The 576,716-nt window shown below is 37.4% G+C and overlaps 1 protein-coding gene across 9 annotated transcripts; it reads right to left on the bottom strand.

Moving 5' to 3' along the window:
* Positions 1–127,374: 127,374 nt before the first annotated feature.
* On the bottom strand, positions 127,375–566,682 carry diaph2 (diaphanous-related formin 2). 9 transcript variants are annotated; one of them, XM_044127183.1, is made up of 31 exons: positions 566,618–566,647; positions 565,684–566,173; positions 548,071–548,103; positions 546,037–546,213; positions 532,742–532,846; positions 526,550–526,570; positions 451,489–451,628; positions 440,341–440,415; positions 440,161–440,230; positions 439,082–439,218; positions 433,507–433,615; positions 428,783–428,893; positions 426,998–427,110; positions 423,218–423,334; positions 417,387–417,505; positions 414,303–414,367; positions 412,730–412,834; positions 407,547–407,609; positions 404,254–404,610; positions 395,390–395,504; positions 327,349–327,450; positions 324,277–324,371; positions 296,688–296,789; positions 293,898–294,137; positions 287,235–287,364; positions 259,177–259,301; positions 220,215–220,379; positions 211,897–212,032; positions 191,391–191,483; positions 189,914–189,979; positions 127,375–132,464 (listed from the first exon to the last, which is right to left on the bottom strand). In XM_044127183.1, the coding sequence occupies exons 2-31, from the start codon at positions 565,765–565,767 to the stop codon at positions 132,400–132,402; spliced, it is 3,435 nt and encodes a 1,144-aa protein (XP_043983118.1). In that variant the 5' UTR covers positions 565,768–566,173; positions 566,618–566,647; the 3' UTR covers positions 127,375–132,399. The 9 variants fall into 9 exon arrangements, with proteins under 9 accessions (XP_043983118.1, XP_043983121.1, XP_043983116.1 ...); XM_044127181.1 differs by lacking the exon at positions 127,375–132,464 and adding an exon at positions 174,922–175,008 and having other exon boundaries at positions 566,618–566,648; XM_044127178.1 differs by lacking the exon at positions 127,375–132,464 and adding an exon at positions 185,898–186,008 and having other exon boundaries at positions 565,684–566,051; positions 566,618–566,682.
* Between the last annotated feature and the right edge of the window lie 10,034 nt (positions 566,683–576,716).

Here is a 576,716-nt window from a genome sequence, read left to right as displayed (position 1 = left end):
AATCATGGGACTAATTATTAATGACTGCACTGGCAATATGAAGTTTAGTGCACAGTGGAATACATAAAGTAAGAACAGTTACACATTGGTATTTTTTTGGAGGCTTATAGAACTTAAAGTACTTCACGTCTCACATGCGTTTCCATTTTTGATCTTTCTGACTCTGTAATTTATTGTACTTTAGTTTCATTTTATTTGTTTTTTAAGTCATGCATAAAAGCATTCTTCTTTACAGGTGAATCATTTTCCACCTTTTAGATTTCAAAGTACTGCTTCTGGTGGTTTGGCCATGTATGCAAAGCGGTGCTCCAGTTTTTGGTCAATATCTTGGCTAGCTGAAATGCTTTCCAATACATGGAGTGAATAACCAATATTTTAGTGAGGTTTTAATGAATTTCAAGGAACAGTTAGCTGCTGAAGAACTCTAGGTTCTATGTTCACAGCACCATAATAGATTATGATGTAATTAACCAAACCAAGAATTATTCTCCTGAAAATAAATGACCATATTGTAGTAAAAATAATCTAACAATATTTTAGTTATTATAAATGGAATTTAGCAAAAGTGTTAAACAAAAGGCCATTAAATGGTGAAAATGTCGTGTTCAATCACCGGGTGTCAGAGGGAAACTGTTAAAAAATAGAAGCTGCGATTTTCCCCCGCTTCCTTTTACTCCCGCCTGTTTAACCAGGTACATTTAATGACTGATTTAATGTCACTCCAATATTTGTGGAAAGGTCTCATTGTAATAACTTTTAAACACATTTGTGAATGAACAGAAAAGGTAACGTCAGAAGAGAAAAGTAGCGCGCTCCAGTCAGGATTAAAACAACTTGTGCTCTAAAATAGGCTTAAACATTATTTTTAAGTCAGAGCTGGTTTGGAGTGCTGGGATTGCTTTTGTTTCTGTGCAAAACAAAATCTCCAAGAAACATTATATAACTTTGTTTAGATCAAGGTTAGGGGATTTTTATTTGTGGATTTGAATGTAAACTAAAACGATGACAATAAATGGCTGGGTTTAAATGCTGAAGAAAAATTACTCCTGTCTCCTGACTGACTTATCTTAACCTATCAGAAAGTTTAAAACTGGGATATTACTATAACATATTGTTACAAATAAATTCAACCAGTTGGAAATATTAATCCCCATTAAGTCATAACGTAGGCTCCGTCCAGAAAGTACTTACTCCTTCCCAGGTCCATTTTTCAAGTTGAATTTTTATCCAACCAGTGTGATTTGGTCCTGGTTCGTAAAATGTAAATGATGGAAGGTTTTAAAAGAATAATCTCAGAAAACTATTTGTTCTTGAAAAGGTTTACTGCTGTTGAAACGAACCTAAAGTCACACTGTTGGCTGAATATTCCATTTTGTTTATGTTGCATTAATCGACAGAGACAGATTGCATTTATATTTATGAGAAGATTTCAGCCATTTAAATTGTCAAGTCTACAAGTTTTTACAAAATAACTCTGGACAATATGTCCACTTCTGGATTTTGGGCATGTTGCTTGGCCTGTCTCGATCCTTACCCAGCAAATACACATTTTACTGCATGCATCTTAAAAGTAAATGAATACGCTTATATTGGCCTTTAACTGCTGACACTGGTGCTGTTGGTGTGTTTGACAGTCTGAGTGTGCAGTGTACCTTTTTATTGACAACATTTCTGCTTGCTACAGTGCTTCCATAAAAGTTTTTTTTTTTTTTTTTTTTAAATTACATAAGAGCCTAAAGCTGACTCGAGCAGCTCTTCCAACATTTCTCTGCTATTCACTTTTTAAGCCCTTCTATTGGCTTTCATGAACATGAATGTTTCTTAGACTAGTATAATTATTTAGGTCGTTTTATTGAAAAACTTAACGTGCAAAGATTTCTTTGACCCTTTAGGTGACGGAGCCAAAAAAATTAGGGTTGCTTTGGTAACGTGGCCTTACAAATCTAACATGCTCCCATTTTTGAGATGATACAGATCTTCTGCAAAGGCTATTTAAAATATAATATTTGGTGCTTCATGAAGGTTTGAATTAAACAGAAATACACAAAATCCATTGCGTACATAGAATATCCATTAATGTTTGGTTACGTTTGCCTTAGCAAGGTTAATCTCGATCAGTTTTTGCAGCCATTAAAAAGTTGTCAATCATTGTATGATGCACATATTTCTCAAAATTTATTTAATGTTTGGTTTCTGGGCAAAGATTTGGATTTTTGTACTTCCAAATGTTTCAGTAGGTTAGAGTTTGACACTTTCTGAATTGCTTCACTTGTTCTAAAACTGCCACTTGGAAATCTAAAACACATCGCTAAACTCCTGACAGGATATTGACGCCTTCCTAAAATTATTTAGGCTGTTATTTAGGAAGATGATGCAAAATATGGGTATGTACAACAAAATATATGCAAGATACAATTATATTCTTGGTTACTAAGATAACATCCACTTAAGAGAGTTGACCCTCTACGGTTTTTTAAATGTGAATCTACAGCCATTGTTTTCTTGTGGGAAAGATAATTAATTTGTACCTCATGTATTTCCAGTTGTGTAGCTGTCTTTGCCTTCAGTGGACTACTATTATTTCTATGCTTTAAAGCAATGAGATCATTTGTTTGTTTTTTTTCTATCTGCAATAGTGTGAAAAATTGTAGTAATGAAACAAAGCTACCTTAATTAGCCAAACAGAAACCAAAAACAACAATCCAAGCATTAGGGAGCAAGTGTGAAGTGCACAATCGCTCTGCAGCTGACTTTGCAACACAATGTCAAACACCTGTGAGGCTTGTGCTTAAATGTTTCTTTTTTTTTTGGTAAGGGAGGGGTGTTATGCACCACTAGAGAGGGTAACAACAGCATGCCATAAGAAATTGATACAACACAAAAGAAACTGCCTCCAAGAAATGTTCCCTCTGGGTCTTTATGTTGAGGAAATGGCTCTTTTCAGAACACCACTGGGCAAAACGCTTCCAGAATTATTTTACCTCTCTGCTGTTGGAGCCAGCAAATCTGTCAGACATGGCCGATTCCTGCAGGCGGCCACACCTTACGGGATACAGGGGTCATGTATGGAGGTTGGTTTTGATGAAGAGCGATTAGTGTAAATGCACTTGGATGGTTTTAAGTTAATTATATGACACATTTACAACATCTTGACCATATTTATAATTCAAGTGTATTAAATTTATTATATGTAAATAACACAACAGTACAACCACAAGATTTATAATCCAGGATATAGCTTTAACATAAACATAATTTGTTACAAGTACAACCACTAGAATGCATAAAAATGTTTCTGTACCTGGTGCATCATACCTGGTGATGCATATTGAGTAGGCATCACCAGGTATTGGTGGTATGCATTTGCCACATTGGCTATGAAGTTATTGCATATTTTTCCAACCATCACATTTATATGATATACTACTTTGGAGTTAGAGAAAGTTTAGGAATTATTTTCAGCTCATTGTTACAAAAAGATACCAACTATATGATGATTAGGTAGTTTTCTGATTGACTTCTATTGATCCACTATCTATAACCAATTGGGTTAGTCGACATGACAATTAGATTTGTGGAATACAAGCTTCCCCCTACCAGGTAAGGATTAGCTATACTTGAATAAATGCTTTTTGTACAGAGTGTCCCAAAAACTTCTGTGCTTTCAGCAAATCTATGAACTCACCCATTTACTATGGCACCACAAAGTGATTGCTTGGAGTCTGAACAAAAATTGGTGCAAAGCTGAAATCCTGGCTGCCTACAGCGGTGTTCTTAAATTGGGAACTGCAACACTAGATTGAATAACTTCTTTGACATTGTTGGTGACTGTATCTCTTGAAAGCTGACGGTGACATATTTTTAAGGGAATCTGCTAAAAATGTTGGTTTCTGCCTTCATAAAGAGCCTCTTAAAGCAGTTCTCAGCCAGTTGCCTGCCAAAAACACGTCTCCAATATAGCCATTAAAAAGCAGCCTAGCTCTTGATCTAAAGCTTTTAAACTTGCCAATATAACAACTATGGTAAACTCAGAAATAAGTCATGTTTTTAGTGTTATTTAGAAAAATGTGTGCCAGTTTTATTCCATTTTCAGTTGCTGAGTTGTACTTAAAGAAATAACATTTAGGACATGGCTATGTACTTCTGGTAGATGTTTAATGATGGACACTAAAAATATCCACAGCTCAACCAGTGCACTGTTTGAAGTGGAGGCAAATTATCTGTAGGTTCTAAGTTGTCAGTAAGGAGCACCAACATGAAAATATTTCATGGATATAGTCACACGTTATGATGATTTAGAGTGGGTCTTTAATCCAACATGCATGTTTTTGGACTGTAGCAGGAAGGCGGTGTACCTGTAGGACCACACATCTCTATTCCATTCTGATGCAACGTGCGTGTGTGTGCCATTCACCAAAGACTGAGTAAAAGAGGACTATATGTGCTGTACCGCTCCCAGTTTGACAGTTTGGGAGAAGACTTTACAATTTTATATTGCCTGAAAAAATGTTTTGAAGTATTTGAATGGACTGTCAAATGTTTATTGGCTGTCTGCCAAATGTTAACACTGTTCTCAGTTTCTGAGTTCAAATCTCTTCCTTTGTCACTGATGTGTTATGAATATTTTTCAGTCGTAGTTTGGAAGGATAACATTGGTTTGCTCTCAGTTTGACCCCCGTCGGGTTTACTTAGTTCTTTTCCACATTTTCTGGGTTCATCCTACTGGCATCTCAAACAATGCTTAACATCAGTAAATCCATGTGTATTTTTTTGCTTTTACAGTACTGGCAAAAACTGTAGACGCATTAGGTAGTGTAATGAGACCCATTTGTCATATTAAAAGTACCTCTTGGAAATATTTTAGTTGGCATTAACCACACTTTTTATCAAGATATGTTTGAATTAAGACAATTTTTTTTCCACTGTCATTAGTAATCTAAATTGAATGACTTTAATATTTTGGAGTCTTGCAAACAGATCCCTGACTTTAATGATCTAAGATTTCCACTTGATATTTATGCACATATGAACACAAAAGAAATTGATTTTTTTGCAAAACACACTCTCCTTTTCTATTATTTTGTTTTATCAAAGATACTGGTTTTATTGTTTGGAAAACAAACTTCCAAGTTAAAATTGAATCTACATTTGCCAGGGGGATGAATAGTTTTCGAGTTTAATTTAAATGCAAAAATATTTCTCAAGCTGAAACATACTGATGTATGTTGTGGCAAAAGAATCGAGTATGACTTTGAATACAGGATGTCTACTGAATATTTTGTAGCATTTATGTGCTATTAGGAATAAATATTATTTCCAGCCATTGAAGGAAGTAGCAACAGTTAGGTTTTTGCACTCTGCCTCTTTACATTTATTTTCTTCTGCTCCTTCCTAATGCAAAATGATTTAAGTAACAGTTTAAATCAATATGACAATTCCCTTTTCATTTTCTGTTTTTGCTATTCTATTGTAGTAATTTTAGGAGATCTCTACAGTCTGCTGTTCAAACTCTGGAAACTGGGAAAATTGTATTTCGCCATGAATTAGTTGCATACATTAAAACCACATTTAGTGATTTTACAAAAGTAGCACACAGCCACAAACTAAGCTGAAAGTATTATATACTTATTGGTTATTGGTTTTTATGCAGCAAATTGCAATTCAGTTTATAACCTTAATGATTATACCTCTATGAGATCACTAGACAGATAGTACCAGTCAGTTTTCAAGACCCAAATCCCATCAAGGAACCATTAAGTTATATGATGACTGGAGGATCATTAAGTGAATGTCTAATTAACTTATTATAAAGCATTTTTGTACTGGCTATCAAATCCTTCCTCTAGGCACCAATGTATCCATCTGACCTGATTTGATTGCACAGAGTCACATTAATGAGCTCCATGATGTCCCACATACTGCCTCACACCTTGCTTCCTAGCTGATGCTGACAAAAAACAGGTGTTTGGGGTGGGGTGTTCATTGTGTGTGAGAGGGGAAAAAAGCCATAGATCTTCCTATGCATCAAGCACTTGAATCCCCCTACCGGTATTCAAAGGTTAATTTGTTTGTTTCTGTGATTAAATGCTTCTCCAATTACGTTGCGTGTCGGTGTTTAGAGAATGTTTGATAAGCCAGCTAATGTTGATTCCTGTCAAGAATGCACAAGTGTCAACCTGCATGGTGTTTTGTGGCATTAAGTGGTAAGAAGGAAGAAAAACAGAATCTGGGAATCTCCTGAAACACTTGGAAAAAACCCTCCTCTGATGCCTCACAGCAGGATTATTCTGTGGGATCAAAGCCCATTTTCAGTCCCTGGGTGTCATGTGTCTGTACTTGTGGTGTGGAAGGGAGGAAAGGGAGAATTTAGTTTCATGCAAAATGAAATAATTTGCATAACATGCGTGAAATTCATTTGCAAGACTCCCCCCAAACTTTGCATTGAAACATAGAAAACAAGTGCACAAAAATATTGGAATGAATCTTAAATGGATGTGGAACATTGGAATTTTAAACTTTATACAGTGCCTTGCAAAAGTATTCCTTCCTCTTCAGTTCTTCTCCATTTTGTCACAGTATGGCACATTTCAATGTTTTCCATTTAGATTTATGTGATAACTGAGGATAAATTTGCACATAATGTAGTGAAATGAAAATGTTTCTTGGTTTTGAAGATGTTTTGGAACAAAAGTTGACATTTGCATTTACACTGACACCCCCTGAATAAAATCTAGTACCACCAGTGAGAATTCACAGTATACGTTGTCTTTACAAATATTATACAGTCAGGTCAGTCCAATAAGATGGTTTCAAAGTTCATATATTCAAATTTGATCCTAGTATGAATAAAACAATGTTTGTCATTCAAATTGGTTTTTGGTTGCCATGACAGAAAAATCATATTTGCCTCCCTAGTTTAGTGACTTCTTAATATGACTTGTTGCATAGGATATTTCAAGTTCTCAGAGTAAAAAAGGGATGAAAACAAATTCATTTTGCAAAAAAATCAAAATTTTGCTACTTTGTATTGGCATCATTAAAATCACAGTAAAATACATGTGCGTTTGACCCCCGTCAGGGGGTTTGACCCGTCGCGTTTGACCCGTCAGGGGGTCAAACGCACATGGGGTCAAATGAGATGTGAGAAGGTCAAAGGCATCTGGATGCTTTTGCAAACATCTGTGACTCAGCAAGACTTCTTTCTGTTAAACTTTTTGATCTGTTTGTTATCTTGCTTGTTTTACACACATCTTACTATAGTATGGGTGTCCAAAAGTCTAACCAAAGGTCACCTACATAAATAGTCTGTGAAAGATGGTGGAATGGAGTTTTATTAGGATTACTGACTCTGTCTGCTTAAGCTCTGGGTTTAAACTTTTGCTTTATCCATCTATTCTCCAAATGAATTCCTCAGCTGGCTGAAGTCTGAGAGGTTTGCAGCATTGCCCCCTCGTATACGGGAGCAACTATGAATATAAATGGGCGAGTTCCTCAAGGTATTACAACTCATCCATGCTTCGCCGCTGGGTGAGAATGTCAATACCTGCATTATACAGGAAGTGTAATTTCATTCAATTTGTAAAGGTCGTAACAGCTGAAATTTCCAGGTTTGGTTTGAAATACGATCCCACGGTTACCTGCCCTAACAACGGGATGGGACATAGTTAACCAGCGGTCTAATATATTCGGTAATGCTACTTGCAAATCATGTTAAGATGTTTAGTAACGTCCATATTGTTAGGCATTTATCAGATTTTGAAAAATATTCTGTTCATCTATATTCATTGCAATAGTTTCATCATAAGCTGGAAATGCAATAAATTAAGACACAACGTGCTTTTGCCCCGAAGTAAACCACAAATCTATTTTAGTCTTAACATCTGTAGCTTCTTTTGTCTTTCAAGATTGTGGAAACGGCATAAGAAATTATTCTCATTTTAACATCTGGAAAGCGTTTATAAAGCATAAAATGAATAAGCTAGTGACTAAATACAAAGTGCAATGTCAAGCAGCAAACAAAAGGGTGGAAAAAGACAATGTTAAAAATTTAGCAGAATAGACTTATGATTCAGTTTGAATCATAGCAGTCTGCAGAGTAACACACGGGGCCTGATGCTGGGACTATGTGACTCAATCCTCCCTGGAATTCAAAAATGTTGCTCTTTCCTGTGATCAGTCAGCCCGGGGCAAAGCTGGCACCGCTGGACTGTGCCTGAGCGAGGGAGAAACGAGCGAGGGAGAAACGACAGAGAGAGAGAGAGAGAGAGAGAGAAGAGAAGAAGAACGCGTAGAGGAGAAAGGGAGAGATGCCGGTGTGTGTGTGTTGGGCTCCAGGCTATGATACCAAACTTCCTTTGAAGCGAGCAGCTGTGGGCTGCAACACTGATATAATATTTAATGAAATAATTACATATACAGCAGGGAAAAACTGCTCCGGTTAGACGGTGTAACTTTTTATGCTGGGGATCTGGAAAAATGCAGCAGCGATGTGCTGGATTTGGCTTGTTGCCCCTTCTCTCCCCGTATAATGCGTCACGCAGCTTGACTCTGATATTAAAATTTCTGCATAATGTTAGAATTTTAAAGGTTGATAATGTAAGACTGCGTTAATTTTATTTGTTTCTGCAGAGAAGTTTTGTTGTCAGCAGTTCTACAGCAACATTATTAATTCTGTTTGCGTTTCCCATCTGCTCAGTGGAAGATGCAACAAGATAAGCTTTTAAAGACGCCGCTATAAAGCTGAGAGCGATACACTTCGTTTTCAAGGTGGAATGACCTTTGAACTCTAATCTCACTTCTCAAGCTTGTTTTGTCTAACTAGCTAAATTTCATTATTTTTCAGGTGAAATAAAATTTGGCTCAGCCATATTCACTTTCCTTCAAACTGTTGAACCTGCAGATACGTCAAACTCTTATGAGACGACACAAATCATGAAAGTTGAGCCCTATTAATTGTAATAATGCATTATTAAACATTGTAAGATTCTGTGATGAACATTAGTCTAAAGCCGGAGTACGTAATTGCCTTTTTACTGCATTTTACATAAGATACCCGTAATGTGCAACACAGCTCTTAGCAGACAGTCTTTGAGTTGCATAGGAAAATATTTTTGACAAACTCTCACATTTTTCAAGTTCTCTAACATTTCAGAGAAATATTTCCTCAGTTTCTCTTTCTTTCTGGTTGGATAAAACAATGCAGTTCTCATGTCGCCTGGATCTTTGCTCTGATTTGTTGAGCAGTCCAGTTAACGTGGTCCAGGCAGGAGGGAAAATCCTGCTGCTAAAGTTGTCTTCAGTACAGAAATCCCAGAAATCTTTTGTCAATCAATCTGTTCCTGACAGAGTCAACCAGGTTCTGATACCCTGATGGACTTCAGCTAAGAAAATTTTTTAATATTATACAGCGAGTTATCTTGGACTTTTTTCTGTCATTTCTGATGTGTACTTATGTCTTAATGTGTGAGATTTTGATGTTCAAATGTTCGTAATAGAGAGGAAAAACAACAAAGAACTGCATGGATGCATTTGGTTGGGTACAGTATTTCAGGTGCCTTTCAAACTGCTTCCTGTTACTCAGTTAAGGAGGACACAGGCATTTATGTCCGCAGTTCATCCAGATCTTAAAGCTCAGATGCTAAAGTTCAGGGCGAGGGGTCAGGCCTTAAAAACAAAAAGCGAGAAAAGCTTTTTTCTATTAAATGACGATATAATCATGGCAGTATTCAACAATATAACAATTTCATGTTTTTCTTAATTGTGCAGCCCCAACTTTTTTCCAATACTGATTTGATGTTTTGTGTGGCTTATGGTCCAATATGCAAATACAAAATGTCCAGATGAAAACAATAATGGTAAATTTACACAATTCAGCACAACAGTTGAGATTGTGCTGAATAAAATCACATAAGGCAACATTAATGTTTATTTTTAAATAGGTTTTTAAAGGGTACAATAAAACTTTTATTAAACAAAGAGGGTTAAAATTGACACTTCTTTTGTCATTAAAATGTTTAATTGGAATATAAAAGAGGACAATGATCACCCCGGAGAGTTTGCTTCTAAAAGAGATGTACTGAAAAATACATAAAATGCATTTCTAAAATGTATTCAATAGCCTTCTAAACATTGAGTTGGATTTCTTTTGAAATAATGGAGATAAGGCAGCTATTTAATTTGGAATAGATCCTCTGGGTTGTTGCAACTTTCTGTGTGATCTATAACCTGTCAATGCTCTCATCATTTCTGCTTACGCCGCATCCCCTGCCAAGTGGTGCATACATCAAATCCTAACAGAAGCCCATAGCTCATCTTTCCTTGAGCAAACTACAACACACTACACATTCTTACCTGGTGTTTCATATAAGATTAATATCCTAACTCAGGGCTGTCAGAGAACTTAGAAAGTGCTGATAAATGTGTGTTCTCTTAAAATCTGCTGGTTTTCCATAGTTTTATTTTGTTAGGCCTCATTTTCTTTAAAAGAAAATATTTAAGTAAATTTCTGCAAGTACAGATTAAAACTCAGTTCTTTCTCCTCACACAACTGTTTCACCTTATCTGAAGTGCACAGATTACCAGTGATTTATACATATAGGCTAATAGCCAAACCAGCAAGACTTACTCAATAACAGATAGATGGTGTTGCCTAGCAACTGTTGAATCCCATAACAGTGACTTGTACCTGCTCCTGGAGGCAGACTCCATCTTGTAGGTTTCTCTGTCTTCTAATTGGTCATTTGGGTAAACACGGATACCTCACTCCTCCATCCTCCAATTTTCATCCGTGGTCTTAAGTGACAGATAGCATCAGCTTCATGCTAGCCCCTCGAACTGCGAGCAGTCGCAGCTCAAATGCACTGCTACTGGCATCTGTTGAGTTGAAGTGAAAAATGGAAGGTGTTTACTTGCCAGCTGAAAAGCTTGTAAATTTAATGCCTAACAGTATGTAATATTTCAGCGATGCTTCACTGTGGGATATCTCTCACTTCCAGACAATTAGAAATCATCCAGGAGCTAAATTACAAGGAATCAGTCAGTGGCACTTTAACTGCCAATGAGACAACAGGTTGAAGGAATGGGTTGCTAATTATAGACAAAGAAAACAGATTTTATTGATGCGTGCCGTATTCTCGGTTATACAGGTTGTAGTTTTCAAAGATGGACACTATTTATTCTCACAGGTTATGGATTCATCTAATTTACTGTTAAGAATACTTAGAATATCTCTCAAAGCAAAAAAACGTTCTTCAGCAGAAGAGCTGACAACTCATCAAATCGCAGTTGTCATCGAGATACCAATATGTGGAATATTCTAATCACAAATGCCCAGTTGGATGCAATATTTGCTAAGATATTATATCATATTTTTCTCTTGTCTGAGACTTTCTCCTCCCCCGATACCCATACGTGACATAAACTATTTGCAGACATTCTCACAGTGGCCTGGACATTCTGATAAAGAAATAAAGCTGGGTGGACATGGGTCAATTATAATTGTTTACGAGTAATAGTTTGTCATTTATATTTTTCTGTTGTAATGCAGCTCTAGTGAACAGGTAGCAGAAAGTTGCTTTCCAGTTGCCGTCAAGGTTTTGAACTCTTATTTTGAAGAAATTAAGAAAATAGACTTGACTAACATTGGTAGTCTCAGTGACACTAATTAATGAGGCTACTCTTGTGACCATTTAAAAAATATCTCTTGTGTTGTTGGACAGTTGGAGACTGATGTGAAAACTTGTATATTCATCACACTTAACAAGCAGCAAGTGCTTCTATGGTTGCTCCAACAGCAGTTTCCCTAGTTTTTAACAGCAGTTCCTCCACTTTACCAAAAATCAAAAAAGAGATTATTAGTTTATTGTTAAGTCTTCCTGAACTGAAGTAGACATCGGCCTCAGATTCATATCGGTACATATCGTTTTTAGGTTACAGCAGGCAAATGCGCCCAAATCAGATTGTTTTCTTTCTCTCACGTGTGATCATATCCAACTTCTTCTTGGCACTCTAAATGGCCCATTACGATCTTTTTACCCTAAAGAAAATCTGATTTGTGCAACTTCCATATGTGTTGCTACATCGAACATGTATTAGATTGCTTTCAAAGTGTCTACTCTGTATCGCATTTTATCCAACCTTTATGTCATCCAATCCGATTATGCATCCAAACAGACTTCTCTACAGAAATTGCAGTCAATTCTCCACAAAATACCATTGTTGTTAGTAGTGCTTTCATATCTCTGCGTCTTTCGTGTTATGATCTTGTGGTAATACTGTCTGTTCTTGTTACTCTAGAACTTTTTAAAATCAATCTGTAGATGGCAGCATCCATTATTACGTCAGTAAACGGTGCATTGCTGTTATTTCTGCATTTTTTTTCTGCACATGCAGCTTGGTTTGGGGTCATGAACTATCCTCACAGAAGTCTCATTGTAGTTGCATTTAATTAGTATGGATGATGATGCAAAAAGAGTAAGAAAAAAATCTGCTGTAGTCTTGGATTGCCTCCAGCTGCTTGTTTTTTTTTCTTCGGGTGGATTTATTTCACATTTTAATTATTTTTGTCTAAAACATTACATTATACTCATTTATGCTGTTCCCTAGCACTAGCACTTTGTATTACTACAATATTGATTAATGTCCTGCTTGCAATGTTTCCTGGACAGCCAAATCTTTTGGCATTAAGCTCCTCTTAAATAAATTCCTAGCTGGAACATAAAACTGATATGACATAAGATATTTTTAACAAGCTGGTATTGGGACAATAATGTTTCTGGAGAAATGACGAGGTCGGACCTGCGATGAGATGCTCTTTTGATGCGTCTAGCTGCTGGCTTGAAAAGGTGCGTCATGTTTCGTGCTTATCAATACTCACATCAGTGCCTAATTAGCCTCGATTAAGTTTGGACCGAGATACAAACAGGAGGGTCAAAATAGAACACTTAATTATCTTCAAGCTGTTTTCAGCCCTGTAAGGAAAATGCTAATTAGCTGCTCCCTCAAATGGCTTGCATTTTGAAATACCTGGCACCAGAATGAGACGCTGCACTTCCATCTTCCAAACCAGGACTTGTTTTGGTGTGAGGTTTAGTTTCACTATTTACCATCTATGAAGTCTGAGGCCGTGTTCCACCTTCAGATGGAACCTCCACTACTACTTATTAATAATTTAAAGGATTCGCAGAGGAGAACATGAGTCCCACACTGAGATGTTAAGTTACTTATTGGTTAAAATTATCATTCGAAAAGTTTACAGGTTTTGCCAAAATGCATATAGATGAGACTGCATTTATAATTGCAATATAATGAGCACATTCCCCTCATAAACTTCTATCAGGATTGCATATTAATGTGCAGATGGCTCCAGGATTTTAATGTTTATCTTTCTGGTTTTTTTTTTGTAGATGTGTATACATATATGCAGAGGTGTAATATTTCTTGCTTAGTAATTCTAGATGTGTAATCCAGCAAAATGACCCGACTGTATACTTTGCCGTTATTTCCATCCATCCATCCATCCATTTTCTTTACACCCTTCTTCCCTAATGGGGTCAGGAGGGTTGCTGGTGTCTATCTCCAGCTACGTTCCGGGCGAGAGGCGGGGTTCACCCTGGACAGGTCACCAGTCTGTCGCAGGGCAACACAGAGACATACAAGACAAACAACCATGCACACACACACTCACACCTAGGGAGAATTTAGAGAAACCAATTAACCTGACAGTCATGTTTTTGGACTGTGGGAGGAAGCCGGAGAACCTGGAGAGAACCCACCATGCACATGGAGAACATGCAAACTCCATGCAGAAAGATCCCGGGCCGGGAATCGAACCCAGGACCTTCTTGCTGCAAGGCAACAGCTCTACCAACTGCGCCACTGTGCAGCCGGTTGCCGTTATTTAACAACATGTTTGTCCGATGGCAAATACATGACATTTACGGCTAATTAGTATTCCCTCATATCTCTAGCACATGCTGTAATTCAGTCACGTTTCAGGATTTGTCATTGGGCCCCCACGGCATGTATTAGTGCAAGTGAGAAGTACCAAAATAGCAAGACAACAAGAGTGGGGTGTGCATCTCAGGAGAGTCGGAGTGTTTAAATTCATTTGCTGGGATGCAGATAACGCCGGTCATTTGTATATGCAGTCAGGACTGGCTGCCTCCAGGAGAGCAAAAAGAGTGAAATATGGGGAGAAAGGTGGAGAGTAGAAATACAGCAAACCTTCTTAGATGTGAGCCACAAAGAAAAAGCCACAGTTGCTGATAAAAGAGCCATTCAGCTTACAACATCAAGGACCTAATCACCAAAAAGAGCCTTGATACAGAGCCAAATCACACAGGAGTGCAGAATGGAGAGATGGGGTTTCTGCAGCCCCCTCATTAATAATGTCTGTTTACACCCTGCATGAGGTATATCAATAGATTTTTAGATTCAAGTTAAAGTTATATCTAAATTGGAAAAAAAAAACAACAAAAAAACTAAATAGGAGTTTGTGAAAGGCAAGAAAAATGGAAAGTTGAAGGAGGACAGAGGGAGAAGGAAAAACCACTTGAGTTGAATATATTCGGGATTACAAAATGCCCTGAGATATGTTATGAGTTGCACAGTTCCTGCAATTTCTCTGGTGCAACAAAGTGTGTTTACATTTTAAATCAAATCTAGATGGAAATTGAAGTTTTAGCCCTTGGTGCTTTTAACCATTTTGAGCGGCTTTTACTCTTCACATTTGACTGGCTCCTGGGCAGCTATATAGAAAAAGCCTTTTACATGTCTTTTACACCTAGCAGGAAATTGCCATTGTGTTGTAGTTGTAGTTGTCATATATCATTCTCTCGTTTCCATCTCTTTGCACATTTATTTTGTTGGATCCTACCTGCTTGACATCGACACACACAAACCGTTTTTGGCTCAAAAAAGCAAATAAGAGACTGACTTTATTTATTTTTATTTATTTTTACTGGTTATTAATATATATTTTTTTACTGTATTTTTGGTCTTTTATAAGATGGTGAAGCTGCATCTTGTCTTACGGTTTGATTGTGTCTTACTACAGTAAGTCTGTCGCTCATAAGTCTCTGATTTAATGATAGACGTATCGATGATGGCACTGACCCGGCTGGACAACACAGTTGTGGTTCTAGCCTCAACGAATCCTTTTACATTCTTGCAAATTACATGTTGAGTATCTTAATAAATTCAGCAATGTGAGCATCATGGTTACTAAAACCAACACCTTAATGAAAAAAGGCTAACAAGTAATAGCTAATCACTTTAAATGTTTCTAGATTTTTTCATGTGTAATAAAATGGAGCATAAAATCTACATAAAGTCTACATCATGACATTGGATTAATCTAAAAATATTTATGATGTAGCTTGCCACAGATGAAGCATGTCAAAATGTGTTTTTTATGAACAGATATGGTCAAACAGCTTAAGGAAAACATGTTATAGTGCTTGAGGTGAATCATCTTTTTCTACTTGTTTAGAACTCTATAAGCTTTGGAAATGATCTGTCATAGCTTGTCAGATAAACTTTAAATGCATTCCTTTTCATCCTCCTTAATGCTCTGAATGCTTTTTAGCAAACTGTGTGCAGAGAACAAAAATGTTAAAACTTGCTGCATGTTTCACTTGCTGACTTCAGCTCTGGCTGACAAAATCAGAAGTATAAGTACTAGTTTAGTCAGGGGCTTTGATACTAATAACTTAAAACACCTTGATTGGGATGTGGTAAAGGATCAGGAAATACCTAATTTATACACATTGATAGAATGTCGTTTTTGGGCAAGGTATTTTTTAATTACTAATTTCTCAAAAAAAGAAACCTAAACAAAATAAACCCTGAAAATGATTAAAAGTTACACTACCGGTACTCTTATTATATCGACTCCTTATACATTTTTGTGACTTCCTCTGAAGAACGAAAATACAGCAACTCTATGTCAAACATATTTGCACATATGGTATGTACAAATAAAAAAGAAAGCAAAGTTATTATATTGCCAATTATTTTCGACAATATAAATTAAAGTAATGGAACAAATGGATGTGCCTATGCTGTGTCATTTGACTCTGCTTTAAAAATGAGTTTATCACCCAGTAATATTGACACAGCACTTGAAGGAAATCATGGTTAGTACTTGTAGAGTGACGTATTGAGACCATTATTAATAAAAGAAAATTGACCACAGAGTAAATTTATGCCTAAATAATACTAATTGTCTAAGAAAAAATGTGCATATTCTCTCAATTGTAAAGTTGCAAAAAAATAAAAATTGTAAATTTTTTATAAAGGCACAAATGTAATATAGTAATACATTTTTTGACAGCCTTATTTGTAAGAAAAATAAAAAGAGATCACAAAGTCAGACTTATTTGACAAAAAGCAAATGAAATCTAAGGTGTAGAGGTAAATTTAGGAAATGGACATCTGGATGTTTTCCAAAGTGTGAGAGTTGGATCCGTTTTTCTTTCTTTTTCTTTTAAATTTCTTTCCTGGATCAGAATGACATGTCCTTTGTACAGACCCACCTTGAACGGGATCCAGAAATCACGCTGAGACAGTGAGGAAAAATAGTCTGGACCTTAGAGATGTACTAATTAAGAAAAAGGGTTCACATTCAACACTTACTTTTTGGAAAATGTCCAGATGAGCATCACTGACATTTACCAGTGTGAGAGTTGGATCTTCTGGCTTTTTTTGTTGCAAACGTTGGACTTGATATTGTCACTGAATATGCTGGTTTTAATAATGTAAATGTAGGTCTTTAATCATGAACATTTATTTATTTTTCTTCCAACTTAGACATTCCAACATCAGAAAATATAATATAATACAATATAATATAATATAATGTAATATATAATATATCAAATATAATATATAATATCAAAAGATGTGAAATTAATCTCAAAATGTGAGTTTTTTGGGGGGGTAGGTGGGATTCTGGCTGTCCTGTTCATATCCCGCCTCTTGCCCAATGGCCCCTAAATTATGGGTACTGCTGTGGATCAAATATATATAAATTTTTTGTTTATATTTATCATCAGTGGGCCTAATACTTCTGTCATAAAATACTCTGTGCTGTTAAAATCTTGAAATTTATAGAGCAAGTAGTTTATTTACCATTCTGTCTATAACTACAGTAATTTACCACAATGATGAACACACATGATGAGTAGAGAGCATGCATATTATGGGCTTAAAATCCAATAAATGAACCTCACAAAATACCAACAGTGGAGGATATAATGACCGGTGGAGGGCGTGGAAACATGCTGAGACTCCCCAATAATATCAACACCTGTTCTGCCACATGGAGCCGGAGCCAACATCTGCAGCAGCATTAAAATCTAACTATGCACACAGATGCACCAACATGAACCATGCACTAATACAAATCAGCGTCTTGCTGCAGGCATCATTGCTACAGAGGGCAAATAACCCCGTACGATAATACACCTGCAGAATCACATCCACCACTGTGCGCCTTTGGAGGGGGCAGCATAAAATTTGCACCCAGTACAAATAAACAAATGGACCAGCAGAGGATGCAAATGCCTGACTGTACTTTTAAACTTCCTGCTCCCATGGACACTGAAGGCACAAGGAGAACTTTGACCAATTTTCTGAGCTTTTACCTGAAACGGATAAGAGTCAGCTTTAATATACTGGCGCAACATATTTTATCTTGCATATGCGACATGAGTTGATTTTATAAATAATTATTCCTTTTATGATGTAGCGTTTATTAAAAACAAAATGCAGTCTCTGCTGATTGTGGCTTCCTGACATTATCATTGTGCATGTATTCTGACTGGGCGATTCCAACACATGGATATGCCGTCTTCTGACTCCTTTAATTGTAGTATTGATTGGATATTTACGATACGCTTTAAAGATTTCAACAGGGATTCTTCTAGAGGTGGGTAACTCTAGTAAAATCGAAGATTGTGATTGCAATACGACTAAATATGAAAGAATATTTAATTTTATCTTTATTTAACCAGGAAAGTCCTACAAAGATAAACACCTCTTTTTCAAGGACATCTTAGGTTATACAACAATTTAAATTAAAATGAAATAAGTTCAGTTAATTCGTAGTCTTTTTCTGAGTACATGAAGGTCTTTATTTCCCCAATTCTCTGAGGGGAAATGGGACAGTTTAAGAAGTATGAATGATTTTCCAAGCTGCTCCATCAAACTGTGAAAATAACAACTGTCAAAGTCAATCTCTGGGCAAAACTTCTGATCAACATTTTCTCTTTAGACAGTTTGGAGCAGTATGTGTTGTTTTTCTTAGTTGAGGTGTGGATGGCGAAGCGCAGCTCTGGCTTGGTTCCTCTCCTCCGAGCGCTGCGTTGCCGTGAGGGACAGAGGAACATGATGGACCAGGTACAATGCTGACAGATTTGGTAATTTCTGCTGCCAGAATTAAGTTGTAAAGAAAACCAGGCACACATACTAAATGTGTCTCATAATTCAGTGAACCAGCAGAACAACTGATTATTATTCATTAATTCAGATTTGATGCTACTGGGATTTTTTTTTGTTTGTTTTTGAAGGCCCATGATTGGGTGAGGTGGAGCCCTCCTTTGGCAATTTTTCTCTTGCATTAGTAAGGTTGTGAAAGGTGTGTGGGCGTGTGTGTATGTGTGTGTGAGAAAGAGATATGTTTATGAGAGTAACCAATCAGAACTTCTCAAAACAAGCAACCTGACTTTTCTTTATTTTATGTTGGTGTCTTAGAAAATTATCACCAAAACTTTAGTCTTACAAAATAAATTACATTTAGTTTATTAGTTTGTTTTGTGTAAATATTTTAATTATTATTGAATTTGACATTTAAACTTTATATCTTCAAACTGTAGAATTGGATCTAATCTCTTAATTCTGTTTGTCAGAGTTCAAGTAACAGGACATGTGAACTAGTTAAATCGTGTTCTGATTTTGGTGCCAAGGTTATTGGTAATTGGTAATGCTTTTGCTTTAGTTTGCTCTTTAACAGTGTTGGGAGTGAGGGAATCCTGTTAGGCTCTTTACTGTCAGCCACTAACATCATCAGACTCTTCATCAGGTCAAATTTTCTGGATACTTCTCCTCTCTGGCCAGAGATAAAAATGTAACTATTCTCTTCGTTTCATATTGATTTTTCTCTTCCTACTCTCCTTTTTAGCCTTTGCAAAGAAAATAATAAGATACAGTTAAACAATATGAGGGATTCGTCTGGATGTGTTTACCAGAGCAATGTTGATTAGTTTTACTATTGATTTATTCTGAGGTTTATTTAGTAACTGGAAAAATATAATAAGATTTATTTGAGACACGTTATTAGATTTTGTTAAAGGCAGAAAGCTAGTAAAGTGACAGGAAATCATGAGTCATTGTATTGACGTCAGGTTAATGAGACAGTATTTTTAAGAAAATACAGTTGAGCATAAAATTTATCCTTCTGGCAGATTTAATTAAAAATATTTTTATTTAAGTAGGATGTATTTTCTGAAATGACAGCGTACATAACAATGTACGGGATTATCTGTTCTGGGGAAAAAATTGTCACAACATTACTTAAAAATGATGCAGATTTCTCTAATGCCTTTTTCAGCCAAATTAAGTGATACTGGCAACAGCAGGATATTTGGTATAAAAACCGTGGCAGTCCTTCAGATGAGGGAATGGTCTTGTTGCATCGATGTATTACATCACCCTCTATATGAAAAAGTACAGTTTTGTCAACATTTAAAATTGCTGGTAACAAAATTTCAGCATTTAATTTATTATCATGTTACGTTCTAACCACCCAAATGGTCCAACAAACCGTTTTAGTAACACAATACAGTTTCAAAAACAGTTTTCATAATGTTTTACCCAAAGATGTAATGCAACAAATCTTTGTAAATGTCTAATATTTGAGGTAATTTAGGTTCATTTTAATCCTAAACATCGTTTTTGTTTCCGTTTCTCTCATACAGTCATAGTCTAACATGCAGTAGATTGTGCAACCTTCAGCGGACACTTGTATGTTGATTCTTTTGCCTTGATTAAATGAATGCAGTGTCCTTCGGTTTACATGGCGCTGCCCACAGTTTCGCTTGGCCTTCGCTGTGAAATTTGAGTTTTTAGCTCAGTGGAACAGAGGCATGAATTGTCTCAGGTCTCTGTCTCTCTGGGCTGCGAATGATTTATTTGACTCCCAAATGCCTGAACCATGACAACTTGTCAATTAAAGTCAGGATCATGGCTAGTGACACATGACACTTTTCATTTCGTTCACTGCCATGCTTCCCCTCTTCTTTATTTAATCACACTGGCCTATAAGAACCTTGAGTTTTTTATTTCTAGTGCTGTGCTGCTATATAGTGCTGTTTTGTATATCTATTCAATCAGCCTGTTTTTGAGCCCCTGATTGACTGAGTGGTGTGTCCCTCACATTAAACTTTATTTGAATTAGATTGTAGCTGAATTTTCCTGGCCCTTGTACAAAAATGTCCTGTTGACTGGAACCAGATGATCAATCAGCTGCTCATAACTCAATCAGAACGCTTAGGCTGCGGTTTAGACACAACTGCTTAGGCTCATTTTAAGGGTCAATGTGCTTAAAATGATAATACGGGAATGATAATACATCTAGTTTCTGAGATGATTCTGCACAATATCAGAGCTGGTCTGAGATATAAACAAGAGATGCACCGATCCCATATAAATATCTACTAAACATTAAACCATTTTCAATTTTTGTGCAGCCCTAGTGTGCACAAATAGAATAAAGGTTTTATAGACTTATTAAAAACTTAAATTACACTTTAGCAAACCTAAGAAGCTGTGAAGCAAATGTTAATGGTAGCGTCATGTTCTCTGTTTTCTACCATGTGTCTGATATTTACACTGTTTTTAAATGGTAAAGACTTCTTCAGGGCTTTGGCAGCAGTGTGTTAATAGCCTGACTCACTCAACACAGCTGAGAAAGTTCCCAAACTATCTCTGCTGTGTTTTTATACTTCAAAACAAGAGCCTAAAAAGTTACAACCTTGAAGCAATAATCTTTATCTGTGTTTCACAATAGACATATTTAGCCATTTATGCTCTCATAGAAAAATGGATTCTTCATTTTGATGAAATAGTATGGCCTTTTTATATCCCTGGTTGTCCAGGATGCAGTGAGAAGAGAAGTGGAATTAATAGATTAAATGATTTCTTAATTCATTTAGTCAGTTAAAGCTGTCCAACTGTCTCCACAAACCAGTAAAAACTGCTACTGTCCCAGTTGACCCACAGCTTACACTGTGGCAAAGTTAATCATCAAGGTTGACTTCTGACCACTGCACCTACATGTATTTTACTGGAAGATGCCCGGGGATCGTTATTCGACATCTGCAGTGCCACCCGAGTTCTGGCAAAATTATAGCCTGCAGTAGTGTGTGATTGGCATTTAATGAGCAAATGTGAGTGACGGTGAGCTTTAGCCGAGGGGCGACAACAGCATGGAGCTGTGCTAGGTCATGAATCTGGAATAATGAAACGCTAAACGGCCTCGATCAGCCATATTGATTTTTCTTAGCTGTAGTCTATGTTTTATGTCCACAACGGTCTACCTGCATCTTAACCGCTCACACACAAAGAAAGCACTCAAAGTCACTACGGATGTCGCAAGAAAGGAGCAGCACACCCGGACGGTGATCTATTCTTCTCTGATGGACCCTCTTAGCGCATATTTCATATTAGGTTTAACAGACTTTATTAAATTATGGTTATTTTATGTCTCGCCCCGTCTTTATCCGAGCTAACGCTTACAAAGTCCTGATAGAGGTCCTCTGTCATCACTTTTGAACAGAGAGGAAAGGATAGGTTCACAGAAATTATGCCCTGGCAGAGGGGTTGCACTTGACTTCTGCTCTGTTGTCTTATCAAGTCTTTCATTAGCATGCTGGTGCTGAAGTGCCTCATAAATGTAGCTGGTAATTCGCAGGAGGCCTTCTCTGCCTAGTCTGTAGCCATTATGCAATTCCTCATGGTTGTCTGACTCTTCTCCACACCCACCTGCTTGCTGGTCTGCTTCTTTTCCTTTCTGCCACTCACATTTTTATCTCCAACCACCCCCTCACCCCGCTGCCACACAGTTTTTGCTTTTTTGGTTTCATGTCTCCATTTGCTGCTGGCTCTAAGCACTAGGATGAATATCAAATAGAACTGGCAAATTTGCGTTTTATGTTTTCTGTTAATTATATTTCCTTGAGTGCTGGTAACAGAATGACATCATCTCCCAAACACATACATTTTATTGAAAATTTAGAAGTTAATTTTGACGTGTTGGGGTAATCGGCATGAAAGATGTTTTGAGAGAGACGGCAGATGTGGCGGTGCAAATTAAAGAAAGTTGTCAAGTTTTCAACTGCAGTTTTTCCTCACTGCTCTCATGGAGTGTTAAAAGGAGGAGCACCAAATATCCAGACTTGAGTTAATTCTCATTAATCAGAGTCTAAAAGGCAACAAACATTTACTTCTTACATTAATCCAAAATATGTCCCAAAATAATTCCTGAAATGCCTAAACAGTGGTTCTGTTAAGTTCAGTTCGGCATTGCCATTTATTTCGGCCTGAGCATGTTCCTTCTACTTCTAATTTGTCTACCTAACGACCCCTCTGTTATGAGTTCATTAAATATTTTGAGCTTGCTTACAAGGATAAAAATCTTATCTTTTGTCAATCTAAGTGTTTCGGCTTCTGACCTTCTTCAGGTGCCCAAATCAATTGGCATTTCAGATTTTCATTTGGAAAAAAAAAACATACATCCTTTCTAATTCTTCTTAACATTATGTACTCATTTTTGGTTTTTATGAAGCAAAATTACATTTCAGTTGGTTTATTTTAATATGGCAGTTAAATTAAAGGGGGTATGAATAATTAATGTGATTATTTAACCACCTGAAAATCAAAATGGGTTCTATATGCAGCTCTGGAAAATATTAAGAGACCACTTGAGATTATCAGTTTCTCTGATTTTACTTTTTGTCTGTTTGAGTAAAATAAACGTTCTTTTATTCTATGAACTACTGACATGTCTCTGAAATTCCAAGCAAAGGTTTTGTTTTTATTTGCAGAAAATAAAATAGAAAAAGATTCAGTGGTTTCAGATCTAAAATAATGCAAAGAAAACAAGTTCATATTCACTTAGAAACAACAATGCTAATGTTTTAACTCAGATTTCAGAGATCAATATTTGGTGGAATAACCATTAGATTTTCAATGAGCTCCAGTGCTTTCTTAATTTTTTTCCTGAGGTGTATCTGTGGAAAATACATTTTAAAAACATTTGTCATATGTAAATGCTGCTGGAGATTCAAGAAAATGAACGACTGAGAAGACCTTACAGATGATGACAAATTCTGTGAGGTTAGGATTCGGTGTCTATCGCAGGTTTAATTTGTTTATCTTCTTTCTCATTACTGCTCTTCAGGCTGTCATTAACTCTGCTGATTTTAATTTTCAGCCGTTATTAAAAAATTTTATCTGAGCGGATGCAACATTTATTGATAATTCAAGGAGGAACATCTCTAAAACATTACCTTTCACTCCTGTCAACGTGCTTTAATGTCATGACTTTCTTCATCTTAATGAATTTCCTCAACACTTTGAGTGGTTTATTATCCAAGAGCGATTCATATTTGGTGTTGGGCCAGATATGTTGGAGTATTGCAGCGGCGCTTGAATTCCGGAATCAAATCAATTGAGTACAAGCCGTGCAGTCGAATGTTGTTTCTGATAACCTGCTGTGTGCTTCAAAACAAAACATTTCCTGCTCATACAGAAAATGCTTAACACTAATAGGTTAGTACGTGTAGCTCGGATCTGTTATCGGAAGCGATTTGGCTGACCAACCAACTGAAAGGCCTCAGTGCCTTTCCTGGAGTCGCAGTTCGAAATAAAACCAAACTAATTTCTCTCAAAGTTCCTTTATCCGTTTTCCCAGAGCTCATAGAACAGGGTTTCTCTGCATGACTGCAGCAAAATTAATTCAGGATGAATGAGACCAACCGAACATTGAGTTACAACTCCCACTTTTGATTTGATCAGAATATGCCTTTCCCCAGTATGCTTTTCAGCTGGAACTGTGTTTCTCATTCCTCTCTTTGCTATGATTTCCTAGAGTTCGCTGGTGAGTGTAATCACTTGTGCACTCAGTGGAGATAAGCATCCAAGACACCAAATGACTTTCTGTGATTTCACAGTTTTTAATTGGATCCTATGGATAAAACAATTTCTTATCTTAGTTTTGGAGGTATTTGTGACTCTAGGCAAAAACTATGAGATCTGATTTGAAGAACGGGAGCAGTGAGTTGACACATTTACCAGTGGATTGGAAAAGATTGATGTTTCCATACACACTACATCAATTCTCAATGGGAATGAGAATAATAACTGGAGCTAAAACTAATTTATAGACCAAGAAGTCTTAATCTATGAAGCATATGTTTGGAAAATGGTGAGAAAAATATTTTTTCAGTATTGAAGAAAACATCTTGATTTCTGCCTGCAGTGCCCCTTGGATTATTTCACATTGTTTCTCTAATGATCAAAACTTTCCATGTATTTCCCTTTGGAGATTTTAATGTTTGCATGCAGGTCTCTATGGGATCACAAACTGTTCACTCAGAACAGTTTGATTCTGGTCAAATTTAACTTGTAGTATGCATGACAATGCAAAAATAATTAGATTTCAGCAAAAATAATCTAAATTGAGCATCAAGAGTTACTGTATGAACGTCACCTTACTTGTGCACGCCACATAAGAAAACAAATTGGTGTTTTTTTTTTAATGTTGCTTTTATGGGTCACAAAGCAACATTATGGGTTGCTTTGTGACCCATAATGTCACAAAGCAAACTTCGTGAGAAAGGTTTATTTGATACCAAAATTAAATTTGACATCTTTGAACTGGTTTGTTGATGGAAAGCAAAGATCAACATAAATGGAGGGAGCTAAGTACAGGGCAATCTTCTAGGAAAGCCTATTAGAGGCTGTAAAGATTGGAGCGGAGACTCTTTGACAAACGACGAAAAACCCCAAACACGGAGCCACAGCTACAGCAGTGTTAAAAAAAGGAGCTTTAACTGGGTTCAAATGACCTGGTTAAAGTTCAGACTTAAATTTTAAACATTTAGAAATCAATACTGATGTTGAGACTTGATGGGAGAATATCTGTGCAGTTTACCTATTTTGAGAATGGTCAAAAAAATCTTACCTCTTTCTGGTTCACCACAAAAGTTTGCCTTTAACGGTTGTTCTACAGAGTATTGAATACCAGTGCCCCATTTTTCAGATTTTTATCATTGAAACATAAAAAAAAAATCAGTTCCTTCCTCACTTCCCAATTATACAGCTCTTTGTTTTAGTCCATCACATAAAATCCCAATAAAATGCTTTTAGGTTTATGGTCATAATGTAACAAGGTTCAAATAGTATCACTTACACAATCTAAAATATATGTACACAACAGTGTTAATGATTCTTATTGAAAAAGCTTTAAAAGTATTGTATATAAAGTTCAATGTTTTTAAAGTTTATCATGGAGCTAAAGTTCTATTTTCGTCTTTCAGCCATCGTCCTCTCGCCACCCTCACAATAAGCTCATTACAAACTGTTCACCAACGTTAATCGTTGACTTGGGAGTCCTTATGGCAGATGTTCAATGTTTATGGGATAGCTCAGGGGTATGAGTTGTCACTGCTGAAGGTCTTTCTCTTAGTTAATGTGTAAGAAATCTACAGATGGACTTCATCTGAGCTAAAAACAAAACCCTTTGAAATGGCTTATTGATCTTTTACTCCCCCTCTTTTTGTGTTGATGTGGTGTAACCAGATAGTACTCACATTCTTTTGGCTGGGCAGAGGAGAGTCGCTTCTGCTTGTACACACAAACAGAAATGCAAAAACGTGCTCCTGTTCATATATGGGCCCAAGGAATTGGATCTGAATGCAGCGGGCTGTGAGGACGGGTAATGGAGGACAGTATGTGTCCTGGGATCACGCGTATGGATCCTCCATTGCGAGGGCGATGAGACCTGAAGGGCGACAGGGAGATGGAGGCATTGAGGGGGAGAGCTGCCGTTGCCCGACGCTCTGTTAGGTGCCTAATGGAGAGACAGCAGAAAAGCAGTGAGCTCTACAGGGCCCGCTGCTCACAAGGAGCCCTGGAACGCAAACTCATTGGGAGGAAAGAAGAGTCAGGCGGTGGAGGCTGGTGCAAAACTGGTGCAAAACTGGTGCAAGGCTCGGGCCTTCCATGACTTTCTATTGAAGATTCTGTGTTAGTCCAGCAGTCTGGAATTAGGGGTGGATTTAGTTTTATAGTTTCAATTACTATTGCAAATAGTAATTTGTGGTACTATTATGATGATGATAAAAGCGATAAGACCTTTGTTACTTTCTTAGATTAGCTGCATGACTCTGCAATCATTACCCCACTAACACAGATGTATCATCTGTAATATGCTTTTTTAGGACACCAGTCACTTATAGAAGTGTACTTTTTATCACTAAACTGCACACATATTTAGAAATCTATTAATATTTATTGATACATTGAAAAACCAGCGGAGAACATACAATAAGGACAGTTCTGGATTTTATTTAGAAACATCATGAATTGAAATTTATCATGGTGACGTCCATTCACTTCCACCCTAATCGCCCACCAGCAATTAGTGAAAGTTAGACTTCACAAACATAGGCATGTTGCTGTTGAATTCTCATAAAACACATCTATTCATAAATTTGAAACATCTTTTGTAATTTTTGTGACACTACTATGTATATGCAGTTTGGCTTTGTTTTTTTTTTTCAGCCTAAATTAGAGTAAGTAGAATAAAATAAGTTAAAATACGGCATGCAGCAGCTCAGGACTGTGGAGTCTGAACCAGTGGATGGATGGATTTCAACCAGTCAGTGGTCTGTTTTTGCTTTGTTTGCGCAGACAGTTCATTAGTAGCAAGAGATGAATCCAATATGAACCAAAGTGTTAAAAGATCCAAATCTACCATCTAGCTGTTTTTGAGAGCGAGGACAATTTTTGGGCAAGAAATATTGGATTTTATCTGTATTCATGTGACAGCTTTTTACTTTAATGTGCAAAGCACATGGTGCCCTTATCACAATATTTATATTTATAACTGTATTCAGCCATTGTCACTGCATGTGCCAATTTGCTTTGGTCTTGTTGTCTGGGAAATATTCAGGTTTTAATTTTCTCCAATGAGAACAAATAAAATATTTAGATTTACCCCAATGCTAAATTTGATCAGCCTTTTATTGCAATAAGACTTACAATTGATCTACCAGCAGTGAGACCATTGTAATAACCCTTCTTAAGTATTTCCTACCTTATCGACATTTTTGCTGGTTACTCTATACTGGAAAAGCCAAATTTGTTTATCTGTGAAATATAAACATGCACAAGGCGTAGTGGTAAGATACAAGCATATGTTTATCTGCAAGCTTTTTATTATTTAAGGTCACCATTCAACTAAACTCTCATAAGAACCTATACACCTTAGCAAACATTTAAAATCTGTGCCAGAGTCACAAGCATTCATTTTTTAAGACCTTGGCTGTGCTGAACAAGTTACAGGGGAACAATTGACATGAATTATGAAAATAGAAGTACTGCACTCAAACGAGTGGAATATAGCCTACCGGTTATGTAAAGGTCGGTGAGTAGGTTGTTAAAGAGCGAGAAACACAGAAAAGTACCTTTTTCACTACATAGCTACAAAATGTGCACAGATTGGACACTATCTTCACATCAATGATATCTGCACACTTACCGCCCTGTGAGCTGCATATTTAGCATAACTACCTGATGGTTGTTGAAAACTGAAAAGCTCATCAAATCAACAGAATCAAAGCAAGACAGAACAGCTATTTTTGTCTCTGTTTTACAATTTGGTAGTTATGCAAATTGTGAAACTACAATCATATTAACACTCACTGTTTCCCACATGGGGCTACTGCCATTGATCAGAGGTCCAGTGAAAAGAGAAAGTGACTCATTTAGAGCGAACCCATAGAGCAAAATTTTTGACTTCCATTCCATCTCTACTGTGTCTAGAAACATTTAAAAAAAAACTTCCAGCTGTTTTCCTTTGGTAAGTTGATGCCTGGAAAACTAGCAGGTTGAAACGCCTGATATTTTTTTTATTAACTTACAATCAGAGGGCCAAAGTGGAGTTCCAGGACATTTGGTGAGCTGGTTTTTCCGCTTTGTGCTCTGTACAATGGCTGCTGGAAAAGACAGCTGTTTTATTGTTCAGGGTTCAATTTAAAAATACTTCTTTAGTCCGAGAGTGAAATTAAATGTAATTCATACTGTTTTCTTTAAGGATTTGATTTTAGACTGTGAAAGGTAGAAAGGATCTGCAGTAGCTGTCTCTTTTACAGCCACTCTAGAGAAGCTTCTGACTGAAGACATTCTGCTGTATAGCAGTGCTGTAAAGAGCAGGTTTGTCTGAAATACCTCGATTTTATGAAGAATTGTTCCCTTATCCTTATCAGTCAGAGGTGTAGAGAGGGAAAAGGAATAGTGAGAGTACCGTCCCCTGTGGTGCTCCTGTTTTGCTGACAACATGCTGTAAAACAATCCTTCAGCTGCACAAACTCTGGTCTGTCAGGTAGTCATTGATCCAGACGGTTGTCTCAGCCTCCAATTGTGTCTTCTGGAGTTTCTGACAAAGCAAATCAGGCTGAATTGTGTTAAATGCATTGGAGAAATCAAAGAACATGACCCCCACAGTGAAGCCAGATGTTTATCGGTGAAGGAAATCATTTTCAGCACATCTGTTAAAAATTATGCAGCTTTAAACTGTAATATTACTTCACTCACAGATCATGCTGTTAGTTTTTTTCTTCCCACAAATCATACGGCTTATTTTTTTTTTCCATGTATGTTTAAAAATACTTTTCTATTTCTTATTGTGTTCATTGTGTTATTTGTCTTGTTTGTGTACTTTGACTCGGAGTCTGCTAATAAATTCAGCAGACTCAATTGAATTGCAGTCTAAACATATTTCTGGATAGCTGTACAAACCTTGCAAACAAAACTAAGAAACCAACCAGTCTCAGTAGCAGACTGTTTTTATCTTATAAAACAATGGAGGACATAAAGCATTTATATCCACTTGTGATGGGCCATGGGAAAAGTAGAAACAAGTCACCAGAGCACTAACAGAAAAAAAGAAAAAAGACAAATTTCTAAAAAAGTGATTTAAAAAAAAAATTTCTTTCCCTTGCAAAACATACTAGTTGAGGTAATTATTTATCAGTTTCAGAGGTTTTAAAATGGTAAACTTTGTGTTGGAATTCAGCTTGTTTACAGAGTTGCTTGAGCCGACAGCACATTTGACTTTTGGGATGGAGTGACACACAGCTGATTAAAAACATGGCTGCTGTTGAAATTGCAGATGCAGTGTAGCTTTCCCTGCTGTCCTGCTGAAAGATGGTTGTCACCTTTTGTGACACCCTCAACTATAAAATGTACATCTTAATTTCCTTTGTCTTTCATTTATTGTTTTTGACCAGTGGTAATTACTTCCTGAATGGTGCTCATATCCAGCCTCTTCTTCTGGTACTTAAAATAGTCTCCTTGTTCTCATCCTCAAGCAGAGTGTGCCAACTCTCCATTGGCTGCACATGCATAAAAGCAATAGAAAACATATTTAAGGAGCAAGTGATAAAAGTTGGATGTATTTATTTTTTTTATCTGGTACTTGTGGCCTTCTCCTCTCCCTGAATCCACCCTGGGCAACCACCCAAATCACGTGTATCAAAAAATGACGCGTTTTGTTTTTTGTTGTTGTTTCAGTCAGAATACATTTATCTTCTGTTTTATTTAATTATAAACACAGCAAAGTTAGTTGAAGAAACTGGATGCCTAGAAAAAGTTTAATTAGTAGTTAATTTGTGTGAATATTTAGATTCACTAATCGTTTTGTTTTAGTTAATAAAACATCTCATGTAGAGAAATTGGATTTATTTGCATTTTTGTCAGAGGGTCTGAATATCAGACTTAATTAATATCTTCCATCATTGGCATTTCTTCTGTTCCTGCGTAGGGAGCACATGTACTTTCAAGAGGGAGTCGGTTCATTGAGGAGACAGGACAGAGTGATGTTAGTGAGCAGAAACCCCAGATGGACTCCACTACACTCCACTCAATAAGAAAAGCCCTAAACGGATTTCAGTGAGGGAATTGCTCAGGGAGAACAGAACAGATTGATGGATACACGTTCTGCATGCTATTGCCGGTGGAACAGCAACACCAAAAGCATCTCATCGACAATTACAGCAGAGGGAGCGGCGAGAAAGCGAGAGAGAGGGTGAGATACAGCCAGGGGAGGCCATGAATTTCAGGAAGATATTAGGTTTGGGGAAGGAAGAAAAAAAATTATCCACAAGGTTTCATCCAGTTGGTTTCCAGCTCACTATGACAAGAATCCTTGGCAGCACTTCACAAGTCTATGCAATTCAAATCCTATCATTGTATTTCTACAGATTCAGTATGTTTCAAGGTCACTTGTAGTCTCCTGTAATTGATTATTATAAGCACGCAGCACCAGACTGATAAGCTCATTTCCCAATCTTAACGCCGAGCCTATTTGACAAAGACTGTACTTATTACCACTGTTGGTTACAGACAAAGCAGGTGTAGTTTATTAATAGCCGAGACCGAAGGATCATTGCCAGCAGGCTTAAGTTAGATATTAAAAAAAAGCTCAATGATTGTGGAGGCATGTTTGAACTCAGTATGTTAAATACAGAATTGTACATCATGGAATAGGAGTGATTGTTATGCCAGAGAAAAACTGAATGAAGGACATGCCAGATCAGAAGCTCTTCTGCAATTGTATAAAAACCAAGAGGAAGAAAAAGGTTCTATTTTCTTAGCTGTTAATCTGTGTAATCTAACAGTGTAGGACTCAATCTCTGGAGGAGAATAGGTGCGAGACGATCCACCTTCCAATTCAAAAGGACATGAGGCCTCAGCAACACATCACAGGTACTATTCAATGCATGTGGTGCAAAATGGCATCAGCTTCTGGGGGGCTTTGATAAGATATCTCCCTCTTCTTTCTCCTCTTTGCCACTGCTGCCTCACACACAGCGGGGGAAGCGTGTGGCTTGGCACAACTTTTGAAGTCTCACTTGGACTCAGCAAAGAAAAAAGGGTTGCAGGTGTTGATTAGACGTCAGCTTCACTTTAGGAGATAAGTTGCTCCGTGGATAGGCTATTCTTGATTTTTCAAGGACACAAAATGCATTTGAGAGACTTCCAAAGGTTTGTATTCACGCTATTGTTAGCAGTGAAAACAAGTAGAGATTTATAAAGCTACATTACACTTCCTTTCGGTGTTTTTTTCTACTAATGTACAGAGTCTGCCTAAATGAAGTGAAAATCAAGCATTAAATTAGATGTGCTCATCAAATTAAATGCTTATCATCAGACTAATCCATCTTAATCTTTTAGCTCATATTAATCAATAGCGCTTAAGAGCAGGATGACAAATGGGTGTATAAGTAGAGCAAAAATATAAGCATTCGTTAAAAAAAATAGGAAACTGGAGAATGAATTTAAGCACTTGTAAAAGTGTGTGTACCTCTGGACCCATTTCATCTTTTCACAAATCTATAATATAAAATTTTGTGTAACTGACCAACACAAAGCATTGGATAGTTGTGAAGTGGAAGGAAAATGACCACAGTGAAAGGATAGTCAGGAGATATTCTTGCTTACAAATGTCTCACAAAGCACCATCTCCCCACAGCAGCCACTTATAAAACAATTTGTGTGGGACAAATGCGAAGCTACCTAAACATGGTCGCCCTCCTCCTCAGTTTAGGAGGAGGGCGACCAACTGGACCAACAGGTTTTTAGTTACTCTAAAATGTTAAAACTAAGGTATCAAAGTTGCCACACTGTTTAAATGAACTCCCATTCAGCCAAGGAAACCCTATTTCTTATTTAACAAATTAAAAAAAGTTTGAAAATTAGGTGTAAAAGTCTTCAAGAAAAGTTGAAGCCTTGAAGACCTGTGAGGAGCTGCAGGATACTTTGAGACTCGGGTGGAAGGTGTCCTTAGAACCAGGAAAATGATCTGAAACATATGGACAGAGCTTGAATTGAGTGGTTTAAATCATTGTGTAAGAACAGCCTTATATCCATGTAACTGTTGTTCACTTATGTCCTTTATCCGGTTTGAGCTTGAGCTTTTTTTTTTTTTTTAAGAAGAAGAATGAGCAAAGACTCTCAAGAAAGGGTTTCTACAAAGTGCTGACTTGGACAGAATACAAACAAATGTAACATTTTTCAGTTTTTCTCTTTAAAAAAAAAAAAGATTTCTTCCTTATAATTCTTATGTCTCACATAAATTCCAGATCAAACCAGTTTGTGGGTCGAACATGAGAGGGTTGAATACTTTTTAAGATGTATACACACATTCATCTATCTTAGTGATAGCAGAAAAAAAAATTCTTTAGCTGCATTTTGTTTCTTGTTTGCAGATTTGAAGGTTGTTGCACAAGAAAAAGAAAACAACTTCACATTCTGGAGGGTTCTGTGGGACTCAAGCCAAGAAGTCTGTCATTCACCATGTAAAAACAATGCAGGTACTGATGATTCAGTCACTAGGCAACACCATCTACTTTATTTACTGTAAAAATAAGCATGTTTGTGTATATATTAGGGAGTCAATTATGAATAAATATGATAGATTTTTTTCATATTCTTTCTCAAGAGGAGGAAGGCCATGTGATAGCAGTCTTCCTCTAACATAAAGCACAAGATAGCTGATAGAGCTCAAGGCCAAAGGAAAGTTGTGACTAAGCTGATGTATTTATCTGTATAGCTGTTAGTCCCATTTGCTGTGTGGGTGGGTGTCTGTACAATTTAGTTTATCCTCTTTGCAAATAATGTATATAATTAGGTAAAACAATCTTATTTCTGATAAGCCCCTCTTAAATGGTAGTGAAATCTTTCAAAGTGGCATTAATGTTGTTGCAGTTGACCTGAGCAAACTGATAAGAGCCTTTTAATTGTTTTTCTCTCCCATAGCTGCGGTAAATTAGTGCTGACTGAATCCTGCTGCTTTCGTTTCAGAGCGGCAGCATCGCCCATGTTCTGAGTCCAACGCGCTGCATCCACCTCAAGAGCAATGTAGGTCATGATATAAAAACCCACCTCTACCCCCTGCAGCTCAAATTCAACTGACATCTTTGCGGCAGACGAAGTCTCTGGCTGCACACTAATCCTTCCGGTCACACCGAGTTTCAAATTCAATCTTGGGGTTTTCTCATTATTGGTTTCGCAGATGCTGAGACCTCATATCGGCCAATAGGTAGTTCAGCTAATCTGATAAGATACTGTAGTAAGGCCAGTAGAAACTAATGATTTCTGGATCTGTAGGTTAGATATTTTTAATGGCACACGGGAGGCTGTGAGGAGAGAAAAGACGGGGAGCTAACACCAAGCTTGGAGGCTGAAAACTAAGGGTCGTAGTCACCACCTTTATAAGCATACAACCAAGAAAGTGCTGGTATGTAGCTGAACAATACTACCCTTCATCTAGCTGTTACTACAAACGCCTATTCAACTGGCTTAAAAATGGTTTGTACATTTTCCCTCATTTACATAAAAGCGAATTCAGCTGTTTGTCTTTCAGCAAGCGACATATTTCCAGAGTTGTAAGGAAAGTAAAAGTTTAAAAACTACAGATGGTAGAAGTGAAGAGGCTGTAGTCCTTATTATGGTTATCCTGGGTTTGATTCACGGTGTCAACAAAGGCAACAAGTACCACTAATTTATTCATTTATTCTTCTGCTCATCTCTGATCCAGCTGTAAACTCATGTAGAGATTCCCAGTCAGTAACAACAAAAAATGGTTTTAAAGGTGAGCCGGTGAGCCTTCAGTTTATATTCAAATATCAGATGAAGACACTGAAGTCAAGTTTAAAGCTGGGAGACAGTCAGAAATCATCAGTATGGAGTCACCACAAGACTTCCTGTGTGTGCAACACCTGAACCATGCAGGTGGCGTGTGCACACACACAGTACACTTGTAAAAGTACAAGTATTCATGGGAAGCCTTCCTGTACAGCACCCACATGTGCTAAAGAATACAATGTTCTTTCAAACATGAAAACAAGCAGAATGTTAATGCACTGAACTAAAGTACAAAAGTAATTTGTCATGAAAGTTTAAAAATGAGACCAAACAAAACTACATTTCTGCAAAAGATGACTTTTTCTCCCTTAGCTGCAGTGATGATGGAGAAAGAAAGGTGGTTCACATAACAATTAAGTGCTAATCTTACTGACCTGAATGACTTTAAGTCAAAATTATACATCCCTTGTAAAGAGAAAACTGGCTATAGTCCAAATCCAGTTTCTTGTAGCTCTCGGCCTGCCCCAGATTCCATGTGAGCCTTCACAGCAGCAGATGTAACCACCCGTCTATCCGATATCAGAGGTTTCCACAACAGTTCTTCCTTCTATAAAACATTCAAGTACAATTTATCTGCTGTTGGTCTTTATATTAGACTACAGTTTTACCGTTCCAAGTGGTTTTATTGTTGTAAATCCCTGCTGTCAAAATCAATTTATTCTCAGAAAATTGTGACTTTTTGCTTCATGACAAAACATTGTGAAAAATATTTCTACATCTTTATGTCTTCATTGAAATGTCCTATAAATATAAATAAGTGGAATTTTTGTGTACACCCCTAATACACATGCCAGTCACCAGTCTCTCTATGCAGGTAAATTGTTGCCTAACTGCTCTAACTTTTTTAATAAAGTTAGAGCAGTTAAGCTCTAACTGCTCTAAGTAGTGGCAGTAGTTATACATTTTTGTTGCAAATGTTTGAGTCAATATTTTAAATATTCCCCCTCAAGGTTATTAAATCATGAGTCTACTGAGGCCTAGTCGAGGACAGTAACTATAACTGACCTACTTTCAGATTTTTTTTAAAATACAGGCATATTTTCTTTAGTGGTTAAAAATAATAAATGCACATGCTACTTCCTATTCGTAACCTTTCTGCTGTTCTCAGCTCTTTGTCAGTCTGATTATGTCCTGTTCTTTTTTTTTTTTTTGAAATCCTGTTTTCTCTTGGATGATATAAGTGTCACATTTTCCCCCTCTTAAAGGTTAAGGCAAGAGTTGCTGTAATTGTGTGTCTGTGTGACAAGACTCTGATTCCATCTCATAATAAACTAAAATCCCCCTCATTGGGGTGAGCAGAAAGATCAATACTGTTGACATGGCAGGAAATGGGCTGCGATGTCTTTGAGCCAAAGCAGCAGCACATCCAGTTCATACTGCTGTCTTGTGGGAGTCTACAGCTGTGGCAGGAAAATGGGCCAGTAATGGTGTTTGGACAAAACTCCAGTATAAAAGAACAACAAACTCAGTATAAGGTAGAGCACAAACATCTACATACAAAACCTGGGAATGTGCTAAATGCCTGGTTCATTTGCAGTATTTTCATGAGAGTATTTTTCAGTACTGGAGGTTTTTCTGCTAACATTATATTCTTGGATGAACCTTTTCTCATCTGTGACGTGTACACATGTGGGAGTAGTTGAATGCAAACAGAGTGGTGGGAAAGTAGTCTTGGAGAAGTGTTTGGTAGTTTTTGTTGCACAGCAGTGTTGCAGTCGTATATCATGTCGCAATCGCTCGAACTCACTTGTTTCTGGATTTGGAGAAGATTTGCTTTGGTTGGAATAGCATATGTTTTTAATATTCCATGAGACTATTAGATTGTTGCCAGAATAAATGCAACTCTTCTTCTCAGTCTTCAAGCTGTTGCAACTTCATCTCAAGGGTTGTGACCCATTTTAGTGTTTATGTAAGTCAAATTTGAGGGTAGACATGGTGTGGATCAGCAGGATATCAAGCAAAGGTTGACAGGTTGTATTCCACCCAAAACTGAATGATACAGATAAGATGCAGGATTTTTTTAAAGCTCAACTTATCTCCCAAACTGTAAGTAGAGACCTGGGCAGCACAGCTGGCAATGTGGCGCTGCACTAGACCTGAGGACCTGTGTGGGGAGATGTGCTGCTTCGATTTGGCTGAGGGCTCATATTGGTAATCCAGCCTGCAGGGTGGAGATTGAAAATGGAAGCAGATCACAGATCTCCCTCTGAGTAGATTATGGAAATGTTGGAGCCCTACATGCCATGTGATGGCACAGTGAAGTGATCAGATACTGAAAATGAAAATTGATTTGGAGAATACCGTTCCTATTTTCGTCATAGATTTTTGCAGTGATGGATGTTTAAGAACCATTTGATACAGCTTCTGACTAACCGACCATTAAATGTTTCAGTATTTTTACATTAGTTCAGTTTAAGGAACTACTAAACATCATATTTACCATCTACAAACTGCCACAAAATAAAAGTGCAGACATTCTTTTCTGCCATTTTTAGATCATTTACTTATAAGTATGGAAGCACAACATATTGGCCATTTGTTGATGCTACATATCTAAAAGAGATACGCGTCTCCTTTTTTACATGACCTGTTCCGGCTACAAATTATGACAGGCAGCAAAAAAGGAAACGGCCTGTTTTAATTGATGACACATTTACTGGCAAATAATAAGGGCCACATGGCAAAGAAGAAATGCGCCAAGCCTATATGTAATACAATTACCCAACCAAACAGATGTCAGATCAGCTGTCCAATGCGAAGAGCCACAACATGTATTTATTTATAAGCAGAGTAACCCTGTAGATTTGATTTGACTGCACGTTTTACACTGATTTTTTTTTTTCTCTATATGTGATGTCTAAAACTTGAAACATAGGTTAACAGACAGTGGAGTAAATAAATGTTTCATGCACAGTTAAATTTTCCAGGTTTACAAAGAGTGGAGAGTTCTGCAGGTATCGACTCATCTCGACTGTGAGACAGAATCTGAAAAAGAAATCCAGAAAATCACATTGTGGGATTTTGAAATAATTAAGTATTTGATCACCTACAAAACCAGCATGAATTCTGCCTCTGACAGAACTGTTGGTTTTTAGTTTTAGCTTTAGAAGCCCTTCTGTATTAATTGCTCCAGGTTGAACTCATTACCTGTATAAAACACACCTGTTTGCACACTTGATCAGACCAAAGATCTAAGGACATCAAGGATGTAATTGTAGATCAGTATAAAGCTGGGATGAGCTACAGGACAAAAAGCAAGTAGTTTGGTGAGAAGGCAACAACGGTTCATGTAATTATTAGAAAATGTAAGAAACTTGAGATGGCTGTAAATCTCCACAGGAGATTCCATGAAAATACCACTCTATTACCTATTTATACCACCAATAACTGTTTTGCATTTTTCACCTTTTCTTGGTCACAACTAACTTAACCACATCCTTAAAAGCATTTTTCTCACAAATATGTCACCAGTTAAAGGGAAGCAAACAGGATTTTTAATTGTATTAAACTTACTGCCAACAAGCTGCTTCACAAGCAAAAGTAAAACATTAATAAAGCATTAATTTCAGTGAACATTAATTTTGTACTGAGGCCCTTCAGTGTCTCTTAGCTCCACCCACTTTGACATTTTTCAGACTTTTTCTTGTAGTGCTTGGGTTAGTTACACTTTAAAGATTTGCACAGCATTTGTATGACATCCCATTGAAGTTTATTAGCAGCCAACAGGAATGGGATTCTCTTAATAGTTTGTAATATCATACAGGGTATTTTTCGTCTTACGTCGAGCAGCTGATGTCTAAGCTGACTAGGTCCTTTTCTCTTTCCGTATCTGCTGCAGAGTCATAAATAGTGGGTAAGGAAGCTTAAGTTTGGGAAGTCATTGTTCTGTTTATTTCATTGACTTGCATTTGGTCAAGATGATAAAAGCACACAGTGGTAGAGAAGATGCAGGGAAAACGTAGCTCTACATCATTGTTTAAGGCCAGGTTTCTTCTTTTGAAACAGTCATTTTTGATTATTTTACGATTGGATTAACCTAATTTGTCTTAGTTTGTAAATTCAAAGACAGAGTTTTACCTGTTTATTGATGTCATTAATGGCCAAGTCATTATGCAGGAGGCTTATCCTGATTGTGTGGCTCTGAGGGATGTTAATGTTATCAAAGCTGTCTTATCTTCACAAGGATTGATTGCTGATTAAAGGCGGTTTTTAAGACAATCCTATGCTGACATTCACCTTTGCTGAGGGCTAGTCCTGTTTATAAGCTGCCTCACTTGACAGCTGGTCTTCCTTCAGAGGGACGGAGTTTAAAAACCTGGACAAAAACACAAAAAGACAGTATGCATCTGTCCTGTGTTGGACATTGGGAATAACTCTACCAGTTTACCACACTTATTTGCTCAGCAATGGATTAGCAGTTAGACCAGCAGCACACCTTGACTATGTGCTTCATGGTTACAACTTGAGCAAGGCTCCATTATAATTGACCCTCATGGTAAGCCAAGCAAGCTCAAGCTTTTTCTCATAACTTTCTTTGTGAATAAATCTTTAGGTTCTGTACCCAATGCATGGCCAAGTCGCATGGCATTTCGTTTCACAATTACCTGACAGAGGCAGACCTCCTGCTCTCCAGACTTTATTATCACTACATGCACTTTGGGTCTCCCAAATGGCAATTATCTCACCATGCTCGCTGGTGATTCAGCATGACTTCCATTAGTCTCGTGGTGAAATGCTGCTACATTAGTTCACGGCTTCTTGTCTCTTGTTAGTTTCCGAGGCACAGTAATGACAGATTGGAGCACAATTACAGTTGCATAAAAGAAGAAATGTGATTTTTATTGCGTTAAAACAGAATGCAAAGTGTCTTAGCTTTGTAAGATATTGACTTATTGAATTTGAAAATGGGTTAAAAAAAGATCGAATAGAATCTTAATTTTCTCTGTAAACATTATATATATGAACATCATTTATCCATATGGATTTCTGTATAATTTATATGTTTGATTGAATTAGGAGATGAGACTGATACGCTTTATTTGTCTCTTACTAAAACTTCAAACACTTCACATAATTGCAAAAATATCCTCCCTTTGTATTTTAGATACATTTACTGGACACTCTAAAACTACATCATCATCACAAATGTAATTAGTTTACTAAATAAGTTTATTTTATGTCCATTTTGACGATTGTGACTGACAGCTAATTAAAACTCCAAATCCAGTTTCTCAAAAACTTTGGATATTAATTATGAGCAACAGATTACATGTCAACCCAAATCATCACTGACTGTGGAAACGTCACACTGATCACTTACGCAACCGGGCCTCTCCACTCTTCCTCCAGACTCCAATACTGACATTTTCTCCCCCTCTGCTTGACAAAAATAATACAATAATTGTAGCCCAGGTCCTGAAAATGTCTGTGTATTGATGGTTATTGAAACATCAACTCCATCTGGAGCCAAACCTTTGAGCAGCTTTTGCTCCATTCGTCTTTAAAGCAACAAGTATTCCCTGTTGTTTATGCCTTTTTCTTCTAGCCAAACTTCTTCCTTCCACTCAACATTCCTCCTTGAATTCTACAGTACTTTAACAGCCGCCCCTTCTTTATCAATTACTTTACTTGTGGACAGTGTCCATATCTTAAGTCTCTATATAGAACATTTTAGTATTAGAAGTCCGTTTTGTGTGCTTGGCCTTGTGTAGTATTGTGTAATCTTTTTGAGTTAAATCCCTAAAATTGTTTTTTATTTAATGTTTGAGATGCATCTTTATTTATTTGCTGAAATCTGTGTCAGAGGAGCTTGGATCTTCGGGCATCATTGGTGGGAGCTTTCTGTAATGGTTGTTGCTCCTCTTCTCTGTGATTGATGATCGGGCCTTGCTCTCTGTGGTCTCTGACAGGGCCTCAGTGGACTAGTCCAATAGCAACTACTCAAATGTGACAAGTTGGCAGACAGTGGCCAAGGTGAGAGGAGGACAGATGGGAAACCTCCCTCCAGAGTATCTTCCACAAAGCAGAACCAAACAAACGGCTTTAAGATTCACTTTAGATTACCTCCATTTCCATTCTGCAGACTTGGGCTTCTTCTGGCTCGTCCAACAGGCTTTTTTATTACTTTTTTGACACAGGTGTTCTTCACGCTCACTTGCTGCATTGAGCTCCAGGCCTGCAAGGGTAATCAGTTTGGTGCTTGTTTATGCCAGGGTGCATCTGTAATCTTATGGAATTGGCCATATAGCATGGAGAATGTTGAAGGGAGGAGCAGATACACAGCCTTGCTTAATAATAAACTCTGTTAACCTGTAATGGCTTTGAGCAGACAAGGCTCTCCTGTGATTTGCTGTCAAACTTTCCGAAAACGTAGCAGGGAGAGAGTAGAAGTCATGTGAGTCACCTGAGGGCGACAGCAGTGTTCACACCTCCAGAAAAACAGGCCCCGCTCCTCCTCTTCACGCCTGAACGGCATCCTAAACATGGCTGCGCTGACCTTGCGAGCAGCCATTAAACACCTGGAGGAATTTACTCGATTTAATTGCATTTGCCATTGCTAGCCCTTCAGCAAAAACAGGGGCCACTTTCCTGAGGCAGAAAAAAAAAAAATCTAACAGCTAATTAAATAGTATTTGTAATGCCGACTTATTGGCTGCGATACATTGTTGAAATTTCTGCTTTTTGTATTTATTTTAATAACATTTGTTCTCCACTGTACATTTTGTGCCAAAGTGTATTAAATGGGCTGAAATTTAATTCAGTTTTTCATCTAATCCAAGTTTAATAAGAAAAACCTTGGTAAACAAAACAGTCAAATTTCTAATGTGGTGATTAATATTTTATTCTTATTGATACTTATAGCCCAATAAATATTCAGAGATAAAACTAAAAATAACTTCTGACCTCTGATCGAAGGTTATTCCGCTTCATTTGGGTTTTTATTAGTTATAAAGTCTGAGTTTTAAAGTATTATATTTTTTTCCAAAAGCATATGCTTATGCATACATAAATCATATTTTATGGACAACCCTGAGCATCCTCTTCATGAGTCTGTTTTGAAAAAACAGATTATCTTCAGTCAGAGGCGTCTTCAGATTCACTGTGATACAGACTGCTACAGGAGGTCTTTCCTGTCAACAGCCATCTCCGTCTTCAGTAACTCTCTAAAGAATCTGAATTAATCAGCTGCAACAACATTTAACCTCCCTTTGGGATTAATAAAGTGTTTCTGGATTTGGATTATTTCAGGGTTAAAATTGTTTCTCCAACTAGATTTTTTCCAGTTTTTTTGTAGACCAGCCTGGGAAAAGCCAGTCTGAGGCCTACAAGAATGCATGTATTGCTTCACAGACAAAGTAGACCTTTGTAGACCTTCTCAAATACACAAAGGTTCAATATTAGACATACTGACTTAAATTTATACATCTCTTCAGTTAATTGTACCTCAAATGTGTATTTTGTAGCCATCAACCACCTTCTGTTATAATTCTGGCTGAATATTTTAACAATCCTCCAAATGTCTCACATTCCTGATGTAATTGTGTCCAAATAGCCTTGTTATTGTTTCCTCTGACTAAATGACTTTTCAACGCATTTTGTTCTTCCTTGGCAGCTTCTCAGTCCATGTTTATGCTAAACTCGCTCCATTATGGATGCTGGCACTGGTTTTGCATCATCTGTTTGATGGTTTGAGTTTCGGTTGTTCCAGGGTTTCTGCTGTACAACCTGACGGACGTCGGTCAGAGAGTGATGGATCACGTGACATTTAATTTTGGACACAACTGGATGCTCCAAATCAACAGACAATCCTAAATACACCTCAAAGAACCAGAACTATGTTGAATACTTGAAATGAATGTGATTGAAGTGCAACTCTCTAAGGGAAATTCATGCAAATGTTAGTGGAGGTGTATAGTTATATTTGTCTCTATGCTGTAGGTGCCATTTAGAAATCAGCAAATTAAACTTTTTTCCCTCTTTTCTAATCTAAGTTGCATCATTAGTCCAGCTGCAGAAAAGACGGTTTAAATGCAGCCATAGATGAATAAAATGATTGTGACATACATGTTCATGAGTAAATCAAAATATCTGACAACCACTATCATGGAAAGCTATGATGTAGGTGCAGAAAAAGCTCTGCATATGTACTGATGGGCACAATGTGTTTCAGAAAATTCAAGCAATTTTTGCTGACACAGATTATTTTCTGCAGGTGCAGAAACAAAGTTGTCTTACAAGAATGGACTCATCTTTTCCTAAAAGACGGCGTCTCTCTTTTTTTTCATGGCTTTCTTTGCAAACCAAACAAACAAACAAACAAAACAGGTCACGAATTGGACAGTCTGAACCCACATGATTGTGTTCTCAGCACTACGTCTGCAGAACAACATGCAAATAAAATGGCTGTCATAGCAGGTAAGATTGGTTTATCTATCAAAATAAACATTTAAACCAAAGCTCTGCACACCAGCTTCATCTGTGTGCATCTTGTTGAGATGTGCCCTCAGGTTGCTGGGATGACAGGTTTGCTGTTGATTACAAAGCTTCCAAACAGCTTCATCTTGAGTTTTCACAATTTTGCCATCTGCTGATTAAATTGTGTTTTCTTCTCTCCAAGTAGGGCTTTTTTAATTTGCGTGGAGTGCAAATCAGTCTCTCTCTGGCTGATTGTTGCTGAATTATTTTCTTTGCTCAGCTTAACCTACATTTAAGTTCTGTTTGAAAGCGACTCCAGTCCATGCTGCAGTGAAAACAGCGCCTCTTGAGAGCTGCTAGAGCTGCTTTGTATTTCATGTCAATAAGGACACTGTCAGTTTATGACTAATCCATCTCATTTGATTTTAGCTGCTCTTTTTTTCAAATCTGTGTTTGCTTGCATGTATAGAAAGCTGGGCAGAGAGATGTTGGGGTCAGTGTTATGATCCTTTCCCATCATGATCAACAGAGGTGGTTTGACCTCACTCCTCCTTCTCTGTCTGCTGTTTGATGCTGCTCTGCATCCATGAAGCTTCATTTCAGCTTCTCTGGTGTTTGGGGTCATAGTTCAGATATGATTTGAGGTTTAGAAATGTTAATCAGCTTCTCCCAGTTGTAAAATTATACCTTGTTGCCACAGTTGCGAGTCATAACTCTCCAAAAGTAAAAAACATCCAAATAAGAAAATTTTATGTAGTTTAAATGCTCCATAAAAATGACATTAAGCTGATATTAATGGCAGTTTTAGGCACATTTAAAGAAACTAAGATTGACAATTTATCAGGTATGTTAGCAAACCGTTATATTTAAATACCAGAAATGAAAATCAGTACAGAAATGATCTCAGAATAGTTTTGACCACGTGGTTAATTCACATTTGTCTAATCAATCTTGTAAAACTTTTATACCAGTAAAATGTTTGATTTTGAAGGTCAAACAAAAATGTTAGAATAATGGATTTTAATGTTTAAGGTAGAGGAGAGAAAGCACTGAATAATTGGCTCACAAATGTCTGGCCAGTTAGATAAGAAATTTTATTTATAAAATTGATATAAAGCCAGGTATTTGCTTACTGATTCTGGTACTTTAAGGGCGACTTAATGATTGATTTTTATTTTTGACCTATAATTAGATTGACTTTGTTTTTGAGATACCAGAATATTGCCCGTTCAAACAGCAACAAATCTCAGCAGCACAGGACAAAGCTTTTTGTCCTACAGTATAATCTTGAGATGCAGTATATCACACTTCATCAAACAAGAAGGATAGCAGGAGTGTACCTTTTCAGTGTCGTCCTTTGTTGACACGTTCTTTGCACTCATCTTTCATCTGGCTGCAAATAGAGACTGGTGTCATATTTTCAGTGTGAACAATAGGTTTTGCTAGAAAACTTGTTTTCCATCAGGCTGATGTTTTAGATTTTAATCTTGTAGGGTGTCTGCTGTTTGTAGATGTCCAAAACCTTCCTAATATTGATTAACTTTAAACACTGGGGTAGTATGTAAAATTTACTTTTTTGAGCTTTACATCATGTTGTAATGTTATTCCTTCATCAAAAACATATCTGGAGTGTGCTTTGAAGTGCATTTTGAGGAATCCTTTCATCTCCCATAGCAACCATTCGGAGTGCCGAGGCACTTGCTCTCACGACGCAGGTCTTCCTCGGAGATCAGTGTCCAGCCGAGCTTCTGCCTCCCATCCCAGTGACTCTCCCACTGAGTTCCTCCAGACTAGCAGCAGCAGCAGATGACAAACACCTGTTGGAACCGAGTCTGCTGAGCGTATCATACAATCTGCTTTTTAAAGCAGCGCTCCTAAGACAATGTTAAAAGGTTAATGGAGGAACTGTTGTGATGCCTTGCTGATGGTGGACTGTCTGAAAGAGCAGGAGCATCTTAAAGAGACAGAGGCTTAATTTCAAGGTGTTAATTTGCTAAGTCAAACTTCCTTTTTTAAGTCGTGTTGGACATGTCTGCAGCATTTTCACAGCTAACACTAATATAGTTCCTTTATTGTGCTATAAAAAGACACTGTCTGATATATACACAATACTGCCCCTTCTATTTAAAAAAAATATATATATATTTAATTGCCTACATGGATTTTATTGAGAAATATTTTGTTAATGTTTTCAAAATATTTCTCAATAAAATATTGAGTTAAACGTTTTGTGCATAGTATTTGGGGTTCTGTTATTTTCCTTGTCAAAATTCAATACGTTCCATTTTTTAATTAACTAAAATTAATTGGAGTGAAGTTATGTTTAACTTAGATTGTTTTTTTTGTTTGATGTTCCTACAATATTTCTAAATATGTGGCTGGGAGGATGGTTTACAAGTTGCCTGACAGCCTGATTAACTTGTCAGCAAGTTGAACAGAAGAGGAGTGGAGGATGAACAAACGATGAACATACAAAGAAACAACAAAACTGAAACACTTTTAAATGAAAGAATAAAATGAATGGATGGACAAGTCAACACACAAATGGCCAAAATTGATCGGCTAATTCACGGACAGAAAAACAGATGAATCCATTAACAATTCGATGAACAGGCCAACAAATGGACAGAAAAACAAGCTGGTTGACAAATGATGGATGGAGAAACGGTAACTGACTGAACGGACATATATATATATATATATATATATATATATATATATATATATATATATATATATATATATATATATATATATATATATATATATATATATATATATATGAAAGGACAATTACTTTTAAGCGGCTGCTTAAGCAGAGAGATGGAGAAATTATACGCTGACATATTGACAGATGAACACAGTCGGCCTAATGAACAGATGGACAGAAAAATGACAGAGGGACAGACGTACGATGCAAAAACAACTGGATAAATAGACAAATAAGAGTAACTTGACAGTTAAACTGATGATTGAGTGGCCAGACGAGCAAATGAATGGATGGGTAGACAAACGATGCACAAGTGTATGGATGGACATTACATAGCGAGGCAGATGGAGATGCCGATGAACAAACAATGGATATATGGATGGACAGAAAGAAATGGACGGACAGAGAAATAGACAAGATGGATGTTGATTGAGAATAGTCGAAAAATTCAAACATTTTCTACAACTTTACTCTTTTCCATATTGATCGAAGCCTGAAAAAAAAATTATATAACAGATGGGAACTCTGACCTGATTGAAGCCAACAGTCAAAGCTAAATGTCCCTGAGGTCAAATTAGCTAGCTTTGTATGAAGACAGATATAGTCTGGTTACAACTAAAGAATACTTACTCTTACGGATGTAAAACATATCAGAATTGACATCAGTTTTATCTGTAAATATTGGTTACCGGTCAAAACAGTAATATTGGCACCAGTCCAATTGTTCATATCTGTGTATCTGTAAATTCTATCATAATTAAGGGAAAAATGTAAGAAAGTCCCAAAGCTACTGTTTCTAATAAATGAGAACAATACATATTTAGATTTTATAAGATGTTTAACTTTTAACATTTGATTTAATACTGGATTTGAGTTGATAAAAAGCTGTAGGTTGACTATGAGCTAAACCTAGCTGTTCAAAAAGAAAATCCTCCCAGCTTTTACAGATGAGGCAAGTTATTTATATGAACCAAATCAAATGCGATGCTGTTTTGAAAATTGATGCTCATCTAGCCACACTCAATATGTGTCTCTTTGATTACACACCTTAAAAAAGAGGACTTTGTTCATGTGGAACCACGCTGAAAAGACCTGCGGTAGGTCTGACAGTGGTGGAACAATTCCAAATAGGCCTCATGGTTGAGTGAACAAAAGGCATCGGTAATAGCCCTTCATTGCACATAGACAAGATGTTGAGTGGAATGATCGGGTTGGATTTTGAGATCCTTCAAAAGCTCAGCCATGATTTCTCAAAGCAATTACTGTACCGTCATTTTGTTTATATATGTATATTGAGGTTGGCAAAAAGAAAGCAATTTCTCCTTGCCTGATGGGAGTGCAATCACTTCTTGTTGGTAATGCAAATGTTGACCTATTCCTGGAAGATTCTTGCATACTGTTTGCCTAAATGCTCAACAAACCTTTGAGAGTTAAAGTTGGGCTGACAACTCTTTCTTAGAAGACAGAATTTGCAGAACATTTCACACTCTTTAAACAAATTTAGGGTTTTTGAAACCAAAATAAAGTTCATTTTATGAAGAGGTGCACCACAGCTCCAAAGTCTAACTGATCCTGCCAGAACTGGTAATAAATATAGGATTAAATACACAGCTTGATAAAGTATCAAATATTTAATAATACATTTAATATTAAATAAATTGCTTAATTTTCAATATCATTAATTTACCATTGTCACAATTATTTAACTTAGCATTTTATTTCCAATCTTACTGTTTTTGGTTTTCATTACTTTTCACACTTTTAATTTTTTTTAATTTAATAGTTTTTACTGTCACATTTTTTCCCCCCAAGTTTTCTTATTCTGTACTTATTTTTTTATTTTGCAATTTCATGCAATTTCTTTTTAGAACCTGAATTTTTCTGCTGTCCAATAACAGAGAAGCAGATTTTGAATTATTCCAGAAATCTGTCGAATGATTTCTGGCCTGCATGGCATTCACTAATACCAGCTGATCACATTAAATCTTTCTGCCTGCTATCAAGCCTCCTTGTCAACTGTTCGTTGTTTGGCTTAGTGTGACGACATTTCACCGGATACTCATTAAAAACCAACAGGATTTTATCTGGGTGCTCTTTACAAACTTCTCTAGTGGAAATCCATATTTCAAAACACATGAAGTACAGCTAAGTGTGCTTTACTCTGGTTGTGGTCAAAAGTTACACACCAACAAGCTGCACTGCCTCCTAATTAGTCCAACATGCTTATCACAGAATACAGTATGTCCTCTGCCACACCATGCTTTGCTGTTTACTGATAGCTCCTAATTTAAAGCACGTTAACTCAATGTTTTCCTTGAGTCCAAAACTGTTGCAGGTTTAACCCAGACAGTAATGCAATTACAATATTGTAAGGGGAAAAGAAAATGTCAATAACAACAATAAATACAACACATGTGGCCTGTCCGCCGCTTTAGGGGTTACCATTATTTTGGAAACAAAAGAGGTTGCAAGCTGGAGTGAAAACTGGATTTTTAGTTTTAGTTTTTTTTTTTGCTTGTGCTGAAAAACATTTGCTCGCTGAAGCGGTAAAATAGTTTTGTACATTTGTATATTTCTAATTGAGAAAACTTTACTTTGTAATTCATACTATCCCATACTTATGGGAATTTTTTAAAATAAATCTTAATAGTTACTAAAAATTAAATCTGTTTTTAAATTAAATCCGTGCAAAAGGAACATAAAAACGTGGAACATCAAAAACAAGTTTCTCTTTCTAGTCTTTAAATGGGCGAACAGCTGCTCTGTTGTGTTGCAGTTGTTTGTTCTTACTGTCGCTCAGGATGAAGTATTGTGAAAAATCAATTAGGAAATACAGAATATAATTAAGATTAAATTGGACTATTTGAATAGTATTAGACTGAGTTGGGTTGATATAAAATAATTTTGCACCAATGCTTCTATTATTTTATACAGTGGCAAAGTAAACTGTAACTGAATTAATCTCTTTGGTTAAAAAGTGTAAGCCCAGTTCACAAGCATTGTGCAGTTAATGATACATTTTTTTAATCATGTCATATTTTTTTTAAGCTTTCTTCATCCCTCTGTCTGAACAGAGTTTATTAATACCTAAAGAAGACCTGTGCTTTTGCTTGTTTTCCTATTATCTCTATATTGATGCTGTTGTAGCTATAGGCTTAGGCTGCTGGAGGAAAAACTGACCAATCTGTTCGATTTTCTTAGACAGAAAATGTAATCAATTTGAATAATAAACTGAACTTGATGCACTGATAGGATAATGTTTATTTTGTCTATTAATCAAAGGAATTGAATTCTGACCATTCTTCTGTCGCTGCACTATGTTTTGACTCCAGTTGTCACTCAGCATCACGCTAGCTTATGTTGTATGTAAGCTAGGGTCCATCGAATACATCCATCGAAGCAAACAATATATATGAGAACACTGGGCATTGTTTCTAGTAGTTGCCTAGACAGCTCATACCTCTGATTATTGTCAGATTGTGGTTTGTTGTGCTTGGCTCCTGATAGCACTAAGAAGATGATACAAGCTTCTCAAGTTCTGTGGATGTAAACACTTCACCGGTTGACATGAGCCGAGTCCTGTGGGATCAAAGTTCAGCTTACAGAGGCTGCCTTTCTGCCAGCTGCACCACTTTATAGTCTTTCAGCTGGACAAGCACTTTGATCCTTGAGTTGGCTCCAAAGTTACACAACTTGTTCTGTATTCTCAAGAAAACAAGGTTGCTCAGTAATTGCTGTCATGATTGTAATCAGCGCACATCTTGACAGCTCGTTGTTTGAGATAAATGTTTGAAGTTAACTGCGTGAACAGCGAAGGTTAATTGATCTTAAAGAGTGCTAATCTTTCAGTAATTAATGCTGCATAAATGAGTAAACTCTATAATGGATGTTAGTAAAAATTTCTTTTAAAACCTTCAGACTTTTACAGAGATTGTGAGCAGGAGATACCAGAAGAGTTTGTTCATTCACTCAACATCTTGACTTTTAATTGAGAACATTGCAATGTGCTGACGGCAACCATTCCAAATGTGACCTTGTTTTAGTAGATTTTTGCCTTGAAAGCTCAGATTGTTTTGAAAGTCACAGGTTTACCTTATGGGGATAGCCAGAACAGTTATTAGAAATCTAATCACAGCAAGAAATGAATAGTAGTTTTATGAGGTCTGGTTTCTTGAATTCAGCTTCTTTATGAAAGCCAAGGCTGATTGCCCTACCAGGTGCCATAAAGGCTGAATGGACCAGTGGCTTTGTGCAATGACATGGTGGTTATTTCATGGCACTCCCCAATGGTCAATGACTCTGCTGCATCATTGTTCCACGCCATTGTGCAGCTTTTTATGAGTGCAGCTGCCACCTGTCCTCCATGCAGTGTTATCCTGCATGGGAATGGCATATTTATTACACAAGAAAGGGAAGTGACAAGCATTTGACAAGCTGTTTGAAACCCCAGACTCACCCCAGAACAGATGGACTTGAATTGGACTCTGTGTGGTGGCATTAGTAAGGTGTCACATTAGGGGTATGTCTTAAAGAAGTATGACGGTGAGAGATTTCAGATTTCTTAGTGTTAATCCTCTGTTATTGCTGATGGCTGGCTTTTAATTTCTTGCTGGACAAGCAGGAGTCCTCATGAATCTCTCTGTACAGGCAGATTGTTCATGCATATTAAATGCTTAGTCAAAGCAGACATTTACAGAAAAGGGCAAGACATTTGTGTTAATCACTAATTGACATCACATTAGCTTTGTGCAGAATATAGCATCCAGACTGTCAATCACATCCCTGTCAGTAGGATCAGAACTGAATGTTTGTTCCAAATGCAATTCTTGTCCAGTTATTTTTTTTAAATATTTAAATTGATCCATTCATTTACTGGTCTGTGGGATACCAGGTACAGGGAAGAAAACCCAGATATCCATCTGTCAGATCCAAAGGCATTCCCATCTCAAAGATGAATTACAGTATGCAGTCCCTCCAGTAGCTTTAATGCTTATTCTAGGATGTTATTTTAGTGATATAACTGAAGAACCTGAGGCATCCTGATCAAATGTTCAAAACAGATGAATCCACTCAACACTGAAGAGCAGTAGCTCTACTCTGAAATCTGTCCAAATGACTGAGGTCTTGCACTATCTCTAGGATAGAGTCCGCCCAGTGCCCACCCTACAAAGGTAACTAATTTCAGCCACCTGTATCCAGCGTTTTGTTCTTGTGGTCATTATCAGTATCTCATGATCTTACTCAGGACCATTAGGACCATTTAACTTAGAGCTTGACTTTTTGGCTCAGTTCTTTAATCATCCTTTTATCCTATTACTATTGCTTACTTGAACCGCATTTAGCAGCTGAATGGAAATATGTTACTTCCTGTCTTGATCTTTCCAAAGAGAAATTTACAAGCCAATCTTCACCCAATAAAATTAGTTTTGTAGTATTAACTTCTTTTAAAAAGTTTTTTTCTGGTGTTTTTATGGTTTTAATCAGTGTTTTACTTTTATCCTGATGTTGTAGCCCAAATAATATTTTTCTCCTGTAAATGTTGAATTACTAATGGCTCAGAAGGCATGGATGGACCCACCATAGTTTAAATATAGCATAATTAGTGGAAGCTATTGTCCAACTATGTGGAAACCATCATACGATTACCGAAGAAGCTAACATCTATACTGGTATTTGCTTTTTGGGAGTACAGACAATCATCATTTGTTCACTAAAATGTCCTGAAAGTTCAGAATTGCCTGTCTTTGGTGGTAAAATACTTAAAATATTTTGTTGAAATGTTATGAAAACTGTCCAGTTCTTGTCACAACACTGTGTATTCTCTGAATGTCAGAAGAGTGCATGGTCAACAACAAGAGGCAGAAACATGCTCTTAAAAGTGGATACAAGAAGAGTGCAATCTTCAGCTTGAGTCAGGTTGACATTTCACGCTGCAGCAGTGCAGAGCTCAGTAGGACTGTTTGCTTGTTTAGAAGACCGGTCCAGTGAAATGACCCAAATTAAGCCGTTAGAAATATAGCTTTCATGTGCCAAAGTGCCCCCAGTGGGTATGCAAGAACAATGTGCATGCACTGCTTTCAATCTGGGTACGGGAAAGTTTTCCAATAATTCACCTGGTCTGTTAGGCATGCTAGAGGCTCAGAAAGGCCTTCATTTCATTACTGTGTTGCAATGAAGTGTGTGCTGGCATACTGTGAAACAAGAATATTTAAGGAGGCTGTTTACAGAGTAGACTATTTGTTTAGGGCACCTAAATAAATAGGTTTAGTTTTCCCAATAAACCTAAATGGCAATACTAAAGCAAAACTGTCAACAATTCCACATCTGTTCAATAAAAATCTCAGCAAAATTCAAATATTTTTAAATTAGATGTGCTACAACTGCATGTGCATAAAAGTATGAGAAAAGCAAAGTAAAATAGCTTATGGCTTTGATACAGAAATGTGGGGTTGATATTGTCAGAAACAACACATGAATGTATTTTGACAAATATCCTGGTTCTCCTTTGATGACCTGTGGATGAAGTTAATTGTGATTTTAAAAAAAATCATCATTGTTTAAGGTTTAGCAGAAGATTGAAGGTTCATACTGTGATTATCATCTATTTTGGCTAAAATATGATGTTGATGTTGTCTGGTCTCAAAATGGCAACAATTGCAACTTTGAGTTTACTGCTGGACCGACGTCTTGGCACGATGTCACGTTAATACTTGTCCAACGGTCTGTAGAGGGACCAATGAGTCAGAACCTGTATGTCAGAAAAAAATCAGATTGGCGAATGAAGACTTGGATGCAGATGAGAGAGGGACAATGCTGCATCATAAAATGCTCTTAAAGACCAGAGAAAACTCTGGTCATGTTGATACTTTGGGGAATTTCATTAAAATATGTACTTCACATTGTAGAAACTGCAGATTTTAAAAACTTACCTTTGTTAGCAGTAACGCTTATATAATTTGCTCATTTACTCAAACCCTGCATGTATGGATGATAAATTAAACTATATTAGCTTTAATTTGGATTAAGACTCCATAAAATCCAACAGGAGTAAGAAACTGTTTCTTTAGTAACAAAACTGACGGTCCATGAATTGTTTACAGCTGCTGTAATTGCATGTACTGTAAGAATTGTTTTTATTCAGGGTGAAATGGTTGTCAGTCATGTCCGCTATGAAATTATGTTTCTGTAATTTGAAGTAACTTGGTGTTCTGTACATGGTTTGGTAGAGTAATAAGCTTCAAATGCTGACAGTGCATCAGCAGCGGAGCAACCTGGCCCCTCAGAGAGCCATCAAGCAGAAAATGATAATTAATTAATCATGGAGTGTGAGGCAAACTCAGTTCAATTAGACCATTAGTTATTCCTTCCCCTCGGCCTCCACTCTAGCCAAAGAGAGCATGCCTCTCTAATAAGGCTGGTTTTCCTCTGCAGCACTTGGTCACCACGCTGCTGGCTGGTTGGATTCCTATAATTGGGGGTAGGAATCCTTAGTCAGATAACGATTCGATTCGATTACGATGCAGAGGGCTACGATGTAGTCATATCCTCCGGTAAGACATTTTTCTTCAAAAAACAAATTAAATGCCTTAGACCAATTTTTAGAAATTATAGAATACAGACAGTAATAAAAACAGTACTACTAGCTCTGAAATACGACACAAGGCATTAAGCTAAAGATGTCACTTTGTGTTGCTCTGGTCCAAGTGATGTTTGCCGTGATGCAGGGCATGTTTTGTTCTGGCATGAAAAACATATTTTCTCCCACACCTACTGATAATTGGTTATGGGGATATTTACTCTTGTACAATTTTTTTTTTCCTAAAAAAAGTCCAATAAGTCTATCAGTTCTATAAATAGCTGCCTGCTTTGTCACATGGTTTCCACCACCTTTTCTTTTAGTGATATATTGGAGGATTTGCTTCAGGGTGAAAAAATCCTATAAAGTACTTTTTTTTTCTTTAGTCCTTTCTTAAGACTATCTTCTGAACACTGTTTATTTATCATCATCCTCATAATTTGGCACAGTTGCATATAATGTGGAGTGTTAGTTATGTTTTTGTATTAATAATTGGCCATAATATTAAAGTTCAACTAACTTTAAACTTTATATTTGTAAGCCTACTGGTTAGTTAAAAGTTGCTTCTGAGCTTCAATTTCAGTTCCCAGCATTTTTATAACTGGAAGTCACGTGGTTACTTGATTGTGGTGTAAAATGGCTGGAAAATATAATGCCTCCTCTTTAAATAACAAAATTAAGTTTTTAAAGTGGACAATTTAAAGGTTTCACTTAACTAAGGCATAAACAGGTACTTTCTGCCAAAAATCCCTCCTTTTCATCTTTTATAGATTATGACCACTATCTACATGTTGGGCTACTTTCCTTGAATTTTAATAACTTCATGGCTTTAGTTTAAAGGACATTTCCACATTTGAAACTTTTGGAAAAACATGATCACAATTACAGTAAGAAGACAGCACAAATTTATTTTCATTTTTAACTTCTGGCTTGACGTTCCCAGAAGACTGAGCTTTTTCTAATTTGCCGCAGACCGTCTCTCATCCATGAAGGTATGTATATATGGGTATTTTATAGGCTTGCGGTCTGGCAAGGACAGAGGAATTAGCCTTATCCACATTCATTAACCTCATTTTTATTCTCCGGAGCTACAACACTGTAGAACTATCTGTCACCACAGCACAAAATGATGAATTGGTAATCAGTTGAAAAGCTGTCAGGAAAGCCTCAGGAATGCAAACTTGATGCCCTTGAATTAACCGTTAGTAATCAGATCAGCATTTATTGTTGGTTCAGTTAGGCGTGTTTTATGATCCAGTGTTGTCACATATACATGCAAGGAGACGTCAGTGACGGTCCTTATTAGAGACAACTCTAAACCCTTTTACCCCCAAAGCTTATGATGTGTGTTGGTTGTGATTAATTTTTAATCATCCCTTTCAATAATTCATGCTTTCCTTATTGATAATGGAGTGCATACAGCTAATCAATATGTTTAGTCGATGTGCACATTTTTTTTTTAAACTGCAAGATGTGGAAAAATGTTGAAAAGTTTCTCCCTTTTTGTAGGATTTCCGTTACAGTTGAAGTGAAATGTGCAACTTCAACATAAACAAATAAAGTAGCAACTTTTCTTTTTTTTTTTTTTTCTTTTATTTATTTTTTTGCTTCAATGCCCAAGTTGACCCATGTGTGAAACACAAGAATCCTGAGGAAAAATCAATACAATGACAGCTGAGCTCCAGATATTCCAGACTGTACCCTAATTACCGGGTCAGTGTGCACCAAGACTTTCTCTCTCTCACCTAATTGTGCTTTAGAGTTCAGAGACAGTGAGTGGTTGACTAGCAGAGTGCTTGGGAGGCCAGCCGATGGGTAATCTACCAACCTGTTGTTAATAGCTCATGTTTTAAATGTTAATGAGAGCTGGAGTTAAAAGCAGCATTAGCTAAACTCTAGGTGGACTCCAGCTATGTGGATTAACTTTTCATTACCTCCTCATTAGGTGAACCTGGGGATTAGAGAGACCTCTGTATGAAATGTAGCATGAAAATATCCAAATGGGTCTGCATAAAGCCAGTTTGCAGATGAGCAAAGTAACTGATTGAGCTTTTAGCCTCTCGTTCTCATCGCCGAGAATCCCTTCGCAGTTTAGCTGACATCATTTGCTCCCTATTAGCCAATAAGAAGACTTGTGGAGCAGGGAGGCTACCGATTCCTGAGGAGATGACTTTGAAAACTAAAATAGGTCATTAAAAGTAGAGTAGTAAGGCCATTATAATTCTAACACTGAAGTTGCCATTTATTTGCATTACGAAGTCCCTGGTGTAGTAGTTAAATGTCACTTGCCAACTTTAATGAGAGTTAAGTTGTGGGAGTAAGCCCAGAGCTGATTAGTGGGTTTTGCAGCTGTTCCATTCAGTGGTTTAACCAAAGGAATCAGCTCCACACATTGATCGACCTGTGGATGGTAAAAGTGTCCAGCCCTGACCCCCTGGGGTCAAGCCCTGAGCTGAACCTCCAACATTTGTTTCTTTTGAATGCTAAAAATAAAGGCACACCATTATGTAAAGGTATTTAAATTTACTCTGAGTGATCTGCAACGCATCCTGGCAGCTAAAGATGCAATTAAAGTGATGTGGTAGAGCAAGTCAGCCTGGACGACCTTTACCATCCGCCATGTATGAATTAGTCAAATGGTCAGACAGGAAAATAATAAAGAAACATTACAATAGTGGTTTTAAAATGCTGGTACTGCTAATAAAAGTTTTGCTTTGTTTTCTAAAGCTCATTCTAATGAAAGACAGTTTAAAATTACCAGCATGATTTCTTTAAATCAGGGGTTTTCAAAGTATGAAAGGGTGAGCCCCCCTCCAAGGAGCACAATGCCTGCTGCAGAGAGATGGTGTGTGGTAAAACACAAAATGGATGATGATGATGTTTCTGTCATGGATTTCACTCCTTTTGCTAATGCTATCGTACGCCACACTGCTCATGATTATCAGTGGTGTTGCTCACAGCCTCCCTGATAAGGGACTAACAAAACTAAGTCTGTCAAAATAAGCAATAAATCAGTTAATTGCATGATAATTTAAAATGAGCTCTAATATCTATTTGCATGATTGTTTTGTCTCTTTCTCTCTCACTCTGTTTTGTGGATGAATAGAATAGAATAGAATAGAATAGAATAGAATAGAATAGAATAGAATAGAATAGAATAGAATAGAATAGAATAGATGTACTTTATTCATCCCAGCAGGGAAATTACTTTGCAGTTGCAGCATAGAGACAAAACACCGTAACAACTAGTTGTAGATAAAATAAAATATAAATATAAAATGCTATAAATTGTAAAATTGTAAAGTGCTGTAATAAATAAATAAAATGCAACTTAAGGGCAGTCCTTGCAGAGATTTTAAAAAACTCTTCAGTCTGGTCTCAACTGGCCCCTTTTTTGGAGGGCAGTTTTGTTTACTTCAGTATCCATTTCATTTGTTGTTTCAGTTGTTTCTTTATTTTGGACATTTAAAATGTCTTCATGTTCCATTGTTAGATGTTTTTAAGAAATTAAAGTTTATTGATATTTAAGAGGTTGTGCTGGGATTGTTATGTCATCTTCATTATATTAAAGCATTGTGGTGAAAATATGGCAGTTTGAAAAACGTACACCACATTTTGCAGACGTTTATATAACTATTATGTTATGTATCTGCTTAAATATACATAAATATGTTTGTTTATGCTTGTATCAATCAAGCAATCAAATTTTATTTGTACAGCACATTTCAGCATCAAGGCATTTCAAAGTGCTTTACATCATAACAAACACAGAAACACGATGCAACATAGAATCAACAATCAAAACACGACATTAAGTCAAGTTCCGTCAATGAATTTGTAATGGATTACGTTTCAAATACAATCCTAAACAGGTGGGGTTTTAATCGAGTTTGCATCTTTAAAAGGTTTGCTGGTTACTCTCCTACTGTGTTATATGAAACAAAATACCTATTGGTATTTTTATTCCAACTCTTGCTCACAATCATGCAGTTAAAAACGATGTAAACAGCCTTTCAACAGGCTTCCGGCACGAGGCTCCATACACCTCTAACATGGAAAAACAGTTATATAAAAAGGTATTGCATATATTGAAGACTTTTGTTTGTTGGTGAGCCGATTGTTGCAGGACGTCTTTGGTCCAGCTGGTTATGTGCAGTTGAGATTTGACCCATTTGGATCCATGGGGGCTAGAACTCGTTCTGAACCCGGTCTAATTGCATCAGGCCTAGTTTTATTTCAACACGTCACAACTGTGTGTGTCAACATGTTTGTTCCCCCAGTAAATCCCAATGGATGCATACTTAGAACAAACTCACAAAACACAGCAGTGCTCCGCGGATGTGCCGCACACCGAGTCTGTTTCTTATTATGCAAAGGGAAGGATGTTTGATTGTCGGTGAACCAAACGATGGTAGTGTTTAAGACTATATCCGTTTCCACTGGTACATCAATTACTCCAGGATTTTCTTTAATGACCTACCATTTGTTATCGAGCATCATTTAATTTGAATTCATTCACCATATGGCTGCTGCATTTGTTTTCCTGCTGAAGATGTCAAAATTATGAATTGTTGAGAAACTGGAAACGGAGAACTAACATTGTCTGGAAATATTTTTAATTTGATGCAGATGATCCATTACAAATGGTACCAGGGAAATGTAGCAAATCTTGTGTATCCATTTTTTTTAGTCTGAACAGGGCTGCAATTTTTTTAACCGGTAATGATTGTGTTAGAGAAATAACTAAAGTTTTTTTTCCCCCCAGAACTGTTTAACTCTTGGGCAATTTGACATGCTCTCCTGCAGAGAGCTTCTTTGTCCATTTCCTTGACCTATAAGAAGAAAATGGAAGGTGTGAAAACATCTCAGAGAGGTGTGAATATAATCTGAATTAATGAGGGCACATCTTACGAGGGGAACAGTCTGCAGTGACTGTGGGTGAACTCGTATAATTTGGATAATTAAAGCAACTTACTTTGACATTTACCACACGTTTGTGAGATACACGCCGAACGATAAGTGACACCGACGATGGCCTCTCTGATTATGGTTTGGATCAAATGATTGTCCTCGTTTGCATCTGCTCTGATACTCTGTTATTGACTAGAAGAGAGAGACACCAGTGTCATAAGGAGCATTTAAACCACCCATTATACTCAGCTGCTTGTTTCATTATATCCTGGTAGCTTACCCTGTATTAATTAGACATTAGGCATAGTAATGTGTGGTATTATTTCACCTTCTCTGAGTACCACTCATTTAACAACACTCTTAAGTAAAAAAAAAAAAAAAAAAAAAAAAGATTTTTTGCTTTGCCAATGTTGGCCCCTGACAAGTTCCCCTAACCATTCGCTCATTGCGATAGCACACATTCACTGTGACACCATTTTTCTTGATTTCCCTTGCTGGCCAATTAAGGAGCTGAACAAAGTAAGTTAGTTGTTGTCATCCCTGTGTTTTCTTTCCCACAGCAGAGTGAAACGAACACTGCTGAAGTTATGACACAAAATGACCGCATTTTTAAAAGCAGTGCATGTCTGGGACGTTACGAAGCCACAAGCTTCCCAATAAAAAAAATGTTTGCCGGTGCTTAACCAGCATAAAGTGTGGAGCTCCATGCTTTTATATACAATGATGAAAACAGCAGCTTCATAATTGAGTCCATTTTCTTTTGGGGTGGTGTGGATTACATATGCAAAGGCAGGTCTCCTGGTAGTCTATACCAAACTACCAATTATTGATCTTTCTGAATGTGGATGTTTATTACACTTTTAAATCCCCCTGGGTAATTAAATGAAATTGCCATGCTTATGATAGCTATTATCAGTTTCTTTGCCACAACGGTCAATCATTCTATTAAAAGCCTTGCAGGAACTCAGCATGCTACAGAGCCGGTGGCAATAGAGCGCCTCAGGCCAGCAGAACTAATTAGAAAGTTGCCCAGTGGAATTATTTCACCATGTCCAATCCGTCCAGCAGGTTTCCGCTTTTCATCCCAACATTCAACTTAATTTCAACATGCTGTATGTCTCTGTTTCTCTTAATTCCCCTACCTGCCTCTCCAAGCCCATCAATCACAGTTAACTGATGCATACGCTTAAAAATGAAAAACACACTTACCTATAAATTAACCAGAAGCAAGTTAGGACACATTTTTAAACCACTAAGGATTCCTTGTTCCTTGCTTCTGCTAAAAATAACTAAAATGATGTGTGAAGTTTGATACTGCATATTTATTAGCAACACTAGCTGGCATTCTGCATCATATTTTATTAGATACAATAGGATAGAATAAATTAAATATCTTTACTGTTCCACAAAGAGGAGCAAAACTTTTGTGCAACAGCAGCAAAATGACTCGCATAAGGAAAAGCCATTAAAAATATATACAAAAACAGATTAAAACATAAAAATGCTGTACAGTAAGGGTAAATTCTCAGCATAAATACTGTGTAGTTATAGCTGCAGCAGATGGCAACAAATGGGAACTTTAATGTTTTGCCTGAACGTCACTTTTTGTCCTGTTGCTTTCATGGACAGAACTGACTGATAGATGTTGAAGCCAGTAGTCTTCAGCAGGCAGATTTAATCAGAACAGGGATATTAAGAGGAAAAAACATAAATGATTTAAAAACACAAAGGAATGAAAATAAATACTATATTTAGATGGTGTGACATGAGTTGTTTCCATCAGTGTCAAGACATCAGGCATCCTCTGGGGTTTGAGGATGGTTCTATATGCTGCCAAAGATGGATAATTGGCTATTTTGAGTAATTTTTTTGAACAAAGCTCAGCTGCTGCAGCTCAACCTCAAGTAAACAACATACCTTGGGAATAGCCTCTGCTCAGGCAGCTTGCGTTTGTACATTTCTGTCTCGATGCATGTTTTCGTCTGCCAGATGTAAGGAATGGGCCTAACCCTGTTAGTTCAGATGGAGCTATTTTGATTTCATCTGATCTGAGCAACATAAAAATGGATATTAGTGGTACAGAAATTACATGCATTTTAGGAGGCAAGTATTCCTAATTTTTTAAGAACCTTCAAATCCTTAGATTTCTTTGTAGGTATAATTACTAGAAATTTTTTGATTACCATACATAGAGCTTCTAATATTTTAAAAACTGTTGTTAAAGTTTTGAGAATGTTTGTGGTTTAAGTGTGCATTTTCTTTTTGAAAAAATATTCATTGGTTAAGGTTCGTACATTTATTTAACCAGCATACATTTTCAAGGTTTGTAATCTTGTATGTATGACAGACAGTAAGAAAACCAAATTTCTAGAAGTTAAATAATAGCCACATATGGTTCTAATCAGATGAAACCAGTCTGCCTCGAATCATATTTTTTTAGGGTTTCTGAAATTATTTCTGTGTAACTACTTTCCTCAAAAGTAGGTTTACCCTTAAAAATTGTGTCTTGGGTCGAGTGTTTAAATGTTTGACAATATGCTTGGTGTCTTTGCCAATTTGGAAGACCTAAGCTTTAACTTAATGGTGAGTGTCTTAATATTTAATTTCTCTTCATGACGCCATCTTTTTTGTGAATTACACCAGTCCCTCCTGCAGCAGAGCACCCTCAATGGTTCACTCTGGCTTGCAGCTTTCCCCCTTTTTGTTCTTTCCCTCTTTTATTAACTTCTGAATTTGAAATTATATAATATGCCGAAAAATTTTCTGTCATTCTAACATTAAAGAAATACGTATAATTTTAATTGTGGCTAACGCTGAAGAGATAATGTTTCAATTAGTTTAATTTGAGAAGTTAAACAATGAAAGAAATGTAAGATAGTCCTGAAGTTTTTCATTTACATCATGATTTTCTCCTGACCATTCAAAAGTCTTTTTCTTGTCTCTTTGAGCCTTGGAAAGTAAAGTGCTAAATGCAGCACACAGTCATTACAGTCAATGGACTAGGCCTTTGTGATTGTTACATAAGCTAATTATTATTTCAACGAGTAATTAATGAATAATTAAGCTGATTGAATTGATGAAAGTGCAAGAGACAACACTGATTTTGAAGAACAGGCCACGATGATGGAGTAATTATCCTCATATACGAGCAGATTCCCCTCTGTGTTTTTGTTCTGTAACTGCCCTGCATGTGAAACAGAAACCACATGAACATCTGTTATCACAGCTGCTTTAATCATCGAGATCTTTGTATGATATGATCCACACAGGATCGGGGTCTAAAGGGTTGCCTTGTTCTTTGATCTCGCCTTTCCAAAGTTTCCTTCGTGTGAAACCATTATCTCTAGCAATGACAGCCACGATTGTAGTCCTAACAATGATCTCTTTGTTATTTTGTGAAGCTGTGGGAAGTGGCAAATATGTAAATCAAGTAATGATAAAACAGCAGAGCCATCAAAAGGCACTCTCTTAGACATAAACAGTTGGTTTGCTCTGTTTTAATGAGATTTTTTTTCTGTGTGGGTTCGTCCCCATCTTTTAGTGTTTTATTTTAGACATTTAGATCCTTTAATACTTTCTCTTCTCTTTTTGAGTACTTTGACTAAGAAAATTACTTGAGCAAACTGACATTTAATTTAGACATCTGCTGGGTTTGAGTTTTATGCACAACCACCAGCTTACTAAGTTTTATAATTGGTATCATTTTGACATGAGGCATGTGTTATTTCCAAAATCATAAGATCAATCTTCTTTTGAAGCAGCTTATTCCTAAAAACACATGTAGGGACATTATAACTGATTTCTATAATGTCTCTTCTTTAGGATTTAAGAAAACTTTGAAAGTTGACATGAAATCTGAGCCGTAAGATTTCAAACTGTTTAAGTCTATCATCTCTATATGATGATGTGTCACAATATTTGTGACCCTGAACCTTTTTTTTTAGTCTGATTTTGTTTTGAGGGTCCATCTACTCCAGTTATTTATGGCTGGATGCCACAATGTTTGGTTTCATCCTGTTTGGTCAGAGAAAATGGGACTTGGTCTCAGTTTATCCGGTCGGTCTGGATTTTGGTCTGTTTGTTGGGTCTGATTGCGTTGGGTGTTATAATGTTTGGCTGGTTGTTCTACAGTTTGGTTTAAATTTGTTTGGTCTGATCTTGTAAGTTTGCTAAGAACCTAAATTTGAAATGCTTAACAGAATTGCATTTATGTTGTAAAATTAACTTCTTATGAAGGCTTCCTTTTAAAATGCCCTCCTTTGTTGTAACGCTGAAATGATTAATTGAATTAATCATGATTAATCAGTTGTACAAATGATAAACTATGTTATTAATCTATTAACTATTACCTGGAACATACAAACTTCAAATGGCCATTTGAACAACACTGTACAAAATATATATTTTGCTTTGAAGACGAAAAAACTTCTTTGTTTGTAAATATGTTTTACCCAGAACTCCTCAAGTGGCATTTTAGGTTAACTTGGTTGAAATTCTCAAAAAACAAAAAAAAAATAGATAAAATAAAATAAATCTTTTATTAAGCACCCTTTGCTACCCATTTATTGATATAAATAATAATCAACAAATTTATAATTTCTTATCTGCAGATGTATCCTTTGGTATAAATGATCAGGCAGACATTAAATTATTAATTATTAATTATTATTATTATTAACCCCAGAGGGAAATTCACATTTCAGTACAACTAATGTTACTGAATATTATTGAATGTCAAGGAATAACATTTTTAATTCTTTTATTAAAAAAATAATAATTTCATCATTTGGTTATTAGTATATTTTAAAGTATTTCTAATATTATGTAAAAAATAAAAAAGCTTAAATGATTGACTAAAAAACCTGCAAAATGTGCCAGTTTTTTATTCAATTAATTTTTGGAATAATCAATAGAATAATCTGTTACTAAAATAATGTTTGGTTGCAGCCCTTCTTTGTTGCACACACTCTTCTCCACTTCATTTCCTTACTGACCACAAATTCCTCCATATCTTATTTTTTGGGGGAAAAACAGTGTGTCTGTGCCTGGAGCTCCTCCAACAGGAGGCATCCAGGGAAAAACTGCTCCAGGTGCTGGAGTCACTTCTCATTTAGGCTTTTATTGACGTGGGGGAAAAGCTCACTTCGATTTGAATCAAGGGGCATTCTGACTGGTTAGAGATGTCTATTTCCTAAGTTCAGCCAAAAACCTCCTGCAGATGACCATCAAATTCTTTATTTTTATCATTGAAATGTACATTTGGGTAATAAACTCTTGACTTTAGAGGCAGTTCAGGTCAGAGACATAAAAATGTTGCTCCATTCCTCGCAGGCATGAGCCGACCAGATCAGTATGTTGATTCTGAGAGAAAATAGAGAACAACAAATTAATTAAAACCAAACATATGACGCACTGCACCATCACGAGGGAGTGAAGAGTTCCAGGTTTGCGACTGACTTAATGAAATTTGGGAAAATAAAACGAGTGCAATTAAAAACATTGGACATCGGCGTATGAGTCAGATGGCATGTAAAAATTTAATTATGGGATATTTTTCATTGATTACTATTTTTACACAGTACCGCAATTTCCCTAAATATAAATTAAAATTGTTCTTTTCCTTCCTCTGTAAGCCTTTCAAGGTGATGCCATTATGCTAATTACAACTGTTGAAATATAAATGGGAATAAGACAATTAAAAACGGAGACAATCAAGCAGCAAAAGAGACGATTTGTCTGAGCCCTCTGACACGGTTATATAGGTTATTGTCGCAATAAAGCGCTACCCTCTCATTAGGCGTTTGTACTGAATTTTATGTCATAAGAAATTAATCCCAGTGTTATTAGTCTAATATGTACCATCTTATGCCTACATTCCCACATATTCCTTTTAATGCTGTAAGTTCATGCGTAAAATTTTTACGGTTTTCTGTAAAATTGACAATTAAAGACATGAAAGTAATTTAAAATCACTAGTGAAGAGAACATAGCCCAGAGTTTATTTTTTTTTTTATTTTTTTTTTTTTTAATCACAGGATTAATTCATAAAAATAACTTTTAGATGGCAACACCAAAACATTTTCGGCCCCTGATAAGTGCACACATTTCAGAGACTTTCACAAAGATGAAACATTACCTCTCATTTAGTGCTTATTGACAGTGTGTAATTTAAGGTAAACATGTTGTTATATGTACTTGTTTTTGTTTCACTGTCATATACAATTGAGTGAGAAACCATATTATTTTTGAACAACAGACATAAAATCAAAATAATCAATTTATAAACTAATGCTAACTTTAGCACCGTAGGGTCTATCACTTTTTTCCTAATTGATATTTCAGTTTTATTCCTGTTGCAGCGCTCATACAGTTTTAGGATCCCGCCTCCCGCCAGGCCTGCCCACCTGTCTCATACCTGTAGTGATGAGTTAACGATGCTACCCAAATTGCTGCCACCATTCTAGGACATGGAGAAAGCTGCACATAAAGGATGAACATTGATTAATGGTCATCATGTGAGTGACGACAGATCGTTTTATTTAGCTAAATTGTTATTAATAGTTAAATGTTGTTATTGAGCAGTAAAGACAGGCTCTTACTCTGAGGCAAAAAGAGCCTCAGAATAGGAGCTCTTGGGGCATCGAGGATGAAAGGGACTGATGCTCAAGCCCCCTCCACCTCCTCCGCTTTTTTCCTTTTGCCAACTGGAAACCTGGCAAGCATGAATGCTGAGAGGGTAGGTAAGGTTACTTGAGATGAAATGTTTTCAACAGCATTGGGTAAACAATTACCCAAAGGAATTAACATTGTAAATAAAAGCCAATTAAGCTGCCAAAAATATTAGTCATTTTCTTTTTCTTCTAAAATATTTTTGAATGTTGTGACAAAGTTGAGGGAAAACAGGCCGTCAGATCTTTGTGCATCAGTTCACTTTTCTCCAACAGTTTTGTCTCAACCCTCTGACTGAAGGTCATAGAAGCACCTGGACTCTTTTTCTGTTCTTCTGTTGAAGATTTTCAGTGTTTTCAGGAGCGTTTTATTTTTGCAGGACCCAGTTTGGGTCAATGCTGCTTCACTGATGACCCTTCATGTGTTTCTGACATCCAGACTGTCTCAAAACCTTCAAGTTGCCCAGGTCCTGCTGGTGCAAAACGGGTTCATAAGACCTTGTGCTCCTTGCAGTCAGTGAGTCTCACTTTGAACTTCTCTGTTCACCAAAGTATCTTTGAGTCAAATACAAAACTCTCCAAGATTTTTGGTTGATGCAGAGCAAAGCAAAGAAAAATGTCCTCAAATTTAAGAGCAAATCTCAATCTATTCATCTATTTGGTGAAAAAAAATAAAAATCCCTTTTTATGGTGCAAATTTCAACTAAAGTTTTAAGATTTCACTAGAGTTGCCCACAAATCTCAACCTGGAGTGTGTACAGTTTTATAACCAAGACTGAAAGGTGGAGTTTGACTGAAAATTGTAATTCTTGCTGCTGCTATGCTTAGCACGGGCTGCAACTGCAGAAGGTGCTACTGACACGGAGACATGACATGTATGATAGATTGTATGTCCATCGAACTCTCACCTTTTTGCCCTCTCCTCCTCCACTTAGGAAGGATACAGCCAGCACCAGTTGTACAGGAGTCCATAAAGAAAACATGAGTGAAATATCCTAGAAACCAGCCTCACCCATTTTCTTTATTGTCCTGCGTCAAGGGACCCAGCTTTTCTGGAACTCCTTTCGGCCATATTATGACAGCTAATTAAGAGGATGACGAGTGCTACTTTGCTCTGATGTGATTTTAAAAGATTAAAGATGAGAGATGAGATTACGTTTCTATTAATATAATTTTATTTGCACATGTTCCACACCTCTCTCGTTTCATGCCTGAGACTTAATGAAAGAAGGAGGCCAACCTCAAATCTGGGCTAAGGGGTTTGCTGGTTCTCCTTCTGAAAAAACTGAATAACTTAAGATAATTATTTAATCTTTACATGCAAAGAAATTCAACTACAATATTCTCCCTATATAAGATGACTTTTTAAGTCAACAAACATGACTTAAAAATGTATGCCATATAATTTTTTCTAAGTTGCATTTTGTCTTTTTAATTGATCTGTAATAACGTAATATGGCACAGTTTTATACATATCAGCAATTAAACAAAATGAAATGGATTATAGGTAATTTATAGAGGATGTATAAAATCAGTTATAGTGTAGAGGAGGTGTGGGAAATAAGCAGCAATGTGAAAGTAAGAAATAAATAGATCTATTGTGACAAATTTCAAAAGCTGTATCTGCATTCTGTGCAGCTGAAGAGCCCACATTTAACTATGATGTTTAAGTTTGTAACATGTAGTTTTTAACATTATTTCAGTAACTAAATTCCAAAACTGAAACTTGTATATGTACTCAGTGTGGTATGTTTAAAGTGTTTTATTCATTTCTGAAAATAGGAAAATTGAACTTAAGAGGTTGTCTGGTTCAGAGATGTGATGCATGTAAACCTGCATTATGAGGATCCTGAAGTCACATTTCAATAAGGGATCAGTTTAGTTCAACCCTTCTGCATTAAATGACTATACATTTTAACAGTGGATTATCAGTAGAGATGGCTTAAAATAAAATCAAATTGTTTGACACACAAAGCAATAGGTGATGAAATATTTGCAGTTGAGTGTAAATTTAGAAAATTGTGTTTTAAAGGTTATTGAAGAAAAAATTAATAAATTGACTGCCAGGTAAAATAGTCAATGTTGACAAGTTAAAAAATGTATATCATCAAGAAACAGTACAAATTAGATTTAAAAATTAAACTTGATTTAAGATGTATTAAGAACAGATTTTTGTGTTATAGCATTCCATGCAGCTTGTTTGTGGTTGTTTCCATTAAGTGCTGATTGGTTGCTCTGTGTTTTAAAGAGCCTTCTTACTTCTGGTCTTCACAGATCTGTGGCATGAATATGAGCTAAACCTTGAAATATTCGGATTATATTGGCACGCGTCTCCATGGAAGAAAGAACATTAGTGTTTAAGGAGAATCATATGAAAAACAAATCAAGTTAACATGAAACACAGCCTCTGTTTAGCTGCGTGAGGGGATGAAAATATGTTCTTGTATGAGTTTATATGAGCATTATTTGTTTCTACACAGCGTATTGATGTGCGGGAAGTCAAAACTTGTAGATGAAACACTTTGTAATTGTGAGAAATTCTCTTTCATAATTATGTAGCACCTGGAGCGTTGTTCTAAATCTTGTATACTTTTATTATTTTTCTTTTTCTATGAGTTTTTATTTCATAACTCGACTAAAAAAGAAGTTTATACAGGTTTATAAAGTTCATTTCTGAAGCAGATGTTACGGCAGTTGGTGCAGCAGGATAGAGATTTCTATTCCTGTTTGCCTTCATATTGTATTTCTAATTTTAGACTTAATATAAAAGATATTTACCATTTTACTTCACATACTGTGGAAACATGTTAAACCCTCAGGAATGTCTGTGTTCCAACATTTTGCTTAAAAATTTGGCGATGAATAAATTACCTGACAAAATATTAGAAAATATGTTTATATTTGAAGTAACTAGTTATATACCTCCTGGTAATTAATTACTCTAATAATAAATGCATGTGTTTTCAGTTTCAGTTCTGCTATCTTTTCTGTTAGTGTCATAATAACATTTTGTAGCTTTAGATAACATAATAGAGTATAATTTACTGCCTTGTTGCAGGATTGATGGATTGACTGAAAATGTGTCCTGAATATTGAGGCAGATTTCCTTACAATTAAATTTTGACTTTAAAGTTCATGTGTTGGTCAAAAATTAAGATGGCTATTGTAATTTTAGTTTAATAATAAGGCGATTAATTGAACAATTGAGATGTTTATAAAACTGTGATTCATATGATGTACATTACTCAGAAACTGTGAAGTCAAGCTTTCCTGCACTGCTGCTTATACATGACAGTATTTACTATGCACATGCTGCTTTGCAAGATGCTTATGTATAGTAGTGTAAATGTTTATTTTATGGCTCACTATGAATAGTTTAAACTGTAGCTACATAATCCTTCATTTATGCAGGAAATAAATCTCTTGAGATTCCATTGTCTCATTTTTACAAGACTTGTTACATTTAAAAACAAAATCTTGTAAAAACAGTAAAACAATTACGGTCTCAGACCTGTTGGCGTTTTTAAAGTTGTTTCACACTTTAGGGCAAATGAAATATATGTTTTAAATATATAACTCTTAAAAATTTCAAAGTTTTGAACATATTATGAAACTACATTTTATGTGCTCAAAATAAAGTGCATGTTAGTAAAATGTTATATCATTTTCAATTGTTTGCCATTAAAAATCCGAAAACTGTGGCATCTGTTTGTATTCAGACCTCTTAATTGAATATCCCCAATGAAATTCAAGGAAGCCAGCTGCCTCAAAAGGCATACTTATGCATTAAAATGGTCTAGTCAAAGTCCAGATCTAAATTGAGACCTAAAAAGTTGATCACTGATGCTCCCTGTCCAATCAATCTTTGTACATTACGAAAAGAAAAGGAGATTTTTAGTTTTAACATCAGACCATTAATCAGTTTCCTTTAACTTCATAATTATGAAGTCTTTTAGTTGGTTTGCCACAGAAATAATTAAACACATTAAAGTTTGTAGTTGAGCTAAAAGAGCATGAATACATCTGAAAAGTGGCTTTTGTTTTTGTGTCCCTTGTTTGGTCTTTTTACATTACAGGTAGTTTGTCACGGCTTCTTTCTGTCCCTGGTGTCCAACAAACTCTCATATTTGTAAGCTCAGATGTGAACAACACACACAGCCAGAATCCCAATGTTTCTTCCACACAATGGTCTGGGTATGCATTTCTTTTTTAACATCAACAGTTATTTGCTTGGTATGATTTGTTTTTTTTTTTTACAAGGTGCACCGACAAACATAAACAGCAAAATACCAGCCTCAGTTACTGTGTACATCAGGATTTGGGTCTGAGGTAAACTTTGAAAGTCACTTTGAGCGAAGGCTACCTCCAAATGTTATTTGAGGCTTGGCAGCAGACTTCCCTGACAGGTTGTGCCCCCGCTGCCCTAGTTGCTGCTTGGCCCTCTTTGCTCTGTATGTGGAAAGCGCCGCTCAGTACTGGCATGCCTGCCGAGAGGCGGTGTGAGGGGTATCGGATGGTGTTTGTGGTTCTACGTGTTGCAGGTTGGGCTGACTTGGCAAACAACCCAGTAAATGACACTGAAGATTTACAAAGACAGTTTCCTTCATCCTTGATGTCAGAAATTCATTTGAAGAGAAAGGAAGCAACTTTTTTTTTGCATTTCTTTTCTGATTGAGTTGTTACAAACATAGTTTTTGAACCTTTGATGGACGTTTGTTACCATTCAGGCCATTTAACCTTGAAGGACATAGTGTTGTACTATAACAAAGTCTCGTTTTCATGCAATAGGATAAATATAAATGTTGACTCTTCAATTTTTTTTAACCAGACTTAGACATTGAACCCTATTTTTCACTCTTATGCTAATGGATAGAAAATTTGCATGTAAGTTGATCATTGCAGTGTGTAGTTTTTGTGCAAAAGGTTTTACATTATATAACAATTTCATAAACTTTCCAAAAATTAGACAAATTACCCCTACAAAACCATGTTTCCTGTTCTGTGTTTGGGTCTTGTAGGATAAAACCAAGTCCTAAAAAATAACATAACATTGATATAATCATATGTCATTTCCTGTTCCTTTTGAATCCATTCTGCAACTTTCTAGCCAACTGAGCTGCAAGTATAAGCCTGAAACTTTGTTGTTTGCTTGAATTAAAGAGCTGTCATTTCAGGGGGAGGGTGGCAGTGGGGGGTGCAGCTTTATAGTCCTCTTCTGACACATAAAATTCCCATCTATGTGTTTGTCATGAGTGGGCGCTTGTTGACAGGTGAGCATGGAAGGCAGCGGGATGCAGGAGACAATGACGCATGTTTTTCTTATCCTTACATTTGCTCTGCAGCCGAGATATATTTAAAGAAAGAGCTTTTGTATTTGTTTTCAATAGGCTGCACATAACTTTGGAACATTGCACTGTATTTATTGTTTAAACAGCGAGTCTCTGGAGTAAAGAGTAGAAGATATACCTATAGAGTCGGAGAATTAAAGATTAATAAGTCTCAGTTTTGTGTAGTGAGAATGTTGACTTAAAACTAGAAAGACTCAAAGTTTACTTTTCAACATTTATATATATATATATCACACTAGGTTGATAAAGTATTCACACCCCTGAACATTTCCATATTCACAACCTGATGTGCCTTTTATTGGGGTTTTGTGTGGTAAACCAACACAAAGTAGCACAGAGTTGTGAAATAGGAAGAAATCTATGCAAAGTTCCCACAAATAAACATCCAAAAAATATGCCATCTGTTATTTAGCCGACCTGAGTGAGTGCTTTGTTTATGTAAAAATGCTTTCTGTTTTTATTTGCTAAATGGCTGAAGCTCAGTCAGATTGGATGAAGAATATCTGTGAACATTTGCCTTCTAAATTCGCCACATGTTCTCCGTTGGCTGGACTTTGACTGGGCCAAGTTGAAGCTCAGGTTGTGTGTTTGGTTTGTTTATGTTGTCTCCAGTATTTTGCATTTCCTAGCAGGGGCCTCAAGCGACTTTCCTTGAGGGCCCGTGTCCTGCAGACAAAACTGAATCAAATACTTCAGGGATGCTTCATGGGCTCTTATAGGAATTGGAAAATCCATGAACTCACTCCCTCACTATGAAACCATGTGCTAACATTAAAATAACAGTTCACCCCCCTGTTTCAGGTCTGTTGGACCAAAGATGCACCAAAGGGTGCTTTCACACCTGATAGTTCAGTAGATTCTGTTTGATTGGGGACCAAAGTTGCAACATTTGATGCATTTTTACAATCAATATAGAAACTAATTTCAAAGCTAGTGAATTTATTAACTTGGCGACTTCAGAAAGAGGTTTAGTGGTTCTGCATTTTATTTAGTGTTGGTTTTCCTTTCATTTTCCAAATATGTTACTTTCTGGTGTTCATGCACATAGATTCCTAAATAAGTTTGTGATTGGAAATATTTTTGTAGGCTGTATTATCACCTAAACCAGGAGATCTCTATTGGATAAAACCAATTTGAACAAACATCCGTACTACTGACATCTAGTTCTGGCTGATAAATCAGCGCATACTTTAAAAAGACTCTGACTACTTCTCCCTGAAGAATTTAGTCCATGCCGCGTCGCTTGCAGTCTTGGAGTGAGCACCAGCTGGGCCTGTCTCTGGGTCTGGATGTGACCCCCGTCAAGAGTCTGAGGAGATTAATTTTCTCCGCCTGTTTTCTTAGATAAAATTTTCGACAGAATTAGAAAGAGAAGATACCGGGAGCAAATCTTAAAATGATATACAATCCAAAAGGATTAAATAAATCAGCACATTTCTCACTTCCTTTATATGCCCTTTGTTTCAAGCTGATATCTTTTTAAGGAAAATGGACTGTCCGCCTTGTTAGAATGTATGAAGTCATTCGCAAGATTATCCAGTGAACACTTTTGATGGAAAATGAAGCTGGGGACTTTATGCAGTGGTAATCAGGTTCCCCAAAAAAGCCCTCTGAGTAATTTATCCTCCCAAGTAATTTCAGTATTTATGGGATTCACCTTCAAAATGTAATGTGGCATGCAGGTAGAAAAAACATAGGAAATGAGAAACCCGCTGGGGATGACAGTAAGGGAATGGCAGAGAGAGGGAGAAAGAAAGGAGGAGAGGAAAAAAACAGAAGTGGGAGTCATAAAGTAAGTCATTTCTGCAGCCTGCCACCTAGACAGGTCTCCCATGACCTCCAGCACCACTGCCCTTCACATCTGACATAGTCGGGAGGACAAGCTGGAAATATGAGGCTGCCTCGGCGTCTTCCATATTTGAATGCACTTATTATGTCTCTGTCTCTATAAGAGCATCTGTTAAATGACTGAATAGTAAATTGTGTGCTGAGGACAGCGGAGAAGCAGGGCAGATAAAGGAGCTTTGTCTTAGTTACATTTCAGCAGGTAGCAGCATGGCTTAGACTGCCAACAGGTTTTGCTACTGTGCAGGCCTAATGGTGGATGACTGAGGGGAGGAGAGGGAGTCGCTGGGAGAGGAGATGCGATTTTCCACTTGTCCAAGCAGTTTTCTGTGAAATCACATGAGTTGCCTCCCACTTTTTTCCTTATTTTTTTATTTATTTTTTTTTCCAGGAAGTGTGGTGCCTTCAGATTGAAATTAGCATCATCTGTCAAATGTCAGAAAATAATCAGATGAGAGAAATTGCATGTTTTTGACAGTAAAGGATACAGTCATGCAATGCTTATCTGATTATGAATTAAAATTTGTATTAAATTATCAGCTAACATGGACTGGAATGGATGGGTTTGCTGACTTTATAGAAAGCTGAAAACAGAACATGGGTTAAATGTTTAAAATTTCCTTCTGTAGTTGGGGTCAGAGAACAGTTTTCAAGAGTACCTGGAGGAAGTACAAACATGCCAGATGTGAAGGAAGATTTACATAACGGTAAATATCAGTGCTGTTTTTCACTCCGTCCAGGACTGGTACACGTTTTGAATCTTTGTTACCATGCACCTGCAGATCTAGATACAGTCTAGTAGATGAGATACTTGCACGTTTGTAGCGAGGAGGAAAGTTCTTCCTGTTTGTTTTTTTTGGGGGTTTTTGTGCTTGCTGGGACTGTGTATCAGTGCTTGAAAACCATCCAGAGCCGTTTTCTTGCAGCTGATCAGAATTCTTGGCTTGACTTTCTCTTCCTTCAAATCTTCTATTTAAGGATTGCACCCCCTCCAAGCTATTGTACCAGTGCCACTGCGCTAATCAATCACAGGCCACGCTGCGTGCGGCACCGAGCGTGTGTGTGCATGCATCCATGCACATTCTTAAAGGGGTGTTTAGCTAATGCTATTCAAATTATTATGAGTCCTTAAACATCAAGCTTATTGCCAAATTGCCCTTGACACAGAAATATGTTGTTAGCTAAGATAATGTGGTGCCCATTATTTTAGGCTGTAGTGCTCTGCCAGAATGCAGGATTATTTGTGACTTGCAGGGCGGCGGCAGCTGCACACTCAGAGATACACAGAACAAGGAACATAGAGCATCTCCACCATTATGCTTCCAGTTATGGCGACAAGAGGGAAAATTGTAGGTTATACCGTTGACCGAATGAAAATGCCTCTTTGCCTCCTAGTATAGGTGGTGTTTACAAAAGCAACATTTTTACGCTATAAAACAGTATCTCCTGGTAATTTGTATTAAATAAATCTGTGAAATTATTACATTACATTTGAGCTATTATGTAAAGATTAGTTTGTTCTGTGCTTTCGTTCTGCATATATCTGATAGCCTTTCTATGTACATTTACATTTCTGCTCTATCCTGCTGCCCCTCGCTGGATGTGATGTCTTTTCAGATCAATCAATCAAATTTTATTTGTATAGCACATTTCAGCATCAAAGCATTTCAAAGTGCTTTACATCATATCAAACACAGAAACACGATGCAACATAGAAACAACAATCAAAACACGACATTAAGTCAAGTTCCGCCAATAAATTTGCAATTGATTGCGTTTCAAATACAATCCTAAACAGGTGGGTTTTTAGTCGAGTTTGCATCCATAAAAGGTTTACCGGTTAAACCACAACCTGTAAACCTGACAGATTTTGGTGGATGGAAGATTTGGAGTTTCTGAAAGCCGATTCTTAGGTAGAAGGAAGCTGGACTTCTTCTTGTTTCTTGAAGAGGCTTCTTCAGTTTTGAACATGGTTGAAATGCTGTGTGCAAATTCAGGGAAGGACCCGACCTAACCCAAAGACCGGAAGTGAGCAGCTATGAAATTGGACGGTCTAGTCTTTGAATTTATTCCTATCCTTATCTCATCATATTTTCTGTCTCATAGCAACTGTGATGACACTAAACATAAGACGGTAAAAATGGAGCTAGACATCTTGCTGAGCTTTATTATTTATTTAATATTTTTAATTACCGGTAAAAAAATTAAATAGAATGTGGTTCTAATGCCAGAAAAACACTACACCCTCCTTGTTTTACTTTTACAAAATGAATAAAACATTTCAGAAATATAAAATTGCATTTCAGGGCAGATCAGTCGAATATAGTCGAGACTTGTCAATTTGTGAACTGATGCTAACTTTAGCACCATTAGCGGCTTGCAGGGTTTTTATTTTTTCATATGTACTTGGAAAGGTTATCTTTGGTTCTTTTGTTGAAATTTTCCTCTCCGTATTTTTTTCTTTAAAGTGTAACGTTGCTGCTCACAGTAATCTATTTCATTCAAATATTTTTGGCAGAGTCAGTTACCAGAGGCTGTGCTGTGTTCAGATTATTTTAAGGCTAGAATTTAATTAATCACATTTAACCTTTTGTTCCTAAACGGCTTTGAATCGATGCAGGACTTTAGCACAGGATAGCATATAATCATAGACCGATGACAGAAAAGCGGCGCCTGGAAAGCTGCTGGTGGTTGTATCAATTAAACGGGTTTGTGTTTTGTGTAGCGAGTGTCCATCTATTGGTGTCCAATAGATGACAAAAAATAAATGGGAACACAGCAGCTGAGACCGTTTCTGCGTCGGAGGCTTGCCATGGGTGCTAAACCAACTACGAAAAAAAAAAAAGAAATTGTACTTGTTGATGCATTTCACTGAATACAACATTTAATCATTGACCCTTTTGGCTTTAAGAGGGAAAGAGTGGGACGGGGAGAGAGGCCGAGACAGAAATAAATGTCTCAAAATGAATCTATAAGATGTCATATGAAGCTTTAATTTTAGAATCCTCATGAAGCAAAATGACCAAATGCATTATGAGCCCGGGCTAATCCTTTTTAAATAAATCCCTACATTTTCTACTTAGTCTTGCTGAGAGAGGCCGCATGTCGCTGCTGGATCCTTACTCTCTTTATTGTTTCCTAAAAAACATCAAGTGCTTCGCTGGGAGAGAGACACAATCTCATCCATCATGATCTATGTCTCCCAGTGACTATCATATCATTTGAAAGCAGAACCCTATTCACCTTATCTGTGCCTCCCAGTGAAGCAGAAAATAAGGGCAAAACTGAGTCTGAACATTACTGAATATAAAACCGCATTGGAAAGCCAAGTAAAACAATAAACATCAAGTAAATAGACAGTGCGTGTAATGGACTGTGCACTACATCCCTTCAGATAATGTCATTCACTCCTTCAGACAGACGGCTTACTGACTGAAGTGAACTCCTGGTCAAATCTCATTGCGTATGTATCTATAATCCCATTGTACCTCCTCAAACTACCAAAGGTTGACCACATTTGAGTAAGACATGCCTTATGGGAGGAACTGACGAGCAAGACAAAACTGAGATTCCCCCCAAAAAACAAGGAATGGCGGCTAAAAACTCCAATCCTTCATTATGAAATGTTGAATTCAGAGTAAAATTCTTTGGCAGGGAGTTGTGGATAACTGAAGTCTGAAGAGGATTACTTTAGCTGACAGCTGGCTTGTGAGAATACTTAGCTGGTTAAGCTACTTTTAGGAAGAATAATACATGGCTCTGTATGTGGCTGTCATGAACATTCATTACTGCATAGAGGGAACTTGAGCTTGGTTTCTTTTAATGTATTAATTTAGTAAAAAGCTTAACTTCTAGAAATAAGTGAACATTTTCAGCAAGTCAATTATGGAGCACAAATTTATGACAAATCATCTGATTTGTGTTCAGAAGAAAAACCGACCCAGTTCATTCCCAGTTTTACAGGAATCCATTTCAGTTCAGGTTGAATCGTATAAAAGTCATGCTAAGATTCCAGTTACATCCAATCAAATTCAATAATGGTTTTAATACAATGCAGCCCAGGTGATGCATGAATGCTAGTCAGTATAAAACCTTTTCAGTCCCTTGGATATTTTTGAATATTTTACCCTTTTGTTGCTTCTACAAATCCATTATGAACAAAAACTGTTGATATTTTTGATCAAAGTTACAAATGTAGACTTTTAATATCAAAGTATAAGCTGATTTCTCCAAAAATGACATCTATATAAAAATATGGAACAAAATGAATAGTTAAATACAATTAAGCAATTGCATATATTTTTTTGATTAAGCCCACATTTTTGTAATAAAAACTTTTTTTCTCAGACATCATAATCTTATAAAAATATATATTTTTTATTAACTGTAAACAGATAAATAATAAACGTAAAGGTTTAAAAGCATCAGATTGTGATCTGTGTGTAAACAGTGCACATACATTATTTACACAGATCATTTTTAATAGCTTTAATTTGAGATACACCTGTTTTTATGTGACAGTAAAAGGCTCAAATCTCAAAACCATATTTATAAACTCATACTCTGCTTTTATGCAAAATATTCTTTTATGTACAATACTTTGTCAGATAAAGGTTACAGCAATATTTACCAGATCCAACAAATGTTCACTTTCTTAATTAAATATTACAATAAATTTCCATTATCAGAGCATACAAAAAAAGCAAATACTAGTTTTTAGGAGTGGATAAATGCTAAAATTATGAAAGATGTTTTTCTATGATTTCAAAAAGAGGGAATTGGACTATTGACTGGACCACAGGAGAAAGTGAACTGTTCATATGAGGTCTTATAAAACAGTGAATCACACAATAGGGTCAAATCAAGCGATATAGATAATTATTAATGTTGAACTTCTACTACGTAGTTTTCGATTAGTCTGTCATCAAGCAATCATGTTTAATAAGCAGCTTTCGTAATCAGTTTCACATCGAAATATAATTACTTCCAGATGTGTAATATAAATAACTGATTATATGCAACATGCACTGGCAAGTTTATGTTATATTTTTAATATTAATTAGGTTATGTTGACTACTGTTAATTTTCATTGCTGAAGATGTCTTTTTGCAAGAAGATACTTACTGTATATTTAAGATATTACAAAGTAAACACCAGGTAAATCTGGAAAATGTTGATTTAAATTCATTTTGAAACAGTCAACTTCTTCACCTTTTAAAGTATCTGAAACCTTATGATAAATCCAGTATATTGTCAGTTTTATGCATAATCAGTACCATAGTTTCCATTGAGATGTGATCTTTATAAACTTGAGAAGCATTCGGGAAGTTAGAGTCCAATCCAGGGAAAGCTCATGTGGCCCTAAAAGGCCAAAAAGATTGCATCTTTAATCTCACATTTTGGCTCATAATCTCACCATTAGCTGGGTGTGGCGTCTAAATCCTTTCTCCTCTTTTTATATTCATATATTTTTCTGCTCCCCATCGTAGCTGTTAGTCAAATGAGGCCACTGCAATCAGCCCTGACAGATTTGGAGCATGTTACAAGCCCTGTTTGTCACAGGCTGTACCTGCCACTCAAATAGCAACAGAGAGAAGGAGAAGAGAGAGCAGGCAAAGTAAAAAAAAAAAAAGAACGCGTTGTCATTTACCTTTCTGATATCCTTAGGTAACCTGAAAAGAGGTAATTTTTAGCCCCCCCTCTTGGGTTTAGCAGCATGCCTTGATTTTGCTGAAAAGAACTTCAACCCAAAAACACGGCACTAATTCTATATGTTCCACTAATTAATTATAGTTGAAACTTCACGAACAGCAATTTGTGACTGAAATCTCAACGATGCTGGTGCTGACTGAGTGTAGCAGGTAATAATAATAATCAGAGTGTCTGATTATTGTAAGATTTTTTCCCTTCTCTGTGAGGACAGTAGTTGTATCTGTAGGGGGAAAATGTCCGTGGAATGGCTGAATAAAACGGCAGTCTGGCTTGGACAATGAGGAGCTCGTTTTGTCAAGATAAACGCTGGAAATCTATCTAAGTTTAAAGGTTTTTTTATGTACTTTAGAAACTGTATTCACATTTAGTTTTCAGCTCTTTTAACACAAAGTGATCCAGGCTTCCTTAAGCAACTTGTCTCTGTATGAAAAAGTAATTGTCCTTCAAACTTTATTCCAGCTTGTGTTACCCTTGCCAGAAACAGCTGCCATCTAGCCTGTAACTGAGGATAAGTCTTTTTTTCAGTTCTACTACAATTGTTTTTTATAAGGTCTTGCTAATCTATTTTAATAAGATTTAAGTCTTTGGCGAATTCACATTGAACATTAGGTCTTTCCGATTGCCAATATGCGACTCATATTTGACTCTTTAATGGCAATTCTGATCTTTTCACACTTTCAAACCTGATTTCTGTCACTTCCATAAAAAGTATTACCGTATCCAGTTTCTTAACGGTCATGTTTCATTTTATCTGACTTTTATGTTATCCAACTATTCAGCCAGACTTCTCTACAGAAGTTGCAGTCAATATTTCACAAAGGCTTCCTTCATCTTCTTCTGATCTTGTGACGATACTGTCAGCTCCCATTGCTGAATAACTTTAAAATTGATTCTTAGATGACAGGATACATTTTTTGGTTCCATAGGCCATGAATTTCTGTGTGATGCTTTGGGGTCATAAGTCATTCACGCAGAAATCTTGATGTGGTCACATTTAATTAGTAATATGAATGATGTGAAAAATTATGTGAATGATGTGAAAAATGTGAAGTTTTTATTCTTTTTATAGTAATAATCACACCTGGATGCAGATAGGGAAGGTTAACCAAATATTGTTGTTCATCAAGGAGGGACGTTGGGTGAGATCAGGTAGTTTTGGAGCCTTATATTAACACAGTATATTGCTTTTTGACATTCGACTTGTTTGATCTGAAATATAAAATTCAAACAAATTTGATTTTCATTTAACATGATCCAGATAATTTATATTAATTTTTTAAATAATGCTCTTTTTCCAGACACAAGTATGTTGCATTTTTGAGTGGCTGTTTTACATATCGATAAAATAATTTTTTACAGCCAAAAAATAATAATAATAAAAAAATAATGATTGTATTTTCATTTAAAATGTAAATCTGTTTCAGTCATAATTAATCTAAAAACATGGTCCTCTGAGATTTCTTTTTTGGCCAAATCTGCAGCATTTGCAACTTGCAGGGACCCTCTAGTTGCTGTGCTTGCAACTCTTAGCTAGCCTGCTTACTACATGCTAGCTAAGCTCAGTCATTTACAAACCACAGAAATGCATTTTTGAAGCCCACAATCAGCAAATGATGACAGTGCATGAACCAAAAGGCATGACAAACAACTTCTGTCATGTGGAGACGTTGTGTGTAGCTGCATTAACTATTAATCTGGCTCTGTTTGTTTGTTTTTTTTGCATAAATGCAGACCGATTTTTACTAAGTATTAATAAATTCTAACTGAATGCTTGTAGTTTGGCCAAGATTAAGAAGGAAAGGGGGAGTTGTTTTCTAAATGGGTAGGAAGGGAGAAAAATGCTGCAACAAAAGATTAAGGCAAGGCATGATCTTTAGGTTGGAGACTTGGAGTACCTGGTCCAAATACCAGGGAAGGCCAGCTGGGGCTTTTGGCAAACATATTTAGCACCAAGTGGCAGACCCCGAGCCCCCAAGCTAATCCTGTTGCAGGTGATTATGTGGAGCGAATTTCAGAAATAGGCAGAGGAGTGCATCCCCCTGCTCTCCTCTTCCCGACGGCCTGCATGCTAGTGTGGACGCAGCGTTTGAACAAACATGTCTTACTGGCCTCCATTTAAAGTGAAGCTGGCATAACAGAGGGGAATTCGACTAAACTTTATATGATTATGGAAAATAATTAAAACTTTAAACAGACTGTCCATCAAAGAAAACATAACTTGAGTTTTTTGAACACACTTTAATTAGTTTTCAGTTTTACTTGTTGACCTTTAATAAGCAGAGTAAAATTAGGCTCAATCTGTGAATGTTTAGGCAACAGAAAAACATTTTAAAATCATTTTAAAAATGTAACAAAGAGACTCTTGCTACACAAAATCTGGTTAAAAATATGTCAGAGTGGGTTGGTAGATGGTCAACTTGTTCTAATCCTTAGTGAACTACATTTGATACACCTACCAGTAGGTAGTAATAAAAGCAAGCATTGGCTGCAAATTTTGACTTCAGTACATTGTGCAGAATGTATCACTGTGCTTCTGTAATCACTCAGTGGCATTTAAAATGTAAACTCTCAGAATAATGTTCAATATTAGCCAGACAGTAAGAAAGAACATTGTTAAAAATCAAAACGGGTTTAAATTCAGGTCCTCGGGGTTGAAGCATAGCAGTCAGACGGACATATGTTGATCAATGTTAGGTCAAGTGTGAAAGATTAGGATTCATACACCTTGCAGTCCTATAAATCTGTCTTTGCTCTTTGGTGTGAAAAAACGTGAGCGTCCTGCTGCTGCTTATCCCTTCCCCGCATGGCTGCCGCGCTCGTCCGTGGAGGAGGACGCAGGTGGGGACCTGGAACAGTGTCCTCACGAGTGCTCGAACAGAAACGAAGCCGCTTGGCCCAGGCACCAAGAGCTGGATTTAGGCACGGCGGGAAATGCCGGCCAAATGCCTTTTTACACTCCTTGCTTCCATAGTCTTGTCTCATAACAATATCAGTGGCCTTTCGGTGGGCAGAGTGAAGACTAATATTGAACAGGGAGGCCAGACAAATAAGAGCAGTGTGTACAAAGCCACCTGTGAACCAGCTGGAAAGGAGATGGCCATAAGATGGCTTTGGATCCTGAGAGATTCAGTCTGATGAGCAAAATGAATGAAAACAACAGAAGTGCTCAACCTGCTGCCACACAGAAAATTATACAAAGCCTTTATCAGAATTACAAATGACTGCCACGGAACGGCCAGGCATCTGCGGCCTGATGAGATGGTGATGAGGATCTACTGGTCAAAATAAACCTGATCAACTCATCCACCACATGCAGCCCAAATAGTGACATTTACTTCATAATTTGCTAAGGTGGGGCAGCAGGGGAGCTTCTATGTCAGTCAGCGTTCTTATTCAAGCTAATTATATTGCTCCACTTTTTAAGCTTGTGCTGGCAAATCATTGATAAAGAAATCGGTATCAGTGACCAAAAAGTGATAGATAAGATAATGGTTCTTGGGGAGTAACAACCTGCCTTACATTTTAAATTTCAGCCTTCAGGCGTAGTTTGAATAAAAGAAAATAATTGTACACAAAGGACAATTAGAGGCATTTGCTGGGTTAAGTAGTGGTGAAGTGCAAAGACGCCCACAGGAAGGAAAGAACAAATGGGAAGATAAAACAATAAACCTCAACCTAGTTTTGCTATGCATACAAATGGAATGCTATCAATAGCACAAATGTCACTTTATGTGTGTTGATGGCATATTCCACTTCTGCTCTAAAGGTTATTAAATAATCATGAATTAATAATACAAAAACAGTAATTTTGGAAAAAGTGTATTACAACAAGAAGTATCACCAAAAAAGTCACAAGAATATTTAGTCTTTTTATTGCAGTGATTTGGACACTACTTGAATCTGTTTGACATGAGGTTGTTTGAAACACAAGTACATTTGTGCACTTTGACATAAAAATACCAATGAGGTATAAAAAACAGCACAGAAAAATACAGCAACCCGTACATCACACTCACCTGCGTTTGGTGAAACACAGCAGATACATTTGAAGAATAGTACTGCGAATATTACGATTTGAATAAGACCATTTAAGAAAACCTCCCACTCTCATCAGACATTATTTTGCAAGTGCAGAGAAGGATCATAGAACAAGAGAGAGGGGTCTTTCTGAAAGGCTCGAGCGGGCTTTTTGGTCCTTTTTTAGCTCCATGAAGCAGAGTGTGGAGTGTAGTGGTTTCAGAGATTAAGTGCTTGTTCTGTGATCATTAGCTAAGGATGGACAATTCTTTCTTTTCAGTGGGCTGAGCTCCTTATGGCATAGGTGATAATCACCCACTCCATAATGCTCCTAAATCTGAGACGAAGGGGCATAAAATTAACTAGTATCCACACTGTTCAGTTTTACTGATTGTGAGTCTAGGAACGTTCTGGGAGCATGCTGAAGACTTGGAAGGATTGCTGCAGAGCAGCAACATGGTAAAACACCAGAGGTTGGCGTTAATAATTCAGGATTGGTAAAAATTTTGAATCGTTTAGTTTTATTTATTTCTTTATCAAATGATAAATCATTTAAATCAACTAAGATGCTCAAAAAATATCTATTTTTTTTCAGAACATGTGTAGATGTTTTGTCTGTTTAATAATATTCTACAAATGAGTTCATCTCAGATGGTGGATTCACATTAAGTCACCATATTCAATTATCTGATATACAGTGACTCCAGTCTGCCCTGTGCTCAGTATTAGCACTGATCAGTATTAATCTAATCAATTATACAATCATTTGACAAGCCAAAGGCTACACAAATCTGAGACTAACTGAGCTCTTTCTGACACGTCTTGCATAGCAATGAGAGTTCTTGAAAATATCCTTCAGCTGCAGCCGTTCGTGTGACAGCCAGACTAGATTATTTCAAATATTGAGACCCACCAAGGCATTGTTGCTAATTATACGTGTGTGAAAGCACGGTGTTGTGCTCCCCGGTGAGCCGACTTTCCCCAGGTCTGATGCACACACTCTCAAACGCCATATTCCTTGGTAATACTGAGCTGTGATTGCATCCTGCCTGATATTCTGCAGTTCATTAACCTATAGCTAAAAATGTCCCCAGACAGTTGATCTAATAGAGAGGACAGTGCTCTATCCCCTCCGCTCCAATAACTAAAGAGTAAAGATAATTAGGGCCCAGTTAACAAGAGGAGAAGCAGATTCTCCTTTCCATGATATAGTTCAATTATAATTTTCTCCCTGCGGACTTAATGTTCCTGGGATTTGCCAGCATGTACACCCAAGGGTCATCCAAATACATTTCTGTGAGCTTTTATTGCATTGCAATTCCACGGCGACACAGAGGTAAGGTGTAATCCTTTGGTTATTTCACGTCAATAACCACAACTCCTTCATTTAGCTCACACCTAGAGCAGCAGCAGGGAAAGTTGGCCCTTCTAATAAGAGGGTGGAGGGAATAAAAACGAGTATAACAATGCCAATGCATAATGGATTAGCCCAGACTTGCAAACTGAATACCAAGCAGCTCCTCCAGTACAACACAGGCCACCTGAGCTATGTTACAACAGAGCTGTTAAGGTGTGAATAAGCCACGAGGTGAACGCCCACCATGACACTCACTCTGACACACGATTTAGATAAATGAAGCATGCTTATGAGCTTTCCAGGGGCTTTCCAGGAATGAGATGAAATAATCTGCTAGGTCTCGAATTAATTTTTGTCTGAAAGCAGAGTGGGGCAGAAAATGCCTCAACAATAAACAAGCCTCATTATTTCCTTGAGAAATGGGGTCTGGCCGTGTGCACTGCCTTGCAAATCTATTCATAACCTTTCAACTTTTTTTTATGTGTTGTCACATTAGAGCCACAAACATAAATTTTGTTGGGTTTTATATGAGATAGCAACACAAAGTACAGCATACATGTGCAAGGGGTGAAAAAGAATAGGTAATTTTAGTGCTGGACAATAAATTGATAACTAATATCGACATAGAAGTGTGATCAATAGCAATAGAAAATACAATTCAGAACCGCACAGCATTCTGGGGGATGTAGGCAGATGAAAACGCTTCAGTCGCTTAACCTTTCACGGCCAGTTGAGTAAATTTGGCAACATCAACTCACTCTCTCACTCTCTTTGGTTACCTAGCAACTCACTCACTCTTTGGTTACCAAGCAACAACCTGTTAAGTAGCTTGCGCAGCAGCAGTTTTAATGTTTTGCCATCGTGCCTCATAACTGCTTAAAAATAAACAGCATGGAGTAAAAGCTGTGGATACAAGAGGAAAGGTTGTGTCACTTGGTTGGCAGCATTTCAAATGTTTAAAACAATAACAACAAAAAAAAAAAAAAAAAAAAAAACGATTCATTGAATTGTAACCAGCTGCCTCTACTAGGGCTAGGTGATATGGCTGAAAAATATATATAAGCATTTCACATTAGTCAGTATTGCTAGTTATTGATTAGCTTTTCGTTTTAAACATCTGAAACAAAGATTTTCCTGTTTTATCCCAAATTACACATTTTTTTTAATTATAAAGAAAAAAGCTCCAAGTCAAAGGCATAAACCTAAATGAAAATAGATTTAAAAAAGAACCAAAGGTTGAGGCTTTAAGACTCGCCAGCCAATCTGATGGAGTTTAAGCTTTTTTCAAAGAAGACTGAGGAAAGAAAAAGTGCAAATCTGGAGGAGATGTACCGTATCAGCCTTCCCTGGTGTCACAGCGGCAAAACATGGTTCTGCTAAGTATAAAATCTCAGAGGCTTATTACTAATGCACTCCACATTTTCAGATTTTACTTCCACTTCTCAATTGCGCTCAAGTTTGTGAATGTTAATCATATAAAATTCCAATAAAATAGTAATTTGGTGTTAAGGGATATGAAAATTTAATATTGTTGAATTTCTTTTGCGGGTGGAGTTAGTCAAACAAAAGTAGGTCTGTGTGGTCGAAGTGGAAAGACGGAATTAGATGGTGTCACAACATTGGTACTCTCAATGACTGTCGCCAAGATGTTCCCATAAATACACAGATGTTGAATGGGTGGAGGATGTCAGAGTGAAAAGTTGCTGCAGCTGGTGCCAAGATACACAGTGTTTGGAAATAGACACAGGTACGCATACCCGGCGCTGCATCCAGGCACTGGCACATGTTGAAGTGGACTTGGCACTCAGGTTTGCGAACAGATGTTAATCCGGGACAGATGATTACATCAGTGAGCGAGCAGACATTTTTCCACTTAATTTCCGTCTTTTAGAAGTGTGACTACTCCCCAGAGGGGGACTCGCTATAGAGCTGCCTCTGGTAGGGTAGCTGGGAAGACGCCTAAAGCGACCCACTGAGAGGTCTGATCGCTGAGCTTCGGTGTGACCTCGTCCTCAGTGGGAAGCCTGTCGGTGTCTGTGCCATGTTGCACAGATGTGTTGGCGTGTGTGTGCGTGTGTGTGATGAGTTAAATCATCAGCCTATTGCATGTCTTTTGTCATTTATAAATAGCTTCAAAATGCTTGAGCTAATTATGAACTACAAAGCCTTTTACATTGCTGTTGAGCAAAATCTTATTTTTATTGTCAGCTTTATTATTTGGCAGAAACCCATTTACAAATACAAATATTTCAGAAGTGGTCTGAACAAAAGGCAATTAATTTTGACCTTGATTGCTTTTGCCGTCTTTGTTTTATAGCGAATTGAGGGTTCAACTGCAGCTTCCCACCTCTGTTTCCAAGTGTTTCAACATGTTTCATATTCATATCCATTTTAACAGAACCACTGTGAGCCTGTGGTGTGTTTTGCATACACGTTGGGTTTGATGGCGTGATAGCAAATGACTTCAGTGTGCTCCACTTCAGCATCAAATGATTCTTCATTATTGTCTATCTGGAAAGCAGTAAGTAGGTTAGGTGAGCACAGGGCAATTTATCAGCGACTTTAGTTGTAATTTAGCAACCCAGATCCACCGTGGCACAGAGTTGAGCTGCGGGACAATGGCTCTCCTTTGCCCAGGCCTCAATAAACCTCACTTCAAATTAAGTTAGCATGTTCTGCTACATTGCGTAATGAGCCGCTCTAGTAAACAATATTGTGCTGCTCTCACTGATTGATTGGCGACAACAGCTTTACTGCTTTCACAAAGGCCTACAAAAGGACACGAAGGGTTTTGGGGCTGACGCTTTTATCACGTCTTCCTTGAAAACACATGTTGGCGTCGTTTTTGCTCAGCTCCCAATGAAATCTGTGATGTATTCCCTCAAAGGGCAATCTCTGTCATGTTCTGACTCTCTACATAGGGTACAAGTTTGACTTTTTTTGTTTTTACTGTTGCATGTGCAAATGCATATGTTTGTTGGGCGAGTGTGAAGAAAGGGCGCAGAAGTGCATTAGAGAAATTTATAGCCCATAAGACATTAGGTAATTTATGGTGTGAAACCACGCAATAAATAAAAGCACAAGCGAGGGTAAATAGTCTGCAGCAATGAGCGTCATACTTGAAAAAGACCTTCCAAAGACCTTCCTGCCTTTGACAGAGGAAGTGAACGCCAATAAGCCCTCCTGACTCCTTCTTGGCAGAAACACAGAAATAAACCACAAACACGTTCCTCATTCCTCATCTAAAACAGAGATTTTTTTAACAAGGTTCTTTATATTAGGAATTTTATAGCTTTTATATATATATATATATATATATATATATATATATATATATATATATATATATATATATGTGTGTGTATGTATGTATTAGAAATGTTTGACTTAGTAACGCTACATGTTTAAACTTTAACTTAAAGATTTTTAAGACCCCTCTCTGTCATTGCTTTCTTTCATCTCAGGAAATCGACGCATCCACTTTCCTGGTGATGTCTTGTCTTCTTTCTATCGACAGATGCTTTACGTTCCTCTACAGTGTTGCAATTAAACCTGTTCCATGAGGTATAATTAAATGTAGGAGCCTGTTTGGTGTGGGAAATTAATTGGGCAGTATTGAGCAATGTTGATATCCAAAAAGCCCTTTCCCATCGATTCTGAGGAGAACTTAGTTTAATGTCCTTGGATAGTGCGGCAGGTAATCTATTGAGTTATTAAAGTGTGAAGGACCGGGGAGAGCTGAGAGAAATTGTGATTCCTTTGGGAGTTATTTTGCACAAAGCATTTGACACAACCAAACTCCTCTCAATCTATTTTTTTTTTTGGTTGCTAGAATATTAAGCCATTTCTTTCTTGCATTCAAACATTTAAATGTTAGAGAAATGACTTAGCATCCTGAGGGACTTAATTTGCTGCAGCTGTCCATTGACAGCAGCACATGACAGAGGGACAAACCGCACAGCGAAAACATGGTTAGCACATCCAGTAGTCTATGGTGGGAAAGGGAAGTCACCAGGATATATCTTGAGGAGAAACATAATATACGTCTTTGCTTGAGGGCTTATCTTTCTGTCACAAAAACAAGCAACAACCCATGCAGCTCACACAGAATTCAAATTGGACCATATTTGACACATCCTCCCCGATAAAGTTGGGTTCGGTGAACTAGAGTGGTGGTAGCACTCGGCTGGGCAGCTTTGGAGTCTGAAGTATGTGACAAATTCATTTTTATGAGCGATTCAGGTGGACTGAGCAGACGTCCTAAAACTAGCTGACAGGGTCTCAGTGGGAATGCCAATATGCCCCAGAATGTTTTAATCACTGATCAAGGAGCACAGTAAGCCAGATCTGACACATTTCAGTTAGAGACTGAGACTGTCTCTTTCTGTGCCACTCAGAAGAACATAAAGTTTATTATTATTGAACAATAAAAAAAGAACTTGATAGCTCAGAAAATCAAATATGAAGACGTTGTTTATTTCAGCAATTGAATTTAACAAGACTCATTCGTCACACCCACTATATACTTCAGGCAAGTTTTGATGAATATAGCTTATAGCTACTAAAAATACTAAATTTCCTTTGTCTGAAAGGTATAATATCAAGCAAGACAAAATAATTTAATACAAACGTATGTGGTTTTGTTATGGCCTTCACATTTATAGGACAAACGTTTGACTTTATAGTCTCTGAAAAGTCATTGCTAGAGAAACTGGTTGTCTGCTTTGCTCTGTCCAAGCATATCAATAGAAAATTAAATAAAAGGAAAAACAACATAAGGAACCATAAACAAAAACTTATATGGTCATCACTGTATTTTTGTTAAATCAAGTCGTCTTTTCAAATAAACAAACATATTGCATTTTATTGGTGAATTGGAGAAAATGTGGAGAGGAACTAAATCCAGCTTGCTGAAAGTCCAGTGTAAAAAGTGTTTTTTTTTATTTGACGATGTGGGGAGTGATGGTATCTGATGGTGTTCATACCTCAAGTGCAAAAGTAGTACTTTGATCAAAAGTAATATTTACATTTCTTTCTTATAAGAGGCTTTGTGGAGATGCTGATTTTGGCTCCTGCCTACACTGCTGAAAGAACCAATATGGATGTGTTAACTATTGTGTTAATCAAATTAACAATCTTCATCGCCTTCTAATATACTCCAGTTGTGTCCCTATGTACCTCCTATCAGGCAACATGTGTTGTTTCCTGTGGCTACATGTGGCTCTTAAATTGTTTTAAGGGTGCGCTAATATTTAACATAACTCCCAAACCCCCATTTGGGACTTTCTTGTGTACAACAGTATGTGGTTGAGATTACGTAGTACTAATAATATGGCTTAGTTAGAAGAAACCAATGCTCTCATTATTCTGTAGTAAAATGTAAAGAGGAATAAAAAACATGTCATATCTGAGCACTGGCTGGCATCCAGCAATCTGCAGACCTGGAAGACTACATGGATGGCTTGGGGTTAAGCCACTGAGCTCAAGTTTGAGGACAGGAAACTATCCTCAGGATTGTGTTTACAGTCATTTTGAAGGATGACACCAAACATGAGTGCTCTTATGGAAAAAAATGATTGAGGAAACATTTCAGTCGTATTTTTGAGTGGCTGAGGAGGTATAGCTGTAATTCTATAGCCCTTGCTGCTTAGATGTTTGAAAATCTACATAAAAGAAAAACACCCACGGAGGCATCATTCAAACTAAATATACACAGGTGCACTTTTAGTACAATAACCCCAGCAAATCAGTTGCCTGTTTTTATTGTCATAAAACACATGTACATTGCCTGACCATATCTAAACTATTTCTTGCAGATAAATGTCACACAGACCAAACGTGTCCCTTAACAGACAGTTGTACTTCCAGATAAGGACACAATGTAAATTAAACCTGGTACTGCACAGCACCACAACAGGGCCTGTCATATCCAAGAATTAAATGCAAATCATGCATTATCGCCAAACACACTCGCTATCCAGGAGAGTGATGCCTTTTGTGCAGAAGCAGAAGGTGCTCTGCTTTCTAGGGGGAAAAAAAACAGAAGAAAAACAGGCCTTTGACAGAAAACTGCACTCATGACTGAAAGGGACTTGTCAATCGCACAAACAATACCCGTCTCTCACTCTGTAATTATGGGTTTCATTACACAACCATGCACCTCTCTCATGCTGTCACTACACCTTTGTGTACGTATGCACACACAACCAAAGTCTGCCGCACAGAGACAGGCTGCAAACAGGATATATGGCAACATTTAGCTTCCCCCGCCCTTTCTTTCGGTAATCCTCTTAGAGAAATGTACAGATTTAAACAAAATGTAGAATACCCTCACTTGTCTTTTTAGCTGTAGAAGAAAAATCAACATTGTAGGCTAGAGCAATTCAAAGAAACAAGGATTAATCAAAGAGACCATTAAAGCTTGAAACCTGATTGCTATAAGTATAGGTTAAAGCATGGAACTGGGAAATTCTGACATTATGATAAAGGTTTCAGAGTTTTGCAGTACAGTGAGCTAACACTGTTATTTTATTAAATGTTGTTTTTGACATTGGTGGCCTTTATTCATCTTTAGCTCCACAGGATGTATGGTGGTCGAGAAAGAAGGAAAAGACATGCAGTAAATTCCCCAGGAATCGAACTCAGAACAGCTCCGTCGACAACTGTACCCTCACCAGATGGTGAACCCTATTTTAAATAAAGCAGTAAATCAATAATAAGGAGGGCTAAGTATAAAGCCTTCACTATTTTTTGACTATTAGATCAACAAGATAATTGTGAATAAAGTGTTTTCCCACTTTATTTGAAGAGAACTGACTGACGTCGTGTTGTGATGAAAGGGGGTGATGACAGTTTTGCTACTGTTTCCACAACCAGTGAAAAACTGTTTATTACAACAGTAATAAAAACAGATTTTTTGGCAAACCAGGTATGCTAACGTGGTATTGTACTTAGATGAAAAATTTGTCAATCGAATGCCTAATGGAAATTGTGCAGTACTGCGAAAAACGCTTGTTTGGTGTTGCAGATTTAAAAGTGTCAGTAAGGGCAGGTGGATGTGCAACGGAGGTGATTGTGGAGGTTTTAATCAAAATGGTATAATGATCTGAAATCACACAAATGGTCATCTTTTACAACCTCCTTCATTAATCATAATAGATGCTAGTGGCATTAGGGCAGTCTATACAGTCTTTCATTCACTCTTTTGTTCTCATATGTATGCGCCATAATGCTTTGGTGAAGGCTATTCAGGCCTAATGAATGAACATAATTGAGAGGCCAGAGTATTACACAATTGAAGTCTTTCACGGGTTTTATGGATCTGGGGCTAATTAATGAAAAATAGAGGCCGCATTGTCTCCCATCAAATCCAATCCTTAATTCACCAGAGTCCCAATAACCCCTTCACTGGAGCCTAACATTTTAATCATCCTACCTCTAGAGCACAAGGCCAGTCCCCTAGTCGATTATTGCAATTCAATTTAGCATATTAATTATAGCCACTGCCACAGGATATGTACTTTCTCCCATCTGGAGGTGAACCTGGCTCATGTTTTCCCACTTTAAACAAGTTTGCTTATCTCTGGGCTTGTTGAGGGTGTGTATATATCACTACTAGAGTATAGTATGGTAATTTCCTCCCATGCACCCTCACCTATTGGTGTGAGCGAGCAACTCTATGGTGGAACTCCCATTGTTAATCCTTCAGTAAAGGATAATAAAATCAATAACACTACCCATGGGAGGTTATTGAGTTCAGAGTGTACTTGATGGTGCTGCAGATGGCCTTGAACTTTCTGAAAAAAGTCTATTGTACGGGTTAGAGAGAAGAAGTGCGCTGGTGGCAATCTGAGGTCAGTCGTTTTGTCCTACATAGACCAAGAGCCTCAAGTGAAGAGGTTGTGATTGAACAAGAGGATGTTCCAGAATAACGACGGACTGAATTTGTGACCAATTTCATTTGTCTTGTTTTTTGTAGAGCTTTGGCCCACTGGTAGATTTTCAACCATTTTAGATTTGTCTTTAAGAAATATATTTAAATGTTCAATTGGTATTCATCTGGCCTTCTTTTATTTATACTAATTGTAATCAGACATTGTGGGACAGATGGAAATTACAGAAAAAAAATATTCTTTATGATAAACTGATTTTAGCATCTACTAGCAATTAGCACTTTTAGTGCAACTTGAATTACAAAATAAGATGTTTTGTTTATTCTGGAATATGATAAAACAATTTATATTTTCTATAATTGTCTGTCCGATAATAGAGCATGAAAGCTCAAAAGGATAAAACAGTAGTTTTAAAAGTTCTGTTGAGTAAAAGATTTGCTCTCTCTCACCCTCTCACAGTCTGAATGAACCCTACACAGATATCAACATGTCATAGAAAATAGTTACCTTTCAAATTGCCAAATATAGATTGTTGTTTGTCCTAATGTCAAAATAACATTAACATTTTTTATGTTACATTTGAGCAATTTAATAGTACAACATCTTCCTCTAGTTTAGATGAATCTAGTTTAGGTTCAACAAGTAAAAAGGTTTTGAATTTACTAGAAAACTACGAATCAAATGCCAAATTCAGGGTCAGGTACTAGAAAAAAAACAACCAAAAAACAAACAAAAAACATATATATATATATATATATATATATATATATATATATATATATATATATATATATATATATATATATATATATATATATATGTATATATATATATATATATATATATATATATATATATATGTATGCATATATCTCCCTGCAAATTTAGAGCCTGAAATAATTCAATTAGCCTAAAGTTAATGAGTTAAGAAAACACAGTTAAAGCTGTTCTCTGTTAATGGTTGATAGCCTGATTTGTATACACAGCAGCAAGACGAAAATGCCTAAAGGCGAGCCGACACCATCCACATTGTGATGCTGCAGAGTCTGCATGATGTGAGGAGATGATAAAGTAAGTCCCCTCACTGTGGGTCTCTCCTTGCTTGTTGCAGAGGACTGCCTCCCCCCTCCTGACACCCTTGCCTCATCTTTGCCCGGCTCTCCCTAGGCTCCTGGCATTCCATCCCAGACCCCTGTCAAATCCCTGAGAAGAGGCAGATGGGCCTATTTTTTCTATGTACTAATCAAGGAGGAATTTGCTCCCTCGCAGACACGTCACCTCTGACCCATGTGTCTCGTCACATTCATTATTCATTCTCACTGAGGTGAGCTTATGTGCAGGGTGGAGTGCAGAGTGGAGGATGTGCAGGCTGAGTTAAAGTGGATGCAGGGTGGGGTGAGGAGAGCTTGTTGTGCTCTGCCCCTGCCGCCACCTTATCCCCATATTCAAGTGTCCCTTAGCCCTTCATACCAGACAGAGGACCTCGTGGGACTTTTCAATCAAAACATTGGAGTTATTTTAGTACCTTTCCTGTTTGTACTCGCACGCTCGACACCTTCCTCATGTCCTGTTTCCTTGGGTTGTAGCAAGGGACTAACCTGGGAAAGATCAGAAGGATTAGGAAGATTTATTTTGAAAACAAAAAATACTTTTATTGCTTTCTTACATTAAATCTTCTTGGTCCCCTGTTCAGTTTGCAGGGATTTTTATTTCCAACCCTAACTGGGGCTCCAACTAAGTTTTTGGATTGAGTTTAGTTGGTGTAAACTCTTTAAATCTGTTATTAACTTAGTGTTGAGGTTTTATTACTTAAACAAAACCATTTTACACATTTGTATTACTTGATGTTTTGAATGAATTGTTGACCTGCTATTGTTGCTCTACTTTGTGCTGGTGGACAACATTGACGTCCTCACAAAATACTTTGAAGTTTGACGTCGTACCCTGCTAAAATGTTAAAAATGTAAAGGGATATAAACACATTTACAAGGCAATATAACCATATTATTGTAGGCATACAGTTTATAAGCAGGAAATTGTAATAATTGTAATTAAATGCCACCAGAGGATTTTTCCTGTTGTTCACCCTCAGTGGAAATGCTTGTTTTAATAGAAAAATGCAGGAAATGTATGAAACAATAGTGTGACCTGCAGTAAACAGGGTAATTCTCACTGATGGATGGCTGTTAAAGCCAATCGGGATGAATGAATAAAGAAAAAATTGGTATTTAAATAATAAAAAAAGATCATTATAATAAAATTCTTTCATTATGAGACAGGAAATAACCATGGCAGTAATAAAAACATGGAGAAACTACAGGTCAAGACATTTTAATCGAGTTGACACATTTAATCACAAGTACAACGATTCTGCAATCCTTACTCTCATTATTAATGTTTAATGAAATTGAAAAAGTCACTGGTTTAACTCAAACTTTTTTAAAACGACATTATAATAAAGTAAAACATTTTACATAAAAGTACATTGTAGACTAAGGAAAAACCATAACCTAAATAATAATAATAATAATAGTAATAATACAAGATTATTCCTGAGTTTCTGTTCTATAGTTTCCTCTAACATTTTACTTCACAGTGACGTTTGCAGGATATATACATATATACATATATGATACGGTTATTTTGATAGTTTTACTTTGATTTCACCATTAGCGTCGCAGAAACTGCACAAAGCTAACACACTAAGTGTTTTATTTGGATCTATATTTGGTTTTAAACAAGTTATGCCAACTCTAGAACATTATGCGTATTATCATACTTAATATAATGCACTAATTTAATTACTTTCATTCAAAACTACTTATGTTGGTTAATGTGTAAAATTCATCACTGCTTGGTTATAAAGAGCACCTACATGTGTGTACAACAATATTTTTAAAACTTTACACACATCTTAAATTATTTTAGCTGTCAGTTTTACATTTCTAAGATTGAGTTCTTTAAGATAATAACCTTCGCATTTACACCAGCCACAAAGGCACTTTACACCTTCTAATGTTTTGTTTCCACCACTTTCAGATCATGTTAGATTTGAGGTTTAAGCGCCTGTAAGAACATCAATGTGTTTTTTAATCATCGCAGTGAAGGGGAAGATGAAATAGGCGTGGAGTATGCATGCAGTAAAAATCAATAACTGGAATGCAATAAGGCCAGCCAAGTACTAGAGGAAAAAATGTGATCACACTTCTCAAAGGCTAATTCCATATTACATTCATGTTACCACACTAATCAATTTAGATTCACCCATCAAGCTCAGTCAGATCATTAGGAAGCAATTTTCATTTTGCCCAAGACTCCATTAGTTGCTCGAGTAACATTGGACTCTAAATTGGTGCACTCAGAATGCATCTGGACTGATTTCTGAACAATAACAGGCACGCAGAAGTGCATGCAAATGTATCATTAGATCTAAAAACACATTGCCAGTCGCAGCCACTAGTGATGAAGACACATCAAGCAAACATCTTCACATTAGCACCAAGTTTGCTCGTCGTTCCAATTGCTTCCTTTATTGATGTGTTTATGCCGGGTTTGAGCCCCCTTTGCTCCTTCACATCTTAATAGATGGAAATAGCAGCATGTACGCTCCACTGAGCATTACAGGAAGTGACTTTCAGCTACCTTACACAAGGTGGGCAAATCAGTGGGGAGCAAGCCATTATGGCAATGTTGTGGTTCATTTGAGTGCCATGCACTGTGCAAGAAAACATGATCTTTCAAAATGGCCAGGGGATTCTGCACAGCAGGGTCGCTGGGGAGGAGTTGCCCCGCAAATTACAAGTAATTACAGCTTCGATTGAGCTGAAATCCAGCCTGCTCATGTCCACATTTCCACCAAGACACAGGAGCGATTTCATGCTTTTCCACTTGAAACTCAGTTTCCATGGGCAGCAGCGAGACACTCTGCAGCATTCAAATGAGCCTTCCAACATGCTTTTAAATGTGCTGTGTTGCACATGAGTGGGCTTATTTGCAGAAAGAGATGTTAAAATATACTCCTTGAAATTACAGTTGGACTATTACTATTCATCTCAATGTCCTATTTCTTTTAATATGAACTTCAGCCTTAGGTTTTCACTGAAGGAAATTGTATAAGTTAGTGCTTTAAGGGCCAAACTGTTTTGCACTTTGTATTTTACCATCTCAATTAAAAGATACTTGCATAGCTTGTCATTTTTATGTCGTATTATGGACACATTTGAAAGCAAGAACCACCAAAGTGAATAAACAAAATGAAGGAGCGCAGAGTGGCCCAGATGGTAGGACACACCATGTGCAGAGGCTGCAGTCGTCGACACGCTTGTCCTGGGTTCGATATCCAGCCTCGGGCCATTTGCTACATGTCTCCCTCATCTCTCCTCCCTTTGTCATGTACTTTTATTGTTGAATACAGGCCACCAGAGCCGTAAAAACATCAAAATAGAGAAAACCAACAATCAATATAATGAAACGTTAAAAATCTGGTAAAACTCACTAATAACAGTTCACAGTAAGAAGGCACAACATAAATGATTTACTGGGATTCAAACTGAACTCGAATTAAGTCAAATAAAAAAGTTTTAAACGTGAACAAAAACACTTAAAGATTACTTTGGCGTAGCAACTTTCAAATCCGGGCTTCGAGGGCTGCTGTCCTGCAAATATTTGATGTGTCCCGGGTCCAACGTACCTGAATCACATGACTGAATTACCTCCTCAGCATGCAGTCAGATTTTCCTGAGTTCTGCTGATGACCTGATTACTTGACTTATTGGTGCTCTGAAGCAGAAATGAATCTAAAAGTGCAGGACACACTCCGTTACAGTAAACGCTCCTCCAGGGTTTACCATGGCAAAAACCTGATCTCCTCTATGCTTCAGTTCTGGCTGCATTTAGAGCATCAGGCTTCAATGTTTTTTTGGAATTACACTGGTGGAACAATCAGGTTACAAAACTGAGGGCCAATTTATTTAAAACTTTACACGTGTGCAAAATAACCGTAGACGTGGTAGAAAAACAGTTAATGCAAATCTGTAAAATCTAGAGAATTTCTACAGTCATTTCTGTCTTATTTTCATTCATTCTTAGAAAGTTCTGCGTTAACAAGCCCCTCCTTAACATTGTGTAGACAGTAAAGCAAATGCTACACTACAGAAGGGAACATTAAGTATAAAAAGAAAATAAATTTAGACATCATCAACGTAACAATGAAAGGACATCACATATTTCTTGAATATTAGAACCTAAGTCATTAATAACGGAGAAGGAACTGAAATGTAGCCAAGAAATAGGGGGTGATAAAGACCATTCCTCCATGGATCCAGAATATGACCTCTGAGTGAATGTGATTTAAACCATAATAAAACTACAGCATGTTCAAGTCTTGACAAAAGAATTTTATGATCAACTATATTAAACACAGAACTCACCCAGGCAGCGTGAGTTAACGGTTAAAAGATGATCATTAAAAACTTAAGTGCTGTTATCATGCAAGTGCAGAGCATTAAACTTTGACAATTTGATGTTTGAGAAAAATACATTTAATAAATATAAGCTTTTCTTTGGCAACTGTTGTTTCCAAAATTTCAAAAGTGTCTTCTTATATCATGCAGTTTTTCCAATTTATTAAGTGTTTTTACTTTGCAAGAAAACGATGCATGATAAACACGACGCAAGCTGGGACCCACAGGATGTTAGGACTGCATGTTGTGTTCACAAGGATCTTCTAGTAATAAAAAAAGCCCAGAAGCAATAAACACTTGGAGAAATAAAAACAGGTTGAGATGATGGGTTGTAGTTGAAAATGATGCGATAAAACATTTGCAGTATTTCAATTAAGAGGCTAATAAAAGACAATTTGCAATTATCACAAGATATTCTGTGCTATTTTTTAAGTGGAAAGAATGCATTATAACTTCAGATGAAAATGAAGATTATATGTTTGGCTTCTTTTAAAGCCTTTAATCAAAAACTCACCGGAGCCAACAGTGACCATAAATCCGCCCAGCCCACCTCTGCTTTGTTAAGGATGATCTCCAAGGAATCATTCATTTCACTGTTACTATGGGCACAAGAACAAATCTCCTCCCTCCCTTTCTGTCGCATGTTTTGCTCTTGTCTCTTCTCTTTTTTTACTTGCCAAACTACTATTATTAAAAACAACAAAACAAAAGGAACAAAAAAACAAGAAATTGCATACCACCACACTCACTCGACATGACAAAGGAATGATTTTCACTTGCTTCCTCTGCCGCGCCTGTCACTGCTATGAGGATATTGCTCTCACATCACCTGAAAAGTGGTTTGGCGTGCTTGGAGGTGGGAACTTTTGTGCCAGCTGCTGGGTTTTTAAAAGTGATTGAGGTGTTCAGGTTTCTCAGTGAGGGTGGCAGACAGAGTGCACATTAACACCTGCGACATTGGTAAGCCACAGCTTTGGCAAAGCTTCTTTGCACATGGGCTATTTCATCCATTTTATATTGCTCTGGCAGAGGGGTAGTTTCACTCTGTAGACCCTTGTTGATAAAATTCTGTTAATGTCTTATCCCTGTTTGATCTTAATGTTAGCCCGATTTTAGGATTGGGTGTTGAATCGTGAAGAATTTCAATGTTTTGATTGTCAGAATGATGAGATTGTTGTATTGTTTTTTGGGCTTCTTCTATGCTCAGCAGATCTGTGATCTTCCTCAGATTCATCAGTTTAATTTTCTCTTTTTTCCTTCAGCTTGACAAATAAATATAAAACTCTTACTGCTTCTATTGAGTACCCTGGTAAAACTAGAAGCTTATTTATTTTTATTTTTTCAAATATACAATCTCTACACAGAGCAGAGCAGAATTCACTGCAAGTAAAGAAATTTCACCGTCAAAGAGCAACGAATGTGTAACTGTGCAACAACGGATTCTGTGCACGGTTTTGCCCTCAACATCCAAAAGAAAATGACTCAACTTTTTCACTTTCAGCCATCACTGGCTGACTAGCAGCTGATGCTAACTTGAGTCAATTTATTTGTGTAGCACATTTCAGTAACGAGATATATCAGAGTGGGGATGTAGAGCAGACCTGAACCAGAAAACCTGAGGAGCCAGGAAGATTGATTTAACAACATGTCTTTATTATGTTTTGGGGCTAATTTATAGACTAGCAACATTATTTTAAAGTCTTTTCCCCACAGGGAACAGGTGGCAGGATTTAGAGCTGGGCTGATGTGCTCTATTTTCCTAGTTTTGGTTTTTACGTGAGCAGCAGAGTTTTGGATCAACTGAGTTGTGTGATTGACTTCTTAGGCAGACCTGTGAAGACACTGGTGCAGTAATCAATGCAATAAAGATCTCTCTGGCCCCACTCAACACATTCAGATAAAAACCTTTAAAAAAATACGAATTTCAAATCACTAAAGACTTGAAGAATCAAGGTTATAACCTTGGTTCCTTCTATTTTATTGTATTAACTTCTTTCCAACTTTCCCTTCTACTGAATTACGATTGTTCTTTTTGCACCTGAGAATAAATTTTGGTTTACCCAAAGCTTCCTCAAAGCAAATTGTGATTAAAAGTAAGGTTGTTCTGATCTAGACACAATCTATCACTCCAATTCAAATTTATTTCTCAAATAAAAGGTAGCTGGAAAATCGGAAGGAGCTCTTAAGCTGTATCTTAACAACTTCTCTGGGGTCTTCCTCTTTTCCTCCTCAATATCCAGCATCTTCTTTCCAATACATCTAACATTTTCTCTCAGAACATGCCCAAACCATCTCAACTTTGGCTCTCTGAATTTATCTTCACTATTTAATGCTGTCTGTTCTGGGCACTGCTGTCTTTTCGACAGTGGCATTGTCTTCAAACCATACATCATCGCAGGGCCCATTTCTGTTTTATAAACTTCCTCTTTCAATCTTGGAGCTGCTTCTATCACACATCACTCCTGACTCTTGTATCCATCCACTCCACCCTGTTTGCGCACTCTTCCTCATCCTGGTCCACTGAGGTCTGTCATTTTTGAAAAGGTCCACAGCCAGAGGACAGAGGTGAATATTGGATGAAAGAGTACACGAGTAAACAACTGGCAGAGACAGTTTGAAATATTTTGAAGAGATTGTGTCAGCAGAGCAGGATGGATTGGAGCGACTTTAACACCAGCTACAACTTCATGTAGTCTTTGGATAGGGTCAAACCTTGAACTTTCTTTATATTACACTGGTGTTTCAATGAATAAAGGTAGATTGTAATTATTTCTACTCATCTTGGGATAAAGGAATCAGAAAAAAAATCATCTTAATTTTCTGCTCAGTGTTTTGCTGCAACACCAACCAATATATCCTGGAAGGTCCTTCAGCTACTGGCAAATCTAATCTACCCCCAAAGCCCCTGAGGCTTACCATGGCAGCTTTTCACTGCTTCATTGACTGACTGTCATGTTAATATGGAAAACTTTCTCCTCTGGACACATGAACTGATGTGGCACAAAATATGGGAACATGCAGATAGTGAAACTTTTATATTGTCAAACTTTGGAACTTTTCTGGATGACTTTTATCCAACTGGTGTCTGAACAATATATTGACGTGATTACATTTTCATTTATTTTTCACATTTGCCCAGCGGGGAACGGAATACATAAAGTAGGAAACCATTTCTGGAGAGCATTAATGTGTATTACATTAATATTGTGTTTTACCTTTATCTATCTTTTGGTTGACATTAATCACTGGCTTCTTTTCTGTGCTGTGGCAAGCATGTCAGACATGCATGTAATGGTGCTGAAATCTACCTTAGGCTGAATAATTTTAATGGGGTTCTCAAAAAAACATCAATAACAAATGTCTTTAAGCTGTTACATTCCCATCTTTTTCTTTCCTACTCCACCAGCAGCATTTTATTAAAACAATAAGGCAGAGGTTCATTCTGCACAAGCCCCCTTGTTTTTTTTTTTTAGGGTTTTTTTTCTACAAACCTAAAGGGAATCTAGGCAAATATCACCAATTATGTCTAGCTTGTGAGCTGAAAATGATTTTAGAAACTGCAACGCAGGGTAACAAAACAATACAGAAGAAAATGTGAGAGAGAGCAATGAAGTAAAAATGCTTGACGTTGGTTAGTACAATGGACATCCAAGAGAAAAGCAGCAATAGCAAAGTGTGCAGCTCAAGTATGAGTTCAAATAGCTTAAAAAGATCTCAGCTGGGAGACTTAAATCACCATAGTGACAAGAAACATTTATTATAAATACCACATTTTTGGTAGCGTACAAGTAAGCAATGCAATTTCAGGTGTGGCTACAACTAGTCATGTCACTCTGATGTCTGACAGAAAACACAAAAAGAACTTTAAATAATAAAGGAAATGATTTTTCTTCTTCTGGAAACATTATACTCACAAACAACACCAACAGTTAAATCTGCGGTGTGGTTGTTCACTCTTTTTGTGGAAATATCTAAATTTAAAATTCCAGTAAAGCTAATTACTCATCATCCTACTAAGCAACCAGATTTGAAGATGGTGAAGCAAAAGAATCACCATCACTCATTAACTATGGTTATGCCTTCCTGTTTTAGATGGCTGGCTTAAACACCCCACTTTTTTAATCAGGGTTTTCTGTAATAAAATTGTCCGTTTTAGGGGGAAAAGACAATACCTGAATGGTATTTATTTTGCACTTTCAAGGGTTTTCAGTTATCTTTTTGGGGGAATGTTTTGTCTAGCACAGCTTTAGGCATGCACAAAATATTTATTTATTTATTTGTTAGTTTGTTTTGATGTAAATAACGTTGGGCGAAAAAAGATTGTCTGAAAAATTGTATATTGTTTTTGTCAAATCATCAGTTGAATACAAATTACAATAAAATTTGGCATTGAGAAATTTGTTTATTCTGTGTTGTCTGACCTGTAGGTTTAAAATATAGCTGTGATTAATACGTACATATTTTTTTTAACCTTGAAAGTGCATTTTATACTTACTCTTTGTCAATTTAAGTCCTCGGCTTGACATAAAGCTAAGTGTTGTCACCACTGTTCTGACAGCCCCGAATATATGGGGGTGGAGAAACAGTTGTAAGGAAGTGAAGGTAGAAACTGAGAGGACAGATAAAAGATGATGGGGGGAATATGGTGGGCACATCTGTGTTGTAGGATGCTTCAACATGGAGACACACAAATAGTCTGCTGTGATAGGCTCCTAGGGGAGGCGCAGCTTAATCTACATCCCAGTAGCGTGGTTGCAAGTAGGTGTGGAGGCTAAAAAATGATCATTACAATCGTTAAATCATTCTGACAGGTGACAGCAGTCAGGTAGGTGCTGAATTCTGTCCAGTGTCTGTGGGATTAAGGTGCAACGTGGATTCTCTGTCGGTAATTCTTCAAGACAAATAGCAGGGCTCCCCAGACACCGCCCCCTTCAAGGCAGCAGGCAGCCTGCACTAATTAGCAAGGGAGGTGTGAAGGAGAAATCATTACTTTATCTACACACTGTGCCCTACATACTCTCTCTTCCCCCACAGACACTATTCTGGCCACCTCCCATCCATCGTCTCTCCACCATCTGCAGCAAGGTGTAATGCATGTGCTTGTTCAAGTGCTCACATGGATTCAGGAGGACAAAGTTTGCACCCGGCAACAGTGATCGCATGATGTGAATTCAAAATGAAGGGCAAAGTTTGACGCCATTTGATGGACACATGCAAAAAGAAATTACATTTGGTTAAATTGTTAACAAATAGAAATCTGACAGCCTCCTTTACTCTGACACCCTTACATGCAATCTTGTGTAAAGAATCATCTTCAGGGGATCAAATTAGTACGTAGAGTACAAATATTTCTAAATCAATTCCACAAATCTGTTTCTTTTGTTGGAGAAATCCACAAAATCCTGGAGGGACTGATCAGTTTGAAATGACGTTCAGTATTATTTCATTTCAAGAAGTACTTATTGAATGCAGATAATTATTTAATTCTTTAACAGTTTAATTGGGTTTTATCAATATATTCTGGCACAACTGGCTCTTCGAGTACATTCATGATCTTGAATATGGCCCAAAATGGAAATGAGTTCAACAATCTTATTCTAATGGGACAAAATGTGGAAAAGTTTCAAGGAGTACGGACGCTTTTGGAAAAGTGTGGCCAGGCAGAAGTGGAAGAATGAGAAAATAGTTGTACATTTAGAAGGGAACAGAAATGACGTCGGATGGGGGGAAAATTGAGCAATGGAAATAAGTGCCATCTGCTGCAAGGTGTGGACAGCTTAGTGCTATGAATCCATGGGTGTAATTACAGTAGAATGGTCTCTGATTGATTGTTTGAGCCAACAGGACCTTTAATGCACCTCTGCTCCCTGTATGAGGCCTTTGTAGCAATGCTCAGCCGCCCCCCTCCTATGGACCTTCACTGGGCTCCGATTCCCAGCAGCATGATTCATGAGCACTTGAGCACTTGTCTGACCCAGGCATGCTTTCGGTCCAAACCAAAAGGTAGCACACAAAACAGTTGCCCTCTGTACAATTAATTAGCCTGTAAAGCAAGAGGTCAATCATCACTGGCACAACCTGTGCTCTTTCACTCTCCAATTTTAAAGCATAAATTCACAGCTCACAAGAAGCTCAACAAGAAGGAGGGGCACACTCTGTTGGTTGATCCTGCTAAAAGCTGTGGTGTGTGTATATATATTTATATATACATGTACACAAACACAATCCGCCACAGGCTTAACAGGACAAGTGCATTGACGAACCAGCCTGATTTAAGGCTAGTTCCCACAAGTAAAGTGCTACACTTAGTACACCCTGGCCACTATCTCTTCAAGAACATCTTGAATATTTAACAACGACTCGATTTTACATGCAAGCTTTTAAAAGATGTGATATTTATTTCATGGGGACAGAATGCATAAAAGCGGCAAAAAATTTAAACCTGTTACTTCTTCCCCATCCTTTCAGAAATCCACTTTTATCGAGCAGGGGTTACTTTACCATGGGAAGGCGCTCGCTCCAAAAAAACAGGAATGTTTTGGTAAATGGATGGAGGTGGGGACAGCAGATTGTCGACAAAGGCCGTCAATTCAACAAAGGTTCTCTTTATTTTTCAAATACAGGTTTACATGGGCAGAAAGGAGGGAAAGAAATCTGTTCAAGCATTTCTCTAAAATGCAGCCTTTAGAACTAGCATCTCTAAAAAGGAAGGGCAAAGAATAAATAAAACAGTGCTCTAAAGTGGTGCACAGAAATTCAACATTCATGGGTCGCTTGCAAGAGCATCCAAGGCAAATGATAGCATTCCACATAAATCCCCCTGAAGTACCCACCCACTCAGTCCCCACCCATGAAAAGGGGGTGAAAAAAAAAAGTCCTTTCAGCACATATTCATAAAGGTTCTTTAATGGCTTCCAGAGGGACGTGGGGGCCTTCTCCTCAGACGGAGACATTTCACAGGCCCACAGGCAGAGTCGAGAAGAGCCTAGAGAAAAATATCAAGTCTGAGGGAGAGAGAGAGAGAGAGAAACACGGTGAGATAGAGGAAGAGGGGTGGAGGAGAGTCAAAGCAAGAGAAAGGGAGGGGATGTCTTCATCATGAGTGGAATAGGAATGATGCCCCACTGGGGTCTATTAGTGAGTCTTTACATACAATGGCAACCTCAACAATTTACAAGTGAAGCAACAATGGGAAGCCACCAGTTAACCAAGGTAAATGTACAAAAATGAGCCAAAACCAGTCAGAATGTCCTCGCCTTAAAGTGGACAAATCCTTCCTTTTCAAATTTAAATCAATCTTTAAATGCAACCAAGGCCATTCTACTCCACCCTGTTCTGCTATAATTGTATCATTTATTCCCCAACACAAAAACAACTTAAATAATGCTAAGCTGTTTATATTTGCATTAGGCTTATTTCTTCGGGAAGCTAAAAGCTAGCACACAGTGAACATACGCAGAAGGCACCATGCTACTGCTACCAAAACTGTGGTCAGGATGTCATGTCGGTACACAAAAGATTTATGTCTAAAAAAAAAGTTACCGTAATTTCCGGACTTTACGCCGCGACTTTTGTCTCACGCTAATGATGCAGCTAATTTATGCATTTTTTCTATCGTCCTGAGGGACGGAATAAGGATACTTATGGGGTAATCAAAACATTTTGACTTATTCGCTTGTAGCTTCATCATCCTTGAACTTGGACTACAAAGTAACTGCGAAAAATAAAAATGGTCGATTTTCATTATTGGTTAGCCAGAAGTCTATGACATTTAGCAGTTCTGCTGCAAATATTGTGATGATATTGTTGAAAAAATCTTTAAAGGTAAGAGAGAAAACTGAACGGATTGAAAAATATGACCCAAACAGAATACAAATATATCTACACAGCACAGAGAGAGATTAAATTAGACGTTTCTGCACTCTTACAAGCTCCAAGTACACAATAAAATGTCTTTAGGAGTTAGAAAAGTGGATTTTGCCTGATATGTCCCCGTTAACATGACAGCTGCCCCTTTTGGTTTCAGATAGTATAGCCATGCAAGACATTTTGAAGCAATAACATTTAAAATGAGATTACTCCTCAGCGCTGAGTATTTAAAAACAAATACTTCCTCTATTTATTGCTTAAATGGTTGAATTGGATGTCACATTCTGTGATAGGCAGCGCTGATCACTTAGGTACACACTTTGCAGTTCAAAAACAGCTGATTATGCGGAAGACTTGTTAGAAATTGAGTGGTTAACAACCAAAGATGTGTTTCCCATACACTTTTAGGAGGAGGATTGTAGGGCTTTTAGTTCTGTCCTGCTCTTTGAGACAAAACTGATCCAAACAAGTTCACATTAGCTGGTTAATTACCCAGACAATTGGCACAGCTAGCTAGCCCATACTCTGCTGCTTAACACATCTGCTACTCAAGCCTCTTCACATGCCGATTGCATTTTCTTAAAAAGCACCGTCTTCTTAACAGTGATTGACTAAGCTCCTTTAGTTTTTACACCATGACTTTTCAAACTACTGAATTACAAACAAGAGAAACCTGCAGAAAACTGGCAATGTGCAGCAGTAAGAGGAACGTTCTCTTATTAAACAGACTTTAACCCACAGGGATTTTATGACAGAACATCTTAGTGGTTTTAAAACCTAAACTTTTAAAATCATAGCATAACAACCCATGCTTAGTGGATTCTAGTGTGTACACAAAAATTGTAAACATGCAACAACAAGGACAAAGAAATTAAATGTTATTGTGTAACATCTAGGCTGAGCGACATGGTTTCATGGCCCTGTGATGTCACTGCCTTCACTCATGTCTTGGTTTTGTCTGAATGTTGCCATTTGCCCTGATGTGTCCTTTCCTCTTTTTATTTTATTTTGTGAGAAACTGTGGAGTACTCACTTTTAACCCAGAAACAGAATTAAAACAATCTTGGAATCCAGAGACTAAACTAGTAGTTTATTAGCCACTCTTTAGCTTATATTTTAGAAACTGTAGCGCACTCACTATTTAGGTGCAGAGAGACTCCTATTATTGAAACCCAGAAAAGAAATTAGAACAAACTTAGAATCCAGAAAAAAAAAAAAATTTCCAGAACAGGAACATTTAGTTTTTATTACTAGTTAGAAACTGTAGAGTACTATTTACCTTTACAAATATAGAGCATAATTAGAAAGTCCAGAGAATACTTCACTTATCTAGCATCCCAGAAGTCCAGAGGATACTTACTTACTTACACTTATTTAGCAACCCAGAACAGGGATTAGAACTTGGAACCCAGAAAAAGTACCTCAGCAAGAACTTTTTAGACTCCTATTCTCCCAACCCAGAACAGGAATTAGACCAGAGGACACTTCCTTATTCTTATCTATCAACATTGAATAGGAGTATCTAGTTTATTTACTTTGGATCAACATTATTAGCTTTTCCTTCTGTTGCTCTTTCCTTTGGTTTGTTATTTTTTGTTGCTGAAATGTGCTGTATAAATAAAATGACCTTTACCATTAAACAAGATTTGTAATCTAGGAAAAGTTGGTTTGTTTAGTGAAAGGATAGTTTTATGTAGAAAAGGTAACATTGAAAGACTTCTTTTGCAATCTGATGCCTTTTCGCCTTTTGTTTTGCTATATCACTACTTGAGTTTTTATCACCCAATATTTTGATTCGCTGAAAATCCACTGACAAATACAAACTCCATGAAAAAATGAAATGGAGTGGTTTAGCAAATTCTTAGGTCTCTAAGGTTGTTTTCACACCTGAGGTGTTTAGTCCACTTAATGGTAACTCTGGTTCATGCAACTTTAAGGACATCTCCAAATCATTCAATATACATTATATCTTGTTTTCTACTAGACATACTTTCTGTATTTATTTGGTTCTCCTGCCCTGGTCACATCTGTCCAATTGGATTGAACATTCTCACCTGGTTTGTTAAGACAGATTCAGTTTTCTATGTTTTTAAATCAAAGAGAATTCATTATTTCTGTATTTTACTATTTTTAATTTTGTGTTGTAGGGCTAACAATGTGATATGTAAGGGGAAAACTGTAATGTACAGGAATAAATTACCGACTATAAAGGACATTACTTGCTGTTCTCGGAAAGAAGTAAGGTGTGCAACACAAACAACTTGGATGCTGATTCTAAAACTTGCAATTTTATGATCTGCAAGTTTCTCAAAACTTGCAAATCTTTAAGAAACTTGATCTTGTAGCTCTTGATGTTCAGAGCTACATCACGTTGTGTAGCTCTGTAATTCTCCTTACATCTTCATTGAACTCAGCAGAGTTTCCTCTAGTATTGGTCAACCAAATTAGTATCAGTCATAAGTTTACAGGCCTCTGCAGACTGTCTCCCATTATACTGAAAATATTCTTTGTGTCTATTTCATTTATTGATGAATTGCAGAAGGAAATTCTCCTGATAAAAGTGCAGAAGTTGGACACACCATTGCCAAAACGTTTGACTGACATTGAAAGATGATAATTAATCTTGGTTCAAATATGAATCCAATTATGGTGAGCCTTTAGTTCAAGTGCGTTTACCAATTTCCTTCCTCAGTACTGGGAGTCTGAAGCAGCCCATTAACAATTCGTCATGAACAGGGTCCTGTTCTCAACATGGAGCTCATTAAAATTGCATTGGGAAGGTGCCATTTTCACTTATTAGCTTAATTGTCAGGTCATGTAGATTGGAAGGATGACAGTGAAGGTGTCTGTGCCAAAGGACATGCTAGTTTCTTTCAGCCGCTGCTGCTGCAGAGTATAGGTCATTAATTGTTGAATGTGCCACATATATGGGCCACATTAAGCCACAGACAAATTAAACAAGCCTGCTCATAAATTATGAGACGCGGACTGGGGCGCTCTATATATCACAGCCATAATAATCATCTATCATTGCGAGGCTGGAACTCCTTCACTTCAACTCTTCTGGATAAACGTGAGGCTTATTCTCTCAGCCGCTCTTCCATTGTCCCTTCATTGTGTGATGAAAGTGAGACATCACAGTTGATTTGACTACTTACCTTTGCCATAACATCCTCAGACTTGCTTCATTATCCACCTAATTTATGGCAATGTGTTTGAATTAAGTGTTTGGTTCCAATATGCCTGTTAGTAAAGTGAGTAATAAAATATTTTAAAGAGCAAAGCATGCACCACAATGACCTCGAGAGATTCTGCAGAGTAAAAAAAGCACTTGTATATTTTTGGTGGATTTTTCAACAAGTATTATTTCTTTGTGTCTCCATAAACTAATATTCTCATTCATGGGTGTCAACTTGTATCTGAAGCAGAGCAAGGATACAGTTTTCAAGAAGCAGTCTGTAACTCTACTGCTCCAGGGCCGGCATCCTGCGATTTTTAGATGAATCTCTGCTTCAACACTTCCAAATGGTTTATGACGAGGCCTTTGGAAAACGTCAACCTTTTGTTTCAAATGTTCCTGTATTTTTTTCAGTTTAAAATCTGAAAATGTTATTCCAGAAATTACAATAGCTTGTATTGTTTTTAAAGACTATACCTGGATAATCAGAATAATAAAACATCAAAGCTGTATGCCTCAACCTTCTCTAAAGAAGGGCTAGAATGCACAGGGGGATTTGGTAAATACTAAAGGGAATATATTTTCAATTTTTTTTTTATTTATTTCTACTTTTTGTATTCAGTGCTCCCAGAACCAGTCCAGGTGCTTCGAAACCACCCAGCTAGTGTTTGGCTATAAGTTAAAAACACACTTCTTGCATTGTAAACAATATTCCTGAATGATATTTGAGAGAAAATCAAACAAATATGTTAAAAGGTATTTTTAATCATTTAGACCGGTGTCTAAGGCCATGCACAGCAATCACATTAAAAGAAACAACAAAAAAAATAGAGTAACTTATATACAATAAATTTAGATCTTTATTGTTTCGAGAAGTAACAAATGACTCAATGTAAGAAAGTAGGAAGCCAACTTTGTGGCTCTGGCAGGAACAACAAAGCGGTTACAGGTGTTGTACTGCATGCTCTCTTAAACTCTCCACTATGGCTCTCCAAAAAAATATGAAAGAAAGGAAGTGAGAGGGTTGTGCACCATGCTGCTCAGGTGAACAGCTGGACTGTGGAATATTTGGCGGGCAGAAAGTATGAGGCACAGCTGGCTTTTAAGAGGAAGAGCTCCCCTGGAGCCTCTGGGAGGTCACAGCCTGCTAGGCCGTGAAGCGCTGCTCGGCAGGAGCCGTGTGTAAAGGCAGAAGGCCTGTGCCACTGCGTGCAGATGTTCCTCCCGCTCTGCTGGCTGCCTCAAAACACACACACACACAGACACAAAGACACACTGCACACAATGCACAACCCTTGGTGCGAGGATGATTTAACACATAGAGCCGACGCCATACAACAGCACCAAGACACATTCAGACATGTGCACACAGTCTGCACCACCACGTCACTTTCTTAAGCCCTCCATAGCAACAACCACCACCTCTCTACTTGTGAGTGCTATTGCTGAGAAACAGTAAAAAGGGACTAAATGAGCTCTCCAAGGTCTAAAACATGCAACCAAATAGGAAGGTGCCCCTCAAGTGCTTCATAACAGAGAAGCCTCTATTCATTACCCAGAGGAAAAGAAGCGTTACAGGACAAAGTAAAGATAAAAAACAGAGAGGAGGAAAAAAAAACTCAAGGCTTCAACCTTCACATCCCTCAGTATTATACCTTGTTATGCATGTCTCTCACACTGTGCCACATTTGAATAGCACAAACACAATCAATAGAGGGGAAAAAAAGTATTTAATTCCTAAGCTGTTTGCTTTTATCGACCTGAGCGCTCCTCAGGGATAAATCCGCAAGGGATGAACAATGCAGTTGGTGGAAAACATATCCAATGCCTGCGGTATCATTACAAAATACCTCATTGAATCATGTCAGTCAAAGCCGTGGAAGATTGAGGGCTATTTATTTCAGGTGGGGCTTGTAGCGGGGGAGATGTTACCACTGGGACAGGTATAGTCATCAGCGGCCCTCCTGGCGGTGATGAATAGAGAAAAAGACAGAATGACTGGCAGGACTCAGTGAAGGACAACACTTCGCCGTGCAATCTCCTCCGTCTGTCCACCCCGACAAACCCTTTCTAACCCAGGAGACAAATCCTCCCGCTGACACCTATGGACAAGCACATCTGGCAACTAAGGTGCACCGAGGTCCACATTGACAGCCCCAATCAGCCACTTGGTATTCACCGTGCTGTCTTCCCCTATTCTCCGGCTCTGACACCAGAGCTGGAGAGGAGGAAAGGGGTGTGTGGGGTTTTTAAAGAGGAAATCAAATATTAATCAGCTCAATCACAGGCACATCACCACAACTGCAGTCTGACATTGATGTTCAATCAATCAAAGGGTCTAATTATGGAGATCACAATGAGGACAACAGAAGAATAGAAAGTTTGGAGTGAAGGATGGCAACAGGGTCGTAAATATTGAAGCCTCATAGCAGAGCTAATAACTTCTGCATGAATCTTGTGTGAAAGAGCACATTACTGAGCCCTTCGTTAAGAGATTACTGGCTTTTTTATGCTTTTAAAACCTCCACAGATAGATGGATTCAGCAGCGGTTGTTTTATATGTATTGTTAGTTCTTTTGGGCCAACGTTAATTATGCACTACAAACTAGCCACAGGCTATATTGCTGTCTATAGTGAAAATTAAATATTGATAAAGCTCCAGCTTTCACCCCAGATTTCATTGTGTTAACAAATATGTTTTGTTTGCGAAACAATTTGAATTTAATAATTTATCAAAAAAATTTGGCGGAGTCCATTATCATTCAACGTGAGCCGCGCGTGGGCTCCAGATGTCAGGGATCATGTCTTCGCACTGACAATACATGGAAAGCCGGTGCCCTCTTTTATACATTATTTAAAGCGGTTCTGGAGGTGGTTGTGGGCGGAGTGGGGGGTTGACATGGACAGGGGGACTGATACGTAACATGTATAGAGGTGACCTGAGGCGGGCTGTCAAGAAAACCCACCGTGACGGAAATACAAAGAGGTATTTACACCAATGTTATGTCTGATTGTTGTACCCAGTGCTGGTTCATGCACTCACCGGCCACTTTAATAGGCACACAGAGCTAGTAGTGGTTGATTCAGAATCGCCCTAATTGTTCATGGCACAGAATCATTGAGCTGAATTGAGATTCTGGTCCATTTCGATATAATAGCATGACGCAATAACTTCAAAGATGGCAGATAGACATGCATGATGCAAACTTGTCGTCCCACCACATCCCAAAGGTGGATCAAGATCTATTGGAGTGCAGTAGACTTTGATGTATTTTAAACCACTGTCTGACTCTACCATCTGAGTGTCACAACTGACATTAGATGCAGTGTTTGTGGGGAAAAATTAATGATTAGAAATGCAAAGGACATCCACCGCACACTTGTTTGAACCAAGGACCTTCTGGCTGTAAGTGCTACCAACTTTGTCTCTGTAGGACCAAATCATTAAATCATACATTCTTTGTAACATGAAGGGAAAATAAGCAGAGTTTAAACACTGTGTGATTAAACTCTGAAATGGAAAGTATCGCTGCATTACTTCAAAATGTGCACATTTAACATGCATGTGATGCGACGGGCTTTACTTACCTCACTGCTAAAACATGAACAGGAACACAACACTACTGGTTTAGAAGTTTTTGTAATAAATGTGAGAGTGTGTTTACTGAAACACACAGTTGGAGATGTTTTGCTTTTAAAGAGTGTTTATTAGAATGACTCCTTGCTCTTTGTTAGTCACTTTTGGCAGCTACTTAATCAAATTTTGTTATAATTTTTGTAGTTTTTCTTTTTGCAATGCTTTGACTTTTCCTGTTTTTTGTTTTTTTTTTTGCATGTAATAATTCTAGCCTTGGCTTCCTGTTCATCTGATTCAATGTTTGATGTGCGTTAATGACATTATACATCAGAATGAAGGACTGACTGTTGAAGCTCAGCTCATTTTTCTCAGACCACAATGCATTTTTGTGTAATTGAAGAGGGGTAGTAAAGCGGCCAGTGCGTGCTCTGGCCTTTTCTGCAAAGTGCTGTCCCTTGTAACCCCTGAGCTATTTAATATATGTGGAGGGGAAAACGGTTTTCTAGATGCATTTTGCTACTTTTTAAGGCTTAAACTTATAGATCCCAAATGAATTCAACATGAATACTGGCTGTTTAAAGGTTAAAACCCACAGGGCCACAAATCCAGGCTACAGAGAGATCATGACATCCCAGCGGGCTGGAACATTAGTCACCAGCTTCATGTTGGTCATAAATCTAACTTGGCTGAATTTTTCTTGGCCTCGTACCACAAATGTATTCCACAAAACTGAAATTATTCGTTATTTGTCATCGCGCCGGTGAAAAGCGGGTGTAAACACTGGAGAATAAAAGGCGAACCCGAAGCATCAAAACCTTGTTGACCCGACTGTCGACTTCTGGAGGGAAGTCTTGGCTTGGCATTCCGGTAGCAGCTGCGTTGGGGGTTTCTGAATAGACGGGAAGCAGCGGCTGATAAGCGTGACGGGGAAGAGAGAGAGAGGGACAAGGGAAGCCGGTTGTGTTAGACTTCCACAGGTCAGCCGTTCTAACTGGACTCCATTAATACTCCAGTCCACCTTGTGGCACACTTTACGCTTCAGTGCTTCGACCGCTTTGGGGACAACTTCACTGCCACTTAAGTTTGGAAAAGAGTAGGAAGGGCAGCAAGCCTAGGGCCCAAGAAGGAGATTTGTTCTTAAAATAGAGGAGAGGTAACATAAAAGTCAGAAAGTTTCAGGCTTTTCATGCTTTTGTTTAAATTTCCATTTAAGTGTCCGAGTTTATATATATATTATATATATATATATATATATATATATATATATATATAATGTATAAATAATGAAGAATAAGACATACAAAATACACAGAAGTTGGAGCACTATTTTGTAGTTTAGTGAAAATAAAAAAATACAGTATTGCAAAGTGTTAGATATAATTATGCCATACATGCATCAGTACAGCCAGCTGACCAAATGCCCTGCAATTTGGGTTGCTAGGTAACAAGCTAGGCTTCGGATTTGTGACGTTACATTCTAAAGGTTCTTTCAAATGGCTCCTTTTCCAGACATCAAAAAATAACTTATTCCTCTCTTTTTGAATGAGTTCATGTTCAAAAGACACAAGCTTGTTGTTAAAACCTGGCTTGGTGTTTTTTTTAAGCACTTGGTCTGTATTTAGAAGTAGTAGAAAGTACAAAAAAATAACTTACCATATTGCATCTCCTTTAATATACAAGGTGTTATTTTCACTTTGTTTCTGCATCCCCTAATTTAGTTCAGGCGCTTTGAGTTTTAGTTTGTTTGTGAAGTTTATGGTATTTTCTGACTTGTGTTCCTGATGCATCAGGATGCTCCCTTTTTTTGGGCCCATGTCCTGAAGCAGGCTTTAGGGACCAGCATGGGCATCATGGTGTAAATGCGTTTTATGTCCAGGCAGCTGCCGGGGGCAGGCTGTTTTTATCCTTTCTGGCAAAGTAGAACATGGCCACCTGCTTGGCGTTAAAAACCCTCAATGCTATGCTGGGCTTTATGGGCGCTCGCTCCATTCAAACAAAGATATACAAGGACGTGTGCGAGCGGGGCTGCCTGCTGCATATGGTGTGCACTTAAGCCATTCATTGGTGCCACAAGCATCGTTGGGAGCAAATCCTCGGCATCCTCCAGAGCTCCATGGGAACTGGAGGATGCTGTTTGGTCCGTGAACCCACTGATGAATTATTTTCCTCCTCAAGTCCGTGTTCCCCTTAGGCATGGCTGTATGTGTCACTCCTCTGACAACTCTGTTTGCCTAAGCTCAGGAAAGCTCGCTGATTATCCCGAGACACTGGATGGAAGCAGTGCGACCTGCTGGGGATTCACAGATGATCACCTCCAGGATTCGCAGAAGTGAATGTGTTTTTGAGGCTGTGGAGGGGAGGGTAAGTAGCACTCAACCACCTGGCCCTCTGATAAACAAGTTCATGTATGAGGAAGAGCAAAACTGATTATTACAGGTATTTCTGAGAGCTTTCTGTCCCTCTCTCCCACTATCTCACTCTCGCTGCGAGCAGCCGAACAAAATTACTCCCCGCCAGTGAATAATAAGGAAGTTTATGAAACGTGACGAATGCGACGGGGCTGTACATGAAATACCAATGAGGGAGGCGCCACAGCGTAACAAATGTTACATCCTAATATCAACAGTCACCTTGTGTTACTCCCTCTGCTCCTCGGAAGGACACATCACGGACGGGGCATGAACACACAGCATGATGTGGTGACACTGACGGTCGCAGTGTTGGCATGCAGGCGCAGGCAGGTGAGCAGGCACATGCAGCCAACATGCACAGGATGGCGGTGGGCGGGCAGCACATGGGGGTGGGCCGGGGGGCTGTTGTCAGTGTCACCTGAGGGCCGACACGCTGTGTGCATATTTAGTCACAGAAGGGGGGAAGAGGACGTGTGCAAACTACTCAGATACAGTTTGTGATTGTGTGTCAACTTTCACACAAACAGGCTGATGCTTGTTACAGTTGCTGAAGATAATTCAGAATCATCAGCAAAGTTCTGTTGATTAGCTACAACAAAACAATAAATTCTTACCAGGTATTTTTGGGTGAGGGTTATCCTAACCCTACTGGCAGGTTATTGCAATTGTAACATTGAAAATATGTCTTGTTATAAGTTAAATAATCTGCCAGTAGAACTATTCCTTTTTCATCAATATTAAGAAATAAATGTCTCAGAAGAGGCTCCTACATCTTTCTGAATAGTTATAGTAACTAAGACAAGTTAATTTTGTCTTATCTCAAGTGGACTAAGTTATTTCCACTAGAAACTACACCAAAAGTACTTAATAAGGTTTTGTAGTATATAAGAAGTTTGTCTCACTTGCAGTACATAATGGCCTCTTTATCTAGCATCTTTCTAAACATAATTGTAAAAAAAGACAAAGTTATTAAACCATTTCAATTTTTCTCTGTTAAATTTAATTATTAGGAGCTTTCCTGTCCATCTCTCAGTTACGGATTATGGCTCTGCACACTGTAAACACATAAAACTGCTGCCAAATTCTTTGTTTGCACAAACAATAACTGTGTTACCATTACAAACGTGTGCAAAACTTTGTCAATAGTCCGCTACTGTCGAGAAAATGCACTTTCACAATTGCAGTGTTTCCATGAAATTGACACATAAAAATGTTTGTTCACATCATAAGTCATTAAAAATCATTAAACATCTGGTTGTTGATCACATGACCTGATGTGAAAAAACTGTTTCCATTGCAGTAGGAGGATCTTAAAGAGACAGAGGACAAGTTCAAGGTGTCAAATACAGCTATGAAACTAAACTAAACTAAAGTTTTAGTAGAACTAAAAGTAACATAGCAACTTAATTGTGCCATTAAATTTTACTATGTGCCTGGAAAGTCCCCGTTTAACAAGAAACAAGTCTGCTCTGGTGTGTCTTGGACTAGCCAATAGCTTTAGACTCTGGGTTCAATTAGTGAGGATTCCTACTAAATAAAGACACCAAGAGTTCAGAACATTTTAGAATATTTTTCACTTAATGTAGAAAGATTCACTATGAAGTATGTTTAGTAAAGAACCTTCTTATGGCTGATTCAAGATCGTTATGAAATATAAAGAAGTCCACATTTTCTTCTTTTTGTTACCTCAGCAGTGTAATAGCAGTGAAAACTGAATTCCTCTGAGTGGTGCTCAGCATTAATTACATTCTTCTGCTGCAATCATTGTGTAACCAGGGTTTAAACTGGGACAGGGCTGTCTGGGGCTCAGCCCACTGTCCAATGTAGTTGGGATTCGGCCATCATCAGAAGACGTATCTCTAGATCTAAAGATATTGCGACAATCTGTGACTCAGTCATGGTAGGGAGCCGCGGAGCTGTTTAACTCTGAGAAGCCAGCAGCCTCCGTCATGCAGGACATATGGGAATATTTAGAGTAGTTTTCTCATCACATTAAGCTAATAGTCTTCCTGGACTCAGTTCATCAGAATATTGATAGACAGGGGCAGTTAATATTATCGATACATTAACAGACAGAAAATAGACTCCCTGTGTAACTTCAAATTAATTGCATTTGATGCTGAACACAACTGCTTGGCTTGGAATGTATTGCCATCTTTTTAATAATTTAGCCAACTTGTTCCGATTTGATTCCTGATCAAAAGCCAAGTATATCCCTCAGTGATTTATGATTTAACTGCTCCTCAGACTAAGCTATGGACGCCCTGTAACTACAAACTTCAACGTGTTTTGAGTTTCAAAGCGATAAACAGAAAGTAGTGTGTAATAGTGAGGAGGAAAGCAGTAATGTAGGGTTTTCTTTTTCATATAAAGTCAAAATCTTAATAGTGTGGTGTGCCTTTGTAATAAGCTGTTTTGGACATTGTTTTGTAGAACCACCTTTTGCTGCCATTTACTGCTGCAAGTCTTCATCATGTTGTTAAAACGTGAAAATGATTTTAGTGTTTTAGCTCCTCCTTTATGTTTGGAGGGAAATTGATTTTCTTTCAGGATTTCACTGTGTTTATCTAATCTATCTTCACAACCTGCCCAAACAACTTTCATGTGTCCACAGTATGATGCTGCCACCTCCATATTTAGTGTATGGATGGTGCGTTTAGGATTACGTGCAATGTAAGATTTCTGCAGCACATAACATTGGCCATAATCTGCAATTATCTGTTGGTTTTAGAAAACAGATGCATTGTCTCGATATAATAATGGATGGAAAAATTAAATGGGCGGGAATATTTTCCCAGGCTTTGCATGTAATTGGGTTACATCCATCAGGAAATCTTCTTGGCTGTACCTAAGTTGTCACCAGAGTAATGGATACTGGATACATCTGAAAATTGCTCATGTTTTGCTACAGTCAGGACTGGGAGGCTTTGGTTAATTGAAGAGCCGAAAACACGATGCAGGAAAAACCCAACACTGTAGGCCTGGGACTTCAACAGCTTGTCAGTAAAATGTTGTTTAACAAGATAGAAGCTTTTTAGAGGAAAATGTGTTTCATAAGACTGCTGACCATCTTAATTTGAACTGTCAATCTGGTTTCAGTAAAATATCAGAGCAGCTGATGAAACTTTTTATCATTTCCTAATCAGCCACAGCGCATTTCTAAAACATCTACTGTTTTTTTTTTTTCTCTCTTTAACTAAGCAAGCAGATATGACCATGAATTAGTTTTAATGGTTAGAAATGCTGGTGCCTCTCCAGCTACGGTCCGGGCGGGAGGCGGGGTCACCCTGGACAGGTCGCCCGTCTGTCGCAGATGAAGCATTCATTTAAAAAAACAAAACACTTTTTAACAGGAAGGGTAACAAACTGCACAGCTTAATATTATTCAATTGACTTAGATGACTTTGAAATAAAATTCTAGACACAAGTTAGTGTCTCTATATATATGTAATACAGTTGTTTTTTTTATCCTGGATAAAAACCTCATGGAGATTAAAAATGTCACAAGAGTTTCTTGGGCTCGACAGCAGCAGAACAACATAAAAAAAAACAAGACAATTTCAACACTGTGACATTTTAAATTATATATAACTTGATCTAGAGTCCGTTAAAACGGTTTTAAAATCTGATAGCTTAGAGAAACAAAAAGAAAAATAATTGGTCCAAATATTGCTTTGCTTTATCTCTGTTTGTAAACAAATAGATGTAGATTTTTTTTTCTTCCCTAAAGTATAGAGAGAAAAAAAACACACAAAATGATGGGGATATTTCTTATTAGACAATCAGTTTTCCTCCATATTGATGGAAAATGAAAATAGTTTATATGTAACACAATCATCTATTCTGTTGTAATTATATTTGAAGTATAGATAAACTCATTTACTTGTATAATAAAACCTATTTGCCAAACATACATGAACTGGGCACCAGTATCAACAACACCAATTTTTCAAAAAAGTACCCCTCCTCCACCTGTTGCTACAAACTGTCGGTTACTTGACTTAAAGAATGACACAATCATTTTACAAGAAAGGAAAATCAGGTTGTTTACTTTTAGCTATTTCTGGTTGAGATAAAATCAATCCTGTATTATTTTTTTACACATACATGTCTTAAAAAGTATCTTTTCTGGTTTTAAAGAAGAGCAGCCAGACATTTCATAAATTCAACTTTTGTACATTGAAAACCGTGAAAGTGGTTTTATTTTACCCATGTTGTCATGCAGTGAGAGCATCATATTGGCTGTAGTTTTCTGTGTTATACAATAGTGAGTTTTTCCTTCTGAGGCTGTTTATGTAGCCGAGCAGGTTTCTCTCTGTGGGTTACAGAACCTCATGTTCATCCTGTTCCCTCTCACACTCCTGAACAGCTGAGTGACAAAACCCTCCGCTGAGCAAAGTCATGTGTTTCCCTTGTGTCTTTATCTCCGGCCGCCAGACCTCCCGCATGCTGCTCGTTACTTACTGCTGCGTCCAACAAAGATGAAAAAGTCCTATTTTTGCTAGCTTGCACATTCTAAACCTCTCAGTATAAAAAAGCAGTTATGTTTCAACCGGGGCATTAATAACGATCTCGGGTTAAAACGGGGAGCTGGAAACGGGAAGTCCAAGGCCTGCATGGAGCACCCTCCATTTTTTATGAGTGTTTTTTGTTACTGTGTTGTGTGTGTGTGTTGGTGCGCGCGCCTTGTGTTTGTGAGGTCGCCCCTTTTATCCTCGTCTTTCAGGATGGAGAGTGAGAGTGTTTGTTTGTTTTCCGCGTTCTCCGCAGGGACTATTTCAGCTGAGGGCAAAGAACACAGAGAAACTTTGAAAGAGCTTTTATGTACTTTTGAGTGAAATGATCCTAAGACAGGCTTTTTATATAAAAAAAAGAAATACTTTTTATTCAAGCTTCCACATCCAGAAGGGCACTTACTCAATTACCAAGCTCCCTTCCTCCCCTTTTACATCCATCAATCCGGCCTCTATTCTTAGGCCGGATTCTGTAGTGTGTGTGTGTGTTTGTGTGTGTAGGAAATGCTGTGGGCAAAGAGCATGAGCTTAGTTGTAAGCAATGTAGGGCATGTCAGTGAGTATGCAGTGAGTCAGTGATTTGTAACCACTTTTTGGCCATATTGTAGCTTCAAATGATCGCCCAGCCAGAATAAAAGAAAACATGCAGACTTACTAATCTTACTCATGTTGAAAGTTTCTTTTTAATGAACAAAGTTTTCCACCTTGTTCTTGTTTTCATTTTGTCGCGTTACAACCACAAATCTTGATGTAGGTTTAGGAGATTTTCACAGACTCTAGTGCATTGCTGTGAAGTGGAAGGAAAGTGATACATTATCAGCTCTCCAGAGTCAAAACACCTCCCTCTGCAGTTCTTCTGGGTTTTTTATCTGCCAGTTGTATGCAGCCACTTGCATTACAGCCCATTCTTCTTTGTAGAATAGCTCAAGAGTGTGTATTTGCATAGCAGTTTTCAATTCTTGCCACAGATTCTCTATTTGGATGGAAGTCTTGACTTGGACTGGGCCGTTTAAGTCTCTGGTTGGATGTTTAGGTTTGTTGTCCTACTGGGATCTTTTGGATCTTCTAAATGTTATTTTTTCAGGATTATTCAGTTTATTCTTTCTTTGGTCATAGAAGGTGCACCATCTATTCTTAAATCATTCGTTTGACAGCATTTTGAGTTTCTAATAGGAATGATGAAAGGCAACAGCGTGACAGACACAATAAGTACACGCTGCACGTTGTTCAGATGCTAAGGGAAGCAGAAACCGTCGTCGTAGCAATCGATGAACGCACGTCTAGGAATACGTTAAGCTACATCACAATCACAGCGCTCCCTGTCAATAGCAACTGGGAAATGGAAAATGTTTTTCTGAAGATGTTGTAAAGTTGAAGCTCATTACTGAAGAGACAAGAAGACATTTAAGTCATAAGTTTCTGGTAAAATTAGTAAAAAATCAGCATAAAGACCTTTTTGAGGGATAAATATAACATTTAAAATGTTCTATTTAGTGATATTTAAATCTGGTCCTGTCTTTTTCTTGTGAACTCAACATTGTGTCTCATATTCTGACTTTCAGGTATGGATGCTGTAGGAAATCCTTTCCATTTGTAATGGATTACTTTAGGACACCAGTCAAAGAAGTGTGGTTTATATCACTATTTTCACATTTATTGCTATTTATTGATACTTTCATTGAACAAACAGAGAAGATAGTAAGGCAAACATTCTGACAACACAGTTTTACACATAATTAATTGGAATGTATCAACAATGACAAATCAGAATTAAGAAATTATCACAATAGATAATAAACAATACAGTAAATACAATGAGATGCCTGGGATATTTTAGTTTTCCCCTGACCGGTCTGCTGTGTTTCTTGGCCTTCATGATGCCGTTTGTTCTCTCTCTCCAGTGAACAGCTGGATATGGCACACAGATGGATTCTTATTTAAAATGCAGGTGGTTGCACATGATTTCGTTTTCAGGTGTTGGAGTGAAAGAGACCTGAATACAGGTCCATGCCACACTTTTTAGATTTTTACTTGGAAAAAACGTGCCAAGATAAAACTCTCAACAGTCCCATTGAGGTTTTTTGATTGAGTTGTCAAAATGTGAGAGCTACTTGGTATTAATGCCTTGCATGACACTTGCAGCAAAGTAAGAAACAAACTCATTCTGTCGCCCTCACTTTGGCTCCTCGACTCTCTAACTGCTGCCTCGTCACTCGCTAGCCCAAGAAGCGAAAGGCTCCCGCAGGTCTGACAGATAAAAGTCTCTGCGCTTCATTTCTGTTTGACATTTTAGCTCCCAGAGAAAAAAAAAAAAGTTTCCTCCCTTTCTTTCCCCCCTTCGATCTCATAAACACACACATTCGGCGCTCCTGTTGATGCGGGCCCATCTTCTCTCCTCCTGTCCATCTGCCAGGCAAAATGGGGCCTCAGACAAAGGAGACGGAGGCTAACTCAGTGATCTGAATCAAATGGCAAGAAGAGGAGGGTAGCGGAGGAAGAGAGGAGTGATGGGTGCCAAGGAGGGAGCACGGGGGAGGCATGAGGGGCTAGATGTGTATTTTTTCTGACAGGTTGAAGCCTCCTCTGAGCTGACCCTCTCCCTGCTGGGAGACATGTCTCCTGGATGTGGGTGGGGTGAAGCAGAATGGAGAATAGGAAGAAAATATGAAAAGGAGCAATGAACTGTTATGATGGGGGAAAGCCTGGCTGAACGCGGCAGTAATAATCGGTGAGCCAGCGTATGTATTCATCTTGCTGACACGCAAACTCTTCCTCCTGCTTGTCTTTTCTTTTTATTTTCTTATTATTAAATGTCTCAGGTTAGATTAAAACCAAGTAGTTAGTGCACAAATGTTGAGGTGAAGTGACACAGAAGACTCGACTGCTGTCTGGATCATTTTAAAACTTCATGTTCTGGAAAAGAAAGTATTGATTTATTAGCAGAAACACTCCAGTCAGTCTGACTGGACAAATATGGTGTCGAGTGACTTCCAGCGACCGCTTGAATGAGAAGAACAAACATGGTAAAAAAAAATAAGGAAGAAGCTAGATCACTGCTTTCAAGCGCCAAGGGAGTCTTTAAATGTGCAACAGAGAAGTAAAAAATGGTAGATCCTCAAAAGGTTGCGGGAGGAGTTCAGAACTGATTCTTTATTCAGACCGGAGAAAAGATCAGTGGACTCCAGAGTTCAGAGAGTTAATTATCTCATCTTTCTGTGAAAAATAAATCTGGTCTTAAAAAGACACATTTTCCTCTTCCCATCCTCTCAATTATAACCAGACACTAAACTCATGGGCCACTTTATTAGGGACACCTTGTTCTCTTGCTGCTTTAATTCTTCAAGGCGTTGACTGAACAAGATATCTGAAACATTCCTCAGAGATTTGGACACAAAAGCTTCATTTAAGAACAAGAAAGGTTGCTAGATTTGTTGCTTTCCTTTTTTTTATTTAAAAAAAGAAATGTCTGAAAAGTTGCTAAATATTGTGACAAATTGATTAGGTTGGCAGCAGTGAGGTGACTGCTGTTAACCTGTGACCTGATGGTGGAGTTGGTGAGTTTGTCCTCTCACTTCATAGTGATTTTCAGATATTTGCAGAAGATCTGCAAAGATCTTACATGTTTCACGTAAGAATCGGTTGATCACCAGTTATGTGTGTTAAACTAAGGACATTTCGGCAGATTGAGTTCTGTTTTAAAACCACTTTAGCATTTAACATGCTAAAGTGGTTTTAAAATCCTCTTTCTGTACTTAATATATGTGCTAAAATGTAATGTGATGATAAAATAATTATGTTAAACTGCAGAGCTGAGTAACAGAATGCTCTCTCACATGGTGTGACGTCGCCTCTGGTTTTCACAATGCAGCCTCTTACCGTAAACATTAATTGATCTGATCTGATCATTTTCATCTGACGTGAAAAGGCTGTTTGTTTAATGTGTTTTGTGAAAAGTTCAATCAGTGATCAGTAATCAATATTGGAGATGCATTGTAATTTTTTTTGTTGGGTTTTATTTGTGCAGCATTACTGTACTTTCAGTAAGGCGGAGAGATGCAGCTCTATAAACTGGTCCTGTTTTGTTGCTTTTAATTATTGTTGATATAATACAATTTTTAATTCATCCAAGAAGTGGAAAATTAATCTATTTTAAATTATTTAAGAAATCTGATCTATTGAAGACTGGTACTGGCAGCTCAGCTCCTCTTTGTAGCACCTTTTAACTAAGTTTAAGTCATTTTTATTGACATGAGTTTTAAAATGTTTTCGATTTTCCTCTTTTTGCCTGACAGTGTTTAGATTCATGTAGTTTGCTGTTTGGGGACATGTCTGCATTTTGTGGACGTGTTCAAGGGAAACAATCTGGGATTAGCTTCCTATAAGAGGGAAGTTTAGCAAACTTTAAGTACACAGATGTTTGGCTCACTTGTGAATAATGTTAGCCGAGTGCACTGAAAGTGAGCGCAGTGAAAGATGGATGACTTCCTGTTGGTGGGTCTTCTTGGAGATAAAATGTTTATTGATCAAATGGAATCAATTGTGATGCTCATTTTGTGTTCTTTGTAATCAAAGAAGCAAATCTTTACAAAGCTGTTGCCACGTTTTAATGGGGTTGTGTGACAGGAAATCTTTTTTGTGAAGAATGTTGTTTATGTGTGCATCATGCAGTAACAGTCAAAAGTTTGACCATAATAAAAAAAAATAAATTGCCTCTGTGTTTTAGTACTCCTTCAAATCCTAAGAATCAAGAAAAAAAGTATAATTTCAAACAGGAAGATAAGATAAGAGCTTCTGATTCCATAAAATGATGCAAATAAAGTCTGAGTGTATCATGGTGGTTGGCGATGGGATGTAAATGCTGTCTTGATGGTTAAAATTAAATTTCAATGAGTGCTGGATGATAGCACCACTAGAGATAAGTAGGGTAATGAATAAGTAACAAAGTCGACATGTATCTAGATTATATTTAGGTCGTATATTTAGCCTTTAAATTAGCTACAGTTAGAAGTTTTTCTGCTGCCTCATCCCAGGAGTCTGTGCTGGCCTCAAAGTTTCTTTTATTTAGAAAAGATTTTCTTTGTTTTGATTGCAGTCTGAAATGTTAACATTGCACTGATCTCCTATTGAAATGAATGGACTCGAGACCTGAAGCTCTCCTATAAGTGTCATTTAAAGGAAAAGCGTTCAATCTGTAAAAGTTTTTTTTTTTTTTTTCCTCACTGTTTGACATCAAATCAGACAAAACTTCCTGTCCTAAATCTGTCAGGGTTACCAATGGCTTCGGTTTGATAAAAGCCAGAATAATTGATCAGAGTACTTTCATTTTTTAAAATTTTTTAAAATTGTTTCTCATTATTTGGCAGGTTTGCCTGTTAAACTGTCTGACTTGGGTCAAATATTTTGGCTTTCCTTCCTTAAACTACTCACAACGGTGCATTTTGTTTTACTTTTAGCTATTTAGCTTTATTTATTTATTACCTAAAATGGAGTAGCTTTCAACAAATAAGCAATTTCCCCTTTGGGATCAATAAAGTATATTCTATTCCATTCTATGCATTTTTATGGTCCGAACTATTTTGTCCAACTTCCTTGGTGATGTTTTGAAATGAAGCTTCGATATTTCCTTATCATGCCAAATATTTTGGGGAGTGCACCAGTCCCTCCTGCAGCAAAACACCAACATAACATGATGCTGTCACCCCTTTTCTTCACAGTGTGGATAAGTCTATAAAGCAGCCATTGTTTAGGGAGACAGAATGCTTGCTGGAGTAGCTTTGCTTTATGTTATAGTTTATTGCTATATTAAATTTGCTTTTATCTACAGAGATTTTATGATACTAAAACCGTTGTAATCTTCACAGCCTCTTATCCTACAGGTAATTACGAGGGGAGAAGTGTATTCTTATAAAACACTGTTTGTTGCACTGTTTGACCCAGTTGTGTGCTGACATGTAACTTTTGCACATAAACATTAGACCCAAATGAACTGGCTCAGATACAGATCCACCACATTCATCAAACTGTTGTGTTTAAGAGCAAAGGGCCGACCGAATATGATTCCTCCTCCGACTGAATTAGCTCAGGTGGGGAGGGAATTGTTATTATCTTCTTTGTCTCATCTCCATAATGTTTGCGTATTTCATTAGGGGGAATGCAAAATGAAACATAATTATGTTGTACCCCAGCTGACAACTGCTCTGTCACCGGGCGCATTAAAAACACGGTCGTGAAGAAAGACCATGCGGCGCTGGCTCATCTCTCACAGTTTGACAAGGCTACTTACTCTGAGTTCATGAAAGAAAAACAAGTAGCTAATGCTTGCCTCGTACACACAACTGTAACCTTAAGCTCATTAGAGAAACAAACTTTCTCATTTCGAGCGCCTCCATCCCAGCAAAGACTGAAGAGCAATTAAACCAGAGCAGACACATAAACTGAGGGGCAATAATCTTTCTGAATCACCTGGAAAGTCAAGTAGATAAAAAACAAAAAAAAACAAAACTGGGTTTCTCTATAAGGTGCAGTCAGAAAGTCTTGTAAGAAACTAGGTTGGCCTATTTCTGCATGTTTACTTGCAGCCAAGTACAAATTAACCTCCCAAGATCAACAATAAACCTAATTAGAGTTGTGTTCGGCTGCACACATCTCTAAACACAGATCACAGCTTGTTGGGAGATGAATCTCCATCTGTCTGGCTGAACAGTGGGAGGAGGAGGGTCTCTGAGAAGATCCGTCCCAGGATTCCTCTAGTGGAGCGCGCGCCGTGTGTGTATGAGGGGCCAGGGGGTTGCTTCTCCCATGTCAGCTCCTGTTTTATGATGTCACGCTGCAGAGGGGAAGTGGGACATGGCACATACAGGGAGAACACGCCGCTGGATTTGAGGATGTTAGGTGAAGTTGGGGCCAGGGGAGTCCTGTCACGCTAAGGCGTTCAGACAAGAACAGCTCTGCTTTGCTATCCGACACTCACCACCGCAGCTCAGGCTGCCAGACGCTGGAGGAACAGAAAAGTGTGGGATTGATATTTTGTTATGTTACCAACACAAACCTGTTTGGATTTTATGTGATGTTCCAACATGATTGTTGATATGAATAGTAGATTAAACCTGTTTCAGTAAACTTTTTCCTCTAGTTAAAGGGGCAGTATTATGTGATCCAGGCGCCATTTTATCACACAAAGAACTAAGTTACCTTTAGTTGTTTTAAAAAGGCCATGTAACTTAAAAGACATTAGATTTTTTTATGTAATTCCTTGAAATTGGTCCTCTTTCTTGTTAAAAACTCCTGCCCTTTCTGAAACCCCTCCTTCAAGAACTCATCCCAACATGGCTGCTCTATTTGAAAATGCTTTTTCCAGCGTTGCACTGAGAAGTAGTTTCACCAGGTGTTTGCTAATTGCTGCTAGTCTAAACGTGTTCAAAGGAGAAGTCGCTGGGGATTCTGCTTTATGAAGCGAAAGCCCCAAAAATTATTTCATGTTTATTTGAGAAATCATTTAATCTCCCACGGCAACCATTCAGGGGTGACTAAACATTTGCTCTCACCGATAGCTGCCTTTTCAACAAAACTCCTCCTTGGACCTGCAGTCTCCAGCCGAGTTTCTTCTTCACAGACCCTCCCCCACACTTTCCCCACTCAGCTCCTTCAGACTAGCAACAGCAGCTATTAGCGAACACCTGGTGGAAATGTGTGTCTGCTGAGCTATGAGCTACTTCTCAGTCCAACATTTGCAAAACCTGTTCTGAACATCTTTACCGAGAAATGTTGTCGCAATGACTTTCTGAAGGTGGAGTGTCAGGAAAGACTAAGAGCTTCTTAAAGAGACAGAAGCCCAATTTCAAGGAGTGAAGTTGCTAAGTTAAATTTTTATCTAAATTTTGTTTGAGATATACAGTATTTCTATAACAACTGAAAGTAACGTGCTATGTGCATGGAAAATGCATAATACTTCTCCTTTAAACCTTGTCAGAGATTCTCAATTGGATTGTGATGTGGACTTTGACTAGGCCATTCTAATACTTAAGAACGCTTTGATCTGTCTGTTGTCGTTCTGATAGAAAGTGAGCCTCTATCAGGACTGAAGTGTTTTTTTGTGTTTGTTTTCCCAGGATGAATCTGCCACCACCACTTTTGTGGACTGATAGTTGTTGGGTAAACATATTCTCTGACTTGAGCTCTGATGGCTGCAGGTCTTGTTAAGTTTGCAGTTCAAAAGATAAGAGAAAGGTTGGCAACTTGTTTTCAAGCCCTTCTTTAAAACCTTTCCAAAAGTTTCTCTCTTACCTGTCTGCTGTGTTCCTTCATGTTCATGATGCTGTTTGTTCACCAATGTTCTCCAACAAACCTCTGCGGGTTGCACAGAACAGCTGCATTTCTTCTATTGAGTGAGCAACTGCAGGCAGTTTGTTGCACTGCATTTTATTAAAAATGACAAAACATGAAAGCAGTTATATGATGCTTTTTCTGAGCAATGTGTTTGCTTACTTCATTTTTCTCCAAATCCAGCCCAGACTGGACATTTTTTTCCCCACTAAAGACACACAAGACTTGGATCCATTTCATTAATTCATCTGGTATAAAATATTAAACAAGTTATTGATTTTTCCTCTCTGCTTCTTGCTACTCTTTAGTAAAGGAAGAGAAATTTGAGTCATAAATGTTGAATGATTTGTAAAAAGCCCCTCTTTTATCTAGAGGTGTATTTTACTTTTTAAGCCCCTGATTATTTTTCTGAGATGCCACTAGAGCCATGACAGCGTTTTCACTTTGCCTTTGACACTGGGTAAGATAAAGCAGTGGGAACACCGAGGTCCAAATATGTTGCTTTTATAGGGAGGAGCTGTCCCATTCATCATGTGCTGTAACACCCAGAGCTCTAGGGAAGCCCTGTCCATAAGTCAGCTCAGGGCAGGTAGCGTCTGCTCTGCCAGATAATAAAGTGAAGACGGAACCTTTGACTGAAATAAATCGAAAAACAAGTTAAAATAATCAGTCGAAATGGGAAAATGTTAGTGTTTCCTACTATTTGTTAACTCTGACTGTAGTTTTGTATTTGAAATTGTTTCCATGATTGTTTTTTTTGTTCCTCTGTGGAGGTCAAACTGGTCAGTTTCACACCTGGGCTTTTACTACACAGCTGTGTTGTGGTAATAGATGGACGCTTTGGTTTATATAAAAACAAGTAAGGCGTTCTCTGATGAAGACATCTGAGTGATGTGGCGTGTTTTCTGCTGAAGCCATACAGCTTTTTAAATGTGGAAGGATGAATAACCCATTATAACTGTGAGATTTTTGACAATAAAGGATGGAGCTTGATTTGGAGAATTTAATTGAATAAACCAGAGGTCAGATTTGAGCATCATTTTTGTCTCCAGCCCAGAGAAAACTGCAGATTGTTTTCATTGTTTGTATTTTTCTTAGCATTTGTAACTGGGCACTTGGCTGCTATTGTGTAAAAACACATTGGTATTAAATGACAAGTGTTTTTTACACAAAATATAACAAAAAATAACGTAATCGAAATAATGTTTAAACACAAACGTACATCTTCAGCTGCAGAAATAACCCAAAGTATTTGTAGCATGCAACAGAAACCCTGGATTTCCACAACAGCAATATAAATTCAGTCCATTTACTGACCTACAATTATTTAACTACCACTGCTAGGAAGCAAAATACAAAAGACAAGAATAATTCAAAAGTTTCAGAACGTCTTTTATTTGAATTAGTTCTCATTAGTTGGTGTTAATTACTATTTTAGTGTCACGATTGTTCAGCCAGATAAAATTGGATCCGTTAGTTCCGAGGGCTTCTGTAAACACAGTTTCCTGTCACGTGGAAGAAACAGAAACAATATTGACTTTTACAAGCAATTCCGGAGAATCTCTTTGCAATCTGGATAAAAAAGAAGACAGAGACGCAATTTTAGTTTTCAGAAATCAGTTTTAATAACAAAGTGGTTATTAGTTTGTACCATTCTCCATTACATATTCCATGGAAGGACAGTCTTCATAACCATTTTGTTTTTCCCCAACTTCTAAGCATACAAATAACCTCAAAATGTTAAAAATATAAATGTTTCTTAAGACAATAAAACATACTCGGTGACAAATAAAAGGAAGGTAGGCAGGGATATGGCAGCTTACGCATTATGGTCAAACAGGGTTAGTCAACAAAAATAAGCTTTGCTTATTGATTCAGTCGCAGCTGAACTTCATCAAACCACCAGCAAAGTCTATCAAAGTAGGAAGAAGTGGATATGTGGCAGCTGGTAACTGTTTACCAGAAGACATGCTGAGCAAATAGTTCACTCTGTTAGCAGCAATGATGCCTTTACAAATCTTGGAACAAATCTTTCCTTTGTCTGCGCAGAATATCTTGTAAAGTGCTCGGTCAGTGAGTGATTAGGAGCCTTAAAGTTAACCTTTGCACTTCATACCCCTGCCTCCTCACTTGTATGAGAACCATCAAAAAAACTGTTTATTCCCCTTGAATTTATTCACAATTCATCACATTAAAACCACAAACTTTGTTGCATTTAATTAGGATTTTATGTGATAGGCCAACATAACATGCTAGTGCGTATTCATGAAAGTTGATATATGGATTTAAACTGCAGTTTCAACTCTTCTGTAGCTTCTCATGTATTTCCCTTAGAAGAAAAGCATCCCCACCTTCATGATGCTCTGGTTATAAGTGCTAAGCTATTTTGTGAATTATATATTTGAAGGCAATGTTTTACAATCAATTGTATTTGTTTCCCTAAATGCAACACCAGTTAGCATTATTACAGATCCTTCCTTCTACAACAGTCACTGCCTCCAAAAGCAGGGCAGCATTAAAACGTCTTAAATTCAAGGTCTTAAAATGTTGTAAATAAAAAGAAAAACAAGTTTACTTTAAATATGCTGATTACAGGTTTTATCATGGTAGGACTATTTAATCGTATATTATTTTTTCAAACGTATATTATTTTGTCAGGCTAAAGTTTGAGTCATAAACATCTTCATTGCATTTTGTGACTCGAGGTAGTTGAAGCTAACGCTAACTAAATTAGTAAATAACTTTGACAGCTAGCGGGCTATCAAGGTTATTTACTAATTTATCATCTTTTGAACGATTCTGTTGTGATTTAATTCATGATTTGTCTTTAAAGAGTTATAAATTTAAGATGGTGTAACCTGAGGAAATATTCCTTCTGGTATTTGCACAGTTTTATCTTCATATAGCCAATTGTACATATTCCTTTTATTAGTCTTTGGATCGGATTAGTTTTGATAACTTTATAGTATTTTATGTGTAAATTTTGTTCTTACTGTATCACAGTTGCTTTTATTTGTTTATTTTTTTAAAAAGTAACAATTCCAATTAAATACTCTGAAGTTTGTGGTTTTAAATGTGAAACATCTCTGGTGTCACAACTACCTAAAGGTCGCCATCATCAGCTGAGGTTTGTTAGTAACAAGCACAAAGATGAAGGTATGATCAGCTGTTTTTCACACGACTATAATGGATCAGTTCAGGCTTGTCAACCTGAAAGGCTCCAGCTATTACTTTCTATTAAAACACGATGGGACGAGGAGACAACAATCACAGCTACGATGAGGGATGTTTTCCTGTAGGAATCTCTTAATTTAGTTTTTTCGTCCTGCATGGTGTCAAATTATCTCAGCTTTCTGTTTGTGAAGCTCCTTTTGGTTGCAGGAAACTATTACAATAACTATTAATTACTCTACTTGTTTTAAAAATGTTTTTTTTAGATGATAAATACATAACTTAAAATCACAACAAACCTACCTTAAAAACTGGTCATCAATATTGACCAAAATAAGACTTTTTAAGATGTCTGTACAGTTTAAAGGCTAATTGAAAAGAACTTTCAGGGTTAAATAATTTTTTGAGCCAAACTGAATATTCACAATGCAAAAACCTGCGTGTTTCTGCAGATAAACATCCAATATCATGGCCGATCTGTGTTGCTGGAGGACTGATCTAAAAAAAACAAAACAAAACCAGGTCTTATTCGAAGCTTAAAATTGCCCAGGTGTGGTGTTGCGAGGAACAAAGGGTGAGAAGCGATTACAGAGAGGAAATCACTTCTTTCGACAGCGCATCTCTATCACCGCTGTGTACAACACGTCCTTAAAACTGCCGCCACCGCAGAGTCCCTTATCCAGAAAACTCATTCTCAACGCTTTTGCTCTGTGACGGCTCCAACCTGATATTCAGCTCAGTTATTGTCTTCTTAAATATGCAGACTTCGCGGAGCGTTGTGGGCGCACCTCGAGCCGAGATGATGTGTAAAATTGCATTTTTTTAGATGCGCGCGGGCAGAGGGAGGGGAGGCTCCGTGAAACAGACGCCTCACAAACAGCACTGGCAGATTGTTTAAATGAAAAACCTCCATCTATTCAGCCCAGGAGTCGAGACCACTGCATCCCATTTTCCCTGGGTCCCTGTTCGGATTACTGAGGTGGCACGAGGCGCGCAGACACACGAAGCCCAAAGCAAAGTTATGCTGTTGCTAAAGTAACTTGTGTCATGGTAAAAGGGTCACTTATGTCATTAGTGCTGAGGAACCGGAAGGCATTTTGAGACTCGCTCGCTAAGACAAGCATCATCCGGCCTACTGTGGCCCTCCGTCTGTAATTCTGGTCATGCCCCGTCTCCGTGTGGATTTAATGGTTGTTTTTAGTAGCATCTGCTTACAGTCTAGTGAAGTGAGGGGGACAGAGACGCCCTTAGCATGAATATATGAATAAATAGTTTACATTGAAATATGAAAGTGGGTCCTTGCAAAGAAATGAACCCACAGTCTTTCATGAGAGGAAAGCTCAAATGGTGTCGGCGATCCAGCAGAAGTATCCGTGCACCGATTGATTTCTGGAAACCTGCCGATTTTTATTTCTGTTTGAGAGATAGAAATGAAACGGACTTCACATTAAACTATTTCTCAGAAACATCCCCAGTGTTTAAAAAAAAACACAAAAAAAGGGAACTTCTCCAGAGTGTGACCAGTATTTTATAAGAAATAAATCCACTGTTAGAAGAGTTAAATAGCTGCAATAAATGATTAATGAAGACGTTGGTCCTTGTGTTGGAGCACAGTGTGATGCCCTACACACTGAAATGTTTTCTATACTTCAAAAATTACAAAAAAAATATATAGTTAGGTTATATTATGTGTTTTACAAATTACCCAGGATATTACCGTAATTATAACTGGCCTGTGATGTATTTGGTGAAAACAAAAGAAGGTGGTGTGGACCACGGAGGCAGCATTTAGTCAGGGTTGAGTTTGGTCATGACATCATTGTTTTTACATCATACAAAATTAGAAAATAAGTGCATGAAGGCTCCCACATACTCGAGTGTACTTCCTGTCGCACAGAGTTCACATCGAACGATTTTAAATGTGACGGTGAGCAGATAAGGTTGAAAGCCGATGCCAACTTGGGGACAAAATGGAGTCAGAATTTGATGAGTGTCTGACAGAAGAGATAAGAAATACAGTAAGTTGCATTAATGAGGGAATATGAAGACCTTCACTAAACAAAAACACTTAGAAAATTAAGGAAATCGTTACACGTGACCCTTGTCGACAGTACGGCCGAGTATGTGGGAGCCTGAACTCTAGAAGGACCGTTCTGTCATAATCATTTGGCGTGGATGGTGGTGATGATGGTGGTAGGAGTTCACCCCACAATCTGTATTCGATTCCCATAACCCTCAGCTTGTGGGCAGATGTGGCTGCTATCCAGTAGCTTGCCGCCATCGGTGTGTGTGAATGGGTGAATGACTGACTGTAGTGTGAAGTGATTTGAGCCTCTAGACTTGATAAAGCACTATACAAGTACAAGCCATTTATTATTTGAAATGTAACACAAAAATTTTTAAACATTTTTTTTTTAAGTTTCTTTCATGTTTTGTAACTTCATTTTAAAACACCTCAGTTACTGAAACTGGCTGGTTTCAGTAACAACTTCCAGTGTGAAGAGTGTTGTTCTGGTGTGCACATAAGATCAGAAGTGCATTCTACAGGAGTACAGTTTAGTATCTGAGGGAGCAGTCATAGTTTTGGCACTGCTCAATTTTCAAAACTTAACATTTCCCCCCCTTGTTGTTGAAAAAGTGCCATAAACATGTAATACCTTTTAAACAATGAGGTGTGCCTTGATGAAACCCTGTGTGACCTAACGAGAGGTCTGAGTGTTCGTGTTTTGTCCCCGACAGAGACCTGGATGCATTTAGAAATGTCAGCCTCTAATGGTAACAGGAAAACTAACCTCGGGTCACAAATCGGCACCTGAAGGGTAAAAGTGAGATTACACAACACAACATTAAATCAACTAAAATGTCTTGCAGTTTGAATGTCAGTGAGTCACGTGCTCTGTGTTGGTGCAGACGGCCGCCAGCTCCTGTGGCTTTGATGGAGTGCGAAGACGCGATTGTTTCTGAACAAAGGACCTTAAATGTGATAATATTACACTGTCCTCTCTTCCTTTAAGACTTGTAGTTTCCATTTAAAGGACAGCTGTCCATGTTCTTCCACACAAGCATGCAGTTTTCAGAAGTCCATCTTGGCTGAACGTCTCTCTGCAGGATACTGTTATGTTTCTCCTGTCAAAACTGTGAGTTAATTGAAGCGTTTGGATTAAAATATAGGTTGAAACCAGGAAATTGACAGCTTTTTAAAATGTTTCAGTTCCAAAAGCAAAATAAATCCTTGAGCAATACAAAAAGCATACAATAAATATGTAGAGTGTTCAATAAAGACTATAAATGTCTGGTTATTCCATTCTGTAGGCAGTTTTCCATACTTGGTGCTGGGTAAGCCACAGTGAGGGAGGTGGTCTATCCCTCCTGATGTCTTCCTCGTCTTCTCCTCCTCCTCCTCATCGCAGGCCTCTTTGGCACTTATCTAGGGTCTTGAAGTAGACGCGGGTAATCATCGAGCTTGGTGATTTGGGTTGTGGCGTGAGCGAGACCTTTCGAGGGCTGCACGGCGGTTGTCTGTTCAAGAAGAGATGGGGAGGAAAACAAACAGGTGAGACTGGAAAAGACGGAGGAAGGGCTACATTGATTCATGATCGGCAGAGGAGCTGAACTACATGAAAAAAACTGTACAGAGAAGCTAAAAGAGGGGAGCAGAGAAACAAGGCTGACTGAGAGCAAAGCAGCAGGGGATGACGGAGAAACAAGGAGCTGCAGGAGCGGAGGTGCTTGTGTCTGGTACCATAGTAACTCCCTTCATCTCCTGATCCTGGCTTCTTCTTAAGAGACCCTCAACTGTCCTCACATCAGATGTGACATATGCACAGCAAATAAAGGCAATGCAGACAAACATACAAACATAGGAGCAGGGACAAAAAGGATGACACATCTAGGGTGTTTTTCTGTTAGCATCAGCTTGTTACTCCCAGTGTGGATCCTCTCATCTGACTTAAGAAAATGTTGATTTTGCAGCTGTATGGGGCGTTAGAAAAACTTTAGCACCTCAGCTCACTTTCCAAACAAATGTTTCTCCAACTGTGAGCACTTTAACAATTGCTTTACAACTGAACTTCACATTTTGTCACATTAAAACCACTGACATCATTGTTTGGTGAGTCTTTTATATGAAAGATCAACACAAGGCTGTGTGTAACTACAGTGGATGGAAACAAAGTTCCGGCAAGTCTTTTGGAGTAAATATCTACCTGCTTTTCACATCCAGAGACTAAAGTTTCTGCCCTTTCTTCTATGAAGATAGGAGAGAAAATGATCATGCTTCTATCTAATCAGAGGGGCTGCAACTCCAGTCGTCCATTGCCGGTAGCCGTGTTTCCAATGTTTTTTTCTTATATGCACATTTTAAAGTATCACATTAGAAAACTTTGATGGAAATGGTTAAAATTCAAAACAACTTCCTCAATTTTCCCAAAAAAAGTTTTTATTTTCACTTGAGGTGGTTCTAGGCTGAGAGATGGAAACATATTTGCCAAACAAGTTCTGATGCTACAAACTTTCTCAGCCACCAGTGGTTCTGTGCCTCACAAGAGGCAGGAAACTCTGAGAAATTTGTAAATCCAAACCTCCAGCTCAGAGGTAAGTACTCTCTCAATACTTTTTGCAATGTGTGGTCCATGCCTCTAAGTCTTGTTAATTACACCCACTCTCTGTGGAGCTCGTTTGATTTGCTCCAAATCAGTAGATGGAAACACCTAATTTGTATTTTCCTTCTTTTTAAATTCACATAATAAAAACACACGCATTTTCTTTCGGATACATCCCAGATCCCACCCACTTGAATCAAAAGGCAGAATTTTCTCCTTAGCATCTTAGCAACTTTTGCAAAGTTCCTTTAATTCAGGTGTGTTGGAGCAGGGAGACCTCCAAACGTTGCAGGGCGACGGCACTGGAGGGCTGGAGTCACAGACGCTGATCTAAACCTTTTCAAACAAGATTTCTAAAGGGGATTGATGATATTTTATGTAGGTCAAAAAATACCATCAATCTGTCTCATCTAAGAGAATAGATTCATGTTTTCTATTTCTAGACATTATCACCTTTGTTTTGATCTAAAGCACAAAATCCTGATTTGAAAAAAAACAAAAAAAAACAACATTGAAATCAGTGGTTTAGTGGAAAATGTGTAAAAGTTAAAGGGTAATAGTTTTGCAGGCACTATAAGCAGCGACAAACATTTTCCTTAGGGTGAGAAATAAGCGACAGTTGAACTCTGGGGATTCTCTGTTGCCAGGTTCGTGACAAAGTCATACAAATATTTCTTCCTCTGTTATCCAACCGCGGCTGCCCAGAAATGCCCAGGACATCCTTCGGGCAGCCAGGTGGCAGGTGGGGCTGGACGGAACCAAGAAGCCGAGCCACAAAGACGACCGCAGGCACACCCACGCAGGACTCCTGGTATTTCCAAGCACGCCGCTGCCAACGCGCCCATTACTCAGTGCTCTGCTGTGAGGTGCCAGGCGTCCGAGGCTGGGCGTTGGTTAATAGCGCTCGTTCCATCCATCATGTCAGGTAATGAGCTGAGAGCGAAAGCGATGGCTGGGAGACATACACAAACAAGATCCCGCATTCACAGCGGCGAACAGAAAGCAGTCCCTTCTTCAGGGTTGGATACAAAGCATCATGCAGATGGTGCACAGGAGGAGAGAGGAAGAGGGAGGGAGCAGGAGGAGGAACAGGAAGACAGTTCAAGATGTAAGAAAATGAATCAAGGTTCTGTTGTCTCTCTGCTTCTTCCAGCCAAACGCACGTTTACGCACTGTATGCTAGCGTGAGAGCTAACGTGTTCTGGCAGTGTGTCCAAACACATCACAACTACTTATCCATGCACTCATTTCGTTCTGTCCACAAGTTACGCTTCACTCTATGAGCACGACTTACGAAACCTTCCTCCTTTCAAAACAAGCTTTCACAGCACACAAAAAAAGAATTGAGGGGGGAAAATTGGGACAGTTTTAAAGAAAAATAAATAAAAGTAGATCATCCACAATTTATTCCTGCCAATCATTTACGAGTCCAGCTGCTGTAGCCTCATTTCTGGGCGAACAGTCGCCTTTAACCCCTCAGAGGACCTTGGAAAACAGAGCCTCGGTCTTTGAGGCATTCATCTTGAACTACATTTAATCCAGTAAACAGGATGATGGGAGGGTACAAAGGCCAACTGGGACTTTACAGAGCAGGACAAGTAAATAAAGACAAACTGGATCAATCTGGAATTAAAAATACTAAACGAGGAATTGGATCATTTTTCCCTTCATTTCATACATTGGATGTTTTTTGAATGTTTATGAATTACTCAAACAAGATTTTGGAAATTCTGGCTTTTATCTGGGTCAATAATGTGCCATGTCTTGAATAGCGTTGGCCTCAATGGGGACAAGAATCATAATTCATGGAAAGACGGTGACAAAGAAATCCAGCATCTTGGCATTTTAGACTTTTGGTTTTGTTTTTCCTTGTTCCACAAACTGAGACGATGGCTAGCGGTCTGGAGTTTACAAAAATATTTGGCATCATTTTGTAAAGAATGTTAGATGGGAGTATTAAAATATTGGAGTATAAAACTGTTTTTTTTTTTTCCAACAGACCTTTAAATTAATTATGCTGGGAGGAATGGGCCATAATTCCAGCAAACTATTGTGAAAGGTTTTAGGTAGGAAACCCAAAACGTTTTACCCAGCTCAGACAGTTTAAAAATAATCTTTAAAAATAATGCCTTGATAACAATACATCTGACATTGAACAGAAAAAGCCTTGAATGTCAGATAAAGACACAAAAATTGGTATTTGTCTTTTCCTCCAGTGTTGCTAACTCAACACTTAACAGTCATTATTATTAAGGGTTGATTATTTTTAAATAAATGTTTATTACATTTAAGATTTCACCTTGCTGTGGTGAATTTGGCTGCTAGTCTAAAAGAAACTCTTCAAAAATTACATTAAGTTAAATGTCATTTCAGATTCTTTTTGTCACTGTTTATCTCCACAATAATCTACAAAAAGGAGGCAAAACATCTGCGTGTGGCAACAAACTGACCCGCAACTTTCCATGTAACAAATAATTTGTGTCTGGGCTTGGTTATTTTAGAAAGTGGCCATTTTGCATGCTGTGTAAGCTGAATGCCGTTGACCATTAGAGTGACCACTTGCTGAAACCCTTCAGAAGCACTCCCTTACTGTAAGCAGTGGTTGACAAGTGCCCTTTTGGGGTTTTGAAGTCTCTTGCCTAACTGCCTAAATATACTGGAAAGCTTTTGTCAAAGACTTTGCTAAAAGGGAGAAAAACCTTCAGCAAAATGCATCTCCATCAGAGGATTCTTGAATAGCGAGCTTTTAGCTTCTCATAAAGACTTTTCTGTTCCTATCTCCAGGTGCATACAAGCCCATCTTTTCTCACCTCACATCAATCTATCACAACAACTGAACAAACAGCAACCATTTCTACTGGGAGCGAAACATTACTGCTAGCCTCTACTGAATTGAAAGCTTCAAGCACAGACACACATATGACTACACACGAACTGGTGCAGAGGGAAACAAAGTGAGGCAGGGGAAAAGGAGGACAGATCCACACAAAAGAAAAAAAACTATTCTCTTTATTTTTCTGCACTGATTGCAACTCTCTCTACTCGCGTTGGTTTTTGATGGCTTCTTTACCTGCATCTCCCAGAGGCGACATCTTTTCGAGTTACAGCAGAAGCGACACAGAGGAGCATGAGAACAGGAGAAGAAATTGACAAAAGAGGATCAGGTATTTCGTGTTACGGCAGGGGGATGTTGGCATCCCAGCACTTAATTAAGTGCTGGCTTGGCACCGTTTCACAAAATGTAGCTAAACGCACTGTGGAAATCAGCAGGGGTGGGTAGAAGGAGGGCAGAGTCACTGACACGCAGACATGCACAAATGCATGCTATCTCTTTCATTGTCACACACTTGAGGAAATGAATTGTTCCTTAAATTAACTTCAGTGTGAAATCTCTCTCACTGCATTGCTTTGAGAAATTCACACACATACCCCTCTGCTTCTTAAAGAGGAGAATCTCTGCATGTACATCATAGCGACCCAGACCACACAGGAGAAAAATAAAAGACCTTGAAGTCAACCTTTTCCTCACGATTGCCTCCAGTAAGTCTCTGTCTGGTGCTATAATAGATGTGATGAGATTCCTTAACAGATTATGTGTCTTTATGTCCTTTGTGTTCCTGCCATCTTTTGCTAATTGCACTGAATTACATCATGATGGTGTTCAGTGATGTGTAAAAGGAGGAAATCCAGCCACTCATCTATCAAACGCGTTCAGCTTGAGGTGCTGGAAGGATTTACCTCTCCTTGGTCAGAGCAAACAGGAAGACTAAAGAGGGATTACACCGGGGTAGTTAAATACTGCATGGGCAGCAGGCTCTGGGCAAACATCTAAATACGGCTCACTTATTGATCAAGGTCAAATAATCAAAAGGCTGAAGCAGCTTCAGACGGGAGAGGCTGAGCCGCGCTGCAGATACCGCACAGTTTCCGCCGTCTTTTGTGTTAAACAAGTGAGCAGTGACTTCTCTGACAGCATCGCTGTCTTTGTGTGATTTCTCAGAGTCGCTTCACTTTGTGACAAGTTGAAACATAATAAAGGTGATTAAATCTCAGCATGTAGTGTTTGCTCCCTGGCTAAGAAGAAAAGCATCTGTAGCAGTAGCAACAGGAACAGTCACAACCTTCTGTCGTCCCCTTTTTTCATCTCCCCCGCCCCTCCCCTCCCCTCCCGACAAGCAGCCTCTGAGCTACAGAGTAATGCAGTGCCCCTCGCTGGAACAAGATATGTTGGATAAATGGGATGCACATGGAGCGCTGCTACTTCGTCCTTCTAAAACATATTGACACTGTGTTTTAAAACTTTATCTTGGCAAACACAGCCTGTTGAGTGGTGAGAGGCGTCAGTGAGAATTTTCTATTTTATGGTGCAGGCCAGCCATAGCTTTATCACACAGCACATTGACCAACTATGCAGTGGGATTAAGGCTGTTTCCATGGCAAGAATTTATGGGAATTGTTATGCCTTTTCCAACAATCTAAAGGACGCCCAAATTATCAGGACGGGTCTTAAGATAATCTCATGAGATATCCATGTTTTATGTGATGTGTTAATTGTGATCTGGAAAGATGTTGGGATTACTCGGATCTAAAATCAGGAAAATTTAACATGTTGGATTGTCTTGTCTTGGTATCGCAGGGTGTGTGAACGTCACATTGGCCAATCAGAAAGCTGGGTGACAGAAACACAGATGGGAGTCTAAGGGAGCGTTCACACCAGTCCTGTTTAGTCTGTTTTAATGTTTGCCTAAAAAAATCCAGTTTATTTTGGGCAGTGTGAATGCAGAATTAATTTCTAAGTACTACACAAAGTCATCTTCTGTAGTTTTCTTCCATTTGTCACACCAACTTAGGCCATTTGCTACCACATGAGCTCGTCTCATGTACAGGAAGCCATTTATGTTTTGCTGTATTATTTGATGTTTGTAAATCCCAAAAGCAGAACAATTGGAGGTGTAAATATTACTGTTTCAATTGTTTTTTACAGTCTGTGTTATGAGAGATTCAATGCATTTAAATCAATTTGAAAATCTGACTAAATGCTCTTATTGTGCTTCAATACCCTGATTGTGAAGTGCCATAAAAATGTGTTGTTTTTCAGTACCAGAATATTAGTATTTATGTTACAACAGTTCCTAAAAATACTGTCCAGGATGATGTTTCCACTCAATCAAATAATTTCTGGAGACATGTTCAGTCTGATTTTCAGCACCACAAAGTTGTTTCCCGCCGTCTAGGAAGAGAGATGGTTTTCCATTGTTTGCTGCAAGCAAAGGCTGTCATGCTTCTTGAAAAGTGAAAAGTGAATTTGGCTTTTTTTGCTCTTTGTCCAAAATAAAACAAAGTGAACAAACAAATAGTCAACCTTTGTAGCAGCTGCATTACAAAAACCAATTTTACAAATCTGATTTTTCTCATAAATACTTGAAAAACTCGTGTCAAATCCTTTTCTGTGTTACCAGGCACCAAATTGCATCACTTATCAGCACATCAGTGCTGCTTTCAGAAAAAAAAAAAAAAAACATTCACTCATCCAGCCACAGCAGCCACCCCCCCTCCACACACACACACACGCACACACGCAAAAAAAGATGGAGCCACAGCTGAAGTGTTGGCGTTCAATAAATGTGATGCATGTGATAAATGCGATGCGTTCAATAAATGTGCAAAAAGGCCAAGCCTCTATTATTAAAATGGATACCACACTTTAATTTAAAATTTACTGAATTTATCAGTAGAGCATTATTTCAGTTTGGTAAAACAGAGTAGAGAAAAAAGAATAATTTGACAGCCATGTTGGCAGAGACCAAGCTCTCCTAATAATTAGCTACCATATGCCTATAACATTCACTGAAACACTGGGTGGTGAAAATCTAAAAGCTTTATAAAAACACTTGTGATCTTGTTTCAACAAATCCATAAGCTCCTCTATCCAGCCATCCAGCGCTCTGGAAATTGAAATAATTGATAGATACAGAGCAGGAAAAGCAGCAAGAAGACTGCAAAGTTTATTTTCGGCAGCTGTTTCCCCACTTTCTCAAGCAAACAAGTTCTTTCTGTTCATATGAAGATGGAGTTCAGAAGGAAAAGAAAAATCATAGAATTACAAGGCAACATAAACATCCTTATATTCAACTCTAGAGCGGCGGTGCTTGCAGCTGCCATGCAACCAAACCTGCACAGATATTGCTATGATGGAGGGATTATCATTAGTAAATGTTTTCCTGCGTCCACAGGGGCAGATTGATCAAGCAGCCTTATGCTGCAGTCAGTGAAATGAGGAGAGTTTTCTTGTTAGGAAGCATAATACATCCAATAAACGCCAGCACACAGAGCAAAATCTGTTAATAGCTGACAAAACAACAGTAGCTCCTACAACACCATTATGATCTCAAAACACACACCACTAACATCTTAAGAAATTCACTTTGCCTTCACTCGAGCATGCTCTAAACATCACAGAAAATCTGCCTGTACAGTTTAGGGACTGGAGTACGATCCAACATTTCAATAGAGCTTGAACTTTTATTCTCAGCTAGTAAAACAAGGGCTTTTAGAAGCTGTACTCTACATTGGTGTTTTTCTTTCTGCCACTTTCAGACTGCAACAAAAGAAATAAAATGGCAATCTTGCTTTAAATAGTGACAAAATTTGCTTCACCTTTTGCAGCTAACTTTCTCTGTAAAGAGAACCCTTTAACTATAATGGAACAAGTTCACGTGTGTATGGGAACAGAGTGGGAGGAACCCGCTTGTAGTTTTGGTTTGTAGTGGCAAACCATCAAGGTCGTGAAGGCATTCAGAGGAGAACCTCGGTGGATCAAGGCCAGAAACAAGAAACCTACCTAAAGGGAGGCATCTTTATAATTACAATTTATCTGAAACCAGTTTTAAAAGATACAAGGTCCAAAACAGAAACCCTAACATCCTTCTCCCAAGTGAGACACCAACTTGTTCTGGCCTTCTTATCCATTCATTGGGAATAAAAGTAGTTTTCAAGCTAGGAGTAAAATTAGCCGATAAATAACTCAGTATATTTGTTATTTCAGTTGTTTTGCTTTTCTTTTTTGGTTATTTAAAATGTCTTCCAGTTTTAATGCACATGTTTGTTAGAAATTAAAGTTTTTGATGTTTGAGACATTTTTATGACATATCATTTGAAAATGGTCTCAAAGCAACAATATAACTTCTGGGGAAAATTATTGTTCAGCAGAATTTGTTATTGTGACAGGCCTACTCTTGTGCATGGATTTTGTTTCTGATACAATTTTGCCGTACTCTGCATCCTTGTGTCCAACCTTGGCCAGCTGAAATTAATGATAGTGCAACTTTATACAGATAAATTTGATCTCCCAATCATACTTAGTTTTTTAGTACATGGATATCTCTCCATGTTTTCACAGATTGAGACCTTCAATGATTCTGAAAATGGCAGCAGATTTTTATCCAGTTTAGGAAATTGGGACAAGAACAAGGCAGCCATTGTAAAAAAATTAAAAAATCCAATATATGGAGCTCTTTTGAAGTTGGATTTGTGCAAAAACTGACTTTGGCTAAAGAGAGGGGCTGTTCGAATTGGAAAAATAACAGTTTGGACCAAGAAGGCTGCAGGAATTGGACAGACTCTGACACTATTAGCTGTTTATCTAAAAATGCATGAAAACACTAAAACACAGGAGTTTATATAAGTACCAATTATTGACAAATTCATCCAAATGGACAGAAGGATGGATTTTGTTTTCAAGTGCCATCTGTGATGAGTAAAACAGTTTATATTCTGGCTGCAGTGGTTTTACAAGCGGGTTCTTCCCACTCTGTTCCCATACTTCCCATGCACTTGTTGCATTATAGTTGAAGGGTTCTCTTCAGACTTGTCTGGATGTCCACATTATCCGTTTTATGTGCCGTCGGCACGGAAACACCACCAGGCTGTGATCCTGGGCCGTCACACATAAAGGGTTAAATTGAGAGGATAGTGGGGCGTTGGGCCACTGCAGACAAACTCTAACCAGTTATAGATGCTGGAAAACGTTAGCCTTCTTCTCCACACAAATTTTGTCTTCTTTATAAAACTCACTGTCTTAGTTTCTCTCGGAGTCCTTTTCGGTTAAATGTGTGATATACCTGTAGCCGGTGATATTTTTAAAGCTGTGTAATTTACATGAGTGGGCTGCAGAATGTCATGGGATCTGAAAGCGAGGAGGCTGCAATCTGTGTTTTTCTATGCAGAATGTCATAGCAGGCAGGGGTGATCAGCCTGAAAGAGGAAAATGTTTAAGACAGGTCTGGAAAAACATGCTTAGGCAAGATACAGAAATTCTCCCACTTGCCATGTTTCTCTCCCGTTCGTCTCTCTTTTTTAATCCCTCTTATTACTGACATTTCCTCCAGTGTTTACAGCAAAAAAAGCAAAAAAAAAAAAAAAAGCTGTCCGCTTGTGATTTCTTCGCTCATGAAGCACAGGAACCATGCAGAATTTCAGCTGAAAATGGACACTACATCCTGTAGTATTATACCATTCAGCGCTTGTGTTTACGAGCTCACATTTATGTTTGACAGTCTGTATACAGAATTTGGAGGAAAAATATGTTTAAGTGGCAGCATTTTGAGATAAATGGTAAGGAGAGGAGCAGAGAGCAGGGTGGTCATAACACATGGGATTGGTTTTGACAGCTCACAGGATTTGCCTATATCACCACTCTATCTGCTTGAGTCCTGGGATGGTGCATACTTGGCAATAAGGCTGAACAACTCACTATGAATGGAGGTATTCAGGTGAGGTTTACTCATGTGCATCACAGTCGAGAACGTTTATTTGAGCCTAAGATAAACAAAAGCATGAGATGCCAAACTGTTTCAGTACAGTGGGCCTCCGGTATTTATGAAGGTCAGGAAAACACAGCTGCTTGAAACAGAGATAACCCATAAACACTTGGGATACACTCTAAAATGCTTATAGCTGCTTATATCTCAATTAATGCATATTGAGATATAGTGCATATATCTCAATATGCACTAATTTGCAAAGCAAATGTTCACTGAAAAAGCTTGAAGTTTTCAGTTAATGATCAGCCCGACTTGCCACATGTTTATCTGTGTTCCTGCTTTGTGAAATGCTGCAGTGAATGACACTCTAGTGTAAAAGCTCTGAATGGTCAGTGTGGCTTGTACACGCTATTGAAAACCATTTATTGGTCACCAGTAAATTTCTTGGCACATCTCAATGAAGGACTGCTTCGTACTTGAGAGGAAAAAGAGGATATTGATCATTTTGCCTTCCACAGGAATAAGCAGTAATCATGCACAACAAATAAAAAGCACTTGGTTTTAGCCGCTTCTTGATCCAGAGCTTACAGAATTGTATTAAATTAAAAGTAAGTAAGAAAGGTAGCAGAAAACCACATTTAATCCAATGAGAAGCAGAGAAAAGCTGCATTTGGATTTACCCAGTTATGATGGGTAAAGAGTAGGACATTAAATGTTGCATAGCTACACCTGAAGGTAACAACATGAAACATTTGAAAACTGAAAAAGGATTTTGGTATTTTTTATCGTCAAAGTTTCAGACAACCCATGACACAAAATATGACCCACTTTCACCGATTAAGAAAAAGTTGCGGGCCTCAGAGTTTTTTCTTTTCCATTCCACCAGCAACGCTTAGCTTCTCTTACCTTTTTATTACCTCAACTCTGCATGGAGTGCTCCTATTGTCAGACATACTGTGCATTAATGCAGTCCTTTCACTGACACGCTTTCATATGCACACACACACAGCATTTAATGCACACTCCGTGGCTTACAATATCCCACACTGTTCCTTTCACACCTAGTGGAACGAGCTCGGTCTGAGAGTAATGCTTCCTGACTGCTCAACACTAAATATGTTTCGGCAGAGGGCAAAATCGCTGCACATGTTCCTACACAAATGCTTTTTTTTTTTTTTCTAGCGGGATGAAAAGTACTACTTTGCCTACTCAGTAGTGACTCTTTGACAGGTCTCACTGGGGACAAAACAGCAAGACCCGAAACGTGTCTGCACCACATGCACTTATCCACTGTGTGACAGTCGCAGGGAAAAAAATAAAATAAAATACATCAGTTCTCTTGAAGCTTAGCTAACTTTTGTTACGAGTTTTGATGGAAAACAATGAGCCTGACAGTCTATGGGTACAGGAGGCTTCTTTTTTGGCATCCCCTGGTTCAAAAATCTCCTTAAAATATCACTGCTAGACTTGATTCCTCAGTCACGGAACAGTGCCTTTTGGCATTCAGGGATGCAGCAGAGGCACACACAGCCCAAATGAACAGTTATATGAAAACGCTTTTGCAATCGATCAGTGCCTGAGGCAGAACTCTCATTCATGATTGTCCTCTCAGCAGTCGAGTTTCAGTAGGCAGGCTTCAACCCAGGAATAACCATGAAAGACAACCAATATTCTCAGGAGTAAATTCTTTGAACTACTAAGCATTGCCCACCTGTTTCCCAACTGTTTGAATTTAGTTAACACTTTGACATTATCTCTCTGCTAGGGCTCAAACACTTTGCAATTCTAGTGATAGTAGGAAATGTAGAGCGTTACGCAAGAGCCGAGTGCTGCTGTAGTGGAACGTTAATCTTGCAACAGCTAATGCAAGCCCTGTACGTATAACAATAAACTTCAATATGTTCCCAAGGGATTTTATAAGACAGACCAGCAATTACAACAATATTTAAGAATTGTGTTGCTAAACCTTTGAACTCATTGGGTGTTTACTTGATTAGTGCCAAAGATTCTTGGTTGTCCTTAAACCTGAGCATTAAGCTTATCCAGGTGTCAACCATATTGACACCTGCTCATAACACCTCCAGTTTACTCAAACCTCTGCCATGGAGCTTCAGTCTCCACCCCAAACAGCTCCTCCAGACTATGGCAGCAGCAATTAGCAAAGAGCTGGTGGAACTATACATCTACAGTTGTACAGATCGTTGGACTTCTCAGTCCAGCCGTCCTAAGGACAATTGGCATCATTGGATGCCATGGGGAAGCTTTGTTGTGAGGACATGCTGCAGAAGGAGCATGATAAAAGGTTTTTAAAGAGAAAGAGACAAATTTCACAGTGTCAGATATGGCTATGATGCATAGTCACATTTCTTTTAAATTGTTTTTGATGTAAACAACTATTTTCATAACAACTGAGGGTAACATAGTGCCATTTCATAGCATAATCGAGTAATTATGCGCCTGGAAAATACATAACCTCCCTTTAAAGATGGCTTTCTTTTTGCTCCTCTCCAATAAAGGTCAGTTTTTCTGAATCCCTTGTCCTGCCAACAAACTCTTCCATCTGAGCTGTGGATCTCTGCAGCTCCTCCAGAGTCAGCATTAGCCTTTTGTTTTCTCCTTATTAAGTTTAGGTGGAGAGTTATGGTGTTTTTGGATGATGGCTTGTTTGTTCACTAATATTCTCTAACAAACTTCAGGCCTTTACACAGCTGTGTCTGTATTGAAGTTCTGCCTTTGTTTTCTCAATCAGAAATGTTACCCATTACAGTATGTCTGAGTGAAACCTGACATCCCAGGATTTCAAAGTCATCAAAAATTACTCAATACTTTCAAATAAACTATTTAACAATTATTTAGTGGCCAGTCCCATAATTTACTGAAGCAGAATTCTCTATAGAAGCGACCAGTGTTGTCAAATATACACATTGGATTAAAGATCTTGATTTTGGCCTTGACCAGCAGCCTGAGACCATGACCACAGGGTGTGCAGGAGCCATGGAGAGCACAGATGGGGCCTGTGGCTCAGCCCTGAGTTTCACAGGCCTAGCCAGGAAAGAGAGAAGTAATCCATCAGTCCAAGGCATTCTGGTGCCTAGGGGCGTCAGTCACTGATCCTGTAAGACTGATTAGGCCTCTGCGGGAGACCAGGCCCCCCGACAGTATGGACATCAGTGCCCGGCTTGCTCCACTGAGGCTTGATCTGAACCGGTTGGAGCCAAGGCAGTGACCTGCTTCCATTTGGATTGAGCAGAGGCAGCTATGTAGATCAAAGATGTCTATGTAGAGCTAAAGTGATGTGGGGAAAGTACTTTTCAAACTTTGATCTTTTACAGCAACATGAGAAAACAGCATTTTAGATATAAACGATTAATGTACCTATAACCTGTTCATTGGCTACGGCATAAACCCGTGGCTTGTATCACAAGGTGCAGCATAAAACCCAAGATGAAGTGATAAGAAGTTAATTACATTATCCGGCTGTCTGATGAGCAGCTGAGGTCAGAGATGGCATCAGTCAAACAAGCAGCTGAAACCAGCAGCAACCAAGGCAAGCTGCGTGATTGACAGGTGAATGAGCAGACGGAGAGAGATAGTTAGACAAATGGAAGCTAAGATATAGTTTGACAGACAGATGGGAGCGTAAATGGATGGTTTGGCAGCATGATAAGGTAAATAGGCTGATGGATCACCAAACAAATGCAGGAGGAGGAAGGAAGAAAATAAAAAGAGAGAAGAAGAGAAAAGAATGCCCGCCTGCAGACAACAAAAGATAGGAAGGCAGATAGCCTGATAAACACAGATGGATTGTGTTGATACACAGGGAGGTGGGGCAAGATCGATAGATTGTTTTATTCTATTTGCTTGGCAAACTGGAGATTTCATGTGGCTGCTATCAAGCCGATCTGTTTCCGGCGACGCCAGCCGTGACTGTTACAGATGGTGAGATAGCGACACATCTCAATCTTTGGCTAGCCTCACTGACGTCTATCTTGGCTGTCCTGGCAGCATCAGTTTCAGGAATGTCATCACTTCTGTGTTATTAATCAACAATCAGGGTCTCTAAAGGATTACATTTGAGTCTGTGAGTGGATTACAAAGTTGCAAACGAGAACAAAGGAAAGGTTTCCTCCGCTTGGTTTTGAGCAAAACAAAATGGACGCCCTGGTAACCCGATGCCTCATTACTGCTGCTTACGTTTATCATGTCAAAATAGAAGACAAGGGTGTCCAAAGTTTACAGGGAAGGGTTCTCCTAGTTAGAAAGGTGGCTTCTGTGTGCGGCAGTTTGAGGGACATGGGGGTGCACTGCAACAGCGTTGATGAGTGATTCCAGGGCTTATAATAGACAGGAAAGGCCTAGAAAGCATGCCCTTTAGAGGTGCAGCATCTCTCACTGTCTGACAGCTTACAGGGTCTAGGCTTCACAATGACACCTTCACGGCACGCTCAAGATGACACACAAAAACACATGCTCACAGGTGCAGAAAAGTCCCGGCAACACAAACAAGTTTGGCAGCACAGACACACAATTACACAGGCGTGCACCTGTGCACACACTAATGCATCTGTGACGCTGGGATATTAGGTGACAAGTGGCATCTCAGCATCATGGTGACAGTATTAAAACATATAAAACAAAACCAGGCTAGGAAAAGAGCAGCCAAGAATGGGCCTCTGGAAACAAACATCTGTTTGTGCCATGTTATGGAAGGAGTGCAACTCTCTGTAAATATTCACAGAGCTAAAGCCTCCAAGGTGAGGTACTGAATCGGTGTCGATTCTTTCAGAACCGAGCAGAAGGTGAAGTAGGTATGTAACCAGATGTGCTCTCTTTTTACTAGAGACCAGAAATCTACTGATTAATTTTACCAGCTGAATATTTCAGGAGTTTGGTTAAACTGATTGTTTTAAATATCTGTTTTCACTAAATTAATTATTTTAGTTAGGAGCTAAATTGATTTGTAAAACAACGGTGAGGATTTTGGCATTAAAAATAAGTGTTTTTAACCTTTTTTCTTTGGTTCACATCTATTTGCAAAACACCAATTCCCTACAAGCCGCTGTTACCTCAGGGCACTTTTTCATTTTATACCCAATTATAAAGAATCCGTTTGTCCAAATGTAATTCAAATTAATACAATTCAAATCCAAAAGCATACAAGGCATGACAAAAGTATTCATGAACCTTTACCTTTTCTGGAAAAGAACTGGAAAAAGACAAACCGCAACAGATTTGTAGCAAAAAGTGACTATAAAGTATTAATTAAAGGAATCTGAATATGCCTGGCCACATTTTGTAAAATTTAATTTGTAAAATAGAACAACCTGACAGCAATTCAGTTCTTCATTCCTATTAACAACAATGGGCAAGTTGCAACATGAGAAAGCAGCAATCCCTCACTCTGTGTTTCAGATGCTCAAACCTTTTTACAGAGGAGGTGCAACTGAATAATGTAATGTTATTACATCACGGATTTCCCTGATGAATGCACTGACAAACGTTACATAACCTGCTTGGCTTGGGTTTTCTCTACATTTGATCGAACAGCTCAGGCAGATTAGCACTCCTAGATTGTTTTGCACACAAACATGGAGAAAGCAACTGGTCTGACAGCTGCTGAGTTTTCCCAACAACCCAAACTTCTATCTAATCTTCGGATTCTTCAGCACTCCCACCACTATTGCCTAACCCAGCTTAATAAAACATGGTGTTGGGTGTTATTTATTTATTATTCCTCCTTTTGATGTGTCCCAGCACACACAGTCAGAGTGAGAGATGGAGATCACAGAAGGCTTCGCCATGCTCTTTCCTCCCCGCGGTCACCGCCGGACCCATTTGGCCATGTAAGATGCTCCCTCTGTTCACATGGGGGATGCAGGTTGGTGTGCTTCCAGAAACACTTTTCACTTTCTCTTTCAATATAAATGATTCATGGCGAAAGATGGTCCCTCATGTACACAAAACACCACAACCCCTCCTGCGATGGGGTGCACTTTGCTACCTTCATGTTCTTGCCTGCGTCGATGTCAGTTCAGGTTTTTGTATAAAAAAAACCCTCCAAAGTAGAGGTGGCAAAAGAAAAACATATAAACTGTTTTACAAATGATGCAACATCTTCACAGCCATCAAACTAATTACTTTAGATTACTTTTCCTTGTCTTGATCTTTCTAATCAAGAAAGCCAACATCGGAATTGTTAGGCCAAGTTAGAATTTTATATAACTTGAATAGATGTACACACACTATAAAAACTTCATATTTTATAACTTTAAATCCACAAACTTCCATACATTGTTTGTTTTTTTTGTTTTTTTTAAAACAGATTGTGACAAAATAACATTAAAGATTTAGAAGCATCTTTGGGTGAAATGACGCCTGTGGATATTTTCAGGTTTGTCTTTACCAGCTTTGAACATCTAAAAACAGACTTTTTTATTTTTTTTTACCCATTTCCTTAGGCAAAAAAGCACAAGTTCAGTCACATTGGAGTGGAGCTCATCTGTGAATATGCCCTTTTAAGTTTTGCTATAAATTCTAAACTGGACTTTGACTAGTCCATCCTTCCACTGCATTTATGTTTATTGTCATTCATGAATGTAAAACTCCCCTGAAGAATGTTGTAGCCTCCAACAGATTTTCTTTCCTGTTTGTAGAAGTAGGTGGAGGCATCTTCCAATTAACTCCAATAACTTTCTCAGTCGCTGCTGAAGAAAAGCATCCCCACAGCATGACACTGCCACTGCTAGACAACATTTTGAAAGTTGGTCGTCAAGTTAAAATTTGATCTCATTTAGCCGGAACACCTTTCTGCATCCAATTACAACATTTCCTCACCTAAAACAAATGTGAAAAAAAATTTAAGAGGTATGAATACTTTTGCAAGTCAATGCTTGCACTTACGCTTCACTTATCCATGTGTGCAGCTGCAGGTCCAGAACACACACTCTAACGCCAGACATCTCGCCAACAAGGGATTCTGTGTGGATGAAAAATTCATCCATTCCTTCACTTATTTATCAAGAAGGAAGATATTTCTGCAGGGATGCCCTCCAGAGATGCGATGCTCACATGCCAGGCGGCCTGCCGCCACTTTACCCACAAGGTTTTCAATAAAACAAGCAAACAACACAATTCCAACGCCTATAAATAAGTGATCGTTCCAGAATAAAGTGCTGTACACAAACCCCCTCGCTGAGGCCACTCATCACACTTTAATGGGAACCCAGCGCCGGTCAAAGTCATGCCTCTCCCCTTTCAGTTTTTACCTTTGAGCAAAATGAGAGACTGACAATCTGTGGAGACGAAGTAGAGGCAGCGGTGAATTCACGTCATCTCTGTACCATCACCTGCTGGTTAAGGTGCAGCGCCGCCTCTGTTTTATGATTGATTGAGCTATCAAAAGGTGCTGCCCCTTCTTTTCCTCCTCTATCATTTCTTCCACACACAAACTCTGGTTTACTTCCCTAGTTATCTCTCTTTCTGGAGGCAGGTTGTTCACAGCAGTTTGAACGCTCAGCGCTGGTTCGCCAGATGCTTGGGCGTCTGTCAACACGCTGCTATTGTTAGTTAGTTTTGATGAGATTTACATGGCGGGAAAGCCATCAAATAAGACGTACCACTGAGAATATGAGGGGGGATCACGTCTAATCCGTGCACCTGCATGCTGGCAGCGCAAAGCCCCTGTTCCAGCCAGACCAACGTATGCACACAAAACACAAGCAGATATATGGAGCCTCCCACACACACAATCAGGACTTTAAACTTACACAGCGGCTCTGATTTAGGTGCAGGTTTTCCTGGGGCTCAAAGGATCATAATTACCACACTTGTTCAAAAACTCAACACACACATCCTAAATAAGGATTTGGAAAGAGATGGAAGAATTTAAGTAAGTTTTTCTCAGACAAGCATTTTAAAAACACGACTAAATACTTTCAGGAATTCATGCTGTTTATTTTCATCTTGTAAACAGATGGCGTTTTCTATATTTTAAGTTTTTTAGAAGTATTTGCTTTTTAACTTTATTGTATTTTATTTGGGTTTTATGGGATAGACGAGCTCAATGTAGTGCAAAACTAACAGAATATTACAAATAAAATTCAGAAAGACCCTAACAAAATCCACTGCAAACAAAATCACCTACTTGATAAAATGAGTCGACCTTTGGGTAATTTAATCTTTTTGTAGATGCAAATCTCTTGTGAAAAACACCAAGGTTTGTTGGGGAACATTGCTAATGTCATTAAGAACCTATAAAGGATCACAGCAGACAGGTCAGAGATGAGGTTTTTGAATGTCTCACATAGCTTTGTTTTTACTCATTTTATTAACATTTCTGCTGTTATTGCACATCTATTTTTATGCACATATATATTGTATTGAAAATAGTCTGCTGTGTTTTTTTTTAAGTTCAATACTCCTGCACAAAAAAGTCATCCCACTCACTTATACATCTCTTGGATATTGAGTACACTATTTATATTCTAATAAGTGCCCAGTATCCTTGTGTTATAATCTTGTACCATATATTATTGTTAACTAATATTATAGCTATGTTAACTTTCTTTTTAATATGCTTTTTAACACTTTTGGAACTTTTTGTGTGAATCTGTATGCAACTGTCACACTTGAATTTCACCTCTGTGGGACAATAAAGGCTATTTCTATTCTATTTTATTCCATCTAAACATGAAATTCAGACAAGACACGACCATCAACATAGACTGAACAGTCCAGGCCAGAAGAGTGGTAGCATTATGCTGTGGGAATGTTTTTCTTCAGCAGGGAAGCTGGTCAGAGTTGATTAGAAAATTGCCGTAAAGGATAATTCTGTAAAAAAGTTTAGTGGCTAAAAATATGCATGCCACACTTTTCATATCCATTCATAAATAAAAGCTTAAACCAGTGAATTATTTTCCTTCAACTTTGCAATAACTTTATGTTGGGTTGGTCTGCCACATAAAATCTTTAAAAACACTGGTGTTTGTGGTTGTAATGTGAGAAAGCAGAGCAGTATTATTAGTTTTAAAAAGTTTCACTCTGGTCATGTGTGTGCTGAATTAACTTTATAGGGTTTAGTTTCCGGAGCTTGTACTTTCTGGGATTATGTGGTCTATTACACATTTTTTCCTCTAACACAGTGATATGTGTGCGGACACACAAACACAAACCTGCGCTGATTAAAAAAAGAACTGGGTCATGAGTGTCCTGGCTGGTGGCACTGTCTGCTCTGGCTCAATAAGCCCCACAGTTACCCAGAATCCCTTGGCATCCGTGTCAGAGCCAGGCCCTGAGGCAACACACCTGTGTCCACACTTCTTCTCTGGGATCAATTAGCATTAAAGTTTCAGAGGTGTTCTCCCGCAGTGTGGACATAGTGTACACTGGAGGGGTACAGCCTGAGAGCAGCCGCAGAAACAGACCGAGCCGCGGAGTAAGAAATAGATTTGTAGACACAATAGAACAACTGACAGAAACCCCCCAAAAACTCTAGTTTGGTAACCCAGAGTACAACTCATTCCAACTCACTGTGTCACATTTAATCAGCTGCAAAAATGTGTTTCACATTTGTTGAGTATGTTTGACCAGGTCATCACTGCTTTAATATATCAGCGACTATCTAACTAGATTGCTTCTGAGTGTATAAATACAAATCTATTCAGGCTTAGTATTTCTGCAGAAACCCAAACTAATTTTTGATTCACAGTAACTTATTCAATCTGACTGACAACTATCTGTTTTTATATAATTTTGCCATCCAATTTTAATATGTTTTAGCAAACTGATGGGAAAACAACCAGCATCTGTCCCTAGAAGATGAATCCAACTGGAAGTGGAATTTGTTCACCAGCTTGACCAGCACGAAACCTGGCAACAAAACCTTTGACAGTCGTTCACTGGACATCATCAACTGATCAACAGTTAAATTAGGTCAAGACAACTGACTTAGCAGAAAGAAAACAACTCTAATGTTTGCAGAAATTAAACATAATACAGATATTTTCTTTTCAATTTCTGCTCTCCTCACACACAAACAAAAGATTAAATATGCAAGTTGAACTAACGGTCAAACTTGAGATCGGAAAATTAGAAGAAGCACATAAAAACCAGACACTGCTCACCCACGAATACATTATCAACCGAGATGCACCAATTACAGATTTGTAACCAATTTCTGATTTGTGTAAATTTTTAATTGGACTTTTTACTTTTTATTTTTAAGGCACTTTAAATATCAACTGCATCAAAGTGCTGTACAGTATTCATAAAACACAGAAGAAACACATAAGAATAAAAACACAAATTAAAACAGACAGGTTAAGTAAATTACAATGTCCATGCCAATTTTAGCCACTTCTCATTTCACTTAAATTCTAATCAACAACTTTTGAATTTTGTTTTGTTCAACTTTTCTGTTTAATGATTCTTTGTATTGAATGCAAAAACCATCCAGGTTAGCTATTATTAGAGATTAGCATTATTAGCATTGTTAGCATAACTAACTGTAAACTTGGCTCAGAATTATAGCAAGTAGAATGAACCTCCATAGAAAATATTTTGCTTTAGGCACCTTCTAAGTCCACCTACGTATCTTTAAAATAGTTAAGTTTTAGCCATCACAGTATTAGCTTCCACACTAAAGTGTGTGGACATCAGTGCAACTTGGTAACACTTAAGTATAGCCTATTCACTGATTGAAAAACAAACAAAAAAACATCAGATTTTTGACCATCTATCACTTCTATGACCTGTTATGCTAATATCAATAGGTATGTTTTTTGGCTTAGAAAGAAAACAGGTCAAATAGTAGAAGAGGTTCTGATCTCTGGACTCCATAGTAATATAAATCTAACTTTCGTTTGGCCTGAAATTGAACTTGAAAGGAGCACAAGTGATCAGCGCTAGGGACATTACTTGACGTGGACACCAAGACGTGCCAGATCAGAAAGATGGGAAGGCGAGAGAGGCACAAAGTGTGTGCTGCAGCTGCATTTCAGTTCTAACAGAGGACCGTGTTTGATCCGCTTTCTGTCACCCGCTGTTCAAAGTAAACGTACTGAAGCAAGCTGCAGGGTTTCTGCTGCTTTGACTGAAGACAGTTTCACCCTGGTTAGTGCAGAGACGTAGGTGACTGTTAAAGCAACTCTAAAGAGTTTGACTATTTCCACCCTCCACAGGGCTCTTCATCTCTACATCTAATTGTTATGTGTCCATTATGCTGAAAGTGCCTTTTTCCTTTCAACTTCATCTAAACAACTTCTAAAGCAAACAACAAAGCATGAAAGTTTTTTTTTTTTTTTTTTTTTCTAAATCTTGCTGTTTCCAAAGCACTGTAAAACAAAACAGGGTATTGGTGAGATGTTATAGAACTGAGAAAGAAAGTTATGAAGTGCAGTTTCTCAGTCCCTGGGGGCTTCTGGGCAGTCTCGGCCTTAGAATGTGCATAATGAATGTCAGTGTGCCATTAAAATGAGTCACAAGCACAAAGTGTTAAGGTCACACACTTGCTAGATTGCAGCAATAAATTATAGTCAGGAACTTTACTTTCTTGCTGTTGTAGTGCAGCTATGTTTGAACTTTTATCATTGAATTTGTAAGATTTGAGTAACTTAGAACAGAAGTAGGTTCCTGTGGCCATTATGTGTAGTGTGTGTCAACAGGACTCAATTTAATAGTTGCAATATACCCTTTTAGAGCTGTGAGCTCAATTATAGTGGTGGTAATCAGGGCTGGCCCATGGCATAAGTACCATAAAAGGGCCAAGAGAACAAAATTATTTTTAAAAGTTATTAGAAATATAATTCCCTTAAATTCCTAGTTAGTTCACGCCTGCACACACCCCTGTACACCCTGATGTTTTACATGCTGACCACTGTGTGGTGTAACAGAGCTTACAATGAGATTCTAAGTATGTGTTGAATACACATCAACAGGCATCTTGGCTGCATTATGAGTGGAAACAGCTTCAAAAACAGCCTAAAAGGAGTTAAATTGATCCAGCAGCTGAACAGCAAGACAGATGATGAGAAATGACATGGTATGTAATATTACGAGACCGTTACACCCCTAATGGACCTCAGTTTTGTGCCAGGCATCTTTTACACCAACCAACATAATCATAGGCTTTTCCTAGTTGGTAGTAGCTGATCACTTTAGAAATGAGATTTTGACATGAAAAAAGGTCCAAAATATACATTTAACTCTGTGAACTTGAAATATATGTAAGAAGAGGATGATTAGGAGTATTTTTAAAAAGCTTGAGTGGTTGTTACTTTTTAACTCATCTATGTTTTCTTATGCTCATCTTTGATCCATTTTGTTCAGACCTCTAAAACTAAGCCACAGAATTCACTGGATTTCCACAACTGCTCTCCAATCAGGCCATCTTGGTCAACATTCAAGAGTTTTCCACCCACTTCTTCCAAGATCAGCATGTGGTGATGCACATGTTCTGAACGAGCCCCTCTAAGCCACACTATGCCATCGCCGCCCATCCGTACACTTAGGCGAAGCGTCACAGAGCTCATCCCAAGCAAACAGTCAGTCAACAAGTAGGCGTTGGTGTTTGTTTTGAAGAGACTCTACAATCCTGGAGCGCTCACCTCAGGGGGTTTTCCCACCGACATGCGTCATTTTACAGAGAACATGGATGTGTTTGCCTGTATTCTCATCTGTGTGTGTATGTGTGGTTGCCACAGAGGAAAGGGAGCACCGAGGGCAGCTGTACCTGCGCTGCCTCGTGGTTGTCTCTTGACAGTGCCCTTCACATCACAGCATGGGCCTGGATATGGGATCTGACAGAAGTGACCTCCATGCCACATCAACCTTACAAGACACACAACTAGACCAGTATGCAGCACAGACGGATCAGCACACATGCACACACGCCTCATAACAAGCTGACATGTATGGAGATTTAGGGCCATAAATTCTAAATCAAAAAGCATTTTGACACGCATGATAGAAAATATGTCTGAAGATGAAAAATAACGGTTGCTTCTTCCTCCATTCCAGATCTCTGCAACCACAAACTGCACACTATGCTACCCCCCCTGGGCTAGTTAGCCACCCAGCCCCCCTGTCAGACAGCTATCAATAGGGATTCCAGCAGAGCGTCTGCTAGACAGCATGGGTAAACAAAGAAGGGATGGAAAAAAAGCCTGAATCAAAGGGAGGGTGGAGATCCTGTTATTCTCTGTGAACAGGAAATCATTTGCTGGCAAATTGTGACTCATTTCAAAGCATTTTGTGTGCGTGCGTGCGTGCGTGTGTGTGTGTGTCATGTATGCAGAAATACGCGTGTTCCTTCTTTGTGAAAATTGTGACCAGATCATAATTTAAAGCATGTGTTAGGCAAAAGGCTCTAATTGATCCGAGTCAGTGCCAGCACAATTCAGTGTGATTGATAGAGAGCTGAGGAAGTGTCGACTTTTTTTTCTCTCTCCACTTCAAGTTATGAACAATTTCCACATACAGACCACTTTATTAGGTACACCAGTTTGATTTCTTACTAATAATAAATCAGCCAGTCACATATTGGAAATTCAAGGCATTGCATCTCGATGTGGTAAAGATTACTTGCTAATGTTCAAGCTCTTCATTACATGTGAAGAGCTTGAATGGCCCATAATGGCTCAAATTGATAGAAAGGTGCTCAAACAGGCATTCCCTACCACCAAAGTGTGCAGCATACCAACTATGAACACACAACATGTTAAATCCTGAAGCAGGTGGGCTACACCTGCAGAAGATTACGCCAGATGCTACACGTGCCATCAAAGAACCGGAAACCAAAACCACAGTTTGTACAAGCTCACAAATCTGGACAGTTTCAGGTTGGAAAAACAATGCCTAGCCTAATGAGTCTCGATTTTCGGCTGCAGCATTAAGATGGGTCAGATCAAATCTGAGTCAGATTTGATGTAAATATCAAAAAAGCTATGATTGATCCTACCTTGGATCAATGATTTCAGACTGGTAGTTGTAGTGTAATGGTGTGAAGGACATTTCCTTGACACTTTGGGACCCTGTTAATTCATTTATAGACACAGTTTACCCAAGTAGCAGGATAATGCACCATGTCACAAAGCTCAGATCTTCTCACACTGGTGTGTTCACTATACAGTGAACCACTGGTATTCATGGGGGTTAGGAACCACAATCACTCATAAATAGCTGAAATCTACAAATACTTGATATTTCCTCTAAAGTGCCTATAACTGCCTATCTTAATACTTCAAACACCAAATGTACCTTAATAAACATTAATATACACAATGGAAACCATCTTAGCACTACTACAGAAGCCCATGGTCTTCTTTATCTCCACTCTTGGCAACAAGGAAAATGAATGACACTCTTTGATTGGCTGCTTCGCAAACGCCAACCAGTATTGTGTTAAGAAGCATTGTGACAAGGTCTTTCAGCTTCTCAAACTTAATTATCTTTCGAAAAGCGTAGGCTCTATGAAAAACAAACAACAACTTTTGGGATGTATCGGAATGAAAGATCCTCTTCACGGGCATACTCAACAAATGTGTGGCAACAGTTTGGTGTATTGTGTCAATATAAAACTATGACCTTTGAGGAACCTCCCCCACCTCTTCCTGAATGTATGCCACAAAACTTTCAGGAGTTCTTAAGGATTTCCAACTGGGTACCTAATAAAGTGGCCAGCCACTGGACAGCCACACGTTTCCTGTTTTTTCAAGCAAAAGCTCCACTGCCATCTTGTTTACAGAATAGTCTCATCTCAATCCCTGCACACATGCCATCATTGCAAGTAAAGCCCTTCACTCACCACCCGCTTCTGCAGTGACATATGTTACGAGTCTCCCCAAGGCCTAATTGAAATTAAGTTAGGTGACCTTTGGGGTGTCTATAGGGACCAGATTGTTCCACCAAGCCCCTTCTATATTTCATTTGCTCAAACCTCATAAATCAGCCTGTTGAACTTGACCGGAATGATGTTCCCGACCTTTCTTATGACATTTCCAAATGGCCACATCCTCTACCTAGGATCATAGCACCATGAAGGCCATCCAACCATAATATATGAAGATGAGAATGAGTCCACTGCAGTGAGAGTACCAGAAAAATAAAAAAAATAGCAAAGCAATTGGAATATGGCATTGATTGCCACAAGTGGTGTTCTGTGTGCAGTTTCACTGAAAACGTTCGTCATTGACATGTCTCAGATATTTTGAGTGTCTGGGGAAAGCTTTTGACATTGACAATAGACGGATGAATTGTTGATAGATACTCAAATTTTTGAAGACATGTTTCACCAAGAAACGAAGGCCTTGTCATTCAAGCCAGGTTGTTTTATGTTCTTTATCTGAATCGTGTCTGATGAAGGTCTCCCATGTAATCTGTCTATTCAACTCTTCAGCGGCACCAGCAAGCAGATTTTTATTTCTTATTTTCAGTGGGAGCTAGACTGTATTATGAATAGTCCATTGAGGAAGTGGTGTGCATTTTTTGTGTTCTGCAGGGAGAGAACTAAAGGTCCACTTGTGACAAGCCTAGAGGGAATAGGAACATCTGGTGGACCGGCTGCTCCTCTGGTTAACATGCTCCTCCTCAGTGGCCCCCATCGACACACACACAGGTAGCCATGTGTGCGCAGAAACATGCAATTTCATGTACACAATCATAGAAATATAAAATGAAGTATATGCACATGCATATGCATAAGTGCATTCCAAAATCATTTAAAATTATTTCACTTCAGTAAATTAAACTCAAAATGTGAACCTATAAATTTAAACCATAAGAAGTGTTTAAAATGTTTATTTCTGCAAATATTGTCTTACAGTTTTTAAGTATTACCTGAGATCAATTTAAATTAAGTGGTCGACACAATCATGTCTTGACAGTCCAGCAGATTGTCACTGAGACCAAAAATGGCTAAGGCTAAATGGCTAAAGATGCTGCATGTTTAGAAAATGCTGTATCCGAACATATTACTGGAAAGTTAAGTGGAAGAAAAAGTGTGTGGAAAGCAATTTGAAATTCAATGACGATTTGTGGAGTTTTGTCATCTGATGCTGTGTCATTGTATTTTATCAATTTCAACGTCCTGGCAGTTGACATGTACCAGGATATTTTAAAGTGGTTCACACTTTTTTGTCCTGACAAGCTTTATGGTGATGCTGATTTCATTCTTAGTAAAATCTTGAGAAAGTGGAGCAAGTACCAATGTCTGGTTTAATAACTTTAGTCTTATTGTGTTACATTAACCAGCAATCTCATCTGACCTAAAGTCCACAGGGAATCTGTGCTGTATTGTCATGAGGAAGATAAAGATTAAATTAACCTGGGCTTCCTAAACAACTACAGCTTCAACGCAAAGACACATTGATGGAATCATTAATGGAAAAGGAATAACAGTTCATGGAGTTTTAATCTGGCCAATATTTCAGCATTAGTTAACCTACCATACTTTTTCCTCCCACTCAACTTTCCACTCACATTCTTGAATACAGAACAGAGGTTTTGTAGCTTCTGAATCTAACAATCAAATTAACACAAATACTTAAACAATATATCCCTTTTCTATAATAAAATGAGCTTCAGTTTCAGAATTGAAATATCGAAATTAATCAACTTTTTATGACGTTCTAATATCTGTAAACAGTTTCCTTTATTAGATTTAACTGCTACATACGTATTACTGTAAATTCACATTTAAATAATGGCTCTTTACTGTCACAGATTTAAAGCCATAAGAGCAGTATAAATAATAGCAATATAAATAGAAGGCCTGTCGTTCACGCAGTGATACTGAAGAGCAACTATGTCCAATTTGCACCAGATGCTCCTCAGAGCCGAATTAAGCCTGCATTATCGCTTGTGGAAAATGTCATGTTATTGGCAAGGTGAAGCCTCTCTGCTCCAGCCCCTGCTCTTCTTGTTGCTATGCCTGGTTATGCGCTGGCTCGCCTCCCATGTTCACCCCGTAATCGACTAAACGCAGAGCCGTGCCCTTTTTTTTTTTATAGTCTTTCTCAGACCATCATTTATAGATATCTGTGTTGTTTTCAGGTCTGTGCACACACCTCTGGTCTCACATATGCCAGCTGAGTTTTCCTACATTTGTTAAGTTTGTAACTTTAGATGCAGAGGTTGTATTTCCGTCTGGTGTATGGTTCTGTAACAAATGGCAACGGGAAGAATGGGTTACTAGTCCCCCATGAAAGGTTCAGTCACTTGATAGAAGTGGCAGCAGTCTGACTAGAATGATTGCACACTGCCCCCGGGGCTGGCATTTGGCGCCCTAGGCAAGATATTGGACTAATAACTCCTCACTCCCTCCCTCCTCCTCCGTCTGCCACACACTGTGGAGTCGGTGCCCATAAATACACACCCTAAAATTTGCTTCATTTGAGGGCTTCAGGGGTGTCTTGACACCTTGCCCTAAGTCCACTGATTGGCGAGTGGTTTGTATTTTATTTCCTGGCCTCTACTGTCATCATGAGGGTTTTCTGCCCTCCCAGTAATAGTGAGAGAACATGAGCTCACACATACAAGTCTCCAATCTTCAGGATTTTCTTTAGGCTTCAGCCAGGTCGTTCTGCAGAAATGCACTTTCTGAACCTCGCTGCCAAACCTGAGCCACACTGAGCTGGTCTCCTGCCAGCGTCTCAGCATCCCTCCTTCACCAATCTATGTAATGGACGTGCTAATGATGGTAAAGCAGCCTGTACCTTAGAGAACAGTAATTTAAACACTGTTGCCACTGCAGTTACTCCATTGCACTGCTACAGGCTCCTGATATCAGCCTCTGTAGATCCATGTGATTTTTTTGTTTCCTGTTCCAACGTGACAAAAAACTGATAATTAAACAAACATCATATGGGACACATCCACTGACTTCTACTGGATCTGTATGGCGAGTTCCTCTCTCGCCTGGTTGTAAATGTTTGCTTTCTCTGCTGCTCCTCGCTGCTGAAAAGGGGGTATTGATTTTCCTTTTCAGACAAATAAGGCTGAAGAAACCAACATAAATAAAAGCAAGGAAACAAAACAATGTCAAGGAGAAGAAGAAGAAGAGTTGAAGTTGCAGAGGAAGATGCTGCAAAACATGAAAAGGGTTTTTCAGGTATTGGTAAAGAGTGCTGAGTCAAAACTGAACAAAGAGTTATTTTTACACCCCTACCAAATGTGTGGAGTGATGAACATGTTGGGTATGCATTGATTTTGCAAATATTGACCAACACACCTACCATCTAAGTATCATGAGCAGCGGCCTCCTGCTGATGACATCACAAACACCCAATTTCCAAATTGATGAATCGCACCAGGTGTCAGGTGTGTTTATCCGCCTGCCATCATTCATTTCCATCTGCTAATGGTTGGATTTGGGTATGAACACAGTTTTCCAAGTACAGCTCTCTAAACAGAGATTTATAGAGCAAATATATCATTTATTTCTGTGTGTTTGTTAAACAGGGGTGTGTTGGAACAAGATGCAGTTTTATTCTCCAGTTTGTCTAAACATAAAACGGCTTTATAGGTAAAAGTTCACGTTTTGTGTTTCTGGCCAGTGCAGAATCAGCAGGTTCAGGTTTGACTCCTATAAAAACTGTACATTTTGAACAACAGACAAGAAATACTGACAATTTATTTTTGCAGGATCTTTCGCCTGCAATGCGATCCTGCAGGCAACATCTTATCCTGGGATCCCATAACACCGCTAATATTTAAAGCTAAGAAGACACATTTATGGCTCTGTTCAATCTTGATCACTGTTCGGCGGCGGGTGTGAGCAGCGTGCACATGAAGTGATTGACAAGACCTTCCTTTTGGCTTTGATTAGTTGTTTCTGACCGGGAGCTGTGTATTTCTGCAGATGACAGTAGGACCACAAGGACAATGCTGAGGAGTTTATGTTTTTCAAGATTATCTATCTCATGCTATACTATCAGGCCATAGTGACAGTTTTAACAAGTATGTAAAAAATATGTGTATTTTTTTAAAAGTTTCCTATAGCAGCCTTAATCTCGATGTGCATAAATAAACAAACCCTGTTCATCACAATCTATATAACAGCTGCTGTTTTACAGTTTGGACCAACACACTATTTTGATTATTACACATTATTTTATTTACAACTGCTGGCATTCAGTATTAAATTTTTTTTTCTACCAATTTATGTATTTTTTTTGCTGCTCTCTGCGGTCCTTTTGTACAGACTGAATGCAAAAAGCAAACAGAGGTGAGTGCAGAAGGGCCTTGAGGTAAAAGGGTTTAAAATAAAAGTCCCATTCCAACGTATAAATTGCTTTGCAGTTTGTTAAACTTGCCTGAAAATTCAGCCGTCTCGTGTTGCCCTCATCAACAACCTATTCAGTAAAGTCTTTGTCACCAGCGCTGAGGCTGATGCAGCCATCAAGCTGTATTATGTCTGTGATAAGTGGCCGTTGTATAACATTAGTCCCAATCATGACCTCAGAGATGTCCTGATCCAAAAAATAAATAAATAATGAAGTTGATGGAGAAAATTTAATTACACAGTTTGAAAATCATCACCTCAATCAGACGTTTTTAAATCTCTTTTTAATCAAAGCATGTTTACTTAGAACAGATTGGGTCTTTTCATTCAAATATATAGGGACCCTGCATATTTGTGACAAAATGTCACACTTTTCCAGAAAGATGAGAGGAAGGATGAAAGGCTGATTTGCAAACAAAAAGAAAAATGAAAAAATGGAAATAAGGTATATTTTCCATGCTTGTATAAACCTGGAAAATACTTGAGACAAATTCAAGTCTTTTCCTGACTTATTATTAATGCAGAAGATCCCTGACAAATTCTAACAATCTTCAGTGATTGAAGGTATAACTATGGCTGCCACCAGTGTTCAGCCTGAAGTAAAACCAAAGTTGTTTAAGTAGCTTCTCCTAATTTGATTGGGATACATTTTGACAGAAAATCAACATTTAATGAGGAGAAGCGAGGTGGGAGAAATTAGCCATTACCCCACAGAGCAGCCATTAAATGTTCATAAATGACAAAAGATGTTGGCACCGACTGTTTTCAAAGTTCAGTGCTTGGGGATCGTTGCGACGCTCAGACACTCACTTCACGTCATTTGGGAAGGTAGAGAGTGAGAAAAGGAAAGAGGGGAGGACGAGAGACTGTGGTGATGCGTTGGAGAAAGAGAGACAGTGAGCGACAGGGCGAGAGAGTTTAAAAGGCACAATGTCTGCTGCTTGGCAGGATGGACGGAGGGAGCGAGGGAGGCATGCGACAGCAGATCGCAGCAAGTACGGCAGAACAAACCGGTGGTGACTCATGGGCTTATTCACCGCTGTGATCAGATCCAGGAGGACAGCCCACCATATGGGATGGCACAACTTATTCATCCAATCACTTGGGCTACACACAGCAACAGAAGAGGGAAGGAATGGTGCGTGTCAATGTGTGTGTGCACGTGGAGGACAGGTTCTCTGAATATGATGGTAAATGTAAGAACAAAGGGTATAATTACATGCCTCGATGTTCTGGATAAATATTTTTTTTTATATTCCATACTGGTTGGAAAGCATCTTTGGCATCAGTTTACGTAGGGTTGAGCATATTCCAAAGAAAAATAAGATTATTTTTTTATTCCATTACATACGGCTTTCTTTGTAATCAAACCAAACAACTTTTTTTCTGCTGATTTTCTAGAATTAAATAGTGGGTTTCTAGCAGCTCTTGTTTGTTTATTTTGGTATCCCTTTGGGGGAAAAAAAACAAAACAAAACAAAAAAAAAACTCCACCTATCATCCAGATGGCACGGTGCAGGAATCAAGTACAATTAGAAAATGTATTAATGAATTATTCCAAGCATATGACATTGTGACAATAACTCCTGTCTTTTCTAGGCCTCTGTTAAAAGCAGATTAAAGTTAAGCTCTGAGAGGTGAGGGGCCTGGCAAATTGAGCCCCCAGCACACCAAACGCAGGAATAGAAACAGACATAATCTAACCAAAGCCAGATATTTCTGAGAAGAAAAGAATGTTTTTACCCGGCTGGCAAGAAGCATCATAAACCCTTTTATAAGGTACCTAAACTAGACTGCGCTTCAGAGAAAGCAGAACCAATTTGCTTAACTTCGCAACATGCAGGAGCCCGGCGATAAAAGCGTCTGGCCTATGCTGAGGCTGGCAAACATATTGTTATCCACTTTATTCCTGTGCCACCTTGCCAGCTTACACAAGACAGATAGCAATCGTTTTGGGGGTAATTTAGGGATTAGACTGGAGGTGTGCTGTAATCACAACCTTTTGTTGGAAGCTAGACAATATTTTAGTCTATAGCATAGCATAAGCAGCCAAGTTGTGTCTCTTGTCTCTCGTCCAAAAAAAGACTTCTAAGAAATCTTCCAGCCAGCAGCCAGATTAAGAATTTGTTTTTTATAGTAGCAGCATGAAGATGAATGTTTTCTTCCTGAAATAGGTGCAGCATTACTTGAATTTATGTGGCTGTGTTTTTATTTTCTGCATCAGTTTAAACTTTCTCTACATTTAGATGATGCTCCAGACAAAATGTACATTTAGAGTCATCACAGAGTCATGTAATTCATAAAGACTGTTGTCGATTATGATCATGGCTTACAAATTATGAAAAGACAAAATAATTTAACACAAATAGGAAGATAACGTTTAACATTACAGAAATGTCCCCTTACAAGGTAGTGGTAGTATCATGCTGTGGTGAGGAGGAAACAGCTAGCAACAGAAAGAAGTTTATCCATATACTGTATGTTATATCTACCAAATGTTTTATGTGGGCTTCTTTAGCATAATTAGTAGCCTCTCTAGGCAATGTATGTTTATTAGTTTAGATGACGCTTGATACTGACTGCAGTAGCTCTACATTAGACTACAAAAAACTTGGATTCTGAGCTTCTCTTTCTTCAGACTTTAATTGGGCCTTTGAATAAATAAAATGAATAAATAAAACTTTATCTGAAAAGTGTACCACTGTCTCTGACCAGGTAAGATCATTACGATGTTGTGTCTGGTCGAGGAAAGTTTTAACACAAAGAATGTAATAATTGTACACCACCTCCCCGTTCTTAGAGCTTTTTTCCTTGTCACACACTTTTTCCTTCCACTAACCTTTCTTCAGTTAACATGCCTAGATGCAACACTAAGTGGTCTATCTTCTTTGTGGAGATTGCCAGTGACACTCTGGACTGTGGTCATGTCGGTCAGAACAGTCCATGATTAGCACAAAAAAATACTTTTAATATATCAAAGTGTAATTAAGCTTCTCTTCTTTGAATTAAAATATTAATATAGACTAACTTTTTATTTTCTTTTTCTGATATATTGAAATATATAGGCATCTTTTATTCATGTTTTTTTTTTGCACATTTTCCCTGTTGAATAAACTAAAGCTAACTATTTCACTCTCAAATGTTAGCCTTTGTAATGTGACACAAATCTGTAACCTGGTTTTACAATGAAACATGTTTTTTCTTGTATAACACTCAAATCTGAAGTCTGCAGACGAGGCTCACGAAAAGCAGCTCTAAAGTAAAGGAACACATTACACATCCCCAGAGGTTAGTCACAGTATTATCACTGACAATCAGTCTTATTCATAGACAATCCTCCTGGCTTTTTGTTCCTTTTGCCCTCTGCCACAAGCTCTCTTTCTGTTCTCAGATCCCACTCTTCAAATGATCTACTTTTACCTTTTTGTGCCCACATTACAGACAGTTTAAGGGTAATTCAGCTTGGCAGGTACAACACTGCACATCAAAAAGTGTGCTGTCTGGATGTCTGAATACAGTGACATGTTGTATCTTGTCATTATTCTCTGCTGTCAGAGCTGAGTGAAATACATCAAGGTATCCTTTAAACTATCTACTAAAGAGACTTTGTATATCTTTATATGAAATTAGGTCCAGAAATACAGCATTTTGATGATTAATTTTAATTTTAGATCTTCACTAAAATATATTCAGTTTCCAATAATAGGATGAATACGGGCTTAAAGAGTATAGTGTCATCTTTAATTTGTGGGTTTTCATCTAAACTGGATGAAAGTGCTCAGGATTTGCAGCTCTTGAATATCTTTGAGGCCTCTTTTGCCTGGAACTCGCAAGTAATTGGGCACTTGGTTTAAAGCTGATTTATTAAAACATGTTGGATATTTTTTATTCCTTCTTCATCAAACAAGAATCTCCAGAGTTGATTTGTGTGTTCTGCATAGACTAAGATCTCATGAAGCCACAGCTTGTCCTGAAAGCTCTTAAAAGGGATGTATTTTGCATGTTTTCGTACTTCCACTAGGGTCTATACTGCTTCTAAAAACATCCCAAGTGCTTAAAAAAACTTCCAGCCATTTATTTTATTTTTTGGCAAGAAGTGTATGTTTTTTGGTGTCTGGAAAATGAGCCATTTCAAAACCCTCCAGAATGAAACGACACAAATCAGCAGGCACAGTTCCCTCACAAAGCAACCCCAGCGAAGGTCAGCTTGTTACCTAACAACCCAAGCTGAGCTCCAGCAAATTTGGTCAGCTGGTCTTATGCTGTATGTACAGCTGCTGGAAAAGACAAGTGTTTTGTTGTTGCCTTAACATTCAGAAACCACTTGCTGCATTCTTGTAGGTGGAGGAGGCTCTACTTCTGCTTTTCAAGGATGCATGGTGGTATAACTGCTCATCTGTCTGCAGCTATTTTCAGATATGAGTTTAAACCCGTGGCCAGCAGCAGCTTGTTATGATTTAAAGTGACAAGGGGCCCTAAAACATCTAATTCTGAAATAAAATCAACAGAACAAACTAAAATCTCATTATTTAAGTTTTTTTTTTTTAAATTAAATGTAGGGAACATGTTTTGTCCTAAAAACATCAAGTTCAAGAAAGCAAAATAGGTCATGTTTAATGTCTGAGAGACAGATGCAAAAAATATTACAAATTCATCAGAGAGCAAACATTGAGTTCACCTCATAGTTATGGTATACAGCAAAACAGTTCAGCAATGAATTATTTAACAGTATCAAAAATGGGAAGGTTACATGAGATTTAGGGGGCCAAGGCGGGAGCAGTTCTCTTTAAATCTGCATAAACCAAGTTCAACCTGTAGTGCAGTGTCAGAAAGAAACATAAATACAGAGAGGACTTAGAATGGCTCTCGGTCCGAATCACAGCTGGCGTCATCTGGACGACAAGGAGCCAGCGTGATGGCACGGCCATGCATGGCTTCCAGTGGCTTTAGGCTACTGGTGTTTATTAATGTGACAGAAGACAGACACAGACACAAATGCAGATCCATCTGGTCAAATTCTGCCAAATGTATCAGAGCTGATCAGTGGTGTTTCACAGCACAGATGGACAAACTCCTCAAACATACAAAAGAAACTCATTTTCAATGACCGGTTCAGTCAGCTTGGGGAGCTTTCAAATTGCACTGCATGTGTGGCACTTAAACTCTACAGAGAGAGGAGGGGGACATGGTGTAGTTTTCAAGATGGCACAATTCAGAGCATATGTTGCTGAGTGACACACTGCGTTTAATTTCTGTTTGAGCCCTCAGTGCTTCTGAAGCTGTGACCCTCGACTCCTTGATGATTGAAGCTGCTCCAAAAACTTCCAAATTAATGTAGAAATCAACAACCTTAATCCCAAAATGTCTAAAATGTTCACTCTCACCATATTATAGTCCGTATATATGGCAAACTAAATAGTTGGTTTCAGGGAGCTGCTTTTGCATTTTGCACAAAGTATCTCCAGGACAACAAGAACATCTACTTTCTTCCAATGTTCATTACCTGCATCAAAACTACATTTTCAGTCTATCAACAAACTTTATACTGATGCTGTTTTTGAGTTTTAAAAAATTTGATAAAGGTGAGGAACTATTAAAACATTAAAGGGATAATGTAATTCCCAAAGATTTTTACTGTCGTGTGTCAGTTCTTCAAAAAATTTAACTAAATAGGCCAACAATGGATTTGTCATGGCATACCTCAAAGGAAAGAAAAATGGGATTGATGAGGAAAAACCTGATTGATGCATAATTGCTTATGCTTGCATGCATGCTGGCGTAGATTGCTAACCATACATTTTGAAAAAATTATTAAAATGAAGAAACAAGAAGTCAAAGAGTTAGAATGTCAGTCACCTTTTAAATAAATACATTATTTATATCCTAATTGCTTTTTGATTCTTTGTGTAGACTTACAGATTTAATCAAGTCATATTATTCCACTCTTAAGATAATTGTAGAGCCGCTTATAGAAGGTGAAACTGGAGTCATCGTCATCTTGTGACGATCTGCATCTGAAGGCAAACTGAATGCTTACAGTTGTATCTGACCTCAGCCTGAAGGCTTTCACTCTACATATTCTGACTGTTGCCCTATCTGGGGCAGTTTTATTTGATGAGAGATGACAATAGTAAAAGACTGTCTGCAAAAAGAAAATGCTCACATTCTGACTCTAGATAATAGACGTTGCCATTCTAAGCCAATAATAGTGTCTATAATAAAATCAGTGAAGCAGAAAAGAGCCACTCTTTCATTTCCTTATGTGGGGCCATGTGTTTGGTACACCCTATTATTCATCAGGTCCTGGCTGCTGATAATTTTTCTATTTGCATCTGAATAAAGAATGCCTTGCAACCTCTCTGAAAAACCTCCACCCTTATGCAAATTAAGTGACCTAAAAAAAAGTAGGTACTTTAGTTACTTGTAAGCAACTATGGCTTTCTATCACCTTAAGAAAAGAGGAACAAATCTGACAACTAGATGTGGGGTAGTCACTTTGAAGAAGGTTTAATTTATTTTTTTATTGTTTTTTTTACTGCTGAGCTTGGATGGTTTTTCACAGAATGTTTATTCAGCATCTTATGATGCCCTTTTCCTCTTGACATGACCTACTTTGATTAACAAAAGACAGGACAAGCATATGCTGTAGTAAAGGCATAGGATTGTCTTCCAGAGAACGGCTGATTTACTCCAGTAAGGAGCTCTGCAGTTCAAAGGTAAAACACTTCCTATTTTAAAATCTCGGCTGAGAGTCAGGAGCATACTGTGTGATATTTGTGATCAATCATGGCTGCAGAAAAAGATTGCCCTGGCTGGAAATAATAAAAAAGATGCTATCCATAAAGTGGCGATCTTTTGAGGGATGAACTCCTCAGAGGAAAGTCTGGCCGCGCCAGACAGACTGTTCAAAATCTCAGTCGACGGACAGATTAATGAGCTGTGCCTTCACATACAGTACAGCAAACCCAAGATAGATCTGGGTACAGTCCTCGGCTGTTTCTGCAGCTCTATAACAGCACATACTGTTTCACATGTGTGCCGGGTTATGTAGTGTCATATGAATTATTTATAACACTTAAGCTTTTACACTTTTTATTTGGGTTTTATGTGATAGACCAACGCATATTAGGACTCATAGTTTTATGCTTTTTTATCAAGACACATTCACTGTGATACCAAAAATAAAAACCCTTCTTCTGACAGAGCTGGGAGAGAAAAAAACAACAACATTGTAACTCTGAAGGACCTGAAGATGTTTCAGGTTGGAAAATTTAGCAACACAACAAATCTGGCCTTTATTGGAAGAGCGGCAAGTAGAACGTCATTATAGAGAGAAACTTGTTTGCAGTTTGACCGGACTCATCTGACAGGAGGCAAAGTGGACAACAATTACATTTTCCCTAACACATCACTGCCAGTCTACCTATTAAGTTGAAGTTTATATGTGGCTTGTAAAAGTATTTGGCATATATCTGTAACATGTCCTTTCCAACTGGTATGAAGATCCTGGTATTCTGATTTTGAGAAAGCTGTAGTGATTGCATAAACTTGTTTGGCTTATACTTTGTGGCCGTGGTACTGACAGGTATTATGCACAAACCCATCTTTGTTCTGAATCTGCCACAAATCTCTTCACAGTACGATAACACTTCAGTTTTGGTTAAATATCTAATGTTTTCATACCTTGTCATACGGCACTACACTATCTGATAATTTTCGTCAGCAGAGATCCTTTCTCTTTCTCATATTGCTTGAAACCTGTGGCCTGCTTAATAATGTGGAACATCCTTCTTAAGTAGATTTCATTTAATTGAGCTCACCAGACAAACTATTCAACCAGCTCTCTGAATTTTTTTATAGTGATTCAAAGAGCCCTGACACACAATACCACCTATACATTTAATAGCACAACAAAAAATTTTATTTTTAAGACACTTAAATCCAATTTGCATAATAATTTGGAACACGGTGTAATACATTCAAGTTAGTGCGCGTAATGTCACAGAATTTGAAAAAGTTCAAGAGGTGTGCATATTTATGCAAAGCAATGTAAACCTGGCTGCTTAAAAGAATTGTTCCTACATATACAGACTCAAAAATAAACATTTACACACACTATAGGGGAAAAAAAATTGTTTCACACATGTAAACAACCAAACACCTCTAAAAGTCAGAGGGCAAATGGATAAAAAAAGAGGGTGCCGGGGTCTGGTGTGCACCCTGAGTTCAGGTCTTGGCCATTAAATAAGCTGGCACTGCAGATGTGAGCTGCATTGACAATGATGTATGGGAGAAACACAATTCAGCAGCGTTATGAATTGGTCGGCTCCGGTGTGGACAATGCTCACTAAAACACACAGATGCACACAAAAAGACAAGTCGTCCTCAGACATACACTCTCACAATCACGACGCAGGGCTACAGTCGATAATATCTTCCTCTTTTTCCAGACAAATTCAATTTTTATCCAAGACATATGTAAGCTGATTAAAAGAGCCAACAAAGACTGGAGAAATATGTCACATCCTTCAGGGCTCGACACAATATTGAGTGCTGCTTTGCTGATGCCTTGCCTTTCGTTCTCTGTCCTTCCTCTCTTCTGACCTCTTTGCATCACCTGATGGCATCACACATCCATTTCAGCCTTCTCTTTATCTTTTCCTTTCTTTACTATGTGACTTTCCTTCCATGTGTCCTTGGAAAGGCAAACACATTACTCATGATGGGCTATGAAAATCCTTTTATGACTTCATTCATGTTTTCCCTTTACTATCCATACTTACTGATTGAAACTGTGCATTAGTAATGTCTCCATGATGAAAAGCTGGCAGAGCGCTTTCTGCTGTCACCCTGTTGAGTTTCTCAAATTTTATCATGAGCTGAGTTTCTATATATACATGTGAAGCGGTTGCAGACACCATGTTTGGCACATATGTTGGTCTGTCTAAGGTGATTTTTTATTTTTATTTTTTTTTTATGTGGGTCTAAAGGTGTAAAATGTTATTTGCATAGTGTGGACATATTGGGAGGTGTAAACTTTATAGTGTACATTGTGGCATGTCACCTTACATGCTGCTCATACTGAGAAGATTCTTATGAAGATGCAATTGGATTTTTATTTTTACTTGGCTTTGTCAAACAGGTAGGCACATAACTGTATAGGTAAATTTGCATAAACCAGTTTGCAAGATCATCCATATTTTTCTTTAATTAAAATAAACAAAGAATAATTGCCAGATATTTTTGTATTAGTGAAATATAAAGCTTCAGTGATTGAACAATGAGCTTGAGTATCGTGGCACTTTCAATAGTAAATGACTTAAGACAAACTGTTCTAAAAATGTGCCTGCCTACTTAAAATATGCTTGACTAAGACACATTCAAGTTTTGCAAAACAAAGAAGTGAGACAGCAGCTGTTTCACACTTTGCACTTGTGGCTTGGGTGGAACCTTGCCAATCAAATGTGTGTCATAGAAGAACACACACACGCATGCATGCACACGTCTACGCACACACACTTCCTTCCTTGCACTAGGGCCTCAACACTGTCTCTTTAGCCACTGCAGTATTGTCATACCATCAGAAGATGTGTGAATAACACATCTGAATTATGAATGGAGAGAGGTTAATTATGAATGAAAGGAGGGCAGAAATAATGCCATAGACATTTCTCTGAAACACATGGCTGGATAAAGGGCTATAGACCCAGTGTGCATTTGTTGGCAAGCATTAAGTCAGGAAGTGACTCTTCATTTGGCTAGTTAGTGCTGATATATGTTGATCCTTGTTGGCGTGATCCATTCAGCATTTTCATCTTCAAGTAGTTGCTTTTAATTAGCACATTGGATGCCTGTGCTAACTCAAGTTGACAGACGAAAGTGTTCTATTATTGACAATAAAATTATAATTATTTTATGAAAAGCAATTACGCTTAGTATTCATCCTTATAAGATAAAGTAGGAAGAGTCTGAAGGACGATGAAAGTAAACTGAAAGGATTTTTGATGCCAACTTTTGTCAAAACATTATTTTAATCCATCATAATGTATTTATTTGTCTTTAAATTTATTGAGCAAATTTCTTTTTTAAAATAAATTAAAATAGCAGCTGATTAATAAGAAAAAACATTAATCAGCTGCTATTTTCTGTGCTAATGGCTCCTTGAGAGAGAGTTGCACCTGCAGCTCTAAAAGATTGCAGCAGGCTGTCATCCATGAACAAAAGCAGTGGCCTTTTACAAAGAAGGTCAGAGATTTGTTGCGATTGCATTAAACTGGGGTATGCAGACTGGGTTGGTGGCACGGCTTAAAGAGATGCAAAAGGATCAGAGTGGAACTAATACGGAGCGTGCAAATGGCTGGATGAGAAAACAGACAATACAATTGAGGAAGAATGATGTTCCTGACGCAAGTGGAGCCCTGGTTTAGGAGCATGTGACCTCTAAAGTTTTTGTCGTGGTATTGTGGGATTAGTAAAATGGCTTCCTTGCTTTACTTTTTCAATTTTGTATGTTTGCCGTTTTATAATGTGTGGTCATGATTGGACTGTTACTAAAAAAATACATCAGATTTTTCCTCAAGAGTTCACTATCAATATACATTTATGTATTCTTTACAAAACTATGTGGTGACCAGAACACACTGGATCTGGCCTTTCACACACATTTAACTGCTCTTACAAAATGTGACTTTCTGATCTTAGATTTAGATTCAACAGTTTGTTATCCGATGCAGATAGCATCCTCATTCTTGAAAATATCAATATTGTTATGAGTTACAAGCTGAAAAGAAGTGCTGTATGAATTTCAATCAGTGAGTCAAAATACCGTCTAAATGAACAAAATAAAACTTCACTACTTTAAATAGTAATGGATTCTGCACCTCCAGATTAATTTGCCCAAATGTAAGTTAGTCGTAATTCAGAATTTCTTTAATATTTAAAAGTGTACTTCTTTGCTGGTTGCTGGTTTCAAGGAATTTTGCAACTGTCATCTGTTGTTTTACAGATCAAACTAAGACTCTGGATATTTCTAGTAATGGAGGTTTGTCATATGGAGACAATACTGTGCCTGAGAAGTTGTGACATAATCGAAGAACAAAAAAAGGCTCTTTCATCGGGTGTCTGCACTTTCCTCTGAATGGCAGCTGGAGCATGGGAACAGCTTCAGCAGAAAAAAGTGACTAACAAGAAGGAAAAAAAAGGTTAATATTTCTGTTCAGTTCAAGGTTTAGGAAGATAAAATGGGAAGAGACAGAAAAAAAAAATGACATTGCTCTAGCATTGTAAGGGTCAGAAGACGCAAAGCGGTGAGGCAAAGGCCCTGTATGATGTCTCCTTGTTGAAATCCTGAGGACTAAGGGCCTTGGGACATCCACCCGGTCCTACTAAAACATTCAAAGCTTTGCCTCCAAAGAGCAAAACTTTTGTTCTTTCACAAAAGGTCTGACCAGAGGTTCTCCCATAGAAGGGAGCCCCGTATAAAATCAGATTATTTCCACTGAAATCCCCCTTTCTCCACCTGCCAGTTAACTATGTCACTGCCATTGTGTCCTCCGTGATAAAGCTCTCCGGAGTGGCATAATGGAGGCTGGATGTGCATTATTGCTTTTACTGCCATTTATTCAACCAGGAGAGTGGCACAACCCTCCCCACTCGCTCCTTCCTTTTCGCCTTGTATTTTTTTTTTCTTTTAGGAGAAATCTGGGCCACATGCCCAGAGGAACGCAAAGTGCTTTAATTCATTCGCACCTTTTCTCTCTGGCTGCCATCTCCAAGGCCTCTCTTTATGCCCAGAAGTGATTTGCTCAGGCTGGACCATCAAAGCAATTATGGCAGCGGCCTGCTTCCCTATTATGAAGAGACATGACTGACAACAGGGAGACTGCGCGGGGGTGGAGGGCACTCTGCTTCAATTTATTTGATCTGAAAACATTTTTTTTTTAAACCCACTTGACTAACAAAACACAGGCAAGCTCCTCAGATTACCTCTTTGAAATTTTTGACCAAAAACATTTTATCCTGTTTTCTGTGCAACATTTTTCAATTACCTCGCTCACCTTTTGGGAGCAAAGAGACTATTTGGTCGTAAGTTAGAAGAGGCAGCAGAAGATGCGCACAATGTAACAAAATACCAGGAGGCACGGCAGAGCCTGATGTGTAGCAATTAATGTAATGGACATGAGAAAGCACAATCTTCTGACTAATGAGAATGTCTTATATTACAGCACAAATGCACGGGGTCGCCAAGACTCCTATCATTACTATGGCTTGCTACAAAAAGGGATACGCCATAAATGGATAATGCGGGCGGAGAGAGCTGGGTATGGCGCCACTGAGCCGATCGTCCATCCAACAGTAATAATTACGCCTGGAGTTACATGGAGTTATTGGGATGAATTGGGACAGGATGCAAGGGGAAATTAGGTATTTTAAGAAAACAGGGCAGTTATGTCTTAGAGTGAGATAGGAGAGATTGGGCTGGAGTGAAGGAGTAGAGCAGGAGTAGGGGGAAAAAAAAAACAACAAAAATAAATCATGAGAGAAGAGGAATAAGAGAGAGGGCGAGAAATAGACGAGAGAGCAAAGCGTGCAAAGCAGCGAAGTGACACATTGGCTAATCAGTCTGCTGTCGTTCTCTTTTTAAAGCTGTCATCTTGGCCATCAAAGCATCAAGACCTTGTTCTTCTCCGTCTCTCATTGACTGATTCTCCTGTTCAATTATTCAAGGTTTATAAGCACAGGCCATCAATTCAGCAACCAGCAGAGCCAGTAAAATAATGACAGGGTTGCTTCTTCAGCCATACTGACTGTCATACAAGTTTTACAGTTGGAAAAAGGAAAAAAAATCGATTCTTGCACTACCATAAACATTAATGATGGGATTATGAGTGAAGACAAAGGCCCTATCTTTAATATTGTAGCTCCCATTCGGATTTGTGCACTTTGTTATTAATTATTATACATGGCAGCTGAATATTTAAAATGATGAAATGCTATTTTCAGCTATCCCAAAATATTTATGCATACAGTTGCTGTAAACGTGGATTTGCATGCATGCTGTGCTGCACTACTGTTAGAACATCTGTGGTGTGTGTGCGTGTGTTAAGTGACACTTCTGTGGTTTTTGGTCTACTTGTTCTTAAAAAGCCCAACCTGTGTGAGTCACACTGCGAAACTGAAAATCAGGTCAACTGCAGCACTGCAAGCGAATGCCGGGCCAAACTACACATAACCACACGCATGCAATCAAACAGAAACGAGCTAGGAAAGCACAGCCTTCCTGAACACACAACGAACAAACGTATATGAACACATACAGGAGCACATTCTGCCTACTTGTTGGAAATCTCAAGTAGCATCCCAGCTCCCATCTGCTGTAATCTGCCCTGGGGCAACAGTGACCTGAGCCAGAGACAGAAACTCGTCTAGAGTAGAAAGAAAAATAATAATAGCAGAGGTAATGCAGTGTGCAGCTTCATCCTTTACTTAGCTGGCGATGCCCTCCGGGCTGGAGATGTTACAAACTCAGAAACCTCATCCGGCTTCAAACCGAAAGTATGGCTCCTGTACTCTTCAGTCACTTGCACATTTTTATGTTAAAGACCGATCATACAAATTAGACCAGTTTAGACAGAGAAATCACATTTCCATAGGTAAAACTTCCCATGCACATGCTGTCATCAAATAATAAAATCACCTGTGGTGCAAATAGGTGCCCCTGCTGTTAATATTTTGTTGGAACAACTTTTGCCCACAGGATGCCACCTACATCTGCTGCCTCATATGCTCTTTATGCTGAATAGCACAATACTGAGTTTTTTATTCAAACTGTATTGCTATTCTAAAGAATTATTGCTGCTCTGCACTCTTACAAGGATTCCAAAACCTTTAAAGGAGAAACAGGCCAACAGCATCACCCATTCTCCATTGTATCTATGAGTGGCACTAAAGTTACATTTATTTCAAAAGGGTTATTAGGAGTAAAAGAAAATCACCGGTGATTTACTTTAAAATCCATAAAAATCCACATTTTGCTCCACATATAAGGGCCAGAGATCTGAGAGGTTTTATATATATATATATATATATATATATATATATATATATATATATATATATATATATATATACTTTACTGTCCTAAATATAGGCTCCTCTTACAGACTTGTGGCCAGTGTCTAATAAAAAAAAATGACATCTGCTTCATGTTATATTTACTCTACAGGGAAACCAATTCATCAGTTGTTCATTATTCTTATCATCCAGTAATGCTGCTGCAGGAAACAATTATTTTTCCCCCACCTGACTGAATGTAGACAAATTAAAGGCTTGATTTTTTTACATTTCCACTGGTTATGGTGCAGCAAGGAAAAGGAATTTTTTTACACCTCTTTAGAAGGGTTGCCAACTAATTTCTCTGTTTCTACACCCTGTTTTAAAGGAACAGTTTCATGCAGGAATACCTAAATATGCTCAATACAAGCTCAGATGAACAAGTGGTTCTCGAGAAAATGCAAATAAGGTTACTTAACCAAAGGCAAGCTAAGCTACAGAAACAGCAAGAAACAGTGCAATAGAATAAGAAAAGTAGAATACAATGATTGCTTTAATCATTTGTCCTAATGTATGCAACTGTTTGTTAAAATGGTCACTAACTAGAAAGGCTGTAGGTATGATCCTAGTGAAGCTTTTTCTGTTGTTCATCCATTCAGAAACACTGTTCAGGGTCCATCTGACAGAGAAAAATATTCAGACGTTCGCCATGGAATTTGAGATGCAATATTCAGATTTATCTGAAAAAGACAAAAAATAAACAGTTTGCTCATGTAATGTTGACTTTTAAGCTTCATTAGGTTATTTTGTTCGCATCAAGACACAGAGAAATCTTACTCTAAGGAGGTGTACTTACTTTATCCAAATTGCATTCATTAAAATCCAAATAATAAATCATACTATTTCTGTAAATGTTTACTCAGTCCTAATCCACTGGAGGTGGGGAGCCCATACTGTGGCGAACTGTCTATTTTTAAGGTTCACATATTAGTCATCTCTTTGGGGGGCTTAACATTGAAATTTATGGAATTCATGAATACTAAATACTGTGTTGTGTTCCCTTCCTGTTTACCCCCACCACCCCATCAACCCCCTCCATGCTTCCCCTGACACTTCTGAGCACAACAATAACTGTTGTGTATGAATCCAGATAAACTCAAAGTGGCTGATGTCAATCCACTCCAGCTGAGCGTTGTGGAGGTGCTGCGTGGTTTCGCATTCCTTCTCGCGCCACTTGAGGTGTGTGGTAAAATATTTTAGGATTTTTAAGACTCATTTTTGAAGCACACAATAGAAGGGGTTGTGTGTTGTTACTGTTGGTGCAACGACCAAAAAAAAAAAAAAAAAAAAAAAAAAATGGATTCTTCTCTTTCGTTTCCCAACAGTGCCTTCCAGGAACATTTGCAACCCAAAACTACAAAAATATTCTTAGTTTGATGGGATTATATGGAAATAGCTAACACAAAGTAGCATACACACAAGTTTTTTGAGCTTTTTATCCAAAAAACCCCCCAAAAAATAAAGCAAAAAACTCTCCTGTTTATATCCCTTGAGTCAACACCTTATTGAACCAGTTACAGCTCAAACTTTAACCAGCTTTGCAGATCTATAAATACAAAGTTTTGCCCAATTTTTTTCGCTGTATAATTGAAACAGGTCTTCAGCTCTAGTTATCAACGCCTTAAATTTGTCTCCCCTCCCAAACAGTTGATTCGAATGGTCAAACACTTTCTCTACATGTTGAAGTTCTGGAGAAGCCTAGTAATAAACCGTAGGTTGATTCAGTTATGTTCAATCATTAGATGGAGAACAGTTTTTAAAGGTTCTCTTATGTAGGCCTAGACTTTGACTGGGGTTCAAAACTCTGCTTGGGCCTCAAAGGAATAATGCCAAATATTTTTCCTGGATTACAAGAATTATTTTTAAGTAAATCTGATTATGGTAACAAATCTTTGTGATATTAAATGAGAATGATTTTACTAAATATTTAATTTTGACCATCTTTGTATTTCAGAAGCATCTCTGTGTGGAGACGACACCTTTCAACGGCGATGAGCTCAAACAGCTCATGAGTTGGTAATTATTACTGCTATTCACTCTACAGATAACAACAAATATGTCACTATGTAAATAAACAATTATAGTCATTATGCACTCATTGCGCTATAATTGCATCATCAGAATCACAACTGAGAGGGCATTTTCTACAAGCATGCATCTATGACAAAACAGAAGGCCACGATCCAAAGAAATCTAATGATTGATTTAAACAGAAAATAGCAGGTATTGTGTACAGCACTTTAAAAGAAAAGACCATTGGATGTCCAACTGAATTGCAGGACAAGGACAAAGGCAATGTGCTGCATCAACATAATAGGACTGAGTGCTGCTAAAGCTTAGAGAAAGGTAATTTGAACCAACTCAAATTCCTCCATCAAACACTAACCAAATAGAAACCTAAAGAGTGAAAAATAGAGAGAAGGAGCTAAACCACTGGGATTAGCACAGAGTAACTAAATAGGCATGGAAAATTTTCCATTACTCAAACAGCAATAGCGATTTCAGCTGCTGGGATCTAAATAAAAAGTCGAACTCCGTCCTTCCTCTGTCTTTTGTTCACTCCCGTGTGCAGCCTTTCTCTTCCCTAACTGCCCTACATGGACAAATGGATATTTGCCATCTCACAGCATCCTTGAGGCACATCAATAAATAAAGTTGACACAAATAAACAGATAAATAAATAAATATGAGGAGCCTAGCAAATGGGCATCAGTCAGCATTAGTGATGGAAGCATGTCAAGCGAAATCATGCTTGACTGGAGGCAGGCCTGCCTGAGTGTAGGCAGGATTCTTGCTGATTGCACGCTTGGTATGGGAATGTATTTGTTTTTGTGTAACAATAAAGGTACATCAGTGTTTGTTTTTTTTTTAGAACTATGTACTTTATTTAACCCTGATGTTCTCTTTCGCTTTCTTTACTTGTATCACTACTTATACATCTCTCCATGAAAACACTATATATATATACACTCCATTTTACTAATGTCTTTCTATTTTTCACTCTCCCTCTCATGTCTATATTTTCCACATGTGAGGAGAACAGATTTACTTTAAAACACAGTTTCAAGTATTGCCCTGCTTCAATCACATTTCTTCTTTTTTTGTGGGCCGATAAAGCAAATTGATAACAGCAATATTCACACACCCATTAAAATGTTAGGGAGGTGAAAATGTGCACATAAAGCTAAGATTCTGGGCTGAGTTTTTAATGTCAACAAAATTTTTAAATATCTATTTCAGACATGAGCATAAAGATGGAGATGTCTTTTTTGCGACTTGTGAAATTGCTTCATCTTTTATGGCAGCAGCTTAATCTTCCTTTCAAATAAATATATACAAAGTAATTTCTAATTCATGCCTCACCTTTTGAAGTTGGACAGTTTCTACTTTTATTGTAGTTAAAGGTCTCTTTCTCTGCAAGCTCCAAGGGGTAAAAGTGTTGACAGAAAAAAATTGTCAAAAAAAGACTGAATGTCTTTTTTTTCTTCATTGAGAGGTCTGCTACTTTTATTACACAATTTATTTTAAAGGATTTTTAAACATATTCACCAAAAGGGCCAATAGCTAACACTGTAAATATTGTTACAATAAACAGTTTTAAGATTGGAAAACCTTTTATCCTAATTGTGCTAAAAGCTTAAAACAAAGAAAGAAAGTGACATAATGTTAGAGCTCAGAGCAAAGAACAGACACAAGTGATAATTTTACCCATAGTAATTATTAATTTTTTACTTTGGTCGAACATTATTGTAATGGTTAAGGTTCAAAAAGCCTCAGTAAAACCATAAAATCATTTTAACTTTGCAATCTCAACTTTCGTGCACTCTGGAAAGTATGAGGGATTTAATACACCTGCAGTTAAATATGTTTAATTTATTGTGACTGCTTTAAAAAAGGAGGCTGTGTGTCACAGTATCCAGCTATTTAAAAGCGAGTGAGTCACATTTACTGAGATTCCTTCTGCTCTAATATCTGTTTGACTAATACTACCAGCTGAATAGAACATTAAATAATGTTTCTGCATATCTTGTCTTTGTATTTAAGGGAATTACCTTTATCAGTCACTGCCAGGTACATAGTGCTTTTATGCCTCAATATTACAAATCATCACATCAAGGCTGCCAAGAAAGGAAGCAAAAAAATTAATTCTGTTACTTTCCGTCTGACAGATTGTAAGATTATAGCTGGCACTTCAAATGCAAACATCAGCCCGGACATTATAACTTATATTTTAATAACAGTCACATCATGTTAAAGGAGGGGAGAAATGTGACAGGAGAGAAAAAGGGATTTGATTCTGCCACCATGTCTTATTGTTGGAGGAATGCATAACCATGCAGGGTGGCATCCTATTCCACTGCACATTATTTTCCCTCTGATCATCAGTTGGCTCCGCTCTATGCCTAATGAGCGATAAATAAGGTTTAATTCAACCGACACAAGTTGCCCATCCTTCAGCACTAAGCATGATAGTTCGTGCGAGTTTCCATTGAAATTATATGAGGGTAATTTTTCAGCCGGTGGGATGGTCCTACCGCCTCGCCTATATTTGGCTTTCGCAGGCATTCCTTTGTCTTTAAGCTCTGCAAGTTTATAGGTCTATTAGGAATTCATCAAACAATGAGTGGCATCAATCTTATTGTGTGAATGTGCCCTGGGTAAAAATAAGATAAAACCTTCCATTATGGGGCCCTCCAAAGCACATTTGCCCTCTAAAATGGATCTAATATTGACAATTTACACTTGGGGTGACCTCTCTTAACTGCCCACATACTTGAAAGCCAATATTGTTTGGAGAGCGAGTAATACGAACCCACAACTCAGTGCTAATGTGGTGAACTTAGTGAATAGGACAGGGTAGTAAACAGATTTGCTTGGAGGTGGGATGTTCAGTATTGGTCCGCCAGGCGGGCGCTAACCACTTTTTACACAAGTGCAGCTCTATACCAACAGAGTAAGAAAATATTGCTCAAATATATGTAAGGAACCTGGAGCTGAATGTTTAACTAAGCTAATTGTTCATGCTGCAACATCAACTGATAACTTTTCATCAATTGGTACAATACTGTGAATTAAAATGTCATTAACTGTACTTAGTGGGCGTATTTGTCAGATGGTGGTAACTTTTCTGATTGATCTGACTGACTGAATTTCTTTTTGCTGGGATTTGGTGACAGCCTGTAAAGGACTTATCCTAATAGAAGAAGTGGAGGTAGAGGAGAACACAAAAGAATAAGAAGGTAAGTAGAAAAGAAAGGGAAAAATAAAAAAATAATTTAGTAAAAAAAACAAAACTTTCCTTTCTCTTGCTTTCTTATTCTTCTTCGTCCTCCTCCACCTCGCATTCTTCTTCTGCTATTAGGCAAAATCTCAAACTGATTGTCACTTTTAGTTGAAAATATGGTGACTGGAATAAGTTACCACCCCAGCTAAAAGCTACACCAACCAAATGTAGAAAGCAAACACAATTTGGCGGGTTTTACTGCTCACTGGGATGCTTTCATGGACCTTACATGGCGCTATGTGCTCTATTGATTAATAAATACCCCATTGTGATTACTTAAAAGTAATTAGGGTTTTTGAAATTAATGTGACATCATAGAATAAATGTGATTTCTGTATATTTGTAATCAAACCTAAAGTGTCCTTGGCTAGACATGACATTTATTACATATTTGCACGACATGAATAAACTGGACTGTATTTAAACTCTCTCTCATCTTCCTTTCTCTTTGGTTGTTGATAAATATCCTTATCTGTAAGAAACAGGTGATAGATTTCCCGCAGCACATCTCTACAGAACAGTTTTCTCATCTACCCTATTGATATCTCACATCTACTAAGCCATCTGAGCTGTAGCATGAAACCCTACGGGCCTCTTTGCCCCAAATCACGTTAGCTCCTCTTCCTGTAGGAGCGCCGTGAGGGCAGCCCCAATGAATAACATCTATCAACACCCAGCAGTAGAGGCCAAAAGTTGAGGAGGAAAAGCCTTCGACTCGGAGACACCCTGCAGCAGCAGTATATCTGATATGTGACATCAGCTGCAGTGTGTGTATGAGAACAACTGCCAGGCAGGCTGACAGACAACACGGTAAGATAAAACGATAGGTACAACATATGTGTGAGCAAATTAATTGCTGAGGGAATTACGATCACTATCGCTTCCTGGTATTTAATTTAAGAGACAAAATGCCTGATTTTTCTTGTGATCAAGAGGAAGATGACTAAATAGCTGCCAAGCCGAACGTAGCGTGGTTCATCAGATCAAGGTGATGCTGATAGCAAAGAGACATAATGAGAATAGGTGTTAAAGACATCACAATTCAGCTGACATGGGAAAACACTGGCATATTCCTTATCTCGAGAAGCATATCTTAAAAGACAAATTCCCAACAATAAACTTGAGGCATTCGTCTTGAATTAACTGTTGGTTTTCAAGCAATTAGGCAAGAAAAAAAACTTGAACTTGACAAGCATTATCATTTGTGTAATGTCAGATATGTCCTAAAGCAGCCTGCTATAGTCATTAACATTATGACTGTTTATTAGCCCTTTATGGTGAACTTCTCCCTGAAACAGACAAGGCAGCGCTCACTCTTTAAGATCGTCCTCTTCTAAAAGTCAACGTCCTGCTGCTTTGTTATCTTTTCCAGAAGCGCAAAGAAAGGCTGTAGGCCAACAGAATTTTTCATTGTGGATTCGATGTGGTAGCCTTTTATTTTATGGCATTATGTTAGTTTAATCTAATGCAAGGAGAAGTGAAGAGCATCTCTGTCGAGAAAACACGAGCTGTTTCAGTGTGTTGTGCCTGGAGCGATGACTATATTAGGAAATTTGATGCCAGATTGTTAATACGTATAACATGAGTTTTTATTATATTAGGGGATACATTTAAATACATTTTACCCAGTGTTTGCAAATGTTTCCACAATTGCCATAGAGATTAGGTAAAATGTTTTATACAAAACAAAAAAAAGCATGAATAAAGTTCGGAGGTCTCCTAATGAGCTCTCTTCAGCTTTGGGAACTTTTGATGGACTGGCTTGTGAAGGTGAAGCAGGATAACGCTGGTAACTGGTGCAGAAAGGGAAGGGAAGTGGGACCCTGCTTTGGGATTGTAATGACAATGAAAAGACAGTAAATAAATAAGATTGGCTTGGCTCTCTTTGAAATCTGATTGATGTGTCTTTTGGGATGCCCCCCACCCCAGTATGAAAGACCTAGAGAGTCTGTGGCTTTCATCCCTGACCGAAAATCAATGAGCCAGGATGTATGAGAGGCTCCTGCTCTCTACCCACCAATCTCCAGCCAGATTCCCAGGTAACTGTCTCACAAGAAAGGGAGTAGGAGATAAAATATTGAGGCATCTCACTCACTTTAAAAATAAAAAATAAAAAAGAAATCTTGTTTATATGGTTTATTTTTTACAGATAAAAATAAAAATAGCCCCTTTTTTAGCCCCTTGGATTATCATACACCTAAATAAAATTTAGAACACCCAATTGCTGTTGGAAGTGAACAAGTCAGTAAAGTCCACCACTGTGTAATTTAATCTGAGTACTATAAATTCAACTTCCTCAGAGACTTGTTAATGAATAGTCCGATTCACAAAGAGCAAGAAACGCATCTAAATTACATGGTAACTAGGGTTGTTGTAAACAAATATTTTAGTAATCGAGTAATCTATCGATCATTCTGCTGATTAATCGAGTAATCGGGAAAAAAAAATCAACGAACGATGGGGGTAAGATGGGGGGTGGAGAGGAGGAAATAGAGCAGGGGACAGGCGGAAGAGCGCGGGGGAGCAATACGGGATATTTACAGCACCTTCGTTCATCACACTCAGAAACTCATCGACCAGTCATGTACCGACGCCGCAATGCGCTCCGCCACCCGTTTGTTCAGACCGGGATGATATGAAATTTATTGTGCGGTTCGTCCGTAAAGCTACACCTACACTTTAACCATCAACTGCTCAGCCGTCCGCCGTGTTCAGTCTATCTGCTCACCTGTATAAATACTCCTACAGGGCTCTTCCCACCGTTCGCTTTCAACCAGCAGCTCCTGGAGGAGAAAGGCTGCAGTACTCCAGGCTTCGCGTCAGTCATTTTAAGGATGCCTATTGGCCCCCCCAAAAACGATAAAAATCCGAGCATTATCATGAATCAATAAAATCTCCCCGGGCCGAACATGAAAATTGCACGTTATGCCACTAACGCTGAGCTTTCGTCAACAACTCAACGGTGGAAGTCAGAGCTCCGCGCAACGCAAATAATGTTCCGACTGGAATACGGTGCGCTAAATAATAAAACATAAATTAACGAAGCTACGAGGCAGGTGAATTTTTCTCGAGGAATTTTAATAATCGAGGTACTCGAATCATTCGAGGAATCGTTTCAGCCCTAATGGTAACCTTGTGAAAAAAACTAGCAGAGGTTCCAAAAGATCTGAAACTTGAACAGATATGATCAGACTATGACTTTAGCCATGTAGATCTAAGCATATTCATCTATTATAACAGTCTAGTCCAAATCCAGGCATAAATCCTATTATGAATTGGTGGAAGGCAACTTGATAGAGCTTGAGGTATTTGGCAAAGAATGGGGAAAAATAATGAGGAAATATGAATTTAACTACACATTTTTGTTTGATTTAATGTAATTTAATTTATCACATTAAATCAAAAATAAAATATATTGAGGTTTGTGGTTGCATCATGACAAGGTTCAAGAAGTATGAATACTTTTTGAGGGCACTGCAGCTCTCCAGTAATTAAGATATAATCATTAGAAATTATTCTACACAAAAGACCAAACAGGTATGTGGTTTAGATTTGTAAATGTACTATATAATACTATATAACCATTTGCCAACAAATTTAAGTGAACTGTGTAGCAGATTCACTGCAGCCCATGGTCTGAATAGTTAGGGAAATGCTGTCACCTTCATCCTCCCCACCCCAAAGTCTACTAAGATGGAGGAGAGCAAAGCAAATATCTGATGAGACTTTCTCAGCCAGGGATCAGGGTTGTAGAAAACCCATATTATGCCTTAGAGTCATATTATAAGCTTCCATCAAAAAAGTTTAATTTAGAGAAATGTCTACACCTGGAGTCCACAGCAAAACTAAAACCCAAGAGAAAAGTAAAGCTTGTGGACTTCACTGTATTCATGCTGCTAAAATATGAAACTTTTCTATACATAAAAAAAAAAAAAAATCTAATTTCATGAGTCTGTAAATAAATAAATTAGTATTTAAATGTCAAATTGTTACAAAAACAAGGAGATAATCTACAAATAATCATGTTGAAATGAGAATGAATCCACTGCAGAAACACAGCTTTGCTGGTTTCCATCAATCTACCCAAATTCTGTGTGCTGAATTAAGAATGGCTGGTGTAATTGCATAACACATGACTGGGGCCCTCGGGGTTAGATTTTCCATCTTACACAAAGTGGAGACAAGGAAATAGGAAATGCTTTTGGAATTGGGTGTAATTGTGACTGGCGGGGCCTGGGATTGTGCTCAGCCTGACACTCGAGGTAGACTGGTGAAGTGCAGTATGGCCTAAAGGATGAGGGAGAATGGCATGCTGGCTTTAAATTAGCTCCTTTTTTGACGTTACTGAAGACTCTTGTTGCGTCTCTGACAGGCTCTCTCTGGTACACGCTGCTCGTTTAAAGATGACAGGAGGTTAATCAAGCTTTAAAGAATGAGATTACAACCAACATGACAGGCGGGATTGAATAGATTTGGCACACTGACTGTTAAAACTGCTACCAGAGTCGTCTTTTTACTAGTAGAAAACATGACATAAAAATGCTGTCAATCCCAGCAGACCAGGGAGGAAACACAAAAATGCTAAATGAAAGTGTATGAAAGAAGCTGGAGCATCTTTCCTTAGATTTCAGTCAAGACCAACCCATCAAAAGCAGCCTTAAGTGACATGTTTAGTCATGTAACCATCAATCATGAATGAGTGTCACCAAACTTAAAAATCAGCCCTCTAAAGTTTAAAATATGTAGAAATATATCTGCACCCCTTCTCGTAGCGCAAATTAAAATTTATTTACTTTTTGTATCTTTAAAAAAAGACAGATGGAGAAGAATTTTCTCCTCTCATCACTTCAGAGTAGAGCGTCCATGCAGCCTGATATCAGTAAACAGTGATCTTCAGATGCTTAGTACATGCAGGTGGCTTTAAAATTGTTGTTCACTGGGAGGAAACAGTTTCCTGGGAAGAATCTGATGCAGTCCCCAACAGGAAATAAAACCACCAAATCTTGTTTGTTGTCTCAAAGAAGAAAACTGGAAAATGGGTCAAAGGAATACAGAGGTTTAGATAAAATATCTGCTTCAACTCTGAAACAAAGACCGGGTAGGCTTGCCTTCCCGTATAGCTCATATAGTCAGAGCAGAGGTGCTACACATCTGTCATATATATAAATTTATTAGTCACATATATAGACATTTAAAGATTTTCAGGGCACAGTGGTCACTAATTCAGCTGTCAAACATTTCCCAGATTTCTGCAAAGCACAGTAAATTACATTAAGAACTTGTGATTTAAATGAAAAAAAAAATAACCATGGACTAACCTAACTATAGTACTTTTAAATCAAAGTTACCTAACTTAAACAACAATCTTGAAAAAATAAAAAATAAAACTATGCTGAGTATGCAGTTTCCCATGAGGAAAAAGGTTCCAGTTGATAAGGTTAGAAGAACAGGTTTAATTTAAACATCTAAACAAAATATAATGAGGCATATTTACAAGCTAGATTCTTTTGCAAACCTCATTGGACAAACTAATTATCTGGGAATAAGTTTCTTCCAACAGCTCTGATTGCTGTATATTGCAGCTTTATCACAAATTAGTAACACTCAAATTTCTAAGGCAGAATTACAACACACACAATGAATGAATAAACGTGGAATAATTCTAAGATATGGGAAAATGTAATTTTGGAGAGTATAAATGAATCCTGGGCCTTTTGACTCCTATAAATCAGATGATTCAGCTTCAAATCATTCAACATTTTTAAAGAAACCCTGATTTCAAAAGGGAAGGGAAAGCTGTGAAAAAAATTCAATGTTTAAATAAGCTTAAAATTAGAGCAATAAAGATGGCTGTAGTTATTGGTACACGTTTAAAGTCCATGAAAACATATCTCTTGGACAAATCCAGTAGTTATTTTTCTGGTATTTAGATTAGAAAACTAGTCTTTTATAAACTGGTTAAATTTAAAGAAGGGGATTAGCAGAGTTTGCCATCAACTAAAACAGTCAACCTGGGCATGCTACTGTCTTTACTTTCAATTTTTTTTAATATAAGATATTAAGAAGCACTTCTTCTGAGTGTCATGATTCTAACATTAAGCCTTTCCACAGAACCTGTAAAAACTTCCCCTCTGAACTGGCTTAATGCTTTAGTCTTTTAGGAAATTAAAATAAAGTTTTTCATAGAAAGGAACATGTCTGCTCCTTCTTCATATATAATATACATATTTAACAAGTTTAGAACATAATTAAATCTGTCATCAGTAAGTTTTATGAAGCTTACTTTTCGCTGAGTATGAAGAAGAGCGACTCTAGCTAAGCTAATGTAGGCTGTGGTCAGCTGTCAGAGCGTAAGAAAAACTCCAACTGAAGTAGATAAAGGTACATTTAAACAATTAAAGTTATTAGGAACATTAATTTATTGTTTTGTGATTCAATTTGGTATAAAATTAAAATCACAATGTATTCAGTGTCTTAAATGTAACTTTAACTCTGGTTGCCATCTTTTCTTTGGAAGCACAAACATGAAAATGGCACCAAATTTTCTATTTAATTTTGTGGAAATGTCTTATCTAACTAAAAAATAAAATGAACCAAGTCCAACTTTCCCTTTCCGTCAGTTTTCTGACTCCCTCTCATGGTGAAACTCTTGAGTTTGAGGATGTTCCCTCTGTTGGAGTCATTTAATCTGCCAAAAAGTCGTTATTTAAAGCCAGGGCATGTCTCATAGCCTTTATTGGTTGTGGAACACAGGATGTAACAGTTTTTCTCTGGGGATTTATGAGCAACCACAACACTTATCATTCAGTATTTCTAATGTAGACAGCTGAGGAATACGTTTTCTGACTCCAGTCCAACTCTTAGAGTTGTTATTTCTTGAAGAAGGAGTTCCCCCACCCCACCAGAGTGCTAATATATTTTAAAGGTATTTTACCGCACAAGGCGTCATCTTATCAAAGTCCACTTGTTGCTAATTAAATGCATCAGTAAAAGCTTTCCAATTAACATAATCTCTTAATCTGATTAACATCATTTAAAAGTTGCCATAAACTTATCAGTCTCATTTTGTACAGTTTCTTCAACATCGCACTCCAGCCACACACATCTCGTCATGCAAAGTTGTTATAACAGTAAAAACATACTTATGACAATCAAACAGCCAGTAAAGCATAAAAGTTTGCAAGTCTTCAGAAGGCAAACTATTTAGTGTGCTGGTGCATAACATCTACAACAAAAATATGTGGCAAATCTACTGATACACAGAAAAAAAAAGAAAACATTTCAAGTGACCTAAACAATACAGAAGAGCAGGAAATGTCCTAAAACTGCTACAAGATAGAAAGTGATATCATTCAGTGACCATGCAGCCCAACAGGACAGACAGTAAAACCATCTGACTACTGAAGCTGATCCACAGTACAGAAAAATGTGCTGAGTGCTTTGACTGCTTTAAGGCTTGTGGTAATTTTTGGGATTCACTTTGAACTATGATTCATAAAAACAGAAAATTTGCAACATTAATTCAACATCTCTATATGAATTTAACTCAAGATATTGATTCATTCTGCCTGTATTCTCAGTTGTTTGGTTTGTTTGTCAGAGAACAACTAGCCTTTCATGTTATTTAGGCCTCACTTTTAATGAATATATAAACGCGGTTTAGGTTGAGGACTGTAATAAATTTTGTGTCTGCAAATGTATCAAGGATTTAGGTTCGTTTCCAGCTTTAGTGAGGTTAGCGACTGAGCTAATGCTAGGCTGAACCATGCTAGCAAGCTAAACCTGTCAACCGTGAGGCAGTTGCACCCAGTGAAAGACTCATATTATCTGTGGTTGTTGGGGAAAACTTTTGCTGTTTGACCAAGAGAGAGGTCAAGGAGGGAGTCAACAGCCAGACCTCAGAGGTGACTGCAGCTTTTGTTTATGAGCATAAGATGTTTTCTCTTTTTTTTGTTTTTTATTTTCCTTTACTTTTTTCCACATTTTGTGACAGAAGAAAATGTTTGCCTCTAGATTGGGTGAAATCATTAACCAGGCTCTCCAGACAACCTTTCTACATGTTTGCCAAAATAATTAGCCTAAGCTGTAGCTACGTCTGAGTTGTATAAAGGAGAGAGTTTCACTGCAGCTGCTTTTTTTCTCTCAAGATTTCTAGAAATTTTGGATTTTGAACATGAAAATTAATGTAAACATCGTGTTCAAGGTTTTTAAAACTAGTTAGCTAGAATTACCCATCTGAGTATGAAGAATTAAATTGATCTAATTTCTCTAGTTATTAAACTATTCAAATTACGTTTAAGATTTTTCTTAAAGTGCATCCAAAATGAAATGTTTCCAAACCTCTCAACTAGTTAAACAGTTCATTTTATCAGAGTGATATCAAAGTGTTTGCCTCCACTGACTGCCATAATCCTATTTATGTGTTCTAAAATTTACTGGGCTTGATATTTGATCTCATCTCTTCACCAAATATACACATAACATCAGCTTGAATGTGATTCTCTATTTTTTAGTCTATTAGCCAAAAAAGCTCCCGGGCTGAGATAATAGTGGCGAAACATCAAGTTTTCCCTTGTCTAGATGGATATTTCATACCTATAAATTTAGGGCCTTTTTTAATGATAAAAGAAGATAGTTATCATAAAATAAGACTCAAGTGAATCTAATTTCATATGTTAATTTGTGTTATCCATGTTGCATTTTGATAAGCTGAACTTTAAAAAAGCAAAACAAACCTCGTACCCCCCAAAATGTCATTTCCGAGTAAAAGAAAGTAAGCAACTCAGCACAGGACTCTGCTTTTTCATAGACCAGCTGAAATTACGTGTTCTGACAGGAAGGACATGTGAGTATCACAGCCAGGAGCAGTGCAGTGTAGGACCAACAATCGTGCTGGGTCTGGGTTAAAAAAAGGCAGTGAAATAAAGACACACCTAGAGTTCTGGTACCATAGTTAGCACCCGGCCACCGAGAGACTGGACTGGAAGGGCTTTGATCACCTGTAACAATGTGGGCAGTCAAAGAAAAAAGGAAAGAAAAAGGAAGGTGAAAAAGGAAGAGAGAAAAATCCATCAGAGGTGACACATTTGAGGTAGAACAAGTCCCAAAGAAAGAGAAAAAAGAAGAAAGAAAAAAAAAACACATAAATATCTGATAGAAAGAGACGAATAAGACCAAACAATAAGAGGACAATTTTTAAGATAACATTAAAAATGAGAGCAAACACTCATCTTTGGTTTAATTTCAAGTATCAGGTAAAACATTTGATACTCACCAGCACCACAAAATTTTTTGTCAATATTTTGAAAAATAAATCTGATGCTATTTTATGCCAACATACATTTAAAGTTACTTTATTGGTTTCTATTCTGTTATTTCTGATATGCACAGAGGAGTAAATTTATTTAGACAAAAATTTAGTTTTTGTAGCTCAATTAATAGTGTGATGAAGTAGTGTGCGATAGTAGTGTGATGAAGAACAATAATCAATATATATAAAACATCTATTTACTCTCTATTCTTGCTTCATCCCAGTCTTATCCTGCATAATAATTATATCTTAGGTAGTTTCTCCTCCATCAAGGAAATTAATTTAACATCCAGACAGCATTTCTGTGTCATAGTTTGAACTGCATTACTTTTGTTTTTTAATGCTTTTCAATTAAAAAAAACAATCTTCACAAATATTTAGGTTCAAAAGCTCTAGGTATTAATTAATTAATTTTTTGCTTATATGGATGCCTGATATTGTTTGAAAAATGTGTCAATCTCTTCTCTTTGGAGAGAGCAAGCTACATACCCACATATTACTTGTATAAACTGAGCAATGAAATAACTAAAACAGTTAGTAGTTTAACATTACGGTGCTATTAAATGAGCTATTTACCATCTGAGTCTCAACCTCCAAATTTAAAACCCAAATCCTCCTGTCCATCTCATCCCCCCATTGGTGTTTATATTCCCTCCCAATATCTGCTGTCATTATTGGCAGTGTGGAGATGTCAGCACCTGTGGCTCAGCTGCAGAAATCTCGACTTTGACCCTCACGCTGCTGAAAGGTAGGACTCCCCTGAGCACGGCCCATTCGTCATGGCAGAGGAGTAACACCAGGATTAAACCAAACTGGATTTGGTCGCGTTTCTGAGAGATTTATTAATACGAAGAGCATCATACATTTCTTCTGTCCTTCACTGGGAGACTGATTGTTTATGGAGCATTGTTTATGGACTTCGTACTCATGTGGTTAAAAAAAAAAATCCTTGAATCAGGCGAAAGTGGTTTGAAATGGTTCAATATTTGCATAGATGTGTAAAGTCAAAAGCCAATCACTTTGCAAGTATAACGTTGAGCTGGACATGAAACTGAGACTGACCGATAGGAGGAGATCTCACAGAGGAACTGCTTTCCTACCATTTCGTGGTGTTCGTTTTCGCCGATCACGGAAAGCTGCTCCAGACTGCAGAGCTTCCATTAGACTGTCCATCACGCCAGTTTCATCCCCTTCTGCAAGAGAACAGAACAAGAGAAAAAAAAACATGTTTGTAGTGAAAAACATAACGCAGCCTTTACATTTGCAGATAATCACAAATACATTTGTATGACTTGTTTATATGATTCAGATTTAACTTTCTGGCCTAAAAGCAACAAACCTTTAGGCCAGAGAACCAACAGCCTGAATACATCATAAATCATTGTAAAAACATGGTGGTGGCATCATCATTCTGCGGGGATCCTTAGCAGGAGAGCTGGTTAAATATGGATGGGGCCAATTACAGAGCAAATTCTTGAGGAATACATGTTATGAACCCAAAAGTGCAGCTTGGCAAAAATGTCCATCTTACAAAAAAGATGCAGATGACTCAGGGCTCTGAACCAACATAGTGGTAAAATGTGACCTAATTTTGACCGAATAGTGACACTATAAAAAACAGACATCTGTGCGACCAAACATTTGAGGAAAAAAGTCTCAGACACTAAAATCCTCCCTATAGTTTAACAATAGATGCATTATTGAGATCTAAACCAATCAGAGTTAGTGAAAGGCAGCGGTTCTTATACGCTTGATGCAGGCCAGGGTCGTTAGATGAAAAGAGTGGAAGTAGCGCAGTTGAGCAGTGAAAATGAAAAGAACAACTGACTTTACAAACCATAATTTTGCTTGAATTTTAATTCCCTAGTAAATAGAACAACACACATCCAATGACATAAGGAAAAGCACAATTAAGCTTGTTTATAAAGAGTAAGAATGACCCATATAGCAATAATGTCGTTGAGAATGGAATAACACAGTTTCCAGACCAAAACAATTGAAAACAATGAACCAAACAGCGGGGCTGCACAGTGTCGCAGTTGGTAGAGCTGTTGCCTTGCAGCAAGAAGGTCCTGGGTTCGATTCCTGGCCCGGGGTCTTTCTGCATAGAGTTTGCATGTTCTCCCTGTGCATGCGTGGGTTCTCTCTGGGTTCTCCGGCTTCCTCCCACAGTCCAAAAACATGACTGTTAGGTTAATTGGGCTCTCTAAATTCTCCCTAGGTGTGAGTGTGTGTGTGCATGGTTGTTTGTCTTGTATGTCTTTGTGTTGCCCTGCGACAGATTGGCGACCTGTCCAGGGTGAACCCGCCTCTCGCCCGGAACGCAGCTGGAGATAGACACCAGCAACCCTCCCGACCCCATTAGGGAAGAAGGGTGAACAGAAAATGGATGGATGGATGGAACCAAACAGCAAAATTGTATGTCTTTCTTTTAAAAGATATATTTTAAGCAAAATCAACAACTTTTGTTGTCTCATTAAAACACTTTTCATTTATTTTATTTTTGAGCAGTGAACTTAAACATTTTAAATCAAAGCATAATAATGTGTTAGAATAATTTAGACCTTACTCTGTTTTTCTAAGATTTGCTAACTGATGTTCACAGATTCCCTCATCTAATCTGATGGAGTTTGGATGGAGAAGAACATTTCGCTGGAGCTACAGCAAAAATGTGAAAATGCACACCACACTTTTCAGATTTTTATCTTTAAACCATGTATGATTTTTCTTGTGAAATATTATAATATGTAATCTATCACAAAGCACCCATTACAGTCTGTGGCTGAACCTAGGCAAAATGTGAAAAGTTCAAGGACTGTAAATAATTGTGCAACTACTTTCAGAGCAGCTACTCTTGAGCCTTGATGGACAGGCCTGTCACTCAGTTCTGTTTGTCTTTTTTTTAGTAAACAGCTGTGGTGGAGTAAAACACACTTAGCTTAGGTTAGAGTTTAGTAGAGAGGAGCCTGAGGATAAAAGCATCCAGTGATGGTCATTGACAGATATTCTTTCTGTGGCTAGCGCAGGGGGAGCTAAGTGCTCTTTAGAAAGATTTAGTGTGGAGCTGCTCAATACCAAGGCTTTCTATCATTGTTCAGTCAATGATACTGGAACTGGGCTCCGAAAAAACACTCCCCCTGTCCACCATTTCATCTGTCCTGTGGATCCATGAAACTAGAGAAGTGAAGGCCGTCAGCATTAGAGCATTTAAAGAGCTGCAAGGCCAACGGCAGGACGAGATGTGGCCATACTGCGTGCACGAAGCTCCGCTAATCAGTTCAAAAATAAGCGTAGGCTTCATATCTGGGTCATCTATCTTTGCGCCCACATACTAATGAGTTAGAGGGGCAACCTTTTCATCATTCTGGTCTAGAATAGACATTATTTTAAAGCTAGGATCATTAGGGTGAGTTATTGTGGACCTGGAGACTTGGCAATCAATTCTTTTGCATGTATGAGTAAACTGGCTCTTCCTGCAGGGTTTTACCATCGTTTTTTGCAACGTGTTTATCGCTGGAGGGAAAATGTTGTGGAGAAAAATTCTACATTCAGACTCAGCACTTTACAGGAGTAATCAACCTTTTTTATTTGTGTGTGCTCAGTGATACAAGAGTCAGGCAATAGTGGTCAATTAAAATATAGGTATTTCCCAGTGGTGCAACTCTTTTTTAAATTTTTTTTTTACTAACAAATGTATATTGGCAATAAAAACACAACTAGGTAAAATGTGCACTTCCATTGCAGGACACAGCAATGAAAACAGAAATTCAATTAGTCAGAAAATGAGCAGATTACATAACACTAATAAAGGATTTTTAAAAACAGAAGCACAGTTTTGTTTTGGTCTTACAATCAAGCACTCTGATTGTAAAAGCAGGTATTGATACTTTTGAGTGCTGTGGGCATTTCCACATCCCTGCAGGAAAGTGAAATAAGCACTGATTGGCAGACTGATTTCCAAATAAAAACAAAAACATTCATCCCAAATAAAGACTGTGGACCACTGAGCAACAGGTCAGTCTTCTGCCTCCTTACTGAAGGAACAATCCAAAATTTGGGTTTTCAGTAGGTGTAATTCCAAATCATCAGAATTAACAGAAAGATAAGCATAAAATATATTGCTCTGTTTTTAATAAATACATATCATTTAATTTTTTTAAATTTAAATTTGTGATCATAATTGTCTTATTGATTATTTTATATTTTCATTTAGGATAAGCAGCTGTTCATGCAGCAGCAGTACAACTACTGTATCCATCGACTGGATGGTCTTCAAAACAACCTGGCTTGTTTTGAAGAAATAAAGTTTTCTTTATTTCTTTTTTTATGAAGAGATGAGGCTACGTTACAAAATTTCCAAATCTTTTCAAGTATTTTTATCTAGTTTTTAGTGAATATATCTTTGTACATCTGAAACAAGACAAAACTTACAAGTAACTTTTCAGGAGCTTATTGTAAGTGAATAATTTCTTAATATTGACTTTTTTTTTTTTTAATTACTCATTCTACCAGCAGATAATTTCTATTTTAACTATACATTTTTCTCAGATGAAACAATCTGCCAGTGGAAGTAGTACTTGGTAAGATTTTGTTTATTTACAAATTATTCTTAGACTCACATCTGGGTAAAATGTTTTGCAGCAGCTGTACAGCTCATTAAAAGAGGAATTTAATAAAAAATATGTGCACATTTTGTGATGTCATCATAGATGTGCATGTTGAAATTCAGAAGGGTTTGATTTCATCTTAAATAAATGCAAATTTCCAAAAAAATAACAAAACAAATAAAATGACTTGATCTAAAGGCAACAAACAGCATTTAGTATGATTTTATAAATGTTAGCTGGTCGCTTTAATGAAATGACACATTTTTCTATTACTGTTGAAAGTAGCGTCTGCAGATCTTTCTTCTTTCTCCAGCTACAAACCACCCAACCTGCAATCACTCTCACAAGTAAGAAAAGACAGTACAACTAAGAATAGAAACATGTCTTATGCAAATTTTTAAAAAGCAACTCTTAAGACGCCCTCACTAATTTTACTCTCTATCTCATTTCCTCCCTTTCTTCCTCAAGTCCTTCCCAAGGGCTACTTTGAAATCAAAGAAGCTGTGTGCTGTGCTTAAAAGCAATCCCGATTAAATCAAGCTTAATTAGACCAGCTTTATCTGAACAAAACCAGAGCCGAGTAAAGTAGTGCTTATCTCAAATTGCAGCACTACACCTCAGATAGTGAGCTCGTTGGTTTAAAAAAACAAAAAGAAAAAAAAACAGGAGAGCACGGGGTTCGTCTCCTGTGGACTTCAGGAACAATAAGGCGAACGCTTTGCACTTCTAGAACTATATCAGCTCCCAAGATCTTCAGCAGCTCGTCTGTATATAGGCTAACAACGACAGATTGCGTGTTTGACAGAAGGCGGAACCTGTTATTGCCAGGTAAACATTCATCTGCAACAACTGTGCTACAAGAAACTTCCTGACAGCTCCTTCTTCACGAAGACCCCAACATCACAGGGGGCGCCTGACACTTTGATCAATTTGTCCTACTTCCAGCTTAACTTCAGCACAATTCATCATTCGTAATGGCCGGGACGTTGGAGCCCTGCTAGACTGAGGTTCAGGGGGGAGAAAGTCTGCAGACAAGAAGAGCCAAAATGACTAAAATTGGAAGCTCAATCCCTGGTTACATCTCTGATCTCAATTAACTATTCCCCCAAGTTGTCCAAAGCTTAAACTCAAGAAACTCTCACAAATGAGCTTCCAGAAGGTAAGAGCACACTCTGACACAGTAGTGTCTTTACAGATTATTCATGAAATGTATAAAGACAAAGCATTTACTCAGTGTGTATGGAAATAAAACTCAATATTATTTGAGTATACTTATTCTGGTAATCCTCAACTCAAGCTTTCCTAATTCCTTATTGTGCCATGCCCACTTCAGCTGACATTTCTGCTTTATTCAAGCAATTCGCCCGTCTTATTTTGAGCTGGTAAACCTAAGACAAACAGTTGTCTCCCTATTATTATCGGCTGCGCTACGTTGCAAGATGAGGAATTACAGAAAAGCTAACCTTTTATACCTAGAGATCTTTCTCAAGAGGAGAGATCCCTCTCTGCTCACAGGAAATTGCTTTCTAAATGGGTTAAGATGGGCTAAGACCCAGGACATTGACAAACCCTTCCGGTGATGAAACACCTCGGCGGGGACCCGACGCCAGCAGGCCCGAGGTCCTTTAATGATCTTAATAAAGCTTGTGGAAATGTGGAAGATGGTTAATTTCTTAAACACTTAAACCTTTAATAGGAGAAATAAAACTCTAGGAAGCTTTACTGCCCCCAACGGTTCCATATCTTTCCCCGATGATCCTTTCACTTCTTTCCCATCTTGTACCTGGGTGTCTGCTACCTTGACCGAAAGCCTGCATCGAAAGCAACTGTGAGCCCGCAAGATTGGCTCACTGCAGCATATTTACAAGCAGTACCATCACATTTTCTAATTAGGAGCTGTAACAAGAGCAATGTGCTCTCAGCTGGATTGCCATAAAAACTTCACACATCAGATTAGTTTTTCTGAACAACAACAAAAAAAAAGCTAGCTGTAAACTTAAAAAAAAAAAAAAAAAAAAAAAAAAAAAGCAAATGTGATGTACCACCAATCCCAGGAGCGGAGCACTAAGTCAAACCTCGACAGCAGCAAAGGAGGGGAAAGGAAGGGATATGAAAAGAATAAGCACAGGCGCTTTAAGTGTCACCATCAGGGAGGAAAACTGTAAAGAAGAAAATGAGGCAGGAGGAAGAATGCAGGGGAAGGTTGGCACACGCAGGGCAGAACGGGGAGGAAAGAGCGTTTGCTGGAATGGGTTATTGGGAGGGAATAGTGAGGCAAGACAAGGCACAAGGTCGTAAAACATCTTCCTGCATACTTGAAGGCCCCAGCTCTGTGACATTTAATTATTTCTAAAACATACTCTGCAGCGTGCAATCCACAGACACACATACCTAGAGCCGGAGTTAGACCTGCCATGTATTAAAAGTAATACCAGCCCATGTTATATATTGAAAGAGTGCTGGATCCACTTTATAAACTAAATGTTACAGAGCGGATTTCTCGGCTGACATTTTCACACTGAGTAGATAGAGACCTAACGGAGGGGGAGATGAGAACATATAACACCTCGCAATATTTGAACCTTTTCCACTTTTTGTCACGATGCAATCACTGGAATCTATGCGATATGTGCATACATATTCTGAGTCAATACTTAGGAGAACCACACTGTGCTGCAATTAGAGCTGCCAGTCTTGTGGGGAGCGTCTCTGACACCCTTTGCAGATCTAGACACTGAAATGTTCCCTGTTATTCTTGGTAAAGTAGCTCAAACTGAATGGAGAGCATCTGTGCACAGCAATTTTTCCTAATCTTGCCAACAAACAATTCAAGTTAGGACTTTGGTTGCAATCACCACGTTTCAGAGTGGAGATTGTTTGTTTGGGGTGACTGGGAGTGATAGTGATTTTAAACTCATCTGATCAAAGTGGCTTTTTCTCCCATGATGAAGCCTTTTGTCTTTAACAAAAGGCTTCATCATAAAGGCCAGATTTGTTGAGTCCAAAACTAATAGTTGTCATTTCAACAGATTCTCCCACCTGAGCTGAGGATCTCTGCAGCTCCTCTTTGGTTACTTATCTCCTCATTACTGTCCAAGCCTGTCCTGAGTTTAGATGAACGGCCATGTTTTGGTAGGTTTGAACTTAATCTAAACTCTATTCTATTATGCAGATGATTGAACACTTTTTATGGGAACAGAATAAAAGAAGTTGAGTACATTTTTGAGTTTGCTTTTTTAGTTACATAAAATAACAATAAAATGCAAAAAATAATTCAAGCTTGTTTCTTTTCCCATGACAGGCTGTCAATTTAAAAAGTAGCCAATCATTCAAAATTGTCCTAAAAAAAAATCCCCTCTACATAACCTTCATGTTAGAACATGAAATGCAAAAATTGCACCTCTAAAAATACTTAAATACATAAATAAACTCTGGGAATGCTGGGCACTTTTAAACACCAGAAACCATTCCTCTGATTAAGTGTCAACAAACCCCGTTCATAACTTCAATTTGCTGTCTGGCACATTCTGCTTGTTTTGCTGTGGAAAAACATTTGATCAATAAATGAGAGCTCAATGTCTGATGGTTTACATTCACCTGTCGTGGTTCACAAAGGAAACAAAACACTAATTCTCCTAAAATACTTGCTGCTTTCTAATACCAACAGCAGACTCTCATCCTGCAGATTAGGCCAGTTACATCGGTGAAAACTTTCAAGGATTTAGTCTAAAAGCATTAAAACCACTTGATTTTTTTTTTTTTTATCAGTGCATAAGTCAAGATCAAGACAAATGATGCTCTTGCAATTTCATTTACCAGTAAAATTATATAGAACATGCTGTGTACATGTAATCAAATCTTTTACTAATTTACCAGCTGTTATTTCAAGACCTAGGAGTTTAGTTGGAGAGGATTAGTGTACAAACAGGATCATCATGACCAAGGAAGACGGCATTTACTCCTCTAATTTAGCACATTTAGTCACAAGATTGTTAAATTTCTAAGGCAAAGACAAATAAAACACATTCTCTGCAGTTTCTCACAAGTCATGCAAGTGAAGATGCAAGATTAAAATTTCAATTTAGGCCTATGTGCAGAATGAAGAAAACCAAATACAACATGGAGGTGGCAGCATCATGCCTTGGGAATTCCTTTCTTCAGCAAGAATGGGGACAGGAAGATGGATGATGCAAGAATAACAAGGTTGAGGCTCCACTTCCCAAAACATAAAGCCAGAATTAAAACAGTTTAAGTCAGGAATCTGCAATCTTTACAATCCAGAGAACAAAATCACTTAAAATAAAAAAATTGAGGAACATCTACTGCAAGAAATGTGCTGTTATTCTTGGAAAAAAACAAACAAACAAAAAAAAAAACAACACTATTTAATTTACATCTGTGGGATTTTAAGATACAGAAAAGCATAAAACTGTCGCAAAAAGAGGACATTTTTTGAGTGGAAGAAAATATATTAAAGACGCAGATTTCAACCTAACGACAAGAAAATAAATTACAATCATGTTTCTGGTACTTTTAGTGACATTCTGTTGTGGAAATTTTATGCGATTATTCCCTGAGAAATACTTCTAAAACCTCTGTTTGCTATGATATTTATATGTATAAACATTAGTTAGCTTATTATTTCTACTCATGTTATAAAGAGCCATTGTGGAAGCTTCTTAGAGCCACTTGCGGCTCTGGAGCCACAGGTTGCAGACCTCTGGTTTAGGTCAAAGTATATTGATGCTTTAAATCCAAATAAAGTACAGTGAAGTTGATGGTTGTAAAGTGAACAATGCAAAAAGAAAGTTACAGGCTGTAAATGGTAACTGTAAAAACGTTTTTTGAGACAGCTGCAGTTTCCTCCTAGCGAATGAAGTCATTGCTTTTTCCTCCTAATCCAAATGAAAACCCAACATATGAGCAGATTACACACTACTTTCCACAAGCAAATTCTGGAGTCTAATTTGCTCTGTAATGAGATCTAATGAAAGCTTACTGGCCTTGCACTTGATAAATTAAAGACAGTGCGAGAGAGTAACACACTGAGATCTTAACCTCACCCCACTCCAGCTTTATGACTCCAGTGGAGAGGATGAGGAAGAAAAGGAGCGACAGAGAGGAGAGGAATAAGAGGTTTTTTTCCTTCTTCTTCTTGCAGATTGTTTTTGAACACATTTGAGCCCATCTGTTCCCCCACAGACAGTCACCTGTGCAATTAACCTGGACCATTAGCCGTGAAACAAAGGCCTCGGCGGAAGGAGGGGGTAGTTGCTTTATGGCCAGGTGGAGAGGCAGGCATCTACACTTTCTTTTAATCTCAGCCCCTTTCCCCACTCTCTCTCCCATGCACCTGGCTCTGTGTTATTTCCACACCTGAATTCAGCCACCTAGATGTGCACACAGCCACCTGCATTACTTTACAGCCTCCGCTCTGCTTCCTGTTCTCTAACTGTCGAGCTTTGAGCGCCGACATCCTCCACTCACCCTCCTCCCGTGCTGTCCCAGCAGCTCCAAAGACCAGGGCAAAAAGACACCATTACTGCCACAGAGAGCACAGACAACACAAGCTCCCCAAGAACAGCAGTCATGCACCTGTTAGACATCCTTCCCTTGTTTTTCCCTTTCCATCTTCTTTCACAATTTCCCTGCTGTCCAACCAACCGATCTCAGCAAAAGCTTTGATATGATGACCTGAAAAACTTCAGCGAGGATTCAGTCTGTAATTTGAAGGAGTTTGTGTGTATGGGAGCGCACAGGCAGCGGCTCGTGTCAAATAAAGCAGCAGGGGAAGGGTAGGATGGCAAATAAAAATGGCGAACTTGATGAGCAAACCCACTCATGTCCTCCCTAACTCGATTATGAATGCTCTCGCTGCACTCCATCCTAGGAGGAATGGCAGTGCGGTTACTACTTTATTCCCTGTTTGGCGCCAGGGTCAGGGGGAGAAAAAAAGATAAGGAAGATGTGGTGAGTGGAAAGAATGTCATGAAATTGCCAAAGGTGCCTGGGAGGCAGGAGGGGATCTAGAGGAGGGCAAAGGGGGCAACTTCCCCCTCTGCAGTGGAGCTTTGCCACACCTCTCCCCTCCCACAAACATTACGTTCTTATAATCAGACTTATAAAAACTAAACTTTGTTTGTCCAAAAGCCTCTTATGGCCTTCAAATTAAATATTAATTCAGCAGAAAATACATAATTATTGTTTTAATTATAATTCCAAACACATTGGGTCCAATGAACCTCCAGGGTCAAACTGAGAGAGGAGTGTAGATAGCCCAAAAAGTGAACCTGACTAAAAGTAGCAACATATTTTTACTCAAGTAAAAATTTGCCGTCCAAGAAGTTAAATGTTAGGAAAAAAAAAAAAAAAATTAAAAATAAATTGCTCAAGTAACGAGTAACTGTTCAATCATAACACCTGACTCAATATTTAGAAATGATGTCAGACTGATAAAAGTAAAAATTTACATGCAAATTTTGGTATTATTAAAATGTGAAAAATCATATGAATAAATATCATTACAAAATGATAGTGATAAAAGATAAGTATATCTAAGACTTCTAAGTGACAGAGGTTCAATATTTTTTTTCTTTTTTGTGTGTTTTTTGCGGGTATTATGTCTGTTTTAGTGACATATGTGGGGGGATTTTCACATACTTCCCCGAGGAGATCCAGCATTGCAACCCTGCTTAGAGCTCTTACCACTCTCTTGCTCCTCCCATGTAAACGATTCTAGATCTGCCACTGCTTTTAGGTAAAAAGTGTGTAATTTCAAGACATTTTACCTCCTGAAATAAAGGGGAGGGCTGATGGTGGGTGGGTCCAGTCATCTCACAGAAGAAAGGCGAAATGTCCTGACTTTGGAGAGACTGAAGGGAAAAGAAACGTGCAGCCAAGTTGGATGTCGACGAGGGAGAGATGAAAGTGGATTAGCCGCGGCGGCGATTTGCATTCTGTGGTGGAGCAAAAGCCCCAGCGATGCCCCGAATAGCTGGATGCATGAATAAGTAAACAAACAAAAACAAAAATAAACCCTCCATCTGGATGGATGCTGCCAGGCCCCAAGTGTGAAACAGTAGGGAGGGAAGGGTGGAAGACAGGAAGAGGAGGGGAAAGAAAGATACTTGCAACACAGTCGTCGTCACGCTCTTCCCTCCGCTATCATTTACAGCTCCTGCCTTAAGGTCTGTGCAACTACCAAACTGCTATCACCATCCATCCATAGCTCTGGGCTAGTTTGCCCAGTAACAGTACCGGCACACAAGGGAGAGCTCCAACCCAGCACTGACAGATGTTAAGTTGACACACTTTCCCAACGCCACATGGGGTCACAATGCCGGGGTGCCAGGAGGGTCACAGGAAGCTGTCATCGCAGCAGAGAGGGCCACCAGTACCTCTTTTCTATAGGCAAAGTACAGCTAAATTTAGCTCCAATATGGAGGGCCCTGACCTATATTCATTTTCTCTGACCCAGCAGGACCTTTGCTTTAATGGTGTCTCTTTTTATCCAAGCTTTTGCAAAGTGATTGAGCTCTTACGTTCTCATCAGGGCCGCAGCAGAAAGCAGCGTTTTCAAAAAGACTCTTTTTGTTCAGCTTTTAGCAGCACTCAAATATGTGCGTTTCAGATACAGTTTTGTTTTTTATTAACTTCAATAACTTCTAGAGGTGCTCATTTTTGACCTTATCTTTATTTTGCCGTGAGATACAGACTAAATGCATCTTCTTTAATTCACATTGAAATAATGTACTGTACATTTGGAGCCATCAAAGGGGTTTATGCTTTACTGTAACACTGATATCTGCTGCAGCGTCTCTCCCTAATGCAACCGCAGGGAGCTCCTTAATCCCACACCTTTTAATTGCTCTAATGTAATCCTCATCCTTCCTCCTGCTGCTTTGCATTAAATGCTAATAAATGCAAACTACTAAATGATTTTTATGGCAGCAAAAAACTACAGCAAAGGCAGCCGAGGTTTGTGGTTGAGCCACAAATTTTTCAAACTTTAGTTACAGGTAGGGTAGGATCTGTATACAGATGTAGATTGCATGAAGTCCTCACTGCCATGAAGGTTTAATTGGGTTTTATTTTAGCTAGTCTTTTAAAAAATATATTTTTTACAAACAAGGATTCGTCCATTCATGGCCAAAATGATAAATATTTGCTTAAATATATGCATATATCCACAGTAAGATCGGATTAAATGTCGATTTGGAAGTTGCACCTTGACTGCAAGCTTTTGATATTCTTCACTGAGCTTCTACTTGCTGTGAGAAATTTGCCTTCTCTCGTCAGTATTGGTATTTATTTGGTTTTCAGGCAACGCTTATAACTGCAATAGAGGTCTTTGTCCATTTAATCTGTATCAGAGGATTTATTAGTGAAGTTGAGATTGTAATCTGGGATGGCTAACAAATAATTTCAGTGAATTAAAAAAAATCCCAAACAATATAGCATTGACGTTTCACACTGTAGTTGAATATACCTACATTTCAACATGTGAGTATGTAAAAGTTTGACCTTATGTAAATGAGATGAATTCAAACTTGTGCATCTAATTCTTCAATGTATTAAACTTGCATGTTTTATAGTAACCCTTCCCTGAACAAGCCTAAAATTAACAAAATTAATGCCTTTAAGTGTGTGAACTTTTGACATGAAACTGTGCCTGAAATAAGACTATCCTGGCTCTTATAGAGCTCCGTTTTTAAACAGTGGCACGTAGCGGATACATAGTTTTGTAATGCAGATCAAGATTGCATCTGAACTAAACCCCACATGGGCTGTTTGCCTCAGCGTAAGGCGGCCCTGTCTGGGGAAGCTAAATGGATTTGACAATGGGATTTGATGGTCTTTGTAGTGAGGGTAATTAGGTTTGATTGACTGTAAAGTGACTGGTTGGGTCCAGATCTGGGAGGGGAAATGATCAGACACTTGAACCACCCACAAATTAATGAGATTCAACTGTGCCTGCGCTTATTGCACTGAGGTGGAAAAGAACAGTCGACAGAGTGATGAGAGAGAGGAAGGAATGAGGAAGCATGAGAGTGCCGTGTGGAATAGAGAGATCTATGGAGGAAGAGACAAAATAAAAGCAACAGAGACATCTGAAACCTGTCTCACTACCTGAACTTAGAGGAGTGAAACTTTAAGATGCTAAGTATTATGCTTTTAATGCAAGACATTCTTGAAGAAAAGGTTGCTTCACATGTTGACAGTAGTTTGCTGAGAATAATACATGCCTGGACAGCAGAGGTTGACTTTTTTTTTTTCCTCTGCCAATTTTTGTTTTAGAGAGCATAAAGTGTATTTACTCCATTTGTGGAACTTGTTTTTGAATAAATCTAATTTTCTACATGTCTCAGTTCACGCTGCCTGGTCTTGTGGGACTAAGCTGAGATGCAGCCGCCTAGAAGCTCTGTGCCGTCATTGCCTCCGGGCAGATACCGATTCTTTCTGGAGATAGAGCACAATCTAATATGCTGTTATTTATTACGACGAGTGCATGACGGCAGATAATCCTGGCGCCCTTGTTTCCGTCTTTTAAGGTAATTATGGAGTTCAACAATCCATACGAAGCAGTTGCAAAGAATAGCTTGTACTACTTGCACTCCAAATTGAGGGCAAAGAAAAAGTGGCTTGCTAAAAGTTTGGTGCCACACTGAAGTGACAACAACAAGCATTTTAAGTAAAAGATGGTTATTCTTGTGTGTGACTTATGGAATAAACTACTGTACCTTTTAAAATTATTCATACACATTGAACTGTGAGCTTTAATGTAACAGTTCAACACAAAGTTGAGCATAATTGAAATGATTATGAGCAACTCATTTGATGAAACATGATTAATGCCCCTTTTACTACTTCACCTCTAAATAAAACAATACAACCAACTGCCTTAAAAGTAACTTTACAAGTAAATACAGTCAATACTTATACTAAGAAATCCTTGCCTCAAGTTTTTTTATTCAATTATTTTTATAATATCTTCTGATACTGCAGTCTGAACAGTCGTTCTGAACTTTATCTGAATTTTGCATCATTGATGTGAGACATGCATCATAATTCTGCGCGAGAATAACCCCAACAGTAAGTCTAGATGTAAATCAGAATGCTGATTGAGGTTGCATTTAATTAGCAAAAAAAAAAAAAAGAATTAATTTCAGAAAATAATTCTGAATTAACCTGCTGTTAGATGACTTAAGGAGGCAACAGTTGCACTGGAGTTTTTTGTTTGTTTGTTTGTTTATTGTTTATTGGAATGGGGACAAAAATTCGGAATACACTAATACTAAACTAATACTTGGCTAATTTGCAATGCAGAATCCCAGATACGATTTATTTAGGGGTATCAGAGTAAAGAAGGATTTTAGAATAAAACAATGTAAAAAAAAAATGAAGAGGTTTGTTTACTTTTCCATGACAGTGCATATAATCAATGCATGGAAGACTGCAATTCCTGGAAGTAGAAATTTCACATGGGGGAATAAACAAGCAGCAAATAGAGGAGCACTGAAACATATATCACCGTTACATGGTTGAAATGTCTGCCCTTGTTTTTTACATTCTATATCAAACATGAAGGTCGGCTTCAGCTATAATATCCGCTTCGTTTTTTTCAAGCCAAGTTGAGGTAAAGCGAGAAGCTCAACATTTTTTTTATCTGCTTGTGTCTCTGACCTTCACGTCTCTAAAGCTATCTTCCCTGGTAATATTATTTGCAACGTCTGCCGAGCTGTGGGGACACCATGCAAACTTGGAGAGGCAACCTGTCCACCCCGCCGTGGCATGTCAGCTCTTGTCTATGATCACCTGGCTGGCATGGCTGCTACGCAGGTATGTGCTGGCCTACTGGCAGCTGTCAGTGTCACACAGAGCCATCAATCTACAGCTCCAGCACTGTCAGTCCTGACAGGGCTCTGCCAGCCACAAGCAGTCAGCCGGCTGCACAGAAATATGTCACTTTAGTTTAGAATGCCACAATAATGGAAACCTAAATTAAGAAATGTTTTCCTTGTTTAAAAACACACAAGAAAGGGGAAAAAAGAAGAAGCTGCAGCCAACTTTGAGAGAAAACATCACGATGTGGACAGACTATCAGGTATGGAGTCAAAGCGTGAACTGAATGTCAACATGTTGCGGTTTCTGGACATTTTAAAGTTTTAATTTTTATGAGGTATGAAAAATTATGCAATGTTTGAAATTTATTCAGATTTTCAGGTTTGAATGGGTGTGGGGGGAAAAAAAACAGAATATGGAAAATATTCATCGTCAGGACCTTTGAGCACATTTTATATGCATTTTTAAATTTATTTTCAACTCTATCAGTGCATCTATTTTGTCTGTCCATTCACTCATCTGTTTGTCCAACTTACCATCCATCCATCAATCCATAAACCCACCCAAAAATAATCCAAAGCTAATTAAAAGTGTTTTTCAATATGACTGACATTAAAGAGTCTCAAATACAACTCTTCCCTCTTTGACATCCAGCTTGTGCAGTTGGATGTAAACTTCTACGGAAATAAAAAACATACGGAATGCAAACCTTGCAGTCTGCTGTCAAGGCCTAACCTAACTAACCTCACCGACTTATTTTTCCCCTCATATTTATGAAATATACGCCTCTCCCTGAGAAGCCCACTTTTTTTATTTGTGTAAACATACACCATTTGATCCACTGCGAGTGAAAGTTTGACAAGAAGGATGCATAAATAGAAGCTGCAGGCCCATCATTGTCAACATGCCAACTGCTCTCTGCAGAGAATCATACAGACACGGAGACCTCATTTTAGCAGGCCTTGCTGAGAGGGAGGAATGCCTAAAAAACTTAGCAGCTCAAGAAAAAAAAAACCCCAAAAAAACAACACACACACACACACACACTGAGCTTTGGAAGAGGAAAAGAGGACATACATTTGTGCGATAAAAATCAACTGTGGCGACACTATCTTGAGCTGAACTCTATGTCCATTATTACCAGCACAGTAATTCATTCACCTTTAGGCTTTATGATTCGTAAGTGCAAATATAGATTTTAAGTTGCTTTTATCCAGCTTCCAGATGCTGAACAAACAAAGATAACAATATAAAAGATGATCATGTTGTACGTTCTATATTGTGTGACTATGCTGGAACATATGTCTCATGCCAAAACACATTTATCATAAACTGTTTTCTGTTAAGGCAAAGCAATGTATGGATTTGCATTTTTGGCGTCTACAAGCTGTTGCAGTGGATTGAGGCAGCTGGGTGGCCTTCCATCCATTCAGCAAAAAAATGATGCAATGAAGACAGAATAAAACCCATAAGTGGATGTTTAGAGCTTTTGTATGTTTAAGGTTTGAGTGAAACAGCTGAGGATATTTAGGGGCTTAAAAACGTATATACATATATGTTTCTTGTTATTAGGTTGGAAATGTATTTTTTGTTTTGCATAGTTTTCCACAAATATCAATATCTCACTAATGTATATATTCTTTTTGTGCACAGATTTTCAAGTCTTAATTTATTCAAAACTCTAAAGATATAGATGAAATTGTGGTTCTTCAAAAATAAGAACACATTTACCACAGTAAATATTTATCAAAAATGAAAGTTGTCTTTTTCAGTACATCATCTGACAACTGTGGCTCAGTTAAGGTTACAGACCTCTGGTTTAGATCAAAGCATATTTATGAATAAGAAAGGCCCAGTCAAAGTTCATGCCTGTTTGTAATTGGAAACTGGAAACAAGACTTGGATAATGGTGCTTACAGACACACTCCATGGTTGAGCTTCAGCTATTTCACAACTGACCTACAAACTGAATAGTTGTTCAAAACTGTTGGAGGCAGCAAAACATTAATCTACAGAATAGAATTTGAAAAGAAATGCAAAGCAGAGCTCTTTTTTAAATCTCTAATAATAAACAAACTATGTACCATTTTTTCTCTTTTTTATTTGTCAAATACACAAAATACTAATAAAATCTGCATTTTTTTGCTTACGTTTCTCATAAAAAGGTCTTCCTGGTACCTGGCTGAAGCATAACGGTCCACTGGCATCTACTTATTTGCTGTGTTTTTTTTTTTTTTTTGTTCATATGTGCTTCATGCCAGTCCACATTGTGCTCAAAAAGCATACAGGCTTTCCGGGTCTTTTCAGAGCTTAGTGAATTTGACTGGGAATACGCAGATGACATGTGGGTTCAGACACTCGCCCCAGACGGGGGGGCTGACCCTGGTGATGCCAGCCATGCCGGCGACCAGAGGGGCCTGCTTCTCTTCACTCTGATGCCTTTAGAGAAGAAAAGTTCAAGTCCTCCACCACGCTGCAGCTCTGTGCAGAGCCCAGCTTTCTGCTGTTGACATTGTTTCATTTCATTTCCTTGCAGTAAAAATATCCTGCTCTTAGCCTGTAATAGACACAGGCATTAGCTTGAGTTCATATTCTGCCGAGCTCAACAGTCACTTCCACTGATCTAAAGTGGTTCTGTAAATGTTGAACAGCTGGTCAGTTCAAGAGAATCCACTTAGAGCAAATTAAAACAAATTGAGTGACTGGGTAATGATTTTATAAGATATTTCATACATTAAGATTTCAAATACTTAACTGAGAGGAGTGTTTAGTGATACACTTCTCTTATCTATCTGTCACTTCGTTGGAAAAGTGATAAAAAGAGAGGACATCATTTCAAGGGATATTTTTTTATATTACCACTTTCCTAAAAGCGTTTATCTGCTCCCCCTCTCCTCTTTCCTCCATCCTGGTGCCATCATGGCAAAAAGCTAAATGAATTAAACTCTCATTAAAAATGCATTTCATTGTTAATCATTTGCAAGGAAAGAGGATTAGGTTGCAATTTGTGAAATGACATAAAATCTATCCCTTCTCAAAAATAGGCTCTTGAAATTGCTTTAAACAAAATACTGTTATCCATCAAGCGGTCCTTTAGGCCACAAAATGAGCAAACCAGTAAATCCCTAAAATAGATAAGACAGTGACCTGTGCTTAATTCTCATAACACAATAGGCATATGTTTACCCCATCTGCTCAGCTTATGCATCCAAAAACACAGCAAACATAGCTGGTTCTACTCAATTTCTATCAGTCTGATCTCTAAGAGAATTTGTCTAAACTATCTGTTTCAGGATTTCATTTAGCCTTTTAACCCCCAGAATTTAAAATTAATGTCAAAAATGCTCAGCCATGATTAATTAATGGTGAAAGGAATTACACGAGTCTCTTTGTGTTGCTCACTTCTGTGTTTTCCCAAACCATTGCAGAAAACAAGAGTGATGCTCCACATGAAATATTGATAGGAAAATCACCTCAAATAACCAACTCTTCGAATATGTGAAGCACATGTAGAATTTTATAGCAGGCAGGGAGACAAGAGCCGAGAGTCTCAAGCCAAGGCTGTCAAACACGGAGGAGAGGAGGCACAGAGAAGAAAGATGGGTAACAAGAAAACATTGAATTTCCTGCTATATATTTTCGAACCAAACAGCTTAAAAGGAAACCAAGACGCGGGACATGAGCGCAAAACACCGAGCTGCTTTCACCTCCACCCTTCTTCTGGCTGGAGCTTACATTCCCATTCATCAGACGCATTAACTGAGCCCTGTGTGCGTTTGTCCTTCCTTAGATTGCTTTACACAAAGAAAAACAACTGAAGGAACAGAAAAAAATGTCAAGGTTAAAAAAAATAATAATGCAGGTAACGACCTTGACGGAGGAAAAGCTGGCAGCGCTGAGCACATCCTGCATTAGGAAAGTGGATATTCCATATTTTCAAGTTCACCATTATTAAGACAGGCCAGTACCCTCTGTTGGTGCACAACACAATCCCTGAAATGTCTGAGGCTGCAGGGAAGGTAGAGTTTAGATTTTTGGCCTGGCCAGGGTCAGGCTGAAATTATTTGCTTGATGATCGGGTCTGTTTGGATTTCTGTGGCTCATTTAGTAAGCCTTCAATACATTCAACGCAGAGAAAGACAAACAAGACTCCACAATATAAAGATATAGTCTACATGAAGCTTAGCCTGTTTGGTAAGATAGAAAATGTTAATTGTACTGCCACAAGCACAACGCACAAGATATGTACACGGCCCCGCCCTGATGCACTCCTATCAATCACACATCCCAGATGATTTGCACTTTACTCACCCTGTGGTAACAACAAGACGCAGAGTGAGTGTATCCAAAACCGTACGCTGATAATCATTAATCGTATATCTCAACCCAGAATTAGTCCAAAGATGCACTCCTTTCACAACCAGGTCGCTGCGTCTCATTTCATTTTTTATATCTACCCCCCCCTCACAGATATTTTGGCATTTCAGTTTCAAGGTAAAGGATATGGGATAATTTAACATTGGAAAAGCTCATTTTTCCTCCTTGTTGCATTGTTATTGCATCTCATAAACCTGGTCTCATAAATCTGGTCTTTCAACAGGGGTGTGTACACCTAGGAGAACCACTGTCTACATCTTCCAAACAAAAAGGAAACTGAGGGTGTGAGGACAAACAAATAAGGTGAACAGACTCCCAGCTTAAACTCATACTCCTCAGACACATTAACAGAGCGCTGCTTTTGTTAGATTGCCTACCGCACAAAAACAAGAAAAAATACATGAAATTATTCTCGGTTTAATAAAAAAAACCCATCCAGGTAAGAACCTTGACAGCAGAAAAGCTGGTCATGCCGAGTGCATCTTGGATTAAGAAAGCAAGTTTTCCATAATTTTCCAAGGTCACCGTCATCGAGACAGTCCAGTAATCTAGGTGTCGGTGCGCAGCACAATCCCCCACTATCTCAGAAGCTGCAGGCAACGCTGCCCATGTCATCCTCATGTTTTATTCATTCTGAATGTCATATTATGGCATTCAGAAACCAAGATCAAAATCTGCTCTGGCAGAAATATTTAATATCGCACCACTTCTCCATCCTTCTCCATCTGGTTTGCCAGACACAGAGAGAGAGGGGGTAGACAGCCTCCTTCAGCTCAGCCATGTTGGATTATTGAAAGTAGAGCTTTCAGAGAGGCCTCTGCTCAGGGAACAAAAAAAAAAAAGAGCGAGAGAAGAACTGTAGCATGCATCAATTATCTTGGAGAGTCTGTGGCGTGCTGGAGACTGTCTTGTCATATTTCCCAATGAGGCTGGGCGATGGAGAGGTCCTTGGCTAGCACTGACATTTAGAAACTGGTGTGGAAATCCCAGTCTGTTAGTCAAAAAATATGAATAAATAATGGACAAAAGAGTGCGCTGACTGCCTGTAAGGCCTCCCAGGCTTGAAATTCCTTCAGTGTCATTCTCATAACTAGAAACAAGCATCAGCCTCTGTCACTGTATTTTTCCTCCATGTGCGAAACAATGGCAGCTCACACTGATCAATACATGATTGGCTGCCATTGCTGCAGGACAAAGGATTCATTATAGCGTTTCTGGGAACTGTTATACTATTGTTTTTCCTTACATTACTTCCATGTAATGAATGATAAACTACCAGAGCCATAATGATCATGTTGAGATTGCCATCTACACAGCAATCTTCGGTTTAGTCGAGAAAGCGGCCCTTAATTTCCTATCTTTACATGCAGCCCGTATTCTCCAGCATGTCTCTGTAAGCAAACAACACATTTGAGCTCATTTGTGACTACTTTTCAATAGCTGGAAGCATGACTGAATAAAATGTGTTCAATTTTTAGATGCAGCAGGGGGAGAATGTTTTTTGTCTACAGAATGTGGATAAGTAGAAAATACCAATTCTAGCATAACCTCTCCTTTGTCTGGAAGCACTGACTGAGCTATGGAAGCACTGTAAACATGAGAGTTGAAAATAAACTAAAATAAAGGACTCCCTCCCCCTGCTTCTCTACATTAGTATCAGCGGCTGAGTTCAAATCTGTGTGCAGCAAATTTCCATGAAACCGTCTCTCCATCCTTGTGCTTCTTGTCCCCTGAACTACCCGTCTCCGTCTCAGCAGCAGCATGGGGAGAAGCAGCGTACCTTTGTTCATGTCAATCAGCTGCTTCTTCTTCTGCTGACGCTCCTGCTTCTCTCGCTCAGCTTTCTCCTTCGCCAGCTTGGCTCTCTTGATCTTCTCCTCCATCTCCCTCTTCTTGTGGTTCTCCTTCATGGCTTCCTGATGAGGCACACACACACATGCAGACACACAAACAGATAAAATCAGAATGTTGCTCTGCCACCTTCACTCTTTTATCATCTTCTATACTGTATAGTGTACAGGAGCAGCAGAATACCATCTGCAAATTCTTATTCAGCAACTGGCTTGATAGAGATAAGCGTCTGGAATAAACAATGCATCTGTTGCTGTGTAAAGGCCTTTTTTTTATTATAAGCCTATCTATCAGTGAGGTTCCTGTACATGATTTCAGCTCCATTGCTGATTTAATGCCACACCTACATGAATGACGACATTCACACATAACCAGTGCGTTCAAAATGTATTCATAGCCTTTGGGTTTTACACATTTTATCACATAACATAAACTCCAAAGTATTTCATAGATATCTTACGTGATATGAAACAAATAAATAAAATCCCTATTTCCATGTCAGGTTTTTATGAAAGAATGTTGCTTGTCTTGTCTGCTATTTTAGCGATATAACTTGGCTGTAGTTTCATAAATTTGCCAGCAAAAGTTCTACAACTTTTCTTAAGAATTGTAAAAAGTGCCACTAAAAATAATACAGACACAGAGCATCAAAAACCTTGGTGCTCTCAATAATTAGCTAACATTTAGGCATACTGCATAAATGTTAGCCTGTTCACAGTGCGTTATATGTAGATTCTTCTGCTGAATGTGGAATATTCACTTGTTCTTGGATGTTTTGTAAGGAATATCTAACATATTATAAAGAAAATGCAGCATTGGAGGCCATGCTACTCGACATGCTGTTGGCATGTCCAAGGGCACCATTTCCTTTTCTTGAAGCTAATAGGCTGCGCCCCAAGACCAGAGATAAAAACAAAAAACAGATATCAACTTGATAATTATGCTCATTCAATTGGTCAATAACATAAAATCCAATTAAAATACATAGAATTTTGTGGCTCTATTGAGACAAAACGTGAAAAGGTTCAAATTGAACACTTTTGCAAATCTCTGCACAACCTAATGCAGGCATAATTCTTCAGACAACACTGGAAAGATGTTTAATTGAGAAAGCAACATGTGGCAGTCGTGTAGCGAGGCCAACATTCAGAAAGCATTCATCTCCTCCGCGGTCACCAGCTGAAATGCCAGAAAGGAACCCGGTATAGAGAGATAATAAACCGTATGTCTTCAGCACTGTACAAATCTGTCAGTTTGTTCTGCTGCAAGGAGAGAATAAGATGCAACTGTGTGACCTTTGGAGACAACAAAATGCTGTTGCATGCTACGCCTGTGGTGCAGCAGAGGTTCCACGTGTGGGAGGTCATACTTCATGTTAGTAAATCCATACAATTATGTCCGCTAAGGTTGGAGTCCATTTACATCTTTATGCTTCAGCTCATCTGTGGTATTCCCTCTCCCATATGCATGGGCAGCTTTAAGCGAAGGCAAAACCCTCTCAGAGCGGTGATATAATATGTGGCGACAGCAGGCCCCCCATCCACTGCCCCTGTGGTCCTGATGAGTGCACCGTGTTGGCAGCTAAAACAGAGGGATTATGGGGATTGCGGGAAAGGAACAAGGAAAGAGCGGCTCATCATGCCAGTCAATAGCGGGGCTTTTCTACATGTCCAAGGACACGGGACCTTGTTGTCACCGCCTCCTTGATGGATGACAAGGGCAGCGATGGCGGCAGAGACAGAGAGAGAAGAGCAAGGTGGAGTAATTGTGATGAAAAATATCAAGTTTAAATCGTGGGAATAAACAAAATGATAGTGAAGAAAGGGAAAGTTATTATTGTGTGCATTGTGAAACTGTAATTATTTGTCTCAAACTACTGCAAGTCAGCGACATCTCTCACACCAACCTGTATTTAATCACCACATCAAGGCTGTGTAAATTAGACCACTGCCCCCTACACAGGATATTGATTACATCCACTCTACCTCTGCTTTCAACGGCATGAGAGTTGTGCTTTGCATTAGCAACAAAACGTTTAATTTCCATATTTTCTCCAAATGATGAGCAGCTCTGACAGCCAACCACCAACAGGGTTCAGCTCATTTCCAAATGAACGTTGCTGAAGTGCTTCAGGATAAAATCGGGGTAGAAATTATGTAGATTACGTACATAAGTCCTGTCGGTAAAACTTCTTCTAAACAAACAATTAATTCTGACTGTAAACATGATTACGATACATAATTTAGCGGATCTAATCAAACAACACCTCTAATTATCAAAGCTCTGCATCTGTGGTTTATTTTGTGCCCCTTTTCCAGTTCTCTGCGACAGGTTGAAATTTCCTTCGGGCAAACATCGAATGTATCACGCTCAATTTACCTGACAGCTCCATTTATTGTAGAAGGACGTCCAAGATTAAAATATTCTAATGAAATTTGATTTGAGAAATAAATTGGTTGATTTGACATCTTGAATATCTGGTCAGATATTTCTCAATGGACTCTATTAATGTCCAATTAGTTCTCTAATGCATTCTAGGCTAAACCAAACCTTACAATGTGATTTTAAGAGAAAACGGGAAAGGTTTTGCTCTTTGGTATTTGTATTTTGTTGTTTGTCCCTCTGAGGATCTGTTGTGCCAAAGAAAACACAGCATGCATGTAGAAAAAGGTTCCTCTGGTGAGATCAGAAAAAAATATTGAACTCTTGTTGAGATGCAGAGCTTTGCTGGTGCAAATAAAACTGACACAGTATGAGACCGAGGGTATTAAACTCCAGTCCAGAAACTCATAGTCGTGTCCTTAGTTCAACAAACTTGATTCAAATGGAGAAAAACATAGCAACAGTCAAGTTCGACTAAACTGTGCTCCTGATTTTAATATATGGGCAACTGTGGCTGTGTGGGTAGAGTAGTCATCTTGCGATTGTCAGATTTTAGGTTTGACTTCAGCTGTCACATGTTGTTGTGCCCCTGGGCAAGGCACTTAACCCCAAGTTGACTACTTGGTGTATAAATGTGTGCGAGTTAGTGAGTGTGAATAGGTGAATGTGGCTCTAATGTAAATGACTTGAAAAGCACTATGTAAGTTCAGTCCATTTGCCTTTACCATTAATTGACCTAATCATTTGAATTAGATGTGTTGAAACAGAAACTCATCTAAAAGTTGTGGGACGTCTGTGCTTGAGGAATGGAGCTTGATACTCCTGGCATTATTTTCCTTCGAAGGTGCAGCATAGGTGAGACATGGATAGAGCTAAATCCTGGGTATAAATGGAAAAAAACTTATAATGGAGTTAAACAGTTAAGATCAAGAGCTACAATGGAATATGAGCATGTTAGAATGGCCCAGTCAAAGTCCAGATTGAAATTAATTTGAGAATCTGTGGCAGTACTTGACAACTTATGTTCCTAAAGTCTTTAATTTTCAACTATTTCGCAAAAAGGATTAGGCAAATATTTTTCTATAGATGTAGCTTTTTGGAATACGTAGAAACATTAGATATTTTCAGACAGGGTGAGGAGTTCAGGAAGTCCATTTAGAGTTTGAGGTAGTTTGGGCTCTGGGTCAGGATGTCTCTTTGTTGCCTCCCTTTTTCCAGTCACAGTCCATTTTAGAACATGCAGAACTTACTATACACACCTTGTGACCTGGAAAGCTGGATTTGTTTGAGTGAACGCTACAAAACGAATGACTGCATCCAGCAAAAATGTTTTTCCAAGTCCTTCTGGTTTTTAGAAAAAAAAAAAAAAATATGCATGCATTACTATCAAATATTGGCTATGCAAATTTCAAAAAATGAGAAATGTAAAATTTTGTAAGAACAAAATATGTTCCATTTGGCACATGGCTGTCCAAATACTAACATGGCACTTCTTTACTATAGGCCATGATATCCAGTCTGGCTCGGTTGTCTTTATAATTTCTAAAATGTGTGTATTGTTCCTCCTTGACCTGTGCAACACAACACATCTCCCGCAGCATGGTTCCCTTCCCATGCAAATGAGTTTGCCGGTCCAGTGAGGGCATAATAAGTATTTCCAACTGCTCGGTTGCACCAATGATCTCACACAGAGAGGGTGCCATCGCTATATCTCATTAGAATTTTACAAACACTACAACGCCTGGGCTTTAAGTAGCAAATGTGTTTATTAGCCATCTGCCGCACCGTGTGCCAGGATGTGGGGTGAAATGGCTTCAAGAAGTTATAGGTTACAGACTGGGAGGCTTTTGCTGCTGTATACATGTATTCACATATTGATGGGTGACCTCCAAAGTCGCTGTACAGTAAGTAAATGTATCACATAAACATGATGATGAATCAGCCGAGTCTAAAGGCAGCAATCATTTCTTATATTTGGAAGGAATAAATAAGGATTATATCAAATAAGGTGAAAATGGCACCAACAAATATTAAAAACCTTCTCATAAATGTTCTATCTTGTTACTCTATGGATCCACTCTGAGGGATTTGGTCGTATTAGAAAGTCACTTCATTAACAAGAAAAACTGTTGGCTCATCGCAACCCATCTGCTGTGCTTTGATAACTCATTAATGAAAAAGAAAAAACCCCCTCCTAATGCTCCTGGTCAGGATTACATATATCACTCCCTGCTATTGCATTTCACCCGTACTCTATTTCAAAGTATGGCAGTAGCATTAAATTAACAAATTGTTGAACTCCTCAAATACTGGCTCAAATGATATTTTATTGGGCTCAGAAAAAAAAAAGAGAAAAAGGAGGTGGGGGTGAGGGAGAGATGGAGAATGAAACAGAAGGAAAATAGAGTTAATGGATTCTCTTATCAGTTACATTCAGTTCTGTGAGAACTGTCTGTCAATGCGTTTGCTCAAATGCCTTATGTCGGTCGGGTGCATTAAGCTTCCGCTTTTTAGTAAAAGCAATTTAGGGTGACTGTATTGCAAGGGAATTCTTTAATACAGCAGATGCTTTGTGCTGTGAATGCGTTACAAAGGGCGGCGCAACAGAGAAGGAACTTAGCGAGGATGTTTTGTCCGAGTCAAACAACTTCATATCTCCGCATTTTAAAAGAATAATAAACAAATGTCAGCGGCGCGCCAGGCGTTCCAAGAGGCTAAATCCAGCTAGCATGTTCACTGACAACAAGTCATCACATTTATTTGATTTGCCATTTGTCACAATCAAGGAGGAGTCGATGTCAGTCAAAGATGAATAAAGCATAAGACCTTTTTTGGAGGAAAAATGAGTTAGCCTAGCTGTTTCACAGGGTAAGAAAAATAAAAACAACATTCAAATAGGAACAACCATTGATTCCTTGTGCTCTGGAAACAGATGGGATTAGCCTTTCTGTCAGTAAAGCTGAAGCGCCAAAAACTATAAATAATATCTGAGGAATGTGGTGATTAAAGGATTGTTTTCATATGAATATATTAACTAGACTATATCCCACTTACTTCTATCCCCTTAACCATAGCAGGAAATCGGTAATAAAATATTCATATCCAGCTATTTGCTTGAGAGAATAATTTATTTTCTTGGGTGGATGCCTCTTTTACAGATATGCAACTCTGGAATCCTTCAGGGAGTGCTGCGTTGTGCGCTCGTGCACTTTGATCAGAAAGAATGGGAAGCGGGTTTCACACAAGGATCAGAGTAAGAAAACGAGAGGGATTCAGACAAGCGGACCTTTCCATTTACGTTAACGGGTGGCGAAAAGAAAAAGAGAACACCGTCTGGACAGGTTGTCATCATCCTGTCACCTGGAGCTTTAGGGGAGGTGCCAGGTGGGAAAGAGAGATGGCAGAGAGGCAAAGACAGGTAAATGCATGTTTAGAAGACTGCTGAGAAAAACAGGAGATTTTTACTTTACTTTTCACATGGCTTCTATCGTTACGAATTCAATTTGCACCTGTTTGATGCATCAATGAACTATTAATTTTTCTCAAAGGTCAAAGGAATGCATCTGAATGATCTTGTTTAGAACCAATTTTGATAAAATGACTCATTTTTAGCAAAGAAACATATACAAAATACTGACTGTATTTTGACTGAAAACACCTCCAGTTATAACTTTTAGAAAATGAACAAATATAAACTTAACTTTCATGTGACTTTGAGATAATTATTCAGTTTAAAAGGCTGATTTTGTCCAACTTTCATTGCAGGAACAACCCAAGAAACACCATAGCTGATTGAACACAAATGTCACCGTCCACAGTGAAGAAACTTCAACATCAACTTGAACTGAGAAAGTGCTGAAAGGAGTTAGATAAATATTCTTGTGGGGTTTTTTTTTTATCAGCTCAAAAATAAATTAAATTTGCAAGATTTCATTCAGATGAATGAATCACATTTTTAGAAGGTGATTGTAGATCAAAAGCATATAAAGGGTCTTTTATGAGTGTGTTATTAAAAGACAGGAAAAGTGTTTTCTAATTTTTGGGGTTATTGTGGGCTAGTTTTTTAATAGTTTTTAGTCAAAGTTCAGGAACAACAATGGGATGTGGGTCATTCTATCTTTTAAACCACATGCTGGATGACTCAATGGGAGCAGCTGAGGTGTTTGACGTTTACGGGTCAATTTAAATTGAGATTAACACAGAAAGCAGTTTAATAAATGAGGAATATTTTCTGGTGCACCTAACATTTTGTTATATTAAGACTGTTGAAAATCTAGCCGTAAAAGATTAAAAAAAAAAAGTATTTATCTTCATCAGGTAGAGATTGGCCAGTTTTGTTTTATTGCAGAATTGTTGTGTTTTTAATTCAATTTTTAAGCGAATGTCAAAAATTATAAATCTTTTTCCCAGCCAAAGAAGCAGATTTTTTTCCCCTTTGTCAGAAAAATCATTAAACTTAACCTTACCTTAAAGGTTTTAATGTAACAAATCAGTGCTAGAGCCAACAACAGCAAACACTTCTGCAATTGATTACTCAAGCTTTGCGTACATCTCTGAATCCATTGTGAACTTTAATAAAACCTTAAACAAATTCAAAGTCTTTAGAATTTTTGTCATTTAAAAGATCAGCACATAAAATGATCTTTTAAATCTTGGGGACAATACATTACTTCTGTGAGAGAAATATAGATTAATAAAAAGTGACCCAATTTGACTGAGTTGAAAGTATGTATAATGCAAAAGAAAAAAAACAACAAAAAAAAAACTGAAATTGCTTTTGTGTCCACCGGCACCTGAATATTAGTCGGCTTTTACAAGAAACAGAAAAGCGACACTATTCAAAACCTCACAGTCTGTTGTAGCACTGGAAAGCTATCTGCAAATAAAAAGGTATTTGAAAAAGAAAAAATGGCATATGGAAGGAAATGACAGCAGGTGGGCCTTGTTACATTATTCCTGAGCACATTCAGAGAACGTACAAGAACCATATTAGAAATATAAAGTCTGAATACAAAGTGTGGCACTGTTTTGGACTGAAAACCTTCTTGTATTTTGAAGTTGGCGAGCTGAAATGATTGTTTCTCAAGTGAAAGAAAAAAAAAACACATTGATGATTCTGGAATTGCAGTGGAACAAAATCATCTTCAATGCTATTTCTGACTTAAGCTATGGTCTGTCAAGTATGACAAAAATAACAAAAGAGATGAAATGTTGATGCCTTAAAGTTATCTTAATTTGTTAGAAAAGCTCTTTGTTATTACACCAGGGTCAGGAGACTTTGAGATGTAAGGCTTTCCTACACAGGAGAGGTGAACACTACTGACAAAAAAATTTGAAATCTTCAATCCGCCTCAGTTATGTTATTTGTTTTTAGCATCTCCTTTATAAAATCCATAAAAATAGGCCATAAAATGAGAACGAATGTGAATTAATTTCAGTAGTTTAGTTCAGAAGAAGATTCTCTACACATGCAGTTACATGTCAAGTTTTTATTTCTGCACTTCACACCCTTCAGTCTGGGTTTCATATATCAGAGTGTGTTCATGAGAGTCACATCCTGAAATGAATTAGAGAAAAAATTAAGTTCTCCATCCTATTCTAATTTACTGGGATGCTCCTCTAATTGTAATCCCAATTTAACATTCAGTTTCAATGAGAACATTGTAATTTTTCACCATCTGTGGGGTCCTGCTGCAAAGTTTGATGAAAATGTGAGCATGTGCAACCAGCTCTCATTTCACTAACACCCAATGTGTTCAAGCAAGCGAGTGCAAAGGCATGTGCATGTGTGGGTGGTGGCCGCTGTTAGACGCCGCGTTTCTGCTTTATCGCAACGGAGTACATGTGCCGTCATTTTAAACTCACCATGAAGAGGAAGCGGAAGTTGGCCAGCTCGCCGAAGAAATCCTCCACGCTGACTGAGTGGGGGTCGAACGCGAAGTAGCTGCCGATGTTCTCGTACAGCTTCTGCATGTTCTTGTGCATGGTGGACAGCTTCTCGTACTGCTCCCGAGAATGTTTGGAGAAGCCGTGGAAAAAAAAGGGAGTCAAGGAAAATAGAAAATGCAACGGCTCAAACACAGACAATAAAATGTTACAGTTACCAGCTATAGCAGGGAAATATCACACATATGTTGCCTTACAGTATTTTTAAGACCCACCTATGTCAAGGTCAGCAGAAGAAAGAAAGAAAAAATGGATAAAGAAGGGTCTTCATCTCACTTTGGAGTCAATGACAAGGAGAGCTAATAGCGGCAGCCCTGAAGTAATGGAAAGGTGTTTTGTAGGCAGCAGCATGACACAGATGGTTGCTGGAAAAGCTGATTGCAGTCATTGTTCTATTGTTTCGCACAACAACAGTGGGGTCAGGTTGTTTTGAACCTCACAGCTCACGTCGCACTGTGTAATTTACTGAACAGGCGGAGGACTTTTCTCCCAGTGAATGAGTATTGACAGCCGGCATCAGTTAAGCATTATCACAGCAGCCATTGACCTCATGGAGACTGTACAGGGGCACTACAAGACTCCCACCCTGAGCGGGATGAGAGCGATGCAGAGCAGATTTACGTGAACACACATGTAGAGGACACAAACGTGGTAAAAAGGAGACCTTGAGAAGGAATTTCATTAATACTGGTCATCCTGAAATTACACCTTTTTATGCATTCATGCCAATAGTTGTTATTGGTGCTGGCTATATTTTTCATGAAGGATGAATATGAAACTCACGCACACGCAAGGACGGGGAAAAAAAGACAGCATAACTTCATAAACAACCACTTGTATCAAGAGCCAAACTCATCCTGCCTCCACAATCATCAAGCCTAAGTGAGGTGAACAGCTAAGAGCACTTATGACCATAGAGTGCACACATACAGTAGCACACGATTCATGTGTGGGTACAGTGCAGCTCCGCTGGTGGACAGTCTGCAGGCACCCAATGTTAAAGACAGCAAAGTGTGATGATGAAATGTTTTTTATTTCTTTTTTGTTGACACATAGTTCAGTACGACATTCAGGTGTTTTATAAAAATTAGTTAGCACCAACTAATCTGTATAAGAACTGATAAGTAGGGCTGTTGTAAACGAATGTTTTAGTAATCGAGTAATCTGTCGATTATTCTTACGATTAATCAAGTAATCAGATCTAAAGAATTGATAAACTAAAATATTGGTAAATCTGGCATAAAACCAGTGTTACTACCAGATATCAATATCAGTCCAATTTTTCATATTTGAGCATCCCTAACAATTACTTTTTTGTAGTTTAGAAAATTAACCTGTAACAATAATAGCTCACTTTCTAATGAATTTAATTTATATTCATTTAAATTGTCCTACAAATTGGAATACAGATGGAAAATATCTATGAGGCAAAACAAGGTTTCAATTGGGGCAGGTAAAGTTCAATACCTGCAGCGCCACCTGAGGACAGGGAGTGGAAAATCAGTCTCTGTATTGGTCTATGGGGAGTGTTAGTGTTCTTAGTGTTCATGCCAGAAGAATTGCTGGATGTGCATGCAAAATAAAAGATTGCACAATAAAGAGCAACAATGAAAATTAAAGATTAATAATACACAATTCATCTAATTAAATGTGTTTGTCTTTCTTATGTGTTTTCCACTGTAATATGTTCTAAATTGATGCTGTTGCTGTCAACCTTTAGTGAAAGGCCATCATTTGACAATACTTGGCTGCTTGCTTGTCTTACTCCTACGAAGGTCCCAGCTTCTGAGTCTGGGAGCAGTTATAGGCAATTAGTGTTCTTTTACAGTCGCCTTGGCAACATCCATGGTCAGGTGGGACAGCATGTGGCCTGCGATTACCAGGGCCAAACAGTTATCAAGATTTTGGGTTTTTTGGACAGTCTGCTATTATTGCGTGGAGGCCACAGCAGTTTTCCAACATGTCCTGCTTTGCTAGTTTATAATCAATGCTGTATTTGGGATTTTTCTGTTTCCCCAGCTAAAACCTCACTAGTGAGGTCATGTGCAAAACATATTACATCGATCCAAAAACACACAATTGCAAAAGTGTTTTTTGGAGTGCTGTGCTTGTGGAGGAGGAGGAGAAGGTGTAGATTTGTTGGATTTTTTTTTTTGTGAGGTCACACTGGGACAGTCAGAACATTGGGCAGAGAATGGCCTTATTCTTCTGTCTCTCTGTATCCATGTCTGCCTGGATGCCATTTACCCCCATTGCTCCTGTCAGACCTTTGTTATCTCTTCCTTTGTACACCTCCCTCAATCGCCTCTTCTTTTCTAGAGAGCCCCAGCGGATGGATGTGAAAGTAAAACTTTACCAAAGTAACATATCTTTTCAACATCAAAAGGACTCTTGAGTTTTGTACTACTGGAGTTGTGATTTCTTTACAAGTAAGTGGAAAAATAGCTGTTTAGAATCTAAAATGCAGCTAGCACATCACAGAAATATAAAGACTTTTTAAAAAACTTTGCTAAATTAGGTTAGCATAAAGAAAATAAATAAAAAACAGTTTAAAAAATGTATGAAAAACAAGGTGCAGAAAATGATCATCATAATCATGTCAAGAAATTAAAAAGAAAAAAAAACCTAATGCACACCACTAAATTGTTTCCATTACATGTTTCCAATATCTTTATCACTCCTCTAGTTCTGAGGGAAAGTAATTGTTAAAAATCACTTCAAGAACTTACAATTGATCAAAAGAATGCTATTCTGTAGTTGTTTCAAATTACAAGTAATACTCCACTTCACTATTGTGAACCTAAAGATTCTGCACAAGCGCCCCAGTTGTTTCTGTGAACAGTGTACAACCTCACACTGTTTATGGTAGTAATAATAGATGCAGCCGTCTGTGAATTGAAATCACGATTTAGTACGACATATGAATGTGGCACAAATTAGATTTTTTTTTCTTTTTTTGGTGAAAATATTTCCAATAGGTCAGTCAGACTGTCAAGAAAAAGTTATATATGGGTTCCACATCAGCAAAAAAATAAATAAATAAACCAAAGAAGAGAAAAACAGATTTGAGTCGATTTCTGTGCTCCCTGAATGTAACCCTACATCCTGATTCTAAGTCACAGCGCGCTACATCGTCGTGGAGGTCCTGTGATCGATGCCTGGTGGCATTGCCACGTACAAGGCATCAGTTATTTATGTACGTCAGGATTTTTATGATTGCAATCTTGTACTGTGTTGTTTTTTTGTTGTTTTTTTTCAGGGAAGGTGCTATCAAACTTAGATTTTACTTAATTACTTGCGGTACCTGATGTAGCTTGTGGCTCACTGTACGTTTTATTTTCCCTGATTTGCTCCCCTTCCCTTCTCACTCCCTGAAATGCCCACGTATGCACTGTGGTAGATGTGTCCCGCTGAGGACTGGACTGAAGCTGGCTGGGCTTTTGCTCTTCATATTTCCACATCAAAGACATGTCATATTGATGGAGCCTGACGTACACTATCCTGCAGCAACACAACCTGCACGCTGGATCCGCCATCCAGCATGCATACAAAAACAGAATGAGAAGGCAAACATACTCACTCACACACACACACACATATATATATCTATATATAAATATATATACTGAAAATGTAAGGTCTAACTGTCATTCTTTAACTGCCCGGTTGTCAATTACACTTTTCTTTCTCTTTGCTATAGAATCCTTTGTTTCTGTTCCGTTTCTTTTACTTGCCTGTTTTTACACAATGTCTCAGTCAAAAGAAAAAAAAAACTCATTATAATTCTCTTTCTACACCCTCACTTGATATTCTCTCCATTCAATTCTGGTTCTCAGACAACAAATCCCCTCTTTCCTGCTCAGAGTGGACTTTCACAAGTATTCTGTCTGAACCAAGTCTCGTATTCACACCACTTGGGCTTGGAGTGGGCGCGCCGGGTCACGAGGTAAGGCATTAGGCAGTCTTTGGTTGCCCCCCAACCCTGTTTGTCAGTCTCCGCTCTTCTCTTCAGGTTGTCCTCACAGGAGGACAGCTTGCCCTGCATTAAACCCTGCCAAGGCAGAGAAGGACAACAGCCCTAAGGCTGAAGGGGCTCTCTGTAGCAAACATTGATGAGGACTTAAAGCTGCCACTCTGATTTTAAAACATTTCAATTTTCTATTGTATGTAGCACACGGAAAGTAGCACTTAGCTGTGAAGCGGAAAATGATGCATGGTTCAAAAATTTAAATGGTATAAAGTGTGACATGCATTTAGAATTCAAACCCTCTTTACTCTGATTCCTCTAATTAAAATCCAGATCAATCAAATTACCTATAGAAGTCAAAAGAGGAGGTGACTCTGGAGGAGCTGCAGAAATTCACAGCTCAAGTAACATTGTTATACTTTTTGCCAAGCACAAATTTGATCTATACAAAGAATGAGAATAACAACACCATTGGCAAAAGAAAAGTGGTAAGAATCATAGTTTGAAGGCAGCAGTTCTCAAAGATGGATGGGACCCGAATTGTTACAATAAGTCAACAAGGTTGGGGTCCTAAGACCCTCTTCAAAAATTAAACAAAAACAATTCTGAATTTTTTTTTTTTAATTATTATTATTTTAAACATTTCAAAATCTTTGAAAGAAAAATATTCACTTCACATTTATACTCTATTTTATGTTGATCTGTCTAATTAAATTCCAATAAAATTCCATAGAAATGCATTAATACAGCAAATTGCATTAAATATAGTCAGGTAATAAAATCTTTTTCAGATTCAAGGCTCTGCTCTCTTTTTTCTACTCGCTATAAACTCCAGTTACTTTCTGTCCTTGTAAAATCCAGATTTAGGTTTTTGTCCTGCCCCAGAGTCCTCATTACTGCATTTTAATCAGTCACTGTTTATCTTTTTGACATGCCAGAAAAGGGTATGTTGAAATTACTAAGCTGCGATTAGACACACTCATTTTTAACATCACAAACTGACATCAAAACTGGATCCAAATCAGATTTGTAGTCTTCTTTTTGGAGCCGCACACTATTTATTCACATGATAAAACACAGAGAAGAATCAATTTATGGACCACAGCAAAGTAAAAACTGTGTTCACATTGGCCACCTATGAGGATGGCAATAAATTACCTGGTTTGTTTACCTGTGTGCATGAGAGAGTTATTAAAGTGCGACATAAAACCCTACAGTGGGGCCCAAAAAGCCTTGCTAATAAGTCTCCTGTAACCTAGTTCCATTAATGTTTATTTAATGCTTTTCCTATGTGCTCATTGGCCACTCCGTCCAGGGCCCCACACTAAGCCTGCTTTTCTCCAAACCCCACTATCCCTGCTCCCTTTATCCCCCCACCTACTGCCAGCAGCCCCTCTGGGCCAAATTACACCAAGACTGCCCACTGACTGGACACAAGCCATCATGCTGCCTGAGAAGAGGATGAAGGAATGGAGTACAGAGTCAGGGCAGAGATTTAACACTGTATGTCTGATGGAATACATCATTTTACTGTAGTTCATTGTTTTTCTTCTTAAAATAAACACAAGAGGGGTTGAAATAGATACCAAACTTTTTTGTTTCTGTGTTTTTCTGGTGTTTTCGGTGTTCTCGCAATGGAAAGTTAAAAGTGAGTGTTGGAAAGCGAACACACTGAGAAACGACCTGACGTAATGGATTAAAGTGATGGAGATTATTAATATAGATTTATTGATCTGGATCATAGTAAACAACACTGTGAATGTTTCCACCAAGCAACCTTGTTTTGTAAGAAAACAAATAACTTCAGCTTTAAATTAATTCAAGAATCATAAAAAAACAAAGCAATCGTCCTGCAATTTAATGCGTACTAAACCAACATTTACACAGAAAATTAGAGCTAGCCTGAAGCTAAATTTCTGGAAAGGAAATGGAAGACATTTTCTCCTAAAACTGAAATCTTCCCTTTTCTCACCTGCTGTCGGTGTAATGTCACAAGAGCAGAAAAATCACAACAATTCAATCTGTGGGAAAACTCAGTGTTTGAACTCAACACCACTACAATGCATCCAATATTTTACAAAGTACTGCACTTTGAGCCAGAGCTTGATGCACTGAATAACCGAGGAAGATTGTCCCTTAAGGCAGAAACGATACTGGACATTATAATAGAAGACTCTGCAGCCTTGGAGTAATAATAATTTAAGCAGAAAATTTAACAAAAACTTCAAAAATGCTTTCTTTCTTTTTTATAACAATGCAAGCTATGCCCACAATTTCATGTTGGATCTAAATCAAACAGTTTTGCTCATTAATTCCCTAAAGCAGAATGTTTCTGCTGATCATTGCAAGATATACATGCTGCCTGGTGTCACAGAAAAAAAACAGATCGAAAGGAATTTTTTTAAAACCATAATTTAAGAATTTCAAATGCTTAATATACTTGTATAATTCTGCAATAGGAATGAGAACTTCATTAGACAACTATGTTTTCATTATTGAAGTGCAGTTGATGGTGTAGGAAATATACCACTGGCCATTACTGCAATGCAACGTCAATGTAAAATTAGCACTAGAGAGAATATATATATAAATAATATATTCAGTGGGGGAAAATAAGTATTTGATAAACTGCCAATTTGTCAAGTTTTACCCAGCTTAAATTGAATTGAGATGTGAAAATATCATTCTGGTTATAACAATACAATGACAGACAGAATCTAAGAAAATTATTTATTTTTACATCATAAATAATTTGGATTTCATTGCAAGATATAGAGATCCAGTAGATGTACACATCCACTGCTGCGTCATGTGAAAACCTGATCAAGGACTATAGGAAACATCTGGCCTCCGGAAATGTAAAATATTTCTGTACCAAATATGAAGTCCTATTTTTTTGTTGTATCAAATACTTATTTATTTCTAATTAATTATTTAAAATAACACAATGTCATTTCCAATTTGAGGTGTAGATACGATGAAAATTATAGAATTCCACAATTTTTCTAAGTTGCAAAACTTGGAAAATCAGCCCTGTATTAAAAACTTGTTTTACCCACTTTAAAAACTATTTGGTTGAAACAGTTAATATTCATAATTTTGACAATATCCTCAGGTTAAAAAAAAACTTTTAAGACAATATGCATCCGATCCGGATCAACTTGTCATCCTCCGTTGATGTGTGGTACATTGTTAAAATTCAGTCATGGAAGAAGGTTATAGACAGGTGGTTTATCCGATAACCTGCCAAGCACTCTTTGAAAGTACCTGTCCTTTACCGCTTTCCTCAAACGACTTCCCAGATGGCTCTGTGCAACAAACCATATGGCACTTCAGGTTAGCTATATGCGCAGTGTTACAGTCGTGGTGACAGTACGCCTTACTGATGTTGTTCAATGTTGTTTTGAAGTCTAAACTTTAAAAACACACAGCAGAGATACCTGCATAGCTGTGTGCAAATAAAATTAAGAACATATTTTCCACACCTGACAGGTTCAGCAAGTTATATTTTCTGCTTTGACAGAGGAGCTTAGATTTTTATCCCCTCGTAAGTCCTCATCATCTTCTCACCTACAGCCTCTGCTTCTTCTTTCTCTGGAAATTAGAAGGCAGATTTAATGTCAATTTTACTGTCAATTTATTCTGCCCATCTGTCCCTGAAATATTTATACGTGCAGAGAGGAAGGTTGCTTCTGCTTAGGCATTCAAAGCTCTTCACTAAAGCACCCAGCTGGTGTTTTAACAACTCAGTGAGGGGGAAACTGGTGGATGTAATGACTACATCTCATAAAGGAAAAGACAGTATATAAATTAGGAATGAGAGGATTAGGACCGCAGGGATGACCTGTTGAATCATGGATAGGCTATTTAAAATAGGCATTCAGAAAAAACATTTTCTGTCAGTCCTGAAATGATATTGTGAAGCGCACACACACACCCACACACACTCATGTTGTCCTTGATAACCATTTATGATTACTTCCTTTTCTTGAGCTTGGAACAAAGTGATCTAATGTCATAACAATAAGCATGTGCCTGTTTTATAATTTCCGCACAGCAGCTTCAGGACGAGGCAAATCCTCTGTGTTTACAACATTCACACTTGTCAAATTTTAAAAGGTCAAGTCTCTTGTTCCCCTTGATGTGATCGGTAAACATCAATTCCTACCTAACATTACAATGACTTCCAAGAGATGGTGTTTTATGGACGGCTTGTAGACAGTTTTTTTAACAGGTTTTAAACATATATTTGAAGCAGCATGCACAAATGTCAGTGTTAATGTGTTTAAAAAAAACATCCATAAGTAGTTTTCATGTTTTCCAATAAATACCTCTATGAGCCTTGTTAAATATGATGGGAGAATGAGTGCAATCATATAATAAAGAAAACAAATAGTTGTAAATATGGCTTCAAATGATATCTTGTTATATCTAATTTGACCTGGGTCTTCCTCTTCTAATGGTTCAGAGTAAATCATAATATCACTGAAGAACAGAGTTTCTACTCGGGAGGCAAGCCAGGTTGTTCTTTGCAGTCCCATCAATTTAAAATACTTGCTCTGTCATGTTGCTCAGGGATTATATAGATATTTCTTTGAGTATTGCATATGGTATTTACTTCTTTTCTGGCACATCCTTTGTAGCTGGATGCAACAATAACAGAGATTAATCACAATGACTGGCCTGCATTCTTTGTTGTTTTCTGTCTTTTCTGCTTTGTTTCTGAATATTTGTGCTTCATTGTTCAAACTGTCTGAATTTAAAATGAACAAGCCTTCGTCAAACCTTCGCAAGCAGCTGACTGCAGCTAAAGCGGATATTTCACAACCATGAAGATCTGTGGATTAGTCACTGTTTAAAGGTTTACTCTCATTATTTATCATTTGGAAGGCTGTAATTACAGTTTGGAAAGAGGAACAACAGATAATCTCAAAATGTTTTAAAAATGAAGCGGTCGACACGTTTTTGTTTTCTACATACATGGTAAACATTATAATTATCAATCAAATCAAACATATACAAATGACTTATGGATATTTAGCCAAACACAGCTAAAATATTAAATTGATTGCTACATGATTATTTTACTCTGAAAATTAACAGTTCAATTACAACATTAAAAGACTTTGACATTAATTGCCATTATAAGTATTTACAAGCTTTTCATCAAGTTATATGTTTATAAAAGCACATGAGCAAAGGTTAAGCTATAAAAGCCTAAAAATAAGCTTTTCAAATAATATTAGAAAAGAAGGTTTGCAACACATTTAAATTAATGTATTGAACTGTATCTAACATAAAAAATTAAGTCAAGAGGATTGGACATAAAGCCGTCTTTGATAAATCGTAAGACTCTAGCCTTCATGCTCGTCTGATTCAGCCTTGTGATCAAAACATGAACCATTGTTGAATATCTTTATTTAATGTCAATTATATTTTTCGATTTTAAATACTGTGACCTGGCAATAAAATGAAGAGCTTGTATGTGGGAATGAGAGCAAAGGCCAGATGTATAAAATTTATTCACAACCCACAACAAAGACTGATGAATCCAAGTCACTTGAACAGAGGAGGCATTTGACATCTACCAAGGCCTGTGTCAGTACTTTGTGCATAAATTGGTAAGATAAAACAAAATTCAATATTGAATCATTTATTTATTTGTACAATAACACTTCTTCTTATAGCCATGGCAAAAGGAATCAGTTTGTTCTCACTGACTGATAATAATGACCTAAACTTTATCTCTAAGTACAACTAGTTAATTATAGGATAAGACATTTTTTCCCCCCAGCTTGTGAATAGAGAAAGGATTGCACCAGGAGTGATAAAAGATGGCCTGCAAAAGAAACAAAGAAGAAAGAAAGAGGGAGAGAGGGAATATTGATCAGATTCCTTCAGTCAGTACAGCTCCATTCAATAGCCTTATCATTACCACAGCACAAACCCATTCAGCAGGTCAGCCTGTTTGGCCCCCGGTTCCCTGCGTGCGTGTGTGTGTGTGTGTGTGTTTGTGTGCCTCTGCAGAGAGGGGGGTAAGTAGGAGGGGGTAAATTTCGATTCTTTAAGCCAATGAATCCCATTATAAGACCACTTACAGCACATTTCTTTGTTCACAAGACTGTCAGCCTAATGAAGTGTCCTGAGAGTAAAGGAGGGGGAGGTAAAAAGAAGATTTCTTTCACTCAAGAATATCACAACAAACATGCCGAGTCAGTAATGTGTTCTAACTGAAATACAGAAACAAGCGTGGCTAAAAGGAGGATCTGGAAAATGTATTTCTATTATTGACACTCAGATATTAACACAAATTGACCATTAATTTCTGTTGACATCTTAATATGGCCTCTATCAGTATGAGGTCAGTATACATATTATTATTGTTATGAGGTCTGAGAGATCCAGGCTTGACACCCTGAATGTTCAGGACTCTTATTTTGAAGTACAAAAGGAAGTAGATTTTGAGCAGCCATCTTCTTTAACAGAGTAAACTAAACACTAAAAATATGATTTGATTTGGCGCATCCTCTTTGTTTTTTAAGGACGGTAGCCTTAATTTGATCATTTCTAGTTCAAAAATACATAATAATAATAAAACTTGAAACTGATTATTCTGTACTACAGTAGTCTACATTAAAAACTGTTTCATAATGAAATATTTATACTGTTAACTGTTCATGTAAAAGTGGTTATTCTTTATTTTTGCAAAAACGTCACTTACTTTCTGTTTTATGAAGCCTCTCCTAAAGACGACGACGCATCATTATACCTCTACTGACACCTTATTAGGATGTTAAATTTGGTGTACAGTGAACCCTCGCCATAACGCAGTTCACCTTTCACGGCCTCGCTGCGTTTTTTGTGCAGTTTTTTTTTTGTTTTTTTTCCACAGTGCATTGTGATCTGTGTCCTTATTGGCTAAACATTCTCCGCGCTTCTTCTCAACCTGTGTGCCAATAACGTTACAGTATTTAAATATACGTAATACAGCTTGGCAAATTTTGGCAAATATTTTTGCCCAGAAGAAAAAAAGAGCGACAACAACTACCGATAACTAGACACTAGAGAGCGGAGTCAGGCCGCAGAGTCACAGTCAGAGGAACGGTGAAAGACGCGAGTCACAATTTGTCCTACTGTACTTCGTATTGATGGCTAAAATGATTATTTTACTGTAGTTATTTGTAAGAAAGCGTTTTATTTGTAAAAAAAAAAAAAATACTTAGGCCTGAAAACTGTTTTTGGTCTTTGGTTTCAATGTACAGTATTTAATTATGCTGTATAATAATTGTTAAAAATAAAGGTAACTACTTCACGGATTTCGCCTATCGCTGGTTCTGTTCGAAATCTAAACCCTGCGAAAAACGAGGGTTCACTGTATTATAAACAGTAGAGGCCTAGCAGGGTTGATCAGGAATTTTTGTGCAACGTTTCTCAATACCAGACAAATATGCAAATAAATACAGGTTTTTAATATATGATTTCATATATTAAGGGGAAAAAAATTATAATGCAGCATTGTGTGAAAAGTATAATCACCGTCTTGCTGATTCATGAACTAACTGACATTTACAACCTTTTCGGGACAAATGAGTTAACTTTCTGTAGTCATACCCAAGGCTGATTACTGCCAGACCTGTACAATCAAGAAGTTGCTTTAATAGAACCCAGCAGGAGGTTGCTGAGAGGGTCAGAATATACTATTTAATAAGCGCCAATGGGCCTAAAAACGGATCAGAACCAAAACAAATGAATATAAGTGATAAAAAAGAACAGTGGACCCGTGGTACTTATGGGGATTAGGGACCACAACCACCTGTGAATAGCTGAAAGCAGCAAATACATGAGACCCCCTACAAAAACACTCATAACTGCCTATTTTAATACACCTAATTGTGCTTTAACTGTCTAGAGACTACTCTCAGCTTCCCAAGCTTCATTTTTCTGAGAATATTTTCGATATGCTCTATGAGGAAAAAAGAGGAGGTAATTGGCAAATTTTCTCCAAATAATTTGGAGTCACAGAAAAATCCACGAATAGTGAGCCACAAATCGTCCACTGAAAAATCTGTGGATGGAGAACTTGAGGTTGTTGTTGGAAACTAAAATGCAATTCAGTATATCATCGCTGTCCATCACTGACAGGGTGCAACTGCATCCAATTCCCAGGTGAAGCTATGGTGGAGATAACAATGACGATGTCACACAATCTGAGCATGTCCTCTCAAAAAACTGCTTCCCATTTAAATACAACTGAACAACCCTGTTCTTTATTAGATTACAGTCTGACACGAGTTGCATGAGTAGCTGTCAAAGTCTTGGAGTGAAGAACGGAGAGATGCAGACTGGGGAGAAAGGAATAATGGAGCCGTCTCCACTGGTAGCACAGAGGCACAGAGACTATTTTTAGCAAATTAATTTAAGGCTCTAAATAATTAACTGATAATTATCTGGCAATCAAGAGTAAGATAAAATGATCTTCCCAAGAGTTTTTTTTGTGTGTGTCGTGTGGCTCAGCGGGTGGACAGAGGAGCTTTGAGGAAGTTGCCATTCAAAAAAAGAAAAGGAGAGAAAAAGAAACCGGAACATGATGCAGAAAGAGAGAAATATAATTGACAGGGAATACAGTGCGACGCACTCGCTAGAAGGCAAGTGGATTTGCCAATGATTAGTGCCTAATGAGTGACAGAATACAGGCACTGAAAATGCATTTCTGTCGGGAATAATGGATGCTTGCACCAGCTGTCTTCCATGTGTTTCTCACACATGTTTTTACAAACAAACATTCATTAATATGAATATGTCCCCTGAACAAATGACGGTAAAATCCAGACGTTGCCTGGAGTTAACACCACAAAGATCGAGACTGTAAATCTTAGTAACTGTGGATAAGGATGCATAGACATTTACACCTGAACCATGGAGAAGATGGATTCGGAAGGCAGACTGCTGGTGACACACTTTTTCCTGCGATGTAAGAATTAAATTAACTCCATCACCAGTTCATCTCCCTGCTACGTCTTTCTTCTTCTTTCCTTTCGTAATCCCTCAAAGCAGAACATTTCACTTCTTCAGTCTTCCAGTTTTACAAAAAAAAAAAATTACATTTGGGTTCCATTTGTAAAAACTGTCACAGCACAGATATTTTCTTCCAAGGTACATAAATTTAGCAATACGCTTTCCTCACTTGAACCTTTGCAGTGTGCTTTAATTTATCCAAATATTCTCAAGGATGTTAGAAAGAGACACATACCTGAGCGCAACATGTGACCGATTTTTGTCTTCCTGCCATTCAAATCTTGAAAAGTTAAAACGTGATCAGAAAAATATTTAATGAACATGGAAAAACAGTTATTCTCAGTAAAATCTCTTTTTCTTGTGAGGAAAAAAAGACGCAGTAAAAGGTGAAGATGCAAGAGCACATCCCTGCATATTGTCTTTTTTTCCAGGGATTTGGGGTTACAAAAAGGTGCAATTAGTTTGATGGTGTGACGCGCTTTGGTGAAACTTAAATCTGACAGGGCTACCAAGCCCCCCCACTGTGCAACCTTTTATAAAATCAATGCCACCACTAAACACAACTCTCCCCTGTGGAGCTGGTCCCTGTTACAGCCTCTTTCCCCTTCTTGTTTCGGGGAGGAAAACACAGACGAACAGATAAATTAGAGACTCCCCTGCTGCCCTTCTCCCATCCTCTAGTCTGTCAACTATTGTGAAGTGACAACAGCTCCGCCAATATTATTCACAAAGAAAAAGCAATGAAAAAGAAATTCTGCATTTGAAACTGGAACCCCTGCATTTTAAACTTCCCCATCTTCAGACAAAATCCATTTTATTTTAAGTGTACAGAAACACGGCTGTGTTTGTGAGAAATCATCGGTTCTGACATAATTTGCTGTTGGAAAACGGTTTTGGTGTTTCGGAGCGCGTTCAGCAGGATCTCAGAGGTGACTGGATGGTTAAAGGAAATTCCAAGATACAGAAATTATCGTCCTTGAAAAATGCTACAAGGTGAGAAAAAGCAAGAAAATATATACAAAGACGATGCTTTTTATCCCACATCTCTTGGAAGGAGCTTTGACAATCTCATATCCAAGTCCATGGCAACATTTTGACAGGTGAATCCCTGCTGCTGAATAACTTCAACCCTTTGAAAGAAAAGAGGGTAAATTCATAACTCGAACTAGAGGTGTGACGTGTCATTGGGGATATTTTATGTTGCTTTTGTTTTTTCATCAACAAGGACTTTGGAGAGCTGACTCATGGTGTATTTAGGAGTTTGGACTATATGTGATCATTTTAGGTGACTGGTCAAACCATGGATAACCACACAACGAACAGATTTGTGCAGTCAAATTGAGCTGTTAACATGTTCTGACAGTAATGAGAATGTTATACATTATTTTTTTCTAGAAACGTTTCCCAAATTGCAACTTAAAAAATCTTCAGATTTTGATGCCTGATTGAACCAAAACAACTGCAAATATCTTTCATCTGGTTGATAAATTAATAAAAATTTAGTCAATTCCCCAATTACAAGGTACACAAAGTTTTAGTAGTTTTCTAAACTACTACACTAATATTTCAAATCAGAAAAAAGTACCATAGCGAAAAAATTCAGCGTTACCACTCCAAAACCTATTGCCATATGCTTCCAATTAGCAACTTCAAAGGCAAACATTTTTGCTGTTGCTTTACTCTGCAGGAAAGACAAAAAACATAAAGATCTCCGCATAATCGTTATGTGTGACGATAAAGATCGTGTGACAATAAAATTCTAAATTTGATGAATGGAAGAGATTTCATCAAATTACAACCCTTATTTGTTTCAACTTGTGATCTAAAGTAAACCTGTTGATAATACACACAATTTGTGTAAATTGGAAATAAACATGGAAAAAACAAGTAATAAAAAATGAAAATCCTTTTTAAATTGGCAATATACTTTGGTTCAGAAGTACAAAAAGTATGTAGTTGACTAGATAACACATTAAAATGATTGCATTTAACTGTTTGTTGTGATAAAACAACAAATCTAGCGTTTTTGTTTCGTTAAAAAGGATGGCATTTAAAGTTAAATGAAAAAACTACTAGACTTTAAAGTGTTAATCCCCATTGTTACCAATTTGAACAGATGTTTTGTCCATATTTTTACTGTATGTATCCTATTTAAAAAAATAAATGTTAAAAGGTAACAATACAGAACTACCACACAAAAATCAACACACACTTTCTAGTCAGGGTGTTTTTATCCATGTTTTCCATCTCTGAAACTCCAAATTATTGTTAGAAAACCCAACAAGTATTTGTTGGTGATTTATGTGCTTCTTTTTCTCATTTAAGATCAATGTGATCAGTGTTTCCTCAAAACAAACAAATAAAAAAACAACCTAGGTTTTGGAGAAAAAAAAACACAAACAGTGGTTCTCTACAGTAGGTACAGTAGGTTGGCCGAGTTACCTGCTTCAGCAGCTCCATGGCAGCATCACTGCAGTCGTTTGGCAGTCTGTTGCTCTAATTTGCATCAGATTACATGCCCACAGAGGCAAACTCTCCTTAATGAGAAGCATCATCCTCTGCAGGTGGCAGGGAAAAAAACATGAGTTGGGGACACTGAAATGATCTGCCTCCTCAAACTATCACTTGTCATCGGCAGACTGCTGTTCTGATGACATCCATTTGGGTTCCGAGATATTTTCAATTGCTCAGTGTCTCTGTATTAACATTACCCCACCGCTGCAAAATGCGAATAAATTAACCCAGTTATTAAGCTAATTATGGTATTAGGACTGTCAGCAGAGCTGATAGGCCATGATACTGGCACTTCAAAATAAATCAGTCCTCTATGATTCTGGGTACCACATCTGCATTCTAAATGTCACCTACTGTAGTTTCTATGAGGTTGTGTCACGTTGAAGCAGGTTTAAACTAGACTGGAACCAGCCCACCTCTAATCAAAGTGGCTCGGGGAGGGCTGTGGGTAGCTGGCGGTATTGAGCTGGAGAACAATCTATATCAGTCATTAAAATGCAAATGTGTTTACCAAGTCTGGCTTTGATGCTGCAATAATAACAAGCAGTGTGGAACAATCGTGAATCAAACTTGTGTAGCGCCCTATTGAACACACGCCGACGCCATGTAATGAAACAAGAGCAGAGGTAAGAGCAGTTTCGGCAGTCAATACGAAATCCTGTCATTATCTGAGAAGGTGAAACAGAGAATTAAGCAGCGCAAGATGAAGCTGGTAAAACTCTAAAAGCTGCATTTCAAAGCAGAGTCATATTCTGTGCCTGAAATTAGAGACTAATGCAAGTGAGAGGGATCGGCGAGGCTTCAGTGCTTCATAAACTGACGGGGGTAGAAGAAGTGCACCTATTTAGAAACTGCACTCTGGAAAAACTCACAGGAATATCACGTTATTTATTTTTTTTCCACAATAATTCGATTTGAAAGAAGGGACATCCTGATCAAGATATTTTTGTCAACCAATATCAATTAGAGTCATTTTAGATTAAGTATTTTCTGCTGCGGACGTCTCCATTTGACATCTTCATTTCTTAAAGCACAGACAGAAAATGCAGCAACTGTCACCTTGACAAGAACACTGTTTAGTGTGAATGCCTCTGTTAATCATGATGATTAATAAAAAAAACATGCTTTTGCTCATAAAAAGGACAGATAAGGGTACAAAGACTCCAACAAACAATAGTGAGAGCAGCTATGAACATGTAGACACAAAGAACAATGTTGAACCTACAACAAACTGGTTGACCCTCTAAAATCACTGCAGGATTGTATCCACAACTCATCCAGGAAGTCAAAAAATGCTGCAGGCCTCACATCAGGTCAGTGTTCATGATTCAACAATAAGAAGGAGATTAGGCAAAAAATGGACCCCCATGAAAAACTTACAAAATGAAAACCACTGTTTAACCAAAAGAACACCAAGGCCAGTTTCATGTTTGCCAAAAAACAAAAAAAAAAACAAAAAAAAACATCTTGATGATCCACAAGATCTTTGTGGGAAAAGTCTTTGGACTCATGAGACAAACTAATTTCTTGCTTTGCTACTTTGGGACATGGACAACTTGCTGTAATTGAATAATCCAGCAAATCCACCCCTGAATTACTCAAAATAAAAAAAGAAATAATTAAAAAATCTGAATTAAAAGCATTGACTGGGCTGGTTTGGGAGCAATTGCTGTTTCACAATGGACAAGGCTGATGTGAATCACTTGTTTTTCTTGTAAAGTAAAATGACTTGAAAACTCTATCTGATAAAACACTGTTCAAATCTAGAAGCTAAAATGTCAGAACATATTAATTGTGTTTTCACCACTGTTCAACCCTAACACCAAGTAACATCTCGTAAAAAGCTTCAAGGGAAGATCCTTCAAAAATACTTCAATTCCAGAGAGCTACCCCATTAAGCAACTAATTGACCATGACATCACATCTCTCATAGTGACTTTACGGAACGGTATGGCTGTTGAGAAGCACATCCATGCTAAATTAAATGAACCCAAAAGAATGATGAGTGCAACAAAAGAACACAGTGCGTCATTCTTACACACCAATTACATAAACGGGAGTTTTGATTAAAAAGCAGACATCATAAAAACAAAAGAAGAAGTCCTGAGAAATCGTCAAGCAAAAGAGTAAGTCTCTTGTTTCTTAATCTTTGTCTGGATGTATAATAATTTTAGGAGAGGATGTAAAACTGATTGATAATACAGGGACATTTTATATTGCACAATGCAAAGTTTTATAAAGGAAGTCAAGGCCCTGGTCAATAATGTACATCTCTCAAAAGATTAAAGTTGTTCGTTTAATTCTTTGGGTGTGGGTGGGAAATCGTCAAATAGATGGCCGACTTTCATTTCCTTCATTGTCAATAAGTATGATGGATAATAGCATTACAACTTGGTTAAAACTCATTGGAGGAATTTCACTTTGATTAATGTTACGGAAAATAATAGGCTCCCAAAACCATGTGTATCACGGAGAACTCAACAAAAACCCACAGGGGGATTTCTCCAAAATATCCATTCATTCCTACAATCCCTTGGAATCCTGGAAGAGTTTAGGAACCCCTTTTAGAGCTTATTCATCCCGAGTGGAGGGGATAAAGAGAAGAAAAGAGAAGGATAACATGAAGGAGTGAGCACAAGAAAGTGATGGATGAGTGAAGGCGACTAACTGATGAGGAGGGTGGGGGGAGTTAGTGGAGAGGTCTCATCTTTTGCAAATCATCTAATCTCTGCGAAAGCAGACAACGATAGAGATGAGCATTAGTACTAATCTCTGATCTGCACCTTGAAAAGATGTCAGACTTTCATTTTCTACTTACAAGCTCTCTTGTGATCAATCTGAATGACAAAAGCGCCATTCAGCGAACAGATTACAGTGTATTTACTGTCTTACCGTATTGTAAGAAATCTCCTAGCCTGATTGAAATTAACTTAATTCCAGATATGTAATTATCCATCTTTAAAAAAAAAAAAGAAATAATGAAATTTCTCACATTAAGTCATGGCAATCAGTAGACCGTTAAATTAAAACTAATCTCAGAAAGGATTATTATCTCTGATCAGTCTTGCATCGGGGCAAATACTTGATACTGCACTGTTTCAGATCAAATCTAATAAGCTTAAAGGTAAGCAAAAGGCTTAGTATTCATTTGTGGATAGAAAAGCCCATTCTGAACATAGTTCACTTGTAATATGATAAGAAGATATTGTTAGCGGATTAGGATTTCTCTCCGGAGATCTATTAGTGGATAAATCCTACTGACTTTCTCATGAACCATTACCTTACTAGTTACAATCTTATCAGCACATTCTCTAACGATGTCCATGGATATAAAGTCTCGTTGCAAAACAGATGCTGCATTGGTTGTGTGAGATTCATTAAAGGCTAAAAAGTCACTGAGCATAACAAGAGAAATCACGGAGAACTCAATAGCCATGTGTTGGACTCAGTTTACGTAGCTTTAACAGACATTTTTGTCCATTTCAACATGTTAGCAACACATAGATATATTGGCAACAGGTCAATAAAGTAAATATCCTGGTCCACCACATCCAAAAGATGTTTAGTGAGAGTTACAGTGAACTCAGTTTCACATTTAGCAAACCACTTTGAGATGATTTGAGCTCCTATCCAAGGTCTTCATGAAAAGATGGATACTTTGGTCATAAACAAATGGACGTGGTTGGCAGCATCTTTTAGGTGGACTGTGGAGTTAAAATGAAGCTCAGGTGATACTAAAGGGCTGAATGTAACAAGAAAATATTCTCCCTATCATTATACTACCACAGCCAGTCCACTTTTGATACCAGGCAAGATGGATCTTTGCTTTTATGTTCTTCTTGTCAAGGTTTGACCCTATGATCTGAAGCTGAAATCGAGACTCAGAGGACCAGACACACAACACACAGCTGAACAGGTTTGTCTGAAAAGTAGCTTGAATGTATTTATAATATGTTACTTTTAAAACCTTCCTTCCAAATTATTAAAGTTAAATTCCAATAACTAACAATGCTGTTTTTCAAAATGACAATGTTTGTAAATCTATGTCATTCATATACGAAGGAAAGAGAAAAGTGTTTCAATAGGCTGCCATCATATTTTTTTACTCTCCCTTTTACTGTCCTATATCAATCAGAAATGTTGTAAATGAAAATGCTTTCTTTAAATGATGATTCATGAATATAATTTTATCCAAAATCAAGCAACCAGCTTTGTGAAAAGGTAAATGCCCAAAGTCTAATAATGTACATACACATACATACATACATATCTCCTACACAATGTGCCACAGAAATGACAACGGTTTCTTCCAAGGAGTTAAGAAAAAATCCGCTGACAAAGTGAACAGTGTTCCTGCTCAGAGCCGACACAGAGAGATGGGTGAAATTCAATCCCCCTCTTTTTGCCAACTGTTAGAAATCTATTAGAGGCCAATAAGGATTTTGAGCGAAGGAGTTTCAAGACATTTCGGGTCAGCCTTTGAGGTTAATTGTGGAGTCGTCTGCCTGGTCAGTGAGGGGATCACTGTGCGAAACCAATCCTAAAGGCAAGGGATGGACAGTGAGAGTGGATGGCATTCACAAGATTACAACAGCTGATGGAAAGGGCAAGGAGAATCAAAGCGAAGAGCAGAGCGGGGATACTAGAGCCCACAGACCTCAAATCAACACTTTCACAAAGCTGCTGATGTTAAGTGGATTTAGGAATACACAAAATGTGCTTAAGAGTGGCTGTGTTTAGCCAACAAGCCCACTGTGACTGAGTCTGCTTGGATTTAAAGTACACAGTGTGGTTTAACCTTTGCACGGAGAAGAAAAAACAAAAATGTTAGTATAAAAATACCTCCCCTATACGGCCATTTGATAGCACAAGGTGAAATTACTAAAACACACAATCACCATCAGGACAATCACCATCAGCCACCCTCTCCCCTCGCTGAAGTAATTAAAGAGAATCTGCTGAACACAGGAGACACAGTGATTAAAGTCCAGCTTAATCACATCCACAGAAAGGTGAAGAGCTTCAACTCAACTAATGTCCTTTTTTTTTCTTTACAAAACAGAAAATAAAGCAAAACAGACATTCAGGGACTATTTATTTTCCTCTGATGAAGGTTAAATTAAAAGACAGGACGTAGGCGGGTGTGGGGCGGCAGAAAGACGCCGTCCTCCTGTGGGCATCACTCCACATCTCTCTGGCCACATCCATGCCAGGCCCAGTTCACAACTTGCTCTATATATGTGACAACACTCACACTCTCTGCTACATATACATAAATTCATGGCGGCACTTTCCCCTCAGACACACACATACCCAATGTCCCTCATCACCTTGCTCAAAGATGAATGAGTTTGCCGCTGTCCTCAATCATTTTAATCACTTCAGTGGAAAATGCCTCATTCCCAGCGATCATCCTGCATAGCCTGGCAGCTATCTCATGAGTACACATTCCTGCTCTCCCTGATCTTCCTCCCAACATACATGCAGGAACACCATGAGCTAGTACAGGCTGCTATGATACTAGAGATTCTTGTTTATCAGCAGTAACAAGATGCCTCTTGATAATTGCCACTGGCGCTCTAAAAATATTTACCCATCGACCTTTTGTGGAATCACGCACATAAATACTAAAACATACTGTATTGCAAAGGTTTTAGACAGCCAAATTAAATCCTCCAAATCTTCTACAGGATTTGCTTCAATATTCAGCTGGCAGGTTCATTTATCCGAATCAAACAAAGCACCTGTTAAGGTTAGTTTTTATCAATTTATTTACTGTTTTGCCTTTATACCACTCAGCGAAGAATTAAGACCTTAAAAATTTGTTTTATTAAACCTAATGAATTATACTGTATACATTTTAATTCAACCCTAATACTTAATAAAGACGAGCTATACCGTGCCTTGCAAAAGTATCCATTGTGTGATTTTTCCCCCCCCCCATCAGAATCAAACTTAAACAATTTGTGTGAAATCTCTATTTGGTTTACAAAACTTTAAAAAGTAAAAAAATGCATACATGAACAGCAACAAGATGGAAATGAACATTGCTTTTTATTATTGGCAGAGTTTTATTTATATTTACCAATATACTGAAAATTAACATCGACCAATATGATAGCTAAATACAAGGTCATCAAGGAAGAAACCATGGTAAACCCGTAACATATTAACCTGACCACTACAGCTGTCAAAATGGCCAATTCAAGGTAAAAAATAAGTTTTAATTTGGTAAAGCAGATAAAGTTTTCTGGTCAAAAATGCAATAAGATAGCTATTTTTTTCTGATTATGTTTGAATACATTAAAGGAGGATTCAAACTCAAAACATTTTCCATTTATTTTCTTTTTTTTGTACATATCAAAACTTGGAGCAGGATACAGTTAAATGTCTTTAATTGTTTCACAAATTGCTGTATTTATCTGAACCAAAAACCTGAATAGCAAAAGGTCAGTGTTCTACATTTTTTTTAGAGAATGCATTTAAAATTAGATTTTTAAAATAGAAGAAGTAATGTGCTGGCAGTACTGTTAATTGTACTGAATTTCTTTGGAGATACTTCGTTTTAAAAGGAAATTCACTGCCTTTGTTTTCCAGTAAATGAAGTGAATGCTATAAAGAACCTCCCAGGATTCCCTGTGATGATAGCAGGAAGAGACTGGATGCTTTGACCAATGTAAAGGAGAAAGGTTTGCTCTGATTATCAACACCAGATGGTACAATCAGGGTAAAGGGGATTGTGTGTAGCTGGAACATCGACCTGCTGGTGGTTGGTCTCTGATCACATTACAAGCCTGAGGAGTTTTCCCACGCCTGTGTTGTTTGTGTTTATGTCCTTTCGAGAAAGCAAGCTGTGGCCATGTTGAAATCTTCAAAAACTGAAGCTTCAAAAAGAACACCCAGGAGAAGAGGAGGTTGAACAGGTAACATCCGTCTGCACGGAACCACACTATCAAAAGTTTGTAACTTCTCCAAATCAGAGGTCAGCCAGCATCTTAGGGCAACAATTGTACGTCTACGGATTTGGAAATTTTGGAAAAGCTATACGCATGGAAGCTTATTCTGTTGGTATTTTCTTTTCACATTGATACCGATATACCTTGGAGTCAGCAACTATTTCACATGTTGTTTACAACTAAATGCTTTAGGATGATTAATCAGGACTTCATGTGAACAAGACAAAACAATTAGAAATTTGGAAATGGAAGAAAACTTATACTTATTATTTTTTACTTTTTAAAGAAGAGTAAAAAAAAATACACTCTAATTAATGATCTCATTGCACCTTTTGTCATGATGTGTTAATCTCAGATAGGAAATAATGATGAGCTGTAGAGAATGTCTGTTTTCCCTTTAAAAAAAAAAAAAAAGACTTGCTTCTAACTACCTACTGCTTGCATTTAAAATCTGTTTTTTCTTTTTTTTTTTTTTTTTTCTCCAAAACAAGTCCGGATAACCAGTAATACATGGGGACATAATAATAGCAGAGAAACTGCTTCAAGAAAGGTGACTGTGAAGGTATGAAGTGCATGCATGAGGAAATTCAATGTCTGTCTTAGAGAGGCCAGGGAGGAGCACAAAAGCGAACGGAAACATAAGCTGCAGAACAACAAGATAAGGGAGGTCTGGGCTGATATGAAAACTATCTCAGGGTGATATAAGACAACCACACAAAGGAGAGGGAGCCTGTGAAAGCACAACAGCTCAACCCTTTTGATTAGCAGGTTTGACAGGTGAGCTATATCAGTTCGTGATTGCCAAACCAGCACCACATTCGAGAACTACTCAACACCCCCTCCCGAGCACACAATATCGCCGAAGACTCAGGTGAGCTGAATGCCTAAAGAGGCTTTGACAAAGAGATGCAGGCAGCACGGTCAGGGTTTGTCCAAGGATACTAGAGCCCCGCTAGATGGGCAAGTAAATGAAGCACATACAAAGCTGTGGCACAGAGGAAGACCCTGAATAGACTGACGAATATTCAAACAACACTCAAAAACCGACTGCACAACATGGCCACCAGGCAAAGAAGTATTTTTGTTTGCTTTTTTTTGTTGTTGTGGATATATATATATATATATATATTTTTCCAATCTTGCAAAAACAAAGAGACTAAGAAACTTTCCTCACAGTGGTCATAAGGCTCTATAACTCATCTCTGCTATATCAGAAAGGAACAAATCAACAGAAAAGTAATCTCTGCTCAAATTGCATTTCTTTGTTTGAAAGAATGTCTTCTTTTCAACATGAAAGTTTGTTCTACTTGAACAAATACAACATGTTCTTTTCAGTGAAATGTAGTGTTTACATCTTCTGTTTAAATACTTCATTTTGATGACAAGTTTAACACTTTTTTTTCCCTCTGTTGAAAGGTTTCCATTGTACTGCTTGCTAAGTGTTGCTACACTGGTGCTGGACCCTTAGCATGGGAATTAAATAAACAAACAAACTCAAATGCCAATATTTACCACGTAATCTTGCACTTACTATAAACGGCCACTTGATGCAATTCTACTGATGTATTCTGGGCTTATAGATTAATCTGTGATTATTTCTTGAATACAGTTGGACCTAAGTGACACTGAATATCCTCTTAAATGTTATTTCAGTAATTAAGCTCAGAATTATACCTAAAATACAGAATCATTTATTTATGTTAATTTTGATTTTAGATTTTAGCTAATGAAATTTAGATAATAAAAATAATAAAAAGATTCCGTTTAATTTCATGACCTGAACAAACAGGGAAGACTGGTGACTTGACAGTTGTGCAGCAGCAGATGTTGCACAAGCGTCAGCATCAGATGGTCAATGAAACTGTCCACTAGGAGGGTAAGCCATAAATGTCCGTTGCTAGGAAAAAGTTGGCTGCACAGATTACTGTTTGCAATATTACTGGAAAGTTAGTGAAAGAAAAAAGTGTGATTAAAAACCGTACAAAAAAGATGATTCCAGCCACAGTCCACATTTCCTAAACTCTGTCATATTCCTTGAGTTGACCCAGTGCTGAACAAGAGACAACATCAGAAGTATCTGATCTTGCTCAGACAGGAAAAGAACTGGACTGTTGTCCAAAGTGCTGTTTAATAAAGCAAATTTTATATTTCATTTGGAAAGCAAGGTCCTACAGTCTAAAGGAAGAATAGAGGACCACAGCAATCCAAGAGGTATGAGGTCTTGTGTCAAGTTTTTAAAGTCGGTGATGATTTGGGGCATAAATCTTTCTAATAAATTTCATTAGTTCTAAACCATGAACTAAAATAAATGGAATGTGTCACTGCTCTAACAAATCATCAGAGTTTACCTGATTTACTGAAATAAATGACATTTACTGATAAACAAATTGACAGGAGTTTCCCTCATGAAGAAATGGAGTGTATAGGAACAAAGGTGTCTAAGGCGACCTTGCTCACAGAGGTTTAGGAATACAGTCACGACAGAAGCCTCATGCATCTTACCCTTGATGTATGATCCACTAAAAATGAGCCTCAAGACCACATTCAGTCCACAAAGTGTGTGAGAACTGCAGTCAGTCATTCAAATTTCCCCATTATTCTCAATTTTTTGACATTGTGTTACAACTTGCCCCAAGAAACAATATGAAAACCTTTCCAACCAGTGTTCAGTCACAATTATGGGTGCTATGATTTGCTCCACTGAACTGGAGAGTTTCTCTCACCATGTTTCCAACACAAAAAAAAAGGTACATATCTGGGGGGCTGATGGTTGGATAATAGCAAATGCACAGTGCAAAAAACACCATGTCACTGTTAAACTATGCAGATACGAACCAACACATCCTACTAGATAACGCCTACTTGTACCTGCACCTCTGAATGTGTGCTTTCACTATCGCTCCTGTTACATGTCAAGTGCCTTGCAAAACTACTCATTCTTAAATTATTAACTTTTTCACATTTTGACCATTTACTAAACTAAAGCTGTTTGCATTTGAGTGGGACATTATTTTTTTAAAGATTTTCACAAATAGAAATCTAAGAGAGGGACATGCATTTGTTTTTTAAGCTCTCCCGAGTCAATACTTTGTAGAACCACCTTTTGTTGAATTACAGTTATATAAAAATAGCTTTAATTTGATAAAAATAATAATAATTTTTGAAAATATAGAAACAGCTCAGTAAAAAACAACCAATTTGGCTCTGTATTCAATTAAAAATACAAGAAAACACTGACAACTGTTCAGCATTCAAATAAAAAGCTTTCATTTGAATCTAAGAGACATCATAAAAAGCAAAAAAAAAAAAAAAAAAAAAAACGAGCAGAATTTTCTGTCAAATGAAATCACTTAACAAAACAAAGACAACTGTACCAAGTAGAGGGAATGAGGCAGTTCTTGCATTTGGTTTAATTAGATTACACATACTTAAGTTTGTACTTGGCCCAAGCGGCATGCCAAGGTATAAAAATAAAAACTCTCTGTGTTGAAATTATCTTTGTAAGACAAATAAAATGTTTGGACAAAAGAATGGATCAAGCATTTTTAAACTTCTGTGAATAACCTTGAACTCCATAAAAAGTAAGGTTGAAAAAAAATGTTCTCACACCAAAAAAAAAAAAATAAAAATAAAAAAAAGTAGACACATGCACTCAGTTTCTTTTCCATGCACTTTAGTTAGAAGGAAAAGCTACAAGATATCAAAGCAAAAAGCCCACAGATCTCTATTGGAGAAAATGAATTCAAGGTCAGTTGCTGGTTCAGGTAGCAAATGTGACACGCCATGGTAAAAGTAGAACAAGTCACCACAGCGCAGAGGAAAGAAAAAAAAAGAAAACATCAATTTCTGGGAAAATTCAGATTTTTCTTGTTTTTGTATTTTTAAAATAGTAAACTTTCTTTTTGAAATTAGCTTTCTGACTGAGTAATTAAATCTGGCAGTGCACAGCTGATTGAATGGCTGTTCATACTGCTGCTGTTGTTGGTTTCAGCCAGTAAAACATGGCGATCAAAGCAGATGCTTCCTGGTCGGGTTATTGAACACAGATAGACTAAGCTGAATGCATTACTCATAAACTGAACTATGGCTGTTATAGAGTATCGCTACAGAAGGAAGAAGTGCACAAGAACATGGATAACTGCAGCCTTAAGAGGGTTGTGAAGGATTGATCATTCAAGTACTGGGGGTTCAGAAGGAGAAAGTTAGTGTTTTAAAAGTAACCAGTGAAAGTGTTATCTAAACCAGCGGTAACAGCTGTTGCATACCCTGTGTTAAACCAGGGGTCCCCAAAGTCGGTCCTCGAGGGCCGGCCTCCTGCATGTTTTAGTTCTCTCCCTGGTTTAACACACCTGGATCAAATGATGGCTCGTTAGAAGGCTTAAGAAGAACACTGACATGCTGAAAAGGTTGTTGGTGCCACCAGGGACAGAACTAAAGCATGCAGGATGCCGGCCCTCGAGGACCGACTTTGGGGACCCCTGTGTTAAACCATTGGAAGTGTCCTTTTCTGGGCTCTAAAAAAAGGAATTTGGTTTTTTTTCTCAACGGTCCAGAGTCCTTAGATGAAATAAATTTTGAATTTGGAAATGAAAGTGCAACAGTCAGGAGGAGAAGTAGAGAGGATCAGAATCCATGTTGCTTGAAGTCCGGAGGGAAGCTTCCAGAGTGAGTGATGATTTGGGAAGCCCTGTTATCTCCCGGTGCTGGCCCACTGGTTTTATTGAAAAAAAGTCATACTGGGAGTCTACCAGGACACTGTGGAGCAATTCATGTTTCAATTCTTTATATTTTCTTAGTCTAATATATAAAGAAAATTAACTATATACTTCAAATACCATTGTGCATAATAAATTTATACAATTTGAGTTACATTTTTTGAGCTGAAATTAAGGAAATAAATGACCTCGACGATTTTATTTTAATGTGTTCCAATGCTTCTGTACCTTGTACTTACTGCAAGAAACTTAAAAGCTTTCATCAGCCATGTGATGCCTGCCTGGATCCTACAAAAAAGCATCATCAATGCAACCAGCTTGAGGTCACCCTTTCTATCCATGCTGCTAATTGGAGGTTAATATAAACGCACAAAACCCTGTCTTTTGTTTTGACTTGCAGTACATTAGCTCCGCAGATAAGAGCCATAAAGACAGTTGCGAATACTCCATTTTCTGTGACGTGCCTGACATATTACTGATTTAATGCAGTGGAGAGAGGTAATGAGGAAATCAACATGCAATTCCAGCACACATTAGATAAGAGAATAGCCTCGGTGGCAAGTCGTTAATGGTGGCAGCCTGTGCCTTCCAAAAAAAAAAAAAAAAAGAAAAAAAAAAGGATAATATAAGATGTAAAGATGAAGCAGAGATGCAGCACAAAGTGATGGCGACTGAAAATCTCGGTTTGCATGTAACCACACTAGACCACACAAGTGGAATGAAGACAGAGAACAGCTCATTGATTGGTTCAATTGATGAAACAGTCAATCGTTCATTGACCTGTTGGCAAAGAAGGAAGCAGTGCTTCCTGACGTGTTTGGCCAGCTCAAACATCACACACTACTCACAACAGAAGACGAGGATTTAATCTGTCTTTGTTACTTCATACAGCAACTAATAAAGTGGATGCTTAACAGTGAGTAAAACAATCAAATATCTAAATTAATTGAGTTTTAACATCTCCAAATGCCAAAAAAATATATTTATAAATTAAATTATTGACATTTCCTGCAGAGAAAACAAACGCCACCAGGGCTTCGATGCCAAGAAGCAGTATGGAGTTACAAGCCACTCAGCACATGTCATCAGTGGAGAATATCTTCTAAAAGCTGGAATTCAAAAGTGTGTTTTGACAATTCTGTCTCAGCCTTGACTGGCAGAGAATGGCAGCCAATCCCCATTTCAAATGTGACAAGCAAAAACAAAGCCTGTCAGAATGAGTTGGAGAGATGTCTACTGAGAGCCACATGTGGAGAGAAACAGAGTCAGGGGGGGAACGTGGTGGAGGGTGAGGAGGCGGTTTGGAGGAGAAACCGTTACTCCTCCGCACGACTCTGTCCCTGAGAAACACGTCATGCTGCTCCCCCCTCAGTGGGGGATTCTGACAGGATACTGTCTGTGCAGCACTCCCCCCCTGTGTGATTGATGAGTCTCATTTTGCCAATTAATGGAGAATCCCCTGTTGACTACCATCAGATTGCCGTTTGTAACTGTTAGTGTTTCTGACTGTCACTGATTCTTTTTAATTAGTGATCTCTTACTCTTCTGACTTTTCTATAGTTTCTAGGACTTTCAAAGCAAAGTGCACAGTGAAATTCTGGGGACCTGGGGTACTGTAGCCATTGTCCTCATGAATGGACAGAAAACTTTGCGCAGCCTAAACAACAGTGGACATTTTCTTTCAAGAAACAGTAATAACATGAAAGTTACTCTGTTTCTCCTGCTATGCATGTTGGAATATGTCCAAAAAAGCTTTTCATGCAAGCCCTAAAAAAAAAAAGAAATTAAAATTTTGTGAAACATCAACTCCTGTCAAGCAGGTTAAAAGTTTACTACTAGGTATAGAGAGGGTACAGTTTTCTGCTACTGAGTAACCACATTTATTAATTTTCTCACTAAGTGTGTCAGCTACTTAAACCTTCAGCATGCTGAGGTGAGTAAATCTTCACCATTACAGAAAAATGGTCTGCATAGGGTAATATTAAATTAATTGATTGCCTGGACGTTTGTCAGGACTCAAGTGCAAGCCGGAGGCATGATCAGTGCTCAGTTGAATTTTTATGAAATAATGAAGTAGCTTACAGAAACATCAAAGGTAAGAAGTTGAAAGGGAAAGAAAACTTCCCCAATCAATAAAGAGCTGGGGAGAATATATGAGAAAATATGCACTAAAAACTCAACAAAATTCAACAGCAGAAAAAAGAAAAGCTTTTAACCACCATGCCAGCTGATGATGATGATGATGACCTTTCTTTGTAGGAAAAGATTCAACACTTTCTGCAGAAAATCCCACTGGTCTAAAACTAGAAATACAAGTAAACAATTTCACAGTATGACCTCTTACTACATTGATGGTTATTACTAATATTTACAGCTTCTGTGGTTTACAAGAGAAGCTGAATAAAATGATGTATTATTTCTGACTATCAGGAGCATAACATTTCCATCTTCAGTGAAATTTCACTCTTATTGTCTTCTATTGTGGATTCACACACAAAACGCTGTAAAGCCTTTCAAGGTCTTATTTACTTGACAAATAACTCTGGTCACGTTTCTCCTCCACTTGCATTTGATAGAATAATTTGCCATCAATGGGGCACACCATTCACCTGAGTCTCAGGGATTTCATTAAAACATCAAATGAAAGTGAAATCATGAGCCATGACGGAGGAGAGCCAGGATGGCTAAGCAGAGAAGCATGGCTGGTGTCTACTGCAGGATTAGAGCTCGGCAACAAGTGCTCATGGGGGGCTTTGCATCAAACCCAGGAGCCCATGACAAATGAGGGTGGTTGGGCCTCTGTCTATTACCCTGCACTAAGCCTGGGCCTTTTGGGGAAGTAATGAGGTGCAGATTGGAGCCTCTGCCTCTGGGTTCTTAGCCTGAGTTTCAGTAGAGCAGAAATAATCAGCAGAGACCCATGTCAAAAGTAGGAAAGCTATACAACTGCTGAGCAGCACACACACACACACAAAAAATAAAATAAAGTAAATCAACTAAACAAATCATTCCCAAGACTTATTACATATTGCCTGCTTGCCACTTAGCTTCCCATCCTATATTTTGACCCCAGACCAAAGAAGTCATGACACTGAAAGTGTGTCAGACTATGTTTTATATAGCAGGTTAGCTGGCCTGAACACCTACAGGACATGACACATCCCAGAGGACTCCCTCCAGGACTGGCAGGGCAAGGAGGCTTTATCAGAGGAATGTGACACTTGTTCTGTCTGGAGCAAAAGGTTCAGAGTACATCAAGGGAGCATCTTCAATGCTCCAGGCCACACCCCCTCTCAGTTCCAGAGAGCAGCAATCTTACTCTACTGGTAAACAGAGCTGCCTCATGGGGCCAAGTGTCACAGTCTAACAAGGCACTGATTGGCAAACAGTAAGGATATTCTCTCTCATGGCATGAGGGCTAAGAAAGCCACTGTCTGGAAGTGACAAAGGTGAGTAGAAACAAAATATTTAGGACACATTTTGCTCCAAAAAAGTTGTGTTTTTTTATAGAGATTACCACCCTGATACTTGATGATGCAGTGAAGCATTTTTAATTAGGTGATGAAATAAAACTGAAAAGTTGGACCTTTAAATGCGTTTTTGTCCTGAAACATGTTTCCTGGGTTTTTATTAATGTTCCTGCATCTGACATGAATTATAGCTTTCAATGATTTGTGGGCTACAATTTAAAATTTTTATACGTTAAACATTCTTTTACTGGCTTTTAAAGCTTTAAATGTTCTAGATTTAAAGGCTGGTCTTTAATTAATCCCGAGAGTTGTAGGGGAAAAACCCTACAGGGAAGCATCTTTGACTTATTATGGCTCATGACTGTAGAATAGATTCCCTGAGGACCTGAGGGCAACTTGGAGAGTTCGCAGTTTTACAGGAAAAGGCAAGATAAGGTAAATCCAAAATTATTCATATCCTTGAGAAATTTTAATAAACCTTTTAATTATACCAACATGTCATCTGTCTGGATATTTTTTATGTTAGTATTTTTTTCCATATGACTACATTTTTCACTTTTCTGTCAGTTTTTTCCCTAATTATGACTACAAAACAAGATCCAAAAATCAAAGGTTTCAAACAGCGCTGCACTCTTCTTCTGCAGACTGTGAAACTGCAGAAACCATGCACTAAACTGGGCCACCTATCTGCGTTCTACATTAATAACGTCATTCGTACATTTATAACTTTATGCATTATTAGCTTCCCAAAGGAACAATACCTACAATTTTGCAGTATTGCTTTGTATGTTGGATTTAATTTTCCCTTTGGAATTTCCTATTTGTAATAAAACAACATCAAGTAAATAATGAATATCAACGTCCTTATTGGAGTTTTATTGAATTTACTTTTAAAAAATGCGTAAAGCTGCAAAGTGATGAAATTATAGCCTGTGTTGGCATCTGGAAGTTTGTTACATTAGGCCCTTAAGCCATGCTAAGCTTATAAAGCACCATGTTGCTGATTAGATAATTTCTCTGTGGTAGCAGTGACTCAGTTAATATAATAACCGACGTATTCTCGGTGCAGAACGCAGAATATATAAGAGCTAGTGTTGCCAAGCGCACCTAAAAACACAGCATCAGTGTTTCTTTTATGAAAACTGTTCTGTCACACATGAATGTTTCTGCCATTATAGTAATGGAAATCAGTTTGATCACATACGATGACACATTTATGAAAGTACATGTTATAAAATAGTTTTGTTACTTTGTGAGAGAAGCGCGAAAGAGTCATCAGATCCCAAACTTGATTTTAAAAGTGTTCCTCCAGCCAACACAGATTAAGAAGTGTTAATTTTCTTTGTTTCTCCTTCAACATTGCATTATTCATTATGAATTATCACTAGTTATTTCAAAGAGTGTGATATTCTGTTGCTTTATCCTTTGTTTTTACTTGATTCGAATCATTGAGGTGACAGATGTATTCGCAGAACTCAGGAATAAGTTATGACTGTTTCCAGGCACCTTTATTTATTTAAAGTCATTTCCACAGATTTTTTTCTCGTTGTAATTAAAAGCCGACGTGATTCGGCTGTGCTCTGCTTAATTGGCCAAGCAGTTTACAGTGCATTTCATTAGCGGCAGAAAACACACAAGGTGAATAAAGGGGGGTTAAGAGAAGGTGCTGATTAGGAGGGAGCGCTAACAAACTGCAAAGGATTTAGGAAGGAAGGTTGAGCATTTTATATTTATATATATAAATTATTAGGCCTTACCAAAAGTCCCTCTAGCATTAGTTGACCCACTTTTTTAGATACTAAACAGACAAAATTAACCAAACAAATCGGGAACAATAGGGCTTGTTCAAACATATGAACTGAAATGAAAAAGCACTTACCCCTTCCAGATTTCTTCTCGGCTTTAACTGGGCATTTTCAATAAGTCTTTTTGTTTGTGTTGTTTTAGCCATTCAGCAGTGGAACTGCTGCGTTCTTTGGTTCCTGCTGCTTGACCCAAGTGTGTTAAGGTGGAGTTGAAGGTCATAATATGGTACCAGTCTCCCATGGATGATACCGTGTTTATCTTTGCTGAAGGAGGAGCACTGGCCTTAGTTGATGCAAGTGTTTCCTGCGGTGTATTAAATTCAACAATCTCCTGAATGAGTCATCAACAAGTTCTTTCAGTAATTTTGGTAGGACAGTCACCAGAGTTACCCTGTTTTCTCCATTTATGGCTACTTGTTCTTACTGGAGCCCCAAAGCCTTACAAATGGCTTCATAGCCCATACCAGATTGCCAGATGTGAATTAATTTCTTATTAGTGTTGGTTTTCAAGATCTTTTTGGCTACTTAATGTCACGCCTGTGAATTCAAATCTTAAGATGTTGTTGATCACAGTAAAATCGTGATCTACCAAGGGTGGTGATTATATTTTCACTTTCACACAGGAAATGAAATCCTTATATAATATAAAACAAGCAAGTCTGACACAATAAGAAAAAATGAAAAAATGTATACTAGTGAAAGTAACTTAATGGTCATGTTTACCTGCAAAACAAATGTTGATGTTTTTCTACTTACAATCAGCCAGCTGCTAAATAGAACAAGTGTCAGCCTTTTATTTGACAATAAATGTCTCTTGCAGAACTTCTACACAAACCAACCTCGAAGCCAACAGCATGTCTTAGACAAGAGGCATCCGTAAACATATGATAGTGAAGCTCTCACTTTGAAGACTGAGCTAAATCAGGGTGAAGACTGCAAGAAAAACATGGAACCTGTGTAAATTTCTCTGTCAATTTTTAAACCATAGCAAAAGTATTACAGGCTTGCCTTAGGGCTGTGAAAAAGTGCATCTGTTCTGACCCCGTGTGGGTGGACTAAGCTGGTTTCAGAAAAGGACTCTTTGAGGATGCCGGGCCCAAATCCAAGGACTACAGGCTTCAGTTGTACGAGAAGGTATCGGTTACAAATGAAGATTTTTACTGTTGCTCAAAGAGCCCTCCCTTGGTATGCAAACAAAGTAAGTAAAACAATAAGTTGGATTCTTCAAACTATTTTGCTTACCATTCAATAATAGAGCTTCAGGGTAAGTAAAGATAAGTCTAGAAGTCCAAACTAACTGCGTAAACTCTTGGGTAAAGAACGGTTCTTTACTAAAGGACAACCTGAGCATTAACAACAGGTTACCTCTCTGATTGGATAGCGACAAATTGGAAGACAAATTGATAAATGATTGTACAGAGAAACAAGGACTCCAGTTCTTTGTCAACATGTGCAATTATAAGAAACTGCTTGACATAACCCTTAGAGAAACCCAACTGCAGTGTTGCTCATTTCCAGAAGCACAAAATCTAACCAACGTAATACAGCTTAATGACACCTTCCTCTTTGTCACTCAGTGTGGAGACAACAAAATACTCTGAGTGTGGTATTCAGGGAAATAAAAGGTTAAGCTGAATATCAATACACTGGGTTAAATCATTAAGCGCGACACGGTGAGATGTATTAGACATGTCCAAGCATTCATCAGGCTTCTACTTGGTTTCTCATAGCGCCCCATCGAGCCACCTCACTACATCAATATTCTAGTATGCAGAGTCCCACTCTACTCTCCTCTGTGACAACCAGCACCAAACACACATTTCTACATCTATGGGCGTGTGTTTGTGTGTGTGATGGTGCATATGAAAGCAATAGCCTCTGCAGTGAAATAAGGCTCTCTAGGGGCTTTTGCCTCAACTGTAGAGCCTTTCTGGGGGCCCCATTATTTCTGACAGATAGAGATCACTAAACTGCTGAACAAACACCCCATTCAGTAATTTGCATACATTACAGTAATGAAAAGAGAAAAATGTATCAATAAAGCAAAATGGGGTGCTTCTGGTAAGTCTTTCTCTTTATCTTTCTTTTATTATTTTCCCTTGCTATCATTTCAGGCAACAACTTTAACTAATAGGTAAGCAAGTAATTTGACAACTTCCTTATTGACGTTTTACTTGACAATGATCTAATTTCTTGGGCTTAAACAAATTAAAAATAGAAGAAAGGAGAGTAAGCAAACAAAAATTACATAGGAAACATTGCTTTTAAACTATGGTTTATCTCTAAAAGTTATCATTCACACTACAAAGTGGCTCCTCTCTTTCATTGCATCTCTTCTTCTAATGAACATAAACACTGACTGTCTCATTCATCACAGCCCACATCAGGCAAAACAACAGAGCTGCACGTAACTTTTTCAAAGCTACTCAAGCATCAAATGCACAACTTTTAGCTGGTGTTGTTCCTCCATCTGTCATGCATTAAGGAGCCAACATCCCTTTTTTCCCACCCCTGGATAAAGTTAAAAAAAAGCATCTTTACTTTAATTATTCTACTTCATGTGTATCAATGAAACTGAAAAAAAAAAAAAAAGAAATAAAAAAACAAACAAAACAAAATTAAATAAACAGAAATCCTGTTCAGAGAGTCATTGGTTCAACAGTCAACAGTGCATCATTAAAACCTTCTACATGTAAGCAGGTTTTTAGTTTTGGTTTATGTATTTTAGTTTCAATCCATCCATTTGTTTGAAATTATAAAATCAACCAATCCTGCTGGAGATTCTAAAAAGGTATAAAAATTTACCAGAATGTCAAAACACATTTAAGAAACTCCTTTTGGCAAAATACTGCACATATACAAGTGAAGCCAAAAAATACACAGGAATGTAAGAAGATATCAAACCAGTAGTATTTTCTATAGCATGCTCAGACATGTTTGTGGTTTATTCAGGCTATGAGAGTGCAAGACTTTCAGCAGATATCAGGAAGGCTAGGCAGATTAGAGCGATTATTTTGCACGTTCAAACCTCGGTCTGTCACGGAACATGTCAGATTTAGAAAATGGTGGCAGCCTTTTTGAAATCTCAGCAGTACAGTAAGTCTCTGCGTTCTCTCATAAATACTCACTAAAATATAAACTTAGCAATTATTATGTCTTTGCTTAGAAACAGTAAAATTATTTTACAACTACTGCAGCAACACACAACTCAATGGTGTTATTTTACCTCCTTATGTTACAGTTATAAAAGAAAAAGTGGACTCAGCTAAAACAGGTAGGTTGAAGCTTTTAAAGAACTACACTTGCTAACCTCTCCAGACTTACTGCAAATATGCATATTGCTTGTGTTTATCTAAGAGAAGAAAGGACTAAATAGAGATCACTATCACCAGTAAATGTAAAAACTCCACAATCAAGATTGTGTCTCTGCTTTTCTCTTAAATGCATACATTAAAACACAATCAAATGCCACTACATTATAACTGGTAAAAAACACATAAACTGAATTTAGAATATAATAATTTTGTTGAATTTCTTTCAATAGTAGAGGCAGCAAAACCAGGAAATTATGTTATCTATGTGAAATACCATGAGAGAAGATACATGGCAGGGACGGCATGCAGTTATGTTAAAGCAGAGAAAAATTCTTAGGTTAACATTCTGGAGATGAAAATTTAAACCAGTTTCATCTCTGCCCAGCTGTATTCTCAGTTGGCTGAACCACCAATAAAGATATATAAAGCCAGTGCTTGGTAGAAGTACCTGTCTGGCTTCAGAGAGTTATCACCAAACCGAGAGGAAATGATGAGAGGTATTTCTGTCAGTTAAACTTGTTTTGAAATTAACCTGCAATCAAGTTTTTTTCTCCACTGAAATGGACACAAAACTGCTAAAGATGGCAGATGTAGCCCACTTTAATTAGCTGAAATTATGTCTAAGAGACACTGGAGCGTAATGAGTTTTGGAATCGTGCCAACAGTCGCACAGAGACAAAAAATGAAACATTTTACTTTTACACAGCAGACGCATAAGCGGCATCTAAAAAAAGATATATATTAAGCTACATTTCATTTAGAAGAGCATAGTTACAACTCATCAACTTATAAAACTGAATTTTTCTATTCATTTCCAGTGATTGAAATATGAAAATGTCATCTATGATACAGTATCTACCTTCATTTTCAATACATTAGAATAAACGTCCAAATGAGTCTCATCAATAAGATTAGAAGCACCTTTTGAAAATAACTTTACTTTTTTTTTATTAAGCCCACATTTTGTAAAAACTTTCTTTGGCCTGAGGTAATATTCTAATTTTAAATGTCATGTTCTCATAAAGTGAAAAATCATCATAATTAACAGCAAAATAGCTTTCAAATATCCATCTGTGTGTAATTAATCTATAATGTGTTTCACTTGGTGATAAAGTTCCATAAATAAATGGGTTTTTCAATAAAATTCTAAATTATTGAATGGGTCTGAATACTTTATGAAAATGTTATTTGTTTTGCTTATTCAGATTTTAACTGATATGAAAAAAAAGTAGTTCTGAAGAAACTATTTTGTTGCTTCCTCATACCCATTCTTTAAAAAGTATTTACACTCCCCTCAGCTTTTTTATTCAGCTTATTTTCAGTAATTAAAAGTAAGAAAGGAAAAAAAATAAATTAAATGTCGAAACTGTGCTGTAAAACATCCCGTTCAAAGCTTTCCTCAAGCTTTGTAAGAGTCACAGTAAATGTAGAAAAAGGTGCTCAGATTGCACCAAAACAACATTAAACATTTGTTTAACTAGCACATTCTGAAAACACCATCCATCTGTAAGTAGAGTAATGGCAGTATCATGCTGTGGACAGCTTCATCTTCTGCAGAAATCTGAAGGAATGGAGCTAAATGAAAAGTAATTCTGAAAAAAGAGGCTGCAAAAGTCTTGAGACTGGGTCAGAACAGCAATTGAACGGTTTAGATCACTATATATTTATGTGTTACCGTGGCCTAGTCAAAGTAAAGACTGAAATCCAAATTAGAGCCTTAACAACTCCTATATACAAAAGCTCTCCATCATATCTGACAGTTCAATCAGTGTCTTTTCCAAAGAAAATTAAGCAGATTTACGTTTGCGGATGCATTGTGTCCAAGTAATAATAATTAAGGGATATAAATAATTTTTTTCAACCCGTAATTATAAAACTAGAATCCGTGATAGTCTTTGTTTAAGAAAAGAAAATATAAGGAAAAGACAAGAACCAAAAATATCAGAGACTTTTAAAGTTTTCTTAGCTTTTAACACCAAAACATTCCGGTGAGATTGGGAGAAGAAGGGGAGCGAGGTTTTTTCAGGTCATGGCCAGTCGGCTACTCACTGCTAACCTCTGGGGAGGAGCTCTAGACAGTGAAAGAGAGCCATACTGCAGTAAATCTACACTTCCCCATTTCCTCTCGCTCTAGCCCTCCAGTTCTCCAAGGATTCAGGGAATCAATACTGGCATCAGGGGGCAGAGCAGCTTTCCTGCCTGCTAGCTCCTGAAGCCACGTGAAAGACTCGGGTTTGCTCATTCATTTTAATTTCATCACATTAAACGCTTTTTGGGGACTTAAAGCAGATTATTTGTGATTTTAGACTATCACTCTTATAGCACTCAGTATCTAAATAAATGCCAGATTAAAGGCATAAAGTATCATGTTATGTGTTAGTACACCCATACACTTTTTCAACTACTCAAGAGGTGTTTTTTTTTTTTTTTTTATCATTTTTTATTACATTAGAAGCCACAAAAAGGATCCTGGAGAGTGTTTTAATGTTTTTACTCTTCCTAATGTAAGGGAATCTAACCTCGGGGTGTTGACATGAGATTTGATTTTCACCATTGATCAAACTTGCAGGTTGAGGACCTTTTTTCTCAGAGAGGTTGTTGAAAAAAAAAAAAAAAAGCCAGGGACAAGGCTAATTTAATTTTGGAGGGGGGAGCAGAGAGGCTCAGGTTAGAGTGAAGCACTCTGTTATCAAAACGGGAGCGGTGCCATGAGGAAAGATGGTTCTGTGGAGAGGCTTGTGTGGCCGGTCAAGAGATGAAATCAGGGATAGGCGATAAGATGGTGTGAGGGGGCTAGAAGCCCCTATTAGAGGCCCTCAGGGGACAGGCAGCAGTGGCAGAGTGCAGTAAAAATAGCCATGGGCACGACTTCACTCTTGGGACACAGGAAGGAATGAAAAGGGAGATCTGATCAACATTTCGGAGCAAGGCAGTTGGATCCATTTCCACCACCCTCCCCTGGGCGTCACCTATCACACCAAGTGACTTAAACTGCTCGCCGCTGCCGGGCAGAACACAAACATGCACGTTTACGAGCAACACCGACAATGCAGCATGTGAAGTTATTCAGTGTGGAGGAAAACAAGCACGGAGAGGTGTGAGAATCATCGGATTGAAAAGGATATGGACATTTTTTCCACAAACTTATCTTGGGGGTCGTCCGTTTTGGGGAAGTTCTCGATATCGTTCTCCAGTCGCTGAATCTGCTTCTCCATTGTGGTCAGACTGCCCTTTAGAATTTCAGCAGACACTGTAAAAGAACAGAAAAGATAACAATAGATCATTATCAACATTTGGATTTACTGGAAATAATAATAATGCTTCCTTCCGCTAACAAAATCAACACAAACGTCGCATTCAAAGAAAAACCAGCTGCGACCGAGGCAGACTGTGTGTTGCGACAAACTGACTACAGTAAACTCAATTTGTGTGTGGCCTAGAAAGTCTGCATGCATGCATGCGTGTGTGTGTGTGTGTGTGTGTGTACAGTGTGTAGTTGTGTCTGCTGTGGCTCATTAATCAGTCTGTAATCACTGTTTGCAGAGTAGCTGTGAAATCCACAGTATTCAGATTAGGCCTTTCAAGTAGAAACTTCAAACAGCAAGCAGTGTCTAATGGGATCAGACGGGACAGGAGCATGGATGCAGTCCCAAGTTTAGGTTGCACTTTTAGTTTTATTGATGCACGCAGATGCAATATAAATAACTTTAGAGGCTTTGTCAATGAATTGCGATTCCAGCTAAATTTGGCTCACAGAGTAGTGGATCGAAAACCTTTTGGTTGATTTTTATAGCCATGAAAGGAAACTAAACTCCTGAGTGGATTCATATGTTAGATGAGTAGTTAGCAAGAAGCTTGGGCTGATGATGAGAGTGTACATGAATGATAGAAACACTGATAAAACTCAGACTTCAATCAAACAAAAGTGGTTGAAGAACATGGTTAAGGTTTCCCAGAATACACAGGTTTGTATTTTTTCTTAAAAAAGACCAACATTTTTCTGGAGCTCAGGGTCAGGACATAAAAAAGGGCAAGAGTTCAGAAGTTTTACAAAATGGTTCACATGAAATGTAAAATGCAGTTTTTCTGTTCGTGTTCCAGAAAAACATTAAAAATCTCAGTAAAAGAATTCCCAGGAATATCATTTGGATAATCTTAGAACCAACAAATGTGTCAAAGAATATTAGAAAATGTGACAAAAGTTTTAAAATGCTGTGCTACTCCCCTTGACATTCTCTACACTTTATCAAGATATAACCCCCAATGAATTGTTTGTGGTAGATTAATGAAGTAATTTATAAAGAACACAAATAGCACATGGTTCAGACTTATGGAGATTCTTTTGTTTATTATAAATTGGTGAGAATAATGACAAATTTTGCATTTTATAAATCTGTGAAACGCCAGTTGATATGAAAAAAAACTTGTCAGGCATTATAAAGGACTTTGTTGTGCCAAATAAGATTTTTCTATTTTAATACTGTTCTTTGTTTTATCATCTTTTGACAAATGACTCACTCACACACACATACACAAAAATAACTTCTGGTCTGAATGGATATAATTGTACATGCAAAACAGGGGAGTGAATCATTTTGAGATGAACTGGATGCAAAATGATCAAATACACTTAGATGTAAATGCAGTGGTATTGAGATAAGGGTAAAAAGGCCATCAGACCATTTCTTTTTTTCTTTTTTTTTTTTCGTTAACTAGGTTTAAAAATTCAGATTTGGTCTCAGTTTGTTTTCAGGCAATTAGAAAAAAACAACAGCAATTTAGCTGACAATTGGATCTCAAACCACCTCCAAACAGTCAACTAAAATTCATCCACACACACATTTCTACCAGATCCACATACAGTTCATCTGTAATTCAGTGTGAGTGAAGCCTGAGCTCTCTGTCATTATTGGACTTTACAGCTAGCTGCCTGGATAGACAGACTGGGAGATTCCCAGCCCCTCCTCCCCAATTCCCGTAGACTCAACTCCTGGGAATGACACCGAGCAAAACACAGTATCACATAGCCTGTTTCTCCACTGATGGGGCCTCTGAGATCCCTATGCTTTGCCACTGTGATCTTAGCTTCACTAATGGTGAAAAGGGGAAGCAAACGAGCAAGAGAGGTGGGCTGATGATGCAAGAAAAGAGACAATTACATTCACACTGAGCTGCTGGGAGGTCTTTGTCAGGCACTGTGCCTTCTGATAGTAGCATTATTGGAGCTTGAGGCCTGACTGATAGTACTGAGTAATGGTTTGGCTGAAATACTGATTATAGTAACTACTGTAGCCAAGAAATAGTGGCTGAAGCAAAGTATGCTGGGGTTTCAGGGGAGCTGTTAACAGGATCAGAGCGCAGCCATGGGACTTCTGAACAGACTATTGTTTACATGGGAGCTGCCCACCGCTGAGACACACTGACACAAATATAGAACATGAACTGCTTACCCTGAACAAATCTGTTTCTTATACACCACAATGTATATACTCAAAGGCTAGTTAATGTTTTTTTAGAACTACACGCAGCACGTAGTATCGGTTCATTGTTGAGATAATCACTTGTTTACAAAATCTAGCACCAATTCCTTTAGGATATAATTAGTAAATCTACAAAAAAATTAAATAAAATCCTGCTCCAATATCCAGGGAGAAAAAAAATAAAATACATAACAACACTAGAGTCCCGTGAATGCATATGAGGTGGATCAGAGGAGAAACGGAGGACGGGAGGGGGGTTGGACATTCTGGTAATGGCTGTGAGGAAGAGCAGCACGGGTCTTTTAACAGGCACACTTTACGGAAATAACCGCGAGGCTGCATGATGTATGGGGGACAAGAAGGAGAGCAGGGAAGACAAAAGGCAATTTGAAAGACAAGATTCTAACTTAACATATTTATTGATATGAGGTCTGTAACACTAGCTGTTGGCACATTCCTCTTTCCTACAGGGGGGAGGAAAAAAGGGAAAAACAAGATAAAGACAGAGCACATTATATTTGCCGTGTACCGCTCAAATAAAGTGTCAGAGAAACACACTGTGCAGCTCACAATAACCACAATCAACCACAATAATGTGAACATGTCAACTTTCGGTTCGGTAATTTATGAAAGGGGCAATTTTCTTTTTATTTATAGACAAATAAACCCAGTTTGCCAAGCAAAGTTCTCTTTCAGTGCTGCTTTAGGTTACAAAGAAAAATTAAGACTTTTTTCTTTTTTCACATGTAGACAAAGTCAAATGCTACATACATTTAAAACTGAAGGTCTTTCATAAGTGCATCTAGAACCTTGGAGAAGTACGAGGTAAATTTGAGTAGTTATTTGCATAAAAATATGCCAACATTTCTAAAAGCTACAACTTCAATACAAGTAGTCGGGGTGTCCATTGTGTGGTCCGGGGGCTATTTGTGGCCCATGGAATGATTTTGTGTGGTCCCAGTTAACAATTCAAGTTGGGCCATGTGTTGGGCGTAACTAATGCTTTTATTTTAATTGTATAGGTAGTTGAACCTGAAACGTCAGCAGATATTTACTCCAAAACACACTCAGATCAACTAACCATTTATCTTTCTCTATTATAAGCATTTTCAATGAAAGAATAATCCGTATCATGATCTTATTGCTCAGAGTTTACCAAAAAAAAAAAGTTTTTACTTGCAAAACAGAAGGCAACAGAAGGAAAGGTACCTTTCTTGTAACTCAAGAAAGGTTAAAAATTGTACACCTTTCTTTTAACATTGCAAACATGCTGGACCACATGTATGTTTTACTTTCACAATGATTTACAGAAACTTTTTGCATTTATTTGAAATAAATATGGCACAATTTTGTCAATTTGCAAGTAGTAAAAACCAACAAAATAAAAAATCACAATTTCAAAATAATATTTGACTTCAACTTAATTTTTCCCACTACACAAAATGTGTTGACACCACTGCCTTTTAGATTTACATATTCATAATAAGAGCAGCATTAAAGTTATCATACTGTAACAATCTGACACTAGCTCTACCTAAAGTGAATAAGCGAATGCAGTTCTATTCTAATTTATTTGATTTGTGGGAAAAATCATGAAACTAAAAGTGAAAAACTGTTGTGTTGTGAAAGTGCTGAAGCAATTCACTTCAGCACTTTCACAACATCGTGGGTCTTGGTGGAGTTGTTGCACATGAACTCTATTAAGGACAGCTGTGTTGCACTCTAACTACACAGTGGGGACCGGAGGTGATATCACCCACTCAAGACAGTGTTTGTGATTCCACCAGATGTACAACAGCAGGTTTCAGAGATGTCCTGAAAAAAAAACAACAACAAAAAACAGACTGTGTATATGTGTATTTTTTTTTTCTGAAAGCGATGTCAACCTCGTGGTGGAGGAAGAAACGTTGCAGGGGCTGTAAGAAAACTTTGTCCCAGATGAAACGCTACAGATCTGTGGCCCGGCGGAACCCCGGGGTTAGAAGCAATCTCGACCCAGTTTGACGTCTCCCTCTCACGGCCCTCCTCACATATGCAACACACAGTAAGCGAGCGAGCAATCTGGGAGACTTTTTAGGGTCTGTGCATCAAATGACGTAAAATTGTTAAGACAAATTTTATCTCACAGGAATACCAGTTTTAGTTCTGTTTTTTATCATTTTTTTCTTTCTTGGTGGTATCTAAAAATGAATTGGAGATGAAGTGGAAAGCGGATTGCTTCGCAGGAGAGGTGGAAAACATGAAGAAAAACAAAAATCTGTGCTCCTCTTTCCCCCCCCCAAGTCTCTCAAGTTGCAGCAGCCAGAGTGATACTGTTGCTGTGGCACAGCAGTCACATTGTTCTTTCTGATTATCTTGGATCATGTGATGTTACAAACAGCAGGCAGGAGAAAGTGGCAAATTAGAAAATTTAATGGACAGCATAAACAAAGAAATGGGGGGAGTGCCAGTGTAATCTATAAACATTACGGTTCAGTGTTCAGATATCAGACGACTGGTGTCTTCCTGCTCTGTTATAAATAAGTAAATAGTTTCAGTTATTCATCAAATTATAAATATTTATGTTACGTTGAATTATTTATTATTACACACATATTTAAGAGATAGCTATTGCATCATGATAGAAAAAAACAACTTGCATAAGCACAACTGCAATCAGTGTGAATGTTTTAATACTTGCGTGAAAGTAACAGTAAATCTTTTATTATTTTTCTCTATTTTCTTCTTTCATTTATCATCAAGATGGAAACTTTAATGTACCACAAATATTAACATTAAGACAGATCTGTGAGTCTGATTAAATTAGTGAAAATTTCCCATCCATCCAACAGCGACATCGAAGTGGTGTTTCATGTAAATCATCTGATCTAATGTCAGGACATAAATAATAACACAAATTTAAAATTCTATATCTTACAATTAAGTGTTTTTCCATAATTGTGTACCACATACTTAGTAAGATACATGTAAATGAGGCAGTGCATAGTGGCACAGTCCCTTAATTTCTAACCAGTTTGTGTTGGTCTACCCAAACAAATCTAAATAAATCAAAGTTTATGGGCATATCTTGTCTCAAAGTGAAAAAGTCATATACATATTAATACTTTAGCAAGGGACTAGATTTGAACTCTGTAAAAATAAAGAAATAATTTCATGAGAGTAAAACCTGACAATTGTAAAACTATAACATGTGAATGGATGTATGGGGAAGACCAAAAGAAAAAGCAAGAAATGAGGAAAAAAAAAAAAAAGGTTCCTGTGCCTCACCCTCTACAGGGAGGACTTGTTTACAATGGGGGTCATGTCTGTCAGACTTTATTGCTTTTGGCAGCCATCAAAGCTACAGCCCAGTGCCAGATCTCTGGAGGAATTACAAATGGAGTCAATTACAATATATTTTGATGCATGGGAAAGTTTAGACATTGACCTGGGGTGATGACAATTCCCCAGAAAGTGCTGAGGAAATGAGTCAGGATGATGTGCTGGTGCCCAATGAGAGTCTCTGCCCTCTGCAATAAAAAAAAGGAGTGAGGGAGCCACAGAGGTGCGATGGTTTACTTCCTGTCTACTGACAGCCATCCATCCAAAAACCTGTTGTTCTCCTGGGCATCGTCATTTCTCTTTGTTAACACTTCAGCTGGTGTTGCTGTGATACGTTTACATCAAGCGTCATGTGAGAAACAAAATGCAGCTCGAGTTTGGAGTGACGACTCCTAAAATATCAGGCACGATAAAGACATTTTTGCATTAATACTCACACCTCTTTGGATTTTTTTTCACATTTTGTCATGTTATAAACATAATCGTCAGAGTATTCTATAAGGATTTGTAATAAAATTAAAAAATAAATTATCACAAAGGGAAATACATGCTACTTTTATTTATGTAATCATAGTATCTTTTGAGGGTCATCGTGGATGGTGGGCTCTGGTAGCAGTCAGTCTTGCAATGACTCTGAAGAGGCCTCTGACTGAACACTGTTGCTGTATGATCTCATGACTCTCATAAACTGCTAAGATCTCAATTTCTGGGCAGCACATTGATTCCAGACTAAGACTGTGCTTAATCTGGACATTAAAATCCCAATAAAATACACTGAATCTTGTGTTTGAAATATAAAATATGGTAAATATGACAGAGTGCTTTCTGATTGCTCCTCCTCAATGTCTGAGGAGCCAGTCATCTTCCATCTTCATTCATGTGTGCCAGGCAGTTTGTAAAAGGAAACTCGTTGCACCTTCTTAATAAGTTTGACAAACTTAAATAAAATATATTCTAAATAATAATTATAATAACAATTCCTATCTTATTGTTGAAACCACACTCCTTTGTCAATAAAAGTTAATAGAACTTTTAAAGATTAAAATAAAAGACGATGATAACTGGATAATAACATACAATTCTTCAAGGATTTCTTCACTCAGGAGATCACAGCAGCACATGGAAACTTATTTGAGCGTAGCCGACCAGAACAGTTTCTGTGTGAGGGGTGTGGCAGTCATAATAGACTTCAGTGCTCAACTCCAGCCACTTACTTCATTCACAGCTTCAAAGTTGTACCTTATCGCATACGTTTGAGACAATTTCACCTCACACTTTTATGTTTCACTTGACATTTCTATATCAAACAAGTCCAAAACCTCACTTGGCTTATCGACTGGTCTGACATCTGCAAAGTACCTGGTAAGAAAAAAAAAAAAAAGCCTAACAGATACGATTTTGCACAGCTACATTCTTTGATTAGGTCTCCGTGTGCTTGAGCTGTAGGCGTCTCTGAAAATTGCATTATGATTTACCATTATACAAATCCAGAGCGGATCTAACACATTTAACATTTTAAGTATGACAGAACTTCAATTAATATGCGGTACAAGCACGCAGCAGCAATTACCCGGGTGTAAGCCCATGGGTGCTCACACAAAGATGAACGCCCACAATGAGATATCCAAAGTATCACACAAAGAATTTTTTCCTCATTGTAGGACATGCTCAATTTAATCTGACACACGTGAGATTTCCATGTCGGGTATGCGTATGAGTTTTATTGATCCCAAAGGTTTCTACCTTAACGTCTTCCTTATCATTGACGTGATGATATATAGAAACACTAAAAGTGGTAAGTATAAGTAAAAACCACATGAGAAAATAAAATGTGCTTCATACTTTCTAAGAGGAACAGCTTTTACATAAAGAGAAAATGCTATTTTTTGCATGAGAAGATAAGAAAAAAAATCTGCAGAAGTTTTGAAATTATGGATTATTCAATACAAATGACAACATGATAAAACTGAGTTTGATTGAAGGGAAAAATTAGAAACACTCCAATCTCAGATATTTACTTGATAAGAATATGATTTAGGGAAAAACATAATACACTTTTATACAGTGCTCTCCACATATTGACAATAAAATAAATGTATTCAGTAATGAAGTATAATTTCACACTGAAAGTTATAGAAAAATCCAACCTTTAATTTGAGAAAATACATATCTCAAGGTCAATTTAACTTACTGCAATCAATTTAAAAATAATTAAAGGAAATTAAACGCTTTGAAACTCAAATAATTTTCCTTACAGAGTTGTTGTGGATGATAATCACTGTGGGTAAAAAGGATATCCTGTAGCAGTCTGTACTGCGGCAGTTCTGATTAAGCCTCTGAGACACTCTGTTGTTATATAACTGTCTCATAAAGAAGATGCTGAGTGTCTGTAGCTTTAATTTATATAAAATATAAATATGAATTACATACAATTCATATTTTATATATGAATTTCAGAGTGAGGATGCATGGTACTGCAATATCAATATCAAGGCATTTTGTAAATATTTACAAAAAAGTTCCAATAGGTGTAAGATTTAACTACATGCTATGTAATTATGAGGGTTACCCTAACCCTATCCCTAACCCAAACCCATGGTATTATTTGCTAAATTTGGCACATAGCTGGAAAAAAATATCTCTGAATTCTGCTGTTTGATTACCAACATGAAATAATAGATTTTAATAATTGTGAGACAATTGAAAATAAAGCAAAATGCACTCCCTATTACAGAAACAAACATAATGGTGTATCTAGTTTTATGTAATGCAATTAAAATCTATTGTATAAAACTTCAAAAACTTTTCTTTGAATACGTCACTTGGATTTTTTGGTACATTCTAATTCTGAAAAGATAAAAGTCTAATCTTCAATCAACAACAAAACCAAGGCCACCTGATTCAGAGCAGGAGAAGTAAAGTGAGTCCTTAAATGTCTTCAAAAGTCTCTTTTTGTTTTTGAAATTAGCTTCTTTTTTTTTTTAACAAACCAACTGCTTTAGATTTCTTTCCTTGTCCTTCATCTTTTGGCTTTTAGTTCCTTTTCATTCAACATTCTTCCTTCTCTTCCTGTCATCTGGCTCTTTCTGTTCCCATTTGCAGCGCAAGAGCTCCCTCTGTAAGTGATTCTACATATCTGTGTATTTAAGGGAACCATATAATGAAATGTTAAAAAAAGAAATCCTGGTCTGAGATCTTTCTGAACGAAAAAAAAAAAAAATGCTATGGAGTAACACATCATTGCTCATGTATCAGGTCAACTTTGATTAAAAGCTTGCATGTCATTCATGATTCACAGACAAATAGTGCAAGATATTCTGCTGCTGATAGACTTGCTGACTAAAGACTTACAAATATCCCTGTTGAAACTCTCACATAGGCTGCAGAGCATACTTCAGAAACGGGGCTGTGATGCTCACCGTCTGCACATGTTCTGTATGATTCATAAGGAGAGTGAGAGGGTGGCTGATGACTCACAGACTGTGTTTGTCTCCCTCTTTTCCTTTTCCAGATGAAGCAGTGTGGGGGATTTTTCTTCCATGAATGACCACATGAGGTTCAATTAAAATCAACCCTACCTAATACAACATGCTTCTGCTAAAAAGCAGTTTGTGGGTTTTATTCAGCATTTGTAATGGAGGCATCTGGGTGAAGGTGCTGCCTTTCCAGTGCAAAAAAAGACAACAAACTGCTTAAAGATGTTTATTGCTGTCAAGACAAACAGAGGTTTTGTCAAGCTTGCTGCCTTAAAATAAGGAGGCAAGTTTGAAGCAAAAAGAAAAATCACTTTAAAGGAAGAAGAGACTAAAATCTGACAACATCCAATGTCTGAAATAAATATAGCAATTCCACAAAGCCAAATGAAGTACTGAGATAAAAACTATGATCAGAGATTAAACCAAAGGGGGGGGGGAAATCCTTATAAGAAATAAAGATTTTTATGAATATTTTCTGTAATATTGTTTCTAGAGATTAAGCTGAGATCAACACAGAAACAAACATCATTTTCAAACATACTAAATTCAATTAAGTTTACTTAGAGCTAAGGCAACAGAGGTATCTACATCAGTTTCTTACAGTAAAACTTTGGTATATCTAAGGATAACCTATTTTTAGATACCTATGCAAGTACAGAAAATATTCTGTGCACATTTCATGTTTGCCATCGACGCACTTTTGTAGAGCAAGGTAGCTTATAATAAAAAAAGTCCTTATGCAGTCAAAGTGTTCTCACAGCAGCATCTCGTATCACCATAGCAGTTCTTATAAGTGCACCAAGCGTGCAGAGGTTGTGTGGAGGGAGTAGATGAATGCAGCTGAAGATATCAATTTTCTGCAAGTTTAAGCTTATTGAGCAGTCAGTATTATACTCCTGAGAATTTAATTGCACTTCTGGAACACGGCTGTTTCTTTGAGGAAAATGTAATAGTTTCTTCACCTGAGGAAACCTGTGACGCATTGTCACCGTGTGTTTTCCACAAGAGAAATTTCATCACATTTTTAACAATTATTTTCGTACTTGCATGGCCACACCATGATTGCCATTTGGCTAGAAAGATAAGTTTTAACTTGAATCAAATGTTGCCATGTGTAAAGACGTAATTGGAGTTATATATGACCAAATATTGGTTGATCATTTAGCTCAGACACTGATAAAAGAAAAATGCTAATTGTTCTACATATAATAAAGGACCAAATTTGTTTTAATCATGACCAAATTTGTCAAATTTGCAAATAATTTGATATGCTTTATTTATTATAAAAATACACGGTTTTGGCACTGTACCTCATAAAAACATACCAAGTAGATAAGGTGAATGTAATTTTCCTTTAAACAAACAAAAAGTTCTTGTATAATTTGGGCATTAATAAAACTGCTGCATTTCACTCACACTATTTATTATGTCTTGCTACAAATGTCTAAGAAAGGTTATATGTTAAAATATGTAAATTATGTAAGAACTAATTAAATACACGAGAATGAAATGAAAGCACTTGTGCTCAGAAATCGTGTGGAAGGCTTGAGCAATGAGGAATGAGCTACCATACAAATAGTTTCGACCAATACGAGGCAGCAATGTTTTAAATTCTCAAACTGTTGCTCAGCCCATTTGCTGCCACCACCGTCTCTGATTATTGATGACTTTTTAATGGAAATCACACAGTCCCTGGGGGAGAAAAGACAGCCAGGCTCTTTTTGATTGGTTTTAAGATGAACATTCATACTGAAGTGGCATCTGTCAAACAGTAGGTCATATCCATTTGTAATTCTGGTTTTATCTTTCAGTGTTGATGAGAGTTGTTACCCAATAACGGAGGCAGAAAAGAAGATAACGGAGGTGAAAAATACAGTAACTGGCAAAAGGAGGAGAACGTGGGAACAACGTATTCGGCAGTGGCAACAAGAATACATTTTGAATTATTCAGCTAAGAGTACAGTCCTTAATCAAAATTCAAAGATGTCTGAAGGACAGATTTTCACTTGAACTTACAATGTAGTCAAGAGGACAGAGTCACTAAACTTTTGGGTCGGACATGTTGATGCATTAATGAACTCATAATTCTGTACCTTGTTCATAATGTATGTTTTTTGCTACTGTTTCAGAGGTGATCTCTCCAGTTGCGTTTCTCTCCTAGATGAAATCATTAAAACAGCTAGTGCTGCTGCTAATTCTCTTTTTCTTGACTGGGGGTTTCTGTGCATTTGCTCTGTCATCCAATCCATCACGTTCAAAGCCTGGCTCTGCAGGAGGTTTCCTCCTGGTGAAAGAGAGTTGTTTCTTCCCACTGTTGCATGTATGGAGTTTTATGTTAATCTGTCCATATTATCAGATTAATTTGATTTTATATTTTTGTATAGCAACTGGATCCATCTCTGTGATGTAAATTGTTAAAGCAAAGTAGCAACATTGTATCTTTTAAAGATACAAGACATGGGCAAATAATTTTTGCTATTATTGACATGGATGATAAAAGCAGATATGAAGTATAGATTTCCTCTGCAGGATTACATGACACGGTTTGGGAAAAGTATGGTATAATAAGCCTGCCAACACTGCTTTGTAGGTATTTGAGTCAATGACAGGATTATGACATTTCTGATAAACTACATCTTAAGTGATTTTATACAAAAAAAAACTACCAAGTTGCTCCAATCAGTCGACAACATACAGCAAAGTGCAGTTCATCACCAACTTTACAAGGAATAATTATCACACAAATAAGCCGCAGGTACTTAGTTGTAAGTTAGTATTCGACAGTTGAGGTCTGTTTTTAGTTTAGCTAAAAATATTGTCAGTTTTCTTTAACTAGATAATGCCTTATTTTCATATTTAGACACGGAAAAAGTCTCAGCAGCAGTCCACTAAGAAAACAATTCCTATAACAACATAAAATTGTCTTTCACACATAAAACATGGTTACTTCTTTGCAGTGCGGTTCTCTACTCTTTACTATTGTCACACTTGTTGTATTTTTGCAAGTTGTCATGTATTGACCCAAATGCAACCGCCCAAATAAAAAAAAAATCACGTGGCCCTATATTACACTAATATAGTAGATATGAAATGATTCATATCCCTCATGTGATGGGAAAGGTCAGATCAATTTCTCCCCCAGCCACATAAGTCTTCATTTACCTGCCAGCACACAAAGAGGACATCCCATCCGTTTAGCAGATTAAGCTTAAATAAGTGAACGATCATGAAGTAAGCAGGGATGTGCTCAGTATTCATTTGGCTGGAGCACTGACATGTCTTTTGTTTTCCACATAAGATGAGACGCGGTACGCATGATTGCCAAGCCATAAACACAACCTGCTTCCACTCCAAGCATCCCTTAAACTCATCAGAGGCGTAATGAGACTTTTGAGCTTGGAGATGAATTAGCTGGCTGATTTTCTTGTTTTGATATCCCTCCCCTAACAGAGCATCTGAATACAACATTGAAAGCAATCCAGGGCTGTGATGTATATGCGGACAGACTGAGACACATTTAGAAAAAAACTGACTGGCATTAGATGAAGCCTGATGAAATAATCAGACTCTTATGTTAGGGACAAACAGTCACATGAAGTTATCATAGCATTGAACATTTTAATTTAAAGTCCGAAACTGTATATAGAAATTAATGACTGGAAGTGGTGGGCATCGCTAAGTAAAAAGTTAGTTGTGTTGACTCTAAAGCAATAATTATAAACATTAGTTCAGCAAACGCTAACGTATTTATCAGACGCTAATGCTAAAATGCTAACTTTAATTGAATTTATATCTTCCCTTAAAAGACAACACCAACCGAGCACCGATTTGATTTTGATGTTACGGTAATTCCCTTAGATATTATATTTTTGTGTATATCCTATCCTCTAATGTCTATGTTTTATTTGTTCCTGTATGTTCAAGGTTTGAAATAAAGTATTTTGAGAAAAAGAGATGACAAGAGGAAATAGAACTGCAGCACAGTTATTACCCCCTTCAAAATAAGAGCATGAATATATACATTTACCTACTTGAAGAATTCGTAACAGTTGATAAGTAAAGCTTTGAACACAGATGTTGAACATTATCCAAATGAAAGTTTATCCATACAGCCAAGTATATTAACGCTATATAATTTATCTAGAAATTTCTTAGGGGATTCTGCGTGAGCTAATTGTTTTCAAATTCAGCAAAAGTGCTAAAGACTTGCACTATTTGTAAAATTTGCATATTGTCAGATTAGTGGATGTTTGCCCACCACTGATAACTGGGATGAAAAATAGAAAATTAAATCACTTGGTATCAATTTCTGGCCTGCAGAAAGTATTTTTAGTGTGTTGCATACAACAGATCTATGCTTCTTCAAACTGAAACATGGATGATAAACTTCAACTAAGCACAAAGTTAATATTGTTTTATGGTACATGCCTGAGGTTACATACACAAAACACACAATATGTTTTATCAAACACAACACAATTCTAACACTGAGCTGTGCCCCTGTGCTTTCACACCTTTCATGACAATAGCAACAATATCACCTGGTACTTTCTTTTAAATTTGTTGTTTATGACAATCTCAGAAAAAGGAAATAATAAAAAGTAGTATTAAGACAAACTTCCAATAGCAGCATAAAAACACACAGTACAAGGGTGTTTGTGCTATTACTATGTAGCCTAAGGCAGCTGCATTGTGCACTCCCATTTTCCCTATTACTTGTGGGGATTTAGCTCCCAGCTAGCTGATGTACTGCAATAACAACCTGCTTCAGGCTTTGCTAAAATCTGCGCTCGGTGTACAGTTCTTGTCCATGAATATGAGCTGCTTATCAAAAATAAATTCTAACATTCAAAGGAGCAGGAATACATCTGCTGTAAAGATCCAAAACAAGCTAAGATGGTGGCGTAACTTCTTTGTGCTGTATTTAGCATGTTTCTAAATGACCTGCCTTGATTTAAAGAGCAGATCAAAGTTGAAATGAGACTATAAGTGCTAATGTTGAAAATCTATATGTAGAAATCCTTGTTTTTCATCCTGTTCTAGCAGCCACAAGACATTCAAGTGAAGCTGGTATCCGACTACTATTCCTTCCTTCATAGACATAAAATGGTAAGCTTTGATAAAGGTAGATAAATGGAGTTCTAGGTGCCACTATAGAATGAGCTTTAAAAGAATTTCAGTGTGAACAAAAGGATGATATCATTACCTTTACAGCGGATGGAATGAGCTGCGACCAGTACACCCTTTTGAATCCACTGTGAAGCGCAAATGACCTAAAAAGTCTGTGTCTGTCTGTATTTTTCATCTACAGAGACTCCACTAATGCAAGGACAATTTTAACAACATCATAAGGAAATGGTGCTTTTCATGATTAACTAAAAATGGCTCTGTTCTAAAAGTATATAAGAAGGATGATGAAGAGAGAGAACAGAGGATTCCTACTCTGGCTGCGGCATAACATTATTAGAGGCTCCAGGCTTTTCATAAGGGAACATGGATGGAAGGGAACATAAGTCTTGTGCAACCTTTTATGGGGTTCTTTTAGTTGCAGTCACATATATGCCATTTACTTTTGACCGCAGGTACTCCAGTCCTCAAGGAAAAGTAGGACATGAGGAAATCGTAAAACACGAAAGTTAACCAGTAGCCAAAGGGTCTCCAACTCCAGTCTGCCAGTGCCAGTGCCCTGCAAATTTTGGATGAATCCCTGCTCCAAAATATATAAATTCAAAGGTTAAATTAGCTCTTTGGGATGCCAGTAGGTTACACAAAGTTAATGTCATTACACATTCAATTGATTCAGCTGATACAGGGATGCATCCAAAGGTTACAGGACAGTGGCACTCAAGGACTATCCAGTATATTTTGTCTTTTAATGCATTCCAGTAAATATAAGTACGGTATATAAGAAGAAGAGTTCTATAGCTAAAAGTACTGCGTTAACTATAGTAGAGCATTAACTGTAGGGGAAAAATAGTGAGGAGTAGGTAGAAAATGGTTTAAGAATCGGAAAAGTGGTCAAATAATCCAGAGCTGTTTTCAGATTGAATAACACAAGTGTATTTGAGAGAAGAAATCACTCCATTGGAGGAGACGAGTAAAACAAATTGACAACATCTGAATGTTGAGGGGCAGTGCATTACAAACATCCAACATACAAAGAAAAATGAATCAAGACACACAAAAAAAGAATAAAATGCATCATAAAAAAACAAAAAAAAAAAAAACAAAGGCAGAAGACTCTCCAGGTTGAAAAAAGGTATATGGGGGATGCTGGAAACAATAATGGGCTGACATGAAACATAATCCCCTCTGTCTGCTATTTTATTGGCAGCCCCTCCAAAGAATGGTGGCTTCCCTATTATGACTTAACACATCAAAATCCCAGCATAGCACACACAGAAAAGGCCACCTGATGATAAACACAGCAGACAGCGTCAGAGGCTTTATCTTGTGGCAGCCTGCAGCTCGACACACGTTCAATTTGGCCTGCAACAATCGATTCTGTCCCTCCTTACCGCTGCTTCAGCTGGTGGAATAAAAACAGACCTTTCGGTAAAGAGCAGGTCTCAGCTGGTATGCCATGTCAAGGCAAAGGCGAGGAAAACCAGCGATAGCAAGACACTTAGATTGTCTTTGACTATCAAATCCCCTTGCAGTTTCTGGCAGCAGTATGAATATTATCAAAAAATAAAAAATATTTTGTTACAGTCAAGCTATAAAACCAGTTTTTCTCACTGGTATAAAATTACCCTGATCTTTTCCTTTTTTAGGTCAATTATTTATTTTTGCTAAATCCCATATCAATGAAAGAGGGGGTCGTTTTCACTGAACAATTTGGGAAAGAGTACAAAATTTTATCAGGAAGAAGCCATATTTTAAACAGCACCATAAAAAGCCAAATTACAGCTTGCAAATGCACTCAGATTCAAAAGGCATCAATACATTTGGAGGGAAAGCTTCTAATTTTGAGAAAATCCTCCCAAATGTGAAATATGAAGTTGGCAGCATTATGATATGGTTTTTCTGTTTGCTGTGGAGATGAATGGTGCAGTTCGCAGAATAAGAGCAAAAAACGTTAATTAAAAATATCCAAGAAACATGTCAAGATTACCAGATAGTTATAGCTTCAACACAAATTGGTATTTTCAATGGACAAAGAGACAAAGTACACTGACAAATTAATTAAAAGTCAATTTCAGAGAGGCTATCACAAAGCCTTTAATTTAATACACAGTAGATTTGTAAGCAGCTATTCAAAATACACACAGCATCTTGGTCCCAAGTCACGCAGTTCAAAGGTCAATAAAATACTGGGGAACTTAATAAAGTTGGCAAGAAAGGAAATAAAAATCATCTGTTTCTTAAAAGAATTTGGTAAAATGTTTGATGAAACCAAGGTTGAACTTTTCAGACCTATGTCTTAAATAAAAATATGCAAGATAAGCAACAGCATGGTGGCAGCATCATGTTTCTGAGCAGAAATTTGCACCTTGTTAATAGTGGAGAAAATTATTTCCGAGTCGATGTTTCCAAAAAACCTTTAGGTTTTCTGATAGAAAACTGGTAGGTAAAGAAAATGTTATTTTAAGCATGATTTCTCACAGCAGGTACTATTTTTTATGATTCTATTTTACAGGTTTCGAGGATTTTTAAGAAAAAACTTAAAATTATTCCTAACCAAAAAGGCCCCAAAACACATGCCTGAAAAAAAGTGCTCAGGCAACCATATTATTTTAGCTCCGTTTTTTTTAAACGGAGCTGAAAAAAACCTTTCAGTTCATCTTTCAACCAGTTCATCTTCGTTTCACTTTCTTACATCACAAAGACCTGGCTATTTAAAGAAGGTCTGCAGATCTTTTTTTTTAGCCCACTATCATGAAAACCACCAGCGGAGAATGTGACTGTTCCCTAATTCATTTTGCAGCATGACACCAACAACATACAGTCAGAGAAATTTCTTTGGTGACATGAGGTTGTGCAACAGATGGCGTGAACCCCACAGAGTTTCAGCCTCAAGGTCATGGAGAGAAGCTGGGATTACATGAAGCGACAGGATAACTGACAGCTTTGACACACGGAGGGAAGCATGAGAAGTTGGAAAGATTTCTCAAATATTAAACCACAAATTATTTTTTCCTAACAGTGTAATTCATAAGATTTTTCTATTTTACTTTTAAAAAAATACATGTTTTGAAATAATTCAACAGCTCAAAGGTCACAAATAAGCTTTTAAGTGCTATTTAAGAGCTGCTCTCAAAGGGTTTGCACTTTATTTTTATTTTCCAAAAGCCGTGCTAATATCTACAAACATCATATTGATTCAATGCGATGTTTAGGTGAAAAAAGGTTTGCTTGAAACTATGTTGGTGTTTATCCTTTTTCAGATTGAATGTACAAAATGGGATAATTTAGTCCTTAAAATGCAACACTGTAGCTGAATCCTTCTGTTTGAAGAGCATAATCATTTCTTGAGTTGAAAGCAAAGAGCTTGAGAAATATATGGGGTTCATTACATGGGAGGGAAACACTCCGGCATGGGGGTGCGCAATATAGAACACTCCTTCCATGAAGATTATTAACACCCTGTCCCATTTATTTGCTATATCAAGCCTCCTTCCAATGAAGGTTGTCCCTCTGATCAGTATGCAGGCGACCCGGCTTCAAATCCTCAATTTTTCATGCAAATGTGGCACTGATTTAAATATCATTTGAATATGGATCACACAGTGTGACTCCATATCAGAGCTATAAAAAACAAAGAAGGTGGAAAATGCAAATCATCAACATGTAAGAGAAAGGTCATAGTCAGGACCTGTTAGATTTGTTTTGGAAATAGAGGGCTGGCTGCTAAATTAAACTCGTTCCACGAAGCCCGGGGACAGAATTAGAGGAGACCAAGCAAATTTACATCATAAAGGCAAACAAACACAATATGGCGTGTACAACACAGAAGAGACACATTCAGGTATGAAGGTGGGTAATCAAAGAGACCTGTGTTCCTCCTACATTTCAAGACGCATGGAGTTGGTAACAGAGATTCTTCTGTGTCAGTCTTATCAACTCCCCTTCCTCGTCTGCAACGGTAAATACTTGACACTGCATTACGTAGGTGAAATAATTTCTGCTAGTTCACAACAATATGTCTGAAATAAAATAGCAAGAAAAAGAGTAGCATTTTAGGAGGCTTTCAAAAAAAAAAAAAAAAAAACAACTGGAAAATGACAGACACAGATGAGCGTGGTCTTGGCAGATCCTGCAAAAAGCCTTAGAGCGACAAATAAATGTTGCAATGCAGTCACTGAAAGCCTATGTACTGCTATATCTTTGCTCCTATCTGGGATATAAATCATGAGTGATGGTTGAGTCTTCACACTTAGTGGCATGCATTAACTGCAACAGGCCCAGGGGAACCAATTTCCCCAGGCCCGCTAAAACTCCCGATGAGCAGCTCTGCCATGTGTGCTGCAGGCCATGCTTTTAAATCAGGTATTGATGACAGCCCATGATAAAAATTACTCAATATAGTATCCAAAATCAATTCCCACCCCCGCAGACACACAGGGAGTCAGTCCGATTCTTATGACAGCATTTCATCCACAGACACGTTTTCTCAAGCCGTGGTCAATAGAGGCAGAGAGTGTGGGAAGGAATAAGAGAAAAACACAGGCACTTAACCGCAATGACCACCTAGTCAGAAAATGATCTGTTGCTTTTCTGGGTAAATAGCAAGCCTGTTGTGATGGGTATTTTTTCAAGTTGTGGCATTTGTGTGTATTGAGCAGTAAAGATTAACAGAACTTGGAACTAAAGACTTCAAGCCTTTACAGTCGATTTCAGAAATGCCACAGGCCGAATATTAACTTCTGTTTTGGCAGCCATGGAGAAAATACATGGAGGTTTGGGACTTATGTCAACTATATATATGTAAATATATATATATATATATATATATATATATATATATATATATATATATACACATTTTTAACTTTTTAAAGAATTCAATGATTTTACTTGCAAACTTAACAGAATTTAAATTAAATTAAACATATTAAACTATGTTTGTTTAATAGTGACTATTTTCAAATGTAGCTCAATCGGAAGTTTTATTTAAATGAAGAATAAACAAAATTTTGACAGAAAATTATATATATGTTTAATAAAATTAGAGCTATATAGAATTTTTAAATAATTGGTTGAGTTGATGCAAAAGTGTCTCACAATAACATCTCTTTCAACCAACATGTCCTTTTGAATATGAATTCTTGTCAAACATCAGCTGTGAAGAGGTTGGCTGCATTGTGATGTTTATGTCAGGGAGTCGCCTTGTGAGGTCTCAATAGTGCCTTATCTGAAGGGTGCAGGAATCACTTCAGAGAAACCTCAATTTCCTGCTCATTTGTTCAGCAGCGATCATACCCATTATCATACGGATTAGAAGAGATTGACAGATACGAATATATCAGGTCTCCCCTGTGACAACAACTTCAAGGTTCCTCAGTATTGGGTGAATCGTCCTCCTACTGATTTCTAAGTTCAGCTCTTCAGCCGTTTTATTTGGCTCATCCAATGTTAAATGATTTTATCTGCGTATAACATGAATCAGAATGTTTGATAACGTTTTGTGAGGTTAGCCCCTCCAGAGCTAACCTCCAGAGCTTAGCCCCTGGAGGAGTTTTAAGATGATCATTTAGCCTGTTTATGCCAACAGAAACATAAATTTTTGTCCCTGAAAGGTTTTATGTAATTTGATGTCATAGACTTTCAGATGTAAATATTCAGACCAAAACAGATGTTGGTTTTTAAGTAAAACGTTTGGTCATAAGCAGTCGTCTTTCCTTCTACCTAAATATTGGAAAAAAGGTGTTCCATAAGGCTCTATATTTGGACCAGTACTTTTTATTTGCTTTCATATTGATGATGTTCTAGAACACAGGTGTCAAACTCCAGTCCTCAAGGGCCGGTATCCTGCAGTTTTTAGATGTGCCACAGGTAAAAAACACTGGAATTAAACGGCTTAATTACCTCCTCCTTGTGTAGATCAGTTCTCCAGAGCCGTACTAATGATCTAATTATTCTATTCAGGTGTGGTGCAGCAGAGGTACATCTAAAAGTTACAGGAGAGCGGCCATCGAGGACTGGAGTTTGACACCCAGGTTCTAGAATGATTGTGATACATCTCTTCCTTATGCAGATGATGATATTTATTTATTTATTTATTCTTCAAATTGAATAAGGATTACCTTATTTTCCAGGCTATAAGTTACACTTAAATCTTTAAGCTCCATATTGAATGTCTGTTTAATAAGTCCAATTAAAACTAGGGCTTATAGGTTTATAGAAAGGAATCTGTTTTTTCAATCAAGATGAGAAAATGACCTGAATGCAAGCTATTATTCTTTGTATTCTATGGTTACGTGGTCTTCATTATCACCACATAACTTTGTACCGGGAAATTTCCATTTATAAATCAACATTTGGTTACCAGCCTCCACTCAGACTTGTATTGCATTTTGTTGTTCCATCACTACAAACAGAACTTGGAAGAACAGCTATTTCCTACAATTCTCCTTTCTCCAATAAACAACAAAAAGCTGTTTAGTTTTTTTTCACCTGGACAAATCAAACCACATTTCAATTTAATGTTTTAAAACTACAATGTCTGACTTTTTCAGTTAATTTATGGTGTGTTTCTTATTGTGGTTTTTTAAAGAAGTCCCTTTTGAAAGCGAAAGGGTGTCTCATTATTATAATGATGTCGTTGCTTTAAAATATAAATATTTTTATTGGGACTTGCTGGGAAATAATTTCCCTCCAAAATGTAACATTGAGAGTCCCAGATTGATCCGTTCTGTGGTCTTGACCCCCCAATGATGGTTATTTTATGCAGGCAGTGCAACAACATGGCTTCCTTAAAAAAGTGTGAAAAAATATGTTAAAACAGGGAAGGTAGAGCTGGGCAACAGCGACAGTAAAGCCCTTCTATGTGTGTGAAGTGATGCTGAGTGCTGTTGTGAATGAAAAATACATTGCAAAGTACTTTTATTGAATCCTGAAGAGGTTAAAAAGAGCTATGAGCGAAAATTATTTAGAAATCACACAAACATTCGTCTGTGATGAATGTGCAAATGAATGATATTTCTAAGAAAAAGTTTTCAGAAAAAAAAAAAAAAGAAAAAGTTTTTTGATCCGATGAAAATACTTTTTTCTCCCTTCAAGGGCAAAACAAAGTCATTCTTAGAAGTTTACTGTAGAGAAAAAGAGCTGCATTTAAAAAGGCACTTCCTTCAGCACCTCGGTTCATGAAACTCTCTCAGCATGGAAAATGGTCTTCTGTGACAGACTGAATTTCTAGGCTGGCAAAAAGCATTATTCTCACTCCTGGTCCCATTGTCAACCCTCATTGAAATCCGCTGTCACCGACCGGAGCCTGATGCTAAGCAGCGCTGCTGGCCTCCCTGCATGTGTCTATCTCTGTCTACATTTATATAGGCCCGCTAAAGCGGTGGTGTAGGAAATGAGAGGGGGAGGGAAAGTGAGATGGACAGAAAGAACAAAAAGCGGGAGAAAAAGGTGGAAAAAAGGAAGAGAGTAGTTGTTATGCTCTCACAATGAACTACTCATCCACCGTGAAGCAAACGGAGGGGAAAAAAAGTGAAATAGAAAGAAAAACCTGTCCAGAGCTCATCACTCACTCAGCGCTGGTGGAGCTGGACAGGTCTGTTTCCTGTTTCTAATATCCTTCATGTCACACTGTCCATTTACACTGCTGGTCCTGCCGATCCTGTACTACTACATCACCCTATTACACCGCTGTATAAATAAATAGATTTTTATTGACTGGAACTAAACAATATTTGATTAATGCAGAGAGGAAATTACTTCATACATAATTCTTAGCTCTCCTCTGGTTCCCGACACAAACTGAGCCATTTGAATGGCTGAGCTCACCTCATCCATCAGAACTTTGTTGTAGTAGGTTGTATTTGGGTGGAAACAATTTGAGTGTTTATATTGTGTATATTTATCATGTTTCTGCTATTTTTGATTTATCCCTTTTTTGGCCACTAAATAAAATAGTCAGTTTTAAATCTAACTGCAGCTAAGCTAAATTTGGCTTGTTCCTGCTCATGTAGTTAGCCAGCACAAACTGCTGATGCTCTTAGATAAAATAAACCTTAGATTCTTTGTGATCATTTAAGCTGCCTTTGTGTTATTACAAATTAATAAATTATTTATGAATGTGGTAATTGATAAATAGTATAAGAATCAATTTTACATAGATTATATATTTGTAATTCTGTCAAAACTAATAAACATTTCTACCTCAAAATAAAGTTTTGTCTTTAGATTGTGACCTGGTATTTGGAATACATATCAAGTGTTAATTTGAAAAAAATATACATATATTTCCAAAATACTAATCTAGATTTTAGTCCTAACTGAAGTTTGTGACCTTCATTTTAGTTTCTCTTAAGATTTGGATCAAAAATTTGACCAACTTTGTGTGGATCAGTCACGCTATAGTCAATAATCAAAGTTCACTGATCATTTCCTACAACCGTATAGTTTTCTGTTTTGTTTTGTTAAAATGTCATCACACAGATTATGTGAGTAAGAAAAAGAAAACTTCTTTACTTTCATCTGTTTGCTATTTCTCCTCTGATAAATTGCCATTAAGCTGAAACGCTACACTTCCTGAGGCTTCACACGAATAAAAAGCAAATGGATCACTTCCACTGAGATTAATAATAACCACCTGAGTCAGACTGCCATTCAAATACTTCAAAAGAAGAAATACCTTTAGTATGACAAATCTAAATGACTGCTAAGTGTGGCATTCATAATATTTCTGTCTTGTGTGTAAAAAGAGATGAGATACATGTAGGCTGGGTTGTTCTACAGCACTAAGTTCATATGTTGCACACGATCATCAAATATGAAAAAATAAATAAATTTTAAAAAATCTGTGGTGTAGAGATTGCTTTAGTTTTGTTCATCTACCTCTTCAGTCATAAAGTGGCATTATTTCACTGCACATTTCATGCATACTAATAAGTAGTATGCATGTATAATACAAAACTGAAGTTTTGTATTATACATTTAAAAAAGTAAAATTAAATTTAAAAAAGAGGAAGAAAAGTCATTTTGAAATGAGATGTACAAAAAATAAAAACACAAGCTAACATGAATACACTGAAGATTTGGAGTCATATACTGTTATGCTAATAGAAAACTATAACACCATGAACATGTGCACTGCTATTCAATCGAATATCAATGGACAACTTAGATTTTAGGCAGCTTAAATGTGACAACAAGAACATGGAAAATAATGTTAAAGATTGCATTTCATCACTGTTACATGAAAGACAAATTTAAAGTAAAGGTCACATTCAGTAAATTTCCTCTATATTTCAGTTAATATTAAAAAAATCAAGTGACACATTTATTGGTTTAGTTAAAAACTTTATAAAGTAACTGAAAAAATATTGCTAGAAATAAAATAAATCAAATTTTAGAACGTTTATTTTTAAATAATTAACTGCATCAACACAAAATAAAGTGCTGCTTCTTAACCACCATGATATTTATGTGTTTAGTTTTAATAATTCAAAGGGATTCTCAAGCGGCTGCTCTTGATTTCAGTGAAATACTCGCTACCCTCTGCCTGCATGAGGGAATATCTTCTGAACCCCACAGCTCCATGCAATTCCACGGAGCCCAAAAGACAAATGATCCTTTCTGTGTCCCACCCCATCCAGAAAGCCATTTTGTCTACGTAATGCAGAGCCAAGTACTGCTTCAGAGTTTAAATGGGAAATGGGTACTGCTTTATTATGCTGCAGTGCCTTGAAATGAATGTGGATAATAGATATATTCACAGTGGTATTAATATCCTCAGAGTTCATCTTTTTTTTTTCTCCTCTTTGCTCATTCTCCATTTTCTCTCTCACAAGCTCCAAAGTACTTTGCCCTTGGCTATGCCTTATACTAAATGGATTTATGAGAACATTCGTGTCATATTTCCTTTTTTCCCGGATTGTCAAGACAGATCGTCACTGAGCCACTGATTGAGTGGAATCACCACACAGACTTAGTATCCATTGTCAGTCCCCACATGCTCATCTCTGGGGGAAATTTAACAAGGTAAATTGGCCAATGACACCTCTCTGAAGGCTTAGGGGCTGCTATAAAGATGAGGTCAGGTGTATGAAAAGAGTACAGTAGATCCTGAGTTTGTATGAATCCCATGTCACGCAGTTACTGTATTTGCAAATTGAATGTATCATACACAAAATTAGTAAGAGCTGTAAACAGCATTCACAGACACAGTACCGCAAAAACAAGAACAGAATGTTCCTCTTTATTTATGAGCCAATCGGAAAAAAATTTAAAAAAAACAAATCCCAAACAACTTGTACTTTCATCAATACAAGCAGCTTTCATACATGGATGGAAGGATATCAAAGAAGCTGCATTTCTGACTGCCAATCTTTAATCAGCACCACTTCGCTGGGCAGTAGGTGGGTGTCCCAAGGTCAGCCTGCTTTCTACCACTGATAAATCAACAAGAAATCTTCAAAATCCAAGAAAAAAAAAAGGCAGCTCTCTGTCTCTTTAGTCTGCTGCACTCACTTTTCATGGCTGACTAGCAGTGTTTTTTAGTCTGTTTCTTTATGCCTCTGCTGAGGAGCTTGGACAGCCCATCTGGAAATACTTGTCTGCAGCACGATTTCTGCCAGGGAGAGAGATAGAGAGAAAGCAGAAGAGAGAGAGAAAGAGACCTTGCTAATGCGGGATGACTGCCTTGTGACTTGTTATGCAAAAATCTGGTCACAGTGTTAGGTTTTCAGATGAAGCCGTCGCTTCTTTCAGCAACCTCATTTTCCTAATTCTTTTTTTAACTGCTCTTTTACTTCATTTCACAAGTTCCTGCTGTAGATAAACTGTATATACACTAAAAGCGCGTCTGCCCTGAGAGTTTAATCACAGGAAGCAACACCAAAACTAGACTGGAAACTCATCTTCCTATTTACACACAGATGGAGATGGAAAGTAAACATCGCAGACATCCAAAAGCATCTAAAACCTTTTGCTAAGGGCTCTACAGTATATGTTTAAAACCGGCAAGTGAAGTGGTGTCTGAGAATGAATGGAATACATCATTTTGGGAATGAAAGGGAAGAAAATAAGTGTTTTAAATGTGGGGAATCAAGGCTGTATATGCTGTGAAGTCCCTAATTCTGCAGGTGCATCACAGCAATTGAGAATGTCATCAAATGTTAATTTATTTCATTAAATAAAAATAAAAGACTGAAACTCTCAGATTCATTGCACAGAACTACATATTCCAAGCATTTTATTTATATTCAATTTGATGATTACAGCTAGTGAAACATCAAAATCTACCTTAAGAGAAAGGACTCTTATCCAAGTCCTATAAAGCTTTTAATGTAGAAGCATGATGATACACACAGCTAACTGACAGCTGACCAGCACACAGTGGGTTAAACCCTGCAACATTACGGCAGGCAACAAAATGTTATTGCAAAGAAACTGGTAGAAGCCAAGCATATTGAGGGAAAGTTCAGTGGAAGGAAATAGAGATGGTAAATGAAAATAAAAACCTCCAACCTTGAGAAAATTGCAAAGCAAAGTCTTGTGATATCGGTTCACAAGGGTTGGATTTTATCAGCTGCAAACTATCAAAATTAATAAAAAGAAACAATTGAAATAAATACATATTCTGTTTTTAATTGACTTACTGAATTTAACTTTTCAATAATATAGTACTTTACTGAGAAACACATACAAATATTTACAAATTAGAAACATATTAGTTCTGCTAACCTTTTTAAAGGAATTTGTCCAACTTAACAAATCATATAAATAAGTAAAACAACTGAACTAATAATTTTTGCCTCTGTCAGAACTCCACACACCTTAAATCTCGTGATGAATATGTGATTATTTTACAAAAACAGGCAGATTTGAGAGGAGCAGAATCCAAAGAGGAAAAGAGTTTCCAAAGGGATCATCTAGGAATGCAGGACTTGCTTCCTTGTTAGCCTCCAATCGGACAAGTATGTTCCTCAGAGCAGACAACTCTTGGAGAATGATGATTTTTGATGGAAACTAAACAGAAAGCTGAAAGCTTTTTTTTTTTAACTAAAAAGTGGAGCCGTTCGGAGCAATCAATCAAGTTGTACGAAGTAAGACTTTCTAAATTATCCTGGGCTGATTGCACATTTTCATCACATGCATTAATTGTTTAATATTTGCAAGGGTAGATGATGTTTTAATTAAATCTGACGCATCCTTCATAGAAATCGTTCTTTAGATGTAGTTCTCCCACACCAGCCTTTCAGAATCAACAATCGCAAAAACAAAACAAAAAATAAATCACATGAGTGGGTAACAGGGTCAACAAAGGTTTATTCAAGGTACAACAATTTCCTTTTTATTGTTTAATCATCCTCTGCTTGTCTGCTTGCCCCATATTACATGTGCAAAGTGGATGCTTTATTGTTTTATAATATTCATGCTGTTAAATGGCGAAAAGAACAATTTTAATTATAATGCTATGTTACTCTAATCAGACTATTTTATCAGCCACCAATTGTCCAAATAAACAGCAGCTGTGTTTCACATCATAGATGAATATATTAATGAATAAATAGTTGAGTTTTCTTTTATCAGTTCTAAATAAAAATTGTGTGACAAAGTTGGATGGAACTCACCAGAAATAAGTAGGTGAGAAAAGTCACTTAAAATAGCAATTTACCTGAATGCCTTCTGATCACTGCTGTCCTAAAGTAAATCCAGGAAAATAGATTGTTAAATCATTAAGCTCCAAAAATCAAGCCAGAAAAAAGATTAAACGGTTCTTGCGTATAATACCTAATTAGATTGAATAGTATTGGTCCAGTCAAGGTCATGTAAAGCTCCAGAAGGCATCTCACTGAAAAGTTTTATGTGATCATCGAGACAGAACTTCTTCACATTTTGTCATATTACAAACACTTATTGAAACATATTTTATTTGGATTTTATGTGACAGATCAACACAAAGTGATACATAATTGTGAAGTGGAAGGGAAATAACTTAAATTCAGGTTCATTCTTCATTGTAAAGCAGCTCTAGTTCAGTCAGGCCATGCAAATAGCTTTGGTTTTAGAATCTAGATTTAAGTTTGGACTTTAACTGGACCAAGTTAACACATGAATACATTTATTGAAGTAACCTAAAACGGCTCCAAACATGGATGTAGCATGACAAAAAGTACAAAGGTTCAAAGACGTGAATATTTTTGAATGCTACTGCATGTGTTGTGTTTGCAAGATACTTCCCTTCTCTTTAAATAGCTGCTGAGTTGGGGTAATTATTTTCTGGGCTCAGGCGATTAACAGGTTTCTTATCGGATGCCTATATGATTCCAAATGCGATCATACAGACATCCTTCTACTCAAAATGCTTGAAGACTATTTCAGCTGACTAGCACAATGGCTGGCAGCCTCAGTCAAGTGCATAATTAGTTGAATTAGATTAAATGACCAATTAAGAGACTAACAAAGTAAATAAGCCTGAGGGGATTCCTCCGAACGCCGGAGAAAGGAATTAAAGTGGAATTAGATTATTGACGGGGAGAATGACAGCACAGTCCGACTAAACAGCTCTATTTCTGTCACAAACAGAGGCGGCTAGCTGTCGTCGAGGGAAATGTGCTTGTGGAAGGATCTAATGTGCTAAAAATATAGTGTAACAAGAAAATAATGGAAAAAGTGAACTCATATTTGTATTTTGTTCAGTTTCTACACAGTGAAGACGTTTTCCTATCCCAGACAGACATGTAGTACCCTGTGGAACACAACTTAGCTCATATAAACAGAGAAGCCTACCTTTGCTGGCACTCTCCACATGCTCCAGTTCATCTGGAAACTTCAAAATCTCTGGGTGATTCTCTTCGCACTTCTCAGCCAGAAAATGGAGAAGTGTTGTGTTGTGACTGATGGATTTAGTGTCTCGTAACTGAGAGAAAAAATAAAAAGAATGCACACTCAATCACAATTTTTGCAGGTAAAAAAAAAACCTTTAAAAAACATTTCATCGAAGAATAAATGGAGGGAAATCTATTTCCGTAAAATTCACTTCTTCTAAACAAATATTGATTCATGTTGCAGGGGGAACATGTTTTAGGTTCCAAGTGTGCTTGGAGTTTGCTTTTAAAAAAGGAAATAAGAATATCCGGGCACAAGATGAGTGGGGTGAAATAGTGGTCAGTGGTAATAATTTTAGGGCTCACTGATGTAATTTAACACAACCAGTAGTTCTGTATAACATCTCAAAGCTGTGAGAACGTGAAAGGTACACCACTGTATCAGTAGAGCACCTATTAGTGTGATTCTTCACATCAGCACAGAGAAATCTTGTTCCATATTCATTCCCCACCGAGGCTGCAATGCAGTTCGAATGGCATGCTGGGAAAGCTAATTAGCGCAACACACGTCGGTGTTCTTGCACTAATGATATCTGTGCAGTAAACAAGGTGCAGTTGGAGATGCCCACGCATGTGCACACAATAGATGTGCTAATTAACACACATTTAGGTAATATTGAAACAATTACAGGATACACATACTGTAACAGTGAGAGAATCTGACAATTTGTCCTGTCTGATAGAAGTTATTGAGAGAGCTACGAGTTCCTTTCATGAAAATGAATTTTGGGTTTGTTCTTCCTCCGACAGAAACATTGCTTCTCTCGCACGTCTCATAACTATCAGAAACCATTTGATTTATAAACATTCACAAACAGTGTGCTTACTGAAACAGTAGCGAAGGATGGAGTGTATAAACAGGTTTTATTGCCCCAAGCTTCACTGACAAAATGTGAATGTGTGAGCTCAGCTGGTGCTCATACATACTGCGGCTTCATTAAGAGCAGTGGGCGTCGGTGAGGCGGTTCCTATCAAAAGACTCAAATAATCTAAACAATTCAAAAGTATTGTTTTCTTTGTTTTCACGGTATTTAGCAACTTCCCTACAACAGAAAAATTAAAGGTTGATGTTTTAACGTCAATAAAGTCGCTCTCAGAGAAATATTATGATCTGTGCCGATAAAAGCTCTACGGTTCACATGATGACTAAGCCAGCTGACAGTCAGTACACTTTAAATAAAAATACATTCAATATTTTGAGGATTTATTTAATAATTTACATCAATTTCACTATACAATCTGCACACGGCCTCTAAAAAGAAGAGCAAATTAGGATAAAGCCAGAGAGGCTGATAATAGGGCATGTTGTAGAAGTCCAATGTTGGGTTTTTTTTGTTTTGTTTTTCTACGTAGAGACATTCATACTACTAATTAAATGTGGCCACAATCAAACTTCTGTGTGAACAGTTTAAGACCCCAAAGCGACTCGCATGCACAGAAGAGGAACGCTGAAGTCACACAGCAGAGCGCTGTTTAGGGACGTAATGACAGATGCCGCCATCTGTAGCTCAATTTTAAAGTTGTTGAGCAATGGGAGACGACAGTATTGTCAGAAGATCATAACTGTACGAAAAAAGCTAAGAAAAGAAAAGAAAGTTAAATGTCAGCACTGCTTGCTGCAGCCATTGTTTATCTCCAGATTTACGCCGTCTGGCTTCTTCTTCTGGTGCAGAATTATGACACATGTCACACATCAATGACTAGAAAGTCAGACAAAATGCGACATGACTGTTCTGACTGCAGACACTATGAAAACTCTTGGATATGTATCTGATTTAGTTCCACATATGAAAGTGGCATAAATCAAAAAAACAGGATTTGGGTCATTCAGACTGCCATGAAAAAGTCAGGGATGGGTTGAATATGAGCAAAAAGGAAATTAAATTTGGGTCAATTTCTCCTGCTAAGTTCACATCTAAAACTATTCATACATGTCTGGTCTTTGAATAGGCCATTCTAACGCCTGAATTTGATTTAATATAAATCAATCTAGCACAGGTCTGGCATTATGTTTAGGGTTTCTGTGTCCTGCTGTAGCAAGTTTTCTTTAAAAATATTCCCACTGTTAACTATGCAGATGTTCCCAATAACTCTCACCAGCATGATTCCGCCATTACCATGCTTCATGGTGGATTACATGTGTTCTGAGGAATGGCCAGTGATAATTTTGTTGTCATCTGTCCACCTTTTTCCATGTTGTGTTCAGCACTTTTGGCAAAGAATCCATAACTTTCCTTCAACTTTATGACTATGTGCTACTTTGTTTTTGTCAATCACTTAACACCTCAATAGAGTACACTGAAGTATGTGTCTGTAAATATTATTTGCAATATATTGCAAATAATATCCCAAGATCACTGCAATTAAGCTCTCATGCATATCATGAGAGCTTCCAACAACTCAATTAAAGTTAGATAAAGGTATTTAAGTACCACACCTTCAGGCTTTGAATCTTGTTGATATATCCGGTGGCACTTGTTGTTTAACGCACCATAAAAAGTTTTAGAAAGTAAAGAGATAATAAAGTGTTGAAGTCGTTAAGAAAGTACAAATAAGTTGTTTGAATGCCAAAACATCAGACCAGAAGCAACTGTTTCAATAAAACTTTATTGTCGAGATGGAAATAATGATTTTCTTTCCTTTTCTGTTTTTTTTTCCCCCAGAAGCTGGAAAGACTACTCATTATCTGTGGCTTGTTTGATACCAGCCCAAAGCATAAACACTTAGAAACTTTTTAACTGTTTATTATTTGGAAATTGTTATCCTGACATTCATCAGCATTATCGCAGGTTTTTCTAATACTGTGCAGTCAAAACTTTACAAAGTCAGAGCTGTGTGAATGCTTTGTGAAGACACTGCAAGAGCACATGCAGGCCAGTCTAACAACCATGGCTTCTTCAAACTGGCACACTGGATTTTAATTAGGGGTGTCATAGTAACGTGGTAGAAATATGAAAGCATGCCACACCAGTTTTATTAGTGAACAGTTTTCAGACCTTAAAGATGCTTCACCATCATTTCAAACATAAACCCATCATCTTCCAATTTCTTTTGATTTCAAGTTAGAGCTAATTGTGTTAGTTATATCTAATATAGTAAACAGTAGATGAGAAGCGAATCACAATTTTTGGTTTCAACAGATACGTCATGTTTAACCTCACATGACCTTGACTTCTTGTTTTGTTTATAAACTTGATTTCATGCTTTGAAGCACTTTAACCCCCCACCAAAAAATTTTTTTTTATTAATTCTGAGTTTTATTAAATATTTCTATATATCATTGATTTTACTATTGTAAGGTCTCTTCCAGCTTCTAGATATATATGTACATGTTGCACAGCAACAATGGATACTTTTTAAATGTTTGTTTATGGAGGTCATTATTTTTGTCACATGTTCCGAGCAGCAGCAAGCAGCAACCACTAACTTCATCCCGAGCGACTTTCTCTGCACCTTTATCAAGTTTTTTCATTTGTATACGACATAATAACAGAAAACAAAGGCTGTAGTCACAATATGTCGCATCTCATCTTTAATGGAACAACTAGAAGGGCTGTGTAAAAAAAATTCAATTTGACATAAAGATTTTCATTGGATGTTGACGGAAAAACAATACCCCATTGTTTTGTTTTTTGGCAACAAATCACACCAGGGATATGATTTAATTCACAGCATAAACAGGCTTGAGGAAAAACTATTCCAAATCTTTCACTAGTGAGTGCAACACATTCGTTTAGAAGATCATTTAGAAAGTTAAGCTATATTAGAAGAAAACAAGTCTCCCTATTAGCATATTTATCACTTAAAAATAAAAAAAAAAATAAAGCAGCAATTAATGGCAAAGAAAGATGTGGTAGGAAAGGAAAATCCTCATAATAGCATCATTGTTGATCTATCAACTTAATTCCTAATACCAAGACATCAGAACAAATATGTTTTGTTGCTGTTCATGAGCAACAAAATATTTGTTGCTGTTCATATTTGTAAATTTATTTGCATAAATTTACAAATATTGCAACATCGGTTCTGTCTATACGAGAGAGACAGATGTAGCATCAGCCAAAGCCCAGTATAGATGGATTTGCTTTCATTAGGAAGTGTATAATGAGACTGGCAATTGTTGCAGTTATTTAAACTTGAAAGACAAATATTCCTTTAAGCACGCTGATGCACTAATTGTGGGTATATGGCTCCCTGTCACACAATCAAGAACTAAATTATAAGACTGCCTGTTTTGCTGAACTTAAACTTAACATGAATCATTGTCATTTGGTGTTCAATTATTGAACGGAGCTGATAAACATTCTCCGCCTTCACAACTAAAGAAGAAATAAAATGGAAGGACACAATAACTTCTTCATATCTTTGATACATTTTAAAAATTGCATTGAAATATATTTTTAAACTACTTCATTATTTTGAATATCAAAATATAATATTTTTTCCCCTAATCCTCCAACCTCAAGTTGATGTTGCTATTTATTTTTTTTTGTAAAATACACATTTATGGAGATACACCTGTGCATACATGGTCAGTTTTTAATAAATAACAATCCCTACGACCCTTTCCCAGTATAATTTCTTTACAGCTCTTTTTCTTTGCATTAGGCTCTGCTCTCTGTTTCCCGTATCCAAGCACCACTGAGGCATTTTCAATAGTGAGAATGTCTCACATAGAGGATTTTCGGTTTAGTGCAAGTGTTTTTTAGCGACTGGAAGAGCTTCATTCCAGACATGATTCTGTGGGCATTCTTCCGTGGCCATGAGCGGAAAGGGCTTATGAGAACAGGCTCGCTTTCAAGAAACTTTCCATTCCTCACAAAACCAGAATTAAAGCAGAGGGGCTAAACATCGAAGGCGAAGGTGGGTCAGAAGGGGCCCTTCCCCCCTGCACATTCCCATCATCAACCTCCTCGCTGATGAGCGCATTAGGTACCCTAGACCTAACACCCGGGGGGCCATTTACTTGATTGACTAAAGTGAGAAAGCATACTTTTTCTTTCTTGTCCATCAATAATGGCCCAATCAGCCCCCCGAGGCGTTTACCGGCTCTACACCAACACTCCACGCTGATTCACTCGGCTTGCATGAATACTACACTGCCTTCATCACAGAGCTTTTTCTACATCATCCAAACAAGCTTTAAATCTGCATTGAATTGAGGGAGTCTTCACAATGCATTTATTGCTCTTTTATCAGGGTTTTCCACCCATAAGTCCAAGCAAAGGCTGTGAAGAGAACTGTTTATTTTTGTTCAATTGTTTGGTTAAAAATTGTGCAGAAAAGACAACCGTGGGTTCTCAAACCTTGAAAACCAAACTTCTATCTGATCTGAGATGCTTGGGGGAAATGAGCCCCCAAGCAGAAGTCTGTTCTGGCAAAGAGAACAGAGTTGCTTCTGAGAAAATACAAATGCATGCTGCAGACAGAAACTAGTTTAATTTTAAAGTAAAAGCTTGTGTAAGATATGCTGAAGTTCATTCATGTTACGTATTAGATTGGTAGACTTTAAACTTCTCCACAACAGGGTAGTGTTGGCACAAATGGGGCTGAATAAATACACATACATACTTTTTGTTTCATTTTCCCTTCCACCTGACTACATACTCTACCTTTAATCACATAAAATCCTATTTATATGACTTATAATGACTTTCTGCATGCCAGCATAGTATGCTCAAATTGGCTTTATGTCACAAAGCCCAACTCTCCTACTTCTGCAACTACTAATTAGATGCTGTACAAATCAGTGTACATTTTTGCAGATTCTGGTATGTATTAGGGATGTATTTAGAGTAAAACACTTGTCGTAGATGAATATCTAGATGATGGAGTTAAATAAATGTTTAAATGTTTTTCTTTCTGTAGAAGAATGTTATCAATAAAATTCAAAAACTCTTCAACACATAAATGCTTAGCGATTTAACTGTCTTACTCCACAAGTCAGCTCAAAATTCACTGGTTTTGTCTGATGACTTCAAAAGAAATTAGGAAAGTTTATGTTTTGAAGCAGAGAGAGAGCAGTGATGTTTAGTTTATTTTACTTTCTCCCTCAACGCAATATTTAATCTGTGTTGTGAGTCGTACAAATTGAGTCTTCAGAAACTAAACGCCTAGCTGCAAGCTAACTCGTTGGATGAACTTAGTCTGAAAGGTATTAGAAATCCTGTCAAGTCTCTGGGTATTGAAGGTAATGACATGCTTTTACAACAAGTGCCAGTGGGGAGTATGTTTTTGTTTTTTTCACTATTTTCTTCTATGCATTTAGATTTGCACACTCACTGAGAGACTGAGTGTGTCTGACAAATTTAGGACAACTACAATTTTTCCTATTAGGTAAATGGAAATTGCTTCTACTGATACATACATTGAAAACTTAAAAAAAATGCTGTGTAACAAATTTTGTCTGATGTACAATAGTTGTACATTGTGTCAGTGTGTTGTACATACAAAAACCTTCGTAATTAATTAGCTGTGTCACTGATGCAACATTTGAAACAATCCAAAATCAATTCTCAAATGACTTTTCTACGAAGTACTTTCTTCTGTTTTGTCAGAGCCTTACCTTGCACAGGAAGCTGATGTTGAAACCAAACGTCTGTGCGTTCCTTGAGCCAGCATTCATGTAATTGCCGACCAGCAATACAAACTCCAGGAGTCTGCGGAAGCCTTCGCTCTTCTTCACCTCCTCGCAGGCGAACGTCACATTCATGATGTCTGGCCGGATGTTGTTCACCTGCTCCTCGAAAGTTAGCTTGAACATAATGCCATTGAGACGTGGCCGCAGCAGCTTTACTGAGCTCATCTGCAAAGTTAGAGGAAAATAGGTAGTGAGTAATTTTCAGTGGCAGGTTTATTGCCACTAATTCCTCAATTGCAACGTTTATGTTTTGCACTTTAGTATTTTTGGTAACTTTGAAGCAAAAAGTTTGCAAAAATAACTTTCTAGACAAACTCCAAAGTTACTTGTTTTGTAAAGGTTCAGTTGAATAAAGTTGGTCATTTGTGAGGGTGATTAAGGACAAATTAGAGCCTATTGAGGGCCATATACTACGACGAACCACATCATTGGTACATTGCACTCTAGCATTAGCAGAACTGTGGTTTTCATTTGTACTCAAGCAAAAAAAGAAATAAAAAAATTGTTAACTATCTTTGTTGACTATTTGTTGAAACAGAGAAAATTTGATATGAATGCATACTGTTGGTAACTATCAAGCTATTCCTGTCTACCTTGTTTGACAGACCAAAAAACAGAGCATTAATAAACGTTTGCAATGCACTCTATACTTTGACATATGAATCAAAGCCTCACATTTTGTTTTGAACTGTTATCCATTTCTATTCATTTTATTTGCATTCATATAATTTTATTTATTTAATTAACTTAGTTTGTCAAAAACATAGATTGGCACTGCAAAACCAGTAAATGTTATTCGAGTTTTGTTTTTAAATAGTTTCTCTGTCCTAAATCTCCCCTTGAAAATTGCAAATTGATGTTCACTTTTTCATTTATCAATGTCAATATTGATTAATTTATGTCATTTACAATGTCAAGAATATGAATGAATAGCTACAGCTGAACTACAAGGTATATGGCATTTACAGAAATCTTTCCCTTCTGATATTTAACTAATGTTTTGCTGATAATTAGAGAATGTAAGTGCATCAATACAAATACTTATGATCTTCCTGCACAAATGTTAGGAGTGTACACTCAAACAGATCAGCACTCAGAGTCCGACCTCACAAGAACTGATTTTTATACAAAGAGCAGGAATCACGTTGAAAGCCAGTGTTGGTGACAGCTGAGGCAGAGGAAACCTAGAACATCTCTTATTTCCCAGGGGAACTAAAAATCTCTGCAGTGAGGAGCGACTTGATCAGTAAGGGGGGTTTGTGATCACAACATAGGTGTGAGATCAAGAGGTAAAGTGCAACCTCTTGCTTCGTTCCATCTTCTAAAAACATGAGAAGAAAGCTTTTGATAGTGAAAAGAAGTACTATCCCTGGATGAACTGCAGCTGCACTCTTCACGTCTGGCTGAACATATGTTTTGTTAAAGTAAACAGTGTACTTCTATGATCTTATTGAGAAGAATACTTTAAAGGTAATGTCTCTTTTTTTCACTGCAGGGTAGTCATTCAGTAAATGGATGAGAAGAGCTGTTAGTTAAAAAGTAATTAGAGCTGTAGCTAAAAGGAAAGGTCAGATCAGCTTGAAGATTCACTTCCCTTCACAGATTCCAGTCAATCACATGAGTGTGATAACCCCAGTAAAACCAGTAGAAAAATATAGCACTACCCTGGGTATGAATGCTGCTCATTTGAGGCTTTTAATTGTTTGTTTTTTTAACTGTTCTATTTGAAAATTTGTACAAGCAACTTTAATGAAATAAATACAAAAGTGGTGCACAATTTTAAAACTAATGTGGATTTCTTTCTGAATCAACAGGTTCGAACTACATGCAACCACACTATACTAAAACGTCCTTTAGAGCAAAGTGCATCTTTACAACACACTTATTTGTTGCATAGATATCTTTATGTTGCATGTTGATTCATTAAGGTATGTAAATATCTGACCAGCAACATACACCACTCCATTGACCTCACAAGAATATGATTCATTGATAAATACAAATTACTTTTTAAAAATACCTTCTTTCTTTTATCATTACTACATAAAAATTATGAGATATACAGTTAAAATATTGCAGACTGCATCTCAACACATAAGTTAATAAAAAAGAAACAGGTTAGTTTCTGGAGACCATGTGTCAAGAAGAGAATATGACAAGAGCAGCATTATTTATTATGCAAATGGAGAACATCGAACTTTTGGATGTTCATTGTAAATTGATAAGAGTATTGGGATACATCACCAGGCAGGTTGCCTACAGCTGTGTGCTATTCAAAGACCTTTAAACAGGCAGGATTCATACACAGCCTGAGGGGATGATTTTATCACGAGATAACATTGACAGCTGATGTCAAAGCTCTGCTTGCACAAAGTTCTTAATGCTGAACGCTCATCAGAACTGATTGAACTGTTCTTTGCTCAAGTCAAAAAGACTTTTAACAAAAGCCGCTGTCATTTGGAGACGGAGCTATCAGTTTTGACGCCATTTGAGAGCTGTTGAAGGTTTTTTGTTCGATTAAAAATTACTGCTCTGCAAAAAAAAAAAAAAAAAAAAAAATAAAATCCTGATTCTGGCTTACTGACCAAACAGAACTTTGGAAAAAAAATAATACAATGTTTAACTGTGCATGTCGGAAAGTGTTTGAGGATAAAGAACAAGTATGACTGGATACATTGTGCAAAAATCCACTCGGCAAGAGCTAATTATACTTACCACAATGCCGAACTGCTCTGACTCCACAAGCTCCTCGTATTCACCTTTTAGTTCCGCTAGAGCACTGAGTTCTTTCTGCTCTGGCAAGTTCTTTATTAGGTTCTGAAAATGAAAGGGCACATACACAAAAACACAAAAAAAAATAAGTGTTAATGCAGTTCTCATTTTCTGCTTTCGTCAGGATAGGAACAAAATGCCTGACAGCTTAGCTGAAAACAAAGAAGAAACAAATCCAAGGAGCGAGTGTGCTTTCCGTGTGTTACCTAATTAAACAGCATTTCAATTGAGCCTTTTGTGGAATGTTTATATTCTTTTCAGACAGTATGTGCTGTAGCAATATGTTTTGTTGTTCTGCTTGTCATAGGTTTGGAAAAAAACAAAACAAAAAAAAAAAAAACATAGATGCAAAGCCCAAACACTTCAGAGGAAAACTTTCTCAAACAAAATCTGCTTTTTTGTGTTTCCAAACGTACTTGTTGTACCTCTCATCCCACACAAATGTAGTCCCGAAAAGAGCCACCAGTCACCTTTTCCTTATAATCTTTAAAGAAAGTAAAATAATTTTTTGTTTGCCGCTAAATAAATTCACAGAATCTCCTTGCTACTTTGAATGTGAGATGAAAAAGGTTCAATGGGAAAGTAAATAATTATTTTTCCAGACAGACGTTTGATGGATGATTAATTCAATTGATTGATCCATGAGGTGCTGCCCCAACTGGAGGAGGTTTAGTCTTTTGGACTGTTTGAGTTGTATCTTAAATACGTCTATCGAGCTTCGTATTAAATTAAGTGCTGTTAATTTGCTGATATTACGCTGACAACCTCTGATACAAAAAGATCTACAATTTTATTGTATGCAAACATCTGAATTTGAAGTTATCCAAAATTCTCTACAAATATTTTCACATGTTGCTCAGTTAACGTTTCACCTCATCTACCAGTTTAGTTTATCCAGTAATGTCAAATGATTAATTAGTAAAAAAGTTTGGGGGGGTTTTACAGCTCAGAAATAACCACCGGCATATTTTATTCATATGAATCATCATATTATATTTATTTCTGTTGGAGCAGTGGTCAAAGAGAATATTTTGAAGTTGTCTGGTTATCTGAAAAGTCAGATTAGGTCACAAAATCACTGCTGGTAATTGTTGCTTTTTGACTCCGAGTTGTGGCCTAGAGCCAATTACCAAACATGTCAGCGACCTTCAGAGAGCCGACCTTCTGCTGCATAATGCACATCACCTTGCGATTGTCTATGAAAAGCAAGCAAAGGCTTTGCCATTAATTTGCTGCCGCCTGATAAATTTCTTTTGTACAAGCAGAATAAAAACAACATGCAGTTGGTGGTGGTAAGGTTGAAGATTAAGATGGAGATGAGGAAGATAATGGGAGGGGATGCATTTTCAGTAAATGTTAATTGTTTGTGTGAAGGTCAGCCAAGTTAATAAAATTGACCACAGCGACTTTTCCCTCCCTTTTCCTCGGAGGTGGAGAAGAGAAAGAGCTGCCCTTTTCCAGGTCTTTGCAGAGCTTCCTTGCTCATTAGCTCCTCAAATTTATTCAGCGGGAGCAGACTGGCACTGGATCACGTGTCCAGATGGGCACCCAGACAGGCAGACAGAGAAAATGGACAGTAAAAGCTGTTACTGGGCCACAGACTTGGCTGACCAAGTTATAGACCTCTGCAGCCATCACAGTCAACACAACCATAGTCTACTGCCCACTAATGATGACATCTCTGTCTTTCCTTCAGGGGATTCAGTGATATAAAAAAGTGAGCCATACTGCAAGCCATGAAACCTTGTTTGGGATGCAGCCATTAAATCAAATGTTGCTTGCTTTTTATCCAAAGCCCCAATTAGAGTCTGCGGTGCCTAGTGCTGCCTTAATAATAAATATTGTTGATTGAATCAGGAGACGCAGAAATCATTGCTGCTGATAAAACAAATTTAAATAAAAAAAGGCAGGAAGCCTAAAAAATTTACACTAAAGCGATAATCTGTTTCAAGTTTTATGTATTCTCTTGGTTTAGTGAAAACTGCTCTGATGCTATGAAAAAGTATTCATAACCTGTGAGCTTTTCCCATATTTACCACATAATCACAAGCTTCGACATATTTTATTGGGATTTTACTTGATAAACAAACACCAAGTAGTTCAAGATTCCAAAGCGGAGAGAAATCATACGGTATATGATTTGCATTTTTCTTTACATATAAAAATTTAAAAACTGCATCTTCAGGTAGTCTGTGTCAGGACTCTTTGGAAACCCTTCCACTGCGAGTAAAACCACAAATATTTGGAGGTTTGTGTCTACAAGCATACAGAAACTGAAGTTTTTGCCTTTCCCTTTGTGCAAGACATCGCAAGTGCACTGAGACTGAATAGAGAGTGTCTGTACATCAATTTTCAGGTACTACCACTTCTGCTCAACTGAACTGAACGGGGTCTTTCTGAAAGATGAATTTGCTTTGATCGAAACCATTTCACTGTAGCTCTGTAGTCCTGCACATAAAACCTACCAGGACAGAAATTTTTTTTATTGTTTTAGGCAAGCTGGGAAGAACAAACAACAATATTTCTGTCCATAATATTTTATACTACAAAAGAAACTCAACCTCAGAACTCAAGAGAAGTCCCACTTTTTACTTCTGAAAAATTAAGCAGTAGCAAATCGGACATCACAAAAGAAAGAAGTTCTGCCCTGATGATGGAAATGTGCCCTGGAAGACAGAACTACTTACAAATTATCTACAGTGGTCAGCTTCTGTGTTGCAGCTAGAGAACAGGAAAGCTGCCATCATCGATATTTCACCAAAGGGACAAAATGTTCAGGTTGTAAGTTTTCCATTGATACGTAAGCTAAAGAGTTTCATTTTGCTCCACTGGATCTTCCGGATGGTTGTATTGGGCTCTAAATGGGCAGATTTGTGGCGTTCACAAATAATACTAATAAGTTGTACTTTTCACAGATTCTCCCACTTAAGCTGTGGAACTTTATTGAAAGGTTCTCTGTGAGATGTCCAAAGATTAGGATAAAATCCAACATACACTGATGTTTGTGATTTTAAAGTAACAAAACATAAAGTTTGATAGTTTTGTAATAATGCTTCAGACTTGACAGTAAATTATCAAATCGGAGGGGGATAAAAATCTATATTTTTGTCAATAAATGCAGGAATAATGCGCAGTTAGGAACTAAATGAGCTAGACTGCATTTATAACAGGCTTTCGGAATTAGATTTCACTCTACACAGTCTGATCCGTTTAAGATGTAAATGAACGTGTAAAAAGTGAAATCCCAAGGGTAAAACAATCTACTGGAAGAGAAATGGAGGAAAATTAACATCTGGATTAGTAACAAAGTTCCCAGACAATATGTCATTGGCTTTGAATAAAACAGCATCAACTGAGAGGCAAATCGTTCATCCGTTTGGAATACTTGCTAATACTAAGGCAAATCCGATTATTCCGACTGTTCGTCTTTGGCAAACAACAAGGGATACGTCTTCAGCCTAAGTCTTTTCCAATCACTTAAGCATGATTTGTCACATTAAAAGAGAATGAAAGTCTTGCCATTTATTTCGACTAGAAAAAAATGCATAGAAAAAGGAGAAATATGATATGATATCCGGTCATATTTTCTACATTTTTATTGCATCTCACTAAAGAAATGCTGCAGCTTACTGCAGCTGAGAGACACAGTGGTGGAAAATCAAATCTACCTTGTGTTCTTCGAAACCCCACAGAGTGCAATTGACACAAAGGCTGTGCCATATGTCTCGCGATTTAGAAGACTGGGTGATGATTCTGGTCCAGATTCCTCCCGACAGGATACCAGATACACACAGACGTCTAACAAAGAGCACTGAAGGTATGATAACAACAACAACACATGTTTAATTACCATCTCAAATGAATACAAGCCAAGTGGCAGCAAAGAAAACCCAAATTCTACCACTTCCTTTTGTAAACAGAAAATATGCCTACATGATGATGCAGATGGTAGCTTGACTGCCTGGAGGCAATAAGGTTCTGGGTTCAAATCCCACCCAGGGCTTTCTTGTTCAGGGTTTGGATGTTATTCCTCTTTGTGCGCAGGATTCCCCTGGGTATCCCGGTGTGCCCACACAGCACAAAATAACACGGTGGGTTAATTGGTGACTCTAAATTACCCTTAGGTGTGAGGGTGTGGGTGAGTGATCATGTTTTGTTTGTGTGGGCTCCATGATAGACTGACAACTCAGGTTTTAACACACTGATTGTTGGAAAGAGGCAGCTGCCCCATCCAACAAGCCTGAAGAGGCGCAAGCAGAGATTAACAAAAGAGTATGTGAGACTTTTATATAGCGAGTATTAAAATATTGTTGATACAAGTAAAAGACGTCCTAGATACAATATAAACATTCATACTACTTCACTACAGTAATGATTACAAAAACAAAGCACTTTTCCTTCAAACCTTTATTTTATCTTGGCTATAAACACTGCCCTGACAGAGGAGCCAACTCCTCCTGATAAAAATCCATAATTTTCAGCATTAAATATATAACAATATCTATAACTGGCTTCTGTCACAGCGATTATACTTTATAACCTCTATAAATTCACTAAAAACTTCCACAGAGCAGTAAAACTAAAACTTTTACGAGATTTCAATGATGAACATGTTTTTTTTCTGGCTTTTAAAACAAGAATGATGGACAGGAGACAGAGAAACCTGGTGTTCTTCAGCCATTACTTCTAGTTATATAGCAGGTTCTATACTCTGAAGCTTCACTAAAATTACTTTCAGGTAATTTTACCTGAAAGTAAATTTGACAAACTGACAAATATTACAAATATTCACCAACTAAAGCCTGAGCAACTCAAACACATACAAGTAGGAGCTTTCCCGTTTAACTTAATATGTCTCAACAATTCAAGGGTGTGTGGTTGGTTTTATGACTCAAAATATAGTTTCAAACCCTAAGATACAATTTTAACTGAAAAAGTTGCTCTTTTTTAAAGCAGAAAGCTATGATGAAAGAAATAAGTAGAACGCCATTCTTCAGTAGAAATCCATCTTAAAACCTCCCTCTACCCACATTGAGACTCAAAAGATTTTTACATCAACATTTTCACCTACAAAACTCCTGTTTAAATCCTTTTCATACATACATACATACACAAACATATATATATATATATATATATATATATATATATATATATATATATATATATATATATATATATATATATATATAATATCTAAACTATACATTTCTGTGAGCGCCAGAATCAGTTAAACTTTACCTTAGAAAATAGCAATCCTATAGTATATGTAAGACTCATTTGCATTGATGTCAGAGAAAGTACAATACTTGCCTGTCTGTCAAACTTTTCATTTGCAGAATAACCCTACCACAAACACAAGTCAGATTGTTTGTGATCGTTATATCTGAAAAAGATTTAAATATCATTTTGCAAAACTGATCAGTCAATTCCCATTGATTTAATTACAAAGGGGCCTTTCAAGGACTCAGACGCTGCTTAACATCGATGGTGTTTTCCCCCCACAATCAGCTGCAGCTACAAGTCCATATTTAAAATGTGTCGAATGTTCACTTTGGCACTATTGAAGCCAAAACTGTGAAAGTCCTTTACTTGTGGAAAGGATGTAGCTGAGAGGGAAAAAGAGTATAAAAGTAATGAGAAACAGGATATGGTTGAGTAAACATTTGTTGAGGATGACAGTATCTGTAGGGCTTTTACTTTCATACTTTGATCTCTGCTGCTGTCAACCAGCTTCCTGTGAATCGAGTTCAGTTTCAAAGCATCTGCAGAGCCATGCCAAGTTAATGCAGGATGGAGCTGGGCACGCATAAGCCGTACACTTTAGAAAACTGTTTACAGGACAGAATAATGTGAAAATAGCAAACATGTAGTACTCCTGAGCTGCAACACAGACTGAAATTCTGTGTTGCATTTTCAATATCAACATTTGGAAGAAACTTAAAACATTTAGAAATGCTAAATAATTTACAAAATTTGAATTTTCAATATTAATGTTGTCGTCAGTTAATGTCTAGTAGATGGTCTAAATAAATTGTGTTCATTTGAAAGGCTTATTAGAGATCTGCAACAAAGACAGACGAAGAGCCGCAACTGCCACATGCTTGACAGATGTGTTTTTCTACTTTTAATTGATTTTCTACTTCGTTTCAGGAGACAGATAAACATGTGGTATTCTGCCCATGCTTTGTGGCGGAGAACAACCAGCGACTGCCATCTCCCTGCCGTGACACCACAGCGGGATTCCCATGTGGCTCATGGGCAAAATGAGTGAACGATTCAGTTAGAATAAATGACAAAATAATGAGCAGCTGACAAGAGTTTTGAACACTGTCTAACCCAAACTTTTTAAACCACACATTGGTTTAAAAATGCCTGTCAGTAATATCTTACAGAACTAAAACCCTAAAAAAAAAATAAATAAACATTTTTAATGAGATTTCTACTTCTTTTCAGTAACTAAAAGACTAAAGTTTGTCCTTGTAGACAAACAACATCCGTCTCAAACAAAAGACCACAATAAAGAACACTTAAAAACCTTCTTATTTTATTATTATTTTTCATAAAAACCTCAGGCCTATTTAAGAAAAACAACAATGTTTTACTGTGGCTGTCACATTGCTTTGGTGATGTGCATTGTTATTTCTGCACTGGCAACCCTAATTCAGACATAAAGATACTATGTATCCCATGCAGCATAAGTCATGGAAATACCTGCAGTTCCTTCTGTTTTGCTATCAGTGTCTTTGGCTCTTTTATTTTTTATTTTCATAAATGTCCAAAACATTTTTATTAGATCCCTTTTTAACTACGTTATCCAAAATAATTGTAAACCGTTTTTACAATGCCAATGTCGATACAACATGTTACATGAAAGCGTTCAAATCCCTCGTTGTAATTTACATGTTTGACAAGAATCCTTTTGATTCTTCCAACATCTAAGAAGTTAGTTGCTCTAACCCTAAAGCACTAATCGAAAACATTAGTGCCACTAACGCTATGCCAGCACTGTATTTTGCAGAAACTGAATATAGATCTACAGCACTACGTTCAATCATGTCGATACCCACCATGTGTCAATGACACAACAAGTGTTATAGTGGCCTTCATCCAGAAAAAAATATTTAGTGGGAGATAAGTGCACTAAACATTTTCAAAGCTGGTAAAAATGCTAAAGAGTTGAACAAAAAATTAGCTTCGCTGTTAGTGGTTTAGAGGAAGTGTACCCACCACTGGATCCTTTGTATTTGTAAAACTTGTTTTTTGTTTTATGCATGAAAATTAGTAGCATGTCAGTAATAGCTTACAGAACTTAATTTCAGATTAATCAGATTCTTTATAATCTGTGGCAGATGTAATCTCACACAGATTGAACACTGACACAGGATATAAAGGTGCTTCAACAAAGTATTAATCTGGGAGTGAAAAAATTCTAGCCATTAGATTTTTATTTCTTCATTTCACTGTAATGAATTTGATTTTCTCTTTAACTTATCAGGATAAATGTGACAAATTATGGTGTAAAGAGTTTTGTAATAAAGTCAAAATTCAGCATGGATAATGACATTTTAAGAACATGATCAAAACAATTTATTCTGAATTGTTTTTATTTAAAAGCTACAGCTAAATAAACCCTGGTATAGGTTGAGATGTTTACTATATTTTGAAGGGAGATATTTATAACATTCATACTATGAACAGTGTGCCACAGTTTCAACTGTATTTTACAAAGAAATGGGACGAGTACGATTGGATTTGTGTGATAAATCCTATATCATAAACTATCAGTGTCATGAAGACAGATGTTGTTAACTGCAACATGCTTCCAAACAAAAGGAGCAAAAACGGTGTCACCATTGATTTAGTCACGCACTCTGGTGTATCCGGCAAATGTTTATTACGTGACAAGGAACTGGGAACACTCGAAGCATCATTATGAGATGGTGCAATGTTCAAAATGCTAAAACAAGCAACTATTCACTCCTTAAAGGCAGAAAAGGGCTAACTAATCCAACAGCAGTTAAAATATAAGTCTACAACAAACGTATTAACCATTTTAAGTACAACATGCACACAAGCTGAAGTTTACTGCAACTGAGCTAAAACAGTGAAGTCTTGAAAAACAAAAAAGGCAAATCCTGTCTTAGAGGTAAGTACGGCAAACAATGAACATCAGTCATACATGTTGCAAAGTCTACAGAAATTACACCCCAGCAAAGCACCATGTCACTATGAGCAAAGCTGCAGTGACAGACTGACAAGCAACAAACTGAGTGTGACAGATTTTAAAATCGTATTAAACTAAACGAGAATTTCAGAGTAAGAGAAAGATGCAAGAACTGAGCAAGGGGAAAAACATGGTTGAGAGAAGGATGGGGGAGGGATTAATTTGAGTGTTTGGGCAGGAAAACCTGACATACTTAGTGTGACATTAAATTTGTCTTTAGGATATATGTAAAAAAAGAGAAGGATTTTTTTTATGTGTGCACCTGAACTCTTGCATATAAAATGGAAAGTGTGAAGTAGGATTAAGAATGAGGCTAAAAATAAAAATATGTGGTTTAAACAAGAAACCAGATGAAACAGTTGGAGGCAGATGAGTAAAAAAACAAAAACAAAAAAAATAAAAACAAAAGTACTCTGAAAAGGTAAACGAGTCACTTGAAGGATATTAGATAAAAGCTTTATATATTAATTGAAAGTGAAACTCAACTTTTTATCTTTAAGAATCAATTCTGTAGTATGTTGAGCTGTTTTTTTTTTTTTATCACTCTACATATTAATTTTGCATAAAATCCCGCTACATGGCCAAAACTAATTTGGAAATAAACTTTTCAAGTTGTAGAAAGGTGGCTGCATTCGTCTGTGTAATTGTCCCTCATTTGTGAATATTCCTTCTATGTAATACAGTCATCCAAACACAAAGCCTGAATATGAGACTGTCAATCAAATAAGAAGAGAGCAAGCATGCAAAACAGTAATAGAAATTAATTTGTTTGTGGAGTCTTGCTGTATGAGAGTGTCTCTTTGATTGATGTGCCATCTGCCACAGAAACAAAGACACGGGATTGGAAAAATGAAAACAGAAATATTTCTCTCCTCTTTTTTCTCCATAAAGCACTTATGAAAACACAGCACCAAGCATGCCGGAGGAGGAGCAGAGTGGACTCCACAGAATAAAAATTTAACTACTGAGCTGTATTGTGCATTAACCTGCTTGTGTGCATTCCTACGAGTATGAGACTGCGTGTGTGTGTGTTTAATCAATACTTAACCTGCGGAGGGTGTAACCAGCTTCAACCCTCTGGCTAGAGATGAACAGCTAGGTGTTGATGAGGTACATGTAACACACCTTTGATTCTTGCCATCAATATCTGAAGCGTATTTCATATTACACCAGACTAAGCCTAGTCTTTCGTTAACCTGCATTTACTTTTGCCCTCACTCTGTTTATTCAACGCCTCCATCCCCTCTGCTTTCCCTTTATGTTTCCAGCCCTACCAAATCCGCATAATGCATTTCACATTTCACTGTAAAATTTGCATTTGATGCAGAAGTGCTGTGTAGTGTGTGCCAAAACAAACCACAATTAAGCCCATGGGGGACTTGTGTTTTTCCTGCTTAAGCTCTAATCCAACATGCCCACACTTATCGCCATGTCCCACATGTGCACTTTTGCACTGTGAAAACGATGCCCAACAATGTGCCAGTCGGCCACAATCACCTGTTACAGATGTGAACAAAGACTGGCATGGGTACCGAGGCCCTGCAGCCAACGAGCAGGCCACGTGTAATGATGGCAGCCATGCATATGGATGAGCGCGGCGCTGATGTGGGTGATTGACAAGAGAGATAAACAATAATAACAAGGCAAGGCCAGCTAAGAAGACTCCTGTGAGATCTGGTGGAAAGGTTGTTGCCATGGGAGGCCGAAGTCAGAAGATTGCAAAGTCAAAAGTTTACACTTGCATTCGGCTAGACAACGTAGTGAATGTTTGGCTTTTTATCAGGTGTTATAAAAGAACAACAATTAGATACAAAGTCTTTGTTTTGTTTTATTTTTTTCTGATAAATGATAAAACAAAGTCCAATTTCTATCTTTTATAAGCATTTGATATACAAGACTTGAATCTGCTTCAACCTTTCACACAAAAACTTAAGTTTCATAATTTAGCAAGTTGTTTGATCCAATTTAAAATACAGGAAACCTGATTCAAACATTGTCTTCAATGATAAGTCAATTTAAAGCATCTCGAACAACTGCTATGAAAAGATTGGCAGGGAATTTTAAGCACATTAGATATATATACATCTCTGCTTTGAGTATTACTGAAACCAGTTTCTTAGAGATGTAAAAGTTCACATATCGCCAATAAAAAATCAGATAAAGAAATGTGACCCTACTGAAAAGTAAGTCTACAAACTATACGACTTTGTTGGGTTCCTTTTTTGCATGAGGTGAAACCAAGTTTATTATGTGTATTATTGGTACTTTCGGCAGTGGGGGACAGTTGCCATTTCATCCTCAAATATTACTATTAAACATAAAGTGTGTCAGCAAGAGCAGGAGGAAGCAACAAGCGCTCTAAAGTTTCTTGGAAGACAGACACGCTGAACCTTGGGCTTGATTAAACTCAGTGGCCAACACCAGCAGATGATGTTAGTCTGAGGACTTTAGGAAAAATAGCTGTGCATGGTGGCTCTTGAAGTCACTTCATAAGTACCTCAAGGTTATAGTTATCTCTGGTGATTGTACATCTTTTCCTTCCACTAAAACTTCCATTAATATTACCCTGTTGAAATCTAGCTTCTTCAGAAATGTCTTTTTTGTGGCTAAACTTTAATGGAGGAGAGTGTCAATGTCACACATTCCCTACATGCAGGTCATAAAGTGGCCATAGAAAACATGCTGCATAAAAGTCATTTTCATTGGTCTTAATGTGAAATTAAACTCAACTGAAAGAATGTTTTACAATTCAAAGAGTCTTAAGAATAACAGCAATTAACTCTTTAAATATATCTGGAGAATTAATATACGAGTTTCCCTTTTAAAATAGTTAAAGTAAATATTTGATAATATTCTAATTTAAAATGCATCTGAATTTCTAAGAATTTCAAGTAAATGGTAGAATATCAAAGGAAATATGTATATTTGACGTATTTCAACACAAACTGAAAAAAATATTCAGAGATATCCTGATTTGAGGGGTTAGGTGGGGAATTAATTGTGATTACAAGAAGAAAAAGTAATTAAAGCTGCAAGCAGCCTCGTGCGGCCCTCGCAGCAAGCGCTGCTCCGGCTCGCCGGCCACCGCGGAGTTACAGCAGCCGCGGAAGCTCTCGCACCGTTTCCAGAGCCGGCGCCCACTCGCCGCAGCGGGAGCCGTCGCGAACCTTTCCCGCCCGATCGCCCGCCACACGACACACGCAAATGCGTTCGCAGCGCTTCGACGACTCACAAAAAATCTGGCGCAGATCGGTCCATTTACGGCGGAGATATAGCGGATGGATTGACCTAGGGGGCGCAGTGGAGTCAAATTACATTTCAAAACATTTGAGCTCTTTAAAGGTTACCACAGGTCTTACATTTCAAGTTTGGTTCCAATCGGATCATCCATGTGTGATTTAAAGACAATCGTATGAATATGGCGAGGGTCTGACATTCGCCATCTGGCCACGCCCACACTGTTCAGCCAGCATTGACAGATGTCATCACCTTATCATTTTAAGTGGGTTTGCACTGGATTAAATCCATATAAAAAACAGAGAAAAGTTAGACATACTGCAGGAAAAAATGGTGACTTTCTGTGGGTAGTGGGTGGGGCTAATGAACTAATCATTCTATCCAGGTGGTGCAGCAGCGGCACATCTAAAGTCACCAGGTTACTCAGAACCCATCCAAACACAGAACAGATGCTTAGAACAGATAATGTGCCAAACTTTCTCCAGCTGAACAGAAACAAAACTGAAGTTATTATCTTTGGACCTAAAGAGGAACAATCTAGAGTCAGTGCAAAGCTTCAGTTATTACAACTAAAAATCAGCAATCAGGCCCGAATCCTGGGAGTAGTGATGGACACTGACCTGAACCTTCATAGCCACATAAAGACAGTCACAAAGATGGCCTACTATAACCTGAAGAACATTTCCAGGATTAAAGGACTAATGTCTCAGCCAGATCTAGAGAAACTCATCCATGCTTATCTTCAGCCACATTGATTATTACAACTGCGTCTTCACAGGTCTGTCCAACCAATCAAACAGCTGCAGCTGATCCATAATGCTGCTGCTCGTGTTCTCACTAAAACCAGGAAGATAGAGCACATAACACCAGTTTTAAAGTCCCTCCACTGGCTCCCTGTAGCTCAAACAATAGACTTTAAAATACTGTTGTTAGTTTATAAATCACTGAATGGTTTAGCACCACAATACATTAAAGATTTGCTGCTGTTGTATCAACCTTCCAGACCTCTCAGGTCTTCTGGTTCTGGTCTGCTCTACATCCCCAGAACCAAATGAGGAGAAGCAGCATTTAGCATCTATGCACCACAAATCTGGAACAAACTTCCAGAAAATTGTAAAAGAGCTGAAACACTGACTTCCTTTAAATCTAAATTAAAACCCACTTGTTTAGAGTTGTATTTGAAATGTAATAAATTGCAAATGTATTGACAAAACCTGACTTGATGTTTTGTTTTGATTGTTGATTCTATGTTGCATTGTGTTTTTGTCTTTGATTTGGTGTAAAGCACTTTTAAATGCCTTGCTGCTGAAATGTGCTTTCTTTAACTAGGAAGAAAGTAAACAGATCTCAAAGCAAAAATTAATCCCTTAAAGCTCACATAAATGCTGAAGAGCCATGGCATTAAAATTAAAATTAATTTAAACTCTAATTTAAACTCTAAGAATGAGTTTAAAGTTCATTCAAATCATTGATTTTTATTTGATTTGATCAAAATCAAAACAAATTTTGTTTTGATTTCAAACAAAATCCGATTTGAAAAAATAAATAAAAAATTCACTGTGAAAATGTCAAATATTTACAAAAATATTTTTTATAATTTAGAATTACAATATATACTGTAAATTTCTTAAACTGATGTAAAAATATTGCAAACAACAGTTTTACAACATTATTAGCATGAAAATTAAGGCAATTCTTCATTCGTTTCTATGCAATTTTTGAAAAAAACATCATAAGTCAAAACAAGGGAGCTGCGTTAGCTTGACTGTCAACCGTCATATTCAAGCCTTCGAGGGTGGGGGGATGGAGGCGTGCGTGCGTGCGTGTGTGCTAAAGATCGAGCCAGAACCGCACACAGTAAAAATCTCTGCTGGGATCCAAACCGCTCTTAGAACTACCGGAGGTTCAAATTCTGCTTATTCATTTTAGCTTACAGAAAAGCACCAAATAAACAAAACCGAACTGAGAAATAAGATTTAAGCTTTGGCGTGCTTACGTACAAGATGTTTTCGCTGGGATGCAAACCGCTCTTAGAAGTACCGGTGGTTCAAATACAAACGCGAACTGAGAAATAAGATTTATGCGTTGGAGTGAGATACGTACAAGATGTTTTGACAGAGAATCTTTTTTTTTCTCCACAATTTTGTTAATTATAAAGATGATTCAATAATAAAAATATCAGAAATTCTTCTTTTCTTACTTCAGGGAAAATTAATGAGCAGCCGTACAGCTGCAGGCGCTGTTTCTCTCGATAAAATCCTGCATGCTTCTGTGCACTTGGATAGCTTAGCTGCGTTAGCTTGACTGTGAACCGTCATATTCATATTCTGTTCTCTAGTGCTAATAAGTGATATAAACGCAAATATAGGAGATGGAAATGTATACTTACATAATAAAAACGCACATGCAGACGGGATTAAGGAAGGATTGATCGTTAATGTTATCCGTGGAGGCTATTTTTATCCCAACGAGCCAGCAGAAGTATCGAAAACAACGTAACTGTGGAACTACAAAATACACAGATGCATCTTTGGGAATTGCAGTGGTAAAAATGTACACATAGTCATGTATGGCGTGATAGTGACACCAAGTGGTTAATATCGCCATTACAGCACCTCTCTCATACTGTGTAATTCTCGCCTTATTCATGTGTGGAGTAACAGTGACACCAAGAGGACTTAATGGGAATAACATTTTTTTTTCTTAAAAATCTAAAATTACAGAAAATCCGTTGAATTTAGAATATGGCTCCAAGAGACATTTTTGTTCGTCCTGAAAAGATACACATATGTACCAAGTTTCGTAATTCTAGGTTAAAGCATGGCTTAGGGCTGATCATTTAAAATTTTCTATGTGGCGCCATAAATACATTAGGCCACGCCCACCAAATTTTATTATGGATTTCTTTCAGGGGGTGGATAAGGATCCATCCTAGTGAGTTTGGAGAAGTTTGGCCCAAAACTGTGGAATTCAGAGCCAAACGAATGACAGCGGCGTTAGAGGTCACTTCGCCACGCCGCCACGCCCACCTGCTCCATCAAAGCCGGTCGGGGCTGGAATCCAAAATACACCAGAATGTCTTCTGTGTCTGGAAAAACTTTCAAGTTGATTAGGTCAAAGGTGTAAGATAGCGACCGTTCCCAGTAAAACATGACACTTCCTGTTCTCAGGGGGCGTGGCTTGAGTGATGTCATCATTTGACCACAGGGTCTTTTAGGTCAACCCATGATGATCAATCACTGAAAGTTTGGTTCCTCTGAGAGTTTTAATGTAGGAGTTATAACTGTTTTGTTTTTCACGGCGAATAGTCAAAGTTTGACACATAGCCACGCCCACATACTTTGAAGTACAAGAATTCCTTTGATAACTTTTCACCTTTGATGCCTCAAGTGTGTGCTGAGCGATTTTGAAGTCTGTATCTGAAAAACTGTAGGAGGAGTTCGATCAAATACGAAGGCTGTAAACATCAAAAATGAGGTCAATTTTGGAACTTCATTCCAAAATGGCCGACTTCCTGTTGGGTTGAGACCATGGCTCCCAGAGACTTTTTATGCGTCCTGACAAGATACAAATAAGAAGTTTCATAATTCTAGGTTAAACCATAGCTCGGGGCTGATCATTTTAAATTTTCTAGGGGGCGCTATAGAGAAATTAGGCCACGCCCACCAAATTTTATTATGGATTCCTGTCTTGGGGTGGATAAAGATCCATCCTAGTGAGTTTGGAGAAGTTTGGCCCAAAACTGTGGAATTCAGAGCCAAACGTATGACAGCGGCGTTAGAGGTCACTTCGCCACGCCGCCACGCCCACCTGCTCCATCAAAGCCGGTCGGGGCTGGAATCTTCAATACAGCAACATGTTTCCTGTCTATTAACACAGTTTCATGTTGATTAGGTCAAAGGTGTAATATAGGGACCGTTCCCAGTAAAATATGACACTTCCTGTTCTCAGGGGGCGTGGCCTTAGTGATGTCATCATTTGACCCCAGGGTATTTTAGGTCAACCCATGATGCTCAATCACTGAAAGTTTGGTTCCTCTGAGAGTTTTAGTGTAGGAGTTATAACTGTTTAGAGTTTCGTGGCGAGTTGGTGAACTTTGACCCCTGCTAGCCCCCCTTCAGCATACTCAAAAAGTCACCGTTTTGATAACTTTTAATCGGCCATGCCTTATGATCAGACTGACCGAGTTTGAAGCCGATCAATCGAAATCCCTAGGAGGAGTTCGATCAAATACCAATGCTATAAATGGCCAAAATGGGGTCAAAATGTGACCTTCAATACAAAATGGCTGACTTCCTGTGATAGTTGGACTATAACAATAATTGTAAATTCTGAGCATCTTGGTGAGCTCTACAACTGTACCAAATTTCATGTCTCTACGATGAAGTTAAGTGAATGGTTTGGGTCCTTTGAAAATTGCTAGTTGGCGCTGTTGAGCCATTTTTCATGATTTTAACGACCTTAAAATTCAAAATTTTTAAACAGGCTGGACGCGTCCGCCAAATTTGGTGAGTTTTTGAATATGATAAAGCCCCCAAAAAGGCACCCAAAGAGGGGGGCAGAATAATAATAATAATAATAATAATAATAATAAACAGTACAGATACAATAGGCCTTCGCAGCGCTTTGCTGCTCGGGCCTAATCACAACCAAATTAACCAAAACCAAAAGAACCAAAGTACCAAAAAAAAACACTACCATTTTTCTCTTATTCCACAATAAAAGTGCATTTTTTTAACCTCTGAGCAACTGGCAGAACAGAGGTGTAAAATAAAAAAGAACAAAGAGAGGGAAGTTATTTTTTTTTACTAATTCATTAAAAAACTCAAGCTTAAGTTTGATGAAATGTTGAAACCAGTGCGGGGATTTGAATTTTGTGACCTATAAAGAGCAAAGTAAATCAGGATGTGTCTCTAAATGTGTATCATTTTATCAGTCACACTAAATCAGTTACAATCATTACAAATCCCAGCCTCCACCCCAGCAATCATCTCCAACAACCCCAACATTGTAAATCAACGCATGAGGAAATATGCGATTTAATTAAAAGGGAGACTTGACAGTTTTTACTTTGCATTTCTTTAATATATGTATTTGCACACAGCATAGGGCAATACTAATTACAAATGAGTAACAGTGGTGCAGTGTTACTCATTAGCCTTTCCTTTTGAAAAGAAGATGGGGTAATATAAAATACACTGGCACACATTAAAGATTAAGAAGTCACTCTGATATTCTGCAAAACAAGCCCCCAGGGGCATATCATCCACCAACGAGATTTAGCTTACCACACACGCCAAAAATTGGGTGTACTGAAACATTTAGTGATGACTCTTTCATTTCAGGCAGTCAAATCACGTGGCAGTAAAAAAAGGTGGGTCTTCCATGGCCTTTAACTTAAAGATGTGCTCGTTTTATAACACTGCAAAAAAATAAAAATAAAAAAAACAACAACTGATTGTTGATGAACATGATTAAACTGGTATTTTACACCAATGCAAGCATGCATGAAAGGGTTAAAAAAAGTTTGAATTTACATAATATGCACCCCTTAAAGATAACTGGAAGCATGGTAGCATGAAAATTTCAGTAGGCTAAATTTAAATGGATAGCAAGCAACAACATAGTGAAACACCAATATTTGCCAGGGCTGGGGATCACAAACAGCTTACAAATATTTGACGATCTCTCTGAAAGAAATTATAACTACTACTACTATTTTCACAAAATAACAAACACAAAATATGCATTTTCTTGTCTTTTATATTAAGGTCACTCCCTCTCACCACTTCCAATCTCGTCCCCATCCTCTTCCTCACCTCTGGTTTCTATTGGCCAATATTGTGAATGGCTGACCTCATAATACTTGAATTTATATGTTTATATGATAACAATTCATCCACTTGTTCTGCCATATAATTCTTAAATTCAATTTTATTATTTCTTTTTCTTGTGTCTTGTAATCTACTATCCTCCCAGAGAAAAGACAGGCACCAAGAAGTGATGTACATATGGGCATCAATACCTTCACTTTGAGTATATTTCATCTCAGGGAAGAACCCAAGTTGTCAAGATTAAATGCAACCATTTATAAATATGTATTAACTTCAGCCTACTGAGGTTAATGGTGTGATGAGTTTTATTGTGACATTGTTAAATTAGAAATGAAATCTAACTGGACATCACAGAGACCCTGTGAATACTAAACTACGTATAAGGCATGAGGACACAAGGACTTTGTTTGCTTAATGAAACTAGAAAAGCTTATTAGACCTAAAATAGCTTTTTTGCCTGAGGGAGCATTAGAAGACTGTACAACATGTACTGCAGACAACTTAACAATTTCTATACTAATCACAAAGAACAGTTTTCTTAGACGTGCCAATTAAGCAACAAGGGAATGCAGAGCAGTCCAGCAGAACTACTGCACAAGGAAAATAGGAAAAATGCTGCAGGAGAAAGAAGAAGCTTTGAGAGCTTTGGGAGTATATTTGCAAACCATTAATCTGGACGCCTAAAACCCAATACCACTTAATCCTTTCTACTGTAAGTAAAAATCTCTCAAAGAATGCTCTCAGACACAGGCGTTCTCAGAGAAATAACATTATGAGTGACGCAAAAATAACGGTCAAGCCAGCTGAACTTCTTTTTAAAAAGTCTCCTGCAACGATTGTCTCAGATAACCAACCGTGTTTTAAGATTCAGACTGGGAAACCAACTTTTGTTTCACTCTGAAGACTCAAGTTTACAAGATATTTATGGTACACAAATACCTTAATATGACATATTGAGCTTAAAAAAAATTAGATTTTTGTATGAAACAAGTGAATAACCGCATGCACAGATTTAAGAACAAGTATAGAATAAATTAATACCCAGTACAGAAGATCTTTACATCTAAGATTTTTTAAAACCTTAAATAATGATCAACCTGGAGGTTATTTTCTGGATAAAATGACAAGGAAGCACAAAAATGTGCATCTCCTTGATGCTGCCAAGTTCATACCAATGGCCAAATTAACTGATTGTTTTCCATGTTTGACCAGTTTTTTTAAATGGTGACGGATAAATTTGAAGGACATGTCAAATTTAAACCCTTGATCAACTGGTCCACACATTTACAACTTTATGGACAGAGTACTTCACTGGGGTAACTAAATAATACAAAAAAATAAAATAAAATAAAACCTTCATCCCATCATCTCTGACCTCAAATGACTGCATCTCACTGTATGAGAGCTGTCAATATATTGAAGAGTAATGAACAGAAGGTTTTGAAACGTGTCTGGTTCAGCTCAACCACTGCTGCAGTGTTTCTTCTTGCAGAAGTAAGTGCTGGAGGGACCAAAAACTCCTTGTTCAGAGACTCTTGCTGACTTCTGATCACTTCAATTGGACAAATTTTCCCTGATTTCAAAACTTTGGCTGAAGTGGCGCTTGAAATTCTAGTGTCCAGTGTAGCAGCAGGGCCTGTATTCAACCTCCAGAAAAACATCAGAATCTTGAGACATTTGATTACACTCAAGTGAGTGAGCAAATTAAATCCAAACAAACCAGGAAGAAGGCTTGAGACTGCATATTCAAGAAATAGCAGGTAAATTTTTCATAATTTAAGTTAAATTGTTTAATTTAATTGTTTATATGCAGTTGTAGGGACCAAGGTTTGTGGTTTCTGTCACTGAGGAGAAAAAAGTACAGATATTCAACTGCTTGATGTGTGATGTGGAATCTTCGTAAAGCTGAATATGTATTTTTTATCATTTTAAAAATTAACAAATTAAAATAGATTTTTGACTGGAGTTTTTTACAATTTCAGTCGAAATCATTGACAGATCAACATATCAGATGTTGGTTAGTTTCAAACACATTGTTGTACTATGAAGATTTAAAGAATAAAGCAGACAGTGAGTATATATCAATGTATTCAGTTATTGAGATTACTAATTAAATAAAATTCAGAGGGCCAACTCTAGGATCTCAAGAATATACCAGTGCAAAGCTGATAATCTTGTAAATAAGGAACAAATCTTTTACTGTCATCTTAGTGTTGCTGATTTCCGTAACCCTAAGAGTGAGCTAACACAAGCAACTCAGTGCATTTGTATAAGCTGATCACAGAATAAACATAACATATTTACAAGAGCTTCTTATTAATCTAGACACTGTTTGGCCTCAGAGTTTTTAACTGGCAAGGACTGTAAGAACATGGGACCAACTACCATCATTATGCCAGTAGAGGCGTCACCCTGGGGCAAACAGGCTGTGAGGAACTCCTGGAGAAATTCAAACACCAAAGGGGGAGCCAGCTTAAGTCAATAACAGCAAAGTCATCTGCATATAACTGTTGTGCTTCAAACAATACTAGAGGGAGGGCGATCCACACAGTCAGGATGCCACTAAAAAATACTTGGGGGCAAGCTATCTTGTAATGCAAAACTACACAATGCTACCAAGGCCCTGAAGCCCAGAACAAACAAGCTTGACTCTTTTTCTCACATGAACACGGACCACAGGGCATTTCCCTTGGTGTTCTGGAGCATACCAATAATAATAATAATAATAAAAAGCTTTGTGAAACTGTCAGCTATTAAAAAAAAAGGACTTCTGACTATTCTGAGGATCTAAGTGCATTCAAAGAGGCAATGCATGCTGTTGTCTTCCATTGTCTTCTTTATCTCATTGTTATACAGTGAAAATTTGATGAAGCTGACCTGGCATATACAAGGGACCTCTGTCCATCAGCACCATGAATAAATATAGCAGGCAAATGAGAAACAGAGACAAAGAAGGTGAAGGATAGAGGTAGATTAGATGCAAATGTGTTGTTCACATGTTCAAGGAACAAACATATTGATTGTTTGCATGACAAATGACCACAGGGACTGAGAGAAAAAGTGGTAACTGATTCCTGAAAGCATTTGCATGTAGCGTGTCACTGCCTGTATGCATGATAAAAAAATAAATAAATAAATAAATAAAAACAACGTGGAACTGCAAGGATGAATGGTGAGAGCCAAGACTGCCTGAAAGCATTCAGGGATGTGTAAATCATTCGAGGTGTTGATGGGCCCTAATGCAGAATAAGGAGAGCCAATCAACTTCTATCTATCTGCTCTGCCAGGGTGAAGCATCGTAGAGATACTTCAAGGCCAACACTCTGCCACGTTCTGCTGACAAATCATTACATTAGACATGCCATGAAGAAGGAACATGATAAGATTGAGTTACAGAGTTTCAGACGCATCATGAACACCTCCTGGGTCCTCCATCCTTCCTTTCTATCCAGGCTTTCCATTCATCAAATCCATGCTGGTCTGTCAAAATTTATTTTGCTCAGGAGAAGCAGGAACAATTAAAACTGACGTACTGATACCAGAGGGCTGCCCATGAATCCAAGCAGAGGTGAGCGCTAAGGACTTTTATCACAACATTTCATGCTACTTTGTGATAACGATGAAAATGATGATAAACCATTTATAATTTCTTTTTAGGTAACTCTGGGGTGGTAAATGCAAATGAAGCATTCATAGCACCACAAACACAAATACTGCTCTTGAAAAACCTTCCCTTTTGAAATGGGCTTCTTCAATATGCCATAAGTTTGATTTATATCACAGAACTGCACACAGTAACTGGATTTAAGCATATTTATGAACTTACTGACATTTATAGATGCTGTGGAGAAAATAAAATAAAAAAATAATGATAATACCATCACCTTTTTTTGAACATCACTTACTGGAATCTATTGAGACAACAATAAATCAAAATTCTTCTGATTCTGATCGAGCTTTGTGGAATGTAATATATCCAATATACAATCCAGCTTTGGATCACATGCAGGGAGAAAAGAAGCTTAGCTTTCAAACCAAAGTTGACTGAGCTATTCTTTGTTCAACATACCCAGCCAAAATTTAAAAAATAAAATTTTGCTTTACTGAGCAAAAATTAATCTCGGATGAACAGTTTGAACCAGAACTGATCTTTGCTCTAATCATCTTGAATCGACCATCAAAGACCCACCATTGGCCGGAAATATGTCTGCATTAAAGAGCCAGTGAAAGTGGAAAACATCAAACCGTGCTCTTCTAAAGTAGTTCAACCCCGACACCAAAGACCGGGCTCCGCTTTAGCCTTCCTCCCACTCTGATCTTTGACGTCTTAGTGTACATTTTCGCTAATGTTTTCAAAATTGTCTTGGCAGCGTTCTGAACCCCTCAGGGGTAATTGGGCTGAATCAGCGGACTAACTGAAGTCAATTTTATTAATTTGGCTGTTAGTCATTAATTTCCATCTATACTGTCATAATGAACAGTGAGAAAACAACATCTAGAATTATATTTTCCAACATTATAAAATCAAAAATTACCCAATACTTTAGATAAACTAAAACAGTGAATTTAAATGTTCACCTGATAACAAATACAAGCCATACAAAAAAACAACAAAAGCATTTGTGCCCCATAAACTTTTTCACACTGTGTCACATTACAAATGCAAACTCTATGTATTCCACTTGATTTGAGAAGCCAACACTAAGCTGAACAGAATTGTGATGTTAAAGGAACATTATATATGACTTTCTAAATTTAGTTACCGTACTTTTTGAACTATGAGCCGCTATTTTTTTCCTACGCTTTGAACCATGCGGCTTATAGCCTGGTGCAGCTTATATATATATATATATATATATATATATATATATATATATATATATATATATATATATATATATATATATATATATATGTATATACATATATATATACATATAGATATACATATATATATGTATATATATATATATATATATATATATATATATATATATATATATATATATATACACACACACGTTTCCAGTTTTTTTTTTCTTTTTTCAAAAAAATTGTAGGTGTGGCTTATAGTATGGTGTGCTCTATAGTCCGGAAACTACGGTACAAATATAAATGTGGAAAGTGCAGCATGCAAATGTTTTAACTGACTAGAGCCAATGATTTTGTAGAACCAGATTTAGCTCAATTTTTCTTATCATCAAATCTGACCAGCATCTCTGTTGCTGCTCAAGGATGGTGGATTCTGGGGTGGAGGTGGTACATTCAAAGTAATACAAAGTGTTAGCTTTCCCCCCCCCCATAAAAAGCTCTTTGGATGTAGGCTATAAAAGTTTGAATTTGGTTAGAACTGTTTTTTTTTTGTTTTTTTTTTACATCTTTGCCATTTCTCTTTTATGGCTTGAAGTAAACCACACAAAGAGTTTCCTGGCTGTCAAGAATGCCTCGTTTTGCCACTTTATCAAATAGGCCAGAACTGATAGTTGTCTTGTCAGCAGATTCTCCCAGTTGTGCTGTGAATGCAGCTCCTGCAGAGTTACCATGGACCTCTTGTCTGATTCTCCGATAAAAAACAAGTCTGCTGTGTTTCTTGACCTCTATGAAGCTGTTTGTTAACTGATGTTCTCTAATAAAAGGTCTGAGGTCTTCACAAAATACCTGGAGTCCATGTAGGAGTATATGGCTTGGTTTGCCTGGGATTTGCTTACGGGTATTAAAGTACCTGGACCTACTATGTGCAGAAATTGTATTTTTTTATTTGCAAAAAACAGTTGAAAGTCATGTATCACTGCACGGTTAGGCACTGTTTTGTTTACTACAAATCCCAAATAAGCATATTAACCCTAGTTATTGCAATACAACAAAATATGACAAAACTAAAGGTTAGCACACTTCCGCAAGGGAGTACCTAAATAGCAAGAAATAAAAAAAAAACAATAATGCAAAAATAAATTCCAAAGTGCCCGCTGCGCCATCTGACCAAGCCAACCGCGACAATATGTCATCCCAGCGCCTTGTCTGTTGAAGGTTTTTTTGTTGTAGACCACTTGGTGTGAAACAAATTATGGAAGGGGAAAAAAACAGAAGAAAGTGTAGATTTGACCTTTAGGGGAAATTATGTCAGTTTAATTTAGGCTTCTTCTGTATAGCACTTAATATGATGCAAACTAATAAACAATCGGTTCTTTGCTATCAAAAGCTTACTTTATTGGTCGTTATACGTTTTTCAAACTAGATTTTTACTTGTAATTTTAAGTACACACAATCACCCACTCCCTCTAATATTAGCAAGATTGTGAATTTAGTTCCTTTAAATATTTGCCAAGACAAGCATTCACACTCCAGTGTGTGTGTGCATCTGTCTGTGTGGATAAATGGTGATTGGCGTGCGGCTGAAAGTGGGTGGTGTGGAGTGATTAATCAGCGTAATGAGTGTAGATGAGCACTGTGCAGATGGAGCCCACACTCAGGACTGTGTCATCCAGCAGGGGGTCTCTTTGCTCCCCTTCTGAGCCTCTCTATAGTTTTAACTATGGCTGTAGCTGCATTTCATTGGCATGCGCTGCTTCCTTCCCTGCCTAATTTGTGAGCTCATTTCAGCGTGATTCAAATTGATAATCAGCTAATTCTTCTCTGAAAACCTATGTATACAATTAGTGATATTTCTATGTAAATATAAATTACTCCTGTTAGCTTTGCTGCTTTCTCCTGCCAAAAATTATATTGCACTGCTGTATGTTGCCACAGATTTCAACCTTCAGGTAAAGCACATGAATGCATTCAAAAATATCACATGATTCATGCTGTGCCTTTGATTTTCACTGTGAAGTAATGAATGCAATATATTTTTGACTCGATTTAAAGTAATTTACAGTGTTCCTACAGACTCAAACACATACATGGATGGATGGTATCGTCCAGACATCACACCGTCTAGGAAGGTTCTGTCTCTCGGAGTCAGTATCAGATTTGTATATCAACCCCAGAATAAAGACAAAATACTTTTTGAAAAAAACGCATGAACCTGACTAGAACATGTCATTATCCACACTGATACAAGCCCTAAAATGCCTCTTGATGTGGAAGAACTGATTACTCCAAATTAGGGTTGACAAGAAAAAAGGGGATTCAAAGGACTACACTGGACAAAGATGATCAGTGAGGGAATCAAGTCCATCTATCCCTCCTTTGGGATTGAAAGACATAAACTGAAGGAGTTAGGTTCAATGAAAACAAGTCCATATTTTTGATGGTTAGGATACTGCAAATTTGACAATTGAAAAATACCTCTAATGAAACATGTGTCTTCATAAACATGCCAAATATTTATTTAGAATGTATTATTTTATGAAAAATACAAACTATCCAACATAAAAATTTGACACAAGTGCAGCTGAATAACAGAATAATAAAGACGATGAAGGCTGACACTGATGTTTGAAAATACATACAGCATCATAGTCTAATCACAATACTAACCATTATGAGAACAATGAAGGACTTTTAGGAGCTAACAGAGCACATATGGCTATGGATTAAAAAAAATAAATAAACAAAATTCTTGAGATGGTATAGTTGCCATACAAAGAAAAAGGCAGATATTTTCCTCATGCCTGGTCCTTCTGCACTGATTAGCGGACTCGTGCAGGCCTCCCACGTCCCTCTGGACTTTGTGACATTAGGTTTTTTTTCCACATTCTTTTGCTGACTCAATCACTTGCTCTCATAAGTCCCATCGAGCCTTCCGCTTTGTTAGAGGCTTCGCTGCCCTGATTCACATTTATTAAAGAGGGAAATGGGGGATGTGACGGCAACAATGGAAAGTCTCCCAAAGTGCATTACTAGTGGTTTGAATGTGGAAACAGTTTTTTCTGTGACAATAGTTAGACACCAGAAATACCGGGGCCGTTTACTTGTTTCTTTCTAGATGTAGGATTTGGGGTAAACTACTATTTTACAATGACTTCAGATCTGCCATTGCAGCTTCTCTTTAATGCACAATATGCTGCTAAAGATAAAGTTCAAGGACTCATTAGGTTGCGTGCTGGGCAGGTTAATCATTAAATATTCAGCTGGTAGAATAATTCAAACAAATCTTTATTAATAGCTGGTCACCTTCAATTCTGTGTATCTTATCTTGTGTGTTTCTTTGTGAATTTAAATAAAATAAACCATTTATTATCTTAAAACATATTATATTTGTCTCAACTGTATTTCTTTAAATTATAACTTCAGCTGCACATGAAGGTTTGCTAATTAAAATGTTTTAAACGTGAACAATGATTTTTGCTGGATTGGACATTTTTTCATTAAAATGAAAAACAACACTGTATGGCATTAATATTTTTCTCATTATTATATCATTTGGAAACATAACAGGTTAGCATCTATAATAGAAAGACTCCAGAGTGAGTGGTGTTGAATGCTATCAGTGTAATGGCAGCTGTTTGACGGTGTGAACGTGATGGAGTGGGCAATTCATCTGGTGCTATGTCCAACAAGAGGCCAGGTGGGGATTGACCGGTGACACAGCTCTCCTGCTAGGAGATGCAGACCACAGAAAAAAAGGTTAAAGATGGAAAAAGTTCAACACCTTAACTTCCCTTCTCTTTCACAAAGAGAGGATGTGCCATCTGATAACACAGCACTGTGTGCTTTTAGGCTAATTACCTATATTCTGAAATTTATTTTGGATCCCCAACAAAATATATTGTTTCTTGAATTTATACTGGTGTGTACAAGATTTGTGCACATTTGCCAAGCCAACCCCCCCGACCCCCAAACAACTGAATTTGTCTTTCCTAAAAAAAGGGGGTTTTCGAGCTTTTCTGATCCATTTTACATAATAAATACAAAGGTTTATGATGGATGAAAGGAATGTATAAGGAACTAACAAGGTAGCAAAGAAAAGAACAAAAACAGGAATGAAGAAAAGAACAAAAAGAAAACCAAGTAAGGAAGGACTGAAATAAGGAATGGATAAAGGAAAGATGGAATAAGGAACGAAGTTAGCAATAACGAAACGATCAAAATAAGGAATGAAGAAAAAGTAAGGAATGAAGCAAAGAAAGGAAGGGGAAAGTAAAAACAAGGGAGGAAATTCCATTTCATCATCGAAGAAGACAATAAATAAGTGCCATTTTTGGGATGTCGGCAAAGTTACAGTGAAATAAAATGTAAAATGTGCAGATGGAACCAGCACTGCATAAAGTTTACTAAATAATTGGTAATTGTTGTGGTTGAAATGACATGGCTAAAATGTATTTAGTAGTCATGAAACTTTGTGGTCCTCTGGACTAGATAAATACAGGTCACTGTCCATTTACTATGCATGGCCTAAATGAATGAACTGTAGTTTGAAAATACAAGTATTTTCCCATAGTCTACTTTCTTTACTGTATTCTTAGCCACAGCTAGAAAATAATCGGTCGGAAGAAAAAAAGTTGAAGAATTGTAAAGGTATATGTGGGAACAGCCATAGAACACATTTAGGATTTAAACAATTCTCACTAACACGTCAACTTGAAATCTGAAACTTGATCTGAACCCCTATTTGTAAAAAACATAATAATAATAAAACTGTAATACACAAAACATGCACATAACACAATACATCACTGCCAGGATTTTAATAAAATCAAATCTCCTATTTGCAACTCGTCCCTGAATACACCCCCAAATGATGAAATAAAACACAAATACAGCATGACTGTTTCAGTCACAAGGACAGTGGAAGAAACACTGAAGCTTAATGCTACCCAGTGATGCATCTTCACCTCAGATGACCCCACCCCATTTTCAATTAAGGCCCTTTGAGGTTGGAAAATATTCTTAAATAAAATGAGAACAAAAACAAGTAGCCTTTAGGAAGCTCATCAATCACAGTTTTAAGACAAAAGCAAAAGAGGAGGGTGGAGCTGAGGAGACTTTGCCAAGTCTCATCCTTCATCATCCATTATGAGAGGATGAATAGAGAAGGGAGGAGGTCTCTGCAGTCCACCAGAGAATGAAAAGACTGACTGAAGCCAGAAAACAACCCAAAGCAGGTTAAAAATAGGTCGCAAAGCAGCTCACCAGACACTGAAATTCAAAAATTATCTTCTCGTACAAGCACATTTTTCATTTGCATACACACAGACATAAAAAAAAAAAAAGAATATGTCTGTGAGAGACAGAGAGTGAGAGATTGTGTGAAAAAAAAAAGCTAACACACCACAGTGAGCATCCGTCTTACCTGGATGAGTGATTCACTCAGTCTTTCCTCGTCTACCTCCAGCACAATGTCCCGGATCTCTTCATAAGGCAGGCGGAACGAGCCCAAGAAAATTGCTGTTTTGATGTAGAGAGAAGAGAGTCATTTCCTCACTTTTTTTATTAGACTGCAGAGTTCACACTGACATTTTGGCACTCATCACTCCTCAGACAAAACGATCACAGACCATCCTTCCCATTTAGAAAAGCTGTGCTACCCTGACAAGAACTGCAAAGGAAAACATCAATATGCACCTGTGAGGAGTCAAGTTTTGTTTATTTCTTACATGGGCAATCAAAAACAGAAACCCAATAAAAAATAAGAGCGACAGTTGCAGCTGAGCTGGCAGCTCCTGAAAGCAACATGTTTTTGTTTGGGTGGATGCGGAAGGGGCTAGATGTATTTGCCTCAAGGGGAAGCCTGGTGGGTGTTTCACACTCCAGGTGGGGAGGGTACACTGGAAATTGGAGCTGATGGTGTATCCAGGTGGAAGTCACAGGTGGAGCTTTAATAATGAGTTGGAAGAGAGTCACTCAACAGCTGCCATACAACTGTAGCAGTGGGACCTGATGTCTGTATCTGACAAGAAACTAGAAAAGAAACATTTTTTTTCCTTCTGTTTTATCCCTCGTAGTCATTTTTTTAAACCTACTACTTTCTGTATTTTTGAGATTTGTTTAGAACAAAAAATGTGAATAATGTTAACGTTGTGACTCCATGATACCATTATTTTGGCTGGTTAGATGCCATGACCGTGTTTGTGAGCTGTCACGTTGCACTTGGATTATTTCCTGGATTCAACTGCAATTGTTGCCAGAATGGGAAAAGTTTGTGGTACAATCATGTCTCCAACACATTTTTGATGCCAAGAAAAACTTACAGTATTTTTAAACCTTTTTAACCGTTTTTAAAAGTATAAAAGATTGAGGATCACTATGAATATATGGCATAAATTGCAAGGGTTAGACTTTAAACATGGAAATTGCAAATTGGCAAAACCAGACAGGATGGAGGAATAGTAACTCAACCGAACAGTCTATCCATCCATCTGACCATCTTTTCTGGTCTTCTTGTTGCAGGTTTAGCATGTCACGCTTGACCTTGAAAGTACGATATATGAAAAATGTGAAGAAAACCCTGATTATGACATGATGCGCTATAAAAGATAGCATGTCTATATCTGGATTTTTGCATTCATGCTACTGTGAGCATTTGCAAATGTTGTCACAGCACTTGTGTACGTTGTTGACAGGGCTGGTAGGTGTCAGTGCCAGGTCTGATTACCAAGGCGACAGAGGGGTTTTGAGTTTTGGCAGGAAGGAAAAAGAAGCGTTAAAGTTCCCACTTTCACAAAGGAAATGGGTGGGAATCTTGTTGTTGTACACAACCACACAGCTCTCCTGAGTTGCCTTGACAAAACACTACCGCAACATAAATCATTTTCATTGCCTACCGCTGAACCTGGCATGCTCTCTTCTCAATTCTGATGTGAAGGTTCAGTGACTGGGATGGGTGGTGGGATAGCATGAGTGATTGTCATGTCAGTGCCACTTTATGTATCATGGTAAAATGATTATGCATACTGCTATCGGGTAAATTGTGTCCATCTGTCTCCAAAAACCTTCCCTCAGCGCTGTCAGCAAGCTACAGTGTGTGGCTGACTGGTGACAAGGCCCCAAATAGGACAAACTACACACACAATGAGGCTTTGTTAAATGTCGAGTAGTTTACTGTAATCAAAAATCGTACTCTAAATGCTGAAATACAGATCATCCCTACATAATAATGTTTTTGCCATCTTATAGATCTCTTCAGTTTTCATGTTGGATGTGAGGATTGAAACAAATCATCCATTTCCACCAACAACCTATTTTTTGGAGTATTTCTGAGAATCGGATTTAATCCCAAACTTTAAATAGGCTGCATCAACACTTACATTTTGCTTTTTATTAGAGTTACTCATCTTCTACATAACTCCAATGAGTGTAACTACATAAATGCTACTTTACACGCTATTGGCTAGCATCTGCAGATCAGCCAATCCATGAGCACCATTTCTTTCCTTTGCACTGATTGGCTGTACTCTTATTAGTTGAAATAAAGAAAACTTTGAATGTTAGCTTGTGGTGTAGTCCTAAGGCAAATTCAACTGCATATTAAGAGTATTGTGATGTTTAAACTCTTAGCAGTTATAAGCATTTTAATAGAGGGTTTGAAGAATTTACAGATTTTGGCTATTCTTATCTATCTTCTAAGAAAACTAGACCATTGACCTCATTGGTCACAATCCATTTACATTGATTTAAAATATAGTATACTGTTATCTTTACAGATATGTTACATCTGCCTTTAAGATCAGACAGACAAAAATAAATAATGACATGCAAAGTGAAATTTGGCATATAAGGCTCATTAACAAAATTGTATGTAAAAAATGTACACCATTTTACATTGCAAGATTTGACACATGGAGTTTTTGTGCCTACTTAATTTTTTTAAAATATATTTTTCTGCCTTGCTTAATAAATAAATGGGCTGTGTGGTTAGATTAAAATTGTTTTATAACATGGTAAAGACCAGATCCTTTACACTTCAAAAGCAGAATCGAGAGGTTTTTTTTTATTATCTTTTTTTAATATAACTTTATATTAGCATCCAGCATTAACTGAAAGCTCGCAGAAGTCTGCTTGGGCTTTAAACACCCACATGGAGCTCAAGCAGTCAAATCTGTTAAGAATTGCTTTGCATAATCTGACACACAAGGCTTGGAAAAAAGCTATATGCACTTAGTTTGACTGCTATATTATTGCCAAAAACATCTTCAGGTTCCCACAAAGGGCTCAATAATTCACTATCCTAACTTAGAGGGCGTTATTATAATAGTTTTTTTTATTATTATCCCACCAGCAACTGAGTTTTCCTGCTCATGGGAATATAAACAGCTGCATTGTGGAAAAAAAACAAAAAAAAACGCTGAACTTTCTGAGATGTCTGAGATGAAAGATGATTGTAAAGAACACTGTATGAACTACACAGAAATATAAGGTTACTTACAGAGGTTCTGCGCTGTCTTGGCATCCAAGATACGAAGTTCCTTTGCCTTCTTCTTGAACTGTGGTACTCGGTCATCGGTCTCATCACTCACATCTTTTTTCACTGCAGTAGGAAAAAAAATAAATACTGCTTAAAACAACTTGGCAGCTACATGATATGCAGTGGGTTGTAGCAAAGGTAATGTCTTGATACAGTCTACTAATAGGTAACAAAGACTCAACAAAGGTAATAAAGATGCTGCCTTTAGCATCAGAGAGATAAGATAAAATAGATTTCTTCACATAGTACTTCAACTATCTGTTAGTTTTGATAATTATCCTGTAGGATTAATAATAACACAAGGTGTACTTTCTCAGAAAGTGATTTATATGCAAGACCAATTAAAACAAAACATTTTTATTACAGAAATGTTTTTGAATTGGCAAGTGTCCAGCAGAAAGACACAGCTGAAGATACTTTTCGCAGGGCGATGTATCTCAGCATGCTGACTGAAAGTTTGGTCGACAGAAAGAGTGTGATAGAAAAGAAGTTCACAGGCAACTGGGATAACCTACGTCCCGAGAGGAATGTAAAGGAAAGTTCACTCAAGGGTTTGGAGGAGATCTACAAAATGTGGAATGTGGTTACAGTCAGATGTATTTGGGAGGTGAGGAACAAATATTTTGCAAAATAAGTTTTCCTCATCGTCACAACGAGATCCCTGTTGGAGTGTGGAGTCTGTTTTTAAGAATTACATTTAGTCCTTCAACTTCCAAAGTTTAATGAAAATAACAGTTTATTCCCTACAAATCCAAGAAAACCATCATAGTTCACCAAGAATACAATCCACAAAATTGGTTCAAAAATAAATAAACAGACTAGCTGCACAGCCTGTCAACACAAACTCTTCTGTATTTACCCCAAAATAATTTTATCTAAAGCCTACTTGTCCATGTAGACGGTGGCAGGACAACATTTTAAAGTAGAATTACAGAACTGAGGAAAGTTTAATTTCCCACAATAAAGAAGGAGCGATATGAGAAAGAAGACTCCTTAGATCCTCCGTTCTCCCCTGACGGTTTCTGTGAGGAAGCACACTTTGTTGCTAATCATCACAACTGCTCTGTTTAAGCCCAAGGTGGGAGTCTCAGAGGAAATCTAGAACAAACAATCTGTTCCCTTAGTGCTGGCTTGCATATTTGAAGAAAGAATCAAAGAGACAACATCTCCTGGGCACCAAGAAGAAGGAACGCTTAAGGCAGCTACCTAACTCTGCTGAGCACTGTCAACATATCACATCAGGGATGTAGTTGTTTACAGTGTTAAGCAATGCTAAATTGCAAGTGGATTTAAAATGATGAAACAGATAGAATCGCAGATGATTTTTATTTATTTTATTTTTTTTGTTAGAATGCTAAGATGCTCCTTCAGGAGCCCTCAAAACGTCAGGACCCCGACTTTAATCCAGATCTGACTGTAATGCAAGCTGCATGCTTTCCCTCTCTGACAAAAGCTACATGAGGAGAGAAGGGACATGAGAATCAAAATGTGTTTCAAGTAGATGTGGAAATCCAGGTTAATTATTAAATGTAGGAACAATGCAACCCACGTTTTGCATGATTCATCATGAGAGATGCGTGTCAAACCGTTTCTGTTTATATAAAGATCTATCATTTGACCAAAATGAATATAAAGTACGAAATTTAAATATAAAAAGTTAAGTTATACAAATGTTAGGTAGTAAAACATTCTGATTTAGGTAGATTGAAACAACAACATTGTGACTGAGCAAGAACATTAATCCATTGTAGAGACACTCCCTGCCAGTGGCCTCAGCATTCCCTCCTACACAGCCAAACTGCTCAGGAGCAGCTTAAGGGAAATGGCAAAGGGCCAAGTGATTATCTGGCCTCTAAACATATCAGATTTCAATCCAAATCAACACCCACAGACTGCGTCAAAACAAGTTCTACCAACGAAAGCTGCATTCTGCGACCTGCAGGACCCAAAGGAGCTGCTACCCAGGCCTGCTGCCAGATACCCACAGAGGTCCACTAAATCAACGGGGTTCCCCTTTCCTGTTAAGTCATTTTGATGGCACATTTCAACGCAGAAAACAATCTGCTTGTACAAAGGCACCTCAGTATAACAAGAAACCATTGAAAAATTCAGTTATTTCACTATTTAGACTCCTTAAACCAAAGTATAAAAAAACAAAGATTCCTAGAAATCTTTGTTTTTAGAAAAATACACTAAACATGTGTTTACTTCTATGTTAAGACCACTCAATTATCTGGGAAAGTGAGATTTTAAGTGGTCCTTCAGAGAAGGTATTGTAGGAAACTCTTTGTGGCACACATGGCAGCGGAGAGGTAGTTTCAACAATTCACTGGAACCTTCTTTTACAGTGACTTTTCCACATGTCTCAAGCATCTGAATAACATCATCAGAATCAATGAAATACTCTGTTGTAAAAGAGTTCCAGTGCTTCTTCTTCCAGTGCTTATGTTGCAAGAACATAATAATCATTATGTTCTTGCAACATAATGACAATTATTTACATATTCTACATATTAAATCTATAAGCATTTAAGACCATTTAAAATAAAAAAAGGCTTTTTATGGTTTACACAATCATAGGAAGACTACTGACCACACAGTTGTCTTAACAAATGATTTCCTGAGGACACTTTATAGATGGTTTAAGTTGCTTAGTTTGTGCTCAGCTGACCTCAAACCTTGTGATTTTGTAAATGGTAAATATTGCTGCGCACTTTATTTCTGTGCAGAGGATCAAAGCAGGTTTGTAATCTAACCAGTTGTGCAAGTTCTTTGTTTTTACGATGTGAAAAACGAAACACTAAAGGAACAGATGTTTTTGGTTTGGTTAATAGCTTGGACAGCAATGTGCTAAGCATTCATGTGCGGTTAAGCAAGTTCGTACAGTTTCATGTGTATTGTTCAATGTTTTTTAAGCAAATTAGATTGTAACATTGAAAGTGTATTATGACCTTAAAATACCTGACGGTGTTGAGTAGTTGAAAAATAAATTATCAGCAGGTTAGGCTTTTTAAAGACTGATGATCGGCATGAAAACTGCAATTGGTGCACTTCCCTCATAAGCAAGTAAAATATTACAACTTTAAATTTTTCAAATATACTAAATGACTAAGGACTAATAACCAAATAGATTTGGAATAAAAATAAGACTTCTTTTGTGATTACCTTAAAAACAAATCTAAACTCGAGCTAAAAGGGGGAAATTCAGCTCCTTTTAATAACAAATTATTATCTACATTCTTTAATATCCATTTACTGTACAGCAATTTTAATTTCTCATCATGATACTTTACGTTCTCAATAGGGTGCTCTCAGTATTCTGGTGTTTGCGCTTGCCTGAAGGCCCCCATGCTGCACATAGTTAAGGAGAGTGCCTTTTAAACCCACAATGAACCATTATTCATGATGCTAACCTACACATCTCAGAGCTCTCCTGCTGGGAGTTGAACAATTGGCATCAGAAGGCTGGCCGCGGCAAAAGTTTTCTGCTGGTTGACTCAATTATGCCACGAGTCACATGTGTTTCCTCTGAGTGCTGCATGTGGACTGATGGGCCCTGGAGGGCTTGCACACATTTCAAGCTGCCACACTAGTCAGAGTCCCAGGTGTGTGGAGAGGATGAATATAGGTGGCATATACCCAGATGGCTGGCCACAACAAAAAAGCTTTTAAAGTTTTAGAAATGAAAACAAGACACATAAGTTTGCAGACAATTACTACCAATCCTCTACTCAGGAGAAAGTTTTTCTTTTTACTAGAAATAAAACTTTGGAAAAGTTTTCTTTAAGGCTTCTTCAGTCCTTAAAGGCTTAACCCGTATGACATTGTAGGTCCACAACAGCTGATTGAAGTCCTTGCCAATAGTAAGACGTGTTCTTTTAGATGTCCAAAGGCTGAAATGTAATACTGTGAAAACAATGCTGTCCCTCATATTTGTTAGCAGAATCTCTCCAGCAGTCAGACGATGGAGACACACTTGAGTCTGGGAAAATATGGGAACCTTGTGTCCAACAAAGCCTTTGAGTGTGGATTTATTATTTATCAGATACAAACAAAATGATTGGAAATGCTGATTGAAAAGAAAAGAAAAGCTCATGCATTCAGTACACAACGCAAACAATACTGGGCTTACATAAAAGACTGAAGCAACATTTGAAAAGCGAACACACATTTTTTTGTTTTCACAAATGGATACAAGTTTTTCTATTGGGTATTTATCATATTGTTTATTTCTTGAACTTTATTTTGTCTCACACTTGTGCAAAGTGTTTAACCAGATCTTTTATTTCCTAAGACATAAAGTTAAAACATTTTTGGAAAGAGAAATGGAATAATAAAACAGCAAGTCATAGTTTTAGAGCTAGGGTGATGTGTTTTTAAGAAACAGAACAAAATAATATCTCTACAGAAAAAAAAAATAAATTTAAAAATACAAGAGGAAAAGCCTCCGGTGAGCATAAATGTTACAGACTTTATCATCTGGGGGTGGGGGGTTTAAAGATTGGTTTGTGCCAAGGGGAGTCACCAAATTGTTAAATTGTAATGAAAACACACACGAATGCTTGATGGGGGGAAAAAAAACAATTTTGGCTTATTAAGGACGATCTGGTATTCATCTCTGTGGGCCTTGGATTGAGGTACACCCATGGGAAACTCTATGATAACAAGAGTTCTCCAACACTTGGACGTCCAGTCTGTTTGCTGGCCCAGATTCCTTATCCTGGTCGCCTTCCATGAGATATCTCCCTCAAGACGTCCATAAAACCCAGGGCATTAGAAAGCTAAACACTACCACATGTTCACTTCCGGACACAGACTCCTCGGCTGAGCCCCGCCACCAGGCACCACAAAATGAACAGGCCTTGAAAAGAAATAACAGAAAACTGCAGATGACAGGTCTTCAACTAACATATTTAAAGGCAAAGGAACACAGAGTGGAACAGACAATGTGGAGTCTGGTCTTCTTCGAAGCAATTTATTCCTTCAAATGTGCAATCTGCCTGCAAACATGGGCCCCGTCCTCCATGTCAGGAACTCATGCTGAGGATTTAGCTACTGGAAATCTGCCAGGCTGTCTGAAGGAGATGGATGCTGAAGAAAAGTCACTGCCCTCTGCCAAGAAAATACCAGTTCTACAGAGCTTGACTTCATTAATATACATGTTTTTATGTATATATGCTAAAACACGAACAGCTAAAAAGACAATGCCAACTAAATGCAGAATAAAAATAAATATGTAAAAGCATGAAAGCACTTTGAACAAAAATCTGGTTTGTAATTTTTTATGTTCAGTTTCTTTAAAGGGAGGTTTTGCTCTTAACCTTGAAGTCAATCTGATGAGTGGATATATAGCTGTTCCACTCCTCCCACCGTATTGGTTGCTAAAAGAACACTCCCACTCGGAAAAAGGGCAATCCTGATTCAGACTGGAAATTTATTATTTTTCTGTCATCTTGGCAAACCAGGAACCCCGAAAGGGAATACCAAACATGAATACAAATTTTCACGAAAAAATAAATAAATAAAACATAGCTCCTATTAAGGTAAAAGGCCAAATAAATATTATAGCTATAAACCACATTAAATTAAAAATAAATAACTATTGGCCTTTTCACAAAAAGCAGATCAGTAAATTTGAAATTAGTTTTAGATGCACTTTCCTTAATAACTTATGAAAATGCTGACACATGAGCTCGATGTGCAGTCAAATATTGTTGTGCATGAGTACTTACTGTTGGCCGCTTACTGACAATGCAGAAAAAAGATAAAGCAACCAATTTTACTACTAGAATCATCTGTTCAGGAAAAGGGGAAGGATTAGAGATAACTTAAAGAGGGAGTTAAAAGTCAGACCAAAGAGGGTTCCAGCTGTTTTGAGAGCACAAATTTTATCTACCGGTACTAACAAAAAAATGCTAATTTACTGTAATTTCTAATTTTTGAATATACTATATCAGTAAAATCGTATGCTGCTGTGCATAAATCACACAAAACAGATGACCCTTCTCATTTAGCTTAACTGCTTAGTTTCAGCTGTGATGGATTTTCTTTCTCCAAGTTTCTACGTTCAGATTTTAAGGCCAAATCCTTGTTTCCTCTAACAATTTTCTTATAGTTAGATGTCAGTGTGATGAAATACAAACAAGAAGGCCTTGTGGCAAACAGGACTTCTACATTTTTCTATAGGGTGCCAGTTGTTGGGTCTCTGAGTGATTTAAACAGATCTCCTCACTAATTAAACTAATCAAATTCAAATTCAAGCTTGAGACCATTATTAGTTTTGTCAAGAGTGTTATGCACTGGTTGACCAAGTTTGGTATTCAAGATATAAAATGAACCTTTTGGCTAACTTTTAGTTGCCTCATGTGTGTTTTTCCTTCCAAACATTTCCCTTGAAATATTTCTTGACTTTGTTCATGGAGAAAAGTCGGAAAAGTGATACATGAAGTATACAAGCTGTTCCTTTCCCCTAAAAGTTTAATCATACTCCCCCCATGTCAAGGTGAGCCATAAAAAAGTGGATGGTGTCAACTATGAAATAATTATCTTGTCTAAAGATAACAGAGTAAAGTAGGGCCTAGTAATAATAATAACAATAATCATGATGGTGGAAACTCAAATTGTTCAAAAGAAATCTCAAGGAAGCGTCAGTTAAATATATCTGTAATCAGATCCCTCTTTAAAAGCATCTGGTTCTGTTCATCTATGAATACAAGGTGCGTATACAGGAAGCAGGATGAGTCCCACTGAGTGACACTTTGACCTGTGGCCAGTAATGTCTTCAGTATGCAGGGAGCGGCTCAGCCCACGGTGGAAGGTGCACAGCTGGGCTTGGAGCCGAGCCCAGTGAGAAAAACGCCTCCTCTTCTAATTGAGACAGCACAGATCTCCCTTAGTGACCCTCCCATTTCTATTCCAAGAGGGAAGAGAGAAGGATTCCAGAGCACAGTGAGTTTCCTGTAACAATGATAAATTTTGTAGGTAAAAATGGTGGAATGTCAGCAGAAATATGAGGGTTATGACCTGATGTGCTTATTTAAATTTCAAGTAATCTTTTGGTCAGAATGTAACAAATTGATTACAAACTTCACCAAAGTTAATGGATTTATTTTGTATTGTTTATAGATATTTTTTTTAGGAGTTCTTGACTCTTTTGGTATTATTTTCCTCCAAGAAACTTAGCTCAAAATAAAAAAAACAACAACAAAGAAACTTAGAGAAAGAATGTCAACAATAAACAAATATTTGAAGAACAAAAAAAGAGCTAAATCAATAACTTTGAGGACTGCTGATGACCTGAAGCTGGGCACACCCTTTTAACAACTATGTTTAATCAGCTCACATCGACATACAGCTGTTGTTCTCTTTCTCAAAGGCAAAGGGAGTGTGGGAAGGCTCTGACTCTGCCTCTGCCTCCTAAATTGGTCATGGAGACATGCTCCTGGGGGCAGCGAATGGATTGAGCCTGACAGCCAATCAGTTCTAGGAAACTGTTCTCTGGTTGTACCAAAGCAGCTCATTGTGACCCATTGTGCTGGAGCGCTGGTGGGAAGGCGCTAGTTGTCGGTCCGATCGGCTGCACCTGGTGTCCGTTAAGACCCCTGCTATGCAGCCCAGCCTTGAGCATTCAGGAGGCAGCGGTAAAGGTGGGGCCGTTTCAATATGATGAGAATTTCAGCAGAGATTTGAGGGTAAGGTTGTTCCCTAGATAACTGTCGAAATTACTGAGGTCCCTCCGGTCTTTATTACCTCTCTCAAGCCAATGATACGCAAGTTCAAGCCCAAGGAGAGGGTTCAGAATGTACTTGGTGAGGCTGAAGATATTTTAGAATGTGCATGTGATTTGGCAGTAAACTTTACACAAGATGCAGCAAAAAATACCTGTAGGCGATCTTTCAGAGAGACGTACCCAGCTGAGTTCGACATTCAAAGAATTTTAAAGAAAAAGATAGAAATGTGACACACCATACTATCTCCTACATAACAGCCGTATAAATTTAATGTTAAATTTTCCTTTCACACTATTGACGCAATGATCCCGTAACAAATATGTGACCCAAAGTGCAAACATCTTCTTGCTACATATAACCCGGGTGTAAATTTTTAACCTTTATTACCTCATTCTCTAATTTTCCACTCTTCAGCCTTTTATATCTCAAATCTTGCGATGCTTTTAATAGAATGATTAACGATTCTCGCAATTATATAGCCAATTGCAGTCGAGTATTGGGGTCACATGTACCAACGCAGTTTACCTGCTAGGTATTTTAGCTGGAGCGGGGAGGCAGGAAGGTTAGGACACGTTGGAAGGAGCAGAGCTGGAGGTCAGTTAAGCGTAATGTCATTCATTTTCCATAAATCTGTACAATGCTCACTTATTGTGCTGAGCTATAGGAGCCAACTACTGTGAGCCAGAAGGGAGATGAAAAAGAACCGGTAGTGTGAGATAAAACTGCGGAACTGGTGAGTTTTTTTCGTGGGTGACTTAACGTTACCTTATAATCACTGCTGCTGTGTAGCCGCTAAATTACTGACTGTACACTCCTTTTGATAAACAAAAAGGTGGCTTAAATATTTATTAAGCACTGGTTTAAATTAGAGTTTTACATTTCATGTCAATTGATAATATGGTGTATATTTATTGAACGCTTCATGAATGTAATTTATATTCAATTTTAGATTTATTGAAATTGCAAATTGACTAAATATGATTGTTTAGAATTATTTATAATACAAAAAGTGTAATTTATTGAATTGTGTATACACTAGGAATGTTTATATATATATATTGAGGAAATGGTCCTGTTTTATTATTCAGGCCAGGTTGATGGTAAGCTAAAAGACCAGACCTAGAGCCAAGGAAAGATTGAACTTTTTGTTGATTGAAGACTTCTGCTTTCCTACCAGGCTGGTAGGAGAAATCTTGCAGCCAGCGAATGATTCTGTTCCTACTTTGTTCTGACTTTTGTTAACCCAAGACTTGTACCAAGCATTTATAATTATATTGTTTGGGGGCCCTAATTAATCCCAACTTGGGGTGGATGGACTAACAGGTGTGGGCTTATTAATTGTGGAACTTTGGGAACGATTGATTAATTTAGTTTTCTTTGTTGTTAGTTTCTCCCCACATGTTTTGTTAATGGCCACTTGGATGCTCCTAATGCTGTTGTAAATATGTATATATGTTATTCACATTGCAAATATAAAACACTCAAAACTACAAATTCTAGCCTACCTGCTCCTTTTTGAGTCGTACCTATCTTCTGAGAAAAAAACTAACCATTTACCTTCTTGGTCAAAATCTATTTATATTGATTAACAATATTGTTATTTTTACAAATATACTACATACACTTCACTCCAGTTGGTGTCGGTCATCTTTCATTCTTTTTCCCAGACACCTCTACAACTCGGAAGACAAAACAACATCTTTTATGTGCCACGGTGGTCTAACTGAAAAGGTCTGCAATCACTCAAGGTCCATTTGGGACATAGGTATACACAAAACACATTCCCTACTTCAATCAAGGGAAATATCCGGGTCAAGACATGTCCAGAAGCTATGTTAGTATTTTGAAAGGGCGTTTAATACATTTGGACAGACTACCAGCAGAGTACAATGTCTACAAAGAGGTCAAGAAAATACCTTTAATAATAGAAACAAAAACTTTATCACCATATAAGGAAACAAAAAGGAGTTTACATAAGTTATTACTTTCTTTTTACATTATTTGGACAAGATGCCTTTTCATGTACTTCTCCAATTATTGTACATTTAATTGATTTAAGGTGACAAAAATACAACAGTCACTAGTGTTGTAGGAAGATACATTAGCTTGGAAAAATAATGCTCTGGCATCAGTCAACACTGGAGCATACACAATTTCATCACTGTATAATATTTTTCATGAGTGCCAAAGGTTGTATATGCTTTGTACATTACACATGTGTCACAATATCGGATGCAGCAAATCAGATATTGCAGCAATCACCAAAAAATAACACTTTATCTTATGCTGGTGGTTCAGCCGTTTGGGATGTCGATGCTTGAAATTGAGCATGATGGCACAAATGATGTAAAATGTGTAATTATCCAAATACTTTGGCACGCTTATTTTGCATTAAAATTTCAGTCTTGAAGGTAATGTACTTGATTTGGCTAACCAATGAATCCCACACCCTTATTCCCAACACACATGCAGTACATCAAAAGTGACTCATAAAAGTCAGAAATGTGACGGGATTTCTGCTACACAGAATTTATGTAATTTTCTCGGTTTTGGACACATTTAACACGTTCTTCAAAATGGTGTGACAGCAACTTTACAGTGAATTGTGCTGGCTCTAGAAGAGTTGTAAGTTTAAATTATTTCGCTTATTCAGGTAAAATTTAGGTAAAAAGAAACTGCATATTTTGTGAGTGCAGTTAACAAGAGAACACCAGAATCTGGTATTCTGCTCAATCCCTGTATAAAATGGAGTTAATATGCAAGTTACACTACATGTTTAAATATGCAAATCAAACTTCCACGACTTTTTGAAAGCCTAACAAAAAATTTTCTAAAAATACGTCCTTTAAATTATTTGCAAATGATTAAATAAAAGACTTGTCATTTATACCATCTGTTACAGGAGCAAAAAGCAGCATGGGTTTTGTGTGTTCAGTGCTTGTCCTACTTTTGGATTCGTCTGACAGGGCCACAATTTTTTTACACTTGTCAGCTGGCAGAACATAATATGGCCTGCTTTTCTTTTATTGAAGACTGTTATTCTTTACCCCTCGCCTTTCATTTGAAATTAAGCTCTTGTCCCTGTATAGCTTATTTACTATGTTAGTGTAAAAATAGCTCAACCAGAAAGAAAGAAAAAAAAAACACAACACACTTCTATTTGCATTTTTGTCATTTTGCATCATTGTTTGTTTGGCTATATTTCTGTTTGACAGACAAATTGGTGTGCAGTAAATCGACGAGCCGTAACATGATGGCCACGGACAGGTGATGTGAAAAAAATACAGATTTCCCCATTACAATGACACCTGACAGAGGATGGGAGAGAAAGGGCAGCAGGAGAACATTTTGTCCTTGAAGTTGATGCATTGAAACAGAATAATTGTGCAAGTGAGCAAGGATTTGAGCAACTTCAGTAGACCAAATTATGGTTGTATCTTCACAAGGGCAGAACATCTACTCAGAACATCCAAAAGATAGAAGTAAAACCTCTCAGGGCCATATTTATGTACATAAAAAGAAAATACTAGCCTGCATTTTTGGACCTGATTTGAAGAGCTACTTTAACCAAGGGTTTCAAAAAAGAACAGGTAATGTTGAGGCTAATGGAAAGTTGCACACAAACAGATTGATTTACTGCCCAGTCAGAGCCAGATCTATTGTTGCAAAGCCTAAATAGGATTTTAGGCATTCAAACACAAACATGAAGAAACAGAACAAGAGTAATTCCCTTTCTTTCCAGGAACTTAATGGTTGGCTCAGTGGAAGTAGTTTGGAAGAGATCTGGCACCATAAAGCAATTCTTTAACAAATGAAACTGCTGGAGGCAAATAAATGCTGTAGGAAAGTTCTGCTAAAGACTGATGGCAAACTCATCATGCTGATTTTTGACATGTTCTTCCCCTTCCAACTATTTTAAGGATACTCATATTATCACGATGGCTCTAAATATATTCTTAAGACATTCTTGAATTTAGAGAACCACTTTGACATCAAATTGTGGGATGTTTGTCGTATTGATTATCGTCGCCCAATATTCCAGTGTGTGGGGTGTTCCCTGATGATGAACAAGCCCACAATCCGCTGAATATGATGTGTAGCCAATCAGAAAATAAGGTGGCGGAAACATGAAGGGAAATCATAAATACATAAGACAAAACAACTGCCAGGAAGTCTGGTGGATGTTGGTCTTTTTGTTTTCTAATTTTCTCTGTTAAAAATAGGCCACAAACTATTGGTATTGCTTCTTCCTTGTCAGCCCTGAATTCACATTTGGTCTTGAGAGGTTTTACAAGATTTCCCATCTGACATTTGAATGTTTGTGAGTAAAATCTGTCCCAGTGAGTTGTACTGTTTTGGCCAAGTGGCTGTACACCACACACTGTTGGACCACACCTGTTGTCATGTCTGAATTTCTATTGTCATGTGTGTGATTTTGACAATCATCCAATAATTTTAATATGTTGCCGTGTGAACCAAGAATAAGAAAAGTTTAGTTTAATGGAAAAGCTAGTAAAGCCTAGTGCCTAATAGTGTAGAAATGTTGAATTAGAATAGTAATTCTAGTTTGCCAGCTGCAAAGTTGTCACACCCTAAAAAGAGTAATGGCTGGCACTTCTTTGGTTTTTGCTGTGCTTCTGTAATGTTACCAATGTGAGTTATTGACTTAACCAAATATTGTCCTAACTCAACAAATTAAGATCTGCCAAACCAGCAGCTCAGATATATGGAACTGGGATCTAAACAGGTCACACCGCTTTTACTGACAAGACTTAATTGAAATCGCAGCAGACCATAAGAGCTCCACTGGAGTCCATTCATTGATACTTCAGGAGATGCTCAGTATGAAGAGAGTCACTGAAATGGAAACTGCTGATTGGCTTTTGAGTATGTAAGGAATCCCGAGACATGGATTCATTTATATTTTAACAAATCAAACAAGCAGGTGTGTCTAAGTAAAGTGGTGCATGAAAGGTTGTCAAACAAGGAAAAGACATCCATGCTTATATTTTTTAAGAAATGTGCTCTCAAGTATTATCTCTTTCTCTCGTGAAGGTTAACCGATAGGTTGATCCAATTTGTCTACTGAGGCGTGAAAGGATTTAAGAAATACTTCACATTTCTGTGCTGGAAAATGTCAAGGTTTCCTGAGAGATGAGGACAAGAGGAGGGGGAAATGACTTTTTCTTTTGCTGGCAGCTCGACTTCATGCTTGTTAGCACCAATAGGCTTATCCTTGGCAATCAACACCAGGACGGATATGTACAGTATAATTCTAAGTTCTGAATTGCATTACAGACAGCTGGTAGTACATCTGCCACTAAAATACATGCAGTGTCTCATCCATATATGTGCAAATACAAACATGCACCTTGTTTAAAAAAGATGGGATTGGTTTCTCGGTGGCTGAGCCGGTAAAAGCTTTCATTGTGTCACCTCCAGACGACTATTCTTTACACAGCTGCACAGAAGCATGTTCTGGTGACATGAGGGTGTCAAAGCAGACATGACCTGATTAAAGATGCACCATGCAGCATCTGCGGATGGAGTTCGAGCACGGAAAGGAGACTAAGAGTGTAAGAAGAGGCACTCTGTCGTGAACTGCATTTAATTCTGAAAACCACAGACGATGAGCTGCTCACCTGCTTGAACGTTGGAGTGGCCATTTCTCCCGTCATGCATTTTTTTTTTGTAGCTGCAGCACTTTGTATGTTTGAAGTAGCTGTTTCACTTTGACAAAACCAAGTGGGCTCTCTGCTGTAAAGACGATGTGACAATATCCTCAAGCTACTGACAACTGTGACTTTGGCATTGACATTATATGACAGAAGAGCATATTACCTTATGTTCATTTAGCGGTAATGTGAGTATGTAACAACTTATATGTTTCAGAAAATAATGACAAATGTTCTAAGTCTTACAGTGCCTTGCAGAAGAATCCATATTTCTTAGGCCCTTTTTCCATTACAACCTAAAAAATCAAGTTGATTTTATGCTCTAGACCAACTCAAAATGATGCATATTTGTGAAATTGGAGAAAAATGATGAATGGTTTTGAATATTTTTAATATATATAGAAAATAAACATTGTTCATTCTTTGCAAAATAGCTCAATCTCAGTCAGGCCAGAGAGCCTGAAAACTAATTTTTATGTCTTCCCACATATTTTCTACTAGATTTAAGTCTCACTAAACAAACCTTGGATGCTTTCACGGAATATCTGGATTTATATGGATATTAAACAACTTAACTCTGTTTATATTATAGTTGACATCTAAATCAGAGTAAAGGCGGCTGAAACAAATGCACACCACACTTTCCACATATTTATTTGTTTAAACATTTCTAAAAGTATGTGCAATCTTTGCTACACTTCACAGCAATGGGCCAATAAACCAAAAATAATAAAAAAATAAAAATAGGTAAAAAAAGCCAAAAAGGCAAAAATGCTTGTACAAGACCCTTCAAGTGTGAAACATTGAAACATGAGGACAAGAAAAACATAGGCTGGTGTTTGCAGTGATGTACTAAAACACACCCTACTCTCTAGTAAGTGATTTTTTGTATTAGGGATATATAATATTAGGATTATTAACCAGGATAATTGTTGTATAGATACAGTTCCTGTGGACCAAGTGCAGTTAAAACTTCATCTAACAACATGTATTATTGTATGCAGAGCATAAATACATGTCCTTTGCTATGTAATTATCTACCATGTCTTGCATTCAAGCAGTAATTTGGTATTGTGATATTGCACATACTTATAATGTGATGACAATTGCAATTAGATGACTGTGTATTCAATGAGAAAAAGAAGTTAAGTTTGATGAGTAATGACTGCAGGTTTTGCCGTGATGAGTAGAAAACTGGGAGTGTAAAAAAAGGATTAGTTGGTGACACTGCAGACCTGAAGACTTCAGCAGAAACACAGAAACTGCATCTGTTTTTTTATTTTTTTTATTTTATTTTTTTATTTATTTATGCTGCTGAGAAATTCTGGGCTACCTATGGAGTTTGGGGCACAAACCATTAAAGTACAGCCCACCTCCTAGCAGGCTGCCTATGATGTGTTTAAGTCTTGCTGTTCCCTCGCTGTCTGGATGAGTACTACAAGACTCATGGGGGTAGGGGGGTTGGTGTCGGGGCACAGAGCGATTTTCTCTGTAATGTCCCCTGTGATATGAAGTCTACACCATACTGCTGACCTCGAATTTTGGTAATTACCCTCAAATTACACCATCAACTGGGATACTGGTACTACAGCAGGCCATTTTAACTGTACAAAAAGCTGTTGTGAATTGCCTGGAGGTGTGTTTTCTTTTTTGTCACTTAAATATTTTCTTTCTTTTCTTCTGTATTTCTAACTCTGGGTGTAGTATGGCGCCATAGGGAAAAAAAATAGATGCTGAAATACCAGTATCTGCTTTTACCGCGATGGAATCAGAAAAGCTAATAAAAACACACTTGACTAGTAAGGGCATGGAGGATTCACTATAAATAATGTGCAAGTTATCTTCTATAACAGTCACATAATATGTTGCATGGTGCCTTGTAGGGAATACAAGGTGATCCTTTCAAAGGATTTACTATATTTACATAGAGATGAGATTACACACAAGTTTTTGCTATGAATATTAGCTAATAGAAACTGGGTTCACACAAATTTCTATAGGAGGAAAAAAGAAAATACAATATACTTGACAGAAGAAATGCAACAAAAACTCAAGTGATACTTTTTTGCTCAGTGAAACACCACACTAAGTAAACAGATGGGTGCCCTGGTAACACTCATCTGTGTGGAAGTTTTCAATGCAGGAGGAAAATTCAGTATGAGCTATATTCAGCAACAGTGATGTGTTCAAGTTGAAGGCAAGGGAAAAGGAAACTGCATTTTCTATATTGAAATATGTCTGAAGTTCATTTGGGCTTTCAGTGAGCGAGAGAGAGCAAAACTTTTATTGGATAACAGGAAGACGGAAAAAATGACAGCAAAGTTTGTTTCTTTCAACTTCCATCCACTGGTCATGGATGTTGGATTTGATCAGGACCTTGAGTCTATAACACTTACATGTGAAAGCTCCTATTTAGGCAACCCTGGCCGTATTAACCGCTTATATAAAATACTAAAGAGAGTAAAGAAAATGTCAGCCTCCTAACATTTTAAGTTGATTAAAACCTGTCCAGGGTGAACCCTGGACAGGTCGCCACACAATCATTCACACACACACTCACACCTAGGGAGAACTTAGAGAGTTCTTTTAGAGAGTTAACCTGACAGTCATGTTTTTGGACACGCATGCACAGAAAGAACATGAAAACTCCATGCAGAAGGATCTTCTTGCTGCAAGGCAACAGCAATCTGCTAAGGGTATGACTTTTTTCAGTACAATTACAGCTCTCTTGTTAGATTTTTCTTTGTAAGAAAAAAAGAAAACATTTCTATATCTTTTTTCTCTCTTAACAAACATATACTACTTTCTATTGGTCTATTTAAAAAATCTAAACAAATATTAAGGCTTACAGCATGGCGAAATAGGATAACTCCAAGACAGATCAACATTTTTGCATGTTATTTGACCCGCAAGATTCTATTATAATTATCACTTTGAAAGCACATATTTTTTTAAATAAAACGGTGCACTGATCAAAACCAAGCCCTCACATCTATGGTGCTTTAAGTAGCTCAGTATCTTCTAAAGATGAAAGGAAAAAATTCATGAAAAGTAAATACCTGTTCGACAGCATTAGATGATCCCAGGGACTTCTGTTCTTTCATTTACTCGGAAGTGAGCCCTCCTTACCACAATCTCTAACCCTCCCTGAAACATGCATTAATATTGATCTTAGCCTGTCTGTCTTCAATGCTACAACTTTTTCTGTCATTGACCAACAGACAGAAAGGGAGGACAGAAGCTGTCTGCCTTCAACCAATTGTGAAAACAGACAAAATGGCTTCAACCAACAATAAAAAGAATCAATGTGAATTTTAGGAATGTTCCACAGTTCCATCCCTAATCGCTATAAACAGCAGATAAATACAGATACCTGTAGCAGCAGATGTTTACCTTCGGCAAAGCTTTTTAGTTGTCGGATTTTATAGATGTTCCAATTTCCTTCTGACACGTTCAAGTGTAAGCGCTCACATGGTGACTAAAAACTAGAATCTTACAAAGACATATTGTACAAGACAGGTGGGAAAAAACATAATGGCATTTCTTCAGCTGTAAAGACAACATAGGTAGGTAAAAATGTAAGAAAAAGGGGAAACAGATAAACGTGGACAATAAACGGCAATAGCAACAATCTGTTCACTTCATGGACCTATCTTTCCATGTCTAAAAAAGCTTAGACAACAAAGCAGATGAAATATTCATCACTTTGAAATAAAGACACTGTGATGCCATTTGAGAGGGAAAATGTCCACCTGCCTAAATGACAAGCTGACAAGCAATATCATGTGGCACACTGTTTAACAGTTTACCACCTTCTGCTACTTATAAATAAGTCATATTCTTACAGAAGTCATGCTTTTAAGATAGGACTATTTTGAAACCACAGCAGCTAAAATACTGTCATTACAGCTCTAAAAGGCAGGGTTTGTGGTGCTCTGACATGTAAGTACATCATTTAAGCAATTTGGTGCTCTGAATGGTTCATCCTCTTAAGCGCCGGCCTCTGAACTGATGGGCTCCTCTGAAGAAATCTGCCCATGTGCATCAACACGTTCTGCAGCAAAATGTGTGCTAGCAACTATTTCACAGTGTCTGGTTTACATTACGGTGCACACTTTGCCATAAGACGCCGATTTAAAAACCTTGAGGAGGGAAATAGTGATTTCTACAGCTGAACAAACAAAAGAAAAAGGAAAACATGTTTACACCTTGAAAGAATTCTACCATCTTGCAAAAAAAAAAAAAAAAAAAATAAGATCTATTATTTTTTTTAGTGTGGTCAACATTTGCTTTGTTCGCACAGATTTTTCCAGTAATGCAGGGACAGTAAGAGAGGAGAGGAGCAATCTACAGCACAAAATGAACCAGAAGAGTGAAGAAACTGGAGAAATTATGACTTCAGAAACTTTGTAAAAGTTTCCAAGAACTCAATTTGAAAGGATGAATGAACAATAGCATTATTCTGACACATGCTCAGGATCAAAGAACAAAATCCTAAGTGATTTCAAAACATTAACACTGTATGCTTGAATAAAAAGAAGTTGAAAAAAACTGAACATGTAAATTATGGTTTGATTATAACACTTACACAACGTTTAATTTTATTTTGAACCAGAAATATCTTGTTGGACCAGGGAATCAATCACGTCTTACTGACTCGGTTCGGTATAAGGGCACAAAATGAAAACACAAATGTTGTTATTTCAATGATGCCTGGCAAAATGCTGAAATAATCCAAAGTTTTATCCAGCTGTATAGAGCATGGAGTAGAATACTACTGCCCTTCCCCAACCTGTTATTGTCTAGTGCCAGTGAGTCAGCTGACAAATGGACTACTTCACTTTACTCAATAAAAATGTTAAAGAGCGGCATCAACTCTGATGGAAATCTAAAGTTTGCAAATGAGGAAACTTTGTTTTGTAGAAGTAAAGAAGTCTTGTGTTAAATTTGTTCAGAGGCAGGGACAAATTCTTTCACCTCGGTATATTTTCATATTCCAAGTCTAAATGGCAAATGACATTACAAATCCTGAATCTCTTAGATGCTCATTTTATTCAATGCAGAAATATGTAAAACAAGAATTTGATTGGAAAATTGTGTAGTCCTTGATTTAGGCAGACTCCAAATACATAAATAAACTCAATCTTCGCTGGATTTATCAAAAAATATAAACTCCTCAATAGAAAATAAACGTGCAACACATCCAAGCTGCACATAAATTATAGGATACAGATAATTGCATAGCAGTCTTTTTTAGATAACCAGGTGTTTGCACACGTTCTCACACCTCCCACAATCAACACCATCCTCTAGGACTTCAATCCCCAATCCGCTCCCGAACCCTCCGGTCCTGGCGCTCCCAGGGGGGAAAGCAAGCACCTGGCCCAGCAGTTTCAGATTTCATTCAGTTGTACCTCCACAGCACTGCACCAGCCTGATATGCACGCATATTAAGCACTGTATTGGCATTCTATATTTCAAATAGCTATTTTACTTTCAAAGTAGGCCACCACTGAAGGACTGAACACTTTTTCTTTACTTAAGAATGTTATAAAATTCAGACTAAGCAATCTTCAGATACTCAAAATTTGTGGGAGTTTGTTTGAGTTTAGGTGTTTTAAATATTTAAGTGCATGTTGATGATTAGGATAGTACTACTACTATTTTATTCAACATGATTAACTGTGCAGTGTCGCTTGGTCAGCCTTAATTATTCCGACAAACTGTCTCTCACTCACTTTCAAACTCATCCTCTGCCCATTCTCTACATCTGTTGGAGATTACTCTCCTCTTATAGTAGCTGCAGGCTCACAGAGTATTCCCAACGGCCACTCATGGCTGTCTGCCTTATGGGACGGCACAGATTCAAAAGCATCACAGAAAAACCCAAACCAACTTAATTTCCCGGGAGAACAAAGTTTAAAGTAGTAGATCGATGTACCTGTGTTCCAGCAACAAAGCCAGCCGGAAGTCGCACTGTGTCTGACTTAATGGACAGTTTATCTCTGTTGTTTTCAGAGATGTACACAGGAGAAAAGGCATGCGCCTACATGAAAAACTCATAGTGAGATAACCTCTAGTATTAACAAAAAAATGTCACAGGAATTCATGCTAAAACTGTCCATTTTTGCCATTCCGGGTTTTATAAAACTGGGCTGTCCAAACTTTTTGTCCCATGAGCCAAAATAGTCAAGTCAAAGGTATTTGGAGGACAAAAAAAAAATAAATAAATAAATAACTAAAATCAAGCAAATAAAGTAATCCTATTTGAGCCATTTTTTATTTTATTTTTTTGGCTTGTTTGAGCAAATGTACAGAATTTGCTTAACTTTCTTTCAAACACTTGCTGTATTTAGCCACGTAAATTAAGAGCTGATATGGGTGCAGCAAAGCCACCTTTTTAGTAAAAGTCTCTGCACAGACACGGTTCTACTTGGTATAAAAGTTTGATTATAAGCAGATGGCCTGTTTGTGTTGTACGTAACATTTTCCATTGCAAGAAAATTATTTTGGTAATATTTTTCCCTGATTACAAACAAAAAGTCTTCAGATAAAAAGGAAGAAAGTACTTTTGGATGGAATATTATCAGAACGTAGAAATCCAGCACCAAACTATTTTCGAAGTCTTCTTAATTTAAAATGCCAAAGAAGAAGGCTTCTATTAGTTTTCTAAAATAAAAATATTTTCCAGTATAAAAGCAAGATAATCCTTGACTACTCGATCAAACTATCTAAAGCGAGTCTCTCTCCCTGTGGTTGTTGCTGAAATAACATGTATCTAAAATTTTAAGCATATTATTTTTTTCTATTTCCGGAAAGTTCCTCGGGAAGTTGAGAATAAGTGAGCTCAAAGGAGAAAAACAATTGCTTGCGTGCCCCCTGGCACTAACAAAAGCGTGCTAAAATTGTTCATGCTTCTCTTTTAAACAACAGGGCGCCCTTACTTCAGACAGCATTCAGATATTACTGAAGATATTTCACCTGGTTGTAAAAACTGCTTTGCTACAAACAAAGCAAAAATGGCCTCTATCCCTCAGACCATCGATTGGCCTCACTGACTACAGAGGCTATAAACATGATAAGCACATTTACTTAATAAATAAATATACAGACACACAGAAATGATGCAGCTCTGCTCTATTCTGGCAAAAATGCCGTAGGAGAAATGATTACGCTGGTCCAGCTAGTGTAATCCTATCGCCCTCTCCCTGAAACGTGTCTGCTCCCACAGATTTCACTTCTTCTGTCCATCACTTGAAACATCTGGATTCATTTTAGAAGGGCAGTGCTAGTGAAGCAGAAACTGTCAGTAGAAGTTGTCTTGATGTATGTCATGAAATGGAGCAAAGAAATGCCACCCTGAGCCAGACCACAAAATAACACTTCTGTAGATATTAGAAGGTCTGAGGAACTGTCTCACCAGATAAAGGTGTTGGCGAATTTTACTGGCACCCATACACATTAGATGAAGTTCCTTGTAGATGTATTTTTATGCCTTAAACTTTTAGCATCTTTTCAGGTTAGAACCACAGACATCACTGTATTTCATCACAGTTCTATATGAGAAGTGGAGCAAGAAGCAAACATGATTTACAGCCAAAATTTGCTTAAGAACCCAAATTTGCTGTAATTAAAGCTGCACATGTAGTGGGATGTGTTTCTAGAAGGCTATACTTATACAGACAAAGACTTTTACTGCTTTTTTTGTATAATAATTGAAGGTTTGATTGGGTCATTCTAACACATCAATAAGCTTTAAATGAATCCATTCTAACACTGGCTGTATGTTTTGCAACCTCAAATGACTTTTCTTCCAGGATTGGTCTGTTTTCCTTTTGATTTAAAAATTGTATTAAAAATACAATTAATAACCTATTAATTGTTGTAACTCATATTAACCAAGGTTCTTCAAAAGGTTATCATGGCCAGGAAGGATCCCCTGTAGAGGTCTGTAGCACCGTAGATCTGAAGAAGCCTCTGACTGAGCACACTGTTGTATAACAGTTTCAGTGAATAGCTTCATCCACACTGAGGTGTTCTCCTGCAAGACTTCTGCAAGGTGCAACCAGTACTTGTTATGGTTTTGTTTTTGACACTGTACCTGAAAGCCCAGTGTTGCCCAGATGATTGTTATCATCTCAACATTAAAACTTGTGTGGACAAGCATTTTGCAGCTGTGAGGAATTCTTTCTATTTTTTTAAAGACAGAATTTAAAATTCTGAGGTTTCCAAAACTTTGGATGTTGTTTTATACCTTGACTTTGCTTTGCACATCTGCACAACTTTCTCCCTGATGTGTTTGTCGTATTCCTCAGTCTTTATGATGCATGATGTTTGTTCCCTAATGTTGAGTCCTTCACAGAACAGTAGGATTTATTCAGAGATTAAAGTACATGCAGGTGGAATCTTAACTAACATGACTACTGAGCATGGTGGTTGTAATTGGATAAAGCTCCTGAAAAGTGCTTTTTTCTTGCATGACTAAATGTTTCTGTGAGGCTTAGTGGGTATGAGAAATAATGCTGTCGAAGTGGATTGTTTTTAACTGTGTTGTGCACCGCTTTTTGTTATTGAAAAACAGAAGAAAGCACAATAAAAACCCTTGAATCTAGGAAAACAAATTCCTAAACATGACTAAAAAAGTTTTAAAAAATTAACTAACCTTATGCACTCAAGTAAATGGGTGTGAAAATACAACAAGCCCAACCGATTTCTCTTCACTTAGAGCTCCTCTAGGTGAGGAGAGCTGTGATTTCAAAGCCTCTCCAGAATCATATTTTATAATGAGTATCTTTATTAGGTGTGTGCTTTTGGGTCCTCGCTCATTTCTTCAGGGGCAAACAAAAGTAAGCGAGCCATACGCTCCAGAGTCCCTCCCACCTGTCTCACGATGCCAGTACCTCCCGCTTCACTTGTCTTTCTTTCCTCACCCCTTCCTCCAATCCCTCCTCCTGGATTAAGAGCTCTTAATTTTCACTAATTACACAAACTCATTTCTTTTTTTTTCATGTCTCGGCATTTCTCCCTGTTTTTCACACCATGGGGCTCATAAACACATTGTGAAATGGGGTTTAATAAGACTGTCTTGTGAGGGTTTAGGGCCTTTAATGGACACAGGGCTTGTTTGATAAGTCCCCACTTCATCACACTCTTTATTAATTAAAGTTTATATTACATTAGAAACAAAGTTAAAGCCATTTACTCCTCAATAATGGTTTCATGTAGCTGCATAGCTATAGACAATTAATTGGAGCCTTGCCCTCGCATTTACATCTTGCTCTCATTTGGAAAACTGAACATTTGCAGTCGGGTAAGATGTCGGAAGCAATACTGAACAACAATTTAACAATTTCAGATCGAATCTAGTAAGTCACGTGGCCAATGAAACATTGATAAAAACCCACCATGGGAATGATCATTTCATTTGTTTTTGGTTTGTTGAAATGCATTTATCTTCTTTTAGCAGCATGTGATGATCTTTTACCAAACAAACTGAATCAATTTCCAAAACAGTTGCTCCTTATTACACATAAAGGCACAAATCATAATAATAGGGTTAGCTGCCCTAAACTTTGACCACAGTTCTCTACAGAACTAGTTGACTTAATTTAAATTAGCTGGCATCAAGACAATAATTTGGCTTTTAGGCTTATTCCAGAACTTTTCAACTGTGAGAAGAGATATTACTTTTTTTAAGTGATGAGTAAGACCCAGGACACGCTGGAGGGACTATGTCTCTCAACTGGCCTGGGAACGCCTTGGGGTTCCTCCGGAGGAGCTGGAAGAAGTGGCTGGAGAGAGGGAAGTCTGGGGCTCCCTTCTGAAGCTGCTACCCCCGCGACCCGACCCCGGATAAGCGGAAGAAGATGGATGGATGGATGGATGGATGGATGGATGGATGGAGTAATCAAAACCATTACCATTTCCCAATCATGAACTTAATCAACTTAAAATTACTTATCCGAGTAACATAATAGTTACCATCAAAAATATGAAATAAAAAGAATATATTTATGTCTTAGACATTGTGATTGCTTGGTCTGCAAATCTGAATAAATTTAGTTTATTGCATTTTGTTCAGTCATTGTAGGTTTGCTATGTAGAACACAATGTTGAGGTGGAAGCTGCAAGTCAAGTCACAGCTTCCTGAATGTCACCAGCCAGGATTTCCCAACAGAAAACTCCAGTGGAAAGCACAGATCAGAGCGCTCCACTTTGTCTCTTTCAATATTCCTGCTATCAGTTTATATCAAATTCAATCCAAGAACAGGTAATATATTTTCTGGCCTGCAGTAAGTAAAGGCAATATATTATTACAGCCGATATTCCTTCTGCAGGAAAACAATGAGATTCTGAATAGGCTTTAGCATGGCGGCCATGAGAGGCGAAAAGCAAACTGACACCCTGCGAGACTTTCTGAGGCTCTGAATAAATGGACACCAGCCCACATCCCCCAGTCTTCTACCCACACACTCATCATGCACATTTTGTGTGTGTTTGCACTGAGAAAGCAGAGGATGTAGGAGGCAATGCACAGGAGACAGGAGGAGAGCACAAGTGGTGTGGCCTGTCAGACATAATGAGTAAGCAACAATACACACAGTAATTGCGCTCAACTCCAGGGACCCCCTCTGTGTGTGTTGGACACTGGTGTTTATGTCTGGAAGAATGCATGTGTGTGTGTGCGTGTGTTTGCGTGGGTTTGCACGCACCAGGCTCAGACACATGCAGAAAGCAATATGTTGAAAGAAAGAGAGGGCACACTCAGGGCAGAAACAGAGAGTGAGACCGATGGGAACAAAGAAAGCTAGAAACACTCTGTTGCATGTTGATTATAGAAAATATTTTAAGGCACAATTTGCAGTGTGTGTGCGACTGTGCAAAATTATTTCCACAGTACAGTAATGGCAACAAAAAAAAGGGTTTAGCAGGAAAAAAAAAGATTTTTCTGTTTCAGTTTTACTACAAAGATATTTATTTGCATCCCAACAAAAAGCCGTTTTTCTTTTGTAGTTGTTTTTTACATTTAATCTACGATCATATATTATTTGAATTTTGACCTAATTAATCAATGATGCAAAAGGTGCATCATTCAAATATTTCTGCCATGAGCGTTCATTTATTTTTAATGTTAGTAGCAGAGGTGGCATCAAGCTGCCGCATGAGAGAGCACTTCCTGTAATGCTAACTTTATCCAAAAATAACACAAAATTATTACAGATTTGACATTTTTAACTGGATTTAGCATCTTGCATCAACACCTAGCTCAGCTACCTAAAGAAAATCATCAATCAATGTATATTCAAAGTAAACGTATACATTTACATTTATTTAAAATTTATTGAACTAACTTTATTTACAATTATTTGAATATTAAAAAGACTTCCAAAAGTTTGAAATCCTGTATGTTCTGTTACAGAAAGAGTTTTAATCCCCCTTATCCCCCTCAAAAAAAAAAAAAAAAAAAAACGAATCTACCTTCTATCTGCTACAAGTCTCTTCTTTTTGAACAACGTTCCTGGTGTACAACAGGAAGAAGATGGTTGCCTAAAGGAAGATGTTTAAATTTGCATGTTTGTTGTGCAGTAAAAGCATCCACACTGAAGAGTGGTGCTAACTACTTGAAATGGATTGACCCAAGAGTGAAATCAATCTGCATGAATGGGCTCATATCTAGTTAGACTGTTTTGAGATTTGTGCTTTTTATTAAGTCTGTCTAATGCTATGTGCTTTACTGAAGAATTTCTAAAGACAGAGAAATAGATTAGTTACATGATATCTTTGAATATTATTTTTGATTAAATCAAAACACTGAAGATTGCCAGGGAGACAAACATAAATAAAATATGGAGAAAAATATGCCATAGTAGTTCTTGGTGCAGATAAAATTTAAGACAGAATAAGATATTGAGAACATGTTTTGAATTTCTTTGGCTAGAGAAAGAATAAGATTTATCCGTCACTCTTTATTAATCCATACAGCCATCTCCTGCCCCCAGGCTCTTTCATGAGGTCTAAATAAATATCAGCATGTGAACATTGTGGCCTGTGACTGACCAGTCATGGAATAGGATTCCAGTTGCTGTAGATTAAAGGAGCTCAGCACCAACCCAGGGGGGAACTGGAGGTCCTGTCACTGTTTACGCAGTGTCAGGACACAAACCCTGGGCCAAGCAAGAGCAAAAATGTCCCTCTATTGTGTCTCTGTCTTCCATTGTGTGCTTGACAAATGAAGAGTATACGAATACGGGGTGGCGGGAGGGAGAGGATGCGACAATGGCAGCAGGTGCACCAGGACAGCTAATATTTGCACAGCAGGTTCAGCGGCAAACAAGCAACTCCCCCCCCAAAGAGTAGGGGCAACAGTCTCCTCATAAATGGCTCTGTTACAGACACATAAATCCAAGGCTGACTCCACAAACATATCCTTGCCCCCGCCTCCACCACCTTCCCCTTCCTCTGCCCACAAATCCCTTCAGTGCAGGACAATTGCTAAGCCAGATCTCGGTAACAAGTGACACTGCAGAGGTCGAGCCGAAGGGTTAAGTGTGAATTCAGCGAGTTCATGCATATGTGATCGTCTGCCCAGAAGAGTGGCAGACACAAAGCCAGTCTCACTTCAGCTTTCCACGCTTAAATTGTGACACACATGCTGATGGAAGATAAACTTCTGAATACTTGAACTAATTTATCATCTAAACAGTGAATGACCAAGTTCTTAATATGCACTTTCAAAGAACAAACCTCAGAGGAAGCAACACGTAACATTAGCGGCATTGATATTAGGTAAATAAAAACTGAACTAAAAGATCTTCACAATGACCACCACTTCCCCTGAGCTGTAACTTCTTGGTCACTCAAACCTAAATGAGTAAATAAAATGTGACTATGCAGCTGGCAAATATATATTATTGGCATGCAATGTTTAAATGCATTAAATTTCTATAAATTTTCTGTACATTGTGGTGGTAATATCACACAGAGGTAAATTACAATACTGACTGCTTTGTGCAGCTCTGTCAGCAGCTACTGTAACATTTTACCATATCAAAAACCATCACAGCTATTTTTATTTTTATCTTAACACTATTTTAAGTCAAAACAAAGTAAATATTACAAGATACATCCTGAAAAACCCCAAAACAGTTGTTTAAAACAAGCTAATTTGTTACAAACCCCTAGAAGAAAAAGATACAGCTTGCTTTAGAGGGTTGAGAATTGTCTGAGCTAATTTGAATAGTCAAAGGCCTTTATCTCAAGTTTTCCTCGTCCCCAACCTCTTTTTTGTGATTAGGCATAAGAAATGAAGGCTTAATCCATTAAGATGGAAAAATCCATGGCAGCCGCCCTGGCTGTGTGAGGGTATTAATAAGATGACAATGCCGATTCATCAGTGGGACCAGACTTTAGTTCCATCAGTGCCTGAATGGACCTCACACCAGCTGAAATACTGGATTCTGCAGAGATTATCACTAAAATCTAGAATTAAAGTTTACCGGATTTAATAACTATAGTTGACTGCGAGTTGCACTACAGAGCAAAAACAGTGGACTAAGTGGACAACAGTAAGGCAAAGATGCTTCATTACTGACTCCAATCAAAAGGATGACAGTGCAACTTGGTTTGAGAATGTTAAACCAGTATCGGCCAGGAATCAACAATATGAAAAGACAAAACTCTCTCTGAAGAAAGCGGAGATGTAACTGAAAGTTTATCATATTTAATTTTTAATAGAATAAAAAAGCTAAAGGCTTTACTGGCAGGTTGCAGCATTGCAGAGGTATGATCCTGCTTTCTGTGAAGCAGGATCGAAGCATTTTTTCACGGAAAGCCAGACATCCACTTGAAATCTTTTTGAGGCTCACTCCGAAATTGAATTGAGACAGTTTTGTAGAAGGTTTCAAGAGTGGCAAATTTTCCAAACATTTTTGTACTGAAATAAAAGAAAATGCCTCATACAAAGAATTTACCGCTGCTCTTTTTTTTTTCTTTTGTTACAGAAAACACTCATCTTCCCTCCACTTATTGATGAGACTGCATTGTTCAAAAAGGAGAGATGAAACTTGTTAAAGAAATGTTTTCCATCAGTGTGCCAGAAGTACAAATGTTTTGTCATATTGTTTTTTACTCTCTGACAGATTTTAATTTCATGCTGGAACTTGAATTAACTATGGACTTTAATGTTTGTTAAATCTGGGCACATGATAAATGTTTTAGTTTGTGTAACTCGCAAAAGTATTAGTCACAATAGTCCAAAAAATAATAGACTTGCAATGAAAAATACATATTCACTGCTTGACCTTTCATTATAGTACTTAGTCATCAAATTCTAGTTTGAGTGAGGTCACAAATGAAAAATATTCTTATTTTGAGCCAATTTAGGGAATGGGTTGGTTTTAAAAGGAAATGGCTTTAAAAATCTTGTCATAATGTTTGAAAGACGACATTTTCTCCAGATTTATAGAGCAGAGTAACACACTGCTGCTCCTCCTCCATATGCTGCTGCACACTACCAGTCATCTTGTTGAAAAAAAGGTGCTGCATTTAGTTTTTGGGAAAAACTATTTATTTTTTGTCATAAAAAACAACTTGTAAGCTAGGTGAGGCCCAAACCGAGTAAACAACCACTGTGTACACAGGAAAATGAGAGAAAAAGTAAAATATAACAATCAAATATTAAAATTAAAACAAAATTTAGCTGATGTTCAATCCTTGTTTAAAAATCTATTTTTTAAATATTAGCAGCATTATAAATTCTAGCTTTCCTATTTAAAGATAATTATTCTTTTACAGTTCAGCTGTCCTCTAAGATGCCTGTTCTCATTTCCTGAGAAACAAAGTCAAAAAAAATATTTCGTGTTTGAAGAAGGTGCTGCTCATGGTGGCAGCATGTTGAACTAGCCCTTTGATTTGTTCATTTAGTAGACATTGATTATCAATTTTTTGGTTGAAGCAATGCATGTTTGGACCTTTCTTCCCTCTGGTTTTGGTTGCTGTGCAGATGGAAAGATTTTTGCTCTTAATTTCTTGCATCCAGTTATTATGACGCTTAACCAGGGCAACAAGGCATTGTTTTTTTATTACTGGGAGCAGCTGATTAGCATCTCAAGAGCACAAATACTGCCTGAACTATGACCCCAAATCTCAGAGAAGGTAAAAAGGAACTTTCATGAATGCAGAGCAGAACCAAAGGAACAGAGAGAGAAGGAGGAAGTTCAAATCATGTCTTCAATCTTAGTGGCCAGGGGTCATATCCAATGTGTCTCTGTGCAGCTTTCTAACCATACGGCCAGACAGAGACTTAAGGAGGAGCAGCAAAAACAAAAGAGGTGGATTAGCATTGATTGCCAATAACTGATGTGCTACTGAGGAACATTTTCTCTGCTACTTAGAAATAGAGTTGTTAGGATCTCATGATGGTCATGAGATTGTCATACAGCAACAGTGCCTTCAGTCAGAGGCCTCGTTATTCACTGCAGGACTGACTGCTACCAGAAAACCTTCCTTGTCACAGCATTACAATAAACAACAACAACTCTGTTAAGGTACTTTGACTTGAGTTGTAAAAAAAAAAAATTATCTGGAATAAATAAAGTATTTTACTGAAACAGATCATTTGGGGCTTACCAGAGAAATCTCAACTAATACCGTGTTGTTTTGTTTTTTAAACAGACATACAGCCTTAAGAGTTAAGCCTTTGTAAAGCGTTGATTACTAGTCTCTAGATACTCTAAGCTGGGGAGATATCTGCAATAAACGACTGCTTGTTATCAGCACTAATGTCTTGATTTAAAGATCTTGGGATCTTTTACAGACTACACTTCACCAATTAGAGAAAAGCTGGTAATGCAACCCTAGTAAATAAAGGTGTCTGCTGTGGTTCTAGTGGGGTAGTTCTGTTACAAACTCCAGCTCCTGTTATTGGTGCTTTCTTTGAATCCAGCCATCTGTAGATATATCAGCACGCCAGCAGTGAGTGTGCTTTGAGAAAAAAGAAAACAGGACAATGATTTCACAGTGGGTGATTGACACACAAACAGTATGTTTTAAAAGTTCCAGATTGCTTTTGACAGATGTTGACATGTCTATAGTAAAAAGCTCAGTTGGAAGTGACCTTTCCACCTCAGTGGTTACAGGATTGACATGTATCATAACAGAAATAATCACACACCGAGGATCACTGTGATTGGAGACCCAATTTAGTTGTGATGGGAGAGAAGATAAGAGAAATTCAGCCTTCAGAAAACTTAGATCCAAAGCAGAACACTCTGTGTTAAACTTGAGAAGAAGAGTGCAGCTTCTTGCTGGCTACAAAGGTGAGCCTTTCAATCAATAACACATGGGATCTCTAAAGACTTGGTTCTGGTCCAGGAAAAATCCATGTGAAGGAGGGACTGAGAAGGTTAAGGGTACCAAGTTGGTCAATAAACTGGGCCTCTGCCCCAAGGCAAAAAACTGACTCCAGCTGTGAGACAAGACCACAGGCTAGTGTTTAACTTTCATCCTGTCTGCCAATGGCTCTCCCACTGCTCCCCAACCATTTGCCACTCAGCGCGACATTCACCTCCACTGCACACCTCCGCCCCCTCAACGGAAAGGCAATCAGTGAGCCGAACTGGTCTGCATGGTAGCCTGAGGCCAGGCAAAAAAAAATAAAAAATTACAGTCTTAAGTTTTCTGTGTGAGATGGCACTATGGGTGGAAACTGCAGAGTTGGACAAAGGAAACGATGCAGCTGTTAGTGGCACGCTGATTTTACAGTTCAAATTTAGCAATGAAAAAAAAAAAATATTCTGTAATAAACATTTATATTATTTTTAAAGTGGAGCTTAGTTCATAATTATTTGGAATACGGGGCCATTGAATAGAGTTTGGATGAGTCTGGTTAAAAGAGTCAAAGCCGACATCTTTAAAACAGAAACAAGATGACAAATTTGCTTCACTTTTAATTTTTTTCTAACTACATATTTCGATGAAGGACAGATTCAAGCAGGCTTGGATGCACAACAGAACAAAACGCCCACTCTTTAGTGTCTACAAAAACTCCCTGAAGGTCCTTTTCAGGTAAACAGGAGCTGTGATTAACCTTTTATAAAATCCTACAAGCACTTCTCTTGCAGATTCTCTGCCTGGAACCTGGATCAGGATGAAGCAAGAAAATGAATAAATGAATGAATAATGCTTCAAACTCTAAGATATTTGATGCTCACTGTATCCATTTGTTCTTGGTCTTTTAAAACATGCAACTCTTTTTTGTTAGCAATATGCTGAATATAGTTTGACAAACAACAATGGAAAATAGTGTATTAAGTTCTATAAATACAATCACTTAGAAATAAATCTTAAATTGCAAGTTGACAAGATCTCTGGAATTTTGTACAGAGGTGTGAAACTAATGGGAAGTATCTACACACACAAAAAAAAGCATAACTACGCACAATTTATAAAAAATTATCTAAAGGACGAACTGTTGACCTCTCTACTGAGTGATTTTTATAACATATTTTTAAGAAGCATCAAAAGATTCACTTGTATATTTCTCAGAAACAAGGTTTCTTTGGCATCATTCAAGGAAATTGACACTTCAAGTGACATCATTAAAAATAAAAACTATTTAAACAAAAATAACAAAGGTAGGAAAACTAAATAAAGAAGTTTATCTGTCAGTCAATAAGTTTATCTAACTCTCAGCACACTGAGACAGTGGTTTACAGCCTAACTGTGACTAACCTTTACATTAATCTGAAGAGAGATAACAACGCAAAGTTTTTCAACTACCTGAACCCATCAGGTCTCAAAACCAGAACAACCATGATAGAACTGAAAGGAACACCTTACAGTGTCAGATGGGTTGTTTACTGTCACGTAACCCACTTGGGTTTTGGCTCAGGCAGTTCTCCAACATCAAACTTTCTCACCTGGAGAGAGAGTCGGCTTTTAAGCTCTAACAGTGAATCTGGTTGCAACAAGTAACTTTGAAACTGTAAGGCTGTACTGATCTCTTCTGGTACTGGGATTCTGGATCCCTGCAGGTTCCCCACTTTGGTTTCGGAACCGAGTAGCACTCTTTAAGAAAGTTAGTAAGTGACGTTAAACACACTTCCGTAGAACTTTGGAAGAAAAAAATAGGAATCTCTGACAACTTTGAGTAAAAATAGACAAACGTAGCGATGCAAACTTAATTTTTCGGAACCGAAAATGTGTTTCGACTCATCTTTGACCCAGTTGGACAATGCTTCTTGACAAGTCAGTCCGAGTCTCTAGACTTCCAGAGGAGGAGATGTCAGGAGGGACTCATTAACTAATCAGAAGTGCACTTCGGGTTACATCGTCAAAGTCAAAGTCAAAGAAAATTATTCCTATTCATATTTTTGGGAACCACCACAAATTTCAACAAACTACCACTTTAGACATAATACTATCTCATGTCTGTGGCTGTCTTCACAAGCATTCACAATATACTATTTAAAGTGTAACACTAAACCAAACATAAAAGCATTAAAAGAGTAGCATCTGAGTGAAATTATAGATTATTCAAAAACAGCTGTGGTAAGTAAAAGGTCACAGAGCTAAGAACATAGCACTGACCAGCAATGCGGTTCCCTGGAAGGCACTTTTATGTCTTTTTTTTTTTTCAAAATCTCATTGAATGCACAGATAAAGACCCCCACTGCTTCCTGCATGAGAAGGAGTGAAATTAATTACTTAACCATCCTTTCTTGGCCTGAAAGTGACAAAAGACAAATCTACAGTTGCAAATTAACCCCAGAATAATGAATGAGAAATGGAGCCCCCAGGTCTTAATTGAATATTTGCTGGACTCATTTTGTTGACAATGATGGATGTTAGGCAAAAAAAAAAAAAACAGGCCTCAGCAAACTCATATTTCATATTTCATCATTCTTACATCTGACTTCAGCTGTACAGATTTATCGATTGGTAAATGATGAGTTTTCATTGTGCAGCTAAGCTGAATGAAGTCTGACATGTTCCGATGAGTTTTGATAAATTGGGGCTATTGGGACTTGAAGAGCAGAAACGGAGCGCTTCGTTGATCATGCTTAACAATGCAGGCATTCCAAAATTAAAGAGGCTTGGAGCCACACATTGACGTCCATGCAACTGCATGTTTGTATGTGTCAAAAATATTATTTTGTAAGACAAACTCATCTGTCAGACTCAACATGGCTGACCAAAGAACAAGCTAACAGGTCACAACCAGACCAGGTGTTGCTAAGTATGTTCTATGCTTCCGTTAAAGCTTTGTCAAAGTTCATTTAACTTCTTAAGCTGAATTTGAAGCACTTGCACATTTTGTGGAGACACACAGAGAAAGTAAATTGAATGTGAAAATCACAATGAAATTTCAAGCCCGGGGAAAAAAAAAAAAGACTCATTTTAAGCATTTGGCATCATTTGCACAGCAGATGTTATATAAGTGAGTGAGATTTCACTAGAGTAAAATGATTCTCACATAATTTATATAACTGTCGGAAATAAGTCAGGACAAAATGCATAAAACACTCAAAGCTTTGGGATTTATTTAAACTGGAGAAATCATCATATACAAAAGTAAACATTTCTTTTAATTTCTTTAAAATGTGGCTCTACATGACGAATTGGATTGCCTGCAGCTTTTTGACTTGCAGGATTAAAGATGGTAAGAGATGTGCTGAGCTTTCATTAATTTGGCCCCACTTTGACAGATGGAAAAACTCAGAGGTGAAAACAAATGAAAAGTCCAGAAAGACCATTACTTGATGTCAAACAAGTTATTTCAGTGGCATTTGGTTGGTAAATTTCAAATCTCTAAATGGTTGTTGAGTAGTATAATGTGAAGAATTTAAATACACTCTTTTTTGCCAAATTACTGACTACAGACTAGGGTCAATTCTTCAACAAATGATTGAACTGTTCTCATATCAGGAAGTAGCAGAAAACAACACAATCCCTGTTTCACAGATCTTTCACTTGAGCATCAACATTAAAGGTCAAAAACATCACATTGTGGTGAAAACCTATAAAGTCACCACAACAAAATAAAGTCTAAATTACTCCATAATTCATAGTGCATTCAGGTTTGTCAAGTTCTGCAATTTTATCTGTTTTTCACAACATTAGATGATGACCTGCTTGTAGATGATGCAAGCTCTGGAAGATCCTCATGGAGGATGAGATGTTCTTAACCTCCATGATCTAAGACCTAACTCTAGCGATGGGTATGCAAATGATGCTATTTTCAATAGAGATCTCATTCTGGATTTACAGCACCAGAACTGCAGATAAACAATAATTTTGTTGTTTTTGCGGGATCCATCTCCAAGACCCCGCAGTCCACTTTTTGGCCAATTTGCATACAGAAATTAGAAGATATGGTTGCATGTATACATCTAGAATATGTGAATACTTGAGACCCCCACTGAAAAAGTCTATTTTAGTTGTTCAAACACCAAATATACATCAATATGCATGAATACTCATAATGGAAACTGTCTTTGCACTACCACAGAAGCTGAAATTGACTGTCTTCCTTATCTGTACAGCCAATCAGTAGCAAAAATGAATGCCGCTCCTGGATTGGCTGGTTTGCAAATACCAGCCAATATTATGTCAAGTAGCATTGAGCCGAAGTGTTTCAGTTTCCCCAGCTACATTTTCTTTCAAACATTTTAGATATGCACAACAAAATAATCTGCAAATAGACAAATTTTGAGTCCATTTGAGTCAAGTTCCACATAGAAAAAAAAATCTCTGGATACCGAGCCTCAAACAGACAGAGGTTCACAGTAATAATGAACAAGGATCACTGAAAATGGAGCACCATGTTATTTTTAGTCCAAGACATTTTTCCATCCTACAGGTGCAAACACTTCCACAGTAAAAGTCAGCATTGATACCAAACAGTATTGGTTTTAATGGAATTGCTAGTTTGAACAATGAAAATCATGTCACTATTGCAGCAACCCACATTTGGTTCACAGACTTCCACTCTAGCATGAATCTGCTTGTTCAAACCATATAGTTCACCTTGAGGGGAGACGACTCGGAGAGAAAGTGCAGATAAAAGACAACCTCATCAACACATCCAAGGGAGGTAGTAATAACAGAGCATGAATAAATATTTTCCCAGATGATTAAACTGGGAGGAGATGGTAGAATGGTAGGGGAAGGTTCCTGGGAGAACAGGAACAGGAATGTGTGTGTGAAACTGGGCATGCAGGAGGTTAGATAGGGAATAGAGATAAGACCGAAACTTTCTGGGGCAGATGATATGCTGGGAGGCTCAGAAACAGCCCAGCTCCACCCTGCCGCCCTTACCCAACAGATGAAGGCAAAAGAAATAAATAAATAAAAGTTTCCCATGAGGAGGGAGGCAAACAGAATCTCACCGAGTGTCACAAGGTTCAGCCAAGAAAACATTCCCAGCCAATAGATAGCAATGTACACCAAATAGAAGGGGCAAAGTTTTTCATAAAGGGAAATTTCCTCATATCCATGAAATGTAGCAGAGGGAGCTTCTAATCAAAGAGTGCTGCTTCATCTGAGATAAAATGTGAATTTCAAAAGTGGGTTTAATCAACAACTCCTTGTGATGTTAAGCAAAAGATGTGAGTACAAGTTCTGGAGGTCTGCATACATTTCTGTGCAACAGTCCACGTCCATGAAACCCCACGTCCTGGCAGGCACATAAAAACAAAACCGCATACCTTCAGAGGAGTTGCATCTGATTGATCAACCAGACGAGGGGTTGCAGTAATTGCGTTTCACGTTACTTTTTGAAATTTTGCAAACTGAGCATCTTCTTTTATCTATAAACTGCAAACAAATGTGTTTCCAGCCGTTTTTAATCAAAGATTACAACTGAAAACACTTTATAGTTGGTTCAAGTTAAAAACATGCTTGCTGTAGATTTAACATCTAAAATGCAGAGCGAAAATCTAGCAATTTGTGGACTGAGAAATGATTTAGCACGTACTTTAGGATTTCGAGAATGTTGCTCCAGTATGTGATGTTGTCTGGAGGAATTTTTTGAAAGTTCAAAATTACTCAACATTCCTTCAACATTTACTGAAAAGGCAATTAGGGAAGGATTTACTTGAAAGCAGATTGGAAATGTTCCTGCTTTAAATTCTGCTGCAGCCACAGCAGATGGAGACTCTAAGTGACAACCACTAAGATTTCTATTTCCTCATTAAAAGTTAAATAAAACATAGACACTATAAATAATTACATGACATAGTTTATACTTGTGTGCAGCTGTGCTTAAAGTAAAAGCGACTTTACTCATCTGCTTGGAAGTTAATAAACTTTAGTAATGCAGAAGCTGCAGAGTATGAAAAGGTGCCAAAATCTAGACTGTGAAATAAGTTTTTTTATTTTTAAGGATTTTCATCCAAAAACCTTCATATGCAATTCAAGGCAAAACATCTTGTCTTACTTTAACTTCACACCTCAAGCTGGCTGGATTTTGACAACCTGATCACAGTTACACACAGAAGGAAGAAGGTTTGTTTATTATGCAGACACATACAGTCATTTACATATACCGTAACTATATTATCTTCAGCTGTTATAAGCTGTGCTGTATATATCAAACATAACTTAAAAGAAATTTGATGCCTTGAAAATGGGTCTCTGTCTCTTTAAGAACCTCCGGTTCTTTCTGACAATCCACCTGCAACACATCGTCACAACAATGCTCATCATTATGACATTTAAAACTCTTCTTAGAAGTGTTGCACTAAAACTTTCATACAAATCGACGGTTTTATTTTTATCATGTCAAACATTGTTAACTGTATTGTCCTTGATTAAGTAAACATGAATTGAAAGTCAAGTATTTCTGCTAGTTTAATGGAAAACAAATTTCTGGAAACAAATTGGTAATAATTTAATCTTCTATATGTACGAAGCTTTCAGTTACTTTACTCTGACAGTAATAATGTTACATTAATAGTAATCACTAATGTTCAGTCAGTCAGATTGCATTCATGTCAAAAAATAAAAATGGTAAAAGTTGAAATCTGAGACGGTGTTTATTTTTTGTTCCCAGAATGTTCTGCTTTCTTGAATTAGTGCCAGAAAAAAGTTGATTTAAAATCTTCTCTGCCTTAAATTATTTTAGAAACTTGCATAAACTTTTGCTCATCAGTCTGATTTATTTACAGCATGACAAAGCTTGGTTTACAACTGCAAACCTTTGAGTCATTTGTGACCATTTGTTTAAATATTGAAGACCAATTAGATCCAATATTTCACAAATAACTTGTAGTTTCACAAGTTTCTTCATAATTAGGAGGGGAAAAAATATAGGAGCAGCAATAATTTTTACGTCTCAAAATGCAGTGAAAAATAGCTACTTTACGAAAAAGCAACAAGTAAAAGGAGGAAACTAGAAAAGCCTCCTTTCCGTTCACAATTCAATGATTTTCTGCACAGATCGTAATGTTCAATCAGCGTCACACATGTCATTGCTCTACTTTTATATGTATACTTAACTTTTCTAAAGAAAAGTGGCTTCCTTGATTGCGGTCTTGCAGTCCAGCTCTGCATTTTACAGGCCTTACTGTCTGTGTGTGCAGTGTCACCCAGGCAGATGGACTCAGCTGGGGTCTAGAAGGGAGTCAAGAAGAGAGGAGTACACTGAAACTGTCAGGCCCGGTCGCTGGAATCCCACAGCTTTCTGCTACACTGATCCCAATCACTGTACACCTGCTCTTCGTCGCCCCCACTTTCCAACTTCGCTTGTAGGACAGCCTGATAGATTTGAGTAGGATGTGAAGACTGGAAATTACTCTCCTTAACGGCAAAGCCCCAATTTCAAGCTCACGGTAAAAGCTGATCCAAGAGCACTGTGTCAAAAACCTTCTTCTGGCTCTTACGCTGAATACAGAGACAGTTGATGCAGAAGATCTGGTGAGGTCACAGGCCATCTGCCTACTCATGCTGCACTGTGATTATGAGCCTTAGGACTCCCTAAGGTAGGGGGAGGAGGAATGAACTCAGTCCTCTCTTTTTCCCAGAGAGAACTTCACATTTTTGCAGATACTTCTTGTAATTTTTTTTCCGTTTAATTCGGTCCTTCTATTTGGCTCGACTTTAGTCGCTTGACAGAGAAAGCGCTGTCATCATTTTCAGCAATGCTCAGGCTGGAGATTAGAAAAGAATCTGTTTCACTACGACTGATTAAAATATGTGAATGGCAGAACAATGAGGGATATACGGAAAAGGATTGGGGCCACTGATAAAAAAAGAAAGAAAAAAAAATCCAACGTTAATACCAGAATTAAGACTTTTTCTCTGAATTCTGAGTTTAATCTAAGAATTTATTCGATCTGTCAGCGCAGTCATCATTTTCACCGATGCTCAATGTGGAAATTAGCAAATAATCTGTTTCATCACAAATGAATAAAAGATGTACATGGCAGAACAATGACAGATGTATGGAAGAAGATTAGGCACACCATAAAAAAACAACTAAAACAACAAATAAGCTGTGTTTAATAAAAGTATTCTGACTTTTCTCTCAGAATTTGGACTTTTTTCAAAGAATGTTTAGCAAGGAACTTGTTTCACCGAAAATGAATAAAAAATGTAAATGGCAGAACAATAAGAGATGTACAGAATGGAATAAAAAGAAAAATCTAACTTCTATGTTTATATATTTTATAGCCAATACACTCATATTTAATAAATTAAGACATGCATTCATTTGTCAGAATAAAACTTCCTCCTGAAAATAACCTTGAGGAGGGTATTAAACATACATTTCATTACGACAACTTTTCTGTTGTGTTAATGCATTTTAGTGGTGTGCTGTGATATTTTTATGGTGTTTTTATCTATGAAAGGAAAATCATCACAATTAACAGAAATAAATGGTTGAAAACATCCATCTTCGAGTTACTGAAATACATGAACATCTCAATAATATTCTCATTTATTGAAGATTACTTTATTTTACACTCTCCTCTGTATTTTATAGGCAGATCAAAAAGTTCTTGCAACTATAGCTTCATAACATACAAACCCTTCAGGTTCAAGGCCTCTTTTTCTGTGAAGTATCTACATCAACAAGAGCATTTATTTTACTAAATTGAAGCATCATTGACGTTATAGCTGGCAAAATCAGAATTATACTTCCCTATTTTGAAATATGCAACAATGAGTTTTGTATTTTTCACTGTTAGGAAATAGGTGAATGTTGTTTATAAGTTAAACAACTAAACTAATGTAATAACTTTTCTGAATAATACTCATTAATTAAATTTATGTTTTGTCTCAGTAGAAGACAGTTTGTTCAATTTCTTGTAACCAAGAAAAAACATTTTCACATGAGCTTCAGACAAGCTACCTGTCAGTTTCTAAGCTTTTCTCCTCATTGCTGTGCACATTTGCATACATATACATGTATCTGTGCTATTTCTCTTCTCGGTTCAAGTCTCAAAGTGTATTTCTTTTTGTTCGTTTTCACACTGGAGCAAAACAAAGTGGGCAGCTGCTGTTGTGACTGCAATGAAGTGATTGGCAGGGCTTCACACAATTCCCTCGGTTACAAGGACAAGTGCCGCAGCAAAACAAGGCTCCCACTGACTACTGCATCCCCTGCTGCTTCCATACCTGGAGGCAACCACAGGAGATAGCCTATCGACACTAATAGGGAGGGCAGTGGAGGGCTGACATGCTTTTTGCATGCCTGCCAGCACAGTCGATGCACCCTACTGTTGCCGGCATGCTATAAATGCTGCCATAGACACATTTTTAAAAGCACACCACAGTTGGCGCTCCAAAATCTGTCCAAAATAAGTGTGGGGCTATTAATCTTATATCACATAACTATATATTATTCAGGCCTGTTAATAACTTCCTGCATACCTGCAAGTTAAATCACAATCTACTTTTCTACTCCCTCTCTGCTGCATTATTTCCCCTACTCATAAGTTCAATGCTTTGGGATCAATTTAGAAGGATTGTAATTGCCTTGAAACTATTCTTGCATCATTAGACCAGAGTCCTAAGATGGCATTTGCAGGGAAAGAAAGGGCATAGCAAACAGCTCCTACATAGTTCTAAAGGTTACTTTTAATCACCCGACGAGGAATCCTCCCCTGGCTCTCCATTGCTGATTTAAATCTATTTCAAGTTCCACTCAAGGGTCCATATTCACCATGCAACCGTGTATATGGCAGGAAGCTACACTAATTAATTGGTGGGTTGGATTGTTACAAAAAGATTCTAACCTTTGACATGTTGTCTGACAATCGAGGGAAGGTGCTTTCACTTGAACTTGAAAGTGGGAAATGAAATAAGAAAACATTAATTACTGGAAGAAGATGCGACTAAATGTGACTTATTCAGGTGAGAGCTAAGGTGTTATCAAAGGAGCTCTGTGGATGTTCAAAACACCCTCAGTTTTAACTATCTAAATCCTGGTGGGAGGAGCGTGGGCAGGCATAGATTTATTTTTTTTCTATTGGGGGTGGAGGAGGGATGATTACACTAGATTGGGCTCTTCATTCTTTCGCTCCGAGAACAGGCGTCGCTTTGCTAAAGAGATGTTTTTTGCTCAGATGGCAACAAAACAAAGTGGCTCAGGGAAAACACCAAACTGCCAAAATGAAACGAAGATAGCTGTAATTCACATCTTACCCTGTCAGTGCATACACCGAGAGATGGCAGGATTGTCAGTGATGAGCTCTCGATTTTTTTTCCCCCTCCTCTGTGCAACTGACTTTTCAGCCTCCTGCTTCTTTAGCTGAAGTAGCTTTTGCATTCGGCAGGAACGGCGGGGGATTCTTTTCATAAATGCATAAGTGAGGAGCAAATTATTATGCACAGGACTGAATTTTTTGAAGGTGCAGCCACATACGCATTAATCAGTGGGGTCTCTTTCTTCCCCAAGTTCATCATCTCCTTTTAGCAGTGAGTACAGTCTCATGCAGACGAGGCAGTATAAGAGGAATTCTTGCCAGCGCTACATTTCTGCAAAGCTCCATCAATGGCAAGCGCGTTTCTTCAACTGTAAGACTGACACACATCAGAAACGCCAGCACGCACATCAAATCTGGGTCAAAGATACATTAAAATTTCAACAAAGTCCTCCGCTTTGCCAAAGAGGTGCAATAGGAACAATTCAAATGAATGTGGAATGCTCACTGTGCTTTTCCTGTGAGATATTTACAATGGCTACTATAAGAAAGTCTAATTTGGCCTGCAGACAGTGCAAAGGAGGTATTCATACTCCACCATTGGTTAAGATTACTTCTTGGCATCATTAAATTCAGTCTCTGCTCTTAAATATACCTTCAATATCCTCAGAAATCCCAACAATAAACTACACCAGAACCAGAACTACTCTCAGAGAGACAGCTAGAAAAGCAAACTTGTTTCTACTGAAATAAAACCAAAGAGTACAAATACACCAATTTTTCTGTCTGAATGTGTTCGTAGAAACTCATACATTTTGTCAAATTAAAACATTTGAGCATACCTACAACACTAATATCTAAATGAGTAAAAGGAATGAGCAGTGTTGCATTGCTGCTAGAGGGAAAATTTGAGCAGAAAGGGCAGAAACTTATAAGTTGCCTACCTATAAGTTGTGTTTCAGAAACTTATGGGTTTTTAAAACACAAACATTAATAACACAGAGCTTCAATAACATTGAAGATATTGTAAAACTGTGTATATTCCCAACAGTGTCTGTGCATCTTAAAAAACCATCTTCCTGGGGTTCTAAGAAGTAGCTGCCCTAAAATACGAAAAACATGACATTGGAATATTATTACTGAATTTCTCTCTATGATGGTATTCCAGCATTTATCTACCTTTTTGCTTTCTTTTCTATCACCAACATATCCCCAAAGCATTCCAAAACATTTTGTGTCTTAATGCCTTGTAATGTGTTTGCAGAAAAAGCAGTCAAAGCTCACACAGCTATTAGCAAACAAAGTCTGAATGCACAGAACGTGAAAGATATAAAACTACCTACAAACAACCCTTTGCATCTGCAATATTGCACACATTCAAAATGTGATGAAGACTACCGTTTACTTTGGAAAGATGATGCATTGTATTGCAAAGGAAAGCACAGAAGGTAAAGGTATTGGAGAAACGAGGTCCTCATGCAAGAAATATCAACTTTTACAAAGATATTAAGCTGGAAAATAAAATCTGTAATTTTCCTTTAACCAAGGTAGATGTATAATGAATTTACATCAAAAAAGTTAAAAACTTTTAACAAGATTCAGAAAGAAAATCTAATTACTTAACTGTAGAATAAGGTAGTGTAATTGGGTTGACTCAAAGGTAAAACATTATACTAAAAAGAATGTATAGCTCAAAAAATATAATTTAATTAAACTGCTGAAGCAAATTTTGAAAAACAGTGTTCAAAATGGCTTAAGGACTGAACAGTATATTAAAGGTAATCTCATTACCCCCATACAAGGATTTCATAAATATGACTAGTTACTTTATATTCCAGTGTATGCGAGTAAATATCTAGCAAGAAACGACACATCTGAGGCTAAACACCTGCAGAAAACCTGAATAGGAGTATCCAGAATATGACAAAAACAGATAATTTAAATGCAAATCACTAATATTTCCAAAAATAATGCAAACACATACAGACAAATGTACGCTCTAAACAAACAAGAGCTCCTTCTTTTCAGAGAAGGTTAGAAATGTAATACAGTCAAGAGGCTCTTAAAAGTATAGGCACTTCAACCAGCTCTCAGTTGCCGCTTATGACACTGAATGTTTAGGAGGAGCCCTTCATGCTCATAAGTTAACGTAATAACATCGTTGTGCAAAGTACAGACTAGTAGACTTTACAGACTTGAATTTCCTCAACAGCAACAACATACGCCTCAAGTGGATGGCCTGTTTCTGTCACTGTCATCACACTCGTCACTGTGGTAACCAAGAAAATGGAGGGTAAAGCTCGTTGCAAGAAAGGGGGACATGTGTCATGAAGTCTAGTCGACTTTGTCAAAAAGTATATTTTTAAAAAACAAACATGTTTTTTCTTTAGAAAACCAGAATAGTTTGTCATTTGTTTGCCATTCCTGAACAAAACATTTAAAACAACTCTTATGCCAGGGCTCAGTGGTATTATGTTGTCACAGAATACAGCCACTACCCAAAATGCATCTGGGTTGACAGTTATCTGATTCACGTTTACAAAAATAAGAACAAATTGCCCTGGTTATTGTTCAGGTCTCATCTCTTTGTTGCTTTGTGAAATGTTTGGGCTTTTGTTCTCTGGCTGTCAAGTTTTTTGCTGACAGGTAATTCAAGAGTTTTTTAAATTCAACTTCCTATTATATCCATCATGGGGAACGTGGTTAATAAATCAGTTAATTACAATCCTAGTACATGGAAACCAAAGACCAGAAATTAAAAAGAAAAAAAAACAACAAAAAAAAAAAAAACACGATGAGCGTGACACAATCTGAATAATGACTCACATTTCATTCTGAGAAAAGCACTTGACGGTGACATTTGAAAAACAGTGTCAGATTCAGGAGCAATTCTCAGCGGGTGCTGTCGGAGCCTAATTAAACTACCCTCCCTTGGAACTATCTGGCACCAGCATCTCTTGTCTGAAAGATGGAGTCTGTGTGCCTCTGTGTGTGTGTTTGTGTATCCAATAATGTGTGCATGTATAGAGCTTTGAAAAAAGTATTTGCCTCTTTGCAATCTCACTGGTTCGGTTTTTGTTTTGTTGTTGTTTCAAAAGGGAACTTGAACAAGTTTCAAGAGAAAATGTGTGTATTAAAGGACAATTGCTACTTAAACAAACAAAAAAAAAAAACATAATTGCCAACCTTGTAAAATAAAGTACATCTTATTACTATACCTTATTACCATGTTATTTTAGTGTAACTTCACAAATTGCACTTAGCCCTGATTGGTGCCTGAGAAGTTCTGACAGCATGGAGTAGGCTAAAGGATAACTTCTGGCCCCAAACTACAGAGGTTTATAGAATTTATTAAAGTCATTTCTTGACATTAGGACTCCACAGAGCATCGATTAGAGCTCAATCCACAAATGAAGAGAACAAACAACTGCAAAGAACATTTCAAGAAGTGGCTGATTTACCAAAATTACTACAGGAGGTCACCAATGGCTCAACCAGGAGGTCCCAAGCAAAAAAAAGAAAGCACTGCAAACCTCACTTTCCTTGGTTAAAATCAGTATTTATGATACAACAATATGTGAGTGCGGAAGTGGGAGGGCAAGCAAAAATAGGGTAGATCAATAAGGGGGAATATACTTTTTCAAAGCACTGTACCTCCAGGAGGTGCAGTGTCTCTATGTTGTTTAATCTGTAAAAGAATCAAACCCAGAAGACGCTAAAAGTAGATTTGTAACAATAGGGTGAACCTTCTTCGGCCAAATCACTGCTCATATATCCACAAATTTATTTTTCCTAAAAATGTTTGTAGTGGTTCAAAAAATAAAACGCAAAAAATAAAATCTTCCTCACACGGCTCCAATAATAAAACATTTAAAGTTTCAAAAATATCTCATTTGATGGAGGAAAACTGGGCTGCTTCCATCTGCCCACATCAACAAAAACCCCGTATCAAAGCACTGTGTTTGAAGGCTTTAGCCACATTCAGTCAAAAGGCCTGAAAAGGCTAAAAGGAAAATATTACAGGAAAGAGTTAAAAAAAAAATGCAGCCTTGTCTCATTCAGCTTGCATTTTAGTCCAAAACTGTTTCACACTTCTTTTTCTTCTTTCGTCTTTTTCATGTCCTAATTGGCTCTATCAAGTGATGAAGGTCATCAATGCTGTGCTCTCACTGGTAGTTTGTGCACCTGATTGGGTACAGCACAGCCCTAATTATCACAGAAGAACACATCAGCTTTGACCCTCAGCGGCACCTCGTAGTGTCGCATGTAGCTACATTTGTGTAAAGTTGTACACACGCCCACACACACGCACACACACACTATTTTTATTTTATTATTTTTAAGAAAAAAGGGCAAGAGATAAAATGAAATGCTCCAAGGCCAAACACTTAGCTGGCATCAACCCATTACATGCCACAATGACAGTAGCCCTCACACACATTCCTTATTAACTGCACAACAAGCTGCCTGGGGTTTTAATTGGGAAAGTGAGCAGGTATTGGCAGTGCATCAGATAAGAGGGCTTGATGGTTATTTCGAGTGGTCTGATATGAATTCCAGGGGGTCCCCTATGTGGCTTTGTTGTGCTTATTAGTCCTCTAAACAGATAACAGATTGCATCTTAATTGGAAATCCCTGCAGTAGCCTTGGTAACCATACAGTAAATATGATCCATACTATATATGTCAGGAATCCCTGGTAATGGCAACTGGTTAAGAAGGATGGGATGGTGACTGTAAATCTCTTAGCTCTTAGTTGTCAATGAAATTTTACAAGAGAAGATTAGAGTCACTGAAAAAAAATAATATTCCTGATTTTAATCTCAGAAATGTGACTCCTGACGTTCTAAGAAAAAAGTCAGAATTTTGAGTTTAAAATCTGAATTCTAAGATTAAAGAATTTTACAATTCAGAATGTCAGAGTTCTGAGAGTATAGTCTGGATTCAGATATTAAAGACATAATATTCCCTGGTGTTTCAGAATTAAAAAGTTCTGAATTTTGAGATGACAGCAGTCTGTAGTTACAGCCTGAATTTTCATATTTTGAGATTGAAATATGATTAAAAAAAAGTTTCAGTGGTCCTAATCCCCTTCTGTTTAAAGGGGGGTTTTTACAAGAATGAATAAAGATTAAAAGAGAGACTATACTTTATTTTAAGAACTGTTTGTGATTCTACATCTTAAAAGGTATGTTATGGCCTACACAATAATAGTGAAGACACTTTGTCAGTTATTGGCACCAGGCACGAATAAAAGCAGAAGTAACAATACACTTTACAGGATAAGCCACACCACGCTGATGTAGTAATTCATGCAAAAGAAGCCCTTAGCAACACATTTGTGTTAAAATTCCTTTATTTTTTGATATTTTTCACATTTTCTAAGTTACAATTTCTGGTTTTCATTCGCTTTAAGCCATAATTACCACCTGAAATTGTCAACACTTTGCAAAGATAGTTAAAGCATTCAAAACTGTAAAATAAATAAATAAAAAAATTAAACCCCTCTCTCACTTGTGTTACGTTAATCCCTAGCTATTTAGAAGTCTTCTTGAAAAAAAAATCTTTTATGTCGTCCCACAACATCTACAACAGTGTTTTTTCTCCTTGAGACACATCCTGAACATGTATAAAAGTTTATGACTGTGAAACACAAAATGTTCAAATAGACCCCTCAGAGCACTTAGAATAAGCAATTTTACCACCATTTTTTGGGTTAAATTACAAAAAAGGTAAATGATCCTGATCAAATTGTTGAACAGAGAAATAAAACAATGACATGGGGATAGAGACAGTTTGAGGTTACTGTGTTTGTGCATATTGTGAATACATTGCCGCTGGAGGCACTCAGATTTAGTCTGTTAAATGGCGCACAGGTTGTGTTATGGTAACAATTAAAACCAGAGGATTTCTAAAACGGTTTCAATATGTGCTTATAACACAGCCGTTTTTAAAAACTGAGGTGTAACAATCATTGATGAACATGTGAGAACTGAGATTCAATTGAGAGGGAGATCTGGCATAGTATATTTACAATATATCAAATGCAGACAATCAAAGGCAAAATATTGATCGTGGATAAAAGATTGTTCCCAGACATGTAAATTGGGTGACATGATGCATGTCACTGAATTGTAATTGTATTGCAGTGTGTAGTATTGAATGTCCGATTAAGGGAGAAATGAAATTCCACTTTCAACATGTCAAGAACTGTCAATATTTTCTATCTTAAAGGCAGACAGAGCAATTTTAAATCTGAACTTATGTCTTTCTTTCACAGAGGCTTTCTTGTTTTTTAGAAAAAGAAAAGTCTGGAACGCTTCGATGATCATGGTACACTGTCAAAGCACAACTTTTCCATGAAATAAGCATGTAAGAACTCATAAGGTTGTAAATTTAATTGTGAGTTAAAGAAAGATTCCCTCTCATTTTTATCTGGAAATTCCACAGAACTTTTGGTTGTTTGACCTTAGGGTTAATATTTGGTATTACAACCACCTTAGGCAGAGACCTCCACAACAGTTTATAAATATGGACTAAACCTACGTAAATAAGTTCTTTAGGACAATTTCTCATTTTTTAAACCTTTACTCTAAGTGACACGTCACGGCAAAACCAGGAACAAGTTGCTCGAGCAGAAGCAGAGAAAGAACATCTGCACTGCAGTGGCTGTGCTGAGTGGAATATGACGGTGAGGAGGCAGCGAGCAGTGGTACGCGCCACGCTGACTAACTGCATCTTGCAGCTTTAACACCTAAGATAAAATATTTTATGTCAGGCTTTCAATGGACTGAAAGGAAATGTTGTCTAACATATTGTATTTATTACTATGTCAATCCAGGGTCAGATCGCAAGGAAGTGAAGTGACATTCACAAATAATCCGATTGTGAACAACTCTTTACGCAGAACAATAGGACTGGGTAAAGAGTCCTATTTTTACACTCAGCGTCGCTAACTGAACGTCAGTTAGCAAGAGTTGACATTTATTAAAGAAGTGAATAAATTCAGTGAGTACTTACACACCGCTTAATTCCTATAAAGTTCAGAGTTAACAAACGCTCTCAAGACAGAAGCTATTAGACCTATTAGAAAATGGAAAAAAAAAAAAAAATAGATAAAATCAGACAAAGGTGAGCTTTTTCTGGACACCTTCCCAGTTATGCCTGTTGACAGTCCATTCTGGGGAAATGGAGTCATTTCAAGCTAATGTAATTGAATACACTCTGCTAAGACACAAAGGTAGCTGATCAGGGTTGGGAACATTTTTTCAAAAACTTTAAGGGCTGTTTTCTCTCTGATCTTATTTGCAGAGTGTTATAATTCCAATAGACGTAGCTTCACTTTTTTTTGTTTCCATGTGTTTGACATCATTACAAAGCTTGCAATCTACACTTTCCAAATCAATAAATAGCCCCCAGGAAGACTTGTTCCTGATTCAGTTGTGGCCAGTCAATATTTACAAATTTAGTTAAAATATTGTCTTGACTCATTTGCTGCAGACATCAGTACACTCCTTTTGCTGAGATTCAGCAATAGCTACAGAGGAAAAAATAAGATCTATGATGAGCAACAAGCCACTGTTTGAGCTGTTTAGTTCAGGGCTGACTGAATTAAAACCAGGGGTAGTTTGCTAAGGATTTCTGATACTTCAACTTTTATGGATTGTGTTGTTTCCAGATTTGTTTCTGTAGAAGTGAATATGTCACACACTACCACTGGCAACAAAATAAATATCAGCATCCCCATTCTTCATAGTAAAATGCCAATGTTAAATAAAGACTAATCTGTTGCCATGAGTAAATATCACCTCAAAGCCATAAACCATGAATTTAAATTGAGTGTGTAAAAAAAAAAAACACAACAAAATGATCATGAAAGCGTGGTACACGCTGCATTATTTAAAGAAAAAATTAGGGCAATTACAGCATGAGGAGAAATGTGTGTTGGCTTATTATGTGCCTGTCTGACTGTAAGGAGCATGAGGAAATACAGTGTTCTCTGGAGAGATAATAATAATAAATCTTGTGCAGCCATAAAAGGGTGTTCCTGTTTCTGAAAACAGTTTCCTTAACCTAGCTCCATGTATCACATAACCCTTCACTGTTTTAAGACACAAGCACTACATTTTAAGGGACAGTTCAGCTATCCTGCAGCTAACTGTTTTTCTAAGCTGTCTCCACACATAAAGCAAAGGAGCGAACATCCCTTTGCCAAACACATTTCATCTTCTCAATGACACATAGCACTGAACTCATGGTCATGCAGACAGAGGCTCCTGAAAGAAAATATTAACTTATCCTTACACAACCTGACTGGGTGGGAAAAAGAAACAGAAACAGGTTGAGTATGGTATCAAATACGCATTTACCTCAAAAGAAAAGAAACATGAGAAACTTAATACTCGAGCATCATTTTTGAGAATTACTTCATATAGACACAGTCGGAGCACGGTGTCAAATTGTGCACAATCTGCAGAAGCTATTGCGGTTTTATCTGATGAAATTGTGAGGCTAGATGTGTTATGTTGGTTATAGGTAAAGCTATGATTTACAAAATCCCAATGAGGCTGGGAGGGAAAGTGTATTTATTTCCCTCCAACTGCCGACAGATTCATACCTCCAGGTATCGTCACTTTATGGCCAGTATCACAGTGCCCCCTACTGACGGGAAATAGCCCACAATCACGGCACATCAGGCGGGTCTGCTTTTAAAGAGACCCATTAAATATAATAAATAAAATATAATAAAAAATTTACTAAAACAAAAAGATATATATAGATTATACTATAACTATTTAGCCACTGTTTAAATGTGAGTACATTTAAACAGTTCAAAATAAAAAATATGTTTTTTGCATTCCTTGTTCATGTGTGTGATTTTATGCTTTAATCATGTTTGAAATAAATAAATAAAATGGACACCAAGTTTCTGGACTAGTAAAACTCTCCACACATAAAGCAAAGGAGCGAACATCCCTTTGCCAAACACATTTCATCTTCTCAATGACACATAGCACTGAACTCATGGTCATGCAGACAGAGGCTCCTTTATTTTTGATCAGTGAACTATCAAAAATAAATATTAACAGCTGAAACCTACCTAATGAAATAGGAAATCAAAATTTAAAGAGATTAACTTCCTGTGAGTTTTCTCAATCATAAATTCAAAATCAGTTTTGATTTTATAATTTTTTCTGATCACTTTGAGTTGAGAACATGGATATTAGGGGAAAACAATAATCAGTCATAAAACAATTATCAATAAATAGTACTAGCCATTATTGGATATTGCTAATGTCTTAATTCAATCACAAGTGGAATGTATGAATATGGATCTGTTTATATAATGTAATCCCAGTACCGTAGTTTGAGCTCATTCTATATTTCTAGACATGACTTTGCCATTTCTGTCAAGTGCAAATGACACATTAAACTTAACAACATCAATAGTACTAATAAAGAATTGTCTCTTTGATAAAGTCTTTTTCACAAGAGAAAGCATCCTTACATATGACTTCTAGCTCAGACGAGCAAGTAGAAGTGTTTGTTTAGCGATGACTGCTGTGAAACTGCTTTATAACTTTACTCCTCAGCTCTTATCTGCAACTGACTGCCCCAGACACCTTGAATTGTCGTGCTGCAACAAGCTATTCATGTTTTCTGCTGGGAATGTGTCACATTAATTGGAGCCTTATTATCTTAGTGCTGGAGGACACTGACATTCAAGGCAGAAAAACTCAGCACAAAAAAAGCTATGTCTGTTGTTGGTTTGACAGCATGTTTTTCTTAATTGCAACCGACAGAGCAATAATACAACATAGACGGCCTGTCAAGGCCAACGTGCATGTGTCCACGTAAGCATTTCAGACACCAAACATGTCAGAAAAGATAAAACTGTACACCATCCATTTATTTATATTTGAACCATTGCATGACATTTTTTCACAGAACCCATTTCCTAACCATCTTTAGAACCATCGTTAACGTGTATGATTAACAAAATACCATATAGAATCAATTTAAATATAATAAACCAGTATATCTTATTTGAACCTAAAAAGTCAGTAGACTTTGAGAGTGAGGAAAAAAAGAAATCCATAAATTGAGCAAGAAGAGTAAACAAGGAAGTCTCCATGTTTTCCCATGACAAGTGATTGAGTATGTACGCTTGTAACCTTCATCATCACTTTCCCTCGTGTCACTCGTGAATAACAGACACTTTCAGTCACACAGCACAATGTAAAGGCATTTTACTGTTCACTGCACACTGAACTGTACTTACAGCTCAAACGAGTATGCTCATGCATACAAACACCAGACAGCAGGGAAAACTCTTCAGTTATGACAGAGTGTTGAATATTTTAACGCATGTACCCAACAGTGCCAACAAGGATTAACAAATATATGCATTAAAGCCAGGAAATGCAAAAACAAACCCCAAATAAGTCGATTTTGAGCTTCCTCTGCCCTGATTGGCAGCAGTTTGAAATCAGAACTTTTTCTGATCAGTGAACGCATCATACGAGTGTGCCAGCATGCCATAATGACTGTGCCTTTTTTGGTGTAGATTGTTGTTACTGACTGAAGAAGAATCCAAGCTTGCAATTTCAGAATCAGTAGGATGTTTGTTTATCCCTCTTTATCATGTTTTAGTAAACATATGTGTATGGTTGGAACTACGGCAGGAAAAAAGCAATGTATTTTCTTTTGTATTTTGAGACATTTTAAGGTCATTCAAGCTGTGAGAGAGTGAAAGAGAGCAAGACTTTTAAAAGATCTGAATACTGTACCTAGATGAAAAGCGTTTATTTTTAAACATTTTATTAATGTCAATAAATGTTTAGAAATAAAGCCAGAGGAAGAACAGGAAAGCTAGAAGTTATTTAAAAACAAAAATATTTTCCCCAACATGTTGAGCAACATGTCTGCTTTTCATTCAAGCTGCAAAAGAGCAAGAGAGAGCAAGACTTTCAGCAGATAACAGGAAGGCTAAAAGGAGTACACTAAGGATCCATTTTTATTTTAGCTACTATTTGACATAAAAATGGATAATGTGGAAGTGTTTGGAGCCTTTTTGAAATCTCTTTCAGCAATGTTAGTTGTTTTAACCATGCTAACTGGTAACATAAGATATATTTACACATTATATATATATATATATTTTTTTTTTTCTATGTTTTAAAAGAAAACCTGACATTCTGTTTTTCAGTGACTGCTTCCTTATATGTGTGAACTCAAAGCTACGAGCCCAGAACCTATCTTCATCTATCTTCCTACATCGTTGTATTCAAAGAAAAACTGGTACCAACAGGTCAAAGCTTTACAAAAACAGACTTCAGCTACAATATTCTAAGTGCACATATAATTACCGTATGCATATGGGTAGTGATGAATGAGCTGTCAGAATGTTCAGACTGAGAAAATGGTGCTTATTCTTTCTTCCACATCTGAAACATTAAACTGTAAACAAGTCTGGTTCCTACTCCTACTTTTTAAGCTACTAAAGCATCAAAAACAACCAGTAATGTGCCATTAGTGAAAACAGTGTGTTCAGAGGTTTTCCTGACAATGAAATGTCACTGGAGTCTGTTATAGCTTTCATGCTGGTATCAGCACCCACCTGTGTCTAAGTATGTATAAGAACACCCCGAGGGGAACTGCATTGGATTCTACAACATACCACCACGATTGTAGAACAATGGCACACTAGCTGCTTCGCTGTGGGGCCGTTGCTACTTTTCTAATAATCTACCCAGCATGTGTTTATCTTTGTTGGACCAGGTTGTCTGGAGGAGGCAGTCGGGGAAAAAGGATGCAGACAGAATCCTGCCAGCCTGCGAGTGAAGAGCCCGCAAATCCAGAGGGACAGCTGGCTTTGTGTGCGAGCGTGTTCATGTGTGTATCTGTCTGAGAGACGGAGATGGCTGCAATACAGTTATGCCAACACGAGTTATGGTCTCACTTACACAGACACACACACAAAACATTTAATTGCCAAAACAAAAAAAAAAAGTCTCTCCCGAGCGCCATTGTGTCTAATGTGTTCAACGTTAATCTTACCCTTTGGGGACATTTGTTACTGTGTTAATTACACACCACCAGGAGCCCTAATTAACACACATACAAATATGTACACGCATCAGGACACACAATGCGTACACAATTCACGTGCAAAATGGGCAGCGCAGATTAAGTGAGACAGTCCAATATGGGAGAAGCGAAGCTAATGAACCATTCAGAGAGAGTCAGGTCATTCTGGACTTGCTTTGGGGTCAAACAGTCTCCCACTCGTTTAATGAACAAACTCCGCACTCAGATGTGTGGAGAGACTCCTGGGCTAGAGTGGCTGGCGTGCCCTGTTCAGTAAACCAACACACCACCGGCTCATCATATCCTATATCAAAAATTATATATCAAGAACAGGAAAAATGCACAGGCATTTCCTTTCACCACTGCGAATGCTTTGGAGAATATTAGAAGAGTGAGGCAAACTGCAATCCTGCAAACACGCACAACAATTAACCTCAGAGAATTTTCCCGTGCCCTCGTTCCTGCCTGACATCAGTGCTCATTAAGGTCCGCTACTCAGTAAAAGTCATTAAAACAGACAACAAAAGAAAGAAACAAACAAAAAAAGGCCTCAGGATCATTAACAACAACTGCGGGTATTTCTCTCTTCCCTTTTAACTTCAGGGAGTTTAAAAAGAGAAATTTTCTTTTCGCCCTTCTGGAAGGTGGACCACCAGCGTCAGGGGCAGAGTAATAGCCTACAAGGTGACTGATATGCACCTGTCTTTTCTTTGCCTTCACTAAACAGCAGGACATCTAATTACATTGCAGGGGCTTTCACACGTTCAATTATAGATACAGTTGTATTAGATTTGTAACACATAAATGCTGTTTCCTTGCAAAGAAATTGTCCCAGCTTACTCAGGATGGATAAGCTGGCGGAAATCTACAAGTTAAAGTTATTTCCTGGGCCACCTTGTAGGAACTAATCACAATGGGAATGACTGTCATCTGACTGTCCAGGTGAATTACACTAAACTGGAGTCTATGGTAAATCTAGGCCTCCCTTGCAGAATGAACATACCGTTAACTCCATAAATGGCTAACAGAGACAATAAATCTCTATATTGTTGTTAAGATTGACTAAAAATGGCAAAATGGCAGCGCAAATAAATCTATAAATATGTTCTTTAAATAGCTTCAAATAGTCACCATAAGTCAAATGTAAACTATTTATTTAAAAAGTTTTTAGAATTATTGCCCCACTGATGACATCGTCCCAATAAATCTGCCTATTTTCCTTCAATTACCATAAAAATTGCATATATAAAATACACAAAATAATGTATGAAACACTACACAATTTTTTTAAAATAAATTATTTAATAGTAAAATCTCAACCTAAAATTGTTGTATTCTTTTAAAAAAAGTATAAAAAACATTGTATTTTAAGAAGTACTGAAACACTCATAGAACTTTGAACCTACATGTGGAAAAATGCTTTATCAAGAGCAGGAAAAATGGTGAGGACAGCATCACTTTAACTAAATGCAGGTTTGTAAAATATAATAGCATTTTTATATTTCCCAGGAAGCTGTACTACAATATAACACTACCAAAAAACTATGTCACTTTCAGTTGTTATGAAATGTGTATAGAAATTTGACAACACATTATAGTGATTTCTGACATCTGATGCCTTGAAATTGGCCTCCGTCCCTTTAAGAACAGCATCTTTCTGACACTCCGCCGGAAACTCCAAGGTCACTTTTTGGGTAAAATATGTGGCGCTTTGTATGAGTAAGCAGCAATAAGACACCCCTGAATGTCTGTCACAGAAGATTCAAGGATTCCTCAAACATTAATGAATGAATCAAAGCAACACTCACGATGTGTGTTTGATGGGAGAATGACATTAAAGCATGATAAACAGCTAAAAAAATTTTGATTTCGCATAATACCCCCATTCAATCTTTATTTAATTAGTTTTAGAAATGTATTTACTTATATGCTTCGTATTGGTTTAATGTTACATTATGTTTGGGTTGGACCAAAAAGGCATCAACAATGTATGTGGAATGATATGCTAATTATCAACATGCTAATTTATCACGTCTCTCAGTGAGTCATTGAGCTGCTGTTTGTGGTGTGAAGATACTAATGATTGCTATGATGCTTAAATATTTAACGAGAAAAGATTATCCACCCTGACATTGCCATAATATTTCAAGCCTGTTTGAAGAGCTGAGAAATGTGTCTAAGCAAAAGCTGGATATACCAGAGGTTATACAGATGCGGAAACATTTTAGGGATTGTAACACTTTGAAATTTAGCCATCAAATCAGTCCCCCTCAACATTAAATGCAAGCAAGATATTTACAGGAATGCATATCATATTAAAGAAAGGTATATTCTCAAACTGAAGTCTGAAGTGACTTGTAGGAAATTTTATCACTTTATAACTTTATTAACTCTCCATTTCAGTGCAGCTCAATTTGATTTAAAAAAAATGTAATATAAACAGCCCATTTTCTTTGCTTCAGATATAAAATATTTAATGAATTCCTCCACTTAGTGTAATTAAAATTAAAATCAAGCTGTATCAATCCTTGAAGGTTAATTTATCTTGCACAGTGAGTCTGTGGTGTCTTTCTATCCTGGGGATGCCTGTGGCCTCATGAAGGTTAATAAGCTGCTTTACCTCAGTCGTAGCTTGGATTGGGATAGAGTGGAAAAGTTAAAAAGAGAGGCCAGGAGAGCAAAAGCACCTTAATGCAAATCCCCAAACTCAAACTAATCTTATCAAGTCTTCAAAACCTCTGGTTTCTTATTTAAACAGTTTCCAGGCATGCGTGGACCTGTACTCTCTATGGAGCCAAACATTTATACACAAGTTCAACATCAGTCAGGCCTTATATAGCAGAGAGCACCAGAGGTCAGGGGTCTGGGTATAATGCGGAGATGATGAAACACCTTCTGGAATACATTGTTCAGCTGTCTACACGCCCACTCTGGATTTTAATGTTAACTGAGCTGGTGTTGCACTTTAATGCACTTGATTTGATGTTACAGGCTGGGGTATACCCATATATGTTGTAAAAGCAAATGCTTAATTCCCATGACCCCGCTTCCATCCTGAAGTGTTACTGATATACTTTCCTTTCATTTGTGTGTGTAGGTGGAGCAAAAGTGCAATAACAGTGCAACATCAGCCAAGTACACACAGTTTTACTATTTCTGATGGCTGACTGTAGTAGCACTGAAGCATCATGCTGTGCAGAATTTATTCATGTTTCTGCATAGTTCCAACCATGTACATATGTTTACTAAAACATGATAACGAGGGAAAAACAAGTTTGAAAAACATTTTTAAATAGGAAGATTCTGAAAAGTTTCCCCCCTGCTGCTACAGCTCCAACTAAAATTCACAACCCATCGATAGTTTAATCTCTATATGTTTATTCACTTTATCTATATTCTTAAATTTAATGTATAACGTCCTAGGCAGTAGTGTTTCATCTTAATAAAGTTAAGTTTTTAATAACAGAAAGTACCATATGTGGGCAATAAACTTTAAAGCTTCAATTACAGTAACACTACTGTAATTCTTCAGCTGTCTTTTGTTGGTTTTACTTGTAAAACAAGGAATACTAGGAATGTTTTGATTATTAGTTGTAGTTGATCATAATTAAAATCAGGACAGAATATATACAAAATTATTGTTTTTTACATGAGCAAATGAAAAACACTATTTCTTAACCTTTGTAAGAGTGAACTTGCCAAAATACTAAAATATTGACAACCTATTCCAAAGTGACGATTGTATATTACCATAAAATAAAAGAGTTCTCTCTATAGAAACAGCAACACATTTTCAATATGGACGAAAGCAATGTTCAGCTGTCACCAAGCTCATGTAGAGTCAAACTCCAGCAGTCTGATTTTTGGACAATTCCCTTGGAATGTCATTGCTTCTTAGTACTTTTGTGCATATGTTTTTTTTATGTTTTAGTTTAAGGCGACTGTGGAGCTCCACCTGTATTCAGACAGCTCTGTCTAACTTACTTCTCAAGCTCTGTCGTCTGCGCAGTAATTTACCTTGCAGTGGTGCGAGAGGTTTTGATTATTTATGTTCACGGATGCACCATCTTGAACACAAAGACTTCAGGTTGTTTACCCATCCTGCAACTGCCATCACAGGTCCTCTCTTCCCCCTCCATGCTGCTCTTTTTCTCTACTCACTTCCTGCCCGGCCGTGGGAATGTCAACCCCCCCCAGCCCATTTAAGACCACAAACCAATTCCACCACGGAGGCTCAAAGACAAATTAAACTTAATGCCATGTAACCAACTCAGCCTGCAACTGTGCACTGTCAGGCACAGTGCTAGCCAGCAGAGAAATGGGGACTTGTGGGCACCTTTTTGATCAGTGTGCAAATCATGAGTCGACATGGAGTCAAATAAAAAGCGCTTCTGGAGATCGAAGTTAGACGACGAAACCAGCAGAGTTTCAGTTCGATCTTGCTTAAAGTGACATAAAAAATGCAGCATGTGGTTGATTTGTAATGGCTTGAAAAACAAATCTTGTGCACTCCTGTAAAAGAAAGAAGAAGAAGACCAACTGCTTAGGTGAAACAATAGCGATCAACCCCTGAAATTAATAAATAGCAATAAAAAAAGCAGGCAATGCTGAGAGTCAATGGATTACTAAGAATGAATGTATGAAAAAGGTTTAAAAAGCTGCATAAATGCCTTTGTTTCTCTAAGATACATTTTCTTATGAGAACCATTTTAATACTTTATGCAATTTCTGTCAATACTAACTTTTTCGGAAATGATTAAACGAACAAAAGTGCCCCAACACTCCAAAGTGACAAAACTTTTTAATTTCCTCCTTATAGCATTTAAAATGTCCAATGAAACGCAGCAAGCCATCCATGAAGAGAAAAGTGAGCCATTACACATCAAGAATTCCCTATAAAACTCTCTGCTCTTGTACTCTTATTTCTGAGCTTGGATTAGATATGCACTCCATATTCTGCTGCCTGGAATCAGGAGGCTTATTTAATGAAGCTCCATTGGGGCTTTTTCATGCGAAAATCTCCAGTGACAGTGTTGAAATTGTCCTCGTCTTAAAGGCAAGACCTATTGTTAATAAGCATCCCATCACTCAATTAGGCAGGCTCGTATACACTGTCTGTGCGGATGACACATAGAATGATGCACTACGAAGGCAAGCAAAGAGAAATGCTTTAAGGTAAACATATTTTTTTGAATATATTACGGTGGTATTACACTGATACAGATTCTTATTTATTAGGGCAATGGAAATATATTATCTGAGACATAAAGTTTCATCAGTAAATGTCAGGGAATGTTAATAGAGGTAGAAGACAGCCAACATTGCTTATTATGAAAACTAGGCATATATAAAAAAAAAAGGGAACTTTAGCATTTGCAATTCAAACCAAATATTTATATACACTGTATAAACAGACACATAACCTTTTTTTTAACCTCACTGTCTGACAAATAGGTCAGACTTTTTATGATTTAGGTCAGTTAGGATTACCTAAAATGATTTTTAAAAGTTGAATACCAGAATAATCAGTTTCATAACATGCCTTTTAACAGTAAGAGAAAGCCAAGATGATGAAGTCATAGTTTTGCAGGCTTCCAGACAGTTCACAACATTTAAAATACTTAAAATCAACCTTACAGGAGGAAAGTTTATTCATTTTCTACAAGTGTGCCTTGACAACACTCTTCATTGTGGATCCTGCTGCTGACTGAAGTGATCAATTTTCAGAATCAGTCACTGGTTAACATAAACAAACAGGAAAGAAAAAGGCAATTTCTATAGTTTGTAGAGTTATTCTGCTGTTTGTTAAAGAGAGAGAGAATTTCAGCAGATGACAGGAAGTATAGAAGAGTACAGATGCCAAGTTTTCTCTTTTGTGGTTCAACCTCTGTCAAGAAGCATTGTAAATTTGGAGGAGTGAATAACTAAAAGTTGCAGTAACCTTAAAGCACTAATCCTAAAGTCTGACAACAACATGACATTTAGAGGAAGCTAAAATGCTTTTTCCACTGTGCTGATAACCGTCATGTGTCAATGACACAACATTTGTTATATCACCCATTACAGGATCAAATTTGTTGTTGCACATCAACCTGTATATGTGCTCTTCAAGAAGTGATTCTCTGACACCGACCTTTCACTCATGGTTTCAGTTTTATAGTTGTTGAGTATTGCTACCTCTGTTGCTGATTTTGCCTAAACACAGTAGGACTTTTATCAGGAAGCATGCTGGAAATCAGTGGAACTAAAGGCTGTTATTGTATGGTGATCCATTCTAGGTACAGAATGAATGTAGTTTACTGAACGTGAAGACAGGAAATGCAAATGCTGTGTTTTCACCCACTTCAAAATAAGAGCATGAATACTTGAATAATTCTTAACAGTTATCAACAGTCGGACTTTATTCAAATTAAAGATTACAACAGAGCCAAGTAATTCATTTAAGAAAAGCTAAGTGCTCTACATGTCTGAAAGTTAGCAAAAGGCTAAAGTGTTAAATGAAAAATTAGCTCTGGTGTTAGAGTATTAGCAGATTAGTGGAAATGTGCCCACCACTGGGATCTGTATTTGTAAGAAGACACACAGGAAAACTAACCCTGCTAATCAAGGTATACCACACCAAAGAATGTTTAAAATGTCAGCGTTGTTATCATTTTCAGTTTTTTCTTTAACACAGGTTTTACTGCAAAAGGATGGAAAAAAATATATATTGTCAATGTGGTTCCTGCATTCTTATTTATCATGAATCAGAATCGCCTCCAACACCTATAAGCAGACCAAATTGTTTTTTAATCAAAAAAATTACTGTGCATGGGTAGAAAGCAAAGACAAACATAAAGCAAATGTAATCTTAGCAGAAAAACAAGTATTTTAGCTCATAACAGGACTAAAACAATTACAAAGATATTAAAGAGAAACTGGCATGTCTCCAATTTCTGCGTTGTAAAACCAAAGAGAGCAGACATTAAGTATCAAAACAAAATATTTAGTTTCACAGGCAATATTTATTTTTTAAGAGACAGATTTCATGAATATTACACCGTACCTGAAGAAACATAAAAGTTAGCAGGGTGTAGAGTTGGGAGGCTGAAAGCGGCAGGTATCAAAGACAGCTAATATTCAGAGGGCTAAAGTTAAAGTGCACCGCGATAGCCGGAATGGCTCTCATCTGAGAAGAGAAGATTAAAATCAGTGGGACATCGCAGCGAAGCAATATGAAGTGGGAAAGAGAGGAAATTTCTCTCTAACATACACTCCCTCACGTGTGTGTGTGTGAGGCGCCCCACACACACACACACATACACACACACACGCACACACACACACACACATAATATAACCTCCCACAATAAACTAATTACTCGTCGTTAATATTTAAGAGCCTAATTTCCATTCATATGTAATATATTAAAAACGTGCAGGGATAAGCAAAGAAAAGGGCTGACCCTGAGATATTCACAGCAAGCTAACTGCTCCAAACAGAGAGAAATGAGCATCAGAGTGTTTTCTGTTTTATTGAGACAAATGTCTCCTGCCTGCACTAGCAATTAATGGCCTCCCTTTTAAAATGTGGAAAATGGTACAATTTGAGGCCTTCCCTTTTTTTTCAAAATGGGATAATAGCCTCTTTGCCTTGTTTTAGGCAGTAATGGACTTTAAATGCAGAATGTGTGACTCACTGCTTTAGAGATGAAGAAAGGTTATCGTATTTATTTGGTAAAATGTAGCATCTCTTTTTTCAGGCATTGAAGACGGACTGTGAAAAGGTGAATGGGTCAAATTCAGAGCATTTAGGCAAGAGCAAAACTGATAAACAATAAGAATAAGAGAGGGAGTCCTTACCCGAGGCTGGCCTCTAATCCGAACTGTTAAAAGCAATATGGCTCCCCACCCAGGGTATCATGTAAAAAGGGGAGACTTCAATTGTCAACACGGCTTGAGTCAATATCATCTCTAATTTTCTGCATATCTTCTTTAGTCATGCTGAAGATTGTCAAAAATATTTTCACATAGCCAAAACTTTACTTTTAGGCTGCAGTAAATATGACAATAGATCTAAAAACTGGAGAAACAATTTTGTATCTACTTTGCTGAAAGTATGGATGTGTACAATTTTAAATTGTAAACAATTTTATAATTTTTTTGGTTGTTTTATATTAAATCTGTATTTATTTAGCTTATATTTTGTCATAAAAGATTTGTTTTTAATTATATGTATATATTATATTTTTAACTTTATGTCTTTTTTTTGATTGCTGACTACTTGTGTAAGTGAGTATTAGTTTAGCAATTTAGGTATTTATTTATATAAGCAGTACCTTCCAGGTCACAATTAAAGCTCAAGTCATCACTAAGTAGAGGGTCCAATTCTCAATTAACACAGTCAATAATAAACAGCCTTATTCTTCTGGGAGAACATGGCAAGCCATCAAGTTTAACTCCAGAACATGTTGACAAATAAAATACTTAAAGCTTATTAACATACACAGGCGCTAAAACAAGGCAGACTATCCCAGAGTGGATTGCACTGTCTCTTGAGTTAAGCTTAAACTCATTAAACTGAGACCCCTATTAATCTGCAGCTAAAAAGACCAGGCTTCAATAAAAGTAGTTTTTCAAGAGCAACAAGCTTTTCAAAACATTTTTTTTTTTTTTTCCACCAAGACATGTTGTCGATGAATTAATAAAGCTTAATGGGATTAAAATATTCTGAGAAGCATTCATCTGTGCAGCAGTTGCGTCATTTCTCACTGTTTTTGTGGACTGAATGGGCGCTGCGGGGAACAAGTCACACATTCTGCTGGTTAGCATCAGCTTTTCCTGACTGAGAGGTGGCAGGGAGTCATGTGAGGTGGCTGACTACGCAAGAGTGTGTTTGATCCAGCGACCAGGTCAGCCCTGATGTTAACAGAGTTATTAGGCGACCTATTAGGGAGAGTCAGGGAGGCGGCTAAACCCCCCACTGATTCCATCATTACTGCCGTTGTTGCAGGGTCATTACCACCCTGCTGCTGGGGCTTTGTAGCAGGGATTGAGAATCTGCTGGGCTCAGTGGGGGGAGTTAGAGTGTGGGGGTAGAGTTGTGGGAACAATGATAAAGGAAAACGGGAGTCGAAGTGAGCAAAACTACTGAAGGATTTGATCATATCCCTTGGTATGAAGGGGAGGATGATTGTGCAGCCATCACTTAAAGTAAGGCTTTAGCCAAGTCACATTTTCAGAGATGACCTTTAGAGCAGCAACACAGTCGGGTGAGGGAAAATACAATGTTAAAGGAAAATCTACAAAAAAAAAGAGCAAGAACAAAGTAGAAAAGATTTTTAGAGTTGTATCAATTAAAATTTTCCTTTTTGTTACAGATTTTTGGTTTTTAGTGGGGTCTGACCTGATGAATCACATTTAGACTATTATGATTTAATTTTCTAACAATCATAACACATAAAAGCAAAACAAAAAAGAGCCACATAGTCATTGATAGAGCAAGTAATATGAATTGCAGGATTATCCAAATTTATTTGCAGCATTTTTCACTGATATTTATCCGATTTTTTTAAACTCAATAAAAGCATATTATAGTTCTTTAAGGAATTATGTACCAGGACTAAGACCACATCTAGGGAAAGGCTGAACAACTCAAATTAGTAAATATTAGAATATGTGACATCACCAAGGCAATCTTCTAAAGAGTCTGGGGCCTCAAACTTGATTAATGAGAGATTAAACAGTTAAGGAATGGTTTATTTCCATTTACCGGGGATTGTTTCTCCCACTGGACCTTATAGGGCGCAGGTGTCAAACTCCAGTCCTCAAGGGCCGGTATCCTGCAGTTTTTAGATGTGCCACAGATACAAAACACTGGAATGAAATGACTTAATTATCTCCTCCTTGTGTAGATATGTTTTCCAAAGCCTTGCTAATGACCTAATTATTCTATTCAGGTGTGGTACAGCAGAGACATATCTAAAGGTTGCAGGACAGCGGCCCACCAGGACTGGAGTTTGAGACCCCTGGTATAGGGGGTAACACTATATGCTTAAAAACTGGTGCGATTGATGTCACAGAGCGCAGAACCTCCAGTAGCACACACCATGATCACACAAACCAATCCAAAGTTTGGAGCAAGGCTCAGAGACAAGAGGAATCGTTTTTTTATTTAGTTTTGATGCACCAAGTAAATATAAAGAAATTGAGATTTTTTTTTACGTTTAGAGCTGATTGAGGAAAAAATAACCTTTTCCGATCTATTTTCAAATATCCTAATATTTCATACAAAAATATAATTATTTTAATTAAAACAAGTAGAACTATTACAAATTAAAAATATTTGCTTAAACAATTTTACATTTTTCAGCTTTTTGTTCACAAATCCAGAGTGAGTGTGTATTGAGAGACGCAGCTTGGTTTGCAGCTTTATTTGCCGTTAAGTCCTCCTCCCTTCTGTCCTTGTTATTTGTGCTGAGAAGCCCAGAAATCACCATCACAAAGTAGCACATGCCCTTTGTCCATCAGCAATTGATGTGGGCAATGGAGGAAACATTTTGGAGGAGCGGGTGTGTGAAGTTTGCCAACATCAATCTTGTTTCAAATTGAACCGCAAAGTTACAGCTGAATGGATTGGCTTTCAAATGCAGGAGGCCATGGCTACACGGGATTCAATCCCAGAGTGAATCTGATTTGATCCCGTGAGCCATACAAAGGCACAACCCACTGATTGATAAAGCGAAGTGAGGGGAGATGAGTGAAAGGAGTAAAAAGAGACCCAAGTCAATGTGGGAGGGTGGAGCGACGGAGAGGCTGGTGCACGGAGAAAAGGAGGAAAGTAGATGAGAAAGCAAAAAAAGGAGAAGAAATGTGTGAATGGAGAATAAAATAACACTTAGCAAGACTAGGTAGTTCTACAGAGCCCATTTAATGGCTTACACACAAATTGTAAAGATGTGAAAAAGCGTGGCACTGACAGAGGGAAAATGGAGATGTCTGTCTACGATAACAGATTTTTTTTTTTTATCTCTGTGTGGGTGATAACAATTTTATGATCACAAAGCACAGAGTCGCAACGGAGGTACGTCTAACCTTGACATCAGTCGCTGAGGCATTCCTTCAACAAATTTTAAAAGTTTCACAAATATTTTTTGCTCACAGAAAAAGGTCTTTTTTTGTTAGTTACCATAGAGAAATTAAATGAAGCATTTTGTGCTTAAACAGGGCTGATGTTACAAACAAAAGTAAAATAAGTTTACAGTTAAAAAGAATAGACATACTTTAGATTTGCAGTGAAATATGACATTTCTTCACAGCCCTGATTGTTTTTTTGTCCAATAAATATTCAGAAAATTACTGGTATATGACAAAAAAATCCATTCTATTGCATAAGCATTAATTCTTTACAGATTCAATTATTTTCTGGTATTTCATCACATTTTCTGATAAAGTTAGGTACATATGGATAAATATAATTAATGATATTTTGCTAGATAATTGTTTTACTGTTTTGTGGCTCTCTATCTATACGATAGACTTGAATTTCTTACAGGGTGAGGTTTAAGCTGCTGTTTAAGTTTCAGATCAAACCAGAATATAACCTTTTCACCTAAATGCAACATGCCATGTACTGCAGAAAGATAACATTGCACACAGTATGACTGAGTGGTAGCTGAACCATTGTGGGTGAATGTTTCTTTTCATTTGGGTCAGAGAAGCTGATCAGAGCTGATGCAACAATGAATAGAGCTAACTACAGGGGAAGGAAGGGAAGAAAAGAGAGAAGACTGCAGAAGACCTGAAAAATGGATGGAAGTTCACCTTCAAGCTGGACAATCACCCTAAAGAAAGATGTTTAGATGAGAGCATATTCATGTGTTAAAAAGGTCTAATCAAAGTCCATACCAAAATTCAAAGAGAACTGGTGGTAATGTTCAGAAGAGCTCTCCTAATAATCTGAGTTTTACTTTAGATAGATGCATGGAAAACTTACTTGAAAACCATGCATCATTTCTCTTTCTTATTTCATCCCTTGGAATATTGTTATATTTATATTAACTGCACTAATTTTTTCCCCTATTTAAATTTGTCCTTAATACATAAACTCTTATTGTTTTCTAATTTTTAGTTCTGTATGAATCTGAATTCTCCCAAGAACTTTAACTTACTGAACATATGAATTTTCAGCAATGCAGGACTATTTCAATTCTATGTTCGCCTTTTATTGGAATTTTCTGTTATTGACCAGCAAACTTGTGTTAAAAAAGAAAAAAAAAAAGAGGTTGCAAAATCTTTTGCAAGACCAGTGTGTGTAAAATGGACTCACACTAATCTTGATATCATTTTTTGGGAGCTGATATCCTAAATCAGGGGTCCCCAAACTCGGTCCTCGAGGGCCGGCCTCCTGCATGTTTTAGTTCTCTCCTAGGTTTAACGCACCTGAATCAGATGATGGCTCGTTAGAAGGCCTAAGAAGAACATTGACATCCTGAAAAGGTTGTTGGTGCCACCAGGGAGAGAACTAAAACATGCAGGATACGGGCCCTTGAGGACCGAGATTGGTGACCCCTGTCCTAAATCTTAGAGTTGTGAGAAAATTGTGGTGATGGAAAACCAAGAAAGGGTAAAGTTGTGCAGCATTTATTTTAATGAATACAGCTGGATGTATAAATTGTACATTTCTTAAAATTTCAGTGTCATATTTTTTTAGACAGGTACTCTGGACACTCAAAATCCCAAGTCCATGTGCACACATTTTAAGAAGCTTAACAGCAAACTGGACTGTTTGGCATTTATTTACAAATCTTATGAGTCTAGTACAAGTCCAAAAGAGCCACTGGAGGTAAAACTTGGAAAACACCCAACAAACAAGCATAAGTGCCGATAATGGTCGCTGCTTTAAGTTGTTGTTCTGCCAGCTTTTACAGCACCTTCCCACAGAGTTACCATCATGATTATACCAAGCACATGTAGCATGGGTATCAAAAGAAAATGTTTAAGTTATTGATAGCTAGAGAGCGTCATCAATCACACTAAAACCATTGATTTCTGTTTGTCAGCCCGCTCGACTCGGCTACCCGAATATCTTAAAGTAGCATTGGCAGCATATTTCCACAGCATCAGAGTCCCAAAAACGGACACGCTAAAGAAATGAAAAAGTGTGCCACTCCTAGAAGACCGAAGCAAAGCCCGAAATCCCTCTTGATTATCATTTCTTTTCTTGGTAAAACTCATTAAACGGCAAGAACTATAAAAGCAGCAGGGGAGATGACAATCTTGCATTCTCAGTTGTTTTAGAGGCTTCTGAGCACAATAAGCGTCTGAAAATTGGGGGCTGTTAAAGCGATTCTTTTTTTTTTTTTTTATTAGATTCTGTCACTGCCAAAGTGTTGCTTTTCAACAATGCAATAACAAGCACGAATCCCAAGGAGGGCGGAGATAACAGAAGCCTTTTTTGCTGCATTTTCTGAGGGCAGCTCTGTAGGGAAGGCATTTACACCTGCTTGCCTCATCTTTCACAATACACAAGGCCCCCAAAGTGTGCTTTACTTATAAATATACACATCTTGTGGCAAAGATGGAACAATAAAAAGCAAAAGGATAGCTAACAAGTCATGAATGGGTGTGCGTATGTGTGTCTTTTAAAAAAGGACAAATATCTCAGACAAATAGAGTCAGTTTACATCTGTGATTTGAAGTTAAATCAGTAGAAAGGCTTCATGATGTGTCATTATAAAACTAAATCCTCAGGAGGTAATTCTGAATGGCTTGGTCTTACCAGTTAAATGCCTAAACAAATTTTTACCTTCACCAGTTTCAATGCAGAGTTAAAGAAAGACTCCATACAAGTAGTTATGACAACTACCCAGGAGATTTGTTGGCAAAACCAATCATAAATTTAATGCATTTGACTATTCAGCATGAATCATGAAACGCACAAGAGGAAAACAAATGAACTACTCCCTCATTTTAGGTAAACCCATCTTAGCAGGCTTTCAGAGCGGCACCATCTACATCAAAGCCCGTCTCGCTGACTTTCAACTCCACAACTCCACTGACGGGGTGATGAGGAGGGAGGGTGTCGGGGTGTTCAAACATTAAACAGCATTTTTCATTCATGGGAAAATCATGTTCTGTTTCAACAATAGAGGGAAAAAGGGCTGATTCAGTCAAGTCGCTGCAGGGGTAATTGATAGGGATCCAGCGGAGGTAACTCCCAGGGGAAATGCTGGATCATGAATTCCTACCATGCCAGCGGGAACACGGACTATCTATTGAGGCTTTTTTTTTTTTTTCCCCCACAAACCCCTGTGGCCAAGAAAGTGAAGTTAATAAAGAATATAAAAGGGCATCTGAAGCTGAAGTACAGCCATGTGTTGCAGAACTACAAATATTTCACTGGCTTTTGAATTCAGAGCCTATCTTAAAAATTTATCCCAGATGTAAAGTAAATACCTGAAACACAACCTCAGTAAATATGACATGTAGATTTTAAATAATAAGTTCATTTAGGGGAAAAAGGTACCCAAACCACAATATTCATTAAAGTAAGATTTTCATCAGGCAGTTTCCGATCTCATTCCAGACTCATAGAAGTCAATGACAACCTAAAGACAACATGAAATAACCTAAATAAGAGATTAAAAATAACTAATATCTTTGGTATTGAGTTAATGTGTCTATTTATTCAATAATTTAGAGGCAAAAAATGCTTTTTGAACTGAAAATGTTGATTACTTTTTAGATACGCAGTTTTTGATTACAATGTGATTATTACAAACTCTGGAATTAACTCTATTAAACATTTTAATAGAATCCCACCACTAATAGCTATATCTGCAAAGAGGAAGACAGACAGATGTATGAAATGTATGACTGCCAGGCCCTGTCTTTGTTCCCACTTCATTAGGCATTGCAACAGCTATTCTTTCCAAGCCACATCCTCTTTCCATCTGTATCACTCTGGAAAATCACCTTGCGGCAGCCCAGGGAAAATTGCTGTTCATTTCACAGCAGCAAAAAAAGGAAATGAGTCTAGTTTGTGGACCTGGAGGCTGTGAAAGAGGCAGAGCAAGAAACTGCTGGCAGGCTGACTGGTGTCCAAACAAACGCTGGGTATAAGAAAAAACTTGCAGGATTCTGTATAGTTATGTCCACACACGCTGACAGAGCTCAGATTTGACTCTTCTGCGCTTGACAGGGTTGACTTTTCCCCTCCCACTGCTGCTAGAATTAGAGGAGTGTACATACTGTCAAAGCAGTGGAAAACAATCAAATTGTCATGGGGGGATACATCAAGTGCTCTCAAACACCCTCTTCCACAATAAAAAACAAAGAAAAGCTCTGCACTGCAACTCTTATCCATAAGCAAGTTGGGTTCCTAGTTGTGTAAGTGAGAAACAAACTGGCTGCGACAAGTAAACTCCCAGAGCTTCTTTCAAAGCCTCACATCCACCCTGATAGAAGATTGGCCTACTGGGCTGGAAAAGGCAAGAAGCAAACCAAGCATAGCTGCCACGTGTAAAGGTTCAAGATTGTGCTCAAAACAAAAGGAAAAAAAACAAAAGAAAACAAATCTGCAACAGCTCAATAGACACAAAAATCAAATGCAACGTGAAGCTCAGTGACGATTTATGCTTTCTTTTAAGGAAAAGCAGGCTAAATAGGATGTCTGCCACAAACAAAACATTTAAACTCAGAGCAGGCAGTGAAGATATTAGAAATAAATGCTTTGATTAAGGATAATTAACATCTAAGTGGGAAGAAATGTCTTGCCACAAGATCAAAGTATACCTTGTCATCCATCGCCTTGGAGGCCAAATGAAGCATGCGTGAGAAGATTAATTAAGGGTGCGCTGGAAAGAGATGACACCTCTTACCTTTACTCTGCGAAGAGAAGCACAGGGAGAGCTGAGCAAATAGGTCAGGGTTTTCAAACTTCTCTTCTTTGACTTTGATCCAGAAGCAATTCTCTGCCATTTCCTGAGGCACTATCTGCAATGACACAAGGATTCCATTATCGCCACAATCAGAAACCATCATTCCATCAAGCCGCCACTCAAACTTCTTCTAGCTGGAAGATACAAGAGGTTTTGTGAGTCTTTTCCTGTGTGCGGATACACGCATGACCTTGGGTGGCATACTGAGCATCTGAGTGGCAAACAGGACTTACAAAAGAAAAAAGAAAAAATGAAAATGTGAGGCTTGAAATTGTGAATTATTTGACTATGGTGAAGATAGCGATCTTTCAACACTGTCGGGGTCAGCACAGACATGAAAGCTTCTCATTTTTTCATCAATGACTTGGATGAGAGAAAAATCTCTAAAAGTAACCAACCACACCGAGACAATACTTCATCAGTAGAGTGGACCCCTGGTATTTATGGAGCTTGGGGACCAAAGCTCCATAAATACCAGGGCTCCATAAATTCCATAAGCAGGAAAATTCACAAATGCTTCAGATCCTTTCTAAAAAGGCTTAGAAATCCATATTCTAATATTTCAAACACCAAAAATACTTTATTCTATATTTTTCACAGCGGAAACTGATGTTGGGGGTACAGCCAATCATTATAAAGGGAAATTTATTGTGCTTCTGGATTGGCTTCTTTGCAAACAGCAATCAATGGCACGTTCAAGGAGATTAATTATTTGTCTTTTAAATTGCAACAGCAATCCATGTTGTTTCGGGGTTTTTTCTACCACCTAATACAATTAAAACCAAACTGAATGGAGTTCAAAATGTTATATTTTGCTTATGTTTGACAGCATGCTCTCCAACGTGCCCAAATCGGTGCTTATTGTTAAAATTAAGTGGCAAAAATCACGTCATTTTGTTCACAGCCTCTTGACATCTCTGGTGAACTTTTGACTCCGTCTGTATGTAAAACTAAACTAATGTGATACGAATTCACAAAAGCGTTCAGACAGAGACTGGCATGTGTGTTGGGTGAACTGGTGACCAAAACAGGCAGCGGTCATCTGAAAGTAGATGAAATGCATCTTAACACTGAACTCCTTTGGTTGTGTCGGTTCTGGTCCGACACAACCAAAGAATGTCTCACTAATGCCTTCTACTCTTCTTTTCAGGTTCCAGTAACATCCATCCATCCATTTTCTCACACCCTTGTCCCTTAGGTGTGTGGGAAAACCCTGGTGTCTATCTCCAGGTACGTTCCGGGCGAGAGGCGGGGTCACCCTGGACAGGTCGCCAGTCTGTCGCAGGGCAACACAGAAACAGGACACACAACCATTCACACACACACACTCACACCTAGGGAGAATTTAGAGAGACCAATTAACCTGACAGTCATGTTTTTGGACTGTGGGAGGAAGCCGGAGAACCCGGAGAGAACCCACGCATGCACAGGGAGAACATGCAAACTCCATGCAGAAAGACCCCGGGCCGGGAATCAAACCCAGGACCTTCTTGCTGCAAGGCAACAGCTCTACCAACTGCACCACTGTGCAGCCCCGTTCCAGTAACATGGAAAACAAAATGAAATGTTGCAACTTGTCAGTCATTATTTCCTCATACAAAGAACTTGTGACCTGCCATGATCTCTGAGCGTAGGCCACTGTTGTTGACCACAGCTATGCCAAAACACCATTGTGTAAGATGCAGTGGCCAACTTTTAACAACTTTGCGCTAAATATTAAAATTGTAATCAATATTTCTGCACAGATTTTGTCCATTGTCTACAAAGATTAACTTTTACAATATGGGACTGACTCTGGCATTTAAGGGGTTTAAGATTCAGAATGTGTGTTATGCATGGTGAGAACTGTTTTATTCATTAAAGAAAGGCAATTGTTAATCTTTAAAAGGGCATGAATTGTGTTCAAGGGTGCTGAAAGAGAACCTTATTAATACATGACAGGAAAAAAAAGTTATTGATCTGATTCAATTTTGCGTAATTTTTTTTAAATGCTCCTAAAAAAAAACAAAAAAAAAAAACAAGATTTCTAAAATTCAGGGGTTTAAAATTTCTGAAAATTATTGTATGGTTGGTAAGTCTGGTGAAAACTGAAGTTATTAATGGCATTCATAAAAAATAAATTGAACTCTTTGATTCACATTATTCCTACTGCAAACTTTAAGACAGCATTTATTTTGTTTCCAAGTGACTCAGGTTGAGAAGAAATTAAAGGGACCTCCAAGGGCAAAAGATAAATACCTCCAGTAAGTTACAGTTATTACTACCTAATAATACATGTGACACTACTCCTTTTCTACTACACATTCTGTTGAGAGCTACTGAAGTATTTCCTTTTGTAGCTTTTTATTGTGGCCCCACCCTTGCATTTCACTTCTTGCACTGCCACCACCATCATCAAACCAGAGTAATTATGTAAAGAAAGAGTTGTAAAAACAGCACTTATGCAACACAGACAGAGTCCTCAACAATCGCCCTCAAGGCTGCATGGTAATGGCGATAAATGCAAATGTGTTTGAGAGTTGCTTGCTGCATTAATGGAGGTTTATAAAACTTCCAACACAGGCTTGATTTCAGTGATGATAAAAGATAACTGCACTCTGTTACTGAGTTCTATGTGGGAACAATGATCAAAGTGAGCAGCTGAAACCTCCTTCCATCCATTGTCCTTGCAGAGTCACAGGTGGGCTTATCTCCAGGGTAACCTCAGGTCACATGACAAATTACCATGCATGCACAGTCACCAGCTCTGTTTAGTCCGCTTTAACCAAACTCTAGATTGTTTGATTGGAAAGTCCAGTTAATTTGGGGAGCTGTGAATGCAGAAACTCTGTGCTTCCTGAAACTCTGGTTCGCCTAAAAAGTCTCGGTTCAGGTGAAGTGAACTTTGATGCTGTTCGAATGCATATATGAATGCCAAGTGGACTAGAGTTACCTCCCAAATCAGAAAGCCAACTAAAGAACAGGGTGCTTGTATGAAAAACAACATTCTCCCTGAAATGCCTCATCTTCCAGTATTTGTTTGGAACATCTACCAAAGACAAAAAAAAAATACACCCACTAAAATCTGATGCCATTAATTTTTTTTTTTTTTTTTTTTACATTTCTTGAATAAGTAAGTTACACTGTCTTGGGAGTGTCTGTGGCTCTTGTTACAGCGCCATCACATACAAGGGAGGGAACAGGTTGCTCAAACGGTTTTTGTTTGTTGAAAGTGCAGTGTGAAAGCAAACTGTAGTAACTAAAAAAGTAAGAAATGTTGCAATGTTTGTCTCCAATCAAACCAAGTGCACCGCACTATCAGGTGTGAAAACAGCCTTATCATTTGTGCTTATGACTGTGCTAAGAAGATGGAGCACCCAGAGAGCACTTATACAAGCAAACATAAAAATCCAAAAGGCCTGACCTCTGACTCACTGCTCAACTAAAACTTGAAAACTTGAAGAAACAAAATAACAGGGAACAGGGTAGTCATCCAATCCCACGACCTCTGCCTAGTTAAGAAAACTTTAAAGGTAAATCAATATTCGCCATACGGCAAAAATCATTATGAAGGGCTCCCTGCATGATCTCAGATGGGACTTTTCAGAGAAGAGTTTGCAGATTTTGCATGACAGTGACTTTTCTTTGGGCAGTCCCACTGTCCAGACAGGGTGCATGTTAGGTTAATTGGTAATTCCATCTAAACTGACTCACAGAGTCAGTGTGTGTGTGTGTGGGAGAGAGTTTGGCTCTTTTTCTCAAGAGCTTCCCAGTTGGCCCTTTGATAGACTTGCAACCTGTCCAGGGTGTGCTCCGCCTCTCACCAGATGATACTAGGAAAGGCTCCAATCCCCTGTAACCCTGAAGGGGATGAAGTGGGTGTGGAAAATAAATGAATATTATTGCTGTGACTACTGCTGCTCCCACAGCCGCTGTTACATCCACTACTGCAACCAATAACACTAAAACTAATGCTGTCTTATTTAGAAAAATGCGACTCTGCTGAAGCAGAAAGAACATTTTGTACTAAAATTGTAACTGAAGAGACCTCAGTGTAAATAACTCAGTTGATGTGAGATAGTGGTAAAACCTGGCAACACGTTTAAGTAACGATTTCTACGTTGCATCGAGGCATATTTTAGAGCCAGAAAGTATAAAACATAAATTACAACAAGACATCAGTTTCTTTTCAAAGCACATAATTAAAAGGAACACTTTTCTAACACAAAAGAGCCTGTTGTCTCCTAGAAGGCAGAGACCTTCTATATAGAAAAGATGACCTGGGGTCTGGTAAGGCTTCACCTTGAAGTTAGTCACTCTCAATGCCTGTAGGCAGAAAACTGACCTTTTTTTGGATAAATCCATTTCTACCAACAACATATTGACTGGCTGCTTATTGAAAACCCAGAAAAAGTAAGAAAATACTTTCCTTGTAACGATTTGTACTTTTTATGTGACTCCTGTCAGTACAATTGTAAGTGGATATCCACAGATCAAATTTAATCAGCCACAGATTTCTCTAAATATCCCTTCAGTTTGACAAATAGATACAGTAGTGACATGTTTTTCCTGTGTCTGAGCTAAATGAAGGAGAGAACACCAGATTGTAGCTGCCAATTGGAAAGTTAAAAGTGACTTATTGTGGGAGGTGACTTATTGACGGAAAAGAAAACAATGCAAGTTTTAGTCAACAATTGTGTTATGTACCAATACCCAATCTTTCATTTCAAACATAATTTAGGGCAAGAGTAAATTTCCCAGAATTCTCGTTTGCCTTGTGGTCTCTTGTTTCCAATGTTTTTATACATATTTCTTATTGTTGTACAGAAACATTTACAGAACAACTTCAAAACCCTGACACAAACGAGAAGAAAGAGCTGTAAACATGACAATATGTAACCTTGTAAAGATTTTAGTGTTTACATTTTGTATTCTCTGTATTCTGTTTTTATCAATCTTTATGAAAAAAGTATTATTTCTATTTATTGATATATACATAGACAGCTACATATAAAAGTCCTGCTTCTTTTCCATTACGAAATGTTTTATGTTGTTCTGTCACCTAAAGTGGCATTGCAAAATATGAAAAAGTTTGTGTAGTATGAATACTTTTGAATGGGCACTGCAGTTTTAAACTGTCTAACTGCAAACATGTTTTTAATTCACAAAGTAAACAAGCCGTTTAAAAATATGCTTTGCAGTTTCTTCTGGTTATTTTAGGCCTTTAATATTTGACATTGGTCTTTTTCTGTCTAGTAATTTTGTTAATATTTTGCTGTTGAACTCTTGGTCCACTAAGTGGCTGTGGGATTTTCCTGCAGAGCCTGAGCAGAATAAAGATAGCCTCTGTGTGTTTAAGGGAAGGCATTTATTACAACTTGAGCTAATGAGCCAATGTCGAGCTTAAATATGAGCCTGTCTCGTGGCACTTTGTGCAGCTGTGGTTATTTTCTTCCTCCCTGTGTATTCATGTTTCCTTTGTAAAGTCATTTTCATATGCTCATAGATATTTGTAATCAAGATCTTAATATTATGCTAGAATCTAATATTATAAAAAGTAATAGGCTAAAATTATTTAGCTGAAATGGAAGCAAGAGAATAATTATTTTTTTTACAATGGCCTACACTTAATCTTAATTGTCTCTGAGACTAATACACAAAAAAAGAATAAATGCAGGAAATAACTCTTTAAAAGCGATAAGCAATTAAAAGCTGACATTTCCCTTTGTAAGCCCGAGTTAAACCCGTCCCATGTGCATGCGTTGTAGCATTGCTTTAGGCTAATAATGCACAGCCGCTGCAACATGCTGCTAAACAGAAAAAGACTACAGCAAATTGAAGTGTAGTGAGAAGCTGTATGATACAAATGAAGCATGAATACATAGGGTGCCATCCACAGTCTGGTAAAGATGAAGTAAAAAGCCTCTTAAATAAATACATCTTTTTTCCACCAGAATAAAATAATATTTCAGAAATTGTTATTGTTAGATTTATTTCGTTGAAGAAAAAAATATTTTGACAAATCAGCAGTATCACCCTTGTGGTGCTCCTGATGTTAGACTTCCAAATAGAAAAGAAGATGTTTTTTTCATCTGTACATCAACATGTTTCATACAATAATTTGGATTAATACAATAAAGTTGGTGAGAAACCCAACAATTCATTTTCTGGCACAGGCCACAATATTACTAATTGAAGATTGATGGCACTTCAAATATTTCATTTTCACTTTTAGACAAAATTATTCTTTGTATTACCCAAAATCTTAGCCTTTTGACTAAAAGCACATTAACCTAAATTCAATTTGTTTACATTTGTGATGGTAGGATTTCTCATGCCAAGCTACTCCAGTACATGGCAGTAAGATAAATATGGATCCCTATCAAGGCTCACGTGTGATTTTAATTGTTCTGTTAAACATCTTTCCAACATCTGTAGCAGTGCTAAGAGTTGTGCATCATCTGCTTTAAAAAACAAAAGTTGAATTAGCACACTTCTTTTTGTTGAGTATGTGAACCGTGCTGATTGTGGACACGTATATGGCAGGAAAACATAGTGGATCTATAGAAATGTTTTGTTATGCTCCTCTCTTTTGTACAACTGAATAGTACTCAAGCCTGGCACTTGTGTGGTTCCGTCTGCTCCATATAGAGGAGACAGATGACTGATGTTCCACTTCACTGACACGAGAGAAGCAGATTGTTTTTCTTCAGGTGGTTATGAATTTAATTTGCATCATGAAACCAAATTCCCTGCAAAGGCAAGGTTAATCCTTTTCCACTTTAACCTGTTTACGTACATTCCTGCAGACATTGGTCATTTGTCCTCTTGTACATGCACACAAATCATGTATGCAAAACCACATAAACCCATAAAGATGAGCGATGATACCGGTGATACCAGATCAAAGTGCAAACAAACACAGCCACCCTGGGAATTTGTAATCAGAAATTGCATTGTTGTTTCCCCTGTTTTGTCAAACAGAGAAAGGATGAGCTCAGGGAAACTAACAACTCGGGAAATAAGTAGTATTATAAAACTGCACATCTACAAGCTGTTAGAAAGACTTCAATTCAGTTACAACTGACCTGATTTTCCCTCCTTTTGTGTCATTTAGAACCAGGTTTCTTTTGATATGACATTTCACTAGAAATTGGCCAGTTTTTTCAGCACTGCTTAGGCAGAATCGATTTTATTCACACACTTAACTGTGAGAAAATATAAGAACACCGGTTCTGTGGGAATCTGTACAAGTCGGCATAAAAGGTCAATGTAACAGGTGTTAGATGTGTGATTCATCAAAGGATTCATCTTTGGTTTGATGGTTACTCTCCAAATTCTGACCAACTCAGTTATGAATTTTTCAAGTTGGCTGACTGCAGATTCTACTCATGTAGTTTCAAGATATCCTCAAAGAACTAATATATTTTCTGGCTTACTTAAAACAATGTTTAACCTCGACCAATATGAGTGGCTGGTCAGAAAATCAAAAGTTTGTGTATATTTCCAGTCAGAGAATGCCACATTAATGCCACATGTCTCCAAATAAGCATTACCAGGGAAGGAAAAAGATCATAAATCTAAAGCTGCATTCACACAGCGATTCATTTCTCACTTTTTCATGGCAGTCTGAGTGGTCCAAAGCAAATCCTTTCATCCAAAAAAAAGAATATTTCAGCTCATTCAGAATGAGAGTATATATAATTTATCTGTGAATTTCTAAAAGGCACCAATAACAGTATAATGTTAAAAATAGCTCACTTTTCTTGCTGCTAAACCAAACCAGGTCTGGTGAAGAGAACGAATGTTACTTTCCTTTCTTTTAGTGTTAAAAACTTACTGTACTTTCACAAAAGAGACATCTTTTTGGCTCTTTGTTTTCCTGAAGAAGTTTTAAAACATTGAGATCATCACAACTGCTCCTGCCTGTGATCTTTTTGAAACTGTTAATTTATTTCAAGTTTAGAAAAACGCATCGCTTACGGGCAGCGATTGCTCGTAAGCGACACCAGGTCAGCTAGCGAGCTGACCTGGTGTCAGAGAACATAAGATTATTTAAAGTTTAATTATTTTGCTATATGATGTAAAATCAAAGAAGAGTTTTATTCATCAGGACTACAAAACAAATGAAAATGGCTTTTCCTCTAGACCTTGATCATTTTCTGAATAAATCTGCATAAGATACGCAGTGAATCTCCAAAACACATTAAAATACATAAAAGAAGACCTGAATCCACTAAAACCACCAAACATAATTTGCACTATGAGCATGACTACAGAAGAACAAACATTACATTTTGTGTGCAGTGTGTAACTAAAGGCAGAAGCACAAAGATGCACAAGTGGAGTGAAAAGCCAACAAATTGACTCTAAAATTTACTGAGACGATGGATAAAACATTCATAAAATACAACCCAGGTGGAAGAGAATGTATCGTTGAAATTGTTTTTAAATGTGACGGAACATTACACAACACATTCTTTCTCCAAAATATGATAAGACGGTCCAAATCCAATGGCATCTGAGCAATAAAAATTGTTTACCATCAAATCCTTTGAAATAGGTGTTGTGAGAGGAGGAGTGTGGCATGTGGTAGAACGGCGGTTTGAATAGATTAAAGCTGCATTTGGGTAAATCTCCTTCTGCTTTAGACTTAACATTGTACTGTGGAGGCCTAAATGATCAAAAAGTTACTAAAAAAAATTGCAAATTGTGCAGATTGCACAGATTTCCTTTGTAAAGAGAGAAGTAACATTTGCATTACAACCTTAAATCCGAGAGAGTGAAGACAGGTCTGTATGAGATCAATGCACAGATTACCATACCTTGGACCAGTTGACCCTCTTCATCACAGTTTCAGGCTTGTAAGTCTTCTTTGGCTCAAGTCCATAAGGCAGCTTGACAACAGGTAACCCAGGAGGAGGAGGAGGACCACCAAAGCCCCCAAACGGAGGAGGAGGTGGGGCCCCACAACCTGGGGGTGGTGGGGGTGGTGGAAGTCCTCCCCCTGGGGGTGGAGGAGGTGGAGGGGGGATAGACGCATGGCCAGGCAGAGGAGGAGGTGGAGGTGGAGGACAACCACCAGGTGGGGGTGGAGGAGGAGGAGGAGGAGGTGGAGGTGCGGCACCTCCAGGTAGTGGTGGAGGAGGTGGTGCTCCAGGCGCAGCTGGGCCTGCAGCAATCTGCAAAAACAAAACAGAGAAGTTCGTAGCAGAATCCATCCTGAGTGAGGTTCTTTTTACCTGATTTAAACCTGAATCTGATTTGATGAGGAAAAGTCATAATAGCACTGGAGAAGAAAAAGTGAATGGGGTCAAAAGTTTTACAACAGTTCATTTCTGTAAATCAGAAAATCAGGCCAAAATCAGGCTTTAGCGCTTTTCACTGTAAATTACAACTGAGAAGCTTTCCTCCCTTTTTCTTTGCAATTCTTGAACATTTTAATCTATAAGTTTAGGAATTTGTCCCCCGAGTGACTTTCTATGCATCTTTCAAGATGAAAAATTATGTTGAATGTCAATAAAAAGAGGTAGTGAGTAAAACAGAAAAAGCTTTCCCAATGCTCTTTTTAAAGAAACACAAAGATTCATTATGACCTTGTCTAGGGATACAGTTTATGAGGTAGGAACATTTGAGCTTTCTGCAGGATACTTAATCATATACTTAAAGACTTAAGCGTCATGTTTATCCTGTCTCATATTGGAGGTAAAAATATAATATAAAGCAAGATTTTTTTCCTGGTAAGCAGAAGTGTAAGTGTTTGTACATATTGGACTTTCAACACATTGTGAACATGTGTTGACATGAGTTCAAATATTGATTCTATGTCTCTTAATTATTCTATTTATCATTACTTAAAAAAAGAAACACTTCCTCAGTACTGTAACATTTACTTCCGAACAGACTCTGATCTCAACTGCATTTAGAAAATGTAATTTCTTCTCCCGACTGCAAAACACTGAACAGAAACTCTCTGCATTATGTTATATGTTGGCCACTATGCCAGCACAATTACAAAAGTTTGTTAGGTGCTTTAAACTTCAGCTATATTCTGGAAAATTGTTACCTTAAAGCACTTCATTACTACTGATGGGAATTTTTTAAACATTAGGCAAAATATGAAATAACCGAAACCTAGAATAATATCAATCACTTTAATTTACAATAGATAATAATGTTGCTTTCCCATCAAGTGCTCATTATGAATGCTTACAATGGTGTGTTATTAAACGGTCAACAGGGATGTAATTATAACGTGGGAAATGTCGGGACTATCAAACAGTTCAAATTACCAAGAAGTTGGTGAAAGTCCACTGCTTGGCCAAAAGAAAAGAAATGTTTATAGAAATAAAATTTACGCCAATTCCAAAATTACAGACACTGTTTCTCCAGTTAGGTGCTGATTAGATGTCTCCTCTAACTGAAAAGCATTTCCACTTCCCATTTCCAAAAGCAATTCCACCACAATGTAAATTTCCCCCACTCACTTGATTGTGTGCGTAAAAATGTAATTGGTTTTATATTTAAAGACGCTACATGGCGTTTCATTACATAATGGCACTGACTGATTTCTTATTAGAGGCAAAAATTTAAAAAGGCGTTCTTCAAGGAGCTCCTCGCTCAGATTGCTCAGAGCCCTTCGCATTAAAAAAAAAAAAAAAAAAAAAAAAACCACGCAATGATTACACGTCTGTCAATCTTTTAAGGCTAATAGGAGAGAATGGATTCAAATTAGCTGCTGAATTAGAGCAGATTCGTTTTCATAGTGAGGGGCCTCTATCTCTATCTTCCTCTGATCCATGAGCTCCAATACTAGATTAAGATACTACTGAATAATTGACTATTTTCCTCAGCTTTAGTTTCTAAATTTTCAATAGAATGAATCTGCATCGGACAATTTATTGGGGAAAAAGTTCAAATATTTCCTCTTTTAACCTTCCCAAAAGTTTGTACATATATTCAATACACCCACTCTTCAAAACATGCTAAATAAATGTTTGTTTCCAGGTTTAGTGGACGCGGGATGTGATTAAATGTTTGCCTCAGTCTCATCTCTTACTGAAACATTCAATCTCAAGTGTCCTTAATGAAGATTAAGGACAAACAGTCAACTCTGACTGCAAACAGTGTTTAAGTTATCTTTAGATTGATCAAATGTCTTGAAAATACAGAGAGACCTAATATGTGCTAATTTGTTTACTGAAATGTTTTTTTGTAGATTAGGGATTTCCAGAGGAGTCATTTCAATTTGCAACTAATAAAGAAATAAATGTAGTATTCCAATAAAGAAATTGATTAAAAACACTTACTTGCCTTCACCCTTATTTAAATGAAACTGGTGTTATATTACTAAGTACCTTGGGGTCTGTTGACATCTGGCAGAAACATGCATCTTAAGGGATTCGAATATGTCTGGACAAATATGTAGTATGTCTTTTGGTGGCCTTGGTCTATAGCTGTACTCATGGCAATCATAAAACCGATCTACAGCTATGTTTCTAGTACCGACTCACTTTTACACAATTTTTTTCTTCACAGTAAAGGTGTGTACACAAGCTGATTGAGTTTTATTGCTGCAGAGCCCTCAGGGATTCAAATCTTTACAATCCGAGAACTGATGCTACGTGAAGTCAAAATTTACTGTATTTATACTCATTTACTTAACCCATATCATATCTGTTAAGCTACTTAATAAAAATAGAGTTGGTAGCCAAAACAACGCAACAAAAATGCAACTGTGTCACATCTTAGAAATGTTAATGTCTGAATAACATCTGCTTTTTTCTCTTTAGCTGACAGTTCACTGACTTTTGCGTCTTGCCTCTAAAGCGGATTACTGAGAATTATCGCTCAGCACAGATTTTGATCCCAGCTGTGAATGGTCGGGGCTTGCAAGGTCTGCTTTTATCCGAATTAGGCAGGATGCATGTTAATACCAGGTCTGAACAGGGCCTGAGGGCGCAGAGCAAGCATGCAACAAGGACTAAAGATCAATCTCATAATCAATTTGACAATGTAAAGCACCACAATCCTTCATTCCTTAACTGGATACTTGGGTTGGAAGGTGATTAAATGTAAAATTTATGTCAAGGGCCAAACATGCAACAAAGACACCCACCTTGGCTTCAGATTCCCTGATGAGTCTCTGAGCCTCTTTGAGCCTGTCATTTTCTATAGTTAACTGTGCAGAAAACACACAAACACACACACACCCACGCATACACCAGAGATGTACACCACAAAATCAGACATGAAACACCACACAGCAGACAGGGCAACAGAAAAGCACAAATGGAGGGTGGGTTAGATAGACAATGAACTGAACACTAGTGAAATTCAACAGGTAAAAAATTCACACCAAACACAAGAAAGACGAGAAAAGTTTAGAGGACAGAGAGAGGAGAGGGAGGGAGTTGCTTACACAGTTAATGACAATGTTAGTAACAAGCTCTATACTCATTGTGTCGGAATGAGGCATTCTTGTGCAAAAGGCAGAATGTGTTGTACTTTTACACCTAAAACAAGATGTAATCCATCTTCAAAGGAACATCAGTGGAGAGCAACGACTGTATAAAAGGAACGCGGCGCAGCATCACTGACAGTTGGTGCTCCTTCAAAAACCTTCTTCCATTTTCATTTTTTTTCCAGCTCCTGGCATCATGAAAATACATTTCAACTCCACACCCTCAGATGTGTGATGGGCATTGATTTCACTGTGCTGTCTTTGTTTTAGAAATGTACCCATTGTGCTTTGATAATTCACTCTCTGCAACCTTGTCAAAAGTAAGAGAACAGGAACATTTTCTGCGGAGACTAAAATATTTTCCATTCAGCCAATCTTAGAAAAGCTCTCATTATGGACTGTAGAAACATAAATATTTGATGTCCACACTGGAACAAAAAGAGATGGAAACCTTCAGTTGTGTGGATTTTTTTATTTTATAAAAATCGTTAAAAATTAAAGTGTAATATTGAAAGCTAAAAATGCTTATTTTATAATTCAGGAGGTCCAATAAAATAAGACTGAGATAGAAGAAGAACAAGGTGATGTTTAGCAAGGACATCCTGATTTTCTGAACCAAATTTCGTTGAGTCAATATTGATAAAACAGAGTATACCTGAAAAGTTAACTTCCATTATTTTATTCAAAAGGTGAAACTCCAATTTCAGTTTCTCCTAAAACTAGAAAAATCCTGCACAACTAGTAAAATGAAAGTTTCTGTGACTTTCTGTTCTTCCTTTAAATTCTGAGAGACTGATTTCCAAAAAGAGGCTGAAAATCTTAGGAACTTCTGATTCTGATCACTGAGACCAGATACGACGTTTCTGATACGTTCAGGTCAGGACTGGCTTATGACAAGGAATCTAAAAGATGCAGCTAATGGTTTAATTGGTTCCCAGTGGCTCAAGAAGCACCGACAACAGCTGCAGACCAAAAAACCCTTTAAAGGGTGGAATATTGTATTTTAATGGCACATAAAGCCACTTTATATCACAATCAAGTAACTATGTTAATTTTAGTTACACAAATTCTGTGTATAAAAAACAAACCTTAAATGAATTTGACTTTACAATTTGATGTCTTGATATTGGGCCTTCTGCCTCTTTAAGAAACTCTATCTCGTCATCACAACAATGCTTCACATTTTGCCGTTTACAACTGTTCTTAGGAGCATTGGACTGAGAAGTGAATTTTAGGCCCAGCAGATCCTAACTGGTGCTGCTGCTAGTCAGGAGGAGCTGACGGGGGGATTTAGGAGGAAGGTGTGCTGTGTGAAGCAACGGTTCAGCTGAAGATTGCAGCTTGAAGAAGGAGTTGTGTGGAAAGAGGCGCTACTGTGTAGAAGCAAGCATTTTATGCACCCTGGCTACCATGGAAGATTCATGGTTTCCTCAAAATTGCACGGAAAAATCAAAGCAATACTCCAGGTATGTTTTCAATGAGGGGATGACATTGTAACATGATAGATTAAAAAAGTCAATTATTCATAGTGCTTCCTCTTTATTGGTGTTTGCCTCAAGGCTGTAATTTTCCCTGTTGCTTGTGCCTTGTCTTTAACTATATTTTTTTCTTCCAATTAACTTTTTTAGCGAGAAGCTGTTGTGGAGGCTGCCTGATCCGTACCTGTTGACTCAGCAGTCTTCCCTATGTTTGTGCAGGTCAGCAGATTCATCTAAAATAAAACAAATTACAAATGAGCTGACTAATTCTAGGGGTTTTATTGGCTGTAAGTCACAATCAGTTAAAATATTATAAATAATTACTTGACACGTATCATCATATCTGTATGGAATATATGCCTTTCTGACATACGCTAACATTTCAGCCATCCCAACAACAACAACAAAGCTCACAGAGAGAGATCTCTTCCTTGTGAGCTCTGCTACCTTTGTCAGTTAAGTCAAACTTCATAATGCATCAGGTTAGACAGCAGTCTGGCGTAAAACGACAGAGAGAGGTCTACTACACCTCCAGCTCCTCTGGGGGCCATGCTGGGTCAGCTACAAGCTGGCCAGGTTGTTAAAACCTATTAATGGGATGGAGCACCGTGTTCCAACGAACCACTGCAGTGCTGCATTATTCATCACCTCCAGAGCCGATTCAGTGAATAGCTTTCCCTCCTGCCTTGAATGGTTGCAAGCAAAAGGTTCGGGGAGTGGTGGATGAGTTCTATTTTCTTGTGATTTCGATGTCCTTTGTTGATGTTTACTCCACTCAACTCAACTGGGAGATAATCAAACAGACACATCAAACATGCTTCTTGTTACAAAGCCAAAGTTCTGGAGACAGACTCTCATTAAACTTGTTGGTTCACAAACAAGGTGAAGAGAGGCAACTCAGACATGCAAGTGTTTTAACGTCTGACAGGAATTCTGTCAAGGAGATAGATGAAAGGTTGGGGTTATCTCAAACAACATTCATATTCAGCAAAAAAAAAAAAAAACACCAGTGATCCCACAGAGGCTTTGATGGGCAAACTGAATGCGTGTCCTCACGCTGATCTGAAGGTTCTGCGCTCTGATGGGTAATAACTTCTCTAAAGCAGCGTGTCAAACGTGGAGCGGGTTCCAAAACACACCCTGAAGCAGAAATACGTCTGTCTATGAGAAAGAGACTGGTGTTCAGTGCTTTTTGTAGCACTAGAAGTGTCTCTGATGCCCAACATCAGCTGGATGATTATTACAGGCCCACAACAAACAGCAATAACTCCCTGTAATTTTACATGTGTATATTTTTCTCAGGTTAAGGGTCAAGATGAAGTTGAATAAAAGTTTTAGTTATCCTTGGTCTTCTGCTCATCTGAAATCAAATCACTCCTAGACATCCCTCTCTCTAGCAAAATTTATAAGCTCATTCTGGTGGATCCCTAAGGCTATGTTCACATAGCAAGCAAATAAGACCCAAATCTGATTTTTTTTTTTGCACATACCCGGGCCATATCCAACTTTTTCAAAGCAGCCCAAACGGCCCAACTCCAATCCGTTCACCCCCAAAAAACATTTGCATTTCACCACTTTCATATGTAGTACTAAATTGGATACGTATCCAAAGATTTTCAAAAGATCTGCAGTCAGAGTAGCCATGTCGCTGCTTTATAATTCTGCCCCAGAAGAAGCCAGATGCAGTAAACAATGGCTGAAAATTATGATTATGAAATTATGAAAGATGTCTGTCAGAGACGCACATCACATCACATCACAATCACAGCCTTCTCCACAGAAGTTGCTCTCAGTGCTTCAAAAAAAAGCCACTGACTTTAGGCAGTTCTTTGTTTTAAACAACTTTCTTTGTGGTGGTGATTTTGCGACAACCCTCCACTGCTGAATAACTTTAAAATTGATTCATAGATGGCTCTATCCTTTTCTTCTTCTGCAGATGTGGATCACTTTGTGGTTGTAAACCGCTCACACGTAAATCTAACTGCGTTCGCACTTAATTAGCAGTATAAACAAACCGCACCAAAAAAATAAATAAATAAAAACTGGATTTCAGCAAAAAATCGGATATGAGCATGAAAATCTGCTGTGTGAAAGTAGCTAAAGAGTTCCCGAGCCGAAAGATTTATATAATCTCATCAGCATATTCTGGGTTTATCCAACTACCTCCCTGAAGTTGAACATGTCTGGAAACCTCTGAGGAAAACTCAACTGTAATCATGTTTTCACAGAAATGAGGTGCTCAGGCTACTACGACCAGCACCATGTTATTGAGTGAACAAGAGCCAAAGTTAGCAATTTTCAGCATCTAATGTGACGTCAGATGGATACTGTGATGCTCCTTCTGATCCAAATGAGAAAATTATTGGTCAAAAAAGAGATGAGAGAAGTATTTTTGGCTGCTCTTACATCTTAAATATAGCTCTCAAAGTGAAATCTGAAATACTCAGTTTTCATATTGAACGCTCAAAACTTCACAAAAACCAAATCCAAAATTGTGATCGGTGCATCTCAGATGTTTGGCAGAGTTGTTAAAACTAATCATTCTTTCTAAGTAAAGTTCAACTTTCCAGGTTTTGCCTTTCACATTACACGTTCATCTGCAGTTGGAGCAGGCAGGTAGATTTTGAAAAAGGTTAAGCTGAGAAAGAGGACTGATTGCATGACTAGTCAAGACACCAGCAAAAAATCCTGAACTGTGAAGGGTAAGGATGAGTGTTTTAGAAACTGCTTCAAGCAGAAACTAAGGCTCACTTGTTCAGTCGTTACTAACAACAATAAATGAATATTTGAGATAAAAAGCAATCTAAGCAAATGAAGCAATACCATCCCTCCATGCTGGCTGAGATTAAATTCTCAAAGAAGAGAGACAAGCTGCCCTTTTATCCCAAGGCAGTACTAAAAAGGGTTTCAAATTGGGTTAAGGGGGAAATAGCAGTCATTTTCTGTACTCAGAACGGGGGGTTTTGAATGGGAAGAAACGACGTGGAAGCCTGGAAAAGAAACGGAATCCATCTCTGCGATGATAGAATTTCATAGGAAAAGCTTCAATAGAGCAATTCTCGCTTACAAAGAGCTACAACTTAGGAAGAAGATTGACCCTTTATTAAATCAAGCTGTCTTGCATGGATGATAACTCCCACTTACAGCACCTTCACATCTTTAAGTGGGGTGAAAAGGTATCCTTCTGACCCAATCAAAGTGTTTCTCAAGGTCCCATTACTCCTTAATGCTATGATTTTTCAGACACATTTTCATTTGTGTGAATGTTTGAAAAGTATTTAATATCTTTCATCTCAACTTGATCAAAATAACTTTTTGGGGGCGCCGTTTTTGGTTGTTTTCTACAGTAGAAAGATTTACCTGCGTCTCTAGAGTTTGGATTTTTGACTCCAGCTCCTTGATCTTTTCCTCCTTTTTTTGGGACTCGGCCTGGGCCTCCTGCCGTGCGCTGAACTCCTCATCAAACTGCAAGAGAAGAGAAACAAGATTGTCTGCGTGTAGATAAACACGTGTAGAGGAAGGGAAAGGTAAGCGTAGGGTTGTTTCCGGAGAGTGTCCAGAGGGGGCTTCAAGAGTAACAGAAAGCACGCTACTTCACACTCTGAGGCCCGTTTCTATCCATAACCCTTACAGCCCCAGAGTCCTGTCACCCTTTGTCTCTTGTTTGGATCTTGGTTTTCATGTATGTTGATGGCTCTAACCTTTGCAGAAACCAAGGCATGTCGCAACAATGATTTCACCAACCCAGCAGGGAGCAGAGTGAATCGCTGCGACACGAGTCTTGAGAAAAAACATTCAGGACTCCTGCTGTTGTCAGATTGAAGTTGAGACTGTGTTTCTTCCCTTAATACAGGGCAGTGAAAAAGTCAAAATTAGGTTACAAAATCATTTCTTAGGCTTTGGGACTCCAGGATACCACAGTGATTAACTAAGGAAAATTAGTAAAACGGCTTTTGTAGCGATCAGCCTATCAAAATGACCCCCAGATTGAAACGAAAGCTTGTCCAGGAGGGCACAGAAAAACCCAGACCAGCATTTAAAGCATGGAAGGTCTCACATCATTTAACTAACTGAGTTCATATCTCAAGAATTACAGAGAAACTGGGCAAACAATGCATCCATTTGAGAGTTTCACGGCAAATAAAAGAAAAAAACACCTTTGATCTAAAATAATGATTTACCACAGGACATTTTTATTATCACCATGTTTACCATTGGATCGCTAAACATTTTGTGGACCAAGGAGGCAAAAGTTGAACCTTTTGACCTTTATATGTAAGACTGACAGCATTTACCAAGCAGGGAAGGGAGTCCTTTTGGACTGGGCTTAATAGATGGAAACATTCATTCTGATCTGAGACAATGTCCAGCCATTAGTTAGTGACCTTAACTTAGGATATGCAGCAAGAAAATGATAATTACACAAGCAACAGTAAATGACTGTTTCAGAATGACCTAGTCAAAGGACAACTAAAATTTGATGTCATTTGTGTTCAGCTGACATGCAGGCATCTTTAGACGCTAATTATTTTCCCTGATATTTCTAATATCAGGGAAATATTCTGACAGTTCGCAATGTGACAAAAGAAAAAACAAGAAATCGGAGGTTTTAAAACACTATTTCACAGAACTGCTGGTAACTGAATCTGTTTAAACCTTTAAGTGAGGTCCAGCCTTAATACATAATTACATCAAGGCTTTTCCACATAACTTAACTCTCCCCAACCTTGTGCACAAATAAGTATACATCAGAACATCACCATCGATTCTTGTAATGCTGATACGGATCATGTAGCGTCACAGCCAGGTATTGATTTGGGCATGCTAAATCAATAGCTTGTCTGGGAGCTCTGGGGAAGAAAAAACTTTGCTGATGGGAGCTGGCCAACCAAAAGGAAGGGAAGGGGGGTTATTTGAGTGATTAATGTCTCACCTTTTTGGAGTACTCTACAGCCTTCTGTTCACTCTCTTCAACTTTGGCTTTATCCACACACTGATCTGCAAGACAAGAAGGGCGCGAGATACTTCAAAGGCATCTTAGGGTGCAGCATGCATCTTTATCTCATTGTGTATCTCACTTTTAAAAGTATATCCAATACCAATTTAGGTCATTCATCTGGGCTGTGAGAGTTACTTAGGAACCTTTTTTTTTCATTTAGAGTGCCAAAATGTATTCTAGGGAAGCTAGCACTTCATTATTTCCAAAAGGAATAATTTCAAACACAAATTGAAGGTACCCAAGAATACATGGAATATGGCAATCTGCTCATCAGATTTCTATTTAAAAAAAAAAAAGAGTTAGCATTATCTGTATGCTAAAACCTTACGTGGAATAGAAACATGATCATTACAGGTCAGGTAAGTTGTTGGACCTTGGCAAGTTTAAAGTAGCAAACGAAAAATCAATGAGATCTGTAAGTGTACAGTAGATTTGTAAACCAGATTTTTTTGGATGTAGATTATGTCCTTCACTCTACAAGACTCCAAAAAGAATCTGACATAAACTGACTTTTTATCTTTTATAGATTTATTGTTTTTGTTTTTTTTTTTATATAAAAAACATTTTTTTAATACAAAATGTTTGCAAATCTAAACATATGGACTCTTATATTTACATCTCAAACAAAGCTTATTTGTTTGAAAACCTTTTTCAAATAACAACAATAACAACAACAACAAAAATCTGCAAAATATGGCATGCTTTTTTATTCAATATCTTGTACTCTGACAACCATAAATAAAATCCAGGAACCTGCTTTGTTGGCTTTGAAAGACCAACAAAGCAGTAAATGGAGCCGTCCAGAGTGATTTAATGTAAGTCTAAGCTCAGCTCTTCTGTGAAGGTTTTACAGGCTTGTCAGAGAACATTGACGAGCAAACCAACAGAAAGAAGACCAGGAAACACACCAGACAGCAAAAGTGGGCAAACATGCTCACACCATAACTAACAGAGTTGGTGTGAAGATAGATGAAGCTAAATATAAGGTAGAAAAAAAACTATATTTAGTCTGGAAAAGACCTTTCACCTTGCAGCAGCCAGAACCACAATGGAGTAGCTTAGATCAAAGTCTATCAGTATAAGAATGGCTCAGTGAAGCTCCAGGCCTAAATGTGGCCTGGAGACCTAAGAGATGAAACCTGATGTTCAAAGATGATATCCATACAATCACCCTGAGCTGGAGGAATTTTGCAAAGTATAAACAAACCTGTCTATTTCTACATGTGCAAAAGTTGATAGATATGCCAACAGACCTGCAGCTGTAATTGCAGAAAAAGGGGGTTCGACAACAATTTGACTCAGACTGAATGCTGAAGTAGTAGAAAAATGGAGAAAAACACATTTCAATTCCCACATGTTTGTTTCAGTGAGCTTCAGCAAAGTGGGAGAGAAAGCTTCAACCAGCAGGCAGTTGCATACAAATGAATGTCACCATTTTCAGATTTCTATTTAAATAAATAAAAATACACACTTTCTTGTCATTTCAATTCACTATTATGTATGAGTTTGTATTGGTGCATCATTTAAAATCCCAATAACGTACAAAGAACTTTAGTATTACGATGCAGCACATTGAGAAAATGTTCAAGGGAGTTTGAATACTTTTGTGTTGAAGCAATAGATGAAGCTTGTTTAGTGGAGAAATGAGAGGAAGTGTACATGATTCATGACCTACAAACACTGTTTGGCTTTGGAAAAATGCTTTTTCAACAAATTGCCTCAAGTTTTAATGTGAGTGGATCAAGGCATTTTGTCCGCAGCCTGCCATCTTTACACAGCTACAGCTTAACATGACAACTCGCTTTAAAAGAGGAAACTAAAATGCTAAAAATAGGTCTAAAAAGGGCAGAAAAGACACATTTCATCCCTCCATGAGCTTTTTATTAAACTTCAGCAAAGTGTGAGAGAAAGCTTCATGCAGCATCTGTTCTCAAGGGATAAGTTTAGAAACTTTTAATGACCCTTTGTTGGCAAGTTACAAGCTAGCGACACAACTGTGAGAGACAAAGTCAATTTATTTTTATTTTTCAGCGAAAAAAAAAAAAAGAATATCTCCTTTGGCAATGCAGCTCAAATTAATGTTGTCTGCTTGACTCCACCAACACACATTAACTGAATTAAAGCAAACACTTCTCCATTATATGATTCATTTGGCCAAATCAAACCCACTTTTCTGTAAAATGTATTCTCATTCTATGCAAGCCAGATAGACTGGAAATGAGTTTAGCTAGTAAATATATTGATTTTTGAAAAGAATACAGTTATGCTAAAAAAAAAACAAAAAAACTAGTCCAACACCAACCAGATACATTGCAAATCAAAGTATTGATTTTTGAAAAGAATATACAGTTATGCTAAAAAAAAAACTAAAAAAAACTAGTCCAACACCAACCAGATACATTGCAGTTTGTGGATTAATTATGTTTTTATGTGCAGTTAGATGTAGCGTAGTAATAAAAATCAACACAGTCAGAATTTTTATATGTCTGACTCTGTTTAACATTTGCAACATCAACTGAATGTTGTTGTGAATTATTATTTCACAACAACATTTAAGGGGTTATTTAAGGAGTCAGCAAATGCTGGTTGTAATGCATTCCTCTAGCAGAATCTGAGCAAAATGGGTCAATGGACACATTGTTTAGAGCAGGGGTGCTCAATACGGCCATCGACCGGTCGATCGCCAGAAGGTTTTGAGTCGATCTCGGCAGTAGGTGACAAACTGAATGCCGCCAGGACGCCAAGACCAGCACTTCCTCTTCTGACAGGCTTATCAAAAATATTCAAGATCCAAAATGTTTGTAGCTTCATTAAAGAATAATATTTTTTATTAAAAAAAACAACAAAACGTGATAAAATTAATAATCTCAGTAATTATTGTTTCAACTAGGTGTTGCGCAATTCAGTGCAATCCGGTTCCATTATCAAAAAATATTAGCATTAGCAAAACTATTAGCATTTTCCAACAAAAGGTGGCACATAAACAACATTTGCAGTAGGAAATAGTCGAAAAGTTACCAATAAGCTGAGTGAAGTCCACATCCAATCGTTTACTGTAACCAAAGTCAGGGTCCGTCCCACTGCGATGCAGAACCACCTGAGACACGCATTCCTCGATCACCTTGTAGTACTGAGGTCTGAGAGAGGTCACGAGACAAAGCAGAACAATTAGACATGAAAGATATGAGTGACACAAAGCCCACAAGGCTAATTAACCACAAATGATTCCCTTATCCAAGTAGAGGTCACAAAATGCCATGTCGAAAAGGCTGCTGCTGGAGAAAATAGGTACACCATTAAATTTGATCACTTGCTTCACCCTTATCGTAAATTTAGCAGATTAATGGCTACACAGAAACCAACCACGCGATTGTCTGTCCATTTCAAGGTGACTGACGGCCACCAATGCTACGCCTGCCCCCTTGCATAATTTGCAATCTTCTGTGCCAATTAGGGCGACCGTAAAAACTGAAATGTAAATCTAATCAGTGTAATGTGTGTAATTAAAGGCACAATGGGCAGGAAAACATGCTAGGCAGTTGGGAGTGTGACTGGGAGCGTGGCGTCGTCAAACACGGACTGTGAATCAGCCTGAAAGTCCGTCGCCACCGCGCAGGTTGCTGTGTGACCTTTTCTGTGTAACATTATCAACTTTAATTGCAAGTGACATTTAGCAAATACAATGCCATCTTAAGCCGAGCTCCAAACTGAGAAGTAATTATTTTTTAACCCTGATACAGTCCAGCGTTTGATGTTTAAATCTGAAACCAGTCTTTTTCTTTTTTTTTTCTTTTTTAGTCTTCCAGAAGCTAAACATCATCTACTTTGCAAGTTAAATTTTCATCTTGGGTAGCAGATGTTTGAAAAACTGTCAGCCAAGGCACCCTGACAACAACCTAATATACTAAAACTAAACTTCACTGTTCAAGTGCATAAAAGGGTTCTGAGACATCAAACTGATGTCTCCTGCTGGGCCTCTTCAAAACATCAAAACACAAAAAAACCACACTTGAACACATAAAAATAAAAGCCTTCAACAGCAAATTGTACAATCACCACATGCAAGAAAAATAATTACCTTTAATGTCCAAAAGACATGAGTCTATATTTTAATAAATACAACCAAACTAAAACAAAAATGGGATTAAGTCAACTTTTTAGAGTCAAAAAATGGTTAAAAAACAAAGTTTGTTTATTCTTTTAATGTGTTTTAAATTATAAAACCTTTAAAATAAATACATATTTTGTCGTAGCGGAGTGACCTCACACTTGGAGAAAGTTTTATGAATAGTAAATTATATAATGCAATATATAAGTATAATGTGAAGCTGGCCAAGATGGATAACAAAACAGATCTGAAGTGAATCATTGAAGCATAATTACTAAAAGAGAAATCCATTAGCATCTGGAAAACAGCGGTCTGATTAAATAATCAGAGAAAATTATTCAGTTTGTTTTTGGTACCAGCACAGAAATAAATTCAAAGTACAGTCGTCGATTAAGTCCCTCTGATCGTCATTAAATTCCTAATTAAAAAAACAACTGCACTTTAATGTGTTTTGTTATTTTACACCGGTGGTTGACAGTAAAAGATCCACCTTTGTACATAAATATGCTGGAGTTTAATATTTTTAGCTTCCTCTAGATTTTCCAATTGATTTATAACCGCAGACGTCTAAAAGCCGGAGGTTTTAAGACGACTTAGATTAGATAAGGACTTCAGTCTGATCAAAGGCTTGGCTGTCGGTTGGTTCTGCGTGAAAAAACATTGAGCAAGAAGGAGGGAAAGCAATACTGCTGCTAAAATGTGATAATTGATTGCAGCAGGCAGAACTGTGAACAAAGTGTCTGCTGCCAGGTGGGTTAATTTTGTCCAAAAAGACCAAAAACTGCACATAAACACAATATGTCAGCGAGAAAATAAAAAGGAACATGAGCGCTCTTTGTTGCCATCAAACATTAAATGAAACAGAGGTAATATCTGCCTTTTTAAGTCTAACAGCTAATTTCAAAGTCTATTTTTTTCCACTGTGATACCTTGTGGGTGGACAGGGCACACAAATGTTGTATAAAAGAAAAAAAAATCCAGAAAAAACAAGAAATTTATAGCCAAAGTAAATAAGAATAAACCAGCATTTAGGTGTGTTGTTTTGAAAGCATGAAATGCCACACATTAATCTTGAGCTGGTGAATTCACCCACTCATGACTGGCACAAGCTGGTGAAAGCTCACACGTCGCCCTGCATAGCTTAAACACTGTGGGGACTCGGCTTACAACTGTCATGAATGCACAGCACATTATTATCTCAATAAGCCACACTATTTTCCCCTTCGTCCTCCATCCTCCACCACCAAGCAGATAGAGACTGGGTGGAGATAACTAGAGATGGAGAGAGTGACCCAGAACTGTCAGGGCCCTTCCACAGTGGGCAGGCCTGGGCTCCTGAAGCGGGCACATGTCCCCAGGATCATCCTCAACTTCTTTTTCTTTGGCACCTTCATTTCTTCTAGTGATAACTTGTGGTTCAGCCACTTGATCCAGCCCTGCTCCACATAACCAGTGTAATCCCCATATCACCAGGCTCCAAAAGAGCAGATCTGCTCTATTTTTGCTGGGTGGGTTTGATGTGTTCCAATTCATTACACTTGCAAGAAAAGATTAATTGTCAAAAATAAACCCAGCGCCAGAGGGGGGAAAACATACAACTTTTGTTTTGTTTGGAGACTTTATAGTAGACAGAGAGGGTTCACTGATAATTAGAAGACTGCAGTGTTTAAAAAACAAATGCTTATTGATATTATATTTAAAAATAAAAGTGGTAGCAAATGGAAAATTGAGTGAGATTAAAAAGAAAATAGGAAATACAATTCCTTGTAAATGTTCTGGACTTTTACAAGTCATGTGAAAACCACAAACATCTGTGCATTTTATTTGGATTTTATTCAACAAATCAACACAAATATGTGAATAATAGGGGAAGGGAAGATGTACAAAAAGATATACAGTTTTCAAAACATGTTAAAAATAAAAATCAGACGCGTGCTGAGAAATGTAAGGGTATAATAGTAAAACTCAGAAGACACAGCAGACACCTGCTGTGTTTAATTTAATCCCAGTATAAATGCAGCTGTTCTGCAAACGCCTAAGAGGTTTGTTAGAGAAAATTACAAAACAAAACTCATCAGGAAAATTGTATTAAAAATCATATTTATGGAAATGACAAAACCTAACATTACAACTACAAAAGGCTGCAAAGGCTGATAGTTTAGATCGAAGGATGTTTATGTGAAAAATTGCTCAGTCAAAGTCCAACTGAGCAGAAAATTTCCATCTCTAGAAATGTAGATATAGTAGATCCACTCTAAAAGCTGTAATTGTATAGGTATATATATATATATATATAGATATATATATATATATATATATATATATATATATATATATATATATATATATGTGTATGTGTGTGTGTGTGTGTAACTGACTGACAGTTCACAATTATATAACGTTTTAGGATATAACATCGCAAGAATCCATTGAAGTTTGTAGCTGCAGCATAACAACACATAAATAAGTTTGAAAAAATAATATACACAAGCTCATGTTTTTTGTAAATTGGTGTGGATTCAGTGTTCTCCCTCACATTCACCTCATCCAAACTCAAATCAAAATACAGTATTTATTTAAAAAGCTGCTTGGACTGCATTAGTTCTCCATCTTCCATAATCTGCAGCTGTGATGTGCAGGGAATTAAATGTCTCACTCATAACGCAATTCTACTCATAATGTTTGTGTTCTGAGTTCATGTTTGCATTAGTTTGGTTGGTTGAAGGGAAAGGAAATTCATAACATATCTTTTGAAAGAACTTTAGATGATTTTTCATGAGCAGTTCAACTGATCCCTTCATGCTTCTGCCTCAAGGAGCTGAACATGGACAAGGAAGCGGAGGTAGACATGGATGGTAAATGTGAATTCTATTTCTCACTTCCTCCGAATAGATGAGGAATGCATTATTCATGACTCCAAGGGGACAGCAACTTGTCTTTAGTAAATTCATCCACCTCCTCTCATCCTCAAGTTATCGTCCAACTTTCTTTTTTTAAGCTGCAGTTCTGCAAAAAGTTCTGACGCAGCATGAAATTAATCAGAGCCTCTCTATTAAAATAAGTCACACTCTCATTTTACAGTCACCAACTAATCTGCTTTTTCAAACATTAGGCAGCTTACATTTTAGACTGGCTTAATTCTCAACAAAACAAAACGATGTCCTGACTGAAACGGCTCCCCTGATAATGATCATTTAGACAGTGCAAAGAAATAAGAACCACCAACTATTAAACTGCTTTCTCCTGTGAAACACAGCCAACACTCATCCAATTAAGGTTGTTGGCTAGAGTTCTTCAAACTTGCAGAATTTAACATACAGATATCAGTGATGTAGCACTTCTGTCCTAGATAATGATTCAAGCTACAGCAGTCTGGGGGAAGTGATCCAAAAAAAGACAAAATACAAACAATATTTTGGTTTGTAACTTTCAGGCTGTCATTGGGTAAAGTTATTGGAAAAAATACAGTGGAAGAGAAATTATCATCTGAGGGTTTATAGTTAAAACTCATGAAGGAGTGTTAGAGACACCTGCCGGGGAAAAAGGAGAGGCAGAAGCAAGTGAGGTTGTCTATGACAGCCGTGTCATACGGCAACAGTCTTCAGTCAGAGGCCGACAGACTCTTTGTTAGGCTGACTGCTACTGGAGATCTTTTCTGCCCACAGCATCACTTTTCACAACGGCTGAAGAAACTTGAAAGGTATTAACATTTAATTTCTTTTGGGGAAAAGTAAAGCAATTTTGAACTTGGAAAAACAAAACAAAACGCTGCGGAAAAGTATATGAATAATTTGGTTGAAATAATGCTGCCTTGTGTAAATAAGTAACTAACTTTATAGTTCAGAATAATATTTACTAAAAAAGTTATATTTCTTCTATAAGACATAGAATTACCAGATAAGCATTTTCTCACAGAGATTCTCTTGTACTTCATTCTGAACCTTTATCAGTTTATTATAAAACAGATAAAAATCAAACTTTTTACCAGGCCAAACTTTATAAGTTTGTCGAGTTGTGTAAATACAACAAATTAGGTGTTCCTTTTTAAAGTTTTCAGATTTCAACTGGAGGTTTCTCACACACATTGCTCTCATATTCTACTGTCAATAAAAATAAAACTGTTTATTTTATCTTTTATAGATCTTTATTCGATCTTACATAGTGTCTGATGTTAAAAAATCATTCACACAAACAGCACAGTGCCGCCTCCTTTAGTGAACATTTTGCTGCAGCATCTGAAACGTAAAATACAGAGAACGGCAGTGTTATCAGACTGCATGCTAATAATAGTTAGCAGTGCCGCTGTCCTGCAACCTTGAGACACGTCTCTGCCCCAGCACACCTGAATCTAATCAATGGATAATGACAAGACATTTACAAATATTGCTGACATGCCAAATTCAGCCATTTGATTCAGGTGTATGGGAGCAGAGAGGCATCAAAACGTTGCTGCTGATTAGCCTGATCACTGAGCCTGTTCTGATTAACAATGCAGCTAATAGCTCAAATGTTCCTTTACATTTTTAAGTGTCTCTTTTTTGAAAGGCAGATGTAAGTCCAGAAAATACATTTTATGGACATTCGGGCATTCGTTAAAGAAAAGTGCCTGCGTGAACGTAAAATGAGAATGATGGGTTTGTGGGTATTGTATCTGCAGTTATAGAGGCAGAGTGAGAGCTAGCCTCACCGGGTCATCAGTCAATACAAGGCCAGGAGTATGTAAAAGCCAAACAGAACTTACCTGATGTAATAGTCATTCCTGATAAGCAATAGGTGCTGAAGGATTGACAGAAAGTAGGTCTCCGAGGCGGTGTCTTTCACCATATTTGACAGGAGATGGTACACTTCATTCATATCAGTGAAGGAGCAAGGTTAAGGGAAAAACAACTTTTTTTCTTAAATCAGATAGCTATAAAAGCATCCATTCTGACAAATTTATTCAACTTCTGCGAACATTTAGAGGTTATTACAGTTTGTTTTCATTAGAAGCGTTTATTTTTTATTTTTTTATAGATTGCAGCTCAGCTTCTCTGACAGGCATCATAGCACAAAAGTCAACAGAGATATAATTTCTCTTTTCTGCTGTCTCTCAGGGGAGCTGTGACAGAGTAAACTGCTAAGTTGAGAAGGGGGGACTGGCATTGAAGAAGGCTCCCACAGGTTCACCTGTCACTCCAGACCTTTTAAGACATACAAAACTAATTACATGAAAAAGCCATGCAATGCTTTACTTTGCTCCACCAACTAAATCTTGAGGATTTGATCTTTTGCAGGGTAGAAGCATATGTGAGGCTAAACCTTTATACTGAAACTGGCATGCACGCAGAAGAAAAATGTTTGGCGATTAAATTTGCAAAAGCTATTGATTGTGTGTCTTAGCTTTGCTTTGCTTTTAAAGGAGAATCCTTTAAAAGCAGCCGGTAAATCTAACGGGTCTTTTAATGCTTTAAGTTTAAGTCTAATGAGCAATACATCCTGATCGGAAGCATTTGTTTTGATTCTTCAACTGTTCAAAGAAGAGAAGATGATAGAACAGAAATTAGATGCTCAAACAATGGAAGTTAAAGGAAAGTATGAACACATTTTAGATAATTGCACAGGATACGGTTCACTGCTACTCATACAGTTGTATTGTATAAAGTGGACAGAAAAAAATAGAAAAAATAGTAGAAATGTTAATATTTCCCCTGACATCAACAGCAAAAAATCTGAAACCTGAAGACAATTAGGTGTTCAACAAATGATCAAACAAAAAAAAAAAAAACACAAATAAATCTAAATTATGTCTAAAAGGTGGATCCAAGTCAGCAGACAGACAAATTTTAATTTACAATTTCTTCATAAGAAGAGAGGCCAATTATCCAACCAGAATTATGCCAGGTCCTTGTTGATGTCAACCAATCATTTTGCTAAGTGGCATTTTCTATTACTAGAGTTGGGTAGGTTTTATTATCAATGATCAAGTTATGTCATATCAATGAATCAAAGCCTCAAATTATGACGACATTCAAGCTCATGATGTACACTTAAGAGTGGAGACGATTAAAATCTAAACACAAATCGTAGCTGTTCACAATCTGCATTAAAGTATTTAAACCCACAGTGTCATCAACCACCACAGCCAACACAGACGCCAGAGAAATGTGTTCATGATCTATGGGTTGCTCCGCTTGCCAGATCCCTCACTGCGTTTGGAAAAGATCAATGCTTTTAAATGCTGTTTCACCGCTCTCCGAATCAATGTTAACAGTGTCTGTAATTAAAATGCTTTAAATATTCTTTTTTTCTTCTTTTAGAAACACAGGGGGGAATTAAAGCTCTTCTAAAGTATCGTTTCTCTCCTCTGCACTACCTGGGAGAATTACCAGCCCTGGGAGATTCAATTATAACCTCACCACAGCTGCATTTCAGAAGGCGGGGCGAGGAGCTCACCCTGGGAGAGAGCCGAGCTTCGTTCATCTATCACTAACCTTCGGACGTAACCCTGCTGTAAAACGCTGAGCTCCTCCATGCCCCCCTCATTCACGCAATCGAAGCTTTTTCTCCTCACTCTCAGTTTCTCTCTCCGTCACTTTATGCTCTCTCTCCAAATAATGAATAAACATGAGTGGCAGTCAAGTGTGATGTAGGCCAGTCAGTGGTGGGGTCAATCAATCACCATTCCACAGTTCATTAATATTTATTAGAGCCTGGAGTCATCTCCTCAGCACCTGAACCCAGAGCTGGACAGAGGAGACGAGTCTCTTCAGGTTAATATTTATGAAACCGCTGGGAGAAACAAGACACATGTGCAGAGCTCAGGTGGTAGAGGTTTTTTCTGGTGTGTGTGTGTGCGCTCCATCCAGACAAAAGGACAAAGGGTAACCTGGGTTTTCCAATCAGGGCCATACCTCACAGATCAATACAACATTGTCCTTGGAAACAAACATTAGGCCTTCTCATTTGTGAACCTGCTCAAGCACATCATTAATCCAGCTACACCTCCCCACCTCCACCAGCCCCTCTCTATGCACACATTCACAACTCCTCCTCCCCTCGCAAGTGTCACACCAAACTGTCACTCACCGTGGCACTTTTATGCCCTTACAAGAGCTGTGGAAGAAAATGGTAGCAGGAACGAACATCTACATAATGTCAGAGTCTGGTTCGTCTGCTCACAATGTCAGCTATTCATACATGGCCTGGGAGAAGATTTCTGAATTATTAAAGAGCTCCTCTCTCGGATGCCAGGAGAAGTTTGCCACTCAGGACTAAATTTGTGCTCCTCTTATTACGTACACGCCAAGATTTCAGAGCCAAAAGGTGGAGAAGCGAGTAGTGCGGCTACAGGTGCATCTCAGAGAATTAGAATATAGTTGACAGGGTGTTTTTATTTTTTTTATTTCAGGATTTTAATTCAAAATGTGAAATGTGAGGCATAGATTTTGATAAATTTTGATGGTTATGACTTTCAGCTAATAGAAATTCCCAAATTTAGCTTGTCAGAAATGAGAAAAGACAAAAACAAAACATTGTGTTTTGGTCTATATACCCAGAGTCCATTTTCCAAGCACACTAATGGAAAGTGTAGTGGAAGGAAAAATATGGTAGAAGAAGCAATAAAAATTCTTGAAAAATAATGAAAATGCTTGGTTATGGGTTTTTTGCATGAATTACTGAAGCTGTGAACCTGAGAGTCTGTTGAGGTGATAATGGAGCCCAATTTACTTTAATATTGCCATTCAACTTGTCAGCTTTAAGTGTCTAATCTTTCACTTTCCAACTAAGAAGGTTAGAGTCAACACAGTGATATCATCGTCATTAAACTGGATATTGGTACTTTGGCCATTGTGGACAAGGTGTGAAGTCTTCCTAGTATGTATTTTAGCAGACTTTTTCCTTCTACTAAACTTTCTGTCAATATGTTTTATTACAGCACTCCAATTTTTGAACTGAATCATGGCAATAACATAAGAGTGGTGCATTAAAAGACCCTGTAATTAATACTAATTTATTTCAATTGCTCTGAAAACTGAATTCTTACTAATGTAAGCTAGTAATCAAAATGCACTACAAGAAAGGCTTGAAATATATCACAGTTGTCTAATGAATCCATCATACAGTATGAGTTTCCCTTTTTGAACTGAATTACTGAAATAAATTACTTAATTAAGATGCTAGAAATATTAATTTCATACTTTTTTTTTTCTTGTGTTTGATTAATGTCTTTCACAATTCAAAGCTAACAAAAAGACAAAAAGAAAACTAATGAGAAGAGGGAAAGGACTGAAGGAAAAGAGCAAATAAAGGAGTGAAGAGGCCAGAGGTTAATATGACTGGGTTATTTACCAAGTGTACCTGTCTGGGGATAGAGCAGGATATTGTGCTTTGACTCATCTAATCCTCCTCTAATGAACAAAGCCATGGGGCAGATTTACTCTGCAAAGCTGGACCAAAACCGACGATACGCACCGGCACACCGCTAGTTCTGCAGGAATATGCGTCACGCCTCTATGTGGAAACACAAAAGACCAAAGGATATTCCATTTCAGCACGGATGTCGTCCAGACGATGGGAGAGTTCGATGGCGTCTTCATCTTTGTTCTCATTGAACACCTTCAGCTGAATATCCAGCTCCTCTGTCTTTTTTATCTCCTGGAAATCAGTGAAAGGAGTTAGAAGGGTTTTTTTTTATACAGTGTAATATAAAATACACAGCTATTACATTACCTTCCAACTAAAATGCCTCGCAAAAGTATTTACACCTCACTGAAATTCTTCACATTCTGTCACGTTGCATCATAAAAACTAGAAAGTCCCACATTGGAATTGTGTGTGTTGGTGATGGCAGCATCATACTGTGGGAAAGCTTTTCATCAGCAGTCACAGGACAGCTGAATGGAGCTAAATCTGCTTGCAAAACCACGCTAAACATAATCAAAACTGTAACCGAGTGGTTCAGATGAAAGCATAACAATGTTTGAATGGCCCAGTCAAAGTTCAGACCTAAATCATATTCAATCAATATGTGTATACTGATTATTTTTCATAAAATTGGCAGATGCCTGCAACTGTTTTTCATTGAAAAATGGCTCTACAAATCACTTAATACAAATACTGCAATCCTCCTGTCTTGTCGTGTTTTATCACAAAACATGCAGTTAAATATACTGAAGTTTGTGGATATAGCATGGCAAAATGTGAAAAACTTTTGGAAAAGTTATCTTGGAATAAAAAGAAAACTAAGATAGCATCGACCCTCTCGCCAACAGCTCCAGACAGAACCAATTCCTGCACACCTGTACCAGCCACAAGGGGACACAGAGTTGCTCTTTACCACTTCCCTATGAATCATCAGCAATGGAGTTTATGCGCTGAGACACAGCCAAATGTAACCCAATTTCTGTAGGTATCAATCACCGTGCACCGTTGTTGGGGTGCACCATCTGTCTCCAGCAGCCAACACAAGTTTGCAGGGAGATGCACAATGACACACAAAAGTAAAGGAGGGAGAAGAAGAAGGGAGGCAAACACAGGCAGCCAAGGACTATCAGAACAAAACAAATTGCGCTTTCTTTTTCGGCGTGCTTCACTGTTTCTTGGCCAACAGATACACACCTTCCTGAGCATAACTCATAATTAGATGAAGGAGTGTCACGCTGAATGTGGGCAATAAAAGTGGCAAATGTGGGATTCATAAACGACTGTACACAGAGGCTCTTTCATATCAGGGGGCAGAAATGGAGATAATTAAAGTAATGACCGTAAAAATCAACAGGAGCAGCTGGGATGACTTATTAACAACTGGCTCTGTGACACATTCACCCCACTTGCAACAAATGAGAGTTTGAGTGATGAGCCAGAGCTCGCTCGCCTTCGGCTCGTGTGAAGCCGTGTACGGTGAGGTAGCCGATAATGACGGCGCAGTGCAGAGGTGCGAGCTCTGCACCGCGCTCTCCACAATCCCTTGCTACTATTAATCACACCAATTGTTTTGAAGCTTTTCTATGCAGTCACTCCCATTTTTCTTTCCAAAAATCATTAAAGAAAAATAATTAAATCTAATTTAATTACATTTAACATCTAAAATGCACATCAATGAGTAGATTTCTTCGAAAGGCAAAAGTAGGAAAAAGACTTGCTTCATTGAAGCAAAGTAAGAAATAATTGGTTTGATGAGGTAAAATTTAACCAAACTGACTTAAACTACTTCAATGATCTTGTTTGGCAGATGAAGAATACGTTAAATATTTAGGTCACTTCATTCCTCTTCAATAAAGTTAGGACTGATCTACGTCTGACTGCCAGTTGTTCTCCGTTGACTCACAGGAAGGATCTTCTTTAAGCCGCATCTGAGGAACTCGTTGCGTAGATGTATCCGGAAGTCCAGGTCGTCAGGCGAAGTGACCAGGGCGTTAATCAGCTGCATACAGGCGACCTGGAGATCATAAAAATAAAAAGCAATAAACATATGAGCAAAACAGAAACTAAAATTTTGGCTTTCCTGGCTGAATTGCAGATTTTTGAGGGGTTTTTTTTCCTCTTTTTTTAGGGACTAAACCAAATGAAAGAGAAAAGCTACTGCATATTCTTTGAGAAAGGTAGTAGCTTTAAATTAAACTGTAAAAAAACAGATTACAAGAATATCCTTATGTGCATCACAGCATTCGTGACCTTTATGTGATTTATATTAAATATTAAGAAAGTGAATGCTGTTGTCTGATAGGCTGATAAACAGGAAACAGGAGCAAAGAATGATTTTATGAGCATCTGCTCCTACATCAAAACTGGAATCGGTCCATTTCAGATTTCTTTCCAATTGACTGGTGCATCTCTAAATATACCAAGCATAAAAAGTAAAAACAATTGGTGTTTAGTCAGTTATTACTTGATAGCAAATCCCATACCGTTGGAAAGCCTGTTTGTTTCTCTTTGAATAGTAATTATTTGTAAGAATAATGCATTTGCAGACTGAGCAGCAAAGTTAAATATGTGACTTGTTAAATCCTCTCTGCCAACACCAAACGGATTAATCCACTATTGACTCCAGTTTTGTGTCATTTATTATATGGGATTAATGGAGTTTGAAGAAACAAGGTATATTTAGCTATTTAATTTTAAGTCCTTCATAAAAAAATAAAATAAAAAATAAAAAATAAAAAAAACCCAGAGGCTTTAGTACAGTGTGGGAGAACAACATAACATCACAAGACTGGCATGACTTCCTTGGCTGCACACTGCTATGTGATAGGAAGTATTTGTCACAGTTTAGGCAGCTATAAGTGGGCACACTTCTGCTAATCTGCTAGGGATCTAATAGAAGAACTTTAGCCTTTTTGCTAACATTTAAAGTGTTTAGTGCACTTAGCTTCTCGTAAACTAATAAATCTAAAAGTGCTAATTTATTTTTCTGTTTTATGGACAGTTGGATGAACTTCAAAATTTGTGAAGTTCATCCACAAATTGAACTTCAATTTGTGGATGTTCTAAAAGTCAGAACTGCTGACTTTTACTCAGCAGTTCTGTTTCCTCTTCTCACATTCTACAATTGAGTTATACAGAAAATTACAACTCTTACATGAACACACAACCATGGGTGGCAACTAAACAAATACATGCAGAAATTCACAAACATCAATTGTTTTGAAAGCCTTTTTGTTGGTAATCTTCATATTCTTCATCTAGGAAGCGGTGCAGCAAGAAATGTTTATTTTGTACCGAGAATGCAATCAACACTAAAATCTACTGATATCCTTTGTGCTTTCTGTCTGAAGCTCTACTCAACAACTCTAAACCTGAAAACGAGGGGGAGATCTGTATGAAAGAATCATTTTCTGTAGCAAAGCATGCAATAAGAAATTTGACCCTGTTGAGGGTAATATATTACGTTGTAACATGTTGTGTCATTAATACATGGCTGAAATTGGCGCTTTGCCATTAACTTCTGTTAAATACCATGTCAGTGTAGGACTTTAGTGTTAGAAGAACTAATGTTTATGAGTAGTGCTTTAGTTAGCAAAACACATTTTTTAGTTAGTGGTGCCTGCTATTCGCTAATGGTTGTACTCAGTGGGGTAGAAGTCAGGACTTCATGAAGCCATTTCATGCTTTCTGCGTCACAAATACTGGAGGTCGCCTCCAATAAAGATCACCACTGGTTGCAGCTCTTCATCTTAATTTATCTCCCCATTGAGATTGCCTCCTATAATGACAGACCGTGTCCTTTTTTGGGGGAGTGAAACGACGCCTCATACCATCACACTGCCACCACTAAAAACTGCATGGCATTGGCAGAGAGGATCTGGCCTGACTTTAATGGATGAAACCCACATGCAATAGTGTTTAACAAACATGCTTTATTTACAAATATGGGCCTATTTAATGAGACATAAACAAAATTATTTAATTTTTTTATGCTCAGTGTGTAATGCTTGGTTTATATTGCTTAATGGTGTGTTTTCACTATTGCTCTTCAGAGCCTAAACCGCAGCACTGAGGAGAAAAGTAAAGAAAGAATCAGGTAAAATGAGGAACACACTCCAGTTCTGTGAGGCTATTGACTAGACGTGCATTATTAATGGATTTATTGGAAGAAGAAAGAGTGAAAAAAGAGTTTGTATGGATGGTGGGAAAGTGGATGGATGAGTGTGGGCTGGAGGAGGAAATAGCAGATAAAATATAATGAGAAGTAAGGTGTTTCTAGGGAGCAAGCCATAGATGAGGCACTTTTCCTTTGACAGACAATCGATAAAAGGCTGAAGGATTCCCATGGACAAAATCCGAAATGCTGGCTTCTTAAACCTTGACCCTACACTCTATGTTGTTATGTGTTATTAATAAGAGTCACAGCTGTGCTGATTCTTTGGGGCCGTCATATCCGTTTGTTGGACTTAAAACCTTGTATTCCTGTTGCTGCTTCCTCTCACTGTCAGTTTGAGGACCTCTGGGCCAAAATCTCTCTTAGTGGGAGAAACTGGACGAGGAAAACAAGAATAAGTGATAAAGCTATAGCAAGAATGTAATCAGATATGGTCAAGCTTTTCATGGAAAAATTTAAGACTTCTCCAGATTGAACTTCCTAAAGTTCACAGTCCTTTGTGTTAGACTTAAAATAAGAATGTCATAACACATTATAAATTTATGGAAAACATTTCTACAGCAGACAAGTGTTACATTTGTAATCTGCAAAAAGAAGAAAGTTAAGGCCAGGATGGAGGGAGGAAGAAAATGATTGGTTGGAAAACATCTTCAAACAACAGGAAAGAGAAAAAGTCTGGAAATACAAATACTTTCCATTCTCCTATCTGATTTTTCCATACAAAAATACTATCGTATACATTTTTATATATTACTTAGAAAGAGAATAATAGAGTAGAAAAACTTTCTTATTTAAACCTCTAGGATGGTCTATATGTCGCTTTGTTTTTTTTGTTTCTTTTACTTGATCTACCTGTATCTACCCTACAGAAATTATCTTTGTCAGACAGACAGACAGACAGACAGACAGACAGACAGACATTTTGGTCCTTTGTTGTCTCTGTAAATTAACTGTTTAGTTAAAGGCTGCAAATGTCAGAAAAGTTCTACTCCAGTCAGGTTTCTTTGAATATCCCCCAGGCAGCTTAAAGTGTTGTATATGAGAGAAACATAACACGCTGAACAAATCTAAAAAAGAAACAGTGCATTAGAGTAGCAGGATAAAGAAAAGTAGTGGAAAGCTGCAATCCAAACTAAAACTAATCTATTTTTCACTTATTAATCAAAGGGAGCTCTGAACAAGGGGATGGAGTCTTGATTTAATTGAATCGTTTTCTGGATGTTTGTTCCAGATTAGATAAAAAGTGACACAAAAATTAGAAGTTTTTGATTACAAATTATAATTGTAATTAAACTACTAATAGCTGGAAAATGTAAGAAATCTGAAACAGGGAGTTCCCCTCATGTTCTGTAGCCTGAACTACACTAAAACACATTTTAATCACATTAGCCAAGTCTAGCTGTGCAGAACATCACGGCCTTTGGATTTAAAGTCTATTAATTTCCCCAAAACCCCTGTATCAGCAAAGCATTTTAATTTACTCCACAATTAGCAGAGCTTCATTTCATTAATGGTAAAATTTAAAGGAAAAACAACAGCCTACTAATAAAAGAATATCTTGTTTCTCCTCCGCCGCCCGCCTCATCAATTTCTTTCATGACTTTTTTCATGACTTCTCATGCCCTGCAGCTAAACTAATTCCTTAAGTAATTCCTTGCTCCGGACTCTTAAGGACAAAAACAGCTTTGAGTGTTGTTGTTGTTGCTGTTAGATAGTTGTTTCCTGTTCCTAAAGAACACTGGAGAAAATGAGGAGAGGTATGCTGCTCTGTTGGACTCTCTCACAGAGTCCTCCGAGATTCAACTTGACAGCAACATAGAAAAAAGCAAGAGGAAGTATTTGTGGGATGCGAGAAAAAAAAAAAAAAGATGAGTAGAAACAGCAAGAGGAAGAGGAAATATGACAAAGAAAGAAAGACAAACTCAATATCTTTCTTTTACTTCATCTTTTTGATGGGTTTGCAAAAAGAAAGGAGCCATTCAGTGGAGGTGCTCAATGAGGCAGGTGTTTTCTTTTAATAAAGAAGTGGCAATGGAGCATTGAGTTGATTATAATAGCCCCCTGATCACATCTTGTCATGTCCTAGGGGGAACTCGATGTGGACAAGTCGTCATGAAGACAGAAGCAATGAAAGATGTGGTAATACAGCTGAGATGGAGGTATAAATGGACCAAACACAGCACAGAGTGGCAAAACTGTCAATTTGAGTCATGTCTGCTCCCATTAGGATCTTGAAGAAATATGACACATTCTGTACATTGGGTCCGCTCTGCGTCCACTGTGCATAACATAAAGCAGGAGTTTTCCTAAAATACTTCTTTTAATCTCAGTTTCGGGTTTCCAATCAATTATTTTTCACTGCATCACATCACAACAAAAGCAGTGTTGAGGTATTTGGATCATCGTGCTGCTTGTTGTTTCTGTTTGTGCTGTGTGCATGCCTAATTACTCACCTGGAGCTGCTGGGCCTCGTGGTTCTCCAGTCCCTCCACAATTGGAGCAAATCTCTCTTTATTGTTCCTCTCTGCAGCAATTGTCATGGCAGCCAGAATCTTATCCAGGCTGGGAAAAAAGCAGGCAAACAAACACTTTTAAAACCTTTAACAACAGGACATTTCTTCACAATTTAAGGCTCAAACAGAAGCTGTCTGTTCTCGTGTGTTGTCAGTGCAGCTGATCATTTATTTTTTCACTCATGTTAAATCTGCTGCTATTGCAGCAGCAGCCCATTTGGACTTGATCTTGCTGTTGTTAAGGTAAGCTTGAACAGAATGATAGGCTTTTGCTGCAAATGTGGTCTATTAAAGTGTTTGTAATAAACGTATTTGGGAATGTATTTGGTAAGCTATTGAAAGGTCGCAGTAAATTAGTGTTAAAAGGGGCTCCGGGCAGCTCATTTTAGAGTCCTTAATCATTTCATACTAAACTGAGAAAATATTCGGTGTCACAAACACACTAAACCAATTGTAAACTAATGTCATTTAACCTGTTCTCTGAATGTTCAGAGAAATATCACATTCATATTAGGTGAATATGAGCCAGAAAAATTGACATAAATTGAGGTTTTGAGAAACATTTTCCCCTAAGTTTTCCAGAAAAGAAGTCACACTTGATGCACGAAGTTTCTACAAAAGTATTCATACCCTTTGAACTTTGCACATTTTGTGCCATTACAAATTTCACTGATTTGAAGCAGATTGAATTTTATACAGCATTTAAAAACATCGGGTTTATTTGAAATCACCCTCATTACTCCCAAAATAAAACAAGTAACTTACATACAAATGTAACTTTCTATGTGAATATCTGATGATAATTCACTCCCCATTACTACTTCAACTATTCTGTAAAGCCTCCAGAGGTTTGTTAGGGGATTAGGTTAGGTTCTCAGGGATCACTGTCCTGCATGTTTTGCGTGTCTCGTTGCAGCTACACACCTGACAACCATCATGATGACATATCCAACATAGGTCCAGAAGTGATTTCTTAAGTTTGCTTGTGTCCCTTGTTCTCGATAATTCGAAGGATTAATTTGACAGAAAGGTGTCAAGAATCTACAAGAATCTGTCCCAGGGTGCGAAATACAAACCTACAACAGTTGAAAAATTTCCTTGCTCTTTAAAACACTACTTTGTATCTTTCAGCCAAAATGTGCAATAAAATACGTTCAAATTCCAGGCTGTAACATGCTAAAATGTGAAAAAGTTCAAAAGGTATGAAGACTTTTGCAATGCACGTCTTTAATCAAACATACCAGACACACTGCTGTTGCATCCTCCACTACCTTTTTGATTAGCAGACATCATGTCTGACCAATAGGACCGTATGTGCAGAGTAAGGCTTACATGGAGATAAATGGAAGAACCCTGTGATAGACATTACAAAGTCGCTGAAAACATGACGAGCTGCATACTGAGCAGCTTTAAAGCCAGTTCAGACGTAGCTACAAAACAGACGAGATAGATCTGCTTAACTTGTCATGTTCTCTTTTGATGCTGTCAGCCAAAAACGGTGCCTAACATGAGTCAGATTCTCAGCACCGGTTGGCAGAGAAGTTTTGGAGAAGAAGAAAAAAAAAACGACGACACCTCAGCTGCTTCCGCTGTCACTTCCACGAGATCCGGACATTTTATAGCATGGATATTATCTTGGCAAAGATCTTGTTGTTCAACCTATTTTTAAATTATTTGAGTGACTGGTGTGAGTGAATAAAGTATTATGAGACACAGAGGTATATACTACCACTATAAGATTATAACAGCAGTGATGTGTGTGTGTGTGTGTTTATATCACACCTATGCGGTGACTGAACTGAACACAACTAATTTACTCATTAACCGCATCAGTGCACTAATTAATGACTCGAGTGCATCTACCTGCAAAAGTTATTGTAAGTTGAATACAAGTTCACTTGAGTTGTGATCTGTAACGTGCCAACATTTTGCTCACTTCGGCAGATAACTTCTTTATCTTGGTTGGCCTGAGCAACCCTGATTGTGTGTTGTTAAACTGCTACAGACTGAAATTCAGAGGAACATTTCCTTATGTAGCAATTTTCATTCTTGTACAATTCCTTATTATTTCCATTAAGAGAAATTCTTAGAGCAACTTTAATGTTTGAGGGCATTACCTGATGCTAGTTAGGAGAGGAGACTGACAAAAAGCTCTGACACCTTAGCTTTATAACATTTTTTTAAAAATTAAATTAAAAAATGGCACTTAAGTAAATTATAATTAAAGTGAATTAGCTAGGCAATTTTAGCCATTTTTAGTCAAGTTTGTAAGAAAATTAAAATATCTGAAGTTGTATCTAAAAGACAAATGTTTGGGACCGCCTCTTTAATAAACCTACCAACATTAAGTTAACACTTCAGTCTCAATTGATAGATTATAAATTGATCTCGCTGTACACAACATCAATATTGCAAAGTGTATTAGTTAATTATGCAAGTACTTCTCATTCAGGCTTTCTATGTGCATAATAGATTTAGTGATTCTTCCCGTTTAAAGCTGCAGAAAATGTTATTAATTGTATTGCCAAGCAGCTAAGTTGTTTCAAAGCCAAATCAACAGATGTTGTTTTGGTTTTGAAACGACAACAACATAAGTTTTTAATTAAGGTCATGTTATTAAATTTGAAGTTAAATATAAACAGAATAGTTGAGCAGTTTGTTTACTTTTGCGAGTCATGATAATGTGCTTGTCCAGTTCTGTGTCCTTGCTTTGGCGCCTGCTCCAGGCAGGGAATGAGAGGAGGCACTGAGAGATGAGTCCTGAAGATGCACTAGAGATATGTAGCTATGGCTGAAATAAAAGTACAGTCCTTAAATGACATGACTTTTTTTCAGCTGATGTTATTAAACTGAATCTGGAATTTTTCATCAGAGGAACAAAAACTTTGAAGAAGCCACTTTTCAGTCATTTTGTTTTAGAATTAAAACAGAAAAACATTTGGGGAAATAAAACAGGTTAGATGAGCACAGGGAAAGGTTGGGAATTAAACAGATGAAGATAAGTTGGCAAAGGCCAAACTGAACATGCTGAACATCCTGTTGGAACAACAACATGATCTACATGGTCTTAAACTATATTTTATAAAAATATGATGAATAAAGATAATTGGATCATATTGGGATTGTTAATTTAGTCCACAATGTTTAGATGATGAACTATGGTTAAAGTTTATGTTGCATGAACCAAACTTAGAACTAGGTTCTTGTTCAGGGTGAACTTGTACAGCTCCAACATCACAGAACAGAAAGGTTCATACGTAATGGGAAGAAACAGTTATATGAACAACAATACTGCAATGGAGATTCTGTCACTTTCATAATCATTATCATACCTGCATCTAACCAGTCAAGAATCTGTTCCATATTTTTGCCCTGAACAATGTAAACAAAACATTTAGTGATGTTAAATTTAGAGGTTTATATCTAAATAACCTTAATTTGAAGCTCTTGAGATTGAGGAAACTGTAAAGAAATTACCAATAAGTTGACCAAGTAACTAAAAATCAAGCAAATAGTTTTACTTTAGATCACAAACTCGGAAAATAATTGCTACATGCAACACTAAAATGTCCTTCATTGTCCTAAGCCAACATTTCAAAGCTTTACATATTGCAGGAGAAGTTCATGATATTTAATTTTTAAAACCACCAACTGTGAAGACAAAGTTAAACTCTCTGGAATAAAAAAGCTAATTTATTCTCTGCAACATAAAACCGATTTTGGAAATCGTTTAGTCAGCATGAAAATGACAAGCTCAGAGCCCCATTTCAGACGGTCAGAAATTTAGGACACATTTGCTAAACTCAGCTTTTTCTCAACGGAAAATGTGGGTTTGTTTATTTCCTTGACTACATAAAGATTTGACTTTGAGCTGTTGTTATTCTAGTCCGGTCCAGTGGGAAACAACAAACGCTCACATAACTCCAATTTAAAGGCTGTCAAGCAAGTTGTGTCCACAGTAAACAGACAACGCTGCACCGAACAGTGTGGTTTTTGCACTGGGGTTATCTGTAGATATATAATGATTCACAGCGGATAAACACAGCATGGATATTAACAGTGGGGTGTAATCTCTCTTAAGCATATGAATAAACATAGAGGAAGAGGACTGCAACAGCAGTATTTTCCATCCTTTCTCTTCAATATTAGAGGTGTAAGCACAGCAAAGATGAACCATGACTTCCTATTTTTGTCCTCAGCACAGATTTCAAACGGTCTAGCTCAGCTTACACACCAGCTAGGATTTACTGAAAAATGATATAGCAACACAAGCAATTAAAGGGCTATACCACTAAAATATAACCTGCTGTTTAGACAAAGTGCATCCCTTACTGTTAGACTGCAATAGAAAGCACTAAATCACATATGTGTATTGATTTGACCAGCCTGGAGTCAGTTCTTTAACAATTAATATAGATTTACTTTTAAAAGGATGTATAGTCAAAGCTTATTCGTTATTTAAGAACAAAAAAAAACAAAACAAAAAAGGCTTTAAAGAATGCCCATCAGGAGCGCGGTGGTGCACACAGACCTCTAAACACCTGATTTTGCAGGTAGACATATGGAGCGTAATAATCTAAAACACACAACTAAACAGCACAAATCCTTGCTCCTGCATGAAAACACAAATAGTCACTTTATATTAGTAACATATTAAAAGAGGCACATTTCAGCAACACTTTTACTGTTTTGGAGCATTACCCACATGGTTTAAAGCATGTTTTTATCATTTCCTTCAAAAGTTCGATGGCATTTTTTGTTTGTTTTTACATCTAAAAATAAATGACAGTCTCTCATTAACTATAAAACTGACCATGTTATACAGTACATATTATTCAACTTCATTAGAAAAGTTGTTTAAAATGTGTCATATAGGTTTTGCAGCTCAAGACCAGAGTAAGACGTGCTCTGGTTTGTAAATGCTGTTCATTCCTGGTATAGTTTATTGTACAATTTGGAATAAAGATGCTTAAATGAAAGGGAAAAAAAAGGACAAAATTTAACAAAAAATACAATTTTCTAATAAAGTAGTGAGGTCTTTGAGGAGTAGGGAGTCTTGTCAGGCAGAATAAAAACAAATGTGGAGCAACTTATGAAATAGGCTTTTAAATTCAGAAATGCTACCTTGGGTCACACACCATACACTGTAAAAGAACAAAATCAGAAAGGCATTTTTTTGTGCTGATGAAAAAGGGTCAAGTACCACCTAGTGTCTCTCTGTGAACGTCCCTGGAGTAAGGAAGTGAAGTCTCTCTTGATCATTAAAACTTATTAGAACCTGTATATCAATGTACTTTTTAATGCCTTTTTTTCCTCTAAACTGTAGATAGTACGAGTGACATTTTATTAACATCCTTTTATTAATGGAACTCTGCAGACCTACAAATAAAACCAATGCTTCTGACCTTTAAAACTGTGACAATCTCATTATCTGACAAGACTCTCTGTGGAGAAGAGTGGCTGACTCCTGCCAGATTATTGTAAGAACTGATCGGATTCAACACAATCAACTTACATGTTTTCTTCGCCAATAATGCAAATAGCTGAGAGAATTTTGACAATCTCCGTCATCATGTTGGTCTGTTTGGGGTCAATCGCTCTTGCCAACAGCAACAAGCTCCGCTCGTCTCCCAGGATCCTTTGCAGCCCATACTGTAAAACGCAGAGGAGATGAAGCAAGACAGAGAGCAGATCCATTGGGTATAAGTTAATGAGAACATTTACAGTCATGGAGAACTTTCACTTCGAGTAAAATATAAATTACACAAAAAGCTGTAATGTATGAAGTCATAGTTAGGCTTAATCTTCTTTTAAAGAGGTACACTTTAAGGCTGTGGGAGAAAACGGCAAGGATGATGAATTGATTTAATTCAGGACAGGACTGCAGGGACAAATACTTATAGTCTCCTGCACCTTTTAGTCTCAGCACAATTGGAGGACTGGGTTCAGATGACCATGTGTGGGGGGATTAACTCCACAAGAAGCAATATCAATAGTGCATCTAACCTTGAAATGTGGGCCACTTCAAGAAATGAGGAAGACTTTCCCAAAAAGGGGATAATTAAAAGTTCAGAAACTTTAAATGGTGACATTAGCTCCACTTTACTGCTTCATTATCCTCAGCCGGTGAACAACAAGATGCAAATAAGGTTGGAAACCTTACCACCTGTGCTAAGTTTACACATTTACCAAAGTTTCAAACATTTCTCCAGATTCAGCTTTTCAGAGCTCCATGTCCGTTGCATTTGCCTCAAAATATGAAATGCTAAAGTCCACTGCAAACTAATGTTATATATTTTTACAATGGATGGACTTGAAATACCTAGTTAAATGAACAGGAAAGACAGAAAGACAAATGGAAAGAAAGACAAAAGGAAAAAAACAAGAAGAGAAGGATGCAAGGATAGTGTAGGAATGAAGGAAAGAAGGAATTCAAAGGAAACAGAGGACACAAAAAAGAAGAAAGGAAGAACAGAAAGAAGGAAGGAAACTAGGACAACATTTAATAATGGCTATAAAGTCTGGAATACAAGTAATGAAAGAACTAAAATATAAAGAATAAGTTAAGGGTATCTAATATTAAGTCATACAAACCTTGTTGTTCATGAAAGCCTTTAAGCACTGGATTAGCTTATGCTGGATGCGTTTATCAATATACTCTTGCCTACAAAAAAAATAAAAAGTAAAAGATTAGGAAGTTTTGATATGGCATCCTAGTTAGGGTATGGATTTAGATAATGACACAAAGGTTAGAAGGTGGACATGTAAACTTACTGCTTTTTGTCCAGAAGCTTCTCCAGATTTTCCAGAAGAAGGCCGAGACCTTCATGGCCAAAGTTGTTGACCCAACTAGAATAAAAAAAGAGAAAAGAGAAAAATATCAGACCAAACCAGTATTCAATCTTTATAGGTTCCCTGTTGAAGTTCACTTTATAAAGGTGGTTCCCTGGGTAAGATGCAGGTAGAACATTATAGCAATTTTTTGAAACCCATTTTAACCTTCAGAGGAGATCCAAAATAATCAGTTTCAAGTCTACATTTAAAAATGTATTTTGGATCATTATACCATTGAATTGTTAAAATCGTAAACAAGAACTACATTATAATATTTAATCTGTTTGCTTTATAAAACATGGAATTATGAAAACAGAAAAGACGGAACAAAAAACCCCAAAATCAAGCATTGTTCATCAAGATCTCAGAAGCTTACTGAAAGCAGTAAGTTGTATGCTGGAAGAAAACTTCATAAAAAATATTTGCTCTCAAGGCATTTCATCTTATCTAGAAATCAGATTTAGACTTTTGAAAATCAAGTTAGAGAACCCTTGGACTACACACTGCTTTTTCCCAGCTTTAACCTGGAAAAATAACATGTGTAGTCAACCATGCCCTCTGCTTGACACTGAATATATCCTGCATCAGTCTGACTTTAAACTGCAACCATTTACACACAAATGAGCATCCATCCATCCTAACCAATGTTCTTGGCGCTAAGCAGTTTGCACCAAGGCCCGACGTGAGCAACTATTATACTGTGCCAAAAGATTAAGCAATGCAAGTAAGATAACACTGTAATCGATAATGGATCGAGAGAGATAATTGCCTACGAACCGCAGTGTATCAGGAGACGGCAAATGATCCAGTGCATACGAGCCTGTTTGAGTAAGCCAGGAGCAGACTCGAGAGGCAGCGTTGAGGAACCGAGTGGTCGCAGCCAGATTATGCCATTAGCTTCACTTGTTTTCGGGCCCTTAACTGTCAGTGACGCAAAATGCATGAAGCAATTTTCCAGCATTAACGGAGCATAAGTCAATGATTTATCCCGCCTTTTTGACAATGATTTGAAATAATAATGGTTTGAGTATTAAAGCCGTTTGTATTGACTCAGTGAGTCGTAAGAGGCCCTCAATTAGAGATGAGATGCATTTGCCTGAGGAAACAAACAAATTCGAGGTGAGGTATTTCTTTAATCTGTGACTAAATAAGAACCAACCAGACTCCTTGTGCCACATTTCTCAGATTTATCTCATAAACAAGCAGAGTGAATTTATAAGCTGCTGATATTGAATTGTAATGAGCTATGATGTGCGTTCCTAAACTTAAAACAATACAACATTCAGAAATTCCCTTCTAAAAAGCATTTGACCAAGATTTTCTAATCTGATTGTTTCATTCTAGCGTGTGCCGTGCAAAATCAAACAGTTTTCAGGAGAAATACTGACATGTAATGCAGCCGTACGTGTTTGGGATACAAAAGTAGGACACCATATTGAGAGCCTTTTACACTGAACGACAAATTCACCTGAATTTTTAGGTGAAAAACAGAAAGATCAGGGTTCGTCCACTCAATTTCTCCCCTCCACCATAAGTCTTACTACAAGTTGCAACATAATATAATTCCCCTCAAGGTTCTTAATGCACTAAATGTTTTGGGCCCTTTCTCCATCCCAGACAGCCTATCATTCTCTGTCCCCTCCTGCATGACTTCAGGTCATTTGCAGCTTGCCTTCTACATGCCCCAAAAGTTTACAAGGAAGAAATAGCAATAAAAATGCTAGATGGTGCACATACAGAGCTTGTCCTGGAGCTATGGGAAAAAAAAAAAAATCATACTTCATAGAGAAACTAGACAAACCCACAATAAATCTCTACAAACACCACTAACTAGAATCTACATTTACAAACAGATCCTGTTTACTGTCATATTAGAAGCTTCAGATTACATTTGATCATTTTTTATTGTCTAGAACATTGAAGTAATGAACATTACTGCGTGACCCAGAATCACTGAAAGAGATCAAATCCTTTCAAACCCAGATGTAATGTGACGGTGTACTCAATGATTACATTAACTTTGAGGAGGACATCTTCATATAATATTTATGGCTGTAATCCTCTGGTTAAGAACCACTGAAATGCATTACTTTCAATCATATGTATTCTCCCGGGAACATGAAAACATATGTTCAAGAGAAGCAATTTTCTTTAAATTTTATTTTAGTTCATTTTTGTTCACTTAACTTGATTGCAATGTTATCCTTACTGGGATATGTACAAACAAGACATGCTTAAATCAAATTTCCATTATATTACAGGTTTCTCAGAACATTCTCTGTTAATTTACAATACTGTAAAGCAGAGATGTGCTGCTATTCTATCTGAACTTATGTGTTCGCCTTGAGTGCTATCCATTATTCAGCCTGGACATTGCAAAGTCCATCACTGATATGACCTGCAAAGTGAGAACTAGTCGAAAATGTGCAAAGAAAATATTAGTACATGGCTCAACGGGGGACCGAATCAGACTCTGTCACACCTCATGTTTGACTGATCACTTCTGTTGTGTTTAGAAAGCTCGTCTCAGGATTGATTTCAGTATATAAACCACTTTTATCATTTTATGAGGGCTCAGTGAGCAGCTTTGTTCCTGAAAGCATCGGAGCACGCACAATGTGCTTCATATTGCATTACACAGCAGGCTATATAACTGTCCCTCTGTGGGTTTCAGGACCTGTTTGGCGCTACAAAATTTCTGTGTTATGCAACAAATGAATCTCAAACAAACAGCTTGAAACAAAGCTACACTGGTGTTAGCTTGGTGATTCTGTCAAACCTCAGTGTGGAGGACTTTCTGACAGGAGGCAAGAAGGTGAAGAACTAAAGTAAACTTCTTTTTATTTGCAAAATCAAATCACTGCAGGGCAGGACGATAAATATTCAGCCAACAGCCCCTAAATAAAAAGGGGCGAGCAGAGCAGATGTAGGATCACACTGACAAGGTGGGATTGCAAAGCAAATTGGGTTTCGGGCAGCACAATCACTAAGGGGGAGATAATGAATAACAGAGATCAGGTGAGGAGCTATAAGCAAAGGGCAGGTGTGTGACAAGAGCAAGACTACAACAAAACAGGCTTTCTAAATAAAACTCAAAGAACCAGAACAAAGAAACCAGAATCTGGGTCCAAACAAACTGAAAATAAGTCAACACAGAAAAAAATTTAATAAGGGATAATTAAACTACAAAATCATGTTTAGTATGCTTGATTATTGTCATTGAACAACTGATTGTTTAAATCAGCCCTGATTAATAATATTACTCGTACTTGTTATCTTGTAGAAAAGCTTCAAACAGAAAGGTGTGTACATTTATATTATAATCCAGAGTCTGAAATTAGATTGTTGGGGTTAAAAGTGGTAAAAGAACATAAACTGTTGCAATTGAAAGAGCTTTCTAAGTTGCTATGAAAAACTCTTAAGGACGATGTTAAAGACTTTGGCTGGAAGTTGAAATACCTTAAAAAAAAAAAATCAAACCAAGATATTTCTACTTAGATAAAATTATCATCAAATGCTACTGATTTATAAATGACAATTTGCCCAAAACAGTCGAAAGGGCAACATAGAAATTCCACCACTGCTAATTTTTATTTGATGCCCAAATAAGACAAAATATTAAATATAGTATTAGTGCCCTATTTCTTGTTGATTAAACACAAAAATGCAATGCATCCCCAAGTTAGGGACAACAGCCACATGTAAATTGTTAAATTGGCAAATACTTTAGAATCTCTCTAAAAACACGCATAAATGCATATTTTGATAGTTTACACAACAAACTGTTGATAAAAGCAAACAAAGTGAGATTTACTTTCAGGAAACTACCAAGACGCATCATGTATCCAACATTTTAAAACGGATATAAATTAGTGATTACTGGATAAAATTCAGACAAACACAAACTCTCCACTCATGGCTTCACATTGCTTGGCTCTAATAATATCCGGCCTCTGCTTGCTGGCGCTCTTGTTTAACATAATGTATCCTCTGAAATGTTTTCTTCATAAAGTAGTCAAACACTGAGTTTGATGCCTCTTCCTATGCAGCCTCAGGACTCTATAGCTGGTCTCAGGACTCCACAATCGTGATGTCGAGTGTAGCCAAGCAAGCAGCAGAACAGCAGCAGTACTCACAAAGAGCTCTCCGAGGTGAGAATCTGCAACATGAATTAATGTGCTGCTGAGTATCCACATGTGTGTACGTTTCAGTCTGTGCATGAAGCCACTGTGAGACAGTGGAAAGAGCAAAATCAAAAGTTAGGTGTGCAGTCAGCTGACAGCTCACCGTGATCCCTGGATGCTTTGAAATGTCTCCCCACAGAGTAGAAAACACCAGAAATGTTTATTCCTCCTCCATTGAACGCCAAGGGTTCAGTCCTGCACAACAGTGTGCTCTTCTTACGACCAGCTGAATTTCAAAGGATCCAGTGAAACTAGATGACCAGAGCCTTTCTTTTCTAACATTTTAAAGCGTTATCAAAAACTTTGAGCTGTTTATGACTGGAGTACGTGGTTATTTTAGTACGTGGCAAAGAGAAGTTTAAGTGTGTGAATGACAAAAACACAATGTTGAGCATATCTCAACATCAATGTTGCTATTTTGTTGCAGGCAAACTTTTCATTGAATGAACGTCAGATGTCTTTTACCAGATGTGCACCAGTATTTTCGCATAATACTCAAAATGTGTCTATTCTTTGTCTTTGAAAAGGCTTTTCTTCATAGAAACAACAGCAGAACTGCAAGTGGCCATATTTTAACGACTGAAGTGACTGACTGTTTACTCAGAAATGATTTTGAAGAAGCACTTCAAATTGCATTTTTGTTTAATTTTATCTCTGATGATATTATGACACCATAACATGAAGGTATTTGTATTGAGAGTTATTAAGCTGTTCTATTTGAAAATCTCCTGGTAAACAGAATCTATTTAATCACAGAGCTTGGGTAAAATGAGACACTGAGATTGACCAACTTAAATTTTGTCATGGCAGTTTTTACAGCCCAGTTCAAATCTTTTGATCCACCCAAAAAAACTTGATTTACATGACATTTATTTCTTTTTATTTCCACTGTCAGAAAAATTTCCATTTTAAATCCCAATAAAATAAAAATTAGTTATTTCTCAGTTATTTATGCATAAGTCTGTAACAGATAAGGTTGAGTTGGAGGTTAACAGATGGTGTCATAAAAAGGAAATGAGCACACCCCTTAAAATACGCTCAAGACGCCAAGGACGTTTATGTCTCCAAAATCACTTTCACTGGCTCAAAGGAACAAGGGCAAACTTCAACTGTGAAGAAAGCTGCGAGGGGGAAAATCTAGTTAACCTGCTCGTTTCTGATTGCTTGTCACGTCCATTGTAGACATGACATAACAGTCATGCCAAATTTAACCATCAAATCAAGCTCTCTGCGACAGCACCCTGGAAAGTTAAACACAGAAATGGATTTACAGATTTATTTATTTTATTTTTTTTTCCATCCTAAAATAACGGTGAAACATTCCCTTACAAACCTCTGTGAAACATGTTCTGTAATGTTCGAATCCTTCCAGGTTCAATTCTCCTTGACAAGTGGAAAAGGAAAAACCTTTCCAGGCGATGGGGGGGGGAGGGTCGACATCGAGGGGTTTGTAATAAGAAATTGAAAGAAGAACGCTTCACAAAAAACTGTTCTCTGGCTTCTTACATGCTTTGGTTTGGTTACCTGAATGCATTCTTCATTACAAGTTTGTCTATTAATAAAAACATGATCATCATGACAGGGAATTAAACTACTTTCTTTTAAATTTTATAAGATATAAGCTATTTATTTACACTCCTGTGTCCTGAAGTGGTACTTAAATATAACAAAAGCTAACTTCATCTATTTTAAATTCATTCATCTAAATAAATTTATCTGACATGGCTTCTGATTAAGCTCCTCTGCTTCAAAATGAATATACAAGATGATTCGCTTTGATTTACCAACATCAAAAATGACAGATTTGAAACAGTATCATTCATTCATAAAGTGACAACTCATTGTAGATTCACTGAGAGTCACTAATCACGCTTTGTTTCTGTGCCAGACAAGATTTCAGGCCTGAGCTGTCGAGAGAGCAGACCCGGGAGACGTTTAGAAGCTCATACTGGTTTCAACGCTCACAACAGCAGAAGGACAGATGGATATGCTCCTTTGTGCTGGTGTTAATTGCCTGCTGTACTCACAGCAGACAGAGAAGGGCCAAAGGAGGAACAGCGAGAGATATAAGAGCCCTAGTTAGAGCTGCTACTTTTAAAAATTTGATGTCAAGAGAGCAGCTTTTCCTCCATCTTATATTTGTCGTTTATTTTACTGTATGACCTTTGGCAAAATGTACAAAACCTGATTGCAATCAAGTACGGCAATATAACTTAGGTTTGCTTTTGTTTCCAAGGTAACCTTTAATTTTTCCTTTCTTCTACAAGGGGTATTTAGGTTTCTGCAGACTTCAGCTAACCAACTGAATTATATTTTACTTGCAGTTTAGCCAGAAAGAACAACAATAAATTGCGTATTTTAAAAATATTTGGAACTATTATTGAATTGTTAAGTTTATATGAAGCTGTGTGCCACTCTAAGATTCTTACAAGAGGCAGAATCATTGCATTCACTTTTAATTTAAGACTGTTTAAATTTATATATTCTGCAAATTTTAAGAGGACAGATTTAGCAGGATACACAACTTTGCACTTTTGTTACACAGTTTGCTGCAAATGCAACTCATGAGAAACCACACAACACCTCAGTGAAACCAACCGCACTAAGCTAATGACTAAGTTAACCTATTCAACAACCACACCAGGAGTGAGCATTTCCAAATCTCAGACTCGTATCCTGCATGTTTTCAAATGTTTCCCTACTGAATACAACTGATTTAAATAAACAGGTCATTAGCAGGCTCCTGCAGAAAGAAGCGACAGGCTGATAATTCAACTATCTGAAGCAGGTGTTTGGAGAAGGGGCATATTTAGAAAATGCAGGGCGCTAACCCTTGAGTGTGATGGGTGGCTTACTCACACCTTAAGACTGTCCAATATGAATTTTTCTGGCCCTCAACACCTCTACAAAGAAACAGATTTTTTTAAATATTTAAGCCTGTTATAAATGTTCAAACTGATTTTAGTTCAAAATGGTGCAAACATGAAGCATGCAAGAAAAAAAGAGGGTCTCGCTGAAACAAGACAAATTCTTTCTTCTAACTGAGAAACTAAGATAACTTAATTTTCTATAACTTGACATTTCACTTTGTTAGAATGGATTATGAAATTAATAAAAAGAGGCTTGTAAATCTGACAGTTCTGAATTAAGCAGCGAGTCTCCACATGGCAAAATTAAAAGTGGGAAAATGAAGCCGAGGATAAATAATTGTCTGGGGAAATTTGAATGGAAAAAGTAGTGGAAAACTCGGCAGCCGAGGAAAACCAAAAGCGGAAACAGAGAAGGTAACGGACCCTCCGGGCAATGCCATCTGTGGGTGGATCAGCGAAGGCTGCGTGCCACACACCTGTGTGGGACTGCCCTGGAGATAAGGCCCACAGCAGAATGGCCACACAGCCACCTGTGCTGCCAAACAGGTGCACAGCCCAGCCAATTAAACTATTAGACAAACACAGGCCTGTGGGAGCAAATTAGCAGGCAGTGCAAACATCTGAGGGAAGACAAAAAGCAGCAGTAAGCACTCACAGTGAAGAACAACACTTTGCTAGCAAGACTTTGAGGTACGTAGACAGTTTTAGCAGCTATTATCACCAAAACAAATCATCAGATCAACTTCAGGTAAAGTTTAAATGTTTTTCAGTGTTTTTGTGACACAGGACAGATTTAACTACATAAAGGCCAGATTTAATTCCCATACATCTGAAAGAGATCAAGTTATCCACTTAATATAAGCAGACAGAGAGGCTGGACTTTATGTAAGAGGACACACCGCTTCCGACTGCAAGACAGGTCAAGAGTGTTATTCATGAAAGCTTTTACTTCAGGATAGACGGGGCAGTGTCATTAAATCAGTGTGGGATTACACAAAGGGCTGAAAGCAACTGAGACAATCATAAACACAAGAAAGAAATGAGGATGTAAGCAGAGATGCTTGGAATAATGTACCTGCAGAGCACAAAGACAATCTGAGCTAAGCTGCTAGAAAACTGCTCAGCTGAAAGGAAAGACATGTATAATGTAATTATATAAAGATGAATATGAAAATTCATAAAATTAAATTTCTATCCAGTAATTTCAGAAATTTGTCTTTTCTTCACTTTTTTATGAATAGCTTTAATAAACTTGTTTTAACTTTTGTTTCATAAACAGCTGAAAGTGTACTCTACTAAGGTAATCAGTAAAAACTTAAAAAAGAAGTGTTTGAAAGAAAATTATATTTTTAGTTAGAACTATGTTGGAAAAATGCAAGGATTTGCCAATTATTTCAGCCTCACGTTTAGTTAAAAAAAGACCAAATGTTGACATAACACCACCACCCCCTCACACGAAGGAATCCAGCATGAGCTGCTCCAGTAAGTATATAATGACAGTGCACAAAGGTTACATTAACATAGCGCAGTCAAATACAGACTTTTTGTGCGTTGTGATCCATAACAACAAAATGCATTCACATTAATTACCGGTAACCTTCTCCATGCTGCTGGAAAGTGAGTCACTTTTCCCAGGAGATAAATAAGCGGCATAAAGATAACTAAATGACCTGAGTGAGTCAACACCCACACAGTTCCCTGTGGTTACACACCTAAAGGTTGATCTCTGGCTGAACCCCACCATCTGCTGAATTTAACTCTTTCCTACAGACATCTAAAGAGGTAAAGCCTTTTATACACATCTGCAGGGCGACCCCAACCTCGGTGAAACACCCTTGTTACAAGGCCGTTAGACATAAAACATACTAAAAAATAAATAAACTGAAAGAAAAAAAAAAAAAAAAAAAAAAAAATCACCTGAATCTCCATATTATGTTAAAGATATACAGCTTCAAAAAGATTGTAAAATAACCTGTTTACTTATATAAAGAGTGTTGTTTCCTATGCACATTTTAATGAAGGTTAAACTGCACCAATTAAAAAGAAGAAGTCAGTTTAGCCACTTCAAGAAGTTAACTGGTAGGGATGTCCCAGATTAATCTCAAGTATTGGGTTGACATCTAAATTAAGACATTATTAAATGATCAGTATCGGATACCCTGGCTAAACTCAGATAAAAATCCCAGGTGCTTGTATACCGTCTTTGATTTTACTTCAGCTCATCTTCAACCAGTGAGTTTTACAGCAGCATTTAAAACCATATTTTTGTGGGGACACTCAAAAAAAAAAAAAAAAACAGGTCAAAGTATAGCGATTAGATAAATGTGTTTTTCACTATTCACCTGTCTGTCGCACTGCAAAAACACAAAATTTTACAAAGTATTTTTGGTTTAGTTAACAGACCAAATATGAAATAAACCAAAACTAAAATACAAGTATGTAATCAGCATGATGTTGGAGATTGTTTTAAGTCAATAAGTCCTTAATATTAATTAAAAAGCATTAGTTATAAGTAAAATATTCTGCCTTAAAACCAATACTACTTCTTCAAAGTTATGTCTGTTACAGGTGACAAAATGTCAGGACATTACAAAAATATTTAAAGTGAATAAACCCCACATCTGACAGCACATCAATGCTGTCCTGCAGAAACTCAATCTATGGCAGTTCAGCCAAATGTACCAGACATACTGCAGTATCAAATTTAAACTTAGTATTATGAACACAAGGTCTTCATTTAAAGAGTTAATTTCCAAGAAAACCCAATTAAAAACATTATTCTGAAGTTTTAAAAGTTTAGTGTGTTGTTTTAGCTCTGTTCAAAAGTAATTAAACAGATGTCTTCTCATTATGCAGTGTTTTAATCATGTTTCAGTTAGTACAATCACCAAATAGAGATATCAGCTTTTTGAAAACTGGTAATAAATCTACTTTAAACAATCAAAACCTGGTGCACATTTTCTCAGTTTATGAAGATTACTATGTCCAGATGCTCCATAAAAAGAAGTATCCCATCAGGGAGTAGAATGGTCTGAAACAATCCAATATGAAAGAGGAGAAAATTGGGACAAACAAAAGAGCTGAAACTGATCCGAGCGAAAAAGGAAAAAAAGAAAAAAAATCATACTTAATAGGAAAGTGCCATCCTGAGAGAGAATATCATTAAATGAGTTTCACAGTCGTGGATAGGGTATCTACAGCTATAAGACATGTCTAATTTGCAGCAGCGGTCTTGCTTAAGGATACTTCTTGTTCCCAAGTCTTATGAGAGACAAGTTGCTGGAAGAAGAAAATGGTGTGAACATGAGTAAGAGGAGAAAGAGGAACCCAGTGAAGTGGGTGTAACATTAGACGGCTGGACTACAGAAAATTTGGTGTTCTAGCTAAATAAATAATACCTCGCAGCACTTCTCAAGGCTTTCACTGAACACCTTTCGACGACTGGGATAGACTCAATTTGTGGTTAGAGCAACAAATGGGAGAAAGAAAAACACACATTTATGCTCTCTTGAGACGAGCACGTTTGACCATTTTAATTGGGGTGACCGCTGCCAGTCAAACAGGAAAAGAAGGAGAGGCCTGCTGCACAAAGAGTGGGAGTAATTTTATTAAGTCGAGTTATTTCGTGGGTCAAATATCAGTACGCACTAATGCACGGTGGTGGTGAAAATAAGCAATTTTATTTTTACATGGATAACTGCCTTGTGGATTACACTGGAGTCATTTCACTGCTCAGTACCAGACTAATAACATAATATTTTTTTCCCCAACTCACAGAACAAAATAGAAAATCTGGTCCCAGTCGGTGTATAGCAGCATTTTTCATCCATGCAGGTTATTTCCAGCTTTGTTTCTCCTCCCAAAATTGTTCATTTCTCTGGTTAAACAACCCAAACAAAGCGATTTATTCAAGGAGTTGAAATATTCATGGTGCCAGAGGTGTTCTGATTAATTTAAATCAATCAAAATTTCCCAGCGATCGAGATGAGTGAAGGAACAATTATCCTCTGGTGATAAAACCTCTGGTTACCAACCTGACAGGGTTACTGGTGAGAGACACTCTGAGGGACTCCAGGCAGTTGAGCAGCTTGTCGTCCATGATGCCAGATCGTAGCTCATGGACGTATTCTTGGGACGAAAGGGTGCACTCATGCTTGCTGTTACGTAGCCCACCCTGTAAAGTAAAACACAGCATGATTAGATTAAGACTTTGAACTAGAACATTATCGGTTATTCATAAAAACTGTGCTTATATGCTGTCAGGCGTTATAATTTAACATCAAGGACAGTCTCAGTTACATATATGGGCTGAGGCATCGCTCCCTAAACAATAACCATGGTGCAACTATGATGTTTTGTAAAAATATTCATAACAGATAATATTCTTCCTATTTTATAGGAATGTATTATACTTATGCTTTAATGCAACAGACCAAAGTAGTGAATAATTCTGACACACGGTTTTGTTTTCAAATTGTGAACATGTCCCCTTATCTTGTCATCACCTTTAATGAGGCTTTGTGCTAGAGAATAGCTTATGCACAGTATGATGCTGCCACCATCAAGTTTCACCCTGTGGATGGAGTAAGGCATTTTGGGCAACATTAAGGTCATGGATGTCCTAAAAGGGCAGATTGTGGCAGAATGTACCAATAAAACCTTTTAACAAGTTGTTAAAATATTAATAAATAGCATTTGATGAGTAGTTTTAAACATTAAATACTGAACATCTTTTCATGTTGATGTAATTTGGCAGTATACAGATAAACACTGCTTTCATTTGACTGATAATATTTAAGTACACAAACGTTATCTGGAAGGTTCAATTCACGTGGCCAGCTAGAATGTAAAGGGCCACATAAAAAGTGACGGCTGATTGGATTTGGCCTCCGGGCCTTTAGTTTGACACGTGTGCCCTAAGGGGACATGGGTAAAGAGAAAAGAAGAAAAGTTGGTGCATGTGTGCTCAGGTGAAAAATTTAAAAATAGACAAGCAATATAATTTGCCATGTTTTCCTTCAGTTTTTGGATGACATTGTCTGATGTATTTAGTGTTTTTAATTCTCCTACAACCATACTCCTAAAGTAGTCTGAGTTTCTGTTTGGCTTCCAAGAGTACTTTGTGTGCAGGAGGAATCTACTTTTCTTTTATATTTATTTACCCCCTTTGGGGTTTTGTAAAATGATTGTTGCTTTTCATTTGAAAAAAAAGTCAAGTTTATTTGCTAAGCATTTTCACAGACAAAACCATGACAAAATGATGTACTGAAAACCAATAAAATAACTACTAAAGTTAAGTGCCAATAAAAAACAAAGAACACAGAATAAAACACACATATAAAACCTGCTTTAAAAAAGAAAGGCAGTTTTAACTGTTTTTTTTATTTTTTTAATGCAGCTATAGAGTAAGCTGTGAGGTTTGGCCTTCATGAAGAAATTATTTTTTTTTTCCCCAATAGTTCATAAACCTCTGAGGCATTTACAGAACAGAACTGAGATTAAATAGTTGACTATTTTCTCATTACATGACTGGTGAAGGCAACTTGAAATCCTGGATTTTATTCAGGGGTGTCAGAGTAAAGGGCACACTTAAAATTTCTATTTAATCAAATACAACAAGACAAATTACTGAACATGCTGACTATTTTCTCCTTTTAATGTTAATCAGCAAAGACTAATCCTGGACTCTGCCACCAGAGCCAAAGACAGGCTCCACCGGCAATCTGCATCAGCTTCCGCTTCAAGTAAATGGATTCTTTTGTTTAATATCCACTGGGAAGTGCTTCTACGCTGATGTTTACACAATGAGACCAGTGGTGGCACCACACACATTCAACTCAAACACATAAACACCAACTCCCTGAGCACACAACAAAGCCCACTTTAGACTATACATTGATAAATGGATCGACTCCAACGTCACTAAGTGATTGAATCGATTGTTGGCTCCAGCGTTACTTGCAGGCACTCAAACAGGGCTCAAAATGAAAAAAAGTTTTGCGTGGAAAAGCTTTACATTTCTGCCCCTCCACAAACATCACAAACATCTCAGGAAATTTGATAATTACTGGATGATTTTGATAAAATTACCTAGTTAGGCAGAAGTTGGGTCTCAGTACCAAAGAAAACACATGAGGAAACTCACTGCTGAGACTCCATCACATTATCCTGAACCAGACACCCTGGCATAAGGAACGCGGCTGTATTCATTCTTGTATTGCTGGTTCCCTACAAAGTGAGCTGTGCTAATAGGCAGTTTGGGAGGTAATAAGCTAGCTCATTTATCTGGAGAAAAGAGAGACCTGCTGTTCTGCTGCAATGCACAGTCAACATAAATGACTTTTTTTGTGTGTGTGTGTTCATGAAAAAACGGAGGGATTCGAACAGCAAGCCACAAATCTTGGTCTTTTCATGCAAGCTGAGCTTGGTCATTGACCAAATGATATAAAAATATATTTCTTTGAAAATGGTGATGTAAAATCTGATTTTTAAAATTATCACCAAAGCGTGATTCATGCACTCAGGAGAAAATGTGGCATGCAGCTTAACAGCTTATTGCTGTGGCTATATTAGTTCTCAAGTACTAAGATGAATATTATGCAAAAGAATAAACAAGAAACTAATTTCAGATTTCACAACAGATTTCTGTCAACAACAGGAAATTTGCTGCATATTTATGCCTTACAAAATTCAAGTAATTTTAGTATTTACAGCTCAGAATAGCTGAGTATATTAGAGTCATTTAGAGGAAAAGAAAGTGGGCCAAAGGTAAAACTACACAATCTCTAGAAAACCTTTAATTTTGATACTATTGCTGAATATTGTAATGGTGATATTGATTTCAATTAATCCACATTTTTCTGACATTTTCTTTCCCTCCATCTCAATGATCCCCCACTGTCAATTTCAACATCTCAGCTACTAAAAATAGCACATCAAGCATCAAATATAGTATCTGCATGCAGAATTTCAGTGCAGGACAGACATATTCTGAAGATGACTGCAGCATATTGATATATTGTGCAGCTCAAATCTGAATTTTTTTTTCTGTTTTGGGTTTATTTCACCCATAGACCCCTTGACAGTTGCCTTCGATATTTACTGAGGCTGCAAAGTCAATCATAAACACACCATGTTTGCAATATCAATGTTGCAGATAATGGTTCAGAATGCTCTACGTATTCTTGCTTTATAAGCTGAAAACATATTTGGTTAGAGAAGAATAAAATGACAAACTATATTGCTATGTGTGTATGCTGTTTCACATATTATGCTTGAAATACCAACTGATATAACAAATAGTAAAATCCTTTGACTCATTATGTGAATCATAACTGGACCAAATATTTAGTCCAAAGATGTCTCTTGCTGACAGATTGGATAAAAGATATTGTTAGTGAAGTCTATCCAGTAGTTAAAATATATATTGTCCAAATTGTCTACGCAATCAAAGGCTGCAGACATCGGATTCATTGAAGAGGTATAAAAAGTGCTCCTTAACATAGGAAATTACTTGTGTCATATCCAATAATACTACAAACAGGGGAAAAATGCTGCTGAAGTAAAAGTTATTTATCCTCAAGAAACATCTTGGAGTGAAACACTTCTGAATTTAGCTGCAGTTGTACAGTAAGTAGTTTCTTTCATCATACTTAATGTCATCATTTTTGTTTCACTTTAAATAGGTTCAATACCAAAGCAGAGAACAGAGGAGGAGAAACATACCAGAGCTTTAATTTTTAAAGATGGTAAGAGCAAAAGTGCATAAAGAACTAAAGACAACTTTTGCAGTCCTTGGGATTATTTTTCTATGGATGTCATAGTAGTATAACGTTTGTGTGTAAAGAGTAATACCTTTCAAATTATTTTGGTAATTTTCCTCATACTTAATATTATCTGAAGTCTTAAAAACAGACATGTTATAAGTCTGGAGGCAATGTAGAAACTGTATTATAGAGACTCATTGTGGGTATTGATTTGCAGGATGAACTTGAGACAAAATCGAAAGTTTCTTAAAATCCTACATTATTGATTTAAACATTTTGTCAAGATGCCAAAGGCCCAGTAATCTATTTTACATAAAGATTTTAATCAGTAGTGCAGACTCTGTGTACACAAGTTTTTATACTAAAATATCTGAGTGCTTCGCCAATTCACAACACAATAACCTCAAGTTAACAGAAAGGTCCGACTTAATATTAGATCAAATTTGAGTCAGTGTTTCAGAATTAGTTTTAATTTTGTAACTGGATTAACTGATGATATTAAACCTATTGCTTTAATTAATATTCTTTTCTGAAACTTCTGCTCCTGACAAATCTTGCTTCGTTAAACCTAACAACAAAAGCCTTCCACTTTGCAGTACTAAGTAAAACAAATAACTGTTGGGATAAAAGGCAGGTGAACAAATTAATAAAAAAGTCAACAGTTTCAAACTTTTCATTCCTGAATGTGCCTGATTTATGAAGGTTTTTTCTAACCATACAGGTAATGGGTCGTTAAAGGCGAATGCGTTTCTAAACAAATACATTTATCTTTCTACTTCTCCACAGTTCCCAGCAAACGTTTCACGATGTCCAGAAAAGCTTGAGATCTGGTTTCAGCACATGATCTGACCTCTGGAAACTGAAGACTTTGGCCATAAACTGCTTTTTTATGCTCTGAGCACAAATCAATGGACTCCATTGGGGTAATATCAACATTACACCACCATACTGGCAGCGGAGAAACTATCTGGGGAACAGGAGGGGAAGTGGAGCAGTCGCTGGCTGGCCTCTAAGTAATAAAAGGCTTTTTCTCTGACTGGTTCTGAAACAATGGTCAACCTGGAGAAAAAGTACAAGACTAAATCAAGAGGAGAATCATGTGAGCGAGTATTGATGGATGACTAAGAAAAGCCAAAGAATAAACAGCAAGAAGACATAGAAAAGGTAAAAAAAAAAAAAAATTAAAATAAAAGATAACTTAGGGAATAAAGGGCAGGGCAAAGACCATCAGGAGACTGTAAACTCAACGGCAGAGGAACGACTTGAGTCTCATCTACTGCAGCTTATTGAATCCCCTGTTTGTCGATAACAGTATTTCCTGCCAAAGAAAATAGTGTTGGGAGCAATTACTTCAGTGAGCCTGTCAATTTCATTTTGGGGGGTTAGAGGTGCATCACGGACCCTTTCCTCCTTCGCTTCCACCCTCGTGCCCCCGCCCCCACGTTCTGTCTACGCCGTGGGGAGTGACATAGTGTCTCGCCGTCTATCGAGGGAGGAGCAGGGAGACGATGCCAAGTCGGCTGCTCCTCAACATGTCATCTTCACCTGTAATGAGCCTGTAACAGGCTTCCTCACTGCCCAGTGCTCAGCCCACTCAGGCTGACTGATAGATACATTATTCAGGTTCTTTGTCAGCTTAGTGGAAAAGCTCATAAACAGTAACAAGTCTGGGCCGGATGCTCATGCAGAGATCCAGCAGATGTTGCTTTCCATAGCGGTAGGCTCTCTTTCTGCTGCTGACAACTGTCAAAATATTGTTTTTGCAGCTCTTTTTTTATCATGATTTATAGTTTAATTATTCTACTTATCATTTCAACAAATTCTGCTTGGATATTTTGTAACAAATTAGCACATAATTATAAAGTGGAAGGAAAATACAAGGTTTTGAAATTTATTTTGAAAGAAAAATTAGAAAGTGCTCAGCTGCCTTTGGCCTTAAACTCCTAAGTAAAATATATTTTTAAATCAATTATCCAAAAATGTGAAGAGAATGTTGCACCTGAAAACCTAGCAGGACACAGCCGTCTATCTAAACTCAAAACCTCGGAGTGCAGAGCTTTAATCAGAGAAGCTCAAGGCCTAAGGCACCTCATGAGAAACGTCAGAGATTTACAGTCAGGTGAGAAGATCTGAAGACACAAAAACAACTTTTAGTCTTCCTCTCTTCAAATCTGGCTTTTATGGAGGTGTGGCAAGAAGAAAGCATGCGCTGAACAAAAACCTAAGAAGTTAAGTTTACCACATGGCATGTGAGTGAAATACATAGAGAAATGTCTTCCCTTGATAAATATAGACCGCAGCAGTGAAACACTGAATCTAGACCTAATCGAGTCTGCTGCAACACAAAACACGTGTTCACCATCCTCCAGACCAAGAAAGTCAAATGAAAAAGTTTTAAATTACTGGAGAAAGATGATTATCAGCTCTGTGTGTGTAATTAATGAAAATTACAAGAGCACCCACAGCTCGGTGTAAAAATAATACAGATAGAATCTTGGCAATTAGAGGATATCAAGCTGCATGATTGCCACGTTACAACTTAATTTCCTGTTCATTAGCGACTGACGGATAGGTTGATAGAAAAGATAGCACAAGAATGGATAACAGACATGAGACAGGTAGAACGGTGCGTCACATGACTCGCCCTTTAGGAAGGTATAAGGAAAGTAGCCAAAGTGATTGAATAAGGAAATAAGCATTACATAGGATCCTCAAGAGACCAAAGTTAAAGGCGTTGCGGTGTAAAAATGAGTATTCCTGCGTTTAACACAATCTAAAGTCTGGCGTGTAAGCGTGACAGCATTGACGGTAAAGGTCAACGGGAACACGGATCAGTTGAGATGCTGCTTGGCTGGACAATGAGTTTTGCTAAGCCCCCCTTAAAGGACAGAGTTCTGCTGCTGGCAGATAAGACATTTCATCTCGCCACCAGGCTGCGGGGCTCCCAGCACAGTGGGGGATTTCCCAGCAGACCATGTGGCAAAGCATTTCATCTCTTTCTGTCATCATCCATCTACAATTCAGTCCTTTTACTTCTTTCTTAATTTTTTTTCCCCCTTCTGTCTCTCGGTATATCTATAGTGCGGTGTTTTTGAACCTCGGATGACAGCTACAAAGAAATACGCGTTTATCTGCTCACACCAGGGGCTTTTTTCCTCCATTTTTCTCCTATTTATTTTCTTTTCCATCTTCTTATTCTTTTGGTCAGGAAGCAGAATCAACAGCTAGCACTATTCTTCTACGTTTGTGAAACTAGTAGTTGCAGATATCAGGGATAATTTGGCCTCCAACACACACCAAATAAACACGTTGCTACCATTATGCTATGTGTCTTGACAACTTCACAGCAAAATGACATTAAAACTAGAGACCAAACCAAAGAAAACAAAATGCAGGAGTAGTCAGGGCATTGTGTTATCTGTTTGAGAGCAAGCGTAAAGCAACGATGACAACTACTAAGGACATATTGCCAATAGCTTGTAAGGGCAATGCAATCATTCGCTGCCATTTGAATGTTGTAAGGGTGTGCATGCATGAAAGGTCAGGCTAAATACAAAGCTTTAGTCTTTGTATTTAGTGTTATTTATTCAACAAATAACACTGTACTAGTGATATTTGTTCAAAACAGTTCAAACAAGGGTGGAATAAGCGTGAATGAAATGTGAAAATTGTAAAGCTTTATAACAAAAAAGAGATTACTTATTTTGCTAAAAATTTAAAAAGAAAAACGTTAAAGTAATCACAAGAAACAAAATATCATTTGCATTCTTTCAGTCACAGGAGGTGAGAGCAGATCTGGACATGCAAAAGGTAAATTACTGCCAGGGGCTGGATGACACCTTTTAAAAAAGCACTTTCTTATTATAGGTTTCCTAATAAGCATCACTTTCACAAATCAAAGTTGTGCTAAAAGGTAGCAATTTGGCCAATTTTGCAATAACCCATCTGAACCTGGTCTGAAACAGCAGTACAGTGGCCCCCTAACTCACATGGGTCACAGACCACAGCCACCGTCAAATAGCTCAAATTCATACATATTTTAAAAATGCCTATAACTGCCTATTTAATCACCAAATACACCCTAACATGCACGCCTACACACAGTGAAAACATTCTTAGCATTAAAACAGAAGCTAAAATAGACAGTCTTCCTTATATCTGCTCATGGGAAACGGCTAACCAGCGCCAAAGAAAACACGCTGTGTTCTTGGATTGGCTGATTTATGCACCAAGGTATTTAAGATTATAAAGCTACATTTTGATTTGAATAATTCACATATGCTCTATTAAAAATCCTGGAGTAGGCAGATTTTCTGTCAATAATTTGGAGTTGCTTTCCACAGAAAAATTAACAAAAACTGAACCATGAATAAGTGGGGGACCACTTTAAAACTTTAGAGTCTATGAGGGTAAATGTTAAACCCTATATATGTTTAAATTAATTGATGTGTCAATGTTTTTTTTTTTCCCCAGGTTTTTCATCACACAAGTGATTTAAGGCTGTGTGCAAGACGACACATGTTACATTTTAATGTGAGTTTCATGTTTGTATTTACAAGTTAGTGTATGGTTACATGCAAACATCAGCTGGAAACCTATTTAGGTATCCACAATTGAAAAACCAGTAGTTCTTGACCTATAATTAACATATTTTGTTTTAATTATTTTATCTTTCAAGCTTTTACTTTTTAGCTTGACCCAAATTCAAACTATTGACAGCGAACATCTGTTCACATTCAGACATTCCCTCCAAAACTGTGGAGGGAATGGAGAGTCAGTAGCTTTAATGTGGAGATTAAAGCTACGGACAGTCAAAAGAAAAAAAGTCCTGAGACTTCAAATCCAAATGAGGGTTGACTCCCAGTGTCATCATCGGTACACTAGATAGAAGGGAAATAAATAAATAAATATATATATATATATATATATATATATATATATATATATATATATATATATATATATATATTTTTTTTTTTTTTAACAGAAGTGGTCATGACTCTGTTATCAAGACTGCAGGGGTCTAAAAACATCATCATCAAAGATGAATTATTCAAGTGAAAAGTGGTGGATGGAATAAATGTTTCCAGGTGAAAATGAAAATATATGGAACTCCTCCATCTATCCATCGTCTATACTCCATCAGTCATTGGCCCTGGACAGGTCGGCAGTTCATCACAAGGGAACATAGACACAAACACGACAAACACACACATATACCCATTCACAGCTAAAAAGAATTTTCTGGAGAACAATTAACCTAGTATGTATGTCTTTTTTGAGGGAGGAAGCCAGAGTACCTGGAAAGAATCCACAAATTCATGGGAAGAACATGAAACTTCAATGAAGAACGTCTTAAAGCTGGGATTCAAACCCAGATCGATGTTTTTAGCTCTACCCGTTAAATTTCCTGCTCTCTAATTCACTGTGACTTGTTAATGCTGCATCTGCTGAGTAAGTCTCAGTCAGGTAACACGTGTTGATATGAATTTTGGTTCATACTTGCATGTGCCTTGCAAATCCAAAAACTATTTTTCAACAAGTGAAGTGTTGCCATTCATGTATCAGTGAATACACAGCCCTACTGTTCTGTTTGCCAAGTTCAAGAAACCAGCTCATGGCCATGAAAATGTATCTGATTTGAGTGTTTCGACATGATCTCTTAAACCCTAATGACTGAAACCACTCGGGTCAGAACTCTGGCCTTGCTTTATTGATTTCCTTAAGCTCTACTGTAGCAATATGTGTATCCAAAAATAAATAAATAAAAACACAAACAAACAAAACAAAAACAAAAACACTGCCATATGTACAGTAGGTGTCAGACAAGGTTTCAAAAGGCATCCAGTTTTTACCTCTTTGTTTTCCTGGAAACTATGGTTCATTATTCTCATATGCATTAAATTTAAAGACCCTAACAGCAGGCTTCATTAATGCCTGACAAGTGGGAATACAGTGAAAGCTTCAGTCAAAACTTTTCTGCATTTTGTGTGTGCGTGTCAAGGCATGTGTGTGTGTGTGTGACCACACTTATTAGAGCGATTCTGAGCACCAGTGTTGGTGTGTACACACTTTTCTCAGGTTCTGTTTGTATGTGGTGTAGAATATTCCCTGAAGCGCCTCTCCCTGTGCTTTGCAGGACTCATGAATGCACTGAATTTCAATGATACTACTATGAAGACAGGAGCAGATGTCAGCAAGCTTACAGAAAAGCAGGTAGAACAGCGAAAAAAGTTGAGTTGGTAAGCTGACTACAAACAACATGCAGAAGGAACTCTTAAGTCATGCATCTATTTGCATACATCTAATAAGGGAAACAGTTACAATTCTAGTGTCAATGCAACAGAAAAGAGCATATTAAATTTTACAGAGTAATTAATTTAAGGAGAGATTTCAAATAAAGACCCTAAAAATTAAGACCATGCAGTGACTTACTTGCACATATTTTAAGAAATTAAACCCAATTTTGGACAAAACTAAAATTATCAAGTATATTAAGAACTCGCAAAACTTAAATGAGGTTTTAAAAGGTACAAAAAGAAAGTGTGGCTACATTACAAAGTTTCATAAAGAGACAAATGATAAAGCAAAAAGTTATAAGACTTCTTGACACATTTCTCTCCTGTAAATACTCCCTGTGATGCGACAGAAAAGATTAGCAAGTCAGCTGTTAGGAAGTTAAAGTCACACAGGATCTAATTTAGGTTTTCACAGACGTGTGTTGCATTGATTGCGCTGTGAGAGCCTAACAAACTATGTTCTCTCTTTGTTTGTGTTTCCAGCTCTGGGAGCTTAAGTAGAAAAGTCAGAAACTGCAACAACCAACTAAAAGTTTTTGAAACGACAAAGAAAAAGACTGAAGACAGGTAAAACAGAAGAAAGGCTCAACTGATTGCAATTTTTAAACATTTCAAATGTCACAAGCTCATTTGTCCTTCATATGGGACAAAACTGAAAAAGTCATACATAAAGCGAGACACTACTGAAGCTAAAGGTTCAGGTTAGCCAGACTTTCTTTTCAAACTACTTAACTGAGGTAAACAGAAAATCTACATGAACAGAATAAACATCTTACAGTATTTAAGTTAAGTAGTTAACTCCTAAACGACTACATTTATATTCAGTATTATAAAACTTGTGTTGTGCTGTGAACCAAACACTAAATATTTTAGAGAAACCTAATTTCCATAGTGTAACAATAATTAGTGCAAATTTAGGTATGAAGTGAATTAGCAACAAAAAATGCACAAAAGCACAAAAAATGTGTCTGTACAATTATTGTTTTTCTCAGCATTACATTGCTTGAAATTCAAATAAATCTTGCAAAATTACTTTCATGCACAGCCCCAGTGGGTTCCATTCAATTATTTGCAATAAGAAAAAAGGTTATTTTTTTTTTAATGTATTATTAATGATCTAAATTAACTTTTTAATTCAGGTACTTAAAATATACCCACAGGATTTCCAGCTTGTACTTTTCTACCAAAATGCATCACTGTATGTCTAAGCATGAAAATGTCTAGCTGTAAGAAAGAAGTCACACAAGACACAGAATGTATTAAGTCAAAATGCACGTCATAGTTGATGGATTGCACCTTAGATGAGGTAGACATAAACTGAATGTGCGTTTGTTTTAAAACAGCACACTGAACTGGGTCTGTCTGGTCAGAATAATCCCACTGTTCCAATATTGTAAACAAGCTTTTGCTCTAAAGCAACAAAGACTTTCTGATGCAATAATGCCATGCTCCAAGGAAGGCAACAATTTTTACCAAGCACTCAAATTGCTTAAATCAAAGTGCTTCAGCATTCAGGATTGTGTTTATCAAAAGAAAAACACCTCACAAAAATTCACTGTTCTCTCTTTTTTTCCTAGTACAATCAATTCTTGACAAAAAAAAAAAAAAAAAACATCTGTAAAATCAGCCGCTTTCTATTTTAGAAACAAACAATAAGCCAACTGGCTTGATCATCCTCTTTTTGATACAGCTGCTTTAACAGCACCCAACACCACCATGATTGTTTATCATGGGTCTTGTCACTTTTTTTTGCCCTCAAAGAACAAGAAAAGGCTCATTTCTTCTTCTGTCTGTTCCATTCTCTGACACTGACAGCTCTCTCTATTTGTCGCCAAACTCCACAAGGTCAGAACAATATATCACCCACAAAATGCAACAGACAAATCTAAAATGAGTTACACGGCAAAGGAGGAGTATGCAATACTGCAGTCAGGTTTTAGCTTTAGATATGGTTTGCCCTCCCTTTTTGCCGCTTGCTGCTAGCCTTTGTTAGACTCTGTGTACCACCGTATGAGGTGAAAGAAGCTCAGCTGGTTTGGCCTTACCACAATGTTTCTGGCATCTAAACCTGCACAAACCTTTGCATTGACCCAAATCTTGTGTGTCAAAGGTTTTAAGTTTACAGTGAGAAGGTAAATTCTGGCTTTCAGGACCAAAATTACAAAATATTTTATGCAGAAGAAACCGGGTAAAGCACATATTGACTGGATGGTGTTTACTATATCTTTACTTGACCCCTAATTGTCTTACTTTAACACACATGTATCTACATCCGGTGCATTTTTGGTTAAAATAGGTCAAAAGCATATTCAAGTGAAAGTAGCAGAATAAATGCATTTAGTCATTAAAAATCAATATTTTTAATATCAAAAAAGCTCTTCTGTTGCATGCCAAGATACCCTTCCTGTTATCTGCTGAATGTTCTTGCGCTCTCTCGCCTTTTCACATCCTTGATGAACCACATCATTTTGACACAACCGCTAACTAAAAGGTTAACCAAAATTTCAACATAGATGTCAAACTTTGTTCAACTTAAAGTTTGCAAAACAATAAATTTGAGCTTTGAGTTTATCTGGAAAAATTAATTTAGGAGAAACTATGTGTGCTAAACGTTCTCAGAGTTAGCAAACATGCTAAAGAGCCAAACAAAAAATTAACTTTGTTTTTCTTTGCTTGTTAAGAATTGATTTTAAACATCATGCAGATTCTGAAATGGCTTCCTTTGAGTCGTCTTTATGCCACATTCAAAAAGGAGTGTTCATCTCTTATATATGGTAGGAACTCTGATCAGACTGGGATTGAATCTTTCTAATTTATAAGGTCAGTTAATAGACTAAAGTAAAAATTGCTGGCTCAACTTGAAATCATCGACTGTTATAAAGAATATACATAAAAACCAACATTCCTGTCATTCCTATTATCATCTGTTTTATCCTGAGGACAGGCTGCAGAGAATGTGCAATAAATAACAGGCAGGATGATTGAGGACAAAAACTGGGCTCAGGTAAAGATGATTGGGCAGAGACATTGATGATGTCCAATCTGTACACAAGTTCTGTGGGCAGGGAATGATGGAGGGGACAAGTATGATTTATGACAGTCCTGGCAGGGATAGGGCTTGCCAGAAAGAAGAACAGAATGAGTGCATGTTTGTTTATATCTGGGTATCTGCAGTACTCACCTAAGAATGAGAGGTAATAAATGGAGTTCTAATAGGCTAAACACTTTTTAAAACTTACACAGAAATCCTAACTGACTGCAAGAAAAAATGCATTTCTTGAACTTTGAAGCAGAAGAGTTGGATACATAGGATTCAGTCATTATTTCCAGAGCAGTCAGCTTTGATCTCCTTCTCACGTCTCTAATAACCAGAGATACATTTCCGTTCCTCCTCCCTGTTAGCAAGATAAATAGGATTTCAAATTGTCTGGTGCTAGCCCATCAGGAGAAAAAACCTGATCTATAAAATATCTTCCATGAAAAAGAGCGCTTGGAGATTATCCTCTCATCACACACAGTAGATCTAACAGAGAAGGGTGAGAGAAGTGAATGGGGGAGAAATAATGCAAGTATGCGTAAAAAAAACAGACACGTCAAGAAACAAACTTTTGATCAGTTAGCTAAGAGTTTAAATTCACCAAGGAGTCAATAGTCCAGCAGTATTTACAGTCTCGAATCAATAAGTACCTTTACTATTGTACAAAAAATTGTTTTGTAACTGGAAACTGTTTCTATTAGTTCATGTGGTGCCTTGCAAGCACTTTGAAGTTTCCACATTTTGTAAAAGATACATTCTCCAACTTCTGTGTATTTTATTGGGAGTTTATTTTTTTTCCACTGTGGCACGCATTTGTGTCCAGGCGCCTGGAGTCGGCACTACCTATAAGCACCTTTTGCTGCCTTTACAAATTTAAATCTTTAAGGTATATGCCTCTACTAGCTTTGCACATTTAGAGAGTAAAACTTTTTCTTAATTTTCTCTGCAAAATTGATCATGTTCATACAGATTAGATGGAGAATATGTATGAATATCATCTTTTTGGTCTTCAGGCAATTCTCCACTTTTGACTAGGATCATAGTCTAGCACACAAAAGTGGTACAGACTAAAGTTGACCTAGTAAAGAACAACATTCTCACAGCATTATTCTGCCACCACCATGTTTCAGCTAAAGAACAGAGCATTTAAAGTAAAATCCAATGTTGGTTTTCCATTGTACATGCATGTAAGCCATACGGTTACATTTTTAAACAACACAATAAAAGTGCCTTGGTTCACATTTCAGCAGTTTCTTCTACAGGAAGAAACTGCAGAAGAAACTTACATTTCTTATAAATTTGCAAGAATTTTTTCTTTAACAATTTTTTACAACTCTTCCAAAGAAAATGTAAATCTACATGGTTAAATCATACAATTTCCATGTTATAAATGAAATGAAATTAAATGAAACGGTTGTTATAACAGTTATAACAACCGTTTAAAAATAGAGAAAACAACCCGAAGTATAAATTAGCAGCGATTTAAAGGATAAATGTTTCAACCTACTTTACAAAATCAGCTCCGTTTCTTCTCACTTTAACACAATCACTTTGTCTCCACTTTGAGGCCAAGACCCATTCAAAGTCTGTAGGAATACCTATTCATCAACACTTCTGTGTCCAGGCTCTGTCTAATAACAGATCTTTAACAGTCCATAAATAAAGGCTGCAAACTTGAGAAAGCACTTACATCAGCAGAGCAACAGCTAAACGAACTCTCTCCTAGGTTGAGCTTCACTACTTTAACAAAGCAAGATTAATTTGACTGCTGAATTGAGGCCGAAGCCCGAGCCATGGCATGCTGCCTAACTGATGGCAAGGTGCAGCGTGGCTCCATTCCACCAGGATCATTGGTAAATGTCAAAAGTGCAGAATTGCATGTAAGTGGCTCGAGTAAGGGGAACATGTAATTCTTTACCTGGCAGGGAAAATATTAGACCCCTACCACAAGTCGGACAAAATTAATGAAAAAATAAATGACCAGTCAGTGTAATAGCAGGCCAAAAAGATAACATCTGTGTCTCTAAACTCATTCGAGGAGACGACATCGAACCAACAACTGGCTTTAATAAGAACAAGAACAATCACAGCCCTGCTCCGCTGTTATGCACAGGGGCAATTTAGATTGTAAAATATGAAATAATAATATTAGTGAGTGAATTTATTAGGGAGAGATTAATTAAAGAGATACTGGGAATACCATATCTTTGAACTATATCAATAATACCATTAACAATAGCAGAGGAGGACTGTTCAACACAATGAAAATCAGGCATACAAAGAACAAAATGAATGACTTTGGTGACTTAATTAAATCCATCATATGTGGAAAAATTGAGATCAAAATACACCCAGTGTGTTTGAGCTCTGAACTTGGAATGTTGGTCCGAAAGGATGTAATGAGAAATATAATTATCTTATCAAAAGGATGATATTATGTATGTTACAGGCATATAGTATTATTTTATAGAACAATCGCATAACTATGTTACAATCAGTTGTTTTAAAAATGCTTTATATAGTTTTTTTATGGAAATTCGCACTTTCGCATTAGCTTTAGCTACCGTAAATAGAATATTGGTGTAGTCCTTTCACAATAGCAGAACTAATTTTTGAAGTTAGTAAGTGGTGCCCATTGCTAATTACCGTAGCATAAAAGTAACTGTTGATTTGGATTAAGGGAGAACCTCTGACCACTATGAATGCTAATACTTTCAGATACTAAGCCTCAATTTGTTTGTGGCGATGCCTTATCCCTCTGCCAGTCAGTGTACTCTGTCTAAAAAGTTAAACTTTCCAGACATCAAGAACCTGTTCCTTTTAAGCAGTGGCAACCAGAGTTGGTTTCCTTTTTTGTCCACACTCTCACACACGCACACGCCAACACACCCATAACCATCATTGACAGGTGTGACCTTTCAGCTATGCTGGTAGCAGCAGCCACTCTCGCCCCAAGACAGTAGGCCTGGATTAGTCACTCTCTCAAAGGATTGTGGCGCCCTGCATGAATGCGCATGTGAGGCCCAAACTCTCTCCAGCATGGCCGAAGGGCCTGCTATGAAAAATAGAACACCTAATGCCTAGAGATAGAGACATTCATCAAAGACCAGGGCCCCCGCCTGCCTGCTTTGTGTGCTGCCTCCCCTCCCTATTCTCTATTCAGCACCAAGATGCTGAAGCTACTCACTTATTTCAGTCATAAAAGAGGGATGAGAAGTTTTATTATTATTGCTTTGTGAATGTTTATTATTTCTACCCCTTTTCCTTCAGTTTTCTCTCTCTCATACTTTTTTTTTTGCAACCATTTACATGCTTCAAGTGATCTTTCTTGTTTAGCGCGAGATAAGGATATCAGAGTGTCATGAGCCATCAGCAGACAGATAAGTATGAAACTACTTCAACACTCCATTCAGCATATTCAACACAGCAGGTTGCATTTTGAATGACAATTGCCGGAAGCCCACTGAGAATACCGAGAGAAGACCAAAAATAACCCAAGAAATGGTAGCCATGCCAACTAATGCTAAGCAGATCGAGCAGTTAACCTCAGCAGTGAACTACTAAACCCTGGGGTATAGCTCCGTTATGACATCTCTTCTTCACACCGTCTCTACATTCCTCTGGCACATCAACGAAGAAAATTGAGGTTTAGGATTCCTATTAAAGTTTCTGAGAAATGTAAATATCAGAGAGGAAAGTATTTAAAATATACAAATAATATGCCGAGCTTGTTATCCTCTACTCAGTCATGACTAAGTCTGTTGACTTGATTGCTGTTGAGCAAACAACCATTGAAGCTCTCAACAAAGAGGGTAAGTCAGAAAATATCCTTAATTAATAAACCAAGTGCCTAACTTATTGGAAAGTTAGTGGATGAAAATGTGTGGTAAAGAAATGAGGACTGGCAAACTGAAACAAGTTAATTCAGGAATCCGGCTAGAATCCGTGCTTGAAGAACCACCATGCTGATGAGTCCAGGACACAACAGCAGGATTGCAGTAATAGTAATTCACTCAATAGTTGAGCAGACCATGTATTTACTGCATTTAGACATTAATCCTTTTTTTTTAATCGGTCCTACACAATACTCCAAATTTCTGACAAATATTTTGGCTTTCATTTGTCATGAGCCACAATTATCAACATTATAAGTTTTCCATTTTAAATGAATTATTATATACTTTTCCATGACTTTGTCATTTATTGAAATGCACCTTTACCTTTAAGTTACACTCCACCATTAAGAGACAAGCATCACAATGAAGAGAGGTACAGCTGACAATGCCAATCTATGGATTTTTTTGCTGTGATTGTTCTGCTTTGGATTAAGACAAAATAATTCACGCTAACCTGAATGTACACACTTCAGATTAAGCTCATGCATTATAGCCTTCAAATCTCTTATCACCACCTTTACTTTAGCTGTTTATTTTGGTTCAAAAAGATTTGTGCACACGGCCTTCCTTTCATGAGTGAATGCGATTTTCCCTTTACACAGACTCCGTATGTAACAAACCAACCATAGCAGACCATGCCAAAGGCTTGCCAGCAGGATTCATAGCTGCATAGTCGCACCGCAGCACGCAACCTCAGGTTCCTCATGGGGTCACTGCCTTCCTTCATACTTTCATTTATCCTTTTATAGCTCTACATAACTCACCCTCATTGTTTTCAATCAAAATCTTAAGCCTTGATGGGTCTTCAGCTATAAGAGGTTCTCTTTTAATTTCATGATTTAACCAGTCTAGCTTGTTCAAACATACTTCTCTTCATTTCAAAGCATTCAGGTGCAGTTTCAGTAAATAGGAGCAAATGCTGTTTCATGTACCCCAATGTTTTCGTTTGCTCAACTGACTGAACATTGCATCAGGCATGCAGAATGTGTTTGTCTATGTGCCTATTGTGTGCGCCGGTGTGTGTTTTCTGCCAGTGCCAAGGGCCTCTCAGACGTGGGGGGTATAACACTCTCAAGAATAGGATTTAGTAACACACAGGCAGGCCTGGCAGTGCAGCTTCAAAGCAGAGGCAGAAAAAAAATCCCTTCTGTACATTTATATTTCTTTAACCATCTGCACATGTCTGTGGTGTACATTTTGTCAGGGATAACCCAATTGTCTTTTTAAAGGGGCATTCATTTGATGGGGCTTCATATAATAGAGGCCTCAAGCATGGGATGAAAAAAAAAAAAAAAGAAAAACATGATTAAACAATTTCTTACATCATCAGTGTGTCCAAAGATTGTGGAAAAAGGAATGAACATGAAAGGTATTATGGGATGCCAAAAAGAGGAGGATGCACCATAGCAGGTTCTCAATTCTCTTCTCCATCATAAAACTGGAGATTTACTCATCAATTATCCAGAGATCTGAATTGGTTATTTTTTTCTGTTGTTCCTTAAATGCATAAAAACCAGGAATTCTAACATTTTTGAGGGGCTGCATTCAGAAACGACTTCCTATACAGAAAACACATGTAGAATATGGTGCAGAACCAATTAACCACAATAGAATTATTTGTGAAAAATATTTACTATGCTGCTCTTTTATTTGGTGAAAAACTACAGTCTCTATCACAAAAACCACTCATTGCTTCTTCTCAGCTCTCAATTACTTCTTCAAAAAAAAAAAAAAATTACTGAGAGACCTCAGTGAACACAGAAAATTGGTATTGGTCTGGAAAAATCTGATCGGTGCATCTCTACTAAAATCCTAGACATTTCACTCTGTTTTATTAAATGTGAAAATAAAATAGGGACAATGTGTTTCTGTGCATAAAACCAAGCAACAAGAATGACAAAATACTGGGTTATTAAATCACAAACTATAAAATTGGGCATGATTAATTCATGTGGACATCTTCAAGGTATATGTTGCTTTTTATGTTTCACAGAGGTTTCCTTTGATAGTACTACAGGCCACTTGTATTTGATTCACAGTCATGCCAGTTCGTAATAAAACGTGAACATATTTCTTGCCCCAGAATCACTCAGCATTTCGTCTTATCCCATTTGGTCTAGTTGACCGTAAGTCTGTCTGGCTCTTGCAGCCCCGCCAGCAACCGCAGAATGATACGCCTTCTCCAAGGAATGATGAGTAGGAAAAGATTGCTGAAAATGCTCAGTTGGCAACTCTGTGCCAGCGAGCGAGTCAGCCAGCCAGCCAGTAGGCTAGCCAAGTTAAAGATTTATAATTTGAATCTGAAAATTAGTTATCTAAATTTTCTTGGTAAAAAGGACATGATTTTACAGTTTTTTTTCTGTCTAGACAGCATTCTTGGTTGCTGGCGACACACAAGGATAAAATGAAGGAGTCTGCCAAGATGCCAGCTATAAAATTCGATCAGCAAAATAAAACTCCACCGCCCTGGGTTCTTGCCCAATGGGCAGCAAGGGGAAGAAAGGAAGAAAGACACAGGAAAAAACTGATGGGAAAAGAAAGAGGGTGTACAATAGGTGATGGTCTCCTTTTAACCCCAATATTTGCTGAGAGGAAAAGAGATGGGGAAATTACATTACAGTGGCTGCGATCAATAACCACCCATACCAAGCAGTCCTTCTACCCAGACACACCGTTTCATGTCGAACATTTAGAGACGACTTTACCTGCTTATTCGTGATGTAATCATGACCTACTTAGCAACAGCTTCAAATATTTATAGATTACCGGAAAGCCACTAAAAAACTGAAGTGCAGAATCAACAATAATAACACACAACATATTCCTAGTGCAGCTGGTGACAGCAACTGTATCAGCACCCATTCCTAGCACTGGTTGCCTTTCAGTGGGTGAGCGAGGCCATGCTGGAGATTAGGTTTCAAGAGAAATGTGGTGAGTGAGTATGACTTGCCTGTCACTACATCTACAAACACATTTTTGTTTTTTATTTTGTTTTGAGGAACAGTGGAAGCAGAGCACAAAGATAAACAAGAATATAGGCTATGTTGTCAGAGGAGATGTGAACAGGGACACCGGATTATCAAATCTAATTCTACATCAGTGAAAAAACATCAGTACTGCAGTTTGTGAGAGTGTCGTGATCAGTAGATTATAATGCAACCTTAATATTAAAAGGTATGTGGGCAACAAACTAACATTTCACACATTTCTTTTTAAATTCACTCCAGATATGTCTGAAGCTAAAAGGAAATTGTCAACATTCAACTTTTGCAAGTGCAGGACAAGGGCTTGAAGCAGTTATTTTTACAACTCTGCTACATTTATGCATTCACATGTCTCCATGTCTAGTCTGAAAATTAGAATTTTTTACTATTTCTTACCCTATCCTGGTGTTTATCAATACACAATGTAATTGAAGCATTTAGTTTCAAAAACACATCTTCAAAAACCCATCTTATGCACAGAATCAATGCACACAGAGATGCATTTCAATGTGTTCAGATGCTTAACACTGGACCACAAGCCTCATTTGGTTTGTGCCTTTCCACACTTCGTGCAGACTCTGAGATCTTCATGAAACTAGTGAATAGACATGCCATTTCTATTTCCTCCGTAACCCAGAGAAGATACTTCTTTCTCCAGTTCAGGTGAGGAGAAATGCCGCAGTTTTAACCCCAGTCTCTGGGATGTGTCTGTGTGTGGATGGCTTCTGTAGCTCTGTGTCAAGATCCAGTTGATTTTGAATCTACCTAAAACTCTTGAATGAGTTTTGTTTCACAATATTTAGGGCTTCTGTGATTCTAAAAAGTGTTTTCCCTCCAATAGACTTTCCTGAAATTAGCTGGGATACAGCACAGGTGTCAATGACCGGAATATTTCCATATTAAAAATCTATTTTGTGGTTAATTAGTTCTGGTTTTCATTAGCTATTACAATTATTAAAATATATCAATACTTATTTAAATAACATAAAAAATAGTTTCTAAATATCAGCATATTTTCAAAACACTTAATCTGAATTATTTCATGACTAAATTATTAAAAATGACATTGAACCAGTATTTTACTTTTTTTTTGTTATAGACTTCAACTTGTGTTGGATTTTCGGGTTTTTCAGCTGAGTTTTTCTTCCTGAGATGTGAAAATGTAAGACTTGATGATTAACATGCAATAAGTTGCTTTCAACTTGGTATGCAATGCTGCCGGCAATAAAGTCCCACCACGAATGTTAAATCCCTGGGGTTTAATCACCTAAACACACAGTCTTTAAAAGGAAGACAGCATCCTCATTCTGAGTAACATTAGCTCAGTCAGGCTAAGACAAGCATCACATTCACGGACAAACAATGGAAGCAAGTGCTGTGGTAAATTGGCCCTGTATAAGCACCATAAACCATTTCAGATAATGCACTATTGGTTAGTGGGCTGAAATAATGAGGTTTATCACATTGCAAAGTCCACGCAATTGGCCCTGTTTGGTAAAATGCAACAAATGCAGACAGGCACTGAGGTGTAACCTTGTTTTGAGCATCTCTAAGAATTGTGAGGTTCATGTGTGTTTTTGCTAAAACGCTATCATTATCCAACAAGTGAGAAGATTTTAAAAGCTAAAGTATTTTATCATCAACTGCATACCTTAACCAAATGTCAAGTAATCTGTCATCCTTTCCCTGGTCTTTGTAATTCAACAACATTTGGCATTTTTAATGGAGACTTTGTGAATCCCCAGGATCTGAGAGAGCTTTACTCTATTTCCCAGGGTGAGGGCTCAGTGCCGACATGAGTTGAATGCTGCTTCCCAAGCGGCTCCCTGAGAAAGCACCTGGACTACTTAATGAAGACGCCCACACACAAACAACCAATTGACGACAATACTTCGGAGCGTTTCAGCTAGGGCTCTGTCTGCTTGCAATGACAATAATAGCCAGAAACAGAGGCACAAAGGGGAGGGGAGACGAAACTGTGAATATTAATGCTACACTTTCCAAAGATATACGTCCTGGCAACAAAATCAGAAACATCCAAGCCAATTAATTAGGGAACAAGACTTGACCTTCAAGGTGAATGTGTTGCAGTTTTGTTAAAAGGAAACAAGGACAGATTCTCTCATGTGAGATTAAGAAAACAACTGTGAGAATTAATGGCTTTTTAAAAATGGATGGCAGCAGAAAACAGGTATATAAAGGTGGCAAAAAGCAGTAGACCAAAACTTTTAAATGGAACATGTGGAGGACATACCTGTAAACTGTTAAAACAAATAAGGCTTTAAGGCCTTTATGAGGCACTTTTATGTATTTCCCGGACATCTAGTGCCACTTTATAGCACAATCAAGTACCTATGCTACCTTCAGATATTATAAAAATAATTTATAATATATATTGAATATGACTTGAAAGAAATTTAACGTCACATTTTAAAACCTTGAAATTCAACTTCTGTCTCTTTAAGAAGCTCCTGCTCTTTCCGACATTCTGCCTTCAGGAAGTCATCACAACAAGGCTTAACATTCCTCCATTAAGCTTTTAACTAAATGTTTTCAGGAGCGATTGCATTGAGAAGTAGTTTGCACAATGAGCTCAGGAGATGTGTAGTTCCTCCAAGTGTTTGCAAATTGCTGCTGCTGGAGATTAGAGGATTTCTCAAACATGCATGAAAGAATCAAAGTAACACTTCAAGTATATTTTTGATGAGGGAATAACATAACATTCTGTAAAGCTCAAAAAAGTTGATTTTAGAAAACACCGAACCTTTAACTCACTCACAAACTGAGGCTGTTGTAATTTGCCTCGTCAGCTAGTGCACCAGTATAGCAATTTGGGCTGATATCGATATTAAAATTGTCATTATGGCCAATAACCAATATTTATAGGTTTTATACATTTCCCTACACTTTCACCACTATGAAAAAAAAATGTATCACACGGTTGATATTGTTTCTTTACTTCATTTAAACTCCCCACAATCCTGAAGCACTATAACACAACCAAACAAAAATCACATGGCCAACCCGCTCCTGAAACGCATAGACAGAAGGCAACAAGGTGGACATAAACATTGGCCCAGTTTTACTTACCAGGCATTACCAATAATATTGCATCCCTATTGTAAACAGTCTGCTTGGTTTACGTTCTGCAGACAAACGTAAACCAAGCAAGTCACTCAGAGCACGTGGGTTTGTTTGTAGATATAACTTGCAGTATGTCTGTAATATATTTTATATAAATAGTAAATACAGTCAGAAATAAATAAAGCAATGAATAACTCCTAAGAAAAAAGCCCAAGCCTTATGATGTGTGTGAAATTAGACCTATTTAAAAATCAAGTCATGGCTCTTCTCCTGATTTAAAATCAGTTAAAGAAGCAGCTAACATTAGCTTCTGCACTTTTCCTCAACACCAAGGTGACAAAACAAGGTAGCAGTAGAAGGAAAAACAGAGACGTTGACATTTTCTATCAGGAGAGATGTCACTCCATCTCTTGCTACTATTTTGTCATTGTTGCACAGATGCTCAGATTGTTTTTCTTTTCAACATGAATAATGCATATTTCTATATATGTTTATAAAAACAGAAAGACCTAGACACTTCACTTTTTCTTTGCATGAGCTTTGCATGTAGCATTGTTTACTTTATACTTTGTTACTCAGAGGTCAAACCTGCCAAAAATATTGATAGCCAAAATAAAATAAAATAAAAAACTGTATATCATTTTTAATTATTTTACTTTAATAACTGTCACCCCCAAATCATGCGCATGTAAGTCAATGGGTCCATGAGGACATCGTGCCTTCATGATAGGGAAGGGGTAAATTAATTAATAAAAATGTGTTAAATCTAAATAAATGACATGTGATTATTTCAGAATTAACTTAATGTTTTCATTTTCAGCATGAAATGTTAATTTTACATCCATTTCAGAACAATCATTTTAACTTAGCCCCACACTGTCCCATTTTATTTAGGTCACTTAGTGGTAAATTGTGGTACAGCACAAAGACAAAAATTAATAATTAGGAAATTTGTAAGAATCTCATTCACAGATACACTTCAAGCGCTTAGAATCATCTAGATTTAGAGTAAATAAATCAATTAAATAATAAATGCAGCAATTAATTAATGATGCATTCTATTTCTGTGTAAAGACAATAATTCAAAGTTTGAAAAGAAACAATATTATTGAAGCTTTCTATCAACTTACCATTACTTCTTTGCCGATATTTATGAACAGCAAAAAACCAATAAATTTTACAGTTAAATTGTGAGACGTCAGTTTGAGGCTTCTAGATTTCAAACAGATATTTTCATGCATCTTTATGAAACCTGACAGAACTTAAAAACTAATTTTGTAAGCTATTGATTTTTACGCCACCATAGAGTTATAATGGAACCCTCAAAACGCCCGCACATTAATAAGAGAAATCAATCAGGTGCATTGCCCATGCTCAGCTATAATGTATGTTTGAACAAAAATCAATACTTCCAGACATGTAAAAGGATGTAGCAGTTTTCTGCTTTTACTCGTCACCATTTATCACACAAACACACAAACTACCCACACAACTAAACGCATCATGAAGGGGCCGGTTCTGCAAACAGGCAGTAGCAGCCGCTCTGCTGCCGGTTTTATTATACGGCACCACGTCTCCGTATGTGACAACTGCAAATGTGTCGGTACATTTGCACATCTAATTTCACGTGTTTTGCACTTGAAGAGATGTAGATTTAAATGAGCGTGCATGATGGTGCCCATTGTGTACTGTACGCAGATGAAAAGATGACAGGTGGTGGGACGGCGCTGGATCTTTTGAGACTTGTCACGTTGTTCCGGTTTACGAGCCAATGACAGGAGACACACACGCATCCACATCAAAGTTTATTACAGTTCATCACCTCCCCACCTGCAGTGTAATGACATTTAGCCAATCCTATAAAAATCCCAGGAAACCTGTGGGTATAAATCAATGCCTTCCACCTTTCCAACTGCTGTGCGCATTTATTATTAAAGCCTCCACATGATTTTTTGATCGAGCGTGCCTGGTCTTATGACACGTATATGTATGTTTGTTTTCTATTTAATTTGGCTTGGAAGCAGAAAACGAGCAGACAGACTGGGACAGTCCTCACATAAAAACAGACCAGCATCAGGCAGTGCAGTAATAACCTCTATCCCAGCTTCACAGAAAAAAGGATCAGTGTGTATCTGTGCTGACAAGCAGTTTAGCTAAAATCCCATTCGTTTCATCTAAACAACTCGGCTAAAGAGTATGGTCTGCTGCAACCTAGAAGAGGGGCTACAGAAGCTCCACCTGTCTGGGATTGCGGTTTGCAATGTCTTTTTTTTTCCACTCTCCACATCTGGCAATCTCATGTTTCCATTGCTCCCACAGGGCACCTTCCAGTCTAATCTTATACAGGTGCACAGTTAAAATAGCGTTCAATATATGGTGTAATCACAGAGGCAGATTTGCTTCTGTGTCATGGCGAGTGTGGAAGCTTGCATGCGTGCCTATTGTGGGAATTGAAGACTCTGATGTGTGCTTGTTAAAGCAGTCAGTGACTACCCTCTGCAGGCAGTTGGAGTGAATGCCATAATGGAGAGAGCAGCAAATGTGGAGTCGAAATGAGTCGAGATTTCAACAGGAAATGATGCTGGAGGTTTAAATGCTGCAGAAAAATTGCATCCCAAATGAAGACATAAATAACTAGAATTATGCACGATTGTTTTCGGTTCATTTTGACTATTAATGTTTTAAATTTCAGTGCTGAGTGGGTACACATTTCATTTTAGAACCAATAAGGATGCCACTGATGAGCTCCATGCTGCTTTTTGACAACTTACCAAAAGTCATTATTGATAATGAGCCATCGTGAGGCGCAAAAACATTATCAAAGGGGAAATATGTTTTTATTGTGGCAATGTTGCACATATCTATGCTGATAAGGAGAAAATTGTTTCCGTGAGTAAATTCAGACCGTTTTCCACTTAATGTAGATTCTAATGTACAGTAAACATTACATCTTTTAATGTAGTCAGTACCATTTTGCACACAATCTAAATTTCTATGACCCACTACAGAGTTCAGCATTGTGATTTCAGGTCGCTCAATGTGATCATTAAAGAAGCAAACATTTGACAGAATGAAGGAAAGACTGCACCATAAAACCGTCAACAAACACAGAAAGCAAACTCATCAATACCATTACAGATGTGTGGAAACGACATGCATCTCCATCTCTGAAGACTGGAGGCACATCAAGCTCTATTCCCAGAAGGTTAAACTGAAACAACTGAAGTACTTCATTGCTGCACATCAAAAGCAATCCACCATAAATTAGCTGCTGAAAGACAACAGACATTTTCCTACTGAGGTAAATGTGCTCATGTTAAAAACATTTCCTGCACTACAATCCTGCAGGGGCATCACCACTCATTGGACTTTTTTTTCTATTCCATTTCTTGCCAATCACAATGATGTAACTCAATGCTTTCAGGTGCCGACTGTAGACGTTGTAAGGATCCCCCGCTGAGGTGTAGACTGAGTATTACAATAAAGAAAAAAGGGAATTCAAGTGACTTTGAATGTGGGCATGATTCAATTCAAAAGTACTTTATCCATAGTAACGCCTCAGCTAAAAGAATGATGAAGAAAAGTTTAACAAAAGGACAAATCAGAACTCATGCAGCAGAACTACCCCAACATGCTGCAGCCATGAGCAGTGATATTTTAAGTGGTTAATAATTAGATAATTATTTTGTAAAAACTTCTGATCTACTGGAATTTTCCCACACAACTCAGATTTATAGAGGATTGTTTGTTAACAACATCCACTTATGTTAACAACAATACCTTGTTGATGTCCGAGGTCATAGGAGCAAGGGCACACTGGTTGGGGATGACAGAAAGGCAACAAAAGCTTCTCTGAACACTGAACAGGTGAAACTCTAAAGATGGGCTACAGGAGCAGAAGACAACATAACTAAAAATAGAGGAAAAACTCTGCGATTGAATAACAAAAGAGTCTCTCATCAGTCAGGTGGTCAGAATTTTGAACAAAAACAAAAACACTGATTCCTCCTACCATGCAACTACACTCCAGGTGGGTGGTGGCAGTGTAATGGCATGGAGAAAATTTTCTTGTCACACTTTGAGCATTTGTTTAGTCACCACAACCTTCATTAGTATCGTCACCAACCATTTTGCCTTCTTTGTGACCACAGTGTACGCATCTTCTGATGGCTACTTTCAGTAGGATGACGTCAACATAATGAGTTCTCAGATGTCAAGCATGAGGACCTTTGAGCAAAGATTTATAAAATGGGTTTATTTTGTCGGATCTATGTCATAAAATTTTAAGGCAGTTTTGAAAGCAGGAGAAGGTTCAACCTGCTGCTAACAGAGGTGTTACTATATATTATATTTTTCTTAAGAAGCTCAGTTTGAGTTTCTCAATACTTCTAAACATGGAATATAATTTATTTTCTTCTCCCTGAAAAAACTACACACACTCATCCTTCTCACAGCCTGATTTGTCCACAACCCTGCATCTGAACACATGTTAAGTACGGAGGTCAGCTGGATGCTGTGGGTCTCTCTGCTCTGTTAAAAAGAAGAATCAGCTTATTAAAAAGTGAGCTCAAGAAGAGGCATTTATGCTCCACTGCACACCAACATTTCACTAAACTAATTAGCAACTTGGGCCAGAAGTCGGTGTCAATGAGGGGAAACAACATATTTCACCCCGTCAGCTTCTACCAGTGGCCTCGGCTGACCTTTTGATCCTCCATTAAAGCATACACCCAAAGATGTCAAAGTGAGGCGTTTTCCAGCCTTCCTGTGACAACATCTGCAGCCACTTGTGTTCGACTGTGGAATGCACCGTTCAGACAGCTTTCATCTTGCCAATTTTATGATCACACCTTAGTGCGGATGAGTACAATCATTTGACATGCAAATAGCAATTACTATAGATTCACTTCAGCTGACACTTAACGGCACTCGCTTTTCATCCTCCTAGTTTTCTGTAATCACAACTGAGGATGGCGCTTCTGCTAGAGGTGACGTTATGATCCAAAATTTAAAAAAAGACGGCTGTGGGAAAGACTCTGAAGGTTACCGGATATTTTTTGGTGCATCTCCTTAAAAATGCAACTTACTGATTACTAACCCTGCACTGTTGTCTGACTTGGCAGGCTAGACCTTTGATTGGAAGAGAGACTGCCATAATCACAAGTGTATGATTATGGCATTAGGCTGGATTCTTCACATCAGAATTTGCAATCAAGAAATTGGCGTCGGGGATCGATATGGTGCAGCACCTCATCTGATGGCGGAGGGAGACACGGAGATGCGTGCAGGAGAAGGAGTCACGCGATCAATTAGAAAGCGGCTGGCACATACAGACATTACTTTTAATCTTCTAATGCATCTGCACAAAGACCTGGGGCTGAGCGTTTGTTGGCTTCTAAGAGGAAGGAATCGATCCTTTTTGCACGTCTCGACGCCAGTTTGTCCTGGGCCGTTTCAACAACGTTTAAGACATAATGAAAGGAGGGAGTCTAAATCCGCTTACCGTCACCTAAGTGAAGAAACTGTATTTGCTGTCACACTTTAGGTGAGACTGAAACATTTTAATCCTTTGAAATAGTTTCTAATACATCGGAATACCTAGTTAATCTCTCCGATGTTTCTGTGGTCTGCTGTAGAGCTGGAAGCTCACCTGCTGTGTTGACATCCTGTTTTATCAGGCTGATATTTCAGGCACACAAAGGAAGAAAGAAAGACTTTACTGTTTCATAATCAGATGTAGGGGTGATAGAAATTGTAAATGCTTGCAAAGACATTATTTGCAGACAAACTGCAGCAGAGTGGATGCGATTATTTAATTTTAAAATCCAAACTGCTGTGACTAGATTCCTGCTGCAGCTGAGTTGAAAATGTGAGTTTGTGTGTTGCATACAGTCCTTATCAGTGTAGTCCATGTGGAGTGTGTGGCTCATCCAATTAATCAGACATCATTTAAACCAGCCGGCCTGGTGACAGGGGACCCAATCACTGGTGAAAAAAAGTCATTCCCAACATTCCTACTCCAAGTCCGCTGCTCTAATGTGCTGTGGCAACCTCCTAACTATTCAATTCCAGACCCAGACCCCCACAGTTTACACAGTCCCCTAGCTTCTTCCCAGTCTCCCACACTTCACATTCATTAGACCCCACACCTCTATCAAAGGCAGAACGGAGCAAAACTGCTGCTCCATCTCATGTCTGAAACTTGCCTTGAAGGGAGAGGAAAGTGGGAGAGGGAGCACAGTCTGTCTGCAGAGAGAAAAGGGGAAAACGAGCCAGTGATGAGGGAGTGAAGGAAAGACTCAACATCTTCCTGAGCTTGGTCTGAGAGGGGAGGCTGAAAATTAGCATTTGATGTGAGCACATGCTTGGTCTCTTTGACTTCACTCACCTCCTGTTCTCCTGCATGCAAAGAATCGTTTGGACATTATAGCCAAATAAGAGGAGATGCACCAAGTTTAACATCTCTGACAGTTGGAAGCTCATCAGTATGATCTACATCTGATAAGCAAATGAAGCTCATCAAAAACTGCCTTTTTCAGTGTTGGCTGAGTTTACTGACTGAAGAAGACTCGAAGGGAGTTGTTTTCATCGTCAGTGATCCATTTAAAATGAAGTTAGAGACATAAGAAACTACAACAAAACTATTCTTTGACATAATGAAATGAGTTATTTAGGGTGCATTCACGCCAGCCTTGTTTAGTGGCTTTAATGAAACTTTAGTTCGCTTGCCTAGAAAGTCCAGTTTGTTTGAGGAGGTCTAAATGCTCAATTGAACTCTGATGTGGTCCAAAAAAAGCTAATTCTGGTCCACCTAAAAACCTACCAACTCGCGGTTTGAAGTGAACTCTGGCGTGGTTCAAATGCGCATATAAAGGCCAAGCAGAACCGACACTGCTCCAAAAGGCTTTCTGGGTAGAATGCCCAGTAAATATAACCAAAATAAATGTGAGTCTAGCGCTAGCGAGAGAAATGGCTGGTTGTCTTTTGCCAATGACAAAACAGATGCTGTAAAAAACTGTTAAAATCTAATGACGCTCCATTTCTGTTTACATTTTATGAAAAAGGGTGATATGTTTTGCCTTCTTCAGAGGTTTTTGTGTCATTTCATTAAGTGGCAATTAGTGCAAAAAGTTTTTCAGAGAGTTTGTTTGACATAGTGCAGTGTGGAAGCAAAGCACACCAGTTGAAAATAACAAATATTGTAATTTTGGCAGCCAATCAAACTAAATCTACCCGACTACGAGGTGTGAAAACACAGAACGATTGCAAGAAAGACCTAAACTTGGAGCAGTTAACAGAAATGTTGAATGGAACCTGGCAAAGTTTGGTGCCTTCATGGTGGACTTGGAGACGATGTCCCAGTATTAAGGTAATAATCCACATTCTCTGGGAAAAAGAAAATTAAAATGCCAGACTTTATAAGGGCACTTATCATTTTTCATAAAATACTAAGCTCAAAAGAAGATGTCTCAGACTTAACTATTTTGAGTTGTTATACCCCGCTGAGACATTTATGCAATTCAGGTTAAAGCTTTACATAAAGCAGGATTGAAAATTGGCCACAATGGCTCTTATTATTTCTGAACACAAAGCAAATCACTGCATCTTCTTTGCTGTATGCAACTTTTAATACTTTCTACTGTCGGAAAGTTTTGTATTTGGAGAAAACAACTTATGAATCAACAATCAAAGGTTCTTTTCAGAATAGTATGAGAAGGGCACAACTACGAATCCGCAATTCAAGGGAAAGGGGTTTGTTTGGCAAAGCTGTAGCCATCCTCCGCTGCAAACTGAATGTAAAGTAACTTGCATAAAAGGAGTTCAAGGTTAAGGGTCTGGCAGAAACATAAAATCCACTTAGTGATAAAAAAAAAACAAAAACTTAAGGCATTTGGCAGATAATTTGATGAATTTGTCTACTACTAGAAAAAGAGAGAAAAAACGTGTCGCACTATAAGTTTGCCTTGACTTCAGTCCACAAAACAGCTCAAGAAGTAAATAAATTACTACAAGAAAAACTTCTCTGAAGATATAGCTATACATATTCTCATACAGCTGTAGTTTAGAGTGTGTGTGTGTGTGCATCAGACAGTGAAAGAAAAGCTAATCCCACTGACAGACTCTAAACCTGACCTGAACAGTGACCCCTAACAGCAGCAGACCATGTAGAGAGAGATGGACAAGCTGGCAGGAAGCCTGAGCTCGCCAACATCGTCTCCTTTTCCAAGCATTCTCAAAGACTGACAAAGCTTTCGAGATGCTGCGGAGATTTTGAGACCAGCAGCGCATAACCACCACCCCCACACATTGCTAAGAAGTACGGAAAAATGTTCTGTCCTGCAGCAAGAGAAAGTTTTCAGCTTTGAGGATCCTGAACAATGTGACGACCGAAAAGTTAGGAGCAGAACAGAAAAATAAGTCGAGCAAACAGGTTGATAGAAACAGTCGCTTTTAATATATTGAGATGTTATATAACTGAACCATCATGAAACACATGACTGCAAAACCTTTTCAACTCAACAAATATATATATTTTCGATTCTAATTCGTATTAAACATGACCATGCTCCAACCATCCCGATTATCTCCACTTGAAACTTTTGTCATTCTTACAAGTCTTGAACTTGTAAATTTTCACTAAGTTGGAAAAATCACCTTGAACGCCCCCTAAATTTGGGATTCCCATTCAGAAAGTCTGAACATTTTCTTTGAGAGCCAATATGGCTGCTACTCGCATAATAGTAGCAGCAAGTTTATTTTAGAAGACACACTTGTATCAGTGTGTCCAAAATTAATGTTACATTTATTACCTGCAATTCTAAACAAACTAAACGTTGTGTTTGCTTGTGCAGAGTGAAGCTTAAAACGATCTTCATAAGTGGCATTGTGTGAATAATGGATACTCCGGTGTTGGAGATGGAGATTTACTGTGTTTGAGTCGTGATCATTAACTTCCAAACTAAAATGTGCAGGGTAAGAACATAAAGAGTTTTTGTGAGTTACTCCAGTTTCAACCACAGTATCCCAATTAAGAGCTGCAAGACAGAGGAGGTTATACGGGTTGGGAAAAAAATAATGACATCTTGATGTGAATAAATATAATTTCCATAGAAAAAAGCAAATGTATGATTCAACATTATATTGACATTTCATGCATTATGCTGCAGCTACCTCAATGATTAAAATATATTACTGTTTGGTTAGAAATTGTTTACTGTAGAAGCAAAGACATTGTATTCACATAAATTTACAGAAATTTCAACATAAAAGTTGCACAAATCAGGGTTCAGGTATATAATTCTTTTTTTTTTTTTTTTTTTTTTACATTAATTGGCAGACAGATGGAAAGATGGTCGGAAGGATGAAAACAAATGAATGAATGTTTGAATGGACAAATGTTTGGATGACGATCAAATGACCAGACAGATTTGGTTGACTGGATAATGGACAGACCAAGATTTATGACGGATAAACACAAACATATAGACGAAAAAATAGATGGATGACTGGATGAAATGATTGTTGAACAAACACTGAAACACAGAGAAAAAAAGTCCTTAAAATTTACAAATGAAGACAAAAAGACATTTTTGTCTTTACTCCGTGTGATAGATAGAGTGAACTCACAGGGCTTCAAGCTATTAGCCAAGAAGCTAATAGCTTGAAGCCCTGTGCCGCAGGAAAACAATGTAACGTATTTATGGAAGAAGTGTCATAAAAGAGCATAATGTTTCATAGTGATGAGAGGACTGAAGTTATATATTAAGTGCAAATGCATTAATAATATGAAATACAGACTAGATGTAACTAAATGTGTCATATTCAAATTGTTTAATGTCCCCTTAGACTTACATGTCAACTTGTTTTGATTTGCAGTTCTTGCATTGTTCCATTTCTGCTGTTTTAATTTATTAACACTGCAATACACATAGTCACATATTTGATAGATCACAAGTTTCCAGCTTCCTAAGAAAAGTAAATAAAACTACAACACAAACACTTGTTTTCTATTTTCAGTTGTGTATTCAGGCTCCTGCATGAGGTTATTCCATGTTTATGTTGCTGGGCTCCTCCAACTTCTGTCACGTTCTTATTTCCTACAAAGTCACCAACAAATATCTGGGGCATCCTTTCTTTGTAAACAGAGTCATTGAGGACCAAATGGACAGAAGCAAGGTAGCGTGAAGTCACAATGACATAGCACACAATAACAAGCTATTTCTCATACATTTTATTACAAGAATATCAGAAATAGGGGCATAAATGCTGGCAAAAATGGCAATAATAAAAAAAGAAACAAGGCAAGGCAAAGTCAGCATGTGAGCTGTCAGAAATCAGGAACTAGGCTGAATCATTGGGTCTGACACTGAGGGACTAAAAGCCCATGTTCACAACAAGGTCACACTGAGGACACGAGATGGAGTGAACTCACAACAAGGGCTTCAAGCTATTAGCCAAGTTTCATGTAAACTCACTTTAGATATAGTTTGTTACAGAACATGGCAAGGTCAGTTTTATTTTATTTTTTTACTAATTTAATGTAAAACATTTTCAATCAAGACAAAATCCACCCCAACATACTGCCTTCATGAGCACAGGTCTCTGGTCACATCACAGGAGGCATAAGGTTACACTTTTGTTGAGAACATCCATCTGCATTTTCATGGTTTTTTTGTTTGTTTTTTTATTTGCAAAATTTCATTGAAAATTGTCCTGCAAAGATTAATTCTGTTGGGTTTGCAGTAAAAGGCTTGACTTATGCAAGAGAAACAAGAGGCAGTCTGTGATGAGGGCCATGAAAGATCATTAAAGTGGAGCACTTTGTAGCACTGTTGACTTACAGCAAGAAGGTCCTGGATGTCACATGGTCAGATCTGCGGCGTTAACTATAGTACCACCAAAACCCCTGTTACCAACTTAGTGACTGTCTGTATATTTAGCGACTTCTCAGACAAAAAAAATAAAATTAGCAAGTGATGCTTTTTAAACATCGGTGATCGGTCAGAAAACTTCTGTGCCGCAAGTATTTTCTGTATTTAGTGGGGAAAAGTGTTTCTCAGCAGTGTCTAGTCATACCTGCTAAACCAGAGCGACCTTAAGATGTTGCGATCATCAGCTTATAACCCGAAATCATTGCGCAAGACTTTTCAGCACACACTTTTACAAATGTGAAGGGGGCTACAAAAATGCTCACCTTCCCTACGCAATTATTACTGTAGTAATACAATCTCTGAATTATTAAGTTGATGTTACATTGGCCTAACCTCATCCAATCATACTGGTGTGATCTATAATTCAACAAGGACTGCTGAGGTTCCCTTATTATTACCAACACACTAGAATGCCAAATGAGTTCAGTACTCAACCTCACTTTTTGTCACTCTATCAGTCTGTCTCTTTCACTCTCTCAGCTCTCCATCTGTCTGTCTTTTCTGTCTTTGTGATCATCTATTTCAGAACTTAACAGCCCCTATTCATTCAACATTCTCTTTTTACGACCATTTTCTGTTAAAAACATCATTAGAAGTCACATTTTATTCTTAAGAAATTCTGCAATCATATCAATGATGAGTCTAAACAGTGCGATAGAGAGCAAAGGAAAAGTACGTCACAGCAAAGTCTGTTTGATCATCCTCCAAATTACGTCTATGACAATACCCAAGTTGTTTTGCAAAGAATCAGCAAGAGAATATGCAAATAGGGATTGCCGCACTGCTCTTGTATGTACAGCCTAGGAAGAGGGAGGGAAAAAAATAGAATTGTGGTGCTTTCTTGTTTTGAATTTCAAAGGGAAAGAAAAAATGGCCAAGGCTTTCCTTTATAACCCCAAGCATTAATTCTGCATATTACAATCAATTATATAGATCTGAATCGCAGATTTATCTATGGAGAGAACATCTGGAGAGGAGCACTTCAATGAGACTATTGTATTAAAACAGAAACGCCGCTGTAGAAAAAAAAAAAAAGAAAATTACACCACAAGTAAAGTCAGCAAGAAACGACTCCTGGAAAAAGAGAGGCAGGGTTCGGGGTGCAATTAGGACAGAGGAGACAGCCGACAACTCCCTGATTGATTGTGTTGCACAGTCAGTAACAAGCTGCCAACACATGAGCACAGAGAGCCAAAGAAGGCATCGCATACCTCTATATTAAGATTTAAAAACGGGAAAATATACTCAGACATGCAGTCTCATAGAACATTGGCTGAGCACAACATAAATTAAGCGTTAGCAGCTACAACTTTCTAATAAAGTTTCTTCCAAACACAGAAGCATAAGAACTCAACATGAAAATAAATGTTACAAACACAAACCTTGGTGTATATTGTTAAAATTTGATGTCACGTGCCTAAATACAATCCTGTCATATACAGAGTCCAGTCAGTTATCTGAAAAGTGTGGTGTATCCTCATCGTTATTTGTAGAATCATAAGAATCTGAATTTTCTTAGCAAAGTGACTCAGGCTTCGTCAAACTGGAAGCACAAGAACTGCACAGCAATTTTTAGATTGATTTTTGACCTTTGACTAGGCCAAGAAAGAGAAAAGAATTACACTTTTCTACATTTGCTTTGTATAAATTCATAATATAAATATATTTATGCTAGCGTAGGTTATCATTTTAAAACCTAAACCAGCTTCAAACATTTCAGATCAATATACTGACCCATCTGTCATATTTATGATTCTGTTTGTTCTCTTATGTTTATTAAGAAACCTCTGAGGCCTTGACAGAGAAGATAGTTTTATACTGAGGTTACTTATCTATGTCACATTTTTAACATTTCATTTAGCATAAACTATGTGTTTCACATAAAATTCTAATAAGATGTTTTGAATGCAACAAAATATCCTAAAAAAACATAAAACCACATAGAGCTATACGCTACATGTGCTCCTCCATAAGTGAGTTTTTCGTTCTCTAGGTGTCAATAATTAAACTGACAGAGTTCAGCTACCAGGTGGGGCACATCTCTCATCTATCCACATTCCTACAAAGATCTACACAGACAAAGTTGTATTAATAAAAGCTTTTAACAGGACAAGGCCAGAGTGAGAGCAGAACCTTTGCCCAAAACAAGAGACCTGAACATACTCCTCATTCATTGTTCTGCAAAGATCTGGCAAGGCTGCAGCCACAGGCCAGGGAAATGTGACAGTTCTCCCCTCACATATCAGCTCTCCAGGGGTGTAGAAGCTGGATTGTACACCAAGTTCAAAGAGATGTGATGGAGTGCTTATGAAATTCTGGGGCAGTGGCAAGGGACAGAGAGAGAGAGAATGCAAGCCTCTGATCCACAAAGGCAATTCTCAGTACATGAACATGCAACACAAATGTGTGCCAGTGCATCGATTGGCAGGATGTACGTCAACGAGCTGCCCAGCTCCTCTTCACAGATTCAAATGTGGAACTGTGTTCGCTTGGGACTTAAATGCTTGGACTTACTCTGAGTGTCCAGGTTCTTACCTCAGTGATTTATGGATATATCACATTTTGATACAAGATGGAACTCTCCCATAGAACAGCTTTACCAAAAATGATGGTTGTTTTTGTAGTCAAAAACCCTTTCAAATAAGTTGTCAAATCCAAGAGGGTGGCAGGGGCACATACAAATTGTTCTTAATGTAGCAAGATTTCATAAAAATCTATTATAATGACTTTTGTTAGAAGCGTTGATATCTGAAGTGGCTCTCTGCCTATGGCACCCTTCCACTAGGGGGCACCGAAAGAGCTAAACTAAAAAAAGTCTTTGTACGCTACCCCATTAGTGCATTTTTGTATTGTATATTTACATATGTCCAGTCAACAAGCATTAGGCCAAGATCTGGTCTAAAGAATGTTATTTTTAACGAATAAGACCTGAATTGGGTTATTTCACACTGAAGGTCTTTCAAACACAGTTTGTGATGTAGAAACACTATTTTATTTTTGAACATACTAAAAAGATAAATAAAAAAATGAGGTACAGTTCTTAGACCATTTGATGCATCACCTCTTAAACTGTGTTGAATCTGTGATAAGCAGACGATTATGTAGTTACAACCATCAAATATTTGCCAGATCTTCTATCAGCGCCAATTGACTTTTGGTGTAGGGAGTATGATGATATGGGGCAGCCTTTCTTTACTGGTTATGAAAGGCTTGTCATCACTCCATTAAATCTCAGTGCAAAGAGGCACTGTAATGAGATTATGCAAGCCATATGTATTAACGACTAGTGTTTTAGCTTGCTAGTTGCTAAAAAGTAATTTTAAGTCCCCTAAACTCAGCAAATTGAGTTTTTCGGCACTCCGTCAAAAATATAGAAAACCCAAAGCCACCCATTCGGTGTGTTAAGTGCTTCAGTCTTGAAAAGAAAACAAAAGACACAGACAATCACCAGCAAATCCCGAGAAAAAAACAACAAAAAAAACTAACAAATGAACACACATGCTCTCACACAACCATGTGGGAACAAACGAACACACATAAACCAGCTTACCATCTCTCTGTGGACAGGAGGAACAGTCCCGCCACATCATTTCAGAGTGCTTTTCATCACAGTGTGACAACGTGTCAGCTCCAGTCCCTGTCACTACGCCACACTGCATTGATATTCGCCAACTGTGCAGCAGCCTGGGACACAACACAGCCATGCCAAAAATATGACACCGAGGGAATAACTTTCCTGCATTTACTTGCCTACAAACACACCCATGTGCTCATAGTGATACTGTTACTTCTGTGCACAATGATATACATGCACATCAATTAGAACCCTTGCATGACGTGCACAAACTACATACGAGCTGTAACTACCCGGTTCAACGTCAGTTTGAAGGACTTGTTTGCTCTCCATCACCTGAAATGACGATATCACTGCCTTGATGCATTAAATCAGGGATTCTTTCTTAAACACCTGTCAATTAGACTTATGAACTGTTGTATTGATCGCCTGACCTGGTGCCAGTTCTGCATATTTATCACATAAACAACACACAAAGTCTGCCATTTAGCACCCACTGACATTTACACTGCCAGAGGCAAAGAAAAGGAGGCCTGGGGCAAAGCAGGGACAACAGAAAACTGTAGTCTGTGTGTATGTTTTTGGCAGGAATGCCATAATGTGATTTAATTGCAGTTATTTTTATCTACGATTGGAAAATGCTGCAATAAAACAATGATCTGTGGTTCTAAACAAAAAGACAACAGAGGCTGGTAAATATCTTTTTATTGCATCGCCCTATCGTGTGGATATTAGGAGATTTACTAATGCATTTCTATAGCACTCAGCTGCAGTCTAAAGTATGAATCATTGATGATCTCCCTTGATGTGGAGGAGGCTATGAAATTGATGAGGAATCCAACGGGCAGCAGAGTAAATCTGCTCTACAAATATTGCCTGCACTGGAACACCAGGTAAGCATGTAATGAAATTTCTAGTGCGGTATAGCTCTGCACAAGAGTGTGATTATGCGCCCTCTCTTTTGGCTTGCTCTATATCTCCCGCACAAACATAGCCTTGAGTGTGAATACAAACACACCGGCTGGGGAGATGCATTCAGCGAAGCAATTAAACATCCCTGCGCGTCTGCATACAAACTATCAGCCAAATCTCACTCCACAGGTACCCACTGTTGAGAGCCGGTGGTGTGGATTAATCCATCCCTGTGTGTCCGAGCTGCATGGCTGCTCCACTGGCCCGGACTACTGGGCTTGTTAAAGTTGATTTATTAGGCTTCTGTTTACTTTGGCTTTCCCAGGCAAGGCAAGGTCAACAATAATGGTCCTCTGAATGGGAATAAATTCTGACCTGGATATATATGGCGAGCACTGCTTCTCTCCAGCAACCTTTCATAGCATGCAAGATCAAATCACGGTCCCCCCTCCTCCCCACTCGTGCGTACACACCCACACAGTTTCTATCCCTTAATAACTGAGGCATCACTCAGAAACATTTTAAATTGGTGTCCCTTCTGTGGTTGCTTTTTATTTGCTCTGTAGGCTTCCTTCCTCTCCCCCGTTTTCTAACATAGATATTACATCTGTAGTGAACGGCCATTACATCAATTAAGGGCTTAATTTTTTACATAGCCAGAGGAAGGAAGATGCAATATGGATAAAAATATTCAGCATACAGAAGCTGCTGTAGCTTGCTAATAAGGTGCAACAGCACACCTGCCTGCTGATAAACACTGTAACAGAAGTTGAAAATCTCACCCTAGATCCAAGGCTGACAAAGCAATAAATATGAGCTGCTCCTGAGTTTTTATACAATGGTAGGAGAGGGAAACAGCTTTGTCTCTTTATTCATTATTAACTGTGAGGCAGGATATATACAAGAAATGCTTTCCAATGAGATGTTGCATGAACTGAGCTGCTTCTCTCCCACGTTATGCAAGTTACTGTGACAAAAACCGTAGCTAAATTTTAAACTTTCTTTTCCTGCTGATCCATCTCACTTCACGTTGCAAAGCAGTAGAGAACAGGCTAAGGCTTTCCCTAATTTTTAACATAATGAAACAATGTATGTTTGGAAAAAAAAGAAAAAAGTCATTAAAGAAAAGTATTTTATTTTACAGGTAAAACCTCTGCTGAGACTTTTGTGATAATTTTATCGTAGCAGCCACTCTGCTTACCTGTGGGCAAGCATAACGCGGGTATTAAAAATCCCCATAACCATGCTTTATGAGGTCACCGCTGAATCTTTGCTGGTCTGTGAAAGAAAATAGTTTGCTTTTCAAAGGATGAAATGAGGATGTACATAAAAGATCAAGGAAAATCAACAAGTATTGATGTAACTCTAGTTTGCGTTTGCTCCCCTTATTAAAGGGTAGCTCACCTCATCCTGAACCTCAAATGAGTCACTGCTGCCTTGAGGAAAATCTAATAGGAATAAATAAGGACCATCAAGTGAGCTTTGTCACTAAAAGGGGGTTTTGACTTTGCATCGCTAAGATTCAGTGGTGAGGAAATTAAGTGAAAGGGTACAACTGACCAACATGTACTCTAGTAAAAGTACCGCATTACTTTTACTCAGGTAAAAGTAAGTACTAAGTGCTATTTTCAGTTAAAGTACTTGTTAAATGTATCCCCTAATAGTCTGAAATTTCATTAAGTGTAGGCAAGGGTGAAACCTGAGTCTCCATGATTCGTCTTTGAACCAGTTAAAATTTTATAACAGCTCAAGTTACATCTATATATCTATCTATATGTTTGTTTTATTTTTGTTTGTTTGTTTTACATTTTATGCTACTATGAAAAGCCTTTTATACACTTTTAGAAACATGGAGGGAGAAATACATATATAAAGAAAAAAGGGGGAGAAACATCACACTGTTTTGCACCCATAAAGTCAAATAAGGCAAAGTAGATGTAAAAAAACACCAGTTTGGCTGTGAGTAGTTTCTACCTTATCAAATGTCAAAATTTTTCCCACCGACATTCATCACAATTTTTGCTGTGTCTAATGAAGTAGACAACATTGGGGGGAAAAAGGGCAAATAAGTATCTAAGGTGATTTGTCATGATTGTGACATCGTGGCGAGAAGCTCAGCTCAGAGCTCTTTGATTCAGTCATTAGCCTATCTGTGAGGCTGATGGCATAAACTTAAAGTGGAACCCCAACTCCTCCAAATCCTCCCCGTGTTCCTTCATCACAGAGCAAAGTAATCCAGTAAAAACCAAACAAGAAGCTATTTAATATTCTCCACAGCACTGAAAATGTTTCGTAATGCCTCAGAGACACATCGGTCAGATTACCATAAACCTCTGTACCAATATGCTTAGTTTAATTTTAAGAAATTAACTCTTGCCTAGAGCGCACCTCCAAGCTCAGACGGGATGCACGTTGACGCCACCCGAGCTTGCTCATCAATAGCAGCATGCTGTGCCGATTTGTAAGAGTTCCTTGTGCATTTAATGTCCCTCTGAGAAGATTGCTACACGTGTAATATTGTAGTCTGTAATAATTTAATTTCCCCCTGTGAAATATTTAGATGTAAAACAGATAGCTTTTGGAGTAAATTAATAATTTTAAACAACAGTTCTATAACAGGAAAAATGCTAATAGGTACAAATGCATTTTCACAGCCTGAAGGGATTTTAGTCTCAGTCTGCAGTTTGACTGGAAAGCCACCCTCTGACTGGATTTAGCACGTCGGTGAGATTAATAAAACATATAACGTTCTATTCGGGGTACCTTTACCTAAAGAATAGAAAACTGAAAAGTATGAATTTCACAGTGCTATAATTAATAACCATGTCCTCACTGAGAAGAGGCCAATAAAAACCGCTGCCAGGCTTTGTTCTTTTAAAGTCTGACCTATGGGCATATCTGCAGCAACAGCAGCTCTTCAAAGTTTTACTCACAAGTTCTGCACTAGCATTAAACATTCAGCCCTTTAATTACCTTTCCACGTACAACCAAGCACTACATATGCACCCCTATCTGCCTCATTTAGAACAGTCTTCCGCATGAATCAACCATTTTTGCTCCAACAATTAATGTGATGCGTTTTCTCCAACTTGAGAGGCTGGGATGATTGTAAGTGAGCATCCCTCCAGTCATTAGATCATGCTAAACCAGAACTCTTGAAGCAGAGAGCTTTAACACCCCATAAATGCTCCACTCAGTCAACGCCTTTGATGAGCCTTTTGATATGCCTTCACTCCATTAGGTAGTCAGGACGAATATTGAAGCACATAAAAAAGAAATAAAGTCGACTTAATCTAACCTGTACAATATCCTCCAATCAAAGAAAGTCTTTAGAAGTACTCGCCTGCTTTGATGCAGAGTACGCAGCACCATCACATGAAATTGTTAGTTTACTTCTGATAAAATCTGGTGAAAATTTTAAAAGGCTTGATCACTTGGAATGTTTTTATCACTTATTGTGGATGTCTAAATTTGATCACATTCAGATCGTAGAGCAGTAATCTGCCATCACTGTTCATGTTGTTGACGATCTGTCTCAGAACTGACTGCTCAGATTACCAAACCCGAAGGAACAGATGACCGATGTTTAAGTGACTGAAATTAAGTGTGTAAGGACTAACTGGTGCTTTTATGAGGTCTGTCTGTGCAAGTTATTTTATCAGAGCTCTGTTTGAGATCCTATATATTATTTACACAGACACACAGTTCCATTTTATATGACGGTACTACTACTACTTTACTTATAAAGTACTTTAAAACAACAACAGCTGCAACTGTACAGATGAAATCAATTCAACATTCAAAATATAGAATGAATAAAGTAAAAAAACACAACAATAAAATCAAAACACTAAAACAGAAGTAAGAGCACGGAAGTTATTTCTTGGCCTTTGGTCACCAGTAGCTCCACCCAAACTGTAGCACAGTCCATACGGAGCCACAACTGAATGGTGCCAGGAATGGTGTACTGACTCGTACCATATCACTCAGTGAAAATGAGGCATTAGTTAACCTATTGGAGCTGCTGTCCTCGAGGAATACCTGTTAAAACTGTCAAGAAAAACAAATAGCCACTGCAATGTTTAGTATTTGGAGAGTTAGTTAAGCGGGCCATAATCACACCACTGAAGCACAAAAAGGCTAAAGAAATGTACTCTTATTTTAATGCATTTTAAAGCTAAGTAGTCTTCAAGCACATAAACTGGACTGATTTTATTTTATCATAGCACCACATTGGAACTTGGTAATGCTAAATGGCTAATCTTTAGATATTATAGTTAAACGCACTACAATCATATCCGATAACAGCCTGGACAGATTTATACTGGGTTAATGTTTAACTTCAATGCTGCTCAGACCAATATAATGACAGCCAAGGCAATTTTTCATCAGCTACCTCGACCCTCAAGCATCCTTTTTATATCCCAGACTAATTCTCTCACACTTGTCTAATAGGATTGGCTCTGGCCACTTTAATTGTATTGCAGGATACATGAGGCACTTCAATTCCTCTCCTTATCGTGCTCTCCACTCCAAAGGTTTGTCAAAGCTTGTAGACTGTTTAATCAAATTCAAGTTAGCACTCAGGTCTTCTAATGAGACCAACATTGATAGATATGCGAGGGGAAAAATAGCAGAATTTAATGTGGCTTTGGTAAAAATACAGATTATGTCACATATCCAAATTCTAGTTAATAGAAATGTTCCATCAAATCTGGAAAATCTCCAAATGCAAGTGCTACAGAGAAAAATTTAATGGAAGTAAACCAAACCCTGTAATGTTCCCTTATTCCAATTTGAAATTGCTGAGCTGTTATGACCCTTGCTTCTATCAAGCTTTATGAGACAAGAAAGATGTATCGGCTTCCAGGACATCTGACCAACTGCCAATGCCTTTATAGCTCTCTTTCGCATAAACTGACAACCTAGTACTTTTATAAAAAAAAGTTAGTCAGACCTATTCCCCCAAGGAGTCAAACTCTTGGGGCTGTAAGAAGCAATCAAACAAGATACTAAAACAAGAACACCTCATAATTACTGCATTTATTTTTCTAGATGTGTTTTGTAGTAAGAGACAGTTGGCAAATATAACACAACCCAATAGAGGTATTCACCATTTATAGTTAAGTTAAATCGTGCTCTGACAGAAGAGGGACCTATCAGTAAAAACTTCTAGCCCTCGTCAATTTGCTGACTGATGGAAAACACAGTTGTAGTTGTGTTCATCTTCATTATGTATATCAGAGGATTGTCTCAGCTCATTTCCAATACCACATCACTAAAGAAATTATATTAGCAATGCAAGATCTTATTTGTAACTCCAGCAGTTCAGAGTCCCATCATCTTAGGAGATAGTTGGATAACAGCAGAAAGGGTGTTTTCATATCTAATCGTCCTGTAGCCTCCATTTAATAGGAAACCAAAATTGCAATATTTATTACATTTTGAAAATGTTTCACTGCATAGTGTGAAACAAAAAATTCCTTTGGGAAACCTGTTTACCCTCCGCCTATGGTGGCGCTGCACCAAGAATAACTGAAGGAAATGAAAAGAAGACCTCTGAACAAGACAGTGAGCACAGCCTACTTTTTCACAAAACATAAACAAAAACAGGAATAAAATCAGATTTTAGCGGTTGGACGATTTCTCTTTTGTCTTTAGCAAAAGACCACAAAGATTTTCTCCCTCTAGCACTGGAGTCACACGTTTCATTTGGTTGTACTGACCCAGAATGCCCTGGCAATATAGTCTGCTTCCTGCTTTTGTGCATTGGATTAACACTATTTGCCTAAGAATGTGAACTTTTAAGAGTTTAACTTAGTACTGTGATATAAAGGGGAAACTGAAAGCAAGATTGCAAGAGAGACTTTTAACCGATTGTATTTCTAATGGACGCGATACACTTTTCCATTTTGTTAAAGGACGCGTTATTAGCGCCAGTTAACAGAAACAAACACACATTTCTGACAAACTGAGTTGATCGATCAAAATTAAACAATCAACTATAAGTACGTAAAGATTTTTTGTTAAGATTTTTTTTCCTAAAAATTAAGAAAGGTTAAAGAAAACATATTTTCTCTCTGCAATGTCTCTTCATTATTGTCTGCACACCATCTACAGGGGGTTGAATCAAAGAAGATAGTCATGCCACCGAATTAAATGAAACCACCCTAAATCTGAATAAGACTAACTCTTGGAATGTAATTTGTTATTTAACACAACTTTTAAAGGTCATATTAAGATGACAAGCTACACATTTTAGTAAAAGGAAAACAAACAAATGTGTGAAGAACTTAAAACAGAACCACTTAAGTCAATGTAGTTTTAAAACTAATTTAGAGATACAACCAAAAGCCCATTCCACATTAAATTCAAATACAATAAAAAAAATCTCTTCAGGTTCTCCATAAATAATTAGTACACTTTTTCTTGCCTCGTGAATTTTCTCACTCTGATCTGAAGTTAGAACCAAGGGGCATTCCTGAAACCATCAAGACATAATGATTTGTTAACAAAAAGATGAAGATATGTTATTCTTATTATCCAATTTCTCCTGTCTATGGCATAAGGTTATTTAATTTGATAAAAGACAAGTAAAAAGCCTGAATCCAGTTCATAAAATAATGGGGATCATTTGCCTAGAAATTAGGACGGAAGGTCATAAATAAGAACAAGTGATCTCCGGGCCTAGAGACATGCCGAGCTATTTGCAAATTTAGGCAAATGCTATTAAAATCTGTGGAAATTTAATACATCTGACAGTAGAAAACAGTTTACTCACTGTGCCCAGATGCCATCCCATAAACAGAGAAACAAAGCAATAATTTGTCATATGGAAATGATGTTTATTTAAGTGACTCACTTCTGAAGAAGAGAAAACCGTTTTTTGTTCAAGAGCTTGATGTGACAATTATGACAAAAAGAGAGAGACAAACTCAGCAAACTGAGATTAAGGGTGTTCCAAAGCCTGGCTCATCATTACAGCACATGAAAGGACAACCAAAATCTACCAGTGACAGATTAACAAGGGAAATGAAGTGTTTCAAGAAGAGCACAATTTAGAAATGAGATCAACTGTACCGGTGGGATTCGAGAAAATGACAATGAGTGACAAAAGCATTCTCATTTGTCTAATGTGCAAAGTGATGGCACACTGAATCACCTCATTTCAGGATGAACCGTTTTATTCAAAGTATTTTGAGTCTAAATTGTGAGAAGACTTTGTGAATCCATTACAAGGATAGAAGAGATTACCCAATTCAGAAACTTTTATTGCCTTAAAAACTTCACATCAGATTTCAGAGACAAAATCTCTGCCCTAAATGACTTTTTATGAAACCCTTACTATTCAACAGCAAAGAAGGAGAGGTGCTTGGTCCCTGAACATTATTCAGTGTCAATTTTCATGATTTTTTGCATTTTCCGGGTAGATAAAAAAGCCAAGTTTTTATCTCAACTAACCAGAGCTCTAAAGACTTGATAAGCCACAACAATTATATTCCTTTGACTTTCTTTCACCAATGGCTCTCCTTTTGTTGCATAGTAAATCTACAACACAAAATGAGGAGTGGTAGGAACCACTAGCTAAAAAGTTAGTTCCACTAACAATAAAACGCTACATCAACATGGTAATTAGTTGAAGCCAAAGCTAAAGTAATTAGTGGTCAGCATTAGTTTATGCACCACTTCTCTAGAGTTATCACAGGCCTTTTAGCTGCCTTATGATTTACCTGTTTTTACATTCATAATGAAAACAATATAAACCATATAAACCATATAAAATATTATTTCATTCAAACAAAGCCATTCTAATAATCAAGTCTAACATTGAGACAGTTAGACTTGTCAAGTTGAGCTTATTTCTTATTAAACAGTCTTGCTCTAATACATCTACCAACAATGTTTTTAAATATAGGTCAGAGTTGTTAAAAATATGTTTGTCCATTATTGCTGCATATTCACATATATGTACACATCCATGGCAGCACTGACACCAGAGTCTGATCCACCACCTACATGAAAAATCCCAAATTAACCCCTGCTTCCAACCATCTTCTCAATATCCATCATATCGGGCCGCTGTGGCATCCAAGAGGCAGAAAAATGTGTTTCCTTATAAATCAATCTCTGGCTTCAATTATGTCTTTGGTTTCTGAAACCAGAAGCAGATCAATAATAACTAGACACTACTTGAAGAATGTCAAAGATAAGAGCAAGATGATTTTAAATATTAAGCTTCGCTTAATCTGCAAAGGTCATTCTAACTGCAACTACCATCAATATTCCTAAGCCAGCCAAGTGGCAAGAATTGTGTTTTCTAATAACAGAGCGATTCCCCTGGGCTGGTCTGGTCTGGCTTGATGCCCTCGAATAATGTAAAGGAAGTGTTTATTGAACCCAGAGAAAGATGGCACTATGCCATTGTCTGCAGAAGAAAAAGCAATACACAACAATCCTAAAAAAATACCCCAAAAACACAACACAAGCACTTCCTTCTCGTCTGAGGAATCTCTAGATTCACAGAGGCAGAAAATCCCCAGCCAAATTCAGAGCTGCTTTGCTTACTCCTCTGTGTCTACTTCCTCCAAAGCTCAAATGGCCGCTGCAGCATTTCTGACCAGCATATTAAGAGGAAAATGTGTCATTTAATGTCAGTTTTGCTCCAAGGAATAATAAATTCACATGATAATGAAGCTAAACTTTCCAGAATTGAATATCACAGTATCATGCCATAACTTTTCCTTTCCTCTCTACCCTTCTTCACTTCCACGACTAGCCAAAATCCTTTTGTGTCTGTGTGCGCTGAGCACATACTGATCTCAGCGTGGCACGAACTGCATTCCTAGGGCTTTCTTTAGCTTTGAGCAAAAAAAAAAAAAAAAAAAACTAATAAATCTAAAATGCCTCCTCTCCCCATGCTGGGGATTAGGCCTTGACAGAAGCTGTGGTTTTACATGGGGAGAGGATAATACCATAGAAATGGAACCCTGCTTCTGCTACATTGTGACTGCCTACAAAGAAAATATTGCCAAAAGACCACTGTTGCCTATGATGTCTCTTTAGGTGAGCGCTGGAAAATAAAACTTGGAAGAAAAACTGTTGTGAGGAACTTTTGGTGACTTAACCTGTTCCTGCCATGAGCTGGTATAACACTGAGCTGATAATGCCCAGATCCCCCCTAGCTAACTGTGCCATTAAATAGGAGAGCACAAGCAAGTAGAAACTATTTATATCCCTAAGGATATATCTGCAAAGACATGCAGGACGCAAATTTAAACTTGAGTTATCACCTTCAAGAAGTATTATAGCTGTGCATAATAAGGTACAGAAAAACAACATAAAGAGGAAAATCTTGACTGCTAAAAAGTCAAAAGGCCTCAAGTTTGCTACAAGCTACTAAAATTTTAACGTTTGAAAACTTGAAAACACTCCAACTACTTGCAATATCCTTAAATATGTAAAGGAAAAACAACAACCAAAAAAAGCAATCTTATCTTTAACAGAAAACAATTCATATAAGAAATTATCAATCTTTCACCACTAATCCATGCAGGGTCATGAGAGTGCTGGTGCCTATCTCCAGGTGCATCCTGGACAGGTGCCAGCTCATCACAAGAAAACACAAACACACAACCACACATTCAGGTGAGCCACAACTTCCTGTTTGCCTGGGGTATAAACATGTCATAGATCAATTTACTTTAGTTACTGGCTCCTGGACTAAACGAGGAAACTAGATTATGCTGATAGGGTAGCATCTTGAAGTACCAAGATGCTACCCTAATGCTTAGTGTTTATGAAACTCAAATAGAGTTTACTAGACTCCAAATAGTACTGTGTTCCTTCTCTGTCAAAAAACTAAAAATAGGAAATAATTGAGTCCCTTACTAGGCTAATGGTCCAACACATATGGCCAAAATTAACAGAGCAATGGCTCACTGGGCAAAAAATTAACCTCCCTCCTTCCAGGTCATCTCAGAGCCCAGATCTAAATCAAATAGAAAACTTGATTAGAGATTTGAAAAAAAAAAAAGAAAAAAAAAAGAAAACTCAGGATTCTGGATGAGCTAGAGAAGTCTATGACACCAGTGGGAATCAAGAATATATTCTCGTTAGAAATCAAACAAAAAAAATATTTTGGTTGTAGGTACCAATAATTGTAACACTTGTGATTTGGTTAAAAGAAATTCTTACTATTGTGAAAAATTTACTCAGATTAAAATTTTATTTTTGTTAATTTTTCTGTGAGAAAAGGTACTACTGCAATAAAACATTCATTTACTTGTAGACTTCTTATTCATCTTTACTAGGGAAGCCAGAAAAATTGGCTCTGCTACATTTTCTCAGTAACTCAGAAAATCCAAATACACTATGTACACTAGTATGCATACCAAAATATGCATAACAAAAAAATAACCTTCTAGTTCTGATTCTTTATGACAGATATGCTGTTATTATCAAGCAAGGAAAACCCACATACAAGCAAACACATCACAGGCATTGCAACACCAACATGCCGACAACTGAATAAATTTTTCAGAGCCAGCGACCACCTCCAGACATTCTGGGGTAGGTAACCAGTCTCTCTGAGCCTGAGCCAAGTTGCTTCTAAACAGACATGCGGGAGTCAACACAGCTCAGCCCACACGGCTGTGTTTACACAGCGATCCGCGATCCTACTGCAGTTCAGGCAGGGAAAAATATTTTATTAATTAGTGTACTTAGGTATAGTTAACCTATCATGTTCAGCACAGTTCTCCTGATGTTTTCTTTGTCTCTCTCTCCCTATTGTTGGCGTAAATGTTTCAGAAAGTAATTTCAAGTGATCGTACAATATCAGAAGAATTATGCTTGATGTGTGCTTCGTACATTAATATATAAAGAAACACTGTAAAAAACTGAGAAAGGGGAGACTCAAGACCCTAACCCTTCACCTCTTCCTGCAGTCTGATGTTGAAGTTGTAAAGAATCTCAAGTACAAAGGTGAAACAGTTACTTCCCTCCACTCTTCTTTGGTGTGATGTCTGCTCACCAAGCTACACCAACACAGAATTTTTCAGAGCTCTTCTCCCTTTAAACACTAAAGATTGGTCTCTCCACTCAGTACCACTTACCAACTTCAAGGTGATGCAAACGCCAAGGCGTTAACTCTACAAAGTACATAAGTTTCCGACAGAGACGCATGCTCTCGATAGAGAGCTTGGAAGAAAGTGTTAGTGGAGGAGGGGAGAGGTGACAGGCATGTGAGGAACACCTTATGAAGTGTCAAAAGATGGGCTCAGCTGATGAAAGAGGGTAGGAAAGAGGAAGGGAGAGGGGGAAGGAGGGAGGGGAGAGCAAGAGACAGAACGAGCTGATGTCACATCTGAGGCGGCGGCGATGCTTTCAAGTCAGAAAGCAGGAGCTTCTCTAGTTGAATTTCAAGGCTTGTGTATGTGCACATTTGTATCTGCATGTAAGTTTATGTGTGTTTAATAAAAGATTAAAATGTTAAGACGCATGTGTAACAGTTGGTTTGCTGGCGCATACTGAATAAGAAAGACCAAGAGGCGATGAAGACCCAGGTAGATTACTCCTCACTCTCCATCACCTAAACCTTATTCCATTTTAATCAAAATCAATATTTTCATAACAGGATACAAAATTGCAATATTACTGCATAAAATTGCAATGATGATACAGAATGTTAGAATGTAATTAACCCTCTTTTTTTTTCATTGTTAATTTCCAAATTTATGATGTTCCTACCTCTCTACCTGAACCTGAGCTGCTTGATCATGTATTTCTAAATCTGGTGAGAACTAAAAACCGAGTGCAAATCCATCCAGCTGACTAAATGTGTTTGTGTTTTATTGGCATGAAGAATTTGAAATATTAGACGGTATGAAATACCACGTCACTGCTGTCCTTTATGATTGCAATACTGCACACAGTTATAGCAATTTCATATAATGTGTAGCTCTAATATTGTGCACCATTCTATACACACCACTCTGTTGATGCATCATAAAAAAAGTGCTGGGCACCGCTAACAAAAAGAAAAGCTACTTGTGCTGAGTTCAAAGCACTAACCCTATATATTAGTCCCACTAAAGCACTACATCAACATGATATTTAGTGGAAGTTGATGCTAAAGTACTAACTTCAATTCAAATTACATCTCCCCTCAAAAGACAACCCTCAAACACCAATTTAAATTTGACATTGTAATTTACATGTTCTATAATTGCATTTATGGGTTGGTCTCTACTGTCCATGTTTGAGGAACAAACAGAGAACATGAGAGGAAACAGAACTGCTGTGGAAATAGTCTTTACCCACTTCAAAATAAGAGAATGAATATAAACATATGACTCAATAATATAGTATAAACATCTGAGTCAATAACCAAAACTTCAACAAAGGCATTAAACTTTATTAACCGGAAAGTTTACAAAACCGTAAATTAGAATTTATCTGGACAGTTATTTAGTTTACATATTTTTCATTGCTTTCTGAAAAGAGGACAGGGAAGTAGTGCTGCACAATAATATAAGCATAAGACCACCCCTCCTAAAAGATCGATGAGATGGCTCGGGTTTGCATAGAAAATTGCAGCGGAACAATCAATCCTTCTTGTGTTTTGCGAATCCAGTCGGGTAGCTTAGCCTCAAGGAGACTAGACAGGGGCACGGGAGAGAGCAGGGAAGACAAAGCCTTGTCGATTGTACTTCGTTTTCTATCAACTCTGGTCCTTAATCACCCTGGTCGTAATGCGCCTTTCTAGCCAACGAGCCCACTCCCATTCCAATATATCCAACATGATCTAGATCTAAACAAACATCTACCTGCCTTCTGCTCACTCGCTCTCAGAGAGCTGCCCTCATCCATCTAAGCCAATAGCAAAGGTCTTCATTACAAGAGTGTGGCGAGAGGGTTGAGGAAAGTTTGTCTATATTGATGGTGCCTCTATCGTCTTTTCTTTCTTGGGTGAAAAAAATTACTCTTTTCAGTAATTACATCCTCTGCCTCCTGACTTTGTGCTCAGGTAACATCAGCTTTAGGTCTTTACAAAGACAATCAGCTCAGATGAAAAAAAAAATCCCAGGATAAGTTCCAGTAAAGTCAATAAAAATATACAACAATGCAATCACAGAAATGCCAGAGAATTTCTGTGATTGGAGAATCAATCTCAGAAATTCTATCATTTTCTATAGAAATTCTAAACACAAAAATGTTTAGTTTCGTGTGTCACATAGCTGCCAAAGTTGCTTTTTGAGAAATGTCTCAAAAAGCAAACATTTTTCAAAGCAAACCTTTTGAATTTTAGCAACATTATTTAAATAAATGACTGCAGAATACAGCAGTCTCTGATTTTTTAGCGTAATAGCAACTAAAAGACGATAAATGGGAGGCAAGACAAAAGCCAAACTGGCTTTGAGCCTGGGAGTATTGCATGCACACCTGAGCATTGTTTAAGATGACTGTGGCAGAAACCTCCTCTTCATTGAGTTAATTAGCAGTACCCCACAGTCAGCATCTCAGGGTGTGGAAAGGAGGACCTGAGGGAGAGCAGGCTGTCTTAGTGTCGATTGGAGTAAATGGTTGGCCTCCCTGATGAGCTCCCATCAGCCCTTGGAGCTTCCTGCTATCACGTCCCACTTAATGGTAATTATTTGGAAGGCAGACAGGCTCTGCAAATTTCATTATTTAGATCTGGAGGTCGACTCACTGAGCCTGCTGCTAATTACAAGCATAGACGTAAAATCCAATAAAAACTTCATTTTTTGGAGATTTTTAGTAATGTAAATAAAGAGAAATAGAATACAAATAACACCAATTTAGTGTCACAAATTTAAACTTCATATTGAGCTGTATAACATATTTGCAGTGTAAACGTGCCAATACAAACATACCAGCCTTCTGCAAATCTACCGCTTTGTACAAATAAATAAATATTAGAATATGCAGCAACAACATGACATCTATTAGGTATAGAGATGACGTCTTGTTTTGGTAAATGGCAGAAAAAAAAGTGTAAACTAGTGTAAAGCAACTGCTGCACATCGTTGTGGTAACAAAGTTTTGCCCTATTCCAAATCTAAAACATATTTTAAAAAAAAATAAATGTTCAAACTTATACATCATTATTATTATGATGATGTCATCTACTAAACCAGTCATCTACTATTCAGCAGCTCCCCCTTAGCCGACTGCTGGAAGGTGTTGGCTGCTATGTGAGCTTCATAACTGCTCTGCAAAAATGTGAAGTTACACAACAGTCACATTTATCTGGATGCCAGGATGCAAGTTTTGTAAAAATCTTAATCCATTTCATGTGCAACAATTCTATTTTCAGATTTTCTCAAGCTGATTTCAGTGCTGGGCAGGATGATCAGAAGGTTTCTGTGTGTTGCATATCTTAAATTTCATTACCAGGTCCTCTCAGAGCTTCTTCTTTCATACGAAAGTGGAGGTAAAGGAGTAATTTTGGATAAAGAACACCAATTAGAGTCACCATCGGTAAAGTATAAGTTGCTTAAACTACCGAAATATAATTACAAGAACAAAATAGTTATTTAGCCTTCTAAATGTTTTTGATCAGTTTGGCTGATAGCTATGCAAGTAAACCACTTGCTTGTTCCTATTAGAAATTCCTTTGAAACCATAGTAATGTAGAAAACCAAAATCAATATGTTTTAGATAAAGGCTGTATGCCCAGCAATAGGTTGGTGTTAGTATACTGTCGTATAACTAACAACACTCCTTGTAGTTTTAAAGTAACGCTACAAAAACTTAGCTCCACTGACGTCTTAATGTCTATGAAATCCTCAATCATTAATAACAATTAACCATTCTGCCTTAAAAATGTTAATTGTTGAAATGTGCTATTCAAATAATCTTCACCTGATTATTGCAACTCATATTTTGTAAGCTCTACGGCAAGGTTATTAGGTCAAAATTATTTTAGAAGCACCAAGTTGAACTGAGTTTGGAGGTAGTTTGAAATCACAAGTGTAGTAGCACTGCGGAGGAAGTGTTACTGGATTAGCATTGACATAATGCTTTAAATTTAGATCTTATTCAGGAGTATATAGCACTGACTCTTCTAATATTATTCAAGTTTATTTAGTTGTTATGAGATAAATACCCTATATTTAATTCAAGAAATCAATTTACTTTCCTTAGATTTGACCAATCATCTTTTACCTATTTTAAAACAAGGAATATGTTCAGCTTTCATAATAATGGCATATTGTCTTTTGACCATGTGGAGACTAAAAATAGCAGCTATTCTTTGGAGAATTAAAAAAAAAAAAGTCAAGTAAAACAGAATAACTGAATAAGAAAATGTCTGTTCTGTTTAGACATCAGTATCTGTATCAGCATGTTGTTCAGGTATACAACCCCTGACTATATGGAATGTCAAGCTGTCAAGTGTCAAGTCAAAAGTTGCAGAAACTTCATGCAGCACTTGGATATATCTGGGTTTTTATAGATTTGGTTATTTTTACTGTAATTCTGAGTCAAAATCATTGTCTACCTTCAACAGCGTCACACTCTGCAATGACATTCAGCTGGAGCTGCCAAAAAGCCCAGACCAGCTTTTTACCAAGATCAGTGCAGCCTGCAAGCAACAAGGGAAGTCAATTTAAGGCAGAAAAAAAATTAAACAGTTTGGATCCTCCATCCATATTGGATGGGTATTTTTTTTTAAGCATAGGTAAAAATCACAAAAGAAAACTGACAATTTACATGCTGTAGGAGAAACTCTGCAATACTAATCATTCTAGGACAACAAGATGCTCATGTATGTTCTGGACACAAATAATGCTTAGATACTTTGAAAGGTTAAAATGTAAAAATGCATGCTTTCCAAAACTGCTTAAGAATTTATTTATTTTTTGTATCAAACCAAACATCTCAGTTTTCCACGTTTTCAAATTCAAGAATTTTGGTTCAACAGTAATTTAGAAATACTAACATTACCTGGTTGTGCTTCAGTGGGAGGATAATTCACTGCTGGAGTAAGTAGGCTAAATACTATCCTGCTTTTATCCAAATGTCCATTGCAATGTTTTTTAAAACAGTCTTCTTTTCACTCGTGTTTCCGACTTTGCATTGTTGAGCACGGTATAAGACAGTGCAACGCTCTGCTTTGATCTGTGTAACACGCTCTCTCCGCTGCAGACAGTCTTTTAGGTCAAAGTAGGTCATGCATTATCTAATATTAACAAGTTGAACTTTTTAGGTAAATTGCATGTGTTAACTTTGACAGCTCTAATAAAAACATAACTTTTACAGAACCAGAGGATCTGAAATTGGCCAAAAAATGTGGATTGAGCATTAGGTTTTCTTCACAGTACTGAAAAATAGACCGATTACTCATTATCCCAAAACAGCTGGAATCACAGGATTTACATCATTTTAGACGTGTATTTAAATAGAACTGTGAATGAAATACCAGTTTGAGAACACCAGTAAAAATGGAGTGAGTTAAGAGGCTTAGTACCACAAGCAGATCCACCTAACTGGGCCCTGCCGGCTGCCCCTGGGTCCACCCCATGCCCTCATTATCCTCCTGACTCCCTCAACTCATCCTCCTCCAGCACTGGTGCTAATCCAGCCGGAGGGGATAGGACGTAAACCTGCCAGAGGAGTTTCTACTAAGGAGAGAAACCTCTTCTGAACACTAACACTGTGGTGTTGTAATCACTCAAAAAATAAAACTGAAAACCGTTGATTTAGTTAACCAGAAATCAAATGCAGAGAGGCAGATTGTGTTCTCAACAAAGTCCTAACTTCAACTTTCTCGTTTTAATAATGTATTCCCAGCCCTTTCAATATGCAACAGCACAGAGTATTTATGCAGCTATTATTGAGTTCTATCAACTAGTAGCCCAAGATAAAAAAATCAATAAATGATGGCCGTTGTAAAAAATGTAAATTGATTTTGCTTTCATATTTTATGTTTTCCCCTCATTAATGGAACATTAGGTCTGGGGACAGACTTGTTCTGGGAAGACTACAGTTCCTCAGGCCCGTAATGACCAGCAAGCCTTCTCCTCTTGTAAAGAACTTGTCCTCAGTGTATCAATCAATGTGACCAAGATCTGAAGATGCATGAAACAAACCGATAGGTTGGGGAGCTGCTCAGTGTTTGTGTCCAGTTGCCAGCATGAAAAGCCATGTTTGCGCTGAGTGTTGAGGACGGTTGGAAGGCACTGTCAGTTTTTTATATATAGATATGAGGCGTAGGGTCAGCAGAAATACTGTACTATTCTCTTCCCTTGTTACCATGCATGAAGCTTCTGTCAACAGACCTGGACCATCTGTCTTATTATCCAGCATCCTTGTTTTTTGTTTTTGGTCCCCCCCCATAATCCAAAACTTCACTTTGTGCTTTCTGTGAGGAGTTGCATTTATGTATAAGATACAGACACCAGCTGTAATTAAGAGCCACAGTTTAAATGACTATGCAAAGTAATGCTTTTGAAGCATTTTGGACTTAAACCAATTTGCATTTTTCTGCTTGAATAAATAAAGTCTACTTTAATACTTTAGCTGGAGAAGAAGTTGAAAAGAAGACGTGTCAATTTGCGGAACTAAGGAAAAAAAAAGCAATTCATCACAAAACAAAAACAAGCACAACTTTTCCCAATAATTTAGCCATGCATATTTTTCACAGTGTCTTGCAGTTCTCATCTGTATCGTTTAAGATAATGTGTTGTTATACAAAGAAAAAACACTACTATATATTTTCTTCACCTGGAAAAAATAAATTTATGTTGAAAGACTACGCATGTCGCTGTTTTGCCATGAAGCGCTGCCATGCTTACAACAGAATTACAAACCATACCTTTAATTAGTCCAGCAAAGCTGTCTTTTTTTCTTGACACTTGGAAAAATAACTTGAAAAACAAGATTATTGGCTGTGAAACTATTTTTAAAATCTACAAATGATCAAACTGTCATGCAATAGTAGCATAAAGTATTCATAAATATTCTTTGTTTATACGTTGTGATTTAACAATACCATACTTGTTTTATTCAGCCATACTTAGACCTACAACAGACTTCTACAAACTAAAAGGCAGGTAAATGAAATGAGAGGAGTGTTTAGGTGAGAGGTTGTAAGTGCAGGATATATAATAATACAATAATGGACACTAACTCAAAAAGGGCACCACTTTACTCCATGTACATATTATGGAAAGAAGGATGGAAGAAAATAAAGTTGAAAACTTTTCTTAGCGTCATTCTATGGCATCACTTCTTGTTTCGCAATCAATAAATAAAATCATTTTAATAACTGAATTAAGGTCTCTATGCAAATGCATAAACCAGAGGTGTCAAACTTCAGTTCTCCCTGGCCACTGATTTGCAAATTTTAGATGCGTCCCTGCTTCAGCACATCAAACTCAATTATTAAATAGGGTGTTCTGACTTAGTAAGTGAGCTTGAATTGCCTCTTCAGCATGTCAACATGTCCTCCAGGTGCCTGTTAATGGCTCAATTTAAATCAGAGGTGCTGAAGCAGGGACATATCTAAAACTTGCAGGAGATTGGCCCTAAAGGAGCAAAGCTTAAAACCTTTGCACAAAACAGAAGTCCAGAAACCAGTCCAATGTCTCAGATAAAACAGCATTCGTAACTCCAAAGGCTCATTCTTTGGACAGCCTATATTTTTAGATCTCGTGTAGAGACACAGACTCTGTAAATCATGTAAAAGCCCCTGTCCGTGCTGAAAGTGAAATCTTTTTTAACTAATCATAAAACGTTTATGCTGTGTGCAGCTGTCACGGATGAATCAGAATGGAGCTGAAGGCAGCAAATTAAATAAAAAATAAAAATTCATGCTAAAGACTAGCACATATACATGATTTATATCAGCCAGCAATAGCAAATGGCCTTTCCATCAAATGTGAGGGCATTGTCTTCAATCAGAGGGCAATTTATTAACTCCCATTTACAAAGCCATAAAAGTAGCAATCAAGTTCTTCAACCAGAAAATGCTATAAACTGAAGGAGTGCTTTGTGAAAAAAGACACCAAACAACATCATGTTAATCTTAATATCCCATCAAAACAAGTCAGCCTGGTTAATGTAATACACACTCATGTAGCTAACAGTCATGTTTAAATATACAACCTCTACATGAATTTGTTGCATCATGTTATTCCCAAAAGCCTCCATATACTAATGTGGCTATGGGTAAAAATAAAAACACGAGGCATCTGGTTGTCTGAATGCAGAGTCCAGTTTCTGAACAGCAGCAACCTGTGAATATCTCCAAGACTCAGCTCTTTGGGACAAGTTATTTCTCATCCACACAGCCACAAATTCTTGTCCTTTTGGCTGTACAAAGCCCTGTAATTGCCTACTTCCCCACTTGAGGCTCATATAGCAAAATGTTAATAACAAACTGATGAGAAATTCATTAAGACCCCCAAATAAAAAATCTCTCTATGATAACGGGCGAGTACATTATAATTAAACTGATGCCTCACGGTTTTCATTAGACCGTGGAGCCCGGCAACTTGAACCTTTGAGATGAATGCAATTGAGCATTATTGTTTTACTACTCGTTAGATGCTGAAGTATGAAACAGATTAATACAATAATTATATAACTCCAAGGTCTCTTTTCACTGCAGCCTCCAGCAATACGAGACCTCCGAGTTATATAAGAAAATTAGCTGACAAGAGAAATGCGCTGTGGCAGGTTTACGCTAGTCTCCAGAAACTAGTTCAGTCAGAAATAGTTACGGTGCTGACCACTGAGAGAAAGGGACAGGCTGGACAGTGTAATTAGGCTTTTTTCCTTCTCCCTGTCTCGTACTATATTCCCGTCATTTACGTGACGTGTTCTACTTTCCCTCTCCTGTGTCCACCTCATTCTGTGCTGAACCCTTCCACCTATTCTTTTGTCCATTTGACTTGCCAGCTCAATTTTATCTCATGTTCCCAATTGTTAAAATACCCTAAGAAGGGCTGTCTCAAAAAACAGAACAGAATGTTGTGTGATAATTTGCATATTTTCTTGAGAAAACTCATATTATTAAATTATTCTGCAGTGTCTTAACAGGTCTTCACAACCCTTGACATTTACCATTTTTGTGTTGCTGCAACTAGAAACTTGACCATGTTTTAATGAGGTGTTATAGAACAAAACAAAGTAATATATAAATAAGCAATATGTATATTTTTTACAATAAAAACACTTAAAACATTTGTATTCAGCCTTCCCAAGTAGAAAATTCTTAGTATCTCCTTTAATTGTAATTGCACTACTGATTTGCTCACTAAGATGTTCATTCTTTGTAAAATAGCATAAACTCAATCAGTTTAAAAATATATTTATCAATTATCAAGATTTTTGTATATATTACAAAATATCTACAGGTCTAGACTTATTCAAACATAGAAATATGTTGTAATCCTAACCAGGGGTCTGTAACTGCAGTTCTCTAGTGTTACTGTCTTGCAACGTTTGGACACATCCTGCTAAATCACCTCTGAATCAAAAGGCTGAATTACCTTCTTGGCATGTCAATAAGTTTAGCAAGCAAATCATTAACCACTCATTTGATTCAGGTGTGTGTTGAAGCAGGGGTGCATCCAAACATTGCAGAACAATGGAACTTTGTAGTTGCAGGCCCTGATTATAAACCATTTCTTTGCAGCTCTGGCTGCATGTTTAGAACCATTGTCCTACTGGAAGGTGAGCCTCTGCCCAGTCCAAACTCTTTGGCAGACTATAATAGGTTTTCTTCCAGGATTGGCTAAATTTGGCTTCGTCCAACTTTCTTTCATCCTAACAACTTCCTACTGCCACCACCATGTTTCATTGTTCAGATGCATTTGATTTCAATCTCATCCAACCAGACCAGTTTCTGAAATGTTTGCTCTGTCTCCTACGCGTCTTGTAGCAAAATAGACACAAAAACCTTCGTGGACTGGTTTGGAAAGTGTATGACTTATGGCTATAACAACAAATAGATTATTAGGTATGAGATGTGGATCGCTGCTACTCCTCTAGAGTAATATGACTATTTCTATGCTGTCATTTCAGGTAGACAGCAATGTCTTGATGAATTTGCAGTTAGACTATCCTCCTGCTATTTTCGAACGATGGATCGACCGGTGTTGTGTGATTGTTTTATAACCTAAATGTACTTTAAACTCCCCTACAACTTACTCTCTGACCTGCCTGCTGTTTGTTCACTAATGTTCTCTAAAACATTTCTGAGTCCTTCAGAGAACAGCTGACCTAATACTGAAATTCACTTATACACAGGAGGATTGTAATTCTAATTTGGTGATATGTGCTCTGGGTATATATGTAAGCCTTGCTTTTCAAGTTTCATTTACAAAAACCTGTGTGTACTTTTTCTTTCCACTTCACAACTAAGCTATAATTTGAGTTAGTCTAACACATAAAATTTCAGAAAAATAAAATGCGATTACAATGAGACAACGAATACTTTTCCACTGGATGTCAACAGCCTTGCAACCTGCAACAGTTTTCTGCCAACAGGTTAGGTCCATGGCCAAATTGTGAAGACAACCTCAATCATGTCACTAATAAAAAAAACAGCAAACCAAACAATTCACACACGGCAACGGGCAAAAAAACTTTCGTGTGGCAAGAATTGAATAGCACTTTTATTTCCAGGAACCCTGAATAACAAAGTCCGTAAATCTTGCCGTTTTAATGCAAATAAACAAAAACATTCCCCTAGTGCACATAAGGTCACCTTTTTTGTAAACTGACTAATAAAAAACACAAAATTATTCAACAAAACCACACAAGGATGTCAATCACAGCTGAAACACTAAAATATACACCGGTATTAAAACATTGGCCACTTGAAAAAAAAGCAGGTTGGACTATAACTTGGAGAATGCCAAGGATTGTGCCATACTTAACTGTCAGCTCCACATATGAATAAATGAAGCTATTGTCATTTGACCTCAGGGAAGTGGGGAGGCAAGCAGGTCACACTAATGTAGACCAATAATCTCTCCCAGAGTCATTAGGATGATCAATGCAATTCTAATGAGATAACATCTGGAACAAAGAAACCTAATAGCAGACAGCTGCTGGGCAAAGTGAGGCAATTAGGGGAACATTCAGTGATGCCAACTAATTCTGGAGCCATTGTGGCCCGATTCTGGACCCACATCATGTTAACATCCAAAAAAACATGTTGAATATTTCACACCTCATCTCATAAATAATCATGATACTGTAATATCAGCGATAACCTGCAGGAAGGGATAAGAATCGAGAGGAACAAATACCTCAACCAAGCTCAGTTTAACATGAATGCTTATCGAGCGGCACTAAATTGGTCAATTACGGAGAAAATCTGTTTTGAGGTAACCTTTCAGCTTATTAAATAAGCTATAAATCAATTTTTAGAGCAGAATGAGTGTCTGGCTTTTAATGAGTAGATGTGTCTAATCCCAGTTTTTCTCTCTGCTTTCTTATAGCCTGTGTGTAAGTGAATATGGAAAATAGCTACACACAGCAAGATCAGGCAAAAATGTTAACAATTTCACACTCTGGAGAAATTGCAGAAACTTCTAAGGGTGCAACTTGAAGGAGCATGGAGCATGGAGGCTGGACATAAGTAACCTTTGTAGAAGACAAAAATCTGAAAAGATGTGAACAAAAATGATCTACCTCCAGAAAGCAGCGAGCAAAGGAGCTGGATCCAATTAGCCCAATGCATGGAAAAAAAGAGAAGCATCAGAAAAGGCATTTCTTAATAGACTCCATTAAAAAACTCTCTAGTGGTCATGAACACGTATAATTACTACTTACAAATAAATGCTCAAAAATTGGTTGAAAGGATACTCCTCTGTTAGACCCCAAAGCATTAATTATATATAATAAAGAAAAAGAAAGGCTGAAGAACCTTTCAGTCAGCCCTGGCCTTGAATTATATTCAAATGCTTTTATGTAATCCATGGTCTTTTAATATGAATTTCAATAAACGCACACATAATTATTAGGCTAACATGGAACTAAATTCTTCGGTGTCCATCCTTTTCTGACCTTGTTTTATCAATTAACTGTGCTAAGGGGTGGGAGGATTTTGAAACCGATTGTTATTCTCTTAGTTATCTCCATTCTTCTATGTATTTTAAATGGTTCTGGACATTTTGCCGATGTTTTCTAACCAATTCAGTTGAAATATCTCTAAAAGACCAACAAAGAGCATTTATATGTATTTGCTATTTTATGCTCAGTATCAATTCAGTTCCATTGAAAAAAAAAATCTATTAATCCCAAAGAGAAAATAAATGCCACTCATATCAACCAAGATTCTACAGAAAGAGTAATTGTGGGTGGTGATGTTGTGGGTAGGAAGGAACTCCAGTAGCAGTCAGACCTGCAACAAGTCTGAAGAAGCCTCTGACTGAAGACCTTTGCTATCTCATGACTGTCAAGACATTCTAATAGCTCAATTTCCTCCTATTCAGCAGATATGATATTGTACATTAAAATGCCCTGGATGGATGAAACCATCAGTCATCAGAAAGCAATGCTAATCAACCTCATCTACTTTCCAGAAAGCAGCGACCAAGGAAACAATCTGTTTGGTGGTATGTATAGAAAGCTGTGAAGAAATGCTTTGAACTTCCTCCTTCTCTCTCTGCTCTTTGGTGCTTTTCAGATCCTCTGGGACTTAAGGTCATAGTTCAGGTAGTTCATGTTATCTAATGACTAATGTTAATGACATGCTCGAGGTTGTAAGAACAATACTTTATTGCCATGGCTACTCTTCATACCAATTGTCCCAAAGTCAGTGGTGATGAGCTTCAAGTCTTTGACAATGGAAACCATCCTTTCCATCACCTCAATCTTTTCCTCCCTTTACAGATTTTTCAAACGACCAAAGTTGTGTCTCCCGGACCTAAATTTGTCAGGGTTATTCATGATTTTAATTTTACACTATAACATTCTATAGTAAAAAATAAAAAATAAAAAAGACTGTTCATGCTCCATTTTCACAAAATGCAACAACAAATCTTTTATATCCGCTATTTAAAAAAAATAAAAATAAATTACTTGTAGATGGCACTGATTTCTACAGTCTACGTACAAAAATGTCAATCAAATGTTCTGTGTGCAGAGATTAGATACAGTACATACTAGAAGAGCACATTAGTATGGGTGGTTGGGGAAAAGGGAAGAAATGTATCAGAGTTTGAGAGCAGTTGACACTACAGCAGCACTGCTCCTCAGAGGGAACGGTGGCAGCGGTAAAAAAAGCTCCCAACTAACAGTAATTGGTTTTAAAATAATAGAATTCATTACAGTTATGCCGCTTGTTCAGAAATGCAAACAGGGGAAGAAAAAAAAAAGACTCACTAGAGACTTGGGCTGAACTGCTTCACTAAAAACTACGGGGAGATGAAAGGCATAATTTAAATGACAATTTTAGAACCTTTAGTTCATTTATATCAGAAACTCTGAAGATGTTGCAGAGATAATAACATCAAGATAGTCTTTTTGCCTATTCTTTTATTCTAGTTGAAGGGCTTTGGAAGGAAGTTTTTCCCTTCTCAGTTTCATTCTTTTGTGGTGGCAAGTTCCTCCTCCTTTTCCTCACACAGACACATGCGAGATGACAAACAAACAACCCAGCAAACAACACCCGTCAGCGGCACAGCCACCCGGCTGAAAGCTAACATGGGAAATCATGACAGGGAAGAAGAAAAACACCTCACACATGACACAGAACCGCCTGCACGTCTTATTAAATGACTGGGTGATTACACCACATCAGGACAGAGCCTCATAAGGTTTTAAATCCCGGTCCGGCTGCATCACTCAAGGCCAGCATACCCGCCCAAATCAGCATTAAAAGACCATTCCTCACAAAAGACAAGAGACAAGTCAGCCATCGCAACATGATTGGATGTCCCCTCTCATGCTGTGTCCATGGCCAACATCAAGCACATCGCAGTTTGGAGCACTATACATCTGCCATCAAATGAGCCTCGGGCCAATATCAAGTAATTGGCCCCATTCAAACAGAGTGCTTGATTTACTCCGACCACCAGTCAATGGAGGCAGACGTCTTTACAACATATGTGGAAATAACAGCAGGGGTGAACATTGCTGCTCTGCTTTATATTCTTTATTTTACCTCATATTCATCTGCAAAAGCAACAATGCCATATGGCTGTGTATTAAAAATTGATTCAGCACCTCAGACAAAAATGACAAGGCGGAAAGAGGTGAAACACGGGATGTGAGAGCCGCAGCATCACCGCTCCTTCAGCCAGTCTTGGTGAAAGTTGTAGATAACCAAGAGCGTCTCATCGCTGTTAAATCCACGAACCGGCATCATCTAAAGAGCTCGGGGTGTCTATAAACAAATATGACTCACGTGTATAAATAAGTGGGCTCAGATGAGCAATGGGGCTTGAAGTTCATCTTTCTGAAGGAAAACATATTACAGAACGCAGTAAGATGCCAACCTGGTGTCGGTCTGTGGGTGTTATGCATTAAAGGTTTTCTATAAAGACAACAGAGAAGAAAGAAAAGTATGAAATGACATGGCTTTGTAAAAAACAGATACAGATAAGCAGTGAAATGCATCAAATATGTTAAATTGAAGAACAACATATGCATAAGTCTGATCAGCATAGTGGTGTCAAGTAAAGGAAAGATATCTTCCATGTTAGAGACAACATTCATATAGGATATAGGTTAAAAAAGAAAAAAAAAATCTAAACATCCAGACTCATTACTTTTTGTTTACAGTAGCAAACTAGTGATCCAAAAAGGCAGACTAATTGCAGCTGAACCATTTTACAATTCTTCCACCCTTTAAATCTCAGATGTCTACGAAACGGTATTAATGGTACACGTAGCTGGCTCAAAGGAACCCAGTAAGACAACAGCATACCAATAATAAAGCTCTGTGCATCCAGTAAACCTGACAATTTAGTAGCCATCCACTGCCACCAAGTGCTTCACTTTGGAACTACAGCTCTGGTCAGACACCTGCAGTAGCCCCATACCCCGAGTCAGACCGTGATTATGGATAATCACTTTTATTTAAAGACCTAACTACATCCGAACTGTTTGAAGTGCCGTCTCTCTATTATCACTTTTAAAACTTGGCAGAGAGCAGCTGAAGATAAAGAATAAAATGTGCAATTTGAAAAAAAGCTAAAGCCACTTCGGAACCCCGGCAGTGTGTGGCATGGGGAGAGCATCCAGCATGGATCAAGAGCGAGTATTTCTAACTTGGCCCTTATCATGTGCCGCAGCTAAAACGATTCACCAACAAACCTCAAAGCAAGTCTAAGAATCATACATTTTTATATCCAACACAAGATGACTAATTCGTTGGGTTTTTTTTTTTTTTCCTGCGCTCATTTACTCGCAAGGGACAAAAGCCCGTCCAACCAACCACATGGTGCCGGTTAACGGCTTAAAAGTTGCCAATTTAACACTATGGTCATTCTCTTAAACGGGAGACAATAAAGAAACCACAAGCCAGAAAAAAACAACTAGTAAGGTTGCTTGATCATGTCACCGATCTTCAGAGGAGAGATCAGTCTGAGGAACAAGGGAGGAAACTGGCCACTGATGAGGCGATTATGTGGCTTTATTCTTGTGCATCCAAGTACAACTACTCTGTTAGGGAGCTCAAGCTGATGGGCAAGTATACCTTGTTAGCACACTGCTGTAAAGAGCGGACTTTAACTTGAGCTGCAAGGTGCTGTAAAAGTTACTGGTAAAAGTCATGGCAAACTTTGCATGTGGTAGAAATAGAGATGCATAAAAAAGAGGTTTATGAACTGAAGCATTTTATCAATTCCCCAAATGCAAAACATCCTCCAAGCAAATCTCGATGTACACAGAGCCGGCACTGAGATGAAGATGACATCCAGTTCAAAAAAAGAAAAGACGCACCATCAAACAAAGCAAATAGCTTACTAAATATACACAGATGTAGAGGATATCTAAAAGCTAAAGAAGCAAATAAAGAAATCGGGAATGACTAGAGGAGCAAGCAACCATAAAACATGGGGATACACAGAATTTCACAGCTGCATGAACAGTTAAAGCAGATGCGGTGGCTTGTGATGGTAGATGCATACTGAGAGTAGGGTTGTAAAAATATGCTATAAAGTTTATGGAGCCTAATGCGGCCCCACAGGAGCCCCCCACTGAGCCGAGCACGCCGACGGAGCTGTTGAGTGTGTGACAGAGCTGTGGGGGAGAGATGTACAACTGAGCAAAGCTAGTTTTCACAAGGTCCATCAGTCGTGTGGGGATGTGCATACAGTAGAGAAAAATTCAAAGCTTCACAATCAACAAAACTAGGAATCCTTTTTTTCTTCTTCTTCCCTACTGCCCCTCTCTGGAAATAGTCGGTGTGCATTTCTCCATGCCGAGTCTAAACCCGAGTTGCAACATCCAAGTCTGCCAGTACAGCACAGAGAAAGTTGGTACTTATCACATGTACGGCTACACACAGCAGAGTGCACACACCAACACAAGCACGGCATCTTTAAAGCTCTGCCGTAGCCTCTGTTCAATCCAATATCAGCATACTGTGACCACTTCAGCCTTTCATGTTTCCTTCAAAATAACGAGATCCAGCTCTGCTCCTCTGATTGAAGAGGAATGATTGTTTCTGGCTTTGAAAAGCCTATGTTTTTAAAAAAGTTGTGTCAAAGGAAATAGAAATACAGAAAGAAGGAGATATGGGCCAGTATGAGAGTCACAGGGTGTGATAATCTCAGGTAAAGTAACTTTTTCACTGTGGAAACACAAAAATGTTTAGTCACTTTTACTTGAGACAGAAAAGCAATAACTACACCTGCAACTGCTGTTAAACATTATTCAAGAAGGGTCTGATAATGTTATGACATTTGTTCTTTGTTTTGGTTTTTAACAAATGAAACAAAGATACATATAATAAACATTTAAACATAGTAAAAAAGTTTTTTTCGTCAATCATTTCAGAAAATGATTGACCTATATAAATAATGGGTTATATAGGTGGAATTTATATGGGGTTTCAGAAATCCTATATAAATTTCTTCCAGTCATATTGGCCACTCAATCTTTTTTACTACAGACATATTCACCGATTTCCACATTTACACACTGAAACGCAGATCAACAGTGAATTCAGGGCTAAGTCCCAAGCGGCACATTGACATGTAATAGGTGAAAGCTGGACTCAAACCTACAACCTTTTGACTACTTCTTGAGAAGTTACTCAAAATTTCTTTAATTGATTTTCCTTGACAATTCTCTCAATATTGCTGGTGCCTTTCTTTCTACCAGTTTTTTCTTCCACTCAACTTTGAATACAACAGAGTGTGAACAGCCAGTTTGTTTAGCAAAGACTCTTTTGGGGTGTATCCACTTTGTGGAAAGACTCTTCCCCATGATTGTTTAGCCCATAATGTGGCAATTATATATTATTTATGCATTAAAATATTGATACAGTATATACTGTTATATTTTATTATAAGGATATATTGAAGAACATTGTTTATTGTATTTACATGTATGTATTCTTGTTTTATTGTTTAATTTGTTTGAAAAATAAACTATTTAACAAATTAAATCCTGGCCTTCTGCTTTGTAACAATCTTTTTGAGACAAAAGATTCTGACAATTATGGCTTACAGATAATAAAAACCAAAAATAAAAATTAAAAAAAGCTTGAACTATTTCCCCTCCACAAATGAGTGAAAAAAAATATTTAACTTTTCAACTATTTTCTGAAAGATTTAGAAATGTAGATATAGATAACTTAAAATACTAATGAACTAAAACTCAAAGAATAACTGTTCATGGCAGAGTAACCTTGTTTCCCAGAACCCCCAACAGGAGCTGAAGTTGACCTAATCCCTCCCACACAGCCCACCCACCGTCACAGCTGAACTCCAGCTCTTCCACAGCATGTAAAGGTCAACCCAACCATGAATGCCTGAAGTGGAGCCATTCACAAAATAACAGGCAAAAATAAATTTAGAAGTCATCATTAAAAACGTTGAGTTTAACATCACACAACACAAGCCAGCCTGCTAGTTAATAGTAACTGGACAGTTGCCTACAGTGTTTGTTTTTTTTTAGTTGTTTGGGGGGGTTTTTAAGTTTGTTTGTTTCAATTGTATTTCTTACAGAGGAGCACATACAGCTGAGATTTCCTACTGAGATAAAAAAAAGCTGATAATACAAGGAGACAACCATGCAGTTGGGATTACATTTTGAGGTTACTGAAAATGCTTTTGAAAGTAGTAGTAGTAATAATTCATTTTTAGGAGTTTTCTGTAAATTTAGGAAAAAAAAAAAAAAAAAAGAGATTTTATGAAAACTAATACAGTTTACTACTCGCATGCCAACTATTGCTTTATTGGAGAGAAACCATTACAATTACAGCTCTATTTTACAGTTCTGTTTTGATTTGTCCTGACCTTCCATTACACAGAAAAATTTTAAAAATTAGGAAAGAAATTACCTGCTATGCCAGCCGGCACTATGACTGTATTTTTCTTTTTTTTCTTAGACTTTGCTACACAGATGACGATGAGGACGAAGTATTTGTTGTATAAAATATCCTAACTTAGAGAATACTGACTATAAGCTCCTTGCAGATCCCAAAAAATTTTACATTCATCTATTACTTTTGATTACTTTTACTAAAAATGTGTAACCTGAGTAACACCTGTAATCCATTTGTTGAAGTACTAGAAAAAAAAAATCTACTCTAGTAAAAGAATGTAATATGTAATTTAAAATTATTCATTTTGAAAAGCAAATGACTGCTTACATCCGTCTTGAATATTTAACATTTAGTTTGCCTGAAGGGAACAGCGTCATGACTGATTGCCATTGCTTCATGATGTGTTGCTTGTTTTCAAACAGCAATTCAATTAAAAGCCAATATATGGCTTTGTAGAGCTCTGCTGAACTTTACCCTCAACCTTTAAAAATCACATTGTGATTGGCGCGTCCATAAGTCCGAGTCAACGTTCGTTAAAGATGTAATGCAGATTCTTAAAGTCACTTCTGAGATGCTGAATTCACAGGAAAAAGTCACTGTGACCTTGACAAAAAGCATACAGAAGTTCTAATGAATTAAAAACTGAAAAATATCTGACATAGAAAGAAACTTTATTAAATAGATTTGATTAAAAAAAAAAGCATATATACCCCTAGGTGAAGAAAACATTTTTACAACCTTAGAGAAAACAGTGTGGAAAACATTTTAAAACGGATGCAACATGCAAACAGTGTGCAGAAGGTACTTGATAGTTATAAGCTTTTATAATTCTGAAATGTTTAATTCAACTGCAGGTGTGCTGTATTACAGAAATATCAGGTAATTCGCAAAGCAAGTCTTTGAACATCTTTTAAAAATTGAGGCAGTGCTGCAGAGATCTGGCCTCATCTTTTAAGGCAGAAGGGACTTCTGCTGCATCGCCTTCGGCATTTGAATATAGACATCAAAGAAAAAACCTTTCAGTAAAGCAGACTGGAAGTAAAAATCCTAAAACTATTAAAGAATTAAAGAGAAGCAGTAAATATTCATATGCATTAAAAACGGAAGAAATCCTAACCCTGCATTCCCATTTACCAGAGGATTGTCAGATAAATCCTCCATCTGAGAACTCCAAGACAAATTTTTAAGTCAGAAAGATGAACTCTAAAATAAGCTTTCAGCCAATCAAAGAACAATCTAATTTAGACAGTCCTCTGCAGAGCCTGCTTCCTTGATCTTAATTTATAATAGAATGGTGAATGGCGAACGCTGGCTTAGGGCATGAGAGGCACACGCTATTTATTAAATTTTCATTGCCGTCCTTTTAAAGCATCAAGGACATGTGCCACATCATATTTCCTCAACCTAAAGCCCCCAGTTTAATAGCTCGCTTGACACAAAAACACGGTAGAAAGGAAAAAATATTGGAGGGAAGCCTGGATTTCTTAACATTTTCACTTAATAATATTCATATCTAATATTTAGTGACATTAAAGTGATCGGAGTTTTCAGCTTTTGCCCCAATTGGGTGCTTTGTAAACCTCCATTCTAAACTTATAAAAACACAAAGGTTATTTAACTAGGGAATATTTATATTTTTAAAGTGTGTTGATGTAAAGTCAGTTTTGTAAATTGTTCATCTGGGAATTACAAAAAAAAACACTTCTAAAGACAATAATTTCATAATTACTGGTTCTATTTAAGATGAAGATGACTTGGTTTAAGTAGTTATTTAATATGAGACAGTAAAACTAACAGAAAAGTTAAACAGCACTTTGAAATTAAAAGAAATTAACAAATTAGGTGTCTGATATTACAAAGAAATGCCAGATTTGTTATTACATTGCATTCTGTCAAAAAATTTAATTTGTGGTACAATTAAATGCAGTTCAATATATACCTGAACTTGTTTGAAAGATTTACAAAGTGGTTGTTATTAATCTTGGACATTCTCAAAATAAAAATATTGTAGTGAGGTTAAAGATCCTTAAAATGATCAATTCAATGAAAACAAAATGTATTTTGCTTTTATTAAAAGATTATTTTTTTGTTATTTTAATGCAAAGTTGAAATATTGTCAAGTGAAAAATAGCAGAGAACGCTTGTAATTTGTTATGATTTTCGTCGTGTTTACAGACACCTACGCAGTTGTATTACTGACTGCAGGTCAATGCACACCTATTACCATATCACCCCACCTTACATCATTTTGTAGCTTTAACAAGTACAAGAACACAAGAGCACATTAGTCCAATTCTGGCTTCACTCCATTGGCTTCTAGGTGACTTTAGGGTAATTCTTTTCTTATTTGTTTTTAAGTCTCTTAATAACTTGGCAACATCTCATCTCACTGAACTACTGCATCCTTATGTTACAGCTCGTACTCTCAGGTCAGCAGATCAGATGCTGTTAACGGTACCTAAGGTTTTCTGTAAATCCAGAGGTGAAAGAGGTTTTTGCAGCGGCGGCTCCAACAATGTGGAACGGTTTGCTGCTATAAATCAGCCAGGCTCCATCAATAACCATTTTTAAATTTTGTTAAAAAACACTCACACAGACAAACATTTCTGCACCCTGCTTGCTGTGCAGCACTTTGGTCAAGCTCATTATTTTTAGGGTGCTTTATACACAAATTTGATTTGATCTGTAAATAAACGGTCTACTTCTTCAATGAATAAAGTGTTATTTCCCTTAGTAAATATAAAAATGCTCAGATGCTGTAATTAATCTAGCTGTATGAATGTTTATCTTCACTGGATGTGTTTCTGATTCTAGTTTGAATCAGTTTTAAAATATGACCGTACAGTGGCACAAACAAAACTCTGCAGTTTCGTATCGGCTTGTTGAGATACATTTTATTATTCAATGCTAATATAAGTGGTTGAAACCTTAAAGTGTCAACATTCTGTCATTGTGTAAAATAATGAACTTATGTCATTGAGCCGTTTTGTGCTTCTTCTCTCCAACATTCACATGTCTCACACATCGCCGGCTTCACTCATAAATAACTGGTTATGGCAGAAATTTTTGTTCATTTATAATCTTTTAAGGTGTTATTTTGTTACTAGCTGTGGTGACCCTTCAGTGCTCTGAAGACACCAGCAGGCATAGAGACAAGATGGCTACCTCAGTGGATATTGTTCAGATCAGTGTCCAGACAAGGTAAATTGATAATGAAGTGTGTCAGTGGAGTAAATATTTAGAACACCCACCAATTAAGTCATTATGTATCAGTGATGTATCTAGTTAGGACAGGAAATAACACTAAACTTACTGTGTCATTCTAAGCTATGTAACTGAGACCTGAGTTTTAGAACTTTCCCTTTTCCAGCCTGGAACTGGTCATTGTTTGAACATGCCTTGAATCTTCAAGATAAAAGCTCAGAAAGGAATCATCCACCTGGCATCTCCATAATCAAAACCAACAAGCAAAGTTTTTAAATTTCTCACAAAACAATTTTTTATTTTTTTTTTTATTTTGGTTCCCCATCTTCCTCTAACAGCCAAGAAAACATGCATTTCATGTCTGTTGGTCTCTAAATTGCCCTTAGGTGTTTAATGTGCGTGGTTGGTTCTTCAGTTTGTCTCTGAATCAACATGAGATCCTACTTTCTAGTGCTGGATTAGAACAGAAACCCTGGGTTACAGTGTTTCTATTTTAAAACTGTGCCATTAATAGAAAGAAGATGTACGATATTATTAGAAATATGTTTTAAACTGTTGATATGTTAAAGTAACATACTTCTACTTTACAATTGGCAAAAAGATTATAAGAATACACCTTTAACCCTAAAATCACACCCAGTTTTACTCGGAAAACAAGAACATGTCGGTAAATTAGATCCGCTACAGTGCAGCCAGTACTGACCTTTTCTCTCAGGCATAATGCTTTTTAGAGTCTTTGGTCAAATCTGCACACTGACAACAACATACAGAGACCAGTTGTTTACACAACCCTATTTACCACCGCACAACCTGACATTTCAGAGCCGGCCGGCATCCAAGCAGTCATCTGTCCAGTCGTACAGGTATTGATCATTTCCTATGGCCTGGAGACTTTCCACTGCCATTTCTTCAACAAATGGATCACACGCCCTCTCACGCCAAGTCTCAGCAGCCCCCTGAGCTGCAGAGTCTGTCACTGGACGAGACAAGATAGAAGTCTACTTTCTAAAGCAACGCAGCAGCAGACGCTGACAGATAGACCTTGACTTGTGACGTAAATCAGGTCAGTGGTTACTGACTAATGTGAAACCGCTGTAGAGGTCAACAGACAGCAGCAGGTATCCAGTGTAATGCAATCATCCCAGTCTATCTGGAAGCCTGTAATTACCTGAATGTGTTGCTTACATCTCCCCTACTTTTCTGATGGAGTTTGAAAGAGAAAGTGAGACTAGTGCTGTGGAGCTGCGTCGCACACTTCCACAATGGTCAGAGTGATGAAAGTCAATTCATAGCGTTCTATTCCTGGCTCATTCCTTACTAGCGGAGGAGAAAGTGCCAGAGAGATTTCATGCCTGAGACAGAGGAGTTAAACTTGTGTTCTCCCAATGGACCATCAGAACCAACACTTTCCATCTAGCACATCTGAGAGCCCACGTTGCCGCATGCTGACAGCGTGAAAATGGGAATTTGCCAGGAATGTGTGTGTGGGTGTGTGTGTGTGTGCGTGTGGGGGAGTGAGGGGGGATGGTCCTTGACTAGACCACGATTGGCTAACCAGGCTAAATACTGTTCCTTCTATGCTCTCTTTCAATGGGGCCTTCACGAATGAGAGCTTGTGGCTTTCAGTACACAGCGATTCTCACAAAGGTTAAAAATCCAAGGTCAAACACTTCTTAGGAGCTTTTGAAATGAATGAAAGTTATTGATGACCAGGACTTCTCGCATCCTTGAAACGGTCTGCAGAGATTCTGAAAGAATGTCTTCATACCTTAGATGAGCGGTCATGATCCAAAATGAGGTAATTTTGCCCTTTTCTATTTACTGAACACAGGGTAGCCATTACTGCTGATTGAAACCTACTATGTAGGCCATCCAAACAGTCCAGGCTGATAAATCCATTGCTGCCACAGAAATAACCAAGCACAAAAAGACAGTTTATGAAAGGCTGAAAAATGCCTCAAAGAGCAAGGTATGTATGAGAGCAGGGAGAGCGCATGAGCCAGGTCACAGTGCACTGTTTAACCTGACTTGTGCTTCTCTTAGGTCTTACAGTCTTAATCCTTATAAAGTCCTTGAAAAGGCAATGAAAGAGCACTTTAATCGACACTACTTAAAGTTGCAATTTCACATTTCGAAAAAGGTTACTGTGTGAGAAGATTTTTTTTTATTCTCCATTTCTCACAGAAATAATTTTTTTAAAGACTTTTGAAGGCAATTAGAACCATACGATAAAACAACTGCTTAATGTCCACAACTCAACCAAGCTCCCTGGTCAACAAAATTAAATAATAATGTTATAATAAATTACTGAATTAATTTTATTTTAAACATAAATTCCGCATTTGCTTAGAATGCAGAACAAATGTAACTCTTCTAGGAAGTTGAAAAACATGGAAAACTCTTTCTTACAGGGAGAAATTATGCTTGTGGACATTGCCGCTTGTGGTTGCAGTGAAGTCCTCTGCTCTTGGTTTTGATATTTGAAGGTTCTTTATTTTAGATTCATAAATGGGATGATGAAGCAAAGAGTTCACAGTTGAAAAAAAAGTTTCTGAAAGCTTAAACATCTGAGATGGCTTAAGAATGGTGAAAGGGAGACTGTAAATCCCTGTTCAAAAATAAACAGCTTAGGTCGGTGCATAAATACTTAACTAATGATACCAATCGCTGCCCATCAGGGAGTTAAGGTCTTTTTTTCCACTTCGGTGAACCCCATTTAAGTGGCAACTAACACCTGACTCAGACTACATCAATCAGGAACAATCTACCAGTCAATAAGGATATTACTTGAGCAACATTGGAGTTGTGCAATCATATTCAGCAAACAAGTTTTCCAATTCACGTTTGAAGCACAAGTCAGTAAATAAGCAAATTGGCGGAGAGTTAAACATATTTCAATATACATAACCATGTTGTGCAATAAAAATCAGCTCTATTGAATTCTTAGGTAATAAACATTTACCATTAAACTCCATGATGACTAATTGTGGATTATTTCAAATAAAAGAAAATAAAGTGGACAACCGTCATAATTTTTTTTTTCCTCTTGTAAACGTCCTCTGCAGCAGCAAGTGGTTTTATATAAACTCAGCCCCACCTTGGAACTTCAAAAAGAAATGTTATGAAAGACGAGAGTAATGTTTAGCGCAAGACGCTGGTTTTTATTTATACTACGCTCATTTTGCCTACAGAATCCAGCAGGACAGCAGAGTCTCTTTGCAGATGAAAAGGCAATAATTGATTATGGTCTACGCTTCTGTTTTTGCCAGTACGCCGACAAACATAAATGATAGTAATTCAGATGATGCGCATATTTCACCACAACCACAATTTGGTTATTGAGCTCCCTCCTTATCTCCGTCAAACCAGCTGTAGTGAAAACAAATTCAAAAATAAATGTCCCAATAAATAAATATAGTGACGTTTGGTGGAAACTCCCCCCCCCCCCCCCAAAAAAAAACAAAACAGTACATTCATTGTGGTTTGGTCTGCAAGTGCATTTTAGTTCAACTTCCAACAAGTCTGTTGTACTCCTTTATTTACTGAGGCTTATATTAATCTGAACCATCTGAATTATTTCTCTATGCAGTGGGTGAAGGTTGCAGCAGAATTGTCCATTTGTAAAAATAACTGAAGTTGTATTATTCACAGGCAAAGAGCTATTTCACAGCATTCTATGAACAGAAACACTGCAGAAACCAAGACGACAATATACATATATTTTTTTCAATTAACACATCAACATGCATCTTTATACACAAAGCTAAGCAATGACCTTATATGCACAGTTCAGAATATACTCCCAACCGGCTTCATGACTGAAGTGTGTATATGAATCTGTGTGTGTATGCCTGGGTTCATAGGAATGAAGACAGATACAAAGAAGTAACAAGATTTGGAAGCCAAATAAATAATAGGCTACTTACCGCAACTTTGCTCCCAGTTATCTGCATGCAGCGATCGGCGGAGAAGGTTAATGTGCAAAAAGACACAAACAGCACAACAGTTAGTAGGCCAGAGAATTTTCCAATACAAGTTGAGGCATTAGCGTATCTGTTGTGACAACACAAAAATCCTTCACACATTTATAGCTCACTCAGTTTCACTAAAATTGACAAAAGCAAACAGGATAACTATCATAGCTATTACTGCATACTGAAGATTATGTCTGTTGTTGGGAGCTGCAGGTCCTCTATTGTTAAATTATGAATAGACTGAGATATAAATTCTGAGATGTAAATATCAAGGCAAAATGTCTTATGCTTTTGCAATAATTTGACAATGTGGACAGTAAGACAAGTGAAAGGGTAAATGTCTTTGGTTGATGCAGGTTTTGGATTCTCACCTAAATATGAACACTCGCTACTGAGGGTACAGAATGTAAAGAAGGTCCTTTTGGTCTAAAAATCAATCTTCTGCCATTAACAGTGGTCTTCAGATGTCACATTTGTGTGGCAGAACTACCTTGAACCCATGCAGTCAGCACAATTCCCAGGGTTTAACCTTGTTATCTGTCAATAGTGGCAGGTAGCAGAAGCGATTTTTATTACTGCAACTGTGGGACTTGTTTCACAGTGGGAAGGTGTCTGTTAGTAGAGTAAATGTATTCTAATATGAGACTGAGCTCTTCTCGCTCTACAACATGCTTCTAGGGAATTGCATTCTGATTGCAAGAAGTTATAGGATACACTGAGCTATTTCCCACCTCCTTTCTACAGTTTTTATAGGAGGCAAAGAAAAAAAAAAATCTAACTTTCATTTTCTTTTACCATCATTCTCAAACTGTCCAGGTCTACATCCATTTATTGCAACAGTTACCCTTTCCTTCACCCTACTAAATGTTCAGAACAGCCATAGAAGCAGTTTAATGCAACAATTTCCCTATGTTTTTAGCAACTATAGCATGTCATTAAAATGGTACAGAATACAGAATGCTGCAGAACATACATCTATTTAACTTTAAAACATATTTACAGCAGCTCTACCAAACTAACAGACATTATCTTTAGTGTGCCAGAGCACAACACAGGAAGGAGCTTGAAGGTAAGAGGTACCAGTTCAAATAAATGTGTTTTGGGAAAAAAAGGACAAGTCGTTAGGGAAAGTGGATATTACAAGGTCTGCATAGCTTGTCATAGTGACAAGATTTTTGAAATATCACAAAAAACAGAACACCAAAATTATTAAAGAAGTTTTTCCACCTTTAGTCTGACATAGCTCTTGAACAACTCCTTTCAAAAACCAACTTTTTTGAGTTAGAAAAATATTTAAACAATACTGTTGCATAATTTTCAACACACACAAGCATTAATCACCTTTTCAAAATTAACTTTTAAGGTATGATTTTATCAATATTGGCACATTTTGCTCACATATTTGTGCCTTCTATTTACAAAAATGCCCTAAATTTGGCAGATATTCTGTGTGCATCTCTCTTCAGATCACAAAACACATTTAGGTCTGGGCTGAGAACCAATCTTCTTCTGGTGAAGCCATTCTTTTGTTGACTTTTGAAGAATACTTCTTTACATTTCGAGCATAAGCCTGAAGGATTTGTGCCAACAAGAACTGCTGTTTTGACCCCAATTTTGCTGAAAGTTTTCAACCTAATTTTAGTAGTTTCTACATCTCTTTAGACATTTTCTCTACTTGATGTCAATAATAATTTGCTGCCAATAGGAAGCCCCTACAGCTAATGGTCTAATTAAATCCAACTGGTGATTTCTTTTTGAGCAAGCAATGCGTTTCACTATTTTTTATTTTTTTTATTGTCGTTTCCCCAAAAAAGATTTCAGAGTTTTCAAATTTTACTGGCACACTTTCAAGGTGGAAAAAATTCTGAAACACAAAAACCTGCCATCTTAAACAAGGAAATATAAGCTTTTAATATCCACGATAGATGATGTACCTAATGACTTGCAAGTTTTCCTCTCAAGACATCACTATACACTAATTGTATGAGTACTGCAAATTAATAATCATTAGTGGTCTGGACGTTCTCTGAAAACTGTAAGGGCCACTCAGAGAGGAAGGCTGAAAATTGATGGTCACATCAAAAAAACGTAGTAAGAAAAGAATGCAATAATGAGCAATCCCCCCTTACAAGACCTTGCATCACATCCTTCCAACCTTAAACAAAGCATGTTCATAATTTAACACAAGGCTCAAAGTATGTATTAGTAGCATTAGTAAAATTTGGGAAATTTGCATTTTTGATTAAATTTGCACAAATGTAAAGAAAAGGGTTGTAAAAAAAAAACAAAGAAAGGCAGTGAAAAAAGAAAGGCAGCAGCTCATGCAAAGCTAATAGTTAAAGACATTTAAACATGACTCATGCAGAAGCAGAGTAGGATTACACGGTAATCAGTTCATATTTAAATGAGCCAGGTCTTTGCAGAAGATTTTTTTTTTTTTTTTTTTTTTGCAATACGTCATTTGTACTGGGAGTAATTTGCCAGACCCATGCTGGGGTAAACCTTGTAGAATGAGTCTGTATTTAATGTTGCATGGCTTGAGATTAAGAATAGCCTGAAATTTTCTTCAAAAAACATATTTTGCAAGAGTAAAAATTATACTCATTATTTCAGGCAAGCAAAGTTTAAAAGCAAATGTAATGTGTCAGTATGCATCAGTGATAGAGATACACCAGTCACCTAGAACATATGAAAATCTTTCACATATTAAGTTTTCTTTTGCCATAAAGGCAACAATAAACCAAAGAGGTATTGAGCAGCATAGATCTGGCATCAACAACTAAGTACTGATTTTGCAAATGTTGTAAACTGGCATCTTACAGATGTTTCACTAATTTGAGATTCAGATAATTTAGAAACCAAATTAAATCCTCCACGTTGCTATTTTGTTGCTGAAATAGTTTCTGAGCAATTCCAGCAGCAGAAGGGCTCATTATGCTGTTTTCACAAAGCACAGTTTCAGATCAGGTAAATTGTTTATTACAACATCTAAATCAACAGCAATGACCAAGGTTTTACAACAAAGCATTTATCAAAGCCTTTCATGCCACTGCTGGATGGCTCTCTGTCCATTGTATGATTTGGTGTTCTTCAGGTAAGAGGAACATGAAGACTTGGCCTTACATTTGAAACAAAAGACTGATTTTGGTCTTTAAAAAAATATATGTTTGTTTGGCTCATTTCATGTATACAACTTTTAGTGATGTCAGCCACTTCAGCTGCTGTAGGGCGAATTTTAAGACTGGCCTTTATTTAAATCATCAGTGGACCTTCACCAGTTTCCTTTAGTTAGATGTTGGTTTTTGGTCAGAAAGCATGTTGGAGAGACTAACATCTGCAGTGATTCACTAATATTTAATTATTTCAATTTTGTGCTTTGAATGACTTGAGGATTCTGCCTGCTTAAAGTCAAGAGAAACATATATCAAAATGTTACCACTATCCAAACCCGCAAGTGTGTTAAATCATAATAAATGCAATAAAACAATGAAGATGTAAAAAAAAAAACAACAACAACAAAGTAAGCCTTTCAGAAATGACGGACAGTAGAGACAACACAGCCAAACTGAAAACCCCACAGAAAGATAGAAAAAAGCCCAGAATGTTAAAAGCCAAACCACCAATATAGTCTTTGTGCAACATTTTATATTTAGCCCATAATGCAAGCTTACCAGCTACACATAACTAAACTGCTGAAATGCAATTACTTTTTCCAATTGTTCCAAGTTTCCAAAGGATCATTAATTCAACAATGTAATATGTGATGCTGATCAGAACTCTAAGCCGTGTGATTATGGTTTTGTAATTTGTTAAGAATTAGATAAAAGATGGAGATTTGCTTACAATTTAACACAACCTAAACATTTTTCACAAACAAGTCTAGCAATATGCTACAAGTTGTTACAATTGTTACATTTTTACAGTAATTGCTGCAGGTTTTTGTAATTGCAAACTGTTATAACTGTTGAAAATTGTTCTATAGAAATCCTCAGTCTAATGCTGGATGCTATGATAAAATATTCCTAAAACTATTTGAAAAGCCCACCTAAACAATCAAATTGATGTAACCTCCAGTGGTTAGAAGATATCACGCATTGTTGGGGATCTACAGTAGTGCTGTACTGTAACTGCACATTTGCATGAGCCTGCATGAACAGCTATTTCATTCCTGACACTGAGTTCCCCCTCCCCTTTTCCTCCATCAGCCCTATTAAATGTGATAGCAGGGTGCAGACAGACATCACATTTTGTCCTCTGTCCTTTCACTACACAGATTATGTTATTCATTTGAATAAAATATCTCTGCTCACAAAGCATAATGGGCCCTGTGAGGAATTCAATCATCTCGGATAATCATCATTATCAATAATGCCAGTTAATTACCATAACAATGAGCAAGGTAATAAATGATGATGTCAAGGCAGAGCTACCAGGTTCAAGAAACAATGAAGAAAGAAAACACTTCTTCTCTTCAGAAGTGCTATGAATATCACCTCAGTAAGGTTCTCCAAAATCTCTAGGAAAGACGTCATCTCAATATACTGCCACATAAAAAAGTTGTAAAAATTGCTAATCATACTGTTACACATCTAAAATATTAATAAGCTGCTAATAAATATTGAAGCCACATACCTAAGACAATTTAGCCTAGCATGGTATGTGTACAGTGGCAGTAAGGTGAGTAAATGGGAGGAGAAGAAAAAAAAAAAAAAAAAGGTTTTAGCTGCACTCCTATACCATATCTGTTGGCGTTAACTTGAGAAATTGTGATAGTTTACTTCATCTCCATCAATCCATGGTCAAAGCTGTATGTCAGACTTCAAGTCCATTTCTTGGTCTAACAAGCACCACTTAAAATGAAAAGAATGGGGGCAAATAAAATTGAGAGTGATGCAAACAAAATTCACAAAATCTGTTAATTTTGTCTGCACTGCTAACAAGACGGTCAAAGAACATGCCCGTGCAAGCTTAGGGCATCTTCAAAGTGGTCTGGGTTTGAACAAAGACCTGACCCTAGTCAGCTTTCCGTCACAAAGCACTTTAGAAAAGCATGACACCCACATGTTTATTTCCTGTCAGACATCCAGTTCAACAAATATCTGAACTCTTTATAATTTTTTGTGAACAATATCTTACAACTCAGTTTATTTCTATTTTCAGTTATAACGTAGCTGGTCAAAGGTTAGACATCACCACCACCATAAATGGACAAAAGAAAAGTAAGACTGAACCCACATGAACCATCCACCAGACATCAGGTAGGTAAGCAGCTCCTAGCTTCAGGTGCATCTCAATTAATATGAATAGTATCAAAAAATTTGTTTATTACCAGAATTTATATTAAAAAACGAACCTCAGACAATTAGGTTATGCGATACCTCCTGAATGGATATCTAATACAAACATGTCAGCCTAAAAAGTATATTCATGTACTGCATAATTTATGCAATCAGTTCTCCTTTGCATGAATTACTCCATAAATGCTGTATGGTGCAGAGTCACTTAGTGTGTAGCTTTGCTTAGTTTTTAAAAAGCCCAGGTTGCTTTAATAGCGTTTTGCTAAATATTCTGCTATAAGCTGTAGGGCTTGTTGCACCTTTTCCTTCCACTCAATTTTTCAGTTGTAGCAATCCTGTTTGGACACCAGTATCTGGTATAGCTATGTGTCATTGGGAGTATTATTTTCATCTTAATTCATCATAACAAGTAGTTTTTTCATGTGAGCACCCAGCTACATTATTTTCTGACAAGCTATATTTTTGGGCTTTTATGAGCTATGCCCTTAATCAACAAAAATAACAAATCCACCATTAAAATAAATCACTTGGTGTGAAATAAACCCATGAGTTTCACTTTTTTTTAATCACATGATGGAAATTAAATCAAGTTTACAATAACATTATTGAGATGTTCCTGTAGATACGAGGAGCAAACAAGAAAAAATAAATCAAAGACAAATAAGTCGATCAAAACTGCAATCAAAGTGGTGGGCCTCAAGCATGAAGAGTGAGGAAAGGTGGTGGAGTGGTGAGTGTGCAATAAGGGATGACAAAGCAGAGTATGAAACGGAGCCTCAGGTTATTTGATCTCTTGTTTTCACAAATGCAACACACTTTTAAAACACTTATTTATTGTGACACTTACAGATTTGGCAGTGGCCGAGATGTACTGGACCACCATCTCACGTTTGATGCTCAGTTCCTTCCCACGCAGAGGGGCTTTACGATCCTCATTGAGGTTCATGTCCTCCTAAAATAAAACAGAGAAGTGAAGCTGATTAAACTCTCCAAACTTTTTCAAAGTTGCATTTAAAAGGGCACAAACATCAATGTTCCCTCGATTGTAGCATTTGCTAGAATTTTTTTGTATCGTACAACATTAATTAGCACGGCAAAAAAAATATTAAAAATGTGAAGAAATTATATGCAGCTGTAGTTGATCCCAATAAACACATAACCAAAAAATTATGAACATTTCTGCATCTGAAAACCTTGAACTCTGAACTGGATCATTTACAGTATAATAGGTTCATCAGAAAGTAGAAACCTTTCAGGCGCAGAAACAATTATTTTTCCATTTCCACTAGTACCCATTTATATCAGATCTTGTCCCATGCTTAAATTAATTCCCAACCGTGTTTCTTTGTTGAAGTCGCAGGTTGTGGCAGGAGAGTATAATGGCAGGAATAATTAGTCCTTGAAATAAAAGTAGAAAAAGGCAGCAGCAATAAAAAAAGAAAGAAAAAAAACACACACACACGCACACACACACACACACACACACACGGCAACCCAACTCTGAACAGAAGAACAAAAATCAAACAACATGGCTTCTATTGAGGCCATACAATCAGAGCTGATAGGCTGGATAGGCAGTATCTACGTGTTATTGGGAGTATTATCTTCATGCTACTTTAATTCGGCATCACAAAGAGTTCTTTCATGTGAGAGACATCAGAGGATAGAGTGAAGGCCGGACAGAGCACTAAAAGCTAGGGAATGACATGATGATTAGAATGGAGGAGAATGTTTATCAGAAGCACTCTCTCACAAAGAGATGGCTAGAATGAACAGAGAGGAAAACAACATCCTCCAGTGGGGATTCCACAAAGATGTGGAGGCATGCTGCCCTCTAGTGGGCAGAAAGGAAAAAATCTTTAACTATTACAGCTTGTACGATTTCTCTACATCTGATGAGATGTCTAATTCACCTTGTAAATTAGATGCATCACCAAGTAAAAGCAGTGCGTTATACATAGGTTTTATTATCTTACAACAAGTAATCAGATTGAAGTTGTTCAGCCTCATTTGTCTGCGAGGCATGGACAGGAATCCCAACCACAGGCACTGTGACCTAAATTCCTTTAACTACATTTCCTTCAGTAAATACCCTCTGAGCTAAAAAGAAAACCATTAACATCTCTTGTGGAACTGGAAGAGGGGGAGAAAAAAAAAATGCAGCCGAAACTTTTTCATCACCCAGGGAAACCAGCAGGTTTTTTAATTAATCTTTGAACCCTGCTAATTTATCTGCTTAATTGGCATTCAATAAAGGAGGCAGAATGTGGCGGGGTGAGTACATTGCAGGCACACAGAGGGGGGGCGGCGGGTTGCATGAGTAGTGAGCCTGCAGGACATTTGTCAAGGGGCAAACTGGAGGAATGAGCCCTCCATGTTCAGCCTGCAAAATGATTAATGCTCTTTTATTAATTATACCCTCACAGGCAACATAAAAAGTCTCGATATATTAGGACTATTCTGCTGGTGTAACTGAAATGCCGTGATTTGAGCTTCTAGCGATGCCAGTAGACTAGACGAGCACTCCAGCTCACCATCTTAACGCAAGTCTGACAAACTCCGGTAAGAATTTATTAACACTGATCAGGGTGCTCATACCAAACATAATTATACTGGTGTATTCAGGAAATCATCCTTCACACAGTGCTGTGACAAAGTATTTCCCCCCTTAAAAGTTTCTCTAGTTTTTACCTTTGTAATCACACTTAAATGTATCAGATCATACAAAGGCAGCTTTTAAATTATGAAATCCTTTAAAAGGAAGATAGCTAACCAAATGACTGTCTAATCATATAATTGTGCTCTCTTCTCAAATTATAAATCGTCTGTGCATGCCAATGTTGTTTTTGGTTACAGTTCCCTTCCCAGGTCAGAGAACTGCCAGAAATCACTTCAATAGAACCTTTCTGAGAACATAAAGTAAGCAGGGCATCATATCCTAATCTAAGGAAATTCACTCTCATCTATTAGTCTGGAAATGTTTATAAAAGTATTTTAACCACAGTGAGAGAAAGTATCCCCAAATGGAGAGTTTAAGGGGAAAATAGAGCGATAGAACACAAAGGCCCATGTTTCTGGGCGAATGGTGTGCTTCCGGCTACATATGGTGCAAAACTTAAAGTCTTTCAAAAAATGTGATTTTTGTTTCAGGTTATATTTGTCTGGTATTGCAATGGGTTTGATAATTTGTAAGTAAAGAAATGTTTAATTTATAAAAACAAAGCTATTATGAGTTAGACTAAATTTCCGAGTCCTCAATCACTACAACCTAAGAAAGCAGGTGTTTCCCCTCACCAAACCATATTCCCCAACCAAGCAATAAGTTAAAATAGCTACACTCCAGACATGGCAGATCTTCACTGGGGATGAGGCTTAGCAGCTGTCTGATTATTTGGATCAGAGGTTTCAGGCAGCTGTTATCTTTAACAGATTAATTAAGACTTTGCAACAAATTTTAGCTTATAAATCAACTTTGTTCTTCAATTTTTCTAAGTTGCACAAGATTTGTTATGGAGAACTTTATCCTGAAGTAAAACTGGAGTTTCATCTTGGACTATATTGCATCAAACCAGACAGAGTTTCAAATTTGACTTGGACTTGTGCTCTAAAGACTTGAGGTCTTGGCCTCATTCTCTCATGTAAATCAATATTTACTGTTTAAAGACATGACTATAAATCTCCTCTATTCTTCTCTTCCCCTAAATCCCATCAACACTATACTTTGGTTTTTAAATTTTCCTCATTAGAACCCATGTTCTGTTTATCTGTGCTACCCATAAATCCGTCCTACCTTGTGGTAATGCACATGCGCACATCGATGCTACAACACATACTGCTTACTCAGCACATTTCTTATAAATACGTTCTATCTGTGGAAGTATCATTTCATCAGAGATTATTTGATTTATTTTATACCTGGCTTTCATTAAGTTGCTGTATTACTTGATGTTTTTTGTTTACATGACAAGCAGCTTCCAAATATTTTAATAAATGGCTTTAGTTTGCCGTTTGCAAAGTCGTTACTACTGTAAACAAGTCATTGATTGGTAGTAAATCAGGACAAAGTACGTTGTTTTGTGGGCTATTTTGTCCCTATATTTTAAAATATTTTAGTTTAGTTACACTCTTTTTATATTATTAAATTTTTCTAAATAGATGTTGGTAGAGATACTATGTGGGATTGAAGCTGTGTAATAGCCATGTAATATTAATCATATCCCATCATTTCAGGAGCACAGTAACCGGCACAATCCGGTGGACACATTGTGGCTATGCTGCATCTGATAAGAGACATACAACGTATTTATGCGCAAAAAAGAGTTGAGGTGATCAGTTGTCTATATTTAATTTAATTCCAATAAAAACGTGTTTCTGTCTGATATTGTTTTATTCTTACAAACACCTTTGTATTTAAAATATTTTTTCACAGGTAGGATATTCTAGTAAAAGGATTAGTGGATACATCTAAAGCTTTTCATTTTAAACGTGTAGGATATTCAGATGAAAGAAGTGATCTTCTTGTGGTTTTGTTGTGTATATAAATTGTTCCAATGATATGCTCCTAAGCTTCCACTTCAGTCCCGTGACTCAAATAATGTTATCCAATGTATTTAATGTTAACACAAACAGCTATAGTTTTCTGTTTGTAAGCATGATGATAGCAGTTTTGGACGCATAGCATTGACAGACTTAGCTATCTATCCATGCTAAGGTAGGAAAATCTGACGAGGTAGCACTGAGAGTCAGAACACTGGTTCTAAATGTCTCTTTCCAGTCAAAGCCCACAGTTCTGACAGATGTGGATATAGTCATATATTGCATCCTAAGTGAACAAATGAGCATTATCAGAGATCCTTCCTCCCAGCTGCTGTCGGACTCTATAACCGTCAGTGTTGCCAACAAACTCAGTAAGTGTTTACATCCCTGCTCTTATTTGCAGTTTTCCTGGTTTCAAATAACATTTCTGCTGGTATTTTCACATCAATGTTTGCAGTTTCTTTTTATATATTCAAATAGTCTGTTTTTAAATGCACATTTTGTATTTTTTTTATAGTTATGCTACTCTCCTTTGGATCAGAGTATGCAATTTTTAGTAACTGCACTGTATGTTATCATGTAATCCTTCCCTTATGTTACAGTATATTCTTAATTTTGTTATATACATTTATCTATGAGGACAGTAAGGTATTTAGATTCACAGTTACTTTTTGCAGTTGTTACAGCTGAATTTCCCCAATATGGGACAATAAAGTGAATTGGATTTCAGTTACGTTTATATAGAGTTGATTCCCCACAGCACTTTACAAAATGCTATATTCTTTACAGAAGTATACGGTTAACTCAGTTAGATCATATAGACAGATTCAATTGCATACATTTCAATTCTTTCAAAAACATAATGGCAGCTAACATCTTTGCTGTGTTTGTTGTATAAATGTCATCACCTCTGTCTTCTAAAAATAAACAATGCTAAAATGAATTTGTATAACTTCAGTACAAACAAAGTTAACATACATCTTATAGTCTGACTTTCAATCATTCTGGTTCCTTCAAAATAAAAGAAATGAAAGAAAGTTTGACTCAGTCAGAAACATTAACCTGTTTAGCCTATTTTAAAAATATTCATTATTTGAACATGAATGCCACCAATATGTTTTATGTGATTATATTTCTTACTGATTTTCAAATGTATCAATTTATTGCATATTAAATTCAAACAAGTAAAAAGAAATATAGATGCGTCAACTGTCCATGTATGAAATTATGCTTCAGGAAAAGGATTTTAATTTATAGCCTACGACAATTTGGTGTTTAAAGCAAAAATAGATGGCATGCATCCAATGTGAAAAAGTATATTTCAGTAATTAAAGACTTTACTTGGACTTGTGTGAACATCTCTGAATAAAATCCCTAAAAAAAAATAAATAAATTGTCAAATAGGTTTGACAAAATCTTTTGGCTTATAACTTGTTGGAGTTTTGAATTAAACTTGACAATTAACGTACATCCTCAAATGCACCCAAGGCTTGAAAATCTATGAAGAGACTGCCCTAGAGAGAAATGTGGATCTGAGAAAAGTAAGTAGTAAAAAAAATGTTTTGCTTCAACTGTGACAAATCAATTATTTTGTCCACTACCCTCAAGTCTGATCCATGAGAGGCATAAGGGTATATGCCATAATTCTCCTGTGGGCTGGTTTTAATGTCTTGGTGCAGAGCGGAAGTGCTGAAGGATCACAAAGGAGCTTATTACCCAGAGTGTTCATCCTAACAATGACACACCATAAAACACACATAAAACTTGAAACAAGCCACAGTAGCACTGCAGCCCAGCATTGTTACTGTGCTTCCATAAGCATCCCAACATGTTTTCACAAATCCCTGGAAATGAATTGCATTAGAAAAGTATTTGTTCTCACATTCAAAACAACAAACCTAAATGTGTTGTGCTGCAATTTCAAATCAAGAGACTGAGAACATGTTTTTCTCAATTTTGCATAAATAGGAATCTGAAAAGTGTGGTGTGCTTTTGTGTCCAGTCCTCTTTATTTTAATATGTTTAAATAAACTAAGTGCCTCCAGAAGTTAGCTAATCAACTAACATAATCCATATGTGTGTAATTAGTTCTGTGAAGGCCTCAGAGGTTTGTTAGAGAACAAACAATGTCATGAAGACCAAGGAACACAGTAAAGAAGATTAAAATTGGGTTTCCAAACAATATGCTCGGCTATGAACATCTACTGGAGACCCACAGTGAAACATGATGGTGGCAGTATCAGGCTGACGGGATGTTTTTCTTTTAGAGGGACAGAAAAGCTGGTCAAAAGTTGATATGAAGATGAATGGTCCTAAATGCAGATCACATCTGTCAGGATTGTCCCAAAACATACAACCAGAGCTAAAATATCACAGTTTTAGATAAAAACACTGACATGTGTTGCAATGGCTAAGTCAGTGTATGTCCTGTCACCAAGCAACCATGATGGCACTAAACATGAACTGATAAAGTTCAGTTTGAGTTTGAAGACCTGGTGAGCTTTCTTATTATTTATTTAATCATTTTTAAATAATTTAATTAATTAATTATATACATTTTCACATAACTATATAAAAGAATGTTAATGCAAATGACAAAAGTCTACTAAAACAACTTCACCATTGTTTCAAGAACAAAAAGCAGCACACCCTACTCACTGAATCTGGGGGTAGGGTGAACTTCTATGAATACACCAGATCCATCCTGCAAAATCCTGGAAAAAGGAGGACGCAATTTGCAGCAGCCTTCAAATTCGGACAACCTTTGTCGCGTCGCTGTGACATAATCGGCCTTTAAATGCTGCCTTTAAAGGACGCAGCTCCTGAATTTGAACATGCACTTTCTGTACCTCTAAACTCCAAGTAACACAGCCTTCATTGACTGACAGAACACTATAAAGTTTAAGGGGTACAAAACATTTTGAAATTAAATAAGATTAAGAGCACATTTGATTCCTTTATGAAGGATTTAATTGCAAACACATACAAGAAGAATTTGAGGGAAAAAATTTAATCTGGATTAGCTGTAGTTACAGGTTCCTTACAAAACACTACATTTCATATAATGATGAGACTGCACATATTATATTGTTTCAAGCAGAGAAGTGTCACACATCATGCACTCATGGTTTAGAGAAAAGCTTTACCCTCACTAGGAGCTGATTGGAGCTATGCCGTTTTTAAGATGAACATCTTTGATTGAAGCCCACTACTTCCACACAGTTTCCTCCTTACAGCGATAAAAATACTGGACATTTTCAACAGCTGATTTACTGCTGTGCATTGTGATGAGAGGCTCAGAATTCAAGCTGTGCATATCTAGCTAAATCCTGTGACAAATCGCATAACTACGCACTACACAATTACCAAGACAGCACATTGAAAGTTATTTGGGTGCAATTTAAATCTTGGCACTTTCATGAATGCAGTCCTGCTTTCAATGATTAACTTAAAAAACGCTATAAAGTATTTATTTGCATTTTCTTACCACTGACAGAGTTTATTCCTATATTTTGTCAATTTGCTTTGATGGGTGTTCAGTAATGGCTTATGGGCTTTCCAGCATAGATATACACACCACAGAGGAGGGAAAAAACATTTTCTCATGGTCATTAATGCACAGTTGGAGGTTTTGCTAATATGGCAAGGGGCAGCCCTTCAAATGCAGACAGCGAGATACCCAAGGCTAAAACATGCAAGAACAATCAATAGTGAAATGTGGGTAAAGTTAATAAAAAGTGTGTAAAACATAAAAGGAAAACTGAAAAAATATCTGATATGACAAATGCATATCAAAGTTGGTGGTTATTAGCATAAAATATAGAAAACCTACCCACCAGCTATTTTCCGGGTACAACATCAAAGGAGGAGAGTTTTTAGTTTATAGGTAGTAGCAGAATGGAAATTGAAAGTACATAAGTAAATAAACTCTTTTTTTTTTTCCCCCCCTTTTCTATTTCATTACCGTAATTATAACTCCCAGGCCCAAGTGTCAAGACCTGTCAAATGTCAGACCAGCAAACATGCCTTTTGTGTCATCTGTCACTGAGCAAATTGAAGCCTGGCTGTAATGTCACGCTGCTGTGAGCACAAACATAGTAATTGAGAGGTGAAGTGAGTGACAGGGATGAGCACCCGGGCAAGAAAACAGTGAACGCAGGCCTGATGAAAACTCTGAGCTCTGATCGTATTTCTCTGGAGAGCATTGTACGAGAAATACGGAAATACGGTGTGCATGTGTGTGCACCACACACACACACACACCCGCATGCAGTCACTCAGATGCAGTATAGACAATAGAGCACACAACCTATGAAATAAAGCTAGAGTAATCCAGCTTCTCACTTCAAAGAGATGAGGTGAAAGCTTTTCAGATTTCAGTCATGCAGCACACAAGGCCAGAAATGCACAAAAGTAACATGTCTGACCCTAGATACAAGTGAGAAGTGAATCTGATATTTAGCATTTTAAATCTGTGCAAATGAAAACCAGATTTAAAATGTCTTATACTAAATCTGTCAACAAATGGCATAAAAACTAAAAAAAAAAAAAAAAAAAAAAAAAAAATCATGTTAAATCCAAATCCTTGTGCCAAAGCTCCCTTTGTTCCCAAGAACAATGGTTACACAAACATGACAGTGTCAAATGATTGCATTTGGTGCTGTGAGTCATTACTGCTGTAAGAAAATGTGGGCCCTGCATGCAGTTTATTTGAAACTCTCAATGCAGAATGAGATTAGCAATCGCTTTCAATCTTTGGAGAGTTGTTTTACTGCAGGGCTCATGCAAATATGCAACTGAGTTTACAAAGCTCTGCAGCTGTGTTAGGCTGCATATCACAACTTGTTGACTGTGTTCCAAAGCTCCTCTGGATATTCACACATGAATGTGAGTGCTTCTTAAAAGTATTTATACCGCTTAACTTTTCAGTTATATTTTGATCAGTTACAAATTTAATGGATGTTATTGAACTTTTACAGGACTGATCAACATAAAGCAGAGCACAGTTGCTTAGTGGAAGAAAAATTATTGATCATTCAATCATTTCAAGGATTTTTAAAAATAAATAAATCTAAATCAAAGACCACAACAGACAGTTTATAAAGAAAGTTGTGGAGAATTGTAAAGCAGCATTAGTTTATAAAACAATATCCAAAACCTAAAGTATCTCAGATACTCTCCTTCTAGAACTGGTTCGTTTGAGAGCCGACTAGCAAGATGGAGGATTCTATGACATGGTAACATGCAATGAGGTGAATAAAAACAGATGAAGCTGAAGTTGACTTCCAATTGTAGAATCTGATGGCCCCGAAACCGACTCTGAAAGACTCCGCTAGTAGAACAATCTAGTCCATGTTTGAAGAGTTTATGTACTGCAGTTTTTAAGCTACAGCAAGTTATACCTGCTTACGTTAAGAAAAATGAGGTGGAATTGTTCCAGTTATTTCTCTGATTGAAGCCAACTTGAGTTTCTTGAGAAATAGTTACAAAAACTCAATCTTTCACTAATTTAATTTAATTTAAAACCTTTCAACTGATACCTAATGAGGTATTGGAGAAATTAAGTTGGTGCAATTGTCGTTTGTCGTCTCCAGTTCACTTGTTTCTCCAGCTGTTACCCATGGGTGATGTCACAGTTCGCACAGAAAAATCAGCTATTCTGTGGTGTCTGACTTGAACCACCGTTTGTGCTGTGAACAGTCATTCTGTGAAACACAACATGTTTTAAAAAGTACTTGAGACCATATCTGCAAGCTTAATTTTCTGTCAAATAATTTAAATATACTCTACCCAAAAAAATAAAAATAATTTGGATTCAAGTTAAACAGAAAAATAATGGTCCACTATGAGTCAAACTCATTCGATATGGAAGGAGAACTTCAGATTTAGGGGCATCAAAGTTAATGCATGCCACCCATTTTGAGTATTTTCTATTTGTCACAAATGTGAAAAACTATGCATAATTTTCCCAAGGTCCCATTTTTGGTTTGCCTGTCACATAAAAATTACTTCCAATAAAATACACTGAAGTTTATTTCTGCAACTCAACAAAATGTGAAAAAGTTCAAGGGCTTGTAACACTTTAGCAAGGCAATGCATGTCAGACAACCCGAATAATAAAACCTGGCTCAATTTTGGGGACATTACTGGTTGGAGTTCAAGCACTGAGACGAGGAAGCACAAAAGAGATGATGGTGAAAGCCTGAGGACAAGAGCTGACAGTAGCAACACTCAGGCTTCTACAGCTATGATGAAAGAAGAGAATGTGGATGGAAGCCTGAATGCCACACTCTGGAGGCAGCATTGTAGGGGCTGCACAATGGCAGACAAGTGAATGGATAGCTTTACGTTAAATAAAAGCACAGAAGATCCTCTTTTTATGCTGGACACAGACAAACAGGATCAAATGCAGAAGTGAGCAGGTGATTGTATTACAACCAGACAAAGAACATGTCAGTGATGCATCATCAAACATCCAACAAAACATTCATATGACTATTTTAAAATGTGCATCAGTAGCAACCCTAGAATTATCTTTAATGCATTAAAAATACATCTAGAAGTTAGAAAAGCATGCTTGCTCCCTTTCTTGATTTAATAATAAAATCAAAACTACTTTAAAAGCACTGAAATAGTTTGGGTTTAAAATAAATAAATAAGTATAATAAACAGTTTATAAAAGGGTTACAATTCAAGGTGGAAGAACAAAAACTGGACTTTCTGTACTTCCAGAAACTGTAAAGCAAAAGTCTCCCCCCTGAAGGACAACCATGTATTGAAGGCATAAAAGCAACTGATTATGTGATGGTCAAAGGTTAAAACATGACTCAGTCCAGTTGTACTTTGAATTAAAGAAAGTGTACAAGCTGTAAAAGGAGTCACTGGTGTCATTTAATTTTTTTGGACCAAGGACGTGACGCTGAAAGAGAAAGAGAAAGTTTCTGCCTTTTGACAGAAAGTTGTCAAAATGACTGCTATTTGTAGCTGTACTAAAACAAAGAAATACATTTTGTGAAGCGTTATTCAGGTTCCTGGAAGCATTCAGAGGTTAGGTGTTGTTAAACAACGTTAGGCTGGTTTCGCGTAAATGTAGACACTGCTTATGTGCACATTCTTTATGTGAGGAATTTTTAATTTTGAATAACAAGAAAACGGGCCTCATCAAGGCGCCCCAGCAAGGATTGCTGACTGATAAGACCAAGAAGTATATTAAAAGCTCCACAATACCAATTCAGATAAATATAGCTTATTTACTTAGTTTGTCTTTATGGGTTTGTGGTAGCTTTTGCCTCTTAAGCAACAAATTACTTCTGAGATGAGAAAAAAAAGTCTAAACCAGACATTTCTTGACCCCGGTCAAGCTAAATAAAACTTTTGAGCCACAAATATTACATGAACTTCTGAAAAAAAGTGTTCCACAGGCAGTATCATTCCCCATAATGCTGTGCATTTCTGGATCAAAGTTCACTTACTCATTAATTGTTGATCTCTTGCATATAACAACAATTATTTCTAATAAATGTCAATGGAAAATTTGCTTCAAATGAATGAAAATGATATAAAATGACAGAGAAGGGGAAAGTCATTCCAGTGTTCTGGAGAACGTGCAAAATACAAAGATACTTGTCAGAGGCTCCCAACAACAGAGGAAAGCAAGGGCTTGACTTCACTTTTTAGGAAAAAATGTTCACAAAGAATTTCTCAGGGGGAAAAGATCATTTCAGACTATGCGACTATCTTGCCTGATTTATCATCAATCAATTCCTTATCTTCCACTCAATCCAGGGTTAAGTTGTGGGGGGAGCTCCTGACTTCCTCTAGTCACAAATTAAAAGGCATTTAACTCCTCAATGACGCATGCATTAATCTCTGTTTTGGACAGCAAAAAAGAATGGAAAATACAATACTGCTTTCTGAAAAAGAAAAAGAACAGAATTACTGCTCTGTCCTGCCTCGTGAGGAATATTCTGGCTTTTGATGTTTGGGTCAGGGAGTTGAAAAAAACAACATGGACTGCCGGCATTGAATGAATTTGTCTTGGCCTGTGCCATTTACCACACCGAGAACTTTTGGGAAAACAGCCTGAGGGTGTACAACACCAACAGACTCCAGAAATTGATTAAGCCGGCTCACACCTGGGTGGAGGAGAACCATCTGTATGCAGCGAAGGATATTTTCAAAACTTCTCTCTCCATCACTGACGATGTTTCCTGCCCACTAAACAGCATCCTGGCATGCCTGGAAACTCACACTGACTAATTCCCAAAACTGGAAACCATACAGGAAAATGGAATTAATTAGTTAATCTGTGTTCACGAGTTAAACAACAATTATCTTAATTTGCATTACAATTTAATTTATATTTTTTAACTTTTCAATCATCTGAGCTTTAGCCTTTGGGTAATGTTTTCACTCTTAAACTTTATGGTAAATTTGACCTGCAAGCAAATTTAGTCTGACATATTTTGTTGCTTCTTTTTTAAGGCCAACATTTTTACAGAAAAATAAAGTCTTAATAAATTTATAGTGTTATCAAAATATGCTTTACTTGCCAAGTTTATGTGCATAAATAAGGAATTTGACTTTAAACAGACATCTAATATAAATATACAAACTTTGAGGAGCATAAAAATATTACAACACTATGTTTAAATAATTGTATATGAACTGTTAATTTTTATGTGAAAATATAATGCAAATATGCATATCTTGTTATACAATACAGTAGCTAGCTACTCTGGCTGTACAGTGTTCATTGTGTCAATTGGATTAACAGCCTGAGGGAGGAAACCGTCTCTGTGGCAGCTGGTTTTTGGATATGTGGGGTCTGCAGTGATATTATCTGCTGGTTAGGTACGACATAAATTATTACTCATCCATTAACCAGGCTACTGCATTCATCTAAGTTTGATAGTAAAAAGAAAGCACAAACATCAACAACTTTTACTCGCACACATAATAAGAAATCACAAAATTCAGGCAGTTATGCTGACCTAAATCTTGCATGGTTATTTTGCTATTGAGCAAATAAAAGAAAAACACACACATTTTTTTTTTTTGCCATTTTTAATAAAAAATATGTGTGTATATATATTTTTTTTGATTTACATTAACTTTTAAGACAATTTTGGCATTCATAACAACAAGTTTGAGTAGCTGGTTTAAGGTCATGGATTATATTCAAGATCTGAAAGTTTTTTGATCCTCTGTAGTATTGATTTAAAATAAAATGAGTTAGGGCTGAGTATGTAAATCTATTATTTTCAGAAATACACGTCAATACTTTTCAGCATCAGTTTAATCTGACCTTGATTGGTCATTAGGGAGACCTCCTGGACATATTTTCACTTTTGCTTCTAATCAGTCGGAAAAAGCTGCAGCAACTCAAAAAGGTCAATCATTTTCATATTAAAACTGTTTTACACAACAAATGTCCTCTGCAGTAAAACAGGAAAGCATGAATACTAAGAAATTAATAGATCTTTTCAAAATGAACTTCTACATGTTGTTTATATGAAACATTCTAAATTGGATGCTTTTATTGAGTGAACTTAGGAGCTGTAATATCAAGATTAAATGAAGGAGAAGAAAGAAAACAAAGCTTACCATCATCTTCTCAAAAAGGTCAACTATTTCTTTTTCTGAGAGGTTCATGGATCTTTCGTCAAAGAAAGGCTGCGGCTGAGGGAGTTCGGCTTGGGTAGAGAGGGGATCAGTTGGGTGCTGAATAAAAGGCTTCTCCTTCTTTGTCCCAGTTTTCCTGAAACTTGTTATACGATCACGCTGAAAGAAAATGACGTTTGAGAAATGAAAATAATGCAACAACAGTCTGTTTAAAAGGCCAAAAAAATGGTCTAGGCCGCCAGGAATAAAAACTTCCAGTACTTTAGCAGGTTGGAAAATGTCCTGCTAGCAGGACTTAGTTGTGCACAATTTACTGTAAACATTAAACACCCCTATTGTGAGGACAGCTAAAAGGTGCTGCTGCAAAGTGAAAGGAAAATCAAAAGCTTTAAAACTTGACATAAAACAGTACAATTTTTAATTCTTAACATTGAAAGGAAATGCAAAACAAGTTTCAAATGTCATCAAACATAATAAGATTCCATTAAACATCTCAGGACTTTACTTACCATCAGATTTGATATAATTACCTGTTTTGTTCTGATGCTATTTTAGTAAGTCAAGGACAAAATATCAAATACAATTTGTGTGCGATAAAAACATTCCTTATTAAATTCATCAGTTAATTAAATGAATAAATCTGGGAAGTTTAGCTCAGAGTAGAAAACATACATGGGACACATGCAGGGAGGATGATCATGAGGTTTGCTTAGTAACAGGTAATTAGGAGTAGGGGTTGTCATGCAAATGAGATGAGAATGAAATATGACTCAATGGATCAAATGTACTGCATGTTGACAGCATTTGTTAAAAAAACGTGAAGGATAATAAATCAGCTTAATTCTAGTGATGTTACTGTATAAAATCAAGAAGGTTTTTGATTATGTTCCGTTTCCTCATCACTGGTAAACATATGGTGCCAAGTTTTGTCTTGTTGCTACAGGTTTCTTCCAATGAGCTTTTTTTTCCCCACCTCCTCTTCACTGAGTGGCAGATAAACTTTATTTGCTTGTGATCCAATTATATTAAAGATTTTATGTATTAATTGTGGTAATGATGACAATTCAAAATACTAGCCTGCAATCCCTTTTTTGAAACTTCAGAGTGAGCGGTAAATGTTTGATTGAAGTTAGATTTGCACATTCAGTGTTAAAGCCATGAACATAATTTTTACAGTAGCAGTAGTTTACAGGATATAATTAGCAATTGCATTTTTGTTTCTTTAGGGTCTTTTTTAATTAATCAAATCATTAGTAAATTGATCCTAGTTTGACTCAAAATAATTCTTAAAATTATAGTATTTCTAAATTTCTAGAATGCATTTGTCCATTTTTAATAGTTGATCCTGAGAAATATAAAGAAATCTATCCTTTAAGGTAATTTATTGGGAAAAATAAATCCTTCTTCAGTCTAATAATGGGTAAGACTAATCAGTAAAGTTTATGCACACTAACCTCACTTGAATAGCATATTTCCTTACAGTTTCTTTCCCACGTTGAAAAAAAAATAAAACAGCCCGTAAGCCAGGCCATATTTATAGCCAAAAAATGTTATACTGTGAGTTGACAAAAACTTGGAAGAGATAATATTCTTTTTTTATAAAGTAGGGATACTTTATCCCAAATAAAGTATTCAAACCAAAGCTAGAATTTTCTATTATTCTGTGTGTGGGATTATACTAATGCAACAAATTAAATTACTTTTAAGCCTTTTTACACATTTTTTTCCACAGATGTCAATAATTAAGAGTACTTTAACAACTGAACACTGCAGTTTGCAGTGTTAAATTAGTCCCTAAAATGATCTTGGTAATGTAGTATGAAAATAATACAGTTACAAGGAAATAAACCAGTAGCTGTTTAGTAGTTGCCCAACTCCAACTACTACTGTAGTTGGAGTTGGGCACATTTGATCCATCCACAGGTGAATATTAAAAGTTTCATGCAACCATGGAAAAACAAGTGAAAAATGTGTGAAACAAAGCTAGTCACAGCAAAATGAAACCAAGCACCTTACCATATCATCAGCCAGTGTTTTTATGTGTATGTTCTGTTGGAGGGAGGGCATAAATATGAAAAACAATATCTAACAGAAAATAAAAACACCGCCAAACCCACAGAATGTGTCCCACCTCAGGTGTCTTTACATGTACAGTTTTTTTTTTTTTTTCAGCATTTGTACCATGAAGCACAAATGCTAAATGTCTTAGACTCACAGGAAGGAGAAGTGCCTCCTTTTATGTTTTAGACATGTGAGCAAATCCTGAGTACTGTACATGTGAATTAGACACCCAATAATAGTCTGTGTATCATTTCTGCTTTCCATTTTTAACTGACAACCAAAATAAAAAAAAATTTGTCATTTGGGGGAAGAAAGAAAAAGAAATAAAGAGAAAAACAAAATTTAATGAATTCAGAAATTTCCTGAACACTGCAGCAGATGAACATCCTACCATGCTCGGAAATTGGCTTCAGAAGATTGTGAGTTCTGGGTGAAATATGGTGAGAAGGACATTTGTCAAATGTGGAATTTTGTCAAATGTTTCTTCTGGATTAATATACAAGTGAATTTATATGCAGATTTCCACAATTAGAGATAATTTAAGCTGCTTTTTATTTAATCACCTGCGTAATGCTTAAAGTTGTACATTCAAAGCACTTTTGCTTTAATATATTTTTTGTGAAAGATATGGTAGGTTATGGTACACCTTTAACTTCTATTTCAATGCTTTGGGAGCCAAAATATTTAATGTTTGCTCTATTTCATGTCAAAAATGTAACATAACACCTGATGTCAATGATAACAGACATTTTTTCACAAAGCGCAATTTCCAGGTTTTGGAAAAACAAGTATTGGCCTCTTGATATAAAATTTGTTCCTGCAACTCGTTTTTCATTTCATATATTTTAAGCCAAAACTAAAATTTAAAAGATGAAAAACAAGATCTTTTTTTTTTTTTTGGCGTGATTCTTGCATCTGATTTAAAAACCTTTTTGTTGATGTTTGGTTGTCAATTGAAAAAGAAAAGAATGAATGATTTACAGATTCTTAAAGATCCTAAATAATAAAGTGAGTTAAAAAAGTAATGTATATGATCCCCAGGGATACAAAATTGAGACATAAGACCCACATGTAGACATGGGCCAGTTATCAAAGCAAACCAATGCTTTTAGCAGGATGCCTAAGAATATACAAGATAACAATTGTTTTTTCTGGCTATGTGGACCAGAGCCTTATTCAAAGAAAAGTAGCTTGATCATGTTTTAAATACATTTTCTGATTTAATGTTGTTAAATTCTGGTATTTCCATCATCAAAATCTCATAATGGCCCATGCCTACATACAACAAATGAATAAAAGAAAAACCACCTGACACCCACATTGGTTTTTCCACTTAAAACATGCAAGTTAGTTTTGCTTAAATGAAAATGTGTGTGAAACAAATAAGAAAAAAAGCAGCGCACACTGCCGAGGCACAAAGATGAATTTCTTTGCAGTGGTACTGGTTCTGAAGAGCATCTTTTGTGGTGACAGGGACCGAAAAGATTTACACCAAAACTTCAGCTGGAACAGATGTTTATTTTCTCCTCAAACACAATAAGAAAGCGCGCTGCCACAGGGTTGTGGCTCAGCAAGGGACGGCCGTTTGAAACACACCTCAAATGGGAATCGGTAACAACTCTGCCATATGTTGTGGTGCTAGGCTGTAAAGTACTAATGAGTCGGGAGATGTGGGGCTGTGATGGTCATAAAGCCTGCCTCCAGCCGTGGATTTCTCCACTATTCTAATCAGGAAAATACAGACACTGGGGCGAGGAAACAAATTGGCTTTAACCTGCACCTCCCTCTGCGAGTCTCCATCAGCTGTCGCTCTGGGCAACTCCGTGCAGACACATAAAGTGCCATATCTGTCACCAGCTTTGTCTGCAACAGCTGATCAACAGTTGGAAGATGAAGCTATTAAATACAACAAAACGTGTCAATCTTGTGCAAGTTTCAGACGTTCCCTGACGTTTTATTCCACTTCCAGATATCAGACATGTCGTCTTCCCCATGCATCATATCCAGATGATTCCTTTTTCCCTGTGGGAGCCAGGTAATCACCTGGGCCTCACTAATCCAGACAAGCATCAGTTCCACCAAGGTACAATTAGATGCCTTTAATAAAGCTTCATCACTACTCACAACAGTAATCTGACCTGAGCGACAACTTTTCCCATTACTAACTCAGAGCGTATGTGTCATTAAGCTCAGCATTCTCTGCCAGTCGCAAACTGCGTGAAACAATAGCTAATTTACAGATAGAGTACTTAAACATTTTCTAATCAATTTAACAACAATCAAACCACTGTTTGGTTAATTGCCTTGACTTGAGGGCCTTTCCTTGCCCATTAGCTTGGCAGCATCACAACATTGCAATTAAACACCTAACAATTAAGCTTCCATGTCCTCTGGGCTTTGTGTGCTTATTAAAGTAAACTTTTTCATTGTAATAAATGTTTATTACCAAACACATATTTCCACTAAATAATCTAATCAAATTAGCTCTGGGTCCCTCCTTAATCAAATCTGATCATGGGTCCATGCAGATCCTCAAAAATGAAAACACAAAGCAATATCCCACAACTTGAAAGGCAATTTGGGGCAAACGAAATTGTACCAGTATGCATATTTCACAAAACAATTTCTAGTATCGCCATAGCAAACTGCAGTTGAATGTGAACCATATCGTTGAATAGTTCTGTTTTATTGGAAACTCATACCAGGTGGCGAAGGTAATAACCTGACTTCTGAGACGGAGAGAAGATAAATGCTGCTTCAGAGTGACTATAACTCCACCGCTTTTAAAAAGCAAAGCTGCCTGCACTCAGCTAATTTAACTTGAGCATCTGTATGGTGTATTTAACTCACTCACTGGAACTATCACCATAAAAATCAGAGACCACGACGCCTTTGTAAAACAACTTGAAGGAAATTAGGTCTTACTTTAATTAGTTACAGCCATATGAAGGGATTGTCTAGAAATAAAATTTACTCCATTATGAATTTATCCTGTCTTTATTTTTATTGTCATCATTAAATATTCAAGATCAAACTTTTTTTTTTATTAGAAGATAGCCAGATTAAATACAAAATGCACATACATATTAAAGAGAAAAAACACTATTTAAGCCAATCAGGCCAAAGTAAAACAGTAACTGTCCCCTTAAACCTAATAACTGGTTGTGCCACCCTTTGCAGCAACAAATCCAACATCGCTGAAGAGAAAATCCTTTAAATAGTCATGATTCACACGTAGTGTGGTTTTTTTTTCAGCGGGAACTGTCTGCTTAAAGTCCTAACACAGCATATCAATCCGGACTTTGACTAGGCCACTAGATAGGCATGCATTCTTTTCTCTTTATTCTTCTTTTATCCCAACTTGTGGATTACAACTCTCACTGTAGTGTCCCAAAGGTATTAATCTCAAATCATTATGTGTTGCTTTTTGATAGAATTTAGCCAACTTCATGCTGTCAAACAGGTTCTATTTTAAGTGCTTTGTTTTTTTGTTTTTTTTTTGGTCTGGCAGAAATCAGATCTGGATATGGTCAATGGAAATGAGAAGAACTTTTAAAAATGCAGTCGATCATAGTCATTTTGTAATGGAACAATTTCTTTTACACATAGCTAGACCAACCAGGACATAGCTAACTTTTTGCCCCTAAACAAAATCATCACATGGAAGACTTTTTTTTTCCCCCCTACCAACTCTGGTTGTCTTGTCCAATATTAAAGTTTGTTTAATGTTTTGAAATGTTTGAGTGTGACAAAAAACTAAAGAAAACTGCAGTGGGTGGTAACTTTATTCACAGACTGAACATTATAATGTCACAACACATTTCCTGAGCTTCTGCTAATTTCACCTCAGCAACACAAGTGGAGTATATCTCAAGATTGTAAACCATAAATGAGAAGTTCATAAATTACTGTTTAAGGGGTCCCAGACTTAATTTGCTCAGCATTTAACCAAAAGAGCACCTACTCTAGGTGTTTATGAAAAAAAGGCATGCTGCATCAATTTATTTACTATAATTTATCCAAAGTTACTATTCTGATTCCATTAAGTGTAGAAGAAACATGAAGCTTTCATTTAACTAAATACACCAAAGGTCAATCTAGTTCAGGAATTAGAGGGCTTCTTTTTCTAATTACCCAAATTATGTTTGTGTAATCAAATAATATGAACAGTAATGCTTCTAATATGAGCAATTTGAGGGAGTGGCATCAAGCTGCACAGAATTCCCTCTGTGTAACCAAATCAGATCAGAATAAACTCATTAAAGTGTCTAATAAATGTTGTCAACATGTAATTACAACCTCCAAATGTGCTCCACATGTGAACAAACATCATCAGACATTTTGGGCGTGAATACAGACAACTGTAAGTACCAAACTGAGTCTTTCTGGTTTGAATTGCACTTTTTACACTGTCAGACCCTGATTCAACCTGTTGAATTGGAATTAGAGCTGTCCATTAAACATTCACTCTTATTAGCCATTTGGAAAAGCAAATCAGAAAGAAGTTAGTCTTCAGACTCTAAATGAACATGTCAAACACAGTTTCTCATCATTTGGTGTATTTAGGTCTTCAAAAGAACTGAAGAAAGATGGAACAGACTAACTTGGAGATCAGCTTTTTATCTCTGATACCCAATGAAAAACAATGTACCCAGTTTACAGGCAAGAAATGTGACACGGTAAGTCCAATAAATGTCTGTCAGCATCACCTGGTTTCTTTTGCCATTGTATACTAAAGTTTCTGGAAAATAACATTAAATTAAACACCATATCTTCACATTTGTGTGATTGTGGTTATCTTCTAGTTCATCTAATCAATCCACGATTTACAGAAAAAAATTGAATATGCAAAGGTTAAGTTCATGGACATAAAATAAAAATACAAAGCATGATTTTGTCTGCAGTTTGCTTCTTTGCAAATCCGTACTGTATTCTCGTGGATTAGAGGTAAATGGTTATAAAAATGCTGAAATGTCCTTTTTAATGAAATTGCATTTAATCTGACAGCTGTACATTACAATTTGTTGCATTTTACTTTCAATGTGATCCTCATTTGGATCAGCCAATTCTGAAAAAATAATCTAACCAAAGAAAGAAACCGTCTAGTGGATATTGTATATTAGTGTTTCAAATATGCACAGATTTGAGCTTTTCTTGGGCAGCTCTGGTCCCCAACCCTCACAAACACCAGCAGTTCGATCTACAAGAAATAGATCTGAATAACATAAAGAGTAAAGAAAGGCTATAGATATATTGGAGCACAATAAAAAGCAGCAGATACAGTAAAAGAACAGTAACAGAGAATCGGTTTTGAAAATACAACAAAAAACCTAACTAATTTGCTGAAAAAAGCAGAGACCTAAGGATTTTGCCATTAGAACCAAAACATCCCAAGACATCAGTAAATTACTAACAAAAAAATGCCTTACAGTTTTCATTACCAGCTAATACTTAAAAAAAAAAGTTACAGGTCGTTGAATCTTGTTCAGAAAAGGCACAGACATTGTTTACGGCTTCTTAAAAAGGCAACTTCTGAAAAGAGGAAGTATATAGAAGCCACAGCAGCTAAAATCTGAATGACTTCACACTGGATGACCCAACCATGTGACTGCACAAGAAACGAGAAAGTACAGAACTGCCTTCGGGTCATCTCTGTTTCTGATGAAAGAAACATCCTAATGGTGCGCTACTCTCACTAGAACCAATATGAAGCCATTAAATACAGCAGAGGTTTCAAAAAGGTTCTAAACTGGTCAACATTAAACACAGAGTGATTTGCACTTTACAGATTGATGAAACTAATATTGCCAATTAACTTTTGCAAATAACTGACAAGTAAAACACTGCAAACTGACTGAACGGTCCCTCTGATATGCCTACCTTACAACGGTTTCAGTCAAGGAGGTTCTAAAGATTATCCCTGGTATTTGAGATACATGTGACATTACCAATGAAAGTTAACATTCTAGTAAAGTTTATCGCTATTACAAGATTTTAAAACATGGTTACGTAATAAAGATCAGTGACAATTTTTCCTTCGGCATGGATCAGCAACTTTTCAAAGATTGAGTTGTTGGTTTTAAAGGGCTCTTGAAGAACAAGAGCCGGATAGGTTTTATGACATTTGTTTAACTAGAATCAAATGTTTTTAAAATGTACAAAGGTGGAAAATGTCTAAAGGTGCTACTGAAGCTGTATAGCCCAGGGCACTCTTGTAAAGGAGATTTTTAATCTCAACGAGACACTCTGGGTAAATAAATAAAATAATCATGTTTAAAACTTTTAATACTTTTCATTATCTCAAAAAAAATAAGAAGAATATCAAAAAGTTGATTTCAGGAATTTACCTCAAAGATTCAGATTCAATGATGATAGTAAACCCTCATTACTGCATTGAGTGTCTTAGTCTTTCCTAAGTCAACAACGCCATGGCTCTCCAAAACATCACTGGTTGTGGAAGCCTCACAATGGGCTTCATAAAGCTTTACTTCTGTGCCACTTCACTCTTCCCAAAGACTCTATAGACTCTGTGATTCTGATACTCGTATGAAATGCAAACATTGCTTTCATATAAACTCCAAAAAGGGGACTTTAGACCACAGAGCAACAGTCCACTCCTTTTTCTTTTAACTGAGACACTTCTGATGCTGCCTCTGGTTTAGCAGAAGCCTGACATGAGGAATGTGACAGCTGCACCCCATGTGCTGGATACGTTTAGGTGAGGACACAGACTCCAGCTGCAGTTTTTCTGAAACTTTCACGGCTATATGTTTTGTTGTTTACCATTCTTGACTGACTAGCACACAACTGTAAAGCCAGAAGTCTACCCCTTGATTAATAGGCCCACAGCATAATTTCTCTGTAATAAAAAATTTATTTTTATTGCTCTGAGAGACTATATTTGAGTCGTTATGATCATTAGGATAAACAGAAATTGTGTTCAAATTGAATAACGGAAAAGAAGTCGCTTCTTGATTATGTTGTAATTTAGTGAGAAGGAACTGAATCAGTCTATAAGCATGTCACACTGTGTGACTCAGATCTGCAACTTCAAAACTAGGGGGGAAAAAACAGAATCACAACTATCAAGAAAGCTATATTTGATCATAGATTTTTTAAGTAAAGCTTATGACTATTAAAAAACATAATTATTTTAGGAGTGGAAAAATGTCCCCTGCAGAACTCTTTTAATATAAGTGACAGATGGGAAAACATGTTCATCCTGGTGCGCATATGACTACAGCCACTCAGTCAAAACATCCTTCAGTCATTAATCATCAAACCGCTCAGTGCAACTATAGCCACGATGAAAGTGTGATTCACTTCCTGAAACATAAAAACAGACATTTCTGTTCTAATGTACAGCTATTATCTTCAGGAGATGATTAAATGTCCTTTTTGCCTTATGTCCCACCCAGTGATCTTTACAAACTAGGCTTATTCCAGAGTTACATCCAACCAATGAATTTGAGGGTTTCCTCTGCTGTGCTACTGAAGCATTCTGAGCCACTTCCTGTCTCCCACTTCCTGAATGCCATCATAGCACTGAAATGTGGTCAACTTCCTGCTGGTTTTCACATGTCAGCCCAACACTATTGTCTTTGTGTTTACAAACCAGCACAAAATAAAAGACAAGACTACTACATGGAAAACTTTACTGTATCACAAGACTAACCAAACAGGACTGAGGCAAAAAAGCACAGCATGAAATCTACAACAAGCTGACAACTTGTGCTACCCGCATGCTAGCAAAACTTAAAATAATTCCCTGAGGCGTCTCTGAAAGTCATAAATCAAAGTGCTAAAAATCTTCAAATGCCACATGAACATGATTCACAATGTGATACTGTCAAAACTGTCCCAAGCTAAAGATAACTCCCTGCCTTGTTCACTTTATTCCAACTTAAAAATGGCAGTTTTATATTTTTGATTTCTCAACTGCAGGCTTTGCTTGGTGAAACATATTTGAGTATGTCAAGAGTAATTTATTTAACGTCCTGTTCTTCAAAACTGGAACTATGATTTCTAACATATTTGATAAATTCAATAAAGCTGCTGAACTGAGTAGAACATTCCCAGAGTTTAATGTGTTTAACTTAAATTGCTGCACAAAACTGAACTATTAATATAACGACTTAATCTAAATATATAATTTAAAGGTCCTCTGTAGAACACATGGATTTCCAGCTCCCCCATAGAGCAATGACAAAGACCTATGTTTAGCTATTGCGCTGCAAGACGTGTATTTTGGCTTAGTTTACAGAGATTTATCTTGTTTTTATTTTACAGAATGTGTTTTTTTCAAGAGCACACAGTATATTTTTATACCACCAAACCAGAAAAGGTCTTTCATTGAACGAATGAAATGTGAAATGCAATAATCTTTTCATTTTTAATAGGTTTTAATTAAATAAGAAACAAACAAGAACAGATCATTTGAAAAAAAAAACAAAAAAAAAAACTTTCAAACAAAAAGAGACTACTGAGTCATGGTCACTTAAAAAAAAGACAAAAAACAAAAAGCAGAACCCATAAAAGTGCTACCCTGAAGATTATCAATCTGTGGTTGTATTTATTATTTGATGTGTGGTTGCTTATTGGACTTTCCATCAGAAACACTTTATTCAACTCAGATTATGTAGTGCAAACATAAATTTTTAAGGGAAGATTCAACCCAAAACTGAAGAAAGAAAACATAAGAGATCACACTTCTGCTACACAGAAAGCTATAGCATTTTCTCTTGATGTCTAGCTATCGATGTTTTTTTGAGTCTTTTAACCTCCTAACCATAACGTCCAGCAGTAAGCCTGTTGAAAAGAAGTAAAAATTGCACAATCATGTGCTTCCTATAACTGGTGCCAGTTTGTTAGGTCTCCAAGCAACAGAACTAAACTTCTTTTTTTTTTTTTTACATATTTCTCAAGTTCAGACATGGAAACTGATAACTGTGGTGAGCTCTAAGGCAGAATATAACTGAAGAGGAACATAATATATATGCCCTTTAAAGCAGCACAAAGTGACTAAAACATCTTTGTTTCAGAGAGGCTAAGAGAAGGGAGTATTTCTGCAGAAATGTTTTCTAACTGCAAAGAAGAAATAATCATATCCTGCATTTTTATACTACAACATACATTCAGTTTCAATTGAGAAAATCCTAATATGTAATTTTCAAGGTAATTTCTTTACACGGCTTCTCATCATCCACATGGACTGAAAATTTGTTTCTTTTCTACTGTAGAAAAGAAACAAAAAGTCAAGAAAATCCTCAGTATTAAGGACATCAATCATTTAACACCAATTGTTTATTGCTGCCATAAAAAAAGAAAAGATTTGCTGTGCCAATTCCTGCTTATCCCATCTGGTCCATGCAAATGATTTGGTTTTTTTTGTTTGTTTTTCTGCTTGAAATTATTGCCCGATTTATTTGGAAATCAGAATATATCAATTAAATTGCTCAATAAAGCCTGAACCTTACTTCTCTGTTTTATTTCATTTTGGTAAATGTGATCAAATCTAAATAGCTGTTTAAAGAAGACATACATCCATACAAGCGGAACACATCAGCTTTTTTGTAATCAGTGTACTTTGATTGGACCAATAATGTGCCCTTTGACATATATGTTCTATTAGACTATAAAATTACTAATACGACAGCAGGAGTTCAAACGATTTCAAATACCTAAAACAAATCTTTCATGTTCCGTATAGTAACTTTCTTTTCTCAGACACCTACTGAAACTTTCTGTTCCTGCATTCTGTAGCTGCCCCTCAGAGCACACTGCCCTGCATGTTTTAATGCCGACCTGCTTCATCACACCTGATATTAGCTGACGGCTAATTAGCAGCTTTCTGCTGAAGTTGATGTCATGCTGAGGAACTGATTCAATCACTGAAGTCAGCTGCGTTGGAGCAGACACATCTGAATCAAGCAGGGCAGAGGGGTCCAGGGCACAGAGGTTAAAAAACACAAGCATCAAGTTTACTGAAGCACTTTTGTTCACAACTTATCTCTAATAAAAACACAGAACTGTTATATCACTACTCCTGATGGCACAGCTTCGTCAATACAGCTTAAATTTCTGTAACAAATCTCCTATTTGCCTTTCTGTCCCTCAAATAGTGAGACGTGATTTCCCTTTGCTTTTATGGATCTTACTCATCTCCCAAAGATAAATTTCTGCAGCCACATCCCCCCAGCATGTTTTTCCAGTCATTTGAAGGCATTCAAGCAGAAACCCACATGTGCTTTTCTGGAGTTCTACATGTAGCTTGATTAGCCATCAGTTTGCTTGCTAGCAACAAGCTTTTCTTATTTTTTCACATTTAAAATGTTACATTGAGTCCAGAGTTACAAACAAGTATGATCTGACTTTAAGTAAAGTTTGGAATATGTGTAGGTTCAGCAACAGAAAAATAAAGACATTTTTTAACCAATTGGATGAAACTTTAGGATTCTCATTGAAACATTCCTTAAATGGTCTCAATATTATAAAATGATCATTTATGGAAGAGGATTATGGCCACTGAAACAAAAATAAACCACAAAAAAAAAAAGAAAGAAAAAAAAAATCACTTAAATCCAACAAGTTCCTCAGAAAGTTATTCACCTCCTGCTTAACTCATCGCTGTCAATAAAGTTAGCTGCTCCTTTGTGCCAATCTGCATGAATGTCGAAAGAAAAAAAATGTCCGAATTCTGAGGGAAAAAATGTCAGAACTGAGAAAAATGTCAGATTTCTGAGGATAAATTCCAAATTCTAAGAAAATCATGTCAGAATTCTGAAGAACAAAAAAAGTCAGAATTTCCAGACTGAAGTTAGAACTAAAAAAAAACATCAGGATTCTGGGATTCTGGGAAGAAAGAAATTCTGGGAAAAACACTTCAGAATTCTGGCTTCGTTTCAGAATTTTTATAAATAGTTTTTAGTTTCTGTAGTCCTTGTCCGATGGTTAAAAAGAAAAAAAAAAAAGAATGAAAATGTGTGGATGTCTTTAAATTTCAGGGCAAAGTAATTTAATCTTGGATCTCACATCAACAGGTTGATCAATTTTGATAAGCATGACTCCAAAAAGCACCACTGGCCAACTATCCGGTTAATTCTCAACATATTTAAATTTTAATCAAAAGCCCTACAGAAGAAAAGATCGACTAATCAGTGTTGAAGGGATACAAATTGTTGAAATATGTACTTGTCACAGATGGCTGCCACAAACTATCCACAAACAGACACAGCTATCAGTATTACTGCAAGGCTTGTATCATGATAGAGTATGTCAGGAATTTCTCAGTTGTGTTTGCACCTTTCATTAGTCAGCATGCTCCGCCAAATGGAAAGCTCCAGATGATTCATCATGAACAAATTGATCACACAGCTCATTTGCATATCAAAAACATTGCTTTAAAGTGCAATTCTGCATTTCTTATGTAGAAACCTGCAGTGGCTTGCAAAAATAGTCTTAACCTAAGCTTTTCCAAATTTTGTCACATTAAAGTTTGGCTGGTTTGTTTATCAGTTAAGTTTGTATGTTAGTTTACTAACCATTGTGTGTCAGCAATGGTCTGATCAGCCACTATTTAAGTTTCCCTGATATTTTGTTCATCAGTTCAGTTTGTGCTTGACTTTTCTGTGTTACTACACAAGTTCAAGTCTGTTAAGTTGACTTCTGGGCCCAACTAGTATTATTATTATTTTTTTATTTTTTACATTTTTGCAAATAAATTAGGAATTATTTTAGGAAGTTTTCAGTGTTTCTTCTCTCTGGCTGGTCTGTGCAAATCCCTGACACACCTACAGACTAAAAATTTCCCAAGTGTTCTATGTAAAATAGCTGGAGTTTGGTAAGATTGGATAGAGAATGAGTAAATATGAAATTTAAAGTCTGGACTCAAAAATAACTACTTACAATCCAGATGACTTCTGAAGGTAGTTGCACTGAGCCTCAAAGTTGATCGATCAAATAAGATTCCAATCAGATACATTGAAGTTAGTTTTATTGTTACAAAATATGGGAAAGTTTAAGGGACTTTTACTGTGTACAATCCAACATACAAGACTGCATGAAAAACAGGTTAAATTTATTTATGTAAAAATTTTGATTTAAACATTTTAAAGCATGTTCACATAAATAATATTCATCAGTTTAATTAATAAATGATTTGTTGGCATATAAATGCATTTTTATAAGAGAATTTCTGAATATACTAATACTCTTTATAATAACACAGAAAATTAATTTATGCCTAAGCAGAGACAGAAGTTGTGAGATTTGAGACTAGATTTGACTAGCTGTGAAAAGCCATAATCATTGTTTTATCTAGGCTATCTAAAACTCATAAGAATGGATCCAAAGCCTGTTTTCCTCTCTGATGTTGTAGGTTAAAGGTATGCATGATCTGACGAAAAATATACAGCCCAATTGTTTTTGCTCTTTTTTTTTTAATAGAGTGGGAGGTATCCCTTTCTCAATCTGCACTCTGAGGTCATATTTAACTCTGGTATGCACAGAGGACATATTTCTCCCTTCTTGCCAAACAAGCACAACTAAATTCCTTTTAAAGACCTCATTCCATCTTCCTGCTCCAATGAATGGCACGGTGCCATATTATCACTTCAATAACAGTATGGAAACAAATGGCTTCAGAAAACTGGCAGGTTTTGAGGAGAGTTTCTCTCAAAACACTGAAGAGTTATGTGATTGTCCTTGGCAGAGTCTCTGCAACATGGGGCCTCGTAATCCAAATGATGTAATCCTGCACAGAAACTTGTTGAATAAACACTCAGTTCTCAGAGCTTCTCCCTTAAAGCCCAACTTTAACTTTGCTTTAGGCAGAAATGAGAGTGTGATGACAGACATTAGCCTATTCTTGAATCTGCATGGCATTTTAAGTATTTAACCCCAAATCTTGGCATCTTGAGTTATTTTTCAGACTAACCTACTTATCGGTGTTACTACATGTGAAACCATCAAAATCTGTTACATTTAAATGTTTGTTTCATGTGTCTTGCATGTTTACAACCAAACTATGGTGCAAAAAAATAGGTGACTTGCAGTGGGAATAAACAGAAGAGAATAAATCAAGGCTCCTCCCAGGGATGAAAAATCACTTCCTCCCTCAATTCAGAGCTCTGTTGAAATTTCTGCAAACAGCTATACTTTAGACTAGAGGAAAATTGAGCAACAAGGAACATGCCTGGCCATGACTGCCTTCAGAAACCAAAACTGCTCGTCTTACACAAGCGCCTCAGAAGTGATATTAGGTGGTGAAGTCATTACAGTTTCTTGAAACACCACCCTAGCTCTGGGAAAATATGCAACTTCAGTCCAGTCAGGGATTTCCTGTCTGGCACATCTTATCGCCAAACTTTGTCTCGACTTTGCGCCTGCAAACAATTTACTGCAAGCTGAAAACACCACATTAGAGTAGTAGAAGTTAACAGTCAAGATGTTCATAAATTCCCAGACTGTGTCATGTGGTAGCGCTGCCCTTTTCACTGTGGTCGTATCACACATATGGGGTGATCCATTTACAAATGGGTACTCTGAGTGTTTTTACACATGGTGAATAAATGTCTACACAAAAATCCTGGCCATTTTTAATCAGTTAGTCGCTCTATAGGCCTGTTCAGACCTTGCACTGACATTAATCCTGGATGATACTAGTACAAGTAGACAGATTTAAGCATGACTGGTCAGACCTGAATGACCAGTTATTGCAGATCCAGTTATGGTACATGCAAAAATGAAATATGTAGAAAGGTCTTTAAAAATCACAAATACAGTGAGCCAGTAAGGATAAGATGCATTTATTCACTGTAGTTGTGCTTTTTAGAGTTACTTAGGCCACAACACAAAAAAAGAGGGACAAAACAAATTTGTGACTGATTGTAAAGGATTATCAAAAAACAATTACAATAGAGTGACTATATTGGGTGCAGTCAACTCCAAAACTAAAACAAGCACCGCTCTGTAATCCTCAGATTTATGTAATCCTGGAAAATACATTGTTTTTTGGTTTGCTTGCTTCTTATTGTGAGGGAGTCAAACATGGACTTTTATAGCAGCAGAACAATCTCACTGTAAGACAACTCCAACAAAGAGCATCTTGGGAACATTGGGTACAGCAAACTCCCCCCATTTGTGGTACAGTATTCATGGATTTTTTTTTTGTGGACTTCTCGTTTATTCGCAGATGGGGCGATGCTATTTAACACAGCCAATCCAGAAGCACCATTCCTTTTTCTTTGTGCTGATTGGCTGTATCCTAAGAGAGAGGAAATAAGGAAGACTATGGGTGTTAGCTTCTGTGGTACTACAAAGATGGCTTCCACAGTGTATACATTACTACATGTTAAGGTATATTTTGTGTTTGACCTATGAAAACAGGCAGTTATAAGTGTTTAATATTGGGACTAAGATTTTCTGACATATTAAAATTAGAAATACATATGAAATTATGCAAATCTCCTAGATTTACTACTTAATACTTGGAGGTATTTTGACATTTTTACCACAAATGATTGACTTTATAATCTTAGATAAATTCAGAGTTTTTCTCTAATTAATTGAAGTGATATTTTCCCTCACAGATCTTTGGCTTAATGCAAATTTTTCCTTGCAAATCTACAACAGACTGGCAACCTGTCCAGGGTGAACCTCGCCTCTCGCCCGCAACGTAGCTGGAGATGGGCACCAGCAACCCTCCCGACCCCATTAGGGACAAAGGGTGAACAGAAAATGCATGGATGAAATCTACAACATTTCACAAATTTATTCACCTGATTTAACAAGTGTCATTGAGTCACAAATGCATACTTTTGACTTTAAAATGGAACAAGGAGAAGAAAACTCTTGAACAAACTAGCCCCTTTTTGAATAATTACAAAATAAATTTCACAGTTGTTTAAATTATATTAGAAAATATTCAATTTTTTCTTCCAAATATGTGAAATTAATCTAGAAATGCATTTGTTCTGACAGAAATTTGACAGAAACTCCAAGACCACGTTATTTATAGGCCTTAATGCTCTGACGTTCTTATGAACTGTCAAATTACAAAGAAATCCATGTCAAAACACTGAAAATGACCTCAGTTGACCTAATGCATCCTTGCATGAACTCAGTCTAGGCGTGGATCCAGACTGGATGTTTGTGCATGATCAGATGAATCAATGGAGACTGCAGCATAAGCAAGTGCCATTAGATTTTGCTTGTTTGACTCCTTCAGATAACTTCTGAGACAATTATAATTTTGCTATAGAAGTTGAATCCATGCTCTGCTTCCACAGAGGAGACTTTAGCATCAGTCCACACACTGCAGTGTAGTCCACCGTGTGCTACCATCAGACAGTGAAATGCATTAGGATCTGTGTCTGACGTGGAGTTGATGCGAAAGAGCTTTTCCTCATAGATAAAGGCTTAATGCAGTCATAAACAATAATTATTGCTAGCTAAACAAACAGATTACTTCAAAGTTGACAGAGGATTCCTTTCTGACGGCCTGAAAGTAAAATTGTTGATAAAATTGTAGCAAATTACATAAAGAGGCAGTGCTTCTCGGAACTGATAGAAAGCTATGCAATTTGTTCGCTATTTAGTAAACAGAAGTTACTGAACACAGGAAAATACTCGGGGAAATAAAAACTCATGTATAATCAAATCTATTTTAAGATGTACTGAAACAGAAAACATTATTTTAGCACATGCTTCTGCTTTGCTATTGGCAGCTAAGAACTGATGTCACTCAGCTGCAGTCAGATTTTCCTCAATAACTTCACGCTCCAACTCCTAGTGAGAAAACCAGAAGACTATGGGAAGCTTTTTGTCTTTAATCGTGTAATTACCCACCAACAATAGTTTCAATATCTCCAAAGAGCATTGCTGAACAGTGTGCTTAACACTGTCTTTAATGTGGTAACTGTTGGCTTTAGATCATCCTGACACTAACTAACTCTAATTACATTGCCTTGCAAAAGTATTCATACGCCTTGAACTTTTTCCGCATTAACAGCATCAAGAAGACCAAGGAGCACATCAGTCAACTCAAAGATATTGCTGTGGAAAAGTTTGAAAACATGTGGGAGAAGTTGATTTAATCAGTTGGGAAAACAAAATAAAATCTATTGGTCACAATGGATGTTTAGTGGAAAGCTAACAGTGCACAGCACCCCAAAAAAAGCATTCCTCACAGTGAAAAGTTTTGGGGTGGCAGCATTATGGTGTGGGAATATTTTTTCCTTGACCGGAATAAGAAAGCTTATCAGCGTAAAATGGTACTGAAAAGAGGACAATCCGAGGCCACAAAATACTTGGGCAAAAATTAGGGCAAAGATTCACCTTCCAGCACGGCAACATCACAGAGCTACAATGTAAAGATTAGGAATGCAGCATATTTATCGCTAAAAATGCCCCAGTCAAACTCCAGACATATATCAAATTAAGAATATGTGGTAAGTTTTGAAATTTTATGTTCAAAATTGCTTTTAATCCAGTCTTTCTGATTTTGAGTTACCGATATATTGTAAAACAGGGGTCTTCAACTCCACCAGTGTAATACAACTTGTAGATGTGTCCCTGATTGAAATAGCCAAATTACCTCTTCAGTTTGCAGTCAAGTTCTCCAGATTTGTACTAATGACCTAATAACTTGACTTGGCTGTGTTGAAGTAGAGACACATCTAAAAGTTGCTGGACACCAGCCTTCCTATTTCACAAGAATTCACTACTTTGGTTAGTCTTTTAAACAGTATAAGAATAAAAACCATTGACATTTTTGGCTTTAAAGTGACATTTAAGTGGAATGTATTCCATTTCTACTTTTGTTGTTAATGTCCTGCACCACAAGCTTGGTTATCATATTGTAAAATGCAAACTTTGCAAAGTACCGATAACAAATCCCTCAACTATAACCACATCTACTTACAGAAAGGAACTGCTTGATAACACCAGTGAACCACTAATGTCTAATGTCAAAGGAGTCAGGTTGTACTCCTTTTCAAATATGCACACTTCTCTCTATATCCAGATTACTTCAGCAGGCAGAGCAGACGTGGAAGCCAGAAATGAACCAATGCCAATCGAAGTTTACAGTTGTTATCTGACAGACACTGCCCACAAACTGACTATGGTCACCCTTTATCAATCACCCACACTCACAGGGTTAATAAAAGTCCCACAATAACCACGTGTATCGCACTGCGCAATAAGTAATCCAGTAGCAAGGTCTGTATGAACATGTGAGGCATACAGGTCCAGCTGTCACAACAAGAGCACTCTTCAGAAAAAAAAAAAAAAACTTTCAGGAAAAGCATTGATAAGATGATCACATGATCTACTTAGTGCCTTGAAAATTGAAGCACTCAGCATAACAGTATCTGATTTACTAAACTCTGACTGCTATTACAGCCACTCTGTAGGGGATACATTAAAAAATAATAACATCGATACCGTTAGCCTGATGTTATGTGTTGACAGCGTGTTCTGTACCTCTACAGATGCTTTAACTTTCTGCAACTTGCTCTTTTAAATTGAAATTTCATGCAATAAATGTGATCTACTTAGAATACCCACCAGCTTTTTGTTTTTACCCTCATCCTCACTGGACTTCTTTTTAGAGGGCTTGTTGGGATCCTCCCCGCCGCTGGCTTGGTCCATTTTAGTTCTTGAAGTCAGTTCCCTTCCAGAAGTAAGCTTCAAACTTGATTAACTCCACTGAAGGGGAAAAAAAATCCCAAAAGCAAAAATACAAAACGTATATCCAAGTTATGTGTCCTCAAAATCCATCCCGTTTAAAAATGCCAAAAGTAAAAAGTTGTCCGCTTCCACATAGTATTCAAAACCATCCGGTAGAGAAGTCTGCTTGTACAAGAGGTGTGGTTGTGTGTGGTCTCCTCTGATCGGCAGTTAAGTCACCTCAAACAGCAGGGTGTATTGGCACTCTGAAAGTAGCGCAACATTGTGCAAACAACAGATAATTACTCTCTCAAACTGTGCTGAACGTTAGGTTTTTGTTCACACGTGTTTCTTCCTTGTCAGCATGCAGAGGGCCACCAACAGCGGGCTAAAACATATGTAAACAAACCTGTCAGAGTTAGCTATATTGATGTGAACAATAGAAAAATAAAAGCAGCTTGTTTATACACTGACCAACAAAGCAAATGTCTATTTATAATATAAACTTACAATGAGTGAACTTGTTTATATAGAGATGATAATCCAGACACAACTGCTTTTATACGTTTCAACATTTTTAGATGTGATACAGCCATTGATCAGAATCAATAAACGGTTGTCATAGTTGAAAAAAATCACCGTTGTTCTCTATGCTTGAGATACTTTGCAGCGCTTCACCGATCAAGCTCTGAGCGACTGTTACCCGGCAAACACTCTTTATTTTAACTGAAACAACATCACATAGCCGTATATAACGATAGTCTACACAAACACACAATGGGGAATAAAAATATCATGAAAGAAAAGTCAGAAATTTCAAACGAGAGCTTACCTCAGCAACCAAACCTGAAAACCAGGCCCACAACGTGCCCGCCTCTTAAGACACGTGATTGGGCAATGAGGTATACCATAAATGGGAAACTGAATTCTCATTGGCCAGATGTGCTGACAGTTGTAAGGTCGGCGTGGCGTTGAATGGGCGGAGACTGTGATGGAAGAGAGGTCAGTGTGTGATTTCGCACAGCAGGAGGATGGGAATCAGTTGTAAGAATAGATCAGGGACGAGAGAAAAGGCTTGTATGGCTTACTGTTCACCTGTGTTATAATAATACACACGTAAATCTCTTCTGTGGAAGCGATATCAGTAGAATTATTAGAAACTGTGTCCACGTCATTTACAGAAGAAATTAGCTCTTTAATATTTATAATAGTTTTGGTTATCTGGTGCCAATTTACCCCCACTGTCTTGTATATGTTGAGAAATGTTTCAACATTTACAGCTGAAAAAAATGACAATTTTATTTAAATTCAGGTTTTACTATAATAATTTACTCCCTTCTAGATTTATTTTTTATTTTTATTTTCTTTTTTGAAAGGTTTCCCATATGGAAATATAAAGTAAGTGCCTAATAAGCATAATTGTTCGTGGCAACAACTGCTAGCATCCATTAATTGTATTAATCATAAGTAATCAACTATTGAAATAATCATCAACTAATTTAGTAATTAAATAAGCATTAACTGAATTATACAGACAGAAAAAAACACAAAAAAGTCATTTACTGAAAGATATATTCAGCGCAATAATTAAGGCAAAACTGAACAAAGACTATTTACATTTGGCAATTAAGATACAAAAAAACATGTCTGTAAAAATGTTCTATACATGGTACTTTAAGATGCATAGCTTTAGCTTCACAAGGTTCAAGTTCTGTAGAAAAGAATTCCCTAAGCACCTTTTTTCATTCAATTATTAATTGCTTTTTTCAAAAATATAGCAAAAAAACAGATGAACCTTACACTGTATTGATGTTAAGTCAAGCAGAAAGAGCTGAATATTTTTTAGCTGCGGGTACATCCTTTACAAGTAATAAAATGGGAATAATATCATATATAATAATATAAATATTTCTTGCTGTAACATATATTTTCACAGTTTAGAAAGGAATTGAAATAGGTGTCCATTCAGATTTTTTTATGTATTTCTAACATAATATAAAATGAGCTTTAATAACTAAATAAAAAATCTGCAGGGAGTGCACATTTTTTACTTTATTATCAGAATAAACAATGGAACAATCAATAACTAAAATAATCATTAACTGTAGCCCTACTATGATCTTTAAATATTTTTTGCACCAGTTTAACCAGTCTTTTTGTCATTGTCAAATTGTGAACACTGACCTTAACTAAGTCAAGTTAAATCTGCAGTGCTTTACAAACTGTACAGGGCTCTTTTGTTACCTCTTGAATCTTGGCACTCCTAAGAAGATTCACCTTTGTTCCACATTTTATCCATTTGTGATAAGAGCTCTCACTGTGAACTGTGCAGGAGTCTTAAGGGAATAGAAATGTCTTGGTAAGCCTTTCAACACTGATCAATGTCAGTGACTCAACTTCATGATATGATTGGTATTTAAGACTTTTCAACCTACTTCATGTCATCAAACAAGGCACTATCTATGATACATAGCTCCAAGGTTAATATTTGTATACTATCCAGTAGAAATACCACAAACCTTTCGTGACTGAAATAGATATATAAATGTAAATAACTGTAAACTGAACCTCTCTGTGGAACAACTATTTAATGTTCTACTAATCACTCTGATCTGACTTGTTTATTTGTCTTAATCTATAACCCACCTTATGTTTTGTTTTTTCTGAATTAGAGAACATGAGTTTCTCTTCGGGTTATTCACTCAAACTCTCTGCAGTATGATGTGCCCAGCTCCTATGTTTGGGTACTCTATAACAAAAGAAACATGATACCTTATGTAACTGTGTGTTATGTTCAGGGCTTGTTGTTAGTGGCTAATTCTGCTTTTGAGCATCCTTAATTGGCTATAAGCCAACCCCTCCTCTTGGCTATGGTAGTCAAGTTTAGGTGTATATTGAAATGAACAGCACTAGGTTTACTTGAGAACATACTGTTATTTAATGATTTCTTTTTGGTTTGCTCAAGATGGTTGATAAGAACATTTTGTTTATACTCTTGTCACTTAATTCTGAAAAAACACCACATAGAGCTAAAATACTTTCTCTTCACTTCTGCACCCTATTATGGAGGTTTCTGTTGGTAAAGAAAGAAACTGCAAGAGGAAAATACAAATTTGTTCCTTAATCTTACAATCAGCAGTACACAAGTTTTCTGCAAGTTAAGGGAAGGTTGTGTCCCCAAAGGCCATGGAACATTTGTGGTTTGGAAATTTGGAACCTTTTGTTGTCTTTAAATTTCTTGGCATTCTTCTTCTAAGACACGAATACTTTTGGTTATTTTGTTCATTGCATTTCATCTTTTCAGGAAGCCTGTCTGAACATGGAGGCTCTCCTTCCCGCTGATGTCCTTCCAGATATTCATAAAATATGGAGGTTGGATCTTTGGCATCTGTTGCATTTAAAACATGCTGGAAAATTAACCAGTACTGGCTTATAAAGGGTCATCTTACCTTCCACATAACAACTTTTCATTACATTGTTCACACCAAAGTTAAAGATGTCCACATTTCCTCTGAGATAATGGATCAGCAGTTTGGAAAACTTCAGAACTTGATTAACAGAAATGGCATAAATCAAAAACAAGAGGAAACTTTCAATAAAAACAAATAAAGCTCAATCAAGAAAAGTAAAGTTTAAAAACATGCATATAAATCTTTAATTGAATAAGTTACAGCGGCATTTATTTTCCCTTTGGGATCAATAAAATATTTTTTGAATTTAATTATAATGTAAAATTATTTGCAAGATTATTATAACATTCCCACAAGCATTTGAAGCAAAAATTATTTTATCACTTACTGACTAGGGATAAATTCTATAAAATACATAATAATTGTATTTTTATATATTTCAATTCAATTAGGAGCAAGAATTTGGCCCATGTGAAAACAATGATTAAGTTCAACAAGTATGAAATAAAAAAAAGTTTTTGTCAAACATGACTAAAAAAAGTTATATAATATAAAACTAACATTGATCATAATTTCTATTGAGGAATATTTAGTGGTAATACTGTAACATATAAGCTTAATTTACAAAAAAGAAAGCGAGAATAAAACCAAGTGAATCACCTGTTTGTTTAGGGAGAATGTGAATCTTCTTCCCACACTCTTGCTGTTCAGAACACAATGCCCTCATTGAGAGTCATCGTGTGAACCTGGGTGTTGTGTTCCAATCAATGCTGAAAGGAGCACATAAATACCCACACCTCCTGCAAGATAATTTAATGTCGGACGGAATTAAACACTTTCCAAAGCTATATGGATATATAAGATATTTGATCATTCACCTGAACCAGACCTACTTATACCCAAAAGCTCATTCATGATAATGTTTTACTTGTATAGCAGAAGCCAAATATTGGCTTGTATCGTATAAAAAGACATTTATTTCCTTTCTTTCTGACATTGAATCAGACTAAATTTTACATGATTCTGGGGTGTTTGTGTTTCTTCTGTGAAAATGTGTAAACCTTTTCCAGCAGTGGGCGTTCCATCCTGAGCAGTGGCAGTGGCATCACTTACCTCATTAGGATTTAAGAAGCTGAATGACAATGTCTCTTCACCCGATGATTAACCTTGTTGAGTAGATTTAACCACTCTGATACTCCTGTGTAGACTCTAGCAAAATTATCTCGTGTCAACTTGTCTACACTCAACTTTCTTGTTCCAAGCATCCATCTGCAAGCCTCCAGCATCAAGACCTCTTCCAGGGCTTACTCTCTCCACGATTGTTCTCTGAACCTCCAACGTCCTCCTGATTTCCACCTGCCTGCCTACTCTCAGCCACCCACTCCATCTTCCAAGCCATAAGCTACCAACCTTCTGCCTCCTCCCACGTAATTCAAATCCTTGTTGAGATTCTCAGGCTTTTCTCTTCAAGACGGCACTTTTTGGTGAACCAGAAGGAACCTCCTCATCACACATTTCGCATATTGTATGAAATAATGTGACAAATATGAATCTTTGTCCTTTTCCCATAGACTAAATGTGCATGTGGGTTGGAAAACTACTGAAAACATTTGACCAAGCTTTTTCTCTTTTGGGCCCACTGCGATTGCCAAAATATATTAATTATTCTATCTGGCAAAATAACAAGATAAATTTTAATTGCTTCCAGTACAAGAGTTTACATATTTTCTTGCTATTTAGCAAAATTACCCTTTAAACTTTATGACTTGTTTCAAATGTTTTGGATATTATTCCTTTAGCTTTGGCTACAGTCCAGGTCTTTGGCCTATAGGCTTTGACACATGTTTTCAGCTCTGAACAGAAACTTTTTATGAGACTGAGATAAGGCCTTTTTATGATGCCCACAACAAAATATTGACTTTGTTATTCTTAAACTGCTTTGTAACTAATTTGGCTGTCTACTTGCAGACAGTGTGAATTTGGAAGTCCTGCTTTTGCCCAAGATCCAAGTTCCTGGCTGATGTCTTGAGACAATGTGTTAGAATTTTCAGATAATCTTCTTTCCTCATCTTGCTGTGTTTTTTGGTAAAGGCAAATCAAAATGTAAAAGTGTTCATGCTTATTAAGAATCCAAATTTTAATTTTATCAGATAAATCACAAACTTTAATCAGAATTTTATTGTTGTTCCTCAAATAATGGCTTAAGAGAATAGTAATAAAATAAAAAAAGATATATAATAAGACTTTACAATATGGGCAAATTTGCAACATCAGAAAAATAATACTGTACAGTAATTAAAAACAGGATACTCAGATTAAAAGAAATGTTCAATTGAGAAGGATTATGAAAAGCATTTTCAAAATGTTCATGCAATTTTTTCAGTAATTTAATAAGCACAGGTTTGTAACATGCCAATGACTTTCAAATTTGTCTCAAAAATGACACTCCCAGCTAAGAGATTTGTGAATTAGTTAAACACTGTATCCTAACACTTAATGACTTAGAGTACTGGTTACAGTCACACATTTCTTCACATGTTCCACTTCTGAAGAAATAAGAATACTTAAAATTACACTTTTAAAACAAACATAGTGTTGATCCAAACCCAACATGACCACAACATCAGCTGTGCAATTTTTGGTCAATAGACGACACTTCTCACACTTGTTCAGATGAGATTTTGTGGGATTTGTACACCATCTGCAGTCAGCCAACTTTAAATTAGCCACTTTATCTCTTCTTGGCCCACTGCCTTATTGTGGATAAGGATACGGGAGCCAAACATGTGGTGGGAGAGAGAGCCTCAAAGATCAGGGCTCCTCTTAAACATAAAGTGTCTCTAGTGTGATTTCCATACAAACGGATGTGATGGCCTGAAACTGGTGGGAAGAGTCGCCGGCAAACCAACCAGCATAACAATGTGAGTCGCCGGCAAACCAACCAGCATAAGAATGTGAAACTAGCTTGGTTTTCTTACGTAACCAAAGACAGAAAGTGTACACTCATTTAAAGAGCGAGTGGGTACAGAAATCCCTTCTGCAGCAACTCTGGTTGTGTGACAAGCTCTTTGGTATTCCTTTAAAGAAACAGTCCCTTGTGTTGTCTTCAAGCACTCTTATCCGTTGTTTTTTCCTCTAACAAAAAAAAAATCTGGAGTGATTTCTCAATAGTCTCTTGTTTAATTAACATTGTATTAATTATTGTGCATTCATATTTACTTAAATCAGTAAAAAGATAGGCACCAGCAACTCTCCCAACCCCATTAGGGACAAGGGTGAACAGAAAATGGATGGATGAGTAAAAAGATAGTTATTTGGTAAATTACTTTAGATCATCCTATATGTACATCCTTCTATCTTCTAACCAACTCAAACAAGCTTCCTTGTTCATCCATGTCTTTTTGCCATTCTTTAATGGCCTAGCAAATTCAAATGGAAAAAAGAGACTATTTTTTATGCAACTATTGCATTAACTCTACAATTGGGTGTAATTTTAAATTGCTTCTCCAACAGTGGAACAAGGAGTGTTTTGTGATTCTGTAGTGGGCTACCAAATCTTGAAAAAAAGATGCTTTTTCACTAAAGTAAGTTTTTCCTAGATTGTTGCCATCATTCCTACATTTAATATAACTCCTATGGGCCACCAAAGGTTTTTATTCTGCAGCTCTGTATTTAATTATAATCAGGACCAATGCTATCCCAAGAGTCACTCATTCAATCCAGTAGATTGGCCATCTACTGGATCAAAACACCAATTGAAATCTGCAATTGAAAGGACTCAAGCCATTAGGTGAAAGCCATGTGTAACTTCTTTCTAAGATGAAAAAAAAAACATGGGAGAAATTTTGTGAAAGGAAGTGAAAGAAACCAGTCATGGTTGTAAGAGATTCTGAAAGTTTTCTTACAAATTTAATTTCATATCATTCAGGGCCAAAACACAGCAAAGAAACTATAATTTTTAACTGACTTTCAGATAATATTCCAAATAAAATAGTTTTTTTGTATTTGACTTACCTTATGAGGGCTGCTTTAAAGATCTCTCAAGGATGCATTTATGAGCTGTTTGAAGGGAACTTAGAGGCTCAGGCGACGACATAAGAATCAAGGACAATAATATTTAATCGAGAAGAGTCATAGGCCACTGATATGCTGTGCAAACACACTAAAACTACACAGGGCATACTTTCACATCATTCATGTAGTTTGTGGCAAAGCACCTGAAATGGCAGCACCTCTTTGAACAATGTTTCAATTCACTTAAATCTATTAATGGCATCAAGTTCTCTGATATTCACCATATCATAATGAAAATAAAACACTGAGATAACAGAAAAATAATACATAATTGATGCTATACCACTGCCCACAAAATGGGCAGTGGTATAGCATCAAGTTTGGGCAAAAAAGTGTGAATTTGAATTGAATTTTTCAGATTAGAATTGTTTTATTTTATTTATGTTTTCTACAATGAACCTGTGTCCTTTTACAGCCAGACTCAAGTAAGTACATAAACCTGTACTAATATTTGTTTAAATACCCCTTTGAGCTTAACTGGATGCTTTTTGTAGCCATTAACAAGATTCTGAAACATCTATCTGAAAATTATCTCAATCACATGTTAAACCTGGTTTTAAAATGAATAAAGTCATCTAATATTAAGTTCTGAAATGCACCAGACCTGCACTCTAAAACCAGAGTTTTAGAGTTCCTGAAAACCAATCAATTTATCTCAAAATTTGACTCAATAGGTTCAGCCTAACAAATTTTGGACCAATATCCCGCCTGAATTACAGTGGGCTTGTATGTTCAGGATGATGTGCAGTGTTAGTTTTTCTTCACACTTTGCATCTTTCAAAAAGTTCAGTTTGTTCTCCTCTGACCAGTACTTCTATTAAGACTTCTTAAGACTTTCTTTCAACAATAGTTTTCTTCATCTTGTGCTCTGTTTAAGGAAGGCTTGAAAGAGGCTGCATGATTAATACTTATAGTCCCTACAGATTCTTCCACCTGAGCTATGGGTCTCTGTAGCTCCCACTTCGTTACCATAGGATTGGTAATGCAGTGGGATAAATTATGGGAAACTTGCCATACTTTATTCATTTTTATCAGTAAAAGAAATGAAATTCATTCATCTTTTCCTTCTACTTCATAATTATCCAGTATAGTGACCTTTGTACTTGCTATGTGACGACATGGGGAAAGGCTCAAGAGCCATGAATACTTTTGCAAAGCATGCTAAGCACAAATATGTGCATAGATACAATCATAGCAATACCAGATTTGCTGCGGTGGTTTGCAAAACATGTGCATGCACAGCTGAAAGACTGAAACCAAACTTTATGCTTCTGTTTATACAGTTTTGCTCACAGAATACACAAGCATAAGTGGGCGGAAATCAATGTGAGCAAACTATGAGTAAACATCTTGACTTTTCATCTAGGACACGTTCACCCCCAGACAGGCCTATTGTTCAGGGCTGGCAGCAAATGACACAAGATACCCTCCCAAGTCTTCCTGTCAATTGATTGCCTTCATTGGATCAAGGCACAAGATGCTCAATGTAAATTTAGGATCACAAACAGATCTGACCCACTGTTTATGCAAACCCCACACATTCAGCGCTTCTGCTGCTTCCAGTATGGAGCCTTGTTGCTTAGAGGCAACAGAGCTGACCACCACCAAAACAGTAGTAAGGAAGAAAAACAGGAAGAGCCTTTAAACAAAGAGAGGCTCAAAGAAAGTTTTCAAAGTGGAAAAGTAAATAGGCTAGAGAGCAATGACAAATATGAATCAGGGTCCTGAAATGCGTTCTACTGGTCATGTTTATGTTTCTCAATTTTTACAGTTTTTAAAGTAAAACTTAGGAAACTTAGTGAAACTTAGGAAAACAAAACAAAAACATACTGATTACATAAAGAATTTAGATAATTAATTTAGGGGATCGATTAAACAAGAATTAAACATTTTTAAACATTTAAATCACCAAGAAGATGAGACAAATAATTATGGTGGGAACCTAGGTTTTATTGGAATTATCAAGGTGTGAAATACTAAATAAATGTATAAAGTCATATTAAATAAATTATTATATTATTGAAAAGTTGGCAATTCAAGTCACTAAGTAAAACATGTTATAGATGAAGGACACAGACTCATGTTTTCAAGCCTTTATTTCTGTTAGTTATAATGATGTCACACTTACAGCCAATAAAAACACATGATTAGAATTTAGATTAGAAAAAATTAGGATAAAAAAAAGTTTTAACTGAATTTAGGTTTACTTTAAAAGTTATTTTCAAAATGTTCTTTTAATCATGAGTTTCATCATTACACATACAGTAGAGCTCTGGTATTTGTGGGGGTTTGGAGCCATAGTCACCAGTGAATGGCTAACATCCATCAATATTTAAGACATCCCCTAAAAACATTAATAGCTACCTATTTCAATAGTTCAAACACCAAATAAAGCTATAAATGCATTAAGATGCACACTGGAAAACATCTTAGAACTACAGTAGAAGCTAACATCTACAGTCTTTCTTATTTCCGCTCTTGAAGGTACAGCAAATTAGTGCCAAGGAAAATTAGATGTTGCACCTTGATTGGCTGCTTTGCAAACACCAGCCAATAGTGTGTAAAATAGCATTGCACTGAGGTACTTCAGCAAAAGTGTGTATGATAATTATTATTAAACATTTTAATACATTGATTAAAAAAATAAGCATTGCACTTGTTAAAAGATTCATAGGACACTTCTTTTCTTCAAATTGCCCAACTGAGATTTCTTATTTTGCTTTTAAGAGTTCAGCTCCTACTTCTTTTTATCAGAGTGACCCATGATGAAGATGCTGCAGCTCTGTGGAAGGACATAAAGGAAAGATGAATTTCAAAGAGTGTCTCTCCGTCCAGATGAAAGGCATGGGTTCATTTTTCTCCCGATAAGTAGAGGAGGACAAAAACATCTTGATGGCTTCCTGCAATCCCAGATTTCTGACAGCTGTGACTATATGGAGAGTACATCACTTCTACTCACTCTTTGTGCATAAAATATTAAATCAGCCATGTGCTCATATGGCAGCCTCTGATAGCTAATGAAAACATTTGATCTAAAATTAAGATATAATGTCAGACAGAAATGTGGACTTATTGAAAAATATGTTTGACTCTGGCACAAGGACTGTTATTTTCAAAAAGTACTTTTAATCTGACACATAAGCCTCATGTGAATGTATATGCTGATTTACTGTATCTGATTGTATATTTCAGATCCAGTGTCCTGCAAATGTATTTGTACCTTAAACCTTTTCACATGTCTCTTTACAAGCACAATTTGTGATGGGGGTGAAAACAAATTCATGTTTTTTTTTTTTTTTAAATGTAATAAAAAAAAAAAATCTACAAATTATCTCCACTGTTCTGGTACTCCTGGACAAAATCCAGTGCAACATTAATCATGCTCTATTCCAATTACCTAAGAAGTCATAGCTTGGAGCTGAGTTTGACGTCAGACCCGAGGTAGCA

The sequence above is a fragment of the Gambusia affinis genome, linkage group LG09 (genome assembly GCF_019740435.1).
Source record: "Gambusia affinis linkage group LG09, SWU_Gaff_1.0, whole genome shotgun sequence".
Lineage (NCBI taxonomy): Eukaryota > Metazoa > Chordata > Actinopteri > Cyprinodontiformes > Poeciliidae > Gambusia > Gambusia affinis.
The sequence above is the reverse complement of the archived record's forward strand: the minus strand, read 5'-3'. Positions and strand labels throughout refer to the sequence as shown.

Bases quoted from the DNA above. Each gene is read 5' to 3' on its own strand.
- diaph2 (XM_044127178.1), bottom strand. From the start codon at position 565,767: ATGGACCAAGCCAGCGGCGGGGAGGATCCCAACAAGCCCTCTAAAAAG. The intron at 526,571-532,741 runs GTAAGTGTCACA...CGCTGCATGCAG, and splicing joins TCTCGGCCACTGCCAAATCT to ATAACTGGGAGCAAAGTTGC. The intron at 440,231-440,340 runs GTAAGTTTACAT...TTTTTTTTGTAG, and splicing joins AAGCTTCTGGACAAAAAGCA to GCAAGAGTATATTGATAAAC.